This window comes from Elephas maximus, chromosome 8 (assembly GCF_024166365.1).
Source record: "Elephas maximus indicus isolate mEleMax1 chromosome 8, mEleMax1 primary haplotype, whole genome shotgun sequence".
Classification (NCBI taxonomy): domain Eukaryota; kingdom Metazoa; phylum Chordata; class Mammalia; order Proboscidea; family Elephantidae; genus Elephas; species Elephas maximus.
In genome coordinates this window covers 58,264,023-58,816,541 of record NC_064826.1, presented here as the reverse complement: position 1 = coordinate 58,816,541, position 552,519 = coordinate 58,264,023, and the positions used below count along the sequence as shown (strand labels likewise).

General features: G+C 38.0%; 1 protein-coding gene, 2 long non-coding RNA genes and 2 pseudogenes across 3 annotated transcripts; 3 read left to right on the top strand and 2 right to left on the bottom strand.

Moving 5' to 3' along the window:
- Positions 1-135,406: 135,406 nt before the first annotated feature.
- LOC126081665 (uncharacterized) lies at positions 135,407-477,700 on the bottom strand. The gene is made up of 3 exons (XR_007518424.1): positions 477,646-477,700; positions 293,357-293,433; positions 135,407-135,658 (listed from the first exon to the last, which is right to left on the bottom strand). It is a non-coding gene; the product is annotated as an uncharacterized LOC126081665 (long non-coding RNA).
- LOC126081654 (kinectin-like) lies at positions 178,976-182,923 on the top strand (annotated as a pseudogene).
- STEAP4 (STEAP4 metalloreductase) lies at positions 477,659-506,810 on the top strand. Its single transcript, XM_049893644.1, has 5 exons — positions 477,659-477,747; positions 501,241-501,698; positions 502,364-502,891; positions 504,182-504,343; positions 506,017-506,810. The coding sequence occupies exons 2-5, from the start codon at positions 501,243-501,245 to the stop codon at positions 506,275-506,277; spliced, it is 1,407 nt and encodes a 468-aa protein (XP_049749601.1). The 5' UTR covers positions 477,659-477,747; positions 501,241-501,242; the 3' UTR covers positions 506,278-506,810.
- On the top strand, positions 478,929-490,118 carry LOC126081572 (neugrin-like; annotated as a pseudogene).
- Positions 502,781-508,746, bottom strand: LOC126081664 (uncharacterized). The gene is made up of 3 exons (XR_007518423.1): positions 508,406-508,746; positions 504,211-504,374; positions 502,781-502,867 (listed from the first exon to the last, which is right to left on the bottom strand). It is a non-coding gene; the product is annotated as an uncharacterized LOC126081664 (long non-coding RNA).
- Positions 508,747-552,519: the final 43,773 nt, after the last annotated feature.

The following is a 552,519-nucleotide window of genomic DNA, read 5'->3' as shown; positions in this document are numbered from 1 at the left end:
AGGCGAGGAGCTGACAGCTGCCGCGGTGGCAACGGAGGGCGCTCGGGACTGCAGGACGCGCCACTCCAGCATCTTGGCATCAGCCGCCCTAGCACCCTGGTCCCTCTGCCCTCTCTCTGCGCCAACTTTCCACTGTGTTTAGGGGCGGGGGACTGGAATGACAGGGGAGGGCCAAAGTGGAGGAGACTGGGAGGAGGAGAGGATTTGCTTTACTCTTTCGCTTCCTGCTCGCGTTCAGCGTTTTTTCTGCTCTTGGCTGACAGCTGCACTGGCAGAAGCAACAGCTCCCCAACCGGCTGTAAGAATAAACTGTGCAGCCCCAAATAGGGCACACAGATTAGAAGCTCTATCAGGGACGGATTAACCAGTAAATAAGGCATCTACGCATTTGCGATAAGCAAGGTACGCCCGGGCTTAATTGTGTTTACTTACTAATCTGTAGTGCACAATTTCACCTCATCATGTGGTGGAAAACAGGTAAAATTGTGCACTATAATGTAGTGAAAAACAGGTGAAACTGTGCGCTACAGATGAGTGAATAAACCAAAAAACCAAACGAAGCCCGTTGCTGTGCAATCTATTCCCACTGATAATGACCCTATAGGTCAGAATAGAACTGCCCCGTACTGTTTCCAAAGAGGGCCTGGTGGATTCAAACTGCCAACTTTTTGGTAAGCAGCCATAACTCTTAACCACTATTCCACTGGGATTTCTGATTAGGAAGTAAGCGCAGTAAACTCATGTTTATTGGGTAATCCATCCCTGAGCGCTATGGCAGGTAATGGATGGAGAAAGAAGTACATTTTAGATGAGCATATATGTGCACATATCTGGAATAGTAAAGATTCACTTACTATTATTTTTGTATTCTTAAAAAAAAAATCCTTAAAGCAGCAGATAAATACGGTCTAGATAGGACGTTTAAGTCTTCACAATCCCAGTAATCACCACTCAAATGTGGTTTTCTAACAGACATTGTATCATTTACTGTAAATAAAGCCACTAGAGAGCGAGCTGCACTGAGCATAAAATATGTGGACAGACATGTGCTCTGAAAAGAGAGGGAAGCCCATTTAGGGTCCAAAACAGCATTCCCTCTCCCCACCCCTGGCAGCCAGAAGATGGAAGCAGCAGAGGATTCTCTAATCCCTCTCTGCCCCTCCTCATCCCATCTGGGCTGGGGAGAAGGTGAAAGGTCAAACGACTCCTTTGCTCCTTAGCCTGAGCACTAGAATTAACTGAAGATTTACTGCTAATGCTCCCAGACCTTTCCTGCTCTTCAGTCTCCCACAACCTCACATTTGCACCCTGGTTGACAATGAAGACCTGTCACAATAACCAAAAAACCAAACACAGTGCCATCGAGTAGATTCCACCTCATAGCGACCCTATAGGACAGAGTAAAACTTCCCCATAGAGTTTCCAAGGAGCACCTGGTGGATTCGAACTGCCAACCCTTTAGTTAGCAGCCTTAGGATTTAACCGCTATTCCACCAGGGTTTCCCCTGTCACAATAGACAAGGAAAATAGGTCATTTAATTTTGCTTTTCGGAAACAACTTAGAAAACTCTTAAGCAAATGTTTCCCAATTATTATAACTTTTTAAACTAATATAAGCTTGACTTTTTGTTTACAGTATTACAATAGCTCAATATCCTTAATAGCTTATAAAAAACACATCCTTTTTCTCATGTTAAAGATTTTAGATAGTCTTTTTAAAGTGTTAGAAACTTCTGTAATATATAAAAATGTCCAAATGTTTTGCAATATGTTGTTGTTAGGTGCCGTCGAGTTGGTTCCAACTCATAGTGACCCTATGCACAACAGAACGAAACACTGCCCGGTCCTGCGCCATCCTTACAATCGTTGTTATGCCTGAGCTCATTGTTGCAGCCACTGTGTCAATCACCTCGTTAAGGGTCTTCGTTTTTCCCGCTGATCCTGTACTCTACAAAGCATGATGTCCTTCTCCAGGGACTGATCCCTCCCGACAACATGTCCAAAGTATGTAAGACACTGTCTTGCCATCCTTGTCTCTAAGGAGCATTCTGGTTGTACTTCTTCCAAGACATTCCAATATACTAACTGAAAATTATTGAATCTAAGACATTGCTGTTGTTTGTTGTTGCCTAGTTGACTATCACTAATGGAAACCTCATGTGTGCAGAGTAGAACTGCTCCACAGGGTTTTCAAGGCTCTGACCTTTCAGAAGCAGATCACCGGATTTGTCCTCCAAGGCTTCTCTGGGTAAGTTGAACCATCAACCTTCAGCTCTTAGTCAAGCACTTAACCATTTATACCACCCCAGGACCATGAAAAACTTGAAAAAAATTTTTAGTTCTTTAATTATTTTGCCAAAACTTTTGAAATTAAAAAATAAAATCTGTAGAGCAGTGACACTAGATGCAAAACATCCACTTCTCTTTTCTATTGAGATTTGGTGTGTTTAACAACATTGTGTTTATTCAACTTAGAGCTGTAAAATGTTTCATGAAGCCAAGAACAAAAGCCATTATTCATTTGAAGACATTAAATATACTATATAGAAAGAAAACAACATATTTGCAAACAGTAAAACTTCAAAAATAGGTGACAGATTTGCCAAACCATGAATAAAGTGGAATTTTAGAAGGAGATAGTGTGACTCAGTCTTTAACTACTATTTCACTCTTAATAAATGTAGGTAGCACACAGTATTGAGGACCTGAGTATAAGCATACTCTAGTGAGTAGAATCATTAGAGAGATGAATGACTTCACATTCTCTCAATAGCATTTCAAGGATACCATGCATTTTTCATTAATTAAATATACTTCCTGATAATGTTTAATTGGAGCCCTGGTGGCATAGTGGTTAAGAGCTCAGCTGCTAACCAAAAAGTTGGCAGTTCAAATCCACCAGCTGATCCTTGGAAAACTATGGGGCAGTTCTATTCTATCCTATAGGGTTCCTATGAGTTGGAACTAACTTGACAACACCTAACAACAACAAGGCTTAATTTTAAGAATCAGCCATACTTTTCTAAAATGAAAGGGCTGATTTGAATGATCAAAAAGTGTGCAAATCAAATATACCATTGGATGAATATATCTGTCTGTCTGCATTGCACATGCAGACAGGCTATGCTTCAGGTTTCCAGGCGGCCTTAAGACTGCTAGGAATGAGAAACATATGCCCAATGGCATCGACCATTCCAGGCGTGGTACATTCATCTGTGATCAAGCCAGACATGTGAGAAACAGTGCTGGCAAAGTGAAAGTCATTATTATTATTTATAGGTTTTTATTGATTATTCCTCATTCTTGAAAGTCAATTCTATGAAAGCAGAGACCTCTATTTGTCCACTGCTGTGATCCTAACATCTAAAATAATACTTGCCAATGTAGAGGTTCTTAATTGTAGAGGTTCTTAACTAGTGTTTGAGGTGTGAATGAATAAATATTTTCTTTTTAAATCTCCTAATAGCACAGTTAAATTTTTACAGAAATGTAAATGTGTGTGTGTGTATAAGCAATTCTGAAATTTGAATTGAAATGTCTTAGATTTTTTAGGCCTTAATCCTACTAAACCTTTGGTCAAATTTAGTCCAGTAAAAGTACTAATTCCATTATTTAAACTCTCAGCCTCTCCTCTCAAATATCCTGCAACTTGCAAAACTAACATAGACACTATATATTAAATTATACTAAAGCCTTTATTGTTTCCTGGCCAGAGATTTGGCCCTCTTAAGTATGTGACATCCAAAAATAATATTCATTTTTCCTGAAACTAATTAAGCCTATCACGCACCCAACCCACTGCCATTGAGTCTATTCCAACTCATAGCAACACCATAGGTTTTCTGTGGCTGTACATCTCTACAGAGGCAGACTGCCAAATCTTCCTCCCAAGGAGCCACTAGTGGTTTCCAACTGCAGACCTTTCAGTTAGCAGTTGACTGCTTTAACCACTACACCGCCAGGGCTCCTTCTATAAGGCACAAGGAGTCTTTTCAGCAGAACTCAGAACTTTGAAAAAGAGAACTTAGAACCGGTTCCCATATGGGTGCCTCTAGGACCAGGTTGACAATGTGAACTAGCTAAATTAGTTGGAGGCGGAAACAACAGAGACTGAGAGCAGCCACTTTGATGCCCCAACTGCATGAGATTGCAAATGGGAAGTTGCAGAATCTGCCTATTATATTGAGAAAGCAGAAGACTAGATTTTTTTAATGTAAAATTTCCTAGTATTTAAATGTTATTGTTGTTTGGTGCCCTCGAGTTGGTTCCAACTCATAGCAACCCTGAGCGCAACAGAACAACACACTGCCCAGTCCTGAGCCATCCTCACAGTTGTTGCTTTTCTTGAGCCCATTATTGCAGCCACTGTGTCAATCCATTTGGTTGAGGGTCTTCCACTTTTTTGCTGACCCTTTACTTTTCCAAGCATGATATCCTTTTCCAGGGACTGATCCCTACTTACAACATGTCTAAAGTATATGAGATGTGGTCTCACCATCCTTGCTTGTAAGGAGCATTCTGGTTGCACTTCTTCCAAGGCAGCTTTGTTCATTCTTTGACATACCATGGCATATTCAGCATTCTTCACCAACACCACAAATCAAAGGCATCAATTCTTCTTCGGTCTTCCTTATTCATTGTCCAACTTTCACATGCATATGAGGCAATTGAAAACATCATGGCTTGGGCCAGGCACAGCTTAGTTTCCAAGGTGATATCTTTGCTTTTCAACACTTCAAAGAGATCTTTTGCAGCAGATTTGCCCAATACAATGCGTCTTTTGATTTCTTGACTGTTGCTTCCATGGCTGTTGATTGTGGATCCAAGTAAAATGAAATCCTTGACAACCTCAATCTTTTCTGTTTACCATGATGTTGCTTCTTGGTCAAGTTGTGAGAATTTTTGTTTTTCTTTGTGTTGAGGTGTAATCCACAGTGAAGACTATGGTCTCTGATGTTCACCAGTAAGTGCTTCAAGTCCTCTTCACTTTCAGCAAGCAAAGTTGTGTCATCTGCATATCGCAGGTTGTTAAATGAGTCCTCCTCTAATCCTGATGCCCCATTCTTTATACAGTCTGGCTTCTTGGTTCTTTCCACAGATGTAATCCATTTGATTGTGTACTCCATCTGGCGAGGTCCATGTGTATAGTCACTGTTTATGTTGGTGAAAAAAGGTATTTGCAATGAAGAAGTTGTTGGTCTTGCAAAATTCAATTATGTGATTTCCAGCATCGTTTGTATTACCAAGGCCATATACTTCCACTACCTTCTCCTTTGTTTCCAACTTTCTCATTTCAAATACCAGTAATTATCAGTGCATCCTGATTGCATATTTGATCAATTTCAGACTGCAGAAGTTGGTAAAAACATTCAATTTCTTCATCTTTGGCTTTAGTGGTTGGTGTGTAAATTTGAGTAATAGTTGTATCAACCGGTCTTCCTTGTAGGCGTATGGATATTATCCTATCCCTGACAGCAATGAGCTTCAGGATAGATCTTGAAATGTTCTTTTTAACAATGAATGCAACATTATTCCTCTTCAACTTGTCATTCCCGGCATAGTAGACCATACGATTGTCCAATTCAAAATGACCAATACCAGTCCATTTCACCTGTCTAATGCCTAGGATATCGATCTTTATGTATTCCATTTCATTTTTGACTATTTCCAATTTTCCTAGATTCATTCTTCGTACGTTCCAGGTTCCAATTTTTAATGGATGTTTGCAGCTGTTTCTTCTCATTTTGAGTAGTGTCACATCTGCAAATGAGGGTCTCAAAAATTTAACTCCATTCATGTCATTAAGGTCAACTCTACTTTGAGGAGGCAGCTCTTCCCCAGTCATATTTTGTGTGGTTTCCAACCTGATGGGCTCATCTTCCAGCACTATATTAGACAATGTTCTACTGCTCTTCATAAGGTTTTCACTGGCTAATTCTTTTCAGAAGTAGACCACTAGGTCCTTCTTCCTAGTCCATCCTAGTCTGGAAGCTCAGCTGAAACCTGTCCACCTTGGGTGACCCTGCTGGTATTTGAATACCAGGTCATAGCTTCCAGCATCACAGCAACACACAAACCCCCACAGTAAGACAACTGACAGATACATGGGGGAATATTTGAATATTGGCAATTAATAGAGTCTTCTTTTTAAATAGTTTGGGAATTTTCAACAATAACACCATATTAAGAGTGTAAAAGCAAACTACACTGGAAAATGTTATGGACACTATAAAGGTACAATAAAGGACCTGTATCCAGAATATATAAAGAACTACTACAAATCAATAATAAAAGACAAGAAAATTAAAAGTATGAGAGGAACTTCAAAGGCACTTCACCAAAGAGAATATGGATACAGCCAATAAGCATAAGAAAAGTTGGCCAGTATAAGTGCTCATCAGAGAAATGCAAAATAAGACAGGAATTGGATATCATACAGTTTACAAAATCCCTAAAATTAAAAGTACAAAGTACCAATTAGAGGCGAGAATCTGGAATTATGTTACACTGCTGGTGAAAGTGTAAATAGGTATAACCCACTTGGGAAACTGCTTGTCAAAATCCATTAAAGCTAAATTTACGGCTCAGCAATCTTATTCCTAGGTAAACACCAAAGAGAAATGAGAGTTTATATCTACCAAAGGCACATACAGGAATGTTTGCAGCTGTTTTATTCTGATTGCCAAAAATTGGAACAATAGGAATGTCTATTAACAAAAGAATGGATACATAAAAATGTAATATATTCATCAATGAAATAATACACAGCAATAAAAAAGGAAAAGTAACTGCTACATGTAAAAACTAGCAGATGAATATTACAGACATAAAAATGAGCAAAAGAAGACAGACTCAAATGATTGCAAACTGTATGATTCCATTTATACAGAAATTCAAAAAGAGGCAGAGCTAATTAATGATGATAGGAGTTAGAAAGGTGGTTTTCTTTTGAGTGGGATGTACTGACCGTGAAGGGGTAGGAGAAAGCCTTCTTGAGTATTTTCAGTGCTCTATATATTTTTTTATATATTTATCTGGGTGGCAGTTATGTGTGTGTGTATATGTATATAAAACTTATTTGAGTCGTACACTGAGGATCCAATGAGATGCCAGTACGCATCCCCCAGAGTAGTTACTATTAAAGAAATTAACAGTACTGGATGTTGGCAAACATGAGGAATATTGTACCTTTTGTGTTGTTGTTGTTGTTAGTAGCTGTCAGATAATTCCAACTCATGGCAACCCCAAGAGTGCAGAGTAGAACTGTACTCCATAGGGTTTTCAAGGTTGTGACCTTTTGGAAGCAGATTGCCAGGCCTTACTTTTGAGACACCTCTGGATGGCTTCTAGCCCCCAATCTTTCAGTTAGTAGTCCAGTGCTTAACCAGTTGTGCCAACCAGAGGCTCCATATGTAACTCAGTACAATTCTAGAAAACTGTTGGCAACATTTGCTAAAGCTGAGTATTCACATACCCTGTCTGTTTGTTAGGTACAATCAAGTTGGTTCTGACTCATAATGATCCCATGTACAACAGAAGGAAACACTGCCCGGTCCCATGCCATCCTCATAACCGTTGCTGTGTTTGAGCCCGATGTTGCAGCCACTGCATCAATCCATGTCATTTAGCATCTTCCTATTTCCTGCTGACCCTCTACCTTACCAAGCAAGATGTCCTTCTCCAGGGACTGCTCCCTCCCGATAGCATGCCCAAAGTACTTGAGAAGAAGTCTTGCCATCCTCACTTCATAACCCAGCAATTCTACGCCACATGTATATCCACCAAAATACAAAAAAAAGAATGTTTATTTCAACGGTATTCCTAATAGCTCAAAAGTAGAAACAATCCAAATGTTCATTAACTGTAAAATGGATGAAAATGTGACATCCTTTTACAATGTAACACTAGATAGCAATAAAAATGAACAAGCTGTTGCTATACAAAAGAAAATGGATAACTCTTGTGGACATCCAGTTGAACACAGAAGGCAGGCTTAAAGAATTATACAATATATGATTATATTTATATAAAAATTCAAGGACTGGCAAAACTAATCTATGGTGTTAGAAGTCAGGAGAGTAATTACTTTTACAGGGTAGTAAAGGAAAGAACATAAAGGAGGAGAATAAGTAGCAGGTAATATTTATCATATTGTACACTTATGATTTGTTCATTTATTTACATATGTTACAAATCATTTTTAAACATATATTTAAAATTTAACCCCTTTCTTTTCAGATGAAGAAGCTAGGGTCCAGGGAACTTTAAAAATTTACTTCAATTCACATTAAAAAAAAAAAAAAAGCCAATCTCCCACTGCCTGTCTAATTTTTTTTCCACCAGCTACATATGTAAAAGAGATTGCAATATAATATGATTCTGTCTTTCATTAAAATAAGCTATCATTAATAAGCAGTGTAGGTATAGAACTTTCTAATGGAGAGGAAGGCAAGGCAATACCAAGTGATAATAGACTGGTTCAAACCTAGGAAGATAAGGGTAAATTTCAAGGTAGTCACAAAGAAAGTAAACAAAACTACCCATCAAAATAAAGAAGAACATAAAGTCTCACTAAAAACAAAAGAAATAAAAAAGAAATCCACAAACAAAAGGAACTCAGCACAGGAGACTAAGAGGAACAAAGAAAAGTCAGCACCACAAAAAAAGAAAAAAAAAAAACCAACAAAATGACAGCAATAAACTCACATCTGTCAATAATTACACTGAATGTAAATGACCTAAATGTGCCCATAAAGAGACAGAGAATTACAGAACAGATTAAAAAAACAGGATCCATCAATGTGCTGTCTACAAGAGACACACCATAGAAACACAGATGTAAATTTATTAAAAATCAAAGGATTGAAAAAAATATGTATCAAGCAAATAGCTACCAAAAAAGGGCAGGAGTGGCAATACTAATCTCAGATAAAATAGACTTTAAAAACAAAATCCGCCACAAAAGATAAAGAAGGACACTATATAATGATTAAAGGGATGATCCATCATGAAGACTTAACCATAATAAACACCTACGCACCCAATGACAGGGCTGCAAAATACATAAAACAAACTAACAGCACTGAAAAGAGAAATCAACGGTTCTACAATAATAGTAGGAATGTTCAACACACCACCCTTGGTAAAGGACAGACCGTCTAGAAAGAAGCTCAACAAAGACACAGAAGAGCTAAAGGACACAATCAGCCAACTTGACCTCACAGACATATGCAGAACACACTACCCAACAGCTACAAAGTATACATTCTTTTCCAACGCACATGGAACATTCTCCAGAATAGGCTACATCTGAAGCCACACAGCAACCCTCAACAAAATCCAAAACACTGAGATAATACAAAGTATCTTCTCTGACCACAATGCCATCAAAGTAGAAATTAACAACAGGAAAAACAAGGAAAAAAATATCAATTACATGGAAACTGAATAACACCCTGCTTAAAAACAGTGGGTAATAGAAGAAACCAGAGATGGAATAAAAAAATTCCAAGAATCAAATGAGAATGAAAACATATCATACCAAAACCTTTGGGACACAGGAAAGGCAGTGCTCATAGGTCAATTTATAGCAATAGATGCACACATCAAAAAAGAAGAAAGGTACAAAAGCAAAACATTAGCCACACAACTTGAACAAATAGAAAAAGAACAGCAAAAGAAGCCTACAGCCACCAAAAGAAAGGAAATAATAAAGATCGGAGCAGAAATAAATGAAATAGAGAATAGAAAAACAATAGAATCAACAAAACCAAAAGTTGGTTCTTTGATAAGTTCAACAAAATCAACCAACCCCTGGCCAAACTGACAAAAGAAAAACACAAGAGGACTTAAATAACCCAAGTAAGAAATGAAATGGGAGACATTACAACAGACCCAACTGAAATAAAAAGGATCATAACAGAGTATTATGGAAAACTGTACTCCAACAAATTTGAAAACCCAGAGGAAATGGGCAAATTTCTAGAGACACACTGCCTACCCAAACTAACACAAAATGATGTTGAAAATCCAAACAGACTCATAACAAGATGAGAGATTGAAAAGGTAATTTTAAAAACTCCCAACCAAAAAAGCCCTGGCCCAGATAGCTTCACTGGGGAATTCTATTAAACTTTCAGAGAAGAGCTTATGCCAGTACTACTCAAACTATTTCAGAACATAGAAAAGGAAGCAATATTTCCTAATTCATTCTATGAAACCAGAATAACCCTGATACGAAAACCAGGCAAAGACACCACAAAAAAAGAAAATTACAGACCAATATCTCTCATGAACATAGATGCAAAAATTCTCAATAAAACTCTAGCCGATAGAATTCAGCATCATATCAAAAAAGTAATACACCATGACCAAGGAGGATTCACACCAGGTATGCGAGGATAGTTCAACATTAGAAAATCAATCAATGTAATCCACCACATAAATAAAAGGAAAGAAAGGAACCACATGATCATCTCCATCAATGCAGAAAAGGCATTCGACAAACTCCCAAAATGATTCCTGATAAAAACTCTCAATAAAATGGGTATAAACCGAAACCAAACCCAGTGCCGTCAAGTCGATTCCGACTCATAAAATGGGTATAGAAAGGAAATTTCTCAACATAATAAAAGGGCATATATGCAAACACCAACAGCCAACAGCATTCCTAATGGAGAGAGGCTGAAAACATTCCCATTGAGAACAGGAACAAGACAAGGGTGCCCATTATCACCACTCCTATTTAACATTGTTATGGAAGTTCTAGCTAGAGCCATAAGGCAAGGAAAAGAAATAAAGGGCTCCCAAATTGGTAATGAAGATATTAAACTGTCCCTGTTTGTGGATGGTATGATATTATAGAGAACCCAAAAGGCTCCATGGAATTAATAGAAAGATTCAGCAGAGTTGCAGGATACAAGATAAACATACAAAAATCACTTGGATTCCTGTACACTAATAAAGAGAACAATGAAAAGGAAATCACAAAAACAATAGCATTTATAATAGCCCCTTAAAAAATAAGATAAAATACTTAGGAATAAATCTAAGGATGTAAAGGACCTATACAAAGAAAACTACAAAACACTACTGCAAGAAGCCAAAAGAGATCTACATAAATGGAAAAACATACCATGCCCCTGGATAGGTAGACTCAACCTTGTGAAAATGATAGTTCTACCTACCCAAAGCAATTTACAAATATAATGCAATCCCGACTCAAATACCAAAAACATTTTATAAAGAGATGGAAAAATTTATCATTAACTTTATATGGAAAGGGAAGAAACCCCAGATAGTAAAGCACTATTGAAGAAGAATAAAACAGGAGTGCTTGCACTACCTGATCTTAGAACCTAGTATACAGCTATGGTAGTCAAAATAGTCTGGTACTGGTACAACAACAGATACATAGACCAATGGCACAGAACTGAGAGTTCAGATGTAAATTCATCCACCTGCAGTCACCTGATCTTCAACAAGGGCCCCAAGTCCATCAAACAGGAATGAGACATTCTTTTTAACAAAAGGTGCTGGCAAAACTAGGATGTCCATCTGCAAAAAAATGAAACAGGACCCACACCTCACACCATATATAAAAACGAATTCAAAATGGATCAAATACCTAAATATAAAGCCAAACACTATAGTCATAGAAATAAAAATAGTATCAACACTAGAGGCCTTAATACATGGTATTAATAGGATACAAACCACAACCAACAACACACAAACTCCAGAAGATAAGCTACATAACTGGGATCTTCTAAAAACTAAACACTTATGTTCATCAAAAGACTTCACCAAAAAAGTAAAAAGAGAACCGACAGACCAGGAAAAAATTTTGTCTATTACAAATCAGACAAAGGCTTAATCTCTAAAATCTGCAAGAAAATCCAACACCTCTACAACAAGAAGACAAATAATCCAATTAAAAAATGGGCAAAAGAGAAGACATTCAAGTGGCCAAGAAACACATGAGAAAATACAATCTCTAGCCATCAGAGAAATGCAAATCAAAACCACAATGAGATACCATCTCACCCCAGAATTACCAGCACGAATCAAAAAACAGGAAATAACACACGTGGAGAGGCTGTGGGGAGATCTGAACACTTATGCACTGCTGGTGGGAATGCAAAATGACACAACCATTTTGGAAAATGATGTGGTGCTTCCTTAGAAAGCTAGACGTAGAAATATACGATCCAGCAATCCCACTCCTAAAAATATATCCTAGAGAAATAAGAGTCGTCACAAGAATAGACATATGCACACCCATGTTCATTGCAGCATTGTTCACAATAGCAAAAAGATGGAAACAACCTAGATGCCCATCAACAGATGAATGGATAAACAAACTGTGGTACATACACACAATGGAGTATTCTGCAACAATAAAGAACGATGATGAATCTGTGAAGCATCTCATAACAAGGATGAATCTGGAGGACATTATGCTGAGTGAAATAAGTCAATCACAAAAGGATAAATATTATATGAGACCACAATTGAAAAGATTCATGAAAAAGTTTACACACAAAAAGAAACAATCTTTGATGGTTATGAGAGAGGGGAAGAGTACGGATGGAAAAACACTAAATAGAAAATAGATCAGTGGCAACTTTGGTGAAGGGTAAGACAGTATACAATACTGGGACAGTATACAACAAGGTCATGGAAGCTCCATAGACACATCCAAACTCCCTGAGGGACTGAATTGCTAGCTTGAGGGCTGTGGGGACCATGGTCTCAGGGAACATCTAGCTCAATTGGCATAATACTGTTTATAAAGAAAATGTTCTACATAAAACTACTTTGGTGAGTAGTGTCTGGGGTCTTAAAAGCCTGTGAGCAACCATCTAGGAAACTCCACTGGTCTCACCCCTTCGGAAGCAAGGAAGAATGAAGAAAATTAAGGTGCAAGGGAAAGATTAGTCCAAAGACTAATAGACCACTTTTACCATGGCTTCCACCAGACTGGGTCCAGTACAACTAGATGGTATGCAGTTACCCCACTGATTGCTCTGACAGGGATCATAATAGAAGATCTTGGACAGACCTGGAGAAAAATGTAAAACAAAATTCTAACTCAAGAAGAAAGAACAGGCTTGCTGGCCTGACAGAGACTGGAGAAACCCTGAGAGTATAGCCCCCAGACACCCTTTCAGCTAAGTAATGAAGTCACTCCTGAGGTTCACCCTTCAGCCAAAGATTGGACAGGCCCATAAAACAAAACGAGACTGAAGGGGCACACCAGCCCTGGGGCAAGGACTACAAGGCAGGAGGCAACAGGAAAGCTGGTAATAGGGAACCCACGGTTGAGAAGGGAGAGTGTTGACATGTCGTGGGGTTGTTAATGTCATAAAACAGTATGTGCACTGTTTAAGGAGAAACTAGTTTATTCTCTAAACCTTCATTTAAAGTACAATAAAAAAAATTTTTTAAAGCTATCATTATAATACGACACTATGAAAAGCTATCTAACTTTTACAAATAAATTCACCAAACAAAATACTTTTGAGAAAGTCTTCAGAAACTCTACATATTTTTACATGTTTTTTTTTTTTTTTTTTGCTGGTTTCCCAAGCACTTCTTCTAATTTCTTTTATTCTAAATTGCCTTATAGGTTTACTAACTGCATCTCTTTCCTCATATTGGCCTTTTTTGGTTTTTGTAGATCTGATCAGTTTTACCCAAATATTTAGCTAGACCAGGGTTTAGAGTTTTGAAGTAAGAAAAAGCGCTATTTTTTCGATTGACTAATACTTAAGTTGATGTCTCCAAATAGGGCTATTCATTCTTCCTGTTTGGCTTTAATCAGCACCTGGCTGTAATGCAAAGTGCAACTGCAGAAAAGAAAGTAGCCAGCCCATTCCCTAGACTATTTTCTGCTCACTGAAGAAGAACCAGGCTCAGATAAGAAGTTTGAGAGTTACCATGTGCCTGAATCGAAGTTGCTCCAGGTGCCTAGACCTCTTTATCAAGCCTTTTTTTAATTTTTTTTCCTCTTAGGTCTTAACTGTTGGTCAAATTCTCTACTGCTGGTAGCTACAATTTCAAATACATTTCTTAAAAATGTATTTTTTCTGCACATGTCTAGGAAGTCATGGTGAACAGATCGCTTTTAGTATTTTCACAGTGGTAATTTTTTAATTCTGAAAGTAAACACAGACTTCCAGATAGGAGGCCCTATCTCTGCTTACAGGCATTCTTTAAAAACAAAGGTGGATCATTACTTTTTAGTACCACCTTGAAATCCATAGGGTAGTGATGTTCCCCCTGAAATAGACACAAGAAGGTTAAAAAGTGGGGAGAAAGTGACTAAAGGGTCCTGCCATCACTAAAGTGAAAGGTACAATGGGTTGAGTACTGCCTCCTAGCAGATCAAAGAACAAACAAAGACAGGATGATGATTTAATTGAAGTCAAGAAAAAGAATTTAAGATAAGGTTGCCTTCGGTCTATATTCAATGACTTAATTTGCAAAGGACACTGGCAAGTCCAATGGCTAAATTGCCACTCTGATCTATGAGAATAGTGGGTAAATGGTAAGTAATCAAATTGATCTCATGGATTTGTTTAAAAAGTGTTTTCTAAGACATGGATGTTGTTGTTAGTTGCTGTTGAATTGATTCTGATTTATGGCTAGGCTACTCCGTGTGATATGCTCTGAAGTGAAAAAAAAAGTTGCAGTTCAATGGTTGAGATTAGTTAAAATTACGTCATAGAGAAAATATTGATAGTGATGTTTCCCTGAGTCATCAAGTAATTCAGATGTTCTCAGCTGATCAAACAGGACCTATCCATAAATCTCAAATGTAGAGCCACCAGTCCCATTTTGCTTTCCTGGCTCTCCTCAAGGAAGAGTCCCAGGAGGAAAGGAGGTAGAGGAAGACTTCAGATAGACAGAATCATAAAAAGAAAAAAAAATTTTTTTGGTGTTTCCAACTTGACAGAAATGTGGAGAGAGATGAGAGAGCTGCTGCCAGCAAATGTCAAGAAATATGGCCAAAATCATGTCTGCTGATAAAGTCATGGCAGGATGCTAGGTAGTGTAATGCACTGTGGCTCAGAACTTCTTCTGCTTCTCTGGTTTTGCCACATCGTATTTTTTTTTCTTATTCAAGGGTGAAAGCCATTCATTTAAAGACAAAGTCTTTTCCACGCTTTATCTCAATTTTGAATTGTCACACTTTTAAAATACAACCTTGTGTAGCCACTTCAATTTTAAAATGAAGCTCAATATATGTGTAACATGATAAAATCTACTCTCCTCACTTTGGAGATGATATAAGACATATGGGCTTTTAAGACCCGCAGACAAAAGTTTCCTTTTTTTCCTTTCAGTTCCCACACTGCATATTAAAACAAACAAAAACAAAAATAAAAATAAAACATACACCATCGGTATATGTTGAGGTGTGTGTTAGAGACAGAAGAGAAGGTGATGCAGTGGTTAAGAGCTAAGGCGAGCTGCAGTTGCTAAAGCAAAAAGTTGACAGTTCAAATCCACCAGCCACTCCTTGGAAACACTATGGGGCTGTTCTACTCTGTCTTTTAGGGTCACTAGTAGTTGGAATTAACTTGATGGCAATGTTTTTTGTTGTTGTTGTTTTATCAATATACCAGATACTTAACAGTCACTATGTCATTTTGTCTTCACAATCACTTTAATGTAAGTAATAGTACTATAGTTTCATAAAGCAGGAGACTGAAGCTCAGAGAATTTAAAGAGTATATCTAAGGTCACATGCATGACTCAAAGCCTGAACTCTTTACTACCTTGCTTTTTTATCCTATATCATTCTGCCTCCTCAGATGATCAAAGAATTATAAGCCACAGGGGTTCCTATTTTCATCAAGCTTAAAATCCTCTTGAGGAAAAATGGCACATATGGATATTTTTACTGAATTGGAGACATGGCAACTCAATGTAATACATGATTCTGGACTGGGTGGTAGATTTTTAAAAATCCGTATGGGATATCTGGAATATAATAAGAGAAATTTGAATTTGAATGATAGTAGATAATATTACTGTATCAAATTTAACTATCTTAGGTGTTATTGACATTATGCTGAAGGACTTAGTGGTGAAATGTCAAAACACCTGTAATTTATTTTCAAATGATCCAGAAGTACTATGAGTTTGTAGAGAGAGAAAAATGTGTGTTTATGATATGTGCATGTGTGTGTATGTGTGTGTGTGTGTGTGTGTGTGTGTGAAAGAGAGAGAGAAACAAAGCAAATGGTACAAAATGCTAACAGAGGATCTAGGAAAAGGGCATAGGGTGTTTGTTTTATTATGTGTTTTTTTCTGTTGATGGAGAAGAGCACAAGGTCATGTAATGTATCTTGAAGTTGTGACAGCATTCACAGAATTATCACATTATCAATATATTACATCTCAAAGTAAGAAAATTACGAGAGTTGGAGACAAAAATCAAAAGTTATGTGACCAGTATAAAAATCAGTTACACACACTACCAGCCTCACCCTTGATCTTTTTTCTTTTTGAACTTTGAGAGTAAGAAAGTATGGGGGAAGAAAAATGCTTCAGATATATTTTTGCAGAGGACTGAAGTTTTTGGGTTAAAACGAAATGCTAATCTTAATATAAGGTGGTCTTGAATACAGTATTTGGCTACAGAAAGGAACAACTATATAATTTGTAGGACACAATGCAAAACAAAAATGCAGGGTCCCTTGTCCACACGGTATTAAGAATTTCAAGAAAGTGATAGTAGAGCATTAAATCAAATGAATTAAATCAAGTTTTGTGGCATGCAACCTCTGTGTTGCATACCACAAAACTGGCTCTTATTACAAGTAAATACATTGAATATGTCAGAGCTGTCTTTTCATATTTACGAAAAAACATAGTCACTCAACCAGAATAAAGGCAGTGCTGAGCCTCTGTACCTGTGCCGTGGTGAACTGTAGTTGAACTAAATGCTCTCTGTGCTCTAGAATGCACTCATTCTATACATAATTTTAGTACTATTATTTTGAATTAATATTATTCATATATATTTTTCTTTCAAATATAAACTCGTATTTTAATGATTTATACCTCATGACCCAGAAATCTGAATATTTTATATCATGTAGGGGGAATATACAAAAACAATTACGCCACGAGTCACATAAAAAGGCCTGTGTGAGTTGTAAAGTGGATCTGGTCTTCTCAAAGATGTCCCTGCTTTTAAAGTAAACTCTGAATGTAATTTTGCAATTTAATAATAATCTACCAGAAGCATGAGATTTCACTGTGTTTACTTTTACTGTTTCAAATACATATAGAAGAATGCATTTGTACTGTCAAAGGGTGCTGAAATGATTATTTGTCTCATGGTCTTGTACAATTTCTAAAAAGAAGGGAAACTGCAAGACTTTGTCCTAGAAAAATCATGCCTGGAATAAACAAGTCAAGCTAATAAACACAGGCTAATAAGTGTATCTCATTTCCATTTCACAAAGTTTTTTAATGTCACAATAAATCAGTTTTGTTTTGTTTCATTTTGTTTTGTTTTAATGCTGAAATGCTTATCCTATAAAACATTCTTTTATTAGGGTAATTTTTCATCTCCTCCTACCTGGTAAGACTATTTCTTTGGTTATCATTAATCACGCTTCATGCAAATCACCTGCACAGGCAAAATGGCAGAACAAAAAGATTCTAATGAAAATTTAAATCTATTTTTTCATAAAACACTATTGGTATGAATTAGACCATATTGGTTATAAGGCACACTATCTAATTAACTTCTAGGTATAAATGTAGTTTCATTCCTGGAAAACAAAGCTGCATTTCCTGACCTTGGAATGTGGAACACTGAATTTTAACCCATGGGCTTTGTAAGATATTGTATCTCATCTTCTCAAAGGAAGGTCTCCAGATTTCCACAATAAAGGAAGTGAAGAACGTAAAGATGAATGCGGTTGTCAGGGGTGATGGCTGTAAGTTTCAAGTCAAAGAAAATCCCTGCAATGTATCTGAATTTTGATACAAAAAAAGGATAGCTAACCTTTCCTATATTATTAATTTTGAAAAGGTAATTTTACTTAAATTGCTGTGAGGAATTGATCAATACTCATTAAAATAGTCTTCCTAATTGTTTCCTTGCATTTATGAAAACTTCTAAAAATCCAAAAATATTAGTAGAGATTATCAAAAATATTTTTAATGAAGTAACTGTGAAGCAGGGCTGGCAGCTCTACCAAATATCGAGTCACGTTTTAAATCAATGATAATCCAAACAGTATGCTACTAGAACAAAAATAAGTGTGAAGGTAAATAAAACATAGTGAAAATACATGAAAGATATTTTATGACAGAAAATTTTATGTAACATAGGTAGCATCTAAAAATAATAGAAAACAGAATATTAGTTAATAATTAAATAAAGATAATTAGTTAATGATTGGTGGAAAATTCCCAATGGCTTGTTGAATTCAGTAGAAACAAATCATAGAAAATTTAATTAAATACAGATCATTAGAAGAAGGAGCCATCTGTAACATATACACTGTTTCTTCAAATCAAGACCTCAATAATTAAATGGACAAAGACTATACTTTATATAAAATGAATTTAAAACTATTTAGAAACTCATATAAACTTCAATTTTGATTGCAAAGAAATGCAATTAATCTTGAAGTAACATTTTATTCCATTTATGTTAAACAAATAATGTTAATATCAAACCCCAAAGATAATGGCATTGGGGTCAAACCGGTTATGTTTGTGCTCTGATGAGCCTGTGTCCTGCTGCAACCCTTGTAAAACGCAAACTACAGCTTGTATTAAGAGTTGTAGATTTATTCCTATTGTTTCTCTGAACAGATACATTTCTTAGAATTTCATGTAAGAAAATAATTTAGCTTCAGAGAAAACTATATGTACAGAACTCTTTACAATAGCAAACTAACAATAATTAGAAAAATGGAAGAATGCTTAAATTAATAATTTTGCATCAGCTGCAGCCTTAAAAATCTTTCTTAGGACTTTTGAGGAAAATTAACATGGTTATAATATTCATGTGGAAGAATAAATGTAGGAGAATCCCTAGAAAGTGTTGGCAACATTTGATTCTTTGGTTATCAGTGTAATCTTGGTCAAGATGCAGCAGGGTTTAGAGGTACACTCACCTCCAGCCTTAGTGAAATGTAATGTAAAAATATATAGTAAAACATCTGAAACAAGTATATCGATTAGCATAGAAAACCGTCAGAAACTTTTTTTTTAATGACTCCAAAATATATAACGGATCCAAAACTGTAGTTTATTTTTTGATCAACTAGCCGCTTGAGATGGATGTCCGTTCTCCAATCAAAGGGAAGCTCCCTCCACGTGGTCAGTAAGGAGCAAAAATTTTTTCTGCCTGTGGCTCAAAAAATTAAAAAAAAAAATGTTATCACTAACTCATACCAGCAGGATTTATGTCATCTAGGGTCCACTGGGACACAAGCAATCTCAGATAATGGGTATCAAAATCCATAATTCACAACAAAAATTTTGAATTGGTCCTTTAATCAGCATGCCTTCATTAGTGGAAACACATAGTATCATCAAAAATTTCAAAGGAGAAAAGAACTGGGTCTTGAATGGGTTATGGACGCAGATTGCTAGGCCTTTCTTCTGTGGCACCTGGGTGGTTCAAACCAGCAATTTTTAGGTTAGTAGTTGAGCTTAAATCTTTTGTGCCAACCAGAGCGCCTGAAGGAAATCTACCTGCTTCTTAACAACCTTGGTCCAAAGGTGATGCAGAAGACTCACGTCTATTCCGTTGGCTAGAACTCAGTCACATGGCCATACTCAATGGCAGCAAGGCTGGGAAATGAAATTCCTGAAGCCCAGGAAGCGGAGAGAAACAGATTTTGGTAGATGGCTAGCAGTCTCTGCCACAACATACTACATTCAAGGACCTAGCAATTCGTCTTTGGGAATTAACTCCAAAGAAATAATAGTACACATTATAAAGATATATGACAAAGCAAGCTCATTAGTGTTCATATTAATAACGAGAATGATCTCCAATGATAATAATTGATAGTACATCAAAACAACGACCTATCATAAAAAAAAATTTAAAATAAAGAAAGTAACATATTGACTGAAGGAGTGAAAAAATCAGGTATAGAAAAATATTTATGGTAAGATTCAAGTTCTGTAATAATCAAAACAATAAATAAATACAGATATACCTACAGATATACATTCATATAAAGATATAGATATAATTGAAAGAGAAAAATAAGGATGTATGTGTCCCCCAATTGGTTATTTATTTATTTTTTGTGGTAGAATTTCAGGTGATTCATTTTTCTTTTTCTTTTTTTTTTTTTGTATTTTCTGCAATGACCTGAATAATTAAAATTAAAAAATCAAAATTAGTAAATTCAAAAAATATGTTCAAATATTGAAAAAGTATATTACAAAATGTTAAGAATAACATTTGTGGGTATACGTAGTATAATTACAAATATAAATTTACACACATATGTATATACACAAACACATAAAAAGACTGTAAAGACATTGGTATAAATGTATATGTTAGGGTTTTGTTATCGTAGATAATTTTTCCATATTTTAAAATGTTATTTTAAAAATTTTTAAAGGGGAGAGACATTTAATAAGAAGAAGAATGTCATTTTTATTCTAACTGTAATTTGCTCTAAAAGCCCTATAAAGATTGCAGAATTATTCTGAAGGACAGAATTATTATTTTTTTTTCTTCAAGTCAAATCAGAAAATTACTTTTGTTGGCTAGTTCTTATAGTGAAAGTCAGGTGAAATCTTTGCTTAGATAGTATGTCATGGGTTTAATGGTAGCCCTAAAAAAAAAAAAACGATGTCCACATCCTAACTTTCAGAACATGTGAAAGTTACCTTATTTGAAAAAAAAGGATCTTTGCACCTGTAATTAAGTTAAAGATCTTGAGATAAGATCACCTGGATGAACAGGTGGGCCCTACATTCAATGACAAGTGTTCATATAAAAGACAGAAGAGAAGAGAAACAGAGAAAAGGCCATGTGAAGATGGAAGCAGAGATTGAAGTGCTGCATCCACAAGCCAAGAAATACCAAGGATGGCTGGCAGCCACCAGAAGCTGAGAACAGGCCAACAAGGGAATCTATCCTAGAGCCTCTGGACAGAGAACCGCCTTGCTATCACCTTGATTTCAGACTTCTGCTCTCCAGAAGTGTGACAGACCAAATTTCTACTGTTTTAAGACTCCCCATTTTGTGGTATTTTTTTTATGGCAGCCAAATGAAACTAATACAGAGCGGTTAAACAAACTGAAATAAATGAGTCTGCATAATAAATTAGCAAGAACATAGAGTGTTCTCTTGGTCACTGGAGAACGTGCTTGAGCATTCATGAATGGGGAGAAGAGAAGAAAATGGGATACAGCCTCTAGGGAGAAAATAATGTGGACACAAGTTGGCAAGCAGAACAGAAGTGTATGTGGTCGAGAAGGTGCCAAGCTAAATAATAATACTTTGATGTTGTTATCTGTGCTGTGCTGTTCTGAATTTCATTTCCATTCTTTATCCCTTGTTCTTCAGTAAAGGTATATTCAACAAAAAATCCTTGAGGGAATGGTCCTTTAGGGATTTAACAACCAGGATCTGTGTTCCATATCTAGGGAGAGAGAAGATAAGGAAGAGAAAGCAATGAGGGAAAGATGACAAACAGAGAAGGAATCAAGAATGCAGCAGCAGCATGAACATAATAATGACCAATGAGCCAGAGAATAATGAGGAGGCAGGAAACCTTCCATAATACGTCAGATGTGGCTTCAGTGAGCGGATTTGGGTAACAAAGGAAAAATGACTCCAGAGATTACTCTAGCCGAAGGACTTGGCCAACTCAGGCGAAAGAGGTTTAGATTACAGAAGAAGAGATGAATTTTAGCCACAGTAAAGTTCTAAGTTCCTTTTAAGCAGGAACTTGCCACCTAGGGCCATATTTCTGATCTCCTTTTTCTTTCTCTTATTCTTCCATTTCTTTGTGCTATGCTATGAAATATTCTTACTATGATGCATGGTAGGAAAAGTCAAGTTAAATAGAGTCAACATCAAAAACTTGCTACATTACTGTGAACTATGAAAACAGAGATCCTGTGGAACTAAAGTGAGGAAAAATAAATTAAGGCATCCATCTTTAAGAGATCAAAGGGGAAAAAAGACGAAAAAGGAGGGAGATTCAAGCAGGAGTAAGCACAAAAGTAAGAGAAACTTGTAGTAAATGGATAGGTGGTAAAAGGCAGGAAGTTATGGGAATAAGGTAGTGACAGGAATGTGATTAAAAAATTAAATTGACAAAGAGCTATGGAAAAGCTGAAAGGAAGAGAGAGAGGAGATCAGGAAAAAAAAGAGGTAGAAATGGAGAAGGAAGAAAGCAAGCTTTGAATGCAAAACACTATCTCATCATCATAAAAAAAAAAGGTGGTTTATATTAACCACGAATATGTTTAGACCATATATAAAATCATTTCAACTTTCTGGCTTTTAATGAGAGGTGTAGCCAATTTAAATTTTAGTTTAAATCACAGTTTTCAAAGACCATAAAATTCTGGAGTTCCTCAGGATTTATTAGACTACTTTGGAAATGCATTAATACTTTTACGAAATTTGGCTTTTGTCACAGAACCAGTTGTTTGTTGAATGACTCCATGACCTAAAAGAGCTCATTTATTTCCCAAAATGAATATTCACTCTTAGCGAGCATCTTTCAAATGAGGAAACCTCAGTTCAGGCTTGGTGGAGAAAGGCTAATGATGAGACAGCCCTTTATGGCTTCTATTTTGAATAAATCATTAGCCTTTTCTACTTTCCACACTAATTTTGTTATTTATGTGAATTAAGATAAACTCTGAAAAAACAACTGTCCACTGTTATTAAATTTGAAAAGTGTGACTTTGGAAAACTTACAGTCAACTTACATTTTATTTTTCTAGGGAAGAAGTTCTTTTTTAAAAGATGAGATGTGAAGGTGATGAATACGTAATAATGTTTTCATACACTTGCCAATTTAATATGTTTGCATAAATATTTAATACATCAATCTTTTCAAGAAGAACATGTTCTGCATTTCAATGTGTCTTTTCTTTTTCATTAGATCAGCCTATTTCCAAAGTCCTCAGAAAAATTTTTATTAACTGGTGGACATTTCCCAGACAGTGATCAAGCCTGTGAGTGTATAAGAAAATGTAGTTTTTATTTAGACTCTATGCTATATCATTATACATCTGTATACCTGATTCATAAGAGTAAAATCTACTTACATCAATTTCGTATTATAAAAAAGTATGAAAAGCACAATTTAAATCAATTATTGAGAATGAAACTGATGTGTCAAAAGTATTTTAAATTTTAGTCCAAAAGCAGGAAAGTTTTTGATTAATGTTGACACCACAACTTTGTCCAGGTTTGAGTTACTTTGGTAAAACATGTTTACATTTACCATGAAATTTCGTTTGGTTCTCTTCAAATTATCATCCCTTTAAGGTTCTGCCCAGCTAAACACAATCCCTCATTAAACTGATCTCTACAAATCTCATTCAAATTCAATTACTTTTCCAATATGCTTTCTCAAATCATATATAGGCAGCAGTCCCTGGGTTACAATGTCTGACTTATGGGCAACTCTTACTTGCCCTTTTAAAAAAAACTAAACCCATTGCCATTTGGTGGATTCTGACTCATAGAGGCCCTATAGGATAGAGTAGAACAGCCCCATAGGGTTTCCAAGGAGTGGCTGTTGGATTTGTACTGCTGCCCTCTTGGTTAGCAGCTAAGGTCTTAGCGGCTGGGCCACCAGGGCTCCTCTTGCCCTTTAATGTTATATAAACTTTTCCTCACTTTGAAATAATTGAACCAACCCCTACTCACAACAAATTCATCACAATCGCCTTCACTTGCTGTCTGGGCAGCTTTTAAATTATTGAAAAGACTTTGAGCCTTTTCTCGCACTAACCAAAAACCAAACCTGTTGCTGTCTAGTCAATTCCAACTCACAGAGACCCTAAGGAGAGAGTAGAAGGGCTGATCTTTTGGTTAGCAGCTGTAGCACTTAATCACTATGCCACCAGGGTTCCCTTCTTGCATTAAAGTAAGGCTAAATAAGAGCCCTATGCACCTGTTCTGACTGATCTAGAAGTTCTTAAAGATGCAGGAATGGATCTTGTTCATTACCTGGGGACTGCCTGTATATTCCTGATTACTCCATACATAGCTTTTCTCAACAATACTTTGAATCTGTTGGCTCATTTTTGCATGTACTCTTTGAAGTTATATTTATATATATATGAGTTTGCTGTACATTAAGACCATCCAATTTTCCCCTTGTGTGGCTATTCTTGTTCCTTTTTTATTTCCCCCACCCCCACCGGTCCCCCCTACACACATCTTCTACTGGAGTTTATATTTTTAAAACCTTCAGAATGTTTATAGAACAAACCTGCAGACCAGATATCAACTACTGGGGACTTGTTCAGGTCCTCTTCAGCTTAAAAAACAGCCTTCTATTTTAACTTTCTTGCAAGTCCTCAGGGTCTAACAAGACACAGCAGACTCTCCCAGAATTTTGTACATGCAGCTGGGTACCACTTTTTACCCTAAAAAAAAAAAAAAAAAAAATCAGGTCTCCATAGGCTGGGTCTCTCTAAGAATGGGAGCATTTGCCTGCGTGCTATCTCCTTCAACAGAGAAGCAATTGAGAGTTGGAGAGTTGATAGGCATTCAGAGTGCTATATTCCTCAGAATCGTCTGGCAAAAGGTTTAGTTTAAGTAGCTGTAAAATTGGAAGACATGGGCATTCAAATGTAGAACATAAGGTCCTCTGGGGATAAAGATTTTGTCTAGTTTAATATTCCTTCTGTGCTTATCAAAGAGCTTCATGCATGCTAAATGTTCAGTAGTTAATTTTAAAACAAAAGAATCAGATGAGGACAATGCCTGTAAAAGGAAAAATGACCGGTTTTGTAATGTGCCATTTTTAAGAGCGAATAATGAAATGGATCTCTTAGCCGGTGAAACAGATCAGGACTGATTCTCCACCTATTGACTGGGCACTCTGCTTCAATTTCCTTTGTTGGTTATTTCTCACGTTTCCACTTTTTGAACCCTGAATTAATATATTCAAATTGCTTACTTAACATCTTCAATTAGATAACTAAGAGGCATCTTAAATTTAATGTATTCAAAAAAGAACTCTTGATCTCCCCATATCTTTTCTTCCCTTGATCTACATCTCAGTAAATGGCAATTCCAGTTTTTTTTTCTGGATGCTTAGATCAAAATATCTAGGGGCATAACTGAGTTTTCTCTTTCCTTCATACCTATATCCAACACGCAACAAATACTCTCAACTTTCATTCAAGATACATTCAGACTACGACCACTTCCAGTTACTTCTACTGCTGCCACCCTACTCCATGCCATGATCAACATAAGCTTCACCTGCCAAGCACCTGAACTGAGAATCCAGCCACTTCATGCAAGAACTTATGACCTACAGAACTCTGAGATCATAAGTGACTACTGCTGTTAAGCCATTATGTTTGTAAAACTTGTTATTTAGCAAGAGAAAAATAATAAAACAAGTATCTCCATTGCATCGATGAGTATAATTCATTTAAACTCATTCAGAAAAAGAAACTAATTTTTCTAATTTGGTTTAAAGACTGAAGAAATATATTCTGCCTAAATGAAATAGAGAGGCCTGGGTGGTACATGTGATTTGCAATCTACTGCTAACCTAAAGGCTGGCGGTTCAAACTCATCCAGCGGCTCCACAGACGAAAGCCCTGGGAAACTGCTTCCATAAGGTTATAGCCAAGAAAACCCTATCAAGCAGTTCTACTCTGTAACATATGGGGTCACCATAAGTCAGGGACCAACTAAACAGCAGCTAACGACAACAAAAAAGATGTATCTGAAACACACTGTAGGAGAAATGTTAAAAAAAAGAAGAATGAACAAAGGTTTGCCAAATAAAAAACATAAAAAGCTGAAGTGTCAATATAAACAGAGTAGATCGAGGGAAAAAAATTGAAGAGTCAACAAGAATTGTTTATACTGACTTGATGAAAGATGTTTGTGAGAGATTTCAATACACCCTTATCAAATTTAAATGCAATTCTCAGAGTTTATGTGTTTGAGAGTATGGGCTTGGTGGCACCAAAAATAGATGAGAAACAGTATAGGTGGGAATTATTCCTAATCTTTGCTTAATTGCAATTGTGCCCTTAGCTCAAGTTCTGTGGTAAAAACCTGAAGGGACACCGATTTCTCCCTTTATTTCCCAAAATTGTTGCAGATACATTGAAAACTTGAGTGCCTAACTAGAATCAGAATCTTACATTTGACTTAATTTTGTACTTTACCTCAACAGTGTTACATATATTTATGTTAGTGTATGGATGGACATTACTGACAAAATACATACATTGTGGCAGCAATTTATCCAAGAATATAACATTGCTTTTTTTTTTTTTTTTTTGTGGACTTGAAGTACTTTTATTAGAAATTTTATAGTTCTCGTAATTAAACACTTCACCGGTTCACTCTTTAACTACACTGCAAATTCCATCATGTGGCATAGAGTACCAAAAAAACAAAACAAAACAAAAAACCTGCTGCCATCAAGTCAATTCCAACTCATAGCAACCCCATAGGACAGAATAGAATTGCCCCATAGAGTTTCCAAGGAGCGTCTAGTGGGCTATGAACTGTCGACCTTTATGGTTAGCAGCCGTAGCTCTTAACCACTATACCACCAGGGTAGCAGTCTTCATTACTGAGTGGGGTTTGAACAAACCTGAAGATAAGCAAAGAATTTCTGAAGGATTTAAGGGCATTGATGATTTTCAGATGCTTAGCTTCTGTGTGGATTTTTTCCAGTACTGATCTGAGGAAATTGGGATTGCTGATTCTTCATTCCCACCTGCCCTTTCATAATCCCATCTCCTACTTTACAAAAGAAATGATTATCTCTCACCCATCTAGAATGTTACCATGATGTGTGTCTCTGACTTCTAAACACATCCCAGGCTTCAAACAAAGGGTCATTTAAAATATTGGTGGTGATGTTGGAAAAGTGAATGACTCTAATGACTGTTTAACAACTTGTTTTGCAAATCAGGTGAATCTAATTTTTTTGCTTTCAACAAAACAGAAGGAAGAAGTAATCATCTCAACAGCTGATATTAAAAGTAATGGTGATTTTTGCATATGACTATAAAGAGTTCAAGAAATTAAGTAACACTGGTACTTTCATTTCTATCTACTCAATTATGTGAAAAGAATTTTCAGCTCTTACACATTCATAAAAAGAAAAACAAAAAGCAGATTTTATTAAACTCTCTCTTCTTCTAACAATACTCAATATTTGCCCACATATAAAAGAATTGAAAAAAGTTCCATCTTTCCTATCAAGAAACGCACAACCTATAAGTTTTACTTTTTATAATCAATGATATTTAACAACATTTTAATATATGTATATTGTTTTGATCTCTTGAGAACTAATAACATTGTATTGAAAACTTAGTTATGAAGATATGCCATAATATGAATATAGAAAAATTTAAAAATTAATTTTGAATTACATGCACATTTTTGTAGATTTGTATAACATGGTGATGAATAAAATATGTTAAGCATAAAAATACTACATTAATATAAAATGTTGTGAGAGTTGAATAATGGAGCTCAGGTTACAGGAGAAAAAGTTATTATATAAAAACTTTAACCATAAAAAAGTCTAATTTTTTAGAAATGATGGTGAGCATCAAGTCAATGTGGCATTTAGATTCAATTGGACACATTTAAGAGGGTAATCTCAAGATTTTTAGATAAGAATATTTGTAATATGTCAAAATTGCATTATTTATGACTATTTAAAAATTTGATGAAAAATCTTAACTATCAATTTTAACATTCATGGAGGGGAGCATAGTTTTCAGAATTTATTCAGAGAGTATACGAGCAAAGAAGTGTGAAGGCATTGCCACAGAGGAAAGGGCTTTGTATTTTGACATTTGTGGAACCTAACACGAAACCCTGGTGGTGTAGTGGTTAAGTGCTACAGCTGCTAACCAAAAGGTTGGCAGTTTGAATCCACCAGGCACTCCCTGGAAACTGTACGGGGCAGTTCTACTCTGTCCTATAGGGTTGCTATGAGTCAGAATTGACTCAACAGTAATGGGTTTCGTTTTTGGTTTGGGACCTAATACAGGCAGTCCCCGGGTTATGGCCCATTCCTAACTGTGTCTTTAAGAATTTGTAGGTAAGTCAGACCAGGTGCATATGGTTCTTATTTAGTCTTTCTTTAGTCCAGAATCCACAAGACCACAACAGGTTTTAGTGCAAAAAAAGGCTTGAATCCTTTTCATTGATTTAAAACTGCATATGCACCAAGTGAAAATGATGGTGATGAAGAATATGTTGCAAGTTGGATTGGTTCAATCTTTTCAAAGCTAGGGAAAATTTACATAATATTAAAAGGCAAGCAGAAGTTGTCCATAAGTTGGACATTCATAACCTGGGGACCGCTGCCTTAATTTTTGCACCACTAACTAACCAAGAGTCTGTTTTGTTAGTTAACAACGGGATTAATACTCCCTTTCCCACCACTCATCTGTCATTTTGTCATACTGTGGTGGCTTGTGTGTTGCTATGACTCTGGAAGCTATGCCACCAACATTTCAAATATCAGTAGGGTCACCCATGGTAGATAGGTTTCAGGGGAACTTCCAGACTAAGACAGACTAGGAAAAAGGACTTAGCAGTCTACTTCTAAAAAGATTGACCCATGAAAATCTTGGGAATAGTAGCAGAATATTGTCTGATACAGTGCCAGGAGATGATCCTATCAGATTTGAAGGCACTTAAAATATGACTGGGGAGAAGCTGCTCCCGAGTAGAGCCGACCTTAATGACATGAATAGAGTCAAGAATTCAAGACCTTCATTTGCTGATATGGCATGACTCAAAATTCAAAGAAACAGCTGTAAACAGTCATTCGTAATTGGAATGTGGAACATACAAAATATGAATCTAGAAAATTGGAAGAAGTCACAAACGAAATGAAACACATACAGATCACTGTCCTGTGCTTTAGCAAGTTGAAATGGACTAGTATTGGCCATTTTGAATTGGACAATCATATGGCCTACTATGACGGGAATGACAAATTGAAGAGGAAGGGTGTCTCATTCTTCATCAAAAAGAAGATTTCAAGATTTATCCTGAAGTACAACACTGTCAGTGATAGGATAATATTCATACACCAATAAGGAAGACCTGTTAACGTGACTATTATTCAAATTTACACAACAATCACTGATGCCAAAGATGAGGAAATTGAGGGTTTTTACCACCTTCTGCATAACGAAATTGATCAAATATGCAATCAAGATGCATTGATAATTACTGGTGATTGGAATGTGAAAGTTGGAAACAAAGAAGAAGGATCAGTAGTTGGAGAATATGGCCTTGTTAAGAGAAAATATACCAGAGACCATGTGATATAATTTTGTAAAAGCAACAGCTAAATCATTGCAAATACCTTTTTTCAACAACATAAATGCCAACTATACACGTGAACTTCACCAGAGGGAATACACAGGAATCAAATCAAGTATATCTGTGGAAAGAGACGACGGAGAAGCTCAGTATCATCAGTCAGGAGAAGGCCAGGGGCCAACTGCAAAAAAGACCATCCATCGCTCATACGCAACTTGAAGGTGAAGAAAACTAAAACAAGTCTGTTACAGTCGAAGTATGACTTTGAGTATATCCTGCCTGAATGTGGAGACCACCTCAAAAATAGATTTGACACATTGAACACTAATGATCAAAGACCACACAAGTTGTGGGATGACATCAAGGATACACATGTAAAGAAAGCAAAAGGTCAGCCTGAGCCCAGAAGAACTAGATGGTGCCCAGCTAACACCATCTACTGCTCTAACACAGATTCACAATAGAGGGTCCTCAGACAAAGCAGGAGAATAATGTAGAATAAAATTCAAATTCACACACAGAAAAGACCAGACTTACTAGTATGACAGTGACTGAAGAAACCCCTGAGACTATAGCCCCCGGCCACCCTGCTAATACAGAACTGAAGCCACTCCAGAAATCCATCTTTCAGCCAAAGATTAGATGGGTGTATAAAACTAAAAATAACACACATGAGGAACATATGTCTTAGCTCAATCAAGTATATGAGGCCACATGGGCAACACCTACCCAATAGCAAACACAAGAAAGCAGGAAGGGACAGGAACACTGGACGAATGGACACAGGGAACCCAGAGTGGAAAGGGAAAGAGGAAGAATGCTGACACAATGTGGTTATGCAACGAATGTCACAAAACAATTCGTGTATAAATTTTTGAATGAGAAACTGATTTGTGCTATAAACTTTCACCTAAAATGCAATAAAATTTAAAGAAAAAAAGAAAGAAAGCAAAGGTCATTAAAAAGATGGGAAAGAAACGAAAGACTAAAATGGATATCAGAAGATACTCTGAAGCATCCATTTGACCACGGAGTAGCTAAAGTGAGTGGAAAAAATGATGAAGTAAAAAAGATCTGAACAAAAGATTTCAAAGGACAGCTTGAGAACACAAAGTATTTTAATGACATGTGCAAAGACTTGGAGTGAGAAAATCAAAAGGGAAGAACATGCTTGGCATTTCACAGGCTGAAAGACTGAAGAAAAAATACAAGCTTTGAGTTGCTATATATTGAAGGATTCAAAGGGTAAATATTAAAGTATGCAGGAAGCATCAAAAGAAGATGGAAGGAATACATAGAGTCACTGTACCAAAAAGAATTTGTCGACGTTCAACCATTTTAGGAGGTAGCATATGATCAAGAATTAATAGTGCTGAAGGAAGAGGTCCAAGCTGCTCTGAAGGCATTGGTGAAAAACAAGGCTCCAGGAATTGACAGAATACCATTTGAGATATTTCAGCAAAGGGATGCAGCATTAGAACTGCTCACTCTTCTGTGCAAAGAAATTTGGAAGACAGATATCTGGCCAACTGACTGCAAGAGATCCATATTTATACCCATTCCAGAGAAAGGTGATCCAACAGAATGCGGAAATTATTGAACAATATCATTAACATCACGCATAAGTGAAATTTTGCTGAGGATCATTCAAAAGCAGTTGCAGCAGTATATTGACAGAGAACTGCCAGAAATTCGAGCTGGATTCAGAAGAGGACGTAGTATGAGGGATATCATTGCTGATGTCAGATGGACCCTGGCTAAAAGAAGAGAATACCAAAAAGATGTTTATCTGCATTTTATTGACTATGCAAAGGCATTTGACTGTGTGAATCATAACAAATTATGGATAACATTGAAAAGAATGGAAATCCTAGAACATTTAATTGTGCTCACAAGAAACCCGTACTTAGACCAAGAGTCGTTCAAAGGGAACAAAGGGATACTGTGTGGTTTAAAGTCAAGAAAGGAGTGCATCAGAGTTGAATCCTTTCACCATACTTAGTCTGTATGCTGAGCAAATAAACAGAGAGTCTTGATCATATGAAGAAGAATGGAGCATCAGGGTTGGAGGAAGACTCACTAACAACCTGCATTATACAGATGACACAACCTTGCTTGCTGAAAGTGAAGACTTGAAGCACTTACTAATAAAGATCAAAGACCACAGCCTTCAGTATGGATTACACTTCAACATAAAAAAAAAAAAAAAAATCCTCACAACTGGACCAATAACCAACATCACGATAAATGGGGAAAAGATTGAAGTTGTCAAGAATTTCAGTTTACTTGTATCCATAATCAATACCCAAAAAAGCAGCAGTCAAGAAATCAAACAACACATTGCATTGGGCAAACCATCTGCAAAAGACCTCTTTAAAGTGTTAAAAAGATGCCACTTTGAGGACTAAGGTGTGCCTGGCCCAAGCCATGGTATTTTCAATTGCTCATATGCAGCAAAAACTGGACAATGAGTAAAGAAGGCCGAGGAGGCAGTGATGCCTTTGATTTACGGTGTCGAAGAAGAATATTGTATATACCATGGACTGTCAGAAGAATGAACAAATCTGTCTCGGAAGAAGTACAGCCAGAAGGTTCCTTAGAGGCAAGGATGGTGAGACTCCATCTCATGTAATTTGGACATGTTATCAGGAGAGACCAGTCCCTGAAGAAAGACATCATGCTTTGTAAAGTAGAGGGTGAGCAAAAGAGGAAGATTCTCAAAGAGATGGATTGACACAGTGGCTGCAACAATGGACTCAAACATAGCAATGATTGTGAGGATGGCACAGGACCAGGCAATGTTTCCTTCTGTTTACACAGGGTCGCTATGAGTGGGAACCTACTCAATGACACCTAACAGCAATAGCAATATCCCCTTTCAAGGTTGTTGAGAATAAATAAAATAATATTTATAACAGAGTATCCCACTACTTGGTATTGGTACCTACTTCATATCTCCCACTATAGCTAGTATGATACCTAACCTATGATACTGTTCAAGGAATCAAATCAAATATGTTGATTTGATTTCCAATAATCCACTTTAGCTGTAATAATATCTCTAGAAATTTTTCCTGTGATGACAAGGAGAGCTCTGGATTCTGTCCAATATCTAAAGATATGGATGCTATTATAATAGAATGCTGTTTTAAAATGTATAATATTTTATTATTCATCCAAAGTAATATTTTAAGATGAATTTCAGAAATTTACATGGCATTTCCCATACATTATAAAACATGTTTGCCATAAAAAAGTCATAAAGGAAAAAAATGTAGAGGTATTTTCTTTAGGAAATAGTCTGACTTATAAAATGGTTCATGTAAACACTTATTTACTAGAAGTAGCATATTTTGTAGTGGCCAGTGGAGTTTTCCATCCACAATATTTTCTTTGGGTCTAATGAGCAACATATCTTTGTTTGGAAAACAGTGATATTAGAGTTTGCTTGACTAATGAATACCATGTGTCAGTAAACTATCAATAGCTGTGAATAAAAAGAAAGCTTGGAAACTTACCAGATATGGACAAATTTTAGGTTAGGGGTTTCAGTAGGTTCTTCAAACCCATAAACCAGCATGGAGAAGTGGACCATGCTTCTCTGGACCTTATATCTCAAGTTAAAAATGAGAATAAAAATTAATAATCCTCAGAAGTGAATGAATAGGAGTTTTTAAGTCTGTGGTCCAAAGGGCTATTCAATAATGGTTTTGGTCATAACTACCAACTATAATTTTCTAGCTTTTGTAAATTAGGATCTCCAAATATTAATCCATCAAAAATATAACCCCCAGGGAATGTTTCATAGATTAGACTTATGATTCATCATGACAGTGGAATGTCCTACCTATTCTTGACTCCCATAGGGAGAATCCATAAATCTTTCTAGTTATATGGACCCTTGGCAAATAGGAAGGGTGCATCCAGTAAGTATAATTGTGTCCTAAACACGCAAAAGACAGGACTGTTCATAGACCTACCCTCACACAAATACACCTTTTTAAACATTTTTTCACCATCCTTTGAAATTTTTTTTATGCAGACAGATAAAATTGGGGTAGAAATAGGAAGTTAAGTATTTGAAAATAAATATACACTGCTTTGATACACATGTCTATTTATGATTCAGTCTTAGAACATCTGAAACATCCTTATATCTAATTTTATTTAATCAGCCTTATTCACATCTCTGTATTACATTTTGTCTTTAGACTTTTCATAAGGAATAACTGATATTCCAAAAGTATATATATATAGACTTTTCAAAAGGAGTCATTTAAAACTAATCACTGGCAAAGGTGAGAGTCAAGTGAACCATTCAGTAGTAGCAAAATGTTTTATCCCCAAAGATTCCATGACATTTATTTCAATCAAAAAAATATATATATATGTTGGAATATAAATTTGGCCTTGGTTTTATACATTTTGTGTGTTCTAATTATAAGAATCTAATTTATAAACAACACATGTTGTAGTTATGACAGAGAAATTGTGATGGAACATACAGTACAAGTTTTAATTACATACAGTTCTAATACAGTGAGCACTGCAAAATTTCTGTCATCTTTGAAATGGTAACAGAATAAAAAAAGAAGTTTTTGAAATATGAGCATGAAGGTAATGAGATCAATAAATGTCAGCTAGGAAAAGTAATCACAACTCCTGAGACTCACTGACCTTTCTACAAATTCCAAAAATAATAATTTGGGATAAGGAATTTTTTAATGATGAAATGCTGATACAATTATAAGAAGAAAGAGAAGCAGAGATAGCCTTATGACATCAAAAACATTGCCTATAAAGGTAATTTTGACACAATAATTTATTCCCTTGATTTTTCTTCTAAGGTCACCACCAGCATAGATGACAAATCGTTGGTCTTTACAGAGACGAAATTCCCATTGAAGCCTTCTGAATACTGAAATTCCTGCTTCATAAATTTTGAGTTTTCTTTGTGATGTTTAGCATCATAATAGAGTTTAATCACATAGTTGGTTAATTTGAATGTCCAATGTAGAAAAAAAAAATATTTCAGTGTTTATAAAGTCCCTCTATCTGTATCTGAATATAATTTGGATAAATTTAGTTTTGGAAAGTGAATGACCTATCTGCTTGAAGGAGTCTTTGGAAGGATTTATTTAATATGAAATATTCAACATTGTAATATAAAACAAAATTATGATATCATGAAATTCAAGGGTATGATATTAAAAATTTTTAAAGTCCACAAAATTTGAGACAGTGTTTCAGAATGAGGTCTCTGGTATGGCTAATTTTTTACATGATCAGAAAGGACCAGAACGGAGTAAGTTTTCAGTGTTTATGGCTTTTTTCCTGAGGAACACTTAAATGTTCCTTAATGACTAAAATTCCTGTAGAAAACTCACAGTCTATGTACCCTGAAGAATCAGGGAAGAAAGTTCAGGGAAATAGCAGATATTTCAAAATGAGAGAGAATCAGGGAAATGAGAGAGTCAGAGGGGTGTGCTCCAAATTCTGTTCATAAACCTTGGCATATCTTTGCCTGATCCTTGAATTGTATATGTACTGGGAAAACTCAAAGCAGCACAACTAAAGATGAAAGAACTGATGTGATATTTGCACTGCTAGCTAAGACACTGAATTTGAAATTTGAGTCCAATCAAATTAATTCCACACTGAAACAAATCATTAATATACTTCAGAGAAATAAAATCCAGAGTCCCCACAACATAACATTCACAATACCCAGAATACAATTCAAAATTACTTAACAAGTGAAGAATTGGGAATGTGTAGCCTAGATACAAAAGAAAAGACATTCAAATGAGATGGATCCCAAGAAGAAACAGGTACTGAAATTAGCAGAAAATAATTTTAAAACAGCTATTATAACTATGCTCAGTGAAAGAAAGAAAAATATAATCAAAATGAGAGAAAGAAAGCAAAAATCAGAGAAGAAATAAAAAACTACAAGAAGGAACAAAATGCACATTCTAGAACCAAAAAACACAATATCTAATTTATTTTTTAAAAATACTCTATTTAACAACAGAATGTGTAGATCATAGAGCAACAAGTTGGTGAACTTAAAGAAAAAAAGAGCAATACAAAATATCTAATGAAAAGGACAGAAAGAAAAAAGCATTGAAAACAAGTGAACAGAGCCTCAGGAAACTTTTGTACATGAACCAAATGTCTAATATACATGCAACTTCAGTCCCAGAAGAAGAGTTCATAAAAAATGAAGTAAAAAATATTTGAAGAAATGATGGCAAAACATTTCCCAGATTTAGCAAGAGTTATAAATTTACAGATTCAAGAAGTCAGTGAACTCCAAACAGGATAACTATGAAGAAAACCATATCCAAGTCAAACTTCTGAAATAGAAAATCCTGAAAGCATCCAGAGAAAAAAGAGAGGGAAACAATAGCTTGAGTGGCCAGTGGTGCTTTACCAGAAACTGCTGAGGCCAGAAAGCAGTGGAATGGCATCACTGAAGCATTGAAAGAAAAAATGTTTTATATTCAGTAAAAATATTCTTCAAGTATGAGAGCAATATAAAGATATTCTAAGATAAAGTAAAACTATGAGAATTTGTTCCTAGCAGAAATTCACTACAAGAAACGTTGAAGGAAGTCTTTCAGGCTGAAGGGAAGTCATATTATTTGAAAATCTGGCTCTTCAGGAAGTAATGAAAAGCACTGAAAATAGTAAAAAAAAAAGGAAAAAGTAGGAGGGCTAAACATAAAAAAGCTATATTTCCTTTTAAGTTTATTAAAATCCGTATGACTGTTTAAAGCAAATATGATAATACTGTATTGTGGTGGTAGTAATGTATGTAAATATAACACAAATAACAACCATGATGTGAAGAATGAGAGGAGGGAGAACGAAATCTATATAGTTACAAGTTTACTATTTTCTATGTGAAATGATAAAATATTATCTCTAAGTAAATGCATATAGTAATCCCTAGAGAAACCAGAAAAAAAAAAATACAAAGAGGTATTGCAAAAAAGTCAATAGGTAAACAAAATAGTAGCTAAAATCATTCACATATTTCAAGAGAACACAAGAAAAGAAAAATAGGGGAACAAAAAATGGAGGGGACGTATAGAAAACAAATAATAAAATGATAGACCTTATGTCAACCATATCAATAGCTACCTTCATGTTAATGCACTAAACAGTCCAATTAAAAGGCAGACATCAGAATGGATAAAAACAAGCAAAACCCAATTATAAGCTTTCTATAAGAGACACATTTTAATATAAAGATACAGGTAGATTCAAAGTAAAGGCATATTATACAACAGTAAGCCTAAGAAACTAGTGTGCAATATTATTATCAGGCAAAATAGACTACAAGACAGAGTATTACCAGAAATCAAGAGGCAAACTTCATAATTCACAACAAAGGAAAGATCAATTCATCAAGAAGACATAAGCGTATATATACATAGAGAGAGAGCACTTCAAAATGCACGAAAAAAGGAAGGGAAAAAGACAGCACAAGGGAGAAATGGATAATTCCACAATCGTAGTGGGAGATTTTAACATCCGTCTCTCAGCACAGTAAGAATAAAATCACAGATATCTGAAAAACACTACCAACACTTTGACCTAATTATATATATATTTATATATATATACATATATATCTCACTACATCTTACAAATGAAGAATTTACGCTTTCCAAGTTCATATGGAACATTCATCTAAATGGGCCATATTCTGTGCCATAAAACAAGTTTCAAATTGTGCAAAAAATAGCAGACCATTTAGCTAGGAGTCAAGACACCTGAATTCTGCCATTCACCAGCTGACTGATCTTGGGCAATTCATGTTATCTTTCTAAGAAACACTTCATTCATCTAAGAGATAATTCTATTAGCTATCACCCAGATTTGGTTTGAAGATTAAATATAATTAAACATATACTATAGTACTCAATAGGAACTTAGGGAACATTTATTAAATTTGTTGAGCCAAAATTTATTTTCTATTCTCCCAGTGCCTAAATTCAGCTGGGAAATGAATACTTCGTAAACAGTAAGTAGCTTGTTAAACCATTAACCCTGCTGAGCTACTTTTGTTGGGAAGAGGAGTAAACCAAAAAACCAAACCCATTTCTGTCAAGTTGATTCTGACTCGTAGTGACTGCCCCACGGGGTTTCCAAGGCTGAACTCTTTATGGAAGCAGACTGCCACATCTTTCTCCCATGTAGGGCCTGGTGGGTTTGAACTGCCTACATTTTGGTTAGCAGCTGAGTGCATAACCACTGCATCACCAGGGATCCTGGGAAGAGGGGTAGATGATCTGTAACAGCATTTTGCAGCAAGCAACGTGGTCTTTCCTCAGCTAAGATCCCAACTCAGAAGGGACTCTTCCCAAAAAAGGAGTCATCCTGATCACATCTGTGTATCAGAAGTCAGCAAAGGAGCACACAAATCAAGTTAAAGTGAAAGCTGCAGGGCCTGGCGAACATACAAAAGCCAGTCCAGGGGTTAATGAGTAAACCAGGCAGCCGGCATTTTGTAGAGCATAACAGAACTCTCTCCTTCCATGTAGAAGGCCTAGGTTTGCTCCTCGGCCAAAGGATCTCATGCACAGCCACCACCCGTCTGTCAACAGAGGCTTGCACGTTGCTGTGATGCTTTCAATGGAGCTTCCAGATTAAAGCAGAATAGAAGAAAAATCTGGAGATCTGAAAATCAGTCATTGAAAACCCTATAGATCACAATGGTCTGAACTACAACTAATCACGGAGATGGTACATTACAAGGCAATTTTTCCTTCAGTTGTGTGTGGGATCACCACAGTTTGGGAGTTGACTCCATGGCAGACTCAATAGCAGCTAATAACAGCAACAAAAGTCATCATAGAATTTACGTAAGTTATGGTAGTTGACATACGAGTGGGGGTAACAATAGAACAAATCATTCCTATCACACTATCAAAACGTGGCACAAGGATATCATGGGACATATATAACCAGGATGAGAAGGACAGGATAACTCAAGGAGAAGTGCTAACTGAAAAAATAGAGTCTACTGTCCTGGAAGTACCATAGATGAAAGCTAAGAAGATAACTGAATATTGTCAGAAACATAGTACAATATTCATAGCTTATTCCATATAATATATATGTGTTAATGACTATTAAAGACTATATGGTTTTATTCCAAAATATGTGCTCATTCTTGACTATCTTTTTGCTTTGTTCATAAATTCCCAAGACAGAGTATCCAGGCTTTTACTGATATATCTGGATATCTGACTTGGGTGATCCCTACCTGAAAACAATAAGCAGAAGTCAAAAGGGGTAGGTAGGTGGTCTGTAGCACCTTCACAATGTTTCTTTCTTTCTGGGGTGCTACACATGAAAACTGGATTTCCAAAAAAAGAAAGTTGCTAACACAAAGTATTATTTTCGTTCCCCAGAGTCATGTCTGCTACTTCCTACTGGAATAAAATTATGCAAATTTAGCATTAATGGTAGCACATTAAGGTTCACACAAACACCAAATTTTCCTGGTGTTTCTAGAAACTTACAGTTTTTATAAGGCAATTTCTACTTTACTATGGAAAAGATAATTACCCGACATACATGTAACCTCTGAATGACCTTAAGAAAGAAACATATACATCAACCTGTCATGCTTTGATTTCTTGATAGTTCAAACTTCACTCCCAGTGCTTTGCAAAGTGCTGAGCATATTACCACCTGCTATATTTTTATATAAGTGTAAGATAATATTAGCTTCAGTAATAACTCAAGCTCTACCTATCACTTCATGGGAAATCAAGGCAATGACAATTTTTTCACGAATCTGAATTACTTTATTACCTAGTCTTTCTAAATACGTGTTTAAGCGTATAGTCATAAGTAAAAGAGTAATGCAGCTCAATCATTCATGCCTATATTGTGTATCTCCCACACAGCAGCAACTTATAATTGTCTTTGAAAATGGTGGATTTCCATCTAATATAAACATACGGCATTGTCAGTTTTTATGTCAGACATAGATCAAAAATTACCAAAAATTGTCTTCCTTATACTAACATAAAGCAGAAGGACCATAATGTGATGCCTTATCATATGCTGAATGGTGAATTAAAGAAGAATAATCCTAAACATGGTCAATGTAAAGAACATTTATATTTCTGTTTGCTCTAAAAGCCCACAAAGGAATTACTTGATCTGATTAAAATGGCTGCTAGAAATGTCATAAAAGTGGCAGTAATAGGTCACGCTGCCAAGCAGTTATCATAGATTGGGTGGTTCTCTTTGAGCATAAAATCAGGCAACCTAAGGGCCAGAAAGTCAGTATTGTGCTAATCAGGGACTCCACAGGTATGAATGGCACTCACTAAGCAAAGGGCTAAATAGGCTACTCACTGAGCACTTTAGACTGACCTGCAGGATATACCATCATCAGAGGCATTTCTGTATAGGAATAGAATATTATATGCATAGATAAAGCAGCACTGAGTTTTATAATTGCCACTTTACACATGGAGGAAGGAGGTGAAGAAGGGTTAAATGGCTAGTTGAGTTTCACGCAGCAAGGCAGTTAAGAAGCTGAAACTGTAATCCACATGAGAGAAAATTTACAGCTTTCAAATATCTGAAATGTATCTGATGTGCTGTATAATAGTGGCTTCATGCTGAGCTGCCATTTTGTTCCTATTGTGGGACGGTAAAACACACACACACAATGTATTACAACTTTTGGATTCGAAGAGCATAACCACTGGAAATGAGTATTTCAGCAGTAAACAAGGCACTTCCATATTCACACTGCTTTTATTTTTTAAAAACCATACATTTTTATTATAGATAAGCCCTTAAATGAAAGAAAATACACACAGCTTCCTTTAATACTTGAGTTCAAGGGGCATTTGGTATATAATTACTCAAAAATGCACTGTTTTTGCACATTTCCCAGTAAATGTTTTATCATTTGCCTGAAAATTTTTAAAAGGCATTTTGTATTTCAAAAATGAAAGTTCATTTTAAAAAGTCAATATCAACATTAGCTTTTTCCTGTACCAAAAATGTTCAAATCACTCTTAGATTTAGAATCGAATTATGACACTTTGGCACTAAGTCCACTCTTTATATTGCTTTAATTTGCTACCTTTAAAAATAGATAATCAAAAGGAACCTAGTTAGAAAATAGAAGGAAAAATAACTGTTCTTATTGCAAGAGCAGAATGTGTTTAATAGACAATTTTAGACATTAAAAACATGACTTCACTCCCTCTTCATCCACCACAAATACTGGTTTTGATAGTTCTTCTTTAATTCATTATTTATAATGTAACACATTACAGTTTCTCCCCCAAATTGGAAACATTTACAATCTTTTTCCTATCTGTTGTAGAAATAACAATATCTTATGAATATAAAATGGAAATCTATTTCAAAAATTAATTTTTTACAAAAGTACATAATGGAAGCATGCCTTATATTTGTTCTTTTTTTCTATTTGGTTAATACATATTTTTCAATTACCAGTAACTAATTATATATGCATACTTATTGTTATAATTTACACATTAAATATGTAACCCAGATTCCTGAAGAATTTGTCAGTGACTGGGTATCTCTAAAAGTCACATTTAAATCCTGAGAAATAACTGATGAGCAATTTCTAATGCTCATATTATTTTATACTTACATAGCTGATGCCAATATGTTTGGCATTTTGCAAATCATTGATAGAACATTTGACCTATTAAGAAATCAAAATATGACAAGGTAATGCCTATGATTGTTTCTGAGGGTTTTTTTGGTATTTGTTTTATTACGACTTTGTTGTCGTTATTGTTAGGTACCTTAGAGTCAGTTGTTTTTAAATTAATCTAATGTGGATAAGAATATTTATTATGGGTTTCCAAGGAATGGCTGGTGGATTTGAACTGCTGACCTTTGGTTAGCAGCTGAGCTCTTAACCACTACTTCACCAGGGCTCCTTATTATGACTAGGTAAATATTATTCATGATTGAACCATATAGTATCCATCTCCTTATTCTGCTTATTTTGCACAAAATATTGCTTTTTATTGCCCAAATTTCCTATGTATTTATCACTTTTTAATCCCTAAACAGTACCTCAGTTATATAAATCTTCACTTAATATATCCAAAAACATAAAGAATCCTAACAATTTCACCTTTATAGAGATACCTTTCCCAGGTACCTCTGATTTGCTCAATGGGACTGATTGCTCTCTAGTTACCTTCTTCATATGTTCCTTCACCATTATCCTAGGGATTCTCTTCACTCTCTTTTATACTAGATTTTCCATATTGAGATCCCATCTCTTCCATTTTTCTTGGTTTACTTCCTGCTTTGAGAAAGCACATTCTTCAATATGCATTCAAGACTTTTTCATATCTTATACATTTAAACATGTCTCATTTTTATATTATACTTGATCAATAGTATAGAATTCTCGTTTGGAAATTATTTTCACTAGAAATTTCAAGACAGTTTTCCAATGTCTTCTAGCTTTCAGCACTGCTAAGACGTCGATTATTCTGATTCTTGATTCTTTGAAGAATACCTTTCGTATTTCTCTCTGGAAATGTGTATAATCTTCTCATGGCTCAGGTGTTCTCACTTGGACAGATGAAGCCGGCAGCATATGTGATACTCTAGATCATGACTTACTTGTTTGAGCCCTCTCAAATTCCTTGACTACTTAAAGAGAGAAGTTAAAAGGGTTAATGTATGTCTTAAAATATTACATAACCAAAAACAAAACTGTAATTTCAGAATCAACACCCTCTGGTTCAGGCTCTACTTAGTATTTACCCCAATCCTCCTTTCCATCAAAGCCAGGGCCTTCTCTTCATTGATTCCCCCTCCCAAAATACTGTCACATTGATAGTAGGGGCTTCATTGTCATTACATATATATATATATATATATATATGCAAATGTTCTGAGAAGCTGGACTATATGAAGAAGAACAAGGCATAAGGATTGGAGGAAGTCCCATTAACAACCTGCGATACGCGGATGACACAACCTTGCTTGCTGAAAGTGAAGAGGACTTGAAGTACTTAATGATGAAGATCAAAGACCACAGCCTTCAGTATGGATTACATCTCAACATAAAGAAAGCAAAAATCCTCACCACTGGACCAATAAGCCACATCATGATAAAAGGAGAAAAGACTGAAGTTGTCAAGGATTTAATTTTACTTGGATCCATAATGAACACCCATGGAAGCAGCAGTCAAGAAAAAAAAAAGATGTATTGCATTGGTCAAGCCTGCTGCAAAGGACCTCTTTAAAGTGTTCAAAAGCAAAGATGTCACCTTGAAGACTAAGGTGTGCCTGACCCAAGCCATGGCATTTTCAATCACATCATATACATGTGAAAGCAGGACAATGAATAAGGAGGATCGAAGAAGAGTTGATGCCTTTGAATTGCGGTGTTGGCAAAGAATATTGAGTATGCCATGGTCCGCCAAAAGAATGAACAAATCTGTCTTGGAAGAAGTACAGCCAGAATGCTCCTTAGAAGCAAGGATGGTGAGACTGCGTCTTACATACTTTGGATATGTTCTCTGGAGGGATCAGTCCCTGGAGAAGGACATCATGCTTGGTAAAGTACAGGGTCAGCGGAAAACAGGAAGACCCTCAACGAGTTGCACTGACACAGTGGCTGCAACAATGGGCTCAAGCATAACAACGATTGTGAGGATGGCGCAGGACCGGGCAGTGTTTTGTTCCCTGGTACATAGGGTCGCTATGAGTCAGAACTGACTCCACGGCACCTAACAACAACAACAACAACAAGAGATATAAAGCTTAATAATGAAAACTAACATTTTTTTAAGTAGTTAGGACATGGTGACTAATTTAAAAAAAATTATTTCTAAATACTGAGGATAACTTCCAGCACTCCTTTTCCCAAAGAGGAATATCCAAAACAGACTTTTAATTGTTAAATCACAGGAAAGAATTATAAAGGTCAGCTAGGTAAATGCCAAGTATATTTATTTATACTATCCTTTCCTCAATTCTGTCTCCAAAATACATGGATTCTATACATGGTTGAAAAAGCTATAAGAGTCCAATCAATGCTTAGGATGTTGAATTCATAGGCAAGCTGGTATCTCTTTGAAAGCCAATATCTTTTGCTTGTTTAGTTGGCAATGTTCTTTATAAAAAATTACATTAGAGGTTTGAAATGTACCTTATAACTCTTCAGTTTTCTCTATTATTTAGTATAATTTAAAGGTATTAAACCATACTACCTTCTGAATAATTATCATGATGGCATTTTAGGGTGTTTACAGATAGAACAAGGAGTCCCTGAGTGCTGTAAAAGGTTAAGTGTTCAGCTGCTATTCAACAGTTTAGTGGCTTAAGGCTACCCAGAGGCTCTTCAAAAGAAAGGTCTGGTGATCTATGTCTGAAAAATCAGCCGTTGAAAACCCTGTGGAGCACAGTTCTACTCCGACACATATGAAATTGCCATGAGTTGAAATCAACTTGATGCAACTGTGGTGTTGTGTTGTGTTGTTCTAGACAGGATGAGGCATTGGTGATTCAGTGGTAGAATTCTTGTCTTCCATGGAGGAGACTCGTGTTTGATTCACAGCCAGTGCACCTCAGGCACAGTCACCACCCTTTGGTCATTGGTGGTTTGTGTGTTCCTGTGACACTGAAGAGGTTTCAGCAGAGCTTTCGGACTAGGATAGACTAGCAAGAGAAATCTGGAGATCTTCTTCTGAAAACAGGCCAATAAAAATCTCACGGAACACCATGGTCTGATCTACAAATGATCATGGGGATAACATGGGACCGGGCAGCGTTTAGTTCTACTGTGCATGAGGTTACCGTGAGTCAGGGGCCAACTCCACAGCAGCTAGCAGCAACAATAATAAACAGGATAATGTACTTTTCCCTCCACTCTTCATAGTTCTGTGCATAGTTTTCTAGGTACTTGATTTCCCTTTTATTTCACTGACATCTTTATATTCAGGAGGCATAATTAAGATACTTATTTCTGGAAATTTTTCTAATTACCTAAGACAGAACTTTTTTTTTTTTTAATGAGCAAACAGTATATGCTAGCCACCGTACTATTCATCTTCATTTATCCACCCAATCATATTTAATCTTCACTTGAGTACTGCACAATAAATATTCTTATCCACATTAGATTAATTTAAAAACAACTGAAGCCCAGAAAGTTTAAGTAACTTGTAAGTGGTAAAATAAAAATTTACAGGCAATTTTTCTTCTAACTTAAATTCTCATGCTTTTCCAGTGTTGATGAGCAGATTTGAATAGAATAGATGATATTTTCTTGGCTTTCAGGGACAGAACGTTCAAGATTTTAAGACATTTTTCTTTGAGGGGGAAATGCATAAATTTTAAAGATTACTTTAAAACACCCTGTAGCTATTATGAAAATGTAGAAAAAGCGTTAATAATCTGAAATAAGAGCAATACTTTGTTTCAATTTCTGCTTCTGGAACTGGTGGATAAGTAATTCAGATAAGATCCTGGTAAAGACCCAGACTCAGAACAAGCCTTTTGTCTCCAGAGACTCTACTGAAATAAAAGCATAGACGTAATCATCAAGAATATAGATGTGGAGATGTCGCTATTAGGTCCAGGAATTCAACAAATTTCTGGAAAATAGAAAAGATATTGAAGCACTTTTCTCAATAATAAATACACCAAGAACTGAAACAGGACTCACAGCTGCCCAATCTGTCCACCGAAATGTCAAGGTAGCAAGTATAATAGAGGATAGGCATGAGACAGACATGGGTCTGAAAACGGTAGCATTAACTAAAGGTCTTTGAACACAACTACTGCGCAAAACGTAGGCATCTGCCATTTATCCTAGCCCTCTCCCAATCTCAAAGAACTCCTCTCTCTAGATATTATAAGAAAAGATAGCGTAGATATTAGCACCCTAGAATAACATCCTTATTTTGACATTTGGGGAGCCTGTAGCCTCACCCTTGGTTACCCTCTGTATTGCCTCTGTCTGATAACAGTACAGGAAATAAAAACCGCTCTGTTTTAGAGTTCCTGAAGGCGCAGGAGAAAAATGGGATGCAGAACTCAAATTCTAGTAAAAGGAGCAGACTTAATGGTCTGACTGAGACTGGAGGGATCCCAGAGGACATGGCCCCCAGGTTCTCTGTTAGCTCAAAACTAAAACCATTCCTGAAGCCAACTCTTCATACAAAGATTAGACTGGACTATAAGACATTAAATGATACTTGTGAAGAGTGTGCTTCTTAGCTCAAGTCGGCACAGTAGACTAAATGGGCAGCTTCTGTCTGGAGGAAGGATGAGAAGGCAGAAAGGGGCAGAAGCTGGCTGAATGGACATGAGAAATACAGGGTGGAAAGGAGGGTTGTGCTGTCACATAATAGGGAGAGCGCCTAGGGTCACATAACAATGCATGTAAAAATTTTTGTATGAGAAAATAACTTGGACTGTAAACATTCATTTAAAGCACAATTAAAAAAACTTTTTTTTTAAAGGAATTGAATAGAGTGATTTAATAAAGTGAGTTAGGTAAACGTAAAAGCAGTAGAAGTAACAGAGCAGCAGGATCTCCAATAGAATTTCAGAAATGACTCAAAGAACATATAAAACTGGCCTTCAAGTACAATTGCTACTTCAGCAACAATCAGGACTATAGGAACCATTAAGCTCATGACATACATATCAGAAAGCAGGGATCTGGAAAGTGCTGCTGCCTACATCCTGACAACCAGAAAGCTAGGAACCTGAGACTGTAATTCTCCTACAGAGGTGCATCTCCAACACCTATCCTGCCAGCAAAAAAAAAAGAGCCAAAAGACAGCAGGAAGAGGATCATGTTTACCTTCCTAATTTCATACAAGCATGTCTCATTGCAGAACTTTCTTCATTTCCAGAATCTTGGTTGTTGAAGCAGCTAGGAATATATAGTTTCTAGCTTTTCAGTCAGTGCAAAAAATTCAGACTCGCTAGAATGAGGTGAAGCCTGATGCTGAGGGTGATGAGACCGTATCCACCAAGGTCACTCCCTAGGAGAAGCCTTCCACACAGGCACCTGATGCCCCAACCTACAGAGAGCACCAAGTAATAATGGCTTGAAATGAAGACAAACTTACTTACACACTAGCAAAGAAATCCCCAAATTACCTATTCGTTCCTTCACCTAGTCAACTTTAAGGACAATCAACAATCACCAGGCACATGAGGAGAACCCACTTTGTGACAGAGAATGAATAAACAAATAGGAAATCTAACATCAGAGAAAAACAGATCACTTAGAAAGCAGAATGGAAACCTCTAACATGATCAGAGAGATTAAATAAATATAGGATTTCTAGGAAAAGTGTCAAGTAGAGAACATGAAAGCATTTTTAGAGGTTTATATTAAAACTAATGAAATGAAAAAGCACTAAAGTATTTTAGAGTATAGGGAAGAAAATACAGACAGAGAATATGAATCAAAAGAGACAGACAAAAGACCAATCCAAGAGATATAGTTTTCGACTAACACAAGTTCCAGAAAAAGAGAACATCCTTAAGTGCATTCGACTTACAGGGGCTTCAGTAGAGAAAAACCCTGGGAAAGGAAGAACACTGTGCACACTAGGTGGCATAATGATCTGAAGAGTTCAAAACTCAAGATACTAGAAATACTTCTCAGAGATTCTAGAAACCCAGGTGTGATGACACTGTCCCTATAGAAAGAAATCTTGGTGCACTATTTCACAATAAACATAGCAATGTAAAAGGTGTTCACTGACTGTTCACTTTAGGGTCAACCAGAAATCATCCAGTGTTTAAATATGCATAAAATATCACATGGTTCAAATAAATGCATAAAATGTCACATGCATAAAATATCACATGGTTCAAATAAAACACACCTACCGGGTGGGTCCAGGCAAAAGGCCCCTGTGGCAACCACTGCAGAAACCATTCAACTGACCAAAATCCGAGATGGTGAAATTAGCCAGTAGCTTTTAAAAGTTTCATTTATTTGAGCTGTTGGTAGCCATTATCATGTTTGATCCTGAGAGTCAGACAGGGGAGGAAAAGCAAAAACCACGTGGCTGTAGTTTCCAAAAAAGAATATAAATGTCAACAAATTTAACAACATAAAAATAGAGCTATAGTTGATAGAGTATGAGAAGAAGGTGGGGAAAGCTGAAGGACAGGGTAAATAGGGACATTGAAATCTTTATCTCATGAGTGGGGATCCAAGAGATACTGTCAGTGGCTGAGAGCACACACACAAAAAAAATAGAGGTGTAAAAATAGCATTAAAATTGCAAAAGAGGTCAATAGAAGAATTTAAAACAATAGACTGTAAATATTTGAGAGGAAGAGGACAAAAAGTGAGCTAAATTCTCATCTTTCAGAAGAGGAGTCAATAAATGTTTATTAGATATCTACTCTGTGCCAGGCAGTACACCAGGTGCTAAGGACACAATAATGCACATACGAAAAGGAGAGGTGAACTGATGCTTGACATGCATCTTGTTCACCTTTTTTCATCTGCCCAGAATGCTTGATCATTGGTTTTCTGGAAAATTTCTATTTCTCTAACATAAAGCTTTGCTTAATACCGTGAGATCAGACCATGACTGATGAAATAGAGGTCAAAGTATATCATCTAGAATTGTGGGAGTAACCACTAGAAGACAGAAGAACAGAAACCATGGAACAACGTTTCCTCTTAATAATAATACTGGTGATGGGGAGGGAGAAGAAGGAGACTTCCTTTTCCTGAAATGCCCATTGTACTATCTAATAGACCACTGTGGTGGAAACTGAGATGTGGCCCCTTCAGTGATAACTTGTTGCCCTGGCTGCTGCGAGTACTATTAACCAGAGTGCATTGGGGGCACCCCCTTCAGCAATTGCCTCAGTTGCAAAAAGCCATTTCTCCCAAGGTAATACAATCCTGGAATCCCCTGGGGGGTGCAAATTGTTAAAACACACTCAGCTGCTTCTGAAAGGTTGGAGTTTCAAGTCTACCCAGAAGTGCCTCAGAAGAAAAGCCTTGCAATCTACTTCCAAAATATCAGCCATTGAAAACCCTAAAAACAAAAAGGGTTGCCATGATTTGAAATCAACTTCATGGCAACTGTATGTATAATGCACTTTGAAGACAGCCCAAATCAAATGACTGGTTGATAGTGAAGCTGGACTTGGCCATCGTGGCCAAAACTGGGACAGATAACTTTTAAGGGTCATTCTAGCTCCTGAGCAACCTGTGAGTCAGCTGACATTGCCATCGGGCCTGCATTACAGCTTAACCTCTTCTTCTGCCCATTTCTGCTTCCTTCCATTCTCTTCCACAAGGGTTAATCCCAAAAGTACTCAATAATAAACAACCTACACATTATGCTTTGTCTTAGAACCTACTTCCCAGGAAGCCCATCCCACAACAGCCACTGCATGCTCTTATTTATTTGATAAATGTAATTCTAAATGCTAGAAATGAACCAGCAGTTGTCTATTCAGTGTAATGCACAGTAAATGAATTAATCGGTACAATATAGAATCCATGTGGCAATAGAATCCTCTTTTGCTCTTTTTTAGTATGTAGTTGTTGTTAAGTGCCGTCCAGTCAGTTCTGATTCATAGTGACCGTATGCACAACAGAACAAAATACTGCCTGGTCCTGCACCATCCTCACAATCATTGATATGTTTGAGCCCATTGTTGTAGCCACTGTGTCAATCCATCTAGTTTAGGGTCTTTCTCATTTTTGCTGACCCTTTATTTTACCAAGCATGATGTCCTTGTCAAGGGACTGGTCCCTCCTGAAAACATGTCCAAGGAGCACTCTGGCTGCACTTCTTCCAAGACAGACTTCTTTGTTCTTCTGGCAGTCCATGGCATATATAGATTCCTGGAATGCAATTTCTTCTGGCAGTCCATGGTATATTCAACATTCTTCACCAACACCATTGTTCAAAGGCATTGATTCTTTTTTGATCTTCCTTATTCATTGTCCAGCTTTTGAACGCAAATGAGTTGATTGAAAATACCATGGCTTATATCAGGTGCACCTTACTCCTCATAGTGACATCTTTTCTTTTCAACACTTTAAAGAGGTCTTTTGCAGCAGACTTGCCCAGTGCAATACTTTGTTTGATTTCTTGACTACTGCTTCCATGGGCATTAATTGTGGATCCAAGTAAAATGAAATCCTTGACAACTTTGTTATTTTCTCCATTTATCATGATGTCACATAGGTTTCTTTTCATTTTATACCACTTTGCTCATATCTTAATTTTGTATTTTTTGCCAAGAGTGGAAGTATTTTCTGCCTAATATCTAGCACGAAAGGATCCCTGATGGTGCAGTGGTTGAGCGCTTGGCTGTTAGCCAAAAGGTCAGCAGTTCAAGCCCACCAGCCACTCCAGGGCAGAAAGATGCAGTTTGCTTCCATAAAGATTTGCACTTTGGAAGCCCTATGGGGGCAGTTCTACCCTGTCCTTAAGGGTTGCTGTGAGTTGAAATTGACTCCATGGCAATGAGTTTGGTTTATCTAACACCAAATTTTTTTTTGTAACTCTAATTGATCTCAGTAACACATATCCACACATCTTTTCCCCTATAACTCAAAGGAGGACAAAGCCTTTCCAAAAATTCTAAGAGTCATAGAGTTGAACTTTTAAATTTTCTCTGTAGAAGTTCTAACAAAAAAAAAAACATGGTGTCAAACACCACACCACAGACTCAGTTGGATGGTATAAAGGTAATGATTTTATAGCTCCCAAAATGATCGGGCCTTTCACTCACACAGTCCCATTTTCATTGCCCTCACAATTTTACTGAAGAATATTGTTATCTCACTGCCTCACAATTAGAAATACAGTTACATCTTAAAACTAGGCTATAATCCACCACTTTAGGAGTTCGAACTCAGTAAGGGCAGAAGAGAATAAGAGCAGAGAGACAAATGTAGATATCAACAAGAGAGTATCCATTCCTAATTCTCCTCCAAAATCAGGCCAAATTAAAAGTTTCTATTAGAGGTGTCAAAATTAAAAGTTCAAGCATAGACTATGTTCTATGAAGAACTTAAATAGTGTCTATTAATGAGGCAACTAACTTCAGCAATATTCAAAATGAACAGCTAAGAGTCAAAAAAAGGCTTTTCAAATACCTACTCTTGTTATAATCCTATGCACATAATTGAACCCACTGAAATGTTGAGTCCTTCAAAAAATGATTGACAACATTGCTACAAGTGATTTGAAAGAATATGAACCTTAAACCAAACATTTTTTATTCATTCAGTATTTATTGAATCATAATTTAATGTACAAGGAATTATATTAAGTACTATGTGGGATGTAAATATGTCTCTTAAGGTAACTTTGTGAAGGTTTTAGCAGAAGAAGCCCAGTTAGAACTCTACATGCGATGGTGGTCATAGCTGCCAATCTGTGAGTACAGATACTTCTGTGCTTATTTTACAAAGTTTAGTTCTTAAACAGTCGGTGACAGAGTAAGAATTGATTATGTAAAAAATAAATTTTTCCAAATTGAACAACTTATTTTCTGATGGAAAGATTGGGTTCCAATGATTTTTAAGAACATAACTGGCCACAAGATTAAAAAAAAAGAGACATCTTCAACTGAAAAACAAAATAAAAAATAATACTTCTCAGTACTATCTTAAATCATAGTTATAAACCTTGCTTCAAATAAATGTATACTCCATTAGAAAAAGACATTAATATATAAACAGCTGTAATACGAGGTAGAACATGATTGAATACTATACATACAAGAGTATGTAATGAAACATCAAAAGAGGAAGATAATCAGCTGGGCGATCTACCATATTCCATATACCAGTTGTTGTCAGGTCAACCCTAATTCATGGCAACCCAGTGTCTCACAGTAGAACTGTGCTACATAGGGTTTTCAATGGCTAATTTTTCAGAAGTAGATTACTAGGTGCCTTTGGGTGATCTACCCAAACCCAGTACCGTCGAGTTGATTCCGACTCATAGCGACCCTATAGGACAGAGTAGAACTAACTGCCCCATGGAGTTTCCAACGAGCACCTGGTGGATTTGAACTGCTGACCCTTTGGTTAGTAGCACTTAACCACTACACCACCAGGGTTTCCAAAATCTATTGCCGTGGAGTCGATTCCGACTCCTAGCAAGCCTTTAGGACAGAACTGCCCCATAGGGTTTCCAAGGAGCATCTGTTGGATTTGAACTGTGAACTTTTGGTTAGCAGCCGTAGCTCTTAACCACTGCGCCACCAGAGCTCATCTCTTGGATGGTCTCGAACCTCCAATTTGTGGTTAGCAGCAAGCACATTAACTGTTTGCACCACCCAGGCACGGTTAATGTGCTTGGCAGCTAACCAAAGGTTGGAAATTTAAGTACACCTGGAGGGACCTCAAAGATAGGCCTGACAATCTACTTCCAAAAAATCAGCCATTCAAAACCCTATGGACAGAACAATCAGAATGAAAATCATGAAAATGTTCATGCATTGTGAAGAATGTAGCCAGTGTCACTGAAAAACTTGCATAGAAATTGTTGAATGGGAGCCTAAACTTTCTATGTAAACCTTCAAAACACAGTATTATTTAAACATATACATATATATATGTCATAGAAGATTAAAGATGTAGAAATATATCCATTGTTAAATGAAATAATAGGTTGCAAAAAGATATTTTACAAAAAATATATTTGTGTACATATAGTCAGGAAATTAAAATTTCAAAAGAATTAAAAATCTTAACCCCAACATGTTAGAAAAGGAAGAAAGAAAACCTTGTGGAGCACAGTTCTACTTTGACCCACGTGGGTTGCCATGATTTCCCTGACCAGATGCTTTAGACTTCTGTAGTAATCGTAAGCACATAAACTGTGCATAAAATTTCAGACATTTCTCACTTCTTGACAAGAAAGGGCTAGATAATAAAGAATCTTCACTGGAAGTTGAAAGTTTTAATTTTAAAATGTTTCCTTTTGGGCTTTGTCTATATCTTCCAAAAGCTGCGGAAAAGTGGTGGTACCTTATCCCTGAGCACACTGCAAGGCTTTCAGTATAACATCAGCTCATTGAAAGAACAATTTTATAAAATGTCTCTGTAACCTAGAACAGAGAATATTGGACCAGCTGAAACTGAGAAATCAATTCTATTTAATTAAACCTCCTCTGAGGCCGATTGACTGGGTGGCAACCTACAACAACAATAAAGTAACATATATTACTGTTGCTATCAAAGAACTGACATCTTCTCCAGCAAGACAAAACAAATACAGTGCCAAACTAGACTATACCAACTTCCCACTTATCAACTATCTCGTTCGTTATCTGACATTTCGCATTTACAACAGTAGTAAATTCCTACTCTCCAACTATTTTGCACATTAGTGATGTTCATCTGGTAGTAACAAACACCAAGGTGCAAGGTGAGAGTAATGCTAGCTGTGATGGTTAAGGCTATGTGTCAACTTGTCTGGGTCATGATTCTAAATGGTTTGGCAGTTATGTAATGATGAAATTTGGCAGTATATAATAATGTAGTCATCCTCCATTTTCATATAACTCTGATTTTCACGTAACAACCTTGGAACCTAACAAAGTTAATAAGTGAGGAGCGGGTACTGTGCTAAAATTTTCAATTCAGATAATAGTTGATAGAAACAGGAAGAGAGGGTTCAGCTTGGTTAGATAACACTCTTTCTAAAAGAGGGATGAGTGTTCAAAGAGACTCTTTCCCACTTTATAACTAGTCATTTTGTTTCTTCTGCACTTTCCAAAGTAGAACTGATAATTCTATAACTACTCACCGGCTACACTCAACATTCTTCCTATGCCTCTACTACCAAAGGACACATGAGAGGGAAGGCTGGGTTCAAGAGATTTAGAAATCATTTGAATGCCCACAAGTCTCTTGCTTTTCTCTTTCAAGATTGTAACCTTTTGGTTTTGGAGTGAAATAAGCTTAAATTTGATCCTGAACAGCTTACTTACCACTCTGATACAGTGTTAACTTCTGTGAAATAATGAGGTTGAGGATGAAATGAGATGCCAGGTATAATATGCCTGTCACATCTTCCGACTCACCAATAATACATATTGTTCTCTGCTCTCTTCAAGCTACTCCTCCCGTTAACCTCTGATTATGGAAACATCTCTGAAGTAAAACCAGAGATGTGGGACAATAGGTGTGTAACTGTGTTGGGGAGAGGTGGACAGTTAGCAATGCGTAAGGACAAAAAATTGCTCATGATTTTCAGCTTCAGTCATAAATATGGAGAGTGACAAGACCAGAGAAAAATATTGAGAGGCTTTCCTAAGGTTTCCAAGCTGCTTCACCACGGGGAAAAAGCAAAACAAGTGTTTGATTGAATTGTTTCTCCTCAGTGAAGAAGTGATAGCAATGAAGATAGTCGAAGCAGGAAACAGAGGTACCTAGTTGAATTTTTTAAATAGATAAACAAACAAGAATGAATTCAGTAATGGAGAAAATGTCGCCATCTCACAGGGCAATCAAAAATTCTCCCAGGTTAAAGGGAAAAATTAATTCCACGGGCTCTTAATATTTTCGGGAAATTCAATAACTTAATTGGCTCTGATTTTCAGTATGTTCCAAGATTTTTCAAGGGGAAAGAATAAAGAACAGAAATTAATAAGATACCAAAAGGTGAAAATTGCATTGAGCTGAACAGCATTGAGCCTGAAAACATTCTGGGAAGTCTGATTAGTGATCGCCATAACATTCAATTTTTTGAACAATTATACCTGGGTTAATAAGCTTTTCTGATAACATTCCTTGTGTCTTTTACTTTTCGGGGTCTGGGGTCACTGGCATCATTTGACTCAAAAGTTTTTAACTGTACTGAGTCAGTATGTTTTCATGGTGCTGCCTGTTTATCAATTTGAGTTGACTCAGGGCACAAGATTTCTTTACAAACCTTAAAGCTTAGAGAAGGGACACACCTAATTTGGTCTGAACATTGTATTTTTGTTTTTCAAAAGGTGCTATTGCTGTTTAAGAGCTTTCGTTAGTTTATTTGTTAATTTTATATTGGTCTCTTCTAAAAATCTATTACCTTTACCAATAAGATGCCAAACTATGGCTTTACAAATAGAGAATTTTTAACCCTTTCCTTTCTCAACTGGTTATCGTTTTGCCTGTTGAAGATAGGAATTTTGTACCGCATAATTTTTCCTTTCATGCTGTTTTATTGATAAAGACAATTCTGGATCAATTTTCCTTTTAAGGTTTCAAGTCCCATTAGTGCCCAGGTTGCATTCATGAATTTTCTTCCCTTTCTCTTGGGAAGATGGAAATAATAAAGTGTGTGAATTATTTTTTTCAAGTAGATCCCAACAATATCTGTGCATAAATTCCTCAGAAAAAATAAATTTCACACATTTCCACTTGCAATGTTCTAATTAGAAATAAATCGTCAAAAACATGTTATTAAAGAGAAGAGAGGGACCTGTCCATTGAACTTGCTTTAAATGAAGTGATGGAATTATGATTAGATAATATCAATGCCAAGAGAGGTTATAAGAAAGCTTAGAACATTTCCTTCTGTCACCTGCCATTTATCTTTTTATTGAAGTATAACATCTATACACAGAAAAATATATAAGTCATAAGTATACAACTCACTGAATTGCCACAAATTTAATATGCCCGTCCAACCACCTTCAGACCAAGAAAGAGAATATCAGCAGCACTTCAGTAGCCCCTTGTGAACTGTTCTTATCATTACGCCTCCCCAAAGAATAACTACTATGCTGACTTTTAAACCATGAGCTCCTTTTGCTTGTTTATGCTCTTGGATACAGTTTATTTTGCTTAATATTGTAGCCATCACCTTGTTTCAACAATTTTGTCAACTCAGGAGTTCTTGTTTCGTTTGTAACTCCGCTTACATCCCCTCCCCTACTTCACACAACAACACGGAATTATTTTGAAGCAAAGTTCAACATTGTATCACTTCATCCATAAATATTTCATTGTGTAAGTCAGAAAACAAGGACTCATTTCAAAACATAATTTCAATACCATTAGCAAGTCTAAGGAAACCTTGGTGGCGTAGTGGTTAAGTGCTACAGCTGCTAACAAAAGGGCTGGCAGTTTGAATCCACCAGGCGCTCCTTGGAAACTCTATGGGGCAGCTCTACTCTGTCCTATAGGGTCCCTGTGAGTCGGAATCGACTCAAAGGCACTAGGTTTGGTTTTTTGGTTAGCAAGCCTAAAAATAATTCTTGATCTAGTCAGTGTTCTGGTTAGTGTTGAAATGTCCCCCAACTCATAAGTACTTGCGAGTGGAATAGCTGGATTATAGGGTATCTGCATATTCGGCTTTGTAAGAAACTGCCTTTTTTTTTTTTTTTTTTTCTATTGGCTATATAATTTTGCATTCAGTTAATCAAGGCAGCTGCTCCTCTCCACCCCTCCTTAGCTTTGGAGGTGAAAGGCACACCATCAGTCTTTCTGTGAAGTTTTCCAGCCATCTTTTTGTTGGATAAAGTTCATATTCTAATAGATTCCTCAAAAATTTACCCAAGTTCTTGTTTGTAATTATGTTTTTCCACAGTCTTGGTTTTGAAGGACAATTTGGCTGAGTAGCAAGTAAATTCTTTGTTTACACTCTCTTTCATTGAACATTTTAAAAAGTGTTTCTCCTTTGTCGCCTTGTTTGCATGTTGGGTTTGAAAAGATTGATGTCAGTCTAACAGTTTTATATTTTTAAGTTATTTTTCATTGGCCTAGAGGTTTTGAGAAGTTTTTTTTTTTTCTATTTCTGTTATCTAATGATGATTATGCTATGCCTTGAAGGTGATCATTCTGGGTTAATTTTCCTAAGTACCCAGTGGGTCCTTTCGATGTCTAGATTTAGATTTTTTTTTTTTAATTTCTGGAAAATTTTGTGGTATCCTACTTTTAAATATTAGTTATATTCAAATGCTTTTTTTTTTTCTTCAGGGACTCTGATAATATATTATTCCTTCTCTGCCTATGTTCCATATCCACTACTCTTGCTCTAAACATTTTTACATCTTTTTTTAAATCTTATTTTCCTGCCTTTTTTCAATGCCCTTTATTCTTTTTTGTAATCTACTGTCCTTTAAAAAAAAAAAAAAATTGCCATTAACTCGATTCCAACTTATAGTGACCCTGTAGCATAGAGTAGAACTGCCCCACCGGGCTTCCAAGGAGTGGCTGGTGGATTCAAACTGGCGATCTTTAGGTTAGCAGCCAAGCTCTTAACTACCGTCCCTTAAAAACAAAAACAAAAAAAAAACAAACCCAGTGCCGTGGAGTCGATTCCAAATTGTCCCTTAGGCACCTTGAAATGCATTCTTCATTGCTAAATTAACTTTGTGTTTTTCTTTCATTTATTCTCTGAGTTTAATTTTTCTTTTAATTTTTCTGTTTTTTGTCTATTTCTGCTCTCATATTTTGAATTTATTATTTGGCTTGCTTTCATATCCTATCTTTTTTGTTTTTGACAATATTAATTCCATTTTTAGTGTTATCTTAGAGTTTTCTTCTGCTTCATGGTTGTTTGGGGAAAATTTTCTTCATTTGATATGTGTTGAGTTTGGTATTCTGAATTTCTTAAAAAATGCACTGTGGATGTGTTAACCTTCTTGTACATTGTTTTGTAGCATTTGGGTGTTTTATAGGATTCTTAGTTTAATGATAGCAACTTCTCTCAGTATACTAAACTTATTGGGTTTGTTTGTTTGTCACAGTGGTAGACAGCAGTGTTCCCTTTTTGTCTGCAGGACCCAACAATTTTCAACTTCGTTTTCTTCACTATGTGATTGCCAAGAGGTGCTTTCTTTCTCCCCAGAAGAAGCTATGTGTTTCACACACTACTTTTTCAAATTGTTACTGCTGTTATACTCTGAACTATTCTCTGAACTACCTGGACACAATGTTAGGATTTTCAGGCTAAGGTGGACTTTGTCTTTCTGGCAAAGTTTTTAGGTGAACATAGGCGGTATTGCTGATTCTTTTTTCTCTTTCCTGCAGTTTTTGTAAGTCTGTAGTTGCTTTCCAAAAATAGTTTTGTGGTGGGGCTGAGGTGGGACAGGAGTATGAGAGATCATATACTGAAAAGTGATTTATTAATCTTTTTTTTCTTACAGCTTGTTATGAATTGAATTGTGTCCCCCCAAAAAAGTTATGTTGAAATCCTAATCCCTATACCTGTAAATATGACCCTGTTTAGAAATAGGGATTTTCTTTTGTTACGTTACTGAAGCCACAGTAGAGCAAGGTGGGTTCTTAACCTAATCCCTTCTAAATGGCTCTTTAAAAAGGGAAAACAGACAGGCACACACATACACACAGGAGAGCATGCCATGTGAAGATCCCTTATAAATCAAAGATTGCCAGAATTCACTAGAAACTCATAGAGACACCCACAGAATGAACTGAGACAATTGAGACCCTGGTTTAGACTTTCAACCTTCAGAACTATGAGAATATAAATTTCTGTTCTTTAAAGCCACCCAGTGGGAGTATAATTTGTTAGAACAGCACTAGGTAACTAAACCCAAACCAAAACCAAACTCATTGCTGTTGAGTCAATTCTGACTCGTAGCAACCCTAAACGACAGAGTGGAGCTGCCCTCTAAGGTTTCCAAGAAGTAACTGGTGGATTCGAACTGCCAACCTTTTGTTAGCAGCCAAACACTTAACCAACTACATTATCAGGGCCACAGGTAACTAAGGCACAGCTATTTTAAATTTGGGTATTCTCTATATTCAAATTATCCATAATTTAAACAATTTGTACAGAGTTGAAGTTTTTGCAATTTCATTTTCCCTTCTTATTCTGTCTTATGTTTGAAGGAAATGTTAGAAGGCAAGAACAAAGGTAAAAGGCACTATTGCCTTCCTGTATCTTTTAAAAAAAAATTAACATGTCAGTATCATTATATTGAAAATGTGTTTTGTGTTGGCAGCAAAAAATTAGGTCTTTCATTTTTGTCCACATTGACAATCTATGATTTTCAATTGTTTTTTAGGACCAATTATATTTAATGTAATTATGAATATGATTAGATTAAAATCCATCGTCTTGCTTATTGCTGTTTATTTGTTCCATCTATGAGTCAGAATCGACTCAATGGCACTGGGTTTGGTTTGGTTTTTTTGGTTTATTCTTTGTTCATTTTTTCTCTTTTCTGAAAAAAATTGAGTATTTGTTATGATGCCATTTTATCAACACTATTAGCTTATTGGGGCTCTGCTTGTGTAGTGGTTAAGAGCAGCAGTGCTAACCAAAAGGTCAGCAGTTCAAATTTACCAGCCACTCCTTGGAAACCCTATGGGGCAGTTCTACTCTGTCCTATAGGGTTGCTATGAGTCTGAATCAACTCAATGGCAAGGGGTTGGTTTTAGTTTCATATTAACTTATTAATTATACAACCTTGCAAAAAAAAAAAAAAAGGTTTTCACTGGCCAACTTTTTCAGAAGTAGACTGCCAGGCCCTCCTTCCTAAAAAAAAAAAAGAGTCTGTCCTAATCTGGAAGCTCCTCTGAACCCTGTCCACCATGGGTGACCCTGCTGGTATCTGAAATTCCAGTGGCATAGCTTCCAGAATCACAACAAAAGGCAAGCCACCACAGTACAACAGACTGACAGATGAACTACCTCCACAAAGCAGAGATGAACTTAATGAGAATGATGGAGTAAAGCTTTTGAGACCTTCACTTGCTAATGTGGCATGACTCAAAATGAGAAGAAACAGCTGCAAACATCCTTAAATAATAACACAAGATGTACAAAGTATAAATCTAGGAAAACTGGGTTGCCAAAAATGAAATTGAATGCATAAAGATTGATATTCTAGGCATTAGTGAACTAAAATGGACTGGTATTTGTCATTTTGAATTGAACAATCATGTGGTCTACTATGCCGGGAATGACAAATTGAAGAGGAAGGTGTCACATTTATCATCAAAAAGAATGTTTTAGAATCAATCCTGAAGTAAAACACTTTCAGTGATAAGATAATACTCATACATCTACAAGGAATATTAGTTAACATGACTATTATTCATTTCTACACACCAAGCACTAATGCCAAAGATGAAGAAATCGAAGATTATTATCAACTTCTGCAGTCTGAAATTGATCAAACATGCATTCAGAATGAACTGATAATTTCAGGAGATTGGAATATGAAAGTTGGAAACAAAGAAGAAGGATCAGTAGTTGAAAAATATGTCTTTGGTAGAAATGACACCAGAGATCTTTTGACAGACTTTTGCAAGACCAACATATTCATTGTAAATGACTTTTTTCAACAAGACAAGTGGTGACTATACACATCGACCTCGCAGGATGGAATACACAGGAATCAAAATGACAACATCTATGGAAAGAGACCATGGAGAAGTTCAATACCATCAGTCAGAAAAAGGCCAGCAGCCAAATGAGGAACAGACCATCAATTGCTCATATGCAAGTACAAGTTGAAGCTGAAGAAAATTAAAACAAGTCCCCAAGAGCCAAAGTATGACCTTGAGTATATCCAGCCTGAGTTTAGAGACAATCTCAATAATAGATTTGACACATTAAACACTAATGACTGAAGACCAGAGTTGTGAAATGACATCAAGGACATCATATATGAAGAAAGAAAAAGGTCATTCAAAAGACAAGAAAGAAAAGACAAGACCAAAATAGATATCGGAAGAGGCTCTGAAACTTGTTTTTGAAAGTACAGTAAAGCAAATAGAAGTGATGAAGTAAAAGAACTGAACAGAGATTTCAAAGGGAGCTCAAGAAGACAAAGTAAAGTAGTATAATGACATGTGCAAAGACTTGGAGTTAGAAAACAAAAAAAGAAGAACACACTCAGCATTTCTCAAGCTAAAGAAACTGAAGAAAAATTCAAGCCTCAATTTGCAATCTTGAAGGATTCTATGGGCAAAATATTGAATGACACAGGAAATATAAAAAAAAAAATGGAAGGAATATACAGAGTAACAGTACAAAAAAGAATTGATCAATGTTCAACCATACCAGGAGGTAGCATAGGATCAAGAACCTATGGTATTAAAAGAAAGAAGTCTAAACTGCACTGAAGGAATTGGTGAAAAGCAAGTCACCAGAAACTGAAGGAATATCAATTGAGATGTTTCAAAACAAAGAATATAACGCTAGAAGCACTCACTCATCTATGCCAAGCAATTCTGAAAATAGCTACCTAGCCAATCCACTGGAAGAGATCCATATTTATGCCCATTCCAAAGAAAGGAGATCCAACAGAATGTGGAAATTACCAAACAATATCATTAATATCACATGCAAATAAAATTTTGCTGAAGGTAATTCAAAAATGGTTGTAGCAGTATATTGACAAGAAACTTCTGGAAGTTCAGGCCAAATTCAGAAAAGGACATGGATTGCTAATGTCAGGTGGATCTTGGCTGAAAGCAGGGAATATCATAAAGATGCTTACCTGTGATTTATTGACTATGCAAAGACATTTGACTGTGTGGATCATAACAAATTATGGATAACATTGCAAAGAATGAGAATTCTATAACACTTAATTGTGTCATGAGGAACCTGTACATAGACCAAGGGGCAGTTGTTCAAACAGAACAAAGGGATAATGTGTATTTTAAAATCAGGAAAGGTGTGGGTTAGGGTTGTATCCTTTTACCATACTTATTCAATCTATGTGCTGAACAAATAACCTGAGAAGCTAGACTATATGAAGAACAACACAGCATCAGTATTGGAGGAAAACTCATTAACAACCTGTGATATGCAGATGGCACAATCTTGTTTGCTGAAAGTAAAGAAGACTTGAAACACTTACTGGTGAAAATCAATGATGATAGCCTTCAGTATGGATTACACCTCTGCGTTAAGAAAACAAAAATCCTCACAACTGGACCAATAAGTAACATAACAATAAATGGAGAAAATATTGAAGTTGTCAAGGATTTCATTTTACTTGGATCCACAATCACCACTCATGGAAGCAGCAGTCAAGAAATTAAAGGATGCTGTCCATTGGGCAAATCAGTTGCAAATGACCTCTTTAAAGTGTTAAAAAGCAAAGATGTCACTATGAGGACTAAGGTACACCTGACCCAAGCCAAGGTATTTTCAATCATCTTACATGCACATGAAAACTGGACAATGAATAAGGAAGATCAAAAAAGAACTGATGCATTTGAATTATGGTGTTGGCGAAGAATATTGAATATATCACATACAGCCAGAAGAATGAACAAATCTGTCTTAGAAACAGTACAGCCAAAATGCTCCTTAGAAACAAGGATGGTGAGACATTGTTTCATGTACTTTGGACATATTATCAGGACAGACCAGTGTGCCCTGGAGACGGACATCATGCTTGATAAAATAGAAGGTCAGCAAAAAAGAGGAAGGCACTCAAGGAGATGGACTGACAGTGTGGCTGCAACAATGGGCTCACACACAGCAACGATTGCTAGAATGGTGCAGGACCAGGCAGTGTTTCATTCTGTTGTACATAGGTTCTGTATGATTTGAAATTGTCTTGACGGCACCTAACAACAACAAAAAATAATTAGTTGTTGCATTATGGTTTATAATTAATGTCTGTTTTATTATTATATGCTTTTAAATATGTATAGTTGAAGAACCTTACAACTGTATCATTTAAATTCTTACCTCCAATTAGCTGTACCATAGTCATTATACATATTACTTACACATATATTATAAACACCACAATCCATTGTTATTATTTTTGTTGTAGATATTTAATTGTAGCTCCAAAAAAGAAAAAGATACTGAAAATTAGGAAAATGTTTACATTCATTTTTACCATTTCTGGAGCTTTTTTTTTTTTTTTTTTGGTGAGCCGTTCCAAGTTCCTGTCTGGTATAATAATCCTTTTGCTTAAAGAATGTCCTTTATCATTTCTATAGCACTGGTCTGCTGGCAGTGAATCCGTTCAACTGTTATTTTTTCTGAATATGTCTGTATTTTACCTTTGTTTTGAAAGACATTTTCACTGTGTATAGTATTCAAGTAGACTTTTTTCTTCTTTTCTTTCAGTAGTCACTCCACTACCTTTCTGAATTGTATAGTTTTTGACAAGTCTGCTATAATTCTTATCTTTTATTCTCTGTATTTCATGTGTCTTTTTCTCTGGCTGCCTTCATTATTTCTCTCTATCTTTACTTTTCAGTTGTTTCAGCAGTTATGAATCAAGCATTGTGGAAAATTGCAAAGTACTCTTTACAAGTAAGGTTTTATATAAATTTACTCTAAATTATTTGGCACTATTAGAAGTATTTAATTTCTAGGTAAGTACATCTAGCCTCTGAGGATGAAATAAGTTACTTTAATCTAGAAATAATACCAAGATTTCTATAGATATGTTAACAATTGTATTTAACAATACTAGGAAGAATAAAGTATTTGTTTAGATTTTAGCATATTTACTAATTGTCTCTGTTCAAAGATACAAAGGATCTCAAACACTCTAATAATAGGGCCATGTTATGAGTATATGTGCATCCTTGTGGTTAAACAGTTGGCTGTGTTAAACAGAATTTTCAAACTGAAATCTTCAGGATTTAAAAAAAAAAAGTTGCTGTCCAGTTGATTCTGGCTCATAGCGACCCTATAAGACAGAGCAGAATTGTCCCGTAGGGTTTTCAAGAAGCAGCTGGTGGATTGGAACTGCAGGCCTTTTGGTTAGCAGCCAAGCTCTTAGGTAACAGATATACATGTATAATTGTGGTAATGGTGGGGCCTGACGAGAATTTCTTAAAATGCTCCATTGGCAGACATGTTGCAGTATTTGCAAACAGTTATTATCTATCATTGCTAAAATCACACCGTTACTGAAGCAAGTAGCTTCGCCTTCTCCTTTGCTTATACTGTACAGATCATTCCTTGAGAAATTTAAGAAACTAATGTGATCCACCGCTAGCTTTTCAAATTTCAGCTGGACCCTCCTTGCTACTTTACGTAATTTTACTTATCCCTAATTGATCCTTTGTTGTTAACTGCATTCCATTAACTATTCCTTTCTAATAGAGTCAAGTCTTCAATTCCATATCTATCACCACTGGTTTCAGATAGTGACTTCACCTCCCATCTAAAGCGGAGCTAACACAAGTTGTGTTACCCTCAATTCCATTTAAAACTATATTTGACTTTATCTTCTTGCTGCTATTCTTTTCTTGAATATTAGATAAATGGGAATGCCTTTTAGCACACCTTAATCAACTACTTGCAATGCCCATTAATTCCTACCATCAATTCTTTGCTTCCTCGGTGATCATCCTTCATATTTCACATTTCAATCTCCACTTCTGCACTGGGACTTTTCACTCTTACCCAGACAGGTACATATCTCCATTTTTTTTTTTAATTACTTTATACCCAGAGCTTAGATCTTAGGTTACATATCATAGCATTCTGTACCATTCTCCAATAAAAGGAAACAGAGCTCCTTGGAGAAATGGCTGGTTCTAGGACTGGACAGGGAAAATACAAATGAGCCCAAGATATTTTGAAGCTCCATAAAGTAAGGAAATGCTAAAAAAAAAAAAATCAAATGTCAGCATGTTAAACGGACATAGGAGCCATCCTGAAAGAGTTTCTAAAGGCCAAAGCTGGAATAGCAAAATAAATAACACAACACTGGAGTCTAACCTGAAGTAGAAAATATACTGAATGAGTAAGTAAATACCTGATTCAATCAATCAACAAATGGGAAAGAAAAGACAATTTTCCTTCCAAAAAAATTTCAAAAAATATATGTAGACACTCCTCCCTCCTGGAGATGAAACTTAAACCCTCCCAAGCCCCATGCCGCTGGATGTGGACCAGACTTGGTGACTCACTCCAAAAGTATAAAGTATGAAAAGGAAAAAAAATATTAACTATCCAGTGAAGAAACCTGGCAACCTCTAATTTAAATCAAGTGAAAAAGGTTAGTATCACCAGTGATGCAATCATGTATTATAATGATAGAAAGTGATGAGGAGGGTACTTCATATCTGTGGTATTCTTCCCAAAAGCTCATAACCCCAATCTAATCAAGAGAAAAATATCAGACAAATCCAAGTAGAATTTCTACAAAACATCTGACCAGCACTCTTCGAAAATGTGAAGGTCATAAAAAATAAGTAAACTGTCACAGACCAGAGGAGGCTAAGTAGACATAATGACTAAATGTGATGTGATATTCCAGATTTGATTCTGGAAGAAAAAGATGATATTAATGGAAAAACCGGTGAAATTTGAATAAAGTAAGGAATTTAGTTAATAGTAATGTACCAATGTTGGTTTCTTGGTTTTCACAAATATACATGCTAACATAAGCTGGCAAGTTTTGGAGAGATCAAAACTGAGTGAGGGCTAGGTAGGGACTCTATTCTCTATTGTATAGATCTATAAAATCTTTCTGCAAGTATGAAATTATCCCAAAATAAAAATATATTTAAAAAATTAATTTATCTTACTTTCCCCTCTATAAATTATCCCTTCTCACCATCTGACAAATAAATCACGGTCCTGATGGTATTGTTTTAAAACAAACTCTTCTCAGAAGAATTTTAATGTCAACTAAGCTACTAAAGGAAACCCTGGTGACATAGTAGTTAAAAGCTACGGCTGCTATCCAAAAGGTCAGCAGTTCGAATCCACCAGGCCCTCCTTAGAAGCCCTATGGTGCAGTTCTACTCTTTCCTTTAGGGTCGCTATGAGTTGGAATCGACTTGACGGCAACAGGTTTCGGTTTGGTAAGCTACTAAAGGAGCCCTGGTGGCACAGTGGTTGAGAGTTACGGTGAGGTATGGCTACTAACCAAAGGGTCACCAGTTCAAATCCAACAGTTGCTCCTTGGCAGCCCTATGGGGCAGTTCTGCTCTGTCTTATAGGGTTGCTATGAGTTAGAATCAGCTCAATGGCAATGAGTTTTAGCTACCAAATGGCAGTGTAAAATATAAAATTTTGAACCATTAAATTATGCAAAGATAATACATCACTGAAGAAAACTGTCAAAAATTTTAGTCTTCAAGATCCTAAAAATAAATGTTTTATCAAATATTTTAGTTATTAAAAATAGCATTTATGTAAGAAGCAATAGGTTTTATATAGGTAATAACTTCAGATACACTATAACAAGTTTTGAAAATTCACATTACTCATTATTTAGTAGTCCCGGTCTTTGAAATGGCAAATTTCATGTTAACATCAAAATGTACTAACAACTCCTTAGAACTTCTTTTCATTTATTTTTCAACAAAAGCTATTGAGATAACTGTATTACACAAAGAAGCACTGTTCAAGGTTAAGAAGAAAAAAGCAGGTCAATGAAAAAAGCCTTTGTGTCACCAAGTTATATAGCTGAAAGCAGCTAGAAAAATATTGTGCAAACCTTCTCAAACTGGCATCTCAGAAATCCTTGTGTATGAATAACTGCCTTGATAAACTGCAATTACATTTGCAGCAAAAGGTCCTGGAGAGGAAAGGTATTGACCCAGTGAAAATGAAAAAATCCCAAGGCACTGTTTGAAGGCCATTTTTTGCCATACTTAAATAATTACAACATGAGCCCAACTCCTTTAACCCCATAGCTCTTGAATCTATTTCTTGAGTAACAGGTGTGTAACGTAGGTTAATGCGTCTTTAGTAAGAGTACAGCAAAGAATTCAGTAAAAGTAAAATCAAGCTGTTATGTAAAAATATCCTACCAGTACAATTTTTAATACCACATCATTGATTGGTTAAGGCTAAATAGCTTCCCTTCTTTTTGTGATAATAAGGTTTATAGACAGCCATTTAAAGTTTTAATTTAGTGTTTACTTTGATCAAAGAGGTATATCCACATAGTTTCAAGAGTCAAGCAGGTATACGAACTTGTTATAAGAAATAGCAGTTCCCTGACTTACTCCGACCATGCTTCTCAACATTGAGGCAACCATATTCAATTCTTCTAGAAGATTTATTTGTATATAACTCTGAAAATTTTTTCTAACTCTATCTATTTACTTTATCCTGGCAGTAAACATGGTGTGGGTGGGTGGGGGGGGCATCAACATGAGATTTCTCTATCAGAGACAGAACTATTCTGTATTTACATGCTATCTTGTGTTGGTTCCCCATGCTGGGTGGTATGATGAGTTATATGACAGGGAAGGGGGGGTTTGTATTATGGTAGAGGACCCCAAAAATTATGAAACTGGGAGATTATGGAACCGGCACATCAACCTCTCCTCCATTCCACTGAGAGAGAGAAGAAGTGTGGGCAGGAGAGGTTTTAGGGTAAAATCTCTAGCCTGGAATATAAGCATTTGTCTCTGGGGGGGATAAGAAAGGTCTTATTACTCTTTTGCCCCTTGAATAGGAGCAGATGGCTCCACAATTGTGGGGACAAGGGATTACGGGTCTAAAACCCTTAGAGAGTGTGAAGCATAAATCATTGGAGGAAAAATAAAACATATTCTCTATCTTTATAGCATGTCAATTTCCATTGCTTGGAAAGCCCTGATCATGCAGAAATATGAAAATACTTTTGTCTCCAGATGTATCATCTCCTGCCATATTCCACATCTGTAAATATTATGCTTATTTTACTCTTTAATACCCTCTCATCCCACAAATGCACATTCTTGTGCCCACAACTCCTGATTTAGTTATATTGTAGTTTCAAGTCAGTTTAACATCCACGTTTATATTATTGTGACTATTAAATGATATACACTATTGAGACATGTAAGAAACTATGATTAGTTCTCCTTCCTTGCACAATATCTGTCTTCCCTGGAGTTAAGAATGCTATTTTTTTCTCTATTACTTCATATGCTACTTGCTTATCATTCAAGCCAAACTTTCATCCACTTGTGTGTTTTTCCTCACTACATTAAAAACCCAAAATAGTCCATCCATTTCACCTTATGAGATAATAATGAAGCAGTTTACACCCTTAATCCAATATGACTGGTTTTCTTATAAGAAGAGGAAAAGAGAATACCTTTTTTTGATTAACTTTCCTGAAATGTTACGACTTTACCCAATCTCAAATGCTGTTCTGTAGGCCTAACACCTGGATATCTGTAACGGCCGTCTTTGATGTCTCGCCTCAAATTCTCACTGCTTCTCTGATTTCACAGCAGCTGGGGTGGACTGTGGCCTGAGATCTGACACAATTTGTTTGGCATTAACCTACCTCAAGCTCTTTTCGTACATGTTTCTGCTCTCTGCAACAAGGCCTTAGCCTACACCGAAACGCAGGGCAGAAGTCAGGGGTAGTTAACATTCCAGGGGACATCTTTAACAATGAGATGGGAGGCATCGGAGTGGTGTTTCAGCCTACCCTACAGCAAGAGGACAATTTTTGGAGTCATTGCATGTGTTCTCACAGAGGTCCTTCCTATTGAGTCATGATTGTTTATAATGTGACCCCAATAAAGTATCCTTATATGTGCTTTTCCTCCTTTGTCTCAGTCATCCCTTCCCTCATTCCTGCTTTTCTGGGATTATCTTCTACAAGATAATCTATAATATCCAAGTCCTTGTTTCAGGCTCTGCTTTTGACAGAACCCAGTCTAAGACAGGATCTCCACCAGCACCTAGATTTCCTCCTCCTCCCTTGGGTTGGAGTCCTTATTTTATGGATCCCTTGTCTTTCTCTTCCTTATAGTTCCATGTTGTGTGCTGCTGAGTTGATTCCAACTCACAGTGACCCTCATAGGACAGAGGAGAATTACCTTACAGGATTTGCAAGGCTATAGTCTTTACAGAAGCAGATTGCCACATCTTTCTCCCATGGAGCAGCTGGTGGGTTCAAACCACCAACCTTTTGGTTAGCAGCCAAGAGCTTAATCATTGCACTGCCAGGGCTTCTTTTGAGGGTCATAGGCTTCACTTTTTTCTCTGCTACTTGTGAGTCAACTATGTTTAATATAATGTATGCTATTGCAATATCCAAACCAAAAAACCAAACCCAGTGCCATCGAGTCAATTGCAACTCATAGCAACCATATATGACAGAGTAGAACTGCCCCCATAGAGTTTCCAAGGAGCGCCTTGTGGATTCAAACTGCTGACCATTTGGTTAGCAGCCATAGCACTTAACCACTAAGCCACCAGGGTTTCTGCTATTGCTATATAACCTCTGAATATAAATGATGTCATGCTGTACTTTAACAATAATGATAATAGTAGTAATAATAATCTCTAACATTTATTGAGAACTCACTGAGTGTTAAGTTCAGTTTTAATAAGTTTCTAGTTTTTAGTATGCATAATTCACAATTCTATAAACTAGTTAGTATTATTATCTGTACTATTTCACAGGAAAAAAAAAGACTAGAGAAACGATATTGCCTATCTTCTTATAGTAAATAAATGTTGTATCTGAGATTTTTACATCAGGTCTAACTGAGTCCAGCCTGTATATTAGATTTTTTGAGCTGCCGTAACAAAATGCTAAAAACTGATGGCTTAAAACGATTGAAATTTATTTTCGCATAGCCTTGGAAACTAAAAGTCTAAAATAAAGGTGTTGGCAGGGCCATACTCGAAAGCCTCTAAGAGAAGATCCTTCTTTGCTTCTTCTACCTTCTGGTAGCCCCAGGTATTGCTTAGCTCATGACAGCATGACATAGCCATCTTCCCTCTGTGTCTCTTCTTATAAGGATGCCAATCATATTGGGTTAAGAGCCCACCCTACCCCATCTTAACTATTTACATCTGCAATGTCTTTATTTCCAAATAAGATCACATTCTGAGGTTTTGGGAAGGGCATGAATTTTGGGGACACTATGGGATTCACCTCAGAACACTCTGTTTTTTCATTGCCATACTATACTGACTGCAAAAGCATTGTGATAAATACCATAAATGGACAACAGACATCATAAATGTTTTTACCATATAATTCATGGAGTTGGCCTCTCAGTCCTTCACGTCACAGGCTAAAATTAAATTAGTGACAAGAAACTTAATGAAAATATACATGGAAGTCACAAAGGTGAAGGCATGTATCACAGTTGCCAATCCATCTCCACTCCTATAAAACAAAATCCTGCTAGGTGTTACATGGAACTTGATGGAAAAGGTATTTAACATCTTTTTTTTTTTTTTTTAATAAGCAAAAAGATCTGCAGTTCAAATCCACCAGCCACTCCTTGGAAATCCTGTGGGGCAGTTCTACTCTGTCCTATAGGGTCACTATGAGTCAGAATTGACTTGACGGCAACAGGTTTGGTTTTGGTTTTTTATGTTACTTCACAAATCAAATCAAGGCAATACGCGCTTATTAATGATTCAGAGTTTACTAAACAATGTGTGATACAATGGGGATAAAAAAGAAACACAACCTCTGCCTATAAGGGACATATAATCTACTTAAAAATATAAAGTTTATATGAAAATTCTAAGAATTTTACAATAAAATATATTTTCAAATAGTCTAATTTGCATGTAACTGTGCAGGATGACTTAAGAGGATAAAGCTCAGCAGGGGACAGTTGAGATGACCAGTGGTGTGCAGGAGGCAGCCCTGAAAACAAAGTGAGTCTTAAAGGTTACGCAGCTTTCAGACTGGCAAAAAGGGATGAGATCCGCCCATCAGGTGGGGACATCAGTAGATAAAAAGACAAAAATGAGATTCACACTTGTAGTTGTAGAGCAGAGGAAGGGAAACAGTAAAGAAGGTTCTCCACCCAGAGCAAGGGAGTGAGAGCAATAGAGTTGAAGAGAGGCAAGCTGATGTAATGTCTTTCACAGAGGTTGTTGTTAAGTGCCATAGAGTGAGCCCTGACTCATAGCAACCCTATGTACAACAGAACAAAACATTGTTTGGTCCTGCACCATCCTCACTAGAATGGAGAAAAGGAGAAAAGTGGCCTACTTATCTATAAAGGAAGAATTAGCAGGTTTCGTGACTAGTAAAAAATATGAAAGCTAAAAATAACTCTCAGGTTTTCAAATTGTCACCAGAAATATTAATGATGCTCCTGATACTCAAGAGATAGATAGACAGACAAATGGATCATATTAGTCATCCCCCTTTGGACAGGTTCCATTCCCCCTTGAGTTGAATTGTTGTTGTTGTTGGGTGCCTTCGAGTTGGTTCCAACTCATAACAACCCTGTGTACAACAGAATGAAACACTGCCCAGTCCTGTGCGATTCTCACAGTTATTGCTATGTTTGAGCCATTGTTGCATCTACTGTGTAGATTCATTTTGTTGAGGGTCTTTCTCTTTTTTGCTGACCCTCTACTTTACCAAGCATGACGTCTTTCTCCAAAGATTGGTCCCTCTTGATAACATGTCCAAAGTACGTGAGTTGAAATCTCACCATCCTCACTTCCAAGGAGCATTCTGGCTGTACTTCTTCCAAAACAGATTTGTTCATTCTTCTGGAAGTCCATGGTACATTCAATATTATTCGCCAACACCATAATTCAAAAGCATCAATTCTTCTTTGATCTTCCTTATTCATTGTCCAAGTTGCCCATACATATGAGATGATTGAAAATTCCATCGTGTGGGTCAGGCACACCTTAGTCCTCAAAGTGGCATCCTTGCTTTTTAACACTTTAAGGAGATCTTTTGCAGCAGATTTGCCCATTAAATGTGTCATTTGATTTCTTGAGTGCTGCTTCCATGGGTGTTGATTACAGATCCAAGTAAAATAAAATCCCTGACAACTTCAATATTTTGAGTCTGGCCTGAATTTCTGGCAGTTCCCTGTCGATATACTGCTGCAACCGCTTTTGAACGATCTTCAGCAAGACTTTACTTGCTTGTGATGTTAATGATATTGTTCAATAATTTCCATATTCGGCTGGATCACCTTTCTTTGGAATAGGCACAAATATTAATTGAATTAGTATTTTAATTTTAATACAGCCTGTGGTTCTACTTCTGGGATCTTTGCCAGAGGATCTAAAGATCAGTTTAATAATTACATGTTGATTGGTGTACAGAATTTAAGAAAACAGCTTGAAAAACTAAATTGAAGATTTCCTGGAATGAAGAAACCTTATTGAGCATTGAAATACATTTAATTTATTGATTTGATTCTACCCTGGGAAAGAAAGCAAATAAACTAGCCTAAAAAATTGTACTGAAAATTGAATAATTATTTACTCATTTATTCATTTCATCAATCACTCATTTATCAAATAATACTATATTCTTTTAACAAATATTATGTTGAGCTCCTACAACATGCCAGACACTGTACCAGGTGCTGAAGCAGAAATACAAGTAGGGCAGTGTCCCTCCCCAGAGGCTCAGTGATTGATCAACAGAATAATGCAGGATGCTGGTGAATTGGGGAATCACAAAAGGATGGAGCCTGCCAACGTTGTCAGACAATGGCAGGACTGACAGAGGGCAGGACTCTGATGTGAAAGAACAAGAGGAGGTGCTATGTCATTTAAGTGAAACTAACTCTGCTACTTTCTGTTACTCTGTAGAGTCATCTTTTACTTCTCTCATTCCAACCTCTAATTCATCAGCAAACTCTGTTAGCCCTACCTTCACAATCTATCCCAAATCTAATTATTTCTCATGCTTTACAATAACATGAGCCTACCTCAAGTTCTAGTCATCTCACTTGCAGACTATTGCAATAGTTTTCTAATTGGTCTTTCTGCTTCCAGCCTTGCCCTCTTAACATCTCTTCACTAAACACCCAGGATGAGGTTTTTTGTTTGTTTAACTTATGTCAGATCATGTCATTCCTCTGGTTAAAATTTATACTCTATTAGAGTGTGTAACCCAAAGTCTTAACAATGGCCTATAAAGCTGTATGTAAAAACTCATGTGTTTCTCTTCTGTCTGTCTAATTGAGGCTAAATATTTCCTTCATAGGGAACTTTCACTACAAAAATTCCAATTTAATGTAGAAAGCAATGTGTGAGAACCTCCTGCAGTGTTTGCTGCACGCAGATGTCTATGCAGTGCTCATAGCTTCATATACTCAATGTGATCATGCACTCAAACAAGCTGTCTAGAACCCAGCATAATAAATAGAACAATTAGAAATGTCACAGTGTCAGCCAAAGCATTTGTGAGATTCTAATCTTTGTTTCTAACCATTTGGGCTTGTATTCCTGCTGTTGTTTCTAAACCCATACACTCATTAATACAGAAAGAAAAAGGTTTTCAAAAAAGTTATGCAGAGGCCTGCTGCTGATCACTTACCCTCATGAAAAATTACTTGAACTTTTTGAAACTAAAAGAATTTTAATTGTGGTGTCTTGAATTCATTTCAAAATGTGTATGCAGTTCTTGTTTTGGGTCCTTCAGTTATTAGAGACAGATAGATAGATGATGATAGATAAATAGATGATAGATAGATAGATAGATAGATAGATAGATAGATAGATAGATAGATAGATGATAGATAGATAGACAGACAGACAGATAGATGATAGATAGATAGATAGATAGATAGATAGATAGATAGATAGATAGATAGATAGATAGATAGATAGATAGATGATAGATAGGTAGGTAGGTAGGTAGACAGACAGGTAGACAGATGGACAGACAGGTAGACTGGTAGACAGACAGACAGACAGACAGATAGATAGGTAGACAGCAGGCAGTCCATCATGCCTGTCTTATACTGTTGGACTAGATCACTGCAGGTAAACTTTTAGAGAGCCACAGTTGGAATTGACTCAACGGCAACTAACAACAACCACCACCACCACCAGAGAAGGTGCATATTCTCTCTCTGGATCCACAGAAGGAAAGATGCCAGGGCTGAGGCTAAGTATACTTTCAGAATACAATGGAGGTCTCAATGGAGGCCTCCATGAGAAAAGCAAAAAAGTTAAGAATTCTTGCATCCAAACCACGTTATCCAAGTAGATTCAGTTTTGGTCACCCCTTCCCAGCCAAAGCTGCTATAGTAAGATTAGACTGCTGCCTACATTATTATTTTTTTTATTATTAAAAAAAAAAGTTCCATTTTTTATTATATCTCACTTTTTTTTAATAATTTTTATTGAGCTTTAAGTGAATGTTTACAAATCAAGTCAGTCTGTCACATATAAGCTTATATACACCTTACTCCATACTTCCACTTACTCTCCCCCTAATGAGTCAGTCCTTCCAGTCTCTCCTTTCGTGACAATTTTGCCAGTTTCTAACCCTCTCTACCCTCCCATCTCCCCTCCAGACAGGAGATGCCAACACAGTCTCAAATGTCCACCTGATACAAGTAGCTCACTCTTCATCAGCATCTCTCTCCAACCCATTGTCCAGTCCCTTCCATGTCTGATGAGTTGTCTTCGGGAATGGTTCCTGTCCTGGGCCAACAGAAGGTTTGGAGACCATGACTGCCGGGATTCCTCTAGTCTCAGTCAGACCATTAAGTCTGGTCTTTTTATGAGAATTTGGGGTCTGCATCCCACTGATCTCCTGCTCCCTCAGGGGTTCTCTGTTGTGCTCCCTGTCAGGGCAGTCATCAGTTGTGGCCAGGCACCATCTAGTTCTTCTGGTCTCAGGATGATGTAAGTCTCTGGTTCCTGTGGCCCTTTCTGTCTCTTGGGCTCATAGTTGTCGTGTGACCTTGGTGTTCTTCATTCTCCTTTGATCCAGGTGGGTTCAGACCAATTGATGCATCTTAGATGGCTGCTTGTTAGCCTTTAAGACCCCAGACGCCACATTTCAAAGTGGGATGCAGAATGTTTTCATAATAGTATTATTTTGCCAGTTGACTTAGAAGTCCCCTTAAGCCATAGTCCCCAAACCCCCACCCTTGCTCCGCTGACCTTTGAAGCATTCAGTTTATCCCGGAAACTTCTTGGCTTTTGGTCCAGTCCAGTTGAGCTGACCTTCCATGTATTGAGTATTGTCCTTCCCTTCACCTAAAGTAGTTCTTATCTACTAACTAATCAGTAAATAACCCTCTCCTACCCTCCCTCCCTCCCTGCCTCGTAACCACAAAAGTACTACATTATTTTTTATGGGATGTAAAAGTCAACCCTAATGCTAGTCTTCATTTTGTGACGTAATATTCTCAGTGACTTAGGCATTTTAGTAGGTACTATTGCTTTATTTTGTTCTGATTTTACTAAAGTTTCCATACTTGTTTTCTGAAAATATCTGTGTTGGCATCTCCTCCCTGGAGGGGAGATGAGAGGGTAGAGGGGGTTAGAAGCTCGTGAAATTGACACAAAAAGAGAGAGTGGAGGGAGGGACCGGGCTGTCTCGTTAGGGGGAGAGCAATTGGGAGTACGTAGCAAGGTGTATATAAGTTTTTGTGTGAGAGACTGACATGATTTGTAAACTTTCACTTAAAGCACAATAAAAATTTTTTTAAAAATCCTCAAGGGAAGGAAATCAAGCAAGAGCAAGAATGCATATAAAGTTTAAGATTCAGCCTAGCCTAATCCAAGCCCCAAAGTTATTCACTGAAGGTAATGGAAAGGAATAAATGTAAAGCATCCATAAGGCAGGGAGATAGCCTTCCAGAGCAAATTAAAGGGATCTCAGAGGATCTGGATTTGGCACCAACCATTCAAAATTTAAGCAAGGGAGATGAAATTATGAAAAATATGAACAAGTGGTTATAAACATAGAGGATAACAAAGAGTCTAATAAAGTTCCAGAAGAAAAGAACAGAAGGAATGGTTGAGCAGCAAAATTTGCAGAGCTGGAGACTAGAATATACTCCAGAATTTCCAACTGACTCCTCAGATGGAAAGCCAACAGTGCTAGGAAGAATGAACAAAAATAAATATACACATAGATATGCCACCTTGATTCAAGACGGCTTGATAATTACTGGTGATTGGAAAGTGAAAGTTGAAAATAAAGAAGGATCGGTAGTTGGAAAATATGGCCTCAGTGATAGAAATGACTCTGGAGATCACATGATGGAATTTTGCAAGGCCAATGTTCTACTCACTGTAAATATCTTTTTTCAAAAACATAAGCGATGAATATACACATGGACCTCATGAGATGGAATACATAGGAATCAAAGCAACTACATCTATGGAAAGAGATGACAGAGAAGCTCAATTATCATCAGTCAGAACAAGGCCAGGGGCTGATTGTGGAAGAGACCATTAACTGCTCACATGCAAGTTCATGTTGAAGGTGGGGAAAATTAAAACAAGTCCATGAAAGTCAAAAGACTACCTTGAGTATATTCCACATGAACTTAGAAACCACCTCAGGAATACATTTGTTGCACTGAACACTAATGACTGAAGACAAGATGAGTTGTGGGACAACTTCAAGGACATCATACATGAAGAAAGCAAAAAGCCTTTAAAAAGACAGGAAAGAAAGGCCCAAATGGATGTCCAAAGAGACTCTGAAAATTGCTCTTGAACTTCGAGTACCTAAAGCAGATAGAAGAAATGATGAAATAAAAGGGCTGACTAGAAGATTTCAAAGGGTAGCTGGAAAAGAAAGTACAGTATTATGATGGAATGTGTGAAGACGTGGAGTTAGAAAACTAAAAAGGAAGAAAATGTTCAGCATTTCTCAAGCTGAAAGAGCTGAAGAGAAAATCCATGCCTTAAGTTGAGTATTGAAGGCTTCTACGGGCAAAATATTGAACAGTATAGGAAGCATGAAAAGAAGATGGAAACAACAGAGTCTCACTGTACCAAAAATAATTGGTTGATGTTCAATCATTTCAGGAGATAGTATATGATCAAGAACTGATGATATGATGATAGTGAAGGAAGAAGTCCAAACTACACAGAGGCATTAGTAAAAAAAAAAAAAAAGGTTCCAGGGATTTACAGAATACCAATTGAGATGTTTCAACAAAGGGATGCAGCACTGGAGGTGTTCACTCGTCTATGCCAAGAAATTTGGAAGACTACTTCCTGGCCAACCAACTGGAAGAGATCCATATTTGTGACCATTCCAAAGAAACATGATCCAAGAGAATGTGGAAACTACCAAACAATATCATTAATACAACAAACAAGTAAAATTTTGCTGAAGATCATTCAAAAGCAGCTGCAGCAGTGTATTGACAAGGACCTGCCAGAAATCAAGCTGAATTCAGAAGAGGATGTAGAATGAAGGAAAGCATTACTAATGTTAGATGGATTTGGGCTGAAAGCAGAGAAACCAGAAAGATGTTTACCTGTGTTTTATTGGCTATGCAAAGGTATTTGGCCTTGTGGATCATAACAAATTATGGATAACATTGAGAAGAATGGTAATTCCCAAATGCTTAATTCTGCTCCTGGAGAATTTGTACACAGACCAAGAGACAGTCATTCAAACAGAACAAGGGGATGCTGTGTGGTTTAAAGTCAGGCAAAGCGTTTGTCAGGTTTGTATTTTTTCACCATACTTATTCCATCTGTATGCTGAGCAAATAATAAAAGAAGCTGAACAATATGAAGAGGAACACGACATCAGGATTGGAGGATGACTCATTAACAACCTGCGTTATGCAGATGACACAACCTTGCTTGCTGAAAATGAAGAGGACTTGAAGCACTTACTGAGGAAGGTCAAAGGCTACAGCCTTCAGTATGGATTACACTTCTATGTAAAGAAGACAAAAATCATCACAACTAGACCAATAAGCAACATCATGATAAACAGAGAAAATATTGAAGATGTCAAGGATTTCATTTTACTTGTATCCACAATCAACAACCATAGAAGCAGCAGTCAAGAAATCAGACAACGCACTACACTGGGCAAACTGCTGCAAAAGTCTTCTTCAAGATGTTAAACAGCAAAGATGTCACTTTGAGTAGTAAGGTGTCCCGACCTAGCCCATAGTATTTTCAATTGCTGTATATGCATGCAAAAGCTGGACAGTGAATAAAGAAGACCAAAGAATAATTGATGTATTTGAATTATGGTGTTGGCAAAGAATACTGAATATACCATGGACTGCCAGAAGAATGAACAAATCTATCTTGGAAGAAGTACAGCCAGAATGTTCCTTAGAAGTGAGGATGGTGAGACTTTGTCTTACGTATTTTGGACATGTTATCAGGAGGGACCAGTCCCTGGAGAAGGACATCATGCTTGGTAAAGTAGAGGGTCAGCGAAAAAGAGGAAGACCCTCACCAAGATGAACTGACACAGTGGCTGCAACAATGGCTCAAACATAGCAACAATTGTGAGGATGGCATAGGACTAGGCAGTCTTTCGTTCTGTCGTTCCTAGGGGAGCTATGCCTCAGAATAGACTGAACAGTACCTAACAACAACAATAGATATGCCATGATAAAATTTCAGGCTATCAGTAATGAAGAGAACAATTTTAAAACCACCTGAAAGATGAGATAGATGAACTACAAAAGAGCAATAATTAGAATGACATGAGCTACAATAGATGCCAAAACACAATGAAATAATATTTTCAAAGTGCTGAGGGAAAAGACTGTCAACCTAGAGTTCCTACCTAAGGATGAAAGCAACACATTTCTAGACTCTCAAAAGTTAATAAAGAATCATATAGCTGCGCTCGAAGATCTACAAAAGGATGAGCTTTAGTCACAAAAAAAGAGATCTTAAACCAGGAATGGAGTGCAAATAAAACACTTTTTTATAAATACCTAATTTGTTGGTAAATTTGATTAATGTTTGACTATAAAAAACTGCCAAAGTGGTACTACTATTAAGGAAAAATGTAAAGGCTCAGGTACAAATTAACGTATGCCTAGGCTTCTCGTCTTCTTGGGTAGAATACCGGTACTGTAGACAAATGTAGACTTTAAGAGAAAATATCATTTTTAACCCTGAATATTAAAAGAATGTAAGGGTAACTATCAAAAGATAAAATCTATAGCATCTAAACCAGCAGACGAAATAAGTTTGAATAAGGAAACGGTTATATATCTGAAAGAAGTTAGGAAAGATGAAATCAAGAAAGAGCATGGTAAACGAACAAACAAACAAAAAAACACAAGGTGGAAGTAAGTCCACATATATAATGAACAGAGATAAATATAAATGGACTCAGATATGAAAGGACAAAGGTCATGAGAGTAGACAATTCTTTGGTCACTGAATTAATTAAATCTATTGTTTTCTGACTTCTCTACTGTAAGTATCTTGACACAGAGACATGTTGATTAACTACGTCAGCCAGGAGGAAGGGCTGTGTTATGCATGTCAGTGTCACTATAGTTCAACGTAAATAACATAAATATGGGTTACAGTGATTTTAGTTAGGTTTGTCTAGAGAAGTATTTTTAGCATAAAGTAACTGTTAGTCAAAGGCCCATTATTGTCTCCTTTTCAATTAGTGGCAGCTGATAGAACTCACAATTAAATTAAATGGAAATGCTGTTTAATGGCACTTGTTACATAGATAAATGTAACTGTTATGCTATTTGATTATGAATACTACCAAATAATTTTCCTAGATACAATTACAGTGTTTTTAAACCATCTACTCATTCATCTTTCCTACCTCTCCAGTTATTGAGCACTGTGGTTGGTTGTCTGTAATTTTATGTTCACATGCATAGACACATTAGCCTCTTTTTGTCCATTAAATGTTATGTTCCTGGGAGTCTTAAAACATATATTTTTTTTCTTTCCAGCATAGTGCTTTGTTCATAATGGATGCCTTTTTACTGTTTCTAGAGAGGAATAATAATAGCAACACTGACATTGTGGGGAGGGTGTCCACTGGAAAGCCTTCTGATCTCTAAGAATTGCTTTATTTTGAGCAAGTACTGCTATCAGAGTGATTTACTTGGCTTGACTCTACGTGCGATTACACCCTGTGGGAATGAATATACATTTAAAATCCTAAATAATAGCAGCAAATCTGCCTATTATGTCTGTGGGTCATGTAATTGTAATGTTTCCTCAAATTTATCATAAGAGGTTTGGATACCTTTTCACAATAATTTACTCAGAAAAATACATTCAGATTTTTCCATCCTCGGATAATGCAATTCATGGCAATTCACGTCAAGAGAAGGATTACTAATTCCCTTAATGATTCACTCTGTGCTCAACTCCACAGAATGCAAGAATCCAGAAGAAGGTATCATCCTGCAATAAATGTCAAAAACATGTTTTATCTAAATAGCTCAATATACAGTTCTGACAAAATTTAGTCAGAGATAATTTATACCCTTCAGTGGCCAAAGTAATCTACTGGTTTTCTCAAATTGCTTTTGTCTATAAAATAAACCCAATTTGCTTTACCACATGAAGCACAAATTTAAAGCAATGTTTCATAAATCTCTGTCACTGAAGATTAAAGTAATCTTTAATTTACAAATACTGCTACCAGCCTCTAAGCTTTATGTTGCCAGGGTTTGAAAATTGAGTTAGACAATATAAAGCTGATTTTCAACCTCGCCTGCTAGTAAAGGCAAGATTTCTAATAAAATCAGAAGAGATAAGCCATTATTAAATGCCCTTAAAGATTTCACGTGAGCACTAATATGCTTCTAAACTCTTGTTTGTCTGGACAGGATTATTTTAATAGACCTCTCCCTCCCTACCACTGACATCTAGTCAATTCCAACTCATAGAAACCCCATAGGGTTTCCAAGTGTGTAAATCTCTATGGAAGTAGACTCTCTTCTTTCTCCCACAGAGCTGCTGATGGTTTCTAACCACCAGCCATTCAGTTAGCAGTCGATTGCTTTAACCACTGCACCACCAGGACTCCTAATAGAGCTCTAGAGATGAGACATTTAGGTTGTGTCCACAGTTATCTGTCATTGTAACTCCACCTGGTAAATTTCACATAGTGTTTACATTTGCTGTGTAAGGTCAAGGAGCTGCATGAGGTCACATCCATCAATGTTTGTTTGTGAAAACACTCCTGGCAGAATCTCAAATTTAGAATGATTATGTCAACATTATGTTTCGGTCATAAGCCCGATGTGAAATGAAATGAAATTAAGCTCATACTACAGCATTTATTAAATTCCTACCAGGTTAGTGTCTAAAAAACCAAAAACTAAACCCGTTGTGAAACTGTTGCTTCTCTTTTAAACAATTAGCAAAATATTTGAGTGTGTACTAACTGTGAAGCACTGTTGTTGTTGTTAGCTGCCACAGAGTGAGCCCCCAATTCATGGCAACCCCATACACAAAGGAATGAAATACTGCCAGGCCCTGAGCCATCCACATGATTGTTTGGGGATCTAACCATTGTGATCCATAGGGTTTTTACTGGCTGATTTTTGGAAGTAGATTGTCAGACCTTTCTTCCTACTCTGTCTTAATCTGGAAGCTCCACTGAAATCTGTGCAGCATCATGGCAACACACAAGCCTCCACTGATGGACAGGTGGCAGCTATGCATGAGGTGCACTGGCCTGGAATGGAACCCAGTTCTCCTGCATGGAAGGTGAGAATTCTACCACTCAATTGCCAGTGCAAAGCACTATACTAAGCTTTACATGTATTACTGGTTTAATTCTCATAACCACCCTATGGGTTAGTTCTACTAGTAGACATTTTTACAGAAGAGAAAATCAAGGCACAGTGAAGTTAAATCATCTACAGTCATACAACTAGTAAATGTTGGAGTGTATTTTGAAACTACAGTCTGATTACAGAGCTCTTAACCACTACACTCTATGGTCTCAATGTTTTGAGTCTCAGTTCTTGAGTGCCTCCCATGAACGAGGTACTGTTGGATGTTTTCATGTATATTGTCTCATTTTTCAGTATCACACATGTGATGGTTAAGGTTGTGTCTCAACTTGGCTGGGCCATGATTCTCAGTGGTTTGGCAGCAGTATGATGTTATGACCACTTCCATGATTGGATCTGTTGTGAGTAGCCAATCAGCTGAAAAGGAATTTCCTTGGGTGTGTGGACTGCATCGAATATAAGTGGACATTCTGGCAAGGCTCATGGGTTTTTGCTCATGCTGGATCCTGCAGCTGGCTCCTGTTCATCTAACTTCCAGTTCTTGGGACTTGAGCTAGCAGCTTACCTGCAGCCTTCCCTGATGATCTTGGGATTCATCAATCTTCACAGTCTGTGAGCAAGAGCCCTCCTCTCTAACCTGCTGATCTTGGCTTCAGCAACCCCTACAGCTATGTGCATCAGGAGAAGCTTTTATCCTGACGCATAGACTTGAGATGTTCAAGCCTCTACAATCACATGAGCCATTTCCTTGATAACCAAAAAAAAAAAAAAAACAAATCCAGTGCCTTCGAGTCAATTCCAACTCATAGCAACCCTATAGGACAGAGTAGAACTCCCCCATAGAGTTTTCAAGGAGCACCTGGTGGGATCTGAACTGCTGACACTTTGGTTAGCAGCCATAGCACTTAGCCGCTACACCACCTGGGTTTCCATTTACTTGATAAAAACCTTTCTCTATAGATACTTATACATTTATACACTTTACTGGTTTTGCTTCTCTAGAGAACCCAGCCTAAGATAACAAACGAGACTTAAAAATTTGGCACACATTTTCTGATAAATTAGGAATGAGTTGTGTATAGTTTAACAATAAGAATAGCTTAGAAGTTGAAGTATCTACTCTTTTGTAGGTGAACACTTTTATTTCTAAGGAAAAAGATGATGTCACACTAACAGTGCTTTAAATATCATAGAGGGTTCTTTCAAAAAAATACAAATGATCTCTGACTCAGTAAGTCTTCGTGGGAATCAACTAGTCTGTCATTTTGAGAAGCACCCTAGCTGAGGTTGACAGAGGAGGTCCATGGCCCACCCTTTTTCTCTGACAGCATGAGAGAAAGTTTTGATAGGAAATAAATCAGAACCACTGACGAAAATAACATTTCAGAGCTATCAGTTACGTACATTATGATATGGATATGCTTCATGGCTTGCATATTCTGTTTCTTTGGTCTCATATTCCTAGAAAACACCTCAGATTCCTAGAAACAACTACTTCTCTTTCTTGTTTTCTTCTTTCAGACACAACCAAATGTTCGCTCTTCTGTGAGGGAATTCTCAAAAAAGGCTTGGTCTTCCTTTCTTTATGCTCTGAAGGACACTTTATATGTAAAATCCGTTATACGCATTGGCGTCCAGTCAATTCCACAAATAGTGGCCCTACGGGAGAGGGCAGAATAGTAACTACCATATTGTGTTTATCAGTTTCACCTTAAAAGCAAAGGGTCTGGTCTTATCATGTATGAATTTTAACACATTTCACATTTTATAGTACATAGTAAAAGTTTTACAAATGTTTGGTAAATAACTAGAAAAATTAGAAGAAAATCCAGAGCTTACTAGAGCTACAGTGATGTTACATTAATTAAATGTGATAAATATTTATGATCTTTGCCAGTTTTTACAATTTTTAAAAAATCCTCAAGGTAATATCAAGACAATAACCTATTTTAGAAAATTTATTTCAGAGTTCGCTTCATGTCATCTTTTCATTCTAAGTACATGGACTAGGAGTTAAATTTTAAATCAAGCAGAACACATAAATAAATAAAGAAGGAAAGATACAATTTGTAACAAGCTGGAAAATCCATACTCTCTCCAACAATATGGGCATGTCATGAAAGTAAGATCTTCTGTATTTCCAATTCCTAGACCAGTGCCTGGCATAAGGCTAGTATTCAATAGACATTTGTTCAATGATTAGATGGAGGCATAGAGGGATAGATGAATGAATACCATTTGGAAGGTGAACTGAATGAAGACCGCTTTGATTTTTTTTTTTAAGAAATACCAAACATCTACATTTTGAAATAAAATCTTCTAAATGTTCATTCATTAAAAAATGCAAACAAACATATGCAGACCAAATAAAACTTATTAAATATAGCCTATGAGCCAAAAGTTTATGATGCCTGAGAGGACAAGTAGTAGAAACAAATATTTGTGCAACACTATGAATCACAGAAAATATTTACTTGGGTATTTGGAAATTTTTCCAGAACTTCATATATGATAAAAAAAATACTGCATTCAGAACCAGCTAGTGCTTTAGCGCTTGCTTGCCCTTGACAATCACCTCTTTTCCAAGGCAGTTTTAACCTATCCAAAAACCCAAATCTATTGCCATTGAGTCAATTCTGACTCACAGTGAACCTACAGGACAGGGTAGAACCACCCCATCAGGTTTCCAAGGCTATAAATTTTTACAGAAGCAGATCACCACGTCTTTCTCCCATAGAACACTCGGTAGGTTCGAAACGCCAAACTTTGGGTTAGTAGCTGAGCTCTTAACCACAGCACCACCAGTGACACTCAAAATCGATCACATTTTCCTAGGTATGACAGGTTAAAAGTTTAATGTAAAAAGAATTGGAACATAATACCACATTTAAAAATTTTCCAAAGGTACATTCTTTTTAATATTTTATTTCATTAAGCACAAGCTTCAGAACAAGATTCTGTATGTAATGTATGTGCATTATCTCTCAGAAACTTAGAATTGCAGTTCCAGCTTGCTGATTCCCAAATCAATTAATTCAGGGCATGAAAATCAGATTCTTGTGCCAAAGCAATTGTTTCTGTTGTGAGTTTCTTTTGCACTAGAAGTTAGCCTATCTTCAGTATATTTCTTTGTTAGGACAAATATAAAGAGGGAAGTAGATAAATGCTAAGAACATCATTCAATCATTTTTTAAGTAGCTGTCAAAGGCTCTCTTTAGGCAGCTTCTCAAGGGGAAATGGCTACGTCTAAAGTAAATGATACAAAGCATAATTAAAATATGCCAAGTGATTTTCATCTGTCAAAAATAGATAGTAAAAGAATAGTTTCTATTCTTAAAAAAAAAGAAAATCTTGTTCCCTTACAGTCTTTTAAGTGAGGGTTTCACACACAGTACCATTGTTTGGGAAAATGAAGTTCGTACATACATGAGGACAGCCGTCCCTCTGTATCTGTGGGAGTTTAATTCCTACCCCCACAGATACCAAAATCCGAGGATGCTCAAGTCTTGTATGTAAGATGGCACAGTATTTACATATAACCTACACAATCCTCTCATATACTTTAAATAATCTCTAGATTACCAATAATACCTAATGCAGTATAAATGTTATATAAATAGTTGTTATACTGTACTGTTTTGGCAATAATGACAAGGAAAAGTCTGTATATTTTCAGTACAGACGCAACCATTGTGTTTCTAACTACATAATACACATCAGCAACAATGTAACCTCTTTTTGGATATTTTCAATCCACGGTTGATTGATATGGAACTTGCAGATATGGAAGGCAGATTGTATTTGGAAAAGGTGCGTTGGTTAAGGCTCTTGGCTTCAAACTGAAAAGCTGCAGATTCAAGTCTACCCAGAGGCACCTCAAAAGAAATTCCTGGAGATATACTTTAGAAAAATGAGCCATTGAAAACCCTAGGGAACACAGTTCTACTCTGACACACATGGGGTCACTGTGAGTCATAGCCAGCTCAATCCAACTGGCTCTGGATTTCATTAAAAAGACAATGTACCCAGATAATTGAGTCTTTAACATTTTTCTCCAGACATCTTACTGTCATTATCCAAAAAAATACTTAATGAGAGAATATATTAAACACTCATTGTTGGAAAATTATTTGGAAATGTGTAAATAGACATATGCCAAAGATAATTTTAGGTTTGAAAAAAATTTTTTGACCTTCCACATATCTGTGGTTTTACATTACATATCAATTATGGGACTGTACTGAAATATACATTAATTTGTACAAGTAGACAGTTAGAAGGATTTTTTTTATTTGGTTTGTTTTGGTTTTCATATGTTCAGGACAAGGAAATTCAAAGCATAATACCTCATTTTCTATTCTTTCACAGATTTAGTTCCACAAAAATGAGAATTTCAAAAGAATTATAACTAGCATTCCAGGGAGAATAACCGAATGGGAAAGCTGTATAACTTTGGCTGGACAGATGGCAAATCTAAACACTTGAGATTAAGAAGAAAATTAAAAGGGACCTTAGAGATCAAAAAGGCTATTTTTTTTTAAATCAATACATTGATTCTTTCCATTGTATTTCATATACAGTTTCAGCTCCAATACTTCAATTAACAAGGAACTCTTTACCTTCCAAACCAGTCCATTCTACCATTAAAAAAAAATTCTACCATTAGAACATTCTAAATGTTAGGAGGGTCTTTTTGACAAAGAATATAAATCTACACACAATTTCCTCTTCATTTTTCTAACTTTAAAATCTGGTTTGGCTCTATTAGATGCCAGTAGTATTTCAAAGAAATTACCCAAAACAACCAGCCTCAAGTGAAGTATCCCATAGGTCCACTACATGCACACATGTAAATGATTGGCTCTGAGAATTTGCGATATAAATATTGTCTATTTGGTAGCAGGCCAAGACAATAAAAAATTATGAAAACACTTATAATAGAAAAACTCTGTTCTATGATTCTAGCGCTGATTTTGATTTTGATTTACAAGGTTTTCTGAGGAAGTTATTTCCTTTCCCCACACAACATTATCATAAAGATTTGATAAGAAGGTAAAAAGTGTTTCGGAAAATATGTACTATAAAACCACTGGCATTTTTGTTTAGTAAGTTGTAATAGTACAAGTGATGAATTTGTTTTTTCGTGAGTATTTTTGCAAGAATAAAAAATAGACTGTTTTAGATATAGGTTTGGAAGAATAAACTGGGGCCAGTGTTTCTCAAACCATAATGTACATAAGAATTACATGGGGTCCCTTCTTTAAATGCAGATTATTTGATACCCACCCCCAATGATTCCCATTCATTAATCTGGACTCTTGCTTTTTACTCCCAGATGATACATAATGGACAATCACACTTTGAGAATCACAGGTTTAGGTCTCAAAATAGGAGAAACTAACTCTAACTAAAATATGACAATATTGATGATGAAATAATATTTTAGAAACACAGGAATAATTTGAGGAATGTAGAAAACTAAGGTTTTTATTAATAAGAATAAATTTACATAATGAGAGATATCCATGGAGAAATATAAAGCAATTTACCCTTTGCAGGTTATAAAAGTACATACATAAAGAGATCAGTTGTCCCTTAATTACCTTAATATTTGATGGGGATTTGAAAAGACACATACACAAAGCAATTAGGAGGAGCATCCAAAAGACAGAAGTGAAAACATGACTTGGCCTAACTCTGGCTCAGTTACTTGGGCAATATTTCTACAATAATAGGACAGATTCGCTCGAAGGCCCTCAAAACCAAAAGCATTCTAAGTGCCTCAAAAGCTTCACTTTGGCTGGCCTATAAGTGGAGAATGAGACTAGTAGTATTCGGGAAGAATTTTATCAAAGACACGATAGAATAGTAGAAGTCAGCTCTGCTATTTGCTATTTACATGACTTTCAGCAAGGTTTTAGCTTCTCTGAACCTCAATTTTTTCTCTTTTAAAATGGGTATCACACTATCCTGCCACTCACTCCCACTTCAAGATATTGTTTGGTGAATCAGATGGAGAATTTATGTGAAAGGGTTTTTTAACGGTAAAACAACTACGTCGACGGCCTGAGTATACCTAACCAGAGTCTTGTACTACTTGCTTCTTGAAATGCCAAAATCAGTCAAATCCATAGAAAAGTCCTGGTTTCCAGGCTCTGCCAACACCTCTCACCACTGAGTTCCAACAGTACTTGTGAACATGTTTAGGAAAGAAAGTATTTTTCTGTTTTGCAATCACCGAAAAGGCAGACTAGAAGAAGGAGTAGCACTTGATAAATATAGAATACGAACAGAAGCTGTCCTTTGGGAATGATGTGCTGTCAGCCATTTAAATTATCAAGGACCCTGGAAGTATTAATTTAAACAAGGCCTAAATGTAATTGGTCTTTGGCAAGAAAAGACTTTATGGAAAATTGTAACACTGTCCTATAGAACTAGTACTGTCTCTTCAGGACTACCAAAACTCACTCAACACATGCCAAATAGCCATGACTTGGCAAGCCTGGAAGAATGCTAAAGAAAATTTTGCCATCTGGTAAAAGAAAGATAGTGGGTTGCAAGCTTCTATCCCCTTCCGCACCCCCCTTTTCTTTTTTTTACAAAAAGACTTTACGTATTTGCTTAGATTAAAATGAACAATGAAAAAGGAAAACCAAAGAAGAATTGATGCCTCTGAATTAAGGTGTTGCTGTATAATATTGAACATACCACGGACTTCCAGAAGAATGAGCAAATCTGTCTGGGAAGACATACAGCCAAAATTCTCCCTAGAAGCGAGAATGGAGAGATTTCCTCTCACATCCTTTGCATATGTTAGCAGGAGGGACCAGTCCCTGGAGAAGGACATCATGCTTGGTAAAGTAGAGGGTCAGCAAAAGCGGGGCAGACCCTCAACAAGATGGACTGACACAGTTACTGCAACGATGGGCTCAAGCATAACAATGACGGTGAGGATGACACAGGGCTGGGCAGCGTTTCATTCTGTTGTCCGTAGGGTTGCTATGAATCGGAATCGCCTCGACAGCACCTAACAAAAGCAAAATGACCATAATCAGACAGAAATAAATTCTACATTTTCATTTTAATACATTTAAGTATGAAGAAATTCATCAGGTTACTGTACCTAAGAGTCTTACCACTCTTCTGTCATTATATTTAATAAATTATATCCTCATGTAATTTTCTAATGAAAAAGTAGAAGCATGGGATATAGCTGTAACTACTCATATATCACATTGCCTTTCCATTACTATAGTTATAAATGATCCTTCAAATTAACATGCTCATGTATAACATGTCTGATGAGTTTTAATTAACTGTAAATATAAATTCCAAGAGTCATTTTAAAAATTGTCTTGTAAAGCACATATGCTTTTTTTTTTTTTTAAAGTGGAGCACATACTGTACAATGTAATTACTAAGTCTTGGCAGTTTGTCCACTTGAGACCCATTTAACTTTTATTCATTTTCATTTGTCGCATTTGTCACGTTTAACTAGTAGAGAGAGCCATATTTTGCCATTAAAGGCTGTGTGTGATTAATTCCATCATTATAGGATATGACTGAATTAAAATCAATAACCCCTTTATTTGCAATAGATATCGTTTATGCCTTAATTGCTGATTTAGTAGCTAATTGAGAAAATCCTTGTTAATGATCTGATGCAGCTCTGAGGAACGTAGAATGATTTAAGAGATTCTTCTCCAATAGAAACTATTTTCCAAACTGCATATGGCAGATCCAGAGAAAAGATTAGTGAAGTGGGGGTTGGAATCCACTGGCTCAATAATTTCTCTCAGTCATAGAGTTACACATGACATATATTAAATATATATAGATATACGTATTAGTGATTGTGGTTATCAATTCTGAGCAATGGGATGCTTAAAAATGGAAAACATTCAGAAAGAATAATCTTTCCTAGAACTATTTTTTTCTTTTTTAGGAACATATGGAATACGTTTTATTATAGGATATCTCTCAGTTAATCATGCCTGAATCCATCTGCTTTTGCTCGGCCTCTCTTTCCTTCACTGCCACTCACTGCTTGCTTTGGTGCTGACATAATTGTTCCTGGGGAGGAAATTGTTAATGGTTCTGGCGGCATAAATTCTCCAGAATTAAACATCTGATCTCAACAGTGTTTGCCTCCTTTTTGCTAATTTAAGAATCATTGCCCTTCACAGCCTTTACAGAAAGATTTCTCATTTTAAATATGTGTTATTTGGGAGAGAAATGCAATCAATTTCATGAGACAATCTCCTTTTGTAGAGGAAAGGAAAAGGAAAACATTCAGTGAAGCCCAAAAGTTGACACTCATTGTTCTAAGTACTTCAAATACAATATATTTTCTAATTATGACAACTACTATGTGAAGTCCTTATTAGTATTATCTCTTCCTTATAGATGAAGAGGCTAGAAGAAACTAAGGCTCATAGATTAAGAGAGCTTGATTAGAGACAAACTGCTTGTTAACAGTGAAACAAGTGTTTCAAAGATGACTCCAAAGCCAGGCGTTTTTTTTGTTTGTTTTTGTTTTTTATTCCAACAACACCATTTGCATCCATAGGATATTCTGAACGTCAAAGTTAGAAAACTTGTTTTGAATTCAGTGTGCTTGTAATGCAAATTGGAATATGTTCCAGTCAAAGTTCTTGGTATGTGTTGCACAGTGTACAGCCATGACTCTCAAAATGTACACCGAGCAAGTACCACTCAAAAACCAATAAGGAAAAGGTAAAATTAGGGTCATGGCATTATCTAGCCTGATACTAAGGTCTGAGAAGTTGTGCAGTACTCAGCAGGTGCATACACCTATTAATAAGGTTTGCAGTTATCTAAAACTTGAATGAAATATTATTTTTTGCACTTATGTATATTTCTTCTGTAAACATTTACTAAGTTGTTAGGAAATAACTATTTATTGAGTTATTTGGATTTAACTGATTAACTGTTCAGTATTCGTTTTGTTCTTGAGCACTGTGGGAAAAAAATTACTGAAACATTAAAGGTGCCATAAACCAAGAAAGTTTGGGAATCCGTGGGACTCTTAGCATCTTCTTCCCCTGCAGTACAGTTCTTGGGATCTGAATAACATCAGAAATAAATGATGATTTCTCTAATCATACTTCAATTTGTTGTACTTCAGAGTTAAGGTTAAGGTAATTTCAGAGAAGATCATGTTTCAAGGAAAGAGTTATTTCAAAACAAGTATATGGACAGCAATTGAGTGAGAGTCTGGATCATCTAGGAAGCCTCTTGAAGCTATGTGATTTGCAAATTTATCTTCTGAGCCAGGCACTGCGTAAGGGAAAGCAAGGACTTGACTACAAGTTCCAGTTAAGTCATTTTGTGACTGTGAAAAGTTCAAAAATTATCTATGCTCTCCTCATCTGTGGAATGCATAGAATTTAGTGAGAAGTCTTGCTTCGTACAGTATGATTGTGACGATTAAACATAGTATCAGCCAAAATCAGGGCCAGGCACAAAGTAGATGCTTAATAAGCATTACCATTGCCCTCTTGACCCCACTATCCCACTGCCAAGAGGATCAATAATTAATACACACACCCCATAGCCAATGAATGACCAACATTTCCTTCTATTCTACCCCAAATATACACTATAGGTAAGAAATTAGAGCCCCCAAAAGTCTCTCCAAGACTTTTTTCATTATTCATTCAGGATCCATATTAATTCTTTTTTGGTCCTTCTACCATCTCCCAACTGACACCCCATTCCTACTGTATGTTCTTATCTACCCTACTCACAGATAAGAGATTAATTCTTCAGAACAAAAATCCAAATATATCATCTACCTCTACGCAAAAGTCTTCGGTGGCTCTCCAGTGACTAAAGAATAAAATCCAAATGACTGAATCTAAACAAGATCCTCCATTACAAAGCCACACTCCCAATTTCCAGAATACATATATACATACATACATATTTACACATATATGCATACATGTATATGTGTATACACATACAGGTATATGCATATATACATACATGTACTGTGCATATACACACATATATGTGCATACACGTGTGTACAAGCATTGTGTAGAAGTGCATGTGTGTGCATGCACGTGTGTGCATGTGTGTACATGTATGTATATGCATGCATGCGTGTATATGAGTATATACATGCATGTATATGTCTGCATACACGTGTGTACATGCATGTCTGCATGTCTGCATGTGCATACATATGTGTATATGTGTATATGTACATGCACGTATATGTACCTATATACACACACGTACACATGCATATATGTTTTTGTTGTTGTTAGTTGCCATCGAGTTGATTCTGACTCATGGTATAAATGACATATTACAAGAACGAGGTGCAGACCTAAGAGCTAGTTAAGAGTTAGCCGTGAATTTAAGCAAGTTACTATCCTCTCCATTACTCAATTTTCTCATCTGAAAACGGAAAAAAAGATAACAGGACCTACCTGAAACGGTGGTTGTGGAGAGTAAACAAGTTCAGGTAAGGAAAGTACTCACAGCAGTGTTTGGTACAGAGTAGATATTTTTTAAGTGCTAAATTATTACTTCAACCAACAAAATTGCATGATACTCTGAACAAATCTCACATGTATAAATGCCTGCCAGGTTTTTTTTTCTGTACACTTAAGTTCCTTTTTTAAGTTTACCTCCATCCCAAAGCTTTGAAAACTGTATTAGACCATCAAAAGCCTCTCTACGAGGCTTCCCCAGATCTCTTCCCCAATTTTATTCAAAGGAAATGTTGAGCCCTGGCAATCTAAGCAGGACCAATTATGTTCTTTTTTCCTAGGAACTAGAAAGTTGAGCAAAGACACACAGAGATGGACAGGGAGGGAGCTGAGTAATACCAGGGCAGCCCTGTAGCAAAGGGCCCCCTGTTCCCAGGAATACTGTTGTTCTTGTTGGTGGCAGAAATTTTTGGTTGTCTCTCTCTAGCATCCCTCTCCCCTCGCTTCCTAACAAGACCCTAATGTCCCATATATGTGGTTCAGATGGTACTATCTGACCCAAAGTTCAAAATTTGTCCTGATGTTGTGAAGCCAACAGCATGATCCATTCCTCATGCACCAGTTTTTGAGTTAGGGATGAGCAAGTAACCAAGGCTAAGCCTTGTGCAACCGTGACAGCCAATTGCTGCATGTCCAGGAATTCTGAAAGCCAGTTAGTAAACATACTGTCATTGTTAGATGCTGTCGATTTGGTTCTGACTCATAGAGACCCTACGTACAACAGAATGAAACACTGCCTGGTCCTGTGCCATCCTCACAATCGTTGTTTTACTTGAGCTTATTGTTGCAGCCAGTCTGTCAACCTATCTCACTGAGGCCTTCCTCTTTTTCACGAACCTCCTATTTTATCAAGCATGATGCCCTTCTCTAGGGACTGATCCCTCCTGATAACATGCCCAAAGTGTATGAGACATAGTCTCACCATCTTTGCTTCTCAGGAGCATTCTGGCTGTACTTGTTCCAAGACAGATTTGTTCATTCTTCTGGAAGTCCGTGTTATATTCAATATTCTTCACCAACACCGTAATTCAAACATGTCAATTCTTCTTCAGTCTTCCTTATTAATTGTCCAGCTTTCGTATGCAAACGAGGTAACTGAAAACACTATGGCTTGGGTCAGGCACACCTTAGTTTTCAGGGTGACATCTTTTCTTCTCAACACTTTAAAGAGGTCTTTTGCAGCAGACTTGCTCAATGCAATAGGTCTTTTGATTTCTTGACTGCTGCTTCCATGGGTGTTGACTGTGGATCCAAGTGAAATGAAATCCTTGACAACTTCGATCTTTTCTCCGTTTATCATAATGCTGCTTATTGGTCCAGTTGGAGGATTTTTATTTTCTTTATGATGAGGTGTAATCCATACTGAAGGCTGTGGTCTTTGATCTTCATTAGTAAGTGCTTCAAGTCCTCTTCACTTTCAGCAAGCAAAGTTGTGTCATCTGCATAAAGCAGGTTGTTAATGAGTCTTCCTCCAATCCTGATGCCACATTTTTCTTTATATAGTTCAGGTTCTTGGATTATTTACTCAGCATACAGATTGAATTAGTATGGTGATAGGATACAACCCTGACACACACCTTCCCTGACTTTAAATCATGCAATATCTCCTTGTTCTATTCGAATGACTCCCTCTTGGTCTATGTACAGGTTCCTCACGAGCACAATTAAGTGTTCCAGAATTCCTATTCTTTGCAATGTTTTCCATAATTTGTTATGATCCACACAGTCAAATGCCTTTGAATAGTCAATAAAACACAGGTAAACATCTTTTTGGTATGCTCTGTTTCAGCCAGGATCTACCTGACATCAGCAATGATATCCCTCGTTCTAAGCCATTTTCTGAATGCAGCTTGAATTTCTGGCAGTTCCCTGTGATGTACTGCTGCAGCTATTTTTGAATGATCTTCAGCAAAATGTTACTTGTATGTGATATTAATGATATTGTTGGATAATTTCTGCATTTGGTTGGATCATCTTTCTTTGGAATAGGCATAAATATGGTTCTCTTCCAGTTGGGTTGCAGGTATCTATCTTCCAAATTTCTTGGTACAGACAAGTAAGCACTTCCAGCTCTGCATCTGCTTGTTGAAACATTTCAGTTGGTATTCCATCAATTCTTGGAGGCTTGTTTTTCGCCAATGCTTTCAGTGTGGCTTAGTAAATATAGTCATCGTTAAAAATTAAATAAGCTTAAGATTAAATTATATGAAAAGATAATAAGTACTCAAAATGCATCACCCAGTTCCTAATTATTTTACTATTATTTAAGTTACTGAGGTTATTTACATTTAATGTGTCTATATAGTAGAAATACAAAATAATGCTGTGCAAATGTACTTCTTTTCCAAACTGTGACATCGATAGCCCAATAATATATATTCTTTCAGTATTCAAAAGCTATTGCCCAATGTAGCAAATGATTCACTGATATCATAAATGAAAGAATCAATGAGTTTTCCTGATAGCTAGGATGTTAGTAAACCATGATTGAATTGAATCTGAGGTTGGCTACAGATAGAAGACTTTGGCAAAAATTAACAAAAGCATTCTGTGAGAATGAATTAGCCATATGGAATTTACTATAGAGTATTGTCTGTTTTATTATTTATAAATCATGTGCTAAATGTCTTTTTCATCAGTAAAATTTATAATGATCTTCTATATGTACATTTTTTCTTTTTCTTTTTAAGAACTTCCTCTCCTAGATAAATTAAAACATTCATCAGCACACCACTGCTTAAGCCAACTAGTTAGTTTATGACATTTTATGAATGAACAAGTGCTAAGTCCAATCCCAGTGAATTTTGGGTCTTTTAGTCAATGATTAAAGCAGAAATTATACTCTCTCTCTGTCTCTCTCACTCTTGATGTGAACAAGGAAGCATGTATCCTATGGCTGCTGTCCTGTGACAACAAAAGGAATCAACTTTAAGTTGAAGCTCACTGATACAAACAACAGGAATGAGACAGAAGACAGGTTCTTAGCGAAATCTTTGAACTGCTAGATCAAACCAATTCTATAGCAGTCACCTTAGCTAGTGAATTTCTTCATTGTTTAATCCAGTTTGAGTTGGATTTTCTGTCCTTTGTTGAGACTGGTTGTCCAGCTATTTGATTCTGTAAATTATACCACTTTCCTCCCAAAAAAGCATTCTTTTTTTTTTTTTTCCTCATGTTAACCAAAATTTTGTAAATCAGTTAGATTGGAGACTCAGGGGGGGAAATAATAATTCCAGCAGCCTTATAGACATTATAGTTTATGATAGATACAGAAGATACATTATCAAGAGAATATACTTGGAGACATGAAGGTAGAAGATTTGGGGTGACTGCTGCTGCTTTTCAAGGCTCTCTATTCATCATGAACAATATACTAAGGTTGGTGGAGATAATAATCTCCCATTTAGGCCCCAGGTCGTCATAGGTAATAGAAAGGCACAAATGGGGGCTTATAAGTCTCTTATATCATCAACTGTATGACTCTGAAATTCTGGGATAATTACCTCTTAGGATTGTAAACTCATTTAGCATGCCATCACCTGGATCTAATACCCAAGTTCCATGTATAATTTTGTATTACACCCCTAATGCAATTTTGCTATGTTGTCTGCAGGTTATAAAGTAATGAAAGCATGTATTATTGTGTCAACATTATATGAAACATAACTGCATAACGATGGGCAGCCAGTGGGAACATACCATCAGAAGGCCTGTGTAGGCACTATCACAATTATATCTGTTGCTTGCAACCACAAACACCTCAACAAATCCAGAAAAAGGTATTAAAAGTAGGTCAAGGGTCACAGATCCTTAAAGAAATTTAACATTTTGGATTTTTATTAGGTTAACATGAACAAAAAGTATTGGGATACTCTTCTATTTTCCAGGATGGGAAAGCACCAGTTCATTGCACATAGTAATAAATTAGCCAATCAAGTTTTGATACTGGTTACCAGGGAAATAATAAATGATGAATAATTCTATGGCCACAGGAATATCTTTGCTACATGTGATGGCATCAAGTAATTTTAAGTGAGAGAGCCCTAAAACAAACTTTGAAAATCCCATCTCAAAGTTCAGGTTGATACTCAGGCCCTGTATGTTATTACCAAGTTGGAATATATATATATGTATATTATCTCTTGAAGCCATAGAGCTGACACTGCTAAAAATGAAATATAGAAATTCATTTCATGGGTTGCTTAATTACAATAGTTAAATTAACCTCATTAATTCTCTTATAGGAAATGTAGGGTGCTGAGAGGAGTGAAATTCTGATAATTAAAAAAAGGATACCCAGGAGTATTCATGGAGTCCCCTGGTGGTGCAAATGGTTAACATATTCAGCTGCTAACCAAAAGGCTGGAAGTCCGAGTTCATCCAAAGGCATGATGTGCAAAGGGCTGGGGATCTATTTCAGAAAACTCAGCCATTGAAAAACTTGTGGAGTACAGATCTGCTCTGACACGCACGGGGTTGTCATGTGTCAGAATGAACTTCACAGCAACTGATTTAAGGTTAGGAGCATTCATAGGATTTGGAAAATCCCAACCCTTCAAACTGCTCAAAAATGCTCCCTCCCCATGTCTTTCTTGCTGTACAGATGCAACTAACTATCTAATTGTCTTAGGCTGGGTTCTCTACTGCAGCAAAATCAGTAAAGCATATAAATATATATATATAAAGAGATTTATATCAAGGAAATGCCTCATGCAGTTCTAGACGCTAGGCCATCCCAAGTCCATGGTTCAAGATAGAGGTTTCTCCTGATTCAAGTGGCCACAGGCACTAAAAAACCCAAGATTGGCAGGTCAGAGAGTAGGGCTCTTGCTAACAGGTTGAGAATATCTATGAATCCCAAGATTAGCAGGCGCGACCTCAGGTAAGCTGCTAGCTCAAGTTCCAAGAACCAGAGGTCAGATAAACAAGAGCCAGCTGCAGGATCCAGAATTTGCAAAAGCTCACAGCCCTGCCAGAATATCCATTTGTATATAATGCAGGTCACATGTCTAAGGAAACTCCCTTTCAACTGATTGGCTGCTCACAGCAGATTCCATCATAGAGGTGATCACATAATATCAAGTCTCATCATGAAAGTGACCATAACATCATACAACTATCGAACCACTGAGAAACATGGCCTAGCCAAGTTGACACACAACCTTAACCATCACACCAATGCTCCAGCATTGACAGGTCCTCATGTTCCCTAACTGGTGAAATGAAAAATCAGAGTAGATAATAAAAGAGTTTTTCCCAGGGTGGGGCCAAGACGGCATAATAGTCAGGTGCTTCTTGTTGCCCCTCTTACAACAAAACCCCACCCCCCCAAAAAAACGAGTGAATATATGACAATCTAGCAACGCTAATCATCAAAAACAAAACTGAGGAATTGGACTGAGCAACAGTTGGAAGCAGAGACAATTCAAACACAGCAGAGACAGGGAATTATGGATTGCAGAATCATAAGCATTCTGTGAGATGAATCTGCACAGCGTGTACATGTTGAGTAAAACAGCAACATCCCAAACCAAAACCCACCCCATTTAGTAGTGCAGCCAAGCAGCAGCGAATCTGCACACACCTCCAGAACCAAACAGGACTGACGCCATACTTGCAAAAGTTAAGGGGAAGCTCCCAACACACCACGTAAGCACACCATAACCCTTTCCCTAACAGAGCTCCACAGTCAAGGAGCACTCCCTTCTCTTCATCCATTACCCACCCCACTCCAACACTAATCCAGCAGCATTCACCACCACCACGCCCCCTAAGTCAGGAACTCACAGCCCAGTCATGAGGTGCCCACACCTTTGCCAAGCCACTGGCATAGGTGATCCACAGACTTGCAGCATCCCTCACCCCCACTGATTACCAGCACCAGTGCCTTGCTGGCCAAGCAGCACCGCACACCCCCATTAGGAAAAAATGGGCAGGTGAAAATGAAGCTCATTTTCACCTGCAGCAGCCAAGTGGAAGCTGCATATTTGTGACATTCAATACCATCTCACCCCATAAAAAGGGGCCTCACCCACTCCATCTAGCTGCTCACAACAGGGGCCTGAGAATTAGTGGTGCCCCCAATCCTTCCAACCATGGCCCCAGATGCTCAAGGACTGGCTGCATTGCCTTCCCACTTAGTGCTGTAGCAGACAGGGGCACACTCTCCACCCAGGCACTGAGGGGAAGCCTACATCCCCCTGCCTTGCCCCTCACATCACTCCCCACAGTAATGAGAGACCTGTGCCTGCTCTAAACACCCCCATACAGCCCTGCCTGCCCAGGACTATAGGTTACAGCCTCCACACCACACACTCAGTGACCAATGACCCAGGTACCTCCACCCCAACCAACCAGTAAACGCCAGAACACACACATACAACGCCCAACCCAAGGACCAAGGATAACACACCCTGCACCCATGGCCAAGTGACCAGCAGAACAGACTCATCACCTCGCCATAAACTCCACCTACATCTGCAGCACCTCCTAAAAGAACAGTGAACAAACTCCCAGGCTCACACACCTAGTAGCTGCTTTGACTACCTGAAGACAGGAGGTAAGAGTTTCAATGGCGCCAGATTAGCAACCAAAGTAGAGCACACACCCAGCCTACTTGGACATAACAAAATAAAAAAAAAAATTCAGGACACAGTAAACAAAAATACAATAAATAAGTATAATAATTTATTGATGTCTCAGAGATGACAGCTAATACCAAATCAAAAAAAGAAGCAGGAAAAGTTGGCTCCAGCAAGTGACTAAAAAAAAAAGAACCAGAAAACCTCTGGGAGGAAGATAAAGCAATGGAACTCCCTGATAAAGAATTCAAAAGACTAATATACAGAGATTTCCAAGAGATCAAGTAGGAGATCAGGCAGAACACATACCAAACTAAGGAACACACGGACAAAGCAATAGAATTCAGGAAAACTATACAAGAACAAAATGAAAGAATAAATAGGCTGCTAGACACCATACAAAAACGGCAACTAGAAATCCAAAAGATTAACAATAAATTTCAGAATTAGACAAATCAATAGAAGGTCATAGGAGCAGAGTTGAGAAAAAAAAAGTCAGAATTAGTGGGATTGAAGATAAATCCCTTGACACTCATTTGTTTGACGAAAAATCAGAAAAAAGAGTGAAGAGAGCCTAAGAATTATGTGGGATACTATCAAGAGGAAAAACCTACTAGTGGTCAGAGTGCCAGAATAGGGGGAATAACTGAAAACACAGAGAGAATTGTTGAAGATTTACTGGCAGAAAACTTCCCTAACATCATGAAAGATGAGAAGATATCTCTCCAAGAAGCTCAATGAACCCCATATAGGTTAGACCCCAAAAGAAAGTCACCAAGACATATCATAATCAAACTTGCCAAAACCAAAGACAAAGAATCCTAAGAATGGCTAGGGATAAATGAAAAGTCACCAACAAAGGACAACCAATTCGACTAAACTCTGATTACTCAGCAGCAGCCATGCAGGCAAGAAGGCAATGGGATGACATACATAAAGGCTTGAAGGAAAAAAAAAAAATTCCAGCCAAGAATTACATATCCAGCAAAATTGTCGCTCAAGTACAGCGGCAAAATAAGATTATTTCCAGATAAACAAATTTAGGGAATTTGTAAGAAACAGATCAAAATACAGGAAATATTTAAAGGAGTCCTCTGGTTAAGAAAACCAACAACATCAGACAACAATCCAAGACTAGGACACAGGACAAATCAACCAGATACCAACCCAGACAGGGAATTCACAAAAACCAAATAAAGCTAAAAGACTGAAAACAGGGAATCAGAGACCTAAATATATAAACAACAACAATGTCAAAACAAAAAAGAAGGAATGAATGGTGTACTTATAGAACTTCCATATGGAGAGGAAGTCAAGGAAATATCAAGAAATAAAAGACTGGTTTAAACTTGGAAAAATAAATGTAAATTTTAAGGTAGCCACAAAGGAAGTTTATAAACCTACCCATCAAAATAAAAAAGAAGAAAAACATACTCAGCAAACACAAAATCAACAATAATGAAAGAGATGAAAAGAAAATACATATGAAAAGAACTCAGCACTGAAAATTAAGTGGAACAAAGAAACCACCAGCAAAACACACATCAAACCCAGTGCCGTGGAGTGGAGTCAATTCTGACTCATAGCGACCCTATAGGACAGAATATAACTGCCCCATAGAGCTTCCAAGGAGCACCTGGCAGATTTGAACTACTGATCTTTTGGTTAGCAGCCGTACCACTTAACCACTATACCACCAGGGTTTCCAAACACACACACACAAATACAACAAAGTGACAACAGTAAAGTCACACTTATCAATAATCACACTAAATGTAAATTGCCTAAATACACAAGAGACAGAGTGCCAGAATGTATTAAAAAAACACAATCCATTTATATGGTGCCTCGAGGAGACATACCTTAGACACAAAGACATAAACTAAAGCTCAAAGGATGGGAAAAAAAATACATCAAGCAAACAATAACCAAAAAAGAACAGGATTGGCAATATCAATAGCTGATAAAATAGGCTTTAAAGCAAAATACACCATAAAGGATAAGGAAGGAATGATACTATATAATGATTAAAAGGTCAATACACCTGGAGGGTGTAACCATAATAAATATATATGCACCCAATGACAGAGCTCCAAAATACATAAAACAAACTCTAGCAGCACTGAAAAGAGAAACAGACAGCTCGAAAGTAATAATAGGAAACCTCAACACACCATTTTCAGTGAAGGACAGAACATCTAGAAAGAAATTCAATAAAGATAGAGAATATCATGTGCCACCATCAAACAACTCAGCCTCATAGACACGTACAGGACACTCCACCAAACAGCAGCCAAGTATACATTCTTTTCCAACGCACAGGGAACATTCTCTAGAATAGACCACATTTTAGGCCACAAAGCAAGCATTAGCAAAATATGAAACACTGAAATAATACAAAGCATCTTCTCTGATCATAATGCCATAAAAGTAGAAATCAATAAGAGAAACAGCAAGAAAAAAAAATCAAATACATGGACACTGAACAACACCTTGCTTAAAAACAAGGATGGAATAAAAAAATTCATAGAATTAAATAAAAATTAAAACATGTCTTACCGAAACCTTTGGGATACAGCAAAAGAGTGCTTAGAGGTCAATTTGTAATAATACATGCTATAGGTGAAAATACTGAAGATCTTATATTCTGTGATTCTAACAATCTGTTGATTTAGCTGAAGCAAAGCTAGATCAAAAGGTGATCCAGGCTAGGTAATATTAAACAGCCAGAAAACTCTTACTCTGATGTAAAAGAAGACTCCAAAGAGTGCAGGAGAAAGCAATGATAGATTGGAGCTCTACTGTGCTTTTCTTTCATGCATCCCTTCCCTATGTTCATTGCAAGGGTTCAGACAATTTTCCACTCTACTCTTGCTTTAGAAACAGACTGGAAATGGAGGTCTTAGTTTCTCTGAAAAACGTTTTACTAAGCTTATAATTTTGGTAGAAAACAAATACTTTAGCTATTTCTCTGTTGGAAAAAAAAGGTCTCAAGTTTTTTGTTGGTTTGTTTTATCTTTTCAGTTATCATTAATTGCTAACCCCTGTGCAAAGCTCTGGACTCAATGTTGTGATATATATAAAGTTTGATAAAGCATTGCCCTGCCCTCTAGAACTCATAATCTAGTTAGGAAGATAGAAAAACAAACAAAAAACTGTTGCTTTCAAGTGTCTTCCAACTCATAGTGACCCTATAGAACAGAGCAGAACTGCCCCTTAGGGCTTCCAAGGAGCTGCTGGCGGATTCGAGCTGCCAACCTTTTGGTTAGCAGCCTGAGCTCTTAACCATAAGAAGATAGATGAGTAGGTAAATAATACTTATAAAACTCAGTGCCTTATAAAAGGCAGTCCTATTTTAGGAACTAAAAAAAAAAAAAACAGTTGCCATCGAGTCCATTCCAATTTATAGCAATCCTATAAGACAGAGTAGAACTGCCCCACTGGGTTTCCAAGGAGCAGCTGGTGGATTAGAACTGTAGATCTTTTGATTAGCAGCCAAGCTCTTAATCATTGCACCACTAGGGCTCCCCAGTTTAAGGAAAGACTATAAATTATGAGAAAGAATAAAAAATTGCCAAGGGGGTATACAGACACGGTAGAACAGAAGAGAATTGATTTTTTTTTTTTTAACGTACCACCAGTAACCCGTTGTCTTCCAGTCGATTCCGACTCACAGCAACCCTATAAGTCAGGGTGGAACTGCCCCATAAGGTTTCCAAGGAGCAGCTGGTGGATTTGAATGTTTGACCTTTTTTGTTAGCAGCCTGAGCTCTTAATCACTGCACTACCAGGGGCTCCATAAAACGCACTACAGTTATATAAAAAACATGACATTCCTTGAAATTAGAGGAGGTAATTCACCCAAACTCCTGGATTCTTTCTTTCGATTTTCCTAGCTCTGGCATTTTGAGTGAGTCATCAGTGGATGAATTTCAGAGGGAAGGCACAGACAGCCTCCTTCCAAATGACCTCCCCCAGCTAGCCTCCATTCCAAACTGTCCATTCCAAACTGTGTTCTTTTGGTATTTCACTGTCTGAAGGGGCAGAAATCACGCCTAGAAGCAGGTAGATTCTACACTTTAGCTTGAAAGGCAAAGTTCTTTTTTTTTTTTTCCTTGTTCTCCCTTTCTCCTAAATAATCCAACTTTTTATACCACACCAATGGAATGATAAAAGAATCATTTGATTCCATTTAGCAAAGTTGTTTTTGAAATACTAATAATCTACTAAAATTCCACTAATACTATACAAAAATAAATTGGATTTTGTTCCTACATTTGATCTCTGAATGTATGAATCTTGCCTTAACAAAATGCTAAGTTAAAGAAAAACAAAAAAACTAAGCTACTTTGACTCAGCTCTCTCAGCTCATCTGATCATGAAATGAGCCATATTCTCGTTGCAGAGGAGAACATCCAATTAAGCTTTCTTAGAATTTTAGGAAGCTTCTGTTCTGAACCATAGCTCTGTAATGATACCCAGTAGATGAAGTTTAACTTTCCCTAGCTTAAAGCTGTTTTTTCTTAGAGAAGAAAATCGTGCCAATCGAATCTGAATTTTTCTAGAACAAGTAGGTGATTTAGGTAAAAGACCAAAGCATCTCATTTGTAGCACTTTAAGAAATTGTTATTTCACTAACCCTTCCAAGATAACTTCAGGTGCAAAAGCATATGAAAGTGCTAAGAAAAACTGAATAAAAAAGGTGGATGAATAATCTAGTGAAGATGAGTAAGTTACAGGTGACAAAGTGGACACATTAGAAAGAGTTAGGCACCTTAGATAATAACTCCCTCAATCGTTCTGCGATCCAAGTAATACAGTTTATTATTCGTGGAATGAGGATGAAGAGAAAGGATTATTAACTCAGCACTTATTTAACTCTGCAAGGGGCTGAGTAAATTACAAATCTCTCTGACATTAATACAATCTAGTTAAGTAGATAAATTAAAAAAATAAATAAGATGCTAAAAAAAGGAGCTTTGGAAGCTGAGACATTTAGGACAAACCTCAACAGAAGGTGTAGGATTAAAATAATCCATGAAAGCTTACTGAGATATATAGAATTAGTAAAGTACAGGGAAAAGGTGGTAATATTACAGGTTGGAGAAGATAAAAGTAATAGCATATATCATCCTTACATGGATTTGGAGTCAGATTCACATAACTCTGCCCTTACATTCCTAGATTCAGGAACCTACCTACTTACTCCAATGTAAAATACCAGTAAGAATATTAATAATAAATACTAAGTGCTGATTACCTACAAGTTATTGTTTAAGATGCTTTTACACACATGAATTCATACAGATCTACACAGAATTTGTGAAGTTATTTGTATGATGACCCCCCCTTTTTTTTACAGACGCTGGAACTAAGAATAGAGATGTTAAAAAATTTGTCCAAGTTCATGCAGCTAGTAAGTAGTGTAGGAGGGATTCAAATGCAGGCACTCAATAAACGAAAGCTATTATTTTATTTTTACTTAAAAATCTTTTAAATAAACAAACAAAAAAAAACCCTGTGAAACTCTGGGTAAAATCAACACCTTCAAATCAAACAAACTGTAAACGTACCACATTTTCATCCCGGTTTTCCCATTTTCTTGGCCAAAATTAGTGTATTGTATATCTCCTTATGTAATGACTATTCAAAAGCAGAGCAAGAAATATTTATTAGCCAGGGGTCACTGTCCTACTAAATACTACCAACACACCACCAAAAAAAAAAAAAAATACTACCAGATACTGCAAATTAACCTAGGGCAGTATTGTGCCGCTGTATCAAAATGATAAGCAATGTGAGTAATTTCATGAGTCATTTATCAAATGCAGCTGAATAATTACTAAAAACTCAAACTACAGGCAACACGTTAGGAGGAAATTAACAAATGCTTAAGAAAACATTCAATATTATGTACATATATTTGTGGTGTGTGTGAATATATACATATATATTTACAGCAATCTGTACACACATTATGGATTGTCTGTAAATTTTGATATTTTAAATTCATTATAAAATAAAGTATTATATGTTTTGCTTCTGAAGTGCTATTTTGCTATTTTCAACCAAATGAACCAGGCAGATTGATAAAAACAACTCAATTCTAAAAGTATGGAGAAAATCATTCATGAAAATCTACTTGTATTAAATTTATATCATCAGTTCTGAACAAGGGCTCCAAGAGTAGCAGTCTGCTCTCTTAAATCTCAATTTTTATTCCTAACGAAGACAAAATTTGTTTTTTCAGAACTCTTAGGACTTTTTTTTAATGTTTAAAGCAAAGTGTACAGTTATTTCCTAGATAAGTCCACTTTAAAACAGAAAATAGGTTATTTCTTTAATCACTGGGGTGTAAAAGGATTTCAGCTTCTCCCTCTAGCTTCCAAGATAAAGTTAAGAATCTTTAGCGATAACCAAAAGCCCTCCAGGATCTCTCAGTTTCAGCTCCCAACAGTCTTCCACAGCCACTTACTGTAACATGTGTAGTTCCAAGTGTCATCAACTCATGAAGTGGAGCCCTGACACATGCTTGCAATCTTTCTAGATACGTCCACCCTTCACCCCTTATTAACCTAGCTAAATCATACTCACCCCCTTACCAGTGTCTCTTCCTTCCTCAAGGCTTTGCTTATCAACCCGGTGTGACTGTGTCTGTGGTTCTAGAGTCTTGCATAGCATAGCATTTGTACTGTGTGGTACTATAGTGGTTTATTTGTTGTCTCTTTTGCAGAACTAAATTATTCAAGGACAAAGATGATATGTTGATTTTGGCCCTCTATTTTTTAGGGCATCTGGCTATTGCACAAATGTCTTATTGGCTAATTTAAATAATTCACTGGGTTCATTCTCCTTAGCCAATCCAGGGTTCGAGTTATTTGGGCACGTTTTAGTAGTGGACCCTTAGATGCCCATTTACTGGATGTGTGCATGAAAAGGGAAAGAAATGGTGCCACATAAACTTCTAGGTCCTTGCTCTCTCAATATAACTTCCTTCCACAGTCTCTCATCCCTGGAGACAGGGTAGAAGACCCTGCGGAGTCTGAGCGCGCTGTCTACGGGCAAGTTGTGACTTAGGGTGAATGTGATGTTAACGGTGCATCCTTGGTGTAATGTTCATTCTTTCCATTCCTGAGGACAGAATATAGTTGGCTGATGGTAGACATAATGCCAACAACAGGTGACTTATGAAAACCATTCAGAACTTCTGTCCATCAAAGTAAAACTAGCTTCTCAACCGGCCTTTCAATCCAATTATTGTTGCCTCAGAAGTAGCAGATAAAGTGTGTATTACTCTTTCATGTATTTTCGCCAAAAACCTATTGGTTCAACAACCTCATCAATGATTTAAGAGACAGATGTCATAAATCAGAACATTCTTCCAGTTAGGCTCTTTTGAACTAGCATAGTTATGTATTGTTCCTTAACACAGGTTAGTCAAAGTATACCTACTACTGAAATATTGTTATGGTTTCTTCCACCTTTTCCAAAGAAATGAAAACTTTATAAAGAGATGCTTTACACAGGCCCAGACTAGTGTCAACTGTTTCGTTCTAACCCCCCAAAAAGGGATGGATAAATATGAAGTAATATTCTTTTCCCTGGCACATACTAGACACTGTACTGTCCTAATTTCTTCAGCTGTAGGGATGGAATAGTATCTTCTGAAAAATAATATCAATTCTTCATCCTTATGGTTCTTAGTTCAGCACTAAATCTCATGGTATCAGAAAACAATTCTGGAGCAATTGTTAAAACAAGCCTTACTGCTGATATAGCTGGTATTTAAAAATGGCTCCCCCAAAACAGCAGGTACATTCATTTTAAAAATATCTTATAAAAGATGTGCTCAATGACCGTTTCTTGAATAAAACCTAAATAAACTTAAAAAGTAGATTATGAAGGAATTAGACTGTAATTGAAAATGTAATACATCTCATTTTCTATCAGGTTATGTCAATTAGTTTTTGTGATTAAATGCAACCATATTTTTTAAAAGAAAATAAGGGAACACTGTTTATGTGGTTTTTTACTGAACACTTTTTGAAGCAAATAACTACTCCCTAAATTGTCTCCTTTACATACCTTCTATTCTGTATTCCTGCATTTATGGTTACCTATACTCTCTAATCAATCCTAGAGAATAAGTAAACCTACAGGCAAAAATCACTTCTGTTTGCCTTGTTTAATTAGGTGAAGGATGGAAAGGTCTGGAAGTTTTGGAATATGGCAAGGAGAATTTATATTAATGAGAGCATTGTTCATCTTAAGTGCTTGAAGACATGGAAAAGGAATTTATGATATTTGAGTTGAGAATCAGGATACCTTTCTTCTGTATAGGTCAGTGTTGTCCTTGAAAGAGCTATAAACTTCCGGGATTTGAATGACTCCCAAACGCAAGCACATTTCCATCTGTTTCAAGCCTTATATACTACAGTGTTTTTTACCTTTACATAATTTCTCCAGAATAAAATTCTGTCATATTGCTGTCAGTCCTTTTAAATTCCAATGGATCTTATTCAGCCTCAGAATTACAAATGAAATTTAGATTAAAGTTAAAAGCCTTGCTTGTCTAAAAATGTGATATTCAGAAACACCAAAAAACCATGACTCAGCCAAATGAACAGCAAATAACAACAAAGATTTTATAATGTATTAAGCAGTTTACTTTCAAGCTATGAGAAAAGAAACAACCTTATTAATTATATAAAGCCAACAAATCACATCAAAATAAAAAACCAAACCCCTTGATGTCGAGTCAATTCCAACCCATAGCAACCCTATAGGACAGAGTAGAACTGCCCCACGGAGTTCCCGAGGCTGGAAATCTTTACGGAAGCACTGCCACATCTTTTTCCCACGGAGCTGCTGGTGGGTTCCAACCGCCAACCTCTTGGTTGGCAGCTGAGCACTTAACCACTGCGCCACTAGAAAAAAAAATTTTTTTTTTTTGACCACCAGAGCTCCTTATAAATCATAATACCAAAATTAAAAAAACAAACTTGTTACCACTGAGATTATTCTGATGGATCGTGACCCTATAGGACAGGGTGGAACTGCCCCATAGAGTTTCCAATGTGCAGCTGGCCGATTTGGACTACTGGTCTTTTGGTTAGCAGCCAAGCTGTTAACCACTGCGCTACCAGGGTTCCATAATACTCAGGGGTAAATACAAATAGTGGCTACATTTAGGACTTAAGATTAATGGATGATTTTTTATTTTTCCCACTTTCTGATTTTTCTAATTTTCTTTACCAAGCATTAAAACACATATTTTAAACAATGATCTCTTGGATTTGGACTGTTGCTGTTACTAGGTTCTATGAAGCCAGTCCCAACTCATAGTGACCCTATGTACAACAGAAGGAAATACTGCCCAGTCCTGCACCATCCTCACGATCATTGTTATACTTGAGCCCATTGTCACAGCCACTGTGTTAATTCATCTCATTGAGAGTCTTCCTCTTTTTTACTGACCCTCTACTTTACCAACCATGATGGCCTTCTCCAGGGACTGGTCCCTCCTGATAACATATCCAACGTGTATGAGATTCAGTCTCGCCATCCTTGCTTCTAAGGAGCATTCTGGCTATACTTCTTCCAAGGCCGGTATGGCAGTCCATGGTATATTCAATATTCTTTGCCAACGCCATAATTCAAAGGTGTCAATTCTTCTCCAGTCTCTTATTCATTGTCCAGATTTCACATGCATATGAGACAATCGCTTGGGTCAGGCAGGCCTTAATCTTAAAGATGACCATCTTTGCTTTTTAACACTTTAAAGAGGACTTTTGCAGCAAATTCGCCTAATGCAATCCCTCGTTTGATTTCTTGACTGCTGCTTCCATGGGTGTTGATTGTGGACCCAAGTAAAATGAAATCCTTGACAACTTCAATCTTTTTTCCATTTATCATGAGGTTTATCATGATGGAGTCAGATAGTGAAAAGCAAATACAGAATCAGTGTGCAACTTTTCTGAGCAATCTGATAGATATATCTGAAGACTGCAGTAGTAACATCAGCACAGGTCTTTAGCATGATTTCTACTGTCCCTATAGTCACTGAAACACTAAGAACCATGTGACAGGTACCTGTACTAAGAAACCACCTAGTGGTAGAAAAACAGTTATAACAAAAATGGAGAACATTCAAGTGAGAAGTGCCTTTTGCAAATGCATAAAGGTGACAATTCTGTGTTCAAAATACAAAATCTCAGCAGCTCATAGATTCATTTGGTTCATTAGTGACACTGAACTTGTTTTTATCAATACACACTGTAAACAGTTAATGCAGCAATCATAATGATTTTTTATAGTAACAAGATATAAATAACAAAACATTGTCAAACGTTTTAGTCATTTTTACATGTAAAAATCAGTGATAATACGTTAACCGGTTGTGCAACCATCACCACTACCCATTTCCAAAATGATGAATTTTTTGAATAGTCCAAATAAGCAATCCCTAACTCTGAGGTCTTGGTGGTTTTTATGTAAATGTACAATGTCACGCTATGAATGTCATAGCACAGTATTGTCCGATATAATGCTGGAAGATGATCCCCTTAGATTAGAAGGCTCTCAGGAAGATGTTGTAGGACCAGGCAACGTTCTGTTCTATCCTATATGGGGTCACCATGAGTCAGAGCCAGATGAACATCAGCGAACAATAAAGATTTTAAAAGATACTAATAATAATGGAAATCATCACTCTTAACTGGAGTCCATGGGTTTGGGTTTTTGATGGAAAAAAATGCAAATCTGAAGCCAACAGCAAGTTTTTATTCAGGAAAAAAAAAAATAGTAAGAAGGAAAATCATTGAAAATGCCCAAATTAGGGGGAAACACAAAGAATCCATAATGGTATGATAAGTATGTTTTCAAAAGAGAAGAGCAAGTTGAAAAAATTGTCCAAGGCAAAAAATTAAATATTTTGTTTGGAAAAGAGAAAGGATAGTTACCAAAAATTCTTTTTCTCATGTAATAACAAAAATACAATGATGGAATTAATTTTGGTCAGCAGCTTTGAAATGGAGTGGAAGATCACAGCACTGGCTACTTTTACAGCAAGATTTCCAATGAGGCTGAGTTGCAGTCCTATTCCACCAAAATGTCCATCTATTTTCATTCATACTATCAAAGTCGTTTCGTCAATTTTTGCTGTCTAAAATTAAATTATTCTGTCACTACTAAGCCCAACTGGCACATGCCAAAAATGACTGATTTAAGCTTCAGTTGATTTCTGGATAAATGGAGCAAAAAAAAAAAAAGTGAGGGCACAAAGAATAATGATAGGTACAACACAGTTAATTATCACCTCCCACTAAAAATAAGTAGCACCTGAAATCTTCATATGATTCCTGAAAAAATAATACATGATAACCATGTAAAAAATTTTATTTCTTCAGATCCTACTTACCATTACCATTACGTAGACTTAATTTAACAAAACTCAGTGGGATCCTTGTATGTTTCATTCATGCTATCAGAAATTTATTTGAAAATAAATGAAGTGTGATAATAGTTTTTAAATGAATTTGACAGGCATCAAAGGGAAAAGGTAATATCATTTAAATCAATGAATTAAACATTTAAGAATCATAGAATCACTAATTTTAGAGCTCAAGGAATTTCAGAAATCAGTGTAGCAAACCTCTCCATTCTCTAAATGAGAAAACTAAAGACCAGAGAGGTGAATTTAGTTTTTCAAGGTCACATAGTAATATTTTAAATGACAATCAAGAAGAAACCAACCATGAAGAAAAGAGCCCCTTCAAATATATTACATTTTTGTGGGGCTTGCTATATCAAACACTTTACGTGTGTTAACTCATTTAATCATCAAAGAAGTCCTACATTATGCACAATTATCTCCATTTCATGGATTAAAAAAAATGAGGTTCAGACTGTAAATAACACACTCTATACTACAGTAGAGTGTGTTATTTACAGTCTGAACTGGACCCAATATTTGAAGCCACATGCATTTCAGTGCTTTTCACTACATCTTACTGATTTCTGTAAGAAACTTCTTAAAGGTCACATTTATGAGTACTTACTTGATAATTGCAACCCCATATCACACAGATAATGATTAGAATATTTAGGCTGTCCTAAGGGTAAATCTGAGTCCCTGTGTGGCATAAACGGCTAAGCATGCAGCTACTAACCTAAAGGTTGATGGCTTGAACCTGCCCAGAACTGCCTCAGAAGAAAGGCCTGGCAATCTGCTTCCGAAAGGTCACAGCCATGAAAATCCCATACAGTGCAGTTCTACTCTGAAATACAAGGGGTCGCCGTGAGTTGTAATCAACTCGATGGCAACTGGTTTGTTTTATATATTTATATATATATGAGGAAATCTTAGCTACAAGATCCTTCAATAAGAAATTCCACATAACCCAAGAACAAGCCCCTTCTAATCACAAGGCACACTTTCTCATATTAGAATTTTCACCCTTCTCTTATGATCATGGAAGAGAATTGTTGCCAGTGGTATTATCCACTGTTCTAAAATGTTAATTTGCACCAACAAGTATTTGTAAAAGTACAGTATAAAAGAGAAGCCTTGACTTGGCCCAAATTGAGGTTGCTTTTGGGAGGTCAATATCTTCTCAGGAATCTAGACACCTTAACAATTTGCTTAGGAGGGAAAAGGATGAGTGAGGAGGAAGGTTTATGCATGGATTCTGTGACCAGAGAACAGAAATCAGGGCATTGGATGAGGCTTCCCAGACAGTCTCTAGTCCACAGCTCAGCCACCAGGGACTTGGTTTGAAGCCTCAGAGAAAAAGACATTTCTATTAAACCTGCTCAAATGCAGAAAAACCTTGAAGGAAGCATAGCACAGATTTTATACCTCATGGTCAGCCCCTTGAAGGCAGTACCTGGACAGGGTGGCAATCTCTCAGGGGAGCGACAGAAAAGCTTCGGCACAAGTGGTGGTGCTGAGTGTCCACGACAGAGGCTGGGTCAAGAGCACAGGATTCAGCAGGCTGAGACATGTCCATGAGCAGATGGGAAACACTCCAGAAGCCTCCAGAAATGCATGGGTGAAATTTTCAAAAGGCCAGTGTCTGTTATAAACATGTAGAAGAAATAAGTTCAATGAAATTTGGATGTGTGCGTCATCGAGTCAAGAAATGCTAAAACAACCTGATTTGTATCCAGACTGGTGAAGGAATCCAATTACTTTGTAAGATTTTGATATGTCAAACACTACTATAAAATATAGGTTTTGTGGCCATAGGTTATGAAGCCGAGATGGTCTTTATATGCTATCTAGCCCAACTTCTTTTGATTCCAGGTGAGAAAACAGAGGTCGAAAGATGTTTCCTGCCAAGGTCACACAATTCAGTGGTGATAAGGTGGGAACACTTCTTTCTGCTGAATTTTACTGCTTGCTGCTTTTTCTTCCTGCTGGTCTTGTTTTTATTTTTTTTATTTATTTTTTTTTTTTTAAAAATAACTTTTATTAAGCTTCAAGTGAACGTTTACAAATCCAATCAGTCTGTCACATATAAGTTTACATACATCTCACTCCCTACTCCCACTTACTCTCCCCGTCTTGAGTCAGCCCTTTCAGTCTCTCCTTTCTTGACAATTTTGCCGGCTTCCCTCTCTCTCTATCCTCCCATCCCCCCTCCAGACAAGAGTTGCCAACACAATCTCAAGTGTACACCTGATATAATTAGCTCACTCTTCATCAGCGTCTCTCTCCCACCCGCTGACCAGTCCCTTTCATGTCTGATGAGTTGTCTTCAGGGATGGTTCCTGTCCTGTGTCAACAGAAGGTCTGGAGAGCATGACCGCCGGGATTCCTCCAGTCTCAGTCAGACCATTAAGTTTGGTCTTCTTATGAGAATTTGGGGTCTGCATCCCACTGCTCGCCTGCTCCCTCAGGGGTCCTCTGCTGAGCTCCCTGTCAGGGCAGTCATCGATTGTGGCCGGGCACCAACTAGTTCTTCTGGTCTCAGGATGATGTAGGTCTCTTGTTCATGTGGCCCTTTCTGTCTCTTGGGCTCTTAGTTGTCATGTGGGCTTGGTGTTCTTCATTTTCCTTTGCTCCAGGTGGGTTGAGACCAATTGATGCATCTTAGATGGCTGCTTGTTAGCATTTAAGACCCCAGACGCCACATTTCAAAGTGGGATGCAGAATGATTTCATAATAGAATTATTTTGCCAATTGACTTAGAAGTCCCCGCAAACCATGTTCCCCAGACCCCCGCACTTGCTCCGCTGAGCTTTGAAGCATTCATTTTATCCCGGAAACTTCTTTGCTTTTGGTCCAGTCCAATTGAGCTGACCTTCCATGTATTGAGTGTTGTCTTTCCCTTCACCTAAAGCAGTTCTTATCTACTGATTAATCAATAAAAAACCCTCTCCCACCCTCCCTCCCTCCCCCCCTCGTAACCACAAAAGTATGTGTTCTTCTCAGCTTTACTATTTCTCAAGATCTTATAATAGAGGTCTTATACAATATTTGTCCTTTTGCCTCTGACTCATTTCGCTCAGCATAATGCCTTCCAGGTTCCTCCATGTTATGAAATGTTTCAGAGATTCGTCACTGTTCTTTATCGATGCGTAGTATTCCATTGTGTGAATATACCACAATTTATTTACCCATTCATCCGTTGATGGACACCTTGGTTGCTTCCAACTTTTTGCTATTGTAAACAGAGCTGCAATAAACATGGGTGTGCATATATCTGTTTGTATGAAGGCTCTTGTATCTCTAGGGTATATTCCGAGGAGTGGGATTTCTGGGTTGTATGGTAGTTCTATTTCTAACTGTTTAAGATAACGCCAGATAGATTTCCAAAGTGGTTGTACCATTTTACATTCCCACCAACAGTGTATGAGAGTTCCAATCTCTCCACAGCCTCTCCAACATTTATTCTTTTGTGTTTTTTGGATTAATGCCAGCCTTGCTGGTGTGAAATGGAATCTCATCGTAGTTTTAATTTGCATTTCTCTAATGGCTAATGATCGAGAGCATTTTCTCATGTATCTGTTGGCTGCCTGAATATCTTCTTTAGAGAAATGTGTGTTCATATCCTTTGCCCACTTCTTGATTGGGTTGTTTGTCTTTTTGTGGTTGAGTTTTGACAGAATCATGTAGATTTTAGAGATCAGGCGCTGGTCGGAGATGTCATAGCTGAAAATTCTTTCCCAATCTGTAGGTGGTCTTTTTACTCTTTTGGTGAAGTCTTTAGATGAGCATAGGTGTTTGATTTTTAGGAGCTCCCAGTTATTGGGTTTCTCTTCATCATTTTTGGTAATGTTTTGTATTCTGTTTATACCTTGTATTAGGGCTCCTAGGGTTGTCCCAATTTTTTCTTCCATGATCTTTATCGTTTTAGTCTTTATGTTTAGGTCTTTGATCCACTTGGAGTTAGTTTTTGTGCATGGTGTGAGGTATGGGTCCTGTTTCATTTTTTTGCAAATGGATATCCAGTTATGCCAGCACCATTTGTTAAAAAGGCTGTCTTTTCCCCAGTTAATTGACACTGGTCCTTTGTCAAATATCAGCTGCTCATACGTGGATGGATCTATGTCTGGGTTCTCAATTCTGTTCCATTGGTCTATGTGTCTGTTGTTGTACCAATACCAGGCTGTTTTGACTACTGTGGCTGTATAATAGGTTCTGAAGTCAGGTAAAGTGAGGCCTCCCACTTTCTTCTTCTTTTTCAGTAGTGCTTTGCTTATCCGGGGCTTCTTTCCCTTCCATATGAAATTGGTGATTTGTTTCTCTATCCCCTTAAAATATGACATTGGAATTTGGATCGGAAGTGCGTTAAATGTATAGATGGCTTTTGGTAGAATAGACATTTTTACTATGTTAAGTCTTCCTATCCATGAGCAAGGTATGCTTTTCCACTTAAGTATGTCCTTTTGAATTTCTTGTAGTAGAGCTTTGTAGTTTTCTTTGTATAGGTCTTTTACATCCTTGGTAAGATTTATTCCTAAGTATCTTATCTTCTTGGGGGCTACTGTGAATGGTATTGATTTGGTTATTTCCTCTTCGGTGTTCTTTTTGTTGATGTAGAGGAATCCAAGTGATTTTTGTATGTTTATTTTATAACCTGAGACTCTGCCAAACTCTTCTATTAGTTTCAGTAGTTTTCTGGAGGATTTCTTAGGGTTTTCTGTGTATATAATCATGTCATCTGCAAATAGTGATAACTTTACTTCTTCCTTGCCAATCCGGATACCTTTTATTTCTTTGTCTAGCCTGATTGCCCTGGCTAAGACTTCCAACACGATGTTGAATAAGAGCGGTGATAAAGGGCATCCTTGTCTGGTTCCCGTTCTCAAGGGAAATGCTTTCAGGTTCTCTCCATTTAGAGTGATATTGGCTGTTGGCTTTGCATAGATGCCCTTTATTATCTTGAGGAATTTTCCTTCAATTCCTATTTTGCTGAGAGTTTTTATCATGAATGGGTGTTGGACTTTGTCAAATGCCTTTTCTGCATCAATTGATAAGATCATGTGGTTTTTGTCTTTTGTTTTATTTATGTGATGGATTACATTAATGGTTTTTCTGATATTAAACCAGCCTTGCATACCTGGTATAAATCCCACTTGATCAGGGTGAATTATTTTTTTGATGTGTCGTTGGATTCTATTGGCTAGAATTTTGTTGAGGATTTTTGCATCAATGTTCATGAGGGATATAGGTCTATAATTTTCTTTTTTTGTAATGTCTTTACCTGGTTTTGGTATCAGGGAGATGGTGGCTTCATAGAATGAGTTGGGTAGTATTCCGTCATTTTCTATGCTTTGGAATACCTTTAGTAGTAGTGGTGTTAACTCTTCTCTGAAAATTTGGTAGAACTCTGCAGTGAAGCCGTCCGGGCCAGGACTTTTTTTTGTTGGGAGTTTTTTGATTACCGTTTCAATCTCTTTTTTTGTTATGGGTCTATTTAGTTGTTCTACTTCTGAATGTGTTAGTTTAGGTAGGTAGTGTTTTTCCAGGAATTCATCCATTTCTTCTAGGTTTTCAAATTTGTTAGAGTACAATTTTTCATAATAATCTGAAATGATTCTTTTAATTTCATTTGGTTCTGTTGTGATGTGGTCCTTCTCATTTCTTATTTGGGTTATTTGTTTCCTTTCCTGTATTTCTTTAGTCAGTCTAGCCAATGGTTTATCAATTTTGTTAATTTTTTCAAAGAACCAGCTTTTGGCTTTGTTAATTCTTTCGATTGTTTTTCTGTTCTCTAATTCATTTAGTTCAGCTCTAATTTTTATTATTTGTTTTCTTCTGGTGCCTGATGGATTCTTTTGTTGCTCACTTTCTATTTGTTCAAGTTGTAGGGACAGTTCTCTGATTTTGGCTCTTTCTTCTTTTTGTATGTGTGCATTTATTGATATAAATTGACCTCTGAGCACTGCTTTTGCTGTGTCCCAGAGGTTTTGATAGGAAGTATTTTCATTCTCGTTGCTTTCTATGAATTTCCTTATTCCCTCCTTGATGTCTTCTATAACCCAGTCTTTTTTCAGGAGGGTATTGTTCATTTTCCAAGTATTTGATTTCTTTTCCCTCGTTTTTCTGTTATTGATCTCTAGTTTTATTGCCTTGTGGTCTGAGAAGATGCTTTGTAATATTTCGATGTTTTGGACTCTGCAAAGGTTTGTTTTATGACCTAATATGTGGTCTATTCTAGAGAATGTTCCATGTGCGCTAGAAAAAAAAGTATACTTTGCAGCAGTTGGGTGGAGAGTTCTGTATAAGTCAATGAGGTCAAGTTGGTTGATTGTTGTAATTAGATCTTCCGTGTCTCTATTGAGCTTCTTACTGGATGTCCTGTCCTTCTCCGAAAGTGGTGTGTTGAAGTCTCCTACTATAATTGTGGAGGTATCTATCTTGCTTTTCAGTTCTGTTAAAATTTGATTTATATATCTTGCAGCCCTGTCATTGGGTGCGTAAATATTTAATATGGTTATGTCTTCCTGATCAATTGTCCCTTTTATCATTATATAGTGTCCTTCTTTATCCTTTGTGGCGGATTTAAGTCTAAAGTCTATTTTGTCAGAAATTAATATTGCTACTCCTCTTCTTTTTTGCTTATTGTTTGCTTGATATACTTTTTTCCATCCTTTGAGTTTTAGTTTGTTTGTGTCTCTAAGTCTAAGGTGTGTCTCTTGTAGGCAGCATATAGATGGATCGTGTTTCTTTATCCAGTCTGTGACTCTCTGTCTCTTTATTGGTGCATTTAGTCCATTTACATTCAGGGTAATTATAGATAAATAAGTTTTTAGTGCTGTCATTTTGATGCCTTTTTATGTGTGTTGTTGACAATTTCATTTTTCCACATACTTTTTTGTGCTGAGGCGTTTTTCTTAGTAAATTGTGAGATCCTCACTTTCATAGTGTTTGACTTTATGTTAGTTGAGTCGTTACGTTTTTCTTGGTTTTTGTCTTGAGTTATAGAGTTGTTATACCTTTTTGTGGTTACCTCATTATATACCCCTATTTTTCTAAGTAAAAACCTAACTTGTATTGTTCTATATCGCCTTGTATCACTCTCCATATGGCAGTTCAATGCCTCCTGTATTTAGTCCCTCTTTTTGATTATTGTGATCTTTTACCTATTGACTTCCATGATTCCCTGTTATGTGTATTTTTTTTTTTTTAATTAATCTTAATTTGTTTGTTTTTGTGATTTCCCTATTTGAGTTGATATCAGGACGTTCTGTTTTGTGACCTTGTGTTGTGCTGATATCTGATATTATTGGTTCTCTGACCAAACAATATCCTTTAGTATTTCTTGTAGCTTTGGTTTGGTTTTTGCAAATTCTCTAAACTTGTGTTTGTCTGTAAATATCTTAATTTCGCCTTCATATTTCAGAGAGAGTTTTGCTGGATATATGATCCTTGGTTGGCAGTTTTTCTCCTTCAGTGTTCTGTATATGTGGTCCCATTCCCTTCTTGCCTGCATGGTTTCTGCTGAGTAGTCAGAACATATTCTTACTGATTCTCCCTTGAAGGAAACCTTTCTTTTCTCCCTGGCTGCTTTTAAAATTTTCTGTTTATCTTTGGTTTTGGTGAGTTTGATGATAATATGTCTTGGTGTTTTTCTTTTTGTATCAATCTTAAATGGGGTTCGATGAGCATCTTGGATAGATATCCTTTCGTCTTTCATGATGTCAGGGAAGTTTTCTGTCAGAAGTTCTTCAACTACTTTCTCTGTGTTTTCTGTCCCCCCTCCCTGTTCTGGGACTCCAATCACCCGCAGGTTATCCTTCTTGATAGAGTCCCACATAATTCTTAGGGTTTCTTCATTTTTTTTAATTCTTTTATCTGATTTTTTTTCAGCTATGTTGGTGTTGATTCCCTGGTCCTCCAGATGTCCCAGTCTGCATTCTAATTGCTCGAGTCTGCTCCTCTGACTTCCTAGTGTGTTGTCTAATTCTGTGATTTTATTGTTAATCTTTTGGATTTCTACATGTTGTCTCTCTATGGATTCTTGCAACTTATTAATTTTTCCAGTATGTTCTTGAATAATCTTTTTGAGTTCTTCAACAGTTTTATCAGTGTGTTCCTTGGCTTTTTCTGCAGATATCCTAATTTCATTTGTGATATCATTAAGCATTCTGTAAATTAGTTTTTTATATTCTGTATCTGATAATTCCAAAATTGTATCTTCATTTGGGAAAGATTTTGATTCTTTTGTTTGGGGGGTTGGAGAAGCTGTCACGGTCTGCTTCTTTAAGTGGTTTGATATGGATTGTTGTCTCCGAGCCATCACTGGGAAACTAGTTTTTCCAGAAAATCCGCTAAAAAAAAACAGCAGTCAGATCCCTATCAGACTTCTCCCTCTGGCTCAGGCTATTCAGATGTTAATGAAGCCGCCTGGGGAGGGTGGGGGAGGGAACAGAGAGATAGGAGAGTAGCACCTCAGAATATAGCCAGAGTTGCTTGTCTTGCTTGGAATGACTATTATATCTGAGATTCCCGCGGGCGCGTCGCCTATGTGTGCTGGCTGTGTGGAGATTGCCCCCAGGGGGTCTGGCCCGCTGGAGTCACGGTCAGATCCTCCGCTTCCAGCCCCACGCCCAGCGTCAAGGCTCCCCTACTGGGACGGTGCACTCTCGACTCCAAAATCAGTCGCTGCCTCCCGGGGACTTCTCGTCCCTCCAGCCGCGTGGCCGTGCCGCCCCCGTGAACCAGGTGGGCCCCCTCCCGGGGTTAGTTCAGATGGGTGGAGTAGCTCCCCGTGCTTGTGCCGCGACCGAGTGTCCCGGCTGGAACGCTGTTCTCCCCGCTCCAATACCAGTTGCTGCCTCCCGGGGACTTCTCCTACCGGCTGCGTCCCACGCCGCCCGCGCGACCCGGCTGGTCACCTTCCCGGGGTTAGTTCAGGGGGTGGAGCAACTCTCCGTGTTTATGGCGTACCTGCGTGCAGTCCAAATCCCTGCGGGACGGTTCCCTGGCTCGGATGGTGCTCTTTCTGCTCCAAGATCAGTCACTGCCTCCCAGGGACTTCTCCTAACGGCTGCGTCCCACGCCGCCCGTGGAACCGGCTAGTCCCCCTCCCGGGGTTAGTTCAGGGGGGTGGAGCAGGTCTCTGTGCTTGTGCCGTACCTGACTGGTACACTGGCTCCAGGCTCTTGAAACAATCGCTGCTTCCCCGTATTAGTTCATTCTCCGTCTCTAAATCTGTGTTTGTTGTTCAGGGTTCGTAGATTGTTATGTATGTGATCGATTCACTTGTTTTTCCGTGTCTTTGTTGTAAGAGGGATCCGAGGTAGCGTCTGCCTAGTCCGCCATCTTGGCTCCGCCTCCAATCTTTATTTATTTTTAACAGCTTTGTATTTTAGCATTCCATGGGTGCTTTAAATTCCCGAGGAAAAACAAAATTAATAGAACATGTTATTTGTTGCCGTGGAGTCGATTCCAACTAAGTACTGTAAATAGGAAATGTTTCCATAAACTAGCTCTTTGTAAAAGCTTTGATATAAAAAGTTCTTCCTAAAATGACTCCTTTGTGATGCCAGAAAGGGCAACTGAGGACAATTTATCTGTTCTATGCCAATCATCTAATATCATCACATTTAAAGTGCTGATGGAGTTTTGATTATAGGACTAAAATGTTGAAATAGAATGCATCATTGATTTGAAAATGTGTCCAGTAAATCTCACTGTTGCCTCTGGTCTTTTTTTATAATTTGAGAATAGTTTAAAGTTAGAAGGAAGAATGACACATGCTCGCAGAAGTTAATGATAATTTTAAATTTAGTATCACATGCGAATGTATAGTTAAATATTGAATTGAGAAAGATTGTGGTCAGTGTCCACTGTATATATAGAAGCCAGTACTTCCTCTAGCTTATATAATTAGCAGAGGCCATCTTCCTTACCAGCATCAGAATAAGGGTAAGAATTCTGTGTTCTAATTTTAATTCTATTTTGATTGCTTTGTAGTCCTATGTGATTTAATTAACTCTTTCAGTCCTGGGTTCCAGAAGAGTACATACATGGCCTTCCTTACTCCATAAACTACAGTGCCATTTATTTTGGTACTGATTTTATTCACAAAGGGAATGAATGTGTTATTGATGCCCAATATAAACTGATATTGTCTCAGGTAGATTATGAGCTGTTTTAGGTAACCAGGTATTGTGAGCACACTGTTCCTACTATATTCATTTCCTGCACAATTCTGGGTTTGTATTGAAGATAAAATAAATATATGTGAAAGCTTGCTGTAAATTTTAAAGTTTCATAGTGATATAAGGAATTATCATTATTATTATTTGGAATTTAGGAGCTACTGAGTCAACGTCCGTATGTGACTGGTGAGGCTACTCTGTGTGCTGATGACTTACAGTTGGATAGCAATGCTCTGAGGTTTAGTTAGAAGATAATTCCTATTTCATACTTAGATACTCTATGGGTTGGCAATACCTTGGCCATGTTTTACTTTGTCTGAGTCACTACTCTATTTGCTTCATCAGATCAACTCTGCAGTCAATTTTTTTCTGTTAATCCAAATCCTACAATTCTGTGTTGGGTTTGAATTTCAAAAACCCTATTTAGGGTAAATTACCAGTAATTTCATCACAAGACTACTGTTATGGATTGAATTGTGTTCAACAAAAAGATATGTAGAAACGCTAACCCCTGCACTGGTAAATTTGACCTTGTTTGGGGAAATAGGTTTTTCTTTCCAAATGTTATCAGTTAAATTAAGGAAGTCAGACCAGAGTAGGGTGGGTCCTAATCCTAATCCTTTCTGAGTGCCATCTCATAAAAGAGAAGGATGAACACAGAAAAATCGTACACAGGAGGAAGGCAGACACCACGTGACAACAGAAGCTGCGGCATCTATAAGCAGCATAGAATTACAAGGATTGCCAGCAGCCACCAGAAACTAGGAGAGAGACACGGGGCACTTCCTCTCCCAAAGTCCTCAAAAGGAATTGGAATGGCCAGTGCCTAGCTGTCTTAGGTTCCTAGGGTTGACATAGCAAAATACCACGAAGTCAGTGGCTTTAAAGAACAGAAATTTATTTTCTCATGAGAAAATAAATTTCTGTTCTTTAAAGCCACTGACTTCGTGGTATTTTGCTATGTCAACCCTAGGAACCTAAGACAGCTACTTAAGAACCATGAACAAAGGCAAAGGCAGGCACCTGTAAAAGGATGCACGACATTTATAATTACTGGAAAAAAGAGCACCCCAACACAAGACGGAGGAAAAGGAAGGAAACATGACGTATTATCTCTTTATTTTAATTATTGACTCAAAGTGTAGACCCATCATCCCATCTCCCGATACATGCGCTGTTACCGGGCTTCTCAGGTCTGGCTTACAGCAGCCACAGAGGCACGAAATTGGTGAAAGCCAAAGAAAGGGCTGTATCTGGTTGGCCAAGGAAAGGAGCGCACCAGGATTTAGGTTACCAAGATGGCTTCCTGAACAATGGCTGAAACAGTTTTTATTAGGGGCAGGAACCCAGGAAGAGTCCTGGCAGGAAGGAGTAAGGTCGTTGATTGCCGTGGCCGGAAAAGGCGTTTCCACTGTCTGCACTTGCTCAGTCTAAAAGGGGAGGGGGCAGGTTCTCTCAAACTGGATATTAGGCTCAGCCCCTTTGCTTCCGAAAGTCTTCCCCCAATCTTGGGCTGCTAAAGTTTGGTTCCCTCCAGCTAGAAAAGTTACGGGGTCACCCAGAGGGTGGGGTTGATGGTTCTGCGCCTGTCAGGAGAGCCAGATTTGGCCTTAACTGGTTCTGAGATCTGCAACCCCAGCCTTGTTTTTTTTTTTTTAAATCTTGGGCAGGAAGTTGGCCATTGCCTAAAAAACATCTGGAGAAACCAGTTAGAAGGAAAGGTGGCTCGTGCTGCTCTACATACAAGTTAGGGTTGGTAATGGTGCATGGAGGCTGTCAGCCAAAATCATTATGGCAAGTCCAAAGCATCACTCCCGAGAGGTGCTGGGCCGGTGACTAGAGAAGTTAAGAACTCCCTTTACAGAATTGTAAGCTGGTTGTGGTCTATTGCTCTGTTCTATTTGTGGCTGCTCTCCTTCAACTGAACATCAATGGATATATAAAGTAGCAATCAGGAGTCAAGATTATGAATGTCATTCTACAGACGGATGGTTTGTCTTGCCTATCTGTCTATGGAAATACCCCACCCATTTTCTTAGTCATCTAAGTTTTCCCTCTCTTAACAGATGGTTTTTACTATGTACTACAAGTAATTTTCTCTCCAGCAATATATCAGCTACCACTTCATGCTCAACCTTTTTAGCGAACACCCTGCTCTATCATCACTCGGGCAGTTTAGAAGACAGCATATACAAATCACTTCCTGTTCTGTATGGTATGTCGTACTCATGTTTTCTACAACTATCAGCTTGTTATCTTTAGTACAGCCACAATGAGCTGGTCTGATTGTCCTGAATTAACTCTCCTTCACCTGTTCTTAATGAAACCTTGCATATCAAAATTTTCCACGAAAACAAATGAGAAATCTCCACCATTTGGGAAGTTGAGAAAATTTAATTATCTACAAGCCATTATATTGATAGCCAAAGCAACCAGGCACTGCTTGGCCATTGTTAAGCAAGATCTGCTCCTCCAGTTCATTATGTAACAAAACCTTAAGTGATTGTGCTGAGTGTGGCTCAATTAGCAGCTGCTCAGATCAAGAGAACCTGCCCCCTCCTGTCCATTGTCCTCAAAACACTGGGTGTGGCTCAAGCCTTTCAAATCCAGTTTACTAGCCTACATGCCAAAGAAAAAATTGCAACGTGTCTTAGGGCACCTGCGCACCATGATAACCAATGTAATCTATAATGTTTGTATGTACTTCCTTGTGAGAGGCAGTATAAAAGGTTCTGACTCCCTTTGTTCAGAGAGCTTGATGCCTGCACGCTCGCAATAAATGCTCATACTCTCTCCTCACCTCAGTGTATTTTTATTAAGGAGAAGCCACACTGAGCAGGACCTGCTTTGGGTAACGATATTAACACTTACAGAGAAAAGGAATAGCTTGAATTCCCTGGTTCCCTCATGATTCTTTATCTGTCGTGTTTCTACTGTCCACTGTGTTCTTTAAGGTTCAGTTACTTGTATGCTCACCTCGTCTCACCAGCCTGTGAGCCCCTTGAGGGCAGAAGGCACACTTTTATCACCTGGAAAAGCTCACATAACACCTGGCATAGAATGGCAGATAGCAATTATTTGATAATTATGAATCTTACTTTTTCTCACTTATGGTAAGGACATGGATAAACAACTCTCTATGCTGGATTTCCACCACAGTCTCTCAGTTTGTTGAACTGTGGTGGCTTGTGTGTTGCTATGATGCTGGAAGCTATGCCACCAGTTTTTCAAATGTCAGCAAGGTTACCCATGGTAGGCAGGATTCAGTGGATTTTCCAGAATAAGGCCGACTAGGAAGAAAGGCCTGGAGATTTACTTCTAAAGCTTAGCCAGTGAAAACCCTATTCATCACAACGGACTATTGGCCAGTATAGTGCTAGAAGATGAGCCCTTCCGGTTGGCAGGAACTCAAAATACAGTGGCCGTAACAATGGACTCAAGCACAACAACCGTCTTAATCATCTAATGCTGCTATAACAGAAATACCACAAGTGGATGGCTTTAAACAAAGAAGTTTATTTTCTCACAGTCTGATAGGCTAGACATCCGAATTCAGAGTGCTGGCTCCAGGGGAAGGCTTTCTCTCTCTCTGTCAGCTCTGGAGAAAGGTCCTTGCGATGCACCAGTCTTCCTTGGTCTGGGAGCATCTCAGGAACCTCAAGTCCAAAGGACGCGCTCTGCTCCCAGTGCTGCTTTCTTGGTGGTATGAGGTTCCCATGTCTCTCTGCTTGCTTCTCTCTTTTATATCTCAAAAGAGATTGGCTTAAGACACTACCTAATCTTGTAGATCTCATCAATATAACTGCCACTAATCCATCTTATTATGTCATAGTGATAGGATTTACAACATTTAGGGAAATCACATCAGATGATAAAATGGTAGACAATCATACAATCATCCAAGGGAATCATGACCTAGCCAAGTTGACAGATATTTTGGGGGGATGAAATTCAATCCACAACACCAACTATGGTGAAGATGGAGCAGGACTGGGCAATATTTCCTTCTACTGTGCAAGTGGTCGCCTTGAGTCAGAGCCGATTTAACAGCAACAACATGTTGGACTAATAACAACATTGCACATAAAAATATCTGGTAAACTCTTTGTTTATTAAGTAAATAAAATAAATTAACTCAGATCAGACATTATATTTCCATCTTAAAATTACCATTTTATAAATTGCTTCCTGTGATGTTTGCTGAACAACATACCAATGCAAAAAAGGAGTTCATCTGCATTCACCAAGTGAGCAACTTTACCCCCTTCTAATCTGCAGCAATCAGCGGCAATGTAATATCCAGGGAGGGAAAAGCATAAGCCATGTTTGGTATTGTAATGAATTTGATTACAATAACAGCAAATTAAGCCTATTTTCATTTTGATATTATAAAAAAGCAGCAGGAGGTTTGACTAGATAACTTGCTTTTACTTTATTAAATTCTTTATGTTACAGTCAGCTGGATTAAATGCTCCCTGGGAGTGAATTAAGAACATTTGGGCCTTGTCTTTACATTCAAAACAGCGTGGCTCCAAGTCAGGCTTTTACAACTCATTTTACACGGTCTGCCAGATGAAGATTAAGGAGTACTCCCTAGTTCCTTGGCTGTTTATTGCCGTCTTCATGTGGGAGGGTTTTCCTCCTACCCTCAGGCCATGGAATGCCCTACTATGGCATTAAGCAAACAGAAGACTGACCTGTCCCGACAAGGCCATCCCAAGTGTTCTGGACAAATCTCATACAAGTGGTTGTCAGCACATCCGGCTACTTAAGAGGCAACTAGAACCCTACCCCTACCTCCTTTGGGCCAACACATATTTATGGCTGTTCGCTCCACATCAACGATGCTGCTTAATTAAATCGTTGCTTAGTGGTTTAAAAGAGTTAGAATAACTCCCAAAGCTTCAGACAAACAGTAAGAGGATTTACAGTTTGATGATAAAGAAAAGAGGCATTTTTAAAATGTTAGAATGTTTTTTCATGACATGTCAGTGCAAGAAGAAAAAAACCAAAAAAGTTACCTGAACACAGCTGAGTCAACTAGAATACACTTTACACAGTTCATATCACTAACACCAAGCACATTCCCACCCTCAGACAGGTCTACTGAAAGTTCAAATGGGCAGATTTCTAATGGCCCTGCCACTTTTCCCTCTTAGCTTCCTGTTTCTCCTTATATTGTAGGTTTCAAAATCTACTGTTGTAGCTGGCTTAGTACATTTCATTTTACAGCAGTTGGCTTATTTAGCCTGAGTGCAACCATGATATGAAATCAGGTACACATTATCCCATCATCAATTGACAGGGATGTGAATCTTCTTGTCTATTGTTAAGCAATTGATTTTCTCTAGTTCGATGCACTTCACTTCAGCAATCATACACGAACATTCATTGTGAATGAAAAGAGAAGGCTGAGAGGCAGGGCCACCCACTAGCCCTGACCCAAAGGGATCACTGTTGGGTTCCACCAAGAGCCAGTCTTCCTTTCTGAGTCAGGAACAGCATTTTCCTCAGGATGTTACCTCTCAGTACATGTCTTCTGGACTTTTCATGGGGCCAGATCCTGGACTGATCAAGAACAAGGCAATTATAAAAATCACTAGTGTTATGGATTGAATCATGTCCCCCCAAAATATGTGTTATAAGTCCTAAACCCCTGTATCTGTGGATATAATCCCATTTGGGAATAGGATTTTCTGTGTTATGTTAATGGACCATGTCAGGGTAAGATGTGTTTTAAACCAATCACCTTTGAGATATAAAAAGACCAGATTAGGCACAGAGAAGGAAGCACAATTGAAGGGAAGACACACAATTCACGCCAAGTGAAGATCACCAAGGAACCAAAGAAGAGAAGATGAAAAGAGACAAGGACCTTTCCCCAGGGCCTACAGAGAGAGAAAGCTTTCCCCTAGGGCCAGCGACCTGAATTCAGATTTCTACTCTCCTAAATAAAATTTTTTTTTTTTTTTAAACTATAAGGAAATAAATTTGTGTTCTTTAATGTCACCCACGTGTGATATTTCTGTTATAGCAGCACCAAGAAACTAAGAAAACTGGCCAATTGATTGTAGAGTTATCTGGAGCCTATTACAATAGTCCACAAATGTTTATGGAAATGACCTTGGAAAAAGCAACTCCCAATTTCTCAGAGCACATTTTATATGTTTGCAGGTGCAAAGAGTACTACTGGGAAAAGGGGATGTTGATTTTGATACACATCAAAAAATGATCATGCCTTGATGGGGTACTTTGGATATATGATGAATTGTGCTGTATAAAAATATTTACTGGCATGAGAAAAGTTCACAGTATACAATAAAGTACAATGTTCACTCTTAATTGCTAATCACTCCTTTTCACATGCCCTCACTCTGCTATTCCTCTCTGTTGTGCGCACTTGACAACCACTGCCCTGATTAAATCCAACTGTCTTCTACTCAACGCATGTACACGAGCATCACCGAACAGCTAAAGAAAACACTCGGTACTACTGATTTCACTTTAAGTTTATAAGCCCAAATCTTGAGTAGACCCTCAGCATTACTCTAGTCGTTTGGTTCTCCCACAGACCAAGAAGTTATTTCAGATCTTCTCTCTGTTCAAGCTGTCAAAAAAATAAATAACTTTATTATCACCAAATATGTATGCCCCCTATTCTCTTAGGTAAGGGCACCATCATCCTTTCTGTAGCTATACTAAAAAACAGGAGGTCGTTCTTTACCACTCTCTTTTCCTCATAGCCTACTTCCAATCTTTTGGCAGGAATTATATACTTATTAAAATACAGTCGAACTGTAGCCACTCCTTTCCTCCACTGTTACTACTGCTGAAGTTCAACCTACCCTTATTCCTCAAGAATAGCTTTCTAACTTGTGAAGCTTTTCCACATTCATGACCAAAGATTGATTTCTCACTAAGCATCCAAAGAAATCTTTTTGTAAATTTTAACTCAAATCATCTCTCTCACATGATCAAACCATCCAAAGACTTAATACATATTATAAAGCTATCCATTTAGTTATATATTTTAATATATTCAAGGGTCATATGATATGCAGTACTCTGCAATATTTTTTAAGAGTAATTAATTCATCCATTCAACAAACATTCATTGAGTGCTTACAATATTCCAGGCACTATTCTAGCCTCCGGAGATACAGAAATGAAGACAGAATCCTGTAAGGAAGTTACACTATTTCCTTGGATACTTGACAGTAAATAACCATTTACTATTTTTCCTGTTGGTAAAAATAATACTTGTTTGCCCAATAAATTTTGGAAAATACAGAAAAGCATACAGAAGAAAATTAACATACTACACGGTGGTATTAATATTATTTTCATTTTCCTCTCATATGTTTCTGTATTTCACTTACTGCATCATCCCTGTGGGCATAGTCTGTGTTCTTTTCTTTCTTAGTGTCCAGGTCAGGTCTTTCCACCCCAATATGTTTCTCTTAGGAGTTGCTTCAACCCTGAGTTGGCTTCTCAGTAGCAGTGATCATTCCTTCCTCATTGGGCTTCCTACCCTAAAAAGCCAAGCTTTCCCCAGTCTTTTCAGAAACCCCTCCCTTGATATGATTAATTATCATATTAAGTACCCAGTGGCTACGTTGGAAATATCTCTACTCCTCAATCAAAACGGCAAGAGAAATCTCTAAACTTGAGGCATGTATCTTACAGCTCTGCTAATTTAACCTCAAGAGTAAGCAAAAGCAGGCAGTGGGTGGTGGTTGCTCTTTTAGAAAAACGGCCAGATCAGAAATTCTGGGGGATTTCCTGGTTGAGTCTAAAACTGCCACCAAGTTCATGGTGCCATTCATAAACATTAAGAAAGAGAAAATTCAAGCAAAAGCATGAAAATTCCAAATAAAACCAAAGGCCCTGCGAAAGTGTAGTTTTACCATCGAAACTACTGCACAGCCTAGAGTCATAGAGAAGCACCAGGGAACTGATTGAGAGTAAGCCAGAAAATACGTTTCCTCTTCAAAGACTGAGCATCTGATGGCCCTGTATGATAGCGTACAATGCCATACGCCTCATGGACACCAATTTTAAATCCAAAGCAGGGTCAGTTGTCAGAGCACAAGTCATTTGTGCCCAATAGCATTTCATTAGCCCACATGAAATGTTTCAAAGTTCTGAACCTAGTTCTCAGGGGATGTGACCGCATCATCAAGAACACTACTCAGTTTTCCCCGAGTTAGCCCCTCCACGTCAGCATAACACAAGAGGACAGGCTAGCAAACAAACGGTAGCAGCAACAAAACACAGTGTACTTAGGTAGCGCTTTGCGTAGGGCAAAGTACTTTCACTTTTATATTCCTTTGTTTCTTAACAACCCCATGAAATTAACCAATTCACAAGGTGTTATTGCTTTTATTTCAGAGAGGTGGCAAATCCAAGTTCAGGTTTGCAACAGAACTTAAACCACGTAGAGGAGCCCTAGCGGTGCACCGGTTAAAGCACTTGGCTGCTGACCAAAAGGTCGGTGGTTTCAACCTTCCAGCCACACCGAGGGACTTGGGGTTGTACCATGCACTCAAATCCTAAACAGAGCTGAACTAGAATTCTAGCCCAGTTTTTATGAATTTAAGTATACTACTTTGTCTCTGGCAGCATGCTATGTCTTTTTTATGGTCTTTATAACAGCTTATGGCGTAGTGGTTAAGTGCCACGGCTGCTAACCAGTTCAAATCCGCCAGGTGCTCCTTGGAAACTCTGTAGGGCGGTTCTACTCTGTCCTACAGGGTCGCTATGAGTCCGAATCCACTCGACGGCACTGGGGTTGGTTTTTTGGTTTTTACAACAGCTTAGCTCTTGAGGAAAAGAAATTTCATCACTTGGACAATTTAGATAATAAACCATTGTCCAGATTTTTTTTCCCTATTGTATAAACATGTTCTTTCATAGTAGAGCAATTACGTGCTACTTTTAGAATAATTAGTTGACCATGCTATGACTATATACAATAGAAAATTTCTAGTTTTTTTCAAGTAAATAACAACAAATAATAAAACTAATAATTTAATGACAAAAACATTTATTGGTTGCTTGACATGTGCCAGGCTTTAATTTTAAGTCTCAGATTAACAAAATGAACATAATACCCCATCTTTCAGATTGAAACTGAGCCATTACAAAAAGCTAAGTAATTTGACTATGCCCAGAGTAAAAGTGGCAGAGCTGGGGGACAATTCCTGTCAGTCTGGTTTCAGAGCTTGTACTCTGAATCATTACATTTTTACCAAGACAATAAGGCAGCATGTAGCAGAATCATTGACTAACCTTCTTTGAGGATGGTACAAGGAAAACCAGACTATGAAAAGCTGAAATACCTTTTTTAGGGTTCATCTGATCAAGAGAAAATATGTAATCTTATTTTATCAACAATATTTCTCCATATTTCCCCAGAAAATGATTAAATAGCATATCTTTAACAAATACAATTAAAATGATATAACAGAGAACAAATTCAATTGTAATATCAATTCAACAGGAGACATTCATTGAGATGCTACTTTGAACAAAATACTATGAACTCTATGCTCTTAGCAATAAGATGGATGCATGAAAAGAAAATGAAGAACATACCTGCAGCGCCAGGGGAGCATACGGTACAGCAGGAGAGACAGGTGAGGCATCAGTGCATTGTAAACTGCTAGCTGCAATAAAATGGAAGTTGAAGTACGAGTTAAGATCAAGTGTGGCTCTTAAACTTTAGTGAATATTGGAATCACCTGGAAGGCTTATTAACCCCCACCTCAGAGTTTTTGATTCAGGAGGCTTGGGGAGTGTCTTAGTTGTCTAGTGCTGCTGTAACAGAAGTACCACAAGTGGATGGCTTTAACAATGAGAAGTTTATTCTCTCACTATCTAGTAAGCTACAAGTCCAAATTCAGGGCATCAGCTCCAGGGGAAGGCTGTCTCTCTCTGTCAGCTTTGGAGGAAGGTCCTTGTCAGCAATCTTCCATTGGTCCGGGAGCATCTCAGCACAGGAACCTCAGGCCCAAAGGATGCACTCTGCTCCCGGCACTGCTTTCTTGGTAGTGTGAAGTCCCTGTGTCTCTCTGCTTGCTTCTCTCTTTTATATCTCAAAAGAGATTGGCTTAAGAAACTACCTAATCTTGTAGACGTCATCAATATAACTGCCGCTAATCCATCTTATTACATCATAGTGATAGGATTTACAACATATAGGAAAACCACATAAAATGGCGGACAATAATAAAATGGTGAACAATCACGCAATACTGAGAATCACGGCCTAGCTAAATTGACAGATACTTTGGGGGGACACAATTGAACCCATAACAGGCAGGATCCCAAGAATTTGTGTTTCTAGCAAGATTCCAGGTGTTGCTGATTTGCTGGCCCAGGAATAACATTTTGAGAATCACCGTGATTAAGGTCCAACAGAGTTCTGAGGGAACGTATAGAGGAAGGTGTAATAAGTTTTCCAAAGCAGAAGAATTTACGGGAGTTCTCAGCATCTGAACAGTGCTTCAACAAAAGAGTAGACTTTCAGATGGTGGGCTTCAGGCTCAAGAAGAGGCATAAGCCTGCAGGATCTTCCTGCTCTCATCTCTGTGATTTGATGACCTCACTTGTCTTCTGCAGAATTGAATGAAAATTATGAAACTCCTTGCCATGCACCCACTATACAGAGGATTTTTTTTTTTACTTCAACCAGCATCCTGATTTTTCAGAAAGAAACAAAAAAGCTGTTTTAATGCATTTTAAGCTGTTTTAAATTCCTTTTTCTGTTTGCAAATAATTCCAATTTCCTCTAAAACCATATGTTTTGTTTTATATTGTCCTAACCCTACTCACATATTCCAGTGATGATTAAGAATGTGAATGAGATATTGGTCAAGTTTTGTTTTATGGGTTAGTTTTATTGACTGTAATGGCTGAAACAGTCACAAAACTCCCAAGTAAGTACTCTTCCCACCCTTGTCCCAAGAAGAGAAAAAAGAAATGGAAACAATTCCAAAAGCACTTTAACTCTGTCCAAAAGCTGGAGAATAATCATGGGGAAACGCACTGACTCAGAAGAATAGTTTTATTCCCAGGTTTGCAATCATTTTACCACATGATCCTGACAAAGTAATTTAAATTCTCACTGCTTGTATTTTTGTATCTGTAAAATGAGGATAATCTGTGCTGTGAGGCTTAGTTAATGCTTGTAAATGCCTTTGAGATCATTGGGAAAGGAGAGTATTAAAATATTATTACTTTACATTGAACTTTGAAGCTGAAACTATAAAACAAGAGGAATCTACATTCTTTGAGCAACAAACCAGTTGAAAAGGCATTTTCCAACTAGTAAACTGCTCATTGTCATGACAAATGTATATTGAACTCTGATATTGCCAAGTACTTTACAACAATTTGTTCTTATGGTTTTATTTCATTTCTCTTGTAGATGGAACAACTCCAAGGCAGGTAAGTCAAACGCTATCTGCCAGTCTAAGAGCCAGGAAAACTGTTTCTGTAAAGGACCAGATAGTAAATATTTTAGGCTTTGCAAGTCACATTGAATTTCTGTTGCATATTCTTTTTTTTTTTTTTCTAGGTCTTTAAGAATGTTAAAGTTATTCGTAACTAACGGACCATACAAAAATGGGCTGCAGGCCAGATTTGGCCTTTGGCCCATAGTTTGCTGACCCTGTGTCTCCACACTCACTCAGCCCCGGCAATCTAAATTTGCTAATCTAGATGGCCACTGTCTTAGTCTGGGTTCTCTGGAGGAGTAAAACCAGTGAAATGAGTATATAAATATATAGACAGAGAGATTTACTTCAAGGAAATGGCTCATGGAAACTTCTGAAGGCTTACATCCCAAGAACAACAAAAATTGTGTCAGAGGGGGGAAGAAAGGAGGGAGAGAAGGAGAGAGCACTTTGCCAGAGCACCCATTTAGAGATGGGGGGCAGACCACACCCCCAAGGAAACTCCCCTTTAAACTGATTGGCTGATCACATTAAATCACATCATGAAAAATTATTACATTATGGAACAGCAGCCAGTCCAGTGTCTGCCATACCACTGAGAATCATAGACTGGCCAAGTTGGCATGTAACATTAACTATCACAGTTACTTAAAAGCTAGGATTCAAAACTTCTCCCATGTGATAGATTTGTTGGCTTTCCATGTTCCAAAATGATGGTAGTAGCAAGTTGGAGCATTGTTTTTTGGTTTTGTTTTGTTTTTTAATTAGCAACCAAACTATTATAAGATCGTGAAATGTCTTACACATTTATTAAAATTTTATGTGTGACTATATGATTAAAAATATATATATATTAGGATAACAAAACTCTCCAATATTAATAGTGTTCTGTCTCACATATTTACCTATCACCCTACCTCTTTTATGTTTGCAATTATCTGCTTATTCCACAATCATTTGTGTATATTCTCTAGAAACAGTTTACAGGCTCTCTCTTTAGAATTCACCCGTTTATATGATTTTGATGTCCAAACATACACATAATTTCAATTCTCTAGGGATAACTCTCAACTTTGTAACACTTCCATCTTACCCACTCTCCAGTGGGCATTGTCAATGGGTGGCTCACTCATAACTAAACCCCCCCCCCAAAAAAAAACCAACCCCTTTGCCGTCGAGTCAGGTCTGACTCGTAGTGACCCTATAGGTAGAACTGCCCCACAGAGTTTCCAAGGAGTGCCTGGTGGGTTTGAACTGTCAACCTTTTGGCTAGTAGCGGTAGCACTTAACGACTACACCATCAGGGTTTCCTAACTAAAACCATCTATGTTTAATATTGGGACAAATAATCACCACTAATGCATGATCATTTTTCAATTTTCTCTTTATTACAGCAGCATTCCTTCCCTTCAGGCATTTTATTACTTATTCAAATTTGGTCAGTAATGCATGTTTAGGCAGAATTTGCTATCTTTTCTTTGTTTTCGTAGTTAAAAAGTTGATCATTTTTTGAAATAATATTGTTTGCAAGTTCTGTTTGGCTTCCCAAAAATAATTCATTAAACTAAGCTTGTTGATTTCAGCCCCCAAAACACAAACCATTCTGTTTCATTCACACTTTCTATTTTATTTTGCCTACTGCTTCATTACTTGCATTTCCTCAAGAGCCTTTAGAGAAAATGATGTTATTCCCTCAGTTGCGCAAATTGAAAACCTATTTTTAAAGAGCTGTGTTCCTGTCATTTTGGTTATCCTGCATTCTATTCCTCTTCTCATTTGTTTAAAAAAAAAAGACTGTCTATAAGCCCCCATCTCTCTCCTGAGTGCAGTTGTAGAAGCCAATTGTATTCTTATTAACTCTTTTACAGGCATTTCATTTTGTTTCCTTATTGCAGCGATAGTTTATCTTCCTGTTTACTTTTCTCTTACATCTCATTTAAGAAGTTTTGTCTAAAGTGCTTTATATAAAGATCCCTAATCAGGTCTGCTTTTAAAGTGATATAAAGTAGAAATAAAGAATTTCACAATTTAAGTTATAAGAGTTTACAAAATGGTAAATAGTTTTGAGAGTTTACTTTCTTCTGGTCTGAACTAAGATTTTCCAGATTAAGACCTCCTTCTCCTTTAACTGAGGTGGACTTCTTAAACATCCTTATAAATTCATACAACTTAAACAAACTCAGTTATTTTAAACTGAGGTATACCATAAGTAATTATATTTAGTATTAACTTACAGAAAATGTGATTTATTTTTAATATTGACTATAATTTTACAACTTAATATATTTAAAACCATTTTTCTCTGTTTTTTTCTTGCTCTGAATTTGGTTAGAAGCCAATCTTGTAACCACTGCACCACCAGGGCTCCTGAAGTATGTACTGCAGAAATATAACTGTCAGTCCTGACATATGGGAGTCTCACTGTCATGTTTTCCTCAGGTTTATGCCATAATTGGAAATCAATCAACCGTAGACATGTCTTCACAGCCCTGTTATTTAACATTGTGTCCTGAGCTTTTATTGAGGGCTGATATAATAAAGAACTGTATAAAGAAACTCTTTGCGGGTACTTGATAAAACTACAGACACTGCCCGTTATATTGTTCAACATCCATTACACAAATTCTCACATTTTATGTTTTTCTCAAAGTTCCAGGTATAGAAAAATCTTCCCTCCTAATGATCTTATTTGGTCCCTTGTCATATAATTTAAAAAAAGAGTTGTGATGCAAACTGTTTTCTTTTTCGCGTTGATGTTCAGGAAGCTAAAACTAAGTTTTTGTTTTTGTTTTTGTGTGTTTTTTATCCCAAGTGGACTAGTGGAGTTTTTCTGAGATTAAAAAGTACATCACTATTATCCCCTCTAATTTCTGTCCTTGTTTCCTTGTAATTTGTATCCCTGGGTAGCACTTGGCTCCTAACCAAAAGTTTCAGGGTTTGAATCCAACTAGAGGCACCTCAGAAGAGAGGTCTGATGATCTACTTCCAAAATAATCAGCCACTGAAAACCCTATGGAGCATAGTTCTACTGACACACCCAGGGTCACCATGAGTTGAAATCAACTCCATGGCAACTGGTTTTTGCTTTGTTTGTTTATTATCCATGTAGGGTGGTCATGATTCTTTGCTACAAATCAACTCTTACAAATATAAGCAAAAAGGAAAATCATCAGAAAAATATGGAGACTCTGTGACCCTAATACTCCCCAGCACGTTTTCTCCTTTTCAAAACGGGCAACTGAGAGCTTGACATAATTAATGCCATGATGAACCTTTAAGTTCTTCTCCTTCCTCTGTCTGCCTCCTCCTTCACATACCTTTGTTAATGACTTTCTTTTGACCTAATTCTAAGGACTTTGTTCTTTGTTTGATTGGATGCAAATAACTTTGTTTTGTTCTATCTAACCACCTGTGACTTACAACTCCCCACAGGAAAATCAGAGCCCAAAAGTCTGACATGTATATCTTTAGCCTGATAAAGAGATGTCCTGCATATATCTCTTTAGTCTGATAAAGAGTCTTTTGTCACTATCTTGTAATGAATAACTCCTCTGGCCATGCCATCTGCAGGCAACAAAGACACAGGCACCCATACTCAAGGAGTGTCAGTTGCTAAATATGGCCTTTGCCAGGTTTTCTTTGTACAGGCTTTCAGTGGCTTAGAATTAAAATTAATGGAAAAATTCTTACAATCACGAAACTATAGTCCCACTGCTATCACATCAGCTTAATGACAGAAGCTTACTTAGATTTTGCTTCTAAGACTGACATACAGAACATAAAGATCTTAGTGTACTTTTCAAATAGACCAACTTATATCAAAGTTTCTCTAAGTAGCTACTAAAAGCCTAAATCGTAAGACAGACACAAGATCCAGTTTTTCTGAACAAGAAAAGAACTGAGGTTCTAAGATTGCCTTAAAAAAAAACAAACCAACAATTCTTAGCCATAGCCTCTAATCTGATACAAGACAGAAACTTAGACACAACACTGTAGACCAGAAGCAAGCTCTTAGAACAAAAGGAGACAGAAAAATCACATGAACTAACTGAACAATACCACACAACGCAAGGATATGGGGATCCTAGTTTCTGAAAGTGTATGTAGCAATTTTTGGTAAGATCTACTCAATTCAATGGAAAAAAACAGGTTCTTGATAAAACTTATTAACTTGCAGAGCTTCAGATAGAGGAATATTAGACCTTTTGACAAAACCCTGTTACCACAAATCGCGGATTCGAGCAGCCTGCCGCAAAGCCAATACTAAGACAGGAGGAGGTAAGCAGCAAGAGGGCTTTATTGAACACCGTGTTCAAGAGACAGAGGGTTGCCCAAATTCTGTCTGCCCCAAAATGGCTGACTGGAGGGTTTTATAGGGAGAAGGTCAGGGTTTAGAGATTTCCAGGAATGTTGATTCTTCTTTGAGGTGGACATAATGACGAAGTGACCTATTGTTGATGTCTAGCAGGTCTCTTATCGCCATCCTGGCTTTGGTCACAAGATGGATCCAGACTTTGCTCAATTATCTTAGGTCCTGATGGTATTGCTCATTGTCGTGTCCCCTGGTTTAATCAACAACAAAAATCTCAATTACCTTCTTTTTCTACAAAGGAAAAATCGCGAGACAGATTCCAGAGTAAAAAATCCAAATTTTCAAAGACTAAATATTTAATCACAGCTTATACAGCTAAACAAGAAAATATATTCTCTTATTTTGATACTGAAACACTATGGACAATGTGTTTTCTCTACTTCAACCTGAGCATCAAAGAAAGGACAACACAAATCAAAGCTCTTTTTCCCAAAATGGTCACTGAAATTCCAAATTACTTCTGGTATATTCAGTTCATAGCATTTTCAGTATGAACCCCAACCCAGTGTCTTAGTAGTAGGGGAGAAATCCAAACTCATTTATCAAAGATATTAAGCTCTAAGGTTCAAGCTTTTGGTTTCTTTCATTTTGAACTTAATTCATTCCGTTGGCTAGAGACCTATTCTCTTATTTTAGACCTTAAATACACTAGTTCTTCTAATTGGATAGTATTTTAAAGCTACTGATGATTTTAATTTTAACATTGTGATTCTTCACTGAGAAATTATCTCATAAAAAAAGGTACAGAACTGCCACTTCTCCCTTGAAATTTCAAAACACAGGTCAGGAGCTGCCACCTCCCCCTGAGAATTTGGCAAAATAGGTAAGGAACTGCCACCTCCCCCTGCAAGTACGGCAAAACAGAGCACTATTTTCCAGATTTTCTCTGAGTCACAAATGGCCCGAACCTCGTGGCTTATGGTGCTCCAGGGCACTTTGAAAATAGAATCACCTCTTTAATGTTTCAAATGCCCAAATTGGGACCTAAACTGCAGTTTACCTAAAGAGTTACCAAATAGCACTCTTAATCAAACGATCAAGCAGAAATCTACGAAAGATCTAAGAAAGAGAACAAAAAAGAACAAGCAAAGGTTCATTTTCCGAGAGCACTCACCTTGTTGGTGTCAAAGGGACATGGAGTGGGAACACGTGGGTCCAGAAGATATCTGCAGTCCAGTTCTCCTTGAGTTTGACTGGACTCGTGGCTTCAGAAATCCTGCCAACTACACCAGCCCCTAGCCTTCAGCCACCAAGGTCAAATAAAAATCACAATGAAAAACGCCTGAAATGGCCTGAAAAAATGTTTCCCACGGTAGCCAGAGACTTAAGGTTACATCCATATCAATGATTTGGTCAATTAAACAAAGACTCTGTGATTTCGAAAGCCAGCGGATAAAATTAGATTGGAAAAAATGTGAGAAATAATAAAAGTTAAATAAAAACTTAAAATATTTAAAGAAACTTTATTTCGATTAGTTGTGTTTTATGGTATACAGGCTTAAAATAGTTTCTAAGACCTTTTAGGTAATTTACTGATGTTGAGTTACTTGTCATAATTTAAGCTTATATACTTTTGCTTTTTATACCACAAGAGAAAGGATATATGTATGTGTATATTTGGGTCAGCTAATAAGTGAGTTCATTTTTGCCATTTAAAGTGATGTATTATAAGAGAGTTACAAGAAAGACAACTTTTAAGAAGTTTAATAAAAAAATTTATTTGATATGGTCAAAAGTTTTATCTGTCTAACTGAAGTTTAATGGTTTAATTTATGAGATTTTTAGGAGTTTTCATAGTGTATAAAACAAAGAATTAGGTTTCTCACTGTTAAAATAACAAAATTTTCTTTGATTTCTGGGTTAAAGAGTTGATTTATTAGTGTAATCTGCCTCTAAAACAAAGGTTCGGTCTCTCAGAATAAGATTCCTGAGTCAGAACCCAAGCCACATGGCTTTAGCAAAAAAAAAAAAAAGCAAAGGTTTTTATTTTGAGATCTTTGATTAAATAACTTAAGTATTGTTTCACAATAACTTATGATAAACTCCTGACAAGTTTGAAACATCATGGAAAGCCACAAAATATTTATAAGGGAAACGGGCCCAAAAGGTTTAACATGTTTTAAATTACATAGAACGTGTTGTTAAAATCAAGAGCAGTTCTGATTCCTTCTCTTTGGGTTAAAATTTATACATTAGTATTTCCTCTTGTGTTTTTGCCTAATATTAGACAAGAAACACATAATATTATGTCATAATTTTATTATTATTTTTTAATTGCTAACTCGATTCAAACTATTTTTTCGAACCTAGCATCATCAAAGGCAATAGATTGGAGAATTCAAATAATTTACCTATGAGGTTATTTTTTTTATTATTATTATTACTATTCAGGTATTTAGAAACTTGGTATAATCTTAGTATATCCTGACTACATGCTATTATGTCTCAAGATTATTATGTTACATCTGAAGTTCTTTAAAAAAATGGTTAATGGGTATATTTAGAAATATTTTTATCTGAAGTTTTTTTTTAGCTGATCATACTTGGCCTTTACATTATGCTTGTAATTAATTTCTATCAGGTCTTTCACTATTAAGAGTTATGTTTATAAATTAATCATAGTCATGTTAAGTTTTGTCATCTACAGGTAAGTTTTTACTTTGCTGATTTTCTGAAAACATTTGACCAGAATATCTCAACAAAAAAGATAGACTATTTTTTTTTTTTTTTATATTGAACTTGCAAAAAAGACTGTGACTAGACTCAATCGAGATTTCCAGAACTCTGATGCAGGTGCTGATGGTTTTACAGACTGCGGTCCATCCAGAATCACTTGCAACAGAAGTTAACTACATAAGACTGAGGAAGCGAAACGATACTATGGGTTTTATGTAAAAATATTTCTGATATTTTAAGGTCTTTCTTTCTGGAAATAAGAAATATTTTAAGGTCCTACTTTCTGGATATAAGAAACTGTTTTCCTCTTTTCTCCTAATTTATCTAACTAATGGGTTTAGTTATTTTAAATCTTGAATTAGGAGTTCCTGTCAGTAAACTCAGCAAAGTTGTAAATGTCATAACCAGAAAAGAGTCTGAAATTTGAGCTATGATTTTACAAATTAAAATAGCTTTAAATTTCCTATTCTCTCAAAGAATGGTTTGTGCCCTAATAGATAAATATTGCTGTATTTATGTAAATATACAACCATGGGTTTTATAGAATGTGGTTGCTACAGGCACATGAAAAACAGTTATTAATGCTGCTTATGCATAACCAAACACCTCATGAGATTTGTTTCCTTGGCTCAAAGATCTTAGAGTCATGGTTTCATTGGTTATTTCAGACAATTGGCCTAGTGTTAGTGTTTCTATTCTGCCTCCTGATTTGCTATATGGTACCTGGAATCTTAAAAACCAGATAACGCCCAATTGTAATTTAATAACATTTTTAACCAAAGATTCTATTACAAGGTCCTGATCCAAAAGAGGGAACCATGGGAGAGTTGTATGTAATTCTCCTGTAATCCAGATTTCTGGCTTTCATAGAGGTTGCGACAACCTACATAGGCCATCACCTTTGGGTGTCCTTTTGAACCTCAAGCCTTGAGAAAAAAAATGATTCCTGAAGCCACTTTGAGTCAAACAATTGTCCAAATAAACTAGCAAGACTATTCTGCCCTGGGTGTTTTGCCTTTTTTTTTTTTGAAGAATTCAGTCTGTTTTGAAAAACTGACCCCAAAGATCAGTAAAAAGAGTTATGTTTAGGGTAAATCAGTAATCAGTCTAACCAGTCTTTAAGACAACGTTGTATGAAATAACTATCTAATGCTTGTAATCAAGCTCTTACCCTCTTGCTATACAGAAAATTATGTGCCTTAAAGAAATCAGGTTCTCAGAGGAGATCGACCTCATGGCTCAGACTCCATTTTATCTTAGATTCCACTTCCACTTCTGAGTAAGTGACCCATTAATGTTAATAGGTAAACCAAGGAGGGACAGCCTACCCTCAGGGAAAACAGTATGTTTTAGACAGATTAACTGGAGACCTCCAAAAAGAGAAGTCCATCCTGTATTATCTTGCTAATCATGTATTCTTTGATGGGAACTTGTCACATGTAAATTTTTCTATATCTTCTATTTTCTCTAGACAAACTTTGTGTGCTTTATAGATCTATGTATTTGTGTGGTAGATTCAACTAAACTAATTTAGATGATCCTTAGTGAATTTGCGTGAGCAATCTCTTATTCATATTCCTGGTGAATGCGTGGGCAATCTCTTGGGGAACTTTACCATTATCTTTAGATACTCACATTAAGTACTAGAAAGGTAATGTTAATTTGTTATCTTTTGTAAAATGAGAGTCAGAAGAAATACCACTGGTCCAACACTCAGGGTATGGTTGGTAAATTTAATTCCTACTTACAGTATATTTTAATTGGAGAAATCTTAAAAAAAAAAAAAAAATTTTATCAATCACTATGGGACAAATAAAAGACAAAGTTGCTAGTGGGATGGAAACACAATAGTGATCTCTGACATTAAGCCAAGGTGACATGAGATAACAAAATAGCCTTAGATTTTTATTTATTGGTCCAAGAAAGTGTAATATGTGCTGTAGCAAATACCTCTTATTGCATTTAGATAAATAACACAGGAGAAGAACAGGATATACAAATAAAATTGGGTAGCAAGCTACTTCGTTATATACTGTAACACCCTTACAAACACCAGATTTATTTGCACTACTACAAGTAATATTCCTAGTCTACATCCTGATAGTATTAGGCATAATAGAACTTATCCTCTATTGTCTTACATATCTAAAAGGCAAAAGAAGGCCTCGGGCTAAAATGTTGATGTACATTGAATTTGCTCACTTCAACAATACAATTGATGAGAACTTCACTCTTACTTAAGATCCTGGTGAAGAATCAGATGGCATCTGGTGGAAAACCAGCACTGTGAGTTTAAAGAACCTGCCATGGCTGCCATCCAGGAGCTCAGCTAAGTCCAGGTATTGATCATCGATGTGTTATATCCAATCTCCTATCAAAAGGAGGGAATGATTTAGGGAATAATATTGGAGTCATTATTCCCTGTACTTGAGCATAGAGAATGTGACCCAGCTGAAGCTGGGCTCACAAGGATTCACAAGGACACATCAACTGGGCCCTGAGGTATAAAAACAATGGATAATCTTGGAAAATGTCTTTTAGAGAACTTTTCAGATAAGCCAGAACACAAAAGACTTTCCACTCTTATCTTTTTCTATTAACATTTAGTGAATAGAAACTTGTTGGACCAATGAAGACCCTCCTGACTGTCATTACTGAGACCTGTACCAATGATTGTTAAGAAAGACAATTCAAAATACAGGATGACAGTTTCTAGCCAATCTGTGAAAAGGTGAAGCTTTCGATAGTTTTGCCCATTTGTGATGTTAATATACACTGATGACTCTGTAACCTTCCTTAGACTCGGGCAGACATGGCTGTGGTAGCATGCTTGTCCATTTTCCCACTTTTCCCACATTTCCACATTCTATTCTGTAATTTTCTTGGACTTGGGCAGACATGGCTGTGCTAGCATGCTTGTCCGTTTTCCCATTCTTGCTTACTCGGTAATATTTCCCTGGACTCAGGCAGACATAGCTCTGGCAACATGATTGTCCACTTCTCAACTTTTGTCTTTTTGAATATATGCAGAATAAAATTTTCTTTTTGCATTATTAAACTTTGTGGTGTTTTTTCCCCTACAACAGTAGTTATAGATGAAAACTATAAACTCACAGTTACAAAATGCTACATGAAAGCTATAAACAAGAAACACAAAGAAAACTGTGCAAATGTGCAGTACAATTAAATTGCTTAAAATTAGTGATAAAGTCTTAAATGCAGCCAGAGATTAAGAAAAAAAAAGTCATAACATATAGAGGAAGAATGATAAGAGTAGATTTTTTTGTCAGAAACAATGCAAGCAAGAGGACAATGGAATAGTATCTTAAATTACAGAAGAAAAAATTGTTAATCTAGAATCATGTAACAAGAGAAAATATCTCTCAAAAGTGAAGACAAAATGAAGACTTGTCAGGAGAATTCATTACCAGAGAATCAGGACTACAAGAGATTTTAAAGGAAGTCCTTAAGAAGGAAGAGATGATACCAGATGGAAATCTGGATTTACAAAAAATAATGAAAAGCACCAGAAACAGTAATTACATGGGTAAATATAAAATATATTTTTCTCTTATTATTTAAGAATTTTTTTTAATTAACTACTTAAAGCACAAATAAAAAAAACAAAACCCATTGCCTTTGATTCGATTCCAACTCATAGCGACCCTATAGGACAGAGTAGAACTGCCCCATAGAGTTTCCAAGGAGCGTCTCGTGGATTCAAACTACTGACCTTTTGGTTAGCAGCCATAGCATTTAACCACTACGTCACCAAGGTTTCCAAAGCAAAAATAACAACAATGTATTTTGCAGTCTATAACCTATATACAGGTAGTCCCCAACTTACAATGTTTTTGAGTTACTACAAACCACACTTAGAACCATCAGTGTATCTGGAGTATTGCGTCTTCCTGGGAGGAAGTTAGCAGAGAATGTATGCAGGGGACGTGGAAAAAATTGTTGAGTGATGTGAACATGCTCCAAACATTTGACAGTGTAATATGATAGAACAGATCTGTGGAAAAATCATCCATACTGCAAGGAGGCCGAATTTATAACTTGATATTGTCAATGTTCATGGATCATGAAGAAGTGGAATTGACATGTCAAGACTTAATGGATTTTGAAGACGAAAGAGATGCTGAAGAAAGAAATAATGAGAAAGAGGGAGAGGAAACATTGTTGAAAATTTTTACACGAAAGGATTAGCTGGAGCTTTTTCTAAACTAAATCAGGGGCTTCAGCTACTTGAAAACATGAACCCAAACACTGATTGCTTTGCTAAAGTTGATAGGCAGATTCAGGAAATGGTGAGATGTTACCACAAAACAGTCCAAAGGAAAAAAAAGAAAAGGGCCATATGGACAGCTCTCATTTTCTGACTAGAAATGCCTTCCCCACTCTCAGGGATAATCCAGATGATCCAGAACTTTCCACAAGTGAAGTTATTACTGCAACTGACAAAATGCCAACATTGTCCAACTCTTTCTCATCCTCAGAGTAAATTTTAAGGATTTGTCTTTTTTTTTTCGCTTTTTATATACATATTAAAATATATCTGTAAGTTTATATGTAGTGTTTCTAACCCATAGAGGCAAATAAAGATCGCATGTATAAAGATACTGAAAATGAAAGGCAATAATAATGAAATTTTTTTTTAAATGAGGTATTCAATGTATGTTAGAACCAACTTATGATGGAGTTGTTGGAACGAAACCCAATTGTAAGTCCAGAAATATCTGTAAAAGTAAAATATACAGCCATAATACCACAAAGCCCAAAAGGGAAAAATAAAAGTGTTTTTTTTTTTCTAAAATTATTTTTTGTTATAGTTAAAAAAATTTTTACATGTACAATTCAACGACACTGATTACATTCTTCAAGTTGTACAACCATTCTCACCCTCTTTTTCCAAATTATTCCTCCAATATTAACATAAACTCACTTCCTCCTGAGCTTCCTATCTAATCTTTCAAGTTGTTGGTATCAGTTTGAACCTATACAGATAGATCTTTAAAAAAGTGCAATGCTCAAGGCAGATATTTTTACTAATTAAGCTAAACAACTATTTGGTTTAAAGAAGACATCAGGGGATATATTCGGTTTAAGGTTTAAAGAGATTCTCAGGGCAATTGTTTCTTGGGTTTATCCAGCCTCCTTGGCTCCAGAAATGCTGGAATCCTTGAAGATTTGAAATTCTGGTCCACATTTTCCCTCCTTTTAGATCAAGATTCTTCTACAGAATCTTTGATCAAAATTTCAGTAAAGGTAGCCAGGTACCATCCAGTTCTTCTGGTCTCATGTAAAAGAAGGCAGTTGTTCATGGAGACAATTGGCCGTGCACTCCAGTTCTTCCTATTCCTGACTCTCCTTCTTCCTCTGTTGTTCCAGGTGAATAGAAACCAAGTGTTGTACCTTGAATGCCTGCTTGCAAACTTTTAAGATCCCAGGTACTACACAGCAAACTAGGAGGTAGAACAGAAGTACTAGAAATGGTATTTGGTCAGTTAATAGGAATGTCCCATAAGACCATCACCATAAACCTCCAAACCAAGATAATAAATCCCATGAGGTGTTTGGTGTATGGTGTATGGTGTATATAATCAGCATTAACACCTACTCTTCTTTTTTGCTGTTGTAGAAATATATATCACACGACACTTGCCAATTTAAATTTTTACAGGTATACAGCTTAGTGACATCAATTACATCAATCAGCTGTACAACCATTACCTTGATCAATGCCAAATTTCCCATCGCCATAAACAGAAACTCAATGCTCTGTAAACAATCCTTCTCCCCTTCTCCCTCGCTCCTGCCCCTGGTAACCCCTGATAAATGCTGGTCTCTATACATTTGCCTATCCTTGTCATTTTATGTAAGTGAGGTTATATAATATTTGTTCCTTTGTGATTGACTAAAGTTCTTATATTATATGTGAAATTGTATAATACCATGGTGATGGTCAATTGTGATAAGCTTAAGATGTATATTGTAAAATGTAAAGCAATGATTATTTATCTATTAAAGTGCCAAACATGATATAATAGAATCGTAAAAGACTTAATTATTCCAAAAGAAGGGAGAAAAAGAGGGGAAAAGGAAAAAAGATATGACATCAAACACACAATCCATAAAAGAAAACATTATCAAAATTATGTACTTCTTGCTCTTTGATGGACATTGTTAAAGGCATTAAAAGACAAACACCAACTGGGAGAAAATATTTGCAAACAATATATCTAATAAAATACTTGCACCTAGAATATATAAGGAACTACAAAAACAGAAAAATATGCAAAAGATCTGAACATGCAGTTCACCAAACAAAATATATAGATGGTGTCATGAATTGAATTTCGTCCCCCGAAAATATCTGTCGACTTGGCTAGGTCATGATTCCCAGTATTTTATGATTGTCTACCATTTTGTCACCTGACGTGATTTCCTTATGTGTTGTAAATTCTATCACTATGATATATTGAGGTGGATCAGTGGCAGTTATATTGATGAGACCTACAAGATTAGATAGTGTCTTAAGCCATCTTTTTTGAGATATAGAAGAGAAATGAGCAGACAGAAACGGGGACCTCATACCACCAAGAAAGCAATGCCAGGAGCAGAGATGCTCCCAGACCAAGGGAAGACTGATATATCACAAGGACCTTCCTCCAGAGCCAAAAGAGAGAGAAAACCTTCCCCTAGAACCAGTGCCCTGAATTCTGAATTCTAGCCTACTGGACTGTGAGAGAATAAACTTCTCCTTGTTAAAGTCGTCCACTTGTGATATTTCCATTATAGCAGCACTAGATGACCAAGAGAGATGGCAAATAAACATATAAATAGACATTCAACATCATTAGTCATTAGGAAAAAAAGATACCACTATACACTTACTAAAATTTCTTAAATTGATAATTTTCATCATACCAAATAATGCTGAGGCTATATAGTAACTACAAAAGAGGCAGATTCTTAAATAGTTAAATATATACCTACAAAATGACCTAGGTTTTACCAAGACAAATGAAAGCATATGTCTATACAAATATTGTAAATCAGGGCAGCTTTATTTATAAAAGCCAAAAACTTGAAATATGCCAAATGTTCGTCAGCAGGTAAATGGATAAACAAACTGGTGTAGTCATACGATGGAATACTACTCAGAAATAAAAAAGAAAGGAACCATTGATTCACTCAACAAAATGAATGAATCTTAAAATAATTCTGCTGAGTGAAAGAAGCCAGTCAAAGAGGAATGCACACTCTATAATTCCATTAATATAAAACTCTATGATGTACCAAGTAATCTGTAGTCACAGTGAGCAAATACATGGTTGCCTAGGGTTATGGGGGTAAGGTGGAGTTGGAAGGGTTGGGAGGGAAGAATTATAAGGGGACACAAGGAAACTGTTGGCAATAGTTGTGTTCATCATCCATACCATGGTGACAAATTTGTGGGTATATGCATACGTTAAAACTCAACAAATTGTATATTTCATATATGTATGGTGTGTTATGTATCACCTATGCATCAATAAAGCTGTTTAAAAATGTCTTCATTCAACTCTGAAATAATCTTAGCTGTGTTTAAAGCGGGTTAAACATTCCCAAAGGAAAAGGAAAAGACCTGATGCTAGAATCTTAATGAAGGAGCAATTTGCAGTGGTACTGTGAGAGTTAAGGAGTCCTGGTGGTGCAGTGGTTAAGCTCTCAGCTGTTAAACAAAAGGTCAGTGGTTCCAACCCACCAGCTCCTCCATGGGAGAAAGATGTGGCTGTCTGTTTCCATAAAAGATTTTCAGCCTTGGAAACCCTGTTCTACTCTGTCCTATAGGGTAGGAGTCCGAATAGTTCAAGGGTAGTGAGTTTGTGAGATTTAATAAGAGACTGGGTCCGAATAGTTTCTGTAGGACTGGAGAGGAAAGACCCATCTTACTTGACTCAATTTTTTAGCTTATTGGCTCACTGTCTTAGTCATCTTGTGTTGCTATAACAGAAATACCACAAGTGGATGGCTTTAACAAAGAGAAATTTATTCTCTTACAGTTTAGAAGGCTAGAAGTTTGAATTCAGGGCGCCAGCTCCAGGGGTAGGCTTTCTCCCTCTGTCAGTTCTGGGGGAAGGTATTTGTCATCAATCTTCCGCTGGTCTAGTAGCTTCTCAGTGCAGAGACCCTGGGTCCGAAAGATGTACTCTGCTCCCAGCACTACCTTTTTGGTCGCATGAGGCCCCTCTCCTCTCTGCTCACTTCTCTCTTATATATCTCAAAAGAAATTGACTGGAGATACAACATAATCCTATGGATTGAGTCCTACCTCATGAACATAACTGACTCTAATCCTGCCTAATTAACATCATAGAGCTTAGAATTTATAGCGCATAGGATAATCACATCAGACCACAAAATGGTGGACAAACCACACAATACTGGGACTCATGGCCTAGGCAAGTTGAAACACATTTTGGGAAGACACAATTCAGTCCATAACATTCACCTAAAAGAATTTTACCCTATTTCAAAAACAAAAGCTAAAAGCTCATTTGGCCACTAAAGTCCACTGCAGTTTTATGAAACAAAATCATTTCTACCTCAGATTTATCCATATCAGTCATGGGGTTAAGATAAATATTGGCAGGGTTAAGATAAATATGGAAGACATAGGATGCTCCACAAACTTGGTCTTATTTATTAGATTCATGTCATGTATTCAACCAACAGCCATCTTTTGATTATGTACCTACTATGTGCAAGGCTCTGTAATAGTCACTGAAATACAGAGTCTCATGCATAGGCATTGGGAGATGGGGATTGCCACTTATATTTAGCAGGATAAACAGCACAATCAAACAATTGCCTTTAAGAGCCAGTAGTGAATTATTGATCTGATGTTGCCCAGGGTTTCCATATTTGGCTTTTAATTCATGTCCCATATAATCATAATTGTTAGGATATTTTACATGTACAAATTGTTGTGGACAAGTATAGTCCAAAAGTCTACCATCTATCTTGAGTGAAAGCTTTGGACCTTGCACCAGCAGCCTTTGTTTCTCTGTAGTCAGGCTGGCCTCAGGACAAATAAAATTACATCTAAATGCAACCCTGAGTTTTATTTTCCCCCATAGGTTCTAGATAATTTGACTGCAATTCTTTGGGGATGACGTTCAGGAAAAACCCTATAATCATCATTATTGTTATTTCTCAGCTGCAGGTACTTCCAAAGCTGTGATTTATCTAAATTGTACTTTTGCGAAAGGGTTATAAAGGGGATAATGTGAAAAGTCCATTGGGATATTGTTAGTAAATTTATAAAATTACTTTCTGTATCCAGCTAGACCAAGTTATTTTTTCACTCATTGCTTTTAGGGCAGGCTTATGTATCATTGAAGACTTCAAGGGAATAAAAGTTAAGCACTCAAACTAAAGATCCTCTGTCTAAAAGCGTGCCTGTTAGGACCATGTTATCATTTACAGGGCTCAGGGATAGCCTTTAGATGAGTTAACAGCCTCGGCCTAAAACTACAGAACTGCACACAGACATTTTGGGAATTCTTCCTCTTGCCCTTTTTATGCTGGTCCCTAAGATCCAGGAGTGAATTATTGGACTTGGCACCATGTGTACACTACTTGGACACATTCTACTGCTGCTGGATCTGACCAAGAACGCAGTTCACACATCGAGCTTCATTCCTAAGGAAGGTTCATCTTGTGTAATGGGATGCCACTTAATACTGCTATCCCATTTTATGAACAAGGAGGAGTTAATGGTACAAAATACTGAAGAGAGAGGATTTCCTCCAGTCTTGTTGACATCAAGTCTGTTGCAGTTATATTGCTAGAGCTGCATAGATTTTTGGAATCTCACCTTACCACTTGATGTTGTTATGTTAAAATGAAATGTTATAGGTTCTCAGTTTGTAATGTGATGGCACTTTCTAATCTCACCCGTCCAGGAAATAACAGTGGACCCAGAGGAAGCAGAAAAAGCCTATGAACCAGAAGTAGCCCTGGCATAAACACAAAAGGTAAAACTAAAAAAAAAAAATTTTTTTTTTTTTTTAAAATTAGTTGGGCCTAAAGGTTAGATAATTGTGTACAATGCACAGCAACAGATTTTAAGTTGCAGTTAGAACACAAAACTGAGCAAATAGCAATAAGAGAGACCAGAAGAACTTTCAGAATTAGAATACTTCCTTGTCCTGTTTTGTAACTTATTTCGGTTTAGTTCACTTAGTTACTGGGTTACAAAACTGATTAAGAAAATCAAGACTAAGAAATTGTCAGACCAGAGGAAACTAGGAAGACATGACAACATAAATGCAATGTGTTATCTTGGATATGATTCTAGAACAGAAAGACTTGAATGGAAAAACTGATGCAATCCAAATAAAGTTTGGAATTTAGTTAGTAGCAATGTACAAATGTTGGTTTCATATCTGTGACAAATATAACACAGAAATGATAACGTTGTTATTGTTAGGTACTTAACCAAGCATGATGTCCTTCTCCAGGGACTGATTCCTCCTGATAACATGTCCAGTGTACATGAGACAAAGTATTGCCATCCTTATTTCTAAGGAGCACAATTAAGTGTTCAGGGATTCCCATTCTTCACAATGTTATCCAAAATTTGTTATAATCCACACAGCCGGATGCTTTTGCATAGTCAATAAAACACAGGTAAACATCTTCCTGGTATTTTCTGCTTTCAGCCAAGATCCATCTGGCATCCAACAATTTCGCAGTTATGTAATGATCTCCTCCATTTTGTGATCTGATGTGCTTACCCTACATTTTTGCATAATGCTGGCTTTCGCATAACAACCTGCCTGGTCTTTGGTACCTAAACACATCAATAAGTGAGGAATGAGTATAATGAGATATACAATAGCACAGGGTATATATTTTTGGAGGCAATGCTGCAAATAGAGAAACAAATTAGGAATATTTTGTAGCACCTGGATTAAGGCTGAGATAGTAGACACGGAGAAGAGAGAGCAATACATTAAAAAAAAAAAAAAAAAACTCATCGCTGTCGATTTGATTCTGACTTATGGTGACCTCCCCTGTTACAGAATAAAACTGAGCTTGATAGGGTTTTCTTGGCTGTAATTTTTCTGGAAGTATATCTCCAAGAGAGAAACAATGAGAAAACACAATGATGAGAGTATGTCAAATGTACACAGGACTAATCACAATATTTAAGATGTCTGTGAGAACTACAAAGGAGCTCTGAAACTACAGTGGTTAAGTACTCGGCTGCTAACCAAGAGGCTGGCAATTCAAATCCACCAGTCGCTCAGCGGGAGAAAGATGTGGCAGTTTGCTGCCATAAAGATTACATCCTTGGAAGCCTTATGGGACAGTTTTAGTCTTTCTTATGGGTTGCTATGATTTGAAGTCAACTAGACGGCAATGGGTTTGAGAACTATAGAGTATAACGACACTCATATTTCTCTAGCTCTGAACACTGTGTTTCTATTTTATATCAAATGTAGTCTTATGCCCATGTACCATGTATTTACAGACTTGAGTTATTGAGCGTAAGTGTAGAACTTCACATGTGTTCCTAGTAAACATCATAATGTTAAGGTTTAGCATAGTTTCCAACCTATAAATCATCAAATATGGCTATTTGTTCATGGAAGAACTCCACTGTATTTTCAATCTCATTCAGAAACTAGAGAGTTAGATTACTTTTAGTTTTTTTGTTTTTACTTGGTGCCATCTTGTTTTGCTTTTAGAGGTTTGGGCAGATGACAAGATAGGATCTAAGATTGCTAACTCTCAACTCGAAGAATCTCACCTCTAATTATCACCTTGGCCCCAACACAATACCATTACTAATGAAGATTTAGTGATGATAGAGAATTAAAGAAAAAAAAAAGTTGAAAATAATCAGAGAACTGGTATCAAACTACCAGCAAATATGAGTGGATGGCCAAAACAAGACTTACTTTTTATTTCACCTGCTGCTAATTCTATTTCAGCAACAGCTATGACTAGAAAGTATCAGAATGTCAAAAGCCCTACGTAGCCACATAAAACCCTGAGGTCCTCCCTGATTCTCATTACTGTCCTCAAGTGCTTTTGCTAGGTCTCCAAGTCCCCACACACAGTCTGCTTGGTCTAGAGCCATTTTGTGAAGCTAAACAACGCTGTGCTGTACTGCCGTGTGCCCCAGTTCCCATTTCTCTCAACAAGAGCATACCATTGCTTCTTTATGCATTTTATCTTGGTAAAGCAAGAGGTGGGCTTATTTACAAAAACAAAAGCACAGCAAGAAGAAAAAAAAAAAAAAAAAAAACCTGAGGTGTTATTTACCTAAAGAGTTCCCTTCCAGATACAGTCAAGAGGATCCACTGGTTATTTAAGTCCTTGTTCATAATCGCTCTTAGCTGACAAGGTGCTTGTTACTTTAACTGAGAATGCTTATATTCCTATTGTTTTGAGAAGGGATGTAATGTAAAAGATACCATAGCCAAGTCCCCTCCACTTCCATAGCGTTTTATGGTGGCCTAAGTCCCCGGTGTGAAAGCAGTGTCCCCCACTACCAGAACCACCACCACCCACCCACACATTCGGAAGGACAAGGCATTCATTCATTCAACAACTATTTATTAAACAACCACTATAGGGTCACTATGGGTTGGAATCAACTCAACAGCAACAGGCTTTGGTACATGCCAAATAAGGAGCCCTGGTGGCACAATGGTTAAGAGCTCAGCCGCTAACCAAAAAGTCAGCAGTTTGAATCCACCAGCAGCTTCCCGGAAACCTTATAAGGCAGTTCCACTCTGTCCTATAGGGTTGCTATGAGTTGGAGTTGACAGCAACAGGTTTGGTTTTGGTTATGTGCCAAAAACTGGGGTAGAGTGGTGAACAAAAAAAGACAAAAATCCATGCCTTCGTGGAGTTTCATACAAGGTGGAGAGGCACAAACCATAAACAAAATAAATAGATGAGCTGTTCTCTGGCTCTACATCAGGCTATTTTAACCATAAACTTCCTTGAGGCCATAAAGATTTACGGTGTCCACTGACTTCTGGCTGGTCAGAATCGTGTTTCTAGTAATTTTCTCTACTACTTTTCATTCTTGTTGGGTATCTCTGCTCCTGGGTTTCCCTTTGCTACTGCATCCTATTTCAGAAATCTCTGTAATGAGTTTCTGTTAAAAACATTACTACCCTCAGCAAGGACCATTAAACACACAGAGTGGCAGTGACTGGAAAAGAATCACATTTTATTACATTTCAGGAAGAAGTAAGTTGGGAATGTATATTATTTATGAAATGTTTATGATGTCATCCAATACTATCATACACAGTCTGGACAAAACTGTAATAAACCCAGCAGCTGTTTCTTCTACCATTTCATTGCTCAACTGTTTTAACTGGTAATTCAGGTTTTAGTATCTTCACCCTTTAGCCTTTTATGATACCAACTGGCCTAGTGATACACTTATCAATACTCATGCAAAATCTCACTACATAGCTGGTTAAATACAATAAATCATGCATTCAAAATGTAAGAAACGTAACATACATTTTTGAAACAACTTTATTAGAATGAAAGTTCTGAAACTCTGTTGGGTACTGTGAATTTTGCGGGTGTGAACACTTTAAGCCCTGAGCTCAAACCTTAAATTTCTAATTTGGTTCTTTTTGAAGTCATGGGGTTTCTGTCTGCTTTAACACTTTCTAATGTGAAGATATTTCTTTGCCGAATTACAGATGAGTTAACATTGCTTTGGAAGTATTTGCACTTTCTCTTTGATAAGTGACTTCTAAGAACAATAAAGGGATTTATTTCTGTCAAGTAGTAGTGAAAATATTATGAATATCCTCAAATGCTTTGGTATTTCACAGGGTTTATGTGGCAGTTGAAGCCTGAAAGAGGAAGATGTGAACAAAGTTTAGCAAGCAACAGAGTGGGACAGAGAAGGGAGCAGAAGGGGGATGATACACCCACAATTTTGTCTCTTCCTAAAAAAAAGACCAAACAATCCAAACCCATTACCACGGAGCCGATTCCAATTCAGAGGGACCCTATAAGATAGAGTAGAACTGCCCCATAGGGTTTCCAAGGAACAGCTGGTGGATTTGAACTACTGACCTTTCAGTTGGCAGCCGAACACTTAACCACTGCGTCACCAGGCCTGTCTTTTCCTAAGTGACTACAATTCAGAAAAATTAAACACGATCATATCTGTAAGAGAATATCTATTAACAAATTCATTGATTATGGTACTTTTTAAAGTTAAATTGTAAAGGGGAATCTTTTTTTCCTGTTGCTTTCAAGTATAGACAATTTGCCCTAGCATTGATTTGATTAGATCCAATATATTGTTTCCAAGGGTTCCATTTTATATTTTCTTTCTTTTTTTTTTTTCCACTTTATTTCATTTTGTTAATCATCTTAACACCTCTCCTTTAACATTTTCACATATGCACATATTTTTAATAGTGGCTTTAGGACTTGACTAGGTATTTCACGTCCTTGTATTATAGTAGGTAATTGGTTGTCTATATTTTTTTCACTCCTGCCATAGGTTTACCCATGCTCAAGAAGTGTCAGTTGCTAAATGCGGCCTTTGCCAGGATTTCTTTGTACAGGTTTTCAGTGGTTTAGAATTAGAATTAATGGAAAAATTCTTACAATTCTACCGTCACATCAGCTTAATGACAGAAGCAAACAGTCGGATATGTTTAGGTTCTTCCTCTTCTCCACCCTGCGAATCTCCACAGCTGCCTACAGTTGATAAGTATATCCAATACATTCAGGGAGCAGAGGAAAAACAACAAATGCGGAAGGCTGTCCACTTACAACTCATGAAATAATCAAGTTTTTGCATTAGAAACAAATTCCTATTGTAGTAGGGACAAGAACTTTGACTTCTAAGGTACAGCTGAAAGAAACATCCTCAAACAGCAGATCCTAGTATTAAAAAACTCGCTGATAACTTTTCCCATTTTGTTTAAAAGATGCCCTAAATTGGCTTTATCCTGAGCAGAGAAAGAAGCTGTCTTTGAGGAGTAATTAAAATCCATTGCTATCGAGTCAATTCTGACTCATAGCAAACCTGTAGGAAGAGTGGAACTGCCCCATAGAGTTTCCAAGGATCTCCTAATGGATTCGAACCACTGACCTTTTGGTTAACAGCTGTAGCTCTTAACCACTATGCCACCAAGGTTTCTGAGGAGTAATTAAAGGGGCTCCTAAAAGGCAATTCTCTACGATGGACAATAAAAAACATGGTGCTATTTATACTCACAACATAGATGAATCTCAGAAACAGGCACAAAAGAGTACATGTAATATGATTCCATTTATATGAAGTTATACAAAAAGAAAAACTAAGCAATGGTGAAAACATCATCACAATTATTATCTCCTGGGAACAAGGGGTAGAAGCAGGTATTGACTTACAAGGGAACTTTCTGGAGTTTAGGAGTCATAGTAATGTTATATTTCTTGATAGGGGTTTGTACTACATAGGTGTATTCATTTGTTAAAATTCATCAAATGGTACACTTATGATGTATGTTTTACAATGTATGTATATTTTAGCTTAAAAATAAGAACCATAAATACAAATAAGAACTCTAGTTAATTATATACATACTGAAGTGTCTAGAGGTAAAGTGCACTGACATCTGCAACTCACTTTGAAATGCATCCAAAAAAACAGATAGACTGATGGATGGATAAAGGTAAAGATAGCTGGATATGTGACTAAGCAAATACAGCAAAATGTTCATCGTAGAATCTAAATGGTAGGACTATGGGTGTTCACTGAACAATTCTTTCAACTCTTCTGTATGCCTGAAAATTTTTCATGATAAATGTTTGGGGAGGGGAAACTTTTACTTTCTGGGCCCAAAAGCATCTCCCCCAAACCCATCTAGTCCCTCTGAAATGCCCCCATTACTTATTATAAACCTTGTTAGATTACTTCTCTGTATCTTTCTTTTGAAATGCAAACTCTGACAGGATGTAAGAAAATGTTGAATTGATAGAAGAAACCATAATTAAGCAATTACTTATATACCTGATACTGTCCTAGGATCTTTACATATATTATCTCATTTAATCCTCAAGAGATTGCTGCAAATTAAGTATTGTTTAGGTGCCAAGACCATTTTTTTCGGTAACAGTGGTCCTTTGAGTTCTAGGTAACTTGAAAGAAAACAGAAATTAGTGCTTCACACACCACTATAGATTTTATTAATGTCTTGATGTCATTGGGGCAGTGAGAGTAAAGATATCAAAAAAAGCTCCCAAATAAACATTCTCAGGAATCATTTAAGAAAGAGAAAAACACTTCCCTCATCTATCATAATGCAATCCCATATCTTAGGCAAGGCATAGGAGACCCTTTTCTGTTTTCAGATGAGCCTCCTCGTCCAACAACCTGTAACTCAGTATCTTGGTACTTAGTGATCATAATCAAGCCTAGTACTAAACCCGAAAACCAAACTCGTTGCTGTCCAGTCAATTCCAACTCATAGAGATCCTATAGGACAGATAGAACTGCCCTATAGGGTGTCCAAGGAGCAGCTGGTGGGTTTGAACTGCCAACCTTTTGTTAGCACCCAAACACTTAACAACTGCACCACCAGGGCCCCAAAAGCCTAGTACTAATCATTAAAAATGCCAGAATTACAATCAGACGATCTATCTTTCCTCTACCTATACCTCAAATCACAGAAAACTACAACTGGCTCCAAGCAAAGGTGCCTCCAGCAACTGGGAGCAAAAGGAATAGGAGGAGAATTATTATGCAAATAGCAACAATTTGGTTTGGGAGGTAAAATATCATATCCTTGATTTAAATCCAGAAAATTAGAGTAAAGAAAAATTCTAAAGTACACAGCTCTCCATTAGGTTACCTAGTTCATTCCATTTTAACAACATATTCTTTAAGCTTATCAGTAGGTATCATTATCCGGATATTTATAGAAAAATCAACAAGGTTCTGAGAGCTTATGTAACTTACCCAAAGTTACACAGCTAAAGAATCATGGAACCAAATTCAGACACAGAACTGTTGAATCTTTAAAAATGTGTTCTTCCTCTGCAGCAAGTTACAATTTATACTTAGTGTGAGTTGATTCACTATGAGTCGGAATCGACTCGACAGCAGTGGGTTGTGGGGTGGGCAAATTGGTTTATTAGATTACTTCTAGACATGTAGCTGAACGCTGAGCACTGAAGAGAATGGCAGATTTCACATGAGAGGTGATAATATTGGCATATACCCAGCAATGGCAAGACTGGATGGGGTATCAAGAGCACAAGGAGCACCATGAAAGAGAAAGCATCATGAGAGGTGAATAGTCCGTAGAAAGGAAAAGAGGAAGGCATCAAAAATAAACTTTACTCATTTCCTGATTTGTCAATCCTATGCGGTATTCTAACAGGTTATTTCCATGATAGACATAAGATTACCACACATCATGGTTGGCCGAGGAGAGTCCTGGTGTATGCCTGTCGTCTCTGAATTACTACTGACAAAAAGTTTTGTTTGAATTATAGATTATATGGTCACCCTATTTATAAAGGAAAGGTGTATATTGACAAATGATGCATTAGAAGGAATATATCTTATAAGCAGAAACCTTTTTAATTTGGTTGTAATTGTAATTAAATGGGAGAGAAAAGTGATTGTGCAGCTACCATTTTAGCAGGTGTGCAGCTAACTTACTGGTTTATTACTTCAAAAATAAATAAATGCAATCAGGATGAGTATTTTATAGAGAAGCTTTGAATTCCCAGAAATTCTGTTTTTCTTTTTTCCAAAAGTGGCCTCTCTAGTCTAGGCATATTGCCCAGATTGCCAGGTAATTGTTCTCCATCTATCAAACTTCCATTATTATATAAATGTCTACTCAGTATAAATTTTCATATATGTCTCCAAATACGAAAAGAAATCTGTTTAGAGAATGGTAAACTATCTACTTTGGTTCTTAAATTTTAGCCCCCAATTTACTTTTTATTTATGTCTCATTTTATATGTGGAGGGAAATAAATGGTCCCCATATTGTAGAGATGAAATGGATTAAAGGGACTCTCATTTAACTTCCTGCAAAAGCTAGATAACATTTCTAGGTTTGTTGAGATATTACGTAGTGACAGTTTATTATAAGTCATTTTATACTTTATACTTTTTGTGTGTTATCTACATCATGTAAAAGAATTCCTGTGGCAGTGTTTAAATTCTGATTGTGTGTGCCAAGTCATTGATCAGACTAGCAGAAGGAAGAGGAAAACTTAGGTGCATATCTCCCTTGGAGATCTCTGTAACAACTGGAGCCTGTCCTGTCCCCATCGTCGATTAACTATGTAACCTGGAACTAGTCATCTCACTTCTCTACACCTCAATGTCCTCATCTGTTGAATTAAGATTTGAGGTTTAAGATGTTTACCAAACATAAAACCCTAGAAAACAATATATACAATTTGATGACTGTTAGACTAATTTCATTCAAATATCTTAAGCCTTTTGAATGCTAAACAAGAAAAATAAGTATGGCTTTAGGACTTACTGAATGCTTAGCATGTGATAAGAATTGTGCCAGGTGCTTACCTTATGTGGTAGATTCTGATGCTTAAAACAAGCCCGTGAAAAAGCTGAGGAGAAATGACATACCTGAGGATAAGATACTGAAGAAGAAATAGACCAGAGAGATTTAGAAAATTGCCCAAGGTCATACAGTTATTAAGTGGCAGCACCAAGTGTCAAGCCCAGGCCCCTCTGATTCCAAAGCCATGGTAGTAATCAATTTGGTATCCTCCTCATAAATCCTCTAGGAGAACTGTGGTCTATTGCTCGGATACTAAATAACTGTATAAACCCTAAGGCATTTCCACTAGGGTTCCAGTTTCCTAATTTTTGAGTGGCAGGCACAAATAGATGGTGTCCAAGTTTAACCATTTCTTATCCCATAGCAATCATTTAAATATCTATTGTGTCTAATCTCAAGTTCCTTCATGTTACCCAAAAAATCATGTAAGTTAATAAATTGCATCATTCACTGCATTATTGTAATAATCCAAGCCAAAAAAAAAAATTATGGTAGCTCAAATCAGTTTATAGTGAAGATAGAGGAAGAGTGGGACATTTGAAAGATATTTAGGACACAAAAACTGCAGATTTCAGTTACAGATTGGATATAAATCATCAGAGAAAATGGAGGATAACCCCTCAGTTTCCGGCCTTCATAATAAGGTTATGGTCACAGTTGGCCATGAGTATTTGGTAAAGGGAAAAGAATATTTGGGATATACCTAATTTTCAAATTTCTAGTTAAAACAATTTTGTCTGCAGTAAGATTTCCTTCTGGTCTTTCACAGTGAGAGAACAAGTCTTGTGCAAAATCACCGTTATGATACTCTGTGGGGTTGGCGAAGTTTTATGGAGGGAGTAGAGGGGTCTGCTTTTGTAAAGATCCCAGCCTTGGAAACTCTACAGGGCAGTTCTACCCTGTCCTAAAGGGTCTTTATAAGTCAAAATTAACTCGACAGCATACAAGAATAGATACAAGAAGCCTATAAAATAAAAAGAAAAAAATGGTGTCTGAATTCTTTCTTCTCAATCTAAAAAAACATAGTTATCGTGTAGATGGTCAAAGATCCAAGATCCAAACCCTGCACCAGGTTCATGGCTGTTAATCTAGGCTTTCTCATGACTCAATCATCTTCACATGCAGAGTGTTGGTTCTATTGGTTTTGAGCGTCCCATCACCAGGCTGTAGTGAAGAAATAGATTGTTGTTGTTGCTGTTAGATGCCCTCAAGTCAGTTCCAACTCATAGCAACCCAATGTACAACTGAACGAAAAACTGCCAGGTCCTGCACCATCTTCACGATTGGTACTATGATTCAGCCCATTATTGCAGCCACTGTGTCAATCCGTCTCATTGAGGGTCTTCCTCTTTTTCACTGATTCTTCACTTTATCAAGCATAATGTCTTTCTCCAGGGACTGATCCCTCCTGATAACGGGTCCAATGTATCTAAGATGAAGTCTCGACATCCTTGCTTCTAAGGAGCATTCTGGATGTACTTCTTCCAAGACAGATTTGTTCATTCTGTTGGAAGTTCATGGTATAATTCATTATTTGTCACCAACACCACAACTCAAAGGCATCAATTCTTCAGTCTTCTTTATTCACTGTACAGCTTTCGCATGTATATGAGGCAATTGAAAACACCATACCTTGGGTCAGGCGCACGTTAGTTCTGAAAATGATGTCTTTGCTTTTTAACACTTTAAACAGGTCTTTTGTGGCAGATTTCCCCAATGCAACCTGTACTGTGATTTCTTGACTGCTGCTTCCGTGTAGACACATTGCATTGGGCAAATCTGCTGCAAAGAATCTCTTCAAAGTGTTGGACAGCAAAGATATCACGCTGAAGACTAAGGTGTGCCTGGCCCCAAGCCATGGTATTTTCAATCACATCACATGCATGTGAAAGCTGGACAATGAATAAGGAAGACCGAAGAAGAGTTGACGCCTTTGAATTGTGGTGTTGGTGAAGAATATTGAATATACCATGGACTGCCAAAAAAAAAAAACAAATCTGTCTTAGAAGAAGTACAACCAGAATGCTCCTTAGAAGCAAGGACGGTGAGACTGCGTCTTACATACTTTGGACATGTTGTCAGGAGGGATCAGTCCCTGGAGAAGGACATCATGTTTGGCAGAGTACAGGGTCAGCAGAAAAGAGGAAGACCCTCAACGAGGTGGATTGACACAGTGGCTACAACAATGAGCTCAAGCATAACAATGATTGTAAGGATGGCGCAGGACTGGGCAGTGTTTCGTTCTGTTGTGCATAGGGTCGCTATGAGTCAGAACCGACTTGACGGCACTTAACAGCAACAACAGCTTCCGTGAATGTTGATTGTGGATCCAAGTAAAATGAAATCCTTGACAACTTCTATCTCTTCACTATTTATCATTATGTTGCTTATTGGTCCACTTGTGAGGATTTTTTCTTTATGTTGAAGTGTAATCCATACTGAAGGCTGTGCTCTTTGATCTTCATCTGAAAGTGCTTCAAGTCCTCTTCACTTTCAGCAAGCAAGTTTCTATCATTTGCATAATGCAAGTTATTAATGAGTCTTCCTCCAATCTTGATGCCTGTTTTTCTTCATATTGCCCAACTTCTCAGATTATTTGCTCAGCATACAGATTGAATAAATGTGGTAAAAGGACAAAACCCTTTCCTGCACACCTTTCCTGACTTTAAACCACGCAGTATGTACTGTGTCCTATAGGGTTACTATGAATCGGAATCGACTTGACAGCACTGGGTTCTGGGTAGTATCCCCATGTTCTGTTTGAACCACTGCCTCAATCTATGAACAGTTTCCTCATGAGCACAATTTAATCTTCTGGAATTCCCATTCTTCACAATGTTTTCCGTAATTTGTTATGATTCACACAGCAAATGCCTTCGCATAGTCAATAAAACACAGGTAAACATCTTTCTGGTATTCTCTGCTTTCAGCCAGGATCCATCTGACATAAGATATCCTTGGTTCCATGTTCGCTTCTGTATCCAGCTTCAATTTCTGGCAGTTCTCTGTCAACATACTGCTGCAACTGCTTTTGAATGATCTTCAGCAAAATTTTACTTGCATGTGATATTAATGATATTGTTCGATAAGTTTCACATTGAATTGGATCACCTTTCTTTGGAATAGGCATAAATATGGATTTTTTTCCAGTTGGTTGGCCAGGTAGCTGTCTTCCAAATTTCTTGGCATAGACAAGTGAGCACTTTTCCAGTTGGTTGGCCAGTTAGCTGTCTTCCAAATTTCTTGGCATAGACAAGTGAGCACTTCCAGTGTCGCATCTGTTTGTTGAAACATCTCGATTGGTATTCCATCAATTCCTGGAGCTTTGTTTTTCGCCAACGTCTTCAGTGAAGCTTGGACTTCTTCCTTCAGTACCATTGTTTCTTGATCATGTGTTCCTCCTGAAATGACTGAATATCAACCAATCCTTTTTGGTACAGCAACTCTGTGTGTTCCTTCCATCATCTTTTGATGCTTCCTGCATCATTCAGTATTTCGCACATAGAGTCCTTCAATACCGCAACTCGAGGCTTGAATTTTTTCTTCAATTCTTTCAGCTTGAGAAATGTTGAGCATGTTCTTCCCTTTTGATTTTCTAATCCAGGTCTTTGCACATGTCATTATAATACTTTACTTTGTCTGCTTGAGCTGCCATTTGAAATCTTCTGTTTAGCTCTTTTATTTCATAATTTCTTCTGTTCCCTTTAGCTATGTGACATTCAAGAGCAAGTTTCAGAATCTCTCCTGACATCCACTTTGGTCTTTTCCTTCTTTTCTATCTTTTTAATGACCTCTTCCTTTCTTCATTTATGATGTCCTTGATGTCATTCCACAACTCTTCTGGTCTTCGGTCATTAGCATTCAATGCATCAAATCTATTCTTGAGGTGTTCTCTAAATTCAGGTGGGAAATGCTCAAAGTCAGACTTTAGCTTTCGTGGACTTGTTCTAATTTTCTTCAGTTTCAACTTGAACTTGCATATGAGCAATTGATGATCTGTTCTGCAGTCAGCACTTGGCTTTGTTCTGACTGATGATATCGAGCTTTTTCATCATATTTTTTGACAGATGAAGTCAATTTGATACCTGTGTATTCCATCCAGCAAGGCCCACTTGTACAGTTGCCGTTTCTCTTGGTGAAAACAGATATTTCCAATGAAGAAGTCATTGGCCTTACAAAATTCTATCATGCGATCTCTGGCATCTTTTCTATCACCAATGCCACATTTTGCAACTACCAATCCTTCTTCTTTGTTTCCAACTTTCACATTCCAATCACCAGTAATTACCAGTGCATCCTGATTGCATGTTTGATCAATTTCATACTGCAGAAGTTGGTAAAAATCCTCAATTTCTTCATCTTTGGCCTTAGTGGTTGGTACATAAAGTTGAAAAACATTCGTATTAACTGGTCTTTCTTGTAGACATATGGATAATATCCTATCACTGACAGCATTGTACTTCAGGATACATCTTAAAAAAAAATTTTTTTTTAATAATGAATGCAATGCCATTCCTCTTCAAGGTGTCATTCCCAGCATAGTAGACCATATGATTGTCTAATTCAAAATGGCCAATACCAGTCCATTTCAGCTCACTAACGCTTAGGATATCAATGTTTATACGTTCCATTTCATTTTTGACAATTTCCAGGTTTCCTAGAGTCATACTTCGTACATTCCACATTCCTATTATAAAGGGATGCTTGCAGCTGTTTCTCATTTTGAGTCGTGCCACATCAGCAAATGACGGTCTCGAAAGCTTGACTCTATCCACATTTTTAAGGATAACTCTGCCTTGAGGAGGCAGCTCTTCCCCAGTCATCTTTTGAGTACCTTCCAACCTGAGGGGTTCATCTTCTGGCATTATTATCAGACAGTGTTCTGCTGCTATTCATAAGGTTTTCTCTGGCTCATTTTTTTCAAGGTAGATCACAAGGCCCTTCTTCCTAGTATGTCTTAGTCTGGAAACTCAGGTAGAACCTGTCTGCCATGGGTGATTCTACTGGTATTTGAATCCTGGTGGCATAGCTTCCAGCATCACAGCAACACACAAGCCCCCACAGTACAACAAACTGACAGACACGTGGGAGAAGAAAAAGACTCTGAAGAAACAGATTACGGTTTCACTAATGACAGGAACTCATTGGTGTTTTCCTTTTCTTTCATGCAGCTCAGCCTAAATATTTCAGATTCCACTTTATAATCTAAAATCCATTTCCATGGGAAGATGTTCTGTTGAGGAATATGCAAGAGGAATTAGACAGTTGGCACTCCATTACTCTCAAAGCAGGAAAAGATCTCATAATGATACCAACACTGTCAAAAACCTAAGCATCTATTTCAAAATTTCTCCATAAAAATTCCCATGAGCATTTTTTCTTCAATTCCATTCTGTTATTACATCTTTTATTTGGGGTAGACATAATATGAGAATTAATATTCAAACTTTGCAGCTGCCTGAAAAGGAAGGAAGATTTCATTCTGTATAATTCTACTGCTGCTGTAACTGCTGCTACAGCAGCTCATCATTCATGAGTTTCAGCAAAATAAAGAATAAATACATGGATCCTTGTTTCTTAGTTTTCAAATGACACTTTTGAAGGTACCTAGTGAATGTTTTTTAACTATACAGTCATGTGTTACTTAACATCCACAATACGTTCTATGAAATAGGACACTATGTGATTTGCAAATTGTGGATACAACATATTATGGATGAAGGTCCTTTCAGGCATTCACTTCCAGAATAAGGAGGTTTCACCCATATTAAAAATGTTCTGGGGGTAAATAACCTCCCTCTACAATTAGTTTACCTAAGCTTACAGAAAATTCTTCTGCTGCCTTCCCATCAGCACTCACACGCTCACTACTCACTTTCATATATTGCAGCAAAAAATATTCGGAGCACTTGAATCATCCTCAGCTAGCACTAAACCTGATATCGCAGCCTGGTTCTACTGTTTCTTTAAGCACCTAGAACAAGCTTCATGCCTTAGCAATGATTGTCAATGTGCTGAGAGGGATTTGCTTTTGTTTTGGTCCTCAATCCACATCATTAGCAATTTCCTCATATTTAATATAGGTTGCTTTTGCATTTTCGTTAGCCTTGTAGCTTTCAGTGGAGCCAATCCTTTAACAGCTTAGAGAATTTTTTCCTTGTTTTTGAGGATTGTAGTGATCGTGAAGTGTGACATGCCTAAATCTGCTGTGTCCCTTCTCTGATATGGATTTCTGAACTCTATTATAACCTTATGGGATCACAGAGGTATATGCAGTCAGACATTGCCAGAACAGACTTTATGTGAAGCATGACTGTACTTTTTTTAGAAGTAGCTGCCAGGCAGATCCTAGTGGCCTGCATCCAAAGGGAATATGAACAGCAGTAGTAAGAAAGAGCACATAATGTTAATACATACAGTGCCACCCATTTAAGTACATCATTTTCCCCGGATGAATGTAGTTTATGTCTTACCTTCATGATTTTTGCAATAGACATGTATGGTCTATTATTGTTTACCTAATTTTTCTTTAAGTTGACTCAAAATATTTAATACATTTTTTCATAAGTGAAAATATATCACTATAACTTAAATGGAAAATAAGTGTTTTTCAAATACGCACTAAGATAATAGTACAGGTGGGGCCAACATGAAGGAATAGAAAATGCTTCCGGCAAGCCCTCTTACAACAAAAACCAAAAAAACAAGTGAAACGATTATATTTATGACAAGCTAGGAGCGCTGAACATCAAAGGCAAAGTTAGAGAACAGACTGAGCGGCAGGGGGAGGAAAAGACAGTTCAGCAGCATAGAGGAGTTAAGGGACTGAATCACCAGAAGCCCTCAGGCACCATTCCTGGGAGCAGCTGCGGCAGGCTGGTACTAGCCTTCTGCTGCACTTTTCTCAGAGAGAAGCAGCCAGCCACACAGCCTACTCACACCTCTGGAACCAGAGAAGAATGACATTCTTGACAAAAGCTAAGTACTTGCATACATATTTACCATGCCCCCCCCCCCAAGCATGCTTCAGTGGCTGTTGATTTCCCTGGGCCTGAGATAGACCCTGTTGAGCACCTAGAGCCATCTTCCTGGCCTTGGAGAAGGGATAAACTCACAATTGGGGAAAAGATAATTTCCCAGCTCCCCTAACCTGAGGAGCTCAGGACAGAAGTGGCTTCTGTCCAGGCATAAATGGTCTGTGGACTTTGAGTACCTTTCCCCCCTGCATGGACCTGTGTGGGCCTATTTCAGGAGAATAGACCCTTGTTGGCAGACTACAACAGTTTCAGCTGTGTGATGGAGAGGTGGGTGTTTGATGTTTGACGCTGCTTTGTCTACTAAACAGAGTCCTCACCTACCCACATCAGAACCCTAAGGACTGGTGGCTCTACTCAGGTCACACAGCCACCCACGACAGGGGCCCGAGGATAACTGGTACCTCCCAGTCCTTATGACCAAAAACTTTGGGTGCCCATGGTCCATCTGCAGAACCCACCCACCTGTATGCTCTAGGGAAGACAGACACGTTTTCCTCAGAAACACTTTGCAGATGATTCTCAGCCCCCTACCTTGTTCAAAGAGTGCCCCCCCTGCTGCAACAAGATACTGGTACCTACACCAATCACCCCTGCCCCTCTAAGACTCTAGTACAGAGCCTGTACCACACACTTGATGAGCAACTACCTGGACACATGAGCTGAATCCCTACAAGAAAAATGAATGGACTCCTAGACTGATATACCTGATAACAGCTGCAGCTTTGAAGATGAAAATAATCAAGTTAGCCCATTCAAGCAACTGATTTGGGCATATCAAATCAAAACAAAACAAAACAAGAAGCTACGACACAGTAAGCAAAAATAAACTAATAAAATAACTTATAGATGGCTCGGAGACAACAGTTAATGTCAAATCACATAAAGAGACAGATCATGATCGCTTCAACAAACTCTCAAACAAAGAATCAAAGGAAATTCTGGATGAAAGTGCCTTCCTAGAATTACCAGATGCAGAACACAAAAGATTAATATGCAAAACCCTTCAAGATACCAGGAAGAAAAACAGGCAATACACAGAACAAGCCAAGGAACACACAGATAAAGCAGCTAAAGAAATTTAAAAGGTTATTCAGGAACATAATGAAAAATTTAAGAAGCTGGAAGAATCCATAGACAGATAGCAATCAGAAATTCAGAAGAGTAACAATAAAATTACAGAACTAGACAACTCAGTGGAAAGTCAGAGGAGCAGAACTGAGCAACTAGAAGGCAGAATTGGCGAACTTGAAGATAAACCGCTTGGCACAAATATATTTGAAGAAAATCAGAAAAAAGAATTTTAAAAAATGAAGAAAGCTTAAGAATCATGTGGGACTCTATCAAGAGAAATAACCTATGAGTGATTAGAGTACCAGAACAGGGAGGGATAACAGAAAATACAGAGAGAATTGTTGAAGATTTGTTGGCCAAAAACTTCCCTGATATCATGAAAGATGAGAAGATATCTACCCAAGATGCTCATCGAACTCCATACAAGGTAGATTTTAAAAGAAAGTCATCAAAACCCAGTAAAATCCAGTGCCATTGAGTCGATTCCAACTCATAGCAACCCTATAGGATAGAGTAGAACAGCCCCATAGAGTTTCCAAGGAGTGCTGGCAGATTCAAACTGCCGAGCCTTTGGTTAGCAGCCGTAGCACTTAACCACTACACCACCAGGGTTTCTGAAAGTCATCAAGACATATTATAATCAAACTTGCCAAAACCAAAGATAAAGAGAGAATTTTAAGAGCAGCTAAGGATAAATGAAAAGTCCACTACAAAGGAAAGTCAATAAGAAAAAGCTCGGACTACCCAGCAGAAACCATGCAGGTAAGAAGGCAATGGGATGACTTATATAAAGCATTGAAGGAAAAAAATTGCCAGCCAAGAATCATATATCCAGCAAAACTATCTCTGAAATAAGAAGGTGAAAATAGGACATTTCAAGGTAAACAGCAGTTCAGGGAATTTGTAAAAACCAAACCAAAACTATAAGAAATACTAAAGGGAATTCATTAATTAGAAAATCAATAATATCAGATATCAACCCAAGATAAGAACTCTGGACAGAGCAATCAGATGTCAACACAGACAGTGAAATCACAAAAGTAAATCAAGGTAAAAAAACACTCAAAACAGTGATGCTACCATGTAAGAGAAGACAACATTAAAACAATAAAGAGGGACTAAGAAATATAGTCATAGATCTTTCAAATGGAGAGGAAGACAAAGCCATACAAAGAAGTAAAATTTAGGTTTAAATTTAGAAAAATAGGGGTAAATATTAACGTAACCACAAAGGAGACAAACTATCCTACACATCAAAATAAAATACAAGAAAAAAATAGAGACTTAGCAGATACAAGATCAACAACAATGGATAAGAAGAAAAGACAATATATAAACACAACCTACTCAGCAAAAAAATTAAGTGGAAAAAAGAAACTGTCAACAACACACAAAAAAAGACATCAAAATGACAGCACTAAATTCATACCTATCCGTAATTACACCAAATGTAAATGGACTAAATGCACCTATAAAGAGACAGAGAGTGGCAGAATGGATTAAAAACCATGATCCGTCTCTATGCTGCCTACAAGAGACACACCTTAGAATTAGAGACACAAACAAACTAAAACTCAAAGGATGGAAAAAAATATACCAAGCAAACAACAATCAAAAAAGAGCGGCAGTGGCAATATTAATTTCTGACAAAATAGACTTTAAAGTTAAATCCACCACAAAGGATAAGGAAGGACACTATATAATGATTAAAGGGACAATTTTTTTTTTATATACCAGGAGGATATAACCATATTAAATATTTATGTACCCAATGACAGGGCTGAAAGACACATAAAACAAATTCTATCAGCATTGAAAAGTGAGAAATACAGATCCACATAAATAGTAGGAAACTTCAACATACCACTTTTGGTGAAGGACAGGACATCCAGAAAGAAGCTCAATAAAGACACGGAAGATCTAAATGCCACAAGCAACCAACTCGATGTCATAGACATATACAGAACATTCCACCCAACAGCAGTCAAGTATGCTTTCTTTTCTAGCACACATGGAAAGCTCTCTAGAATAGACCATACATTACGTCATAAAGCAATCCTTAGCAGAACCCAAAACATTGAAATATTACAAAGCATCTTCTCTGGCCATAAAAGTAGAAACCAACAACAAAAAAAGCAGGGAAATGAAATCAAACACTTGGAAACTGAACAATACCCTGCTCAAAAAAGAAAGGGTTATAGAAGACATTAAGGATAGAATAAAGAAATTCATAGAATCCAATGATAATGAAAACACTTCCTAGCAGAATCTTTAGGACACAGCAAAAGCAGTGCTCAGAGGCCAATTTATATCAATAAATGCACACATCCAAAGAGAAGAAAGGGCCAAAATCAAAGAATTATCCCTACAACTGGAACAAATGAAAGAGAACAACAAAAGAAACCCTCAGGCACCAAAAGAAAGCAAATAATAAAAATTAGAGCAGAATTAAATGAAATAGAAAACAGAAAAACAATTCAAAGAATAAACAGGATCAAACACTGGTTCCTTGAAAAAAATAACAAAATAGATAAACCATTGGCTAAACTGACAAAAGAAAAACAGGAGAGGAAGCAAATAAGATAGGAAATGAGAGAGGCAATATTACAACAGACACAACTGAAATTAAAAGAATCATATCAGATTACTATGAAAAATTGTACCTAGCAAATTTGAAAACCTAGAAGGAATGGATGAATTCCTAGAAACACACTACCTACCTAAACCAACACAAACAGAGGTAGAACAACTAAATAGACCCATAACAAAAGAAAAGGTTGAAAAGGTAATCAAAAAACTCCCAAATAAAAGAAAGCCCTGGCCCAGACAGCTTCACTGCAGATTTCTACCAAACTTTCAGAGAAGAGTTAACACCTCTACTACTAAAGGTATTTTGGAGCATAGAAAAGGATGTAATACTCCCAAACTCATTCTATGAAGCCAGCATTTCCATGACTCCAAAACCAGGCAAAGGCCACAAAAAAAGAAAATTACAGACGTATATCCCTCATGAACTTAGATGCAAAAATCCTCAACAAAATTCTAGCCAATAGAATTCAACAGCATATCAAAAAAATAATTCACCATGACCACGTGGGATTCATACCAGGTATGCAAGGGTGGTTTAACATTAGGAAAACAATTAATGTAATCCACCATATGAATAAAACAAAAGATAATCACATGATTTTATAAACTGATGAAGAAAAGGCATTTGACAAAGTTCAACAACCATTCATGATAAAAACTCTCATCAAAATAGGAATAGAAGGAAAATTCCTCGACATAATAAAGGGCATTTATACAAAGCCAACATCACCCTAAATGGAGAGAGTCTGATAGCATTCCCCTTGAGATCGCGAACAAGACAAGGATGCCCTTTATCACCACTCTTATTCAGTATTGTGCTGGATGTCCTAGCCAGAGCAATTAGGCTAGATAAAGAAATAAAGGGCATCCAGATTGACAAAGAAGAAGAAAAAGTGTCTCTATTTGCAGATAACATGATCTTATATACAGAAAACCCTACAGAACCCTCAAGAAAACTACTGAATCTAATAGAAGAGTCCAGCAGAATATCAGGATACAATATAAACATACAGAAATCAGTTGGATTCCTCTACACGAACAAAAAGAACATCAAGGAGGAAATCACCAAGTCAATACCATTTACAGTAGCCCCCAAGAAGATAAAATACTTAGGAATAAATCTTACCAGAGATGTAAAAACATATACAAAGAAAACTACAAAACACTGCTGGAAGAAACCGAAAGAGACATACATAAGCGGAAAAACCTACCTTGCTCATGGACAGGAAGACTGAACATTGCAAAAATGTCAATTCTATGAAAAGTCATCTATAGATGCAATTCCGATCCAAATTCCAGAGGCATTTTTTTAAAGAGATGGAGAAAAAAATCACCAATTTTTTATGGAAAGGAAACAGGCCCCAGATCAGGAAAGCATTACTGAAAAATAAGAACAAAATGGAAGGCCTCACTCTACCTGATTTTAGAACCTATTATACCACCACAGTAGTCAAAACAGCCTGGTACTGGTACAACAACAGATACATAGACCAATGGAAAAGAATTAAGAATCCAGACAAAAATCCATCCACATATGAGCAGTTGATATTTCACGAAGGCCCAAAGTCAGTTAAATGGGGGAAAAGACAGTCTTTTTAACACATAGTGCTTGGATAACTGGATATCCATCTGCAAAAAAAATGAAACAAGACCCATACCTCACACCTTGCACAGAAAGGAACTAGAAATGGATCAAAGACCTAAGTATAAAATCTGAAACTATAAAGATCATGGAAGGAAAAATAGGGACAATGTTAGGAGCCCTAATACATGGCATAAACAGTACACAAAACATTATTAAGAATGCAGAAAAGAAACTAGATAACTGGAAGCTCCTAAAAATCAAACACCTATGCTCATCCAAAGACTTCACCAAAAGAGTAAAAAGATTACCTACAGATTGGGAAAAAGTTTTTAGCTATGATATTTCAGATCAAAGCCTGATCTCTAAAATCTACATGATACTGCAAAAACTCAGCAACAAAAAGACCCAAAACCCACCCAGCAAAAAGACAAATAACCCAATTAAAAAATGGGCAAAAGATATGAACAGGCACTTCACTAAAGAAGACATTCAGGTAGCTAACAGATACATGAGGAAATGCTCACGATAGAGAAATGCAAACCAAAACTACGATGAGATTCCATCTCGCTCCAACAAAGCTGCCATTAATCCAAAGAACACAAAATAATAAATGTTGGAGAGGTTGTATAGAGACTGGACACTTATACACTGCTGGTGGGAATGTAAAATGGTACAACCACTTTGGAAATCTATTTGATGCTTCCTTGAAAAGGTAGAAATAGAACTATCATAGGATCCAGCAATCCGCCTCCTTGGAAAATATCATAGAGAAATAAGAGCCTTTACACAAACAGATATATGCACACCCATGTTCATTGCAACACTGTTTACAATAGCAAAAAGATGGAAGCAACCAAGGTGCCCATCAACAGATGAATGGACAAATAAATTATGTTATATTCACACAATGGAATGCTATGCATCGATAAAGAACAGTGATGAAACATTTCATAACGTGGAGAAATCTGGAAGGCATTATGGTGATTGAAATTAGTCAGTTGCAAAAGGACAAATGTTGTATAAGGCCACTATTATAATAACTGGCGAAACAGTTTAAACAGAGAAGAAAATACTCTTTGACGGTTAAGCGGGGGAGGGAGGGAAGGGGGCACTCACTAATTGGAGAGTAGATAAGAACTATTTTAGGTGAAGACAAAGATAACACACAGTACAGTAGAGGTCAGCACAATTGCTCTAAACCAAAAGCAAAGAAGTTTCCTGAATAAACTGAATGCTCTGAAGGCCAGCATAGCAGGGGCAGGGGTTTGGGGACATCTAAGTCAACTGGCATAATAAAATCTATTAAGAAAACGTTCTGCATCCCACCTTGGAGAGTAGCATCTGGGGTCTTAAACGCTAGCAAGCGGCCTTCAAAGATGCATCAATGGGTCTCAACCCACCTGGAGCAAAGCAGAATGACGAACACCAAAGACACAAGGTAATTATGAGCCCAAGAGACAGAAAGGGCCACATAAACCAGAGACTACATCAGCCTGAGACCAGAAGAACTAGATGGTGCCCAGCTACAACTGATGACTGCCCTGACAGGGAACACAACAGAGAACCCCTGAGAGAGCTGGAGAGCAGTGGAATGCAGACCCCAAATTCTCGTAAAAAGACCAGACTTAATGGTCTGACTGAGACTAGGACTCCGGTGGTCATGCTCCCCAGACCTTCTGTTAGCCCAGGACAGAAACCATTCCCAAAGCCAACTCTTTAGACCGGGATTGGACTGGACTATAGGATAGAAAATGATACTGGTGAAGAATGAGCTTCTTGAATCAAGTATACACATGAGACTATGTTGGCATCTACTGTCTTTAGGGGAGATGAGAGGGCAGAGGAGGTTAGATGCCGGCCAAATGGACACGAAAGGAGAGAGCAGAGGGAAGGAGTGTTCTGTCTCATGGGGCGGGGGGGCAATTAGGAGTGTAAAGCAAGGTGTATATAAATTTTTGTATGAGAAAAATAAAAGGTTATTGTACAGCTACTTATAGTCAGCAGCTTTCGAAGATGGCCCTCAAGGTTGTGGGGACCATGATCTTGGGGAACACCTAGCTCAATTGGCATAACATAGTTAATAAGGAAATTGTTCTACATTTTATTTTGGTGTGGTGTGTAGTGTCTGGGGTCTTAAAAGCTTATAAGCGGCCATCTAAGCTACTCCACTGGTCTCACCCTGTCTGGGGCAATAGAGAATGAAGAAAATCAAAGACAAAGACACAAGGGAAATATTATTCCAAAGGACTAATGGACCACAACTAACACAGCGTCCACCAGACTGAGTCCAACGCAACTAGATGGTGCCCGGTTACCACCATCAACTGCTCTAACAGGGATCACAATAGAGGGTCCTGGACAGAGCTGGAGAAAAATGTAGAACAAAATTCTAACTCAAAAAAAGAGGAACAGACTTACTGTCCTGACAAAGTGCGGAGAAACCCTGAAAGTATGGACCCCAGACACCCTTTTAGCTCAGTAATGAGGTTACTCCTGCGATTCAACCTTCAGTCAAAGACTAGACAGGCCCATAAAACAAAATGAGACTAAATGGGGACACCAGCCCAGGGGCAAGGACAAGAAGGCAAGAGGTGACAGGAAAGCTGGTAATGGGGAACCTAATGTTGAGAAGGGGAGAATGTTGACATGTCACTGGGGTTGACAATCAATGTCACAAACAATATGTATATTAGTTGTTTAATGAGAAGCTAGTTTGTTCTGTAAACCTTCATTTAAAGTACAATAAAAAAGGGGTGGGAATATAGAGCAGAATTTCAAATTCTTATAGACTTCTTGGAGCCATGAAAGTTGGATGAACCCCTGAAAGTATTGCCCTGAGATAATCTTTAAACCTTAAACGAAAAATATTCCCTGAATTCTTCTTAAAACCAAACAATAGTTTAACTTAACTCATTAAAAATGTCTGCCTTAAGCATTATGATCTTTTAAGAACTATCTATATGGTATCAAATTGACAAAAGCAACTAGAGAGATTAGATAGGAACCTTAGGGGGCAGTAAATTTACTTTAATGGGGGAGAAACAAATCGGAAAAGGAGGGTGAGAACAGTTACACAACAAAAAGAAAGAAAAAAAGAAAAAAAAAAAGCCCTCAATGATCCCTACCTCCTGGTATCCATGCTCTTCCATAACCCTCTCCCCTTGAGTGTGTACTGGACCTAGTAATTTCCTTCTAATGAATAGAGTACAGCAAAAAATGGATTGTCATTTCCATCATTAGGTTATAAAAGACCACAACTTCTCTCTTGCTGGATTCTCTCTATTGCCTTCTTGGCTTACTTGGATGAAACAAGCTACCTTGTTGGAAATGCCAGTGTGGCAAGGAACTGAGCCTCCATCCAATAGTCTGTTAGGAACCAGTTACTGCCATCAGTCACATGAAGGAATTTGGAAGTAGATCTTCCTAAATCTGGCACTGAGATGACTATAGCCAACACCTTGATTCAAACCTGCAGGAGATCATGAAGCAGAGGACCCAGCTAAGCCATACCAATTCCTGACCCGTGTAAACTATGAGATAAAAAATGTTGTTAAACTTCTAAGTGTTGGTGTAATTTTTCATGCTGCATTAGGTAAAAAACCAAAAACCAAACCCATTGCCATCGAGTTGATTCCAACTCATAGCAACCCTATAGAACAGCGTAGAACTGCCCTATAGAGTTTCCAAGGAGCATCTGGTGGATTCGAACTGCTGACCTTTTGGTTAGCAGCCAAAGCACTTAACCACTATGCCACCAGGGTTTCCTGCATATCCCACTGCCATCGAGTCGATTCCGACTCATAGTGACCCTATAGGACAGAGGAGAACTGCCCCGTAGAGTTTCCAAGGAGCACCTGGCAGATTTGAACTTCCAACCTCTTGGTTAGCAGCCATAGCACTTAACCACTACGCCACCAGGGTTTCCTGGGGTTTCCTGCATTAGGTAATATATTACTAAATCCAAAACATAGTCATGCCTCGCTCTACATGCACTGTATGTTCTGTGAAATAGGACTTAATATGACTTGGGCAGTGAATATCATATTATATACAGGCAGTTTCTGGGGATACAAAGCCTACTTACACAGAATCCTAAGTTATTAGTTGCAACCAACTCCAGTGAAGCCTATTATATTAAAATCTTATGGGGGCCCTCTTCTGGCTGTCCTCAAAGCCACTGGGCATCCTTGGATTGATTTCCACTTGACCTTCAGAAAGGATTCAAGAGGGCAGGGGCTCCAGCATCTTCTGCCCACTGGATGGCAAGAGCTCTGAAGCATACATGTTAAGGCACAGCCACCATCTTCTGGGGAGGGACTTCATAGGCGTGGACTGTAGGACGGGAACTCCAGGGGAGGTTATGGAGCAACAGCTGCCTTCCCAAGATGGGTGAGGCAGCTGCAATCTGCACAGACTGTAACCTGGGGTTCAAAGGTTTGCCTTTCAAAGACAGAGGTCAGGGGCTGTGCCTCTGGCCTGTTCCTCCAGCGGGTCAGGAACCATCAGCTCCCTGGTGGGCATAGAAGGGTTTAACCAATGTGAATCATGCAGTGACTGGGGGAGGAGCAGCTGGCCAGGAAGGCCTCTGTTGCACTGTGTCTGCTCGCACAGTTTGGGAGGTCAGCACGGGCCACTCCTTTCAAAGCCTGTGGGGCAGTTCTACTCTGTCCTATAGGGTCTCTATGAATTAGAATCTACTTGGCGGCAAAGGGTCTGGTTTTTTTATGTCCCGTATACTTTCACTACATGAATTATCTCATTGGAGGATTAAAAGAGAGCTCTGAGATAAGTAAGGATAATATCCCATTTTACAGATAGAGAAACCAAAGAAGCTTGTCTAAATTTACACAGCATGAAAGAAAGCTAGAATTTTAACTGACACTGTCTGACTCCAGAGTCAAGTAGTATACTATACTATACTTATTTACCTGACTCAGCATCACATTCCTTGTTATTAGTTGCCATGGAGTCGATTTCAACTCATGGCAACCCCATGTGTGCAGAGCAGAACTGCTCTATAAAGTTTTGAAGGCTGTGATCTTTCAGAAGCAGATCACCAGGACTGTCTTCTGAGGTGCCTCTGGGTGGGTTTGAACTGCCAACCTTCTAGCTAGTAGTCAAGCACTTACCTGTTTGTGCTACTCAGGGATTCCATTATATTCATGATATCTAGCAAACAGCTGCATAGGAACTCAATAAATATTAACCGAACACTTTTTGACTCGACAGCACTGGGTTTTTTTTTTTGTTTTTTAATGTGAGGGATAGCATCTGAACCACAAAACGGTTTATCAAGCATGTTAATATGCCAAACATTTTTAAATAGTGTCAAAACTTTGCTCCTTTACCTTAAGTCCACTAAAAAGTAAGAAGAAAAAAGGCTAAGTATATAGCAAAATAATATATACAGGGACCATCCTCCAAACCAGGGATCAGCAAACTTTTTCTGTAAAGGGTCAGATAGTCAATATTTTAGCCTTTGCAAGTAATACAAGTTTCTGCCATAAATGCTCAGTTCTGACATTGTAGGAAGAGTAGCCATAGACAATACATAAATGGATGACTGTAGCTGTGTTTCAATACAACTTTACTTATAGACACTAAAATTTTAATTTCATATAATTTTTACAGCTCTTGAAAATTCTTTTTTTGGTTTTTTTCAACCATTTAAAAAGGTAAATTCCACCCCTAGTTCGTGTATCTTATGTACAAAAATCAGGCAGTGGCCTGGAATTGGCCCACTGCTGACCCCCTATTCTAAACCACTTTTGTAGTCTCCTTACAAAGAGTGAGATTTTGTTAAATAGAAAGAAGATGTGATTCCATACTGAATGAGATTCACCCAAATATGCTGTGAGTTTTTTTTTTTTCCTGTTTGTTTGATTGTTTCTGTGAAATTTTGCGCAAGAAGTACAGCAATTTAAACATCACAGTTGTGATAGATGAACAAGCAGAAGAACAGTGAGATAGTAAAAACTGGAGGAAGAATTCTATTATCCTGTTAACTAGAAAGAATTATGTCATTTATAAAATAATGAGAGAGACAAGAGGACATTTATTTTAAGCACTGGACAGGGTCAGAAAGATAACATTAGTCCCCAAAATCTAACTATATCTACTTCAGCTAAGATTGCATGAAACGGAATCTTAAAATGAGCTGATTCAAATGCTTCGTGGCCAATAGTTAAATGTGCCTAAAATAGTTTAAATGCACGTAAAAACAGTTAGAAGACAGAGCTGTGTGTTCTATTTCCCAACAATACCAGAACCTACATCTCCCTGACAAGCGTCAGGGTCTCATTTCAGTGGTACTTTAAAGTCTCAGAGGCTAAAATGTCCCTTGGTCTTGTTTCAGGCCAATCCCTACACCTATGACCATGATCCCATCTGCTGTCCCCCATCTCGTCTGGAACAGAATTTGCTCCATATATTATACCCTCTTTCCTCTGTCTTTTCAAATATCCCCTCTTCACGGCTCCTTCTCCACAGTGTGTATGCACATTTAGCTCTTCCCTGTGTTAAAACAAATACATAAACCCCAGTCATCCCCAATGTGGTGTTATCCTCAAGTTCTTCACTGCCCATTCACTCCACACAGGTCCCTACAGCCCATCATGGCACTAAAACAGCTCAGGTAAATGCCCCCAATAACCTTTCATCCCTTGCATTAAATGTGTAATTTTATTGCTATATTAATGTAAAATTGAAAACATAATCCCCTGTACTTTTAACTCCTCAGAAGTTTAGTTAAGCTATTTTTAATTTCATTAAATAATTTAAAACTAAAAATTAAGTTTCGATGCTGTCATCATGAAGTCTCTGATAAAATGGCATGCAGTGAAAATACACTAAGTAAATTTCTGTATGTTTAAGAAAATTCTGGGTCTAAATTGATCCAAATTTGGACCACATTAGTTTTACTTTAAGAGATAGTCAATCTCTTCACTCCAGTGCTTTAAAAACAAACAAATAAAAGCACATTAATTTATTCTTTTTTTGAACTCCTCATTCTTGTCTGATTTTTAAGTAATAATTATAATTTACTCTAAATGTAGGAAGTGAAAGTTTTCTATAGTCTTACCTGCCACAACTATTATTATAATTGCCATTAATCTTCCCAGACCTTCATCCATGTACAATATCTACATGTATGTTTATGTGTGTATAGCCTAGTTACAAAGCCTAATTATTTTTTCTCAGTTTTCATTATATCTGACCTTTTTTTTAACACTTGGAGGCATGGTGGCACAGTGGTTAAGCCCTCAGCTGCAAACCAAAAGGTTGGTAGTTCGAATCCACCAGCCACTCTCTAGGAGAAAGGTATGGCAGTCTGCTTCCATAATGGTTTTTCAAGCTTGGAAACCCTATGGTACCCTATCCTATAGGGTCACTATGAGTCATAACTGACTGAAGGGCAATGGTCTTAACACTTGACATGATTGATTCCTCCTTTTACTCTGTCCTACAGGGTTGCTATAAATTGGAATCCACTCAACGGCAATGGGTTCTTTTTTTTTTTTTTGGAACTCTCACTTCTCTTATTCAATGACACTGATCTTAAAAATGTACCTGAAATTCCTTTCCTTTACCCCATATTTCAGACTGTGATCAAAATCTGCTGATTCTTCCTTCTATTTCTCTTATATACCATAATGTGCTTAGACCACCATTATATGTCAACTAGACAAATACATTAGTCTTCTAACTACTCTACCTGCCTCTATTCTTGTTCCTCTCTAATATATATCTCACACTGCCACCAGCATAAATATTTTTCCAGTGAAATATGATCATGTCACTTCCCCAATTGAAGCCCTCCAGGATGAAGTTTAAACTCTTCAACATGAAATGTAAGACCCTAAATGATCTGGTACCTGTCTAACTTTTCATTCTTAGACCTTTTATCAAGTCACATCTTCATTCAGCAATACTAAACTACGTGCAGTTTCTTGAACTTGCCTTTGATTATTATGCTCTTTCTGCCTGGATTACTACCATCACACACTCTAAACCCAAATTCTTTGCCATGGAGTGGATTCTGATCTCTAAAGCCTGTTTAATAAACATCTTTCAACACTAAATTCAAGCATTACCATTTTGGTGAAGACTTTGTTTTTCCCTAAGCCTTCAGGTAAAACTTACCACTCCTGTTTTGTAGTTTCATGTATTTATTCATTTTTAGGACTATCTACACCTAGTGTGGCCTATAAGCTACTTGAAGGAAGAGACTGAGACTGAGCTGTTGTTATATTCCTAGCCCAATGATTTTTTTGAGGGATACTAACATCTGCTAACCTTTCCCATAATCCAAACTAAAAACCAAACCTGTTGTCCTCAAGTCAATTCCAACTCATAGTGACCCTATTGGACAGAGTAGGGCTGCCCCATTGGGTTTCCAGGGATCGGCTGCTGGATTTGAACTGCTGACCTTTTGGTTAGCGGCCGAGCTCTTAACAATCCTTCACCAGGGCTCCAATCTTTCCCATAATAAAGACCATTTATTGAGCCCCTAGTATGATTTAGACATTATTTTAGACAGTTTGTATACATGATTTCATCTAGTTGCCACAATAATTCTACTTGGAAGTGATTATAATGCACATTTTATAAAAATGAAAAACTAAGGACATGGATAGTCTAAGTTACTCAACCAAAGTTAGGCAGCTAGTAAAAAAGTGGACCCAGAATTCAATTTCAGGCATGGAAGCTTCAACACATCTGTTTCTTGTCCCACAGGTTGCTCTGACTTAGCATTTGGTAATGTTCTAATTTATTCTTTTCATGTGATTTATCCCTAATTTATACCCCATCCTCAATGACAGATAATGAATTCCATTCTCTTCTTTGCTTGAAAGATTACTAATAAATGGTTCAATATTACAACCTTTCTTTCTACCTGGATTCTAAATCTGCCTACATGGAAATCAGGAGAGGTGGTACCTTCTTTATACTACTAATATTGTAGATGGCTTTATCCACTCTTTAAGGAAAATATGAAGCCAATGAATTCTGGGAGAATTCCCACAGAGGCGAGCTCCTCTAAGTGCATCTTGGCTTCTCCATATGCTTTTGCAGATGTGAAAGAAATGGGCCCTCGTGCTGGCCCACTAATTATCTACTACTCCATTCTCCCAAGCAGTAACATGTAAATTTACTAAGCTGTATGTTACCTTTGCTGTTCCTGTAAAATTTGATATTATTATAAAATAAGCTTCCAAGTTTTATATATGATTCTTATGTTCTATACACGTCCTATCTTGACCCTAATTTGTTAGCTATTGTCTTACCAGAACAGTAGCTAAGTGGCTGGTAATTGTAATACTTATTCTACTCATGTCATAATTTCAGGCATTTTGAGGTCTGGGTACACAGTACTTGAAGCCACAGAAACCTATCTTTACAAACTTGTTGGTGCTTGATTGATGTTTACTAAGTATAATTTCCCCAAAATTATTTTTTTTATGTATTAGCTCATCATTCTTTCTACTCTGTTTAAATCTTTCAAAATATGTCTGGAGGACCTGGACACCACTTGCCGGGTAGGCCTCAGGCTCTCCGCAGGGTTTTTGCTCTGATGGGACACCGCGGTGCGTGGGACCTGAGGGGCCACCCCGGGCTCTGCTCCACTACGGCGCCTCGGAAAGCGTCGCAGGACCCCCCGGAGACGTCTTCCGAGGGCGAGGTTGGCGGGAGAGGGCCCCGGGGTGACCCAGATGCCTATCTTTAGCTGGGCCTGAGGGTCCCCGCGAGGGAAGGAGGATTACAGCTTTCTGCGCCGGGGGACTGAGGGAGTGGGTCCCCGACGGTGTCCCTGGGCCGGAGCTGGGCCACGCTTACTCTACACTACAATTTCAGTCCTCGGTGCTCCCTTGGATACTCAGGAAACCTGCTCTCAGGCACTCATTCCTTTTCTGGCACCCCCACCCCCCTGTTTTGTAGGATCACATTAACAAAAAAGCACCATGGGGTTTTATGAGTCAACATATTTCATTGTCCTTATTCCTTCAATAGTTATTGCAGCAATTTTGTTCTTCCGGCTTTTCATGAAAGAAACATTATATGATGACGTTTTTGCAAAACAGAAAAGAGAACAAAAGCTTATTCCTGCAAAAACAGATAAGAAGGCAGAAAAGAAAAAAAAAAGACATCCAGAATGGGAATCTCCATGAATCTGATTCTGAGATTATACCCCAAAACTTTAAATTATCTGATAACTTGGATGTAGAAGATGAGCAAGTTGTATCTGTTCCTTTGAATGTGGTTGTCACCAAGTAGTGTTAGGGAAAGAAAAAAGGAAAAGAAACACACGCCTGTACTTGAAGAGCAGGTCACCAAAGAAAGTGATGTATCCAAGATTCCTGGCAAAAAAAGTAGAGCCTGTCCCAGTTACTATTTACAGCCAACTCCTCCATCTGAATGAAGTAGCTGCCTCAAAGAAAAATCCAGGGCAGAAGAAGTCTAAAAAGCGATGACCAGGATAAAAAGCTGGAAACTCTTGTGGCACCTTCGAAAAAGAATTATTACCCCTCTACCAAGAGACCAAACAGGAAAGTGGATTGGAAAAGAAGAAAGTCTCATCAAATAAACAAAAGACAGAAAACGTAGATGAACCCCTTATTCACGCAACTACTTATATTCCTTTGGTGGATAATGCTGATTCAAATCCTGTGGTAGATAAGAGAGAGGTGGTTGATCTGATTAAACCTGACCAGGTAGAAGGGATTCAGAAAACTGGGTGTAAAAAACTGAAGACTGAAACTGACAAAGAAAATGCTGAAGTGAAATTTAAAGATTTTCTTCTGTCCTTGAAGACCAGGATGTTTTCTGAACATGAAGCACTTTGTGTTGTAGACCTGCAAAAGGAGAAGTCTGGTGCGATACAAGATGCTTTAAGGAAGTCTAGTAAAGGGGAATTAACTGTACTTATACATCTACTTCAAGAAAAAGAGAAGTTACCTGCTGCAGTGAAGGCAGATGCTGCTGCTACGAAGGATCGGTGTAAGTAGTTAACCCAGGAAATGATGACAGAGAAAGAAAGAAGCAGTGTGGTTATAGCAAGGTTGGAAGATCGGATTGGAGCATTGGAAAAGGAACATAATGTATTCCAAAACAAAATGCCTGTCAGTTATCAAGAGACTCAACAGATGCAGATGAAGTTTCAGCAAGTTCGTGAGAAGATGGAGGCAGAGATAGCTCATTTGAAGCAGGAAAATGGTATACTGAGAGATGCTGTCAGCAACACTACCAACCAACTGGGAAGCAAGCAGTCTGCTGAACTAAGTAAACTGTGCTAGGATTATGCCAGGTTGGTGAATGAGCTGACTGAGAAAAGAAAGAAGAATGCAGAGCAAGCAGTTACTCAGTTGAAGGTTCAACTACAAGAAGCTGAGGGAAGGTGGGAAGAAGTCCAGAGCTGTGTCAGGAAGAGAACAGCAGAACATGAGGCAGCACAGCAAGATTTACAGAGTAAATTTGTGGCCAAAGAAAATGAAGTACAGAGCCTGCATAGTAAGCTTACCCATACCTTGGTATCAGAACAGCAGTTGGAGCGAAGACTAGTGCAGTTAATGGAATCGGAGTACAAAAAGGTGAACAAAGAAGAATCTTTACAAATGCAAGTTCAGGATATTTTGGGGCAGAATGAAGCTTTGAAAGCTCAAATTCAGCAATTCCATTCTCAGATAGCAGCCCAGACCTCTGCTTCAGGTCTAGAAGAATTACATAAAGTGATTGCAGAAAAGGATAAGCAGATAAAACAGACTGAAGATTCTTTAGCAAATGAGCTTGATCATTTAACAAGCAAAGAGGAGGAACTTAAGAGTGTGCAGAATGTGAGTTCTTTCTTAAAAGCTGCAGTGCAAAAATTACAGGCCCTGACAAATGAACAGGCTGCTGCCACACATGAACTGGAGAAGATACAAAAAAGTGTTCATGTCAAGGATGATAAAATAAGATTGCTTGAAGAGCAGCTATAGTGTGAAGTTTCAAACAAAATGGAAGAATTTAAGATTTTCAATGCCCAAAACAAATCATTAAAATTAGAAGTACAGAAGCTACAAACTCTTGTTTCTGAACAGCCTAATAAAGATGTTGTGGAACAAATGGAAAAATGCATTCAAGAAAAAGATGAGACGTTAAAGACTGTAGAAGAATCACTTGAAACTGGACATATTCAGATGGCCGCTAAACAGGATGAATTAAAGGCATTAGGAACAGAGACCTCATCTCTGACAAAGGAAGTTCAAGACCTAAAGGCTAAGCAAAATGATCAGGTTTCTTTTCCATCTCTGGTTGAAGAATTTAGGAAAGTGATCCATGAGAAAGACAGAAAGATCAGGTCTGTGGAAGAGCTTCTGGAAGCTGAACTTCTCAAAGTTGCTAATAGGGAAAAAATTGTTCAGGATTTGAAACAGGAAATAGAGGCTCTAAAAGAAGAAATAGGAAATATCCAGCTTGAAAGCCTAAATCAGACTATAACACAGTCACAGCAGTTGCTTCAGGCAGCTCCTTCTCAAGTTCAGGAACTTCAGAACTTATTAAAAGGAAAGGAGGAACAGATGAATACCATGAAGGCGGTTTTCGAAGAGACTGAGCGAGATCTAGCAAATAGAGGGAAATGGTTACAGGATCTTCAAGAAGAAAATAAATGTTTAAAAGCTCGTGTTCAGGAGGCAGCACAGCATAACTTGAAAGAGGCATGTTCTGCATCACAATTTACAGAACTTGAGACGTATTGAAAGAAAATGAAAATGAAATGAAGAAAGTAGAAGCTGTGTTAAAAGAGACGGAGAGTGATCTTTCTGGCAAAACTAAGCTGCTACAGGAGGTACAAGATAAAAACAAGTTGTTTAAATCCCAAATTGAACAGCCAAAGCATCAGAATTACGGATAGGCATCTTCTTTTCCTCCTCATGAAGAACTGTTAAAAGTAATATCAGAAAGAGAGAAATAACTGATCTCCAGAGTGAGTTAGATTCTTTGAAGAGTGCTGTCGGACAGCAGAGGAAGAAAAACAATGAAAGACAGCAATATCTGGAAGCTGTGGAGATGGAGGCTAAAGAAGTTCTGAAAACATGATTTCCGAAGGTGTCTGTCCCTTCCAATTTGAGTTCTAGTGAATGGTTGCGTGGATTTGAATAGAAGGCAAAAGAATGTACGGCTGAAACTTCAGGTTCAGAGGAGGTTATGGTTCTAGAGCACAGGCTGAAAGAAGCTGATGAAATGTATGCATTGTTACAGCTAGAGCGTGAAAAATAGAAATCTCTCTTTGCAGAAACAGAAGGAATTTTACAGAAGCTACAGAGAAGTGTAGAGCAAGAAGAAAATGAATGGAAAGTTAAGGTGGATGACTCACAAAGACCATTAATCAGTTGCAGTCATCATTCACATCTTCAGAATAAGAGCTAGAGTGATTAAGAAGAGAAAATAAAGGTATTGAAAATCTGAGAGGAGGACGAGAGCATTTGGAAATGGAACTGGAGAAGGCAAAAATTGAACAATCTGCTTATGTTACGGAAGTCAGAGAGCTGAAAGACCTGTTGACTGAATTGCAGAAAAAACTTGATGATTCATATTCTGAAGCAGTAAGACAGAATGAAGAGGTAAATTTGTTGAAGGCACAGTTAAACGAAAGGCTCACAAAACGTAGAACTGAACAAAGTGAAAGACAGAAGGTAGCTGGTGACTTGCATAAGGCCCAAAAATCATTGGATCTCATCCAGTCAAAAATTGTAAAAGCTGCCGGAGATGCTGCTGTTATTGAGAGTAGTGATGTTTCCTTAGAATCATGTTCTGAGAAAGAGACAATGTCTGTAAGTCTGAATCAGACTATAACTCAGTTACAGCAGTTGCTTCAGGCAGTAAATCAACAGCTCACAAAGGACTAAGAACGCTACCAGATACTAGAGTGAAGTAACTGGGTAACTGTTCATTCAAGGATAACAGAAGGCATTGTATTATATTTTGCCAAATTAAAGCCTTATTTATGTTTTCACCCTTTCTACTTTGTCAGAAACACTGAACAGAGTTTTGCCTTTTCTAATCCTTGTTAGACTACTGATTTAAAGACAGAAAAATAAAAAATAATTAAAAAATTAAAAGCCAACTCTGTAGACACCTTCAGAGTTTAGTTTTATAATAAAAACTATTTGAATAATTAGATCTTTACATTCCTAAAGGTAAACATGTAATCTTTTATCTTATTTTGCTCAATAAAATTGTTCAGAAGAAAAAAAAAATACATGTACCTCTCAACTGTCATATTAAACATATTTACCTCTGTGGTGCCAAGAGAAAGATTAAAGACATATGTATATCTGCAAATGGAAATTGCATGTAGAATTTTTCATTCCCTACAATGGACAATGACAACAATGTGCCAAGAGAATGCCAGTTATGAGCTAAGTATAAAATATATCCAATGAATTGGGCCCTGAAACAGTCCATTTTGTTCATACATATACAGTGGAACAATATCCTTAAAATATAAAATTAAAAGGAAATTAGCAATATTTCTCTTATTCATAACAGAGAAGTAAAATATGCTGTATGTGAAAAAAATGTTTAAGCTGTAATGTAAACTGTGCAGTGTAGAAAGGAAGAGTGCTGCCACCAGACCCAGCAGATAAAGTCAAGGCTCAACTGCTAACCAAAAGTTGGGCAGTTCAAATCCACCAGCTGATCCTTGGAAACACTTTGTGGCAGTTCTACTCTGTCCTAGAGGGTTGCTATGAGTAGAATCAACTTGACAGCAATGGGTTTTGTGAAAAGCCACAAAACCCATTGTTTATATGTAACATTGCTTCTTTGCCTCAGAAATAGCCATTTCATTTTTGAAAGGCAATGTATTTTGCCAGAATAATCTGTTCCTTGTTGATTTGTAGGAATTATCAAATATGTCATATCCTTAAGAAATGTGTTTCAATATTTGCTGAATAATTTCTTCTGTGCATTTGACTTTTTATCCAATACATTATATACACAACATTAATTATTTAGCAAATACTTACTATGTGTCTGGAATTTCTAAACCAATGATTCTGCGTCCTTCCAACTACTTTATAAGTCAAGTTCTAAGTTTCTTTGCTGTTGGATGATCATCGTCTTCATAGAACAAAGAGTCAAAACACCCTCAGGGTTAAAACATTAAGGTCAAAATATCCTACTTTAGTCAACCACTGTGCAAGGGGCTAAACGTACTACCTGTTTTAACTCTTCCTATTCCAGAGCTTTCAAGTATTGTTGGGGGTTGGGGGTAAAGGATTTTGGAAGCTGACAATCACACAAAGAAAGAAGCAATCCTACATGTTGCTCAGGTACTCTAGAATCATCTGCCACTTCCTATGTGACTAAGCAAAAAATTCTGAGCTCTAACAAGAATTTGAAATAAACTAATTTTAAAATTCAAAACTGTAGTCCCAAGTAACTTTTTTTTTCCTAGTCTATTTCATGAGTTTCAGTTAGCCTGTACCAGCAAACATTTCATTTATAGATCAAGAATTTTGAAGAAGCTTTCTTAATTGATGGTACAGAGTCTGATTTTTAGAGATTGAACTCTACGTTGAGGGATGACTTACACACTTAAAGATACTGTTTTTAAAACCTATTCCATCAGCTAGCATGTATACAATTCACACTGCTATAATTCATAAGAAGAACTTTAAAATAGCTGATAAAGATCACTAATTCCACTCCAGGCATTATGCTCTGAGCTTTGCCTCTATCATATCTTTTAAACCCTATAACAACCCCAAGAAACTGATACCATTACAAGCCCAATTTTACAGATGAGGAAACTAAGACAAAAGACACAGAGAGAATTTAAAGCAAAAATTTGAACACAAGAAATCTGCCTTATAGTCCATGATGTTAATCAGCATTATTCTTTCTTAGAACAATCCTACAGCCAAATGAGAATCATACGTAGTGAAGGAGTTTTATCATAAAAAAAACAAATAAACACCCTACAGGCTTTTAAACTCATGTAGATATTTCCGTAGCACATGTATTAGGCTGAGTTCTCCTGACCTGCCAGCAAATACTACCTCCATGCCTTATGATTAACAATTTAGCTGAGACAGCAATATTCAGTGTCTGATTTTTACTCACCAAAGATTTTCTTTTCTGTGTATTACCTGGCCCAAATTAATACTGCAAATAAAAATGTTAAGGATCATGTTTAAATCTATTTGTATTTTTTAACTAATGAATTTAAAAATCTGATTCCAAAAATAATGTAGGAAAGTTCCTTTTTTTGTCAAATTCAGAACTGAACTGTGTTGATAGAAAAATAAAAGAAAACTTAGTCTTCCCCTCAAATATTAACCTTTAGGAAAATTATAATAACCAGTTGAAGCCATCTGAAATTTATCAGCTTTTGGCAATGAATATGGATTTTGCAAGACCAACAACTTCTTCATTGCAATTACCTTCTTTCACCAACATAAACGGTGACTATACACATTTTTAAAAAAAAAAAAAAAAAGTTTTTTTTTTTTTATACACATGGACCTCGCCAGATGGAACACACAGAAATTAAATTAACTACATCTGTGGAAAGAGACGATGGAAAAGCTCAATATCATCAGTCAGAACAAGGCCAGGGGCCGACTGTGGAACAGACCATCAATTGCTCATATGCAAGTTCAAGCTGAAACTGAAGAAAATAAGAGCAAGTCCACGAGAGCCAAAATATGACCTTGAGTATATCCCACCTGAATTTAGGGACCATCTCAAGAATAGATTTGACGCATCGAACACTAGTGAATGGAGACCAGACGAGTTGTGGAATGACATTAAGGACATCATTCATGAAGATAGCAAGAGGTCACTGAAAAGACAGGAAAAAAAGAAAAGACCAAGGTGGATGTCATAGGAGTCTCTGAAACTTGCTTTGAGCATTGAGCAGCTAAAGCAAAAGGAAGAATTGATGAAGCAAAAGAACTGAACAGAAGATTTCAAAGGGCCTCTCAAGAAGACAAAATAAAGTATTAAAATGACATGTGTAAAGAACTGGAGATGGAAAACCAAAAGGGAAGAACACGCTCAGCGTTTCTCAGGCTGAAAGAACTGAAGAAAAACTTGAAGCCTCAAGTTGCAATAGTGAAGGATTCCATGGGGAAAATATTAAATGATGCAGGAAACATCAAAAGAAGATGGAAGGAATACACAGAGTCATTATACCAAAAAGAATTAGTCGACATTCAACCTTTTCAAGAGGTGGAATATGATCAGGAACCAATGGTACTGAAGGAAGGAGTCCAAGCTGCTCTGAAGGCATTGGCAAAAACAAGGCTCCAGGAATTGATGGAACATCAATTGATATGTTTCAACAAACAGATGCAGCACTGGAGGTGCTCACTCATCTATGCCAAGAAATATGGAAGACAGCTTCCTGGCCAACTGATTGGAAGAGATCCATATTTATGCCTATTCCCAAGAAAGGTGATCCAACTGAATGTGGAAATTATAGAATAATATCATTAATATCACACGCAAGCAAAATTCTGCTGAAGATCATTCAAAAACGGCTGCAGCAGTATATTGACAGGGAGCTGCCAGAAATTCAGGCCAGTTTCAGAAGAGAATGTGGAACCAGGGATATCATTGCTGATGTCAGATGGATCCTGGCTGAAAGCAGAGAATCAGAAGGATGTTTACCTGTGTTTTATTGATTATGCAAAGGCATTTGACTGTGTGGATCATAACAAACTATGGATAACACTGAGAAGAATGGGAATTCCAGAACACTCAATTGTGCTCATGAGGAACCTTTACATAGATCAAGAGGTAGTTGTTCGGACAGAACAACGGGATACTGATTGGTTTAAAGTCAGGAAAGGTGTGTGTCAGAGTCGTATTCTTTCACCATAACTATTTAATCTGTATGCTGAACAAATAACACGAGAAGCTAGACTATATGAAGAAGAATGGGGCATCAAGATTGGAGGAAGACTCATTAACAACCTGCGTTGTGCAAATGACACAACCTTGCTTGCTGAAAGTGAAGAGGACTTGAAGCACTTACTAATGAAGATCAAAGACCACAGCCTTCATTATGGATTACACCTCAACATAAAGAAAACAAAAATCCTCACAACTGGACCAATGAGCAACAACATGATAAACGGAGAAAAGATTGAAGTTGTCAAGGATTTCATTTTACTTGGACCAACAATCAACAGCCATGGAAGCAGCAGTCAAGAAATCAAAAGACGCATTGCATTGGGCAAATCTGCTGCAAAGGACCTCTTTTGTTGGAGAGCAAAGATGTCACCCTGAAGACTAAGGTGCGCCTGACCCAAGCCAAGGTACTTTCAATCGCATCATATGCATATGAAAGCTGGACAATGAATAAGGAAAACCAAAGAAGAGTTGACGCCTCTGAATTGTGGTGTTGGCGAAGAATATTGAATATACCATGGACTGCCAAAAGAATGAACAAATCTGTCTTAGAAGAAGTACAACCAGAATGGTCCTTAGAAGCAAGGATAGCGAGACTGCATCTTACATACTTTGGACATGTTGTTCAGAAGAGAACAGTCCCTGGAGAAGGACATCATGCTTGGCAGAGTACAGGGTCAGCGGAAAAGAGGAAGACCCTCAACAAGGTGGATTGACACAGTGGCTGCAACAATGAGCTCAAGCATAACAACGATTGTAAGGAAGGGACTGGGCAGTGTTTCGTTCTGTTGTGCATAGGGTCGCTATGAGTCAGAACCAACTCGATGGCACCTAACAACAACAACAACATGAATTTTAACTGGCCCTTGCTATGACCCAAACTTATTCAAGGACCCAGTATATGGGGGAATTTTTTTCCCATCGGTTCTATTTCTTGGAACTCCATCTCAAAAACCTGCTGATTGTCAAAGTATGGTCTGAGAGGCCTTCATGTCCCTGTCTGGAGGTCTGAGAGATAAAAATTACTTTCAAAATAATATTAACACATTAATTGAATTTTCCACTCTCATTCTAACTGGGATGTACAATGTAGTTTTTCAGAGGATACATGATGTGTGATATCACAAAAGATTAAATGCAGAAACAGATATGAGAATTCATCTGTTTTCTATCAGCCAGACATTAAAGAGATTTGCAAAAATGTTAAACAATACCCCCTTTCTGCTACTTTTTGTTTTGGAATATATACTTATTTTTATTAAAAATATGTTATTTATTTTAGCATGTCTATTATTATTTTTAAATTAACAAATAAACATTTTCTTCCTAATTTTCTCAGTTTTAATTACCAATATGGTAAACACAGCCACATAAACAAAAGCTCTTCGGAGTCACAATAATTTTTAAGAGTATAAAGCAGTCTTGAGGACAAAAAGTTTGAGAACCTTTGATCAAAATCACCTATTACTTATCCTACTCTAATTCCTACTTTTTCTATTCTTCATGTTTAGCTTATTGATTTTTATCATCTTTGTATAGTGTTCTGTTATAGGTTGTCTATTATATTACAAATATAAGACACTACAGAGTCTTCTGATTATTTTGAACAGTCAAATAGTTCAGTCAACAATTCCATCCCAGGGAATGATACGTCAGATGGGGCTCTCACATAGACAGACTTCAGGGAATCCATTCTGAAGAACGCTGTGTTTTATCTGTAACACATTATGCCATCATGGAAGTCTAGGAGCTTTATTATTAAAGAAAGAACTTCTTCATATCTGAGAATTTTCACGTTGCTCCTGTACAGAATGATGGAGGTAATATTTGCTGGCAAGTCCTGAGAACTCAGTCTTCAAGTTATTTATACTCTCAACATACCAGACCCAATACTAGATCTTCCACAGGCACAATAGGGACAGAGAACTGACCCAAAGGATCTATGTGCCCTACTTGGAGCTTCACTAAAGTGGCTCAGAACAGAGGTATTCCTTCACCTCTCAGCAACTCTGAATGCTATCTTCCAGCCTTTCCTTCTTGAAGCATTTTCTGTCCCTTTGTTATTGTCTCATCACACCCTTCTGGTTCTACTCTTATCTCTAATTACTACTGTCCATTCCTTAAGCAAAGGTTTTCCTCAACATTTTCTTTTGGAAAACCACAGTATACAGGTATTAACATATACAAATGACTCTCAAATCACAAGTCTAGCCCTGACATTGCTCATGAATGAAATATCTCGATTTCCAACACAAACGACTCCAGAAGCGCATGTTGATAATGCCTCTTGTACAAAGCCAGACTCATTACTTTCCCCCACAAACATGAAAACTTAAACTTGCTCCTCTTCCTCTATTCCAGTGTTTTTTGACTATAGGTAATTCTGGGCCCCAGGTGATATTTGGCAATGGCTGGTGACATTTTGCTTGTCACAACTGGGAAGAGGGTGCTACTGGTATCTAGTGGGAAGAGGTCAGGGGTGCTGCTATACATCCTGCAAAGCAAATGACAGCTTGCCACAACAAAAAATCATTCAATCCAAAGTGTTAATAATGCCAAGATTGAAACACTCTGCTCTATTCTCATCAATTACCCATTTACCCTCTTGCCAAGGAAGTGACTCATGGCTCTGGAACAGATATGGATATCAGGAGACTCCAGAGATAGATTGAAAGTGAAATGGCTGGAGTCCATGGACCAACAGGGACCGGAAGGCTGTGGTAAAGGCTGGCTCAGGAATCAAATGGACAGTGAGTGATGGAACTCAGTGATAAATTGAAAGTTTCAATTGAAATATGAAAACTTAATAGGTGCTGCATTCCAAAGTAGGTGCTAGATCATGGGGAATTTTTCAAAGGTTTAAGCTAATGATTTGTCCCATGATTCTGCCAAATACCTCGGTAATTTTGAATGTTAAAAATAGTCAAGAGAGCAGAAATACAGAGGATTTTGGTGAGGAAGAGATCTCTGGAGATTGCTGCTTTTATACTTTGGTGCCACCTCTTGAGGAGCAGCTGGAAGAGTAGTATATGCCATTTCTTCATCTCAACATGGTGAGAGAGTGTTCATGGGGATCACTCAGTGTTTGCTAACTGAAAAGTCTGTGATTTGAACCTACCAGCCACTCCATGGGAGAAAGATGTGGCAGTCTGCTTTCCTAAGATCTAACCTTGCAATCATTCTTCACTCTGCTTCAAGAGCTATATTCTTACTTACCAAGTGTGAACATGCTACGCTCCAGTCTGACAATCATGTAAGGCACCGATTTTAGAGAATAAAATCTTAACACCTTAACATAACATTCAAGCATCTTGGAAACACTGTGGAGCAGCTCCACTCTGTCCTATAGCGTGGCTATGGTCGGAATTGACTCAATGGCAATGGGTTTATGTATTTCTGAAGACAGAGCACACTGTTGTTTGATTTCTACTCAGGAAATCTAGAGGTTGAAATGAGCTGGATAGCCTCTTTAGGAGCCCCAGACCCAGTGCTGTTGAGCAGCATGTAGAAAATTGCTGCTGATTTGGGATCAGCCTGCTCTCCCAGAACCTGCCTGAACCAAGAATGTGTCAGTGCTCCCCACAGACTGGATGAGGGTCAGCCAGCATGTGAGTTTTATTTGAGCCTGTGCTATAGGCATGCCTGTGGTGAGCCCTTAGCAGACAGACATTCAAGATGAACTATAGAATTGGTAAAAGCTGTAGAGACAGTAGGTGAACTGCTAGAATAGGGAAATTTTCTTCTGCATCAAGGGAACTACAGGTGAGACACTCCTGGAGATGGCAAGGATTTCCAAAGATGCAATATCTGTCACGCTCACATAGAACAAAATCATCTTACAGTGGTAGCAAAGAAGTAAAAACTTTTGCATCTCCCTTATGTCTCCTCCCCCACTTGTTTATTCTCCGTATCTTCCCACTCCCTGCCCCACTGGTCTAACAAACTGGAGAAGGAGGAGGAGAAATTCTAGGAGTGAAGCTGTCCACAGCCACAGCAGAGCGGGGCCCAGTTTGGGAAGGGGTGGTGCAAGAAGGTTCTAATTTTAAATCTATTTTGAGTTTTTTTATTTGACTGGACATTCTCTTTATTGAATTGAGACAAGTCATTTAAAGCAACTAAAATTCTCTCCCTTACCTAAGAGGGAACAGAAAAGGTATGGAGTCTACCCAAATTTGCATCCAGCTGTAGGAAAGGTATTACCCTTAATGAACAGTACTGAAACATCAGTGGGAGAGTGCCTTTTTAATAGGGTTACATTTATGATTACAATCATTGTGTACGAACATCAAATCAAAGGTGTGGGCAGTGAGGCAAAACCTAGACTGAGAGATCTGACACTAGTCAGTCCAACAGTATGAGTGAATTTAGGAGGGGAAAACCAAGAAAGAGACTTTGATCGACCCCTAGGGGAGGGGAGTGTAACTCTAAAGATGCTAAAATAATTTGGACATCACTCAAGTTAGAAACCTAATCTCCCCTCTAACTCTCACCTCTCCACTTTCTATAAGCAGTCAGTTGCTAGCCCAGTCAAGTCTACTTCCACAATATTCTACATCCTCCTCTTTCCATTCTCACTACCCTGGTTTCACTTCCCAGGTTCTCATTCCTGCATCTTCTGACTGGTCTTTCTTTCCTATTTCATTCTTCACTTCACTTCAAGAGCTATATTCTTACTTCCCAAGCATAAACATATTATTCCCCAGACAGAAAATCATTTAGGGTACCTATTTTAGAGAATAAAATCTCAACACCTTAGCCTGGAATTCAAGTTTCTCTATGATCTAGCCTCAGTCCATTCTCCTGTACTCATCTGCTATTACACACAAACACGCAATGTTCCTCTCATGCTTTCCATTGCTCATATAAGCCATGCACTTTCCTGTTCCTATGTTTTTTCTCATATTTTGACTTTATTCTCAAACACTCTTTCACCAGCCCCACCTTTCACACACCTCCCCAATTTTCCTTTTAATATCCCATCTATCGTTATAGGTCCAGCTTATATAAGAGCTCTGTGAAGCATTATTTGGCCTCCCAGTCAGAATTATTACTCCTTCTTCCATACCCCAGCTGTGTTTTGGTTATACTTATTTACACCACTTATTTCCGTTGTAACTTAAAAATATAGATCATTTTTATGTGTCTGACTCCTCCACTAACTAATAAATCTCTTGATGGCTTACCTATAACGGACAGTCAATAGATGTTTGTTGAACTGAATTAAATGCTACTGACCAAAGCAGCGTCCTCACTCATAATTTTCCTAGAATACACCACTTTCATGTTTTAAACCTATGCAGTAGGTTTTATGACCTACTGCTCTATCCTGTTTCCGCTGAAATGGCTTAGAAAAAACAATAGATTTCTTTTGTAAAAAACTCAGGACCAGGTTTTTTTTTTAAAAAAAATACATAGAGGTGAGGAAGAATAAATAATATGTTTTTGTAATCAAGTAATACTAAAGGTAAATAGATGGATTCCCAAGAACAGAGACTTGCTTTTTTATTCAGACCAGAGCTCTGTTATCATAAGAACTCAAGAAGAGGTTTAAACACAGAAGAAAACATTCCTTGATGTTATGAGGGTGGGAGTGAGGGAGAAGAGTATTCACTAATTAGATAAAGCAGACAAGAATTATTTTAGGCGAAGGGAGGGACAACACACAATACAGGGGAAGTCAGGACAACTGGACTAAACCAAAAGCTAAGAAGTTTCCTGAATACAACCAAACACTTTGAGGGACAGAGTAGCAGGGGTGGGGTCTGGGGGCCATGGTTTCAGGGGCTTCTAGGTCAACTGGCATAACAAAGGGTATTAAGAAAATGTTCTGCATCCCACTTTGGTGAGTGGCATCTGGGGTCTTAAAAGCTAGCAAGCAGCCATCTGTTATGCATCAATTGGTCTCATCTCACCTGGAGCAAAGGAGAATGATGAACACCAAAGACACAAGGAAAATATGAGCCCAAGAGACAGAAAGGGCCACATAAACCAGAGACTACATCAGCCTGAGACCGAAAGAATTAAATGGTGCCCTGATACCACCAATGACTGCCCTGACAGGGAACACAACAGAGAATCCCTGACGGACCAGGAGAAAAGTAGGATGCACACCTCAAATTCTAGTAAAGAGACCAGACTTAATGGCCTGACTGAGACGAGAGGGACCCCAGAGGCATGGCTCCCGGACTCTCTGTCAGCCTAAAACTAAAACCATTCCTGAAGCCAACTCTTCAGACAAAAATTAAACTGAACTATAAGACGTAAAATGATACTGGTGAGGAATGTGCTTCTTAGCTCAAGCAGACACATGAGACTATGAGGGCCAGGTCCTGCCTGGAGGTGAGGTGAAAAGGCAGAAGGGGACAGGAGCTGGTTGAATGGACATGGGAAATACACGGTGGAGAGAAGGCGTGCACTGTCACATTGTAGCGAGAGCAACTAGGGTCACATAAAAATGTGTGTATAGGTTACTTTTGTATGAGAAACTGACTTGAACTGTAAACTTTTACTTAAAGCACAATAAAAAAATAGAAAGTAGATTAATGGTTTACTAGACAGAGCTGGAGGTGATGGGGGGACTATGGCTGACAGTTAAAGGGTACAGGGCTTCTTTTGGGGGATGATGAAGGTGTTCTAAAATTGATTGTGGTGATGATTGTGAAACTCTGTGAATATACTAAAAACCATTGAATTTCACATTAAAAAAAAAAATTAGGGACCACTACCAATTTAAGATTATGTCAAAATGGAACATATCATATTTGGAAACACTATTGCTACACAAAATGAGTCATACCTGTTTGCCATTTCTCCTGTTAAAAATAAAATAAATAAATAAAGTAGAGCTCCGTTTTTAGAGAAAAGCAGATTAAAACTAAGTGACCTAAATTTGGCTTCAAAAATACCCACTAATTCTGACCATACTGCAATTTTTTTTTTTTTTTAGTTTGATAGAATCAGCACACAGAGATTTCTTTTGCTTCCGTTTTTAAATTGCAGGCTTGGGTTTTTTTGTTTTTTTGTTTTTTGTTTTTTAAATATACCGTCTGCTGGGTTTAGAAAAAGATGACATGAAAGAAAAACTCAGGGATTTTAGAACATCGAGGTCCTCATGATCTAGAGCCCATTTCACATACACTACTTCCAATCTACCCTTGGTGGCACAGTGGTTAAGCACCCCGGCTGCTAACAAAGGTTGGCAGTTCCAAACCACCAGCCACTCCGCAGGGAAAAGATGTGGCAGCCTGCTTCTGTAAAGATTTACAGCCTTGGAAATCCTATGGAAATAACTATGGGACAGTTCTATTTTCTCCTATAGGGTCGCTATGGGTTGGAATGGACTCAACAGCAGTGGGTTTGGTTTTTTTTTTTTTGGTAGTCTACCCCAGCAAAATAACTAGCTCCTCTTCTGTGGCAAGCATAGAAGTAATCTCATTGTATTAAAGTTCTGTGTTCATTTCCTCCACTAGATTTTGAGTGCCTTGAGGAAAAAGCTGTGCCTATTCAGGTTTGTACCCCTAGCACAATGATTAGCGCTTTATAAGTGCCCAATAGATATAGGCTAATTAAATGAAAGAACAAAAGAATGACAATGAAGTTTAATAGCAATATAGTATAATGAAAAGTAGAGGAAAGTTGGAGTAAAAAATTTTGAGTATAAGTCTTACTTTATATTTTACAAAGCACATTCCTATACAAAACACAGAATACGATGTGGCAGTCATTATTACATTGGCCAAGTATTTCTGTCTCTCTTCTATGCTAAGAGCAGAATTGTATTTCATGGTTCCTGGATGGCACAAAGGTTAAGCGCTCAACTACTAGCTGAAAGGTAGCGGTTCCAAGAGGTGCCTTGGAAGACAGGCCTGATGATCTGCTTCTGAAAGGTCATAGCCTTCAAAACCCTATGGAGTAGTTCTACTCTGCACACATGGGGTCACCGTGAGTCAGAATTGACTGGACAGCTAAAAACAACTTTTCCTGGCCCTTTGTGGTTGGGTGGGACCATGTGGCTAGCCAATGAGTTGAATATGAAAGTAAGATGTGTCACTTGAGCTATGTCATCTCAAGACTAAAGTACTTAGTTGATAAAGTAAGATTCTTCAGAGCTTTTTTTTTCTTCTGGAATAGAGACAAGAATCATTTGATATGCTCTGTTGCCTTGGGTCCTTGAATGACTATGAGGAGTACAGCCCCTACCCCCTCTCACTAATGTTTGATGGACATGTTGCTTAGGTGAGAAAACGAAAAAGTTCTTTAAAGCCATTAAGATTTGAAGGCCTTAGGTAAACCACAGCATAACCTACCCAATCTAATTGATAAAACCAATAGTCTATTCCTATTCATGGCAACCTCATGTGTGTCAGAGTAGAACTGCTCCATAGGGTTTTCTACGGGTGGTTTTTTGGAGACAGATTGTTAGGTCTTTCTTCCAAGGCACCTCTGGGTGAATCTGAGCTACCAACTTTTTGTTTAGCAGCCAAGCATGCTAACGATTTCTACTAGCCAGACTGATAACCCGTTGCCATCAAGTCGATGCTGACTCATAGCAACCCTATAGGACAGAGTAGAACTGCCCCGTAGGGTTTCCAAGGAGAGGCTGATGGATTCAAACTGCTGACCTTTTGGTTAGCAGCTGTGGCTCTTAACCAGTGTACCACAAGGGCTCAGCCTGACTGATTAAACAAACAAAAAAAAAAGACTGATAGAGGTAGGCAAAACAATCATTTGGTCTCCAGGTTTAATAGATAACAAAACCAAGTTCAGAGAAGTTAAGGGACAATTTTAAGACTGCACAGTCAATAGTTAGAAGGATGGTAAGTAACAACTGAAATTCAAAACCCAATTTTCTAACTTTAAAAGTAGGTCATTTTCACATCAGTTTTAAAAGACAAAAAAAAAATTTAGAATATATTTAATTGAACATAATTATATATGTATATGTGTGTACATATAGTTTGAGAGCAGATGGAAATAATCAAAATAATACATTTCAGTATAATTATATTAAAATATTCTTTAGTTTTAAATTTTTTAATTTAATTTTTAAATTTCTTTTTAAACCTAAAATTGTATATAGTTTAATCAACAAAAAGGAAATTTAAATTATTTATATATATAACTATCTTGAAATTTTTTTAATTATCTCCTTGTTTAGAAAAAAACAGATTTTTGTTTGAAAAATGGACTTGATTTCTAAGTAAGCTATCTTTGGGTGCTTTTCAGTAATTAGACATATAATAATTATATATTCTTGTCAAAGTTGCATGCATTTTAAGAAGTATTGCAAGCGTAACTGGAAGCATTTTATATATTCACAATTATTAAAGTAGTTATTATATGGATTATGAACCAAAATACACTTTTTTGTTTTTGTTATATAATCTCAGAATTTATTTATTTGCTGAAAGTTGGAATGCTTTTCCTTCTTCTCCTTAACTGGGGAAATAATATGTAAACACAGTAATCTTTCTCTTGAACAATAAAAGTATTTTCAGGAACATTAATTAAACATCATTTACATTGTGCTGTGTAGGTTGTGTAGGCTACCATGAATATCTTTCCCTTATCCACCAGCAATTTCTTTTTTCAGGGAACTTACTCTAATTTACTCTAATTTTAATTTATTCTTCAGGGAACTGAAAACAGTTACTCTAATTTTAATTTTATTTTTCAATGACAGGGACCAAAAGAGCCAATGAGCAATGTAAATTTTTGAGAAATGATTGAAATTCCAAAATATCACCACACAGAAATTGAAGCCCTAGGTGATTTTCACTGGATATTGTAATCCAATCCAAAATTTAACCACTAATGACACAGGATCAATTACTAAAGTACCTATTCAGGCACTTCAGAGGGAAAAATAATTCAAAAAAAATTATCAAATACGTAATTTAAATATTCTACTACCATTTTTTTTTTTTTTTTTTACTACCATTATCAACGTCCACGGGAGCAGCAGTCAAGAAACCAAAAGACAAGTTGCGTTGGGCAAATATGCTGCAAAAAGACCTCTTTAAAGTCTTAAAAAGCAAAGATGTCACTTTAAGGACTAAGACGCACCTAACCCAAGCCGTGGTATTTTCAATTGCCTCACATGCATGCAAAAGTTGGGCAATAAATAAGGAAGACTGAAGAATTGATGCCTTTGAGTTATGGTGTTATTGAAGAATATTGAACATACCATGGACTGTCAGAAGAATGCACAGATTTGTCCTGGAAGAAATACAGCCAGACTGATCCTTAGAAGCAAGGATGGTTAAACTTCCTCTCATGTACTTTGGACGCGTTATCAGGAGGGACCAGACTCTGGAGAAGGACATTATGCTTGGTAAATTATAGGGTCAGGCGAAAAAGAGGAAGACCCGCAACGAGATGGATTGACACAGTGGCTGCAACAATGGGCTCAAGCATAACAATGATTGTGAAGATGGCGGAGGACTGGGCAACCTTTGGTTCTGTTGTACAAAGGGTCCCTGTAACGTGGAAGCGACTCAATGGCACCTAAAAAAGCAACAACAAATACCATTATCATCCCCAGAAGACCAGTGTCAGAACCCTTAAAAAATTTAAATGGGATGGTAGACTGAATCAGTTAAGTTTCTTTGGTTGAAAGCAACAGAAAACAATTCTTACTAATTTAAAAAAGAAAACTGAATCCGTTGGAAAGATGCTAAGTATTCCACAGCACCCAAGGAAAAATCAAGATCTTGGCAAAGACAGGCAATTCTGGGGCTCTAAGAGCTCACAAAAAAACAACAGTTTTTTTTTTTTTTTTTTTTTTCAGGCCACTACCACCATAACTGATTTGAAACGTTTTCCATCCTTGTAATGAAGTCCAATTTCCCACAAGAGAAAATCTGATTCTTTCAGCCTGGTTCACGTGAACTAAGCCTGATCAGAGAAGGAGATGTCGCTTCTCCATTAACCATCCCACCAAGACTACATGGGATGAAGGAGAGATCCTTCATGGGAGAAAATCGGCATGCTCTTAGTAAAATTTGAGAGAATACATTCTGGGCATTCAAAATTAGATTTCTAGCTGTTTTGGAGTCTAAATCTGTAAGATGAGGAATCCTGTTGGCACAGTGGTTGAGAGCTATGGCTGCTAACCAAAAGGTCAGCAGTTAGAATCCACCAACCGCTCCGTGGAAACCCTATGGGGCAGTTCTACTCTGTCCTGTAAGGTCGCTATGAGTTGGAATCGACTCGATGGCAAGGGCTTTGTTTTTTATTGCGGAGCTTTGTTATGCTCCTACCTTAGTCTTTCTGAGATACTAACAATTTTTTTTTAAAAAAAGAATAATACAGGACAGCAATCATGATTCAGATTACAGAGGTTACTTTCACACACACACACATATAAACCTCACGATTCCATTTCAGGATTTTGTGAAAGTTAATAAAAAAACACACCCACTGCTGTAGGGTCGTAGCAATACTATAGGACAGGGTGGAACTGCCCCATAGAGTTTTCAAGGCTATAAATCTTTATGGAAGCAGACTGCCACATCTTTCTCCAGAGGAGCAGTTGGTGGGTTCAAACCACCGACTTTTTGGTTAGAAGCCCAGTGCTTAACCACTGTACCACCAGGGCTCCTGAAATTTAATAAAAGGGGGAAAATATGTATTATGGTTCCCGTTTCACTGGATGAATATACACAGTAAACTCTGGGCTTCTGGCTGAGGAAGCACCTTGGCTAACTGGCAGGGAAACTGATGGCAGTAAATTATGTAGCAACCAATCCTCTGTAGACTCATAGCAGGTCACCGTCACATATAGCCCATGAAAGGCTACTTTGTTTTATGCTCCCCTTCACTCCCACCCCAGCCCCCAGCAAGATGAGTTTCTGACCTCAGGATATACCAATGGTTATAGCTGTTTTTGCTACCCAACTTGTAGCAGCTAACCACTGTGTCCGGTTTCTGACAGCAGATGATCTATGGCTCTCTAAGTCCTGTGTTTGTGATTGGGCAAAAGCTTAAAACTACTCACTTGTGTTTTACTTGGGAGCTGTGGTGGTGCAGTGGTTAAGAGTTCACCTGCTAACCAAAAGGTTAGCGGTTCTAACCCACCAGCTGCTCCTTGGAAACCCTGTGGGGAAGTTCTACTCCGTCCTATAGGGTCACTATGAGTCAGACTCCACTGGATGGCATTTTAATTTCTCTAGCATTCTCATTTTACACACTAGCTGCTCTTACACAACAGTTTGCTGGTGTACATGTACTGGTACCCCTTAAATACATCATCAGAGGGCTAAACAAAGACAAAGGCTAGAATTGTGACTCACTGAAAAGTTTTGATGGTTTCATGAGGCCGAGAGGGCTCTGACCTCTTGCACATGAAAAAATGTCCATTTTTTTTTTCGCACCCCATGACTATACAGGCTTCAGTTGCTCATTCCTCCATGAAAACTGCAGGTCATATCTGCTACAATTAAGAAATGCCCACTTTCCCTGGTCATAGTTGACCCTGTCACCGAATGCACAGGTTGGATTTCCTGAATAGTGTAAACAGTAAAAACTCACAGCTGCTATCCTAGTGTTTGGAGGTTCCAGTCCAACCTAGGGACACTTCAGAAGAAAGACCTGGCTATCTACTTCCAAAAAATCAACCACTGAAACACCATGGAAGGTAGTTCTACTCTGACACACACGGGGTCACCAGGAGTCAGAGCCAACTCAACAGGAACCAGTTTTTATTTTTATTTTGCCAAACCTACAAACTATTAGAGTAACTACTCTAGGAAAGATCAGGTTAATACTTAGAACTACCATCAAAAAACACTGGTGTAAACATGTTAACATAACTCTCTTCCACTTTATTGATATTGAATTCATTATAGAGAAACTCTTCTAAAAGTCCACACTTCTCTGTTTCTCTTCTTTTCATGGCTCTTCATAGAATCTCTGACTTGTTAACGTTTGCATCTTTACATTTTGTTAGGATAATATCTATAATATATATTGCTTAATTTATTTTGGTTGCAAAGAAATGGTCTCGGTGGCTAATCAGATTGGGAGAGAAAAAAATCCTATTTCTGTTTTAATGTGCTGAATTCCTTCTAAGAGAACTACTCCCTCCAAATTTTTAAACGTAGTCGTATTATAAAACCACTTTTGAACTCCTTTATGTGTAATTAATACTGTGTTCAAAATGTGTATGGTCTCTTCTAGGATTAGAAGAAAAAGGAGAAATACAATGGAGAAAATATTCTAACTATAATTAGACCCCTGTGAAACACATTCTCTAAAACTCAGATTGCTTAAAAATATCCTTGCTTTGCCTTTGCACCTGAATTTGAAATCAGGAAGACTGCTTCTGATTAGTTTTAAAATAGGACTTCAGGATTAATTGCTATAGCTCCTGGAAAAAGTTCCCCCAAATTATTTTGGTGCTAAAGTACGTGAAATAGCATATAGACTATAGGTGCCATTTATAAGTCAGTAATTGTGGCGCATTGGTTAAAAGCACTTGGCTGCCAACTGAAAGGTCAATGATTCAAACCCACCTCAGGAGAAAGATGTGGCAGTCTGCTTCCGTGAAGATTTATAACTTTGGAAACCCTACAGGGCAGTTCTACTCTGTTCTATAGGGTCACCATGGGTCAGAATCAATGGGTTATTCTGGGTGGAAATTGCAAGTTATCTTTGTCACACTCCAACATGAAAGATATTGGGGTCAAACAAAACTGAGAGCAATTTTGTTCAGAAGCATTGCTTAAGAAGTAAATCACATAAATATATGTATATAACTTTGTTAATCAAATTCATCTTCCTTGTGAGGTCAGAAAGAGGTAAAATGTATAATTAAACCTAATGCTTATTTGATTTATATTTTCAAAGTGTTTTGAATAATTTTCAGTATTTATTCCTTACCATTCAAACTCTTCAACTTTACCTTTTCTTAAAATAATAACGTGGGTGACATAATCACAAAGTAAGTAAGTTACTATTAACTTCCATTTTCCCCTTGAGATCTACTCTCTATTCTTTTTCACTTTGTTCTGTGCTAGAAGGGATGGAGGAGAGGGGTAAAGACTTGTATCGCCTGCATTAATGTTTTCTGGTTGGATCTAGCCAACGATAAAACAGGAGGCAGTGAAATACAGTTGCAACACTTATTCCCCTGGCTCCCCTCTGCAAGGCTGTCATGGGTTGTTTTCATTGTTAGGTGCTATCAAGTCAGTTCTGACTCATAGTGACCCTATGTACAACAAAAAGAAACACTGCCCAGTCCTGTGCCATTCTCACATTGCTGCCTTCAGCCCTTTGTTGCAGCCATTGTGTCCATCCATCTAGTTGAGGGTCTTCCTCTTTTTCACTGACCCTGTACTTTACCAAGCATGATGCCCTTCTCCAGAGGCTGGTTCTTCCTGATAACATGTCCTAAGTATGTGAGACGTAGTCTTGCCATCCTTGCATCCAAGGAGCATTCTGGCCGTACTTCCTCCAAGACAGATTTGTTCATCCTGGTAGCCTGTGGTATATTCAATATTCTTCTCCAACACCATAATTCAAAGGCATCAATTCTTCTTCTGTCTTCCTTGTTTGTTGTCCAGCTTTCACGTGCGTATGAGGTGACTGAAAATACCATGGTTTGGGTCAGGTGCATCTTAGCCCTCAAAGAGTCATCTTTGTTTTTAATACTTTAAAGAGGTCTTTTGCAGCAGATCTGCCCAATAGTGTACATTGATTTTTCCACTGCTGTCTCCATGGGCTCTGACTATGGATCCAAGTAAAATGAAATCCTTAACAACTTCAAGGTTTTCCCCGTTTATCATGATGTTGCTATTGGTCCAGTTGTGAGGGTGTTTTTGTTTTCTCTGTGTTGAGGTGTAATTCATACTGAAGTCTGTAGTCTTTGATCTTCATTAGTAAGTGTCATAAGTCCTCTTCACTTTCAGAAAGCAAGGTTGTGTCATCTGCATATTGCAGGTAGTTAATGGGTTAATTGTGTCTATGGAACAAAGACCTAGCACCTATGAAGCAACTTCTCCATTTAGTTTTCTCTATCTCTAGGTTTTGGAAACCACTTCTCCTCACAACTTTGGGACCAGAATTAGTGAAAATCCTTCTTTTTACTTGCTCCAGCATGCTGCATTATCCTTTATGTTTTATTTATACTCTTCTTCTGTTGAAAATAGTCCCTTTATTAAACTTTACTCAAATTATCCTAATTTCTGTATTACATCTAATCCCTGCTATCACCAGGACTGGTAATGCTGTCAATCTAATGAGATATCATATAAAAACTCTACTGGATGTGTAAGACTCACTTACAGATATTATCTCTTCAGTAAATATTTTATAAAACTCTGACATATGATATGTCAAATGATACCAAAGTTAGGGTAAAAATTCCAACTTGATAGTATCATTCAATTTAAAATATAGGCTCCCCATTCTCCTACAATGCTTTGTAAATATGTGTCAATAATTATTTAAGAGCTTTGATTGTTATATTTTCATTTGTAAAATACCACACAGGCAAAACAGAGGAAAAATAAATTATCTGCACTAAGAATACAGAGAGATCCTCCAAAATTAAAATAAAATTATTGCAAAAATTACCTATTTAAAAAAATAAGTCATACTTCTGATTAAAGATGGTAGCTTCAACATACATATTTCTGTCCACTTGCTCTTGAAATTTCCCAAAATGGATTCCTTAAAATATGTAAACCCATTAAGACAAAGAAAAGAAATAGGATCCTACAATAACTAAATTCTGGAAGCAGAAGAACTGACTACTGATTTAGCAAAACTGAGAAAGTGAATCCTAAGCTAATAGTGAAGCAAGCCAGCAAGTAATCGATCTACACAGCATAACCTGCAAATTGCTTTGGTAGTACAGATAAAGATGACCAAATATAGGATGAGTGGTTGAAAATCTATTAAAGAATCAACTGGACATCCAGACTCTATCCATTTACTCAATGTTGCTAGGTGACTGACCCTCTCCAACCCTGGCAGAAGACCAGAGGTTTGTGTCAATCACATATTCTCAGTTAAAAGGTGATGACTCTCTACAGAAAACAATGGAATTTAGAGAAGATTAATACCCTGAATATTTAGGGTCACAATTTTCTCTTCCAATTTAACTCCCAGGCCTTTTGTGAAAGTCTCTAATATAAAAGAAAAGGGCCAAAGCAAACCTACCAAAACAAGCAATATGGAGAAAATAGAGGCTGTTCATGAAGAAAAACTTAAGGAAAAAAAAACCCTATCAGTAACATCCTCAAATCACAACCTGTCTGTCAGTTTGTCTTACTATGGCAGGTTGCACGTTGCAGTGATACTGGAAGCTATGCCACCAGTAATTCAAATCCAGTGGGGTCACCCATGGTGGATAGGTTTCAGTGGAGCTTCCAGACTAGGGCAAAGAAGAAAGGCCTGACCATATATTTTCAAAAATTAGCCAATAAAACTCTTAGGATAATAATAGAATGTGGTCCAGTATAGTTCTGGAAGATGAGCCTCCTGGGTTGGAAAGCACTAACTAAACAATGGGCTCAAACATATCAACAATCATGAAGATGAAGCAGGACCAGGCAACATTTTGTTCTGTGTTCATGGGGTCACCATGAGTCGGAGGCCAATTCAATGGAACTAGCAACAACAGTATCCTCAGACGGGTAAGAAAAGATTTTCATCCATGAATAAGAACAGAATGCTATAAAAAGTAACATTCTGAAAACAAAAATACAAGCACTTAGATATTTAAAATATGATAGCAGAAATTAAAAACTCAATAGGAGAGTGCTGAAAGATAAATTCTCCCCCAAAATATAGCAAAGGACAGAATAACTAAAAATAGGTGAAGATAAAATGAAATATATAAATATATTTTTTTCATTATATATATGTATGTGTATGCATATGTATACATACACACACACAGAACCAATGAAGGAAATTTAACATCTGAATAATAATAGCTAGATAAAACAGGAAAAAAATGTACAGGAAGAAATTATTAAAGGAATAATTTAAGATAATTCCCCATAACTGAAGGAGATGAGCTTTTATATTTTAAGGGTAAGCTCAGTACCCACCTTACTGGATCAAAAAGACAACAAAACATATTTAGAACACTAGAGACAAAGGGAAGATGCTTATAAAAAAGAGGTCATAAAAAGCCTTAAAAATCATATGTCATAAGATTTCTCAACAGCAACACTGAATACTTGAATATAACACAGCAATGCTTTCAACAACATAAGGGGAAACTGTCCAACCTAGAATTCTATATCCAACCAAATTATCAATCAAGTGTGAGAATAGGCTAATGTCATTTTCAGACACTGCAAGTTCTCTAAAATTCAGCTGTATCTATAGTGGGGAACCAGCCCAGGTATAAGCAGATCAGAATGCTCTGAAAAAGATTTTTAGGGGGCCAAGATGGCTGACTAGGCAGACGCTACCTCGGAGCCCTCTTGCAAAAAAGACTCGGAAAAACAAGTGAATCGATCACATACAGGACAATCTACAAACCCTGACCATCAAACACAGATCTAAAGAGTTGACCTGAGTGACAGGGGAGGGAAAAGCTGAGCCCTGAACCAGCAACAGCTTGTGGAACCCATGACCCACCCCACAGCCTTGAGCCCCACGGTTCCCTGATGCCGAGTGGCAGGGCTGATTGCGGCTTGTTGAGGCGGGGCAGGCACGGGACGCAGCCCTAACCCCTAGCCCCCTGGGGTAACTTCCGTAGAGACTCAGTCAGCGCAAGCAGGCTGTACGCTGACAGGGCTAATGAGAGAACGAACAACCACTGTGAAGCAGCGACTGTTTTCGGAACCTGGATCCAGCGTCCCAGTCAGGAAACCTTGGCGCTGGGCTTTGGACTGGGCACAGGGGAGCTGAGCATGGCATCCTGAGACGCTGCAAACACGGGGTGCAGCCCTAGCCCCCTGAAGTGACCTCGGGGGAAGCCCAGCCAGTGCATGCAGGCAGCGCAGCAACACGGCTGAGAGGAGGAGAAGTCACCGGGAGTCAGCGACTGATTTTGGAGCCGGGAGTGCGGCATCCCAGCTGGGGAACCTTGGCGCTGGGCTTTGGACTGGGAGAGGAGGAACTAACCATGGCTTCTGAGACAGCACAAGCACAGGACGCAGACCTGACCCTTGGGGGCAATCTCTACCCGGCCAGCACACACTGTCGACACGCCCCTCGGGAATCTCAGATAAAACAGTCATCCCAAGCAAGATAAGTAACTTTGTCTATATTCCTGGGTGTAGTCTCTCCTATCTATCTGAACCCTCCCCTCCCCTTCCCAGGTGGCTTCATTAACATTGGAATTTCCTGAGCCAGAGAGTGAAGTGGTCAGCAGGTTATTTTTTTTCTTTTCTTTGTTTGTTTTGTCTTTTCCTAACCCATTCTCCTGGCCTGAGAGAAGCAGCTACAAAAAACCCAGGGACCAAGAATCCTCCCTGACTTCCCAAAATTGGACTAAAAATACAGAACCAGCTCCAGCCAAGCATTTGTGATCCACAGTCTTGGGCTTTCATCCCTACAGGGAACAAGGTGGCTATTATAATGCAAAGGCATTTCTGATAGTGATCTGTCTGTAATTGTTTTAGCAGGTTACTGGAAAGACAAGTTTCCCAGGTCTGATATCTCTGCATATTCAACAGACCTCTCACTGACCCACAACAGGAAACTGAGGGCTGAAGCTGCACCCAAACCACCTAACCTCCTGCCATAGGGGTCTGAGGATAGCGCCACATACCAATCTGTAGAGGTACATGCATTGGATGCCTAAGGTACAGCTGCAGAGCCCACCCACCAAAGTGCTTTAGGAATAGAGACACACCTACCTCACTGGCACTTGGGGGAAGCCTGTCAGCAATCTGTCCCCCCTGGGATGTTACCCCCTGCTGCTACTAGAATCTGGTGCACACAACTATCACCACTACTCCTCCAAGCAAATAGGTGACAGTCTACCCCACACACTTGGTGACCCCAAATCAGATTCTACTCAAGAATAGCGAATGGGCTCTTAGGTTTATATTTCTGGTAACAGCCCAAACCAGCTGGTAAGAGGACATAAGTGATTCAAAGCCTACAACAATCAAGACAGCACAATCTAGTAGCCCATCTATTCATACTGAAAGAAAACAAAAAAAGATAAGACTCTGTGAGCAAATATAAAATAAATCATTACAATATCTTATAGATGGCTTGGATACAACAGTTGATATCAAAACACATAAAGAAGCAGACGATGATTGCTTCTACAAATCCCCAAATTAATGAATCAAAATCATTCCCAAATGAAGATACAATCCTGGAATTGCCAGATACGGAATATAAAAAACTAATTTACAGCATGCTTCAAGACATCAGGGATGACCTCAGAAATGAAATAAGGCAATCTACAGAAAAAGCCAAGGAACAAACTGATAAAGCAGTTGAAGAAATAAAAAAGATTGTTCAAGAACATAGTGGAAAAATTAATAAGCTACAAGAATCCATAGAGAGACAGCATTCAGAAATCCAGAAGATTACAGAATTAGACAACTCAATAGGAAGTCAGAGGAGCAGAATTGAGGAATTGGAATGCAGAGTGGGGCAGTTGGAGGATAAAGCAATTGACACCAATATAGCTGAAGAAAAATCAGATAAAAGAATTAAAAAAAAATGAAGAGACATGTGGGACTCTATCAAGAAGAAAAACTTGCATGCGATTGCAGTTCCAGAACAAGGAGTGATAACAGAAGATACAGAGAGAATATTTGAAGATCTGTTGGCAGAAAACTTCCCTGACATCATGAAAGACAAAAGGATATCTATCCAAGATGCTCATCGAACCCCATTTAAGACTGATCAAAAAAGAAAATCACCAAGATATATTATCATCAAACTTGCCAAAACCAAAGATAAAGAGAAAATTTTAAATGCAGCCAGAGATAAAAGAAAGGTCTCCTACAAAGGAGAATCAATAAGAATAAGTTCAGACTACTCAGCAGAAACCATGCAGTCAAGAAGGCAATGGGATGACATATATAAAGCACTGAAGGAGAAAAACTTCCACCCAAGGATCATTTATCCAGCAAAGCTCTCTCAAATATGAAGGTGAAATTAAAACATTTACAGATAAACACAAGCTTAGAGAATTTGCAAAAACCAAACCAAAGCTACAAGAAATACTGAAGGAAATTGTCTGGTCAGAAAATCAATAACATCAGATAACAACACAACACAAGGACACAGAACAGAACATTCTGATATCAACTCAAATAAGGAAATCACAAAAACAAGTTAAGATTAATTTTAAAATGAAAAAAATACTCAAAACAGGGAAGTATTGAAGTCATTATGTAAAAGATCACAATAATCAAAAAGAGGGACTAAATACAGGAGGCATAGAACTGCCATATGGAGAGGAAAACAAGGCGATATAGGACGATACAAGTTAGGTTTTTACTTAGAAAAATAGGGACAAATATTAAGGTAACCACAAAGAGGTCTAACAATTCCATAATTCAAAATAAAAACCAAGAAAAACATAATGACTCAGCAAACATATATTCCACTACTATGAAAATGAGGAATACACAATTTACAAAGAAAAACATCTCAGCACAAAAAAGTAAGTGGAAAGATGAAATTGTCAACAACACACACAAAAACGCATCAAAATGACAGCACTAAACACATTCTTATCTATAATTACACTGAATGTAAATGGACTAAATGCACCAATAAAGAGACAGAGAATCTCAGACTGGATAAAGAAACATGATCCGTCTATATGCTGCCTACAAGAGACACACCTTAGACTTAGAGACACAAACAAACTAAAACTCAAAAAAACTCAAAGGATGGAAAAAAATATATCAAGCAAACAACAATCAAAAAAGAGCAGGAGTAGCAGTATTAATTTCTGACAAAATAGACTTCAAAGTTAAATCCACCACAAAGGATAAAGAAGGACACTACATAATGATTAAAGGGACAATTGACCAGGAAGATATAACCACATTAAATATTTATGCACCCAATGACAGGGCTGCAAGATACATAAAACAAACTTTAACAGAACCGAAAAGTGAGATAGACCCCACCACAATTATAGTAGGAGACTTCAACACACCACTTTCGGAGAAGGATAGGACTTCCAGTAAGAAGCTCAATAGAGACACGGAAGACCTAATTGCTACAATCAATCAACTTGACCTCATAGACCTATACAGAACATCTGCAAAATATACTTTTTTTCCTAGTGCACATGGAACATTCTCTAGAATAGACCACATATTAGCTCATAAAACAAACCTTTGCAGAATCCAAAACATTGAAATATTACAAAGCATCTTCTCAGACCACAAGGCCATAAAACTGGAAATCAATAACAGAAAAATCAGGGAAAAGAAATCAAATACATGGAAACTGAACAAATACCCTGCTGAAAAAAGACCGGGTTATAAAAGACATTAAGGAGGAAATAAAGAAATTCATAGAATGCAACCAGAATGAAAACACTTCATATCAAAACCTCTGGGACACAGCAAAAGCAGTGCTCAGAGGTCAATTTATATCGATAAATGCACACATACAAAAAGAAGAGCCAAAATCAGAGAACTGTCCCTACAACTTGAACAAATAGAAAGTGAGCAACAAAAGAATCCATCAGGCACCAGAAGAAAACAAATAATAAAAATTAGAGCTGAACTAAATGAATTAGAGAACAGAAAAACAATTGAAAGAATTAACAAAGTCAAAAGCTGGTTCTTCAAAAAAAATAACAAAATTGATAAACCATTGGCCAGACTGACTAAAGAAATACAGGAAAGGAAACAAATATCCCAAATAAGAGAAAAGATGGGCCATATCACAACAGACCCAACTGAAATTAAAAGAATCATATCAGATTATTACGAAAAATTGCACTCTAACAAATTTGCAAACCTAGAAGAAATGGATGAATTCCTGGAAAAAACACTACCTACCTAAACTAACACAATTAGAAGGAGAACAACTAAATAGACTCATAACAAAAAAAGAGATTGATAAGGTAATCAAAAAACTCCCAACAAAAAAAAGCCCTGGTCCGGGGGGGCTTCACTACAAAGTTCTGCCAAACTTTCAGAGAAGAGTTAACACCACTACTACTAAAGGTATTTCAGTGCATAGAAAAGGATGGAATACTCCCAAACTCATTCTATGAAGCCAGCATATCCCTGATACCAAAGCCAGGTAAAGACATCACAAACAAAGAAAATTACAGACCTATACCCCTCATGAACATAGATGCAAAAATCCTCAACAAAATTCTAGCCAATAGAATTCAACAACATATGAAAAAAATAATCCACCATTTTTATGCAAGTATGCAAGGCTGGTTTAATATTAGAAAAACCATTAATATAATCCACCATATAAATAAAACAAAAGACAAAAACCATGATCTTATCAATTGATGCAGAAAAGGCATTTGACAAAGTCCAACACCCATTCATGATAAAAACTCTCAGCAAAATAGGAATTGAAGGAAAATTCCTCAACATAATAAAGGGCATCTAAGCCAACAGCCAACACCATTCTAAATGGAGAGAGCCTGAAAGCATTTCCCTTGAGAACAGGAACCAGACAAGGATGCCCTTTATCACCGCTCTTATTCAACATTGTGCTAGAGGTCCTAGCCAGAGCAATTAGGCTAGACAAAGAAATAAAGGGCATCCGGATTGGCAAGGAAGAAGTAAAATTATCTCTATTTGCAGATGACATGATCTTATACACAGAAAACCCTAAGGAATCCTCCAGAAAACTACTGAAACTAATAGAAGAGTTTGGCAGAGTCTCAGCTTACAAGATAAACATACAAAAATCACTTGGATTCCTCTACATCAGCAAAAAGAACATTGAAGAGGAAATCACCAAATCAATACCATTCACAGTAGCCCCCAGGAAGATAAAATACTTAGGAATAAATCTTACCAAAGATGTAAAAGACCTATACAAAGAAAACTATGAAGTACTAGTGCAAGAAACTAAAAGGGACCTAGATAAGTGGAAAAACATACCTTGCTCATGGATAGGAAGACTTAACATAGTAAAAATGTCTATTCTACCAAAAGCCATCTATACATACAATGCACTTCCGATCCAAATTCCAATGGCATATGTTCATGTGATGGAGAAACAAATCACCAACTTTATATGGAAGGGAAAAAAGCCCCGGATAAGTAAGCATTACTGAAAAAGAAGAAGAAAGTGGGAGGCCTCACTCTACCTGATTTCAGAACCTATTATACAGCCACAGTAGTCAAAACAGCCTGGTACTGGTACAACAACAGGCACATAGACCAATGGAACAGAATTGAGAACCCAGATATAAATCTATCCACATATGAGCAGCTGATATTTGACAAAGGCCCAGTGTCAGTTAAGTGGGGAAAAGATAGTCTTTTTAACAAATGGTGCTGGCATAACTGGATAGCCATTTGCAAAAAAATGAAACCTATACCTCACACCATGCACAAAAACTAACTCCAAGTGGATCAAAGACCTAAACATAAAGACTAAAACGATAAAGATCACGGAAGAAAAAATAGGGACAACCTTAGGAGCCCTAATACAAGGCATAAACAGAATACAAAACATTACTAAAAATGACAAAGAGAAACCAGATAACTGGGAGCTCCTAAAAATCAAACACCTATGCTCGTCTAAAGACTTCACCAAAAGGGTAAAAAGACCACCTACAGATTGGGAAAAAATTTTCAGCTATGACATCTCTGACCAGCGCCTGATCTCTAAAATCTATATGATTCTGTTAAAACTCAACCACAAAAAGATAAACAGCCCAATCAAAAAATGGGCAAAGGATATGAACACACACTTCACTAAAGAAGATATTCAGGCGGGCTAACAGACACATGAGAAAATGCTCTTGATCATTAGCCATTAGAGAAATGCAAATTAAAACTACGATGAGATTCCATCTCACTCCAACAAGGCTGGTGTTAACCCAAAAAACACAAAATAATAAATGTTGGAGAGGCTGCGGAGAGATTGGAACTCTTATACACTGCTGCTGGGAATGTAAAATGGTACAACCACTTTGGAAATCTATCTGGCGTTTTCTTAAAAAGTCAGAAATAGAACTATCATACAACCCAGAAATCACACTCCTCGGAATATACCCTAGAGAAATAAGAGCCTTTACATGAACAGATATATGCACACCCATGTTTATTGCAACACTGTTTACAATAGCAAAAAGCTGGAAGCAACCAAGGTGTCCATCAATAGATGAATGGTTAAATAAATTATGGTACATACACACAATGGAATACTACGCATCGATAAAGAACAGTGACGAATCTGTGAAACATTTCATAACATGGAGGAACCTGGAAGGCATTATGCTGAGTGAAATTAGTCAGATGCAAAAGGACAAATACTGTATAAGACCACTATTATAAGAGGGGAGGGAGTGAGGGTGGGAGAGGAGTTATTTACTGATTAGTTAGTAGTTAAGAACTACTTTAGGTGAAGGGAAGGACAATACTTAATGCAGGGAAGGTCAGCTCAACTGGTCTGGACCAAAAGCAAAGAAGTTTCCGGGATAAACTGAATGCTTCGAAGGTCAGCGGAGCAAGGGCAGGGGTTTGGGGACTATGGCTTAACGGGACTTCTAAGTCAATTGGCATAATAAACTATATTATGAAAACATTCTGCATCCCACTTTGAAGTGTGGCATCTGGGGTCTTAAATGCTAACAAGCGGCCATCTAAGATGCCTCAGTTGTTTTCAACCCTCCTGGATCAAAGGAGAATGAAGAACACCAAGGTCACACGATAACTATGAGCCCAAGAGACAGAAAGGGCCACATGAACTAGAGACTTACATCATCCTGAGATCAGAAAAACTAGATGGTGCCCGGCCACAACCGATGACTGCCCTGACAGGGAGCGCAACAGAGAACTCCTGAGGGAGCAGGAGAACAGTGGGATGCAGACCCCAAATTCTCATAAAAAGACCAGACTTAATGGTCGAACTGAGACTAGAAGAATCCCGGCAGTCATGGTCCCCAAACCTTCTGTTGGCCCAGGACAGGAACCGTTCCCGAAGACTACTCATCAGACATGGAAGGGACTGGACAATGCACTGGAGAGAGATGCTGATGAAGAGTGAGCTACTTGTATCAGGTGGACACTTGAGACTGTGTTGGCATCTCCTGAGTGGAAAGGAAATGGGAGGTTAGAGAGGGTTAGAAACTGGCAAAACGGTCACGAAAGGAGAGACTGGAAGAAGGGAGCGGGCTGACTCATTCGGGGGAGAGTAAACGGGAGTATGTAGTAAGGTGTTTTTAGTAAGGTGTATATAAGCTTATATGTGACAGACTGACTTGATTTGTAAACTTTCACTTAAAGCACAATAAAAATTATTTAAAAAAAAAAAAAAAAAAGATGGACGATAGCACCAGATCACCTCAGAAATGCCTGAGTCCACTTTCCTCAGAGATGAGCCGTGGTTATGGGACATTAATGACACATATGTAAGGGTTGAGGCTCAGGGCCCCTTTTTTGTAAAAATAACGGTCACCTTGGTTAACTTCTTTGGGAACTCAGTGTTTCATACAGTGGATTTTCTTTAAGTGTGGTACACTGCGGTATCTCTTCTGATTAGCGGAGCCTTTATAGTGTACGTATTCACGGCCCCCTTCCCACCCACATTAAACTATTCTTTACATAAAACCACTTAGAGGTTTTAATTCACAGGAAGAAAGAATATGAATATGACTATGGAAAGCTTTCAATTTGGAAAAATAATTTAAACTCCTTAGCTAATAATGTCCTGAAGGGCAGGAAAGGAGTTGTGCTGGCACAGTGTTTAAAGCGATTGACTGCTAACCGAAAGGTCAGTGGTTCAAAACCAGCAGCAGCTCTGGGGGAGAAAGATGTGGCAGCCTGTTTCTGTGGAGATTTACAGCCTTGGAAACCCTACGGGGTTGCTATGAGTTGGAATTTAACTCAAAAGCAGTGGGTTTTTTTGGAAAGGGCAGAACTCTAGAACAGCAATAAAATTGTCAGTTTTTAATAATAAGCCAGACTTTCATGGCATTTTATCATTTGCAAAGCATTTTTAAACAGTCATTATGTATTTACTCATTTGTTTACTTATTCTTTCAACACCAGGACCACGTTATGACTTTCATGAGCCCTAGGCACTTTTGCTTTTTGGGCCCCTTCCTCTACAAATGCATATTAAAATAGTTTAATAGATTTTCGTAGATACTAAAAATTTTTTTTTCTGATGTAAGGAAAAATTAAAATGTTTTCTTCTAAAAAAAAAAAAAAAAAGGATTTTTAACAGATGATACTGATAAAATACCTGGAGGGAGTAAACATCCTGAAGAGAGATTAAGAAACCTGACAGAGAATTTAAGATTGACCTCCTGATAAATATAATTTTTTATAAATAAGCAAAACTAACACAATCATTAATACTAGGAAATATGTGAGGTGGAATTAGTGATAAGCGTATTTTTAAAACTAAGCAAAAACAATACAATTATTAACTCCAATTGATCAGAAAAGAAACAATAATCGTAGATTATCACACAACTTCTTTCTAAATAATTTACATAGGCGCAGGAAGGTAAATACGAGTATTAACCTAACCAACATGATGATAGAAATATATTGGAACACTGAGGGAATGGGACGTATGTTTGTGAAGAGTGGTGCAGTGAGGGATTTGGTAAAATAGGTCTAAATCCTTACGAGAAAGTCAATACATAACGCCTTAAAATTTTTTAATAGTAAAATAGTAACATAAGCATGTTTTTTAGAAATATAGAAAAGCAAAATAATGAACTATTCAATTTTAATAACTAGTTCAATATTCCCAGTTAGAAGTCTTGAACTACTTCCTGATTCAAGTCTCTCACTGAATTCAACTTACTTAGCCATCTTTTCTCCCTTCAGAATAAAACCAAACCAAAACCAAATCAATTGCAGTTGGAGAGGATTCCAATTCATAGCAACCTTACAGGACAGAGTAGAACTGCCCCATTGGGTTTCCAAAGCTGTAAATCTTTACAGAATCTTACCACCACATCTTTCTTTCACAGATCAGCTGGTGGGTTTGAACCACTGACCTTTTGATAAGCAGCCAAGCTGCTTTAACCACTGCACAGCCAGGGCTCCTCCCTTCAGAACAAAAACCTGTTGCAGTCAAATCGATTCCAACTCATAGCGACCTTCGATGACAGAGCGGTGGTTAATTCAGCCCAACTCAATGTTTGTGGGCACAGATCCTCAATGAGAGCTATTCTATAAAAGTCGAATTTGCTCATTCATCAATATAGATGAATTATGAAAATATATTCCCTCAACCTAAATTACTTTGAATAGGAGGTAAATATGAGAAAATCAGCCACTATTTCTGCCCTTTCTCAAGTTATCTGCCATCTGACCTTTCAGAGTTAGTAAAATGTTATCTGGGAGTTAGGCTTGTCAATAAATTTTTCAAAACTCTCTAAGTCATAAGAAAAAGCTGCATCTGTCTTTCCTTTAAATGCTAAAAGCTGGCTTTGTATAGAAAATTTTGATGTTTGATACTTAAAATTGTATCACCCTTCACCTAAAAGCTAGTTTAAATATCAGAACAAGAAAAGGATTGTTCCTAATTCCCATGCCAAATGGGATATTCTATCACTGTGAAAGGCTTTAACCAATAGTCAAAAGATGAAAGGTTTTTTAAGAGGACAAATGCTCCAGCCATACAAAAGTTATTCAGCTCCCGTTATCAAGTACAAGTGCTACGGTGCCAGCCTTTACAAGCACAAGATGAACAGCCTGGAATAAGCAATGCATAAGAACTTTCCCAGATGTATAGACAACCCCTTTCTGCCTGCCCACAGTTTTACATATCTTTCAGTAACTGTGAGACCTGGATGTAAAATGTAGTAGTCAGGGATATCACATGGATTTATGGCCTTGTCTGGAACACTGGGGGTCTTATGCCCTGGGCAAGGATTATAATCATTCTTATATGTAGGGTTTCTCTTTTCCTTCTGTGGCAGAGGTAACGTAGATATCTTATTTCAAGAAGCCGCTTAAACATAATTCAAGTCAAAGATATAAGTGTAAAACCCATTTAACTATTTCCTAACCCAAGTAAAAAAGTAAACTGAATGAAATGGGACAGGTGAGATGGTTTTTGTAGCGGCTAGCAAAGCCTTTAACGAAGCAGCCACGTCATAGTTTCCCTAGGAGTAGGGGGATTACCAATGCATACTTTGATCATGGTAACATGGAGGCAAGGTAGGGCAGGCTTAGGAGGAGGTGGCAACTTTAGTAGTTGCCAGCTTTCAAGCTCAAACCAAAACCAAACATTCTATATTTCATGATTCTTCTCTAAAAATCCCTCCGCCACATTTCATGGCACTTGTACATTAGAAGAACGCTGTATCATTTAGTCCAGTATGATACATTCCAATTACTTAATTGACATAATAATACATTAAAAGGTACAACTTATTAAGCACACACTAGATGCCAGGAGCTGAAATGAACACGTATATAATCTCACGTAATCATCACAGCAACTCTTGAGGTAGATACTGTAAAACTCACTCTACAAACGAGAAAACTAAATATTATAGAGTTTAAGTTGTTGGCTTGTAAATTGCAGAGCCATAATAAAAGCTCAGATCTGACTGATACAACATCATCGTCTGGTCATTTCTTCATACCATCCACTCCTCACAAGGCAGCAATTACCATTTTTAAAACCTCAAAATTTAAAAAGAGTTTACTATAAAATGCCCTTTTAAAAACCTGACACACTCTTTGAACAATGGTCCCTTAATAGTATTGTGCTAAAAATATCCTAACACTCTGTGTCATCTGTATTGCTCAAGAAACTTATGGCCCCTAGCCAACCATGCACAGAATAAATTTTGCACGGAGAAGCAGAAAATTTCCTTTTACATTGGTGGTTGACCTAGAAAGAAGAAAATTATTAGGAAGCAAAAAAGCTAGTAGAAATATAAAACATACACTTGTTTACTGTCATACTGGGAAAATCTCATCATATAATAGCACAAAAAATATTTAAAGCACATATAATGGATCTGGCAGAAGACTACAAACCTACTCCTTGCTTACCGGCTATCTCATCATCCGACATTTCACGTTTACAGCGATAGCAAAAAATCTGCTATCTATTTTGTGCATTAACGACATACGTCTGGCGGTAACAAATGCCAACGTGTGAGACGAGTAACACTGGCTGTGATGGTTATGTGTCAACTTGGCTGGGCCTTGATTCTCAGTGGTTTGTTAGTTATGAAATGATGTAATCTGGCAGTTATGTAATGATGTGATTTGGTGGTTATGTTATGATGTAATTTGGCAGTTGTATAATGATGTAGTCATCCTCCATTTTCTGATCTGATGTGGTCATCGTTCATTTTTGCGTAACACTGATTTTCACATAACAAGCTGGTCTTTGGGAACCAGCCATGTTGTTAAGTGAGGAGTGAGTGTATAAGATTGAACTGTTGCCAGCAAAATGTTTGTAAAGTGTGCAAATCATTCCAGACAGACTAAATAACTATAAAGTCACTCTTTCTGCTTATCTGGTGTGGAATTGATAAACAGGCTGAAAATCAACCTTCTGTTGATCCCTGGCTTTAATGCACTGACTTGTTCATCTAATAGCTTAGTTTTATGGGCCAGCTATTTCCAATCAAGAGTCTCACTTCAGTACGCATACTTTACAATACCAACCGTGCAACAGATATAGACAAGTATGGTACACACATGAATCAATGAGCCACATAAATAAACATGGCCACATGGAAAAAGACTACCATTAAAAGACAAAGGAACAGTAGTTGAAGAAAAAAAAGAATTCCACTTAGATGAATTTATATTCAATCTTTATTTAACAGCACTGAAAATTGAAGGCAGAATGATACATTACTAAAATAATAAGTATTCTTGTGTGATATTTTGCATAAGTTGGATATATTCATCTTGATTTCTTTATATCTCTCACCCTTGTAAACACTGACTCACATCAAAAGAAATACTGAAACGGTGAGTGTGTGTATGGTGGAGTTTATTTTAACATTGTAGCTTTGCATTAATTAAATAGTTTTTGTAAAATATTATATGTTCTTTTTCAAGCCAGCTCAGTAAACTACTGTATATACACATCCATGAGTGCATGCTTTGAATATTTTTAAAAGTTTTGATTTGGCTAGTGTCTTAGAAAACATTGGAATTTAAATGTGAATCAAAATTAAGTGAATTAATACTGGTTTAGTTTTTTGGACATAGTCCATGATCAAGAGACCATTTTGTGGAATGTATAGTCCATACTAATTTCTGAAGTTTAGCCCATTTGAAGCAGAAGCCTATTGGTCCTTCCAAGAGAGTCTGTAAAATCATTAATACAGCTCTGAAATACAGATGTTCTTGTCTGCTGCCTCTCTGTTTTTATCTCAAACTATTCCAACTCACGTGTGAAGGAAAAACCAGACTCATTGATTTTATTATCATATTTCATCAATTCTAAGACATTTTTGCATCTTTAACCCCACTGAAATTGTGACGTGTCTTTAATATATAGCAACTTCAAGTTAATTAGAAGCATTTTTCTTTCTTAATGGCATATAAAATAAATGTGTATGCTAATATCAATGGCATTTTGGATTAAATGAAATATGGTATATAGTTAAATCTCACTATCTTATAGTATAATAAATATCACTCCAAATTAGAAAAAGCAAAAGATCTGAATTGAAGATCATGTTTTTAAAATGCAGTGTTACTCCTTTTAACTAGTCTAGTAGTAGTTTACAACTTAAAGGCCTTAGAGGAATTTTAAACTATAAATTTGCAAAAGAGATTACATTTAAATAGTAACAGCAAATATAATAGGAGCCCTGGTGGCAAAGTGGTTAAGAGCTTGGCTGCTAACCAAAAGGTTGGCAGTTCAAATCTACCAGCTGCTCCTTGGAAACTCTATGTGGCAGTTCTACTCTGTTCCACAGGGTCACTGTGAGTCGGAACTGACTTGACAGCACCTAACAGCAACAACAAATAGAATAAGTGCTTAATATTCACCAAGGGCCACGTTATAACATTTCTATATGCCTTCTTTTTATTTAGCCCTCTTAGCTAATTTCGTTTTTGTTTTTTTTTGAGATTAGGAAGAAAAATCTTCTTCCATGCCTAAGTTATGAATTAATTGTGAAACACGACAGATGAGAAGATAAATGGGAGATCAAAATATTCTCTTTATTGCTGATAAGGCTGGTGTGGGAAAACATGGCTCTATCTGCATCTAATGGGTCCAGTACAGAAATAAGCAACAGGGCTGAAAAGTTTCTCCTCACCAACACATATGAGCTAGATATAATATTATTCCCATTATAACTCCCATTATAAAGAAGAAACTGAGGTGTAGAGAGGTTTGTCAGGTGTTGATGGTAAAACAAGAATGACTTTTCTAAAACTGTATCAACAGTTTCCTATCATTAAAATTTTGGGGAATTTTTTCTCCACAGATAGGAAAGATTAATTTCATGACTGCCTTTCTAATTACTGTGAACTTTGGGCAAGTTGCTTAAGCTCTCTGTGCCTCAGTGTTCTTATCTATGAAATGGGGACTACTAACAGTACTAACCCTACAGGGATGTTACAAAGAAGATTACTGATATATGCAACATGCCTAGAAGAGGGTCTGGCAACGAACTCAATAAATGTTGACAACTACTAAGTTCAAACATATGAACTTACTATGTTTTTGGTAAAAAATGGTCAAAAGCTTGTCTGTCAAGCATAATTTCTTATGGTTCAACTTATTATTAATACCTGAAAGAAACATATTGGGCTACCATTTCAAAGTTAAACATTGCCTCACCTCAGTTTAGCAAAGGGATGTTATAGCCATGAAAATTCTTGCTTCTCTGACTAGAAACCAGCAAAGTCAGAGTTCAAATATATAACAAAATGAATTTTCTCTGATATAGTACAATGCCATTCAGAAACTTCACCAGATGACGTTGTTGTTCTGATCAGTAAATTGTTTGCTTTGTTCTCCCTAAAGTGTTTTTTGTTTGTTTTGTTTTGAAGATGCAAAAATGTAAACCAGATTTCTTGGAAGAATTCCAGATTTGAAGGCACTTGTTAAAAGATTAAGGAGCCCTGGTGGCACAATGGAAACCCTGGTGGCATAGTAGTTAAGAGTTTGGCTGCTAACCAGAAGGTTGGCAGTTCAAATCCACCAGCTGCTCCTTGGAACACTATGGGGCAGTTCTATTCTGTTCTATAGGGTCCCTGTGAGTCAGAATAAACTTGATCTCAATAGGTTTGGTTTGGGATTTTTTTTGGTGGCACAGTAGGAGCCCTGGTGGTGCAGTGGTTAAGAGCTTTGCTGTTAACCAAAAGGTCAGCAGTTCAAATTCACCAGCTGCTCCTTGGAAACTCTGGAGGCAGTTCTTGTCCTATAGGGTCACTATGAATTGGAATTGACTCAACAGGTTTGGGTTTTTTTTTTTTTTTTTTTTTTTGGTGGCACAGTGGTTAAACACTCAGCTGCTAACTGAAAGGTCAGCAGTTCGAACCCACCAGCCCCTCCACAGGAAAAAGATGTGGCAGTCTGCTTCTGTAAAAGATTTGCAGCTTTGGAAAGAAACTCTATGGGGCAATTTTACTCTCTATCCTAAAGGGTCACTATGAGTTGGAATCAACAGCAACAGATTGTTAGAAGATTATGGTTGTAGCATAAAACTTTTATAATAAGCTCTAGCGTGAAGCCCGGATTTTCCTACACAGTATGGGCATAATCAAAGAACTTATAATCAACTATTTAGAACAGTTAACATTTCTTCAAAGAAGTAATGTGTAAGAACACATTTAATAAATATTTATAAACTGTATAGTTTATACAGTTAAGATGTTTCTGATAGAGAGGTTCTCTACACTGGGAAAGGTGGCATTTGAAGTATTCTAGGAGAAAGGTTGTTTATTGAGTGCATTTTTTGCTGATTGTATAACTCAAATCACACATGTAAAATAGTGAGAATTCCTTACATAATGAATTGAATCAAAGATATCCGAAAGCCAGCTGAACCTTCAACCTCCCCTCGTATCAATGCTTTTGGCTTTGAGGACAGCTCATGTTTATATACCAGTTATATTTTCCTAAATTTCATTAGGAAACCTCTGTCTCTATTCATACCCTAACTAGACATGACAGCAGGGTCATTCCATTATTTTTTAGTAATTTGATGTAGCAACACAGGATGAGACCGAGACATAGTGGAATTTTGAATGTGGTGGAGATAACTTCATAGGTCAAAGCCTTTATTATTTTATTTTTGTCAAATACAATAGCAGGTATGCAGTTACTCATTGACTAAAGACATGTTCCCACCCAGTGCCATTGAGTTGATTCTGGCTCATAGCGACTGTATAGGACAGAGTAGAACTGCCCCATAGAGTTTTCAAGGAGCGCCTGGCGGATTTCAGCTGCCGATCCTTTGGTTAGTAGCCGTAGCACTTAACCACTATGCCACCAGGGTTTCCACAAAGACATGTTCAGGAGAGACAAATATACATATATGAGTTTGTAAGTTTCTTCTATTGTGGCTCTTTCTCTACCAAGTAGGGAATTGGCAATCTCCCTGTGACCTAACACTCTGTGGTCATCCGAACAAAGAATTTGGGTTAATACAAACTTTGATTCTAGCTAATCCAGTGACCTTATCTCAGTGTATGGATATTTTGCACAGAATAGGGAAGAACAATTAACTTTCACCGAACACATGGCGTAAGATTACAAATAACACCAGACTCCTCTAAATAATGCATGGAGTTTAAATTAGAGGACAGCACTGTTTTAAATTCAATATCTTAAAAGTCTCTGGAAATCAAGTGACAAGAAAAATATCCCAGATACTTGTTTAAAATGTGTATATTTTAGGAAAACTCTACATAATCAAAATAGAGCTTAAGGCTGCTCAGCTTGGTATTAGTTATTCTGAGAGACTATGCAGTTTTTCCTTCTGACTGGTCCTGATTCTACTGCCTCCATTTGCCATGCCTTGGTAAGGATGAGTTCAAGCATGGGATGCAAGCTTCAGGTGGGCCTGTCAGGAGCATCACCTGTAAAGGCATGTTCTCATGGCACCTTACCCACACACACACTGAGGACTCACCGTTTGCCAGGCTCTAAGGATGCCAAAGTGAATAAGGAGCTTACATTTGAATACTTTTCCATATATATTATATAAGACACAGCACTTGTCCTCATGGGAGTAGAATGAAGAGACTCTAGCCCAACAATTGAGTGCAAGAGGACATGGAGTCATTGGAAAGAGCTAAGTCAAAATAGGCTCATCAATTGCTGCTATCAAGAAAAAGATGTCTCAGCATGATTTAGGACCTTTTACAGGGTTATGCAACAGCCCGGGACTCTCCATGGCCACATTATGGTGAAGATTCCTATTACACTATAGGATTCTTATAGACCAGTACTGCGTTCTACGCATTTTGAAAAAAAAAAAATTCTGTTGAGCCACATAAAGTGTTATTATAGACATTAGTGTGTGTTTGTGTGTGTGTCATAGATCACAGATAGGTAAAAACATAAAGCATATCCACACATTCATTTTATAAATATCCATGGAGCAGTGCCTATATGCAGAGCAGAGTATTCATGCCAGGTATGAGAGCAGAGAATACAATAATGAATAAAAGTGTCTCCCTAATCACAAAGAAATTACTTTTAAGGGAGGATAGAGAGATAAACAACTATGTTATATAAACTCATTATGGGATTATGAAGGAGAAAATAATAATATTTATTTGTAGGGATCATCGGGCAGATTTATGAAAGCAGTGGCATTGAAGTGAACATGGAAAAAAAGGAAAGGATTTTGTTAAGTGAATAAAGAGGAAGGACATTCTAGTCAGACTAAATGTCGTAATTATATTCATGGAGGTAGGACAGTACCAGATGTTTTCAGAGAACAGTAAATACTATGTTTCATTCTGGCTGGCTACTAGCAAAAAAGGATGAAATAATGTTGGGATTGTGGTTCGGAACCCAAACATGAAGATTTTTGAATGGCAAGCTTAGGGATATGTATTGTACTGCATGGGCAATGGGATATCAAAGTTTCAGGATCTTTTTACTGGAAGGCTCTATAAAGAACATGCAACCCCAACCTATTACATTACAGAATTTTTATAGACCAGTATTGTATACTTTGCATTTTTATATGGAAGAGATAAGGAAACCATAACCAGAGAGGTTCAGTAATTTGACCGAGGTCACACAAATGATGAATAGAAACTGGAAACACTGAAGGCGTTTTGGTAGGAGGCTATAATGATCTGAGTTGTGCTTCTGGGATGTTAATAAAGTAAATATGTTATGGGAGGAAGTAGAATAAGAAGGGATTGAGGATGGGACACCAGTTGCAGAGACATATCAAAGAGCTTGAATCAAGACTTAATAAGATCTGAAACAGGATGGCTATGAAAACAGAAAGAAGATTATAGTTGGTGATGACTGATAACAGCAAATACTTAAATAGCAATTACTGTACTAAACACTATTTGAAATATTTTATATATATCAACACATGTAGTCATCATTACAACCCTATGGGTAGATGCTATTATTATCCCATTTCACAGAACAGGGTAATATAAAAATAGAGAAATAAAGTGATTTGCCCAAGATCACAGATTTTCCCTGGAGGAGGCAGGCTTCAAACGCAGGCAATCAGGCTCTAAAGTCTAATTTCCTAACTAACAGATGTGAGAAACCTCATGAAGTGGAATCTACAATGACTATAGGTAAAAGAGGAAGATTCAAAGCCATTTCAAAAGGCTCAAATTTAGTAACTAGGAAAATGTCTTTTTTTTTTAATGGAAATAGAGACGTCCTCAAAAGGGCATTTGGGACAGGTTTGGTTTTAGATACTGGTGTGGTATCAAGGGAGGAAGGGGGCATTAAGAAATATAGCAGTAGTGTAAGAGAGATTTTAAGCTTAGAAGAGTAGGTGACAGAGAGAGAAATTGGAACCCAACCTCAAAGAGGTGGGAGTTAAAGTCCCAGGCTTGAATGAAATCCTCAAGAGAAAAAGAACTGAAAAGTACTTATGCTAAAGAGTGAATGACAGAGAACAATAAGGAGAAGCAGAAAAGTATAGTGTTATGCTATCCGAAGCAGAACATTAGGAGAAAGGTCTTGTGGTGAGCAGAGACCAATCAAAGAAGAGAATAAGAAAAGGTGATGTGATTGGTAGCTAGGAGTCACTGTGATCTCTGATGGGGCTGGTACAGGCAGAAGACAAATTATAAACCATTACAAAGAGATAAATGGTGTGATGATTAAGGTTGTGTGTCAACTTGGCTGGGGCGATCATCCTCAGTGGTTGGCAGTTATGATGTAGTTTGGCAGTCATACAGTGATATAATAATCAGTTCCATGGTGAGATCTGATAAAATATGATCACCACTATGATGGTATCTGCTGTAAGTAGCCAATCAGTTGAAAGAAAGATTCCTTGGAGGCATAGCCTGCATACAATATAGGTGGACTTTCTGACAAGGCTCACTGGCTTTTGCTCACTCTAGATCCTGCAGCTAGCTCCTCCTGTTCATCTGACCTCCTGTTCTTGGGACTTGAGCTTACCTGCAGATTTTGGGACTCATCAGCCTCCATCGTCTGGATCTTGGGTTGCCAGCCCCTGCAGTTATGTGTGTCAGGAGAAGCCTCCAGCCTGACCTGGACTTGGCACTTTCCAGCCTCTACAACCTCATGAGCCACTTCCTTGATATAAATCACTTGCTCCCTCTCTCTACGTTCATATATAGAGAGAGGCTTTACTGGTTGTGCTTCTCTAGAGAACCCAGTCTAAGACAGATGGTGAGGCTATAAAAAAGATGAATAGGTGAAAACTTGAAAATAGGATGGAACTGTATAAGCCTTTTGAAGCTGCAGAGCACCAATCATATCTGTAGGCTAAAGATAATGACTACATTGACCATGTGATGTTTGTTTTTTATATCAGCATTAATATCATTTCTAGAAAAATATATACAAGTTGCTGAATAAGTTCAGAGAGGTCCTAACATGCCCAGAAAATAAAATAATTTTTCAACAAATCAACCAATGAAGATAATAGTGATATTAATGTATTGGCTAAATGCAAGGTCTCCAAAGCAATTTTAATTTTACATCAATCAACACAGTTTCTGCACATAAATATGATATTAAGGATAGGGCACAATATGTTTTTTAAGATATAATAGAACATTAAAATATTTAAGGAAGCAAAACAATTGTTGAGCATTTTACTGTTATCACTAGCAACACTACAACCATCAACCAGAAAAAAATTTGTCATTATTTCTTCTCTATCGTTAACATTCTTCTATTACCACATTTATCATCACTCCTCCTGTTATTAGCTTCTTGATTAAGGGAAAATAATTTATTCATTCCCACTTAGATACTTGAGGAATGGTCACTGGATTGAATTGCATCAATTATAATAGACTTGAAAATATCTGTTGGGTGCTTGGGATGGCAAATGTGACAACCTAAATTCTTTCTGAGGGCTTTCATTCATCAAAAGAGAATATAGTATATAGACTATAGGAGCATCAGCTATGGTGTTGGACAGACTTGGGCTCAAATCCCACTTCTCCTTTGCTTACATATGTAACCTTGGGAAAATTATTTAATTTCAGTGATCCCCAGTTTCCTAATCTATTTTGATAGGGCTATTTTGAGGATTACATGAGTTAATATATATACAGTATTTAAGTACAGGTCCTGGCATATAGTAAACATTTTATCATTGGTAACTTTGTTATTTTTTTCCCTTTTTGCCCTGAAGGAATAAGTGCTACTGTAAAATACCCTCAAGATTGTATCTTTGTACCTTCCCATCATTTTTTCTTCTTTTATCCTCCTCTTCGTATCTTTATCCATTCTCATTTTCTCTCTCTCTCTTTCACACACACAGACACAGACACACACACCCCTACCTTTCAAGGGAAATGCCTATCATCAGATCTTATTTGAAGAATAAAAGAAAAAAAAATTTTTTTTCCTTTTTTGTTCCCATATATTATATAAACTATCTTAGTTGGAAAGATGAGCCTTGGTGGGGCAATGGTTAAGAGATCAGCTACTACCCAAGAGTTTGGCAATTCCAATCCACCAACCACTTCTTGGAAACCCTGTGGGGCAGGTCTACTCTGTCCCATAGGGTTGCTATGAGTTGGAATCGACTTGATGACAACAGGTTTAGTTGGGAAGAATGCCACCTTAAAAAAAAAAAAAAAACTCTTTCAAATTGTATAATTTATTCCTTTTGTTCAAAGTCATTGTTTATAATGAGAAAGTTTATTAAAATGTACAATATAATTTTTCTATATTGTAAAGAAGTACCCACTTTATATAATATTTTAAGCTGGTATTTATTTGGAAAAGTTATAAAACCATTAGCACATGTAAAGTTGTATCAAAGACATTGAGATAAATTCATATGTATACGTACTACAGATAGTTGCATTTCAATCATACTGTGTTGATAAGTGAAGAGTAGATGCTAGTGCTTGCACTGCTTAATTACTGAACAGCAAAAAGGGATTTTTTTTTTCTGTACAACAATTGCCTAAGTGTAAACACAGAATGTTGATGTTTTTCATGTTTCTCTTCAAATGCTGAATTAAATTCCGTGCCAAGGCAGAATGCCAGACTCTAGGCTTTGACAAGCTCAGCTGAAGCGAAGCCTGCCTTCCAAAATGGGAAGGGCAAGGAGCCCAGGAAAATACCTCATCTCTGAAACACATGGACACATTTAAGCAGTCGATTTTTTCTTAATACATATCAGCTTTGCACCAACCTCAAGAAAAGCCTTTTGGCATATGAATTTACTTCTGTACATTTTATAAATGTTCTTAATATTTATTAAATACTAGGAATTCAGTCAGTCAGTATGAAGTATGCTTCTGACCTGTACGGAGAAAAAAAAAATTAATTCAACCTTTAGACTCTTCAATTATTTTAATAGGAAGTCAGATTTTAATTTTAGCTTCTTTGGAATTATATGTACTGAACAACACCTGAAAAATATTGAGAAGTCCTGAAGTCCTAAAGGATAAGGAGAGATCACAGAGTATGTAACTCATAATAGCTATGTATTAATCTCCGAAGAGAATTTAGCACACAGCAAATGTAAGAAAGTAAAACAAAGATCATATTTTGGGATGGTAGATAAAAAAATGAATATCCACCAAGAATCATTTTTAAAAAGTGGAAAGGACTTAATTTGATCAGCTTCCTTAGTATGTAAAGTCAGTCTACATTTAAATTGAAAAAAATTAAGAATAACATCAAATAGCATATGATAAAATTCAGCTGGGAATTAACAGTTTTAAGCATTAAAACCCACTATCAATTTAACTGTACAGAGTTAGGAAATCCAATCAGGTTTAACATCCTCCAAATAATAATTGAATATTGAGAGCTCAATTAGGAAAACAGATAAATTATTTAGTAGAAAAATTGCCTCCTCATAACATTATCTCATCTCTCCACTTTCTTTCACTGAAGCACTGAAGCTATTCAAATTAACTGAACTCTCCAAATACGGGGCAGGAGAAGCTGTCTCTACTGACAGGTAGTAATCACGAAAATGGAATTTCTACGGGAAAAGTTGATCTGCCTTATTCACATCCTTGAAGTAAACATGTAGTTTTGCAGTTTGTCTCAGACTCACTGTTAGACCAATAAAAAAAGAGGAGGAGGGTGGGAAGGGAGAGGAGGAAAAGGAGCAGAATGAAGGAAAGGGGAGGAAATAAACAGTTCCAATAAACTCCAGATACCCTCCCTCAGGGAAATGAAAAGGGACTGAGTCACCGATGGAGCTTGGCTTGTCGACTATCTGTTCTCGCCGCATGACTGATATTTGTAGAGATGTGTGCATGTTGCCAAAAAGATCAAAGAAGCAATTTTTAATCAGCAATTACGCTTTGGAATGCAATGAGGATGGCTTGTTAAAACAACCTAGCTAATAATATGCGCCCACTCAATGATTTATACTAGACCAGTGACAAACAACATCAATTCGATTTATTTAACTGTCTGTGCACCTCCTCAAGGTAGGGAAGACTATAAATTTTGGTAGGCTGATAAATGGTTTGTGCATACTTGGAAGGCTGTGTTAAGTTGTGCATGATTATTTCTCCAGCTGTTTCAATAGGAACCACCTGAGAAAGTGAAATACCTGGAATAGTCTTGCCATCTTCCACTCTGAATGCAGACCTGCTTGAAATTTGGCACGAATAGGAAAGTAGATTAGGTTGTATGGGAAATACTGTAACGGTGACCCTAGTGGACTAAATTTAGAATAGTTACAGGTACCTCTTGGTTCCAAATAAATTCTCTGAATATGCACTTTTACACGTACACAAATACATGCACATACATTTATACCACAGATTTAAATAAACACATACTTTATTCATTCAATAAGCGTCTATCTATTAAACATCTCTTAACTGTCAGGGAATGCACTAGTTCCTAAGAATAAAGTGATTAATAAAACATGATTCTCATCTTCAGAGAAGGCGAAAGCGAAAGGAAAATATAATTTATTGAGCAGCTGCCATGCATCTGATACATGTGATCACAACACTGCTGCGAATGTGGTACTATTTTCTCCATTTTACTGATACAGATACTAAGGTTCAAAGAAACTAAGTGATTTCTTATTGTTAGTTACCCAGTGAGGTAACAAAATCGGTACTTAAAACAAGATGCATAGGACTTCAGATTCCATGCTCTCCCCTCTACACTGATGATACTGTAAGCTGGCAAAGAGGCAAGCAAACACTTGTTAAAAAAATAAATAAAGTAATATAACGAAATGTGTACACAGCAAAGTAATGGCAAAAAGACAGAGTAGTCACCTCTGCCTAGGGTGAAGGGGAGGTGATAAGGTCCAAGAAGTCTTCTCCAAAGAAGCTCTCTAGTCAGCACTGGGGCACACAGTGCTATGCTTCTATTAAACCTTTTGCAATGGTCAAAATACTTCATACTCTTCAACCTATTTTCTCTTGGTCCATGGTGTTCATTCTCCCAGAAATATCTTGCCCCTTTGTCTACCTGGTGAATTCCTAGAATTAAATCTAATGTACTTAGAGATGTGAGAATTTATAGAAATTTTTTCATTGGTTTACTCATTCAGCAAGTCCCTAATTTTATATCCTAGGAACTCTGCTTGCACAGTGGTTAAGTGCTTGGCTGCTAAATGAAAGGTCAGTGGTTCAGACCCACCAGCTGCTCCTCTACAGAAAGATGTAGCAGTGTGTTTCCCTAAAGATTGTTGTTGTTAGTTACCTTTGAGTCAGTTTTGACTCATAGAGACCCTGTGTACAACAGAACAAAACAGAACAATAGTCCTGTACCACCCACACAATCGTTATATTTGAGCCCATTGTTGTAGCCACTGTGTCGATCCATCTCATTGAGGGTCTTCCTCTATTCCGCTAACCCTTTCCTTTATCAAGCATGATGTAGTTCTCCAGGGTTTGGTCCCTTCTGATAACATGTCCAAAACACATGAGACAAAGTCTCATCATCCTTGCTTCCAAAGAGCATTCTGGCTGTATTTCTTCCAAGACAGACTTGTTTGTCCTTCTGGCACTCCACAGTATATTCAGTAATCTTCTCCAACACCGTAATTCAAAGGCATCAATTCTTCTTCAGTCTTCCTTATTCATTGTCCAGTTTTTAAAAGCTATGAGGTGTCTGAAAACAACATGGCTTGGGTCAGGAGTACCTTAGTCCTCAAAGTTACATATTTGCTTTTAAACCTTTAGAGAGGTCTTTTGCAGCAGGTTTGCCCAATACAATACTTCATTTGATTTCCTGATTGCTGCTTCCATGGGTGTTGATTGTGGATCTGAGTAAAATGAAATCCTTAACAATGTAAATCTTTTCTCTATTTATCACGATGTTGCTTACTGGTCCAGTTGTGATGATTTTTGTTTTCTTTATGTCGAGGTGTAATCCATACTGAAGGCTGTAGTGTTTGATCTTCATGAGTAAATGCTTCAAGTCCTCTTCACTTTCAGCAATCAAGATTGTGTTATTGTTACCAGGTGGAAATCCCAGGTTCTTGCTCAGCATGACTCATATTGGCCAATAAACGAGAGACCAAGGTGGAAGAACAGGAAAGGCACCTTTATTTCATTGCACAAGGAAAGGAATTAGAGCTGCTGCTGCCAAGACTGCTCACCAAGAGCAGGCAGGCAAGTTACTTTTATTACAGTTTTTAAGTAGGAGGTTCATACAAGTTACATCAGCAACATTCTTAATCATACCAAGCAGGTGCAATGGGGTTTACATGTAACCTTCAATCAAAAGCAGGATTCAAATGCAAAGCTGGGTAGGGGGTGGGGGGTAGCAAAGAAAACAGTATTTTTCAGTACAGCACTGTGGGGGCTCTGTCTCATCATCTACTTCTGTTTATGAGTCTTCTACCAATCCTGATACCACATTCTTCTTCCTTCACTCCAGCTTCTCAGATTATTTTCTCATGATACAGACTGAATAAGTATGGTGAAAGGATGCAATGCTGGAGCACACCTTTCTTGATTTTAAACCATGTACTATCCCCTAACTCTGTTCCAACGACTGCCTCTTGGTCTATGTACAGTTTCCATACAATCGCAATTAAGCTACTCTACATTCAAGAGCAAGTTTCACAGTCTCTTCTGACATCCTTCTTCACCTTTTCTTCCTTTCCTGTCTTTTTAGTGACCTTTTGCTTTCTTCATGTATAACGTCTATGTTGTCTTCCCACAACCCATCTGGTCTTCAGTTATTAGTGTTCAATGCCTCAAATCTATTCTTGCGATTGTCTCCAAATTCAGGTGGGATACACTTAAGGTCATACTGTGGCTCTCGTGGACATGTTTTGAGTTTCTTCAGCTTCAGCTTGAACTTCCATACAAGCAATTGATGGTCTGTTCCCCAGTCAGCCCCTGGCCTTGTTTTGACTGATGACATTGACCTTTTCCATCATCTCTTTCCACAGATGTAGTTGCTTTGATTCCTGTGTATTCCATACAGCAAGGTCCACATGTGTGGTGGCCATTTACGTTGGTGAAAAAAGGTATTTGCACTGAAGAAGTCGTTGGTCTTGCAATATTCTATCACGTGATCTCCAGCATCATTTCTATCACCAAGGCCATATTTTCCAACTACTGTTCCTTTTCCTTTGTTTTCAAATTTTGCATTCCAATCACCAGTAATTATCAATGCATCTTGACTGCATGTTTGATCAAGTTCAGACTGCAGAGGCTGGTAAAAATCTTCAATGTCCTCACCCTTGGCATTAATGGTGAGTAAATTTGAATAATGATCGTATTATCTGGTCTTGTACGTGTATGGATATTATCCTATCACTGACAGCATTGTACTTCAGTATAGATCTTGAATGTTTCAAGAACATTTCCCTGAAGATTACAGCCTTGAAAACACTATGGAGTAGTTCTACTCTGTCCTCTAAGGTGGCTCTGAGTCGGAATCAATTCCATGGCAACAGGTTTGGTTATTTTATTAAATTTTATACCAGATGCTGAATATCTAGAGACAAAGACCAATAAATCTTAACCTGCTTAAAATATAGTTCAGGATGTAAAAAATTAAAATTATGATAACAATATGTGCTACAGTAAAAGGAAGTACAAGTTATGTGCAAAAATAGCAGAGGGGCCCAAAAAGGCTTCCCAGAGGAAGATATCCCAGTTTGTGTCTTAAAGATTGAGTAGTTGTTGGTATATAAAGAAAAGAAGAATTAAAGCAGAAATATAACTTCTTGGTATGTTTCGTATTGTTGTAAATATCACTGTAGTCTTGGCAGCACTGCAGTGAATTGTAGTATCCACCAAAGGTGCTGATTTAATGCATGAGACTAGCAAAGTGATACACAATAGCCATTCTGTAGCGTCAGTCATGTCTTCCATATGCATCTGCCGTGAGAAATTTGACAGTGATGTGTTTGTTGAAGGAAAGATAAATCTGACCCAAAGACCCTATCAGACTCGATTTACTAACAATATCAATTTCCTGATATAATCTGCAAATAAAGTGAAATTTTGTTGATTGACATCAGAGAGGAGAAATATTGTGACTACAGTAACAAAATGATAACCCTATTCTGACCTGATAGATATGTCTAGGGGAAAGAGAACTTTCATAGAACAGCTTAGCCAACAAGAGATTTACTCCAGGTTCTATAATCCCCTCTGTTTCTCTCTCTATTTCTTTGTCTTTCTCTGTATATGTATGTGCACATACACACTCTAAATACATTTATAATATATATTTGCATAATATTTATACATATGTATGTATACTTATATACAAATATATACACACATATACGTGTGTGTGTATGTGTTACTCAAACACACACACACACATCTTTCCTTATATTCATTGAGTCATTGAAATAAATAAAGTGGCAGGTATTGCATTATCTCAAGCCTGGATCTGATCTGGCAAAATCACTGATTTTTTTTACTTTCCAATTTTCTCAACCAGAGATACTGTTAGTATTCACCTTCCAGCTAGGAAGTCCTCTCCAGGATATAGTGTATATTTTGAAAACAGTACTTAAAGCTCCTTTTAACAATTGAGCAGTAAAATTATAATAAGTAACACTTAGAGGAGCACTACATTTTTATAGGACTTTTACTTGTATTAATCATTTAAATCCACACAACAACCCAATTGTTGTTAGGTGCCATCAAGTCGGTTCTGACTCATAGCGACCCTCTGCACAACAGAATGAAACACTGCCCGGTCCTGTGCCATCCTTACACTCATTGTTATGCTTGAGCTCATTGTTACAACCACTATCTCAATCCACCTCGTTGAGGGTCTTCCTGTTTTCCGCTGACCCTGTATTTTACCAAGCATGACAGCCTTCTCTAGGGACTGATCCCTCCTGACAACATGTCCAAAGTATGTAAGACACAGTCTCGCCATCCTTGCTTCTAAGGAGCGTTCTGGTTGTACTTCTTCCAAGATAGATTACTTCATTCTTTTGGCAGTCCACGGTATATTCAATATTCTTCTCAAAAACCACAACTCAAAGGCGTCAATTCTTCTTCCTTATTCATTGTCCAGCTTTCAAATGTATATGATGTGATTGAAAATACCATGGCTTGGGTCAGGCGCATCTTAGTCTTTAGGGTGCCATCTTTGCTTTTCAACATTTTGAAGAGGTCTTTTGCAGCGGATTTGCCCAATGCAATGCATCTTTTTATTTCTTGACTGCTGCTTCCATGGCTGTTGATTGTGGATCCAAGTAAAACAAAATTCTTGACAACTTCAATGTTTTCTCTGTTTACCATGATGTTGCTCATTGGTCCAGTTGTGAGGATTTTTGTTTTCTTTATGTTGAGGTGCAATCCATACTGAAGGCTTGGGTCTCTGATCTTCATTAGTGCTTCAAGTCCTCTTTACTTTCAGCAAGCAAGGTTGTGTCATCTGCATAACTCAGGTTGTTAATGAGTCTTTCTCCAATCCTGATGCCCTGTTCTGCTTCATATAATCCAGCTTCTCCGATTATTTACTCAGCATACAGATTGAATAGATATGGTGAAAAGATACAACCCTGATGCACAACTTTCCTGACTTTAAACCACCCAGTATCCCCTTGGGAAACCCTGGTGGTGTAGTGGTTAAGTGCTATGGCTGTGAACCAAAAAGTCGGCAGTTTGAATCTGCCAGGCACTCCTTGGAAACTCTACGGGGCAGTTCTACTCTGTCCTATAGGGTCGCTATGAGTCAGAATCGACTTGAGGGCACTGGGTTTGGTTCTGGTTTTGAGTATCCCCTTCTTCTGTCTGAACAACTGCCTCTTGATCTATGTAAAGGTTTCTCACGAGCACAATTAAGTGTTCTGAAATTCCCGTTCTTCACAACATTATCCATAATTTGTTACGATCCACACAGTCAAATGCCTTTGCATAGTTAATAAAACACAGGTAAACACCCTTCTGTGATTCTCTGCTTTCACCCAGGACCCATCTGACATCAGCAACGATATCCCTGGTTCCACATCCTCTTCTGAAACCGGCCTGAATTTCTGGCAGTTCCCTGTCAATATACTGCTGCAGTCATTTTTGAATGATCTTCAGCAAAATTTTGCTTGTGCGTGGCATTAATGATATTATTCGATAATTTCCACATTTGGTTGGATCACCTTTCTTGGGAATAGGCATAAATATGGATTTCTTCCAGTCAGTTGGCAAGGAAGCTGTCTTCCATATTTCTTGGCATAGACGAGTGAGCACCTCCAGCGCTGCATCCATTTGCTGAAACATCTCAATTGATATTCCATCAATTCCTGGAGCTTTGTTTTTCACCAAAGCCTTCAGAGCAGCTTGGACTTCTTCCTTTAGTGCCGTTGGTTCCTGATCATATGCCACCTCTTGAAATGGTTGAACATTGACTAATTTCTTTTTGGTATAATGACTCTGTGTATTCCTTCCATCTTCTTTTGACGCTTCCTGCATTGTTTAATATTTTCCCCATAGAACCCTTCACTATTGCAACTCGAGGCTTGAATTTTTTCTTCAGTTCTTTCAGCTTGAGAAATGTCTAGTGTGTTCTTCCCTTTTGGTTTTCTTTCTCCAGCTCATTGCACATGCCATTGTCATACTTTACTTTGTCTTCTCAAGCTGCCCTTTGAAATCTTCTGTTCAGTTCTTTTACTTCATCAATTCTTCCTTTTTTTTTTTTTTTTTGCTTTAGCTGCGCGAAGTTTGAGAGCAAGTTTCAGTCTCCTCTGACATCCATCTTGGTCTTTTCTTTCTTTCCTGTCTTTTTAATGACCTCCTGCTTTCTTCATGTATGATGTCCTTGATGTCTTTCCACAACTCGTCTGGTCTTCGGTCACCAGTGTTCAATGCATCAAATCTATTCTTCAGATGGTCTCTAAGTTTAGGTGGGATATACTCAAGGTCATATTTTGGCTCTCGTGGACTTGCTCTGATTTTCTTCAGTTTCAGCTTGAACTTGCATATGAGCAATTGATGGTCTGTTTTACACTCAGCCCCTGTCCTTGTTTTGACTGATGATATTGAGCTTTTCCATCCTCTCTTTCCACAGATGTAGTCCATTTGATTCCTGTGTGTTCCACCTGGTGAGGTCCATGTGTATAGTCGCCGTTTATGTTGGTGAGAGAAGGTATTTGCAATGAAGAAGTCGCTGGTCTTGCAAAATTCTATCATTCGATCTCCAGCAATGTTTCTATCACCAAGGTCATGTTTTCCAACTACTGATCCTTCTTTGTTCCCAACTTTCACATTCCAATCACCAGTAATTATCAATGCATCCTGATTGCACATTTGATCAATTTCAGACTGCAGTAGCTGATAAAAATCTTCTATTTCTTCATCTTTGGCCTTAGTGGTTGGTGCATAAATTGGAAAATAGTCATATAAACTGGTCTTCCTTGTAGGAGTATGGATATTATCCTATCACTGACAGCATTGTACTTCAGGATAGATCTTGAAATGTTCTTTTTGAGGATGAAACCAGTGTCATTCCTCTTCAAGTTGTCATTCCCAGCATTGTAGACCATATGATCGCCTGATTTAAAATGACCAATGCCAGTCCATTTCTGCTCACTAATGCCTAGGATATCGATGTTTATGCTTCCCATTTCATTTTTGATGATTTCCATTTTTCCTAGATTCATACTTCGTACATTCTAGGTTCTGATTATTAATGGATATTTGCAGCTGTTTCTTCTCATTTTGAGTCATGCCACTTCAGCAAATGAAGGTCCCGAAAGCTTTACTCCATCCATGTCACAAAGTTCAACTCTATTTTGAGGAGGTAGCTCTTCCCTAGTCATCTTTTAAGTGCCTTCCAACCTGGGGGGCTCATCTTCTGACACTATATCAGACAATGTTCCACTGCTATTCAAAAGGGTTTCACTGGCTAACGCTTTTCAGAAGTAGACTGCTGGGTCGTTCTTCCTAGTCTGTCTTAGTCTGGAAGCTCAGCTGAAACCTGTCCTCCATGTGTACCCTGCCAGTATCTGAATACCAGTGGCGTAGCTTCCAGAATCACAGCAACACACAAGCCCCCACAGTATGACAAACAGACATGTGGGGGTCAATTAGGTAGTTACTATTATTATTATCCTCATTTTACAGATAAGGACCTGAGTGACAGAGAGGTTAAATAATTTGTCAAAAGTCACACTGCATTCGTAAAGAAAAAGCTCAGAAAAAAATTGTCCAATCCAATCATTGCCCTTCAGAACATTTAGTTTACTAAAGGAATTTACAGGGCCCTGGTCCCTTTGTAGGAGATAAAAGGTGACTTTATTGAAAAATAAATATGGAAATACATTGAAAAACCTTACAAACATTCTGGAAAGATGTTGTTGCTGGTGTTGCCTGCTGTCAAGTTGGCTCCAACTCATGGGAGCCTTATGTATAACATAACAAAACATTGTTTGACCCTGCACCATCTTCACCATACTTGGTATGTTTGACAGATCTCTGTTGTGATCCATAGACTTTTCATTGGCTAATTTTTGGAAGTAGATTCCAGGCCTTTCTTCGTAGTTTGTCTTAGACTGGAAACTCTGCTGAAACCTTTCCACGAGGGGTGACCATACTGGTATTTTAAATACCAGTGACAAAGCTTCCAGTGTCATAGCAACATGCAAGTTACCACAGTGCAACAAACTGACAAAAAGATAGATACTACATATCCTGATGGTAATAATTTCGTTTGAATTTCCCTTACTATGAGAATTTAATTTTAAGCACTTTGAAAAGCAGTCTGTTGTTGTTACACGCTGTCTAATGAGTTCTGAATCATAATGACCCTATATACAACAGAATGAAACATTGTCTGGTCCTGTGCCCTCCTCACAATTGTTGCTATGTTTGAGCCCATTGTTGCAGCCACTGTGTCAATCCATCTTGCTAAGGGTCTTCCTCTTTTTCACTGACCCTCTATTTTACCAATCATGGTGTCATTCTCCAGGGACTAGTCCCTGGAGATAATGTGTCTTCACTTCCAAGGTACTTTCTGGCTGTACTTCTTCTAAGACAGAGCTGTTTGTTCTTCTGGCAGTCCATGGTATATTCAATATTCTTCTCCAGTAACATAATTCAAATGCATCAATTATTCTTCAGTCCACCTTATTCATTATCCTGCTTTTGCATGCATATGAGGGAATTGAAAATACCATGGCTTGGGTCAGGTGCATCTTAGTCCTCAAGGTGACATCTTTGCTTTTTAACACTTTAAAGAGGTCTTTTGCAGCAGACTTGCCCTATGTGATACGTCATTTGATTTCTTGACTACTGCTTCCTTGGGCATTGATTGTGCATCCAAGTAAAATGAAATCCTTGACAACTTCAGTATTTTCTCTGTTTATCATAATGTTGTTTATTGGTCCAGTTGTGAGGATCTTCGGTTTCTTTATATTGAGGTGTAATCCACACTGAAGGCTGTAGTCTTTAATCTTCATCAGTAAGTGCTTCAAGTCCTCTTCACTTTAAGCAAGCAAGGTTGTATCATCTGCATATTATAGGTTGTTAATGAGTCTTAGTCCTATCCTAATGCATTGTTCTTCTTCATATAGTTCAGCTTCTTGTATTATTTGCTCAGCATACAGACCGAATAAGTATGGTGAAAGGATATAAACCCTGACGCACACTTTTCCTGATTTTAAGTCATGCAGTATCCTCTGGTTCTGTTCAAATGACTGTCTCTTGGTCTATGTACTGGTTCTGCAGGAGCACAATTAAGAGCTCTGGAATTCCCATTCTTTGTAATGCTATCCATGATTTGTTCTGATCCACAGAGTCAGATGCCTTTGCACAGTCAATAAAACACAGGCAAACATCTTTCTGGTATTCTCTGCTTTCAGACAGGATCCATCTGACATCAAGAATGATATCCCTCATTCCACATCCAAGCATAGCTTAGTTGTTTAGATTTTCACCTTTGGACTTATATTTTTGGTTCTAAGATTTTAATTCCACTTTTTTATTTAGTTTCTTCATAGCAACGGGTACTATCTTATTTTTCTGGCCAAGCACTCTTCTAAATAAGTGAACAAATTTATTTTTCAAAAAATATGGTAAGAACATTATAATGATGTTATAAATGGTATTCTTTATTTAGTAACAAACTTGCTTTTGCATTCATGTCTATACTAGCAAAGCAAGGTGAAGAAATGAGGCAGTTATTAAAAATGAAAAAAATAAAAGGAAAAATGTTATGTCAGAGCTAGGACCTTGAAGAAAAACTTGAATAAAAATGCACATTTTGCTTAAACTGTCTAAGTGATTCCATCAAACGTTTGTTTTCTCTGCCTATGTGCACTTGCCTTATGTCTCTAAAAGCATCTCACATTATTTTTCATTAAACACCAATAAGGACCTTCTCATTGTTTGTGCTTATTTTTCAAATGTTTTAAGACATAATAGATGGAAATGAAAAGTCTCAATTTTAGAATTTTGGAAGAAAAGATTAGTTAAATCCTGGTAATCAAATAAGAAGTTTATTTTACATGTTTATGTTTTAATATCAGGACACCTGTTTGATTTTAGAAAAATGTTCAAATATTAGCTAGAAACTAAGCAAGCAGTACAGAATTTAAAATCTGGGAGAATTTCCACAAGAAATTGAACCTAATTAAAATGCTGCTCTATTTTTTCCTATAATTTTAGCACTGAAGTATATTATATGCTCCCCCCCAAAAAAATCTTTTACATGAGCATGCTAAGGTCCACATTCCTACTGATTTTCTCCAGAAATGCAAACTAAGAAAAGTGAGTTGGCAGCTTCCTGCAAAGATGAAAGAGGATTTTCAGCTCAAGCTGTGCACGTGGCCAGATTCCAGGTGAGAAGTTTCTTCCTGAGATGAGGTGGAATCAGGGGGGAATAGCCTAAAGGCAGTGAAAGTGAATGGCAATTAAGTAACTGCAGTAAATGATGGAAGATCAAGGGAAGACATAATATTTGATCTCTAACTTTATACCAAAGTCTTGTTAATTATGAAAATCTGATCCTTTGATTATATTTATTGCATTTGTATTCAGAGGTGGTCCAAGAGAGTTAGAAATGTGTATTACACAGCAAAGCTCAATGAACAATACACTTCTTCAGCATCTTCCTAAAATGAATCCATATTCATTCTGAGAAGCAAACACAAAACTGGTTTACAGGAACGAACCTATGGTGCCAGCACTGTCTTCATCTTCCAAAATAGCTGTTAAAAATCATCATTGTGGCAAGACATGAGAAGATGTGAGAGAGCATCTATTCAAATATTTTTATTTCAGAAAGTGAACCACTAGAATATCAAGGGACTTGTCCAAGGCCACAGACCTAGTTAGTATAGAAGGTGGAATTATGTCACAGATGTCCTGACTCACATACTATATAAATCACACTATATTATATTCAGAAAAATGTATTTGAAACTTGAAAATGCTATGTTTTTCTTTCTTCCCCCCTTTTTTTTTTTTACTGCCCTTTTTAATTTGTCCTCATTAAATGAAGGAACACTTACTCCAGCAATTTTTTTTTTTTAATTTTTAATCTGTTCTTTAAATCCACACTGACCACCTCTTGAAACTCATGAAATAAAAACCATTGAGACGCAATCTCATTAGACTGCTCCCAAAACTATCCTCTCACTAAAAAAGATGAAGAGAGGCGGGGCCAAGATGGCAGACTAGGTAGACGCTACCTCGGATCCCTCTAGCAACAAAGACTCGGAAAAACAAGTGAATCGATGACGTACATAACAATCTACGAACCCTGAACAACAAACACAGATTTAGAGACAGAAAATGAACAAATAAGGGGAAGCAGCGATTTTTTTCGGAGCCTGGAGCCAGCGTCCCAGTCAGGTAACCTTTGGCGCCTGATTTAGGGCAGAGCCCAGGGGAGTGAACGGCACAAACAAGGGGCCCAGCCCTAGCCCCCTGAACTCACCCCAGGAGGGGACACAGCCAGTTCACGTGGGTGGCGTGGTGATGCAGCTGGTGGGAGAAGTCCCCGGGAGGCAGTGACTGCTCTTGGAGCTGGGAAAGCAGCATCCCAGCAGGGGAAAAGTGCAGCCAGGCATTTGACTGGGTGCTGTCACAGCAGAAGCACGGGGAGGTGCTCCACTCCCCTGAACTAACCCCGGGAGGGGGCCCAGCCAGTTCACGGAGGCGGTGTGGCGACGCAGCTGGCGGGACGAGAAGTCCCTGGGAGGCAGCAACTGATTTTGGAGCCGGGAGTAAAGCATCCCAGCAGGGGAATCTTGACGCTACGATTTGGACTGACAGTGGAGGATCTGACCGTGACTTCAACGGGCCAGACCCCCGGGGGCAATCTCCACACAGCCAGCACACATAGGCGACGTGCACCACGGGAATCTCAGATATAATAGTCATTCCAAGCAAGACAAGCAACTCTGGCTATATTCTGAGGTGCTACTCTCCTATCTCTCTGATCCCTCCCCCACCCTCCCCAGGTGGCTTCATTAACATTGGAATTGCCTGAGCCAGAGGGAGAATAGCACTGGCTCCACGGGGGCTTTGCTTTTCCCAGTTTTTTTTTTCTTTTGGTCTTTTCCTAACCCACTCTTTCAGCCTGAGAGAAGGAACAACAACAACAAAAAAAACCCAGGGACCAAAAATCCACCCCTAATTGGACTAAAAACAAAGAACCAGCTACAGCCAAGCATATATGACCCAAATCTCAGACTTTCATCCTTACAGGGAACAAGGTGGTGGTTATAATCCAAAGGCAATTCTGACAGGGATCTGACTGCACTTTTTTTTTAGCGGATTTTGTAGAAAAACTAGTTTCCCAGTGATGGCTCGGAGACAGCAGTCCATATCAAACCACATAAAGAAGCAGACCATGACAGCTTCTACAACCCCCCAAACAAAAGAATCAAAATCTTTCCCAAATGAAGATACAATCCTGGAATTATCAGATACAGAATATAAAAAACTAATTTACAGAATGCTTCAAGACATCACAAATGAAATAAGGCAAACTGCAGAAAAAGCCAAGGAACACACTGATAAAACTGTTGAAGAACTCAAAAAGATTATTCAAAAACATAGTTGAAAAATTAATAAGTTGCAAGAATCCATAGACAGACAGCATGTAGAAATCCAAAAGATTAACAATAAAATTACAGAATTAGACAATGCAATAGGAAGTCAGAGGAGCAGACTCGAGCAATTAGAATGAAGACTGGGACATCTGGAGGACCAGGGAATTAACACCAACATAGCTGAAAAAAAATCAGATAAAAGAATTTAAAAAAATGAAGAAACCCTAAGAATCATGTGGGACTCTATCAAGAAGGATAACCTGCGTGTGATTGGAGTCCCAGGACAGGGAGGGAGGACAGAAAACACAGAGAAAATAGTTGAAGAACTCCTGACAGAAAACTTCCCTGACATCATGAAAGACGAAAGGATATCTATCCAAGATGCTCATCGAACCCCATTTAAGATTGATCCAAAAAGAAAAACACCAAGACATATTATCATCAAACTCGCCAAAACCAAAGATAAACAGAAAACTTTAAAAGCAGCCAGGGAGAAAAGAAAGGTTTCCTTCAAGGGAGAATCAATAAGAATAAGTTCAGACTACTCAGCAGAAACCATGCAGGCAAGAAGGGAATGGGATGACATATACAGAGCACTGAAGGAGAAAAACTGCCAGCCAAGGATCATATACCCAGCAAAACTTTCTCTGAAATATGAAGGTGAAATTAAGATATTTACAGAGAAACACAAGTTTAGAGAATTTGCAAAAACCAAACCAAAGCTACTAGAAATACTAAAGGATATTGTTTGGTCAGAAAACCAATAATATCAGATACCAGTGCAACACAAGGTCACAAAACAGGACATCCTGATATGAATTCAAATAGGGAAATCACAAAAACAAATTAAGATTAATTAAAAAATAATACTCATAACAGGGAATCAAGGAAGTCAATAGGTAAAAGATCACAATAATCAAAAAGAGGGACTAAATACAGGAGGCATAGAACTGCCATATGGAGAGCGATACAAGGTGATATAGAACAAGTTAGGTTTTTACTTAGAAAAATAGGGGTAAATAATAAGGTAACCACAAAAAGGTATAACAACTTCATAACTGAAGATAAAAGCCAAGAAAAACGTAACAACTCAACAAACATAAAGTCAAACACTACGAAAATGAGGATCTCACAATTTACTAAGAAAAACGTCTCAGCACAAAAAAGTATGTGGAAAAATGAAATTGTCAACAACACACATAAAAAGGCATCAAAATGACAACACTAAACACTTATTTATCTATAATTACGCTGAATGTAAATGGACTAAATGCACCAATAAAGAGACAGAGAGTCTCGGACTGGATAAAGAAACACGATCCGTCTATATGCTGCCTACAAGAGACACACCTTAGACTTAGAGACACAAACAAACTAAAACTCAAAGGATGGAAAAAAAATATATCAAGCAAACAACAAGCAAAAAAGGAGTAGCAATATTAAATTCTGACAAAATAGACTTTAGACTTAAATCCACCACAAAGGATAAAGAAGGACACTACCTAATGATAAAAGGGACAATTGATCAGGAAGACATAACCATATTAAATATTTATGCACCCAATGACAGGGCTCCTAGATACATAAATCAAATTTTAACAGAATTGAAAAGTGAGATAGACACTTCCACAATTATACTAGGAGACTTCAACACGCCACTTTCGGAGAAGGACAGGACATCCAGTAAGAAGCTCAATAGAGGCATGGAAGACCTAATTACAACAATCAACCAACTTGACCTCATTGACCTATACAGAACTCTCCACCCAACTGCTGCAAAGTATACTTTTTTTTCTAGTGCACATGGAACATTCTCTAGAATAGACCACATATTAGGTCATAAAATAAACCTTTGCAGAATCCAAAACATCAAAATATTACAAAGCATCTTCTCAGACCACAAGGCAATAAAACTAGAAATCAATAACAGAAAAACTAGGGAAAAGAAATCAAATACTTGGAAACTGAACAATACCCTCCTGAAAAAACCTGGGTTAAAGAAGACATCAAGGAGGAAATAAGGAAATTCACAGAATGCAACGAGAATGAAAATACTTCCTATCAAAACCTCTGGGACACAGCAAAAGCAGTGCTCAGATGCCAATTTATATCGATAAATGCACACATACAAAAAGAAGAAAGAGCCAAAATCAGAGAACTGTCCCTACAACTTGAACAAATAGAAAGTGAGCAACAAAAGAATCCATCAGGCACCAGAAGAAAACAAATAATGAAAATTAGAGCTGAACTAAATGAATTAAAAAAAAAAAAAATTAGAGAACACAAAAACAATTGAAAGAATTAACAAAGCCAAAAGCTGGTTCTTTGAAAAAGTTTACAAAATTGATAAACCATTGGCTAGACTGACTAAAGAAATACAGGAAAGGAAACAAATAACCTGAATAAGAAACGAGAAGGGCCACATCACAACAGACCCAACTGAAATTAAAAAAATCATATCAGATTATTACGAAAAATTGTACTCTAACAAATTTGCAAACCTAGAAGAAATGGATGAATTCCTGGAAAAACACTACCTACCTAAACTAACACATTCAGAAGTAGAACAACTAAATAGACCCATAACAAAAAAAGAGATTGAAATGGTAATCAAAAAACTCCGAACAAAAAAAAGCCCTGGCCCGACGGCTTCACTCTAGAGTTCTACCAAACTTTCAGAGAAGAGTTAAAACCACTACTACTAAAGGTATTTCAAAGCATAGAAAATGACTGAATACTACCCAACTCATTCTATGAAGCCACCATCTCCCTGATACCAAAACCAGGTAAAGACATTACAAAAAAAGAAAATTACAGACCTATATCCCTCATAAACATAGATGCAAAAATCCTCAACAAAATTCTAGCCAATAGAATTCAACAACATATCAAAAAAATAATTCACCACGATCAAGTGGGATTTATACCAGGTATGCAAGGCTGGTTTAATATCAGAAAAACCATTAATGTAATCCATCACATAAATAAAATAAAAGACAAAAACCACATGATCTTATCAATTGATGCAGAAAAGGCATTTGACAAAGTCCAACACCCATTTATGATAAAACTCTCACCAAAATAGGAATTGAAGGAAAATTCCTCAACATAATAAAGGGCATCTATGCAAAGCCAACAGCCAATATCACTTTAAATGGAGAGAACCTGAAAGCATTTCCCTTGAGAACGGGAACCAGACAAGGATGCCCTTTATCACCGCTCTTATTCAACATTGTGCTAGAAGTCCTAGCCAGGGCAAATAGGCTAGACAAAGAAATAAAAGGCATCCGGATTGGCAAGGAGGAAGTCAAATTATCTCTATTTGCAGATGACATGATCTTATACACAGAAAACCCTAAGGAATCCTCCAGAAAACTACTGAAACTAATAGAAGAGTTTGGCAGAGTCTCAGGTTACAAAATAAACATACAAAAATCACTGGGATTCCTCTACATCAACAAAAAGAACATCGAAAAGGAAATAACCAAATCAATACCATTCACAGTAGCCCCCAAGAAGATAAAATACTTAGGAATAAGTCTTACCAAGGATGTAAAAGACCTACACAAAGAAAACTACAAAGCTCTACTACAAGAAATTAAAAAGGACATACGTAAGTGGAAAAACATACCTTGCTCATGGATAGAAAGACTTAACATAGTAAAAATGTCTATTCTACCAAAAGCCATCTATACATATAACGCACTTCCGATCCAAATTCCAATGTCATTTTTTTAAGGTGATATAGAAACAAATCACCAATTTCATATGGAAGGGAAAGAAGCCTCGGATAAGCAAAGCATTACTGAAAAAGAAGAAGAAAGTGGGAGGCCTCACTCTACCTGGTTTCAGAAGCTATTATACAGCCACAGTAGTCAAAACAGCGTGGTACTGGTACAACAACAGGCACATAGACCAATGGAACAGAATTGAGAACCCAGGTATAAATCCGTCCACGTATGAGCAGCTGATATTTGACAAAGGACCAGTGTCAGTAAATTGGGGAAAAGATAGTCTTTTTAACAAACGGTGCTGGCATAACTGGATATCCATTTGCAAAAAAATGAAACAGGACCCATACCTCACACCATGCACAAAAACTAACTCCAAGTGGATCAAAGACCTAAACATAAAGATTAAAACGATAAAGATCATGGAAGAAAAAATAGGGACAACCCTAGGAGCCCTAATACAAGGCATAAACAGAATACAAAAATGACGAAGAGAAACCCGATAACTGGGAGCTCCTAAAAATCAAACACCTATGCTCATCTAAAGACCTCACCAAAAGAGTAAAAAGACCACCTACAGACTGGGAAAGAATTTTCAGCTATGACATCTCAGACCAGCGCCTGATCTCTAAAATCTACATGATTCTGTCAAAACTCAACCACAAAAAGACAAACAACCCTATCAAGAAGTGGGCAAAGGATATGAACACACACTTCACTAAAGAAGATATTCAGGCAGCTAACAGATACATGAAAAAAATGCTCTCGATCATTAGCCGTTAGAGAAATGCAAATTAAAACTACGATGAGATTCCATCTCACTCCAACAAGGCTGGCATTAATCCAAAAAACACAAAATAATAAATGTTGGAGAGGCTGCGGAGAGATTGGAACTCTTATACACTGCTGCTGGGAATGTAAAATGGTACAACCACTTTGGAAATCTATCTGGCATTATCTTAAACAGTTAGAAATAGAACTACCATACAACCCAGAAATCCCACTCCTCGGAATATACCCTAGAGAAACAAGAGCCTTCACACAAACAGATATATGCACACCCATGTTTTTTGCAGCTCTGTTTACAATAGCAAAAAGCTGGAAGCAACCAAGGTGTCCGTCAATGGATGAATGGGTAAATAAATTGTGGTATATTCACACAATGGAATACTACGCATCGATAAAGAACAGTGATGAATCTGTCAAACATTGCATAACATGGAGGAACCTGGAAGGCATTATGCTGAGCAAAATTAGTCAGAGGCAAAAGGACAGATATTGTATAAGACCACTATTAAAAGATCTTGAGAAATAGTATAAACTGAGAAGAATACATACTTTTGTGGTTACAAGGTGGGGAGGGAGGGAGGGAGGGAAAGGGTTTTTTATTGATTAATTAGTAGATAAGAACTGCTTTAGGTGAAGGGAAGGGCAACACTCAATACATGGAAGGTCAGCTCAATGGGACTGGACCAAAAGCAAAGAAGTTTCCAGGATAAAATGAATGCTTCAAAGGTCAGCGGAGCAAGCGTGGGGGTTTGGGGACCATGGTTTAAGGGGACTTCTAAGTCAATTGGCAAAATAATTCTATTATGAAAACATTCTGCATCCCACTTTGAAATGTGGCGTCTGGGGTCTTAAGTGCTAACAAGCGGCCATCTAAGATGCATCAATTGGTCTCAACCCACCTGGAGCAAAGGAGAATGAAGAACACCAAGGTCACATGACAACTAAGAGCCCAAGAGACAGAAAGGGCCACATGAACCAGAGATCTACATCATCCTGAAACCAGAAGAACTAGTTGGTGCCCGGCCACAATCGATGACTGCCCTGACAGGGAGCACAACAGAGAACCCCTGAGGGAGCAGGAGATCAGTGGGATGCAGACCCCAAATTCTCATAAAAAGACCATACTTAATGGTCTGACTGAGACTAGAGGAATCCCAGCGGCCATGGTCCCCAGACCTTCTGTTGGCACAGGACAGGAACCATCCCCGAAGACAACTCATCAGACATGAAAGGGACTGGACAGTGGGTGGAAGAGAGATGCTGATGAAGAGTGAGGTAATTATATCAGGTGGACTCTTGAGATTGTGTTGGCATCTCCTGTCTGGAGGGGGGATGGGAGGATAGAGAGAGTGGGAAGCTGGCAAAATTGTCACAAAAGGAGAGACTGGAAGGGCTGACTCATTGGGGGAGAGCAGGTGGGAGTACGGAGTAAGATGTATGTAAACTTATATGTGACAGACTGACTTGATTTGTAAACGTTCACTTGAAGCTCAATAAAAGTTAATAAAAAAAAATAGATGAAGAGCATTCTGACACTGAGAATAGCAAACGCTTGAGTTTAGGCTGAGGTGGTATGTTATTCTGAACAGTACCTTACAGGAGACAGAAAACCGATTTCAATATTTGTCTTTTACAGACAAAAAGCAAATGATGCAAACACACACAAACAAATGACTCTATCCAAGCCTCAATCCTTCCTCTTTACTCAATGTGAACAGCAGGATTTCTTAGGATATGAGGTGTAGGCCTTTGCCATGTGGACTTGGAGTAAAGGCCTACAACTCAGAATGCACTGCCACTTCAAATTTTCACCCTCATGTTTGCCGTCATACTGCTGACTGGAACCAAAACCAGATTCTCGAACTGCCATAAAAAATGACTGGTGGGTCTGTAAAACCTTTGTTTTTACCCAGGAGTTTTTGGCTCTTTCCATTTGTCACAGCTAGCAATGGCAACAGAATGGCACAGCAAGTATGAATAGAGAGTGTAGCACACATCAAACACAGCAACCCCATCCCCATAAATTCCCTTATGTTCATCCAGGGAGACTGATCACCACAGTTTCCAGTGTCAGCATTCATCCTGCCCTTTTTGCACGAGAGCACAAAAGGGCTCCGATTTTAGGCTGAAATAAAATGCAACAGGATGCCCAGAGCATAAAGGAGTTTCATTGTTTGTTTTTATTTGTTTAGAAATGAGAGGAAGCCACTGCCTCCTTCCTTTTCTTAAGATAAAAACATTTTCCGCAAAACCTCCTTAACATGGTTTAGGAAGCTCTCCATTGCTTGGCCAGCATTGTCTCCAACCCCATCTTCTAGGACACTCACCATCATATTCTCCATTCCTGCCTTACTAGTTTTGCTTCTTTCCACCCCTGGGACTCTTTACATGCTGTTCCCCATGCCTGGAATACAATCCCCCCACCTAGTAGCAGGATAATATATTTAAAAATATTCCCTGATAGTATTTTTTTCCTTGTTTATAATCTGAATTTTTTCTCAGCAGCTTGTCTGCTATTAACGATATTATTTCTACAGGTAAGTGGAAGGCAAATACTATCTTGGGAAGTGGTAGCAAATGATTTGGGACAATCCTTGCCTGACAGAAAGAGAAAATGACAAGAGAAATCTGAGGTGGAAGAGGGAGTCCTACCCCCGACAACCTTCCAAGGTAGCCAAGAGTCAAATGGAGAAGAGTGGGAGTGGCAAGGGCCTGTAAAAACGTGCAAACGATTTCAGTAGAATCCCAGAATAAGGGAGTTATTTCTTGCTTGCCAAGACACTGTCTCCAAAGACTACATGCCTTTCTGAAGAGCCCTCAGGTCAGTATGACACCATGTTGAATATGGTGTCTGAATGGTAGAAATAAAAATGACTTAGGGTAGTGGTCAGGTAGATACATCTGAAATAGCTCCAGGTTTATTCTTAGCCTGTTTATGATATTTAGGGGATCCAGAAGTTCCTTTGTGTCCTACAGGTACAGTCAGAAGATATCTGAAGCTAGCAAGCTCATCAGGAGGGTCATGATCCTCTAGAAGAAAGATATAGGATTTACTTCCTAAACCAGGAATCAAATGGGACTGGCAGCCAAGTGTGTGGGGATCTACAGTACCAGTGAAAGCTGGCTGGGGTGGGGGGACGGGCAAGTCGGTAGGCAGGGGACTAGACAGAAGAGGGAAATGGCCAATCTATCTGGGAGTATGGATTGCCTGTGCTGAAAAAAGAGACTACAAGTTACACCAGCCAGAGATATGCCAGCAGCAGAGGCCTATCAATGTCCAAAGAGCTTTCAAGAGGTTAAACAGATGTCACCAGGAGCCTCTGAGTCCCCCCTCCGTCTCCTTGATGTTATATAAGATTCCTTCTGGTCCTGAATGCTGGAAGGAGGCGGCGCTGTGGTGGTGGCAGTGGTGAGATTCAGGCCAGGAACTAGAAGGAGGAATGTGGAAAGGACAAGGATAAGAGATGCTGAGAAACTGATCATGAATACACAAGAGATTGAATTCACAAAAGAGGCGTTCAGTTTTAAACTTGAAGAGGCTGAGAGGTGTTCATTGTCAAGATAAAAGGTTTTTCTCCATTGTTGATTTTAGCAGCCCAAGCACAAGATGACATCGGTTTGAGAAAAGAAACTACTAGTGGGGCCCCTGTACAAGTTTCTTAGACATGTATATGGAACCCATACACAGGCTATTTACAAACCTTAGACTTGGAACAAAATCATCTGCCAAACAGTGGCATGATACAATTGAGAATCAAACAGAGATAAATACAAGTTATCTGAAAAAGGAAGGATGGAGGGAGGAAGGAAGGAAGGAGGGAGGAAAACAGGGAAGGAAGGGAGGGAGGCAGGGAATGGAGGGAGGAGACAGAAAAGAAAGGAGGGAGGGAGAAAGGAAGAGGAGGGCAATAAGGAAGGGAGACAGGAGGGAAAGAAGGGAGAAGAATGGAGAGAAGGAGGGATCTTTAGGACCTCTTGCTTCTTCTGAAAGAACTAGTCCTCTTTTCAGAGAGAACTCATTCTTCATCTTGCAGTTAAATTGTCATTTCTCCGATCTCTTCCACTGGGTAAATATCCTTAATATATGCACTCATGGCACCATTTAACTTCTCTTCATGACAATTATCACAATTTCAATTTCACACTTAACTTGTGTGATTAAGTAACTGCTTGCTCCTTCCCTTGCATACAGAAAACAAGATGTCCGGGGCTCCCCTTTTAACGGTAGTGCCTACAATGTAGTCACATAGTCACATGCTGTCATCAACTCCAACTCATAGTGACCCAATAGGACAAAGTAAACCTGCCCAACAGGGTTTCCAAGGCTGTAATCTTTACAGAAACAGACTGCCACATCCTTCTCCTGAAGAGGTTGGCAGTTCAAATCCACCAGCTGCTCCTTGGAAACCCTTTGGGGCAGTTCTACTCTGTTCTATAGGGTGGCTATGAGTCGGAATCAACTCCATGGAAACAGGTTTGGTTTGGTTTTTAACCTCTCCGTAGTAAAACTAAGGGCTGACTCGAATGATGTGCTGAGGGGCGGCAGTTGACTGGTGGAAGCTGGAGGAGTGGTGGGAGGGCATGTTGGAGTAAAACTTTGTAATTACTTCTTTGGTCTCTCCTCTGGGTGTCTGGAACAATAATTTCCTGTCCCTTCTCCACAAAAAATCAGTAGCAACAGTCTAAATTTGTAGTATAGATGTTCTGAAGTAATATCAGGAGACTGCAAACACCGTGCTGGGGTGTGTAGTCTATATAAAAAGGTGCCTACTGAGCAGTCCAGGCATTCGTTTTTGTACCCATCCCTGTCCCATCGTCCAGACTCAGTGAATTACAACTGAGATAAGGAAGAAACAGGGACTGAGCCCCTAGGCAAGGAGCCCTGCAACACCTACAACTTAAAACTTACAATACTGTATGTTTGGCTAATGCAAAACCCCCATCTGTGAATGTGCAATAAGGAAAGAACAAACAATGTATTGTCTTGTAAGATGTTTTTCAGAAGGATCGACCAGACCTGGTCCCTGGAGCATGCACAGACATCTGCAAGGTGACTGACAGATAATCTCTGCCTAATGCAAGTACCTGTGACGGGAATTGAACCAGCACCAAGGGGTGGACTGCACAGGTGCAACACCCCATAAGAAGTCCTGCTACCCAGTCCCATGAGCCTTTGCTACAGGTTCCATCTTGGATTCCAGATGCACGCGCAACCTAATTTAGCGTGCACCACCATTCTGAGAAGTACCTGCCCCTTGAAAGAAACCTAATAGATATTCATTACTCTATTATCCTCCCCAAAACTATATAAGCATATACGCCCCAGAAAAACCTTTGGGCCAGGGAACAGAGGCTAACATTGCTTGGTCTCTCTATGTCCCCACTCATGAGTCTTTAGTCTCTTTCTGTTGCTAATAAACCTTTGTTCCTGTGGAAGCTCTGAGCCTCTCCTGGTCATTCTTGGTCAGTAGAATGCAAGAACCTAGGCAGAGCTTAGTCCCAAGCTGAGGAGCCTTGGCCTGTAACACAACCTATGGAACAGCCTCCTATAGCTGCTTAACCCTAAGGCTTTACAGGAGGCAGAACATAGACAACATAAAGTGCCTTGGAGTAACATGGGAGTAAGAAGAGTAGCTCTGCTTACTGAGGCTTTCCACACTAGGGTTCATCCTCTCCACCCTCCTTAAATTCACCAGTACTAGCAAAGACTAGAAGTGGCCTTCAACCCTTTCTCAATTCAATGACTAGATAAAGTAGATGATGCTCCTGAAGGATAATAAGCTCATTAGTCAAAAGAAGATGTATAAATATTGTAAATCCTAACCCCAATTCCTATGGGAATGGGTTTTCTTTGTTATGTGAATGATGCAGTATTAGTGTAAGGTGTGTCTTAAATCAATCTCTTTTGAGATGTAAAAAGAGAAGATTGAACAAGTTACAAAGAAAGGAAGTAGATATGGGGGAAGACAGATGCCATGCCACATGAAGATCATCAAGCAGCCAAGGAATAGAAGCTGAGGAGATAAGAACCTTCCCCCAGAGACGACAGAGAGAGAAAGCCTTCCCCTAGAGCCAGTACCCTGAATTCAGACTTCTAGCCTTCTAAACTGTGAGAAAATAAATTCCTGTTTATTAAAGCCACGCATTTGTGGTATTTCAGTCATAGCAGCACTAGATAGCTAAGACAAATATCTAAAAGTTTTTTAAATAGATAAAATATGCTCAGTTTATTGTAAAAAAAAAAATAGATGAAACATTTAAAGTAAGCTTTAAAATATATCAAGGAACAAATGAGAGATTCCTCAAAATTTCAAATGAAAGATTTGGGATTGGAAATACCTATAAAGCAAGAAAAAAGGGGAAATTCCACAAAGACATAGTATATTTAAGACTATCATAGACAATGAGATGACTCTAAATGCTTTCACACAGAAAATGCTTCTACAAAGGAACAAGTGTGTGCTTGCCATTGAACTCTTAAATAGCATTTCTGGATGTTTATAGCAACTGTATTCGTAATCTCCAAAAACTATAAACAATCAAGATGTCCTTCAATACTTCCTGGGATAAACAAACTGTGGTATATCCATATAGTAGAATTCTGGATGGTGCAACAGTTAATGCACTTGGCTACTAACCAAAAGGTTGGCAGTTCAAGTCTATCCAGAGGCATCTCAGAATGACAATCTGCTTCCAAAAAATCAGCCACCGAAAACCCTACAGAGCACAATTTTACTCTGATATACTTGGGGTTGCCATGAGTCAGATTTGACTCAACAGCAACTGGTTACTGGTTGATGAAGCCATGGATCTAGTCAATATTCATCAATGGATGTCAAAACTATTAAAAGGAAGGGTGAAGGAGCTATGTTAGGCTGACAAAACCTCATCTGCTATTGTTGTTGTTCTTACGTACTGCAAAATCAGTTCTGACTCATAGTGACTGCAAGTTAAACAGAATGAAACGCTGCCCAGGCCTGCGCCATTCTCACTATCATTGCTATGTTTCAGCCCATTGTTGCAGCCACCGTGTCAATCTATCTCATCAAGGGTCTTCCTCTTTTTCTCTGACCATCTCCTTTATCAAGCATATTATCCTTCTCCAGCAACTGGTCCCCCCTGATAACATGTCCAAGGAGCTTCCAAGGAGCACTCTGGCTGTACTTCTTCCAAGACAGACTTGTTTGTTCTTCTGGCAATCTATAGTACGTTCAATATCCTTCATCAATACCATAATTCAAAGGCATCAATTCTTCTTCAGTCTCCCTTATTCATTGTCCAGCTTTCACATGTGTATGAGGCAACTGAAAATACCATGGCTTGGGTCAGACACACTTTAGTCTCATAGTGACATCTTTGCTTTTCAACACTTTAAAGAGGACTTTTGCAGTAGATTTGCCCATTGCAAAACCTGATCGAAACATCTTGAAATGCAGAGCAGCCAGATGATATGGGTCTCTAATGTGATACAAGAAGTACACAGCACAAACTATGATATATCCTTGACAAAAATAAATTGAATCTGACTCCAATAGTTCTCTAGGCATAACTATTAGTTTACAGAAAAACAGAGATGAAAGGAACAAGTAAAAAATCACGAAGAGACAATCAGTCATGTCAAGAATGTGGGAAAGAGGCGGGGCCAAGATGCCGAAACAGCCAGATGCTTCCTGCAATCCCTTTTATGACAAAGACCCAAAGGAAAAAAAAAAAAAAAGTGAAATGATTATATTTATGACAAGTTGGGAGCCCTGAACATCAAAGGCAAAGTTAGAAAACAGACTGAGCGGCAGGGAAAGGAAGAGACAGTTCAGAAGCAGCCAGGAGTTGCTGGACCTGAAACGATGGGATCCTTCAGGCACCGTTCCCAGGAACGACTGTGGTGAGCTGGTAGCAGCGTTTGGCTGCAGTTTCCTCAGGGAGAAGCAGTCAACTGCACAACCTTCACACCTCCGGAACCAGAGAAGAACGGTGCTCTGGGCAAAAGCTAAGTACTTGCATATATTTTACCTCACCCCTGCCTCTAATCTGGCTTCAGAGGCTGTTGATTTCCTTGGGCCTGAGATAGGCCCTGTTGAGCGCCCAGAGCCATCTTCCCAGCCTTGGAGTAGGAATAAATTCACAATTGGTGGAAAAGATAATTTGCCACCTCCACTAACCAGGGGAGATCAGGACAGAAGTGGCTCCTATCCAGGCATAAATGGTCCATGGACTTTGAATACCTATCCCCACTTCATGTACTTCTGTGGGCCTATTTCAGGAGAATAGGCCCTTGTTGGCAGACTGTTTCAGCTGTGCAGTGAAGAGGTGGGGGTATGATATTTGACACCGCTTTGCCTATTAAACAGAGTTCTTACTACCCACATCAGGGGCCTAAGGACTGGTGGTTCCACTCAGGTCACCCAGCCACCCATGACAGGGGTCCAAGGATAACTGGTACCTCCCAGTCCTTACAACCAAAAGCATTGGGTGCCCATGGTCCATCTACAGAACCCACCTACCTATACGGTCTAGGGAACAGGAACACGCTTTCCTCACAGACACTCAGAAGATGGTTCTCAGCCCCCTCCCTTGTTCAGAGAGTGACCCCCAGCTGCAACCAGATACTGTTACCTACACTAATCACCCCTGCCCCTCTAAGACTATAAGACAGAGCCTGTACCACACACTTGATAACCAGCTACCTGGACACCTGAGCTGAAGTCATACAAGAAAAGTGAATGGACTTCTAGACTGATATACCTGATAACAGCTCTAACCATCTGGTGAAAGGATGTCAGAGCTCCAAAGGTGAAAATAATCAAGCTAGCTCACCCAAGCAACCCATTTGGGCATATCAAAACAAAACAAAGTAAGAAGCTAGGATACAGTAAGCAAACATAAAATAAACTAATACAATAACTTATTGATGGCTCAGAAACAACACTCAATATCAAGCCACATAAAGAAACAAACCATGATTACCTCAACAAGCTCTCAAAACAAGGAATCAATGGGTCTTCCACATGAAGGTGGCTTCCTGGAGTTACCAGACGCAGAATTCAAAAGATTAATATATAGAACTCTTCAAGGCATCAGGAATGAGATTAGCAAGGAAATTAGGCAATGTGCAGAACAGGCCAAAGAACACACAGATAAAGTAGTTGAAGAAATTAAAAAGGTTATTCAAGAATATAATGAAAAATTTAATAAGCTGCAAGAATCCATAGAGAGAGAGCAACCAGAAATTCAGAAGGTTAACAATAAAATTAAAGAATTAGACAACTCAATAGAAAGTGAGAGGGGTAGAATTGAGCAAGTGCAAGGCAGAATTGGTGAACTTGAAGATAAAGCACTTGGCACCAATATATTTGAAGACAAATCAGATAAAAGAATTAAAAAAAATGAAGAAACCTTAAGAATCATGTGGGACTCTATCAAGAGAAATAACCTACAATTGGTTGCAGTAACAGAACAGAGAGGGACAAGAGAAAATACGCGGAGAATTGCTGAAGATTTTTTGGCAGAAAACTTCCCTGATGTAGCGAAAGATCAGAAGATATCTATCCAAGATGCTCATCGAACTCCACATAAGGTAGCTTGTAAAAAAAAGTCACCAAGACATATTATAATCAAACTTGCCAAAACCAAAGATAAAGAGAGAATTTTAAGAGCAGCTAGGGATAAACGAAAAGTCACCTACAAAGGAGAGTCAATAAGAATGAGCTCGGACAACTCGGCAGAAACCACGCAGGCATAAAGGCAATGAGATGAATTATACAAAGAGTTGAAGGAAAAAAATTGCCAGCCAAGAATCATATATCCAGAAAAACTTTCTCTCAAATATGAAGGTGAAATTAGGACATTTCCAGATAAATAGAAGTTTAGGGAATTCATAAAAACCAAACCAAAACTACAAGTAATACTAAAGGGAGTTCTTTGGTTAGCAGATCAATAATATCAGGTATCAACCCAAGACTAGAATACTGGACAAAGCAATCAGATGTCAACCCAGACAGGGAAATCACAAAAATAAATCAAGATAAAAAAATGCTCAAAACAGGGAAACAGCAACGTTATTATGTAAAAGAAGACAACATTAAAACAATAAAGGGGGACTAAGAAACATAGTCATGTATCTTTCACATGGAGAGGAAGACAAGGTGATATAAAGAAATAAAAGTTAGTTTAAAACTCAGAAAAATAGGGGTAAATATTAAGGTAACCACAAAGGAGACTAACTATCCTACTCTTCAAAAATAAAATACTAGAAAAAAATAGAGATTCAGCAGATACAAAATCAACAACAATGAATAAGAGGAAAAGACAATATATAAAGAAAAGCTACTCAACACAAAAAATTAAGTGGAAAAAAGAAACTGTCAACAACACACAAAAAAGATATCAAAATGACAACAATAAACTCGTGCCTATCTGTAATTACAATGAACGTAAACGAACTAAACACACCAATAAAGAGACAGAGTGGCAGAATGGATTAAAAAAAAACATGATCCGTCTATGTGCTGCCTCAAAGAGACATGCCTTAGGCTTAGAGACACAAACAAACTAAAACTCAAAGGATGGAAAAAAATATATCAAGCAAACAACAATCAAAAAAGAGCCAGGAGTGACAGTATTAATTTCTGACAAAATAGACTTTAGACTTTAAATTTAAATCCACCACAAAGGCCAAGGAGGGATACTATAAAATTATTAAAGGGACAATATACTGGGAGGATATAACCGTATTAAATATTTATGCACCCAATGACAGGGCTGCAAGATACATAAAACAAACTCTATCAGCATTGAAAAGTGAGATAGACAGCACCAAAATAATAGTAGGAGACTTCAACACACCACTGTCGGTGAAGGACAGGACATCCAGAAAGAAGCTCAATAAAGACATGCAAGATCTAAATGCCACAATCAAACAATGTGACCTCATAGACATATACAGCATGTTCCACCCAACAACAGCCAAGTAAATTTTTTTCCTAGTATGCATGGAACATTCTCTAGAATAGACCACATATTAGGTCATCAAGCAAGCCTTAGCAGAATCCAAAAACATCAAAATATTACAAAGCATCTTCTCTGACCATAAGGCCATAAAAGTGAAATCAGCAACAGAAAAAGCAGGGAAAAGAAATCAAACACTTGGAAACTGAACAATACCCTGCTCAAAAACAACTGGGTTATAGAAGACATTAAGGATGGAATAAAGAAATTCATAGAGTCCAATGAGAATGAACACACTTCCTATCAGAAGCTTTGGGACACAGCAAAAGCAGTGCTCAGAGGTCGATTTATATCAATAAATGCACACATTCAAAAAGAAGCAAGGGACAAAATCAAAGAATTATCCCTATGACCTAAACAAATAGAAAGAGAGCAACAAAAGAAACCCTCAGGCACAAGAAGAAAGCAAATAATAAAAATTAGAGCAAAATTAAATGAAATAGAAAAACAATGGAAAGAGTTAACAAAACCAAAAGTTGGTTTTTTGAAAAAATTAACAAAATTGATAAACCATTGGCCAAACTGACAAAAGAAAAACTGGAGAGGAAACAAATAACCTGAATAAGGAATGACATGGGTCATATCAAAACCAAACTGAAATTAACAGAATCATATCAGATTATTATGAAAAACTGTACTCTAACATATTTGCAAACCCAGAAGAAATGGATGAATTCCTAGGAAAACACTACCTACCTAAACTAACGCAAACAGAGGTAGAACAACTAAATAGACCCATAACAAAAGAAGAGATTGACAAGGTAATCGAAAAACTCCCAACTAAAAAAAAAAGCCCTGGCCAAGACAGCTTCACTACAGAGTTCTACCAAACTTTCAGTGAAGACTTAACACCACTACTACTAAAGGTATTTCAGAGCATAGAAAAGGACGGAATACTCCCAAACTCATTCTATGAAGCCAGCATATCCCTGATACCAAAACCAAGTAAAGACACCACAAAAAAAAAAAAAATTACACACCTATATTCCTCAGGAATGTAGATGCAAAAATCCTCAACAACATTCTAGCCAATAGAATTCAACAACATATAAAAAAATAATTCACCATGACCAAGTGGGATTCATACCAGGTATGAAGGGATGGTTCCACATTACAGAAACAATTCATGTAATCCATCATATAAATAAAAGACAAGAACAACAAGATTTTATCAATTGATGCAGAAAAGGCATTTGACAAAGTTCAACACCCATTCATGATAACAACTCTCAGCAAAATAGGAATAGGAGGAAAACTCCTCAACATAATAACGGGCATTTATATAAAGCCAACAGCCAACATCATCCTAAATGGAAGAGTCTGAAAGCATTCCCCTTCAGATGAGGAACCAGACAAGGATGCCCTTTATCCCCACTCTTATTCAATACTGTGCTGGAGGTCCCAGCCAGAGCAATTAGGCTAGATAAAGAAATAAAGGGCATCCGGATTGGCAAGGAAGAAGTAAAAGTATCTCTATTTGCAGTCGACATGATCTTACACAGAAAACCCTAAAGAATCCTCAAGAAGACTACTGAAACTAATAGAAGAGTTCAGCAGAGTATCAGGATACAAGATGAACATTAAAAAATCACTTGGATTCCTCTACACCAACAAAAAGAACATTGAAGAGGAAAACACCAAATCAATACCATTTACAGTAGCCCCCAAGAAGATAAAATACTTAGGAATGTATCTTACCAGAGATATAAAAGACGTATACAAAGAAAAGTACAAGACACTGCTGCAAGAAACCAAAAGAGACCTACGTAAGTGGGAAAACACACCTTGCTCATGGATAGGGAGACTTAACATTGTAAAAATATCTCTTCTACCAGAAGCCATCTATAGATAAAATGTAATTCCGATCCAAATTCCAACAACATTTTTTAATGAGATGGAGAAACAAATCACCAAATTCATATGGAAGGGAAAGAGGCCCCAGATAATAAAGCATTACTGGAAAAGAAGAACAAAGTGGGAGACCTCACTCTACCCGACTTTAGAACCTATTATACCACCACAGTAGTCAAAACAGTCCGGTACTGGTACGACAACAGATACATAGACCAATGGAACAGAATTAGGGATCCAGACGTAAATCCATCCACATATGCGGAGTTGATATTTGACAAAGGCCCAAAGCCAGTTAAATGGGGAAAAGATAGTCTTTTTAACAAATGGTGCTGGCATAACTGGATTTCCATCTGCAAAAAAACCAAACAAAACCCATACCTCACACCATGCCAAAAACTAACTCAAAATGGATCCAAGAACTAAATATAAAATCTAAAATGATAAAGATCATGGAAGAAAAAATAGGGACAAAGCTAGGAGCCCTGTATTAGGGCATAAACAGCGTACAAAACATAACTAACAAGCAGAAGAGAAACTAGATAACTGGGAGCTCCTAAAAATCAAACGCCTATGCTCATTCAAAGACTTCATCAAAAGAGTAAAAAGATTACCTACAGACTGGGAAAAAGTTTTTAGCTATGACATTCCCGATCAGCATCTCATCTCTAAAATCTACATGATACTACAAAAACTCAACCACAAAAAGACAAATAACTCAATTAAAAAATGGGCAAATTCTAGGAACAAGCACTTCACTAAAGAAGACCTTCAGGCAGCTAACAGATACATGAGGAAATGTTCATGATTGTTAGCCATTAGAGAAATGCAAATCAAAACTACAATGAGATTTCATCTCACTCCAACAAGGCTGGCATTAATCCAAAAAACACAAAATAATAAACTTTGGAGAGGTTGTGGAGAGACTGGAACACTTACACACTACTGATGGGAATGTAAAATAGTACAACTGCTTTGGAAATCGATTTGGCTCTTCCTTAAAAAACTAGAAATAGAATTATACGATCCAGCAATCCCACTCCTTTGATTATATCCTAGCAAATTAAGAGCCTTTACAGGAACAGATATATGCACACCCATGTTCATTGCAGCACTGTTTACAATAGCAAAAAGATGCAAGCAACTAAAGTGCCCATCATTGGATGAATGGATAAATAAATTATGGTATATTCACACAGTGGAATACTACGCATCAATAAAGAACAATGATGAATCCGTGAAACATTTCCTAACATGGAGGAATCTGGAAGGCATTATGCTGAGTGAAATTAGTCAGTTGCAAAAGGACAAATATTGTATAAAACCACTATTATAATAACTGGAGAAATAGTTTAAACAGAGAAGAGAATGTTCTTTGATGGTTACGAGAGGGGGGAGGGAAGGAGGGAGAAGAGGGGTTTTCACTAGTTAGTGGATAGCAATTATTTTGGGTGAAGGGAAGGACAACACACAATACAGGTGCAGTCAGCACAACTGGACTAAACTAAAAGCAAAGAAGTTTCCTGAATAAACTGAATGTTTCCAAGGCCAGCGTAGCAGGAGCGGGGGTTTAGGGACCATGGTTTCAGGGGACATCTAAGTCAATTGGCGTAATAAAATCTATTAACAAAATATCCTGCATCCCACTTTGGAGAGTGGCTTCTAGGGTCTTAAATGCTAGCAAGTGGCCATCTAAGATGCATCAATGGATCTCAACCCACTTGGAGCAAAGGAGAATGAAGAACAACAAAGACACAAGGTAATTATGAGCCCAAGAGACAGAAAGGACCACATAAGCCAGAGACTGCATCAGCCCGAGACCAGAAGAGCTAGATGGTATCCGGCTACAACTGATGACTTCCCTGACAGGAAGCACAAGGGAGAGCCCCTGAGGAAGCAGGAGAGCAGTGGGATGCAGACCCAAAATTCTCATAAAGAAACCAGAATTAATGGTTTGACTGAGAGTAGCAGGACCCCAGAGGTTATTGTCCCCAGGCCTTCTGTTAGCCCAAAATAAGAGCCATTCCCAAAGCCAGCTCTTCGGACAGGGATTGGACTATGCTATGGGATAGAAAATGATACTGGTGAAGAATGAGCTTCTTGAATCAAGTAGACACATGAGACCTATGTTGGCATCTTCTGTCTAGAGGGGAGATAAGAGAGCAGAGGGGGTCAGATGCTGGCCGAATGGACATGAAAATAGAAAGTTGAGGGAAGGAGTGTGTTATCTCACTAGGGGGAGAGCAACTAGGAGTATATAGCAAGGTGTGTATAAATTTTTGTATGAGAGACTGACTTGATTTGTAAACTTTCACTTAAGGCACAGTAAAAATTAAAAACAAAAGAATGTGGGACAAACTACAGAACAAATAACCTGGTTTCTTCCCAAATGAATGACATAAGAAGTCGAGGGTAGGAAGGTTGTTAGTAATTAAATGAAATTTAACAAACATGACAACCTAGTGCAATATTTGGCTTCTATTTAAACAATCCAACTATGGGGGGAAAAAGGCATTTATTGAAACAATTGGGGGTATTTGTCTGAGTATTGTATGATACTATGGAATTATTGCAAACTTTTTTAGATGTGATACCCATTGATAATGGCATTTAATTATACAAAAAGTAACATTTATTTACACCAATGTATATTCAGAAGTATCTAAAAATGAAATAATGTATGGAATTTAAAATATATCAGTTTAAAAAAAGAACTACCCCACACTTTAAAAAAAAAAAAAAAAATACTACCACTGGGATCAATAAAGCAAGAGTGACTAAAAGTGCTTAACTGTCAAAACTTGGTTAAGGGTACCTGGGAATTCATTATACCATTCTCTCTGTTTTGATATGCGTTTGAAAACATCCATTAAAAGTTTTAAAAAATAATGAAATTAATGATACAAAAAGATAATGTATTAATTTGATAGACTCAGATGCTATGCAAAAAATGACGTTCTATAAACTTCCTAATAATATGGTGAAACGCGTTTGCTATAGTGATAAGCAAGGTCCCTGGTTGGTGGAAATGGTTTGCACTCAACAGCTAACCTAAAAATTGGTGATTCAAACCCACCCAGCAGTACCTCAGAAGAAAAGGCCTGAAGATCTTCTTGCATTAAGATTATGGCCAAGAAAATCCTATGGAGCAGTTCTACCCTGGAATTCATGGTGTCACCATGAGTCAGGATCAACTTGATGGCAACTGACAACAACCACAACATAATAATAAGCAAAAAAAAGCAGAATACAAAATTTAGCATGCTCTTATGTATATATATAACAAATAAATGCACATGTGTGGAGAAAGAAATCTAAAAATATTCTACCTCTGATTCGTATTATAATGGGCCATATATTTTACTTTACTATATATTTTTAGATAGTTTCCAAATTTCTGGATCTCTAATTTTTATTGACTCATCAGGGTTGGGGTTGGGTTAATTTTTATCACCAGAAAATACTTTTAAAATATGCCCCTCCTTTTTTCTTTCTCATTTAGATAGGTGAAGATTACACAAACAGGATTTTTAAAAATCCTCATCATGAAATAATGTCGGTTTCTCTGAACTTTTTGAAACAGAATTTTGTACAACCTCATCGTAAACAAATAATTTCCTTTATAAGGATCAGCACAGAGCTGGTTCCTATGAGGCGGAAGTTAAAAATGTCCCAAATGTTGAACTTTTCAAAGCTGCTGTACCGCTCCATCAATTCAAACATCAGCTACTCCCTCTTGCCTCAGTACACTCCTTCCTGCCTTTGGGTTCCCTAATTTCTTGCAAGGTCTCACAGAACTCAGGGACCGTATAAAGGAAATGCCTCAGGAGGTTTTGGAGGCTGTTAAGTTCCAAATTTGTGGGTCAGATGTACACTTCTCCCTGGCCCTCATTCTCTGCCCAAAGGAACTCAGCTTTCTTGCTCTCTGGGCCAGGAAGCCCAGTATGCTGTTTCCTGTGGGTCTCTGCTGCTGGCTTCTGCTGCAAGTCTCTCTTTCTTTGGTGGTGGTGGGCTCTCCTCTTTACTTTGGAGTTGGCTCTCTTTTAGGGCAAAACTGACCAATCCCCTTAGTAGGCCACAATTACCCTATCACACAGTCACCTGGGCGGGAGTTACAAGACCATGGCTGAAAAGGCCACACACAAAAGTAATTAATTCACCATACATCTACAAGTCAAAGTATCTTTAAAAATCCTTTACGGTGTATTGAGCTTCAAAATTACCTGCTCATTTCATGTCCAGATTGCTATTATTTCACCAATAAAACAGTTTTCCATAGTAATTGGTTGACCCACAGAACCACGTCTACACACTAATACCTGAGACGCCAAAATAATAATAATTTGTTTTTAGTCAATAAGTCATCTATTATGTCTCAGCTATATAAACAATACATAATAATAACTAAAATGATAAGTCAAGATAATAAGTATGATGTCTGATATAAATATATTCTTAATCAAGCCTTCTTCAAGAAATTATGTGTTGCAAATTAAAATATATTTCAGGAGTAAGTCTATTTATCGAATAAAAAATAACTTTAACTTCTTATTGTCACACACATTAATATAATTAAGTGCCTTTTCCTTCATCTGTAAAAGTTATGGAATATGTGAGAATGGCCTACTCTCTACTTCCCTCATCTCCTAAGGCACCAGACTCCTATTTCACCCCTATGGCTGACCTGGCTGTGCCTGTGCTTGGAACATGTGTTGGGTAGCGTTAATTATGAATCTTTTCATTCATTCCCCCTCCTTTCAGGGCTGCTGACTAAGAAAGCTATACAAACAAGAACAATTAGCCAGATCAATACAAAGAATAATTCTATTAATAATTGGGAAGGCACCCAACAATCCCCATGTGCAGAGTCCTGATAAAAGTTCAGCCCTCTCAAGCACTGTTGGTGGGAGTGCAAATCAATCCAACCTTTCTGGAGGCGAATGTAGCTTTAAAAATCTTTATATGCTCATCTGCCATAACAACATAACCAAAAATTTAGGCCTAAAAAAGAGCTTTAAATGCCCTTCCCACTAAATCTAGGTTGACCTGCCAACATAGCTATAAGAATTAAGTAAACAGAAAAGAAAGAGATATCTGGTCAAACCTCCTATGCAAACGTCCCTGCATTGATCTGTAAGAAGTAGGAAGGGGTAGAAACATGGGAAGATGGGCTGGAGTTTTTCCCTGAGAGACTAATATTTTTTACTTTCTTCATTGCTAGCCATTTTAAGCATATGTTTGAGAATTTTATGTTGACACATCTATTGTTTTCTGTTAAAAGTGACCAGCACTTGGAGATTAAATCCCAAAAATCTGCATCGTCCATGGACTTATCCACGGAAAATAATCCTTTTCCTGTACTTCTTAGCCATAAGATACTCCCTCTATATTCTGTACTACCCTTTATAGTATTTATAACAAATGTAATAACTAATTTTAAAATTATTCATTTAATATGTCTTCCTTGCTAAAATGGCAGGTACTCAGGTGGTAGGGCTCACTATTGTTTTATTTGTGCTTTTATCCCATTACCTAATGCAGTGCCTTATACTTGGTAGGCACTCAATAAATAATTCTTATGATATTATTGACTTGTAATGGGTGACACTGCAAATTGCTGCTTTGGTAATAGATAAAGGAGTGGACAAACTGTGCCTTCCTAACAAGGATGCAATTTTATACTTTTTGGAGAAGTATTCATTTCAGCCTTGAGGTTAATACAGCTTAAATTACTAATTATTTGCTGAATAAAACTTCTATAGTTTTACATTAGATCTAAGCAAGATAACATGTTGGAAACCTATCTGAAAGTAAGACCCTTCACAACTTGTCTTCCCTCAACAATTTGAGGAATAGCAATGAAGTCTACTTGTTCTTCCTTCGTAATCTACCAATTCAATTCTATGATAGTTCAAGTTTGGTTGCATGTGCTACTCTCCTGAATGGGTGAAATTAGGATACATTACAGAAAGACTGTTCCATGAACTTAACCATTACTGTAATGCCACCATGGAGCCCTGGTGACACAGTGGTTAAGAGCTTGGCTGCTGATCAAAAAGCTCAGCAATTCGAATCCACCAGCCACTTCTTAGAAGCCCTATCAGCAGTTCTACTCTGTCCTTTAGGGCCACTGTGACTCAAAATCAACTCGATGGCAATGGGTTTGGACTGTTTGGAAGGCCACCATCATCTCTCACCTGCACAACAGAAATAGTCTTCTAACTGATCTCCTCATATCTACCCTTGCTCAATCCATTCTCCAGAGTAAAGCTAAAATAAAAAGCAATCTGACCACATCACTTTCAAAACTCTTCATTAGCATCCCACTGCATTTAGGTTAAGCCTAACATTCCAAATATGACCTATAAGGCCTTGCCGGACCTGGTCCCTGATGCCTGTTCCCCAGCTTGATTTCATATCACTCCCTCTTTTGCACTATACTCTGCCTAGTGATTTTGGTTCTTCCAAGGTGCCAAGCTCCATTCCTTGTCCTTGGAACCCTGCCCCTTCATCTCTAACCATTCTTTATGTGGCTAACTTACACTTCAGGTTGAAATTATACATCACTTCTCCAGAGACCTCAGGAAAGCCTTCCCCAGATTTCTTTGTTTTCTTTTTATGTTCTCTTAATCCCATATTTCTCTTTTATAACTCATTTTCAAAACTATGCTCAAATGATTGTGTAACTAGTCATTTATAGTCTGGCCCCTCCACCACTCTAAAATGTAAATTCCTATGCTTAAATCAGTGCTGTATCTACAGTGTCTAACGGTTCTTGATGATTCAGGTCAGTACATAGTCCAAGATGCTTCTCTGATCCTTGCTTATTTTTCTGAAATATTTACAGATAAGATATGCAGTCATTATGGTGAGAATAAACCCAGCCAACTGACAGGAAGAGATCCATATTTGTGCCCATTCCAAAGAAAGATGATCCAACAGAATGCAGAAATTATCAAATAATATCATTAATATCACACACAAGTAAAGTTTTGCTCAAGATCATTCAAAAGCAGTTGCAACAGCACATCAACAGAGAATTGCCAGAAATTCAAGCCGGATTCAGAAGAGGATGTGGAACCAGGGATATCATTGCTGAGGTCAGATGGATCTTGGCTGAAAGCAGAGAATACTAGGAAGATGTTTACTGGTGTTTTACTGACTGTGCAAAGGCATTCGGCTGTGTGGATCATAACAAATTATGAATAACATTGCAAAGAATGGGAACTCCAGAATGCTTAATTGTGCTCATGCGAAACCTGTACATAGACCAAGAGGCAGTTCTTCAAAGAGAGCAACGGAATACTGCAAGGCTTAAAATCAAGAAAGGTGTGCATCAGTATTGTATACTTTTACCATGCTTATTCAATCTGTATGCTGAGTAAATAATCCGAGAAGCTGGACTATATGAAGAAGAATGTGGCATCAGGATTGGTGGAAGATTCTTCAACAACCTGTGATATGCAGATGACACAACTTTGCTTGATTAAAGTGAAGAGGACTTGAGGCACTTACTGATGAAGATCAAAGACTACAGCCTTCAATATGGATGACACATTAACATAAAGAAAACAAAAATCCTCATAACTGGACCAATAGGCAACATCACGATGAACAGAAAAAAGACTGATGTTGTCAAGGATTTCATTTTACTTGGATCCACAATTGACACCCATGAAAACAGCAGTCAGGAAATCAAACGATATTTGCATTGGGCAAATCTGCTGCAAAAGATTTCTTTAAAGTGTCAAAAAGCAAAGGTGTCACTTTGAAAACTAAGGTTTACCTGACCCAAGCAATGATATCTTTAATCACCTCATATGTATGCAAAAGCTGGACAATGAATAAGGAAGGCCTAAGAAGGATTAATGCCTTTCAATTACAGTTTTGGCAAAGAATATTGAATATACCATGGACTGCCAGAAGAACAAACAATTCTGTCTTGGAAGAAACCCAGCCAGAGTACTCCTTGGAAGTGAGGATGGTGAGACTTCATCTCATGGACTTCAGACATGTTATCAGGAGGGACCAGTCCCTGGAGAAGGACAGCACGTTTGGTAAAGTAGAAAGTCAGTGAAAAAGAAGAACCGCCTCAACAAGATGGACTGACACAGTGGCTGAAACAATGGGCTCAAACATAGCAATGGTGGTGAGGATGGCACAGGACTGGAGAGTTTTTTGTTCTGTTGTGCATAGGGCCACCATGAGTCGGAACCAACTCAATGGCAACTAACAACAACAACATGGTGAGAATACCTATGAAGAAATTAAAAGGAAAATTTACCAGGGAAAAGTTGGGGGCAACAGCATTAAGAGGGTAAATGTCACTGGGTGAGGGGAGTGATAAAATGTATGGTACCCATTCTCCCCACACAGATGTTGCTGAGTTAAATTTTGCAAAGACTCTCACTTTTGCAGCTGCCCTACAGACTGATGCCTGAGCATGCCTGCCCCCAACCACCCACATTTCCCTTCAGAGGAAACTGTCAGGTAGCCAGCAAACTCTCCTCACCATAATCATTTTTATAACTCCATCTCCAGTTCAGATACGTTTTACAAACATTTTCAGAGGACAGATTATAGTATGTGAAAATTTTATAGTAGAAAATTATTTGTATTAGTCAAAACACATATATCTGTCGTATAAATTCCTCCTTCTAAACTACCCAAGATCAGATAGAGAGGCATTAACTAAGTATACGAAGTGCAAGTTGATGACTGTGACTGTGATAAATTTGTATTTAATAATAAGTTAAGGGAAAAATGAGCTTAGGAGAGAGGGAGGCAGAAAAATGTTCAGAATACTGAGAAAATAATAAGATGGGCCCTTAAGTCAGAAACAGGGAAAAAAAGAACAAAACAAGACTCTTGATATTTAAGCAGCTGAGTTTGAAAATATAGATTGCTGGATTTCATGTCTTATGTCAAATGATGCCCATTTAGGGGTATGAAAACCTTAAGTGAACTTGATTTGTGAGACACTTTTACCAGGGAAATTGCCTCCTCACCTCTCAGGATTATTCTATGATTTTTGCAGCTTCTGTATCCTTTGTGCTGATGGTTGAGAAACACAACACACACCCTTGCCCTCTCCCACCTCTTCGTGGTTATCATCTTTCTCTGTGAAGAGAGAGATGGGAGTGGGGAACATTTCAGGGCTAAACAATGTTTTACCGAAGGCTCAAACTTAATTCTTAAGTACTATGGGGCAAAAGTGTCATTTACAAAGGATATTGTATGACCTATCTGCAATTGCGGAAACCCTGGTGGTGTAGTGGTTAAGTGCTACCGCTGCTACCCAAGAGTTGGCAGTTTGAATCCGCCAGGCGCTCCTTGGAAACTCTATGGGGCAGTTCTACTCTGACCTACAGGGTCGCTATGAGTCAGAATTGACTCGACGGCAGTGAGTTTGGTTTTTTGCTTTATTTAGAATTGTGGGTTTTAAAGTTATACCCCAGCTCAGGAAGACCTGGGCTGTCCTCAAGGCAAAAAATACGAGCAACCCAAAGAAATGCATATAACATTGCTAATAAGTACATGCTGTTGTTGGGTGCTGTCCAGTCGATTCCAACTCATGGTGACCCAATAGGACAGAGTAGAACTGCCCCACAAGGTTTCCCAGGCTAAAATCTTTATGGGAGCAGATCACCAGGTCTTTTCTCCCACAGAGAGGCTGATAGGTTCGAACCGCTGACCTTTCAGTTAACAGCTGAGCACTTAACCATTATGCCTCCATGGATCCTATAGCATGATATAATTTGGGATGTTATTTTGTTTGTATGCTTATTTATTTGTTTTTAGCTCTTTAGTTTTATTTGGTATGGCATAGTGTGATAAGGTTTGGTTTGATTATTTTTAATAAGAGAAGATTTATTTTTTATTCTGGCAATAGTAACAAAAGGAGTTCATGTACTTATGCAAATATTGGATAAACACACACTCACTGTTCTGCAAATCAGACTGTGGCTGAGGGATGCTGCTATCTTAGACTCTTGTACTCAGAAATTAACTTTAAGGCAAAGCAAGGTCATTTTGTATATGGACACCAGGATGTTTTAGAATAGAAAGTATTTAGATACTAATTCCTACTCTTGGAAGTTTGAAACCAGGCAAATTTTCAGGGTCTATTAGATAACTCTGACCACAGTCTGGTATAAGACCCTTAAAATTCGACCACCTAGGCTAGTGACACTGGTTCAATACTAAGAGTATAGGGGGAGAATGGATTTCTGAACAGTGTATGTCCAGTGCGGGAAGACCTTCAGGCCCCAGCCTGCCTGATGGAGTTATTGGGCACATGGGGACAATGGCTGGCGTGGAGAGTTAATTATATCATTGCAGTCCTGGAAGGCCAAATGTAAAGACCTTTTGGTAGCTTTTAACACTCAGTATTGGGTGGGAGGGGGTAGGGGGAGTTCAAGATTCCTCCCTGGAAGAACCACAGCTGCCTGCAGAGTTACACCTAGGCCACAGTGGACAAGTACCCGTGGTACAGTATAGGACTAAGCATCAACACTAACACCATGTGTAAGGGAGTTCCCAGGCTTCTTGGGCAATTTGGCAAAGGACGGCATGCTCATGATGGAAATGCTGGACATCCTGTCTGTATGCAGGTGGGGGTTCAAGGGACCACTTGTAACAATTAGAGTCATGACTGCATTTGTGCTGTAAGTTTAAGAAGCAAGACATGTTGACCATAAACGTAATTAAGGCTACGTAGGAATCTTCAGTATTATTCCTTGGATACCACTGAGCATCTCCTTGGCTAAAATTATTGGCTTTAACAACCATTAGAACATGAATCCTATACATGAGAGCATAATTTGTAGGACAACATTTACCAGTTGATTCAAATGAGTTGATACAGGTAAAGACATGAAATATGTCAAGCACATTTAAGTCTTCTATTTAAGTGTCTGCTATTATTTGCTACATATATATTCTCATGCCATTATACACTCTGAAAATTGTCCACAATGCTCAATTAAGTCTTTGATGTGTTTTAAAACACAAAGACATAAAACAAAATAGAAAGTCATAGAAGCCTATCAGTTGGGCTCTACTTGGCATCGGCTGCTGAATATTTTTACTACTGATATAAGTGGAATTCACTGTGAAACATATTGATACATCAGTGTCACTTAATAAAATTTCATTTTATTAATTATTTAATAATATGTACTGAAATAAGAACAGAATGTTTTTAAATGATTAACTAAGCTGCTTACATTTTTTAAATGTACTAAAATGTGTGTGAGGTGGTAGTTTCTTCCAAATTTTAATATACTTACACCAGGAAGGTAAAATCATCTCTGGGGTATTATACATTATGAACTACCTGTCAGTATCCTGAATGGATATACATATCTCTTATATTAAATGAAAGGCTTCATAATTGCTGAAGTCCTAAGATGTTATACACAACTTTAGTTTTTAAATGTATTTCCATTTGCAGAGGAAAATTATTTCCTATCATTTGCCAAATATTTGATAATCCATAATTCTAAATAAGGCCTGGTTCAGTTACCTTAAAAAAATGACTCAGTCTATAGTCATTCACATCAGCAAAGAAATGTTTAGTAACCAATCTAAATAATATATTCTTATTAATAAAAAATATTTTTGCGAGGTGGAGCCAAGATGGAGGAAGAGAAAGACACTTCTGTCAAGCCCTCTTTACAACAAAGACCCAAAAAAACAAGTAAAACGAGTGTATTTGTGACAAGCTGGGAGCCCTAAGCATCAAAGGCAAGCTTAGATAACAAACCGAGGGGCAGAGGGAGGAATAGGCCAATCAAAAGTGGAGAGGAGTTACAGGACCTGAATCATGGGCAGCCCTCAGGCACCATTTCCGGAGCTGCGGTGGTGGCAGTGGGCTGGCACTAGTGCTCGGCCGCAGTTTCCTCAGGGAGAAGCAGCCAGCCACACAGCCCACTCATACCTCTGGAACCTGAGGAGAAGGGCGCTCTCAGCAAAAGCTAAGTACTTGTGTATATTTAACCATGCCCCCCTCACCCCCAAGCCAGCTTCAGCAGCTGAATCCCTCGGCTTGAGATAGACCCTGATGAGCACCTAGAGCCATCCTCCTGGCCTTGGGGAAGGAAAAAATTGGCAATTGGGGCGGGGGGAAGATAATTTGCTAGCTCCATTAATTGGGGGAGCTCAGGACAGAAGCAGCTCCTATCCAGGCATAAACTGTCTGTGGACCTTGAGCACCTTTCCCTTCTGCATGGACCTGTGTGGGCCTATTTCGGGAGAATAAGCCATTGCTGGCAAACACCAACCATTTCAGCTATGTGGTGGAGAGCTGGGTGTTTGATGTTTGACATTGCTTTGATTATTAAACAAGGTCCTCACCTACCCACATCAGGGACCTAAGGGCTGGTAGCTCCACTCAGGTCACCCAGACACCCACAACAGGGGTCCAAAGATAACTGGTACCTCCCAGTCCTTAAAACCAAAAACTTTGGGTGCCCATGGTCCCTCAGCAGAACCCACCCACCAGCACGCTCTAGGGAACAAAGATGCGTTTTCCCTGGAGACACTTGGTGGTCGGTTCTCAGCACCCTGCCTTATTCAGAGCATGACCCCCTGCTGCAATCAGATACCTATATATACACCAATCACCCCTGCCCCTCTAAGATTGTACGACAGAGCCTGTGTCACACATTTGATATCAGCTACCTGGAAACCTGAGCTGAATTCATACAAGAAAACTGAATGGACTCAGACTGATATACCTGATAACAGCTCTAGCCAGCTGGGGGCAGGACACCAGAGCTCAAAGGTGAAAATAATCAAGCTAGCTAACTCAAGCAACCCATAGGAGTATGCCAAAACAAAACAAAGCAAGCAGCTACAACACAGTAAGCGAGCATAAACTAATACAATAACTTATAGATGGCTTGGAGACAAAAGTCAATATCAAGTCACATAAAGAAACAGACCATGATCACCTCAACAAGCTCTCAAAACAAAGAATCCAGGGATCTTCTACATGTAAGTGCATTCCTGGAAATTACCAGATGCAGAATACAAAAGTTTAATATACAGAACCCTTCAAGACATCAGGAAGGAAATTAGGCAATACGCAGAAAAGCCAAGGAACACACAGATAAAGCAACTGAAGAAATTAGAAAGATTATTCAGGAACATAATGAAAAGTTTAATAAGCTGGAAAATTCCATAGACAGACAGCAATCAGAAATTCAGAAGATTAACAATAAAATTACAGAATTAGATAACTCAATAGAAAGTCAGACAAGCAGAACTGAGCAAGTACAAGCTAGAATTTCTGAACTCGAAGATAAATCACTTGGCACTAATATATTTGAAGAAAAATCAGATAAAAGAATTTTTACAAAATGAAGAAACCTTAAGAATCATGTGGGACTCTATCAAGAGAAATAACCTATGAGTGATTGGAATACCAGAGCAGGGAGGGATAACAGAAAATACAGAGAAAATTGTTGAGGATTTGTTGGCAGAAAACTTCCCTGATATTGTGAAAGATGAGAAGATATCTATTCAAGGTGCTCATCGAACTCCACATAAGGTAGATATTAAAAGGAAGTCAGCAAGACATATTAAAATCAAGCTGCCAAAACCAAAGATAAAGAGAATTATAAGAGCAGCGAGGGATAAATGAAAAGTCACCTACAAAGGAGAGCCAATAAGAGTAAGCTCGGACTACTCGGCAGAAACCATGCAGGCAAGAAGGCAATGGGATGACATATTTAAAAAATTGAAGGAAAAAAATTGCCTGCCAAGAATCATATATCCAGCAAAGCTGTCTCTTAGATATGAAGGTGAAATTAAGACATTTCCAGATAAACACAAGTTTAGGGAATTTGTAAAAACCAAACCAAAACTATAAGAAATACTAAAGGGAGTTCTTTGGTTAGAAAATCAGTAATATCAGGTATCAACCCAAGACTAGAACTCTAGGCAGAGCAACCAGAAGTCAACCCAGGCAGGGAAATCCAAAAAAACAAAGCAAGATTATTAAAAAAAAAAAAAAGCCCAAAACAGGGTGACAGTGATGTTATTATATGAAAGAAGACAACATTAAAATAATAAAGAGGGACTAAGAAATGTAATCATACACCTTCCATATGGAGAGGAAGATAAGGTGATACAAAGAAATAAAATCTAGTTTTAAATTTAGAAAAATAGGGGTAAATAATAAGGTAACCACAAAGGAGACAAAGTATCCTACTCATCAAAATAAAATACAAGGTAAAAATACAGACTCAGCAGAAACAAAATCAACAACAAATATGAGGAAAGGACAATACATAAAAATATTCTACTCAGCACATAAAATCAAGTGGGAAAAAGAAATTGTCAAAACACAAAAAAAGACATCAAAATGATAGCACTAAATTCATACCTATCCATAACTACCCTGAATGTAAATGGACTAAATGTACTAATAAAGAGACAGAGAGTGGCAGAATGGATTAAAAAACAAAATCCCTCTGTATGCTGTCTACAAGAGACACACCTCAGACTTAGAGATACAAACTAAAACACAAAGGATGGAAAAAAATATATCAAGCAAACAACAATCAAAAAAGAGCAGGAATAGGAATATTAATTTCTGACAAAATAGACTTTAAAGTTAAATCCATCACAAAGGATAAGGAAAGCCACCCACTGCCATCAAGTCGTTTCCGACTCATAGCAACCCTATAAGAAAGGACACTATATAATGATTAAAGGGACAATACACCAAGAAGATATAACCATATTAAATATTTATGCACCCAATGACAGGGCTACAAGATACAGAAAACAAACTCTATCAGCATTGAAAAGTGAGATAGACAGCTCCACAATAATAGGAGACTTCAACACACCACTTTTGGTGAAGGATGGGACATCCAGAAAGAAGCTCAATAAAGTCATGCAAGATCTAAACGCCACAATCAAACAACTTGACCTCATAGACATATACACAACACTCCACCCAACAGCAACCAAGTATACTTTCTTTTCTAGTGCACATGGAACATTCTCTAGAATAGACCACATATTAGGTCATAAAGCAAGCCTTAGCAGAAGCCAAAACATGGAAATATTACAAAGCATCTTCTCTGACCATAAGGCCATAAAAGTGGAAATCAATAACAGGAAAAGCAGGGAAAAGAAATCAAACACTTGGAAACTGAACAATAAAAAAAAACAATACTCTGCTCAAAAAAGACTGGATTATAGAAGACGTTAAGGATGGAATAAAGAAATTCAGAGAATCCGGTGGCAATGAAAACACTTCCTATCAGAACCTTTGGGACACAGCAAAAGCAGTGCTCAGAGGCCAATTGATATCAATAAATGCACACATCCAAAAATAAGAAAGGGCCAAAATCAAAGAATTATCCCTACAACTTGTACAAATAGAAAGAGAGCAACAAGAGAAGCCTGAAGACACCAGAAGAAAACAAATAATAAAAATTAGAGCTGAACTATTTTATCAATTGATGCAGAAAAGGCATTTGACAAAGTTCAACACCCATTCATGATAAAAACTCTCAGCAAAATAGGAATAGAGGGAAAATTCCTCAACAAAATAAACAGCATTTATATAAAGCCAACAGCCAACATCATCCTAAATGGAAGAGTCTGAAAGCATTCCCACGGAGATCGGGAACTAGACAAGGATGCCCTTTATCACCACTCTTATTCAACATTGTGCTGGAAGTCCTAGCCAGAGCAATTAGGCTAGATAAAGAAATAAAGGGCATCCAGATTGGCAAGGAAGAAGTAAAAGTATCTCTATTTGCAGATGACATGATCTTATACACAGAAAACCCTAAGGAATCCTCCAGAAAACTACTGACACTAATAGAAGAGTTCAGCAGAGTATCGGGATACAAGATAAACATACAAAAATCAGTTGGATTCCTCTACACCAACAAAAAGAACATCGAAGAGGAAATCACCAAATCCATGCCATTTACAATAGCCCCCAAGAAGATAAAATACTTAGGAATAAATCTTACCAGACATGTAAAAGACTTATACAAGGAAAACTACAGTACACTTCTGCAAGAAACCAAAAGAGACTTACCTAAATGGAAGAACATACCTTGCTTGTGGATAGGAAGACTTAACGTTATAAAAATGTCTATTCTACCAAAAGTGATCTATACATTTAATGCAATTCCGATCCAAATCACAACGACATTCTTTAATAAGAGGGAGAAACAAATCACCCACTTCATATGGAAGGGAAAGAGGCCCCAGATAAATAAGCCATTACTGAAAAAGAAGAACAAAGTGGGAGGCCATACTTTACCTGATTTTAGAACCTATTATACCGCCACAGTAGTCAAAACAGCCTGGTACTGGTACAACAACAGATACATGGGCCAGTGGAACAGAATTGAGAATCCAGACATAAATCCGTCCACAGATGAGCAGTTGATATTTGACAAAGGCCCCAAAACAGTTAAATGGGGAAAAGACAGTCTTTTTAACAAATGGTGCTGGCATAACTGGATATCTATCTGCAAAAAAATGAAACAGGACCCATACCTCACTCCATGCACAAAAACTAATTCAAAATAGATCAAAGACCTAAATACAAAATCTAAAACAATAAATCACAGAAGGAAAAAAAAAGGGACAACGTTAGGAGCCCTAATACATGGCATAAAGAGTATACAAAACATTATAAAGAATGTAGAAGAAAAACTAGATAACTGGGAGCTCCTAAAAATCAAACACCTGTGCTCATCCAAAGACTTTACCAAAAGAGTAAAAAGACTACCTACAGACTGGGAAAGAGTTTTTAGCTATGACGTTTCTGTTCGGCACCTGATCTCTAAAATCTACATGATATCGCAAAAACTCAACTGCAAAAAGACAAATAACCCAATTAAAAAATGGGTAAAAGATATGAATAGACACCTCACTAAAGAAGACATTCAGGTAACTAACAGACACATGAGGAAATGTTCACGATCATTAGCCATTAGAGAAATGCAGATCAAAACTACAATGAGATTTTGCCTCACTCCAACAAGGCTGGCATTAATCCAAAAAACACAAAGGAATAAATGTTGGAGAGGCTATGAAGAGATTGGTACACTTTACACTGCTGGTGGGAATGTCAAATGGTACAACCACTTTGGCAATCAATTTTGCGCTTCCTTAAAAAGCTAGAAATAGAACTACCATACCAGGCAGCAATCCCACTCCTTGGAATATATCCTAGAGAAATAAGAGCCTTTACACGAACAGATAAATGCACACCCATGTTTATTGCAGCACTCTTTACAATAGCAAAAACATGGAAGCCACCAAGGTGCCCATCAACAGAAGAATGGATAAATTATGGTATATTCACACAATGGAATACTATACATCGATAAAAAACAGTGAGGAGTCTGTGAAACATTTCATAACATGGAGGAACCTGGAAGGCATTATGCTGAGTGAGAATAAATTAGTCAGTCGCAAAATGACAAATATTGTATAAGACCACTATTATAAGAACTTGGGAAATAGTTTAAACCGAGAAGAAAACATTCTTTCGTGGTTGCAAGAAGGCGGAGGGAGGGAGGGTGGGAGAGGGGTATTCCCTAATTAGATAGTAGATAAGAACTCCTTTAGGTGAAGGGAAAGACAGCACACAATACAGGGGAGGTCAGCACAATTGGACTAAACCAAAAGCAAAGAGGTTTCCTGAATAAACTGAATGTTTCGAAGGCCAGCATAGCAGGGGCAGGGGTTTGGGGACCATGGTTTCAAGGGACATCTAAGTCAATTGGCATAGCAAAATCTATTAAGAAAACATTCTGCATCCCACTTTGAAGAGCGGCGTCTGGGGTCTTGGACACTAGCAAGCAGCCATCTGGGATGCATCAATTGGTCTCAACCCACCTGGATCAAAGGACAATGAAGAACACCAAGGACACAAGGCAATTATGAGCCCAAGAGACAGAAAGGGCCACATGAACCAGGGACTACATCATCCTGAGACCAGAACTAGATGGTGTCCGGCCTTAACCGATGACTGCCCTGACAGGGAACACAACAGAGAACTCCTGAGGGAGCAGGAGAGCAGTGGGATGCAGACCTCAAATTCTCATAAGACCATACTTAATGGTCTGACTGAGACTAGAAAAACCTCAGACCTTCTGTTGGCCCAGGACAGGAACCATTCCCGAAGCCAACTCTTCAGACATGGATTGGACTGGACAATGGGCTGGAGAGGGAGGCTGGTGAGGAGTGAGCTTCTTGGATCAGGTGGACACTTGAGACTATGTTGGCATCTCCTGCCTGGAGGGGAGATGAGAGGGTGGAGGGTGTTAGAAGCTGGCAAAAAGGACACAAAAAGAGAGAGTGGAGGGAGAGAGCAGGCTGTCTTATTAGGGGGAGAGTAATTGGGAGTTTTTTTTTTTTAGCAAGGTGTATATGGGTTTTTGTGTGAGAGACTGACTTGATTTGTAACCTTTCACTTAAAGCACAAAAAAATTATTAAAAATATATATTTTTGCAATTGCCATAGTTTTTCTTCTACATGAATTTATAATATTGATCTTAAAATTTAACCCCACAACACAGTTAATGGACGATACCTAATAATAACTGATAAGACACATATGAGAATAAAGAAATTTTCTCTTTAACAAAAATTTATGTTTCTCCCCACAAAATACAAATTTCTATGAAAGAAAAGAATGTCACTAAAACAATAAATGATAATTAATTTCCTACAAATGGAAGTTCAGTGGGTATTCCTTCTCTTACACGAATTTCCATAGAATCCTTAATGGGCTCTCTGACTCTGTTGTGACCCTTGACAATACTAATACCCAGGCAAGTGAGATTTGAGAAATGATAATCTGATCATGTTTCTTCTCTGCTTGTGATACATCACTGGATTCCAATTCCCTAGAGACCAAATTCCAAACACTTCAGCATCAGATAACACACAAAAAGCCCAACATGATCTAAGCTACCATGATACACATGGATGAATTCATTTTCTAATCTTATTTTCTGCTCCCCCTTTCAAACGCTTTATGTTCCAGCAATTCTGAACAGCTTAAAGCACCTCAAACACACCATACTGTTTACATGTCCGTGGCACATGGCGTCTCCTGATATTTGCACATAACGTTGCCTCTCTTAGGATGCCTACCTTATGCTCCTGCCCTTCCACCACCCATACACACACTTGTGTTCTGTCTGATACAGCCCTATTCCAACTTTAAAATCCAGTTCAAAAGCTACCTCCTTTGAAAAGGCTTCCTTGTCACCTGTTCTCTGATAACTCAGAGAAGAAATAATCATTCCCTCCTTTGTGTAATCTCTGTTGCTTGTACTTGCATCTATTATTGTATTTTTTCATGTGCTCTGAAATATATCCTCTCTCCTGCATTTTTTTTTTTTTCCTGCATTAGATTATGAGCTTCTTGCAGGCAGAGCCTATGCCTGATTTATCCCAAGACCTAGCACAAGGGCACACAGAAGGTACTCAATCAAGGTTCATTTGATTGGCTAGATTCAAGGAGACCTCTAAAGAATATTTTCTTTCTTTAGTTTCCTTCACAGTCGAAACAGAAACTGAGATTTCAGCAAGCTCTGCTGTTCTGTGTGAAACAGCCTTTATCAATACTGAGCCCTTTAACAAAGAAGCTGTTTCTGAAAATATTAGAACCGTCTTCATTTACTTAAATTTCCAGAAATCTGCAGCAGCAAGCCTAACAGCGGTCTTTTCAGCAAATTGTGCAACCCATTTCTGTTTTTGAACTTTCATAATTTCTAAGGGAAGATGCAAACAGAAAAACAAAACTGCTTCTTCAAATAAAGGTGTGAGCCTGCCTTAAATCACTTAGAAGCTCTGCTTTATAGAGCAAAAATGATATTACAGCTAAATATTTTTACCAAAGATGGAAATTTTAAGATACTATATCCTTCGATGGAAACCCTGGGAGCATAGTGGTTAAGTGCTATGGCTGCTAACCAAAAGGTCAGCAGTTCAAATCTACAAAGTGCTCCTTGAAAACCCTATGGGGCAGTTTTACTCTGTCTTATAGGATTGCTATGAGTCAAAATCGACTCGACTGCAATGGGTTTGGTTTTTTCGATTTTGATATCCTTCAATATGACAACATTTTTTTTTTTCAATATGACAACATAATGGCAAATTATAACCCACCAACCTCAGAAGTGCAACACTACATCTAAAGAAATACAGATCAAATCTATGCTTAACAATGAACCTTTTTCATGGAAAATTAGCAATATAATCACCTAGGCTACTAGTGCTGAGTCACTTGCTACCTGATGGACTCCCAATCCTGGGAAAGAACACTGAGTAATCTCAGAGTGCCCCCAAGCCAATCCTGAACTGATAAATCATCATTAAAAAGGTAATAAGAGGAATCATCAATAATCACTAAGTAGGTGTTTATTGAAGGAGCCCTGGTGGCATAGTAGTTAAAGCACTTAGCTGCCAACCAAAAGGTCAGTGGGTCAAACCCACCAGCCACTCCAACAGAAACAGATGTAGTTGTTTGCTTCTTTAAAAGATTTACAGCCTTGGAAACGCTATGGGGTAGTTTTACTCTGTCCTACAGGGTCACTAATGAGTGGGAATTCAACTTGAAGGCAGTAGGTTTGGGATTTTGGTTTTTGAGGTGTTATTGAGCTCTGTATATGCACCGAGGACTGCAGGAGACCTTTAGAGTGATACTTAATTGATATAAACCCAATTCCTCCCTCTCAGGAGTTTATAGTTCAGAGAGGGAAATTAGACTTAAACAGTGAAAACTCAAATATTGCAAGAGCAATGTGATGTTAAAAAAATGCAAAGCAATAAAAATTTAAGTGTCTGGTTCATTCATTCAATTAATATTGATAGAGTTGGACTAAATATCTAATAATAATAAAAAAAAAAAACGAACCCATTGCCGTCAAGTTGATTCCAACTCACACGGACACTATAGGACACAGTGGAACTGCTCCATAGGGTTTCCAAGGAGAGCCTGGTGGATTTGAACTGCCAGCCTTTTGGTTAGCAGCTGTAGCACTTAGCCACTATGCCCCCAGAGTTTCCAAATACCTAATACATTATCTCAAAGTGATACAGGCAATAGGAACAATAAGAATTCAAAGAAAGACCTGTCTATAGGATAGGTTATAGTCAGAAAACTCCAAGGTGAGATAATTCACAAGTGGGTAAGGTTTAGAATTGCAGAAAAGAGGGTGTGGTGGTTAAGATTGTATGTCAACCTGACTGGGCCATGATTCTCAGTGTTTTGACAGTTGTATAATGTTGCAATCACTTCTCTGTTGAGATTTGATGTGTGATCTCTCCCATGATAGGATCTGCTGTGAGCAGCCAATCGGTTGAAAGAGAGTTTCCTTGGGTTTTGGGCCCGTATCAAATATAAGTTGACATTCTGGCAGGACTCAGGGGCTTTTTGCTCACACTGGTTCCTGTAGCTGGCTCCTGTTCATCTGACCTCCAGTTCTTGGGACTTGAACTAGCAGCTTACCTACAGTCCTGCCTGCCAATCTTGGGATTCATCCAATCTTCGCAGCTTGTGAGCAAGAGCCCTGCTCTCTGACCTGCTGATCTTGGGTTTGCCAGCCCCTGTGGCTATGTTAATCAGAAGCCTCTACCCTGACCCACGGACTTGGGACGTTTCAGCCTCTACAACCACATGAGCTATTTCCTTGATATAAATCTTTCTCTATATGTATATTTGTATGCTTTACTGGAGCATCTCTGGAGAACCCAGCCTAAGACAAAGTGGAAATGGCTCAGAGGAGGAAAACCAGGTGTGACTCAAACCACATTTCTCCTTGATTCATGATTAACACCTATTCCTTGAGGTTACTGTATTCTCTCTCTAATTCTACCCACTTCCCTGCCTCTTTAAGGAGGAGTGGGAAAGAATGGAAGAAATTTTTATTGACTTAAGAGAAGATGCAGCCTATAAAAGGACTTGTGCTCAGGCAGTATGTGAAGAGAGAGACATGCACAAAGCTAACCTGGTTTGAATGTTTACTTTCTGAATATTTTAAATATCCCCTGTGGTTAATAGACTCATCTAATAAACATATTCAACATTTCAATAAATACTATGTATTTCTACTTGCTTCTTAGCAATTGCTTTCATCTGACTAACTCAAAGCTGTTCAAAGAGACTGAACTGGCTTTTCCACAGTTCTAAGTCACTCCATGGAGGTAATTTGGGCAGTTAAGGAGGAGCATTAATTCTTTCAGGCTACAAGGGGCCCTTTTACTGAATATATAGTAAAAAAACTAAGAGAGAAGCAAAATTCCCCTGAGCCTGAAAGATGGGGTGAGAACTCTCGCCTGGGCTTTTTAGGAACATCACACTATCTGCAGCATACTAATTAGCACAGAGGAAGTAGAGTTTTGCACTTTAGTTTGACTGAATCCAAGCAGAGTATCCATCAATGATTGATGCTTTTACCTGGAAAGGAATTATTTCTTCACTACTTAAAAATTGTGTAGAAGAAACTTCCAGCAATAACTATAATTGTTGCAGCCAATCAAAAACATTATCAAAAAAGATGACTCAACATAACAACTCTGTTGATAGATTACACCTAAAGTCTAAAGATGTTCATTTTTTGTTAATTGTTTTATTCCTACACTTAGATGAGGCAGTTTGCAAAGTTGATGACCTAACCCAAAAGTCTGCTACAGACATTTGGATGGTTTGAGACTCATTCAGTTCTAACTTTGAAAGCACCTTGGTGTATCATTTAGCCTGGAGAAAGTAGATCCAGACAAGTACTCACCGAGAGAATAAAAAATTAAGATTCTCTCCTCCAACTGGATTTGTGCATAACTCCTGCTAAAGCCAGGGTACATTTACATTCATAAGGAAGAGAAAATTATGTCCTTCGACTAGTTTCTGGTGACAGAAGAAGCTTTAAGGTTTATGCTTTACCTTGACCCAGTAGGCCAGTATTGTCATATCTGTTTTACAATCTCGAATAATTAGGAAATGGCTGTTAAGAATGTTTTCATCTACTTAGTTCAAAATTTACAAGCATAGATTAAAGTACATTAAACTAGACAAAGTAAGGCAAGAATGTGGGGAAAAGAATGATTTTGCAATTACTTTTTGTGATTTTGTGATTCCACAAAGCTTCGTTATCAAAATCACTTTGAGAAGGCAAATAAGCATATGAAAAGATGCTCAACACCATATGTCATTAAGAAATTAAAAATTAAACACAACAGAAGGTACCACTACACACTTATTAGAATGGCTAAAATCCAAAACAATGACAGCACCAAATGCTGCAAGGCTGTAGAGCAACAGGAACTCTCATTCATTGCTGATCAGAATGCAAAACAATACATGCACTTTGGAAGACAGCCTGGCAATTTTTTTCAAAGCTAAACATAGGCTTACTATACAATCCATCAATTGCGCTCCTATGTATTTACCTGAATGAATTGAAAAATGTATGTCTACGTAAAAAGTTGCACATAAATATTTACAGTAGATTTATTCATAAATGGTAAAAATTGGAAGCAACCAAGATATATTAGGTGAAAGGATAAACAAACTGCAGTACATCCATACAATGGAGTAGTAATTAGTAATAAAGAAATGAGCTATCAAGCTACAAAAATACATAAAACAATAAAGAAAAAGAACACCAAACCCTTCAGAAGCACATCGCCAGGACTTTCTTACAAGGTGCCTCTGGGTGAGTTCAAACCACCAATTTTTCTGTTAGTTGTTGCCCACTTTACTGTTTCACCATGCAGAGACTCCTATGAAAATACATAAAGGAACCTTAAACTCATATTGCTAAGTAAAAGAAGCCAATCTGAAAAAGCTACATACTGTATGATTCCAACATCATGACATTCTGTAAAAAGCAAAATATAGAGATAGTGAAAATATCAGTGGTTGCCAGTACTTTGGGGAGGAGGGAGAGACAGATGAATAGGTGGAACATATGGCATTTTTGGACAGTGAAACTATTCTGTATGATAGTATAATGGTGAGCATACAACATTATGTATTTGTCAAAACCAACCGGATTGTACAACACAAAGAGTGAACTCTAATGTAAATTATGGATCAGTACATTAATACTGGTTCATCAATTACAACAAAAGTACCACAGGAATGCAAGAAGTTAATGATAGGAGAACCAGCGTGCAGGGGAAGAAGAGGTATGTTAGAATTCTCTCCACTCTGCACAATTTTTCTATAAACCTAGAACTGCTCTAAAAAATAAACTATAAAAAAAATCACTTTGAACTTCTTAGAAACAAGAAGTCCTATCTTAGAAAATGTCATTTTTATCAAAATAACCAGTCGTAAGACTCATACTACTTTACATAAAGTTATTTAAAAGGCATCTACAAATTAGGCTTATCCAATGTATCAACCATTGGATCAGGAAAACATAATCCAATTCCAGTAGAGGGAATTTAATATGGGAAACTACTTGCAAAGGTGTTGGAAGAACTAAAAACAAGGGAAGTTAAGGCAACTCAAAAATAACAGCAGAAGGAAGACAGTGTTGTCAGAGCCAAGGAGCCAAGACTTGTAATCTGGAGCCAGGGAAGAGGGGTTATTGAGGAAATGGCTTTCTGACTGGATCTAGAACCACAAAGGAGATATGGCCACTGTCTTAGGCACTCCTAGAAGTACCACCAGCTTCTCCCCAACTCCTGCCCTACAATATCCTGGCATTGTCTCCCATTGGCCAAACCTAACCAGAAGCTGATAGGCAAGAGAGCCTGGGAAATGCAGAAATCAGGTCCCCTGTAATACAGAGCAGAGTACAGGAAAGGTGGGGAATACATCGAGAGAAAACAGGCAAATGTTTAGCACTGTTTATCCCTTTGTTCTTCAGTGTCCATCTTCAACCTCCACCTCTCTTAAATCTCACACAACAATAAATTGTATCTGTCTGTCAAGATGCAACCATCCCTCATAAAAACAAAGACATCCTCACTCTCTCCAGCAAAAAAAAGGGAGAAAATATTCCATCGGTGACAATTTCTCAGCTAGCTCAGTCAATATCCTCTCAGTATTCTGTAAGTTAAACATTAAATTGTAAAAGACAAGACTCCATATATGAAATAATAGAAGAAGGGAAAAATTGGAAAAGAGAAATGAATGGTTATAATGCCCTTCAGGCAAAGACCACTAGTTGAACAAATTGAACATGTTGGGTTTATTACTTATTGCAGTGAGGGAGAATACAGACCATGGGGAATAGTGGGGCTTCTCAGAAACAAGGTATTCGAAAGAACCTGTTCTAGGATTTGGGCTTTGACTGGGTGATTTTGAGGGAACTATGTAAGGAAACAGATGTTCCCCCCTAGATGGAGTGTCGTCAGAAAGCAGAAGCAATTCCATAGATGGATAAAAAAAAAAAAAAAAAAAAAAAAATCTTATCTATAGGGAGGGCAGACTGGAGCAAGGCTAAAACTGCAACTGATAAAGCAGCAGCAGTCGCTCATATGAGCCAGGGAAGCATGAAGTTTGTTAATGTGTGGGTGCCTCATTAACCTTGTTTTTTTCTCTCTTTATTTTGGTCTCAGAGTGATCTTGTCTGATATTGATGCTCTGTGAGATTGTTTTTGTCCAACAGGGGAACACTGTGGCCTAGCTGTGAGCATCAGACCAGTTCACAGATGTCAGGGGTGACTTTTTTCCTTTCTCAGTATATACTGATATTGTGCATATTCAAACTACTTAGGTAAAATATGCAAATCTTTTCTGGTTCTCCTTCTAATAACTAATCATGAGTGAGAGTTAATACTTAGCATGTTCTTCTTTCATCACCAATTCCATATTCCCCTTGCCTTCAGCCAGCACCTTGGCAGCCAAGATTCTTTACCTAGTAGAGTGAAGAGCCTTTAGTGCCCCAACCTTTATTGGCTTTCTCTAGTCTTTCATTAACTTTTACTACTGAAAGTTCTAAGAAGTGCTACAGTGAATCCAGACATAGTACTTCTTGTCCTCACGTGCAGCAGCAATCCAACTTTTCCTTGACATTTGCAGTCGGCCATCCCAGAAAGGATAGCAACCGCTTTCTCTATCTATTGGTTCAGTGGCACAAGAAGCCCAAAATGGCCAGGTGGTAATCTCAATTTCTGATTCAATAGAACTATCTTAGTGACCCTCAGTAGAAGAATTCTTCCCTGGCGACAAAGATCTGTAAGATATTTAAAACCAAGCGTAGGAATGAAAGCAAAAGTTATCAGAGACCAAAGTTGTGGGGAAGAGAGCAGGCCATTAGGTACAGTAGTAATAGGAACCACTCCTACTTCTACTTCATGGGAAGAAGAATACTATATATTAGCTGCTGAGTCAAAATATACATATATGGCATCCTATAGGATGCCAATTCATCAACTCACAGGGTGTCATCCCCCAACTGGAGCCATTAATGTATAAATAGGCCATTCCACAGTTCCATGTGACCACTTTTTTTGACTGAGAAAGTGTGTGGTATTATTTTGTGAAATTTGTGGCCCACTGGTCCACTTCTACTGTGAAATAAGTTCCTTGATCAGATGCACTACTGTGTGGTGGGGTAACTTTACTCTGAATAAGGCTTTCCATCAGTGCATCAGTGCAGTATCAGCAAAAACATCTTCCACAGGGAAGCTAGGTGAAGGGTGTGCAAGAACCCACTCTACTCATTTTGTAATATTTTTGTAAGTCTGATTTTTTTTTCAAAATTTAAATTTTTAAATAAAGAGCAGATTAGACAGGTGAGGAGGAGATATTTCTCCTAACACGGAGGACTCTGGGAGATTGAGGATTTAATGTTTAGCAGAAACAGTGAAAAGCATGTTCTATTAATCAAGACCACATACATTCTTTATGTTCAAAATAAAGATGCACTAAATGTAAATACCATTTTAACTTCTTTGGAATTGTCATGAATTGCAGAGCTTTTTCCATCAGGCCTGTTCAAAATATGTTTAAAAAATTTTTTTGCGTTGTTTTGTTTTCCTTCCATGGCAACAAAACATTCCCACCTTTTCTGTAGATTTTGTTCTATCTTCAGGGATTTTTAAGGTATTTGAAAAGTTGTTTTGTTTTTGTTGTTTTTTGGGGGGATGTATTTTCTAAAAGGGTTTCATATTTAAATATTGAAACAAATTCACTCATTCTTAATGATTAGAAATATTTGCTTTCTTTAATTATGGAAATTAAGCTAATTAAGCTGTCCAGTTGTTCTCTGGGTTGATGACTTGCCCTGACCCTTCAACTTGCAAACTTGTATCTGTTCTATCCATTGAAAAAGTGCTCAGTATGCACACCAGTGTGTGGTACCTATCGTGAGAGTTGTACTTTAATTTCCACACAAAAGCACTACTCATTGGTATCTCCTTTGGCAGGTAAAGGAAGAATTTTTGTTTTGCTCAGTTACTAAAGAATTTGTACTCCAATACCTCAGTTATCACATTTCTGATTCATTCAAATCACATTTTAGCTGTCAACTGTCCTAGCCCTTAATTTGGCCCTAGCAGAGTTAAGAACGCTATCTTCAGGGGCTGTCAAGTAAATTTTCAGCTCGTAGCAACCCTATGTGACAGAATAGAACCACCTCACAGGATTTTTTAGGTTAGAATCCTTATGGAAGCAGAGCTCCATGTTTTTCTCCTACAGAGCCCCTCGGTGGGTTCTAACCAGCAACCTTTTGGTTAGCAGCCTAGCACTTAACTGATGTGCCACCAGGGCTTTTAAGAGTTAAAAATATCATTATGAATCTGGAACAATCTAGTCCCTGATGTCATTTTCCCCATTATTTTTAAATAATGCAGTGTTCAACATATGCTCACTTCAGATTTCTTGGTAATTCAACTCTTAAGTAATAGGACAATTGGTGAGTCAGGAGACAGGCAAGAGGAGCAAGCAAAGATAATCAAATAATAAAGGGCCTGAGAAAAAATGTTAAACACACTGAGGAGTTTATTCTTGGACCTGAGGCACCGAGCTCCCAGGAAAGGGCAACGGGCAGAGAGGTGATGTGAACAGACTGGCATTTTCAAAATTTATATGGATTAGAAGCTTCTTTTTCAACATACAGATACACCTGAATAAGTTAAGTCTGTCATTCACACCTTGCTGTGAGTTATTTTGATGAGCTAATCAGAAGGCAGCTGGAAAGGATTCGATTCTGAGGGGGTGGAAGTGGACCATCTCCAAAATAGATTGTGTCTAGAGTCTTGCTGTCTGTACGGGGTCACTCCTAAAAATTGCTCCCCGCCCTCTTCAGCAGATGCTGTAAGTTGCATATATCTAAGTGCTATTTTGCCTCGGGATATAGTCCTGAAACAACTATCTGGGCCTCATTAAAAAATTGAATTAATTTTTTTGAGGATTATATTGATTAGAGCGTGATTCAGTCAGAAATTTTTACGGATGAAGGGCTCTACAAGTACAACCTGACTCTGGACATGTCTAATCAAACTCCTTCAAAACCCCGACAGATCAAGAGCTACTAAATACACTACTTGTTGAGAGGGGAAGACCGGTGTGCATTTAAAAGCAGAATTTCAAAGAAAAAACCTAGGAATTCTTTGTAGCCCGAATTATGCTTTCAAACAGTTACTTTACTAAACTTCAAAAATGTGTAACTAACAGTAATTTTTTTTTTCTTATTTACTCCCTATATGTCATTTCCTGAGTTTTTTGGGTCTATGTCATTTCCTGTGGCAGAGTGGGGAATGTCTCTGTGGTATCTTTGTAAGCAGCTCTAGTTTTGAATGGGTGATTTGTGCCTACAGATTACACTAAGCAAAGCATGAATCATATAGCTCCCATTATGTAGTTATGCAAATGCAGCTAAATATACAATTACAAGTATATATGGGCAGTGAAATTTAATTAATTATTATGACTTAGCTCACTTGCTGAATGTAGTTTTATTAACAGTCCACAGATGTGTTTCCCTCTTGATTCATTTGCATTTTAATACCACGTAGAAATGACAAATTATTATAACAGCAGGTGATAAAAACAGATGGAATAAACATAACTGAACCCAAGATGATTTACATAGGTTTGAATTGAACAGTTTGTGAATTTAAGCCAGCTTTAAATTTTTGTATTGTGACTAAGAAGAACTTCACAAACACATACAAAGACATTCAAACCAGCCATGGGCATTTTAAAATGCATAATTTAAAGGTTTTTAAATTGATGAGCAATCACTAATTATATCTGAAGGTACAAATATTAAAAGGAAAAACATGACCCAAAAAGATCATAACATAGTAACCTATAGATTATTTTAAAAAATCCATAAACATTAATGTAAGTTAAGTAAACATTTGACAAATTAGTATGATTGAAAATCTCAGCCACTTGTAGATTACATTGTCCCCTGGAGGGCTACATTGCAAACTTAAATAATTAATGATCTTTCTAAAGAAGAAATCTAAAACCGTAAGAATCACTTCATTTCATTCCAACATAGTATTATGTGTATGCATATGAAGAAGAACAGGGCATCAGGATTGGAGGAAGACTCATTAACCACCTGTAATATGAAGATGATACAACCTTCCTTACTAAAAGTGAAGAGGACTTCAAGCATTTACTGATGAGGATCAAAGATCACAGCCTTTAGTATGGATTATAACTCAACATCTAGAAAACAAAAAACCTCACAGCTGGACCAATAAGCAACATTATAATAAATGAAAAAAATATTCAAGTTGTCAAGCACTTCATTTTACTTGGGGCCACAATCAACGCCCCTGGAAGCAGCAGTCAAGAAATCAAATGATGTATTGCACTGGGCAAATGTGCTGCAAAAGACCTCTTTCAAGTTTTAAGAACAAAGATGTCGCCTTGAGGACTAAGGTGCACCTGACCCAAGTCAGGGTATTTTCAGTCACCTCATATGCATGTGAAAAATGGACAGTGAATAAGGAAGACCAAAGAAGAATTGATGCCTTTGAATTATGGAGTTGGTGAAGAATATTGAATATACTATGGCCTGCCAGAAGAATGAACAGATCTGTCTTGGAAGAAGTACAGCCAGAATGCTCCTTAGAAGCAAAGATGGCAGGACTTCCTCTCATGTACTTTGGATATGTTATCGGGAAGGGCCAGTCCCTGGAGAAGGACATCATGCTTGGTAAAGTAGAGGGCCACCAAAAAAGAGGAAGACCCTCAACAAGATGGACTGACACAGTGGCTGCAACAATAAGCTCAAACATAACAATGATTTTGAGGATGGTGCAGGACCAGGCAGAGTTTCGTTTTGTTGTACATACGGTCACTACGAGTTGGAATCAACTAGATAGCATCTAACAACAACAACAACATGCGTGTACACATGCATACATATGCCACGTCTTTTAATAGATATACCTTTTAATTGGCTATTACTCCACTTGAAAGTCCATGAAATAAAATTGAGATTGCACTTAAAAATCAGTATTAGGAATAACACAATTCTCTAGTATCCAAAAGGTAGAAAAAACTTGTGCTTGTTTGTCAGGAAAGACTATAGGAATAGGATAAAACATGAACTAGTTACCAGAAAATAACTGCTCAGTGGGCTGTGGAAAGCCTTCCTTCCCCCTGTTTACAACATATGGTATTCCTGGCAGAATCCTCCTTTGGCAGGAATGTAGGGGATTACAAACGCTTGGACTTCAGACTACCTTCGCTCTCCTTAAACAGTTATTTTAACCATAGTTCATCTCTCACGTGGTATCCTCAACCTTAGTACTTTACCTCAAGTTTTATATGCACTAAAAGAAAGAGCCTAAAATTGTGACTATGACAAACACATTTTCTAAAACTGAGTTATTTCATAGTCAAATAAACCAATTTTTCTTTTTAAGTTAGGTCAGATACTCAGGAGCACATTACCCAGCAAGCAAGGTAAGCTTACTTATGAATCTGTAGTGAACAATTTCACAAGCCATGTGAAATTATTCACTACAGACTAGGAAGTAAGCACAAGTAAACCGATGCTTAGTTTGCATACTGGATAATTTATTCCTGCCAGGGATTGCAAATTTGAACAGAGGCATCGATTCTGTAGGAAGGTGCTGTGGGGTTGGGAGAGAGAAAGATGCCAGCCATACCTAGAAGCAGAATCTTCGATGTGGTGAAAAAATGTAAAAGTGTTCACTGCAGATGATCTGGTAAGCAAGGTAAGCACTGTATTTACTTTGCCTATTGGATAATCTGCCCCTGCAGATACTTCTAGTTAGGACCTTATCCAGCCACTCTGCAGAAAATAATTTTTCATCTCTGGCTTTGCCTCTGGACTCAAGGATATATGAGAACTGGGCTTATATCCACAGGTTGAAAAAGCCAAGTTAATTTGATGAGAGGTCAGCAAAGTTGATCAATACTGTAGTTGGCCCCTTGGGTATACCATCTGGGGAAAAGGGATTAGACGAAGAAGTCAGCTGCAAAGAATTACAGTGTAACTTAATTAGATGAAGAGCTGAAGTGGGTGAGATTCAACTACTTGGCTGTCAATAGACAAGAGTTTTTAATTTTGAAACTTAAAAGAAATCATAAAACAAAGGAAAATAAAGTCCTCTGTGTTGAAAACTGTTAACACTTGCCTGGAGGTTAGAGGTTGGAGATAATTATCTTCTCTGACAGTTTCGGGGTTATGTATGATCATTGTAGTATGAATTGAAAAATGCTGAAAGGAGGTATTGGTGCAAAACCTCTCTCCCACTCTGATGCTATCAAAAGTGTTTGGAAGTCTGTTATTCAGGAGACATTACCTTCCTTTCCATTAGGAAGCCCTTTTTAACGCAAAGGATTCAGGAAAATTGTGGGGAATCCCTCTTAAGTTGTGAATTCAGGCCCTCTTCTACAGGAAATCCCCACCTGACCCTAACCCATAGGGGGGCTCCTGAACCCATGTCTACCATGTGATTTTGCCCTTGCTAGGTCAGCCAAACTGTTTCTTCCAGGAATTTAAAAATTCAGATCTAAAAGACACACAAAAACTGAGGGATTTTGGTCAGGTAAATAGCAGAGTTCTAGATCTGTCGTATACAGTAGCCACAAGCAACATGTGACTATTCACATTTAAATTAATTAAATTTAAATCAAACAAGAAATTCTTCAGTTGCATTAGCCACGTTTTAAGTGCCAGATATTATAATACATCCCCATCTTGCGTAAAACTCTATCAGAGGTGTTCTTTAGCAGGGCCAACAAACTATAGCTCACAGGCCAAATCTGACCCATCATCTGTTTTTGTATAATCTGCAAGCTAAGAATGGCTTTTACATCTTTAAATTGTTGAAAAAAGAATAAAAGAAAGATATTTTGTGGCATGCAAAAATTTTGGGAAATCCCATTTCAGTGTCTACAAATAAAGTTTTATTGGAACACAACCATGCTCATTTGTTTATTACATATTGTCAATGGCTGCTTTCATGCTACAATGGCAGAGTTGAGTAATTGCAACAGAGACAGTATGACCAGTAAAGCCTAAAACACTTACTATCTGGCCTTTTACAAAAAGAGTTTGCCAACTTCTGCACTAGGGGAAAATGCTGAGGTCTCCAAAGCTGCCTTAAAACTTTCTCAGAATCTGAAAGTTTAGGAGACCAGATGGTCCTTACATTCGGGTGCTAATGACTTACCAGTATGTACAGTGGCTATTTTTCTCTGTGTTGGAGCTTGGAGAGGAGAGGGACCACTGCTAAGAGTGTGTGTTGGTGGTATGTGGGGGTTGAGGGATTTTAAATGAAAGAGTCTAGTTCGTAGCACAGACTATAGGTGCAAGAGCCTCACATTTAAAGATGCTTACTGCAGTGTCCACTCAGGCTCACAACTGCCAAAGGTGAGTGGTAATAAAACAGAAGCCATGCATTTCTCTGGTTTAAACAAGGGGTTGCTTGATATTCTCTGCAAGAATCCTGCTAAATTCCCTTTAAGTGAACACAAGACCCACTCTCCCTGCAGCTGAATAGCCAGGCATATGGACCAGAGCTGATGGCACAATTAGACCTCAAATCAGGTGTAAGTGCAATCTGAGTGGAAAATATGAGATGGCATCATCAGTGAACTGTGAGCTCCTCCCTGCACCGAAAGGAGACAGGCTGATAGTGTGTGCATGTTTCCTGAAAAGATCTCATTACATCAGGGTGATTGTCACAAGTCAAGAAATGCCCAGGGTCACCAACACTGCAGGAGTTATATTTTACTTGGACTTGCCATAAAGTGATAGAAAAATGGATCCCAGGCAGAAGGATACAAGACATCAAGATAGAATTCTTGAAATGGTTACAGAGAGTATAGAGTGTCTAGGGACTCAGAAGAAAGTCTGTGCTTCACAAGAATTCTGGGTCACTTTCAGTGACAATTCTCAGCTCTGTACTCTAATATGGAAGACTCCAAAGAGTCTTCTCTCTAGCAATGAGTCTGACAAATCACATTTCATCCTTTCAAGCAGATGTCAGGTATTCACTTTACCTCCAGCTTTAATACAACCACTATGGGAAAGTGGGTCAAAGCACCAGCATGGCATCAGATGGCCTGAGTTTGGATCGTGTCTCCACCACCAGCAAGTTACTTATCTTTTATAGGACTATACATTTTTCTCAACTATACAGTGGGATACATACCTATAAACGTATTGTAATGAATAATGAAGAAAATCCAGTAGAAGTGCTTACGCTGAGATAGGCGAGAGTAATAAATATAGATGCTGATGTAGAAGACATTGCTAATGGCCTGGCCAATGCCCATTTTCCCCTTCTTCTTTGCAAAAAGATTGCTGAGAATGCTCGGAGTCAACATGCCAAGTTCCAAACAATGGATCAGGATTGGTTTCAACCAATTTGACAACCCCGTTTCTCCACTTTCCCAGCCTTCCTTGCAGCTGAGGCTGGTGAAGTGCCCCAGTTCTATCCAATAAGACCTAAGCAGAAACTTCCTGGACACAGAGTGAGAGAGATGGGGTAATTCTGGGAAAGCTTTAGTTTTCTCAGAAGGAAAGGGAGAGACAATGGGTAATAAACATACAGAGAAAGTTGTAAGGATCTCAGAGTCATCAGCTGCTGACTGTTGAGCCAAGAAACTAATACCTGATACTCCTGTGTTGTGAGAAACATAAGCCTCTATTTGCTATGATCATTTCTAAAAAGGGGTTAGAATGAATAAAAGTCCTAAACTTTTACTGATGAAAACTATTTTTAATTTCCCTAGAATATGCTAGTCACTACTGTAATAATCCCTATGAGTCTGAATCGACTCAATGGTAATGGATTTGGTTTGGTTTTGGACTGTGAGAACAGGAAAAGAAAGAAGTGAAAAAGTGCCAACAGGAGTGTCCTTCCCTAGCAGTTACCTCCAGGGAGGGAGTGTCTTTGGGCCCTGCTTCTCTCTCCTGTCCTATTAGAAACCTATAACGCCATGGAGAGGGAGTCATGGCTCCCATAGGGACTCACATTTTTCTTTGGCTTGGAATCATTTAACACTTACAGAGAGACAGGACTACTAAAAAAAAGAAAGAGAAATTAACACTTTTTGAGGATTTAATCCATGCCAGGCACTGATCTGAGAGTGTTACACATATTGACCTATTTAATACTCACAATTATCCAGTAATGTCAGTACTATTAGCCTCATTTTACCAATAGAGAAAGTGAGGCACAGAAGAGCAAAGTAACTTGCCTAAGTCCACACAGCTAGAACTAGGTTTCAAACTCAAGCAATGTGTCTATGAACTTAAGCACTCCACACTAGTGCTTCTTCCTCTGAGGATGGCAAGGAGCTTGAAGTTTATCCAGGTAAAGAGTTAAAACTGATCTGGTAAATTAATCTGGCAGACATTTTGAAAACCCCAATCTAATATTTTGCCAAGTCATCTACTTATCTAGCTCTTCAAGTATTCAGTTATGAGGAAATAGGTCAGTTGATTTAGAAAGTTAGAGAATCTAAATGCCCAGGAGCTACTAGAAGAGAGTGGAAGGTCTTTAGCTTTGAAAAGAAATGATGAAGAGACACATCTTAAGGAGAAAGAAATTTACCAGGAGATGTAAATGTATCAATCCAGAATTTGGAAGTATTGGGTAACATTTATCCCTGCTGGTATCAGCTCTCTTGGTTGTCAGGATGTGGTTCCTACACTTGCATTTTTCCTTCCCAACGCTGAGTTGAAATCTCCCCACAGCATTCTCAGCCTCTAACCTGGCCAACACCCCTTCTGCCTGCTTAAGCAATAACCTAGAAATAGAGCAATCTAAAACTCATCTGATTGTATATAAGCCCATTGTTGAGCAGAAAAAAAAGTATTAGTTTGGGCTAAATTGCCCTGTTTAGGATAAATATTGGGTTGAATAAGACAATTGTAAAATCTTTTCATATTGTGCCGGAGGTAAATTATGTATAATTTTAAGAGAAAGGAATGCATTAAGTGACCAGTAAAAGCACCCTTTTTCTCTACTGGAGTCCTGGAGGGAGCAAATGGTTAACTCACTCCACTCCTAACCTAAAGGTTGGCAGATCGAGTCCACCAGAAGTGCCTTAGAAGAAAGGCCTAGCAATTTACTTCTGAAAATTCAGCCATTGAAAACCCTGTGAAGCACAGGTCTGCTCTGACACACATGGGGTTACCATGAGTCAGAATCAATCTGATGGCAACTGGTTTATTTCTATTGGCTCTTGGTAAACAACGCAGTATTTCTAATGGAGACCAAATTCACGTTTCCTTGTATACTCATTTGCTGAAGATACAGACTACTGAGTTCCTGCAATGTGACAGGCATAGTGTAAACTCATATTAATAAAGCAAGAGATGTGCCCCATTCCCTTTAATTTCTTCTAGAAGTGTTAGGAGTGGAAACTAATGCCAGTACATTAATGTATAATTGTATTTTACTGTACCTGTGAAACAGAACTGTGAACTCTCTGATAAGCACTGTGGCGGCAGAGTACAGAGAAGCAGCACTTCTGGTGAGGACCTGTTAGGAAAGTAATTAGCATGTGAATTGAGAAATGATTGATAACTGAGCACAATAAAGTGTTTAAGACAGGGATTCCATAAGGGAAAACCTAATTTAAAAAGCAATTGATAAACCCTTCAAGATTCACTCCACTGACCCCCTCTTGCTCTAAAACACCTATTCCTTCCTCTTTTCCATACCATCTCCGGGATTGCCAACTGCCCTCAGGGACACACACACACCTCAACAAGGACTATGGTCATCCACTCTAACTCCTTCCCCAATAAATTTCGATTTAGGAATTTAAAAGTGTTTTCTTCCCACACAAAACATAAGCCCACAAGGTTCATGTTGTCACTGAATCGTCTGGGCAATAATTCAATGGGCAATAATGACTGTTCTGAAGAAAACTCCTTGTATTTCCTTGATCGTGTTTAAGGGAACCAGAAACCTACTGAATTTCAACTACTTATTAAAGAACAGAAGCAAGTTCTGCTATCTCAAAGCGTAAAAGGTCACACTAGAGATTTTTTGAAGGGAAAAAAAACAAATTTCCTACTTTAAAAAATGAAAAAAAAAAATCACCTAATTTATGTTAATAAACCAGATAAGAACAGACTAATTAAATTCAGATCCCTAATGTTTCCCTGACATCAAGAAAAGCAAAGTCTAGAGCCACCAGAAGTATCGTTACTTCTAGATTCTAGAAGAAAGACTGAATGGGACGTGAAAGGAACCATCTTCCTTTGGGGTGTGTGCTTCCTTCATCATGGCTCTGTAGCCATTACTTGGTAGAAAAGCCTGGTGAGCAGGCATTTCCTGACAACTCAATGTAAAATATTTTTTACACATTCTGAATAGAAGTCTCCAGTTTTCATGGAAATGAGGAGGGCTAATCAAGAAGAAAACTACAGGTGGTTACATGGCTCACCTCCCCTCTGGGTTTGAAACAATTTGCTTTATATTCAGATTTTCAACCCCTTTGGCAATGCTGCTTGCCAGAAGCCAGAGCTGAAGAGAAGCAAAACTGTCCAGCTGTAATAGCAGTCCACAACAGAAGAATATGTAGTATATTTCCAAATTAATTAAGAACATTTGGTCATGTCTGCCAGATTTTTTTTTATTGTATGATTTGCAGGCTAGTTTTTAATGAAGACTGAGTTCTTAATTATAAGATTTGCGTTCCTCCACTCTATCATAAAAGCTCATACAAAAGCTGTCTTTTCCTTCATGGAATTAAGGGCTTGAATGCACGATGAGGAAAAGATGGGTAGGCAAACTTCATGCCTTCCTTGCTAGTTATACTTAAGGATTACTAGTCTTCCTGAAGTTACCAAAAGCTACCAACTACAAAATTCAGCTCCTGGTCTTATAACTCTTGATATTCTATTTCTTGCATTAGAGGCTGGAAACAAAAAGTGGTGTTTTTTGTTTGTGCATTTGTTTTTTTTGGGGGGGGTTGCATATATGAAGAAACCGCTGCCAATTCACCATTCCTTGAGATAAGCATTAGGCATCATTTTTATAGTGTGCATTTTAGTTTGAGCTAAACCCAAGCGTAACTGATTTGGCAGGTGTGAGAGGATAGATTGAGAACAGAGATCCTTCCCAAAACTACAGAACAAAACAGATCTAATAGATCCATACCTACCAAGAGAGAATGTAGAGTGCTGGTCTCAAACCCCTTTGCTGCAACACACTGAGCAATTCCGCTGCCAGCCAGCACCGACTCTTCAAAGGACAAGCTGCATTTATACAAATGCAAGCCTTAAAGGAGACCAAAGTACGTTGTTGTGTGATGTCAAGTAGGTGGGTTCTAACCACCAGCCTTCCAGTTAACAGCCTAGCACTTCACCACTGCACCACCAGGGCTCTCAATTGAGACAAAGTTCTTTCAAATTTGAATATTTTACCCAACTCCCTAGAATAATCAACACAGGAAAATAATGCTGGACAGAATCATGACATAAAAAAGGATTAACATATCTGCATAGGATCTCTAAATGAATCCTAGAATAAAAGAACAATACCAAAGACAGGTGACATGTCTCAGGATAGGGGTGAATATAAGTATACAAAAAAATTATAAGCCATAATTCATACACAAATATGTTGTTTTGTTAAAAATCAGGTGTGACCTTAAATCTTTAAAACAGAGACACCATTGAACATACCAAAAACTCAAAACTAACTGTCCTCAAGAAACATAGTATATAAATATTCCTTCTTTAGTGTTCATACTGAATGCTGGTCATTTAATATTTAGCTTAACTTTAATGATTAAAAAGATTACTCTTAAAAACTATACAGGAAGTCATTCCAGCAGCTCATAGGCTGACAACAGACAAGATATTCTGTCAATCCCTCTACATTTAATGTCACAAATTTCTGTTTTTGCTTTGTAGAAGGAACTAATAATGGTCATCATTCTTTGGGGTCTCAGTGTACAAATTATGGTAGAGGCAGCAGTTCAAGCAGTTTAATATCTTCTCAATCACCTCTCTTTCTCTTTACTTTGGAGCACTCCTATTCAGATTTACTACATTGTGTATAAAATAGATATACAAAATACAGAAAAGTCCTGTAAGGTAAAATAGCAAACACATCAAGCCAAATTTTCAATAGGTGCCCTATAATCTTGAAGAGACTTTCAGGTGACAGCACCAAACCCATCGCGGTTGAATGGATTCCAACTCATAGTGACCCTATAGGACAGAGTAGAACTGCCCCACAGAGTTTCCAAGGACCACCTAGTGGATTCGAACTGCCAACCTTTTGGTTAGCAACTGTAGCACTTAACCACTACGCCACCAGGGTTGCAGTGACCTTTTGTTTTTTTTTTTCTAAATATTATTTGTTTTGTTGTTATTGCTGAGAATATACAAAGCAAAACATACACCAATTCAATAGTTTCTACATATACAATTTAGTGACACTGATTACCGTCTTCCTGCTGTGCAACCATTCTCATCTTCTTTTTGAGTTGTTCCTCCCTCATTAACATAAATTCACTGCCCCCTAATATTTCGAGTTGCTGTTGTCAGTTTGATCCCATATAGTTCTGAAAAAAAATAATGCTCAAGGCAGACATTTTTTACTAGTTAACCTAAACTATTAGTTGGTTTTAAGAAGATTTCAGGGGATATTTTTGGTCCAATGTTTAAAGATAATCTCAGGGCAATAGCTTCAGGGGTTCATCTACCCTCCATGGTTCCAGAAAGCCTAGAATCCATGCAAATTTGAAATTCCGTTCTTCATTTTCTCCCTTTTCATCAGGATTCTTCTATAGAATCTTTGATCAAAGTGTTCAGTACTTGTAGCCAGGCACCATCCAGTTCTTCTCGTCTCTTGGTGAAGGAAGCAATTCTTCATGGAGGCAATTAGCCACAAATTCCATATCCTCCCCCTATTCCTGACTCTCCTTCTTCCTCTGTTGCTCCAGGTGAATAGAGACCAATCGTCATGCCTAGGGTGGCCGCTTGCAAGCTTTTAAGACCCCAGGCACTATGAAACAAACTAGGAGATAGAACCTACCCAACCCAACCCATAGCTGTAGAGTTGATTCCAAAAGACACACATTATTAGGCCAATTAACTGGAAAGTCCCATGGAACCATGACCCTAAACCTCCAAAACAAGAAACTAAATCCCATGAGTGTTTTGTTGTACATAAGCAGCCTCAGCAGCTACTATTCTTTTTTTGTCATTATAAATGTATCTATCACACAACTTCTGTCAATTGTACTACATATTGACAGCAATTACAATAATCAGCTGTGCAACCCTCGCCTTAATCAATGTTATTAATCTTCCATTTTCCCCCTCCCTCCCATCCCTAGTAAACTAATAAACCTTGGTTTCTATACATTTGCCTTATGTTTTTATATATAAGTGAGGTCATTCAATACTTATCCTTTTTTGATTGACGTATTTCACTCAGCATAATATCTTCAAGCTCCATCCGTACTGTAGCATGAATCAAGACTTCATTTCTTCTCCTGGCTGAGTAGTATTCCTTTGTATGTATATACCACATTTTGTTTACACATTCATCTGTTGATGGAAATGTAGGTTGTTCCCACCTTTTGACTATTAGTGCTATAATGAATGCTGATGTACAAGTCTCTTTTTGGGTTTCTGCTTTCAAGTCTTTTGCATATTTACTTAGGAGTGGAATTGCTGGGTCATATGGTAATTCTGTTTTTAGTGTTTTGAGGAACCACTACACTGTTTTCCACAAAGACTATGCCATTCATTTTTCATTGCCACCAGCAATGGATAAGTGTTGCGGTTTCCCCACATCCTCGCCGACATTTGTTGTTTTCTTTCTTTTTTTTTTTTTTAATCTCTAGCCATCCTAGTGGGGGTGAAATGGTATCTCATTGTGATTTTGATTTACAAATCTGTAATAGCTAATGATGATGAGCATTTTTTCATGTGTTTGATGGCCATTTGAATATCCTCTTTGGTGAAATGTCTGTTCAAATCCCTTTGCGTGTTTTATGATTGGGTTATTTATACTTTTGTTGTTAAGTTGTTGAAGTTTTATATACATTTTTATTATCAGATTCTTATCAGATGTGTGGTTTCCAAAGATATTCTCCCAGCTGGTCGCTTGTCTTTTCACTTTTTTGGTAAACTGTTTTGATAAACAAAAGTTTTTCATTTTTATGAGGTTCCATTTATTTGTCTTTTGCTGTTTCCACTTTTCCTGAGATAACCCATTGTTAAAAGCTAAGCCTGACAGTGTTGCCCCTGTATTTTCTTTTGAGAATTTTATGGTTATAGTTTGCGTATTTCGGCCTTTAATTCATTTTTAATTTGTTTGTGTGTATGGTGTGAGGCATGGATCCTGTTTCATTTAAAGAGGAATTGACAAAAATACTGTTTAAACTCTTCCAGAACATAGAGAAGGAAGGACTACTCCCTAATTAATTCTATGAGGCAAACATAATCCTGATACCAAAACCAGCCAAAGACATCACGAGAAAACTATAGGCCAATATCTCTTATAAATATAGACACAGTGTGTAAAACTCTTCAACAAAACACTAGTGACCAGAATAAAATAGCCCATTAAAAGAGCCATATACCATGACCAAGTGCAATTCATTCCAGGAATGCAGGAATGATTCAACATTAGAAAATCAATCAATGTAATACACCGCATCAATAGAACAAAGGAAAAGAAACACATGATCATCTCTATGGATGAAGAAAAATCATTTGATAAAATCCTAATCCTTTCTTGTTGAAAATCCTAAAGAAGATTGGAATAGAAGGGAAATTCCTCAATGTAATTTGGGGCATATATGAGAAGCCAGCAGCCACCATTATACTTAATGGAGAAAAACTGGGCACTTTCCCCTTGAAATCGGGAACAAGACAAGGGTGACCGCTGTCACCACTTCTATCCAATATTATATTAGAAGTCCTAGCCAGAGCAATAAGACAATAAAAATAAATAAAAGGTATGCAGATTGGAAAAAAGGAAGTAAAATTATCCCTGTTCGTGGATATGATCCTACATATAGAAAATTCCAAAGAGTTTGCAAGAAAACTTCTAAAGCTAATATGGAATTTAGCAAAGTTGCAGGGTACAAGATCAAGAAACAAAAATCAATTAGGCTTCTATACACTAACAACGAGAAATCTGAAAGGTAAATTAGGAAAACAATTCCATTTACAATAGCACTGAAGATAATAAAATACTTACAGACAAATCTAACAAGGGATATGAAGGGATTATATAATGAAAATTATAGAACACCACTGAAAGAAAGTAAATAAAATTTAAATAAATGGAAGGATGTTCCATGTTCATAGCTTGGAAGACTTGATACTGTTAAGATTTCAATACTACCCAAAGCGATCAATAGATTCAATGCAATCACAATCAAAATTCCAACAGCCTTCTTTACAGAAATGGAAAAACCATCCTCAACTTTATATGGAACGCCAAGAGGCCCAAATAGCCAAAGCAATGTTGAAAGTGAACAGAGTAGGAAGACTCTTACTTCCTGATTTTAAAACCTATTATAAACCAAAAACTAAACCAAACCCTTTGTCATCGATTCCAACTCATAATGACCTATACAGTTACAGTAATCAAAACAGCCTAGTACTGGTGTAACAATAGACACATAGACCAATGGAATAGAATTAAGAGTCCAGAAATAAACCCACACATCTGTGATCAACTGATTTTTGACAAGGGTGCTAAGTTCATTTGATGGGGAAAGAAGAGTCTCTTCAATAAATGGTTTTGGTAACCTTTTAAAGAGGAAAACTTGGAAGAGAGATTTAATTTTGTTTCCTAAATAAACAAATTGGAGCCCTGTTAGTACAGTGGTTAAGAGCTTAGCTGCTAACCAAAAGGTTGGCAGTTCAAATCCACCTGCCACAACCTGGAAACCCTATTGGGCAGTACTACTCTGTCTTACGGGATCATTATAAGTCGGAATTGACTTGACAGCAATAGCAACAGATGCACAGATTAACCACAAGGTCCAGAAAGAGAGGTTATAGTAGAACAGTAAGCTTTATGCAAAAGAACTTATCAGAGACTTGAGAAAGCATATGAAGAGGACAAAAGAGGACAGTGGATCAATAGACCAATGGGACTTGGACTTAAACATCTCTAGGTCCAATCCAGTGTTGGAGGGTTTAAAGTCAAAACTTATTTGCATTTGTGGCTCAAAATAATGGTTATCAATGTGGCAGGTGGGAGTAAGGGCAGGAAGATAGGAAAAACAATCCTTTTTTTAGTCCGTGCCTCTTCAAACTGCAAAAGACATATCCTATACATATTCTAAACAGGTTTTTTTTTTTTTTTTCAGACATGCCTATGCCTGAATAGGTCCTAACGGTCATCACATCACTATATGTTTGCCCAAAAAAGGACAGGCTGCCTATTAGCATCTAATCTGCGGCTTTATGTACTAGTAAAAAGAGTGATGGGAGAGCTATAGAATTTACCTCCAAATTACACATGAAACCGTGTCCAACAAATCTAAAATACAGGATATTACTTTAATACTTTTGAGGGGGTTTTAATGAAATCAAAGACTCTAGCCTTCAGTATGGATTACACCTCAAAAAAGAAAACAGAACAACAAGATGGTACCTAGCTACCACCACTGACGGGTCTGACAAGGATCATAATAAAGGGTCCTGGACAGAGCTGGAGAAAAATGTAGAACAAAATTCTAACTCAAAAAGAAAGACCAGACTTGCTGGCCTGACAGAGACTGGAGAAACCCTGAGAGTCTGGCCCCCAGACACCCTTTCAGCACAGTATGAGGTCACTCCTGAAGTTCACCCTTCAGCCAAAGATTGAACAGATCCATGAAACAAGACTAAAGAGGTGCACCAGACCTGGGGCAGGGACTGGAAGGCAGGAGGGGACAGGAAAGCTGGTAATAGGGAGCCCAGGGTTGAGAAGGGGGAACGTTGACATGTCGCGGGGTCGTTAACCAATGTCATAGAACAATGTATGTACTAACTGTCTGATAAGAAACTAGTTTGTTCTGTAAACCTTCATCTAAAGTACAATTTTAAAAAATAAACAAAAATCCTCATGACTGGAAAAATAAGCAACATTATGAAAATATGAAGTTGTCAAGGATTTCATTTCACTTGGCTCCAACACCCATGGAAGCAGCAGTTGACACATTGCAGTTGGCAAATCTGCTGCAAAAGACCTCTTTTTAGTGTTCAAAATCAAAGATGTCACTTTAAGAACTAAGGCGTATCTGACCCAAGTCATGGTGTTTTCAACTGCCTCATGTGAAAGCTGGGTAATGAATAAGGAAAACCTAAGAAGAATTTAATTAATACCTTTGGATTATAATGTTGGCAAAGAATATTGAATATACCATGTACTGCCAAAAGAACAAACAAATTTGTCTTGGAAAAAGTGCAGCCAAGATGCTCATTGGAATCAAGGATGGTGAGACATGTCTCACATACTTTGGACATGTTATCAGGAGGGACCAGTCCCTGGAGAAGGACATCATGCTTGGTAGAGTGGAAGGTCAGCGAAAAAAAGGAAGACCCTCAACGAGATGGATTGATCCAGTGGCTGCAAGAATGGCCTCAAGCATAACAATAACCATGAGGGTGACACAGGACCAGGCAGTGTTTCTGTCATACATAGGGTCACTATGAGTTGGAACTGACTCAATGGCACCCAACAACAACAAAGTTCCATGGGATGTTAGCAGATTTTCTAACACAAGTTTTCAGAACCTTTAATGTCTTCAGTTTTGTGACCCCTTCAAGAGAGGGATATATTGTGTAATATTTCCCCAAATGATCATACCATGAACCCTCCTTTGTAAGAAACAAAGCATCTTCAGAGTGTAGACATTGGCAGGACACAGTCTGAATAACACAAAAGGGCATATCTTTGATTGCATTTTGTATCTCAATGCCATATTCACTTTAAAAGGACTAAGAATTTTGATAGTGCATAGTAAATATAATACCCATATCTCCCTTCTTTTGTTCACATAGGGTTTCTTCTCTGGGTTTATTCTAACAACTCTCGGATGTGTAAGATTAGTGCCAAAGGAAGTGGGAATTTCATCTGTGTAAGGTTTTCTGGATTGGACCCAGAGGTTTTTAACTGCTTTAGTCAATTACTTGTCCCTTTAAGCCTGTGCTATCACACCAATGTTGTTTAATTGAGTTGAAAAAGGTTATTTACAGTATTTTCCACATAACCGAATTTTCAGCCAGCTGATTTGCATATAGTACAACATTGCTAATTTATACTAATGACTGAGAACACTGGAGATTACAGATTTAAGAATTATCCAGTACTGTAAATGAAAGCATGAAATTAAAAGCAATTAGAGCTGTCTCATCACAAAAGGGACTTGATTAGTTCGTGCTTATTATTTATTGTAGTGATTTATAACACGCCATCATTTATGTTGTAATGAAACCTTCATGATATGACATCTTACTATCGTGAAAGATGGACAAAGTTGCTAGAGACCTGGTAAAGCCTGTCAGCTTCCCTGATGGATTCATTCATTCACTAAGCACTTACAGTACTATGTTCCTCCTCGTGCAAAATGCCTTCTTTAAGCACAGTCCTTAAACACATTTTTCCTACTACTATAAGACTAATAGATGTTCACTGGAACATGGAAAACACTAATAATATGAAAAAAAAAAACAGGAAAAAACAATTTTGCCATCACCTAGAGATGACCCTGCTAACATTTTGCTATATTTATTTTTACTATTTTCCTATACATATATATGAAGAAAATGGGAAGTATGTAAATGTTTCCATAATTGAGATCATATTCTAGTTTTAATTTTGCATTCTGATTTTTCAATTAACCATTCATTTAAAAAAAAAAAAAAAACCATTGCCGTCAAGTTCATTCCAACTCATAGTGACCCTACAGGACAGAGTAGAAATGACCCATAGAGTTTCCAAGGAGTGCCTGTTGGATTCAAACCACCGACCTTTTGGTTAGCAGCTATATCTCTTAAACACTATATCACCAGGGTTTCCAAACCGTTGATTAGGGCATACCAAGTTATAGTCATAATTTAATCATTTCAGCACATTTAAAGTACATCTTAAAATCATAATTTTAATTCAGCCTAGTTAATTCTTTGAAATCAGCAGTTGCTTAGTTCCAATTATTTGAAAATAAATTAAAAATTATTCCAACAGTCTAAGCTGGTTTTGCACCATTAACAACGACAACAAAAAAAAAAGCCAAACCCATTGCTGTCGAGTTGATTCCAACTCATAGTGACCCTACAGGACAGGGTTGAACTGCCCTATAGGGTTTCCAAGGAGCATCTGGGGGATTCAAACTGCTAACCTTTTGGTTAGCAGCGAGCTCTTAACCACTGCACTACCAGGGCTCCTTTGTACCATTCCCACTGCCATCAAGTTGATTTCGACTCATAATGACCCTATAGGACAGAGTAGAACTACCCCATAGGGTTTCCAAAGAGCACCTCACAGATTTGAACTGCTGATCTTCTGGTTGGCAGCCCCAGATCTTAACCACTATGCTACCAGGGCTCCTTTTGCACCATTAGAGGTATCTTATTTGTATATTTTTCTGAATAGCTAAAAATAACTCAATTTGGAAGACTAGGGAAATTCAATTCAAACCTGATTAGTCACACTTGTTATCAAAGTGTCGCCTCCTCAGTGTAGGCAGCTACAACTTCAAGGAAGCAAGAAAAAGTATCAATTCAAACTATATTTAGCCTTATGATGAAATTGAGCTTCCCCTGGTCATTCAGTTGCATTATAATTCCCACAGTCAATTTCAGCTCACTTCAACTTTCTGGAACTTCAACTAAAATTCCCAGAAAAATAATTCTTATTTCACTGTTTTACTATTTCTGTTCATAAGTAAATTAATTGTAGTACTGAGTGGGTAGGTGATTTTTATAGGGCAACATAGGAATCAAATTTCTTAAAATTCTTTGGGATTTTTTATCCTAGATTTCCTACGCACTCCCTCAAACGAAGACTGAAGTTGTGCCTGAAGGTAACAGATGTGGTGTAATCATTCTCAACTGAAGCTAAGGCTACCACACGAGAATAACTGGCATTAATTAATGTGTCTAACAGCTTCAAGCTGACTATGCATTTGCACAACTCCCCGAAAAACTTCCTAACAGCATTCTCTGAAGTGTACCTGACAATCCCTTAGAAGTTCCTTAGAAGCCCTTCAGCAGTCTTGATAGAAATATTTTGCCCAGTACTATGAAAGCACATTAGCATTTGCACCAGCCATTAGTAATTCTGAAATTGACAAGTCCCATCTCTTCTATGTTCAGTTCTACAAACACCTAATACCTACTCATAGTCGGCTCTCAATAAATATTCATAATCAGACATGGTTAGTAGAAACTGAAGTGGGCTACTGAGTTTTTTTACTCCAGAATTGATAATTTGCAGTCTTTTCATTGATATTCCCTGGAAAGCTGCTAGAGTCTTGTAATTTTTATTGTAAATCTAAAGCATTCAGAGATAATAAAAGAGAAGCAAGAGCCCCTTTGTTCCACTTCTTCCAGTTCATAAATAAATCTCTTTAGTGTACACATTCATGTGTTGAGGAAAGTTAAATTCCTTTGTGATACCTGGAGAATAATACAGTAGGATTTAATGCAGAGCCTCCCGTCCCAGAGAAAGAAAACTCACACTTAGTATTACTGCTCTGTGCCTGCCCTGGGCTGGTAACTTTACACATACTATCTCATTTGAGCCTAACAATAGCTTAGAGTTAAGGAAAGAGAAGCTCAGAGGAGTTAAGTCCAGGATCTAATCTGATCCTATATCTGACTTCAAGTTGCTTCCACATCAACATGAACTCTTTAATAATCGTTGCATCCCCCAGTAGCTTCCCAATACCCAGTGTATGGCCATGTGGCCATGAGGCCTAAGCTGGCCATAGATGAGACCCTGCCAGTCCCCCTGCACTCCAGGAAATTATTCCAAAACCCATGTCACTTTATAAGAATTGAAAGTCTAGATAAAATTTGGAGATTTTTTTCCCTTTATTTGTCAAACAATGTTTGCTGAGTGCCTTCAAAGTACCAGAAAGGGTGATAACCATGTGTGATACTTTTGTAAAATCTTAGGAAAACAGAATTTTGGAGTCTTTCAAACGAAATTCATTCTGGGCCAAGGCTTCCTAAAATCCCCAAGTAACTAGAAGAAGGAATCCCTAAGTGGAGCATATGGTTAACTTACTTGGCTGCTAACCTAAAGGTCAGAAGTTTGAGTCCACACAGAGGCAACTCAGGAGAAAGATCTGGCAATCTATTTCCCCAAAAAATCAGCCATTGAAAATCCTATGGAGTGGAGCATAGGTCTACTCTGACACACATTGGGTTTTATTCCAGGTCGGATATATTGCAGACTTTGAGCAAAGATGTGACCTAATCTGATTTACATATTAAAAGGCTCACTCTGGGTATGGAGTTGGGAAGAGACAGTAAAGCAATGAGGGATAGTTGAAGGGACAAGGCCAGTGGAAGGGAGACTACGTATGTTAGGAGACTAGTGTAGTAATTAATGTGGGAGTAGGGAAGTTGGTGAGACATGGTCAGATTCTGGAGCTACTTTGAAGAAAGAACCAACAATATTTTCTGATAAACTAGATACGGGTATAAGAGAAAGAAGGAGCCATGGCGGTGCAGTGGTTAAGTGCTCAGCTGCTAATCGAAAGGATGGTGGTTTGAACCCCAGCCGCTCCGCTGGAAAAGATGTGGCAGTTTGCTCCTGTAAAGATTGAAAAAACAAACAAACAAACAAATCTGTGGCTGTGGAGTTGATTCCGACTCATAGCAACCCTACAGGACCGAGTAGAACTGATTACAGCCTTGGAAACCCTATGCGGCAGTTCTACTCTGTTTATAGGGTCGCTATGAGTCGGAATAGTGGCAAATGGGTTATAAGAGAAAGAAGAGTTAAAGATGACTCTTCTGGTCTAGGCAACTGGAAGGACAAGATTCACCTAAAACAGGAGGGTAAGGTTTTTAAGGGGTGGGGATCAGGAGTTTATTTTTAGACATTAAATTTGAAGAGGAGCCATAGTGGCACAGTGGTTTAAGAGCTACAGCTGCTAACCAAAAGGTCAGCAATTCGAATCCACCAGCCACCCCTTGGAAACCCTATGGGTCCGTTCTACTCTGTCCTGTAGGGTTGCTACGAGTCAAAATTGAAATTGACTCAACAGCAATGGGTTTGGTTTTTTGGACTAGCCATCTAGGAGCCTATGTGGCACAAATGGTTTATGATCTGCTGCTAACACAAAGGTTGGTGGTTCGAACCTACCCAGTGGCTCTGTGGAAGAAAGGCCTGGCAAACTGCTTCCGTAAAGAGTATAGTCAAGAAAACCCTATGGAGCTCGATTCTACTCTGTAACACATGGAGTTGCCATGAGTTGGAGGCCAACTTGAGGGCAGCTAACAACAACAACATTAGCCATTTGAGGAGAAAAACAAGTAATCAGTCAAAAACATAACTCCGGAGTTAGCATTAGAAATCCGACGGGGTGATGTAAATTTGGGAGTTTTTGTCTATTTTGTTTGTTTGTTTATTTAATTTAAGCCACAAGATTGCATAAGACCACAGGTGGAATGAGTGCCAATAGAGAAGGCATCCAAGGGCTAAGTTCTGGGGCACACTGAAGTTAAGAGTTCCAGGAGACTAAAAGGAATAACAAAGACACCGGAGAGAGAATAGCCAATGATGTAAAAGGAAAACCAAGAGAGTGTGCTGTCCTAGAAGCCAAGAGACAAATGTTTCTAAGAGTAGTTTGGGGACAGTAAATAAAACCCATTGTTGTCCTGTCAATTCCAACGCATAGTGACACTGTAGGACAGAATAGACCTGCCCCACTGGGTTTCCAATGAACGGCTGGTAGATTTGAATTGCCAACATTTTGGTTAGCAGCCAAGCTCTTACCCACTGTGCCACCGGGGTTCCTTGGAGAAAATGGTGGGGAAAAAAATCCAGATTGAAGAAAAAATGGGAGGGCAGTGATTAGAAACTGAGTTTAGACAACTCAACTTCAAAGAGTTTTGCTGCAAAGAAATAGAGCAATAAGTGCTGAGGGGAGGGGAGTCAAAGAAGAATTAGGGTTTCGTTTTTTTAATATGGGAAAAATAGTCACATGTTTGAATGCTGATGGGAATGACCCCATAGACCAGTAAAAAGCCTAATGATACCAGAGAAAGAGAGAATTGCTAGAGGAGTGTCCTTGAGTAGGTGAGGGAGGATGGAACCTAACAGCTTCAGATACTCACCTAGGGCCACAGGTAGGAGATAAGAATATATGGATGCAGATGCTGGAAGGAAAGTACGTGTCATGTCATAAGAAGCTCTAGAACTGCTCTTCCAATGTTTTTATTTTCTCTGTGAAAATGAAGGTGAGGAGGAAAGTGTTGGAGACTGGGGAGGGGAAAGAGTACAATAGTTATCGAGTAGGAGAGTGAATGAATTTCCAAAGTATTGTTATCAATGGAACACTTGGAGCCCAGCTGGCAGTCAAGGTCATGGATTTAAAGCACAGTTAGTTTGTGTGATTGTGCATTTTTCTTAAGCCACATGAATATCTGCCCGGAGAAGCTAGAGCATTGGATTTAACCAGAGTTGTAGTTTGAAGTGAGAATGATGAAGGCAGTGGGACAAAGAAGAGACTACAGATATTGACCACAGAGGTTAAACTAGGCACGGGTGGCAAGGAATAGTGAGAGACAATGAAAAATGGTAGGTCTACTGGTTGATTACTTCATCCTTTTTGATTGATTCTGAGAAGGAGACCCAAGGGGCATAAGCTACATTTCTGAATAATTATTGGTGACCTCATACATACTTTCAGGCCCCTGGACCAAAGCAATGAAGGCCTGAACAGAGCAAGCACAAGCCAGTCAAACAGGCAGATTTTTGAGTCTCTGCTTTTCAGTCATTGCGTGATTTCACTCGAATAACACTATCTGTCTGTATCTTTTTTTTCTCCTTTCTATAACTATCTTCCTCGTGGGATTCTCAAAAGTTAATAAAAATATGAGTAAAGTCTTCAAAATTCTTGAAAAAAAGCCTAAACATTATAATAAATTAAGTTAAAGATGCTTTTATATTTGCATTCTTTCCAGAGGCATATTCCCCACATGTTTTATATAAAAATACATTTATCCTTCTTACCTGTGTAAATAAATCTTACAATTACTTGGATTGTTTGAATTGCTTTTCTCCTAACTTTCCTTCATTTTTGTTAATCTAACATCTTGCTGATGTTGAGATGTCAGGAATTGAAGACTGAAGCTGGAATACATATACTAGTTTCCTGGCAAATATATAAAAAAGGAGGGGGGTGGGGACTTGTGTTTTTGAGTGCCTACTATGTGAGACAGTAAGTATTCAATATGCAATCTCAGACTTCAAAACAATGCTATGGGTTTGCTATTTATCAGACCCATTTTACTGATGAAAAAGCTGAGCACAGTAAGATTACACTATTTGCCCAAGGACACATAGCGAGCCAAGTTTTCAGCACAATCGTATGTGATTCCAAATTATATGTTTTCATTCTTTGGTCATTCTATTTTGATAAAACTCTAAATGTGCAAAATGAATTAAAGTCGATGTGGTTCCACTTTAAAAAGAATGTTTCCAAAACGTGGAAATTGAGAATTCTTAAGAAACTGTTCTACAGCACTCAGGGAAGCTTAAATTGTTTTAGTTCTTAAAAAATGGGCAAAGGAAATGAACAGACACTTCACCAAAAAAGACAGTCAAGCAGCTAACAGACACATGAGGAAATGCTCACGATCTCTAGCCATCAGAGAAATGCAAATCAAAACCACAATGAGATAGCATCTTACCCCGGCACTACTGGCACAAACCAATAAAAAGGGAAATAACAAATGTTGGAGAGGCTGCGGGGAGATCGAAACTCTTATGCACTGCTGGTGGGAATGCAAAATGATGTAACCATTTTGGAAAATGATATGGTACTTCCTTAGAAAGCTACAAATAGAAAAACCGTATTAGCCAGCAATCCCACTCCTAGGAACATATCCCAGAGAAATAAGAGTTGTCACATGAACAGACATATGTGGAACAACCTAGATGCCCATCAACAGATGAATGGATAAATAAACTGTGGTACCTACACACAATGGAGTACTACACAATGATTAAGAACGACAATGAGTCTGTGAAGCATCTCATAACATGGATGAATCTGGAGGACATTATGCTGAGTGAAATAATTCAATCACAAAAGGACAAATATTGTATGAGATCACTGGTGTAAAAGCTCATGAAAAAGTTTACATACAAAAAGAAACAATCTTTGATGGTTATGAGGGAGGGGAGGGGTGTGGGTGCAAAAACACTTAATAGATAAGTGGAAACTTTGGTGAAGGGTAAGACAGTACACAACACTGGTGAGGCCAGCACAGCCTGTACAAGGCAAGGTCATGGTAGCTCCATAGATACATCCAGACTCCCTGAGGGACCGAATTGTTGGGCTGAGGGCTGTGGGCACCATGATCTCAGGGAACATCTAGCTTAATTGGCATAACACAGTTTATAAAGAATATGTTCTACATTCTACTTTGGTGAGTAGTGTCTGGGGTCTTAAAATCCTGTGAGTGGCCATCTAGGGTACTCCATAGGTCTCACCACTTCAGGAACAAGGAAGATTGAAGAGAACTAAAGATACAAGGGAAAGATTAGTCCAAAGGACTAATGAACCGCATATACCGTGGCCTCCACCTGACTGAGTCCAGAACAACGAGATGGTGCCTGGCTACCACCACTGACTGCTCTGACAGGGATCACAATAGAGGGTCCTGGACAGAGCTGGGGAAAAACACAGAACAAAATTCTAACTCAAAAAGAGAGACCAGGCTTGCTGGCCTGACAAAGACTGGAGAAACACTGAGAGTATGGCCCGCATACACCCTTTCAACTCAGTAATGAAGTACTCCTGAGGCTTACCCTTCAGCCAAAGATTGAACAGGCCCACGGAACAAAACAAGACTAAAAGGCCACACCGGCCCTGGGGCAGGGACGGGATGGCAGGATGGAAGAGGAAAGCTGGTAATAGGTTTGAGAAGGGAGAGTGTTGACATGTCGTGGGGTTGTTAACCCAGGTCATACAATAATGTGTGTGCTAACTGTTTGATGAGAAACTGCCTTGTTCTGGAAACCTTCATCTAAAGTTCAATAAACAAAAAATAAATAAATAAAATACTTAATGTAAGAAAAAAAATGTTTTAATTCTTTACTAAGAATGAATTTTGACAGCCTTTTTCCCACCTCACCTGTACCAGCTAAAATTCCACCAAGGGAAGAGAGGGTCACCTCTGATGAAAGAAAAGAGAAGTACTCAGAGGAAGAAATTCAAAGTTTTTGCTACCAGTAACAGGGGAGTGACAGGACTATTTGGTGGAACAGCCACACTCCAGAAAATAAATACAGACTTCGGTGAGGTCTGTAGTCCCACCAGAGCTTAGCATAGACTGGTTAGTAAATATTTGTTCTGTGACTGAAGATACCTGTTAGATCACTGCAAAGATGAATAAGAAAATGGACTCAACCTGGGTAAGTGACTGGAAATGCATTCATAAACTAAATTCCACTTTGTTGTTTTGTTTTCACTGTTGTTTCTAAAGGATGTTTTCTGTCCTGTAATTTGAGGGCTAAGCACCACAAAACTAGTAAATAAGAGGGGAAAACTGTCATACTCAGGGTCAACAAGTTTCCCAAAGAGCTTCTGCTAAATCATGGTGCATTTTTAGTTGCTCGACTCGATGGCACTAGTTTTTTTTTTTTTTTTTTTAGCAATTTAGGAGATTTAAGCTAGCTTGGTGATAAGGTGGCTAGCCATGCATAGTATTTCATAATAATTTTACAAGTATTTTAATAATGTGTCTAATTCTTGAAAAGCAGAACTCCTTTCCTAAGACAAAGAGCTGCCCCTAGCAAAACAATACATATATCTGTCAATTCCTAAACATTTTGCCTTAGAAATAATATTATTATGTCTTCATAACAATATATATTGAATGTGGATTATATTTGAATGAAGCAAAAAGGAAAAAAAAAAAAAAACTTGACATAGAATTGTACCATAGCTGTATAATACATTTTACTTGGGCATAAGGTAACAGAAAAATTAAAAGGGTTTGGATTGCCAGGTTGCCACTGTTACATTCATTTTACAAAACTATAATTTCTTTAGGAAAGATAGTGTATAAAATCATAACTTTACTATATCATTGTATGCTTTCAAGTCGGTTCCAAATCAGCAACCCTAAAGAGCAGAGTAGAACTGCTCTGTAGGTTCTCCAAGGCTGAAATTTTTATGGACAATCGCCAGGTCTTTTCTTCAGCAGAGCCGCTGATGGGTTCAAACCTCTGACCTTTCAGTTAGCAGCTGAGCACTTAACCATTGTCCTACCGGGGCTCCTTAATTTTACTATAGTCCTTATGTTATGCCAAGAGAATATGTTTTCTTTTATGATGGAAGTTGCTTTAGAACAAATTTTCCTACAATTCTCTGCAAGGGGGAGGATATAAGTCGGTAGGTATTCATAACATTATTGCTGAACTGACCCAACATGTAAACAATTATATGCTATCCCACCTACCCAGACCAACACAGAGCCTACCACTCCTGGGATGCTGTGGGGACGGGCTGTGCCAGCAAACTCATACCCTGCAATGCATACATCAATCAAACAGACTGCTTCAGCCAGTCTGCCTGGGAGGAAACAATTCTGCTTTAAGCTCCACCACATCATTGTAATTATTAAATTTTGAGAAAATCTTTGGTGGGAATAATGTTCTTGGTTTAAAATTGTCATCTCCGTGTTCTTATCAGGTGCATGGGTGCTTCTCTCCGGAAGTTTTCCTCCGAGCAGAGAAGTGTCTTTTCAGCACATCCTTGAATTAAATCAGCACATCAGTGCAGGCAGTCCAGGGAGCCATGAGGCACTGCTTTGCTGTCTTCATCACATTCTCCCCCAAATATATCCCTAGTAAGGCTTGAGAGTGCCACAAAACTGCTTTCACAGTCAGTGTGCAGTGAAAATGGAATCCCTGTCATTAAACAGGAGGACACTTTCATTTCCTTACTGGTTCTTCAGCATCCAAGGCTCCATTCTATGTAGGATGTCTCTTCCACGTCATGTGGGAAAGCAGTGTCAATTTAAGAACACCAAAGGCAGTTTTCTTGGTCTGGTGGCAAATCTCAGTTCACACTATGCCTGTCCAAAAAATTGGCTCGCATGCTCCAGATAAAGCATCCCTGAGGCAGGAATAGCCTATGTGTGTTTTTCCATGTAACAATGCAAGTGTGTGATTTATTCTTAAGGTCTGTAGCCAAAAGTATAATTGAGTGCAGTAGAGAGTGATGAGGCCAGGAATTACAACAAAATCCCAGCCTCTCGTTATTCCAGTCATTCATGAATTGGAGGTTTCCTGGGGTGCTTTGTTGATTGGTGTGTGATACTGTTTATTTTCTAAAAAGGCATAGCATGTTTTGGGAGCTTTTTTTCCCAGAGAAAAGATGATGTAAATTATCTTGTATCACTGTCAAGAGACAAATAATTGAAAAGACTTTTCTTCACAGCCAAACAGTAGTTCACATAAAAGATGGCAAGTTCGCAAAAAAAAAAAAAAAAGCAAAAAATATATGGCCAAAGGTTTAATGACTACAGTGTAGAAACTGGGAAAGTGCTGAAGTTACAGTACGGTAGAGAAAGAGCACTAAAGAAATTCAACTGTTAGATGAAATCCAGTTCCTTAACCCCCGCTGAACACAAAGGCAAAAAAAAAAAAAAAAAACTAACGTCACTCAGCAGTTACTATCCGAGCCAATGAGATGTGGCATTGACTTGGAATAAAATCTAATCGTCTGCTGGGAAGATTGGATTATTGCAAAGAAATGCTCTGAAAGGAATGAGCAGCTAGCGAGGGACAGTGAGTATGTAGAACAAAAGAAAAACTTGTCTGATTTCTCAAGAAAAAGTCAATAAGCACATAATGGATGTGAAGCTAGAGAAAAGATGTATACAAAATGCCCAGAATTGCATGTCCAATTATTTTACCAGTATTTTGTACCTTTCTTGTAACCCACTATTCCAGTGGCAGCAAACACAGGGCAAAGCATTTTACAGATAGATGACAATGGCTTTTGGTGTTTCTCAAATTGGCTCAAAGCACATACTGTGGAAATTGCTAAAAGCCCATATGTAGTTCTGAACCTCTTACAGGCCCTGAGACTCTAGGTGCTAGTAATAATTACAGGACTGGATAATTAACTTCTGACATAGAAAGGAATGAAGGTGAAAAAAGAAAATGCAGACCTTATCAACTTTTACTTAAAGCAAGCGCACAAGCTGACAAAACCCTGGGGCATTCATTTGTAAAAATCACTGTAGTCCATCTCTCCAATGTTTTGCTGTAAGAATGGGAAAAAATTTTTCCTTGTTTACATGATTATTCCTACCTGATATTTCTGGCTTTTATATTCTTATTCATTTTATTTTTTGTTTAGACAGTCTAATGGTCAATTTTAAACTTCTGAATAGAAGACAGCAGCCCAAGGTACACGGGAACATGGAGTGATAATACTCCCATCCGTAAAACCCATGCTGTAGAGTCAATTCTGACTCATAGTGACCCTATAGGACAGAGTAGAACTCCCCTACTGGGTTTCCAAGGTTGTAATCTTTATGGAAGCAGACTGCCACATCTGTTTCTCCTGGAATGGCTGATGGGTTCAAACTGTTGACACTTCAGTTAACATCTCAACGCTTATCCACTGCAGCACCAGGGCTCCTACATGACAGAATTAATCTCCACCTACAGCCAGCAAGGAAGCTGAAATTGAGCCCCTGCCTAATGCACAGTGTTGAAGAGCTGTTGCTTCCTCGAAAAAAGAATTAGAAAGCCTAGGGAAACAGCGAGAAAGTTTGCCATCTGTCCAGGGCTGTGAGGGTAGATAAAATGGAATGTGTAAGACTTCAAACCCAGGCATGCTGGGTCTCAAACTATACTAATTATATAGCAAAGGGTCCTAATAACAAGAAGTTAAGATATGGATCTCTCACAATCATTGAAAAGTAAGCTAAAGCTCTAGCAGAAGTGTTCATAAAACTGCTGTAGAACTATTTTCACAACCCAGGACTCAAGAGATTCCTATGGGGGGAATAAAGGGACAGCTGAAAAGGAGCTCATAATAAAAATTATAATCACCTGAGGAAAGGATGCGCTATGAGAGACAGGAGAGTTCCAAAAACAGATGAATGTAAACCCTCAGAGACAGAAAAGACTACATAAGTAAACAGTATATATTTATTAAGGAGCTAAAAGAAATTGAAATGACAATGAAAGACCAGAGCTACATAAAAAAGCTCCATCTGAGTTTTAAAACTAAATAGAACTTCTGCAAATGTAAAAATATAATTTTTATAATTAAAAATTCAGTAGATATGTTTAACAACAGATTAGAAAATATAGTTTCCACAAGAAAAAATAACAACTAGATAAATAACAAAATGGAATAAGAGATCCTATACATAATAGCTGTAAAAAAGATGATCAAATACCTCAGTTTGTTGTACCGTGGTGGCTTGTGTGTTGCCGTAATGCTGGAAGCTATGCCACCGGTATTTCAAATACCATCAGGGTCATAAATGAAGGACAGATTTCAGCGGAGCTTCCAGATGAAGACAGACTAAGAAGGACCTGGCAGTCTACTTCTGGAAAAAACTGGCCAGTGAAAACCTTATGAATACCAGCAGAACACTGTCTGATATATTGTTGAAAGATGAGCCCCTCAGGTTGGAAGGCACTAAAAATACGACTGGGAAAGAGCTGCCTCCTCAAAGTACAGTCGACCTTAATGATATAGATGGAGTCAGACTTTGGGATCTTCATTTATTAATGCATGATGAAGCAAAATGAGAAGAAACAGCTGCGAAACAACCAGTAATAATCAGAACATGGAATGTGTTGTTGTTGTTTTTGTTAGGTGCCGTCAAGTCGGTTCCAACTCATAGCAACCCCATGCGCAACAGAACGAAACACTGCCCAGTCCTGCACTATCCTTACAATCGTTGTTATGCTTGAGCTCATTGTTGCAGCCACTGTGTCAATCCACCTCGTTGAGGGTCTTCCTCTTTTCCGCTGACCCTGTACTCTGCCAAGCATGATGTCCTTCTCCAGGGACTGATCCCTTCTGACAACATGTCCAAAGTATGTAAGACCCAGTCTCACTATCCTTGCTTCTAAGGAGCATTCTGGTTGTACTTCTTCTAAGACAGATTTGTTTGTTCTTTTAGCAGTCCATGGTATATTCAATATTGTTCGCCAACACCACAATTCAAAGGCGTCAACTCTTCTTCTGTCTTCCTTATTCACTGTCCAGCTTTCACATGCATATGATGTGATTGAAAATACCATGGCTTGGGTCAGGCGCATCTTAGTCTTCAGGGTGACATCTTTGCTCTTCAACACTTTGAAGAGGTCCTTTGCAGCAGATTTGCCCAATACAATGCATCTTTTGATTTCTCAACTGCTGCTTCCATGGCTGTTGATTGTGAATCCAAGTAAAATGAAATCCTTGGCAACTTCAATCTTTTCTCTGTTTATCATGATGTTGCTCATGGGTCCAGTTGTGAGGATTTCTGTTTTCTTTATGTTGAGGTGTAATCCATACTGAAGGCTGTGGTCTTTGATCTTCATTAGTAAGTGCTTTAAGTCCTCTTCACTTTTAGCAAGCAAGGTTGTGTCATCTGCATAACCCAGGTTGTTAATGAGTCTTCCTCCAGTCTTGATGCCCTGTTCTTCATATAGTCCAGCTTCTCGTATTATTTATTCAGCATACACATTAAATAGGTATGGTGAAAGAATACAACCCTGACGCACACCTTTCCTGACTTTAAACCAATCAGTATCCCCTTGTTCTGTCCGAACAACTGCCTCTTGATCTATGTAAAGGTTCCTCATGAGCACAATTGAGTGTTCTCGAATTCCCATTCTTCTCAGTGTTATTCATAATTTGTTATGATCCACACAGTCAAATGCCTTTGCATAATCAATAAAACACAGGTAAACATCCTTCTGGTATTCTCTGCTTTCAGCCAGGATCCATCTGACATCAGCAATAATATCCCTGGTTCCACATCCACTTCTGAAACCAGCCTGAATTTCTGGCAGTTCCCTGTCAAGATACTGTTGCACCCATTTTTGAATGATCTTCAGCAGAATTTTGCTTGTGTGTGATATTAATGATATTGTTCTATAATTTCCACATTTGGTTGGATCACCTTTCTTGGGAATAGGCATAAATATGGATCTCTTCCAATCAGTTGGCCAGGAAGCTGTCTTCCATATTTCTTGGCATAGACGAATGAGCACCTCCAGCGCTGCATCTGTTTGTTGAAACATCTCAATTGATATTCCATCAATTCCTGGAGCCTTGTTTTTCACCAATGCCTTCAGAGCAGCTTGAACTTCTTCCTTCAGTACCATCGGTTCCTGATCATATGCCACCTCTTGAAATGGTTGAATATCGACTAATTCTTTTTGGTATAATGACTCTGTGTATTCCTTCCACCTTCTTTCGATGCTTCCTGCGTCATTTAATATTTTCCCCATGGAATCCTTCACTATTGCAACTCGAGCCTTGAATTTCTTCAGTTCTTTCAGCTTGAGAAACGCCAAGCATGTTCGTCCCTTTTGGTTTTCCATCTCCAGCTCTTTGCACACGTCATTATAATACTTTATTTTGTCTTCTCGCGAGGCCCTTTGAAATCTTCTGTTCAGTTTTTTTAATTCATCATTTCTTCCTTTTGCTTTAGCTGCTTGATGCTCAAATGCAAGTTTCAGAGTCTCCTCTGACATCCACCTTGGTCTTTTTTTTCTTTCCTGTCTTTTCAGTGACCTCTTTCTTTCTTCATGGATGATGTCCTTGATGTCATTCCACAACTCATCTGGTCTTCAGTCACTGGTGTTCAATGTGTCAAGTCTATTCTTCAGATGGTCTCTAAATTCAGGTGAGATATACTCAAGGTCATATTTTGGCTCTCGTGGACTTGCTCTGATTTTCTTCAGTTTCAGCTTGAACTTGCATATGAGCAATTGATGGTTTGTTCCACAGTCGGCCCCTGTCCTTGTTCTGACTGATGATATCGAGCTTTTCCATCGTCTCTTTACACAGATGTAGTCAATTTGTTTTCTGTGTGTTCCATCTGGCGAGTTCCATGTGTATAGTCGCCATTTATGTTGGTGAAAGAAGGTATTTGCAATGAAACATGGAATGTAGGAAGTATAAATCTAGGAAAATTGGAAGTTGTCAAAAATGAAATGTAATGCTTGAAGATAGATATCCTAGACATTAGTGGGCTGAAATGGACTGGTATTGGCCATTTTGAATAAGACAATCATATGGATTGCTGTTATGGATTGAATTGTGTCCCCCAAAAATATGTGTCAACTTGGGTAGGCCACGATTCCCAGCATTGTGTGATTGTCTAATATTTTATCGGATGTGATTTCCAAAGTGTTGTAAATCCTACCTCTATGATGTTAATGAGGACACAATCTACAAGATTAGGTCATGTCTTAAGTCAATCTCTTTTGAGATATAAAAGTGAGAAGTGAGCAGAGAGATAGGGGAACCTCCTACCACCAAGAAAGGACAGCTGGGAAGAGAGTGTATCCCTTGGACCCGAGGGTCCTGCGTTGAGAAGCTCCTAGACCAGGGGAAAATTGATGACAAGGACGTTCCCCCAGAGCTGACAAAAGAGAGGTCTTCCCCTGGACCTGACACCTTGAATTCAGACTTCTAGGCTCCTAATCTATGAGAGAATAAATTTCTCTTTGTTAAAGCAATCCACTTGTGGTATTTCTGTTATATCAGCACTAGGTAACTAAGACATCTACTATGCCAGGAACGACAGACAAATTGAAGAGGAATGGTGTCACATTCATTGTCGAAAGAAAATTTCAAGATCTATAGAAACCCTGGTGGTGTAGTGGTTAAGAGCTATGGCTGCTAACCAAAAGGTCGGCAGTTCAAATCCACCAGGTACTCCTTGGAAACTCTGTGGGGCAGTTCTACTCTGACCTATAGGGTCACTATGAGTTTGAATAGACTCAACAGCAACAGGTTTGGTTTTCTGGTTGGTATCCTGAAGTACAATGCTGTCAGTGATAGACTCAAAAATCCAGAAACTACATGAGATATGACTGATAAATTTAATTACACACAAATTTTAAAGATATTTTTAGCAATCACAATTACAAGCAAAGTCAAAATACCAATTAAAAACTGGAAAAACAATTTTCAACTCCTATCAGAGACAACGGAAACCCCGGTGGCATAGTGGTTAAGAGCTATAGCTGCTAACCAAAAGGTCTGCAGTTCAAATCTACCAGGCACTCCTTGAAAACCCTATGGGGCAGTTCTACTATGTCCTATAGGGTCACTATGAGTCAGAATTGACTCAACTGCAACAGGTTTTTATCAGAGACAATAACTTCCCCAAAATATAAAATGTTCTTAGAAATCGATGAGAAAAAGAACCTCAATATGATAACGGACAGAGAGTTCACATAATTGCAAATGTCTCTCAAGCATGTGAAAGATGCTTGGTTCACTTAAAATAAAAGAAAATTAAGACAAAAGTATACTGAAAAGACTTTTTCACCTAGCAGCATGGCAAAATTTCAAAAGTTTGATCACACACTCTGCTAGCAAGGCTGTGGGGAAAGAGGTACTTCCTACATTTCATGAGTATAATAAATTGGTACAACACCTAAGGATGGCAATATGGCAATATCTGCGTAGTGGTTAAGGGTTACAGCTGCTAACCAAGAGGTCAGCAGTTCGAATCCGCCAGGCGCTCCTCAGAAACTCTATGGGGCAGTTCTACTCTGTCCTATAGGGTCGCTATGAGTCAGAATCAACTCAACGGCACTGGGTACTGGGTTTTTATCAAAACTGCAAATGAATATACCCTTTGACCCAACGAATTCACTGTCACATATTTGAAATGGCTCATGTAAAAGTCTATTGATGGTACCATCGTACATAATAGCAAAAGATAGAACCCAACCCAAGTGCCCACCAATAGGGACTTGTTAAATAAATTATGGTACATGTGTGATGGAATAATATGCAGCTAAAAAAATTAAATAGGGAGGCTGTTCATATACTGTTATAAATATATCTTCAAGCTATATTGTTAAGTTAAAAAATCAAGGTTCACAAGTGTGAATAACTTTGGTGTGTAAAAGGGATGAGGTGCATAAGAATCTAGTGAAATATATGTGTCTTGAAATGTATTTAAAAAAAACTATAGAAACAGACAAAAAAACTAACAATAGTAGTTACCTTTTGGGGAAATTCAATGTCTAGGATGGCAGAGAGACTTCACTATATACTTTTTTATAGTTTCTGATTTTATAACAATGTGAATATATTATTGTTACAGATTGAAATGTGTCCCCCCAAAAATGTGTGTCAACTTGGCTAGGCCATGATTCCCAGCATTAGGTGATTGTCCACCATTTTGTCATCTTATGTGATTTTCCTATGCTATGCGTTGTAAATCCTACCTGTGTCATATGTCATGTTAATGAGGCAAGATTAGAGGCAGTAATTTTTTTTTCTTTTTTTTTTAATAACTTTTATTAAACTTCAAGTGAACGTTTACAAATCCAATCAGTCTGTCACATATAAGTTTACATACATCTCACTCCCTACTCCCACTTACTCTCCCCCTCTTGAGTCAGCCCTTTCAGTCTCTCCTTTCTTGACAATTTTGCCTGCTTCCCTCTCTCTCTATTCTCCCATCCCCCCTCCAGACAAGAGTTGCCAACACAATCTCAAGTGTCCACCTGATATAATTAGCTCACTCTTCATCAGCATCTCTCTCCCACCCGCTGACCAGTCCCTTTCATGTCTGATGAGTTGTCTTCGGGGATGGTTCCTGTCCTGTGTCAACAGAAGGTCTGGGGAGCATGGCCGCCGGGATTCCTCTAGTCTCAGTCAGACCATTAAGTTTGGTCTTTTTATGAGAATTTGGGGTCTGCATCCCACTGATCTCCTGCTCCCCCAGGGGTCCTCTGCTGTGCTCCCTGTCAGGGCAGTCATCGATTGTGGCCGGGCACCACCTAGTTCTTCTGGTCTCAGGATGATGTAGGTCTCTGGTTCATGTGGCCCTTTCTGTCTCTTGGGCTCTTAGTTGTTGTGTGGCCTTGGTGTTCTTCATTCTCCTTTGCTCCATGTGGGTTGAGACCAATTGCTGCATCTTAGATGGCCGCTTGTTAGCATTTAAGACCCCAGACACCACATTTCGAAGTGGGATGCAGAATGATTTCATAATAGAATTATTTTGCCAATTGACTTAGAAGTCCCCACAAACCATGTTCCCCAGACCCCCGCGCTTGCTCCGCTGACCTTTGAAGCTTTCATTTTATCCCGGAAACTTCTTTGCTTTTGGTCCAGTCGAATTGAGCTGACCTTCCATGTATTGAGTGTTGTCTTTCCCTTCACCTAAAGCACTTCTTATCTACTGATTAATCAATAAAAAACCCTCTCCCACCCTCCCTCCCTCCCCCCCTCGTAACCACAAAAGTATGTGTTCTTCTCAGGTTTACTATTTCTCAAGATCTTATAATAGTGGTCTTATACAATATTTGTCCTTTTGCCTCTGACTCATTTCGCTCAGCATAATGCCTTCCAAGTTCCTCCATGTTATGAAATGTTTCAGAGATTCGTCACTGTTCTTTATCGATGCGTAGTATTCCATTGTGTGAATATACCACAATTTATTTACCCATTCATCCGTTGATGGACACCTTGGTTGCTTCCAACTTTTTGCTATTGTAAACAGAGCTGCAATAAACATGGGTGTGCATATATCTGTTTGTATGAAGGCTCTTGTATCTCTAGGGTATATTCCTAGGAGTGGGATTTCTGGGTTGTATGGTAGTTCTATTTCTAACTGTTTAAGATAACGCCAGATAGATTTCCAAAGTGGTTGTACCATTTTACATTCCCACCAGCAGTGTATGAGAGTTCCAATCTCTCCGCAGCCTCTCCAACATTTATTATTTCGTGTTTTTTGGATTAATGCCAGCCTTGCTGGTGTGAGATGGAATCTCATCGTAGTTTTAATTTGCATTTCTCTAATGGCTAATGATCGAGAGCATTTTCTCATGTATCTGTTGGCTGCCTGAATATCTTCTTTAGTGAAATGTGTGTTCATATCCTTTGCCCACTTCTTGATTGGGTTGTTTGTCTTTTTGTGGTTGAGTTTTGACAGAATCATGTAGATTTTAGAGATCAGGCGCTGGTCGGAGATGTCATAGCTGAAAATTCTTTCCCAGTCTGTAGGTGGTCTTTTTACTCTTTTGGTGAAGTCTTTAGATGAGCATAGGTGTTTGATTTTTAGGAGCTCCCAGTTATCGGGTTTCTCTTCATCATTTTTGGTAATGTTTTGTATTCTGTTTATACCTTGTATTAGGGCTCCTAGGGTTGTCCCAATTTTTTCTTCCATGATCTTTATCGTTTTAGTCTTTATGTTTAGGTCTTTGATCCACTTGGAGTTAGTTTTTGTGCATGGTGTGAGGTATGGGTCCTGTTTCATTTTTTTGCAAATGGATATCTAGTTATGCCAGCACCATTTGTTAAAAAGGCTATCTTTTCCCCAGTTAATTGACACTGGTCCTTTGTCAAATATCAGCTGCTCATACGTGGATGGATCTATGTCTGGGTTCTCAATTCTGTTCCATTGGTCTATGTGTCTCTTGTTGTACCAATACCAGGCTGTTTTGACTACTGTGGCTGTATAATAGGTTCTGAAGTCAGGTAAGGTGAGGCCTCCCACTTTCTTCTTCTTTTTCAGTAGTGCTTTGCTTATCCGGGACTTCTTTCCCTTCCATATGAAATTGGTGATTTGTTTCTCTATCCCCTTGAAATATGACATTGGAATTTGGATCGGAAGTGCGTTAAATGTATAGATGGCTTTTGGTAGAATAGACATTTTTACTATGTTAAGTCTTCCTATCCATGAGCAAGGTATGTTTTTCCACTTAAGTATGTCCTTTTGAATTTCTTGTAGTAGAGCTTTGTAGTTTTCTTTGTATAGGTCTTTTACATCTTTGGTAAGATTTATTCCTAAGTATCTTATCTTCTTGGGGGCTACTGTGAATGGTATTGATTTGGTTATTTCCTCTTCGGTGTTCTTTTTGTTGATGTAGAGGAATCCAAGTGATTTTTGTATGTTTATTTTATAACCTGAGACTCTGCCAAACTCTTCTATTAGTTTCAGTAGTTTTCTGGAGGATTCCTTAGGGTTTTCTGTGTATATAATCATGTCCTCTGCAAATAGTGATAACTTTACTTCTTCTTTGCCAATCCGGATACCTTTTATTTCTTTGTCTAGCCTAATTGCCCTGGCTAAGACTTCCAACACGATGTTGAATAAGAGCAGTGATAAAGGGCATCCTTGTCTGGTTCCCGTTCTCAAGGGAAATGCTTTCAGGTTCTCTCCATTTAGAGTGATATTGGCTGTTGGCTTTGCATAAAAAAAAATTTATTATGTTGAGGAATTTTCCTTCAATTCCTATTTTGGTAAGAGTTTTTATCATGAATGGGTGTTGGACTTTGTCAAATGCCTTTTCTGCATCAATTGATAAGATCATGTGGTTTTTGTCTTTTGTTTTATTTATGTGATGGATTACATTAATGGTTTTTCTGATATTAAACCAGCCTTGCATACCTGGTATAAATCCCACTTGATCAGGGTGAATTATTTTTTTGATGTGTTGTTGGATTCTGTTGGCTAGAATTTTGTTGAGGATTTTTGCATCAATGTTCATGAGGGATATAGGTCTATAATTTTCTTTTTTTGTAATGTCTTTACCTGGTTTTGGTATCAGGGAGATGGTGGCTTCATAGAATGAGTTGGGTAGTATTCAGTCATTTTCTATGCTTTGGAATACCTTTAGTAGTAGTGGTGTTAACTCTTCTCTGAAAGTTTGGTAGAACTCTGCAGTGAAGCCGTCCGGGCCAGGGCTTTTTTTGGTTGGGAGTTTTTTGATTACCGTTTCAATCTCTTTTTTTGTTATGGGTCTGTTTAGTTGTTCTACTTCTGAATGTGTTAGTTTAGGTAGGTAGTGTTTTTCCAGGAATTCATCCATTTCTTCTAGGTTTTCAAATTTGTTAGAGTACAATTTTTCATAATAATCTGAAATGATTCTTTTAATTTCATTTGGTTCTGTTGTGATGTGGTCCTTCTCATTTCTTATTCGGGTTATTTGTTTCCTTTCCTGTATTTCTTTAGTCAGTCTAGCCAATGGTTTATCAATTTTGTTAATTTTTTCAAAGAACCAGCTTTTGGCTTTGTTAATTCTTTCGATTGTTTTTCTGTTCTCTAATTCATTTAGTTCAGCTCTAATTTTTATTATTTGTTTTCTTCTGGTGCCTGATGGATTCTTTTGTTGCTCACTTTCTATTTGTTCAAGTTGTAGGGACAGTTCTCTGATTTTGGCTCTTTCTTCTTTTTGTATGTGTGCATTTATTGATATAAATTGGCCTCTGAGCACTGCTTTTGCTGTGTCCCAGAGGTTTTGATAGGAAGTATTTTCATTCTCGTTGCTTTCTATGAATTTCCTTATTCCCTCCTTGATGTCTTCTATAACCCAGTCTTTCTTCAGGAGGGTATTGTTCATTTTCCAAGTATTTGATTTCTTTTCCCTAGTTTTTCTGTTATTGATCTCTAGTTTTATTGCCTTGTGGTCTGAGAAGATGCTTTGTAATATTTCGATGTTTTGGACTCTGCAAAGGTTTGTTTTATTACCTAATATGTGGTCTATTCTAGAGAATGTTCCATGTGCGCTAGAAAAAAAAGTATATTTTGCAGCAGTTGGGTGGAGAGTTCTGTATAAGTCAATGAGGTCAAGTTGGTTGATTGTTGTAATTAGATCTTCCGTGTCTCTGTTGAGCTTCTTACTGGATGTCCTGTCCTTCTCCGAAAGTGGTGTGTTGAAGTCTCCTACTATAATTGTGGAGGTATCTATCTCGCTTTTCAATTCTGTTAAAATTTGATTTATGTATCTTGCAGCCCTCTCATTGGGTGCGTAAATATTTAATATGGTTATGTCTTCCTGATCAATTGTCCCTTTTATCATTATATAGTGTCCTTCTTTATCCTTTGTGGTGGATTTAAGTCTCAAGTCTATTTTGTCAGAAATTAATATTGCTACTCCTCTTCTTTTTTGCTTATTGTTTGCTTGATATACTTTTTTCCATCCTTTGAGTTTTAGTTTGTTTGTGTCTCTAAGTCTAAGGTGTGTCTCTTGTAGGCAGCATATAGATGGATCGTGTTTCTTTATCCAGTCTGTGACTCTCTGTCTCTTTATTGGTGCATTTAGTCCATTTACATTCAGGGTAATTATAGATAAATAAGTTTTCAGTGCTGTCATTTTGATGCCTTTTTATGTGTGTTGTTGACAATTTCATTTTTCCACATACTTTTTTGTGCTGAGGCGTTTTTCTTAGTAAATTGTGAGATCCTCATTTTCATAGTGCTTGACTTTATGTTAGTTGAGTCGTTACGTTTTTCTTGGTTTTTATCTTGAGTTATAGAGTTGTTATACCTTTTTGTGGTTACCTTATTATTTACCCCTATTTTTCTAAGTAAAAACCTAACTTGTATTGTTCTATATCGCCTTGTATCACTCTCCATATGGCAGTTCAATGCCTCCTGTATTTAGTCCCTCTTTTTGATTATTGTGATCTTTTACCTATTGACTTCCATGATTCCCTGTTATGTGTATTTTTATTTATTTTTTTTAATTAATCTTAATTTGTTTGTTTTTGTCATTTCCCTATTTGAGTTGATATCAGGACGTTCTGTTTTGTGACCTTGTGTTGTGCTGATATCTGATATTATTGGTTCTCTGACCAAACAATATCCTTTAGTATTTCTTGTAGCTTTGGTTTGGTTTTTGCAAATTCTCTAAACTTGTGTTTGTCTGTAAATATCTTAATTTCGCCTTCATATTTCAGAGAGAGTTTTGCTGGATATATGATCCTTGGCTGGCAGTTTTTCTCCTTCAGTGTTCTGTATATGTCGTCCCATTCCCTTCTTGCCTGCATGGTTTCTGCTGAGTAGTCAGAACATATTCTTATTGATTCTCCCTTGAAGGAAACCTTTCTTTTCTCCCTGGCTGCTTTTAAAATTTTCTCTTTATCTTTGGTTTTGGTGAGTTTGATGATAATATGTCTTGGTGTTTTTCTTTTTGGATCAATCTTAAATGGGGTTCGATGAGCATCTTGGATAGCTATCCTTTCGTCTTTCATGATGTCAGGGAAGTTTTCTGTCAGGAGTTCTTCAACTATTTTCTCTGTGTTTTCTGTCCCCCCTCCCTGTTCTGGGACTCCAATCACCCGCAGGTTATCCTTCTTGATAGAGTCCCACATGATTCTTAGGGTTTCTTCATTTTTTTTAATTCTTTTATCCGATTTTTTTTCAGCTATGTTGGTGTTGATTCCCTGGTCCTCCAGATGTCCCAGTCTGCATTGTAATTGCTCGAGTCTGCTCCTCTGACTTCCTAGTGCGTTGTCTAATTGTGTTATTTTATTGTTAATCTTTTGGATTTCTGCATGTTGTCTCTCTATGGATTCTTGCAACTTATTAATTTTTCCAGTATGTTCTTGAATAATCTTTTTGAGTTCTTCAACAGTTTTATCAGTGTGTTCCTTGGCTTTTTCTGCAGTTATCCTAATTTCATTTGTGATATCATTAAGCATTCTGTAAATTAGTTTTTTATATTCCTTATCTGATAATTCCAAGATTGTATCTTCATTTGGGAAAGGTTTTGATTCTTTTGTTTGGGGGGTTGGAGAAGCTGTCACGGTCTGCTTCTTTAAGTGGTTTGATATGGATTGTTGTCTCCGAGCCATCACTGGGAAACTAGTTTTTCCAGAAAATCCGCTAAAAAAAAAATGCAGTCAGATCCCTATCAGAGTTCTCCCTCTGGCTCAGGCTATTCAGATGTTAATGAAGCCGCCTGGGGAGGGTGGGGGAGGAAACAGAGAGATAGGAGAGTAGCACCTCAGAATATAGCCAGAGTTGCTTGTCTTGCTTGGAATGACTATTATATCTGAGATTCCTGCAGGAGCGTCGCCTATGTGTGCTGGCTGTGTGGAGATTGCCCCCGGGGGGTCTGGCCCGCTGGAGTCACGGTCAGATCCTCCGCTTCCAGCCCCACGCCCAGCGTCAAGGCTCCCCTACTGGGACGGTGCACTCTCGACTCCAAAATCAGTCGCTGCCTCCCGGGGACTTCTCGTCCCTCCAGCAGCGTGGCCGTGCCGCCCCGAGAACCAGTTGAGCCTCCTCCCGGGGTTAGTCCAGATGGGTGGAGCAGGTCCCCGTGCTTGTGCCGTGACCGAGTGTCCCGGCTGGGACGCTGTTCTCCCCGCTCCACTACCAGTCGCTGCCTCCCGGGGACTTCTCCTACCGGCTGCGTCCCACGCCGCCCGCGTGACCCGGCTGGTCCCCTTCCCAGGGTTAGTTCAGGGGGGTGGAGCAACTCTCCGTGTTTATGGCGTACCTGCGTCCAGTCCAAATCCCTGCGGGACGGTTCCCCGGCTCGGATGCTGCTCTTTCTGCTCCAAGACCAGTCACTGCCTCCCGGGAACTTCTCCTACCGGCTGCGTCCCACGCCGCCCGTGGAACCGGCTGGTCCCCCTCCCAGGGTTAGTTCAGGAGGGTGGAGCAGGTCTCTGTGCTTGTGCCGTACCTGACTGGTACGCTGGCTCCAGGCTCTGGAAACAATCGCTGCTTCCCCGTATTAGTTCATTCTCCATCTCTAAATCTGTGTTTGTTGTTCAGGGTTCATAGATTGTTATGTATGTGATCGATTCACTTGTTTTTCCGTGTCTTTGTTGTAAGAGGGATCCGAGGTAGCGTCTGCCTAGTCCGCTATCTTGGCTCCGCCCCCTCCAGAGGCAGTAATTTTAATGTGGCAGGACTCAATCTACAAGATCAGGTTTTGTCTTAATCACTTTTGAGATATAAAAGAGAGAAGCAAGCAGAGAGACAGGGGAACCTCATACCACCAAGAAACAAGAGCCAGGAGAATAGCATGTCCTTTGGACCTGGGGTCCCTGTGCTGAGAAGCTACTCAGCTGGGGAAGACTGATGACAAGGACCCTCCCCCAGAGCCAACGAGCGAGAGAAAGCCTTCCTCAGGAGCTGGCACCTTGAATTTGAACTTCTAGCCTCCTAGACTGTGAGAGAATAAATTTCTGTTTTTTAAAGCCATCCGCTTGTGGTATTTCTGTTATAGCAGCACTAGATAACTAAGACCATATATCTATATTCAAAAAACTAAATTTTAAAATGTATGTAAAAATTTTCCAACTCAATAATAATAATGAAAATTAAGGTTCAAACAATGACATACTACTTAACACCCATCAAATTAGGAATTATTGTTATGACAAATCCCCAGTTTGGCAGTGACCTAGAAGAAAAGAGTAAGTTCATAAATGACTAGTAGTTAACATAAACCAATGAAATCTTTTGAGTAATTTTGTCAAGATCTTAAATGCATATGCCTTCTGACTCATCAATTAGAGTTCCAAGGAAAATAAGTATGCATACAGATCAATGTTTACTTACAGGAAGGCAGAAGGGATAAAAATTAAAGAGATTAGGTCCAAATAAGGCTTCAATTTTATCTGTAACATTTTATTAAAAATAAAAGAAATAAGAAGCAGTTATGTCAACAATTGTGAAAATCAGGTAGTAGGTATCTAGGTGCTTGTTGCATTATTCTCACTACTTTACTGTATGTCTGACAATTTATTTTTACTATATTACATAAAATTATACATAAGTGAAAAATGTAACATTTTCAGTATATATAATAAGAAAATCTGCTCCAGGATGGCAGGAACTATGATACATGCATTTTTTTATACTTTATTTTCTATTGTGTGGACACCTTTGAAATAGTACAATATTTAAGATATCAAAGTGTTGAATTCAGCCTAGAAACAAGAAAAAGTAAAGAAGTTGAAACTTACAGAGAAGATTAGCAGTGATATAATGCTATGATCACAAACATTGGTGAACACCAGAATCATCAGAAGTGCTTCTGTGAATTCCAAGGTCCAACCTCAGACCCATAAAATCTAATTCTCTAGGAGAATGGTTAGCCATATCTATTTAACATTAATAAACCCTATTCTAAAGTCTAAGCCTCACTGATCTAAGGTATAGAGCAATGCTTCTTTACATGTGGAAAAGCAACCTACCTCCAGTGCTTGAGAATATTACAGACTCCTTGGTCCTACCCAAGATCCTTCTACTCTATACCTCTGATGCTGGTGCCCTGGGAATCTGCACTTTAACAAGCGCCTCAGGTTATTCTGACACAAGATTTTAGAAATATTGGTATAGGACCTTGATTTTTTTTTTTTTTTTTTTTTTTTTTGTCCTTTCTCATTTAGAAAGAACTGTGCTCAAGATACAGCTGGAGGAATGCAGGCTAAACATAAGGCAAGAACCGATTAAATGCCAAAAGGTGTTTCCAAAGGAGGTTATAAAATCTACTGTTCTGGAAATGCTGAAAAATACAGTCTTACCCAGTGGCAGAAGGCTCAACTAATGACCTCTGGAAAGCTTTCATAGCCCTATGGTTTTGGGTATAATTAAATGCCCAAAGGTAAAAGTGAACAAGAAATTGAAAGGGTTTTTGGATGATAAGTTAATAATACAATAATGGGCTAGGCAGGGACAATTTGGTTCTCCTTCGAAGCTGCACAAGGAGTTTTCAAAAACTTTAGACACAAAGAAGTGCATGAGTGTGATATCTTAAGCTTCTTGAGGAACGCCACTGGGTAGTAGGTACTAGAACTTATGCTCTGCTTTTTTTTAACTGCACAACTTGCCCTAGCCTGGACTGATTTTGCCATTGATATCTTCCCTTCCCCCAGGCATTGATTCTGATTCCAGGCAAACAGAACATACACAAATGGACCTAATACATGCACACGCACACACATTCAGAGCTTGCCCATGACCACAGCCGCTATCCAAATAAATTTAAATAGCCTGAAAATGAAAGAAGAAAGATTTTAATTTTCATTAATCGCAGAGTCAAAATTGTTACAGCCCTGCTGCGCCTGTGTTAGCAGGGTCATCAGTTTCAAGCTATCCCTTGACTTTTCCTCCTTAAACTTCACTGCAGCCTATGTGGGTGTGTGTGTTTACACACAATACACCAAAAACCATGTTTTTCCAAAAAGAAAATCAGTTCATCCATAGCACTGTGGATTATATTGAATTAACCAAAGGTTTTTTTCCAAACCAACTACTTGTAGTTTAAGAAACTGCAAACATGAGTAATTTGTCTTGTAAAGGTGAGAAGACTGGACTTAGAAGGTAAGCTCTGGGTTTAAATTCAGATTCCATCTTTTATAAGATATTTAATTTCTATCCTGTCATATGTTCAATTGTGTGTAGCATATAATAATCAAATGATCAACATAAGATCATTTTCAAGAATAGGTAAAGAGGAACAAAGAGAAAATTAAGAGCAGAAAATGAAATAAAATCACAGAAAGATCCTTAAGTACTCAAATAATGTGCCCTTATTACCTTAACATTTTATTACAGGCCACAAACTGGGCTCTGATCATTCTAGAAGGCAAGACAAGTAAAAAAGTATGATCAGGTACATGATTTACAGTGCCCATAAGACTAAAATGAAGTTTTTCATGAGAAGTACAACTATTACTGGTATTGAGTCTAGGGAAATATTTTTCTGACTAGTTTTCTATAATAAGGACTAATGTAGTGAAGAATGTCCTCTAAACAGCCTTAGAATAAAAGCAAGAATCTGTTTTTACCATATACCTCAATATACACTAAAAGTATATTACACCAAAAGCACACGTGATGAAACCAGTTCTGCAGAAGAGACTAAATGATATCTCAGGTACACAGTTCCCTGGTTGGGGCTTGAAGTATCTGAACTGGAGATCATCAATGGACAGGACATGGGCTATATTCAGCCTGTATGTGTATTTCCATTGGCCCACAATTTTTTTTTTTAGTTGTTGCCCACAGTTAAATTGGAAGATTTCAAATAAAATCTTATTTCAGTGTTTTTTGTTCTTCTTGTTGTTTTGTCCATTTTTATGCAGTAGCTCTAGCCCCCCTGGGCTGGCTTTCTCACATGAGGAAATCATGAGAACTAAGGAGCAGCTATCCCATTGGCCAGTGTCCTCTCTACCCCGCTTAGTCACCAGCACTGCCTGGTTGGCTCCTGTAGGCTCAAGAGTTTGGAACTCCTAACCTGGAGGAATGGGTAGAGTAGATTTATTTCAGGCAGTGCAGCATTAATATCTCTCTTACCAAGCTTTGGCTAAGTATTGAGCAGCAGCAAAATTCACTGTGTGGCCTTGGGCAAATGACTGAATTATCACTAAGCTTCTGTTTCCTCATCTTAAGAAAAGGAGATAATACCTACCTTTCAGAGTTATTGTGAGACATAAATCAGATGTTTGCAAAAACACTTAACTGCTAATAACTATTCTAATGAACCATATCATTATCAGAAATTATCCACAAAGCTGCTTTACCTCATTTCCACCATAGTAAATTTTTAGAAATATTTTCTTCACTAGGTTACTTCTGGCTTTCTCATAACTCTGTAGTGCTTCTGTTACTTGTTATAACAAACATCACTTGTGCATCCCTTCAAATCCTCTTGACCCCACCTCTTCCTCCAGCCTATGCTGCAATGAACAGTTCCACGGAGCTTAGTGCAGGAGTCACCTAACAGCTCTCCCTGGGGTCTCCATGACCTAACCCTGCATCCTGCACCAGGGCTTCTCTGACACCCAGCATGCAGTAGCCTCAGAAACTAGCCTGGCACTCATCACGTACAACCCAGAAGTGCCCATGGGACCACCCTTGACAAATGGTGAATGGAAACTAAATATTTCCCCTTTGTACCACAGATGAATAATTCTGAAGTGCATTTTATTCATCTTCTCAGAAAGTTCCAGCAAGAACCAGGTAGCAATCACCCATAACAATGACCAACTCAATCACACATTATCCTTTTGTCTTTTCCTCCTTCCATGGTTCCATTCCATTATCCCTCACTCCTGCTCCCTTAGATCATTTCCAAAATAAACCACCTGTGAATAAGCTTTGTTTTCAGCTTTGCTTTCAAGGAAACCCAGGCTCAGATATCTTCCAAAATATGCTCTTAAATAGCAATCATCATACCTTCTAACCTAAAACAGCCTAATAAGCTGTGGTTGTTGCTCGTTATTACAAAACACCACTGGATTCTCCACTTCCCTATTTCCTGATTCTCTGGATAATTTTCAACTGTTAGAAAGAGTACAGAGCAAATTTCTACAGCATCTTTCATCTCTGCCTTTCTGGTTTCTTCATAATCACATGATATTTCTGTAACCTATTATATCAGACATCTAACATTTGGCCACAAAGTCATCATAAGCCTAGTTGTCTAAAAAAAAAAAAGTTGTAATAGCTGCATGTAAAGACAGCCAAATTTTCTCATCCAGCCTCTGCCATGTCCACTCTCACTGTGGTCAACATACTATTCCCCATCCCCACCCTCACCCTCAAGATTGAATTCAGGATACTTTGGGACTACCGTTACTGAGAATTAAACCTATGGAAGTAAGCAGTAAGTTTCCCCTCCCATAAACTGTGAATCATACAATACGCAACATGGCATCTCCACTTGGTCAGCCTCAAAAATGACACAGAAAGCATGGGAAGGTTAGTGGAAAAAAAAATTCATTCACACTGGTTTCACTATGCACCACTCTAAATATATTTTCCCTTGCCCTCTTTCTACTTCAGGAAAGGAAAAAAAAAATGTATTCGTGCTTTCTGTGAAATGTTATTTTACTGTGATTTAGCCTAAGAGTCGTTATTTTTGGCATTTACCCTAGTCAGATCCAAATCTTCTAAAGTTCTATTGATGAGTATTCTTAGTCTTAGACTAGAAGTTTATATCAAGAATTGATTGTCATGGTAACAAAAATAAAAGACGTGCTACATATTGCCTACAATCTTAGCTCTTGAATAAAAAGAGTATCTCTATTTTTCAGACAGTTGAAAATGGCATTAGACCTAAATGTCTCAATTTTAATATCAGGAAATATTGTCCAGACAAACAGTAAATCTTCTATACTTTGTGAGTTGAAATGAGCTGACTTAACTGTCCGTTGTTCAGTATTGTGAACAACAGAAGCCTGATCTGAGGGAGATGGTTCAAGCATTATAAGTTTCATTGGGTAACACTGGTTATTGCTACTTTATTTCTAGTTCCCTTATTTCCTTCCATCCTGAGCCTTAGGCCAGACCTGCTGGGAAACTGGAAGAGAAGAGAAACAAAACTTGCTTATCATAATCTCTTTTCAAACTGAGTATGGAGATACAGCAATTTTAGTTCAGAAACAGACAGACTCAACAGGATGAAGGCGGTCTATCCCTCACTATATCCTTTCAAATATCAGCTTTTGCTTTTAAATTGCTTAGCTTTTCAACCTCTCCAAATTAAAAAAAAAAGAGCTTTTCTTATTCACTCCTATTAGAAAAAAAAAAAAACCTCACCATACATACATGTGTGTGCGTGTATATATAAATACACACACACACACATATATATATGTTTCTTCTCATTTTGAGTCGTGCCACATAAGCAAATGTAGGTCCCAAAAGCTGTATTCCATCCACGTCATTAAAGTCGACTCTACTTTGAGGAGGCTGCTCTTCCCCAGGCGTCTTTTGAGTGCCTTCCAGCCTGGGGGCTCATCTTCTGGCACTATATCAGACAATGTTCCTCTGCTATTCATAAAGTTTTCACTGGCATGACTCAAAATGAGAAGAAACAGCTGCAAACATCCATTAATAATCGGAACCTGAAATGCATGAATTTAGGAAAATTGGAAATTGTCAAAAATGAAATGGAACACATAAACATCAATATCCTAGGTCTTAGTGAGCTCAAATGAACTGGTATTAGCCATTTTGAATTGGACAATCATATAGTCTACTATGCTGGGAATGACAAATTAAGAGGAATGGCGTCACATTCATCATCAAAAAGAACAGTTTAATGTCACTCATGAAGTACAGTGCTGTCAGTGATGGGATAATATCCATAAGCCTACAAGGAAGACCAGTTAATACAACTATTATTCATATTTATGCACCAAAGCCCAAGGCCAAAGATGAAGAAATTGAAGAATTTTACCAACTTCTGCAGTCTGAAACTGATCAAACACGCAATCAAAATACACTGATAATTACTGGTGATTGGAATGCAAAAGTTGGAAACAAAAAAGAAGGATCGGTAGTTGGAAAATACGGCCTTGGTAATACAAATGATGCTGGAAATCACATGCTAAAATTTTGCAAGACCAACAACTTCTTCATTGCAGATACCTTTTTTCAACAACATAAACGGTGACTATACACATGGACCTCCCCAGATGGAATACACAGGAATCAAATCGAGTACATCTGTGGAAAGAGATGATGGGAAAGCTCAATATCATTAGTCAGAACAAGGCCAGGAGTCAACTGTGGAACAGACCATCAATTGTTCATATGCAAGTTAAAGCTGAAACTGAAGAAAATCAGAGCAAGTCCACGAAAGCCCAAATACGACCTTGATTATATCCCACCTGAATTTAGAGACCATCTCAAAAATAGATTTGGTGGTTGAACACTAATGACCAAAGATCAGGTGAATTGTGGAATGACATCAAGGATATCATACGTGAAGAAAGCAAGAGGTCATTGAAAAGACAGGAAAGAAAGAAAAGACCAAGACAGATGTCAGAGGAGACTCCAAAACTTGTTTTTGAACATTGAGCAGCTAAAGCAAAAGGAAGAAAGGATGAAGTAAAAGAACTGCAGAGAAGATTTCAAAGGGCGACTCAAGAAGACAAAGTAAAGTATTATAATGACATGTGCAAAGAGCTGGAGATAGAAAACCAAAAAGGAAGAACATGCTCACCGTTTCTCAAGCTGAAAGAACTGAAGAAAAAATTCAAGCCTCGAGTTGCAATAGTGAAGGATTCCATGGGGAAAATATTAAACAACGCAGGAAGCGTGAAAAGAAGATGAAAGGAATACACAGTGTCATTATACCAAAAAGAATTAGTCGATGTTCAACCATTTCAAGAGGTAAGCATATGATTAGGAACTGATGGTACTGAAGGAAGTCCAAGCTGCACTGAAGGCAGTGGCTAAAAGCAAGGCTTCAGGAATTGAAGGAATATCAACTGAGATGTTTCAACAAATAGATGCAGCACTGGAAGGGCCCACTCGTCTATGCCAAGAAATTTAGAAGAGAGCTACCTGGCCACCCAACTGGAAAAGGTCCATATTTATGCCTATTCCCAAGAAAGGTGATCCAACCCAATGCAGAAACTGTCTAACAATATCATTAATATCACACGCAAATAAAAATTTGCTGAAGATCATCAAAAGCGGCTGCAGGAGTATATCAACAGGGAACTGCCAGAAACTCAGGCCGGATTCAGAGGAGGACATGGAAACTTTGCTGATGTCATATGGATTCTGGCTGAGAGCAGAAAATACTAGAAGGATGTTTACCTGTGTTTTGTTGACTATGCATTCAACTATTTGCATCATAACAAATTATGGACTACATTGTGAAGAATGGGAATTCCAGAACACTTAATTGTGCTCATGAGGAACCTGTACCTAGATCAAGAGGCAGCTGTTCGGACAGAACCAGGGGATACCGAGTGGTTTAAAGTAAGGAAAGGTGTGTGTCAGGGTTGTATCCTTTCACCATACCTATTCAATCTGTACGTTGAGCAAATAATCTGGGAAGTTGGACTATATGAAGAAGAACGGGGCATCAGGATTGGAGGAAGATTCATTAACAACCTGCATTGTGAAGATGACACAACCTTACTCGCTGAAAGTGAAAAGGACTTGAAGCACTTACTAACGAAGATCAAAGACTACAGCCTTCAGTATAGATTACACCTCAACATAAAGAAAAAAAAAAAAATCTTCACAACTGGGCCAATAAGCCACATCATGATAAAAAGAGAAAAGATTGAAGTTGTCAAGGATTTCATTTTACTTGGATCCACAGTCAACACCCATGGAAGCAGCAGTCAAGAAATCAAAAGACTGTTTACATTGGGCAAATCTGCTGCAAAGGACCTCTTCAAAGTGTTGAAGAGCAAAGATGTCACCTTGAAGACTAAGGTGCACTTGGCCCACACCATGGTAATTTCAATTGCATCATATGTATGCTAAAGCTGGACAATGAATAAGGAAGATCAAAGAAAAATTGACACCTTTTAATTGTGGCGTTGGCAAAGAATATTGAATATACCATGGACTGCCAAAAGAACGAACAGATCTGTCTTGGAAGAAGTGTAACCAGAATGCTCCTTAGAAGCAAGGAGAACAAGACTGTGACTCACATACTTGGGACATGTCAGGAGGGATCAGTTCCTAGAGAAGGACATCATGCTTGGTAAAGTACAGGGTCAGCAGAAAAGAGGAAGACCCTCAACAGGACAGATTGACAAAATGGCTGCAACAATGGGCTCAAGCATAAAAACGATTGGGACCATGGTGCAAGACCAGGCAGTGTTTCGTTCTGTGGTACATAGGGTCGCTATGAGTCGGAACGAACTCGACAGCAATATATATATATATATGTATATATATATGTATATATATATATGTATGTATATATGTATATATATATACACACACACATATATACACATATATGTATATTGTTGTTGTTGTTAGGTGCTGTCGAGTTAGCTATGAGTCACAGAGATGCTATATACAACAGAACGAAACACTGCCTGGTCCAGCGCCATCCTCATGATTGTTGCTGTTTGAACCCATTGATACAGCCACTGTATCAATCCATCTCACTGAGAGTCTTCAGCTTTTTAGCTGACCCTCTACTTTTCCAAGCATGATATCCTTCTCCAGGGACTGGTTCCTCCTGATAACATGCCCAAAGATACGTGAGATGAAGCCTCACTATCCTTGCTTCTAAGGAGCATTCTGGCTGTACTTCTTCCAAGATAAAAACAAAACCCAGTGCTCCAAGATAGAGTTGTTAATTCTTCTGGCAGTCCATGGTATATTCAATATTCTTCATCGACACCATAATTCAAAGGCATCAATTCTTCTTGGGGCTTCCTTGTTCATTGTCCACCTTTCGCATGCATATGAGGTGACTGAAAATACCATGGCTTGGGTCAAGCACACTTTAGTTCTCAGGGTGACATCTTTTTTTTTTTTTAACACTTTACAGAGGTCTTTTACAGCAGATTTGCCCAATGCAGTAAGTTATTTGATCTGACTGCTGCTTCCATGGCATTGATTGTGGATACAAGTAAAATGAAATCATTGACAACTTCAATATTTTCTCCATTTATCATGATGTTCCTTATTGGTTCAGTTGTATTGGTCTTTATGTTGAGGTGTATATACATCACATACTCTCCAACTTAATATGTTTCAAAATTATGACAAACCACACTTAAAACCATCCTTATCATTAGTAGTATGTACTACATAAAATGTTGTGGCTCATAATTTGCTAATATTATCATTCCGAGATGTTCACGCACAGATGTTCAATTTTTAGATTTACTGTTCAAAACATTGCTGTATTTATAAAGATACTGATAATAAAAGGCAATAAGGAAAACTAAAAAAAAAAATGAAGTATTTGACTTACCTCAGAACCTACTCACAACAGAGTCATCAGAACAGAACCCCATTGTAAGATGAGGATTACTTGTATATACAGATAGATAGATGTATTTATTCATAAATTATATCTATTTATTACTATATTTATATTATCTATACTATGAACATATGCAAAAAACAGAAGTTATAAAAAAAGAAATTAAGATGGAATGAATAATTTCCACCAGTTTACTGTATTTATTAATTATACCAGAATTATTTTTATCTCTCTAAAAATAATAACAGTAATAAAAATAGTGTTATAGTGAGGTAAAACAAGGGTAGTATAACCGCTTCATAACATAGCTATCAAGAAATTTCATACTTGGAATAAGGAAAGCATTAGCTCTGCCATTTTCTTGCTGTTCATTTGTATTAGGATCATCTTCAATCTAGGTTTCTATCCTGGAATATCTGTAACCAACTTGTGAAGGTTATTTTAGCCGAAATTAGAGAGTATCATCTGTAATTCTTATTAACCAGCACAAGTAATGTGCTATGGTAGTTGTTGTTGTTAGGTGCCATCAAGTTGGTTCCTACTCAAAGCAAAAAAAAAAAAAAAATTTTTTTTAGCCTTTGTAAAACAGAAGAAACACTGCCCACTCCTGGCCATCCTCAAAATCCTTGCTATGCTCAAGCCCATCATTGTAGACACTGTGTCAATCCATCTCACTGAGTGTCTTTCTCTCTTTTGCTGACCCTCTGCTTTACCAAGCATGACATCCTTCTCCAGGGACTGGCCCATCCTGATAGCATGTCCAAAGCACAAGATGAAATCTTGCCATCCTCACTTCCAAGGACCATTCTGGCAGTACTTCTTTGAAGACAGATGCGTTTGTTCTTCTGGCAGTCCCTGGTATATTCAATATTCTTTGCCAACACTGTAATTCAAAGGCATCAATTCTTCTTTGGTCTTCCTAATTCGTTGTACAGCTTTAGCATATATATGAGGAGATAGAAAACATCATGGCGTGAGTCAGGTGGACCTTAGTCTTCAAAGTGATATCGTCGCTTTTTAACACTTTAAAGAGGTCTTTTGCAGCAGATATGCCCAAAGCTATGTGTCTTTTGATTTTTTGACTGCTGCTTCCATGGGTGTTGATTGAGGATCCAGGTAAAATGAAAACCTTGACAACTTCCATCTTTTCTCCATTTGTCATAATGTTACTTATTGGTCCAGCTGTGAGGATTTTTGTTTTCTTTATGTTGAGGTATACTCCATCCATGGGTGTTGATTGAGGATCCAGGTAAAATGAAAACCTTGACAACTTCCATCTTTTCTCCATTTGTCATAATGTTACTTATTGGTCCAGCTGTGAGGATTTTTGTTTTCTTTATGTTGAGGTATACTCCATCCTGAAGGCTGTAGTCTTTGATCTTCATCAGTAAGTGCTTCAAGTTCTCTTCACTTTCAGCAAGCAAGATTATGTTAACTTTACATCACAGGTCATGATATAAATCCTGAAGCCACTTTCTTCTTAATATAGTCTAGCTTCTCGGATTATTTGCTTAGCATACAGATTAAGTGTAGTGAAAGGATACAACCCTGACACACACCTTTCCTGATTTTAAACCATGTAGTATCCCCTTGTTCAGAAACCTTGGTGCTGTAGTGTTTAAGAGCAGGGCTGCTAACCAAAAGGTTGGTGGTTCAAGTTCACCAGGCACTCGTTGGAAACCCAATGGTCTATTCTGTCCTATAGGGTCACTATGAGTCAGAATCGACTTGATGGCAACGGGTTTGTGTTTTTGTTTTTTTTTTAATCTCTTTGTTCTATTTGAATGACTGCCTCTTGGTACACGTACAGGTTCCACATGGGCACAATTAAGTGTTCTGGAATTCCCATTCTTCACAATGTTATCCATAATTTGCTATGATTCATGCAGTTGCATGCCTTTACATAGTCAACAAAGCTCAAGTAAACATCTTTCTGGTATTCTCTGCTTTCAGCTAAGATTCATTTGACATCAACAATGATATCCCTGGTTCTACATCCTCTTCTGAATCTGGCTTGAATTTCTGGCAGTTCCCTGCCGATCTAATGCTGCACCCATTTTTGAATTATATTCAGTAAAATTTTACTTCCCTGTGACATTAATGATATTGTTCGATTACTTCCACATTCTGTTGGATCACCTCTCTTTGGAACGGGCACAAATACGGATCTCTTCCAGTCAGTTGACCAGGTAGCTGTCTTCCAAATTTCTTTACATATGAGAGTGAGTGTTTTTTTTTTGTTTTTTTTTTTTTTGCCAATGCCTTCAGCGCAGCTTAGACTCCCTTCTTCAATACCATCAGTTCTTGATTATGTACTACCTCCTGAAATGGTTAAATGTTGACTAATTCTTTTTGGTACTGTGACTTCATGTATTCCTTCCATCTTCTTTTGATACTTCCTGTGTCGTTTAATATTTCCCCCATAGAATCCTTCAATATTGCAACTCCAGGTTTGAATTTTTTCTTCAGTTCTTTCAGCTTCGGAAATGCCAAGCCTGTTCTTCCCATTTGGTTTTCTAAACCCAGGTCTTTGCACATTTCATTATAATACTTTGTGTTCTCAAAGTGCCCTCTGAAACCTTCTATTCAACTCTTTTACTTCGTCATTTCTTACTTTTCGCTTTAGCTACTCGACATTCAAGAGCAAGTTTCAGAGTCTCTTCTGACATCCATTTTAGTCATTTCTTTCTTTTCTGTCTTTCTAATGACCTCTTGCTTTCTTCAAGTTTGATATCCTTGATGTCATGCCCCAATTTACCTGTTCTTCGGTAATTGGTGTTCAATGCATCAAATCTATCCTTGAGATGGTCTCTAAATTCAGGTGGGATATGCTCAAAGTCGTATTTTGGCTCTCATGGACTTGCTCTGAATTTCTTCAGTTTCAACTTGAACTTGCATATGAGCAATTGATGGTCTGTTCCACAGTTGGCCCCTGGCCTTGTTCTGACTGACGATAATGATGTTTTTCATCATCTCTTCCCACAATGTAGTTGATTTGATTCCTCTGTATTCCATCTGGCAAGGTACACACACATATAGCCGCCATTTATGTTGTTGTAAAAAGGTATTTGCAATGAGTAAGTCATTGGTTTTGCAAAATTCTTTGCTGCAATCTCTGGTGTCATCTCTATCACCAAGACCCCATTTTCCAACTATCACTCCTTCTTTGTTTCCAACTTTCGCATTCCAATCCCAGTAATTATCAATGCATCCTGAATACATGCTTAATCAATTTCATACTGCAGAAATTGGTAAAAATCTTCAATTTCTTTATCACTGGCATTAGTTGCTGCTACATAAATTTGAGTAATAGTCATATTAAGTGGTCTTCCTTGTAGGTGTATGAATATTATCCTATCACTGACAGAGTTGTACTTCAGGATAGATCTTGAAATGTTCTTTTTGATGATGAATGTGAGGCCATTCATCTTCAATTTGTCATTCCTGGCATAGTAGACCATATGATTGTCTGATTTAAAATGGCCAATACCAGTCTATTTCAGCTCACTAATGCCTATGATGTTGATCTTTATGCATTCCAGTTCATTTTTGATAACTTCCGATATTCCTATATACATACCTTGTACTTCACATGTTCTGATTATTAATGGATGTACTCCATCCATGCCATTGATGTAGACTCTATTTTGAGGAGGCAGCTATTCCCCAGTCTTAATTTCAGTGACTTCCAACCTAAGGCGTCATCTTTTGGCACTATATCAGACAATGTTCCACCACTATGATAAGATTTTTACTGGCCAACTTTTTTAGAAGGAGATTGCCAGGTCCTTCTTCCTAGTCTCTTCATCTGGACGCTCCACTGAAACCTGTCCACTATGGATGGCCCTGTTGGTTTTTGAAATACTAGCGGCATAGCTTTCAGCATTACAGCAACACGCTAACCACCACAGTATGACAACAAGTGGCAGATGTAACATGCTAGATGTTGCAATATGCTAAAAACAAAACAAGAAGTAAGGATGTGACCACTAAACCCTCCCATCTTGTAGAACTACTCTTGGGATATACGGATGTCTAATATTCAGACAATGCCAAGGTGCCATAGTCAATCCACATGCTAAATGTGAGTAAATATTGATTCTTTCTTATTTGTATACTATTAGATTATTATTTGAAATTTTTATTAGATTTAAAAATCATTAAATGTTTTAATACTTTCCTCCTATACTCTAATGAATCATCTTTCACACACAGTGGTATATGCTTACTCTCCATTTTTGCTGTAAGGGACATTATATCATTTCAGTCTCTTCAGCTTGATGTAAGCTTTAAGAGTTCCTGGCCTTCACTTTCAGTTCTTTCCTAGCTATGCTTCATCTCTCCTCTTTCTATGGATAAAATTCAGTATAATACTGCTACTGGCTCAGCTGAAACCGTCTATGGGACAATATCAAACTTCTCACTCCTATACTTGTGCATGGAACTAGAACTTCCTCCATCCTGTTGAATCGGCTAGGATAGGCTAGGTTAACTGCACCAAAAAAAAAAAAAAAAACATTAAAATCTTGGTGGCTTTAAACAACAAAGTTTATTGTTTATACCCTCTATCATTCATAAACTGGGGCTTCTACTCAATGTAGGTTAACAGGAGGCTCTTTTTCAAAATATGGCTTCCATGATCTCGGAGGAAAAATATGGTGAATTATACAGTGGCACTTAAAGCAACCTGCTAGAATTTATTCACGTCACATCAGCTCCCATTTCCTTGGCCAAAAGAAATCACAAATCCAAGGCACAGTTCAAAGGGGAAGAAAAGAACAATCCTACGATATGCCTAGAGTGAGAGAAATTCATTTTTGAGCAGCCCTAATGACTAACATGTATACTTCATGACTAACATGTATACTTCAAGATATAAGTTCTGAAGTCTTCAGAGGGGATCATAACATTGAAAAAAGTAAACCTACACTGTGAAGTAAAAACAAAAAAACTCGTCCTTAAAGTAACAAAGGTTGCAATAATTTATTATACGTGTCAGCAAACATTTTAAACTACCAAGCTGAGATATTTGTTAGAGGGTAGGTAGAGCCAAATACACTTTCACAAAATAGTTCCTCCTTTTGGATTTCTCCTGAATGAAATAAATATTAATACTGTCAATCATCCTAGAGAACAACAAATCATAGGCAGAAAACGTGACCTTAAAAGGGAGACCACTCCCTGTAAGTCCCACTTGAAATGTCATTTAACCTGAAACTTCTAACCTGAACATTCTATGTAGAATACCAATGCCCATCTCTCTCTTCTGATTAATAAGCTTTTTTCCTTTATAATATTTAATATCTCACATGTTTCATATTTGTTTCTTTGTTTATTTTTGTCTACCTACTAGAATATAAACTTTGAGACGGGGATTTTTGCTATGTCTTCAGTGCCCAGAAGAGTTCTTAGCACGTAGTATGCCCTCATTAAATCAGGGCTTCGAACCAGTTCAAATTGGTTCAGTCTTGGACAACAAAACAAAACCAGACCAGACCCAAATTTTAAAATTTGGGTGGTCCAGAACCATAAACGGAAGGGAAAAAATTACAGGTCGAAGCTCTGGAATGGGAGACTTGGAAGAGGCACAGTAAGCTCTTTCAGAAGCCTGAAGTGTGAGACTGGATTATTGCCAGGACTGAGGACAGCGACACACATTCAAAGCAGCTAATACAGCTGTCATCATTGAGCAAGGCGCTGCTGCTTCTGACTCTATACAAAATCCCACGGGTAAGAGATTTGGTCACTATGCAACGCATATGCTGTCCTTGTTTTCCAGGATAGAGATTAATTTTCTAGCAGGGCTTCAACTCATGATTTTTCTCACTCCAGTTATAGTTCCAGTTCACCCAAATTTTAAAAATTTGGATCTGTTCCAGTGTCACTTCCTCAGCCATAACTGAACTGGAAAGAATCAGTTCAAAGCCCTGCATTAAATATTCATTGAATAAATGAATGACTGGATAAGATCTCTACCACATTTTTGGAGGAGTGACTGGCCTTTACCCCTTGGAGGGACTCAGTAAGGAAATATCCAGGAGGAAGCACGTACATCCTTACTGAGCACCGCATTGTAAGAATGTCTGCTGTGTAAGGCCTTTCTGATATCCCTAGGCTTCCACCAGGGCTTTGCTAAACATTTTATCCTGGTCTCAGCTATTCAATGGAGAATAATTTCTCCTACTGCTCCATTGTGAGGCTGGTGCAGGACCAGGCTGTGTTTCCTTCTCTTGTACATAGGGTTGCTATGAGTCGGAACTGACTCCATGGCACCTAACAACAACTGCTCCATAGAAAATGGCTCTGTACTAGAACTGGGGCTGTGGCCAGTGGTAGAATTCAGGGTGAGGGACCCCTTAGCACTATGGCCATTATCCTAAAACCCACTCATCCTTCAAGTCTTGGATGAGTCATTGACTTAGAAAGAATTTCCTGACCCTCAAACTAGGCCAAGTGCCACTACTAATTCCTTCCTGGTACCTCGTAACCTTCCTTCATTGCATGTGTCACACTCTGAGATCCAAGAAGTCAGGTACTAGCCCATCTGGTCCCTGCTGTATACCCACTGCCTTACAGTGTCTGGCATGTAGTACTGCTCTTTTAAAATACATTAAATGAATAAATGAATGTGTTAAATGATTTCATGAATGAAGTGGATTATGGCAACCTACAAGAAACCATGTACACTTCAGAGAGTGTCTATATACAGGGGGAATAAATAGTTCCCTTATGTATATATACTACTGTTTTTCAAATGCATGGAGATTCTTCTGACATTTCTTAATTGCAAATTTATTCTAAAGGGCTATTGAACTGAGAGTAACTTTTTTTGAAATTGTGTGTTTTCTTAATTAGCGAATGCTAAAAATACTCTCATATGGGAGTTCCAGTCATGTTTTGACTTAAAAAAGGAAAAGATTCTTAAACCAGAAGAAGTTGGAAAATTAGTAAGCTAAAATAAGAAGACAAAATTAAATTCACATACAGAAAAGTGTGATATAGTCTCCAAATAAACCATCTCTATAAGTTTTTTATAAGTAACATAGAAGCCCTGGTGGCGCAGTGGTTAAAGCACTTGGCTGCTAATTGAAAGGTCAGCTGTTCAAACCAACCTGCTGCTCCATGGGAGAAAGATGTGGCAGTCTGCTTTCATAAAGATTTACAGCCTTGGAAACCCTCTGGAGCAGTTCTACTCAGTCCTATAGTGTCACTATGAGTCAGAATCAACTCAACAGCTGTGAGTTTGGTTTTTGGTTTACTAAGTAAACATATGGAGTTTACAGCAAATTAATTCAGCCATGATTTTGATTGACTCAATAAAAAATGGAGAAGCTGACTCATGTTAATTCTTCTCATAGAATATAGATTTTCATTTGCTTTTGATGGGAGATTCTCTCAGATACAACAAAATTATATATTTTCTCCCACTGAAGTGACAATCTCCTTTTCACCTCCAACATAAACACAAAAACACGCAGAAGCAGCCTCTTTGGTGATCTCATATGTGTATAACCAAACACAAACTCGTAAAGCTTTTACTCTATAAACTGAGAAGATCCAGCCAGATAACTTCTAATGGGAGTTTAGGCTACATTTTATACATTCCTAAGAAATCTAGTTGGGAGTTCAGTTTTACTGTCACTCAAAAGAGTATATTGATTACAGCTACTAATATGGTCAAATTAAAACTATTGTAAACCCTGTGAAAATAACCACATAGATCATTTATGCCTAGTATTCTTGCCTTTATAATACATAATGCTGCCAATTTTTTAGAAAGATGAAAATATTTATGCACCAGCAAGCCAGTAACAAATTTTGTAATGATAATTGTCTGTTGGAATAAAGCCGTTACCAGCATAAGTTTGGAATTACGCAGACCAAGATAAAAACCTACTTCTCTGTCACTTACAAGCTATTGGATGCTGGCTAAGTGTCTTAAATCCTTAAGTCCTATTTCGTTCCCTATAAAATGGAAGTCACGATAACAACTTTGCAAAATAAAACACAATGCCTAGCACTGGAAAAAAATTGAGAGATGGTACCTTCTTACATACCCACCAGATACCCTGACCTTGTCTAGAATAGGTATAATTAGAACATCTTAACTGTGTTGATTCCTCCATTTCTGAGATATAGAATATGTTTGCCACTTTTGGACCTTAAAGTGAGTAGTTGTAATTTTTCATGTCCTCATCAGTATAAACCAATGCTTATTTCAAATCCTATTGAGTACAGGGCTTGCCTCTATCCACTTGGATGAAAAATGCTCCTTACACCCTACAGCAGTCATCCCCTGGATTGCGTGTCTGGTGGGCTCTAAAAGAAAGGCAATCCTTCCTTGGTAGTGATATATTTTGTAATTAAGAAAGAGAGAAGACTAATACTATAATATCTGACCTTATCAAGACAACAATTATGTTCATCTTTCACTGATTGTAAGATGATATCTGTTTAAAGTCACGTACACAGAGGTATGATACAGTATGCAAATGCACTTTGTTTTTACCAAGTAAACAGAGTTAACAGCAATTTAATTCAGTCATGATTTTGATAATTGATTTAATATAAATAAAGACACAGACTGATGGAATTTAAGTGCTTAAATACTTATGTTTTCATATCTTATCAACAATGAGGAGGATTATTTACTGATCTCTCAATCTTTCGCTGTAACACACACACATATTTTTCATTTCAAGAATTTTCCATAATACTCCATAAATCTATATGTACAGGGGTTGAGAGCTAAAATATTCTAAGAGACAATTGTACATCACAGGGATGTTTCTGCGATTGCTCTATACAGGTCCTAAAATTTTAAGTCACCACTGGAGGCCCATAGTTACACAAAGAAATCAGGTAAGTGAAATTCTTTTTGCAGAAGGATATGGCTGGACTACGCTTATGGGAGAATCAATCTAAGTTCTAACCCCAAGGCTAGAAATGGAAAATAATAGAGCAATTTTTCCCTGGATGAGAAAGCTCTGGATCCTAGTGCCTGTAAAAATGCTATTGCCTCTGTTCTTTGTAGATTCTGATTTATCCAGGCACCAAAAAGCCTGACTCTCAAAAGTAGACGAGGTAGCCAAGTTTATCAAGTACCCGATGCTACTCTTTCCTGTGCTACCTGCAATTCAGTGGGCTTCCTTTAATGGACAGAAGTGCTTAGGTGAGTTAAGAATAGGTCCCAAGTTTATTTTGAGCCCAGGGCCTCTTAGTTTGTTCCCTTCGTAATACATATGTCTTTCTACCACTGCATTCTGTTGGTATTTTCTAACATTCGTACTAGTTTCATCAGTTTCTGGTTATTCCTTTATTGAGGTCTTGATCTTGAGCAAGAAAATAAGTAACGTGTGTGTGTTGCATGTATGCATGCATTGTGTTGGGTTAATATATTCTAAATAAATATTCTAAGTTTTTAAGTGCAAAATCTTCATTCTGAAAAGATCCTCATCCTTGTAGAAATTCTCTATAGAGAATAAATTGCTGACAGCACTTAATAAATAGCAAAGATGAAGAAAATTAGGGAATTTAAAGATGGAGCAATTAACAAGTTTGACTTGTTATATTTTGACTAAAAGAAAAGTACATCATTTTACCAAAACAAGAATGTGTCAATGTCAGCTGAGTAAAAGGAATTTCTAAAATATTTCATTGAAAAGAAAGAGCAACAAAACAAGCATATTCGGAAGAAAACAAAACATTTCGAAAGCACTACTATTTTCTAACTGTGTTTGATAGTTGTGTGGTTGGTCATCAAATTTATCCCATTGGTTATTACTCAGTTGGAATTTTAAGAAAAGTAAAAATTCCAAATATAAAATATCTATAAATGTACTAGCTGGGTAAAAAGTGAAAAAAACCTTCCTTTTCAGTATTGATTTCAGTGAGTGATAGTGTATTAGAAAGGTTGTTTCATTTTAAACGTTAATGAAAGCATTCCATGTTGTACAAGGCTCCTATTTCATTATTGTCTATTCTAGATGCAGTATTGTGTCCCATGTGATATACTAGTTGGCTGTATTGTTGATGGATAGGTACATAATGTACCATATAATTATGCATATGACACATTAAATTAGAGTGAGCTATTTCATACACACTGTCTGCAATTTGTGTTACCTAATTGCTCCATTTAAAATCACCACCGCATTTCCATAAACGTATGGTTTTCATCACAAAATTTCAAAGTAAGGTGAGTACCTACTGGTCAAAACACTAGTGAAACAATATGTAATGCCAATTTCTATATTAAAAGAAAAAATGTATACATATTAACAGGAGTATAGCAAATCTTTGGATCTGAAACTCAATTACAGCAGGTCAAATGAAATTGAAAAAGGAACCTATTAGGCATGAAACAGATGGGTCATTATCTACATACTCGGTATGTGTACTTATAGAACTAAAGCTGTCCACCAAGGTCACTGACCAGAGTCAGCTACGTGGCAGCTCTATCAGAACAAACATTCATAGGGTAAACAGAATATAAGTCACCAGTTTTCTACCCATATATTGTGAATCCAGTAATTATCCTATTATTAAATAGATGGATATAGTTGAAGATAATCTTAATAATGTGGTCACAATTCCTTTTCTCATATTTGGTTGTAACATCACTAACATCATTTAAATGTAGGCTAGTATTTATTGACATATCTTAGTGATAGATCATGCAGCAGATATTCAGATTTTATACACTTCATGACAATGAACATAAGGATGGCTCTGACTGACCTCTCTTCAAAATCTCTAACCTTTATCTTCCTTGGAAAAATAAAGTAAAATTCTTCCTTAAGTGGAGTAGGAACATGGTGAAAGAATAAACTGATGGAATTGTTTTTTTATCCTCTCAGGCAAGTAGTCAACTCAGGAAAGAAAAATAAAAACAAACTACTTTCATGGTACCACAGTTCCATTATAGAGTTTAGGAATTTAAAATATAATTTCAGCCTGTCTATTGCTTGCATTCTACTTTTACCCAGACTGGTCTTCACCCTAGGTTAGGCTCCCCTACTTCACCACATCGCCCTGGCCTCTGCCACTGCCTACTGTCCTACATCTATATTTATCCTCATTCAGAAACATTTGTTTGTAGTTTTCACCATTCATTCATTCAACATACATTTATTACATGACTGTTTTGTATCACAGTCCCTGGATTGTGCAAACATTTCAGCTTTCTGCTACTAATCAGAAGGTTGACAGTTGAAATCCACCCAGAGGTGCCTCAGGAGGAAGGCCTGATGATCTATTCCAAAAGGAGCTCAGTTCTACTCTGGAACACACAGAGTCGCCATGAGTCCGAATTGACTTGACAGCAACCAGTTGGGTTTTTTGGTTTGTTAAGTGTCAAATGCTGTTCTCATCCCTGGGAATACAAAGGTAAATAAGAAAATTATGATAGTTGTTCTAATGGTACTTACAAATGCCCGCATTCTACCACATACCATGGCAGTGGGGCTGGGGGAGGGAGGGAGGAAGACAGAAGAGATGAGCAGAGCACAAACGCTAGGCCCCAAACTATAGTGCTAGGAAGTGCAGGCAGTAGAAAACACATGAAGCTATCGCCACCGCTGCTGACTAGCTGCATCCCTTCTAGCCACTGAATTGCCTGCCCAGATCTTTAGTCCCCACTACAAATGGCTTTAGCAGCACCCTTACCAACACCCTGGATTTCCAACATTAGCCATAGCACTAAATATTAAATGTCAAGCATCCTTTATTTTCAATTTTATCTTTAAACCAAGGTACAAGTTTTGAGGGGAGAAATTAATCCTTTATTTTCTTTTGTTAACTTTCCAAGTTACTCCATTCAGTTCCTCAGGCACAAGGGGAGATGATACATTTAACTAATTACAATTTTTATTTGTCTTAGTTGAGAAAAGACTCATCAAGTTTTATATTTGTTTAAAGATCCTGGAGATCTACCTGAAAGAAAAATGTCTACTGGGTGTCTGGATTTTGGTAGTTTTTATAGTGGGTCATATTTTATATCTCATGGTTACTTGAACTGAGTTGACAGTTTTATATAAAAAAGGATGTAAAATCCTGTATCTAATTTGTGAACGTCCTTTCTTGTGGAATACTCTGCACTCATTTATCCTGTCGCTAAGAACATACTGGTATCCAGAGAGATGGATAGCTTGAGAGCCACTGCTTCTTCTCTAATTGCAACTAACATTAGAAATTGGCTGTTGTTATTAAGTGCCATAGAGTCGACTCTGACTCATAGTGACCCTACGTACAACAGAACGAAACACTGACCTGTCCTGCACCATCCTCACAACTGTTGCTATGGTTAAGCCCATTGTTGCAGCCACTGCGTCAATCCATCTCTTTGAGTATCTTTTTTTTGCTGACCCTTTGCTTTACCTAGCATGATGTCCTTCTCCAGGAACTGGTCCATCCTAATAACCTGTCCAAAGTATGTGAGATGAAGTCTTGCCATCTTTGTTTCCATGGAGCACTCTGGCTGTACTTCTTCCAAGGAAGATTTTTTTTTTTGCCGACACATAATACAAACGCATCAATTCTTTAGTCTTCCTTATTAATTATGCAGCTTTTGCATACATATGAGGCTATTTAAAATGCCATGGCTTGGGCCAGGCACACTTTAGTCTGCAAAGTGACAACTTTGCTTTTTAACACTTTACATAGGTCTTTTGCAGCAGATTTGCACAATACTATATGTCTTTCGATTTCTTGACTGCTTCCTTGGGTGTTGATTGTAGATCCAAGTAAAATGACATCCTTGACAACTTCAATATTTTCTCCATTTATCATGATCTTGCTTATTGGTCCAGTTGTGAGGATTTTTGTTTTTGTTATGTTGAGGTACAATCCATACTGAAGGCTGTCATCTTTGACCTTCATCAGTGTGATGGCTAAGGTTGTGTGTCATCTTGGCTGAGCCATGATTCTCAGTGGTTTGGTATTTACGTAATGATGTAGTTTGGCAGTTCTGTAATGATGTAGTCATCCACCATTTTGTGATATGATAGAATTTCCCCCATTTTGTAATCTGATGTAATTATCCTCCATTAGTGATCTGGTGTGAGCAGCCAATCAGTTGCTACGTGATCATATATAGATTTGTCTTAAGGAAATGATTCATGTGGTTGTGGAGGCTGGCAAGTTTGAAATGTTGGGTCGGGCATCAGGCTAGGGGCTTCTCCTGACTCATGTGGTTGCAGGGGTTGACAAATCCCAAATTGGCATTTTGTGATCTGGTGTGAGCAGCCACTTGGTTGAAAAGGGAGTTTTCTTGGAGGTGTGGCTTGCCTCCAGTATATAAACAGATATTCTAGTAAGGCTCTCTCTCTCTCTGGATCCTGCATCCAGCTCATCATTGTCTGACTTCTGGTTCTTGGGACTTGAGCTAGCAGTACACTGTTTGACATGATTCAACAGCCTTCACAGCCCTGAAAGCCAGCAGCCTGCCAATCCTGAGATTCGTCAGTTTACATAGCCCGGTGGAGCAGCCTGTCATTTGGCCTGTTAACTGAAAGGTCAGCAATTCCTCTTCCCTTTCAGCAAGCAAGGTTGTGTCATCTGTATATTGCAGGTTGTTAAATAAGTCTTCCTCCAATCCTGATGCTGCATTCTTCTTCATATAATCCAGCTTCTTGGATTATTTGCTCAGCATACAGATTGAATTAGTAAAAGGATACAACCCTGATGCACACCTTTCTTGATTTTAAACCACATAGTATACCCTTGTCCTGTTTGAACAACTGCCTCTTGGTCTATGTACAGTTTTCGCATGAGCAATTAAGTGCTCTGGAATTCCCATTCTTTGTAATGTTATCCATAATTTGTTATGATCCACACAGTCAAATGCCTTTGCATAGACAATAATACTCAGGAAAACATCTTTCTGGTATTCTCTGCTTTCAGCCAGGATCCATCTGACATCAGCAATGATATCCCTTGTTCCATTCTGTCTTCTGAATTCAGCTTGAATTTCTGGCAGTTCCCTGTCAATGTACTGCGGCAACTGTTTTTGAATTATCTTCAGCAAAATATCACTTGCATATGATATTAATGACATTGCTCAATAATTTCCACATTTTGTTGATCACCTTTCTTTGGAATTGGCACAAATATGGATCTCTTTCAGTTGATTGGTCATGTAGCTATCTTCCAAATTTCTCTATTAAATTGGAGGCATATTAACAACATTTGGAGATGTGTTATATATAGCTATCTCTCCTACAGGTACCTTAATAATATCATGAAAGGGCCACATTTATAGTCCTAAAATAATGGCTGTTTGAAAACCTGTGACAAAATCTATTTAAATAAAATGAAAAAACAGCACTATATCAAAATTTATGAACAATCCCAACTTAGAATTTACATGCAGAAAATATTCTAATTTGGGAATATACTAAAATCTATTGTTTATCTAATATTTATTGTAATATAAATACTCCAAAAAATGAGAAGATAGTATTTTCTCACAGAAAATATTTGGGCTTTCATACAATATAATTTGCCTAGAACATCGATGCCAAAGCTGGCAAAAAAGATTATTTTGTTTTCTTTTCTTTCTTAGTTTAACTTTATTGAGTTATACTTTACACACAATAAAATGTATCTATTTTAAATGCTCAAGTTCTATGAGTTTTGAAAAATGTATACATCCATGTAACCAACACTATCACTGAGATATGGAACATTTTGCCCTCAAATTCCCTCATATCCCTTTGCACTCAATCCTTTAACTCCCAAATACAGGCTACCAATAATCTGTTATCACTATAGGTTAATTTCGTCTGTTACAGAATTTATATAAATGTAGTTATACAGCACGTACTCTTTATGTCTGGTTACTTTTGCTCAATATAATATTATTGAGATTTGTCTGTGTTGTTATATTTGTCAACATTTTGCTCCTTTTCATTGCTGAATGATAGTCCATTATATGGCTATGCCACAATTTGTTTATCCATTCATTTGTTGATGGTCATTTTGGTTGTTAAGAGGTATTTTTCAGTGGCACACCAACACTGATATCACCACAGATTTGTACACGTGTGTATGAGGTAAAGTACGTGTGTATGTTATGGTGCAGTGTATGTGACGTATGTGGTATGTGTGATGTATGTGGGGGGTGTGTGTGTCTGTGATGTCTATGTGCTGTGCTATGTGTCACACATTTGGATGTTGTGTGGTGTGTGTGATATACAGGTTTGGTGTGGTGTGTGCAATGTATCTGTATGTATGGTGTGAGTGATGAAGTGTCTTTGGTCATTGATAGGCTAGAGGGTGGCTAAAAAAGAGAAGTATCTCTACATACCATATATTTTGAGTTTCTCCCCCAAGTTAGCTGCTTGGGAGATTCCCCAACCATTAATTTGCTTAAATAAGCTCAGAAGTCCTTTTCATTCTAAGTTTTTTACTAATGGTTTGTTTCAGAAGAGCAGACAAGACATGACTGTGGGCTAGTTGTAAAGCTTAATTTGCACAAAGTTCTAACATGGTAGCCCCTGGATGAACACCCCTAGCTCCCTTCTGAGATGGACACTGGAAGGCATGACTCACTGTGAAGACCATCAGGGCCTCCCCTGCCTACAAGTGGTCTTCCATGAAGGTTATATGAGAGTAGAGGGGCCAGTTTTCCGCGAAAGGGTCTTCTCACCAAGGGCCCAAGGATTCCAACAAGGCAGAAGAAGGCAGCCTGCTGACTCAGGTGACATCTACCCTCTCCACACACACACTCACACACACACACAGCTTCTATTCTAGTTTCGTATGGTTGTTTCCTTTTGGGTGGCTTATAACAACAGAAATTTATTCTCTCACAGTTCTCAAGGCCAAATGTCCAAAATTGAGGTGTTGGCAGATCTGTACTCCCTCTAGAGGCTCCAGGTGAGAATCCATTCCTTGCCTCTTTCAGCTGTTGGCATTCCTTGGCTTGTGGCCACATGTCTCTTTGCTTCAGAATTCATATTACCTTCTCCCCTGTGTATCTATGTTAAATATTCCTTTGCCTCTCTCTTATAAGGACAGCTGAAATGGTATTTAGGATCTACTTGGATAATCTACAGTATTCTCTTCCTCTCAAGAGCTTTAACTTAATTATATCTGCAAGGCTATTTTTCCAATTAAAGTTCTAGGAACTAGGGCTTGTTATCTTTGGCTGGCCATTTTTCAACCTACTATAGTGTGCTTGGCCATTTTCTCATATATCAACAAGTCACTTTACCTACATGAGACCTAATGTTCTCATATATAAAATATAAACAATATTATATAACTTCTTTACTCACAAATCAGACAGGTCCCAAAATGACCAACCAAAAGTGACAGAGAAAGGTTTAATTTTACAAGCTCTAATGCATTTCCACAAAATAAGAGTGTGGGTTTGTTCCTTCAGATCTTTAAATCAAGATATATTATTTTCTTCCTTGCTGCCATATATGCATTTATTTATTCATTCAACAAATACTCATTTGCCTACTCTTTGCCCAAAGCTCTTTGAAGAGCTAAGACATAGCAGTAAACAAAGTTTCTGCCATAAGGAAAGTCTCTAGGTAAATGTGCTGTCAGGCATTTCAGTGAGATAAAAAAAAAAAAAAAAGATATGGAAGGAAAAAGCTAATCTTAAGGTGTGTTATTGAAGTAGTTGCTATAACAACGGGGACTATTCTTTCTGGACATTTAAGAACGTGTTCCAGAATTGTCCATGGGAAGGACAGGGGTCTGGAGCATTTATCCATTGGCTACTATTCACCACTGGTCGAGGGCTGTCTCCAGGATAACTTCCCTGAACTTTAGGCTGCACTTGGGTGTGGTTGGTGCAAGCTCCTGACACTCCAGAGAAGGCCCTGGGGAGAATAGAGTGCAATCTTCAGGAGTGACCCTGGTATGTGAGAGGAGTCTGAGCTTGCACAGAACTGTTCACTACAAAAAGAAAAAAAAAAATTTTTTTTTTTTTTCCTTTTTTAAAAAATCAGCTTAAATCTCAAAAGTGGACCAAGGTGGTGATGGGAGTACCAGAGGCATCTGCTACACTCATCTTACTGGCATTTACCGTATTTCCTCTGCCTTTGCGCTTATTACACAAATGTGGTTAACAGTTGTGAAATACTCAAAACTAAGCACAAACACACATGTACAAATTGACTATGAACCACGGTGCCCAGAGTGGCAACAGACAGCACATAACCGCCATCGCCATCTGTTGGTGAAAAACAGAATTGATAGGCCTTTACTCTGCAGAGTAGCTTTACTTGGATTAGGAAAGATTCCTAACTTGAAAGTCTGTAAGCAGAAGAATTTCTGTAATTCTTATCTCACAGACTTTCTGTGAGGACTAAATGTGATGATTAATGAGAAAGTCCTTTGTCTATTATAAAACATTATATAAATGTTAGTTTTTAGAAATGTATGGAAAGGCTTTAAGCCTTGTCTCTGTTCCTAAGTGAGAATGAAGGGCCCATTCTAACCATCTATCCCTCTGGTATCCTAAAAAGTATAAACTGTTGCACATATTTTTTTCTCTTCTGCCTGAAATACCCTTTCTCTTATTTCCATCTTAGAAAAGTCAAAATCCAAGAAAAAATAGATCATTTCCTTCCTTCTATTCCCTGTGTATAGACACTAATACAGTGACTAAAACCAAAGCCGAACCTGTTGCCATTGAGTCGATTTCAACTCATAGTGACCCTATAGGTCAGAGTAGAACTGCCCCACAGAGTTTCCAAGGAGTGCCTGGTGGATTTGAACTGCCGACCTTTTCTTTAGCAGCCATAGCACTTAACCACTATGCCACCAGGGTTTCCAATAGAGTGACTACACCATAGTTAATTGTAAACATTTCTTCCTGCCTCACTTGATAGTGAACTTCTTGAAGGCAAAGACTATACCTGGTTCCTCTTTGTATGCCTAGCACGTAGCATCCTACTTGGCATATAGTAAGCATTCAACAAATATTTGTTGAAATTGTTGAATTAATTTGCCATCAAATAACAACAGCCTCCTTCCTACTTAGCTGTGTCTCACAGTAAGCAGCCAGGCCCAGCATGTGGAAGAGATGAAGGGAATTCATCTAACATCAATTTATTTGAGGGAAAAACATATTGCATTCAATGAAATGATTCCGTTTCATCATGTTGTACATAACTTCAGAGCTGCACATGATCATAATTTAATGTCAAATATCAATTCCCTTAAGTCATGTGGAGATGTATTACTTTTTGTACATAGTATAGCACTCTAAAAACAATCCCAACAATCCTGCAAGAATTACATCCAGGAGCAATAGAAAGTGAAAATACTAACAGTTCATCAAGTAATGGCTGGGTCCTGTACAGTTTAAAAAACCAACCAAACAAAAACTCCTACAAACTTATAGATATTTATATAATGCATATGCTCATAAAATTATAAATTTTACAGAAAGTAAGACATATCTTTCAAAGGAGAGAAAAACGCATGGCCCATTTGGAAATCGGTTGGCCCTATGGCAATTAAGAAGACTATAGATCAGAAGACAACTAAAGATCATTGTGATGAATTCTCAGGACACCCCCTACCTTTTCTGAAACTAATGATAAAAACTCAGAATATTTCAAGCCCTGGATCCGAAAAACTCTGAACTGGAGAAAGTCTTTGTTGAAATGAAACATCATGATTGACTGGGATGATGCCCAAGTATGGTCAGCTTAATGCAGCCATGCTATAAAAACTCACTGCTGCCAAGTCGATTCCCACTCATAGTGACTGTATGGGACAGAGTAGAACTGCCCCATGGAGTTTCCAAGGAGCACTTGGTGGACTCAAACTCCCTGCTTTCTTACCAGGAGGTAAAAACAATTGCCAAATAAGATTTAGCAAATGAAACAAAACGATTTTTCCCCTCTGAAGTTTGATAATACCCTCCTCTGCACAAATATCCAAGGTTTGGCTAACTCATTTCCAGTATTATTTTAATATAGGCAAAATCAACAGGTACAGAGGTAGAGAGTTGCTCGGGCCCAGGGCACTAGCATATGCACCCTTCCCACAGAACACACTAGCCACACTTTGCCTATGGGTAGAGGAACTCTAAATTTTGAATTAGTCCAAGTTCTCTAAAACCTCAGGTTTTAAAGGGTCTTGTTCATCAAAGTAGGTTTAATTAATACACATCTATTCTGATACCACATTTTTGTTTATCAGAGATATGAATCAGGTTTAACTAACCAATGTTGCCCTCTGACAAGAAAAAAGCTATTAAGAAATCTGATTTTTTAAAATTTTATGTAATCTTATTGGAGGTAAATGTAAACTTCCAATTAAGGTTTTTGAATATTGAAACATTTATTCATTCATACAGCAAATATGTCTCCACCACCTCCTATGTGCCCTGTACTGTGCTAAAGGTCAATGATACACAACACTATCAAGGACCAAACAATTAATGGGGAACCTGGCAAGGAAGCAGCAATTATAATAGACAGTGATAGGTTCTAATGCTGTGGTAAGCAGATAGCAGCATGATAGCACATAGGAGGGGCATCCAATCAAGTCTTGGGAGAAAGTGGTCAGGAAAAACTTCCTGGGAGGAAAAAATGAAAAAAGATGCTACCTAAAGGATCAGGAAGAATTATCCAGGCATTGAGCAAAGGAATAGAATTTCAGGAACATAAACAACATACGTAAAGGCTTGGAGGCACAAGAGAACAGGGCATGATCAGTCAACTGCAAGTAGAGTCATACCAAGCAGCCAGAGCCAAGGAACACAAGGAGACAACGGATACAGCAACAGAAAGGAAAGAGTTCTTAGACCTCATTGCTTTCTTTGAGAATAAAAGGTGGACAATTACTGTTCTAAACAGCTGTCTCTGAAGAACTGACCTGTTCCCCTCACAAACAGATCTTATTGTGTAGTCTAGAAGCCACCATCATTTTTGTTACCCTAGCTTTTCTCTCAAAATCAAATCTATACAACTTATTAAAAAATGTGGCAAATATATATGTGACATAATATTTATAATTCGACATTCTTTACATGTACAGAAAACCCTGGTGGCGTAGTGGTTAAGTGCTACGGCTGCTAACCAAAGGCCCACAGTTCAGATCCACCAGGCGCTCCTTGGAAACTCTGTGGGGCAGTGTTACTCTATCCCATAGGGTTGCTATGAGTCGGAATCGACTCAACAGCAACAGGTGTTTTTTTTGTTTTTTGGTTTTGGTTCCATGTACAATTCAATGACAATATTGTGTTCATCATATTGTCAAACATCACCATTTAGCTTCATGCCTGATGATGTATTACTAAAACATGTGTGATAACTGTAGGCATTAAAGAATTTATCATCTAGTTCAAGAATAAGAAATAAATATTTGAAAAGTTAAGCATAGGAGATTAAAATATCACCTAATTCATTTATAGATATTCTATAATGGAGGAATGACTTGAGCTGACTCTTCAAAGGTAATTTACCATCGAATAGAAAAGAGGAGGACAAGCACTTGAGGAGTAAAGAAAAGTATGAGAAAAGTGCAGAAGCAGGGAAATTCGAGGCATGATCAGGTAAAAATACGTGTTTTGCTTAGAACAATATGTTGAGTTCAGCAGAGGTTAGGCAATAGCCAAGGAGACTGAGCAGAAAGAGTCAGAGAGGTACGAGTAAAACAGGGAGTTTCAGGAGCAAATAGAGGCCTTGATCAAGAGCTGGAAAGTGCTGAGAGAAAAGCATTCCTCGGATTTTTCAACATAGTGCATTGAGCCATCTATATAATATTCAATTCACCCTTGTTCTAATCCCATGGTCCCCTAGCCACTTTCCAATAAAAAATTATTTTCCATGTAATTCTGCCTATAGGGGGAGAATTCATGGAGAACAAAGACTTCAAGTACTTCTAATCCTTCTGCTAAGATATCTTGTGATAAATTAATGAAGTAGTTGCTGATTATGAGTCTGTTTCCCATATATGACCACAGAAGAATTGTGAGTGTTCCCATGTAACCATAATAGTCCTTAGTATAAACTATTTCTGTTAAGGGTAATGGAAATAATTTGGAAATGGATAATGGTGATGGTTACACAACACGATGAACGCAATTGATGTCAGTGACTTGTACATGTGAAGAATGCTGAAATGGCAAAATGTTGTATTATATCTATACTTACCACAATATAAAAACAAACCAATAAAAAAAATCAGCAGGTATCTATGTTCTAGTCCACACTGCATACATAATATGAGTCCACCTCAGGCCCTGATCATTCTAGTCCTGCCAAAAGTATGTCTTGGGTTTTCATTATGTTAGCAAAATTCTGGAATTTGGTACCACAACTATGGCAGTAGCAATCGAGAGTCTACATGTCTCCAAACAGCTTCCCATAAGCAAAAGTTAGAACTTTCAGAGTCAAATCTATCAAGTAAACTCTGCAGAGATCTTCAATCTTTTGTATAAGAATTAAACACATTTCCATACGGTGTAAAGTTCTGAGAGCAATTTCCAGTTTCCATTCACTAAGGAATTGATGAGATCCCTCAATCACAGTGATCAGAATTCTGTATTCTCTGTTTGGGTCTATATCGCTTTCAGGTCTAGTGATGATTTTTTGTGTCCTGTGCAAATCCTATTCAGAGATTTCTAGTAAATTGCACAAAATGTTTTCTTGTCACTCATGCACTTCTTAAAGTAAAATCATTAGGTACCAAGGATTATCTATCGATTTATACCTTGCTTTCCTCCAACACATTGGCTTCCTCCTCTCTTTGCTAAAGGGAAAGGCTGAATGAATCAGTGACTTCTTCTCTGCTCCAACTCAGTGTTTCAGGTCTTTGTTCTCTCTGCTATGACCAGGATTTGTATCTTCATATTTTTGAAAATACCAAAATATTTTTACCCTTCTCAAAGAAAAAAAGTACTATTTGACATTGAAATTAAAAATGCCTTCTCTCCCATCATGCAGCCCGTCTTTGCAAATGACATCATTAATCAACTCTTAACCCACAACACTCAGCTCTCCCCCCTACACCTGCCAACAAGGATGTTACAGCTTGATAAGTTTTGTTAATATATGTGTTTACTAATATATTTATATAGATGAACTTTCTTTATCTCCAACAAGAGAATTTGGTAAAGATCGATTTAATAACTTTATTCCTAGTATCTTGTAGGCTACTTCTATAAGTATTATTACAATAACATGTTTTCATACTCAACTCAGCAACTTAATTGGCTTTGATAGATTTTAATACATTATTTCATTTCAATTTTCCATACAGAGCTTTTCATTTCTACATTTCACTCTTGAGTGGCTAACCTTAAGCATCTTTCCTTCTCTCTTTTGGGCATAATATTTTGCTACTTCCTCAGGATTCAGCTGTGGCCTGTGCACAGATCTGGTCTGCCCATTTTTCATGTCTTCCATCCTGAAGCAACTGCTATTTCTTAAACACATCAATTGCATCAATAGTCTATTGCTCAAATATTTATCTGCAATACAGCTATACGTCAAGTCTATTTCATCACTGCCAAGATATGGTCGTTTTGTAACTGATTTAGACCTAAATGGTAGCAGTCATTTTGCAGAAGCATGAGGCTATGACAGTATCTTGTAAAAAAAAAAAAAAAAATACTACTACTTACTGGTAAGAGAATCATAGATTATGAAATGCAGTTTCCTTTTCTTGACTCAAGTAATGCTTTTGTTAGCTAAAAATCAATGGTAACATTTAACAATTTATTTTTTTAATCAAATGTATTTTCCCTTTTTGGTTTCACCAACTGATGAGCAAACTTTACTCCAAAGTTTACAGTCTAGTTTTCAGAATATCTGCTTCTATAATCACACATCACTATGCTCATTCTAATGCTTGTCTGTGTTATGAGGATACATTATCACGCAGGTCTTGGTTTCCAAATGCCTTTCCCACTAAAAGGAACCAGGGCTTCTTGAAGAAAAGGCTAATTTCAGGGCTAGCACAAAAAACAAAAAAACTATTGCCGTCAAGTTGATTCCAATACATAGCGACCCTACAGCAGAACTGCCCCATAGAGTTTCTAAGGTGCAGCTGGCAGATTTGAACTAACTGCTGACCTTTTGTTTAGCAGCCAAGCTTAACCACTGCTCCATCAAAGATGCAAAATGAATCTGAAACAACTTGTACCATAAAAAAAGTAAGAAAAAAGTAAGTCCTCAAAAAATTATGAGGGGACTTGAAGGGACTTCTACTGCTCAAATCTAGGGCAACTTTACCATAGAAATAAATGTAGAGGCTAATACATTAAAACCCATTGCATTAAATAAGAAACCTTGGTTCTTATTGACAATCAATAGATAAATAAAAAAATAAATGAGAGAGAAGGAAAAGATCTTCTTTATAGTAAAATGCCAGGTAATAAATACAGAAGGAAGGGCAGAGTCAGAAAATCACCATTTTACAACCATCACAGTAAAAATTGATTCAGGCAAGAATAATAGCGGGAAAGTTTAAAAGGAGCAGGCTATTTATACAGACTCAAAGTATCGCCCCACAAATTACTTATTAGTTCCAAAAAATAATAATAGTACAGTGGCAAGATTGGCAATACCTGAACCAAGAGTTCAAAATTAAAATCAGAAACATTTCCAGATGTGAGAAAAACAAAACATCTCTAACGCAGTATTCCATCGAAAATACATAACTTGAATGTATTCACAAGGAAACATCCCAAATAGAGGAAAATTCTGTAAAATAACTGTCCTATGTCCATCAAATTTTTCAGTGGTATGAAAAACAAAGAAAGGTTGAGGAAATGTTGACATTTTTAAAAAAGATCAAAGACGTATGACAACTAAATGCAAACCATTGTCTTGGACAGAGCCCCGAAGTAAAAAAAAAAAAAATTATAAAAGACATTATTGAGGCATTTCACAAAATTGGAATATAGTTAGTAGATAAAAAAAAAAGTATTATATCAATGTTGAAGTTCCTAAATTTCATCATGATAATTTGACTATATAAGAGAATATTCTTATTCTTAGGAAATACACAATGAAGAATTATTGGTTAAGACAGTATGTTGTATACAACCTACTTTCAGGCAGTTCAGAAAAAAACACACATCAAGATATATGGAGAGAGGAAAGGATAAAACAAATGTGATAAAATATTAAAAATTGGTAAAGAGTATATTTGAGTTCTTTATGCCATTCTTGCAGTTTTTTGCAAGATTTAAATTATTTCAAAATAAAATTTACAAGAAACAGAGAGGGAAACACAATGTATCCTGTTACCTTAGACCAATGGTTCTCAAAGTATGGTGCCCAGGCCAGCGCCATTAGCATCACCTGGGAACTTGTTAGAAATGCAAATTCTAGGGCTCCACCCTAACCCATTGCTATCAAGCCAGTTCTAACTCATAGCAACCCTGCAGGACAGAGTAGAACTGCCCCACTGGGTTTCCAAGGCTATAAATCTTTATGGTAGCAGACTGTCACATCTCCCGCACCACGGCTGGTAGTTTGAACCACTGACTTTTCATTTAACATCCAAATGCTGTAATTACTGTGCTACCAGGGCTCCTAGGGCCCCACCCTAGACCTACTAAATCAGAAACCCTAGAAGTTCTAATATAATTGGCTTGGGTGTTGCCTGCAATGGTAATTTTTAAATACTCTCCAGGTGATTCAAAAGTGCAGCCAGACATGAGGACCATGTAACTAAAGGAAGGTATTCTCATCTACAAGATGGTCCCACAACATGTTACATTATCTTTAAACCTAAATCTTCCCCCCACTTTTGTCATCACCATTGTAATCAATAAGTACATAATGATGTACTGTACTAATAAGGCAAACATCAGAAAGGGCATTTCTGAGGTTCACATCTTATAGGAAATCCAGGGTCTATGCCCACCTTAGAAATCTTCTATTCTGTCCTTTTACTTCATCATTTCTTACTTTCACTTTAGCTACTCGACACTCAAGAGCAAGTTTCAGAGTATCTTCTGACGTCCATTTTGGTCTTTTCTTTCTTTCTTGTCTTTTTAACAACCTCTTGCTTTCTTTATATACGATGTCTTTGGTGTCATTCCACAACTCGTTTGTTCTTCAGTCATTAGTGTTCAATGCGTCAAATCTATTCTTGAGGTGGTATCTAAATTCAGGTGCGATAAACTCAAGCTCGTACTTTGGCTTTCCTGGACTTTTTCTAATTTTCTTCAGTTTCAACTTGAACTTGCATATGAGCAATTGATGGCCTGTTCCACACTCAGCCCCTGGCCTTGTTCTAACTGATAATTCAGTTTTCCATCATCTCTTTCCACAGATGTAGTCAATTTGATTCCTGTGTACTCCATCTGGTGAGGACCATGTGTATAGTTACCGTTTATGTTGGTGAAAAAAGGTATTTGCAATGAAGAAGTAGATGGTCTGGCAAAATTCTATCATGCGATCCCTGGCATTGTTTCTATTACCAAGGCCATATTTTCCACCTACCAATCCTTCTTCATCTTCAACTTTAGCATTCCAATCGCCAGTAATTATCAATGCTTCCTGATTCCATGTTTCATCAATTTCAGACTGCAGAAATTGGAAAAATCTTCAATTTCTTCAGCTTTGGCCTTAGTGGTCGGTGTGTAAATTTCAATAATAGTCATATTAACGGGTCTTCCTTGTAGGTGTATGGATAATAGCCTATCACTGACACCATTGTACTTCATGATTGATATTGAAATGTTCTTTTTGATGATGAATATGATGCCATTCCTCTTCAGTTTGTCATTCCCAGCATAGTAGACCGTATGATTGTCTGATTCAAAATGGCCAACACCACTCCATTTCAGCTCACTAGTGCCTAGGATATCGATTGTTTATGGGGTCTATTTCGTTTTCGATGATTTCCAATTTCTAGATTCATACTTACTACATTTCACGTTCTGATTATTAATGGATGTTTGCAGCTGTTTCTTCTCATTTAGGGTCATACCACATCAGCAAATGAAGGTCTCGAAAGCTTGTCTCCGTCCATGTCATTAAGGTCAACTCTACTTTGAGGAGGCAGCTCTTCCGCAGTCGTATTCTGAATGCCTTCCAACCTGAGGATCTCATCTTTTGGCACTGTATCAATGTTCAACTGTTTTCATAAGGTTTTCACTGCCTAATTCTGTTCAGAAGTAGACCGCAGGGCCCTTCTTCCTAGTCTGTCTTAATCTGGAAGCTCAGCTGAAACCTGTCCTCCATGGGTGATCCTGCTGGTATCTGATTACCGGTGGCATAGCTTCCATTATCACAGCAACAAACAAGCCCCCACAGTAAGACAAACTGACAGACATATGAGGAAGACTCATTAACAACCTGAGATATGCAGATGACACAACCTTGCTTGCTGAAAGTGAAAAGGACTTGAAGCACTTACTAATAAAGATCAAAAACCAGAGCCTTCAGTATGGATTACATCTCAACATAGAGAAAACAAAAATCCTCACAACTAGACCAATAACCAATATCATGATAAACAGAGAAAAGTTTGAAGTTGTCAAGGATTTCATTTTACTTGGATCCACAATTAACATCCATGAAGCAGCAGTCAAAAAATCAAAAGATACATTGCACTGGGCAAATCTGCAAAAGACCTCTTTAAAGTGTTGAAAAGCAAAGATGTTACCTTGAATACTACTATGGTGCACCTGACCCAAGCCATGGTGTTTTCAATTGCCTCATATGCATGTGAAAGCTGGATGGTGAATAAGGAAGACTGAAGAATTGATGGCTTTGAATTGTGGTGTCAGCGAAGAATATTGAATATACCATGGACTGCCAAAGGAATGAACAAATCTGTCTCAGAAGAAGCACAACTAGAAATGCTCTTTAGAAACAAGGATGGCAAGACTATGTCTCATATACTTTGGACATGTTACCAGGAGGGATCAGTCCCTGGAGAAGTAGACAGCCAGCAAAAAAGAGGAAGATCCTCAACGAGATGGACTGACACAGTGGCTGCTCAAGCATACCAGTGATTGTGAGGATGGCACAGGACTGGGCAGTGTTTGGTTCTGTTGTAACTAGGGTCGCTATGAGTTGGAACTGACTCGATGGCACCTAACAACAATAACATGCCCACCTAGCATCTGTGATCATTGGCACACCATAAATGGGCCTGAGTCTTCCTCTACATCACCTGTGAGGATGAGGGCACTGCATACAAGTTGAGCTCTCAATCTAAATGCTTTGTGTGGATTGAATTTCATTCCCAGGAGAAAAAAAAAGCCCCCATTCTTGAGGCTGCTGTGTGAGTGACAAGAACTCTTCCTTCTAAGTATGACAGTGAATCCTGAAACAACCGGCTGCAGACAACCTAGTGAGTAATGAACTTGAGCAGGTCAGTAGAGGACCACATGATTTACATACATTAAAACTAATTAAAACCACAGGCAGGAACTAAAAGCTGGTCACTTTTTATAATCAACAATTATTGCACTACACCACAAACTACTTCTAATAACTCTTTTAAAAGCTTTTCTCTTTGAACAGTTAACTCTCTCTTTCCCACACCCTAAACCAGAGTTTGGGGTTGAATTTTGCATTCTGTCAGGGAGGATATTTTATTATTCTGGAATAGAGACTCTGAGGATCATGAAATTTTTCTCCAAGATAAAATGTAAACAGTCTAAGCAGGGATGTATGGCCTCCCCTGATCCAACAGAGATGCAGCAGCCTTATATATCCCTTCGTTCTTGCTACAAGCATTCACTGAACACCTACTCTCTGACAGTGCAATTTAGGGATATTTGTGATCTAAGAGTGGTAGTATTTTGAAGGCACATGGGTGAAAAACTTGACCTCCAAGCTGAAGCCATCTGCAAAGACTGTCAGATCCACTTTTCAGATAGTGCTTCAAAGTAAAGCTCTGATCTAATCTCTTCAAGTAAAGTTCTTTGACTAGATAGTAATTAACAGCACCTCCAACTCCTAGATATTTAATGAATGTTGTAATGTTTATAAACTTAAATGTCACATCCAGCAAAAATTGGGTAACACCATGGATCAAATTTTAATTCAGCACTCTGGTGATTATAATATAGATATGCAGGGGGTGGTATAGTGGTATGCCAATGCCACTCATAAGAGATATACTACAGTGATTATTTAAAGAAGATGCTCAAGCCCTTGGAAGGTATCAAAGGTGCTAAGCAAACTATGTTATAATTTGCCACGCACTGGACTACACACCGTTTCCTAATCACAACATGAACTGTCACACCTCTATGTATGACACATGCTGTTCCTCAACTAGAAACCTCATTTTCTCTTTCTCTGCCTGGAAAAATCGTTCCCAAATGAAGTGACACCTCCTTCATTTAAGGATCTCTTTTTAGGCTAGTAAAAAGGTTCCTGGGGCACAAATGGCTTGCTCTAGACCACTAACCAAAAAAGGAGCCCTGGCGGCAGAATGCTTAAGCACTTGGCTCCACAAGAGAAAGACTGGTGATCTGCTTCCAGAAAGATTACAGCCAAGAAAATCCTATAGACCAGTTCCACTCTGGCACATGCGGTCACTATGAGTTGGAATTCACTCGACAGCACCCAATCGGTAAACTAAAGGTTGGTTCAAAACCACCCAGGGGCACCTTGAAAGAAAGCCTGGAGATTTGCTACTGATTAAAAAAAAAAAATCCTATGGAGCTAAGTTCTCCTCCATAATATGTGCACTTGCCATAAGTTGGAGTTGACTCAACAGCACAGGTTCATTTATTTATTGTTTTTAGGCTAGTAAGTCATCTTATACTTAGTGTTATTTTGTCTTATTTTGTTTCTTTGTTTTTGCTTCTTAGGAGTCCATGCCACCCATGTATTATTAACTCCTTTAGGGCTAATTTTTTTTTTTTTTTTTAGGGCTGGACTGAGTCATAATAATTTTTATAACCCCAAGTGTCTAGAAAAGTTCTTGGTACAGTGTAGGATCTCAAAAAATATTTGCTAAATTTGAGCCTAACTGAAAAGAATACTATCATTCCAATTCACTACAGCAAAGATTTTTCAGGTCATTGAGCAGATGCCATTAGAGAAGAAAAGCATTTTAAAAACTTATGTGCCCCCAGCTTTTGTCTCAAAGAAAGAGGAAAAATGTAGTAGCAAATATTGCCACTGTTCAATCCAATGAACAAGACATGTAGTCTATACACAACCTGCTGCTTTTAGAGGCTGCTTAAGGAATCATCCAACTCCTTGACCAATGAGATGTAGCACAGAGTTAGTTTTAAATAAAAGTCACATTGTTGTCTGAGGCAAGATACAGCCTGTAATAGCACAAACTATAGCAAGTAGCATCTCTCTAGCTTAAGGCTACAGATTCAAGTAAAGAGAAACAGTTCTATGTTCTCTCAGGAAATTCAAGCCAAGTCAAGATTATTAATAACCTTTTGGTCCTGGAATGTTTAGAACTGCGCCACTTCCCTTTAGTCAACAATGAATATTTCACTAGTCCCATAAAACTATCAGAGAGTCATACGTAGCGCTGGCAATGGACCAAATCAAAGATGAAGAAGCCGTCCTCTGCCTCTTCAACTTTTTTTTTCATCCCTTTATGATTTTAGTTTGCATATTCCCTGTTGGAAGCCACTCTCTTTAGCCAAAGCTAAAGGTGCTACGTCAAACCCACTTCTATAAAATTCTTTAACTCTTCAACTAAGGGTATGTCTGCACAATTATCTTTATTGTGTTCTATTCGAAGTCATCTTCCTGGTCAATTCAGTGGTCTGCATTATTTGGAAACAAACAACACAGTTTTACAGGAAAAAAATTCAAATATTTCCTAAGGATTTGTATTTCAATTCCAGGTGAGAGTATTGTACCCATTTAAGAAACCACAGTCCAGCTGTTACAGTTTTACCTAGTTAGAATATCCATATTTAGCATATCAAGTGAAAATAGTTGGAACAGACTTTCAAAGAGCTACCAACAATAAAAACTTCCTAAATACCATGATCCAATAGGATTAACTAATGCTTCTTGCTGTTTATAAATTTACTTAGTGTCATTACAATTTAGCACAAAATATATGTTACAATTTTAAAAAATTTTAGGGGCAGGGCCAAGATGGCAGAATAGCCAGACACTTCCTGTGAACCCTCTCACAACAAAGAATCAAAAAAACAAGTGGAACAATTATATTTATGATAACCTAGGAGCCCTTAGCATCAAAGGCAAACTGAGAAAATGAACTGAACAGCAGGGGCAGAGAGAGGTGGCTCAGATATTGGACAGGAGTTGCTGGACCTGAATCGCTGGGATCCCTCAGGCACCATACCAGGGAGCAGCTGCAGCAGGCTGGAAGTAGCATTTGGCCTCAGTTTCCTCAGGGAGAAGCAGCCAGCCACACAGCCTGCTTGCACCTCCAAAATCAGAGAACGTGCTTTCGGCAAAAGCTAAGCACTTGTGTATGTTTTACTGCACCCACCACCCCCTAGCTAGCTTCAGCAGCTGTTGATTTCCCTGGGCTTGAGATAAGGCCTTGTTGAGCACCTGGAGCCATTCTCCCGGGCTTGGAGAAGGAATAAATTTGCAGTTGGGGGAAAAGATAATTTGACAGCTCTACTAACCTGGGGAGCTCAAGACAGAAGCAGTTCCTGTTCAGGCATAAATAGTTCATAGACTTTGAATACCTTTCGCAACTGCATGGACCTGTGTTGGCCTGTTTCAGGAGAATAGGCCCTTGTTGGCAGACTACAACAGTTTCAGGTGTGTGGTGGAGAGGTGGGTGTTTGATGTTTGACACCGCATTGCCTATTAAACAGGGGCCTAAGGACGGGTGGCTCCACTCAGGTCAACCAGCCACCCATCAGGGGTCCAATGATAACTGGCGCCTCCTAGTCCTTAGAACCAAAAACATTGGCTGCCCATGGCCCATCTGCAAAACCCACCCACCTATACGCTCTAGAGAAGACGGACACACTTTCCTCAGAGACACTGGGGGAAGATTATCAGCCCACTGCCATGTTCAGAGCATGACCCCCTGCTGCAACCAGATACCAGCACCTACACAAATCACCCCTGCCCCTCTAAGACTGAAGGACAAGCATGTACCACACACTTGATGATCAGCTACCTGGACACAAGAACCAAATTCATACAAGAAAAGTGAATGGGCTCCTAGACTGATATACCTGATAACAGCCCTAGCCATCTGGTGACAGGATGTCAGAACTCCAAAGGCAAAAATAATCAAGCTAGCCCACTCAAGCAACCCATTTGGGCACAACAAAACAAAACAAAGCAAGAAGCTAGGATACAGTATGCAAACATAAACTAATACAATAACTTACAGATGTTGGGAACAACAGTCAATATCAAGTCACATGAAGAAACAGAACATGATTGCCTCACCAACCTCTTAAAACAAAGAATCAACAAATTTTGTGGATGAAGGTGCCTTCCTGGAATTACCGGATACAGAATTCAGATGATTAACATACAGAACTCTTCAAGACCTCAGGAACGAAATTAGGAAGGAGATCAGGCAATACACAGAACAAGCCAAGGAACACACAGATAAAGAAGTTGGAGAAATTAAAAAGGTTATTAAAGGACATACTGAAAAATTTAACAAGCTGCAAGAATCCATAGACAGCAACCAGAAATTCAGAAGGTTAACAATAAAATTAAAGAATTAGACAACTCTATAGAAAATCAGAGGAGCAGAATTGAGCAAGAGGAAGGCAGAACTTCTGAACTTGAAGATACAGCACTTGGCATCAATATATTTGAAGAAAAATCAGAAAAAAGAATTTGAAAAGATGAAGAAACCTTAAGAATCATGTGGGACTCTATCAAGAGAAATAGCCTACAAGCGATTGGAGTAACAGTACGGGGAGGGATAGCAGAAAATACAGAGAGAATTGTTGAAAATTTGTTGGCAGAAAACTTCCCTGATATCACTAAAGATGAGAAGATATCTATCCAAAATGCTCATCGAACTCCACATAAGGTAGATTTTAAAAGAAAGTCACCAAGACATATTATAATCAAACTTGCCAAAACCAAAGATAGAGAATTTTAAGAGCAGCTAGGGATAAACGAAAAGTCACCTACAAAGAAGAGCCAATAAGAATAAGCTCGGATGACTCAGCAGAAACCATGCAGGCAAGAAGGCCATGGGATGACTTATATAAGTATTGAAGGAAAAAAATTGCCAGTCAAGAGTCATATATCCAGGAAAACTGTCTCTCAAATATGAAGGCAGAATTAGGACATTTCCAGATAAACAGAAAAAAAAAAAAAGTTTAGGGAATTCATCAAAAACAAACCAAAACTGCAAGAAATACTAAAGAGAGTTCTCTGGTTAGAAAATCAATAATTATCAGGTATCAACCCAAGACTAGAACACTGGACAGAGCAATCAGATGTCAACCCAGACAGGGAAATCACAAAAATAAATCAAGATAAAAAAACACTGAAAACAGGGAAACAGTGATATTATTGTATAAAAGAAGACAACTTTAAAACAATAAAAAGGGACTAAGAAATGTAGTCATACATCTTTTATATGGAGAAGAAGACAAAGCAATACAAAGAAGTAAAATTTAGGTTTAAATTTAGAAAAATAGGGGCAAATATTAAGGTAACCACAAAGGAGACAAACTATCCTACACAACAAAATAAAATACAAGAAAAAAATAGAGACTCAGCAGAAACAAAATTAACAAAAACAAATATGAGGAAAAGACAATATACAAAGATAAACTACTTAGCACAAAAAATTAACTGTGAAAAAGAAACTGCCAACAACACACAAAAAAAGACCTCAAAATGTATAACACTAAATTCATACCTATCTATAATTACCCTAAATGTAAATGGACTAAATGCATCAATAAAGAGAGAGTGGCAGAATGTATTAAAAAACAGGATCCATCTATATGCTGCCTACAAAAGACACACCTTAGACTTAGAGACACAAAGTAAAACTCAAAGGATGGAAAAAATATATATCAAGCAAACAACACTCAAAAAAGAACAGGAGTGGCAATATTAATTTCTGACAGAATAGACTTTAAAGTTAAATCCACCCCAAAGGATAAAGAAGGACATTATAGAATCATTAAAGGGACAATATACCAGGAGAATATTGAATATTGATCCACCTAATGACAGGGCTGCAAGATACATAAAACAAACTCTAACAGCATTGAGAAGTTAGATAGACAGCTCCACAATAATAGCAGGAGACTTAAACGGATCACTTTTGGTGAAGGACAGGACATCCAGAAAGAAGGTCAATAAAGACACGGGAGATCTAAATGCCACAATCAACCAACTTGACCTTATAGACATGTACGGAACACTCCACCCAACAGCAGCCAAATATACTTTCTGTTCTAGTGCACGTGGAACATTCTCTAGAAGAGACCACATATTAGGTTATAAAGCAAGCCTTAGCAGAATCCAAAACATTAAAATTTTTCAAAGCACCTTCTCTGACCATAAGGCCATAGTAGTAGAAATCAATAACAGAAAAAGCAGGGAAAAGAAATCAAACACTTGGAAACTGAACAATATCCTGCTCAAAAAAGAATGGGTTGTAGAAGACATTAAGGAGGGAATAAAGAAATTCAGAGAGTCCAATGAGAATGAAAACACTTCTTATCAGAACCTTTGGGACACCGCGAAAGCAGTGCTCAGGGACCAATTTATATCAATAAATCCACACATCCAAAAACAAGAAAGGGCCAAAATCAAAGAATTATCCCTACAACTTGAACTAATAGAAAGAGAGCAACAAAATGAATCCTCAGGCACCAGAAGAAAGCAAATAATAAAAATTAGAGCAGAATTAAATGAAATAGAAAACAGAAAAACAATGGAAAGAATTAACAAGACCAAAAGCTGGTTATTTGAAAAAATATAACAAAATTGATAAACCATTGGCCAAAATGACAAAACAAAAACAAGAGAGGAAGCAAATATCCCACATAAGAAACAAAATGGGCGATATTACAACAGACCCAACTGAAATTAAAAGAATCAGATTACTATGAAAAATTCTACTCTAACAAATTTGAAAATCTAGAAGAAATGGATAAATTCCTAGAAACACACTACCTACATAAACTAACACAAACAGAGGTAGAACAACTAAATAGACCCATAACAAAAGAAGAGATTGAAAAGGTAATCAAAAAACTCCCAACAAAAAAAAAGCCCTGTCCCAAAACACTTCACTGCAGAGCCCGGCCAAACTTTCAGAGAAGAGTTAACATCACTACTACCAAAGGTATTTCAGAGCATAGAAAAGAACGGAACACTACCAAATTCATTCTATGAAGCCAGGATATCCCTGATAGCAAAACCAGGTAAAGACACCACAAAAAAAGAAAATTACAGAACTATAGTCCTCATGAACTTAGATGCAAAGGCCCTCAACGAAATTGTAACCAATAGAATTCGACAACATATCAAAAAAATAATTCACCATGACCAAGTGGGATTCATACCAGGTATGCAAGGGTAGTTCAACATTAGAAAAACAATTAATGTAATCCATCATATAAATAAAACAAAGGACAAGAATCACATGATTTTATCAATTGAAGGAGAAAAGGCATTTGACAAAGTTCAACACCCATTCATGATAAAAATCCTCAGCAAAATAGGAACAGAAAGAAAATTCCTCAGCATTATAAAGGGCATTCATACAAAGCCAACAGCCAACATCATCCCAAATTGAGAGAGTCTGAAAGCATTCCCCTTGAGATCGGGAACCAGTCAAGGATGCCCTTTATCACCGCTCTTATTCAACATTGTGCTGGAGGTCCTAGCCAGAGCGATTAGGCTAGATAAAGAAATAAAGGGCATCCAGATTGGCAAGGAAGAAGTAAAAGTATCTCTATTTGCAGGTGACCTATCTTATACACAGAAAACCCTCAAGAAAACTACTGAAACTAATAGAGTTCAGCAGAGTATCAGGGTACAAGATAAACACAGAAAAATCAGTTGGGTTCCTCTACACCAACAAAAAGAACATCAAAGAGGAAATCAAATCAATACCATTTACAGTAGCCCCTAAGAGGATAAAATACTTAGGAATAAATCTTACCAGAGATGTAAAAGACTGATGCAAAGAAAACTACAAGACAATACTTCAAGAAAGCAAAGAGACCCACATAAGTGGAAAAACATACCTTGCTCATGGATAGGAAGACTTAACATTGTAAAAATGTCTATTCTACCAAAAGTGATCTACAGACACAATGCAATTCCAATCCAAATTCCAACAGCACTTTTTAATGAGATGGAGAAACAAATCACCAACTTCATATGGAAGGGAAAGAGACCCTGGATAAGTAAAGCATTACGGAAAAAGAAGAACAAAGTGGGAGGCCTCACTCTACCTGATTTTAGAACCTATTATACCGCCACAGTAGTCAGAACAGCCTGGTACTGGTACAACAACAGATACATAGACCAATGGAACAGAATTGAGAATCCAGACATAAATCCATCCACATATGAGCAGCTGATATTTGACAAAGGCCCAAAATCAGTTAAATGGGGAAAAGACAGTCATTTTAACAAATCGTGCTAGCAAAGCTGGATACCCACCTGCAAAAAAATGAAACAAGATCCATACCTTACATCATGCACAAAAACTAACTCAAAATAGATAAAAGACCTAAATATAAAATCTACAACGATAAAGGTAATGGAAGAAAAAATAGGGACTTTAGGAGCCCTAATACATGGCATAAATAGTATACAAAACATTACTAACAATGCAGAAGACAAACTAGATAACTGGGAGCTCCTAAAAATCAAACACCTATGCTCATTGCAAGACTTCACCAGAAGAGTAAAAAGATTACCTACAGATTGGCAAAAAGTTTTTAGCTGTAACATTTTTGATCATCGCCTGATCTCTAAAATCTACATGATACTGCAAAAACTCAACCACAAAAAGACAAGTAACCCAGTTAAAAAATGGGAAAGATATATGAAGAGGCACTTCACTAAAGAAGACATTCAGGTAGCTAACAGAAACATGAGGAAATACGATCATTAGCCGTTAGAGAAATGCAAATCAAAACTACAATCAGATTCCATCTCACTCCAACAAGGCTAGCATTAATCCAAAAAACACATAATAATAAGTGTTGGAGAGGTTGTGGAGACACTGGAACACTTATACACTGCTGGTGGGAATGTCAAATGTTACAACCACTTTGGAAATCGATTTGGAGCTTCCTTAAAAAGCTAGAAATAGAACTACCATAGGATCCAGCAATCCCATTCCTTGGAATATATCCTAGAGAAATAAGAGCCTTTACACGAACAGATATATGCACACCCATGTTCATTGCAGCACTGTTTAAAACAGCAAAAAGATGGAAGCAATCAAGGTGCCCAACAACAGATGAATGGATAAATAAAGTATGGTATGTTCACACAATGGAATACTATGCATCAATAAAGAACAGAGATGAATCTGTGAAACATTCCATAACATAAAGGAATCCGGAAGGCATTATGCTGAGTGAAATTAGTCAGTTGCAAAAGGACAAACATTGTATAAGACCACTATTATAAGAACTCGAGAAATAGTTTAAACTGAGAAGAAAATATTCTTTGATGGTTATGAGGAGGGGAGGGAGGGATGGAGGGAGAGGGGTACTCACTAATTAGATATAGATAAGAACTATTTTAGGTAAAGGGAAAGACAACACACAGTATAGGAGAGGTCAGCACAACTGGACTACACCAAAAGCAAGGAAGTTTCCTGAATAAACTGAATGCTTCAATGGCCAGCGTAGCAGGGGTAGGGGTTTGGGGACCATGGTCTCAGGGGACATCTAAGTCAATTGATGTAATATAACCTATTAAGAAAACATTCTGCATCCTACTTTGGAGAGTGGCGTCTGCGGTCTTAAACACTAGCAGGTGGCCATCTAAGATGCATCAATTGGTCTCAATCCACCAGGAGCAAAGGAGAATGAAGAACACCAAAGACACAAGGTGATTATGAGCCCAGGAGACAGAAAGGGCCACATCAACCAGAGACTACATCAGCCTGAGGCCAGAAGAACTAGATGGTGCCTGGCTACAACTGATGGCTGCCCTGACAGGGGACATAACAGAGAACCCCTGAGGGAGCAAGAGAGCCGTGGGATGCAGACCCCAAATTCTCCTAAAAAGACCAGACTGAATGGTCTGACTGAGAATAGAAGGACCTCGGTGGTCAGGGTCCCCAGACCTTCTGTTAGCCCAAGACAGTAACCATTCCCAAAGCCAACTCTTCAGACAGAGATTGGACTGGACAGTGGGATAGAAAATGATGCTAGTGAAGAATGAGCCTCTTGGATCAAGTAGACACGTGAGACTATGTTGGCAAGTCCTATCTTAAGGGGGGATGAGAGGGCAGAGGGGGTCAGAAGCTGGAGGAATGGACACGGAAATAGAGAGTGGAGGGAAGGACTGTGCTGTCTCATTGGGGGAGAGCAATTAGGAGTATATAGCAAAGTGTACAAAAATTTTTGTATGAGAGACTGACTTGATTTGTAAACTTTCACTTAAAGCACAATAAAAATTTTTTAAAAAAAAATTTTTAAACCCAAGAGACATGAGAAGCATTGTCAATAAATGGCTTAAATGTCAATACTTCATATAAAATAAAACATTATAAGAAGAATGCCCTATTCTTTTATCAATTTCTTGCTGAACAATGTATGTCATATGTGAGAATTCATTACTGTATTGCAACCAGACCCAACATTGAATTTCTTTCTTCTGTTCAATTATTTTAATTATCTAAATTGATTGTCACTCTTTTTCCATCCATTCCACTTCTGCAAATCAATATCAGATCATGGTAAAAGAAATGCCTAGATAGAATGAGAGATTGAAATTCATGTCATTCTTCAAATGCATTTTTGTAGTTTTCTAGTCACTGTGGCCTTAACTAGTAATTCAGACCACCCAACAAAATTCAGTTATGAGGAAAGTACATTCTATCCAAACAATTCCTATACTTATTTTTACATCAAATGTGACATTGGAAAATGACAACTTCAGACTTTGTTTCAATTACAAATTGGTTGAAAAGAGAGAGAAGAAAAAACATTTATCTAGGAATGTATGTGATTTTAACTAAAGGTCCACTGCCAACTAATCAGACGTCCAATTCTAGTTTAATGAAACCCAGTTCCGATGGGGTCATTTTAGCTCAGAGTTTGGAACACTTAGCTGGACAATGTCTAATTCAGCACGGCAAAAGTAACAACTAACCATTCTAAATGCCTCACAAAAACCAAAGAATCTAGTATTATCATTACTCTTTTTTTGCATTTAGAGAAACTGAGGTTGAGAGAGGCTAAATAACTTGTCAAAGGTCAGCTGGGGAAACGGAGATTCGAGGTCAGAGCACCTGACTCCGTTGCTCTAAATTCCTTCCAAACAGCACAGGTTCACAGATTCTGTCTCTTTTCTCAATGCCCAGGTCCCAGAAAGTAGGAAAGTGGTTACTAAGAAGAACACACTTGACAGAAAAAGGAGAAAGTTATCTTTTTCTTTTGGCTTTGACAATTCTAGCCTTAGATGATGTGAATCAAGAACAATTAATTCAATTAATTTGTTTTCCATTCCGCTCTAAAACTTGATGTCTCTGGATCTTTCTGAAGCTACATACTTTATGCCATCTCATGATTTGTCAAAAAGGAACGGCTTTTATTTTTAAGAAATATTTTATTCCAAAATATTTGATTTATTGATCCAAATCTGCACATGAGCAATATGACAAGAACTCACCACCAGTGGGGGAATTCAAACTATCAAATCCTGCCAAAGAGAAGGGATTTTTCTTTTTTTTTTTAGCAATAAATGAGAATAGAAGGGAAGAGGGGTGTCATGGATTGAATTGTGTCCCCCAAAAATGTCTGTCAATTCGGCTAGGTCATGATTCCCTTGTATGATTGTATGGCTGTCTACCATTTCATCATCTGATGTGATTTCCCTATGTGTTGTAAATCCCATCACTATGATGTAATAAGATGGATTAGAGACAGTTATATGGATGAGGTCTACAAGATTGGATAATGTCTTAAGCCAATCTCTCTTGAGGTATAAAAGATAGAAGCGAGCAGAGAGACATGGGGAGCTCATACCACCAAGAAAGCAGTGCCAGGAGCAGAGCGCATCCTTTGGATTTGAGGTTCCTGTGCTGAGATGCTCCCAGACCAAGGGAAGACTGATGACAAGGACCTTCTTCCACAGCTGACAGAGAGAGAAAACCTTTTCCTGAGGTTGGCACCCTGAATTTGGACTTGTAGCATGCTAGACAGTGAGAGAATAAATGTCTCTTTGTTAAAGCCACCCACCTGTGGTATTTCTGTTATAGTGGCACTGGATGACTAATACAAGGGGATTTCCAGAGTTTCCAGGGCCAAGATGAGGAACAAGAACCAGCTTTATGCTGACTGAGATTAAGAATGAAAAGACCGGAAGGGATGTATTGGAATCTAGAGGTATTTTGTTGTTACTCTGCTGCAATAAAGGTATGATACATGGAAAAAGTACAGTGGAACAGAGGAAATAAATGGACACGGTGCTCACAGAGCTGTGTCAAGCATTTAATTCAATCCACCACTGAAACTGACTATATCTCTTTGAATAAACAAAGGGTAGAATAGATGGTATTTTTAAAACAGGAAAGAGAAAAACCGTCAGATCATTTCCTGACTTCCACACTGTTGGTTGTTGCTATATTAACAGAACATTTCGTACGTGAGCAAATTATCAAATCTTTAAATATAATTATGGTACATTTTAAAATATCACTTCTAATTATATTTTCTTTTGACAAAATAATTATACTTCAAGAAACTGTGATCAGAACAATTTTTCACTGCCAAATCTGAGAACATAAGGTGGAAAAGGTGCATTTAGATCATCTTACAAAAACCTGGCTAAACTTTATATAACCTTCTTTCTTCACATTATAAAAGAAAGTCTTAAAAATAGAGTAACAAACAAATTTTAATCTGCTTTCAAGTCACTCACTGATTTGTAATTTAATGTTCTTTAGTACAAGGGTGGTCACATATTGGAGCCAGGTTTTCCCTCCACGGATTTGTTTTCTTCATATTTCAAATCACAGGGTTGCGCCAAGAGCTTTTTTGTTATTAGTCCAAAACAAATTAATTGAACCCTGAGGCCTCTTTACCCAAGAGGAAGCAATACGCTGCCCTCGGCTGATACTTTAGACTTCAAAATTCCCAATAATATATCTTCCTAGAAGCCTAGTTCCTTTCCCTCAAAGGCCTGTAGCCTTTTCTACTTCCTCTTCGCCCCAACTATGTCTTAATGAATACATGTTTTTTCTGTTTACCTGAGTGCGATTCATTTTGTCTCTCTCTGCCCTGAAATTGTTCTCTCAGGATCCTGTCTGGCTTGCCTGCAAAATCCTTCCTATAAAGGTTTAGTTGCAGCCAACAGCTGATATTATTCAGATTTATCCTGCTATTTTTTTGCTTTGTTTCATTTTGGGTTTTTTTTTTCCTCCTATGAGCGAAAAAAGTCCATAAAATGCAAGTATGCAATGAATAAACCAAAGAATACAGACTTACTAGAGAATTTCTTGGCACAGATTTTTCTCTCTACAGTTAATTTTGAATTCAATTTACCAAGAATTGAGCAGTAAATATTAAGAACGATCTATATCCTTTGAATTGGGACTGTGGGGTGAGGTGGAGGAGGGTGGGAGGGGCAAGGGCCACAGTGACGGGAGGGAGTGAAAAGTTGGTAAAGAGAAGTGCAAGATACAGTTTAGGCCCCCAGAAGACTTGTGATCTGTAAGGCTACATTTATATGTGCAAAACATTTTGAGGAGGCAGAAGAGAGCATATAAAAAATGCCAGCTATGCAATACTTAGGATTTTTTACGTGGGTCTATACATTTTAATAAGGCTCAATAAGCCATCAGATGCTTCAAGGTACAGAGTGTTCTCTACTGAAGAGAGGAAGAATTGAGTCTGACACAAATCTGAAAGCGGAAATAGAGGAAGAGTGATGCATGGTCTTCAATTCCAGGAACCTTCATCCCCAGCTGAGAGTAAATCATTGGTCAGCATGCCAATGAATTGCATGTAACACAGAGTTCCAATATTAAGTAATTTCCATCCCTGCCCCTGCTGATGACCATAAATGAAAATGTACTTTTGTATATGGGTTAAAGTAAACCATCCTAGAGCTGGTATGATATGAAAAACTTAGAGCCCAAGCAGTGCGTTGCCTTCTTATTTGACTACTTCTAATCATCTTAAAGTTTCTCTGAGTTTGTCATACTGTGGGCTTGCATGTTGCTGTCATGTGGGAAGCTATGCCACCGGTATTCAGATACCAGCAGGGTCACCCATGGAGGACAGGTTTCAGCTGAGCTTCCAGACTAAAACAGACTAGGAAGAAGGACAGGGCAGTCTAGCTCTGAAAAGCATTAGCCAGTGAAAACCTTATGAATAACAGCAGAACACTGTCTGATACACTGCTGGAAGATGAGCCCCCCCAGGTTGGAAGGCACTCAAAAGATGACTGAGGAAGACCTGCCTCCTCAAAGTAGTGTTAACCTTAATGACGTGGATGGAGTAAAGATTTCAGGACTTTTATTCACTGATGCGGCACGACTCAAAATGAGAAGAAAGAGCTGCAAACATACATTAATAATCGGAACCTGGAATGTATGAAGTACGAATCTAGGACAATTGGAAATCATCAAAAATGAAATGGAACACATAAACATCAATATCCTAGGCATTAGTGAGCTGAAATGGACTGGTATTGGCCATTTTGAATGGGACAATCATATAGTCTACTATGCTGGGAATGACAACACGAAGAGGAATGGTGCTGCATTCATCATCAAAAAGAACGTTTCAAGGGCGGGGCCAAGATGGCGGACTAGGTAGACGCTACCTCGGATCCCTCTTGCAACAAAGACTCGGAAAAACAAGTGAATCGATCACATACATAACAATCTACGAACCCTGAGCAACAAACACAGATTTAGAGACAGAGAACAAACAAATACAGGGAAGCAGCAACTGTTTTCGGAGCCTGGAGCCAGCGTCCCAGTCAGGTAACCTTGGCGCCGGGCTTAGGTCTGAGCCCAGGGAAGCTGAACTCAAAATCTTGTGACGGCGCAAACAAGGGGCGCAGCCCTACCCCCCTGAACTGACCCCGGGAGGCGGCGTGGTGACGTGGCTGGTGGGAGAAGTCCCCGGGAGGCAGTGACTGGATTTGGAGCCAGGAGTGCAGTGTCCCAGCCGGGAAACCTTGGTGCCAGGCTTTTGACTGGGTGTTGTCACGGCGCAAGCACGGGGCACAGCCCTACTCCCCTGAACTAACCCAAGGAGGGGGCCCAGCAGGTCCATGGGGGCAGCACGGTGACGTGGCTGGCGGGACGAAAAGTCCCTGGGAGGCAGCGACTGATTTTGGAGTCGGGAGTGCAGCGTCCCAGCAGGGGAACTTTGACGCTGGGCTTTGGACTGGCAGCGGAGGATCTGACCGTGGCTTCAGCGGGACAGACCCTCGGGGGTAATCTCCACACAGCCAGCACACATAGGCGACATGCCCCTCAGGAATCTCAGATAAAATAGTCATTCCAAGCAAGATAAGCAACTTTGGCTATATTCCGAGGTGCTACTCTCCTATTTCTCTGAACCCTCCCCCACCCTTCCCAGGCGGCTTCATTAACATTGGAATTTCCTGAGCCAGAGGGAGAATGGCTCCGGTTCCGCAGCGGCTTTGCTTTTCCCTTTTTTTTTTTTTTTTTGGTCTTTTCCTAACCCATTCTTCCGGCCTGAGAGAAGGAACCACAAAAAACCCAGGTACCAAAAATCCATCCCTAATTGGACTAAAAACACAGAACCAGCTACACCAGCAAATATGATCCAAATCTCAGACTTTCATCCTTACAGGGAACAAGGTGCCGGTTATAATCCAAAGGCAGTTCTGATAGGGATCTGACTGCATTTTTTTTTTTTAGCGGATTTTCTGGAAAAACAAGTTTCCCAGGTCTGATATCTCTGCATATTCAACAGAGCCCTAACTGACCCACAACAGGGAACTGAGGGCTGAAGCTCCCCCCAGACCACCTACCCTCTTGCCTTAGGGGTCTAAGGAGGGTGACACCTACCAATCTGTAGAGATACTTGCATTGGGGGCCTAAGGTACAGCTGCAGTCCCCCCCACCAAGGTGCTATAGGAATAGAGACACACCTACCTCACTGACACTTGGGGGAAGCCTGTCAGCATCCTGCCCCCCCAGAGTGTGAACCCCAGCTGCTAACAGAATCTGGTGCACACAACTATCACCACTACTTCTCGAGGTGGGTAGGTGTTAGGGTGCAGCACACACTTGATGACCCAAAATCAGATTCTACTCAAGAATAGTGAATAGACTCAGGCATATATATCTGGCAACAGCCCAAACCAGCTGGTAATAGGTCATAAGTAAGTCAAGGGCTACAACAAACAAGACAGCACAATCTAGTAGCCCATCCATGTATATTGAAAGAAAACAAAACAAGATAAGACTCAGTGAGCAATAATAGAATAAACCACTACTATCTTAGTGATGGCTCAGAGACAGGAGTCGATATCAAACCACATAAAGAAGCAGACCATGACAGCTTCTACAACCCCCCAAACAAAAGAATCAAAATCCTTCCCAAATGAAGATACAATCCTGGAATTATCCGATACAGAATATAAAAAACTAATTTACAGAATGCTTCAAGACATCAGGGATGACCTCAGAAATGAAATAAGGCAAACTGCAGAAAAAGCCAAGGAACACACTGATAAAACTGTTGAAGAACTCAAAAAGATTATTCAAGAACATAGTGGAAAAATTAATAAGTTGCAAGAATCCATAGAGAGACAGCATGTAGAAATCCAAAAGATTAACAATAAAATTACAGAATTAGACAATGCAATGGGAAGTCAGAGGAGCAGACTCGAGCAATTAGAATGCAGACTGAGACATCTGGAGGACCAGGGAATTAACACCAACATAGCTGAAAAAAAAATCAGATAAAAGAATTAAAAAAAATGAAGAAACCCTAAGAATCATGTGGGACTCTATCAAGAAGGATAACTTGCGTGTGATTGGAGCCCCAGAACAGGGAGGGAGGACAGAAAACACATAGAAAATAGTTGAAGATCTGCTGACAGAAAACTTCCCTGACATCATGAACGACGAAAGGATATGCTCATTGAACCCCATTTAAGATTGATCCAAAAAGAAAATCACCAAGACATATTATCATCAAACTTGCCAAAACCAAAGATAAAGAGAAAATTTTAAAAGCAGCCAGGGAGAAAAGAAAGGTGTCCTTCAAGGCAGACTCAATAAGAATAAGTTCAGACTACTCAGCAGAAACCATGCAGGCAAGAAGGCAATGGGATGACATATACAGAGCACTGAAGGAGAAAAACTGTCAGCCAAGGATCATACATCCAGCAAAACTCTCTCTGAAATATGAAGGCAAAATTAAGATATTTACAGATAAACACAAGCTTAGAGAATTTGCAAAAACCAAACCAAAGCTACAAGAAATACTAAAGGAAATTGTTTGGTCAGAAAACCAATAATATCAGATACCAGCACAACACAAGGTCACAAAACAGAACATCCTGATATCAACTCAAATAGGGAAATCACAAAAACAAATTAAGATTAATTAAAAAAAAAATGCTCATAACAGGGAATCATTGAAGTCAATACGTAAAAGATCACAATAATCAAAAAGAGGGACTAAATACAGTTGGCATAGAAGTGCCATATGGAGAGTGATACAAGGCGATATACAACAATACAAGTTAGGTTTTTATTTAGAAAAATAGGGGTAAATATTAAGGTAACCACAAAGAGGTATAACAACTCCATTAACTCAAGATAAAAGCCAAGAAAAACGTAACAACTCAACAAACATAAAGTCAAACACTACGAAAATGAGGATCTCACAATTTACTAAGAAAAACGTCTCAGCACAAAAAAGTAAGTGGAAAAATGAAATTGTCAACAACACACATAAAAAGGCATCAAAATGACAACACTAAACACTTATTTATCTATAATTACACTGAATCTAAATGGACTAAATGCACCAATAAAGAGACAGAGAGTCTCGGATTGGATAAAGAAACACGATCCGTCTATATGCTGCCTACAAGAGACACACCTTAGAGACACAAACAAACTAAAACTCAAAGGATGGAAAAAAATATATCAAGCAAACAATAAGCAAAAAAGAAGAGGAGTAGCAATATTAATTTCTGACAAAATAGACTTCAGACTTAAATCCACCACAAAGGATAAAGAAGGACATTACATAATGATAAAAGGGACAATTGATCAGGAAGACATAACCATATTAAATATTTATGCACCCAATGACAGGGTTGCAAGATACATAAATCAAATTTTAACAGAACTGAAAAGTGAGATAGACACCTCCACAATTATAGTAGGAGACTTCAACACACCACTTTTGGAGAAGGACAGGACATCCAGTAAGAAGCTCAATAGAGGCATGGAAGACCTAATTACAACAATCAACCAACTTGACCTCATTGACTTATACAGAACTCTCCACCCAACTGCTGCAAAGTATACTTTTTTTTCTAGCACACATGGAACATTCTCTAGGATAGACCACATATTAGGTCATAAAACAAAGTTTTGCAGAATCCAAAACATCGAAATATTACAAAGCATCTTCTCAGACCACAAGGCAATAAAACTAGAAATCAATAACAGAAAAACTAGGGAAAAGAAATCAAATACTTGGAAACTGAACAATATCCTCCTGAAAAAAGACTGGGTTAAAGAAGGCATCAAGGAGGGAATAAGGAAATTCATAGAATGCAACAAGAATGAAAATACTTCCTATCAAAACCTCTGGGACACAGCAAAAGCAGTGCTCAGAGGCCAATTTACATCGATAAATGCACACATACAAAAAGAAGAAAGAGCCAAAATCAGAGAACTGTCCCTACAATTTGAACAAATAGAAAGTGAGCAACAAAAGAATCCATCAGGCACCAGAAGAAAACAAATAATAAAAATTAGAGCTGAACTAAATGAATTAGAGAACAGAAAAACAATTGAAAGAATTAACAAAGCCAAAAGCTGGTTCTTTGAAAAAATTAACAAAATTGATAAACCATTGGCTACACTGACTAAAGAAATACAGGAAAGGAAACTAATAACCCGAATAAGAAACGAGAAGGGCCACATCACAATAGACCTAACTGAAATTAAAAGAATCATATCAGATTATTACGAAAAATTGTACTCTAACAAATTTGCAAACCTAGAAGAAATGGATGAATTCCTGGAAAAACACTACCTACCTAAACTAACACATTCAGAAGTAGAACAACTAAATAGACCCATAACAAAAAAAAGATTGAAACGGCAATCAAAAAACTCCCAACAAAAAAAAGCCCTGGCCCGGACGGCTTCACTGCAGAGTCCTACCAAACTTTCAGAGAAGAGTTAAAACCACTACTACTAAAGGTATTTCAAAGCATAGAAAATGACGGAATACTACCCAACTCATTCTATGAAGCCACCATCTCCCTGATACCAAAACCAGGTAAAGACATCACAAAAAAAGAAAATTACACACCTATATCCCTCATGAACATAGATGCAAAAATCCTCAACAAAATTCTAGCCAATAGAATTCAACAACATATCAAAAAAATAATTCACCACAACCAAGTGGGATTTATACCAGGTATAATTTTTTTTTATGCAAGGCTGGTTTAATATTAGAAAAACCATTAATGTACTCCACCACATAAATAAAACAAAAGACAAAAACCACATGATCTTATCAATTGATGCAGAAAAGGCATTTGACAAAGTCCAACACCCATTTATGATAAAAACTCTCACCAAAATAGGAATTGAAGGAAAATTCCTCAACATAATTAAGCGCAAAGCCAACAGCCAACATCACTCTAAATGGAGAGAACCTGAAAGCATTTCCCTTGAGAACGGGAACCAGACAAGGATGTCCTTTATCACCGCTCTTATTCAACATTGTGCTAGAAGTCCTAGACAAAGAAATAAAGGGCATCCGGATTGGCAAAGAGGAAGTAAAATTATCTCTATTTGCAGATGACATGATCTTATACACGGAAAACCCTAAGGAATCCTCCAGAAAACTACTGAAACTAATAGAAGAGTTTGGCAGAGTCTCAGGTTATAAGATAAACATACAAAAATCACTTGGATTCCTCTACATCAACAAAAAGAACATCGAAGAGGAAATAACCAAATCAATACCATTTACAGTAGACCCCAAGAAGATAAAATACTTAGGAGTAAATCTTACCAAGGATGTAAAAGACCTACACAAAGAAAACTGCAAAGCTCTACTATAAGAAATTAAAAAGGACATACTTAAGTGGAAAAACATACCTTGCTCATGGATAGGAAGACTTAACATAGTAAAAATGTCTATTCTACCAAAAGCCATCTATACATACAATGCACTTCCGATCCAAATTCCAATGTCATTTTTTAAGGTGATAGAGAAAGAAATCACCAACTTCATATGGAAGGGAAAGAAGCCTCGGATAAGCAAAGCATTACTGAAAAAGAAGAAGAAAGTGGGAGGCCTCACTCTACCTGATTTCAGAACCTATTATACACCCACAGTAGTCAAAACAGCCTGGTATTGGTACAACAACAGGCACATAGACAAGTGGAACAGAACTGAGAACCCAGATATAATCCATCCACATATGAGCAGCTGATATTTGACAAAGGACCAGTGTCAGTTAATTGGGGAAAAGATAGTCTTTTTAACAAATGGTGCTGGCATAACTGGATATCCATTTGCAAAAAAATGAAACAGGACCCATACCTCACACCAAGCACAAAAACTAACCCAAGTGGATCAAAGACCTAAACATAAAGACTAAAATGATAAAGATCATGGAAGAAAAGATAGGGACAACCTTAGGAGCCCTAATACAAGGCATAAACAGAATACAAAACTTTACCAAAAATGACAAAGAGAAACCAGATAACTGGGAGCTCCTAAAAATCAAACACCTATGCTCATCTAAAGACTTCACCAAAAGAGTAAAAAGACCACCTACAGACTGGGAAAGAATTTTCAGCTATGACATCTCCGACCAGCACCTGATCTCTAAAATCTACATGATTCTGTCAAAACTCAACCACAAAAAGACAAACAACCCAATCAAGAAGTGGGCAAAGGATATGAACATACACTTCACTAAAGAAGATATTCAGGCAGCTAACAGATACATGAGAAAATGCTCTCGATCATTAGCCATTAGAGAAATGCAAATTAAAACCACAATGAGATTCCATCTCACTCCAACGAGTCTGGCATTAATCCAAAAAACACAAAATAATAAATGTTGGAGAGGCTGCGGAGAGATTGGAACTCTTATACACTGCTGCTGGGAATGTAAAATGGTACAACCACTTTGGAAATCTATCTGGCATTATCTTAAACAGAAATAGAAATACCATACAACCCAGAAATCCCACTCCTCGGAATATACCCTAGAGAAATAAGAGCCTTCACACAAACAGATATATGCACACCCATGTTTATTGCAGCTCTGTTTACAATAGCAAAAAGCTGGAAGCAACCAAGGTGTCCATCTACGGATGAATGGGTAAATAAATTGTGGTATATTCACACAATGGAATACTACGCATCGATAAAGAACAGTGATGAATCTGTCAAACATTTCATAACATGGAGGAACCTGGAAGGCATTATGCTGAGCGAAATGAGTCAGAGGCAAAAGGACAAATATTGTATAAGACCACTATTATAAGATCTTGAGAAATAGTATAAACTGAGAAGAACACATACTTTTGTGGTTACGAGGTGGGGAGGGAGGGAGGGAGGGAGGGTGGAAGAGGGTTTTTTACTGATTAATTAATAGATAAGAACTGCTTTAGGTGAAGGGAAGGACAACACTCAATACACGGAAGGTCAGCTCAATTGGACTGGACCAAAAGCAAAGAAGTTTCCGGGATAAAATGAATGCTTCAAAGGTCAGCGGAGCAAGGGCGGGGGTTTGGGGACCATGGTTTAAGGGGACTTCTAAGTCAACTGGCAAAATAATTCTATTATGAAATCATTCTGCATCCCACTTGGAAATGTGGCGTCTGGGGTCTTAAATGCTAACAAGCGGCCATCTAAGACGCATCAATTGGTCTCAACCCACCTGGAGCAAAGGAGAATGAAGAACACCAAGGTCACACGACAACTAAGAGCCCAAGAGACAGAAAGGGCCACATGAACCAGAGACCTATATCATCCTGAGACCAGAAGAACTAGTTGGTGCCCGGCCACAATCGATGACTGCCCTCACAGGGAGCACAACAGAGAACCCCTGAGGGAGCATGAGATCAGTGGGATGCAGACCCCAAATTCTCATAAAAAGACCATACTTAATGGTCTGACTGAGACTAGAGGAATCCCGGCGGTCATGGTCCCCAAAGCTTCTGTTGGCACAGGACAGGAACCATCCCCGAAGACAACTCATCAGACATGAAAGGGACTGGACAGTGGGTAGGAGAGAGATGCTGATGAAGAGTGAGCTAATTATATCAGGTGGACACTTGAGACTGTGTTGGCATCTCCTGTCTGGAGGGGGGATGGGAGGATAGAGAGAGTTGGAAGCTGGCAAAATTGTCACGAAAGGAGAGACTGGAAGGGCTGACTCATTAAGGGGAGAGCAAGTGGGAGTACGGAGTAAGATGTATATAAACTTATATGTGCCAGTCTGACTTGATTTGTAAATGTTCACTTGAAGCTCAATAAAAGTTAATAAAAATAAATAAATAAATAAATAAGAACATTTTAAGATCTACCCTGAAGTACAACGCTGTCAGTGATAAGATAATAGCCATATGCCTACAAGGAAGGACAGTTAATACAACTATTATTCAAATTTATGCACCAAACAAACAGGTGCAGTACTGGAGGTGCTCACTCGTCTATGCCAAGAAATATGGAAGACAGCTTCCTAGCCAATTGACTGGAAGAGATCCATATTTATGCCTATTCCCAAGAAAGGTGATCCAACCGAATGTGGAAATTATAGAACAATATCATTAATATCACACACAAGCAAAATTTTGCTGAAGATCATTCAAAAACGGCTGCAGCAGTATATCGACAGGGAATTGCCAGAAACTCAGGCCAGTTTCAGAAGAGGACATGGAACCAGGGATATTGCTGATGTCATATGGATCCTGGCTGAAAGCAGAGAATACCAAAAGGATGTTTACCTGTGTTTTATTGACTATGCAAAGGCATTCAACTGTGTGGATCATAACAAATTATGGATAACACTGCGAAGAATGGGAATTCCAGAACACTTAATTGTACTCATGAGGTATTTTTACATAGATCAAGAGGCAGTCGTTCAGACAGAATAAGGGGATACTGATTAGCTTAAAGTCAAGAAAGGTGTGCGTCAGGGTTGTATTCTTTCACCACACCTATTTAATCTGTATGCTGAGCAAATAATCCGAGAATATGGACTATATGAAGAAGAATGGGGCATCAGGATTGAAGGAAGACTCATTAATAACCTGCGTTATGCAGATGACACAAACTTGCTTGCTGAAAGTGAAGAGGACTTGAAGCACTTACTAATGAAGATCAAAGACCACAGCCTTCAGGATGGATTGCACCTCAACATAAAGAAAACTAAAATCCTCACAACTGGATCAATAAGCAACATCGTGATAAAAGGAGAAAAGATTGAAGTTGTCAATGGTTTCATTTTACTTGGATCCACAATCTACATCCATGAAGCAGCAGTCAAGAAATCAAAAGACGCATTGCTTTGGGTAAACCTGCTGCAAAGGACCTCTTTAAACTGTTGAAGAGCAAAGATGTCACCTTGAAGACTAAGGTGTGCCTGACCCAAGCCATGGTATTTCCAATCACATCATATGCATGTGAAAGCTGGGCAATGAATAAGGAAGACCAAAGAAGAGTTGACGCCTTTGAATTGTGGTGTTGGCGAAGAATATTGAATATACCATGGACTGCCAAAAGAACAAACAAATCTGTCTTAGAAGAAGCACAACCAGAATGGTCCTTAGAAGCAAGGATGGCAAGGCTGCGTCTTACACACTTTGGACATGTTGTCAGGAGGGATCAGTCCCTGGAGAAGGACATCATGCTTGGCAGAGTACAGGGTCAGCGGAAAAGTGGAAGACCCTCAACGAGGTGGATTGACACAGTAGCTGCATCAATGAGCTCAAGTGTAACAATGATTATAAGGATGGCTCAGGACCAGGCAATGTTCCATTCTGTTGTGCATAGGGTCGCTATGAGTCGGAACTGACTCGATGGCACTTTACAACAACAACAATCATCTTAAGGTGGCTCAGTAGTTAAATCTCTCAGCTGCTAACTGAAACGTTGGCACTTCCAGATCTGTGGGAGAAAGATGTGGCAGTCAGCTTTTGGAAAGATTTAGTCTTGGAAACCCGGTGGGCAGTTCTCCTCTATCCTATAAGGTCACTACGAGTTGGAACTGACTTGTCTTCAATGGTTTTTTAAATCATCTTGGTAAATAAATCTATTTCCTTTTTAAAGACCTCTAGGTATTATTATCTTTTTTTCCTATTTCTATGGATAGCCAGAGGTGTTTTGCACATCAGAAAACAACAGTATACCCATTTTATGGAAATGGCAACTAGGTAGTCTGGTCTGTTCTATACTAACATGACATATACTTCAGGAGAAGTGCTAAATTTGCTAAAACATACAAGTTTGTACATCATACTTGTTTCTCTCCTATTATGATATTTGTATATAATTTACATTCGTGACAAACTGTAAGGAAGTCCTATTATTCACGTTTTAAAAGTCTAGGGTAGGAGAACCTTGCTCAATCTTATTTGTGTGCACTCTTCAATGCAAAGCACAGCTCTAGAAATCTTTTTTATTTATTACCTTTATTTTATTAAGTTCTGAGAGTTGGTTTTTACACAACAGTTAAAAGACCAGGCCATATAATTTCTTCTAGTGGATAGCTGGGACTGGAAAAACAATCTTTTTTTTTGGTGGCATGCATGAATATTGGGAATTGGGAATGTCAAGGATTGTAGCAGCTCCTTGGCTAAGTTTCAGTATTTTTTTTTTTCCTACTCATTCTGAAAAAAGCTAGCACAGGTCCTGATAAATACAATGAATATTTTTTCTCTTCCTTTACAAAAAATAAAAAGTTATTGAGAATTCCCGTAGATCAATTATGTAATCAAGAAGAATTCAATGATACAGGTTCTCAAGATACCTAACCTTTCCTCAAGTCATAAATCAGCCATTTAGGGAAGCATTGCAGAACTGGCTGTCTCTAGGATACTGTACAGCAAATGGAAACATCAGTGTACTAACTAAAGGGCATTCTAGCCCTTTTGGATAAGCACAAACATATGCTTCTCTTTCTAATCCAATTCCTGCATGTGTTTAACACCCAGAGTGACTAGCACAGCTTCTTTACGTAACACTCTTCTTCCCCTAGAAGTTTTTCCAAGCCGTGATCACCTACATCCTTAATGACTTTTATCTTGCTTTGAATTCCTGCCACACCTAGATACACACTCTGCTCTTTATTATCAGGCACCTGCCTTGAAATCCTTCTCAAATTATTATGTGGATTTCTGACCTCTGCTCCTGGACTGTCACCAAAAACCAAACCCATCGCCATTGAGTTGATTCCAACTCGCAGTTACCTTATAGGACAGAGTAGAACTGCCTTCATAGGGTTTCCAAGACTGTAATCTTTACAGAAGCAGATTGCCACCTCTCTCTCCCACAGAGCAGCTAGTGGGTTGGAACTGCTGACCTTTCGTTTAGCAGCCGAGCGCTTTAACTACTGTGCCGCCAGGGCTCCTTTGGGCTCTCACAGCCAAATCTTTTGTATTCTCATAGCTTCTAGCAAAATCTGAGCCCAGCAGTTATTAATAAATACTTCTGAAATAATGAGTGAACAGAACAAAAGGACCTATTCATTACTCTAAAGCCTCAGCGTTCTAGTAACCTGAAGGAAAAATGTTACTTCCATTCATTCCCAATTTACAACTGAAAAAGCCTGCTTTATATTTTGATTTGACTTTTTTTCTGGGTAACTGTACCTGGTGCCATCGAGTTGATTCGAACTCATAGCGATCCTATAGGACAGAGTAGAAATACCCCATAGGGTTTCCAAGGAGTGGCTAGTGGATTCAAACTGCCGATCTTTTGGTTAGCAGCCATAACTCTTAACCACTGTGCCACAAGGACTCCACCGGGGTGACAGACAGTGGTTTTTGTTTGACTTTATCACCTTGATAGCCCCATTAGCACATACATACTTATAAGGTTTCATATTGAAGGGAGATCAACAGTTGGTCTTTGTATTGAATTAAACAGGAATTAAATATCAGTAATTTCGGCTGGTTCAAACTAAGAACTTCTTTTGCAAGATTTTATCAGTTTCAGCCCCATCACATCAACTGTGATGTGTGTGTGTGCGTGCATGTGTGTGTTTGGGGCCTGAGGAAGAAGGATTAGAGGATTAGACAAAAAAATCTAAAAATTGACTGACAGGGAAACTCTGGGGGAGAAACAAAGTAGTCTGCTGAAATATCCCTTTGCCTGTTTCTAAAAGCAAAAAAAAAACAGATGCACTGTTACCTAGTCCAGATTTTGTTGTTGTTCTTGTTGCTTGTTTTCATGTGTTATTTTGCTCAGAGTATTTCCATATTCAGCCTTTCCCTGAGAATACAAGCCAAGGCCTAATGGAGTTAGGTTCTTGAAAGAGGAGGCCTACACGCCCAGCAGTCCAATGGCAAGAAAACATGGAAAGCCATTGGAGCTGCATGAAGGAAAGACACTGACCCATGAAGCCAGTTCAGGGTAGGCCTGCTCCACCAGCTGGGCAGTCTCTGTTGAATCAATAGTTTAAAGTTGCTTGGTGATTAAGTGAGCACAGGGCCTCGTGACATTGTTGTTAATGGGTCAGAAAACCTATTTAAGTTACCATCAGACTAAGAGATTTTTTAATTCAATATGGCTCTGTAGACACCTAATGAGGCAAAAGTGCCCTATTCAATGATGATTTCATAAAGATCATTTTTGCTTTGAAGTTATTCTTTTTTAAGTAAATAAACATTTAATTTAACTTTGTTTTCTAAAGGACTCACTAATTATCTTATGCTCTTTTCTTCTAGCTACATTTGTCATAAAATTAGCGTTACATATTTATGGATAAACAAAAATACTATCTAATCTCATGAGGTTTTCCAATCACTTAAGCTAGCTACATTAGGATTACTGTAATGACCTTTAAATTGATTCTATGTTCTATCCCAAGAAGAGTATTCTACTGTGCCTGATCACTGTCCACTTAAAATTCAAGATAGTGTTCTAGAAAAATGGGGAAAAAATAGAAATTTCTGTTTAATAAAAGAGGAAATAATTTACCAATAGTCCTAGTAAAGTAAAACAAAGAGAAAAGATAAGTAGATTGATAATTTTTGAAGAAATGCTCATCTTCCCTCACAAAGTAAACAAATAAAAGTCAAAATAATTTTAAGGTGCTTTATAGGGTCGCTATGAGTTGGAATCAACTCGATAGCAATGGGTCTGGGTTTTTTTTTATTACAATAATTAAACTAGGAAAAAGGAAATAAAGTTTAAAAACCAGCATTGCTAAGGTTGGTGGGAATGAGAAAGGATGAATATTCTATAAATCGTTTGGTCTTTCTGGACAGGAATTGGGCATGTGTGACAAGAGCTATGAAAACAAAGGCAGAAATCATGTCTATTTATTTTTCAATAATTACTATTGTTTCCCCAGTAACTTACATAATTCCTGATAAATAGTAGGGGATGAACAAATATTTAATGAAGAGTGAGTGAATGAAAGAGTTCGTACCCATTGATCTTTAATTTCATTTTGGTGGATATGGACAGAAGAATTAACCTAAAAGAAAAAATAGGATTTTTTTACAACTATTCGTACCAGTAAAAAATTGGAGATATTCCATCTGCTCAACATAAGGAAATATACAAACCTGATAAAATGTTAGATATAACATGGTAAACAGGCTGTGATTAAACAACAAAATGTGTGTATCAGTTAGTATTAGGTGTCTTCGTGGGGTGGTGGAGTGTGAGAACTTAGAAGGACAGAGCAAGGCAGGGGTTCCGGTGCATTTTGCTGGGTGTCAGGATAAGAATTGCCAATTACCTGTTGCAAAAGTTTGAAACTGACCAAAATAGTTCTGGAAAGCTGAGATTAGACAGTGCAGAAACATGCACATGACATAGAAAATTTCTGATCAATGAGGACTGAATAGAAAGAAGTACAGCATCCCTGAGGACTCACATAACCCTACTGATTACAAGGACTTTCTTGCCTTTGATTATTTACTTCTATGGACAAAGTAATCTTAGAGATCTGAAAAGAAAATCAAGTTATAACTGATAAGAACTAAAAATGAACTACTTAGAAGCTATGATCCATAATCAACTCATTATTGAATATCTTTTATTAAGATAACTTGATTTTGAGCCTCTGTAAAACAATGTCTTAGGTGCTGCAAAGCGCTTTGGGGAAGATGCAAGACTGCAAATGCTCATTGCTAAAGGTCAATGGTGACATCTTTAAAACAGAGATTGGCTTTTTTTAATCAATTGATGAACTAAAATATACTAATCAAGCTGGAGGCCATAATTATATCTTCAATTGACTTGATATTATCATAATTCCTAATCTTCAAATAGGTTCAGAATTTTTTTGTTGTTATTTTTGGCACAAAGATAATAAAAATGTTTCATTCTAATAATAATGTGACCTGTTGCCTCAAAATTACAAGAAGCCATAAGACTGCTGGGATGAATACTTTACTATCCAGTCCAGTTGGGTCATACACACAAGCCATTTACACAGTGTTTACAATTGAAAGTCATTATTATTATTTATAGAAGGTAAACAGTTAACAGCAAAAGCAGATTACTTATAGGAAGCAAACAGTAAACAACAGAACATATTTGAGGTGAATCTGTCCCCTTCACCTCCACAAGTATCCCACTTAGCATGGCAGGACAAGAATCCAGTTATGTCTAAAAGGGACCCTGCTTGCCCTTCCCAATTCATCCATGTCCATTTGTGTCACTGGGCAGGCATGCCATCGATCAGGTGTGAGCAGATGTTTCTCTCGCTCACAGAAGCTGTGTTGTAGTCAGGTCAGGTATGACATGGGTGTGGTCATTCTCTCTTTCTCTCTGTCTCTCTCCACAGCTTTTCTTGAGCATGTCTGGTCCCCTGTGCTTGTTGTTAGTCCAGCTCTCAACTAGTAGATTCCAGACAACTCTGGGCCAGTGCCAGGGTTAAGCCAGCATTACGACACATCTCAAGGCAAAACTTTTATGAGCAACCCCTGTATGGTGTATGTCCAAGCCTCTGCTCTGTTGGCGACCTCCTGCCAGAATTACCCAGTTCCATTCCCTGGGCTGACTCTCCCACTGTTGTTGTCTTCTCCTGGGCCGACTGTCCACCGCCATTGTTTGCCAGGCTCATTGTTCCCACAGCTCACACTGCAACCTCCATTTCTCTGCTTCTTGGCTCTGTTGAGATTGCCACCATTTTACTTGGTCTTCAGTGTTATCAGCTCAGGGAGTGTTACCAACTCAGTGTTACAACCTATGACCACTATATTACAGGTCAATGTTCTCAGAGCAGGATCTCTTGTCCAAAGAAGGCACTGAACTCCTGGCTCTTGTAGATCAGGAAGTCCCAAGAACCTCGGTGAGACTGGTGCTTGTATAGACACTCTTCTTGTCAGTTTCAGGGCATGGCTTTCATAAACCCACCACTCCCTTAGGCAGACTGTAAACTGACCAGTCCTGCTGGGTAGATTTATAAACCTCTTATGCAGATAGCAAACTGACCAATCCCTACAAGCAGACTTATATGATAGTAAATAGACCAATCCCTGCAAACTGCTTATGAGGGTAGTAAATTGACCAATCCCTTGCAGGACTGTGGCTTTACAAATCATTTGGGGAAAATTACAAACCGAGGGCCAGAAAAACCATGTAAGAGAAAACCCACTGCAACACATAATGGAACACTAATAAAAACAAAGTATCCCCAAAACAGCTAGGCCTCTCATGGTTACTCTGAATATTTAGGTAATGTCACTCAAATATTAAAAGAAAAGGCATAGATTAAAATAGTCTTGTACATATACAAGACGTAGGAAATAACAATGTAAGCGTTTCTATACAATATTTGATAGGTACTAACCTGTCAAAATTCTACAATGATATGCTAAATAATATCTTTTTAACTCACTCAAGAGCCCGGGAAATAATTCTCAGGTCATTAAGGCAGTTAAAATATTTTCCTCTTATTCTCCAGTATGTTTACGTGGATAAAGATGAAAATCTGACGTTTTTCTTTACTACCTCACAGTGGGTCCTGTGAAATTAGTTTAACACCAACCAGAAGTGCTAACCTTCCACATTCCAGATAAGTTGTCTCTTACACACCCACAAATCACTAGTTTAAGATGAAATAATAGGAAAGTGTCTTAGTTATCTCTAGAGCTACTGTAAGAGAAATAGCACAAGTGACTGGCTTTAACTAACAACAAATTATTTTTTCACAGCTTGGGAGACTAGAAGTCTGAATTCAGTGTGCCAGTTCTAGGGGAAGGCTTTCTCTCTGTGTTGGCTCTGGAGGAAGGTCCTTGCACTTCTGCAGGTTTCCTGGCTCCTTAGAGCTCTCCATGTGTCTTGGCATCTACCTTACCCCATCCTTCCTCTGTTCACTTTTGTATCTTAAAACAGATTAACCCAAGATACACCCTATACTAACCCTGCCTCATTAGCACAACACAGACAATGCATTCCCAAGTGGGATTATAACCATAGGCATAGAGGTTAGAATTTACAACATGTATTTTTGGGGGACATAAATTCAATCCGTAACAGAAAGGGAAAGTATTTATAAAATTAAACTCCAGGGCCTTCCATAACCTGGAATTTTGTCCATGTTTAATTTGTTTCCTAGGAAGGGCAGTTTATTCGTTCCCATCTAATTTACATTTAGAAAGAAAGGTAAATTTCTGTTATTTTAATACATGATTTCAATTTGAGAAAACTATTTACTCCAAAATTACTCCAAATCTTATGCCTACGATGACGGGGAGAAAAAATAACCTGAAAACCAGGAGTGAGAGGAAATATCAGTTAGGACTCAACTACAGATGACATAAACCACTATAGCAGCACTAGATCTAGGAATGGATTTAATGCTGGGAATTAGGTCCTTACAAAATTGCCAAGACTTTGGAGCAAGTTGGACTTTCCAGGAATGACTCTCAGATCACTGCTACAGAACTGTCCTCCCAAAGAGACCTTTATCACTGTTGCCACAGGCCAGCTGGTCACAGAATCATAGCATAATTAGCCATAACCCAGTGATCAGAAAATTGCCACCAAGGCTGTAGCCTCCAGAGCCCAACTCATCTGAGAACTGTACCAGCAAATGTGTATTACATTTCCACATTCAAGTTTCCTGTGGGTGTATCGATTGGCAGAACGTAACACATGAGAATCTCCAGCTGCAAAAGAGTCTGAGAAATAAAGAGTTTAGCCTTCCAGCCTCTGCAGTACAGAAAGACACTCTAGAGGGTGGTTGGAACAGATGTTAAGAGAGTCAAACTACCACATCTGCCACAAGTGGGCAGTTCTATAACTGTGCTGAAGCCCATTAACATTTGATGATTCTTTCTTCAGAGTTTAACAAATTTATAGGAAAATGAAGATAATGGCAGAGCACATTGAAAGAATACTGTTCTCAAATTCAGTTGGACTTATTTTTAAATATATATATATTCAAATAAATTAGTGAATATCAGATTACAACAAACATTTTTTATTTTGCTTTTAATAAGGTTAAGAAGACAAGAAGTGAGCACAAAATTAGAGAGATTACAGTAATGTGATAATATTTGTACATACATGAGCAATAATAAAGTTAACAGAAAAAAATAGAGCTTTCGAGCAGAAAAGATCATTTCGTTGACTTCCTTAGCTTGCAGCTAAGAGAAAGTGTAGTAGAGTAGTTATGAACTTAGGCATTAGGTCAGACAGACCTGCTAACTTAAAGTTCAGCCCGATAACATATTAGCTTTTTGACTTTGAAAAAGTTACTTCACCTCTTTAAGCCTCATTTCCTAATCTAATTTTCAAAAGAGAAAGAACAATTATAATACTATATTATGGGTCTGTTGTGAGGTTCAAATAAAATAATGATATATTTCTTACCATTTCTTCAGTTATAGAATGTACCTGTTATGATTTCTGAAATCTGGAATATTTCTTAAAATTAATCAAAAAAAAAAAGAGGTGGGGCCAAAATGGTGGAATAGTCAGATGCTTCCTATGGTCCGTCTTAAAACAAAGACCCAAAAATATAAGTGAATCAATTATATATGACAATCTAGAAGCCCTGAACATCAAAGGCAAAGTTGAGCAATCAGACTGAGTGGCAGGGGGAGGGAGAAACGGTTCAGAAGCAGCAAGGAGTTGCCAGGCCTGACCCGGTAGGAAGCAGCACCCTGCAGGCTGGATCTCCTGGCACAAACACAGTGAGTCAAGCTGTGGTATTCAGGATGTGTTTTTCACATCAGGAGAGACTGAGTGGTGGAGAGTCTGCTCAACCCTCCAGAACAGCGAGAGGTGGTGCTCAATCAGCAAATAAGTATATTAGTCAAATCTACCACACTGATCAAAAAAACACCCCCGAGGCGGGGCCAAGATGGTGGACTAGGTAGATGCTACCTCGGATCCCTCTTGCAACAAAGACTCAGAAAAACAAGTGAATCGATCACATACATAACAATCTACAAACCCTGAACAACAAACACAGATTTAGAGATGAAAAACGAACAAATACGGGGAAGCAGTGATTGTTTTCGGAGCCTGGAGCCAGCATCCCAGTCAGGTAACCTTGGCGCCTGATTTAGGGCAGGGCCCAGGGGAGCTGATGGCGCAAACAAGGGGCAGAGCCCTACCCCCCTGAACTGACCCCAGGAGGGGGCCCAGCCGGTCTGCGCAGGTGGCGTGGCGACGCAGCCTGTGGGAGAAGTTCCAGGGAGGCAGTGACTGGTCTTGGAGCTGGGAGTGCAGCGTCCCAGCCGGGGAATCCTGCCGCTGGACATTTGACTGGGCACTGTTATGGCGCAAACACGGGGAGCAGCTCCACTCCCCTGAACTAGCACTGGGAGGGGGCCCAGCTGGTCCGCGAGGGCGGCGCAGCAACACGGCTGGCGGGACGAGAAGTCCCCAGGAGGCAGCAACTGATTTTGGAGTCGGGAGTGCACCGTCCCAGCAGGGAAACCTTGACGCTGGGCGTGGGACTGGCAGCGGAGGATCTGACCGCGGCTTCAGTGGGCCAGATCCCCGGGGGCAATCTCCACACAGCCAGCAACATAGGCGACATGCCCCTCAGGAATCTCAGATAAAATAGTCATTCCAAGCAAGACAAGCAACTCTGGCTATATTCGGAAGTGCCACTCTCCTATCTCTCTGATCCCTCCCCTACCCTCCCCAGGTGGCTTCATTAACATTGGAATTGCCTGAGCCAGAAGGAGAATGGCTCCAGCTCTGCAGCGGCTTTGCTTCCCCCCCACCTCCTTTTTTTTTTTCTTTTGGTCTTTTCCTAACCCACTCTTCTGGCCTGAGAGAAGGAACCACAAAAAACCCAGAAACCAAAAATCCATCCCTAATTGGACTAAAAACACAGAACCACCTACAGCCAAGCATTTATGATCCAAACCTCAGACTTTCATCCTTACAGGGAACAAGGTGGCGGTTATAATCCAAAGGCAGCTCTGATAGGGATCTGACTGCATTTTTTTTTTTTAGCAGATTTTCTGGAAAAACTAGTTTCCCAGGGATGGCTCGGAGACAGCAGTCCATATCAAACCACATAAAGAAGCAGACCATGACAGCTTCTACAACCCCCCAAACAAAAGAATCAAAATCTTTCCCAAATGAAGATACAATCCTGGAATTATCCGATACAGAATATAAAAAACTAATTTACAGAATGCTTCAAGACATCACAAACGAAATAAGGCAAACTGCAGAAAAAGCCAAGGAACACACTGATAAAAGAGTTGAAGAACTCAAAAAGATTATTCAAGAACATAGTGGAAAAATTAATAAGTTACGAGAATCCATAGAGAGACAGCATGTAGAAATCCAAAAGATTAACAATAAAATTACAGAATTAGACAACGCAATAGGAAGTCAGAGGAGCAGACTCGAGCAATTAGAATGCAGACTGGGACATCTGGAGGACCAGGGAATTAACACCAACATAGCTGAAAAAAAATCAGATAAAAGAATTTAAAAAAATGAAGAAACCCTAAGAATCATGTGGGACTCTATCAAGAAGGATAACTTGCGTGTGATTGGAGTCCCAGAACAGGGAGGAGGGAGGACAGAAAACACAGAGAAAATAGTTGAAGAACTCCTGACAGAAAACTTCCCTGACATCATGAAAGACGAAAGGATATCTATCCAAGATGCTCATCGAACCCCATTTAAGATTGATCCAAAAAGAAAAACACCAAGACATATTATCATCAAACTTGCCAAAACCAAAGATAAAGAGAAAATTTTAAAAGCAGCCAGGGAGAAAAGAAAGGTTTCTTTCAAGGGAAAATCAATAAGGAGAAGATCAGACTACTCACTAGAAACCATGCAGGCAAGAAGGGAATGCGACGACATATACAGAGCGCTGAAGGAGAAAAACTGCCAGCCAAGGATCATATATCCAGCAAAACTCTCTCTGAAATATGAAGGCAAAATTAAGATATTTACAGATAAACACAAGCTTAGAGAATTTGCAAAAACCAAACCAAAGCTACAAGAAATACTAAAGGAAATTGTTTGGTCAGAAAACCAATAATATCAGATACCAGCACAACACAAGGTCACAAAACAGAACATCCTGATATCAACTCAAATAGGGAAATCACAAAAACAAATTAAGATTAATTAAAAAAAAAATGCTCATAACAGGGAATCATTGACGTCAATACGTAAAAGATCACAATAATCAAAAACAGGGACTAAATACAGGAGGCGTAGAACTGCCATATGGAGAGTGATACAAGGCGATATAGAACAATACAAGTCAGGTTTTTACTTAGAAAAATAGGGGTAAATAATAAGGTAACCACAAAGAGGTATAACAACTCCAGAACTCAAAATAAAAGCCAAGAAATCGTAATGACTCAACAAACATAAAGTCAAACACTACGAAAATGAGGATCTCACAATTTACTAAGAAAAACGCCTCAGCACAAAAAAATATGTGGAAAAATGAAATTGTCAACAACACACATAAAAAGGCATCAAAATGACAGCACTAAACACTTATTTATCTATAATTACGCTGAATGTAAATGGACTAAATGCACCAATAAAGAGACAGAGAGTCTCAGATTGGATAAAGAAACACAATCCGTCTATATCCTGCCTACAAGAGACACACCTTAGACTTAGAGACACAAACAAACTAAAACTCAAAGGATGGAAAAAAATATATCAAGCAAACAATAAGCAAAAAAGAAGAGGAGTAGCAATATTAATTTCTGACAAAATAGACTTCAGACTTAAATACACCACAAAGGATAAAGAAGGACATTACATAATGATAAAAGGGACAATTGATCAGGAAGACATAACCATATTAAACATTTATGCACCCAATGACAGCGTTGCAAGATACATAAATCAAATTTTAACAGAACTGAAAAGTGAGATAGACACCTCCACAATTATAGTAGGAGACTTCAACACACCACTTTCAGAGAGGGACAGGACATCCAGTAAGAAGCTCAATAGAGACACGGAAGACCTAATTACAACAATCAACCAACTTGACCTCATTGACTTATACAGAACTCTCCACCCAACTGCTGCAAAGTATACTTTCTTTTCTAGCACACATGGAACATTCTCTAGGATAGCCCACATATTAGGTCATAAAACAAACCTTTGCAGAATCCAAAACATCGAAATATTACAAAGCATCTTCTCAGACCACAAGGCAATAAAACTAGAAATCAATAACAGAAAAACTAGGGAAAAGAAATCAAATACTTGGAAACTGAACAATACCCTCCTGAAAAAAGACTGGGTTATAGAAGACATCAAGGAGGGAATAAGGAAATTCATAGAATGCAACAAGAATGAAAATACTTCCTATCAAAACCTCTGGGACACAGCAAAAGCAGTGCTCACAGGCCAATTTACATCGATAAATGCACACATACAAAAAGAAGAAAGAGCCAAAATCAGAGAACTGTTCCTTCAACTTGAACAAATAGAAAGTGAGCAACAAAAGAATCCATCAGGCACCAGAAGAAAACAAATAATAAAAATTAGAGCTGAACTAAATGAATTAGAGAACAGAAAAACAATTGAAAGAATTAACAAAGCCAAAAGCTGGTTCTTTGAAAAAATTAACAAAATTGATAAACCATTGGCTAGACTGACTAAAGAAATACAGGAAAGGAAACAAATAACCCGAATAAGAAACGAAAAGGACCACATCACAACAGAACCAACTGAAATTAAAAGAATCATATCAGATTATTACGAAAAATTGTACTCTAACAAATTTGCAAACCTAGAAGAAATGGATGAATTCCTGGAAAAACACTACCTACCTAAACTAACACATTCAGAAGTAGAACAACTAAATAGACCCATAACAAAAAAAGAGATTGAAACGGTAATCAAAAAACTCTCAACAAAAAAAAGCCCTGGCCCGGACGGCTTCACTGCAGAGTTCTACCAAACTTTCAGAGAAGAGTTAACACCACTACTACTAAAGGTATTTCAAAGCATAGAAAATGACTGAATACTACCCAACTCATTCTATGAAGCCACCATCTCCCTGATACCAAAACCAGGTAAAGACATCACAAAAAAAGAAAATTACACACCTATATCCCTCATGAACATTGATGCAAAAATCCTCAACAAAATTCTAGCCAATAGAATTCAACAACATATCAGAAAAATAATTCACCACGATCAAGTGGGATTTATACCAGGTATGCAAGGCTGGTTTGATATCAGAAAAACCATTAATGTAATCCACCACACAAATAAAACAAAAGACAAAAACCACATGATCTTATCAATTGATGCAGAAAAGGCATTTGACAAAGTCCAACACCCATTTATGATAAAAACTCTCACCAAAATAGGAATTGAAGGAAAATTCCTCAACATAATTAAGGGCAAAGCCAACAGCCAACATCACTCTAAATGAAGAGAACCTGAAAGCATTTCCCTTGAGAACGGGAACCAGACAAGGATGCCCTTTATCACCGCTCTTATTCAACATTGTGCTAGAAGTCCTAGCCAGGGCAATTAGGCTAGACAAAGAAATAAAAGGCATCCGGATTGGCAAGGAGGAAGTCAAATTATCTCTATTTGCAGATGACATGATCTTATACACAGGAAACCCTAAGGAATCCTCCAGAAAACTACTGAAACTAATAGAAGAGTTTGGCAGAGTCTCAGGTTATAAGATAAACATACAAAAATCACTTGAATTCCTCTACATCAACAAAAAGAACATCGAAGAGGAAATTACCAAATCAATACCATTCACAGTAGCCCCCAGGAAGATAAAATACTTAGGAATAAATCTTACCAAGGATGTAAAAGACCTATACAAAGAAAACTACAAAGCTCTACTACAAGAAATTCAAAAGGACATACTTAAGTGGAAAAACATACCTTGCTCATGGATAGGAAGACTTAACATAGTAAAAATGTCTATTCTACCAAAAGCCATCTATACATACAATGCACTTCCGATCCAAATTCCAATGTCATTTTTTAAGGTGATAGAGAAACAAATCACCAATTTCATATGGAGGGGAAAGAAGCCTCGGATAAGCAAAGCATTACTGAAAAAGAAGAAGAAAGAGGGAGGCCTCACTCTACCTGATTTCAGAAGCTATTATACAGCCACAGTAGTCAAAACAGCCTGGTACTGGTACAACAACAGGCACATAGACCAATGGAACAGAATTGAGAACCCAGATATAAATCCATCCACGTATGATCAACTGATATTTGACAAAGGCCCAGTGTCAGTTAATTGGGGAAAAGATAGTCTTTTTAACAAACGGTGCTGGCATAACTGGATATCCATTTGCAAAAAAATGAAACAGGACCCATACCTCACACCATGCACAAAAACTAACTTCAAGTGGATCAAAGACCTAAACATAAAGATTAAAACGATAAAGATCATGGAAGAAAAAATAGGGACAACCCTAGGAGCCCTAATACAAGGCATAAACAGAATACAAAACATTACCAAAAATGACGAAGAGAAGCCCGATAACTGGGAGCTCCTAAAAATCAAACACCTATGCTCATCTAAAGACTTCACCAAAAGAGTAAAAAGACCACCTACATGACATCTCTGACCAGCGCCTGATCTCTAAAATCTACATGATTCTGTCAAAACTCAACCACAAAAAGACAAACAACCCAATCAAGAAGCGGGCAAAGGATATGAACACACATTTCACTAAAGAAGATATTCAGGCAGCTAACAGATACATGAGAAAATGCTCTCGATCATTAGCCATTAGAGAAATGCAGATTAAAACTACGATGAGATTCCATCTCACTCCAACAAGGCTGGCATTAATCCAAAAAACACAAAATAATAAATGTTGGAGAGGCTGCGGAGAGATTGGAACTCTTATACACTGCTGCTGGGAATGTAAAATGGTACAACCACTTTGGAAATCTATCTGGCGTTATCTTAAACAGTTAGAAATAGAACTACAATACAACCCAGAAATCCCACTCCTCGGAATATACCCTAGAGAAACAAGAGCCTTCACACAAACAGATATATGCACACCCATGTTTATTGCAGCTCTGTTTACAATAGCAAAAAGCTGGAAGCAACCAAGGTGTCCATCTACGGATGAATGGGTAAATAAATTGTGGTATATTCACACAATGGAATACTACGCATCGATAAAGAACAGTGATGAATCTGTCAAACATTTCATAACATGGAGGAACCTGGAAGGCATTACGCTGAGCGAAATCAGTCAGAGGCAAAAGGACAAATATTGTATAAGACCACTATTATAAGATCTTGAGAAATAGTATAAACTGAGAAGAACACATACTTTTGTGGTTACGAGGCGGGGAGGGAGGGAGGCAGGGAGGGAGAAGGTTTTTTAGTGATTAATTAGTTGATAAGAACTGCTTTAGGTGAAGGGAAGGACAACACTCAATACATGGAAGGTCAGCTCAACTGGACTGGACTGGACCAAAAGCAAAGAAGTTTCCGGGATAAAATGAATACTCCAAAGGTCAGTGGAGCAAGGGCGGGGGTTTGGGAACCATGGTTTAAGGGGACTTCTAAGTCAATTGGCAAAATAATTCTATTATGTAAACATTCTGCATCCCACTTGGAAATGTGGCGTCTGGGGTCTTAAATGCTAACAAGCGGCCATCTAAGACGCATCAATTGGTCTCAACCCACCTGGAGCAAAGGAGAATGAAGAACACCAAGGTCACACGACAACTAAGAGCCCAAGAGACAGAAAGGGCCACATGAACCAGAGACCTACATCATCCTGAGACCAGAAGAACTAGTTGGTGCCCGGCCACAATCGATGACTGCCCTCACAGGGAGCACAACAGAGAACCCCTGAGGGAGCATGAGATCAGTGGGATGCAGACCCCAAATTCTCATAAAAAGACCATACCTATAAAAAAAAAAAAATTTTTTTTTTTTTAATGGTCTGGATGTGACTAGAGGAATCCCGGCGGTCATGGTCCCCACACCTTCTGTTGGCACAGGACGGGAACCATCTCCGAAGACAATTCATCAGACATGAAAAGGACTGGACAGTGGGTGGGAGAGAGATGCTGATGAAGAGTGAGCTAATTATTATCAGGTGGACATCTTGAGACTGTGTTGGCATCTCCTGTCTGGAGGGGGGATGGGAGGATAGAGAGAGTTGGAGGCTGCCAAAGTTTTCACGAAAGGAGAGACTGGAAGGGCTGACTCATTAGGGGGAGAGCAAGTAGGAGTAAGGAGTAAGATGTATATTAACTTATATGTGACAGACTGACTTGAATTGTAAACGTTCACTTGAAGCTCAATAAAAGTTAATTAAAAAAAAAAAAAAAACCTTTGTGAAAACCTCCCTCCCATTTACCTGCCCTTTCCATGCTCTGTACTGGTCCTGGGCCAGCATCAGTGATTTGTGCACCACCTGGGCTGGAAGTAGGACCCATTGCACAGCTTGAGCCATTCTCCCAGCTTCAGAGAGGGAACAAATTAACAAACAATAAAAAATAATCTGCCAGCTCCCCTAAGATGGGAACTCAGGGAGGGCACAGCCCCTTTGCCTAGGCACAGGCATAAGGGGTCCATGGACTTTGAATGACTTTCACCTCTGCATAGACCTGTGGGCCCATCTCAACAGCGTAGGCCCTCATTAGCACAGTACAACAGGGTATATACCTGAAGCCTATTTTCAACTATATCAGCTATAGGGGGAAGTGGCAGATTCATGACATTTTGACACCGCCCTGCCCATTAAGTAGGGTCCTTACATACCCATATCAGGGGCCTGAGGACTGGCGACTCTACCCACACCTCCTGGCCACCTAAGACGGGGTTCCAAGAATAAGTTGTGCCTCCCAATCCTTATAACCAACAGCATTGGAAGCCCACAGACTGGCTGCAAAACCGACCCACCTACACGCACTAGGAAACAGGAATGCACTTTCCTCCCAGACACTCAGGAGCAGCCGTCAGGGGCAGCATGACCCTCTACTGCAGCCAGATACCTATTCCTAGTCCAATCACCCCTGCCCATCTGGGACTGTAGGTGAGAGCCTGTACCACACACTTGGTGACTGACTACCTGGACATCTGAGCTGAATCCACACAAAAGAAGTAAACAGACTCCCTGGCTCACATACCTAGTAACAGCTCTAGCCACCTGGTGACAGGATGTGAGAGCTGCAAAGAAGCCAATAATTAAGCTAGTTCACAGGACCAGCGTATTTGGGCATATCAAAATAAAGCAAAACAAGAAGCTAGGACACAGTAAAAAAAAACAGTAAGGTAGCATAAAATAAATAAATGTAATAACATATCAATGGCTCAGAGACAACAGTCAATATCAAATCACATAAAGAGGCAGACTATAATGGCTTCAGCAAGTGCCCAAAACAAAGAATTAAGAAACCTTCCAGCGGAAGATAATTTTTTGGAAATACCAGAGATAGAATTCAAAAGACTAATATACAGAGGTCTTCAAGAGATCAGGAAGGAGATCAGGCAAAATGCAGAACAAGCCAAAGAACACAGAGATAAGGCAATAGAGCAACTTAAGAAGGTTATACAAGAACGTAATGACAAATTTAAACAGGCTGCAAAATCCATAGGGAGAAAGCAAACAGAAATCCAAAAGATTAACAATAAAATTTCAGAATTAGACTATTTGCTAGAAATTATAGGAGCAGAATTAAGGCAATGGAAGTCAGAATTAGTGAGATTAAAGACAAAGCACTTGACACCAACACATATGAGGAAAAATCAGATAAAAGAATTCAAAAAAATGAATAAATTCTAAGAACTATGTGGGACTCTATCAAGAGGAATAACCTATGAGTGATTGGAGTACCAGAACAGGGGGGTGGATAATAGAAAATACAGAGAGATTTGCTGAAGATTTGTTGGCAGAAAACTGCCCTGGTATTGTGAAAGATGAGAAGATATCTATCCAAGAAGCTCATCAAACCCCACATAAGGTAGATCCCAAAAGAAAGTCACCAAGAAATATTATAGTCAAACTTGCAAAACCAAAGACAAAGAGGATTTTAAGAGTGGGAAGGGATAAACAAAAGGTCAATTACAAAGTAGGTCAATAAGACTCCTGCTCAGCAGAAACCATGCAGGCAAGAAAGCAATGGCATGACATATATAAAGTCTTGAAGAAAAAAAATTGCCAGCCAAGAATTATATGTCCAGCAAAACCATCTCTCAAATATGATGGTGATATTAGGGCATTTCCAGGCAAACAGAAGTTAAAGGAATTTGTAAAAACCAAATTTACAAGAAATACTAAAATAACAAGAAATACTAAAGGGAGTCTTCCAGTTAGAAAATCAATAACATCAGATAACAGCCCAAGACTAGAACACAGGACAGAAAAACCAGATATCAACCCAGATAGGGGAGTCACAAAAATAAATCAAAGCTAAAACACTGAAAATAGGGAAACAGAGATGTCAATATGTAAAAGATGACAACATTAAAACAAAAAACAGGGGCCAAATAATGCAGTCGTAGATCTTTCATATGGAGATAAAGTCAAGTCGATATAAAGAAATAAAAGATTGGTTTAAACTTAGAAAAATAGGGGTAAATATTAAGGTAACCACAAAGGAAACTAACAATCCTACACAGCAAAATAAGAAACAAGAAAAACACAAAGACTCAGCAAATACAAAATCAACAACAATGAAAAGGATGAAAAGAAAATACATAAAGAAAAATGACTCAGCACAGGAAATTAAGTGGAACAAAGAAACCGTCAACAACACACAAAAAAGACATGAAAATGACAGCACTAAACTCATACCTATCAATAATTACACTGAATGTAAATGCACCAATAAAGAGACAGTGGCAGAAAGGATAAAAAAAATACAATCTGTCTATACGCTGCCTGCAAGAGATGCACCTTAGACTTAAAGACACAAACAAACTAAAATTCAAAGGATGGAAAAAAATATATCAAGCAAACAACAATCCAGAAAGAGTAGAAATGCCAATATTAATCTCTGATAAAATAGACTTTAAATTCACCATAAAGGATAAGGAAGGACACTGTATAATGATTAAAGAGTCAATATACCAGGAGGACATAACCGTAACAAATATTTACACAGTGAACTAACCAAAAGCTAAGAAGTTTCCTGAATAAAAGCAAACACTTTGAGGGACAAAGTACCAGGGGTAGGGGTCCGGGGACCATGGTTTCAGGGGCATAACAAAGTTTATTAAGAAAATGTTCTGTATCCCACTTCTGTGAGTAGCATCTGGGGTCTTAAAAGCTATCGAGCAACCATCTAAGATGCATCAGTTGGTCCCAACCCACCAGGAGCAAAGGAGAATGAACACCAAAGATACAAAGAAAATATCAGCCCAAGAAACAAAAAAGTCCACACAAATCAGAGACCCTATCAGCCTGAGACTAGAAGAACTAAATGGTGCCTGGCTACAACCAATGACCGCCCTGACAGGGAACACAACAGAGAGTCCCTGATGGTGCAGGAAAAAAGTGGGGTGCAGAATTCAAATTCTAGCAAAAAGACCAGACCTAGTGATCTGACTGAGACTGGAAGAACCGCAGAAGGCATGGCTACTAGACCCTCTGTTAACCCAGAACTAAAACGATTCTCAAAGCCAACTCTTGAGACAAAGGTTAGACTGGACTGTAAGGCATAAAATGATACTCGTGAAGTGTGCTTCTTAGTTCAAGTAGATACACAAGACTAAATGGGCAGCTCCTGTCTGGTGGTGAGATGAGAAGGCAGAAAGGAACAGGAGCTGGTTGAATGGACGTAGGAAATCCAGGGGGGACAGGGGGTGGGGTGGAATAGTGTGCAGGCATAGGGATAGCAACTAGGGTCACATAACGATGTGTGTATAAATTTTTCAGTGAGAAACTAACTTGAGCTGTAAACTTTCACTTAACACAGAATTAATTTAAAAAAAAAAACTTGAATGCTTCCATGCGGAGTAGTTGCCACTGGTACCTACTGTATCTGTTCATTCCATTGAGTATTTTGAGTTGTTGTTTTTGTATGAATTTTATCATATTGTTGACTCTATCTATTATTACCTCTTAAAGTGCTTTCAAAAATATTACACTAGAATTATGCTTTGGGAGGAAAAAAAGCCATTGTGTGAGAGTTATTTTAAAGCTAGGGTTTGCTGGTATGTCTAGTTTATGGGTGGTGAAGGGCTGTCACAAGGCATTGAACATCTATTTAGCAAAAGCTTCCAGCTGATTTTCAAGGGGCATTTAATGTCCAAGGCATAGTTCCATTAAGAAAAAAAAAAAGGAAACCAAAAGTTAACTAAGTAACAATATCAAAAGGCCCAGGTAATTTTTGCTGTGCTTTTTTGCAATCCTAGAGGTGCTTTAAGAAAGTCATAATCCTAAACACACAGATGTCAGAAAACAATAGTTTACTGTAGCACCAAGCATGATTGCAGCTAGCCAAAAGTGATTCCCCAAAAAAAACTTTCAGTTGATGATTGTTTGCATGGTCTAGATTGTAGTAAACTGTTTTGGCTTTAATATCTAACAACAACAACAAAAAAGTCACCTGTTGTAGTGTTTCTTCCTTTTTTCTTTTTCTTTTGTTTAGGAGTCATAGTGTGGGAAGTAAGCAGTTGTTAGTGATAAATCCACCCTGACATTCCTATCTTCCCAAATCTTTGGATTTCTTTCTCTACATTCTGCCAAGGAATTTCTGGTCATCAACTTCATTCATTGTAAGCCACAGGCTTGAATCAACAAAACAGCAAGCAGGTTAGGCCACCCCAGATGCTAAAGACAGTGTACTTAATTCATAACAATAAATTCAGCTCAATTTAAATTGTGTTTTCCCCTCCGCTCTTCAGTCTAGGCTCTCAGAATTCACACCAACATATATTCTCAGGTCATTTCTGATATAAATTTACAAAATTCTATAAATGACTTTCTCTGTTGTTTTACAATGAAGGTGATTATCAAAGTACGAATTAGAAACCAAGATTCCAAGAAGACGACTTGACCAAGATCACACAGGGAGCTAGTGGCAAACCCAAAAATGAAGAGCTGGTAGAAACAGATTCAAGCATTGCCCAGGTCCAGTGCCAGAGGTGGTTCTCCCAGCTGACCCTAAAGCAAACTGAAGCCCTGTCTCCCAACTAATTTCCAAATAAAGGGAGAATGCTCCTTTAACTTTTCCAATTTTTGTTTTTATTGCTAAGTCTTTTCCCTTTTAAGGCCACTCCTGATGTCAGTTTATGTCTGATTCATTGCAAATCATTTTTTAAAAATACCGTGAGCAAACCACATAGGTTAGAAACTATGCTAGGTCTGGGTGATAGTGTGGCAAACAGGATAGACATATCACCACTACCCACAAGCAAGATTCTATCACAGTATTTTTTTCCTAGACCTCAAAATCCTCTAGGTTTATTTTGTACTTAATTAGCAGCAGTTTTGATTTTTTGTAAGTTTATAAGAAAAGAAATAAAAATCACGATTGAATGTTAGCTATGATTTTCATTTTCCATCCCTCTGCACTGGTTTTTTTTTTTTTTTTTTTTTTGTATTAATCCTTGCCGGTTTGTCAGAGAGAACCATGTTTTCTGGCTTACATTACAAGGAACCATTTAGTCAACAAATATTTAACAAACTTCTGAAAAATGCAAATACTTGTCATGGATATAAAGAAAATAGTGCCTTAGCCTAGTTTTTCATTAAGCCCTTATGAAACCAATATCTAATAAATATTTAAGAATTAATCTAGAGCACTTACTGATGGTGCATTAAAAGGATAAGAAAAAATACATAGTTACTGGGAAAATTTAAGCTCACTTTTCTGATGGCCTAGCATACAATAACAATCAATAAATATTTGTTGAATGAGTGGAGTTGGAAACATGTCTTGCCTTGTCCACAAAATATGAAACTAATTTACGAGGTTAACGAACATAGGATGTAGAATAAAATCTCATTATTTGCCCCGTCTCCAAATTTGCAATTCATATCAGCAGAAATAATACTGTAGCTAAATATTACCCTTACACCCTCTATAAGAAAAGAGTTTACAAAATGTGTTTAGATATAAAGAAAAAGCCTTCAAAGACCATCTAATAGAAGGGAAAGCACACTTTTTAAAAGCATTTTTTACATACCTGTTTACATATTTAAAATACTTATTCAATTAGTTCTCATATAGTTCCAAAGGGAAAACTTTTTCTAAACCATTATTAGTGTATTTCCTTTTTCTGTGTGAACTTTGAAAAAATAAAGTGCAATTAAAAAAAACAATCATGATTACAACTTCCTGCTAATTCAGATTTACTTACTAACATTTGATCTAGAGAATGAAGCCATTTCCTATATTATCTCTATGCTCTGGCATTTTATTATTTTGTGATCTAGTCACATTAAAACCCATTGCCATGAAGTTGATCCCAACTCATAGTGACTGTCCCAGGCTGGGTTCTCTAGAGAAGCAAAGCCAGTAAAGCGTATAAATACATAAAACCCAAAACCCAAAACACCAAACCCACTGCCGTCAAGTCGATACTGACTCAAAAATAGCGACCCTATAGGACAGAGTAGAACAGCCCCATAGAGTTTCCAAGGAGCGCCTGGCAGATTTGAACTGCCAAGCTCTTGGTTGGCAGCTGTAGCACTTAACCACTATGCTACCAGGGTTTCCACATAAGTACATAGAGAGACTTATATCAAGGAAATGGCTCACACCACTGTAGCGGTTGGAACATCCCCAGTCCATGGATCAGGCTTCTCCTATTCACGTAGCCACCAGTGCTGGCGAACCCAAAATCAGCAGGTCTGAAAGCAGGGCTCTTGCTCATAGGTTGTGAAGATCCACAAATCCCAAGACTGGCAGGCAAACTACCAGCCCAAGTCCCAAGAACCGATGTCAGAAGAACAGGAGCCAGCTGCGGGATTCAGAGCAGCCAAAAACCAGGATGTCTGCTTATATTCAGATACAGGTCACACACCCAAGGAAGCTCCCTTTCAACTGATTGGCTACTTATAGCAGAGCCCATCATAGGAGTGATCACATATAAACGCTGAGAATCATGGCCCAGCCAAGTTGACACAATCTTAACCATCATAGCCACCTTATAGGACAAAATAGAACTACCCCATAGGTTTCCAAGCAGCAGATGGAGGACTTGAACTGCCAACCTTTTGGTTAGCAGCCAAGCTCTTAACCACTACACCACATTAGTGAAGTCATTTTTGTATTTACTGTACATATCTACAATAAGTCTCCAAAGAGATCATGTTCGCTTTGTCTTTAAACCCTATTTGGAGCTGAGTTTGGAACTATTTTCTCATATTCTCCTTTTTTTCTTACTTCTGTTCCATATCTTTCTTTCCAGAATTGAATTTAGGCTTAAAATCCTAGATACACTTTTATTTAAAAAAATGAAAACAAACAAAAACAACTACTAACCAAAAACCAAACCCAGTGCCGTCAAGTTGATTCTGACTCATAGCGACCCTATAGGACAGCGTAGAACTGCCCCACAGAGTTTCCAAGGAGCACCTGGCAGATTCGAACTGCCAACCCTTTGGTTAGCAGCTGTAGCACTTAACCACTATACCACCAGGGTTTCCAAAACAACTACTACAAGTCTAAAATTCTGTAAGATATGTTGTTGTTGTTAAGTGCTGTGAAGTAGTTTCTGACTCATAGTGACCCTGTGTACAACAGAACAAAACACTGCCCAGTCCTTTGCCTCACAATCATTGCTGTGCTTGAACTCACTGTTGCAGCCACTGTGTCAATCCATCTCATTGGGGCTCTTCCTCTTTTTTGCTGACCCTCTGTACTTTACCAAGCATAATGTCCTTCTCCAGGGATTGATCCCTCCTGGTAACATGTCCAAAGTATGTGAGAAAAAGTCTTATTATTCTCGCTTCTAGGAAGCATTCTGGCTGTACTTCCAAGACAGATTTGTTTCTCCAGCAGTCCATGGTATACTCAATATTCTTCACCAACACCATAATTCAAATGATAGTCTAGAGGCTTTGTTGAAACCTGTCCGCCATTGGTGACCCTGCTGGTATTTGAAATAATGGTGGCATAGCCTTCAGCATCACAGCAACACACAAGCCACCACAGTACCACAAACTGACTGATGAGTGTAGTCTATGAAATTAATTCTTATTAATAGAGACTACTTCCCGTCATTGGACACATATAATGTGTGCCGTCATAACAATCCAGAAATTTAAGTGGTATTCTTATCCTCATTCTATAGGTGAGAAAAATTAAGTTGTCTTAGAGAGGTTAAGAAATTTCCTCTAGGTCTCACAGCTAGAAAGTAGAAAAACAACTGCCATAGGTTGCCAAGGTCATTAAATTAACCATTACGCTATTCCACCTCCTGACAAACGCAGGACATTGGCATTAAACGAATCCCTTATCTCAGTGCTTCATTAACGTTCCTCCTAGTAAAGGGAACATCATGATTTTATCTCTTCTCAATGTATTACTTACAAGGTTGTCTAAGTCCTTTAAAATATTAAATATTTAATCAGTCCTATTATAGCATCTCCCTGAGGCAAATAGTCTGTATAACTGTTATGTTGGTTAAAAAGAAGAGCAAAAGGAATCTTGAGCATAAATTAACAATAATAAAACAGATCATTACATTTCATGCTTGGAGATTAACATGGATAACTCCCTTCAAGTAAAATTGTAAAGTGATTATTAAAATCAGTCTTTACGGATGACCTTAGTCATTACACCTTAACTGGCTCTCCACACAGCCAAAATGACCAGTCAAGTCATTAAATATAAGGTTACCATTCTTATCCATTATCTCTCAAAGTGTTCACCAAAGACTCCGACATCTGAATCATCTAGGAGTTCTGTTTAAAATAGAAATCTTGGTACTCACCTGAATTATCTCCTGCATCTTTAGCAAGCATTTCAAAATGATTCTAGGGTAAAATAGCATTGAAATTCTTAAGGTTGTTCCCTACTTATAATATAAATGTCTGAAACACTATTTTCATCTTAAATTATAGGTGTTGTTGTTAGTGCCAACAAGTCAGTTTTTGACTCCTAGTGACCCTATATGACAGAGTAGAACTGCCCCACAGGATATTCTTGGACGTAATCTTTACGGATGCATATCGCCAGATCTTTCTCCTGTGGAGCTGCTGGGTGGGTTTGAACCACCAACCTTTCAGTTAGCAGCCATGCCTTAGCCATGGTGTCTCCAAACCCCCAAAAAAACAAACCCAGTGCCGTCGAGTCAATTCCGACTCAGCGATCCTATAGGACAGGGTAGAACTGCCCCATAGAGTTTCCAAGGGGTGCCTGGTGGATTTGAACTGCTAACCCTTTGGTTAGCAGCCATAGCACTTAACCACCACACCACCGGAGTTTCCATTGTGCCTCCAGGGCTCCTTAAATTATAGATAGGAGAGTTCTATTTTCCTACCAGTCTGCAAACACCTTGACAGCTGAGACCATGCTTTATTCAATAACTAGGCCTCAAAAGCTGTTTAATGTTAATGACCTTAAACATGACTGATTAGAATCTTCATTTTTTAAAAATCTGTTTTCAGTCGTAATATATACATATATATAGTTATATAGCCATCGTAATCATCCATGCCAATTGTGGGAAAGATTCTTGAAATTTGCTTCTTTTGTTACAGGGTTTAAGACTAATGATATGCTCTCAAAAAAATGGTTTTTCCATTACATAATCAGAAGCTATTTGTGCTCATGAGTTTCCCCGAAGAAGAGAAAGGTGTTTTCACAGTGAGATGTCAACATTTCTGCCCATATGCCTGGTTTTCTAAAGTCTCTTTGAGCCGATAGCAGAACGTTTTATTACTTCACGCTCTCATCAGAAATTTCAAACTCAATTTACTGAGCTCCAGCACTTGCCAAAAAGCCCACTTCAGATATATCTAATGCAAAAGGGAAGCTCAGTCTAAGGGACATAATAAATTACACGTTTATATAACGCTCTCAAACTCTGTTCACTGAATTCAGATGTTAGATTATCAAGACGTAATATACCCCCATCGTATTATTTTCATTCTTCCCCAAAATCACTTCCTGAAATCTAAATTCAAAGAGATGACCTTAACACTTAAAACTAATATAAAAAAGGTATTTTTCTTTAATGTTTTTCATTTTCTTTTTTAAAAAATATAACTACATTATATGTTATGTTACCTTACGAACCTTTAGAATCAGAGACACCTAATACAGGTATATTCCTCTTAGAATTCAGTTGCAGAAAAATGTGTTTCTCTTCAGATGAACACGAATCTACTCATTCTTCTTTAATAACTCAGCAGGCTCTTACATTTCCCTGTTTGACTTCCCTGCCCAAAAGATGAGAATTAAATTCAGTTTTCAATTGCAGCAACTAACTTATTCTATATGCCTGATATAATTATTTTTCATCTTCTTAAGCTTGTTTCCATAAAATTTTTCTTTTTATCTTGCCTGCTGTAAGTGGGTCTTATCACTGGGAGTCACTTCTAATGTTTTGAAGTAGTAGGCAAGGAAAAAGCCTAATTTTTCAAAAGAATTCAGCAAGCAAAGGTAAGTCTGGAGCTGGAGGGGAATGTAACAAGATTACCTGGATACATGGATACATCAAGCAGGAGAGAATCAATTTTTCTTACTTTATAATCACAAGGCCATTTTAACTAACAATAATACCACCAAAACAAATGACTAAGACATGTCACAGAACCTAGCATGAATGGTGACCCTTGATAGACTACCTCAAAACTGAATGCAGAATGCAGACCAGCAGAAGGATAATGAAAAGAAAATCCTAACTTAAAATTAAATAAAAAGTATAAAGACCCAGATACTGAAAAGCACCTCAAATGGAATCTTTTTGTTACCTTCTCTTTAAGCACCTGAAACTGGTTTTTAAAAGCTCTACTGTCATTCATTTTAAGAGGCAGTAGAGTGTTTCTCAGGTGATGTGTATACAAATCACCTGGGATCTTAATTCTGGGAACCTTCTGACCCCTTGTCCTGGGAGCTAGGATTCTGCCTTTTTTAACGGATCCCAGGTGACACCAAGGCAGCTAGTCTGAGGACCACAATGCAGAGACTGCCTTTAGAGCTATGCATAACTGAATCAAATTCCAGCTTTGCCCCTCAAAATTTGGCTAAACGCTCTAACATTTTAGGCCTTCAGTTTCCTCATCAGTGTCATAGGGATAATGATATCTGCCTTGCACAGTACTTGAGAGAATTAAAAAAGATAAGATCACGATCAAATTTTTTTTAAGAATTGCCATCAGTCATTTCCAACTCATGGTGACCATATGATTACATTGTTGTTGTTGGGTACCATCAATTTGTTTTTGACTCATTGCAACCCCATGTGACGTAGTAAAAATACCCCATAGGGTTTTCTAGGCTATAATCTTTACAGGAGCAGATCCTCTGTCTTTCTCCTGTGGAGCAGCTGGGTGGGTTTGAACTGCCAGCCTTTTGGTTAGCAGCTAACTGCTTAACCATCATACCACCAGGGCTCCTTCATGATCAAATTAAGCCCTCAAAAAATACTCCTTTAGTGAGAAGACTGTCTGTGACCTTAGGAGTTGAACCATTATCATTTGAACTTATGTAGAAAACACACACGAAATGAAAACTCAGATTCTTTCTAATGAATTTTATATTCTAAAGGCAGGTATGTGTGTGTATGTATATATGTAAGTAAAGGTTACAATTATAAAAGTAAAAGTTTCACACCCACTAAACTAGTTACAGGAGCCCTGGTGAAACGGTGGTTAAAGCACTTGGTTGCTAACCAAAAGGTGGACAGTTCGAACCCACCAGCAGCTTCATGGAAGAAAGATGTGACAGACTGCTTCTGTAAAGATTTACAGCCTGGAAACCCTATGGGGCAATTCTACCCCATCCTACAGGGTTGCTGTGAGTCGTAATCGAAGGCAGTGGGTTTGGTTTTTGGCACACTGGTTGCTGGCAAAACTGGGTGGTGCAAAGGATTTAGCACTTGACTACCACCGGAAGGTTTGGCTATTTGAATCCCCCCAGAGGTGCCTTGGAAGGAAGGCCTGATGATTTATTTCTGGAAGTTCACAGCCTTGAAAACCCTATGGGGTATAGATCTACTCTGCAACACGTGGGGTCACCACAAGTTGGAATCGACTTGAGGACAATTGGTTTTGTTAGTAGTGATTACTATATAACCCAAACCAAGAACATTATCTCAGTATTTCTCTAATAACCAAGAATTTTGATGTAAGGTAAAATGATCAAAGCCTGGATTGTTGCTGCGAAAGAAGGCTTTATATTTGAGAGAAAAGACAAGCAGCAAAGCTAAGAAATTACCAGTGTTCTCAAACCCATGGTTAGTTTCAGAGCCTATGAAACTTGAATTCAAATTCTCATCTTTGCATTCTTTAAAAAAAAGGGAGTGCAAAACCAACAGAGAGAGAGACTTGTCACCTTGAAATCTCTGTGGAACCAGGCAAGACATAAATCAATAAGTGATTAGAATTTGTAAAACTTCACAGAACCATATTAATAACCTAGGCAGCTTAATTAAGAAATTTGTTGGTAGTGACAAAAAAGCTATTACCAAAAGAGCTTTCATGACATATTGTTGCTGGCATTTCAATTGATTTTGATATTGAATTTTATTCAGGATCCAGGAAAAACATTTTTTCTCCTGTAAAAAAATCAAACCCTGGCCTGGAGTATACAGAAATCTTGGAGAATTCCATTCGAACAAGCAGAACTTGTGGTATTTTGCTACACCTAAACTGTGCATAGCCAGAAGCATAACCCTCAGGAGGCTAATAACACTTTAACATTTCCAGTTCACATGTGAACGTTAATTCCACTCTGAAGAGAGCTGCCAAAATGGCATTCATTAAGATTAAAGCCATATTACTATAGAAATGGGAAATTTATATATATGCTTCCTATAAAATGCAAATATTGCCAAAGAATGGGTCTCCACTGAATTCTCTCTGCACCTATTCCTTTGTAAAGTTAAATCACATGAGTAAAGCACTTTCACAAAGGTAGTATAAAATTCTTAAGTAGCAGGTACTTGCTGCTCTGCTGCCAAGGTAGCCCGGTAGGTTGTTGACAATTATGTGCACCCCTGCTGAATGCCCACTCATGGAACAAGCGTAGGGCCTCAGTAATGGAAGTAGACAGGAGACATTTCAGAATTGCAGAGCCTGGATAAGAGGAGGAGGCTCCTGTAAAAAGCAGCTTCAGGTTGGGGTTGCCTTGCCCTTGGATCAAGTGTCCTACCTGGTTAATTTCCTTGAAAAATGTGATTTGCAATGACTTTTTCATGATTAAAAAATAACAACAACAAAAGAAAGGGTTACATAAAACCCAGAAAATGATAGAGCTATGTCTTTTCACTATGTTTCTTCAAGGCAATATTTTTCACAGGTTACTAATAAATGACAATATTCAAATTAATGATAAACTACTGGTTACTACTAGGACTAAGGAAACCCTGGTGGTGTAGTGGTTAAGTGCTACAGCTGCTAACCAAAAGGTCAAGGGGCCCTGATAGCGCAGTGGTTAAGAGCTGGGCTGCTAACCAATAAGGTTGGTGGTTCATATCTACCACCCGCTCCTTGAAAACCCTATGAGGCAGGTCTACTCTGTCATATAGGATTGCTATGGGTTAGAATTGACTGGATAGCAACAAGTTTGGTTTGGTTTCGTTTTACTAGGACTAAAGGAATGGAAAAAAGCAACGGGAAAGAAAGTAGATTTGAAGAGGGAAGAAAGAATGACAGGGAAAAAAGTGAGCAATAATCTGGGTTAACACTTATATAATGCTGTACATATACTAGCCCATTTGATTTGCTTAAGAATTCCATAATGTGAGTAAAATTTGCATCATCCAATTTTACACCTGAGGAAACTGGGATACAGGGGATCAAAGAGCTTCCATGAGTCCACACAATGTAATCTGATTCCAGTCTAGCTGCTGAGACCCTATTGTTAAGTACCACACTCTACTGCCTCTTGTCCACTCTAGTGTTCTCAGTGTGCGTCACATATCAATGCTCGGTAAATATAAATGAAACAAACAAGGAGAGCTTTCACAACTCCTGTGGCCATCTACTAGATGTAAGGTCCTTGAGGGGAGAAGCTCTCATATTCATTGTGTCCTAATGCCTAGCATCTAACACAATGCCAGTTATATATAGTAGATGCTCCATAGTTCTTTGATGAATGAATGAATCCAAGTTCAGATACCTATAGATAATCTGAACCATAAAGAAGCAGAATCTCATGGTAAAATGAGGAAGAGTGGGTTTGTTCTCCAACTTCTTGTAATTCTATGTGGTGGTCTAGCAAAATGAACACAATGACCAATTTCATTATCCAGCTTCTCTTATCAACTTACTGGTACATTACAGAATTGAAATTCTTAATTCTTTTTTTTGTAAAAGAAACCCTCATTTTATGGTATACATAATAACGGGTCTCTGAAGAAGCAATTTTTAAAAACAGAGGAGTTTATACTCATGTAATTTAATGATATGATCATTTTCATCAAAATGAAGACAACAAAGGAAACATCCAAATCGAGGTTGAATTAAAAACCAGGTGCACAAGCAGTACTTCTCAATCCTGTCCAATAAAGTAAGCTTGATACCAGAGGAAAGTGAATACTGTCCCCTGGGGCATAATTAGATGCATTCCAACTTAGGAACAAAATTTTATTGAGGTTTCATATATTATCTTAAAAATTCATCAATATTTTTTGTATTCTAAGTTATGTTCACTTTTGTTTTACCACAAAAAGAATGTTTTGATTACTTACCATTATGTAAAACAAAAAGGTTACCATCTTCAATCTTTGGCATTCAGTACTCTGTGGAAAGTGTTAGCCCACTAGAGAAATCAGGAACCCTAGCATTTTGTGAAGACTCTTGTTTAGAAACTCAAACATCTACAAGCAAATTATGAATACATTAAATGAGATAAAAACACAGGTCCACAATCGGCATGATTATATTAGGATAATTTGGTGTGAGATACAGTGTCTGTATACTTAGCAAATACCTTTCTTTAATAGACAAACTTAAAAACTATATATAAAGGTAAACAAATACTAAAGCTAGCCATGATAAATATTACTGCTTCTCCTTTGAAACATGAGAGAATTAAAATTCTCCAAATCTCAGAATGAAGAAAACTAAAGACACAAGGTAAAGATTGGTACAAAGGACTGATGGACCACAACTACTATGGCCTCCACCAGACCGAGTCCAGTACAAATAGATGGTGCCCAGCTATCACCACCGACTGCTCTGACAGGGATCACAATAGAGGTCCTGGACAGAGCTAGAGGGAAAATGTAGAACAAAATTCTAACTCATAAAAAAAGACCAGACTTACTAGCCTGACAAAGACTGGACAAATCCTGAGAATATAGCCCACGGACACCCTTTTAGCTCAGTAATAAAGTCACTACTGAGGTTCACGCCTCATCCAAAGATTAGTCAGGCCCATAAAACAAAATGAGGCTAAAGGGGCACACCAGGGCAGGGGCAAGGACTAGAGGGCAGGAAGGAACAGGAAAGCTGGTAATAGGGAAGCCAAGGTTGAGAAGGGAGAGCGTTGACATGTCATGGGGTTGTTAACCAATGTCATAAAACAATATGCCTACTAACTGTTTAATGAGAAGCTAGTTTGTTCTGTAAACCTCCATCTAGAGTAGAATAAAAAAACAACTCCCCAAGTCTCTGAATCTGGGCACAGCCATGAGAATTGCTGAGCCAATGAAATCTTACTGAAAGTCCAGGTGAAAACATTACAGAGTTACAATTATCCAGGCTCTTCCTTCCCTGCCACACCAATTTATGAGGTCATGTGTTTCACATATTGCAGCCCCAGAATGCTGGCATCTTCCTCAGTCTAGACTACTCAGTTTTCACATAGAGACAAATTGTCTGGGAACGTCAACTATATGCACAGTGGACTTTATTGAGTCGAGCCATGAGATGTTGTTACTGCAGCATGACTTAGCCTGTCCTCACTATCTTTGAGGTTACACTCCAATTCAAACACACAAAGCTCCATAAACATTAAGTAGTTCTCGCTCTTTTTTTTTTTTTTGTCCTATTTTTTTTTTTTTTTATTAGTCCAGATCTGCAGAACAACAAGCAATGTGGCTATTTGCATCCTCTGCCCAACAGTTTTGGCTAAATTGACTCATAAATTGTTCTTTTAAAAAATTTTCTTTCAAATTAGTTATTTAGAAGTATTTGAACAAGCATTTAACACTTCTTTTAAAACCACTTCCACCAGTTGTAAAGAAAGAAACCTACAGCACACTACGAAGTTCTCTACTGACAGACTATAGTGGTGAGTATGCTGTAGCAGGTACACATTTCCACTTTACTATCTATCAGCAAATCATACCACAAAACGAACACAAACTTCCTCAAGAAACCACAGCAAATTTTATTAATTAATTTTCAAAACTTTGATACCCTATTATTTAGCATCTCAACCAGTTTTAGGAGTCACATAGACTTACTTTTTTTAAAAAAAACAAACAGGGCTCTATCCACCTACCCTGGGGTTTCTCAGCCTCCGCACTATTGACTTTCTAGACTGGCTGATTCTTTGTTGAGGGTGGGAGGGAGCTGTCCTCTGCGCTGTGAGATGTTTAGCAACATCTCTAGCCTTGTAGCCTTACCCACTAAGTAGCCTTACCCACTAGCATCCTCTCCCTAGTAGTGACAAACAAAAATGTCTCCTAAGTGCTAAATGTCCCCTGGGGGGCAAAATCACCTCCAACTGAGAACCACTGCTATATCCCAATGGTCCATAAAATATAAAATTTGAATTCCATTCACAGTTCCATTGCAGCCTTACTGAAGTGTCTTGCAATACTACTTGAAGGAAATACAATAAAATTTTACTTTCTTTTATAATTGCACAAAGAAAAATACATATCAATTGACAAAGATTAGAAAATACAAATTTATAAACCTAACAAAACAATTACTTGTAATCCCATCTCAGTTTACAGAGAAGTCTTTCTGGATTAATTCACTCAAGTCAAAGTTGGTTACTGAATACCTACTTTATGCTGGCCACTCTACTAGATATTAGAGTGCTGAGCCAGACAGATTCCAACCCTCTGGGAGCTGACAGCTTTACGGGAGAAACAGATCAAACACACTTAAATAAGTATTAATGGCAAATGATAAGTGTTGTGAAGAAAAGCATAAGCTTCTGTGATAATATAACATTGGGACCAGTTTAAGATGGTACCTCAGTGGGACGTCTTAGAGGTAATGGCATGTTCAACAACAGAAGATTATGCTATAACAACGACTAGCATTCATGTAGTACTTATTTCCTGCCAGGCATTTTTATAAATTTCTATGTATAATAACTCATTTAATTCTCCTAACAACCCTATAAGTGTAATTATTATTCCCCTTTCTGATACAGAAAACAGTCACAGAGAGATTAAGCACCTTGTCCCAAATCAGAACGTTAGTGGAAAAAGCAGAATTTGAACTCCTTCTGTGTCCTTAGGTTAAGAGCTCAGGTTGCTAAACAAAGGTCAGCAGTTCGAATCCATCAGCCATTCCTTGGAAACCCTATGGGGCAGTTCTACTCTGTCCTATATGGTCACTATGAGTCAGAATTGACTAGACAGCAGTAGGGGTTTTTCTGTGTCCTTAACCACTAGGACAAAATGAGCCAGGCAGAGTGGGAGGAAGGGGGGTCTTGTTAAAGGAGGCAGGGCTGCTCTATTTTCTTAGGCAAGAAGGAGTGACCTTCCAGTCACCGAAGGGAGAACATGGAAATCCACTTCATTATTTATTTATGGTAGTTTCCTAGTTAAATGTAGCCTCCTTAAATTCTTTCTTGGGAGAAGATGGGGTATAAATTATTTATAAATTAATTAATTATGATAAGAATTAAGTGAAAGAACAGTCTTAAAAGTGAAATTGAAAGAGAGGGGAAAAATTCCAAAAGGCTAAATTCATAACAGCAAATCGCTTAAATACATATTTTTGATTACTCAGCAGGTTTGACAGAATTTCTGGGCTAATAAATTAATATGTTTTGAGCTGAAATGGAAGCTTTCATTTAGCTTCTATGTGTTGTGTGTTTGCAGTAAGCTGAAGTAAACTCTCTTAACTAAATTATTTCCAATAACTTAAATGATCTAAGTCACATACTAACATATGGCGATGACAGGATTAATCATATAAATCAAAGAACTCTTCACTATAATAAAAAAGATTTCAAGATTATTAAATATTTTCTTTTATTGTTGTTATTCTGTGAGGTTCTATTTGTTTGATTTCTACATGACCACATTATATATAAATTCCAAATGTAACTGAAAAGAATAATAAAAGGAACTATTTTGCTTCTTAAATCATTGCCTATAAGAATGGTAAATTTTTTCAGAGTTTACAGGCTATATAATTACCTCAGTTGGTTAGAATACTAGGGTACTAAAGCCATGTTTACAGATTTGATCCATGTGTCACTTTGCTCTGTGGACACGGATGCTTTGGATACTTCAACATAATCCATCATCAATTCGGGAAATAAGTCCAAGTCATTGGAGATCAATAATTTCATCTTCATCCATGAAGGATGGATAGCAAAATATCAGGGAATGAAGTACTCTATTTAAATGTATGTTCTACAAAGTTAAGAATTACCTATAAAAATCTTAGCATCTAATGCCTGTGGTTGAAAACATTTACGAGATGTATTTGTACATGTTCTTGCCTTAGTAAATAGCATTTTAATCTTTGTGTGAGGATGGACACAAAAGGTGATCACGTGGAGATCAAGTATAATTTTACAATGTCACAAGTGGAAGTGTCAGAATAGATGAGATTGAGTTGAACGTATACTAACCTCAGGACACACTCCAACAACGTTTTTTTTAAATGTTAATGTCAATTCATTCCATTACAATCTGCTCCATTATCGAAAAGTGAATTACAAAAGAAAATGGACTTGATTCTTGTTAGTTAAGGTGTTATTGTATGATGAGTAGCTGAGAGAGAGGAAAATCATTTGTTTGCTATTATAATTGTGATGATATTTCATTCTATTTATCCCTAAGAAAAAATCATCTTCCTTTTCTATTACCATTACTAAAATATAATCCTCAGCTAATTATTTTCCAAACCACATCACAATCTCTTATAATTTTGAAAACAGATATACTGTTACTTATTTATTAATCAATTCAATTCAGAAGCAATATATTGGGTTAAAAAGTGGTGTAGGTGTTGTGTGTATGTATTTTTAAACTATTTTACATGTGCTGGCTAAACTCAAGTGTGTTTGTTATTTTTGACACAATCTTCTCTTTCTTTTTCCCTTCAGAGTATTTGAGAAACAGATATTAAGTAATTTTGCTGAAACTAGCAAAATGTTAGTTCTCTTTTTGTATAGTGTTTTGTAGCCACTTCCTACCTACACCTTACAGAAGTAATTTTCCAACTCAAAAGATAGTGACATGTTTATAAAAAAATAAATAAATAAACACACCCTTAATTCACGAAGTAGAATGTGGGCATTTTAATAATCTTTAGTCCACTGATTCTTAAAGTCTAGCCCTAGGCCAGCAGCATCAGCACCACCTGGGAACTTGTTAGAAATACAAATGTTCAGGCCACATCCCAAACCTACTCATTCTGAAACTCTGGGAATGATCAAGCCCTCCAGTTTCACCGAGCCCTCCAGTTGATTCCAGTGCACATTCAAGTTTCAGAACCACAGCTTTAGACTAAAGAATGTTTTGGAAAACTTTTCTTAGGTTAGGAGATACACGAAAACAGGTTCTCTCCATTTACAGCATCCCATTTCTATTTTTTTTTAATGTTATTTCTATAAAAAAAAAATAGGGACTGTCTAATTTATGCTTTTTGACCCACTATCAGTGAAATGTTCAGTGCTTCCGTCTAGTTTTCTCTGTATTAATATGGAAGAGACACCCAGATATTATCCAGAGTACATTCTCTTATGATTCGAATTTCACCTGCAAACTCTGAGATGATTTTCTCATTTTCTTGCGAGTCATATTCCCCCTAACTAGCTCACTGTGGCTGCTTCTGCTAGAGACCACCGGATGAAGACTAACACTGCTTCTGTACCTCAACCTGAACTTCCTGGTTTGCCAGATTTTTAAAATCTGAAAAGTCACACATGTATTTTTTCTTCAAAAAGGAGTATTACAGGGAACATGACAGAGAGTTCCTGACAGAGCAGGAGGAAAATGCGGAGCAGAACTCAAATTCCCGTAGAAAGACCAGACTTAATGGCCTGACTGAGACTGGAGACACCCCTGAGGCCATGGCCCCTGGATGCTCACCCAGAACTAAAACCATTCCGGAAGCCCACTCTTCAGACAAAGATTAGGCTGTACTATAAAACATAAAATAATACTCGCAAAGAGTGTGCTTCTTAGTTCAATCAGATACATGAGACCAAATGGGCAGCTCCTGTCCGGAAGCAGGATGAAAAGGCAGGAAGGGAAAGGAACTGGTTGAATGGACACAAGAAACCCGGGGTGGAAAGGGGGAGTGTGCTGTCACATTACAGAGATTGCAACCAGGGTCACATAACAATATGTGTATAAATTTTTGTATGAGAAATTAACTCGAGCTGTAATTTTTTTTTTTGTAAACTTTCACCTAAAGCTGAATAAAAAAAGGAGTGTTCATATTTTATATTGCTTTGTGCAAATAATATTATCATTAGTAGAAGAATAACATTTTATCAATAAGCTCAGTGTACTTTAACAAACTGAACTGATTTCCCTAACAAAATTGAGAAAGAGCGTAATGCTATTTGTATGAGGTGATCCGGAATTGAGTCAGAAAGGATTTTCTGACAGGTTGCCATTTCAATAAAGGACAAAGACACAGAGTTATACTGTCAAGCAGCTAAATGGTTTTCTTTCTTTACTGCTATCCTCTTGTTGCTACTTGAAGGAGGGATTGTGGCAGGAGGTAAAAAAGCAAGGTTCTAGGTATAGGGAGAAGGGGAGGCATGAAATCAGGTGGATTCAGGATCCAGAAGATTTGTTAATGATGTGATGCAAAGTGTGAGGGGAAGTGACCAACCAAGCCACGAGGCCATAAGTAGGCGATGACTCATCATGACAGAGCAAAGTGAGGATTTGTTCCTAAGTTGTCAGAACCATTAAAAGATGTTAAGAAAGTCAGTGACATTATCAATCTAGCATTATAGAACAATCACTTTGGCAACAAGTGATGGAAGGATGGACTCTAGGAATAAATGCTAAAAACAAGAAGACCAACTACTATCAGGAGAAAGGTGATAAGAAACAAAACTAAAAAGCAGTGACAATGGGAACAGAAAGAAGAGAACAGACTCAAAGGATGCATAGAAGGTAGAATAAACAGATCTCTTCTACTACCTGATCACTGTCATGTCGATTCCAGCTCATAGCAACTCTATATAGGACAGGGTAGAACTGCCCCATAGGGTTTCCAAGGCTGAACATCTTTTCAGAAGCAGACTGCCCCATCTTTCTCCCATCTCTTCTACTAAACCAAAAAAAAAAAACCCATTGCAAACTGCCACATCTTTCTCCCGTCTCTTCTCCCATTGCAGTCAAGTCAATTCCAACTTATAATAACCCTACAGGACAGAGTTGAACTGCCCCATAGAGTTCCCAAGGAATGGCTAGTGAATTCGAACTGCCGACCTCTTGGTTAGCAGCCTGAGTTCTTAACCACTGTGCCACCAGGCCCTGCTCTTCTAGGGAACTATAATTAGGAAATAACAACTATTTGCCTTATAGCCTTCTCCCAACCGTCGCTGCATCCCCCTCCCCTGTAAAAATTAAATCCCTCCTGAATTTCACCTACATACAAATGAATGGCTTGGGAGAAAAAGAGGACGCCAACACTCTGCCAAACACAACCAGACTGTAAAGCCCAGTTTAGACTTAACTAGAGAAATATCCTGTATACACACGAGTGCACACTAAAGGACATACACAACACACACAAAAACACATGCAATAGGATTAGAAGGTGATCTTAAAATCCAATCAGGAAAGGTATCTGTCCAAAGCATCTCATCTACTTTTTGGTCTGGGAGTTCTCTCTCCTCTCCCACTCCCAACCTGGACCGTTCTATAGGTGTTCCATTGGAATTGCCTTCAAAATTGCCCGTGCCCAACACGCCAAACATAGTTTTCCTGACTACCTCCAATTTAACTTCAATAATCCCATGATTACTTCAAGGAAAAGAACCATTGTCTTTTCCAGTCCCTTTGGCTTTTGACTGTCTCCACTCAAGCTTGTGGCCCACTGGTATAGCCCCTTTCCCCATCTTTTCATTCTGCAGTTGGTTGTCCGGAAGGTCTACAGGTGAGGGCAGGCACAGTTTCACGACATGTGCATTACTGTTCTGCTCCCTGATTTCTGAGTACTATTTGGGCAGCACTCACGGCTGGTTGCCGAGGCACGGTTACCATAGTAACATTACCGGCTAGCATTAAAAAAATTAAAAGCTTGTTTCAGATGAAACAGTGAGCAAAAGTGGCATAGCCCAGCCAAGAGCCAGACTTTTTTGCTACAAATTTTTCTCTCTCGGGAACATAATATTTAACAACAACAACAACAAAAAGGCCATTCCCCCAGGAGAACACTGAAGATGAATAGTCAACTTGTTTGTTTTGACCTATCTCAGCACATATTTTACAGCTAAGAAAGTCCCTGATTTTTCAGTAGTTAAGCTTTTCTTGTGGAAGAATTCCGTTTGCTCCCTGTAATGTTGTTGCTGACTTCTCTAAGCGTTTTTTGAGGTCAGGGTTGAATTTTTCAGTCCTCGAACCTCTCAAAGTAATTTGTTCCACACTTCACCATTTTACCTACTTGCTCAAGTTCTTATGTGCAGAAATCTCACTACAGTAAAGCCTCAACAAGAGAGAATAAAAATAATGAAACACGTCAGTCCCCTGGCAGCTGATACTAATAGCTAGGCTTATGCAAAACCAATTTAAGTTGAAATTGGTTTATTGTGTGAATTATGGTATTCCATAATGTAATATTTAGCTGTCCAGTTTCAATAAGAATCGTTTCTATTCCTGGCAACTGAAAAATTTTTATAGTAAATCATGCAATTTCTATGCCTTTCAATTTCTGGCATGCTAATATTATAGAAAGTCCAATTTGAAATGTAAATAAAAAATAATAAGTGAAAGAATGTTACATTTTGTACAAGTTGATAGTCAATAGTGATCTGACTTCCATTTTTTCCCCCTTTTGAAGTATATGTCTTTTAAATGCACATGTGATAGCTCCTGTATTTTCATAACATCTGAATTCTGAAGTTTTGAGCAGCAATCAAAGCTGCAGGAGCTGACTTGCTGCAATTTTACTGCTGTGGCAAAATCAGACCCTTTATTCTAAGCTACACATTTTCAAAGACAGTCTCAGCAGTATACTTTTTTTTATGACTCTAGTTTATGCAACTTTTCCTTAGGATCTTAGTTCATCCTTACATCTGAGATCCCTAAATTCAGCAAGCAATCAAGTAATAGTGTTTTCTTTTTCATCAGTAAAGTGTGAGTGCAGAACAGACTACGAAAAATAAATTGGAGTCACAGAGACACGCTAGGCATGTCTCCTCTATGACATCCATTCAGAAGTTATGAAAATGCAGGAGCTTGCATTTGTACATTTTAAGGTATGTACATTCAAAAGGAATTTAAAAAAAAAAAAAAACAGGAAGAGTTCAGATCGTTGCTGACCTGGTGTTCTTTATGAATGAAGGACAAAGAACCCCAATGGATGCTGCAGGCCGGGATGTCACACTGTGTGTGTCATTGCTGAAATTCATAGTGAGCCGGGTCTCCAAAAGGAATGATTCAGGTGAAAAAAACCAAACTGTTTCCATTCCCCACCAGAAACCCAGGGTCTCATAAATACACCGAGACATCCAATCAGGAACACAAATGGGATTCTTCCTCTTGTAGAAAAATCAGAGATGGCAGGTAGCCACGTGGAAGGGGAGAGAATGGAGCCTCTTATTCAGAGGTTAGAGTTTAGACAAAACTAATGGGGGTGGTGAGAAACTTTTTTTCAAAACTGTCTTCCTTTCAGTAATTATGTATTTTATGTGCTCTTATGGTTTTTTTTTTATGGTGCCTGGAGCTATAAAACCGATGAATACCAACAGAATTTCTAGATTTTTTTGTGAGGATTCTATGTTCCTATCTTTGTCTTTGGCTAAGCAATCAGTTTGAAATGTCTGTCTGGGTAGAATGCTGGGATTTTTGAACAGAATCCCATGACATGTGGTCCAAAAACAGGAGAAGTGTGTGGAGGAACTTTGTTTAGCTCCTAACACCAAATTGTTCCTCACCGCCCACATGAAGAACCCTCCTGTAAATTGTGGTTCTGGGGATATCAAAAAAGGTTTAAGGAAAAGGAGTTACTCATGAAACAGACAAGGCAAATCTTCACTGGACCCAGTAGAGCGAGAGCCTAGCTATCCACTAGAGCAAGTAAGTCAACGTGTCATAATTTTCAAGGCAGCTTATAAAATCCAATTTCATTTTTCAACAAAATGTGGTTGATAATGCTTGTCACCTACATGGCCAGAGATATGTTTTAAGGACAAATAAAACACTGAATTTAATTTAGATCTCTCTCTAAAGACAACAGAGTGTCTTCTTAAAAAAAAACCCACTGCTCTCAAGTCAATTCTGACTCATAGCAACCCTATAAGACAGAATAGAACTGCCCCACAGAGTTTCCAAGGAGCACCTGGTGGATTTGCACTGCCAACCTCTTGGTTAGCAGCCATGTGTCTTCTGAAGCTAACAGAAAATAAGCTTATTGAAAAAGAATAGACTTTTTCAAATCAGATAAGTGTTAATCACATTAACAAATTAAAAGAATTATTCCTCTATATCAGTTAAAATAGCTGCCCTTGCCTCAATTATGTAGTACATACATATGTGGCAGAATTTTTGATAAAGTAATTCAAATGATTACTTCAGTTATCTATTATCTTATTGTTTGCCCTAAAGTCTAAGAACTTTAAAAATTAATATAGCCACCTTTTAATTATTCTTGGGAAAAATGTTAATAATGTGAGAGTATGTTTTACTTTCAGACCTTTATGTTCATAATTAAAAAAAGAAATTTAGAGAACCATTTGTCAACTACTCTACTACTGTATTTGTTTTCTTTTGCTTATCATTACAAACCCAAATATTTCATAACCTACTCCTAGTAGGAAGGTATAGAAGATAAGGCTTTATCTTAGGTTGCTGATTTATTATTTCTGTAAGAAGTGACACTATCAAATTCCCATATGGATTGTGAAGCCAAGAAACCAGCTGTGTTCATTTTCAGCTAGATGGCAGGATTATCATGTATAAAGTTTTGAATTCCCAGGCCTTCTGATAAAACCACTGATAATCAAACTTCTAAACGTACATTAAGATGCCAGAACAAATACTTGTGGGTAATCTATACAATTGCTACTTTCCCTAAGGGAGGACAATCCAAAATTGACTTTAAATAACTATGTATTGATTGAGCACATACTCTGCATGGCCATCTAAAAACACTAAATGGTAAAATTTATTTCTAATTTGAAAACATTTCTGGAGGAGGAAAATCACTGACCATTAGCCTCTGTACAAATATAAAATTGAATAGACTAAATGCTTATACTAGTCCCATGACCTTTCTTCAACAAGACCTTTCTGCACTTCAAAAAAAATCCCTTACTTAAATACTGTGATGCTTTTGATAAACTGTGTTGTCATATTGAAACAAAAGATTTGTAAACAATGTTATTTTTTAATAGTACAAAATGAAGATACTTTTATTCCATATTTATGGCAGTAGGTATGTATAGTTAGTTATATGCTTGCGTCTAAGAACAAAAACTGAGCAGAATAAATAAGTTTCAGAATTGATAAATTAAGAAATACATCTGTCCAGACATGGAAACAAATTGTTGAAAACAGTGTTATTGACTACAAACCTTCATGACTTGTTTTGCAATGCTTGCACTCAGGGAAGAAAGGGGAAAAGGCATGTATTAATTATACATGATGAATGACTTTGACACTACACGGGCGTTATGATGAAGATGAAGTTTTGAAAGGTTTTCCTGGGTGGTTGCTTCATGCTTCAGATGCGTACTTGTTTCTTTATATTTTTACATTTTAAAGAAATTAAAGAAAAAACAGCAGAAACACATTATGAATTTTGGCATACAGAAATATACCCTGCTTATATTCAATTGCTTTCAACATCCAAAAAGTCAACTCTGGGTTTCTGCAAGATTGATAATTCCTATTTATTCACCTACCTATGGTAACCTAATGATTCTGCTTCTCCCTTATGTTCTAGATGGTAGCTTCCATCTTGTCACTGTTTAAGAGTTCATCCAAAACAACATAAATACCACACTACAATAATATCGATGTGTACAGTAAAATTATGATTAATTATGAGAAAGGGGATAGCAAAACAATAATCTCACATTTGAAAATGATTTTATCCTGAAAGCCTACTTCTAAACACTGTATCAATATTGATCTTTTATTATAAGATGTTTTGAAATTTACACCAGTATAAGACAATTAACCCTATTCATTTGTTTGCAGTTTCCAAGACTGTAGATTCAAACTATCAAGAATTTTTTCAATAATCACACATACTAGGTATCCATACTGTATATCAGGAGACCTAGAATCCCTAAATCCTTATCTACTCCCAGTTGAATAGAAGAAATAAAAATGTTATCGCCTTCCTTATGTTTTTGTCTCATATTTAAGTAAGCACATTGTAAATATAATGACGGTTTTTCAGATCATGATGGTGAAGATCAAAGATCATGAAGATGGCACAGAACTGGACAATGTTCATTCTGTTAGACATAAGGTCCCCATGAGTCAGAGCCAACTTAACCACAAGTAACAATAATAACATTTCAGACAGACAGAGACACAATTGGCAAAAAAAAAAAAAATCATTTCTGAGCCATTATGGATACTTAAACTGGCCCCCTGTGCCCCCTGTGCCCCTGTGCTCCCTGAAAGTAATTTACTAATCAAGTAGATTGTAATATACAGGGCCCAACTCATCACCTTTTTTGTTTGAGAGATTGTCCTAGGGTGTATAATACTGAGATACTCTGGACATAATGCGCAAAGTTGGGATTCCTTCCTTTTTCTTCCCTCACCCCAGCACACCACCTGCACAATTAATTCATCACCAACCACCACATCTCTCAGAGAATGACTTCAGGAACAGAGGAGGCAACTCATATACCAGGTGTGCAGGCAGTGTAACAACTTCTTTGTCTTTACCCATCTCTCCCAACAACATCTGAGAACAGGGACCATGTCTTGTTTTATTTTGTACCTCTAGTACCCAGCACAGTCCCTGGCAATAGTAGGCACAAAATAACTGCATTTTGAATGGATGGATTTAAGCCACTATTTAGAGTAGTATATACTGAATCTTATGTAATATCACTACAGTCTTCAAAGCCTACACACAAAGAGATTGATCCATTATGTGCAACTTGCCAAGGAGTACTGAGAAAGCCTCTTTTGTCTGTGCAAGAATTCAAATTTTGCTTTGCAGAGAGGAGCCTGTGATTCTGGCTCACAGGACTACTGGTCCTCTCACCAGGAAAGGAAGGGAGGGAGTGGGCAGAGTATAGGCAAGATGAGCAGTGGAGTACAGAGCGGAGCAGGATGTGCAGCCAAGCGTGGCTGTCCCAGGCACACGGAATCTGTAAGGCCTGCAGAAAAGGCCCTTGTCCTGGATGTTCTAGGGGCTCCCCCACCCCAAGATGGACCTGATAACTCTGTCACTTGGAGACAGAGCAGTGAAGGAAAGCCTAGGACTCCCCATTTTTTCACTCACCTGGGTATGGAGGATAGAGTGTAAATCAAATATTGGCATCTAGATCTACTGCTGTTTTTGGTGTGAAAACCAGAAGGATACTTTTTTTTTTCCATTTCCTTTCATTTACGCTCTGTACTCTATTGTCATCTTGCCTGTGCTCTGCCCACTCCCTCCCCTCCTGTCCTGCTGAGAGGACCAGTAGTTCCTGTGGGCCTGTATCACAGGTTCCTCTCTGCAAAGCAGAAGTCCGAATTCTTACACAGACCAATAAGGCCTTCTCAGTGCTACTTGGCAAGTTGCGCATAATGGATCAATCTCTTTGCATGGAGGCTTTGAAGATTGTGGAGATATAAGATTTAACATATACTCAGAAAAGTACTTAAAGCTTTACATTCTTTGTCTTCCAATATCCATGTATCTTAGGCTGAGTTCTCTAGAGAAGCAAAAGCAGTAAAGCATATAAATAGAGAGAGAGTTTTGTATCAAGGAAATGGCTCACACAGTGGCAGAGTCTGGAACTTCCCAAGTCCATTGGTCAGGAGAGAGGCTTCTCCTGATTCACGTAGCTGCAGGGGTGGCCAAACCCAAGATCAGCAGGTCACAGAGCAGGGCTTTTGCTCACAGGCTGCAAAGATCGATGAATCTCAAGATTGGCAGGGAAGATTGCAGGTAAGCTGCTAGCTCAAATCCCAATAACTGGAGGTCAGACAAGCAGGAGCCAGCTGTAGGAGCCAGCACAAGCAAAAAGCCCCTGAGCCTTGACAGAATGTCCACTTATATTCAATGTAGGCCACAAGCCCCAAGGAAACTCCCTTTCAACTGATTCGCTCCTCACAGAAGATCCCATATTAAATCTCAACAGGAAAGTGATCACAACATTATATGACTGCCAAAACACTGAGAATCATGGCCTAGCCAAGTTGGCACACAATTGTAACCATCACAGTCCACCCCTTGTCAACTTGGCACCTATACATATCTCCTTAAATCATACATAGTCTCTGAATAAAGACAATTATAAAGTCGTACTTGCACCTAATATGACACAACAAACATAAATATATGACCAGCACTAGCCCTGTTTACACCTTATATTTTATGTGAAGAAAGCAAAAATATTTGATGCACACATACAAAGCAGAAATACTCAAAACAATTATAGTTCTCATTTCTGCAACTGGTCCCATGGCCATAACTGGTATTTAGAACTACCTTCTTCCAACACCCACTCCATATTATCTTTACCCTCAGCTGGTCATGGTTCTTTGCGTGGTAGTGTGACCGACACTTTCATTCCTAAAGGGTCTGGGCCATTAGTAGTCATGTTGGAATTCGGTTGCTGTCTTTTTCTACTGATTTTAATCACAGGGCATGGTATTACTAATAGACGCCCTAAGGGATCTCCTGTATTCCAGACACACTCTTCTTTACCTCCATTATGTAATCTCAATCAGATTTCCTCTTGGTAATGAAGATCAATCACACCAGCCAGTATGGTGACTCCCTTCTTTGCCTGTTGATACAGAGGTATAAGGACCCCAAGGTGGCCAGGTGGAATTCTTAGCTTCCAGTTCAATGGAATCAGTGATGTGTCTCTAGGTGGCAGCATTCCTCCCTTTGGATCTAAGACCTCTAGACATGCAGAACATAAGGTCACAGGGACAGGAATCTTGTGAGTAGGTCACTAGGGATAATAGTGAATGGTGCCACTCCCATTTCCACCCTTTGATTCCTGGACTCATGAATCCTGGCTGTGGGAGAAACAGCAGCATGTATTGGATGCCAGTTTAGAACATATACAGCCTCCTGGAGTACACTGCACCAACCCTGCAAGGTATTGCCACCTAGCTGGCACTGTATTTGTGTCTTTAGAAGACCATTCTATTTTTCTATCAGGCCAGCTGCTTCAGGATGATGGGGAACATGGTAAGACCAGTGAATTGTATAAGCGTGGGCCCATTGCTGCACTTCATTTGCTGTGAAATGAGTACCTTGATCTGAGGCAATGCTGTGTCGGATACCATGATGGTGAATAAGAAATTCCAAAAGTCCATGGATGGTAGTTACGGCAGAAGCATTGCATGCAGAGAAGGCAAATCCATACCCAGAATAAGTGTCTATTCCAGTAAAAACAAAACACTGCACTTTCTATGATGAAAGTGGTCCAGTGTAATTAACTTGCCACCAGGTTGCTGGCTGATCACCTCAAGGGATAGTGTCATATTGGGGACACAGTGCTGGTCTCTGCTGCTGGCAGATTGAGCACTCAGTAGAGGCCGTAGCCAAGTCAGCCTGGGTGAGCGGAAGTCCATGTTGCTGAGCCCATTCATTACCTCCCTCCTTGCCACCATGGCCACTTCGTTCATGAGTCCATTGAGCATTGGCAGGAGTAGCTGGGAAAAGGGGATGATTAGTTTCCACAGAACACATCATCCTATCCACTTGATTGTTAAAATCCTCCTCTGCTGAGGTCGCCCTTTGGTGAGCATTTACATGAGACATAAATATCTTCACTTTGGCCCGTTCAGAGAGGTCTAGCCACATACCTCTTCCCCATAAATCCTTGTTTCCAATTTTCCAATCATGTTCCTTTCAAGTCCCTGACCATCCAGCCAAACCATTGGCCACAGCCCATGAAGCAGTATACAATCACACATCTGGCCATTTCTCCTTCCAAGCAAGGTGAACAACCAGGTGCACCACTCAAAGTTCTGCCCATTGAGAAGATTTCTCTTCACCACTGTCCTTCAGGGAGGTCCCTGAAGGGGGCTGTAGTGCTGCCGCTGTCCACTTTCAACTTGTGCCTGCATATCGCACAGAACCAGCTGTAAACCAGGCACAAGTTTTCTCTTCTTCAGTCAGCTGGTCATAAGGAACTCCCCATGAGGCTAAAGATGCAGACTGGGAGATGGAAGGTAATGTGACAGCAGTAGAGACCATGGGCATTTGGGCCGCTTCCTCATGCAACTTACTTATGCCTTCAGGTCCTGCTGGGGCCCAATCTCATATATAACCACTTCCATTTAATGACAGAGTGCTGCTGTGCATGTCCAGCTTTATGACTCTGTGGGTCAGACGACACCCAATTCATGATGGGCAGCTCTGACCGCATAGTGACTTGGTGTCCCATGGTTAAGTGTTCAGTCTCTACTAAGGCCCAGTAACAAGCCAAAAGCTGTTTTTTCAAAAGGAGGGTAGTAATCTGCAGAGGATGGCAAGGTTCTGCTCCAAAACCCTAAGGGTCTGCACTGTGATTCACAAATAGGGGTCTGCCAAAGACTTCAGACAGCATCTCTCTCTGCAACTGACACTTCAAGTACCATTGGGTCAGCTGGATCGTATGGCCCAACTGGTAAAGCAGCTTGCATGGCGGCCTGAACCTGTTGCAGAGCCTTCTCTTGTTCTGGGCCCCATTCAAAACTAGGAGCTTTTCTAGTCACTTGATAAATAGGCCAGAGTAGGACACCCAAATGAGGAATGTGTTGCCTCCAAAACCCAAAGAGCCCACTAGGCATTGTGCCTCCTTTTTAGTTGTGGGAGGAGCCAGATGCAATAACTTATCCTTTACTTTAGAAGGAATATCTCAATATGTCCCACACCACTGGACCCCTAGAAATTTTCTCAGCTAATTTATGGGTGAAACTTCACCACAGATGAAAAAATCAGGTCAAAGTGTAAAAAGATGAGGACAGTGGGATTTTAAGAGATTCACCTTTCACCCCTTGTTGTAATTATACTGGTTTAACAAACCATATTGTTCCCAAGAGACCCACATTTACATTATCATAACACATTTTCTTTCAATTTATTATAGGAAAACTATCCAAAATATCACATTCTATGACTTTTTTGTGATTCCTTCACTAGGTGATTCATTAGGGCACCAACTTTAACCAGACTCTGGTAGCGTAAGGTAGCAAAAGCATCAGGGGAAAAAGACTTCCTCTTCCCTCTCCTCTTTGAACATCTCTGTTGGTTAAGATTGATTATACTGCTTTTTAATAGGAACCATGGTGGCTCAATGGTTATAGACCTCAGTTGCTAATTGAAAGGCTGACAGTTGGAACTCACCCCGGCTTCCTCAAGATAAAGACCTTGCAATCTGCTTCTGTAAAGACTGCAGTCTAGAAAACCCTATGGGGGCCTTTCTACTCTGTCACATGGGGCCGCTATGAGTCAGAATAAACTCCACAGCACCCAACAACATCACCAGGATTTTCCTACCAAGGAGCTGTGTCAGAGTGGCACAGTTCAATGTGCCCCTGAGCTAAATGCTGGTCAGAATGTTGTGACCACTCCCACATCCCCACCATGCATGTTGTCAGGGAAGATTAATGAATTAGTCACATTCTTTCATTTAAATAGGAAGGCATAAAAAGCTGTTAGGATGCCTGGTCACTCCCTCAGAGATTAGTGAGGTCTCACATTTTCATGATGTACGTTGTTCAACTTCAGTAAACCACACTGACTTGTATTAGTTCTCACCAGGCTTTTGTGGTAGTCAAATTCTGCCATTTATGGGGTACTTAGCTATGTGCCAAGTTCTGCACCAAGCACTTTACCTCAATTCACTCATTTAAGTTTTACAGCCACCTAAAAATAGGTGCTGCTGTGTTCTCTAGACTACAGACAGGGCTAAGAAAGTGCATGCCCCTTGTCCAAGGGCAGATGGTAGGTAGGGAAGCTAGAATTCAAACCCAAAATATACCAAGTTCCAGTCCCTGGTCTAAAACAGAACCGCTCTACTCTCAGGCCACTCTCTGAGAGACTCTCCACCTACAAATGAAGTCATTGCTTCTAAAACACTGACAGTCCAATCTCACAAGAATGCATTCTTTTTAAAAATTGATTTGCTCTATGACACATCACTACTTGCTCTCATATATTTAAGCAATTATGTTTTAAAAAAAAAGAATATGCACTGGCTTAAAATATGAGTTAGGCATTTATGTTGAGAGTATAATTAATAACTTCAGTTCATTGGTATTGCAATCCCCACTACTCCTTGTACACTCACTAAAACTCAGTGCCGTACAGGCTAGTAAATCACAAGGGGTCTGAGCTGTTACTTCTCCTCTGGGTTTCCAGCAGTCTGCATCCTCACTGCAGTGTTCCTACACCATCTAGAGGCTCTGCTCTGAAGTCATGCTGCGTGCGTCCCAGACCAGCTGCCAGTTAAGTGCAGACTAAATGAGCTCTGAAATCATTTTTGTGTCCCTATTTTATTTAGATTACGCCCTTCTGAGATTTTAAAATTTTCCTTCTTTCAAAAACAAAGTTGCTTTCTTCATGAATCTTCATACTTAACTCTAACAAGGACCAATCGTATTAATTATAAAATATGACGTTGATTTTTAAAAATTTTTTATTGTGCTTTAAGTGAAATGACGTTGATTTTTTAAGATAATGAATTGAGTTGAGAGTAGCAATCATGAGAAAGATAGCTTATTAAAGAGCTCTACTGTTGACATTTTAAGAACATAGTTTCTACAATGGTATGCACTATTTTCTCCAATACAAGTCAATTACCAAATTACGTGAGCAGTGATTCATTCTCTTTGAATTCGTCCAATATACTTATCAACATGTTTAGGTTCCAAAGACTAGGTAGTTATGCGAAAATGGCTGTTATGCAAAAATGGAGGATGACCAGATCAGGTCCAAAAATGGAGGATGACCAGATCAGGTCCTAAAATGGAGGATGACTACATCATTACATAACTGCTAAATTACATTATTACTTAACTATCAAATTGTGTCATTACATAACTGCCGAGTTACATCACTATATAACTGCCAAGCCACTGAAATCATGGCCCAGTCAATTTGATACATGCTCTTAACCATCAACGTGCATCATTAATGTGTAAAATAGTCAGACTGTAAATTTTTGCAATTGTCGTAAATGTGAAATGTCAGATAACGAGACAGTCAATAAGTGAGAAGAAGGTATTTTGGATGTTCACCATATAAGTTGCTAGATGTTTTCAAATAGAAACAAGACATAAAGTAAAGCAGCAAGAGCTAATTTCCTAATCTTTCCTTATAGGAAAAATCCAGAAGAAAAATTACTAGCCAGTATTTTATTTATACATCCAATTGCTCATACAATAATGATAGTGACAAAACTGCTAACATTTATTGAGTATCTACTGTGTTTAGATAGTTTCATATATTCATATATTATTTCTAACTCCACAAATATCTGAAGGTTATTGGTGTAATCATTTGATAAATAAGAAATTGAGGCTCAGATAAATGTTAAAGCTGGTAAATTACAAATGGTAAATGATGAAGCTGGTATTCAAAACAGACTCCAAAAATTCATTATCTTTCCCTTGTATCATGTTAATTTGAAAATAAAAGGTTACTATTTATCCATAGTGACAAGTGATATGTTAATATCATTAGTCTGAATATTTTACATTGAATATAACCAATGAAATTATTTGACTTGCTTAAAATCTAATTGAAAGTCATTGAAATAGGATAAAAAATTAAGATTAAAAAAACCTTGAAATAGGATAAAAAAAAAAAACTCAACTTTAAAATTGAGCTTGCAATTTGACCTACTGCCATGGGAGATGAAATTGTTTAATCTGAAGGCTACCCCGGGGTGAAAGTAATAGTAAACAGAAGAGAGGTATAGAAACGAAGCAATGAGGGTGACTGAATAAAAGGAAATTGTGGGATGTTCTCAAGAATCTTTCAAAAATAAATTCACTGCCAGGTTCATAGGCAGGTGGCTTGGTTCAAGATGAAGAATTGAACTATGAGAACTTTCATTCCAGTGGATCGTGATTCTTCCATATTGAAGAAGTCGACCTAAAGAACATAGGCCTACAATGCCTAGTTCTGATGTCCACTCTCTAGATGTTTTTGGCTTTTCCAGAATCTGTCTTTTGTTAAAACTTCCTGCTGAGATTTATATTTTGTGACATTTTATCACTTAGAAAGACTTTAACTCAAGATGGGGAACTTATGATTATGAATACTTGGAGGGGTATCAACAACAGGGAGAGGCAACAATTATCTTTGTTAGCATATAAATGTGGATTCTTGGGCATTTTTTAAATTGTGAAAGTAGCATATGGGCATTATGATCTTAGAGTGTTAAAACTAGAAGGGATGTAAATATCATCTATTCCTGTCAACATTACATTTTTCACAGATGAGAAAGCTTAGGTCCATAGAGATAAAAGGACTTGCCCAATATAGCAACATAAGGGCAGATCCAAGAATAGAACCTAGGTGTTCCAAGTGCCAGTCTTGTTCTTTTGACAGACCATGCAATATGTGCTATAGATGCATATTCTTGTTAGCAGGTAGTCAGCCCCTAACTCACGGCAAGCCCACATATTACAGAGTAGAACTACTCCGTAGGGTTTTCTTGGCTGTAATCTTTATCAAAACAGTCCCCCCACCCAATGCTGTCTAGTCAGTTATGACTCATAGTGATCCTATGGGACAGAGTAGAACTGCCCCATAGGGTTTCCAAGGATGTAATCTTTATGGAAGCAGATTGCTACATCTTTCTCCTGCAGAGTAGCTGATGGGTTGGTTCTAACCACCAACCTTTCAAGTTAGCAGCTGAGTGCTTTAACTACTGCGGCCACCAGGCAGTTAACTCAAACCAAACCTATTGCCATCCAGTGGATTCCAACTTATAGCAACCCCATAAGACGGAGCAGAACTGCCCCATGGGGTTTCTAATGCTGTGAGTCAAAATGGACTCGATGGCATTTTTTTTTTTTAGTCTTTATGGAAGCAGACTACCACATCTTTCTCCTGTGTAATGACTGACGGGTTTGAGCCACCAACCTTTCCATTAGCAGCCAATAGCAAGCCACTTGCGCTGCCCAGGCTTCTTGCTATAGTTGCATAAAACCAAACCCGTTGCCGTCTAGTCAATTCTGACTCATAGCAACCCTATAGGACAGAGTAGAACTTTGCCATAGAGTTTCCAAGGAGCATCTGGTGGATTTGAACTGCCGACCTTTTGGTTAGCAGCCATAGCTTTCAATCACTACACTACCAGGGTTTCCATATTCCCTTCTATTTGCACACAATACAGGTACGTTTGATTAATGCCCGAACGTCTATCTTTGCTGAGCAATCACAGATAATGGTAGGTGCCTAGAACAGTACTAGGCACATAGTAAGTAGGCACTCAATGAATAGTATTTGAATGCTGAATGCCTATATGAATGCATTCACCAATTGGCATCTATACATCCATTAATATAGAAAAGAATTCAGCAGATAGCCTAATATCCAGAGGACAATTTTTGAAAAGAGAAGCCCTCCTTTGCTTTGTTCTTCATGTCATGGAAATAGAAGGATAATTTCACATATGCCACAACGAAAAAGTATTACCTTTAGTCATAATTGAAAGAACTTACACAGGAAAAAGAAAATATTTTGCATTTTAAAGTTTAATGAAATTGGTAGGCTAAGGATATATAAATTATCAGAAGAAAATACAAATTCATAGTTACAAGATTCAGTCAATTCATAGTTACAAGATTCAGTCAACTCATAGATAAATATTAGGCTTACTCTAAGAGAATAACACACTTTAAACACATTCTCTGGTTGCCTGTCAACCTTGACATCTAGACACAATCAGGGTAGCTGGAGAGTCCTACCTTACGGCCTACCTTCTAAACAGTCTAAACATGACTTCATATTTCCTAAAATCATGAGAATTCAAAGGGCACAATCTAATTTAATTCAAAAGGAATATCCAAGGTTGAACCATAAATTTAAACCTCATTCACAAAAAGAAAAATGTGAATTAAAACTATACCATTTTCATAATTGCCATTTTCCAAATTTAAAAATGTGGACACTAAAGCATGGAGAGGTGAAATGCCTTTGCCAGAGTCGGACAGCTAGAAGAGGTGGAGATAGATTTCAAAGCCAGATGGTCTGATTCCAGGGTCCTCACTCTGAATCACTATACTACTTCATTGACAATGCTCTTGAGTTTTCCAGTAAAAGTTTTGGGTGAACCCTTATTTAAGAAAACAAAAAATATATCATCATTGTATAAATCTTCAACAGGTATTATCGAGAAAAGTCCTGACAAAAATTAAGGGGTACAGACTGTCTCCTAACTGCAATGGACTCTGGAATACTTCCTGCTTCAGTGTATTTGTTTAACAAATATTCTACAAAACACAGTTTCTGAATTACTGGACTAGATAGGACTTTATAAACACTGTGATGTGGCCATATACTGTTGGACTCACCGGTTACACGTGAGCAGACTGAAGTTAACAGCCCAGTACCACCCAGGCACTGCCAACCTTCTGCTTGGGAGAAGAGAAAGATCAGAAAGCACCACAGTCAGTACCTACACCAGCCCCATTCTGTGTCTCTCCAGCTCTTCCAAATGCCTGCCACCAGAGACTACCAAGCCAACAGTTCCCAGATCTGGCTAGTAGTCATCAGAATCATTGTGGAGCTTTTAAAAATATAGATCACACCCTCAAAAAAAAAAAAAAAAAGACACCATTTTCAACTATTTAAACTGTTCAAAAAAGCAGGTGAAAAAAGCAACGTGTACCACATCGTGTGTGGCATACTTTCTTACTGAGAAAGGGAAGAAAATAAGATAGTATTTGCTTGTACATAAATTTTAAAAATTCTGGAAGGACACATAAGAAATTGGTAATGTTAACTGCGGCTAGGAGAGGATAGGAAATGGCAGAGTAAGATGCAGGATTTTCACTGTGTATCCTTTTTATTTTCTTTAATTTTTTAAAAATGTGAATTGCCTTTAACTTCAAAAGGGGAGAAGGGTGGAGGGAGTAAGGAGATAAACCACTACACAACCTAACATACTTGAGAGGGATTTTGTCAAGGTGCTAAGACTTGATGTGAGTCAGCTTAGCAGGAGCCCTGGGCAGGTGATCAGCTGTTAAGAATAAATGGTGGCCCCGGTAGGCCACGGCAGTCACAGAAGTATCCGAAGCCAAACAATGCATTCACAATTGAACCCAAGATTGACGAGAGAGGAAAAAGACTGGACTTCTGTAATTTGGGGACTCTCTGGCTTCTTCTAAAATACATTTGAAGATATAATCTGGAACTGGATGAGTTAAAACTCATCAGATCTTGACGATAATTCTTCCTTTTAACGGACTACATACCTGTACTAGGCAGATGATGTGGTGAGGGAGGTGGTGGTAAATGAGAACAAAAATTAAGTCAAATGGGTGTCCTCCCAAGAACCAATGCACACATACTCTTGAATATGTGTAGAAGTCTAATCCTAAAGCCAACTGTAAATCTAAGGCCAATATATATTGTGAATCTGTTCTTATTTAACTCCGGAGAGATATAAATAGACTCATCAAAAACATGAAGTGAAAAACAAAATTGTCTACATGAAGATTTGTTGACAGAAGCGTATTAACAATAATGATATTCTCAATCTCACACTTGGATACTATAAATAAGAAAACTGTGGACAAAAGAATGAAAATATGATATTCCACTGCAATATTACAGAGAGAGCATAATTTTATTCTCATGGTTTTAGATATAAATAGCTAGGCATACCTACAGATTTCCCAAAGCTATTGGCAACTTGTTTCTCTTTAAATGTCATTTTTTGTTAATTGAAGTCAATACTAGAATTATATAATTTACACTTCAGTTAATTTAACCATAATTTTTAAAACATGCCATTGAATTCTGCAGGCCTGAAAACGAAAAGGCCTTGTAATCCCTACTCTTCTAAATGTGTCACAAAATCACAGCACCAGAAAGTTCACAAGATGTTTTTCTCTGCTCACTGTCTACTAGGGAGGGAGATAGGTATATAATACAGTTCCATTTTTTCAAAGCCTCCCAGGAAAGAATACTGACCTTTCAAATATTTTTCAAAGATAAATTTTGTTTTTAAATTTTAATAATGAACATAAGTGTGAAAACCCAGGAAAGCCTTTAGGGCACTTGTTCTCCATCAGTTGCGATTTTGCCCACACGTACCTCTCCCAGGGAATATTTTTGGTTGTCACAGCCTGGGCTGGGAATGTTACTGGCATCTAGTGGCACCTAGCTAGGGATGTTGCTAGACACCCTACAAAGCACAGAACAGCACTACACAACAGAGAATTATCCAGCCCAAAATGTCAATAGTTCAGAGGCTGAGAAACTCTGGTGTTTGAGAGGGACCAGAAATTACATTTATGTTTCTCAGACTAAATGTGGAATCTGGTTAGAGCACACACATGAAGGATGCTTCTGTTATCATACCCATTCCTAAGCTTGTCACTTTAAGTATATCTAGACTACAAAACTTTATAAAGTGAGAACGTGATTGCATTTTTTACTGTGCTTCATTTTAACGCGTTTTGCATTTTACACCAGAAAGCACTTTCATTTGCTCACAATTCTGAGTCAGAAAATAATGATAGCCTTGGGGACAAGAAGAGGGAATAACATGTTCAAGGTGTTACTGATTTTTCTTCTCTGCTACAATCCACAACCAGAATTGTCTTTAGCTTATACCTATATTGTTTTACAATTTGATGTGCTACACCAGATCATGCCCAAAACTTCAGCCACGTCTGTACAACCAGACCACATTTGTCTGGAAGAGGTCCATATTTGTGTCCATTTCAAAGAAAGGTGATTCAACAGAATGTAGAAATTATCGAACAATATCATTAATATCACATACAGTGAAGTTATACTGAGATAATTTAAAAGTGGTTAAAGCAGTATCTTCACAGGGAACTGCCAAAAATTCAAGCTGGATTCGAAAAGGATGTGGAATGAGGGATATCATTGCTGATGTCAGATGGATCTTGGATGAAAGCAGAGAATACCAAAAGGATGTTTACCTGTGCTTTATTGGCTATGCAAAGGCATTCAACTATGTGGATTATAACAAATTATGGATAACATTGCAAAGTATGGGAATTCCAGAACACTTAATAGTGCTCATGCAGAGCCCGTACATAGACTAAGAGGCAGTCACCATACATAACAAGGGAATATAACATGGTTTAAAATCAGGAAAGTGTATTTTGGGGTTGTACCCTTCACCATATTTATTCAGTCAGTTTGCTCGGCAAATAATCAGAGAAGCTGGATGATATGAAGCATACAGCATCAGAATTAGAAGAAGACTCATTAACAACCTGTGATAGGCAGATGACACAATCTTGCTGGATGAAAGTGAAGATTTGAAGCACTCACTGATGAAGATCAAAGACCACAGTCTTCAGTATGAATTACGCCTCAACATAAAGAAAAAAAAAAATCCTCACAACTGGACCAATACACAACATCATGATAAAGAGAGAAAAGACTGAAGTTGTCATGGATTTCATTTTACTTGAATCCACAATAATACCTATGGAAGCAGCAGTCAAGAAATCAAAAGACACATTGCATTGGGCAAATCTGCTGTAAAACACCTCTTTAAAGTGTTAAAAAGCAAAGGTGTCATTTTGAAGACTAAAGTATGCCTGATCCAAGCCATGGTATTTTCAACCTCATCATATGCATGTGAAAGCTGGACAATGAATGAGGAAGACCGAAGAAGAATTGATGTGCTTGAATTATGGTGTTGGCGAAGAATATTGAATATGACATGGACTGCCAGTACAAACAAATCTGTTTTGGAAGAAGTACAGCCAGAATGCCCATTAGAAGCAAGGATGGTGAGTCTTCTTGCATGTACTCAGGACATATACTCTCATGTTTCCAAGAGGGATGAGTCCCTGGAAAAGGGCATCATGCTTGGTAAAGTAGAGGGTCAACGAAAAAGAGGCTCTCAATGAGATTGAATGACACCGTGGCTGCACCAGTGGGCTCAAACATAACAATTGTGAGGATGGTGCAAGATGCAGCAGCATTTCGATCTGTTGTACATAAGGTCGTTATGAGTCAGAATCGACTTCAGGACACCTAACAACAAATACAATGAGAGCATAATTAAATGAGTGAGCCATTTACATTCACTGTAGTTTACAGAAGGAAAAGAAACACAGGTCTAATAGACATGGTTTCAAACCACCATGGAGCCAAGCAGTGAAACTGTGATTAAACAAACTAACCAAACATTTTGAATTTATTCAATTCCTCTACAATTATCTAGATAGAATTTTCACCCAGATTCGTTTTAACCATCCCCAAAACCCTGTGGTTCCTTTTCAAATAATTTTTCCTGCCAAAAATGCTTGACTTTTTAATCTAGGTCAAGTGGAGATAAGAAGTAAACAAACCACTGACATGAGAATCCATTGACCTCTACTGAACTCCTTATCCTGGGGAATCTGGAATTTCTAAATGAAGCCAAATAGAGAAAATAAACATGTGGAAACTCAGAACTTTAGACTTAGAGGTTTAATATCTTTGGTCAAATAATACATGCTAGAAGCAACATTTGATCATTTTCCAGATAGAAGAATATCTAAACATGCAATTCTCTAGCAAGGCAACAAGGAGATGAGTTTAAAATTGGGCTCTTACAATAATATAGAGACACTTTATTTCAACTTAAATGTAAATAAAAACAGATACTTGTGCTATCGAGTTTGCATTAAGGTTTATGAATACCATAATTCACAAATCTATTTAAAATATCTCTGTACTGGTACAACAACAGATACAGGGACCAATGGAACAGAATTGAGAATCCAGACATAAATCCATCCACAGATTAGCAGTTGATATTTGACAAAGGCCCCAAAACAGTTAAATGGGGAAAAGACAGTCTTTTTAACAAACGGTGCTGGCATAACTGGATATCCATCTGCAAAAAAAAATCAAACAAGACTCGTACCTCACTCCATGCACAAAAACTAACTCAAAATGGACCAAAAACCTAAATATAAAATCTAAAACGACAAAGATCGTGGAGGAAAAAATAGGGACAACATTAGGAGCCCTAATACATGGCATAAACAGTATAGAAAACATTATAAAGAACGTAGAAGAAAAACTAGATAACTGGGAGCTCCTAAAAATCACTTATGCTCATCCAAAGACTCGCCAAAAGAGTTAAAAGACTACCTATAGACTGGGAAAAAGTTTTTAGCTATGACATTTCTGATCAGTGCCTGATCTCTGAAATCTACATGATACTGCAAAAACTCAACTGCAAAAAGACAAATAACCCAATCAAAAAATGGGCAAAAGATATGAATAGACACTTCACTAAAGAAGACATTCAGGTTGCTAACAGATATCTGAGGAAATGTTCACAATCATTAGCCATTAGAGAAACGCAGATCAAAACTACAATGAGATTTCATCTCACTTCAACAAGGCTGGCATTAATTCAAAAAACACAAAATAATAAATGTTGGAAAGGCTGCAGAGAGATTGAAACACTTCTACACTGCTGGTAGGAATGTCAAACGGTACTACCACTTTGGAAATCGATTGTCCGCTTCCTTAAAAAGCCAGAAATAGAACTACCATAGGATCCAGCAATCCCACTCCTTGGAATATATCCTAGAAAAATAAGAGCCTTTACACAAACAGATATATGCACAACCATGTTTATTCCAGCACTGTTTACAATAGCAAAAGCGTGGAAGCAACCAAGGTGCCCATCAATGGATGAATGGATAAATAAATTATGGTATATTCACACAATGGAATACTATGCATCGATAAAAAAACAGTGAGGAATCTGTGAAACATTTCATAACATGGAGGAACCTGGAAGGCATTATGCTGAGTGAAATTAGTCAGTTGCAAAAGGACAAATATTGTATAAGACCACTATTATAAGAACTTGAGAAATAGTTTAAACTGAGAAGAAAACATTCTTTTGTGGTTGCAAGAGGGAGGGGGGAGGGAGGGAGGGTGGGAGTGCGTATTCACTAATTAGATAGTAGATAAGAACTCCTTTAGGTGAAGGGGAAGACAGCACGCAATACAGGGGAGGTCAGCACAATTGGACTAAACCAAAAGTAAAGAAGTTTCCTGAATAAACTGAATGTTTCGAAGGCCAGCATAGCAGGGGCAGGGGTCTGGGGACCATGGTTTCAGGGGACATCTAAGTCAATTGGCATAATAAAATCTATTAACAAAACATTCTGCATTCCACTTTGAAGAGTGGCATCTGGGGTCTTAAAGGCTAGCAAGCAGCCATCTGTGATGCATCAATTGGTCTCAACCCACCTGGATCAAAGGAGAATGAAGAACACCAAGGACACAAGGTGATTATGAGCCCAAGAGACAGAAAGGACCACATCAACCAGAGACTACATCATCCTGAGACCAGAAGAACTAGATGGTGCCCAGCCACAACCGATGACTGCCCTGACAGGGACCACAACAGAGAACCCCTAAAGGAGCAGGAGAGCAGTGGGATGCAGACCCCAAATTCTCATAAGACCAGACTTAATGGTCTGACTGAAACTGGAAGGACCCCGGTGGTCATGGGCCCTAGACCTTCTGTTGCCCCAGGACAGGAACCATTCCCGAAGCCAACTCTTCGGACTTGGATTGGACTGGACAATGGGTTGGAGAGAGATGCTGGTGAGTAGTGAGCTTCTTGGATCAGGTGGACACTTGAGACTATGTTGGCATCTCCTGCCTGGAGGGGAGATGAGAGGGTGGAGGGGGTTAGAAGCTGGCGAAAAGGACAAGAAAAGAGCGAGTGGAGGGAGAGAGCAGACTGTCTCATTAGGGGGAGAGTAATTGAGAGTGTGTAGCAAGGTGTATATGGGTTTTTGTGTGAGAGAGTGACTTGATTTGTAAACTTTCACTTAAAGCACAATAAAAATTATTTTAAAAAAATATATCTGTGACTATGTGTGTCAAAACAACTTTGTGTCTTATGGTTTCTGTGTGTCATATAAAGCACTTCACATGCCATCAGGAAAAGAGCCCTTACATATAGAGTTACATCTTTTTTTTTTCCTAATCAGTCAAGATAGCACAGACTGGTTCTTTTTCATGACTTCCTCACCTTTAAAAAGTTGATCCTGAGAGTCAAAGCATATGAAGTTCAAACCCTGATCCGACATCTATGCTATGACTCACCTTGACAATTTTAGAGTCTGACCCAGGCTCCCAGAGCCTCCGAGCTCTGCTGGTGTCACTGACAGGTTTTCTTTTAATGTCCTTCTCCCTCCAGTACATGGATTCCTATCACTGTCACTGATTGTTCTTATTTTGTCCTTGATGGACAACATTTCTTTCATTTTCTTACCCTACAGCACATTCCTCATAGAGAACACTGCAGCTCAGAATATGTGAGCTGAATTTTTTAAGCTTTCAAAGAGCGAACAAGCAGAGTCCAAATGTCAATTAAAGAAACTTGGAAAAAACCTGGTGCCCTGTAGCTCTTAGTGGTCAGCTGAGAGAGATTTTCCGGTATCCCACGTAAACCTCCCTTATCCAAGATTGGTTAGACCATGCCTATGTCTTCCTGATGGAAAAACCAATTTTGGAGAACAGTAACATTGATTCACTTTTTTTCAGCAGTTTATAATTTACAAATGTCTTTTAGATATTATTTCATTCAATCTTCATCATAATCATTTAAATTAGGCATTGTTTATAAGTACTAGTATTGATATTATTCATGTTATTTCTATTGCTGAGAGGAGCTCTGAGGAATTGGTCAAGTCAAAGACTTGAGGTCAGGCTCCTTGAGATTGAATCTTCCTTCTATCTTTTCTTTATCAAATTCAGGCAAACTACTTCCATCTTTCTGAGGATCTGCCTCCTCGTCAATTGAGCTGGCCTAAAACAGGTATGTCACATAGTTACAGGGAGAACAAAGCACTCATTTTCCCTGTTGCCATAGGGTTGATGGTTGACAGCTAACACCTGTGTCCCTCTTAAGCCTTGCCTTATGCCCAAGGGAGCTGCCCTTGCCCAAGGTTGTACCCTTTCCTCAAACTGGTCACTGCAGCATACTGAAACCTGCACCCTTCCCTCCATTCTGAATAACTCTTAAGGACCATCCTATTTCCAGATATCCCCATAGGATCACTGGAGCTTCCACTGCAATTGTATCATCATTCAATTGCTCCCTCTGCGTAGTCTTGTTTCTCCTCACCCCTCACAATCCCCCAAAAACCTCCTGCTCACAAACCTCCACCTCAGAGCTTCCCAGGAACCAGACTTAATGCAGTCTCCTGACTCCAAATTCCATGTTCTTTGAACAGAAATACACCTAAGTGTGGGCAAAAATGTCATCACAGTAAAACTGCATCTGACTGCCAAGATTTAAGCAAATCTTTTAAGAGCACTCCAGTAAAATAGAAGCTGCACTTTTAGATCATTGCAGGTCATGATCGTCAGGATCATGAACAGGGTCTAAAGCAAAATTAAATAGTGAATATATTATTCCACTGCTTATTTTGTGCAAGGAGATATAAAATGGGGTAAAATTGGTACTTGCCATCAAGGGGCTTATGATGAAAATGCTTAGGATATCAACTATCCATAAAAAAGAAAGCAGAGACATGGCTATTACCCAGAAACCCCTGCTTCTGGGGTCTGACTCCATCAAAGTGCTTAAACAAAGCATATCAGTGATTGGCCAAGAGTAGTCACAAACTGTTGAAGAGAAAGTTGGCTTTCTTTAATGGTTTTACCAATAACGCTATGTACATTAACCAGGCACATTCCCTTCTAGCTTTGAAGCCTGGCACACATACACACACAAAAGTGTGTCATCAACCTGGTCTTATTCCATAGTCTCACTTTACCTGCAGTATAATTTCTCTTAGGTTCAAAAGAAAAATCAAGTTCCTATATATTAAATTTTATGTGTCACAAAATGAGTTTTGTTTGAGAGCTTTCTAACCTTTTTAAAAGCCCATTTGTCTGAAGCAGAATGGGTCAAAGCAGTAGTATACCTGCCATTCTGTTTACACAGCAATTGTGAATTGAATTTCAATGTGATCTCTATGCAAATATGGCTGGGGTACAGCACACCCTGAGGCATTCATGCCACATACCAGCAGGCCCTGTTCCTGCCACTCTTACGAAACCCCACTGGTACGTGGGTAGAGGATCAGGTGAGGCTACAAGAGGCTTGGATGAGGAAGATGGACTCCACTCACTGCTAAACACAGGTTTTCGTTTATAAAGATATGCAGGTAAATACATGATAAAATGTGTCTTTCTGTTACTTTCTTCCATGAATATACATATAGATACACAGTTCCATCCTTACTTTACTGAATAGCTGAAGAAACATACTAGTTGGAAACAGTAATAAAAATATAAGAATAATGCCTTACAGAGTGAGAATGGGTATGATCTCTTTGGGAGGAAGACGTATCAAAAGCCTCAATCTGATCTATTTAATTTCTGGGAATTTACACTAAGACAATAATCATAGATATGCAAAAAGATTCAGTTACAAAGATGTTGATATTGTGTATAATTGTGAAAATTTGAAAATTACATAAATGTCTAACAAAAAAAAAAAAACAATAAGGGCTTAGTAAAACAAGTGATGAACATCCCTGCAGGGAGATTCTATGACGTTATTAACATAATGCTTAATAAGATATTTAAAAGTTTTGAAAAACAATTATAGTTTTAAGTTTAAATATGTATTTTTTAAAATATGGTATAGTGCTAATTTTGTTAGAAAATAAGTGCATACTTTAACTTAAACAAAAAAATTTGAAAGAAAATACATCAAATGTTACTAGTGGCTGCCTCTGAGTATTTGAATTATACATTTTTTTTTTATTTATTGCCTTTGAGACTTTATTCCAAAATCAATTATAATAAATGCATATTTCCTTTTTAATAAAAATGTGCTATATATTTTTAAACCATACGATAAAGAAAATTTACGTGTAGAAAATTGAGAAGAAAAGTTGCTGTTCACTGCAATGACAAAGAATAATTTGTGGGATACTTCTTAGAAATATAGTCCTATCTTACTACCTTGAAATGATAATAAATAACAACCACTCTTACAATGAAGCAGTGTCAGAGTGCTACAATGGGAAGCCAAAGTAATATTAACAGTCCCAAAGTCGTATGTCAAGCAAATGTAAAACGTCCCTAGAGAAAGATTAAAAAAAATTTTTTTTTTTTTTTTGCTGCTAGAATAATCAAGAATAGAACACTATACTTTTGGTAACCAGTGCTCTTTGTGAGGTGGCTTAAACAGAGTAAGTTTTTAAAAGCATTTATACTATTAATCACTATAGTGATTTTTTATATGTGGTGCTAAGTATGTGAGAGATATACGTTACAAGATTCATATAAATACCACATAGTTTGTAAAAAGAAAACAACATTTAGAAATTTTTGACCCATAGAACCAAATACAAAATTTATTTGTATTAAAGGGTTTATAAAATCATTATATCTGCAAGGTTATGAATATATTCATCTTACAAATGTAATTTCCTTTAATTTCTCCCTGTCCTGAGCTTGCCTGCTCTCTCCAACACACACACACACACGCACATGCGAAAAACACACTCCCACCTTATTGCTATGATATCAAAAACAGCTAATATTTTTTGATGGTTTCATCTGATAAATATTCTGTTCTCTGAACATCTACTTAAAATAGAACCTAAGTTGTCTATTTTTGTTACCTAGGGAAAATCAAAGGAAATTGAGTTTCTTTGATTCAAAAAGACACTGCTAAGCTTATGAATGACTCTTTTTCATTCAAATCACACTGACCAGTACTTTGATTAAAGAAGAAAGAAATCAGAGTAAAGTTTCATAGAAATACACACCTTTTCCTCATTGATTTCAAAGAGGAATGTGATCAAGTCTTCACTCCATTCAAGCCCAGGAGGACAGATATTCCCAGACCTGACAGTTTATGAAGAGAATCTTACTGCTGTACTGGGGAAGAACAAAGGTATGCGCTACATTCTGACTTAAGGGAATCAGAGAGTATGTCAGCCACGGAGAGAACACTCCTGTGAGCTTATCAATGTTGAGCACTGCATAGGTGCTCAAATGGGCACACAATCATTGTTTTTGCTCTATTTCTCATTCAGTGCCTCTTAACACCTCACGATCCCGAGGATTCCCAAGGAAAAAGAATTCAACACGTATAAAATTTAATAAAACAGTGTTTTACTTTGGGTTCCCCCAAGAAGTAGGTCCTGAGGCAAGGATTCAAGTGAAAATTATTTATTTAGGAGGTTCAGAAAACTCCAGTAAGGGAGTAGGAAAGAGTTGCAAGGAAGAGAAGGCAGCCAATAGAGAGTAAGTGGTTAGGCAAGTGTGTCGGTTTTTGCAACAAAGAACAAACAAATCCTTCTTGGAAGAAGTACAGCCAGAATGCTCATTAGAAGCAAGGATGCTGAGACTTCATCTCACATACTTTGGACATGTTATTAGAAGGGGCCAGTCCCTGGAGAAGGACGTCGTATTTGGTAAAGTGGAGGGTCAGCAAAAAGATGAAGACCGTCAATGAGATGGATTGACACAGTGGCTACAACAGTGGGCTCAAGCATAACAATGATTATGAGGGTGGTGCAGTACCAGTGTTTCATTCTGTTGCACATAGGGTCACTATGAATTGGAACCAACTTGCTGGCACCGAACAACAACAACAAACCACTCAGATTCTTTGTGGCTAACAAACAAACAAACATGCACAACTTCTCACACTTCTGTAGTCACCTGGGTGGTTGGTTCTTCTTGTCTAGGCTGGGTCAGCTAATACCTACATTTAGCTAGCAGCTCTGCTAGGGCTAGACGGTCTTCAGTGTCCAGACCATATGTGTAATTGTCAGCATGCTTGTTACTCTAGGAGATTTAGCTGGGACAGCTCATCTCTAAGTTGTTTCTCATACTCCAACAGGTTAGCTCGGGGTTTCTTTAAGTGGCAGCCTCAGGGTTCCAAAAATCAGTGAGAGCAAGCCCCAATATCCAACTGCTTTTCAAGCCTCTGACTGAATCATGTTTGCTAATCTTCCACTAATCAAATCCTCTGGCCAACCCAGATTCACAAGTTGGGGAAATAGACTCCACATTTTGGTGAGAGATCTGTAGTGTCATATGCCAGGGAGGAGGAGAATCTGTGGTCATGTTATAATTTACCACGATCACCCGCCATAATGGGTGACTAGAATTTAATCCATCAGGGAAACACTGAATTAATCCATACCTCATAATTAATCCATCCCACCCTGGAGCATTTATATACCAGTTTTCATCAGTCTTTGGAGGGTTGCAGTCAATATTGTTAATTCTCTAGCAATTCTAGCTGGCTGTACTGGCACAGGCAGAGTGGTTCCAGAACATTTCTCAGGCACAGTGATGCAGATACTGGCAGCTGGGAGTCTTCTTGAGCACCCAGAAATAATAAAACCTGAGGGGTGCTAACAAGACCCTGTCCATATACGATACAAACAGCACACATTTACCTTTCAAAGTGATTCAAACCATCTTAGGCAAATAGCTTCAGTTAGTCCATTTCTAATTCTAACTACTTTTTTTCCTATCTCAGAAGATGGTAAAATGCCTAAAAAGTGATATTCAATAGTACTTAACTGTTTCTTGGATAAAAGAATAGTATAGCCACTCTTTGGGCCCTCATTAAGCAGCTGTCTACCAATTAGAAATGCCTTATTGAGAATATGAACTAAAAATCAACTTGTTCAATAAACACTACTCAATGTTCACAGATACCTTTCCTCTTCACACAGAAGGAAATGAACTATAAACTAGTCTAGTTTTAGACAGTGTCACATGGCATCACTATAACACATCAATGATTAAGGAACAAGTCGTTGGCAAATATATTCATAAATGGTATTATCATAGAAGAGCAGTGATAAAATCACTATGAGCCAGGTGTTACAAAGACTGAAGTCCAAAATGTGATGTTAGAAATGTAACATTTTTAGTTCACAAAGTACTTTTGATTAGTATAGTAAGGGGTGGTACAGCATAGTGATCAAGATCCTGGACTCTGAAGCCAGACTCCTTGGGTTGGTATGCTGGCTCAGCCACAGCTTTGTGAGCTTCAACAATTAATCTTTTAGACCCTTCATTCTTTCACTTGTAAAATGAGGGTCATAATGTTTCCTACCCACAGAGAAGTGTGAGATTTAACACATGTAAAACTCAGAACAATACTGGGCAATGTGGTATTAGCTATCTTTGGTAATAAATTATCATTTCCACATACTGAATAGTACTCTACTGGCTTGAGTTAACAAGAATAATTTGAAAATGGAAGTACCCTGGAAAAATATCTACAGAATTGTTTTAATTATACTCAGTCAAGCCAAACTAGCTGCCCTTGAGTTGATTCCAACTTGTGTGTGTCAAAGTAGAACTGCGCTCCATGGGGTTTTCAATGGTAGATCTTTTAGAAGTAGACCACCAGGCCTTTGTTCAGAAGTGCCTTTGAGTGGACTCAAACTGCCAACCTTTCAGTAAGCAGCTGAGTGCTTAACCATCTGCGCCACCCTGGGATTCCTTAATTATACCAGAAGTTAGTTAATACCTTGAGGAAATCAGACTCCATAAAAATGAAAAGCCAGTGGCTTTGACCTCAGTAAATGCAGTGGTGAGAAATAAATTTTATAGTGCACATAAACATACATTTACAATATTCATCTCCACACCCACATACAGAGATAAATGAATATACACACACACACTCACACATTTAAAACAAAATTTCATGAGGCAGCACTGGTGATATTTTCTACTCTCTTCTATTTCAGTTTATTTTAAAATTTAGGTAGTGAACCACTATTGATTTCATCATCATTAATGGGTCATGATCTGCATTTGTAAAACAATAGATAACAATTTTTACAATAAGATAATTACATGACAGGTGTGTGCTCTTCCCATTTCTGCTAACTCTTCAGTCCAGTCCTGTTCTGTAATACTAGCATCAGGCTCTCAGGGAAGCAGGAAGGGAAACATTTTTCCATACCCTTTCACAGATTCTCAACCAGATCAGAACACCCTCATCTCTAATCCAGGTACTCACCATTCACAGCATGTCTCTGAACATACAGGACATGAAGGACATATACCCCTGCTTGGGAAAATAAAGACCTCTCTATGACCTATAGTTCTTTTGCCTGTGGTAGACGTGGGAGACATGAGGTTGTGGCAAACAGGGGTCATCTAAACCTCTAGAGAGCTGTGAAGAGCCTCCGTCCAACTCCAGAATAGAAATTATGACTTCTGCCCTTTCTTCCAAATGTTGGCAAAGTAGCACACAGCACAATATCTAATTTAATCCTTGATAATTAAGTACTTAACAAGGATTAGGAACAGAAATTTTGTAGGGATATCAGGTGCAAAGCAAGACCGAGTATATTTTTAATTAAATGTTGCTTATCTTATATAATAAAATTACTTCAAACACAGTTCACTTGCTTTTTCTTCTTTTTCTACCTATGCTAATGGTACATCACTTATTTCTACTATTAGTCATGATACACATTTCTTATATTCCTTGAGGTAGCTCTACTACTTAATTTCCACTCTTGAGAGGTTGAATTGAAAACGTGAAAATTTCACCTCATGAAACTCTATTAATGAAAAATGCAGATTACACACTTAAACCTTCCTCCTGCCTCACCCCCTCCCCTCCTCACACAAAAAAGAAAAAAAAAATACAGAAACAGGTGTAACATTTTATAGTTTGTTGGTCTAGTAAAACTTAGTTACTTAGATACAGGAATCTAAATATATTCTATCATTACTTGCTAATTTTGGTGATCGTGGGGAATAACCAAAAGAAACAGAAATATCCCTCTTAATTTCTTATTTACTCAAACTTTGCCACACACCACACTACCCCCCCACTGAAAAAGCTCTCCACGATAAATATTTATCCATAAATAGACCAATATTTTTACTGACATATTAACTCAAGTTTTGTGTCAGAAGCCTACTGACTTACCCAAATTGAGCAGCCAAAAATAGTAATATATCTTCAAAGATTATATAAATATGCTATTCTGGAAAATATGAAAATGGAGGACTTGCTTAACAGTTTCTGCTTGGCTACACCTTGAAAACTAAAGAAAAACAAGGACATTTTATTTGGGGACCTTTATTAAATGAAGCATAGTTTTTAAGCAAGGCCTTGAAGAAAACCAGGGAGCAGTTCATTTAACACGTGTTTCTCATTGACCTTGTGAGGCATCCATCCAGCATCTTTAATAAAAAGAATGCTGTGAGTAAGTATATACTCCCAACTTTGAATTTTGATGACCTTATAAGCTACTCAAGCTTCACCTGCGTGGCTAATGTGTCATCAGAATCTATTTCCAGTCATCTGTGGACAGCTTTGTTGTAGCTTCCAATTACCGTACTATATGCTTCTCTCTCATGCTCATCTTATTACCCAAACCAAACATTCCACTTATTAGGAAAGAAGTTATTCCATGTAAGATTCATTTTCAAAATCTTTTAACTTTAGGCTTTTTTCACAGTACTTGAATAATGAATGCATTTAACATTTCAGTCTTAATTCTAGATTTGAAATCTACCTCATTCAAACATAATAATATGATGGCCACACTCATGCCCACCTACCCCCTTTAATTTCACAGAATAATGTATTATATAAGAAAGACAGTGTCACTTAAGGGACAAGGGAACACACATAAAATTTAAGATTGACTCTGCAAATATCAGAAACCCTGGTGGTGTAGTGGTTAAAAGCTATGGCTGCAAACCAAAAGGTCGGCAGTTCATATCCACCAGGCACTCCTTGAAAACCCTATGGGACAGTTCAACTCTGTCCTATAGGGCCACTATGAGTCGGAATTGACTGGACAGCAATGGGTTTGGGTTTTTTTTGTTATGCAAATATCTGTTTTTCAGTTAACAAATCTGGTTTAGCCAAAGTCATTAAATAAAGCATTTTTTGTGGCTCTGTAATAACCTATTACCAAAATGACCAACCAGAGCTCATTGCCACCAAGTTGATTTTGATAATATAGACCTTTTAGGCCACAGTAGAACTGCCCGATAGATTTCCAAGGCTGCAGATCTTTTCAGAAGCAGACCACCACATCCTTCTCCTGTGAAATGGCTTGTGGGTTTGAACCGCTGGCCTTTTGATTACCAGCCATGCCCTTAACCATTGCACCACCAGGGCTCCTTTACCAAAATAAAGTTCTAGGCAAAAACAGCAAATCAAAGTTTTCTGGGTAAGAGAATAGTATAGTCACTCTCTGGGGTGCCATTAAGCAGCCTGCCTACCAATCAGAAATGTCTAATTGAGAATCTGAACTAACAATCAGCTTGTTCAATAAACACTACTTGATGTACATAGGTACCTTTCCTCTTCGTGCAGAAGCAGGGGCAGATTATACAATAAGTAAGTTAAGCACAGTGCTTACCTTACTTAACAGATCATCTGTAGTGAAAAATTTCACATGGATTTCACCAGATCTTTGAAACTGTTCACTACAGATTAGTAAATAAGCATAAGTAAGCCCATGCTTATCTTGTTTACTGGGTCATCTGCCCCATCAAATTTAAAAAGAGGTTTTGATTCTGTAGAAAGGTGCTGTGGGGTTGGGATACAAATAGATGCCAGCCATACATAGAAGCAGAATCTTTGATGCAGTGAAGAAACGTGACATTATTTACTAGAGATGATCTGATAAGCAACACTGGATAATCCACCCCTGCCTAGAATGGAATGAAGTAGCCTAGTTTTAGACAAGTGTTACATTGCATCATTATAACACATCATGATGATTAAGGAACAAGTCATTGGCAAATATATTCAGAAATGGAATTATCATAGAAGATACAGAATTTCAAGGACAAAGCAATGCAAAAAGAAACCCTGCATACATCATATTTCATACAACTACCAATGACCAAATTTTATCAACAACAAGATAAAAACAAAAAAAAAAACTTGTCAAAACAGATTTCAAAAGTAATAGAATGATCAAAAGATGAAGATTTATACGTGCATACCTCGAAGTGTAAACTTCTCAACAAATAAGGAAATCTCAACCTTGGAGCCCTAACTCACTTTATAAACAAAGAAGTAGGGCTCACGCATATGTTAACACCATTTTATTTGCATTAAATAAAGACCAATTAAATAGCTAACTAGTGTAACAGATATCAAATGCACTTCACACATTGGCCAATTCACATTTCTTTCATCTTTAGAAACTGTACTCTCCCCAAAACCTTTTAGGCCTACATCCAGGTAACCTTTCTGAATGACTCATATATATCAAACTCATTACTGCAGTCTACTCTGCTTTATTGTGGTGACTTCCAAGAACTGTCACTTTTTTAATGCCCAATCCTTATCTTGATTATCAGCATTGCCACTACTAACACCTCCTATGACTCAATAGAAGAAAGAAATGAAATTTAAAAAGTAAAAAGAGGAAGGAAAATATGGGAAATGTGAGGACTTGATGAAAGAAGAAAACAAGTAAAATAATTATTAAAATAGGAAATACTCCATTCCATTCTTTGTATTGAATTCAGTAGCCATGTATTAAAAACTTTTCTAATAATTATAGCTAAAGCTTACTAAGAACCTATTAAGTCAGGCATTGCTCCCAAAACCTTACAAATATTATTTCATATAATACCCACAACAACTCTATGATATAGGTACTACTAATATTCCATTTTACACGCAAAGAAGCTGAGACATAGAGAAGCTAAGTAATGTGACCCAGGTCATACAGCTAGTAAGCACCGGATCCAGGATTCAACCCAAGGAATCTAGTTCTGGAGCCCATACTTCTACCGAGTATGTTGCTTTTCAATGTGAAAATAGGACATGTTAATCACATCCGCCTGTGCATTCCATTACAATGTTATGAATTCACGGGGGAGGAGGATCCTAGGGTTCATTTTTTCCATAACCATTTAAGATGAGCAGACTCTCTGCCATGTCCTGCTTTAACTGCTTGAAAGAAAAACAAAAAGGAATAAATCATAGTTCAAGCTTTAGACAAACTCACAGTGTAGTGGAGGATACATTATCACAACACAGTAAAAACGGTGCTTATAGAAAAGCTAAGGCCAAAGTGCTATTGAGGACTTGGGGGTGGAGTGAACGACACAGAAGGTAAATGATCCAAGTTTTTAAAAAAACAAGTAGGAGTTCCCAGAAAATAGGGAAGCGGGGAGGAGTAAATAGGTAACCACGTTTTTTAGATGATAATAATGAAGATTCATTTATTAATTTAAAAACTTTTGGTGCACATATACACAAGGCTTTGTGCTAGGAACATGGAAGACATAAAAATAAAATACAATCCCTTCTTTCAATAATCTAGGAGTAGAATAATATAAAATTAAATGTTACAAGGCTATATGTCAAAAGGAGTCCCTGGGTAGTACAAATGGTTAAGCACTGACAATTAGCCAAAAGATTGGCAATTTGAACCCACCCAGAGGCCCCTGAAAGATCAGGGTCTTAACTACCAATATTGCAGAATCTGTGTAAGGCCAGCTAATAGTATCCCATCCACTAGAATACAGTGGACAAAAGAAGAAGAAAGAAAGGAAGGAGAGAATGAAGGATGTTTTCTATAGTTGTCACCTATGACTGTAACCTCTCAATACTCCCACTCTGTGCCACCCTAGAGATGGGTGTAGATTCATGGCCTGGTTTTCAATTTGTGTGCATATGCTTAGTAGAGGAACAATAGATTTGGTAGAATTAATTTTTTCCCAGACCACTCTTAATAGTGTTTTGGGGAAATGAACCAGGTGTGCAGGATAGAATGGGTTTGGGAGTGGGGTGGAGAGATAGATAAGAGGAGTCAGTCAGATAAAGGATGATCTAGAAACAAAGAAAAGTCTGTACAAATAGAAAGAAAAAATAATACTGAGAAGAAAGACCGGATGACAATTAGCAACCAATTGGCCATATGGAAGGGTGGGGTAAAAGGAGTAGTCCAAGATAACTGCCCTAAACCTGGGGCCTGGGTGACTTAAAAGAAAGATAAGACCAGTAACTAAACTCTTGTATCAGGAGCACTCATACAAGGAGCTGGATCATGTATCCATGAGGTATCTGCCTGGCATTAGCTGAAATGTCTACCAGTCCAGGAGGAAAGACAAGACTGCATCTACAGATATGGGAGCTTTTCAACAAGGCTGACAGTTGGCAGGGTTTTACAAACAGAGGGAAAGAAGGACCGGAGAAAAGCCTTGGTGAAGGGTCCACATCCAGGAATGAACAGATGAGGTGAAGGCAACTAAAAACCCACAGTAAAAGCAGAGGGAAGTCAGAATAGCATAATGTCAGTAATGCTCACTGTCATGGATTGAATTGTGTCCCCCGAAAATATGTGTCAACTTGGCTAGGCCATGATTTCCAGTATTGTGCAGTTGTCCTCCATTTGTGATCTGATTATCCTCCATTCTGTGATGTATTATAAATTCTAAGCCTCTATGCCTGTGGTTATGGTCCCATTTGGTATTGAGGTGTCCGTTAAGTTAATGAGGCAGGATTAGGTCATGTTAATGAGGATTAGATTATGCTTGTTATGTTAATGAGGCAGGGTTAAGGCAGGGTATATCTTGAGTCACTGCCTTTCACTGCCTTGTAAGAGATAAAATCAGACAGAAGCAAGCACAGGGGGAGGGACCTCCTATCATTAAGAAAGAAGAGCTGGGAGGAGAGTGCATTCTTTAGATCTGGGGTCCGTGCAAAGAAACTCCTAAACCCAGGGGAAGATTGATAACAAAGACCTTCCCCTAGAGCCAACAGAGAGAGAAAGGCTTCCCCTGGAGCTGGTACCCTGAATTCCAACTTCTAGCTTCCTAAACTGTGAGAGAATTGATTTCCTTTTGTTAAAGCCATCCACTTGTGGTATTTCTGTTACAGCAGCACTAGATAATGAAGACACTAAGGAAGAAGAGAGTTTCAAGGATGGGATGGTCAACAGTTGAAAGCATCTTAGTGAGGTCAGGAGAATTGAGAATTTAATAATAGCCTTCAAAATTCAGTCCTGAGGTCACTGAGCACTTCCAGTTGCTTGATGGGAGAAAGTATCAGATTATAAAATTTCTTGGAATAAGTGAAACTCTTTCAAGAAGTTTGGAGTCAAAGAGAGGTCTAATGATGAGCCTTTTCTTTTTCTTCTCTTCCCATTTTTCTTTTTCTTTTTTATGTTGAAGACCTGATTGTAAGCAGGGAAGAAAGGGCCAGTGAACCCAGAGATTGGAGATGCATAAAAGAAGGTAAAATGGGTAGAAACAAGGAAACAAAAAGCACAAGTGGAAGATGATCCTGAGAAGAAAAATCTGATTTGGAAAAGAAAATAGTTAAGAGAGCATAGTGTCTTCCAACCTCTTTGTAAAGTCACAAAAAAGGTCAACAGAAAGGAATGATCACATTAACACAAGGAATCACAGTCCATAACACAGGCCTAGCAGATAATCAGCACTTAAACATTTGCTGAATAAATCCATGAATCTGTTGGTCAAATACGTATGTGTGAAAATATACATAGATATCTTTATTACTGATTTTTTAAATTTGTTCAGAAAAGAGAGCATTCTATTGCCATTAGCCCTAAAGAAATCCAACAACAAGCGCTGCTCGCCTTGAACATCAGAGAAGAATGCAATTATGCCATCCTAGTTAATTCACCCACACCCATTCACTCAGAAAGTCATACCACCAGCATAATAATTTCCCATTTTGAAGGCAAAGGAAAGTAAACAGAGTATGCAAGTACTCATAAAGGAAATTCCATGATACTCTTTCCACGTTACCTTCCTCTAATGTCACCGTTTTCCTATAAAATGAGTTTGTACTTTCCAGCACTAACATTCTGAGGGTAGCATGCTTCTCATGTCCAGTGACAAATCAATAAGGTAGGTCAGCATATGACCAAGACAGTAAAGGTTTTCACACTTTCAAAATAAAAATTCAGAGCAACAAGTGATCAGATACTACAATCTACTGCATCCTTCAGTGGAAAACGTAATAAAGCTTGCTCGGTGTGATAGGAAACAGAACTGTTACATAAAATGTAAATAAAATACAAATTAATTAGGGAAACAAGGGCTTGGACAGGTTTGGAAAATTAGAATGTTACCAGTTCTTCTTGTCTTTCATACTATGCCCTTGAAAGGAAATGTGCTAAAAAATGCAGTTTTCCGAAGCAGCAAATGGTAAGGTCTCAGACACCTTCCTCCTATTGCTGTCGAGTCGATTCAGACTAATAGCGACCCTATAGTACAGAGTAGAATTTCCCCATAGGGTTTCCAACGAGCAGCTGGTGGATTTGGACTGCTGACTTTCTGGTTAGCAACCAAGCTCTTACCACTGTACCACCAGGGCTCCAGCTACCTTTAGAACTAGTTATCTTTATTTCTAAGGGCTGGTGCAGGAGTTCTTAACCTTTTCTGCACCACAGACACCTTTGGCAGTCCGGTGAAGCCTGCCGACTCTTCTTAGAATAATATTTTTAAATGCAGAAAATAAAATAGATAGGCTTATCATAGCAACCAATATTGAAATACAATCATCATAATATTAAAAAATTACATTAAATATATAGTTTCTTTATTAATATATTAAACAAAATTTGGTATAGATCTAATTACTGTAATTCTGATATGGTATGAATGACATGTCAAGATAATTATGTCGTGTAAGGTAATACAAAAATATCAGTGATTTCTACTGAGACACAGTCACAGGCAATACTAACATAATATAGCACTCTATGACTCCATGTTTTGGTACCTACATTCATAACTGAAAGCAATTCTAAGTTGTGCTGTGAGCTTAATGAAAATAAAAATGTTTTTCCCTCATCTGAATTCACAGGCCTCAGATTAAGAACACTTTCTTGTTCCTTTTATTAAAATTACAAATACAATTAATGTTCATTGACTGATTACTAATAAACACAAGCTTTTGTATTCTAGAACTATTAAGACTTCATTTTTCAGAGAGCACAGAAATAGAGCAATGGCTGCAACTGGCAAGTGAAAAGTTAAAGGTCATGAATGTGGTGATCTCCGGTACGTCTAAGAAGCAATGCCCAAGAAACTCCCTTTACTACTAAACTGCCCCAAAGAATGGATGAGTGCATTGGAGTTTCTTCAGTTATCCAGACAAAGCATGATTTTCCCCCTTTGACCTGGGAACCCATATGTAAGAAGGGCAAATCAAGTATCTAAGATCATACTGCTAAGAATGTTCTCTCTGCAACATTTTAATTAAAATCTTTGTAGATCGCCCCAGATGCTACCAAAAATTTTAGTTTCATTAAAATTCTAAGTTAGACATTGCTCAATACTAGTAAATTATAACAATGGGAATTTTATATAATAAATGCATATACAAAACACAAGAAATATTTAAAAAGAAAAAAACAGAGAAGTAGAGTTCTCTCTTTGCTTAGTTGGTTGGTTGTCATTGGTATTGGGTTTTTGTTACTACTATAACTACTACAGCCAAAGTAGACACTTGATGATATATATTAAACAGGAAATAATCATAAAGGAAGCAATGGTCATAATGAGAGTCTTTAAGTCATCATGCAAGCCCGAATTTATCCTTTTCCCACCTAAAACCTAAGAAGCCAAAACTTCTCACCCTCTGGCTACAGAGGTTTTTTAGTAGAAGATGATCCAATGCAACACAAAGCAGAAAGTATTGTTTTGTTTTATGTTTTGCAGATAGCATTAGTAGAGCGCTTGTATATTTTAAGAAACCCAAACCCACACATCATAAATTCCTGGCATTTGTAGATCTGTGCAAAAAACACAGGGTGTATATGTGGCTACAGTATAGAAAGGGAGTTGATGCAGTCTGTGCGGTTCAGACAGAAAGAAAGTTACGATACTTGAAGGACTTAACTTTGAGTAATTATAGACACAAACCAGGGACTCCTGGCAATCATCTCAGAAATGAGAAGTGCCCAAGCCAGTATTGGAGGGCGTGGCCAGTATAAGATTTAGAAACAGGACAAAGATAGACCTTCCCTTAGTCACTGCTGCCTGAGGGTATTTCCATTTCCTTAATGAAATAGACTAAGTATTACCCAGCCAATGCTGGAGCTGTGATGGAATGAAGATATCCTGTCTGTATTTGTACTTAAATTAACTCTTGGTGGGTTCGAAGTTATGTATAGTTCATCCATTTGTGTGTATCCAATTCTTCTAAGCTAATGCTTTTATGCTTTCATATATCCCTAAGATAATTGGGGGAAAAGATTCTTAACGTAGCACAAATTCTTTTTAAAATGGCATCTAAACTGGGTAGATAATTGATATTTGCAGTCACATTGTTCAGAGAAAAGAGGCTGTCTGAGGTATATTCTTGTTTGGATCCAACACCCCTTACATACTTGAAGTGTTTGGAAGCTATCAAGGTGCCAAGGTATGGCGGTTTGGCCTTTTGCCACATATCCAACTTCATTTATTTTTACTTCAAACAGAATGCATATTGTCACCTAAAGTTAGAAACTAGTATAAATGCAAAGGTGTGAATATTTTATCAACCTTTGTTTGTTTTATTTAATATTGTTTATTATTATTCATTCTTGGTAGATGTATAGTCCTTCTTTGACTTACTAAGAACGCTGTGTTCTATGGCTCCCCTATAGCTTTTTGAATATCTTATCTCTGCAGCTAAATTATAAACTTCTTTGTAGGAGGACCCTGCTTTACTGTTCTTTGGTATCTCCCACTATTTCTAACACAATTCCAGGTGTAGAGTGAATCCATGATCAATGGCAGGTACCAGATTTCCTAACACTTTTTTTTTTTTCACACTAAACAGTTACTTCTTATGGAAAGTGCCACCTACACATGAGATGAATCCTGAGGGCAATATTTTTCCCACTGAAGTTATGATAAAAACTGGGTTTGGGGAATACCTAGTTGTGCTGGTATGCTCTGTGCCTCAGTTTCCTCATTTGTAAAATGGGGACATATCTCTGTGGGTTGTTGTGAGTTTTAAATGAGTTAATATTTGTAAAGTATTCAGAACAGTGCCTGGCACATAGAAGGTTCTATATAAGCATTTTTATTACAGGTGATACTGGTATTATTATTATTATTCACTAGCTTACCAGGAATAGGTTTGTCTACAGTAGTAAATACAGTAATACATCTTTTATTCAGCATTTTTGGGGAACAACCTCTTCTAAATTATTGAAGTTAGTACCTTTAAGTAGTCAGTCAGTCAGTCAGTAGTCACTGAGCATCTACTGTGTGCCAGGCTCTGTTCTTGGCTCTGGGAATACAGGAATTAAGAACAGTCCCTGCCCTCAAGAAGTTTACACTCCTGTGCAAAATACATAGACACGTAAATAAAAAATAAGATGCTTTCAGATAATACGCATCATGAAGAAATTAAAATGCAATGGGACATAGAGTGATGGCCTGAAAGGTGGTGGGTGGGAGAGTTACTTAAACTAAGGGGTTCAGTAAAAGCTACTAGAAGCAGAGAACTTGAATTGAGACCATAATAATGAAGTAATTGAGCAAAGAGTTTTCCAAGCAGAAGCAATAGCAACTGCAAGTGTAAATGTCTTACAAAAGAAACAAATATTCAGGGTTGGTGCATTAAGTCATGTTTGCATGCTGTCAGTTATGATTCAGCGGATAAGCAAAGAAGACAACTGAAGGAGTAAAGTCTTACTGAAGGTAGCATGGGATAGGATCCAGAGCACATCTAGAGGGAATGGCCTTGGACAAAGGCAGACACATGGCAGAATATGTCTATATGGATATGGTGGTATACTAGGACTAAAATGGTGGGAAAATGAGATAGCAATTGACTAATTATATCTACTTTCTCTATGAAGCATGAGAGATCAAAATATGCCATTGAGTGGTGAGAACTAGAGATTTAAGGAGTCATTTCATAGAGTGGGAAATTAGATATGTTCGGTTTGTATATTAGAAGGGCCCTCAGTGTGGTATGGCTTTTGACGTTTGCAGACACGGTTCTAAAATGATTCTAGCCAGCACGATTGTTTAATTTTTTTTAGCAACATTTAGCTGCCTGGGTGGAGGTGCAAGGTAGGCAGTTAGTTGGGTGTAACCTGGGTTGAGATTTCGCCAGGCAATGAATATGGAGAAAGAGATGATCAAGGAAATAAAGAAGAACCTGCAAGAAAATGGTCATAATACATGAAATTCCAACTGGGTAAGATGAAAAGTGAAAAGATGAGGGAAGCAGGAACAAGTTATGACTATGGGGAAAAAATGATAATGGCAGGGGATTGGAGGCCTTGGTGAGGTTGGAAACTTACAAGACTGGGATAAATAAAATGAACAGAATGGACAAAAGTGTTGTTTCTTGTTAGGTGTCATTGAGTCGGTTCCGACTCACAGTGACCCTATGTACAGCAGAATGAAACACTGCCCAGTCCTGGACTATCCTCACAATCATTGTTATGCTTGAGCCCATTGTTGCAGCCACTGTGCCAATCCATCTCATTGAGGGTCTTCCTCTTTTTCACTGGCCTCTACTTTACCAAGCAGGATGTTCTTTTCCAGGGACTGGTTCTTCCTGATAACATGTCCAAGGATAATATGTTCTAAAGAGCATTTCAGCTGTACTTCTTCCAAGACAGAAATGTTTGTTCTTCCGGCAGTCCATGGTATATTCAATATACTTTGCCAACAACACAACTCAAAGGTGTCAGTTTTTCTTTGATCTTCTTTACTCATTGCCCAGCTTTCACATGGATATGAGGAAACTGAAAATACCAGGTACCTTAGTCCTCAAAGTGACATCTTTGCTTTTTAACACTTTAAGTCTTTTTCAGCAGATTGGCCCAATGCAATAACACGTTGTTTGATTTCTTGACTGCTGCTTCCCATAGGTGTTGATTGTGGATCTAAGTAAAATGAAACCCTTGACAACTTCAATCTTTTATCCATTTATCATGATGTTGCTTATTGATCTGGTTGTGAGGATTTTTTGTTTTCTTTATGTTGAGGTGTAATCCATACTGAAGGCTGTGGCCTTTGATCTTCATCAGTAAGTGCTTCAAGTCCTTTTCACTTTCATCAACAAGGTTGTGTCATCTGCATCCCCATGTTGTTAATGAGTCTTCCTCCAATCCTAATGCCCCATTCTTCTTCATATAGTACAGCTTCTTGGATTATTTTCTCAGCGTACAGATTAAATAAATATGGTGAAAGGGTACAACCCTGATGCACACCTTCCGGACTTTAAATCACACAGCATCCCCTTGTTCTGTTCGAACAATTGCCTCTTGGTCTATATACAGGCTCTTCAATTGCCTTTTGGTCTATGTACAGGCTCCTCATGAGCACAATTGTTTTGGAATTCCCATTCTTTGCAATGCTATCCATAATTTGTTATGATCCACACAGTCAAACACTTTTGAATAGTTATTAAAACACAGATAAACATCTTTCTGGTATTCTCTGCTTTCAGCCAAGGTCCATCGGACATCAAAAATAATATCCCTCATTCTATGTCCTCTTCTGAATCGGCTTGAACTTCTGGCAATTCTCTGTTGATGTACTACTGTGATGGCTTCTGAATGATCTTTAGCAAAATTTTACTCTGCATGGGATATTAATATTGTTCAATAATTTCTGCATTCTGTTGGATCACCTTTTTTTGGAATGGGCACAAATATGGATCTTTTCCAGTTGGTTTGCCAAGCAGCTGTCTTGACATAGACGAGTCATCACCTCCAGTGCTGTATCCATTTGTTGAAACATCTCAATTGGTATTCCTTCAATTACTGGAGCCTTATTTTTCACCATACCCTTCAATGCAGCTTGGACTTCCTCCTTCAGTACCATGGGTTCTTGATCATATGCTACCTTCTGAAATGGCTGAATGTCAATCAATTCTTTTTGGTGCAGTGACTCCACATTCCTTCCATCTTCTGTTGATATTTCCTGCATTGTTAAATAATTTCCCAGTAGAACTCTTCAATATTGCAACTTGAGGCTTGAATTTTTTTTTTCAGTCCTTTCAGCTTGAGAAATGCTGAATGTGTTCTTGCCTTTTGGTTTTCTAACTCTGGGTCTTTGCACATGTCATTATAATACTTTACTTTGTCTTCTCGAGGTAACTTTTGAAATCTTCTGTTCAGTTCTATTACTTGATCATTTCTTCAGTTCACTTTAGCTACTCTAAGTTCAAGAGAATGTTTCAGGGTCTCTTCTGATATCCATTTTGTTTTTTTCTTTCTTTCCCATCTTTTTTTAATGACCTTTTGCTTTCTTCATGTATGCTGTCTTTGATGTCATCCCACAGCTTGTCTGGTCTTCATTCATTAGTGTTCAATGTGTCAAATCTATTCTTGAGATGGTCTCTAAGTTTGGGGGCAATATACTCAAGGTTGTGTTTTGGCTATCACGTACTTGCTTTAATTTTCTTCAGCTTCAACTTGAATTTGCATATTAGCAATTGATGGTTTGTTCCACAGACAGCCCCTGGCATTGTTCTGACTGATGATACTGAGCTTTACTATCGTCTCTTTCCACAAATGTAGTCGATTTGATTCCTGTGTATTCTGTCTGGCAAGGTCCACATGTATAGTCACCACTTATGTTGTTGATAAAAGGTATTTGCAATGAAGAAGTTGTTGGTCTTGCAAAATTGTATCATAAGATTTCCAGTATCGTTTCTATTACCAAAGCCATATTTTCCAACTACTGATCCTTCTTCTTTGTTTCCAAATTTTGCATTCCAATCACCAATAATTATCAGTGCATTTTGAGTGCATGCTTGATCAATTGCAGACTGCAGAAGTTGGTAAAAATCTTCAATTTCTTCACCTTTGGCCTTAGCAGTTGGTGCGTAAAGTTGCATAATAGTTGTATTAACTGGTCTTCCTCGTAGGCATATGGATATTATCCCATCACTAACAGCACTGTACTTCATGACTGATCTTAAAATGTTCTTTTTGATGATGAACGTGATGCCATTCCTATTAATTTGTCATTCCTGGCATAGTAGACCATATGATTGTACAATTCAAAATGGTCATTACCAGTCCATTTCAGCTGACCAATGCCTAGGATAAAAATCTTTATGCAGTTCATTTCATTTTTGAAGACTTCCAATTTTCCTAGATTCATACTTTGTACATTCCACATTTTGATTATTAATGGATGTTTGCAAGTGTTTCTTCTCATTTTGACTTGTGCCACCTCAGTAAATGAAGGTCCAGAAACCCCTACTCCAAATACGTCAGCCCTTACCCAGTTACATTTTGAGTGCCTTCCAACCAAAGGGCTCATCTTCCAGCACTATGCCAGATAATGTTCTACTGCTATTCATAAGGTTTTCACTGGCCAATTTTTTCAGAAGTAGACTTTCAAGTTCTTCATCTTAGTCTGTATGAATGTGGAAGTTTTGCTTAAACCTGTCCACCATGGGTGACTCTGCTACTATTTGAAATACCAGTGGCATAGCTTCCGGCATCACAGCAACACACAAGCCACCACAGTAAGACTTACAGACGCGTGGGGTGGACAAAAGGTAATGGCCAGAAAATCAGATGTTTAAAATAAAAGTGGAGCAGTTGGTAGTAAAAGGGGGATGTTAGTTGTTAGTAAAAGCTGGCTGTTGAGACCGCATGAGTGGGAACTAAGGAAAGAAGGATGGATGAAAAGATTAGTATCAAAAAGTGACTTTAAAATTTTTACTACAATTATCTTGGATAGGAATGTCATTAAAATTGTGTTTATACCATTCCTTGCATTATTGGAGTACATTGAACATTTTGTTCTTTCTGGTCATATAAAACGTACAATATAAAGATTAATTATATTATTACACATATGATAATTCCCTTGAAGTTTCCTGATTATTTTGATCCTACAATAAATCATCCCAGAGAATTTCATATAGTGTCCTGAGTCTCCTTTTTAGGGTTTTCCTGTCTCCCTCCTCCTTTACCACAGATGTTGAGTTCTTAGAATTAACTCAAATGTCCCTGAGTGAAGATCTTAAGGGCCCACCTATGATTTAAGTCCATGAGGTAGACAGAATCAGTTTGGGTTTCTCAGGTGTCGTTTACCTTGGCTCCCTTCTCTCAGGATAAATGAGGCTTTACTCTTTGAAGAAGAGGAAGGGGTACTAGGGCTGACAGAGATTCACTTTCACACACACAAAAAACAATGTTTTTATTTGTGGTCAGTGGATCTTAATAAGATTTGATAAACTTTTTTTTTCTCTATTTAAATTTCTAGTGTTCAATTGAAGTATTTCTCTTGTTTATGAGGGCTCTGCTTGGGAAATAGGCATGAAGTTATGAATAGCTCTAGATTTAAGTTCAATGCTAAAAATAGTCTGATCTAGGCTTTTAATTAATTTACATTTGAGTAACATAAAAAATTATACAAGCAATCCTCGGATTACAAATGTCTGACTTACGTACAACCCATAGTTATGAACCAACCCCAGTAAAGCCTATTATATTAAAAATTGGAGATACATACAATGGTTCATAATAACAAAAGGGCACTACTTTGCAATCTATGTCAAGATAATAATTATTATTACTGTATTATTATGTTAAAAATGTCTTAATGTATCCAGACATGTTTCTTTAATGTTTTTTATGCATAGAAAGGTACATTATATACTATATGCTAAGACAAACATTTTACTAACTCATGTTAGATGTGAACCGTACCTAGCTGTTCCAACTTACATACAAATTAACTTAAAGACAGATTTAGGAATGGAACTTGTTTGTAATCCAGGGATGCCTGTGTAAATTTTCACGAGTGGCCTTTCTTGTGTTTAAAATCTATCACGTAATCAATGCTTTACAAAATGCTAAGAAATAACAAGTTAAGAAAATTCCCAAACAGCCACCAGCCCAGTCAAATCAGACATCTAAAGGGAAGTCCTACAGTAAGCCATTTGTTTTTCCCCAGTCCCTTTTTCTAATGATAAAAATGGATTTTTGTTCACGCCAACTGATAGTATATGTCCCCATCCCTCTTTTGTGTAATCATTATACAAAGAAAAAACCAAACAAACCAAAAAAGATGCCCCAGTTCTGAGAACTCAAAACTCTGTCAGTGGCTGCTGTGCAGTTCCATAACATGAAGAGAGAAAAGTCTACCCTCCCTTCTATATATTGAATGTTGGACATCCTTCTACAGCCTGTCTACCATTGCCATCTCCTGGGACTTAGTAAGCAATGTCTCACTACAGGGATGCTTTCAGAAAAAAGGCCCAGGAAGTCTATCATATTTTCACAAAATGCTATTGCACACATAGGAGATGTGAAATTGGAAAAGTAATTAAATGAAAAGGTTATAGATGAAAAAAGGAGTCAGGGGGTGGGAGGAAAGGCAGGATCCTGGGAACAGTAAAAGATAAAGTTGCCGGAGGCATTGGCCTTTTCTGAACAATTTTAGCACAAAAATGTTTGGCAATAATTAGAAGCAGTTGTTGGAGCATTCTGCTTTAGCTGGTGAAGCACAATTTTAACCTCGCCAATACCTTGTTGACACACATGGTTTCAAAGATTCAAGAATTTTTCCATTCCTCTTTTATGAGTTTCTATCATAAGTGCACCATTTTTTCTTCAAATAATTGCATTCTTCAACAAATATTTATCATGCCCCTCAGATATGTCAGTCACCATTTAAAGTGGACATAGCAGGGCGTAAATTCCACAAAAAAAACTTTTGTCTTATGGAGCTTACATTCTAGGGGGAAGACAAACAAAAATAAACATATTAAATTGCAATATGTTAGGAAGCAATGAGTGTTGCCGACTAAGTAGAGCTGAGTAAGGTGGTGCAAATGAAGGAAGCTAGGCATGTGTGTAATTTTAAACAGGATGGCTTCAACTGCTGTATTGTGAAGTATTTACAACTTACATTGTTCCATGTAAAAAGAAAGATGTAGAAGAATGTGGCCAGTAGGCTGTCACTTGTATTTTCTATAATAAATAATAAATATATATGCTTTTATATGCATAACCTATCTATAAAAGTTGCTTCAATAAATTATCAACATGGCTGCCTCCAGGGAGGGGAACTCATCTCAGCAAAAAGTTTTTCAGTGTACCTCTTCCAAACCTTTTGAATTTTGCACTTGTGGATTAATTCTTTAAACATTTTACTCAATCCTTTAAAATGAAGTTTTACATAATCTAAAGCAATCTATAGTAGTAAAGGCAATTGTTTGGCAAATAATCTGCAACTGTAACAGAAATGGTATATATACTGTTTTCCTACCCATATGATAGCAAAAATTATGTAGTTACCTTTAAAGCAATTTGAAGGAAGAAAAGCACAGAGTCAAAAATGTGCATTTAAAAAAAAGCCCTAATATTTTAATACTCTTGTCCTTTGCTTTTCCTCCTATGATCTACTTTATACTCATTTCACGTATTTCATTAGAAGGTGAACAGGACAACAGGTGAAACTACATTCAGTCTAATTTTCTTTTTTGTCTCCTCTTCAGCAAAAGTTTGTGAAAATCCAACTCATCTTCCTTTACTGGCACTAGGCACAGATTGACTGAACAGGAATTTACCTTTACCGTTACGGGACTGACAGTAACTTCCACCCATTATTGAATTATAGCTCTCCCAGAAACTGAACATGTCAGCATTGAGTACCAGGAAACTAGGGTGGAGCCTAGAGGGCATATTCTCAGTTTTGAATCATGAAAAGGTCATCTCTGCATTTATCAAAAAATTAACCCAACCTAAATGTTTCTCCATCTCATGTTCCTTTATAACATCATAGCTATGTGACCTCTACTGAGGTCAGCAGGGGTGCTTCAACTGCCTCCCGATTTCCAGTGTTGATGGTCAGTCTGTAGGCTTGCCAGTGTCCCAGGAGCCTCCAAAAATACACAGACTTTGTGACCCAGGGAGTTACAGACCCAGATGAGAAACGGCAGGGATTTCTTGTCATTTCTAATTCCCTGAAATAACTTCTCCCCACTTGCAGGCTTGGGCAGTGACTTTTAAAATATTATTATTTGTTCATCTCACACATTCAACTCTTCTACTCTTGAATTTCTACTGACAGAGTCATGTTATTTAGGGCATGTCTTATTTTAAAATTCTTTATTGTCGCTCATGACATCATCACCTAGGCAGTCTCTAATACTGTCTGTGTCTGGTATATTTTCCCATCAATGCTTTTTTTGGATACAGGTGGGTGGCATAATGTTGTTTGGTTTTGTTTCCTGGTCTGTGTTGGCAGGAATCCTAGAAATTGGTTAAGACCAGGTCAATGGCCTGGTTTTTTCACTGTACCCTTTGCATTTGAGCGGGGCTGGGGTGGGGGAGTAGAAAGGTATTTCTATTAACCCACTTCCCAGTAGAATAGGAAAGAGAAGTAGAAAAAGATGTTTTCTGAGGCAGGAAATTACATTTCCAAATCTACCAGGAATTGGCTGAGAAACTTAAATTATAAAGACTGATTGTTACCCAGGTCTCAAATCTACTACAAGAAAACTTAGAAAAGTTTTTTTGAACAACAAATGTCATCCTCATTCTGATTGCATATTGCGATGAAGCCACCTGAGGCAGTATGATTGCAGAAGGATGACTGAGAAGGTCTCTTCTCATCCTACCCAATCCCATAGTATCCACCAAGACTACATAAATTACCAATCCCATCATATCCACCAAGACTACATAAATTACTGACTCATGTAATCTAGAGAGGTACAGGGGCCTTTCTAGGTATGGTGTTCCAATAATTTCAGAAATCTATTTCCTCTCATCACTTGATGCACCCAATGAAGTGGCTTCTTTCTTAGACGTCATTTCCCCTTACAGTGCCCCTGGTTTACATTCTAAGATTTTGATAAGCCTTTTTCTAGGTTGTTCCAAGAAAGATTTCTATGGGCCCAGCTCAGGTCACATGCCATCCCTGAGCCAATCACTAGACAAAGGAAGCTGTGTGCTTTGATTGGCCAGCCCTAGGACACATGCCTACTCCTGGACCTCAGCAGTGCTGTCGCTTCCACCTGCACCACAAAGTTTGAGACTGCGAGCAAATGCAAAGGAAAATGAAGATATTACCAAATTTTTATGCAAATAACGAGCACCTTCTGCATTTGTTTGCACTCTCCACTCCCCCTCCACTCTCCCACCTCCCCAGGGTCATAGGTGCACTGTGCAAATTTTTTTTTTTTTTAATAGCAGCGTATAGAAGAGAATTGGCATGGCACTGCTTGTGAGGGCACCTCGCAGAGGAGGGCACTATTACAGCAAACAAACACAGAAGGCGCATATTATTTACACAAAAATAGGGTAGTAGGAGGGGAAATGGTGGTGCAGGGCCAGGACTAGAATGAGGCCAGTGTGGGAACAAGAAGACAAAATTTAAGGAGACACTTACTCTCAGGTTCATTCTATTTCAAGGTCAGCCTTGAGAGTGAGTGCTTCTCAAGTTTTTGTGCCCTAGGTTCCTTACTCACCTCACCTTAGTCCTGGTCCTGGTCCTGGATTCTGGGCAAGCAAAAGATATAACATTCCTTACACTCATACTCAAAAGTATCCCCCAGGATGCCAGGAATAGCCACCATTAGAGATTCATTTCTTTGGGTTAAGAAGTCACACCTCCAAAAGTCCTTTAATTTTCTTCTATTTCCAAAATATCTAGAAAGCAAACCTTAAAATTTTTTATACACGTTCCTGATGAAGTCAGTCACCTTCAGGCCTGTGGGTGAATGCGACATAGGGCCAGCACATTTGAAAGCCCCACTCCATAATAAGATGTGGGGCACTGTGAAGAGAGGCCTTGGGGGAAAGGGAGGAGAGACCAAGGACTGAAACGGTAGAGAGGGGGCTCCTGAAAAGGAGAAAAATGACATAGAAAAAGGCAAATTTTTATTTGATCATTTTGTAACATTTAATTAACACTAGCTTTAGGCCTACTTCATTTTTCCTAAATTCTGCCATGCTAGCAATTTGGAAAAGCAAGTTGGCAAGTGAGGAGGTATCAGGAAATATTCAGGGCCATAGTAGAGGTGGAAATCTAAAATGGGAACTCTTTGGTGGTGTGCAACTTCTGGGAAGACTTGCCTCAAGTTCTGTTGATAAGACTATGGGGCAAAGGACGAATTCTACCAAGAGCAAATCCTCAGGTATTTAGATTTCAGCATCTTCAGAAGTTTAATTTTCCCCTACAGCGAGGCTAAGAAAAGACTAGGAGAGTTATGAATTCTGAGGCCCTTCTAGGACCAAGGGAAAAAAATCAACCTTTAAACCACAAGATAAATAAGTCAAGTACCTCTTAACTTTAATACTAATATAGAGACATTTTTCCATCCTTCATATCCCACTAATTGAATCTTCCTTTTCTGGGACTCTTGTTGCCTTTGGCAAAGGAAAGAGCTCATATAACCGAAATATATCTGCCTCTTGTAAATACAGGGTTTTAAAATTTTTCATCCACCTAATAACGACAAGTATATAAGGCAATGATCCTGTTGTTATTAGCTGGAGGCTACATTTGGGAATATGATTCTCCATTATGTCAACTCTTAATGGATCCAAGCACTGTCCAGAAACCAGAGTGACCTGGCCCACAGACCTCAGCTGTCTTCTTCTGGTGGCATATATGTCACCATAGTATGGATGGACATCACTGACTCTCTTAGCCAGATGCCAGCAAAACTTGGAATCAAGTACTTGTGTATAGTTTTGAGCGCCTGTTTATTGTGCAGCCTTCTGTGCAAAAAATGACTTCCAGGATATGCCTACAAGGAGAGAATGTGATGGCCAGGAACAGTGGCATCACTAGGGCTGGTGTCACCCAATGCAGTAACTCATGGTGTCATCTCCACACCCCCCCCATGGACCTCCTCCCATAGTAGACCATACAGAATCCTTAGTAATGATTTTTGTACTAATGCTACTCATAAATCGTAATTCTTGTATATCACTCCTTTTCCATTAATTACTGCTCCATTCTTAAAAAAGTTAGTGATACAGGTTCACAAATACTGATTACCACAATACTGTAGCTAAAACACAAGAAAATTTGACAAAATCAGCAACTATAAAAACACTGGCAGCAACAAAAGCAACAGCGTGTGCTTATAGCCTGTGCAGATGAAACCATGTCATTCGAAGTGTCATTGTAATCGGGTAATAACGACAGCTCTGACTGGAGTGCATTAGAAGATTCAAAAGGTAAATTATCAATGAGGCTAGCCTTGTAGGTATATTGATACATATAAGCTGGGCTTACGAAAAACATTTTTGTTGTTATAACTAACTGCAGGGATATTTTCATTAAAAAAATAATAAATTTCTGCTGAAACACTGCACAAAAATTTAAGAGACAGCCATTTTGCCATCACCCCCTCTGACAGTGTCAGCTGGTGTGGTCCACACCCACCACACGACCCTAGCAACACCACTGGCCAGACTTTCTGGAGCCCTCAGCAAATGTATTTGCCGGGTGACTACAGTATTTGTTTTATATACCAGTAAAAAATTAAAAAAGTAGCAACTAACAAATCAGCATTCTGGTTGTATCAAGTGCAGTGTGCTAAGAATCAAGTTTCTGTTCCCACAAAGCTTAAGGCCAGATGCTAGACTGGGAGGATGCCCCCATAGCTGTGTTCTATAATCCTGAGGCAACCTGGGGACACACCAGCAGGTTACACACTCTTCTTTCACCCTGTCAGTCTTCAACCTGGGACAATTAGATGCTATACAATCAATGAATACTTTTTTAGTTGTTCCATCACCAAAGAATACTATCAGATGGCCTTTTTGCAAAATATAATAATTGGCAATAGATGTATTCATTCATGAATGCAGTAAATATTGAGTGCTTATTATATGCAAAGCACTACAGTAGGTATGGTAGAGAATTCCTGGCTGACGTGGATAGGGTGCCAATTTTCAGAGCTTGCAGTCCAGTGGAAGAAACACATACACAATAATGACTGTCATGAGAGGCAAACTGCCGTAACTGCTGGGTTAGAAGCAGAAACTACACTGTATGGAGAAAGAAAAGATTAATTGCAACGAGGGACTCAGAAAAGAGCTCTTGGAAGATGTGGAGTCTGAGCTGACTCCACAAGATGCTGTGCAGAGAGTTGCAATCCAGGCAAAAGTACTGGGGCCAGGCCTCTTCCACAGGTGGGCCATCTGCTGTCTTGGCAAGCGCACCGTGGACCTTAAGGCCAGATGGCTGGCTGAATGAGAGACAGATTGGGAAGACTCTATGTTATAGACTGAAGAAAATGACAGGGAAGGGGTATTTTCCCCAGAGGTTACCATGATTATTTAAATCTTAAACTACCATGGCTGTGGATTTTGAGCTCCTCCTAGAAAGACATACCCATTGCATATACATATAACCAGTTGTCATCAAGCCTACTCAAGGTAGAACTGTGCTTCACAGGGTCTTCAGTGGCTGATTTTTCTGAAGTAGACTGTAAGGCCTTTTTTTCCCAGGCACCTCTGGGTAGACTCCAATCTCCAGCTTTTCCGTTAGCAGCTGAGTGTGTTAACAGCTTACACCAGCCAGGGACTCCAGTGATAAGGCATCCACATCATCATCTTTCTCTCATTTGGTTTATGTCTTTTGATTTAACCTACTTAAATTAAGACCCCTAAACTCAAGATCATTCAAGTTTTGAGACCCTTAAAGAGTCCAGGGCTTCCAGGCAGAAAAGGGAAATGTCCTTTTACTCAGAACTGTGCCAACTGGCAAAAGGAGAAATGCCCAGAAGCCTAGTACAGGTAGCACAGGTGGTGTTTTCCCAGCTACTCACAGGCGTCTTGGGCTCCTCAAGGAAAAGACTCCTCCCCAACTTCACGCCTCAATCTGTCTCTAATACACAGCGCCCAAGGGCTCCGGAAAAACCCTTTAAAACCCCATTTCCAGGAGCAGCGGCAGCATCTGCAGCACCAGCAGCAACAGCAACCGCACAGGAAGTTCTAGTCCTTCCAGCTGCCCGGGATTCCCGTCTTGAATTCTTCCTGGAAACACTTTATTCACCCACCGCTTCTCTTGCGAAATCTAGCGGGCCCTCCCTCCCGTCTTTCACTTCTTATATAAGGCCGAGAGTGAAGAGCTGAGAGGTGCGGTACTGACCTGGAGGCGCTGAGAACTTCCCTCTCCCCTCCTGACCCAACCAACGCAGCAGCCCAGCAACCGCACTGAATTACAGCCGCCTCGGAAAAGCCTCTCTCGCAGGTGGGTCACATTGCTGGCTCTTGCTTTGTAACTTTCACGACCGGCCCCCTCCCTTATCTGCTCTGCCTCCAACTACTCCAAGCCCCTACTTCCAGGACCCCACTCCCCAGTGCTCTTGCACTGGATAGAAGCTACTCCCAAAATCCCCACCGTACCCCTGCACGGTCTCTGGGAAATCACGTGATCAGTTAGGCAATTCTGCCAGCTTCTGGCTTCTGGAGTTTTATCACTCATCTCTACACCAGGGTTCTGAGAGGTCCAAAGGAGACAACTTAGCAGTTGGGTTCCTTCTCTCTGTCTTGCTGCTGTGCAACAGCAAACCTGTGGAGCCAGTCAGAAAAAAGCATGGAAAAAAATTGCCTTCGGCAATTTCCACAGTCTGCTATCTGAGGCAGTTTCTTGACCAAGAGCTGAAAACTTGTCTGAGATCTGCAAGCACTTTCATTCTTAAGCTTGATCTAAATTTCCTTGGCAATTGCTTTAGCAGAGAAATGTTGTTTGAAATGGGATTTATTGTAAAGAATAAATAAAGTTTTAGTTTCCTGTTCTTCCAGAGACAGGTGGGAGGTAGTTTTTTTCTCTGGATGGTAATTTGCAGCTTTCTTTAGAAGAGGACTGGTGTAGTGGAAAGTGAATTGGCTGGGGGTGGGGGGTTCTATTTGTGGTTTTAATGGTTTTAACTAGCTCAACCTGTCAGCCTCAGTTTCCACACATGTAAAATAAAAGACTATTGGACCAGATGATGCCCAAAGTCCAACTCCGACAAGGTGAAAAGCTTTGACTAAATGCCTTCAGGTCTAAAATGGATTGAATATCTCCTTAATGTCACAAGTATAACCAAGCTATTACTTTTTTCATAAAAATAGAGGTTTCGTTTTTATAGAGAAACTACTCACCCCTAGAGGGGAAGTCCCACTTGAGCACCTCAGAGTTCTGTCACATTTATCATTCAGAGAATACGCTTAGCTTTCAAAACCATTCTTCAACCCTGCTATGTGAGAATGTCCCGTTCCCTATACATGGCAGTTATAGAAATGTCACTTACAACTAAGAACATTTTTTTTCTGATACAGTAGGTGTAATTTTACAAAACGGCACATTTATTTGAAGCAGTAACTTTTTCGAGATATGGCCTTTTTGCAAGGCCCGGAGTCTTCCAGCATGCTGTGATTTAGCACGGTATGAAATTCTACCTGCGTGTACGCTACCTGCACGGCAAGCACAGCCGACCCAGAAAAATGCATGAGGCACTCACTATTTATCAGGCTTCGAGGTGGTAAAGCAAATGGTACGTGTGTACAGAGACACTAGGTCATAGCCCTTTCTCCATTGGGCAACGTTTACGGTTCTGCTGAAGTTCACACTGCAGCGTTGAGTTTAGAAACCATCCTGTACAAGGCCTGACCCCTAATCTGAAAATGATTTCCAGACTTCTGCCTTGCTTAAACTTGCTAATTGTTGTTTAGAAGGAACCAAATAAAATTTTATATACCTGTTAATAAACCAAAAACCCTCAGCCTTATGCCTTGTTTAAACAATTTTAAGAAAATAGGTTTATTTGTCATAGAATTTTAAAGTTGAAGAAACCCTGAGCTGTCACTCTGCATTACCTTGTCTCCTAAGGGCCACCTGTAAATTGCCCCGTTATTATTAAATCAAATGACATATTGCATTGGGTCAATCTGCTGCTTTGTTCAAAAGCAAAGATGTTACTTCAAGGACTAAGGTGCATCTGACCCAAACCATGATATTTTCAGTCACTTCATATGCATGTGCAAGCTGGACAGTGAATAAGGAAGACCACAGAAAAATGGATGCCTCTGAATTGTGGTGTTGGCGAAGAATATTGAATATACCATGGACTGCCAGAACGAACAAGTCTGTCTTGCAAGAAGTACAGCCAGAATGCTCCTTAAAAACAAGGATGACGGGACTTAATCTCACATACTTTGGACATGTTATTAGGAGGGACCGGTCCCTGGAGAAGGACATCACACTTGGTAAAGTAGCCAAACAAACAAACAAAAAACTTATTGCCAGCAAGTCAATTCCAACTCATAGCAACCCTATAGGAAAGTGAGAACTGCCTCATAGATTTTTCAAGGAGTGCCTGGTAGATTCAAACTGTTGACCTTTTGGTTAGTAGCCATAGCTCTTAACCACTACACCACCACAGTCTCCTGGTAAAGTAGAGAGTCAGCGAAAAAGAGGAAGACCCTCAATGAGTTGGACTGACAGACTGGCAAACGTAGCAATGATTGCGCGGATGACGCAGGACTGGGCGGTCTTTCATTCTGTTGTACATAGGGTTGCTATGAGTCAGAACTGACTCAATGGCACCTAACAGAAACAAGTAGCTGATTCTTCAGTCACCTCTAGGAACATGTTACAGTGTTTCATGATCCTCACCATCCAATTCTCCTCCTAATTCATTTGGACTTTATCAGGTGCTATTTAAAAATCATTTCTTTTTAAAATATTAAGAAGGTTGATAAGTTTCTGACAATAACATAATAGCCCTTCAAAGCTTGAAGACTTGCTAAGGCACCTTGTAGTTTCCTCTGGGCTTTCCTCCCCCAAAGAGGTCATTTGTTAGGTGTCTTCATCTACCAAAAAAAAAAAAACAACCAAACCCACTGCCGTCGAGTCAATTCCAACTCATAGTGACCCTATAGGACAGAGTAGAACTGCCCCATAGAGTTTCCAAAGAGCACCTGGTGGATTTGAACTGCCGGCCTCTTGGTTAGCAGCCATAGCACTTAACCACTACGCCACTAGGGTTTCCTCTGCATCTACATCTCCCCATAATTCCTACTGTAAGAATCTAGAACCAGCTATAGAAAAGGAAGTTTTCTGAGTGACTTTCTTTTCTGAGGTTATATATAGGTAGGCTGGATAATAATAGAAATAAGGTTGACAAAGACAAGGCCTCTGAAGTTACTTGTTTGACTATCTTCTTTATAAATCCAAAGAATGGATCATTAGTTAATTATCAAGACTTCCTGAGTAATTCATATGCTGTGTTAAATCTACTTAAGATAATTTGAATGATTTTTAGGCCATTTCCAAAATGATTTGAATTAACACTTGTTCTTTGGTTAAGAAGAAATCAGTCTTAGGAAGAATGAAATTAAGTAAATAATTAAAGGATAATTAAGACTTAAAATCATGCATGATAAGAAAACACACTTGGCCTACACACATTAACAATCTTTTCTTCCAAAATTAAGGAAAAGAGAACAAAGAATGCTTGTACTTTTGAAGATTATCTTCCAGAAATATATCACTGCAAAAAGAATGCAATATTCTGCTAAAAGGAGTATTTCCAGTCTAATTAACTAGGCAGGACATTGACATCATAATTTAAATTCATGGCTACAATCTGCCAGATGAATTTACTCAGCCATGTGTGGAAAGGTCTTACTGTACTATACTTTGCCTATTTCTGAGAAGTTATTTTGATAGAAGAATGTTACTTTAAAATGTAGATTATATGATAGGTCCTAATGTCAGGATGAAGTAAAGTTCACTTTTTATCTTAAAAGAAAGGAAATGTGTGCAAATGGTGTTTTGAAAAGTTAGGAATTGTATTCTGAATAAAAAGAAGGCTAAAAGATAACTTAATATAACTATATAGCACACCTAACAGAGAGTTATCACTAGACCACAGACTAGATAGTCATCTCTCTTGACTCAGCACTAGTTATTAAAGAAAAAAATTACATCAAGAACAGAGCCAGGGCTCTAAACAGGTCTTCAGTGGTGATGGCACCAGCACTGTGGAATAAGTGAACAGGAGCAGGCCCGTGAATGGTCAGCACTAATTATACATCTTTCATCTGTATTTGCTGTTACTACAGGGTGTGGAAGCAGTTTTGAGCCCAAGTTAAACGGTGGCTAAAGCAATTTTGCAAAGACTTTGATAAACTTGTTTCCGGGGCATGTGATGGCCTCTCCTCTGGGCTCATATCCAGTCTGCATATTTCCCTCAGTGGCCCTCACACACTGAATTGTAGAAGTTTGGTTATCTGTCTATATCCTCGCTGAGACTGTGGCTCCCAGGCAACAGAAACAGTCTAGTTTATCACTTTATCCCTCTTGTCTAGCACAGGGCCTGGCAGAGAGGCTATTCTGTAAATCTCTGTTGAAAACATGAAATCCTATCAAGACATTGTGTATAAGACTGATTTTTATTTTTGGAAGATGCTGATCAGTGTGGACATAGTGGGTAATGTGTATGAATTTCCCCTGCACTGTATTAGTTAACAGGTCAAAGTGTCCTGACAAAGTCCAGATTTCAACTACCTGCCATTTGGGGATAAAGGTGAGATTGCTTTGTACTATATAAGTATATAGGTGAAATAATTATGACTATAAAAAAGCAGAAACTGCAGGAACCTTGATGTTTCTTCTCATTAATCTCAATTTTATTAACCCTGTAATGTTGCTATACTGGGTAATTTTAATAATTTATAACCATAGCACTTTGGATTTTAATTTATTTTAAAGAGTAATCCATTTTAAAGAGTGAAGTGTGATTAAGGCATTTGACTGAGGTTATGAAGATTGGAATACTGAACTTTAAAAAGCTTTAATTAGTTTAAGTAAAACATTTTAGTCCTTTAATATCTGAAAACATGGCATATGATATGAAGTCTATTAAACAGTTCAAAAGAACTAAATTATATCAAATCATATAGAAAAAATTATTATTTTTCTAGTTATTTCTTTTCTAGTATCCATGTACTAAAATGATTTATTCATTCTGTTCAACTGCTCTGACTTAGGTGGTACAGGAAATGGGAGAAGGATGAGAAGAAAGCAGCTAACAGGGTAATTTGTAAAGGGTTCATCCCAGTTAATAATCTGATTTTCTTAGACTGAGATACTAAACAACGTTAACCCTAATTGTAAGGCATGTCTGAAAGACTGGAAGATGTTTGGAGATGGTGGTTTGCAAAGGGGTCCCTGTATCCATCTCCCTGAGGGAAACAAGAGTCTAGAGGTATCAAGTTTACAGCCAAAATCGTGGGCCCTACAGGGTCACTATGAGTCAGAATTGACTAGATAGCGATGGGTCAATGGGTTTGGTTTTTGGTTGGGCAGGGGTAATCTTTCTATAAATAACCTATGAGCCTCTGAGAAAGGATGTCCCTGAAGAAAGAGATTTTAGGCTCATGGTGCAAAGTCAGGATTGGAAAGGTGGTACCAGCCTGTCAGACCAACAGTTTTCCCATTTCCATGGCCACACGCCAAAGTCTTAGGCAGAAGAATACAAGTTAAAGGAAAAGAGCCAGTGGTGTGCTGGTAATTATCTCCACAATGGGGGGAAAAAAAATGTCCTGACTTGTAGCATTTCATTTGCTGACTTCTATGGCATAAGAACTCCCACCATGGCCTATTTCAAGCTCTCACTGGCAAGCCAGCTCCAACCACACCACTGAAAAGAGCAGAGATTAAGAACCTAGGAATTAAAATGGGAACATTTCATTATACTTATCAATCAACACTGCTCTCTAGGTTGTGTATCAGAGTATAGCACAAGGATAGGGGAAGGAGCATCAAGAGTAGTCTCTCCCCTGGGATAAGAAATAGAGGAGCTTTGAGGCCATATCATGGCTAGCAGCTTGAGTTGACAACCATTAGAGACACTATGGCCATTGGGCACCCTTGCCTCTGAGAGCCAGATTAGAAATGGAGAATACTGGTAATAGAGATGAAGAAGGATATATTCATAAGCAGTATGAGCAGCCTTCAGGGGACTTCCCAAAAAGGAACCTGGAGCTCCCCATCAACAAGATTGGGGGTGGGCATTCAGATTCACAGCAAAACTGCTCAACCCCTAAATTGATTTTGCAGTTATCAATATTTAGATCATTCCTGGTGGCTTTTATATAAGGATAAATGACTATTTATGGGGAATTTTCATTAACTTTAATTCAAAATTAAAAATATCAAATCACTTTTACAAATCATAAATATCTCTGACTAGTCCTAGAGAAAATCCAAATTCACTAACTGACACTAAATATCAAGCGAGTTGCTACAGGTCACCGAATCATCTAATAAACAAATGGGCATGAAATGTGAACAAGTCAGGTGCCTGAGTCAGTGAGATGGAATAGTTTGTCTGATAGTTCCTGGTACTGATCCGGAATCTCTGGTGAACTACAGATTTGTAAGAAGCTGTTCAGGATTTAGAATGTAAATGGAGGTCAAGGTAAATTAACACAGACATGACTGAATCTCTGACCTTCTTGTGATGAACCCCAGGCTTTAATCAAATGACCCAGTCTAGACAGCAGATAATGAGCCTACATGATAAAATCCTTGGCCAGGGAATCATAAAGCAATCTTAATGTATCTTGACACATGCAGCTGAGATCTAAATGTGGCAATGTGTATCACCAGTTTTTAATTCTATAATACTTATCACATTATATATAATGTTGTTGGGTGCCGTTGAGTCAATTTTTGACTCACAGTGGCCAAATGTGACACAGTAGAACTGCCCCATAGGTTTATCTAGGCTGTAATCCTTATGGGAGCTGCTTGCCAGGTCTTTTCTCCTACAGTGCCACTGGGTCAGTTCAAACCACCAACCTTTCAGTTAGCAGCTGAGCACTTAACTATCTCACCACCAGGGCTTCTTATTATATTATATACCATATATAAAGATATAAATTTATATTTATGTAGGCTAAATAGAGGACAGTGGCGGTTCAGTGGTAGAATTCTTGCCTTCCATGCAGGAGACCCAGGTTCAATTTCCTGCCAATACACCCTCTAGATGGCCACCATATGTCTGTCATTGGAGGCTTGTGTGCTGCTATGATGCTGGACAGGTTTCAGCAGAGTTTCTAGACTAAGACAGACTAGGAAGAAAGGCCTGGTGAGCTTCCAAAAATCAGCCAATGAAAACACTATGGATCACAAAGGTGTGATCCCATTGTGGACTCATCCGGTTGACTGGATGGCAGCTAACAGTAACAACATAGGCTAAATATAGAATTTCACCAATGAACTCAAGTTATAAATAAATGCTTTCCTAAAGTACAATTAAAACAGATAATACAGATCTTTTACCTCACTCTTCTGAATTCACTGAGTCGTAGTGAAATGTTACTAACAGAATCACTTCTGTTGCAACACATATCATAGCTAGTTCTAAGCAGCTCATGTAGTAGTATTAATCTCCACAGAACATTAATATAAAAGTTTTTAATGTTAAAAAAAGGTTTTAATATTAAATAAATAAAATATTAATATAACATTTAGTTATGCTCTTGTAACTTGATGAAACTGTGCAAATTAAGATTATTGTTTTGTTTTATACTGTTGACTAGCATAAAAACTAATCATTCATAAAGTAAGTTGTTAAAATAGATAGCATTTGCTCACAAAACAATTGAACCAACTAACCAATTTTTTAGCAACCAACCTGCAGGGGTTCCATTATTTAGAAAGAGAGCTTTAATTTACAAATTTGTGTTAGCCTGGCCATTAGTAACTTCAGCAGTTACTAGTACTTATTTTGCGAATCACAAAACGATGATTTATCATGCTCTGTGATTGCTCAAATTTTTAATCTGTTGTGGTACTAAAGAGAATGGGAAGCAATATGGATTTGTGAGAAGATATTAGATGTGGTGTCTAATAAATGACTGTGGACAAGTTTCTTTAACTCAAGTTTCTCTCCACTCTGAGTAAAGGTGTATCCGTCTTTACAAAATACAGGTTTGGTGTAATGGCAATTAAAATTTCCCATTGAATTATATTTTAATTTTGAAGGGTTTATCTTCATGCTTATTGGTATTCAATTAGAAATGGATGCTAATACACAAGCTTGAAGTTTCTTTCCCACCCAACCCTGCTCCTCTGACTACATACTTCTATTTTCTACTTAGTTAAAAAGATGTACAAATATATTACAGCACCTAGTAATCTTCCATTTCATATGACACAACCATACATTTATTCTGAAGTGTCAGTAATAGCTTTTTACTAATCTGGTTGCAATTTGGGCTGTTATTAAGTATTTTTAAAAATGGTGGCCCTTCACTATCATGTTTAATACACTTGCACTATTAACTATTCACATGGCTAATATATTCCCCTTCTGCTCGGAAAGCTACTCACCTAGCAAGCTCCTTCTCACCTTTACACCTCAATTTTAGAGATGACAGATAAAATAAGGACACCCTGTTGAATTTTAACTTCAGATAAACAATGAAAAAATTTTAGTATAACTGTATCCCAAATATTGCATGTGACATACTTATACTAAAAAATATTAATAATATTGTTTATCTAAAATTCAAATTTAGCTGGGTGTCCCGACTTGTTTTCTAAACCTGACAGCTTCACTGGCACCTACTCAAAGAGACTTATGTTAACCACCTCTCTAAAATAGACTGACCCTAACCCTCCAACATTTTCTATTCCATTAACTTGTTCTGTATTCTTCAGAGCACTCACCACCATCTGAAATCATCTTATTTATTATTTATGTGTGCGTTCTCCAACTTTCTCACGAGAATGCACATACATACGTATGTATCATTTTTGTAGCACACAAATTCAGAGATCTGGTTTGGCACTTGCCAAGTAGTTAGTCCTTTAAACTCTGTACGATATTTGTATTCTTCGCCTCTTAATCTTCAACATACAAAATACTGCCTGGTACATAGTACGCAATCAATAAATATTTGCTAAAGGAATGTGTTAATGTGTATATTTAAAAAAAGGAAAATCTATGCATAAACATCCCCAGTAAGAAACTACTCTTTCAAACAGAGCTACTTCTAACTACAAGGATAAAATAAAAAATATATTTTTACACTTTCAAATAACTCATGTATAGTCTAAATATTGAACTGTTCTAAAAAAAACTAATAGGAAACTCGTTGATTATGGGCACAGTAAATTTTTTATAATCTCTAATCGGTGGTCTTTTTAAACCAAGGTCTTCTGATTTTGTTACAGTGATACATATCTGTCAGTAAAAGAATATGCCCTTAAAATGTCAACATGTTTGTTTCCCCTAAAGGGCCCTGATCTTGCTAAATACAGAAATAGCTCAGGGAATAAATTGGATGGATTCACATATTAATGTAAGGTTTTTTTTTTTTTAAATGTATTTGTTGCTTTCCAGTTGTGCCTGGGATGTATTAGAACAAATGCTCTGAATCACAAAAAGGCTGTCATAGTTGCATAACTCCCTCGTGTCCTTGTTCCTTGTGATGAAAGAAAACATTTGACTGAAGGGCCTCATTACAAATCCGTTGTCAAGTCATCTAGGGCTTTCAGGTTGAAATTCAGAAGGAATAATAAAACAGAAGGATGGTTTTTTTAAAATCCCTGTTTACGAGTAACCTGAAAAATCCTGCCACATCTTACAATTTGAAATGTTTGCAGCCTAACTCCCTGGAAAGTGCCAAGCTAGATAACTGACTGGATTTGTGTGCTACAACACCAATGGGTATGCGTGTGTTTCCAGAGGGGCTGGAGTCTGAGGAATTCAGATGCTTGTGAGAGCAATCATTTCAGAATTCACAGTTGAAATCTTTAGTAGAGGAAGGGGCAGAATGTCTTTAATAATGGTTTCACTGAAATCATAAACTAGATATTGTGCTGTACTCTGTGAGAGCTGCTACTAAGGAGCACCACAGTGGATTTCTGTGTAGATTTCATCAAACTATAACTTTTTGGCTTATGGAAAACAGCTCTTCAAGGTTTCTTTGAGACAATTATACAGCAAAACTTACCCTGCAGTCCCACGCTAAGTCTTGAGCTCTGGTATCCCCGGATTCCCTCTCTGGTGGGGCCTGCACACTCAAGCGTACTGCTTTCACCTCTGGTTTACAGAAAGAGAGGAAGTCTGGCCTCTCAGCCTCAGCCAATTACTTAGGGGGAAAATCATCAAGCAGGTGAAATTTAAGAAAAAAAAAAAAACCTTGTAAAGTTTTCTGCAGTGCTTTACAACCTCCTCATCAAAACTCCATTTGCCCTCTGCTCCCCTCCCCCACTCCCATCATCCCTCTCCAAAAAGATACCTTTCCCTTTTACCATTTTCATTGGTTCTTGACCCTGGTGTGCATTAGAATCGCCTTGAGAGATGTTTGCGTTTGGTTTGTTTTTATAAATACAGGTTGACATAACTAACACCATAATGATACTCTAAGTAACCTATAAGTTTTTTTAGCTTGGTATTTTGTGCACTCTCACTGTCAATGTCCTTTTTTATTACACCAGCTACACTGGTCTCTTTCCAAAGGGGTGTGGGAACTTCTCAGCTCTTGCGCCCTTGATCTCCCTCCTTTTCTTTGTTCTTTTGGAGAATGGCCTTCAGCCTGCAAGGCAGCAGCTAGGAAGGCTGCCTGGCAATTTTGGTCTGTAACTTTCTTTTTTCCTCGGTCCTTATCTCAGTTAGAGTCCAGACTTCTGGCATGCATAACTTTAGTCTAATAGTTTCTTGTAATTGTCTTGTGATGTATACTTATCCGACCATCTGTGGGCTATGTTCCTGAAGATACTATGTAACCCTTATAAAAATGATATATAAGCTCTGATGTAGAAACTACCTTTCAGGACTCCATGAAGAGGACTCTCTGTTGGTGTCACCTCCTGATGAACATTCTCTCTCTTTCTGACTTGGAGTATGTTTCATTGGCACGACTGCTCCAGGGCATAGACCCTAATGGGGCAACACTAATGACATACTTCATCACTTGTTTAGAGTTCAGCTTGCTTCGGGGGCCATTATTGTTCTTTGTTGTTGTTGTTAAGTACTGCCAGTCAGTTCTGACTCATAGTGACACTATAGGACAGAGTAGAATTGCCCCGTAGGGTTTCCAAGGAGCAGTTGGTGGATTCAAACTGCTGACCTTTTGGTTAGCAGCCACGCTCTTAACCATTATGCCACCAGTTGTTTTAGGTGTTAGATTTCTGGGGTTTTAGACAGAGCAGGTCTAAGCTGGCTGACATGGCCCAGTTGCCCTTGCTTACAAAAAGAAGAGGGCTCTCTGCTTCTTGATTTAGCCTGAGGTTTTGCAGTCACCTGTCTTGCTTCCACACATGGCCTTTGCTATTCGTTGTCTCTCTCAGAGCCCTGAAACAACAGAAAAAAGCAATCCGGCTCCAGAAAATTCAGAGACAAATGGAGGCACCAGGTGCCCCACCTGGGACCCTGACAGCGGGAAGCTGTGGGGCAACTCCAGTATGTACATAAGGAATGTGTAGAGTCTTGGTCAGTTTCCAGATTGGCCGAAGTCTTTGATGTCAGCACCATGTGATCTGAAGGTTTTTAAAAAGCAAGTGTATACCCACGTTGGTGCTAAAACTGAAACAGGATTAAAAAGTTCTTAAGCAGGCTGGGCTTGCTCACTCGCTCCGGCAGATTCAGACCTCTGGGAATACCATGAAGCTGTTCTCTGCAGGCCATTCTCTATCAGGCTCTTTGCAGATGCCAGGGGGTAAAGTCTCATCCAAAGGCCAGAGTTGCAGCACAGCTTTGAAAGTGATAGAGTTGAACACTCATAGTACAAATACACCGAGGAGACAGAAGGGAAGGAGTGAAGGAATCCAGACCCTGGGAGGAATAAAGGAGATCTATTTGTGCCTGTAACTGCAGCCCCAGGTCATCAGCTGGAGTTCCAGAAGTACCCCACCAGTGATTGTGAGGGCACAGGAGGAACTGACAGTGACGGATTACCAAGCAATAAGAAACTGGAGAAGTTGAAGAAGAGGAGCCAAGTGACCAGAACTTGATCTTCAGCAGTAAAGTAGTACAGAGGGAGGGAGAGTTCCTTGACAGCAATGGAAACTTCCAGTATAGAACTTGAGCAGGGACCTACCTTGTGGAGATGCTATGTGAAACAGCTGGGCAAGTGGATTTGGAGCTGCCTGGATTTCTGTTTATGGATTAGCCACCTTAGAATAAGAAGCCACTTAGAAGAATAAGGGCTTGTAAAATGAGCAGAAAAGAGGTGCTCGGACTTAAATCTGACAGAGGGCAATGAACTTCAGGGACAATGTGTAAGGGGCCAGGGTGAATGTTGGACAGGACAGACTCAAGCTTCGTGGAGCACTGCTTCAGGTCTGACCCCTGTCGATCGTCTCTACTCACGCTTCTTGCTTGGACTTTCTATGTATTGAAAACCAGCCCATGTTGTGTGTGTTGTGAGTTTCTGTGATACTTGTGAAATGTGTTTGAGAGGAAATGAACAGTTTGCTTTCTGGCCTCATGTCCTTCTTGTTTAATGAATACTAACAGTTCTGGAACTGCTTAGTCAACCGATTGTTTTCCTCATGTGCAAAAAAAAAGGAAGCAGTCAAAAAAAAAAAAAAACTGCTTTATAGTGTAACCCTTTGCAAAGATATTTGCACTTTTATAAACCTTAATGATGCTAAGAAGTTGTTTCAATGATTGGACCAAGATGGGAATGAGTTCCAGGACAATGTCTGTCTATACTTCCATCATGTTCCCTCTCCTTCCATACTCTTCAATCCATTCTTCATAGATGGTTCCTTCTTTGCTTAGTAATGATCTTATGATGGATCTCAGCACACCATTTCATTACTAAGCACTGAATGTTGGGTGATGAGAGATTTGTCTTTACAGGTATTTTTATATATGTTTAATATACGAAGCTTTTGTATATTAAACACTTTTGGCATTTTGGTTTGTAAAATATGTAAGATTGTATGAGTTAAGAAACAAGTAAGCCTCCTAATGTATATAACTAAGGAATAGTCTTTAAAGGATTTTTTATTTTAATTTGTATTTTCTATGGATTTCTCAAAATAAAAGAAATAAAATGAAGTCATGGGAGCTAATTTTTCCTTCCAGGCCCATCTTCATCAGGAATAGATTTTCATCCTTTCTCTTCTATAAATGTATTACATACATTAATATTTATATATTTTTCTCTTTATTCTACAAAATCTTTGAGGAAAACAGGTGGCCCATTTTCCAAGTATAAGACAAAAAATACTCACCTTTTAGAAGGGTTAAATTGCTGATCCTTGTTTTCTTACGATGAATGGAGAACAGGATCTCTTTTCAGGACGAGGGGAGGGACAGAAGGGTCACTTGGCCCTGGGCTGCGGATACACAAAGAACTCCAAAATTTGATTTTGATTCATTCCCTAAATGAGGCCTATGCATATAGTCACAGGAATATACTACTAAGATTGAAGGAAGACCATCATATAACTTAAAATTTTTGTCTACTTATCAGATATCTGGATACTACTACTATGCTTTAGTCTGAATTAATACTTTAATACAGCCTGTAATTATCTCCTAAACAAAACAACTAGGTTGCACTGTATTTTTAGAATATTTTTAAGCATTGATTTTTTTAAGTATAAGCATTTAAAATATGATTTTTTAATAAACAGACAAGTTTATTCAAAAATTTATAGAAAGAAAAAGGAACTACATAGGTAAAACTCTTGAAAAACCACTGTGAAAAATTAGTTTTGAAAAAGAATAAAGTGGGTGAAATAACTACTCAATTTTAAGACTATGTAGTAATAGTCATCAAGACTGTGGTATTAGCAGAGTAATAAACACATAGATTAATGGAACAGAATAATCTAGAAATAGAGCCACACACATATGGACAATTGATTTTTGACAAATGCAAAAAAGCAATTCAATGAAAAGACAGTCTTTTCAACAAATGGTGGAGGAGCAGTTGGCTATTCATAAGCAAAAAATGAACCTTGACCTAAACTTTTCATTTTGTATAAAAATTAACTCAAAATGGATCATGAGCTTAAATGCAAAATGTAGAAACATAAAACTTTTAGGAGAAAATATTCAGGACCTAAGGACTGGTGAAGAATTCTTAGATATAACATCAAAATATAATCCATAAAAGAAAAAAAATCAATAAATTGGTGTAATCATTAAGGTTATGTGTCATCCTGGCTGGGCCATGATTCTCAGTGGCTTGGCAGTTATGATGTAGTTTGGCAGTCTTATAATAATGTGATCACCTCCATGATGAGATTTGATATAATATGATCATCTCCATAATAGGATCTGCTATGAGTAGCCAATAAGTTGAACTGGAGTTTCCTTGGGGGTATGGCCTGAGTCCACCATAGGTGGACTTTCTGGCAAGGCTTGTGGGCTTTTGCACACTCTGGATCCTGCAGCCAGCTCCTGTTCATCTGACCTCCAGTTCTTGGGACTTGAGCTAGCAGTTTACTTGCTGTCTTGCCTGCAGATCTTGGAATTCATCCATCTTTGCAGGCTGTGAGCCAGAGCTCTGCTGTCTGACTTCCCAGTCTTGGGTTTGCCAGCCCCTGTAGCTACGTGTATCAGGAGAAGCCTCCAGCCTGACTCACAGACTTGGGACATTCCAGCCTCTACAACCACATGAGCCATTTCTTTAATATAAATCTCTCTGTGGTGGCACAGCAGTTAAGAGTTTAGCTGCTGACCAAAAGTCAGCAGTTCAAATCCACCAGCTGCTCCTTGGAAACCATATGGGGCAGTTCTTTGGGGTCACTATGAGTCAGAATTGACCCGACAGCAACGAGTTTGGTTATATATATACATTTATATGCTTTACTTCTTTTGCTTCTCTAGAGAACCCAGCCTAAGACAATTAAAAAAAAAATTTTTTTAATTGGACTTCATCAAATTAAATACTTTTGTTCTGTGAAGGACTCTTCTAAGATAATGGAAAAGCCAAGCTACAGACTGGTAGAAAATATTTGAAAACCATGTACTTTAACAAAGGACTCATATCTAAAATAAATAAAGTCTCAAAACTATTTTTAAAAAATCCAATTTAAAATGGAAAAAAAAAATGAAGGTCTTTCACCAAAGAGGACAAGAAGATGACACGATTAGCCATTAGGGAAATGCAAATTAAAACCACAATGGCATATCAGAATGACTAACATAAAAATATGTAGTGACAACACCAAACGCTGGTAAGGATGCAGAGAAACTGGATCACTCATACATTGCTGGTAGGAATGTAAAATGGTACAGTCACTCTGAAAAACAGTGTGACAGTTTCTTATAAAACTAAGCAAATACCATATGACCCAGCAGTCACACTCCTGGGCTATTATCCCAGAGAAAAGAAACTTTATTCACACAAAAACCTGTACGTGAATGTTCATAGAAGCTTTATTTGTAAAAGCTAAAAACCGGAAAGCAGAGGATCAGCAAAAGAGAAAGGCAAGCAACAAGATGAACTGACACAGTGGCTGCAACAATGGGCTTAAGTATAACAACAATCATGAGGATGGCACAGGACCAGACAGTGTTTCCTTCTATTGCACATAGGGTTGCTATCAGTCAGAACCAACTCAAAGGCACCTAACAACAACGAAAAGTGAAAACAACCAAAATGTCCAAAGTAGATGAATGGTTAAACAAACTGATAGATCCATACCACTGAATACTACCCAGCAATAATAAGGAATGAACTACTGATACACAAACAATGTAGATAGATCTCAAGGGCATTACGCTGAGTGGAAAAAAAAAGCCAATCCCAATCCATGGATAAGTGACAATATTATAGAGATAGAGAACAGATTAGTGGTTGCCAGGGATTAGGGATGGTAGGGGAATGAGGGAAGCAGGTATGCTGAAAAGGGGTAGCACAAGGGAGGTCTTTGTAGTGATGGAATGTTTCTGTATGCTGATTGCAGTAGTGTTTACATGAATCTATAGGGAGCCCTGGTGATGCAGTGTTTTAGCATTCGGCTGCTAACCAAAAGGTCAGCAGTTTGAACCCATCAGCTGCTCCACTGAAGAAAGATATGGCAGTCTGCTTCCATAAAGATTTAAAGCTTTGGAAACCCATATAAAAAAAAAAAATTATATATACATGATAAAACAACATAGAACTACATACACGCATTGTACCAATTCAAATTTTTGGTTTTGATATTGTACTATAGTTATATAAAATATAACCATTAGGAAAAGCTGGATGAAGGATACACAGGGACCTCTCCATACTATCTTTACAACTTCCTATGAATCTATATATATTTCAAATAAAAGGGCTTTATGTTTTTGTTTTTAAGGTATTGATTTGTTAAGTATATTTAAAATATACTGCATAAAAAAGGCATAAAAACATCCTGGTTTGACATTTCCAAGTTTTTATTTTGCTGGAATCCTCAAAAACTGGAAGTGGTCTGGGTCTCTCTGATTTTCTTTCCTTTTTCTTCTATAAATGTATTATGTAAATAAATACTTATATGCTTTTTCGCTTCTGTAGGTGAGAAAAGTAAAACACACAAGCCAGACTGGCCCTAACAAGCCTCAGGAGATTCCCAGTTACGACCATTCCAGAAAAATGCTTCCTTATGCCTCAGGTTCCCAATACCTAGGGTGGGTTCTGCAGACAGAGGGAGATGATGAGCAAGACTCTTTCTGACCCGCTCCTAGCAGTTGTCTAGGAGTTGACTCCAAATCATGTGTGCCAGAGTAGAACTATGCTCCACGGGTATTTTTCTTTTTTAGTTCAATATCCATTTATTATAAAGACGTAAAAAAAATCTGTGGTATATACATGTAACAAAACACATGGCATATCAACAGTCTTCACATGTGCAGATCAGTGATGTTAATTTTAATCATCATATTGTCCAACCATCACCTTATCTGTTCATTCCAGTTTGACCCCCTGCTGGTAATTTGCATTTCTGCCCCAGATATACTGAATCATAATCTACAGATTAACAAGATCCCCCCCATCGATTCTTATGTATACATAAGAATTTCAACAAGATCCCCAGGTGATTCTTATGTAGATTATGATTCAGTATATCTGGGGTGGAAATGCAAGTTCTCAGTAAGGGGTCAAACTGGAATGAACCAGTTTGAAGCCTTGCTTCTAGATGATGGCTGCTACCAGGGCCTTGTCAGCTGTCTTTGCCACCTTTGGCATCTACATCATTGTTTGCTAACCCTAACCTAAACAACACCTTGTAAGATCATTTTACCTCTCTTGGCTCTATTTTCAAGAGCCCTTCTGGGAGATGTTTCAATAGGAGGCAAAACCAATACTGGAGGTTTTCTGAACCAAGAGATATTCCTGCTGTGTTTACTGCTACATACCTGAGGTTTGTGGAGAGCTGAAGAAAGAAGACCGCTATGTTTTGTTTTAACTATTTTAACCTGTCTTTTACTCCCTTAATAATGCCACTTCCTGTTTACCACCTTCTTATATTTTCTTTATTTCTTCCATTCTACATCTGAGAAGAGTATGGCAAGACTAGAAGACTACTTTTTTAAAGTCTTCGAATAAGAAATCTTATTACCTCAATGAATCCATGTTTAAACTTACAAGCTATTTTGAGTTACAAAAATATCTTCAATGGGTGTAACATCCTTCTTTATTAAGTACTTGCCATAAATTACACCCTCAACTTGATCTCCCTTGTGGTTGAGAGTAAGCATAAGTTCCATTTTTTATGAACTCCTATTTTTCCAAGTTCAAAAATAAACTCTTCTAGAGAATTACTAATTTTTTTGTTTTTTACTTAGTCATTCCAGTTATGGTGACCTTAGGCCTGAGAAATTTTCTTCTTACAAAAAAAGTAAATAAACATTTTATTTTCCCGAATTGTCTTGCAAGAGGACCTTGTGACAAAGACTTGTATCCAGATAGTTCATTGGGAAAGTGACTCCGGGAAGCAGAGTGAGGGGTAGAATGCATAAGCCAGGGAAGGTGGGAAAGACAATACAAGAGTGTGTAATCCAGTTGGTTAGTCGGGCTCTATTCCACTGGCACTTCCTGAGGAGCCTTATGGAATGTGTGAGTACTGTTTGCCAGAAGATGAAAATGGAGAAGCAGTTATCCAAAAGCTCCTTTCTCCCATTGGTCTACAGTCGCCCCACAGGTTGTACACATCTGCCTGCTAAGAATGCACAGGTCACAGAGAAGCCCCAGGACAAGAATCAAGAGATACAAGATATGGGGCTCCAAAGTGAGCCAGTTATGCAGTGGAGGCTAAACTGAGCTCAGTTTCCGCCCAGGAGATGGAGATAGGACAAGGAGAAATTGCAGTGTGAATCAAGATGTGGCCAACTCAATTATCAACCTCACACCTTCTATAACTTGCATAAGAAATAACTGCACTGTGAATAACTTTTTTCTGTTAAGCCAACCATGGTGTTTTAATATTTTTTTACTGTCTTTGTAGTCTCTGTTTGCTCAGTGATGTCTCTGAAGGTTTAAGTATGAAAATAAATTTTAATAGTTGGGGTAACTGCCCAAGTGTGTTACATTGGATTGCCAAACTGCATCTTAAGAGGAAAATATTGAAATAAATGTGAAAGAATTACAAATGAGAGAAATTCACACTTGAGCTGTTTTCACATCTGTGTTTTGATAAATTCATATGCTGTAAATCCACTTCTTATAGAAATAAGTGGCTCAAGGGGGAGCTTCTTAAGAATCATTGCACTCTACTACAGATCAGCTTTATAATTTACATAATCACAGTTGTATAAGCATAATTAACCCTTAATTTATAAAATTTATACAAAGGTCACAATAATTAGATACTTGAAAACTCTATTAGTCAGTTGGATAATTAATCAATTATTAGTCTATTAATAATAATAAAGCCATCATTTATTGAGGAACTGTTTTAAGATACATCAGCTTATCGAATTCTCACAGTATCTCTGAAGTGTTGTTGTTGTTGTTAGCTGCCACCAAGTCTGTTCCAACTCATAGTGACCCTATGTACAAAAGAATGAAACACTGCCCAGTCTTCTGCCATCCTCACAATGGCTGTTATGCTTCAGCCCATTGTTGCAGCCACTATGTCAATCCATTACACTGTTAAGCATCTCTTTTTCACTGATCCTCTACTGTACCAAGCATGATATCCTTCTCCAGGGACTGAGTCCTTCTGATAACATGTCCAAAAAACATGAGACAAAGTCTCGCCATCCCTGCTTCTAAGGAGCATTCTGGTTGTATTTTTTCCAAGACAGATGTGTTCATTCTTTTGGCAGTCCATGGTATATTCAATATTCTTCGTCAACACCATAATTCTGAAGGAGGTACTATTACTTTCTCATTTTAAAGATGATGAAACTGAGATACAAATAATTTGAGTAAAATGCCCAAGGTCACATTGATAGTAAGAAGTGGAGCAAAACAATTGTACTGTGTAGTCAGTATCTTCATTTTTAAAAAGTCCACAGCAGGTTAGAATAAATTAATGTAGTCACAGTCAAAATAGAGTCCAGAATCACTCTCCTTTTGCAATGCTTTAGATGATTCAAATCAGAATATTACAATAAAGAAATCATCCATCTCATTAACAGATACCGGCAACTTAATCAAATCTATGTTTTGCTTGTGAATGTTCATCTCAAACATTCATATGAGAGGGAGATATATTAGAATAAAATAATGGAGGAAAAGTGACAGCCTGATATTATTTCAACACACTCACAAACCAGTTGTACAAAGAAGAATAATTAAAACACTATTCAGTAGTTTGAGGGTTTGAGTTATAACTGAATTGCAGCTAACCAATGTAATATAAATTGCTAAACTAGTTTGCAATTTATAAATTGCAAAATTTATAGATGCTACTAAGAAGTTTTCAAAGGTACAATTGTGTTTTCCTGTGAAGGGCCTTATGTACTGATGTGCACTATCTGTGATTGGGGAGTGGTGTGGTCTTCTGACCACCTACAGGTGCTTTCCCATATGTGGCCATAACCTTCTCTGACACCTGTTCAGGGTAGCACCAGCTGGATTACAAAATGATTCAACTGTTGTGCTTAATTTGATTATTAAAAGAAGTTTCCGTGGAAGTACAAGAAAGTCCTATATTTCTTGTGTCTTTCCCCTGTAATTTCTGACTATCCTAGATGGTCAGCTTGTGATACAGGTATACAACTTTGAATAAGCTCAGGTAAAAATGCAGCTGTGTTTCATAGGCTTACATGGAAAGCACAAATTTCTGGAACCCCAGTAGAAAGGTAGAAGGTACATACGTTCTACAGTCCACATGTAATCCATGGTGCAAGAGCCACACAGTGATTGATTTGAAAGTTCCACATCAAGTTCAGTGAGTTTTATTTTAAACCCATTTGGATGAAAGAAGTAATGTCTTTAAAACAAACCCCCCACTTTCCTCCTTCCCTCTTGTCCACTCTCCCCCTTGGTTACTCTTTAATTATTCACCTTCCTCTTCTTTAAGCACTTCTCACTGTGCCTGGCACACAGAGTAAACGCTGCTATTTCCAACTTCTACATTCCATCCTTCTAATATGTATTCAACAACTACCACGGGCCTAGTCTGTGGTGGAGGAGGCTGGGTGGCAAAAGCAGTCTGCTGTCAGCTAAAGAGTGGCGGTCTGAACTCACCCAGCAGTGCCGAAGAAAAGCCTAGAAAACTGCTTCCATAAAGATTACAGCCAAGAAAACCCTAGGGAGCAGTTCTACTCTGTAACACACGGGGTTGTCATGAGTAGGGGACTGACCAAAGGGCAGCTAACAACAACAGTCTGGTAGGCAGTACTCCTCTTCACACTGAGCATCACTGAACAAAAAAGACCAAAATATACATAGATATATGTATATGTGTGTATATATACATTTTGAATGCTTAAATAAATCTTGGGAAGAATTTAAGAACTTTGAGAAAAATTTAATACTGAAAATAAAAATAATACTCTTCAAATTCTTCAAAAGTATAGACAGTAACCTAGATTATGTTACAGCATAGAATCTTTGAGAACTTTTGTCTGATTTTTTGTTTCAAATATAAATTTCACAAATTTTTAAAAAGGAATATAGTCACATAGTTCCTTACAGTATCTGAATTTAAACTTTTTTTTTTTTTTTTTTGGTGAGATTAAGAATCTTTTACTATATAAAAGTCTTTTCTATTTCGTTAGGATCAACTATCAGCTCATACATTTTAACCAATAATTTTTGTGGGCAATTTTTTTTCCTTATTGATTCACATGAGATGAAAATATTTTTCCCAGTTTGTTGTCTTCTGACTTTGGTTTTTGCTTTGTATATATTATCTCTTTTTATGTATTCAACTTCAAACTATTCTTTAATAGTTTGAGGGATTTGTAACATAGGAAAAAAAGGCCTTCCTCCTCTAAGATAATAAAATAGTTTTCCATGGTTTCTTCTAATTCTCTTTTAGTTCCATTTAAAAAAAAAAAAAATTTTTTTTAATCTCCGATATATTTTCTTCTAAATTTATCTTGTTGTTGTTGAGAATATACACAGCAAAACATACACCAATTCAGCAGTTTCTATACATACAATTTAGTGACATTGATTACATTGCTTGAGTTGTGCAACCATTCTCACTGTCCTTTTCTAAGTTGTTCCTCCATCATTAACATAAACTCAGTGCGCCATAAGGTTCCTATCTAATCTTTTGGGTTGCTGTTATCAATTTGATCCCATATAGATAGTTCTTAAAAGAGCATAATGCTAAAGGTAGACCTTTCTTACGAGTTAAGCTAAACTATTGTTTGATTTTCAGATGACTTCAGGGGATATTTTTGATTTAACACTTAAAGATTATCTCGGGGCAATAGTTTCAGGGGTTCACCCATGCTCCATGGCTCCAGGAAATCTAGAATCCATGAAAATTTGAAATTCTGTTCTACTTTCCCCCTTTTTGGTCAGGATTCTTCTATAAAATCTTTGATCAAAATGTTCAGTAATGGTAGCTGGGCACCATCTTGTTCTGGTCTCATGGGCAAAGGAGGTAGTTGTTCATGGAGGCAATTAGCCACACATTCCTTAAAGATTCAGCTTTTTTTATTGGCTACTTAGCTGTCCCAACATTTAAAAAAAAAAAAAAAAGGCCCATTGCCGTGCAGTCAATTCAGACTCACAGCTACCCTACAGGACAGAGTAGAACTGCCCCATAGAGTGGAATCTTTACAGAAGCAGACTGTCACATCTTTATCCTATGGAGCGGCTGGTGGGTTTGAACCACTGACCTTTTTGGGTAGAGGCCAAATGCTTAACCACTGTGTCGTTAGGGCTCCTCATCCCAGCATTAGCCACTGAATAATCATCTTTTTCTGATTGACTTGAGATCCCATCTTTATCATACGTGTTTTCATCTACTTTGGGATTTTTTTTTTTTTTACTCTGTTCCATTGAAATTTTTCTGTTCCTATGATAGTACATTATTCATTTTAACTCTATAATATTTTTAATATTTGATAAGACTAGCTTTCCATTCATTACCCTGCTTTTCATAATTTACAGATTAAATTGGGGGAAACCTGACATCTTTCTGAGGCTTAGTCTTCCCATGCAAGAACATGGTGTACATTTCCATTTATTTAAGCCATCTTCTCTGATTCTTAGGGGCATTTTCAAATTTCTCGTACAGATCTTGTGCATATCTTGTTACAATTATGTCTAAATATTTTCTCTATTTTGTTGCAGCTATAAATAGTGTCCTTTATTAACTTTTTTACTGTTTTGTTTTTCAAATACATTAAGAATATTGATTTTAATTGGGTTCCCAGAGAAGACATTGAATTCTTTTTACATGTAGTTTTTCAGTGGCTTTCTTGATTTTTCCAAGTTTAAATTTGGACACCTGCAACCCTTTTTGAATTCCTATGCTTCTAATTTACTTCTCTGGTCTAATTATGTTAGCTAGAACCCCCCAGAACAATAATTATATCTAAAGTGGTCACAGCAGTCATATCTGGTTTCTGACTTTATTGAGAATATTTCTAGTAATATGTACTCTATTAAGAATGATACTGGATTTTTGGTTAGGATAGATACTTTTCTTTGTTAAAGTAATATGCATCTGTTCCTATTTTACTGTGAGCCAAAAATGAATGTTGAATTTTAACATATCCAATTAGCATACGCAGAGATGACTGTATTTTCTCCTTAAATCTTGGTAAGGTATGTTATTAATAAATTTCCTAAGATTGAATTTGCAGAGCTAAACTTCACATTGCTAGAATAAGCCCCACTTGATCAGGTACACTTTTCTCTTAACAGGCTGCTGGGTTCTATTTGCTAGTATTTTCTTTAGGACTTTCGTAACAGTAAACATAAATTAATTCATCTATAATTTCCTTCTCAGTGCATTCTTTGTAAGATTTTGCTGTGAGAACTTTCAGAACTGTATTTGATGAATACAGTATCATACAACATATGTCCATAGTTTCATGTATCTACCAACATCTTGGTTTTTCACTACATCTCTTCCTCCGACAGAAAAAAAAAAAAAAATTCACCGATGATTTTGTATTTAAGGCACATATGAGGATGGATGTGACAGTTTTTACTTCTCCCAAAATTGGCGGGGTGGGAGGGGAATACTCTTAAAATAATCCATTAGAGATTAGAGCAACTACAGAGATAATGCCAGTTACACTGTTTTCTGGGTTTAATTCTCATTGATTTTTTTCATCCCCAGTGCATTCATGTTTTTTGGGTATTTTTATTGTTTTTTTTTCAGTTATGGAGAAAACTTGTACAGATGCACTTCCTCTTACTATGAATTCTTCAGAAAAGCAAGAGACTGTATGTATTTTTGGAACTGGGGATTTTGGAAGATCATTAGGATTTAAAATGCTCCAATGTGGCTACTCTGTTGTCTTTGGAAGTCGAAACCCTCAGATGTCCAGTCTGCTGCCCAGCAGTGCTGAGGTTTTAAGCTATTCCGAAGCAGCCCAGAAATCTGACATGATAATCGTAACAATCCATAGAGAGCATTATGATTTTCTCACAGAATTAACTGAGGTTCTCAATGGGAAAATACTGGTCGACGTCAGCAACAACCTCAAAATCAATCAGTATCCAGAATCTAATGCAGAGTACCTTGCTCAGTTGGTGCCAGGAACCCATGTCGTGAAAGCATTTAACACCATCTCAGCCTGGGCTCTCCAGTCAGGAGCACTGGATGCAAGCCGACAGGTAAGATTAAATGATAAATTTACACTCAATCTTTAAAATTTTTGTCTTTTAATGTGCACTTAACTCAAAGATTCCAGAATATAATTCCAAAATAAAATACATACTAAACATTTCATTCTGCTGATATGTACCATGAATAATTGTCTTTTCTTTGACTAGGTAAGGCAGTCAATTGTTGCAGGATATAGCACACGGTCTATACCCTCAGCTTTTAGTTGGATGGAACCCAGTGGCAGCAGTCTAGGGAGGCCTCTTGTCAGTGCTAGAAATTAACACAGCTAATTCATTGGTAGTAATTTGTTTCCACTTCCTTTACCTTGTAGGAGACAGGTTCCATTTATTTGCTGAGATAAGAAAGAATCCGTAAGTTAAGTGGCACTCACAAACGCAGAAGAGAGGTCGAATTATTCACACTGTTGAAGCCTAAGTCTTATCATATCAGGATGATGATGTCCCTAAAACCACCCTCAACTTAAAAACCTGGTACTTAGCTACGCAGCAGACATGGGCAAGTTTAAAATGTCATCTTGTTAAATATGTTAATTCTATATGCTTGTTTGAAAAGCAAATCACTACTACATGCCATTATTTTCCACAGTGCTTATAAAAGACTTCCAAAGTAATTCAGTAAATAATAAATACAGATTTGATTATTTTTAATTCAGGTATTTGTCTGCGGAAATGACAGCAAGGCTAAGCAAAGAGTGATGGATATTGTTCGTACTCTCGGACTTACTCCATTGGATCAAGGATCTCTCACGGCAGCTAAGGAAATTGAAAACTACCCCCTGCAACTTTTTCCAATGTGGAGGTTCCCCCTCTATTTGTCTGCTGTGCTGTGTATCTTCATCTTTTCCTACTGTGTTATAAGAGAAGTAATCTACCCTTATGTTTATGAAAAGAAAGATGAAACATTTCGCATGGCTATCTCCATTCCAAACCGTGTCTTTCCAATAGCAGCACTTACACTGCTTGCCTTGGTTTACCTCCCTGGTGTTATTGCTGCCATTCTGCAGCTGTATCGAGGTACAAAATATCGCCGATTCCCAGACTGGCTTGACCACTGGATGCTTTGCAGAAAGCAGCTTGGATTAGTAGCTCTGGGCTTCGCCTTCCTTCACGTCCTCTACACACTTGTGATTCCCATCCGCTATTATGTACGATGGAGGCTGAGAAACATAACCATTACACAGGTAAATCTCTACTCATTTTTATTTTTCTTTTCCTTAAAACAAAGAAGAATCTTGCTATATCTTCCCTCATATTCCATTTCACTACTCTAGAAAATAATTCTTCTAAGCATCTTTATTTTTTAACTAAAATTAGAAACCTCATGTGTCTTTCTTTCATGAATCCAGTTAAAATCTCATATAACTATTGAGTTAAATCTAACTATAAAAGTTATAACTCCAGATTTACTCAGGTCCAGATCTGTATTCTCAGGACTGGCTAGGATACAGAAAAACTGATAGATTTGGTGCTTCAGGAAACCTAATGACACCTCAAATTCACTTGAAGTCACTTGGATTAAAGTCAATAAATGCAAACCAATGTGTTTTCAAGTTTTTATTTTTATACATGCTACTCCTCTTTGGAAGTCAAAACCAATCTTCTTCTAAGTAAGGAGGCTGTTCATACATGTGCCACAGAAATGTATACAAGTTCACAAAAGGGTGCTTATAAATCCATCTCTTCCCCTGAAAATACTCATTAATGTTTAATTTGTCGGAAGTTGTCTTCACTAACTAGAAATAAGTTCTAAGAAAATGTCAAGCAGTATCTGTACATGGCCAAGAAATTTAGAGAGCTTCAGCAAGGGACACTTAACTGCAGCCCCAGAGAAAGTGCTTTAATCAGTTCTGGTTGAGAGTGACTGGTTTTGCTCCCCTTCAGTCTTAAAGATCATTGGTCAGTAACTCATTGATGATGCTTCTATGGGCTTCTTTACATTGTTTCCCTAACAAGTACTTGGGAAATTTTTGAGCAAGAGTCACACTAAAAGGGCTTGATGCTTCTCACCCCGTGATGTCACAGATTTGATGCTATATTCTGACATAATAAACATGAGAGAACTCAGACTTTGTATGTGTGAATCGTCACCATGTAAAGCACAAAACAGAATTCTGATGTAATCATTTGAGAACATTATGTTTTGCTCAGGGAACAAAAAGCCATATGGTAAAGGAAGTTTAAGAAAATGTTTACTTCATTCTAGGATTTATAAGGTAAATTAAAACTGCTGGCACAATTTCTAAAGCCATGTATTATAATAAAGTCCCAAAAGAACCGATTACTTTTTCTACCAAAAACATAATTCGTAAGTATAGTTTTCTCTTCAGTTATCTTTAAATGATTATTAAGAAATGCTCTACAATTTGCCTTGAGCAAATAAACCATGCAGAGGTATTTTCAATCCCCTTACAAGTGTGGATGGTTTGTAAAAAATATAGTTTTGTTTAATTGATTGCAATTTTCCTTTAAAGGCAGCCAATAAAGACAATCCATTCAGTACCTCTTCAGCCTGGGTTAGCGATTCATATGTGGCTTTGGGGATCCTCGGATTTTTTCTGTTTGTGCTCTTGGGAATCACTTCCTTGCCATCAGTTAGCAACATGGTCAACTGGAGAGAATTCCGGTTTGTCCAGGTAAGGACTTCAAGATCTGATCTGCTTTATACTGCAAAATGAATATGACTTTACAAACATTCTCATATCATGACTAATTTTTCATTTTTCTCCTCCACCTTCCTAGCAGTCTCATTTTTACAAAGTAAATGAAACAAGCTCAAATTAGTAAATGCTCAACTCAGGTAAAAAAGTGTAGGTTCCTTGGTGGTGTGATTTAAAAGGACAGGTTCCATAATGGTGTGATTTCCTAGCAAGGCATCCCTTACCAAGATTTCCGACTCCTCCCAGGGCCACAGCTAAGACTCTAGAGCAAAAAGCACCAAAAACTATTAATTTTTTTATATGGACATGTACTATATGTAAGGTGAAGAGAAACTCAAAGACAAAATTTCTACTTCTGAAAATTAACATTTACCATATGGATATATTTTTATGGACAGACATATTGAATTAAAGTCTAAAACCTTCAAAACAAGATATAATAGGCTGTGGTCATGCCAGACTTAATGCTGGTCTGTAAAGAAGAAAATTTTTTCCCACATATCAACCACCATACACCTCATTAAAGGCGGTTCGTAACAAAAAAGACCAAACCCCCAAAACCCACTGCATCGAGTAGATTCTGACTCACAGCGACCTCAAAGGGTTTTCAAGGCTGTAAATCTCTACAGAAGCAGAATGCCACATCTTTGTCCTGCAGAGCACTGGTGGTTTCAAACTGCCAATTTTCAGTTAGCAGTCAATCACTTTAACCACTGTACCACCAGGGGTCCTTTCATATAGACCTAACACCAGTTGCTGCCAAGTGGAGTCCGACTCATAGCGACCCCATAGGACAGCATAGAACTGCCCCACAGAGTCTCCAAGGAGTGGCTGGTGGCTCCTGATATAGACCAGTGGTTCTCAAAGCGTGGTCCCTGGACCAGCAGCGTCAGCATTACCAGGGATCTTGTTAGATATTCAAATCCCTAAACTCCACCCCAGACCTACTGAATCAGAAACTCTGGAGGTGAGCTCAGCAATCTGCTTTAACAAGCCCGCCAGATGATTCTGATGTATGCTTAATGCAAATTAGTATAATAGAAGAGAGATCATTAGTAATTGTAATTAGGTTTGAATTTTATAGTACTATTTGAATTTCAAGTCTTGCAGTTTATCCCAGGGGCCAAATGCAGTCAATATTTTCTGATGCTATGACCTTATTCAAGGCACTAAAACAGAAACAAACATTGAGCTTTAAAAAAAAAAAAAAGTAAAAGTTTGCTAATTGTTCTTTATTGCTGTAGAAATTAGCTAGCATCTGCTTTCAGTCAGTAACATATACTAATGAGATGCTTCTTGAGGACATAGCATGTCTTATTCATTTCTGACCTCCAGAAAAGACCATTTGGGGAGGAAGGCAAAGTACATTATTTATTCTAACTCAAATTAGTTACCCCTGGGAAACTCTCCCATCCAGTGAGGTTAAAATAAAATTACCATGTGTTTTGTAAGCAACAATCTTTTTTCTTTTTTAATGAAATATTTATCATCCCCAAGGAGGGTTAATACTTCCTTCAGTATCCTAGGTATTCCAGGTCTCGAATGTAGTATTATAGGTTGCTGATAAATAAATTCAGTGGCTTAGAATGTTTTCACTATAAATGTAAATAGAATATTTACATTTTGTTTGTTTGTTTCTTGCTTTATAGTCCAAACTGGGCTATTTGACCCTGATCTTGTGCACAGCCCACACACTGGTGTATGGGGGAAAGAGATTCCTCAGCCCTTCAATTCTCAGATGGTGTCTTCCTTCAGCCTACGTGTTAGCACTCATCATTCCTTGCACGGTGCTGGTGATCAAGTTTATCCTCATCATGCCATGTATAGACAAGACCCTTACACGGATCCGCCAGGGATGGGAAAGAAACTCGAAAATTTCATCATCGTTGAATGGAAAAACAGATATTTAACGCAAATTTCAATTTTTCCAGATTTCTGAACCACTGCATTAAATATTTAGAGAAGAACAATGGGTACAGTTAAGAAAGTTTTCTTCTCCCACCATAGCCTGAAATCTGTGAACTGAGAAGGAAACTTTGCCTTGACTTGAGAAATCTGCAGACAGGAAGAGAACACCGGGCTTTAGTTCAGGTTAGTGATAAATGAATCAGTGCAGGTCCCAACCTCTTTTCTCAGAGGTGTTAGAGTTGAGGTTGAGATTAGCCTTGTGGTTTCACACTAAGAGGCTTCTTTGTTGTGTGTAACTTGCATAACCTAACGTCTTGCAAAATCCAGGAGAATTACGGGTAACTTCCTTCTCTGATTTGAGAACTGAGTGAAGTGAAAGACCAAACAGTAAGATATTGGCCACTGATAAAGGCTTTATTCTATATATCTGAAGAAAAGAGGTAAATGCAGTAAGAGGAATGAAATTTGTTTGTTTGCTTTTTGGAAGTAAAGATGATCATAAATACTGCCATAATAAATTCTGTAGTTAAATGTGCTCCTTGATTTTTCTTTTACCAAGGTAGATGTACACCCTGCAGAACTATTTTACAACACAACAAAAATATCACGATTGAGAGTAAGCATGCCTTGTGTATATGCAAATCTATACAGTTGGCATAATACTCTTCCTCTACAAGGAACAGGTGTAGGAAAGATGAATAAAAATGGAGGAATATCACGTGAACTCAATGTGCAGTAAGGGTGAAATGTTGATAAAAGTCCTTGCACAGAAAGTTCAAATAACCCAGAATCTATTTAAATAATTCTACACAAATTGTTTGTCTCACACAAAAAAAGTTTAAATAAACCAGATGGGAAACTAAATAAATATTCTAAATTTGTACTATATTAGATTTGATATTACTTAGGTTTTTGCTTCAGTATGTTTTATAAATTGTATATTCCAAATATAGTTCAATATTAACCACTCATGGGATGAATTTCTAGTATTAAAAAAGTAGCTTCCATAATTTGTCATAGTTTATTACAGTTTTAAGCAGTGAAATAAAATGAATAACCTAATGATAAAATCTTACCAATACATAGATGAGAAAGAATTATGGAAAGCCCAAGGACAGAAAAAGGTATCAACAGCAAGTATAATATGACACTTGGTTCTTTCTCAAATCCTTGCTGGAACACAGAACAGAACGTTTCTTGCAGTTTTTCTGTGGTGAAAACGCCATTTCCAAGATGACCTTCAGCAGGTTTAACCTTCCCAGCTCAAGCATGGAGCTAAAAGGAGCTTTATGCACCATCTTCCCACATACTAAAATAACCAACAGGCATCAGCTTGACATTTTTCTCTCCACTCTAGAAAAGTCATTTTTTTCTTTTTTTTTCACTTTTATTATCACATATAACACATAGCATTAAACAAAATATTTAAAATATACATTAAAAAAATCAACAGTAATCCAGGATTTTTCTAGAGAATCTTTTAAAAATAGTTTTATCATACTATAATTCAATTTTATATCCATCTTTCACAATTCATTTTTATAATACAATTTTCACTTAACATATTAGAAGTTTTGTTCTCCTATTTACATGATATTTAAGTTTATATCATGGCTGAATAATATTTAATCAAATGGGCATTTATTTAACCACTGTCCTAATTAAACATATAGGTTGTATCCATTTTTTACCAAAGCAAACAACATTTTAGAGAATCTCTCAGCACATATTTCCTCAGAATAATTGGTAAGAAGTGGGGTTAAGTAACTTTTTATATTATTTGATATATACTGCAAATTTATTTCTAAATTGACCATAGCAATACCATTAGCATTGGATTAGGGTATTGGTTTCATCACACCTTTATCGAGTTTTTTATTTTAATTTGGGTTGATTTATAAATGGGTAAGAAGGCACAGATAACGTATGCTCCATTCATTTATCCTTGACCCAGCCCAGTTGTGAGCAGGAACCATCATGAGTAGTGCTGACCCCTAGAACATCAGTGGGGAAAGACAGGGAAAATGTCAAAAATGTCACTATCCATCCACTCCATTTCAGGCAAAACAGCCAAGTGTTGTTGGGATGGAAACTGCTCTTTGACCAAAGAGTTGGCTGATTGAAACTTACCTACTCTCCCAGCTAGTCTGGAGATAGCCTTTGAAGTCAACCATGCTCCTTTGTGTAAAGGAGTAATGTTTCCACTTGGTCATAGTTCATCCCTAAAAATAGAAAATGCCACACCTGAGTAAAGAGTTTACCTATAATAAGAAGGACTCTACATTGTAACGAGTAAAAATGCTCTAAGGAGGGGAAAAAAAACCCAAACCCGTAGAGGTCCAGTCGATTTTGACTCAGAAACCAAAAAAACCATTCCGACTCATAACGACCCTATAGGACATGGTTAGAACTGCTCCATAGGATCTCCAAGGAGCGGCTGGCTGAACTCAGACTGCCAACTCTGGTTAACAGCTAAGCTCTTAACCACTGCGCCACCAGGGATCTTCTACTTGAGTGTTTAATAAAAGCCAGTTGAACCCACCTGCAGCTCCTTGGAAATTCTATAAGGGCACTTTTACTCTGTCCTTATAAGGTTGCTATTAGTGGAAATCAACTCAACGGGCAACAGGTTTGTTTTTGTTTTTGTTCTCGTTTTTTTGGTATCAAGCCTGAAGTGAAAGAGCGCCCTAGCAGTTCTGAGGTAACCGTTGTATTTCCAGGCCTGACCATCAGCCCCAACTATAAGGGCTCCAAGCTCCACCAGTTGATCAGAGAAAGTCAATTTTCTCCTTTTTGTCCTTGCTAATATACCGCCTTTTTCCCAAAACCATCAAATCAATCTGACCACTTTAATACAACTGACTCCTACAGTTTATTTAAAGGGGAAAAAGAGTGAGTTTAGAACAGGTGGAAATAGGGTGCTTTCAGCAAACCATATTCCTTTTATCAGGTCTAAATTGTTTTAGATTAAAAAATCAGATTAAACTTCTTTACTGCTGGTATGTTTCTTATATTCCAGGAAAATATGTATTAGGCTCATAGATCTTTTATTTTTTTATGTTTCTTTCATGTTAAAGAATGACTGCTTTTATAAATATGTGCTCATTAAACATTATTTTAAAAATATTTTCTAGTTGTATTTAATTCTAGCTTTGATTTTATCAGTTTTCCAAAGAGTGAATAAAAGGTTTTGAATCACAGTATTTCCAGCATCTGGGAAAATCTTTTCAGGACATAAAGGATAGGAAAAAGAGAGGCAGTGTATGGGTTTAAAAATACAGTAATGTTGGATGAACCTTAAAAACAATATGTTCAGTGAAATAAGTCAGACACAAAAGGACAAATATTGTACGATCCTGCTTATATGAAATATCTAGAACATGCAAATAAATGTATAGATACTGAAGTTTATTAGTGGTTACCAGGGGGCCTTTATCAGTGGGTAAAGGGGGAGTCACTGCTTAGGGGGACACTGAACTTCTGTTAAGGATGATGAAGATATGTGGATCAATACTATCCTGTATATGACTTTTGTGGGAACTAGAAAAAGGCTTTCCTCCAGGCAGATACCACCTGACCAGGTCAAATGGCTTGGGTTGGATTTGGGCCTGTGTGACTAGACACCCAACAACCTGCACAACTGTATGGCTGCAGCCCTGAAGGGTGTTACCATAATTATAAAACCAAAATAAAAATTGGCAAAGAGAAGTCTGGCTACCTGGAATAAAGTGGAAGAAAATGGGAAAGCCCCTCCTCGAAGCATATTTCAATTAGAAATTCATTACAGAGCTCTTCATTTGTTCAGATATCACAAAAGAGCCATGATAATGCTGAATGTACATAAAGAATTTCACCCCTTGGAGCTCAAATTATTTTGGGACCTTTCCCAAAATCAAGGTGGAATGACACCCAAGGTGCTAAACACGAAGCTCACCATTTTCATCTAGTAATTTCATTTATTGATGAAAACTGCCTGAATCATTTCATTCTAAAAAAAATCCAAATCTGTTGCAGTCAAGTGGATTCTGACTCATAGTGACCCTATAGGACAGAGTAGAACTGCCCCATAGGGTTTCCAAGAAGCGGCTGGTAGATTTGAAGAGCCAACCTTTCATTAGCTCTTAACCACTGCATCACTGGGTCATTTTCTAATTTTCTTTCTTTTCACATCTATTAACTGAATTTTTTCTGTAGGGAAAAACTTTCAGAGTCAACTGGGGCTATTTAGTTACCCTGTAGTACAGAAAATGCAAGATAAATGCTTTACGCTTTCATTTTTACTGCCAATTTTCAAAGTAAGGTCAAGTTTTGGGCACGGGCTTTTGTTCATAATAGTATACAATAAACATCTTTAGAAGCTTTTCCCGTTTCCCTTGCAGCAGGAAGCAATTACTATTGATATATTTTTCCCCTGGTTTGGCTAGGATAGGGCTATACTGTCACACTCTTCTGCACTCCCCTTTTTTACAGATATGAAGAACAGTTGGACTAGAAATCACAGAACATCAAAAACTGTCAGAACATGTCAACTGGAATTAAGCTTTCCCCTACATCAATAGGCTTTAAAGGAGCACAACCAATTGATTAGTTTTATTTCTGCCAATCCTTTCTTTCATACTAACAAAATGGAAAGAGACTTTTTTTTTAATGACACAATTATTGTTCTCTTTTGACTAGAGCAGGTTTGTAGGATCTGATACAATGGAAACCATCTGCTACCAAAAGAACCAGGGATTCTCTACAGCTTCTCCAAAAGCCAGTCATCCAAGTAGGCTAAATTCTTCTCACGTCAGTGCATTGATCACCCCGAAGCAGAAGTCAATTCCATTTTTAGACTCTGTGGGTAATTATCAGAAAATTCTTATATCTAAGCAAAATTATCTTTCTTACAATATCCACCCATTGTTCTTTGTGCCATCATTTAAAGCAGCGCTTCTTCAACTATCAGCAAAAAAAATTGGTGAAGAACAATTTTCTTTTTTCCACTTCATCACAGACGGATGTGTTTATAAAATACAAAACCACACACTTAAATATTGTGGCAATGTCAATTTTCTATAAAAGTTTCTAAACTTTTCATCTCAATTTCTGAATTTATCATAGAGGGGTAACATACAGTTCACAAAACAGCGCAATATGCAAATCACACTTTGAGTAGCACTCAAAGATAAGTTTAACAGCCTGTCTTGGTTTGGGTTACTCAAGAAGCAAACGCTGATGCAAGAATTCTAGTGCAAATAGTTTATTCTGGAAGTGAAATCATTAAATACCGGGAATGGAGTAGGAAAGTCAACAGAGCAGGCAAAAAATACAGTGCGAGTTTTCATGCCAGTTACCAGTGTGGGCAAGTTGAGCTAAACTGAGACAGTGTCAAACATGCCTCAAGAAAGCTGGGGTATTTATCCACCAATTCCTTGTTCATCACTGGTTGAGAGCACTTTTTAGGCACTTCTGACTTGTCCTACACACTGGCAGCGTATGCTACCACGGCCAGGGAGAAAGTCCACAGGCAAAATCTTACAGGTATTCACACAAGTGGCTTATGGCAGGAAGAGGTGACTGCAAAGGGAAGTGGGTATGGGACTAACAACTGCAACACAGTCCAACAGAATATCATCCAAAGAGCATGAATATGAAGTTTACAGGGGAATAAAAGGCTTTTCACTTTACGAAAAGATATTCTACTTCGTTTACTATGAAATTCACAGAAATTAAAACTACATTGAGATGCCATTTCTCACTTCCCAGATGGACAAAAATTCAAAAGTTTCAGCACAATCTGTGGGTGAAGCAGTAGAAATATGCATTCTCACACACTGCTCTTGGATATACAAATTGGGACAATGTCTATGGAGAGAAATTAGGGAATATTTTTCAAAATTAAATATGCATGTAAGTTTTGGTCCAGGAGTCCCATTCCTAAAAATCTATCCTTTGGTTATACCTGCAAGCATTTCAAATGATTGTGTTGCTATTTCTTTTTCTTAAACAACATATATGTTTTTCATGAATGACAACATTGTAAAAGCAGAATATGGAAAACAACCACTCAGTCTTTAGTTAAATAAACTATGATGGTTTCACAGAATGGAATTCTATGAAGCTGTTTAAAACAAATATGGCACTTTTTCTATACATATATGGAAAAAAACTCAAAAATATATTGCTAAGTTAAAAAACAGCAAGATACAAAATAATATAGAGCATGGAGATATATACATTTGCTTGTAATTGCCTAAATAAGGACAGAAAGCGTTCAAAAAAATCTCATAAAAATCTTACCTAATGAGATGACAGATTAGAGGAGGGGAGACAGGATTGGAAGCAATGTATACCTTTATATCATTTTGTTGTTGATAGGCGGCGTTGAGTTGGTTCCGACTCATAGCGACCCTCTGTACAATAAAATGAAGCACTGCCCGGTCCTGTGCCATTCTCACAATCAGATGTTTGCAACCCAATGTTGCAAGTCATCTCATTGAGGGTCTTTCTCTTTTTCACTGATCCTCCACTTTACCAAGCATGATGTCCTTCTCCTGGTATTAGTCCTTCTTGGTAACATGTCCAAAGTATTTAAGACAAAGTATCACCATCCTCACTTCTAAGGAACATTCTGTGTGCATTTATTGATATAAATTGACCTCTGAGCACTGCTTTCCCTGTGTCCCAAAGGTTCTGATAGGAAATGTTTTCATTCTTATTGGATTCTATGAATTTCTTTATTCTGTCCTTAATTTGTCTATAATCCAATCATTTTTGAGCAAAGTGTTGTTCAGTTGCCATGTGCTTGATTTCTTTTCCCTGATTTTTCTGTTATTGACTTCTAGTTTTATGGCTTTATGGTCGGAGAAGATACTTTGTAATATTTCGATGTTTTGGATTCTGCTAGGGCTTTCTCGATGGCCTAATATGTGGTCTATTCTAGAGAATGTTCCATGTGCGTTGGAAAAGAAAGTATACTTGGATGCTGTTGGGTGGAGTGTTCTGTATATGTCTATGAGCTCAAGTTGGTTAATTGTGGCATTTAGCTCTTCCATGTCTTTACTGAGCTTCTTTCTTGATATTCTGTCTTTCACTGACAGTGGTGTGTTGAAGTCTCCTGCTATTATTGTGGAGCTATCTTTTTTTTTAATCTAATTTTTCAATGCTATTAGAGTTTGTTTTATATATCTTGAAGCCCTGTCATTGGGTGTGTAAATATTTAATATGGTAATATCCTCCTGCTATATTGTCCCTTTAATCAATAGTGTCCTTCCTTACCCTTTGTGGTAGATTTAAGTCTGAAGTCTGTTTTGTCAGAAATTAGTATAACCACTCCTGCTCTTTTTTGATTGTTGTTTGCTTGATATATTTTTTTCCTTCCTTTGAGTTTTAGTATGTTTGTGTCTTTAAGTCTAAGGTGTGTCTTTTGTAGGCAGCATATAGACAGATCATGGTTTTTTGTTTTTTGGGGTTTTTTTTGTCCATTCTGCAACTCTGTCTCCTTATTGGTGCATTTAGTCCATTTACATTCAGCATGATTATAGATAGGTATGAGTTTAGTGTTGTCATTTTGATGCTTTTTGTGTGTGTTATTGACAGTTTCATGTTTCCACTTACTTTTTGTGCTAAGTAGTTTTTCTTTGTAAATTGTGGGTTCTTCTTTTTCATTGTAGTTAATTTTGTTTTTGCTGAGTCCTTCTGTTTTTCTTGTTTTTTATTCTGTTGTGTAGGATTGTTAGTCTTCTTTGTGGTTACCTTACTATTTACCCCTATTTTTCTAAGTTTAAACCTAACTTGTATCCATATCCCTATATTGCCTTGATTTCCTCTTCATGTGGAAGATTTATGCCTACTTCATTTAGACCCTCTTTATTGATTTAATGTTGTCATCTTTTACATAATGACATCACTGATTCCCTGTTTTGAACATTTTTTTAACTTGATTTATTTTTGTGATTTGCCTTTCTGGGTTGATATCTGGTTCCTCTGTCCTGTGTTCTAGTGTTGGGTCGATATCTGATAATATTGATTTTCTAACCACAGAATTCCTTTTAGTATTTCTCGTAGTTTTGGTTTGGTTTTTGCAAATTCCGTAAGCTTCTGTTTATCTGGAAATATCTTAATTTCGCCTTCATATTTGAGAGACAGTTTTGCTGGATATATGATTTTGGGCTGGCAATTTTTCTCCTTCAATGCTTTATATATGTCATCCCATTGCCTTCTTGCCTGCATGGTTTCTACCGAGTAGTCCAAACGTATTCTTATTGATTCTCTTTTATAATATGAAGGCGAAATTAAGACATTTCCAGATAAACAGAAGTTTACGGAATTTGCAAAAACCAAACCAAAACGACGAGAAATACTAAAAGGAATTCTCTGGTTAGAAAATCAACATTAGGAAACCCTGGTGGCATAGTGGTTAAGTGCTACGTCTGTTAACCAAAGGCTGGCAGTTCGAATCCACTAGGCACTCCTTGAAAACTCAAAGGCGCAGTTCTACTCTGTCCAATAGGGTTACTATGAGTCGGTATCAACTCGACAGCAACGGGTTTGGTTTGAATGGGTTTGTAAGTGACTTTTCTCCTATCCCTGGCTGCTCTTAAAACTTTCTCTTTATCTCTGATTTTGGCAAGTTTAATTATAATATGTCTTGGTGACTTTCTTTTGGGATCTACCTTATATGGGGTTCAATAGCATCTTGGGTAGATATCCTTTCATTTTTCATGATGTCAGGGATGTTTTCTGCCAACAAATCTTCAACAATTCTCTCTGTATTTTCTGTTATCCCTCCCTGTTCTGGTATTCCAATCACTCACAAGTTATTTTTGTGATAGAGTCCCACATGATTTTTAGGGTTTCTTCATTTTTTTTTTAATTCTTTTATCTGATTTTTCTTCGAATATATTGTTGCCAAGTGTTTTATCTTCAATCTCACTAATTCTGCCTTCCATTTCCTCAATTCTGCTCCTCTAACTTTCTATTGAGCAGTCTAATTCTGTAATTCTATTGTTAATATTCTGAATTTCTGATTGCTGTCTCAATGGATTCTTGCAGCTTATTAAATTTTTCATTATGTTCTTGAATAATCCTTTTAGTTTCTTCAACTGCTTTATCTGTGTGTTCCTAAGGAACATTCTGGTTGTACTTCTTCCAAGATGGATTTGTTTGTTTTTCTGGTAGTTCATGGTATATTCAATATTCTTCACCAACACCATAATTCAAAGGCATCAATTCTTCTTTGGTCTTCCTAATTCATTATCCAGCTTTCGCATGCATGTGAGGCAATTGAAAACATCATGGCTTGGGTCAGGCGCATCTAAATCCTTAAAGTGACGTCTTTGCTTTTAAGATGTCACTCTAAAGAGGTCTTTTGTAGCAAATTTGCTCAATGCAATATGTTGTTTGATTTCTTGACTGCTGCTCCCATGGGTGTTGATTGTGGATCCAAATAAAATAAAATCCTTGGAAACTTCAATCTTTTCTCTGTTTATCATGATAGTACTTATTGATCCAGTTGCAAGGATTTTGTTTTTCTATGTTGAGGTGTAATACTGAAGGCTGTATTCTTTAATCTTCATCAGTAAGTGCTTCAAGTTCTCTTCACTTTCTGTAAGCAAGGTTGTGTCATCTGCATATCACAGGTTGTTAATGAGTTTTCCTCCAATCCTGATGCTGCGTTCTTCATATAGTCCAGCTTCTTGAATTATTTGCTCAACATACAGGTTGAATAAGTATGGTGAAAGGATACAACCCCGACAAGCACCTTTCCTGATTTTAAATCACTCAGCATCCCCTTGTTCTGTTTGAAAGTCTGCCTCTTGGTCTACATACAGTTTTCACATGAGCACAACTGAATGTTCAAGAATTCCCATTCTTCACAGTGTTGTCCATAATTTGTTATGATCCACGCAGTCAAATGCCTTTGCATAGTCAATAAAACGCAGGTAAACATCTTTCTAGTATTCTCTGCTTTTGGCCAAGATCCATCAGACATCAGCAATGATATTCTTTGTTCCATGTCTTCTTCTGAACCCTGCCTGAATTTTGGCTGTTCTCTGTCAATGTACTGCTGCAACTGTTTTTGAATTATCTTCAGCAAAATTTTATTTGCGTGTGATATTAATGATGTTGTTGTTAGTTGCCCTTGATTTTGATACATATGTTGTTGTTAGGTGCCGTCAAGTCGGTTCTGACTCATAGCAACCCTATGTACAACAATACAAAACACTACCTGGTCCTGCGCCATCCTCACAATCATTGTTATGCTTGAGCCCACTGTTGCAGCCACTGCATCAATCCATCTCCTTGAGGGTCTTCCTCTTTTTTGCTGGTCCTTTACTTTACTAAGCATGATGTCCTCCTCCAGGAACTGATCCCTCCTGATAATATGTCCAAAGTGTGTGAGACATAGTCTCACCACCCTCGCTTCTAAGGAGCATTCTGGTTGTACTTCTTCCAAGACAGATTTGTTCATTCTTCTGGCAATACATGATATATTCAATATTCTTCACCAACACCATAATTCAAAGGCATCAATTCTTTTTCAGTCTTCCTTATTCATCATCCAGCTTTTGCATGCATATGAGGCAACTGAAAACATCATGGCTTAGGTCAGGTACACCTTAGTCTTCAATGTGACATCTTTGCTCTTCAACACTTTAAAGAGGTCCCTTACCTAATGCAATATGTCTTTTGATTTCTTGACTGCTGTTTCCATGGGTGTTGACTGTGGAGCCAAGTAAAATGAAATCCTTGACAACTTCAATCTTTTCCCCATTTATCAAGATATTGTTTATTGGTCCAGTTGTGAGGATTTTGTTTTCTTTGTGTTGAGGTATAATTCATACTGAAGGCTGTGGTCTTTGATCTTCATTAGTAAGTGCTTCAAGTCCTCTTCACTTTCAGCAAGAGAGGTTGTGTCATCTGCATAATGCAGGTTGTTGATGAGTCTTCGTTCAGTCCTGATCCCCCATTCTTCTTCATACAGTCCAGCTTCTCAGATTATTTGCTCAGCGTACAGATTGAATAAGTATGGTGAAAGGATATAACCTTCACACACACCTTTCCTGACTTTAAACAATACAGTATCCCCTTGTTCTGTTTGAACTGACAGCCTCTTGATCTATGCACAGGTTTCTCATGAGCAGAATTAAGTGTTCTGGAATTCCCATTCTTCACAAAGTTATCCATAATTTATTGTGAGCCACACAGTTGAATGCCTTTGTACAGTCAATAAAACACAGGTAAACATCTTTCTGGTATTCTCTGCTTTCAGCCAGGATCCATCTGACATCAGCAATGATATCCCTGGTTCCACTTCCTCTTCTGAATCTTGCTTGAATTTCTGCCAGTTCCCTGTCATTATACTGTTGCAACTACTTTTGAATGATCTTCAGCAAAATTTTACTTGTGTGTGATGTTAATGACATTGTTCAATAATTTCCACATTCTGTTGGATCACCTTTCTTGGGAATAGACATAGATATGGCTCTCTTCCAGTTGGTTGCCCAGGCAGCTGTCTTCCAAATTTCTTAGCATAGAAGAGTGAGCACTTCCAGGACTGCATTCATTTCTTGAAACATGTCAGTTGGTATTCTGTCAATTCTGGAGCCTTGTTTTTCACCAACGCTTTCAATGCAGCTTGGACTTCTCCCTTCAACACCATCAGTTCTTGATCATATGCCATCTCCTAAAATGGCTGAATAGCAACCAATCCTTTTTGGTACAGTGACTCTGTGTATTCCTTCCATCTTTTTTTGATATCTTCTGCATCGTTCAATTTTTTGCCCATAGAATCCTTCAGTATTGCAACTCGAGACTTGAATTTTTCTTCAATTCTTTAACCTTGAGTAATGCCAACTATTTTCTTCCCTTTTGGTTTTCTAACTCCAGGTCATTGCACATGTCATTATAATACTTTACTTTGTCTTCTCTATCTTCCAGTTGGAATCTTCTGTTCAGTTCTTTTACTTCATCATTTCTTACACTCACTTAGCTACTCTATGTTCAAGAGCAAGTCTTGGAGTCTCTTCTGACATTCATTTTGGTCTTTTCTTTCTTTTCCTGTCTTTTTAATGGCTTTTTGCTTTCTTCATATATGATGTCCTTGATGTCCACTCTCTTTGATGTCATCCCACAATTTGTCTGGTCTTTGGTTAGTGTTCAATGCATCAAATCTATTCTGACCCTGTAGGACAGAGTAGAACTGCCCTATAGTCTTTACAGAAGCATATTGCCACATCTTTCTCCTGCGGAGCAGCTGGTAGGTTCAAACTGCTAATCTTTCAGTTAGCAGCCAAGCATTTCAACCACTGTGCCACCAGTGATCCTTATGGAAGGATATTAAATAAGCTTCAACAGATATTAATTGAGGTGGGATATCCTCAAGGTCATACTTTGGCTGTCATGGACTTGTTATAATTTTCTTCAGCTTCAACTTCAACTTGCATATGAAGAACTGACAGTCTGTTCTGCAGTCAGCTCCTTGCCTTATTCTGACTGATACTGGGCTTCTCCAGCATCTCTTTCCACAAATATAGTTAATTTGATTCCTGTGTATGCCATCTGGTGAGGTCCATGTGTACAGTTGCTGCTTGTGTTGTTGAAAAAAGTTATTTGCAATGAAGAAGTCTCACAGTTTAGGGGGCTAGAAGTCTGAATTCAGGGTGCCAGCTCTAGAAAAAGGCTTTCTTTCTCTGTTCCCTTCCTTCAGGTCCCCTCCAAACTTTTCAATGTTCCTTTTAAAACAGTTCCCTAAACCAAAAGTAGAACTCTGGATGAAGTCTGCTCAGGTTAAAGTATATTATTGTTGACATCCTTATTCTGGATTTTTGCCTATATTAATATAGCCTAAATGTTCATTAGCTTTTTTGATAGTCACATAATATCAAGACCACATCAAATAATAAGCCTAAGTTATTTTCACATAAAGTGTTATGTCAAGTCTGTCCGCAGTCCATCCCACTAACCCTATCCCTACCCCCTTCTACCACCAGAATCTTCAGCCAATATAGTGAAGTCCTCTGAGAAATATATTTAAGACTACCCACACCCAAACCAATGTGCCTAAATGGGTCACTTCTTACAAGCAGCATCATATAGCCGGAGGATCCAGACTAAAGATGTTCACCACCATGAGCACAGAGCCAGAATCATCCTCAGTTTTCTAGCCCCAAACAAGTCCTGCATTCTGTTTTGTTAAAAGAAGAAGAAAGAAGAAGCCACAAAAGGTTATTTATTTACTATCATTTTTTTGTAGGTGGGTGGTAGTTTCACAAAGAACTATTCAAATGAGAGAGTTAAGTAAATGTAGCATTTTTTAAACCCCGGAGTTATGGGGCAAAAGTTATGGAAGGATAAAAAGCCCTTGCCATTGAGTCGATTACATCTCATAGCAACCCTGTAAGACAGAGTAGAACTGCCCTCATAGGGTTTCCAAGGCTATAATCTTTATAGAAGCAGATTACCACATTTTTCTTTGTTGATCAGCTGGTGGGTTCAAACTGCCAATCTTTCAGTTAGCAGCCATGCACTTTAACCACTGCACCACCAGAGATCCTTACAAAAGGATATCAAATAAGCATCAGTAGATATTAAGAATTGGAAAAAAGACAAAAAAATCAGAAGTTAAAAGGAACAAAGAGATATCTTTAAAGCATAGTATGAAAATAAAAAATGGAAAGATAAAAGTGGAGAAAATCAAAGATAAATAGATTTGAAAAGAAAAATATTCAGGAGAAAGCGATAGACGTACCCAGCAGACAAAGGTAATCCAATGGAAGTATAACTGGAGAACCATAAGAACACACCTAGGAAATGGAGCAAAAGAAACATTTAAAATGCTAACTCAAGAAAATTTTCCAAATTAAAAAAATTCTTGGATCTACATACCTAGAGAAAATGATGCAAACTGGTCAACACTGGACATTTCTTAGTAAATTGAACATTAAAGATAAAGGAAAGAATACTTTGCGCATTCAGAAAAAATGAAAATCAGATTGGCATCAATCTTCTCAACACAACATTTTATAACACTGGAGCAGCATTTTTAAAATACTCAATGAAACACAATGTCAGCTAAGGATTTTATATTAGGCAAATTGTTCTTCAAATACAAAGGCCACAGAAGGAGTTGTGAACATACTACAGCTCAGGGAATGTTGTTCCTAATAAGCCCTTCCTGAAGAAGCTACTAGAGAACAATTCAACACAAGAAGATTTAGCATAGTTTGAAAAAGGAGCACTGAATATACTCAACAGTAGAAAAAGACTAAAAGATAAAACCTTTTTTTGACCAAACAGTATTTAAATGCCACATGTTCTGATCATGTATAAATATGACAATGAACAAAATATGAGAGGGAAAGGAAAAGGGTACATGGAAAGCAGAACAGACATTAAGTAGTAGCTTTTTTTTTTTCTGACTGTGTTTCTAAGATATCCAACAAAAGAAAATGTGAGTTAAGGATATAATTTGAAGCTGATAAACTAAATAGTAGTTAAACTAAATAGTAGTTAAACTAAATAGTAGTTAAAGAATACTTGAAAGTACAAAAATTGAATGGTGAGTGAGAGGAAGAGGAGAGAAGATGAAGCAGTAATTAGCTATTTAATTTTTGATCCTCATAGGATACAGAGTATCTAAAACAGGAGACTAAGGACATTTGTATAAAAGTAACAATTAGATAAAAATGAAAAATTTACCTAATTATCATCAGATATTAAGACATATTTTAAAGCCACTGTAATTAAAACTATGAGTCGAAATCAACTCAACAGCGAAGGTTTAGCTGGTTTGGTTATAATGAAAACAGTGTGATACAGGCAAATAGACCAGAAAAGAAAACTCATAAATAGAATCATACGAAAATATAGTCTATGATAAAGGTGATATCTCATAATAAATTGAGGATGTCCAGCCAACATGGCACCATAGGCAGAAGCACCACACCATCCCTCTACAGCAAAGACCCGAAAAACTAAGTAAAACAGAGACCAATGTCATTCCTGGAACTTGAAGTGTCAAATGAGGAGGTAAAGAACTCAGAAAGCACCGAATGGAGTAAGAAACAGAAGAGGAAGGAGAGCAAGAAGAGGTAAGTGCGGAGGGCCCCATCAGCTAATGCAGCACGGATCTGCCATTTTGGACTTCTGTCAGGTATCGGCAGACAGGGAGTATGGGAAAGCAGCTTTGCAGAACTCCCAGCAGGAGACTGAGCACCCAGTATCCAGCAATACACACTTTCCCACCCCCCCACCCCCATTCTCTCCCTGCTGCTCTTCCTTCCAGCTTCCTGGCTGGCTGAAGTGGCTCAGCTGGCCGGGAAGTGCAGTGTCTGTGCCTCTTGGATTCGCCCCACCCACGTCTGAGATCGGCAGACAGGGAGTGCAGGAAAGCAGCTTCACAAAGTTCCCAGCAGGAGACAGAGCTTTCCTAACCTCCTCCCTTTCTTCCTTCCCCCTTTGGCCTCCTCTGCTTCCCGACGGCAGCAGTCTCTTGGCAGGGAGGCAACTGCTTTAGCCTCAGGCTGCTTGGATTCACCCTGCCCAACTGGCCGGACCCCTGAGCTGGTGTTGGTTCTTTCTGTCCCTTTTGGTTTCTTCTGTGCCTCCTACCACCTCCCCCTCCTTTCTCTGGAACACCTGGTTCCGTGTGCCATCTTTGCTTCTTCTTGAAAGGCTGTGAACCCAGGCTCCATTGGGAACCACTCCCCCGACTTGGAACACCAAGCTGGTGGGATCCCTGGGGCTTTTTTTTTTTTTTGCCTTGTTTTGCTTTGTTCTGTTGTTTTGTTTGTTTGTTTTTCTTTTTGCAGCTTGGGAGCCCCTTCTAGCCAGGTTGCACTGCACAGCTTAGGCGCAATGCCCCCAATCTGTGCAGCCGCATAGGTGGGATCCCTGGGGGCATTGCTTTCTCTCTCTCTCTTTCTTTCTTTCTCTCTCACTCTCTCTTTCTCTTTCTCTCTTTCTTTCATTCTTTCTTTCCTTCCTTCCTTTCTTTTCTTTCTTTCCTTCCTTCCTTCCTTTCTTCTTTCCCTCCTTTTTCTTTCTTTCTCTCTCTTTTTCCCTTTCTGTCTGTCTTGATTTCTCAGTTCTCGTCTCTCTACACTTTATCGTCTTCTCCTGTCTCCTGAATACCTCTTGCTGTGTGACATCTATACTTATTCTAGCCAGGCTATACTGCACAGCCTGGTGGCCACTTCCCCAGTCTTAGTAGCCCCACTGGTGGGCTCCAGGACTCCTGGGGGCTTTTCTTTTCTTCTTTCAAATTTTTATCTAGTTTTTTCTTTTATATATTTTTTCCTTTTTTGCTTTTCTCCATTTCTTGGTTTCTCATCTCTTCACTCCAATGGTAGGCTCCCTTAGCAATTTTTTTTCCCTTTGGTTGTTTGTTTTTGGCTCTTGTTTCTCTCTCCTCTTTCTCCTCTTTCCCATGCCCTTATTAGCTCCACACATTACAACCTCCCCTCTCTTTCCTGCCTATCTGCACCAGGCACTGAACGTCACAGCCCCAAGCAGCACAGGTATGGGCTACTGGAACCTGCCCAGGACAGATTCCTGACCCACCCTGTCAGCCTTGGTACATGCCACAAACAACCCATCCCAGCCCCTCCCTTTCGGCTGCAACCTGCCTTGCTGCACCATAGCTGATTCACTGGCCCCGCCCATTGGACAAGGAGGTGAAAAGTATTGTGACTACAGACAAGCAAACAACAAAGAATGCATAGCCCACCTGCTCAGACATAACCAAACAAAACAAAAAAGCAGGATGAAACAAATCTACAATCAAGAAACAAAGAAAATAACTACTGAGTGTCCAAAACACAGCAGACAATATCAAAACATGGGAAAAAAACAGGACAGGATGGTTCCAGTAGGTGTCCAAAATAAAACACCATATGACTTTCCAGTAGAAGAAAAGGCGCTAGAACTATCTGACAAGGAATTCAAATTTCTAATATTCAGAGCAATCCAAGAGTTGAAGCAAAAAGCAGACAAAAATGAGGAAAACATAGACAAATTTTTGGAAAAGGCAGACAAATTCATGGAAAATACAGACAAAAAATGGAACAATTCAGGAAAGTAATACAGGAACAAAAGGCCAAAATAAATTCAAAACTAGAAATCATATGAATCATGCTAATATTTACATAAGAAAAGAGATGTATGACTATATCCATAAATTTGTTTATATAAAAAAAAACTAATGAAAATGATTACTGCTATATCATTGGTTCTTAGACTTTAGTGTGCATAAAAATTATCTGTAAAAAAAAATTTTATTTATTTTTTTATTTTTTTATTATCTGTAGGAGTGGTTAAAACACAGATTGTTGAATTCCAGTCCCAGAGTTTCTGATTTACTAGGTCTGATTTAGGGCCTGAGATTTGTATTTATAACAAGTTCTCCTGTGATGCTGAAGCAGCTGTTCTGTAGAACACCTTTGAGAACCAAAGTCCTTGGGGGAAGGAGGGGAAGTGAGATGAGGGAAGATGGAGGAGGAGAGAGGCAGGGGTAAATACAGGGATATTTTACACATTTTTTAAATTATATTAAATCAAAAATGATAGAGTCATTGCCCCCCAAACTGAAAACAAAAACAACCAAACTTAACAATAGATCAAATTTATGACATTGCAACACAAATAATAAATTAATTTCAAGTGACTTTAGAACACAGTATTTTGACTGTACGCCCTAAGTGGCATGAGTCACAAATACAGAGCTTCAAATAAATCTTAAACTTAATTCAGTAGCTGTTAGTAGTAATATTAATATTATTAATCTGAAAGTAATTTATATACCCACACATTTATGCATGGAGATTTAGCAAATAATGAAAAAGTATCAAGTGAAAATTTAAAGAATTTAAGTGAAAGCTCATGGTGTTAAATTTGAATCAGAAATATGAGTGTTATTTCATGATTTTGTGTTTCTTTTCAAAAATAAGTATTCTTTAGCTCTTGTTTTGGATTGAATTGTGTTCCCCAAAAACATGTGCTGCAAACCCTAACCCCAATAGATGTTATAGTCCCATGTGGGAATGGTTTTCTTTGTTATGTTAATTAGACATAAATGAGACAATTAGTGTAGGGTATGTCTTTAGTCAATCTCTTTTGAGATAAAAAAGAGCAATTGAAACAAGCAAGCACAGTTGAGGGAAGAGAGATGCCAGGTCACATGCAGAAGCAGAAGAGACATGGACCTTTCCCAAGAGCCAACAGAGAGAGAAAGACTTTCCTTAGGTCCAGGGCCCTCAATTTAGACTTCTAGCCTCCTAAACTGTGAGAATACAAAATTTCTGTTTTTTAACACCACCTACTTGTGATATTTCTATCATGGCAGCACTAGGTAACTAAGACAACTCTATAACTGCAAAAATCTTAAGTACAGTGATCACTCAAAAATAAGAGTGCCCTAGTGCCCACATTTTGGTCTCTGAAATAGCATCCCCCACTAAAGGAAACAGGACTCCATGGCAGAACACTGATTCCAAATTTGGGGCAGGAAATACGTAATGAGTCCTTGAAAGCAAAGAGGCAATCAAACAGGATCATGACAGAACATAGCAGCAAATATGAGAGAGGAATCCCGTTGACCAAGTAGGAGAATAATAAAAAATAGTGACTATAATTAATTGATTATAACCCACAAGTTCATTCCGTCACTTAAAAAAAAAAAAATTCTAACTGGTCACCATTTTCCTTACTTTGAAAATTTGATAGTAAAAATGAAAGAATTAAGCATTTATGTTGCCTTCTGTATACTACAGGGTAATAAATAGTCTTAGTTGACTTTAGAAAGTTTTTCTCTACAAAAAAAAATTCAGTTGATAGAAGTGAAAAGAGAAAATTAGAAAATGACTGTTTTGTACCCTCTAACGAAATGATTCAGTGGAGCCCTAGAGGTGCAGTGGTTAAGAGCTCAGCTGCTAACCAAAAGGCCAGCAGTTTGAATCTGTCAACTGCTCCTTGGAAACCTTATGGGGCAGTTCTGTTCTGTCCTATTGGGTCACTATGAGTTGGAATTGACTCGAAGGCAATGGATTTAGAGGGGTTTTTTTGGTAATGAAATGATTCAGCAGCTTTCATCAGTAGGCAAGGACTTTGGCTTTTTAGTATTTGTGAAAGGGGAGTCACCGTAATGTTTTGAGTAGAAGAGTGACATGTTTCAAAAGTATCACTCACTTTGCTGGATGTGGAATTGACTGTATATGGACAAGGGTAAGACAAGGGAGACAGAAGACAATAATCCAGGAAATAAATTATGATGGTTTGGATTGTGATGGTAGCAGTGGATATGATGAGACATAGTTGGGTTTAGGAGGAACAGGTTTCAGGGGAGGAAATTTCATCTTGGACACATTGTGAGATGCCTACTAGATATCTAAGGGAAAATGTCAAGGGTGCAGTTGGATATACATGTCTGGGAACCAAGCAGGAGATATAAATTTGGGAGTATTCAGCATGCAGGTCTATATTTAAAGCTGTGGAATTGAATGAATCACCTGAAACACAAGTATAGATAGAGAAGAAATCAAGTCTGAAGACTGAGACATGGGGCATTCCAACCTTAGAGGCAGGGAAGATAAGAACAAAAGAGACTGAGAAGGGGCGCCCATGAAGTAGGAGGAAAACCAGGAGACAGTGGAGGCCTAGAGATCATGTGAAGAAAGTGTGTCAAGGAGGAGAGAGTAATTACTGTGTTAAAGTCTTCTCATATGCTCAATAAGATGCAAGTTAAAAATTGACCATTGGATTTAGCAACATGAAGGTCATTGGCAACCCTAATAAAATCTATTTCAGTGGAATTTGGGGATGAAAGCTTGATTGCAGTGGGTTCAAGATAGAATGAGAAAAGAGGAAGTGTGACAGTGAATATGAACAAAATTGAGGAAACTTACAATAGAGAAGAGAAGAAAATTGGGGCAATACCTGGAGGTGGGTATGTAGACGACTGAAAAAAGGAAGGGTAGCAGATGGTACAGTCTGATGACAAAGCCTAAAGGTGTTAGGATGGATGAAGACATAATGGTCTAGAAGTAATAATGCTGACTGAGGTGGACACCTATCCTACCTCCAGGCTCATTACACACATTGCCACCAAGTCAATTTGGACTCATAGTGACCCTACAGGACAGAGTAGAACTGCCTCACAGGGTTTCCAAGGAGTGCCTGGTGGATCTGAACTGCCAACCTTTTGGTTAGCAGCCACAGCACTTAACCACTATGCCACCAGGGTTTCCAGGCTTATTAGCATATATAGATAACAGAGAGAGAGAGAGAGTATTTGACCAAAAGCAGCCTTTCCACTAGAAAGGACTGCAAGGAAAGCAGTATCAAATTTCAGTAAGCAAAAAGGTCAAAGGAAGATTCAGAGAACAAATTAGATGGAAGAGGGAATAGATGAAAGTGCCTGAAGGCATAGTGGAGGGGTTGGGTGGAGAGGTGGGAGATAGGGTCAAGCAGAGAATGCAGATGCAGATGCAGGATGCAGAATAATGGGATTAGTTACAGTGGTCCTACAGAGGGAAGGAGTTGATGAGTGGGAATTATAACAATATTCTGTAAACCAGTCTTTTAGTGATCAAGGTTGCAAGGCAGAGATACAGTGAAGTATATTCGTGAAAAAAACAAACTTTGCACACCTAATATGGCAAGTATTTTTTTTGGTGGGGGGGTCAGTGTCTAAACCCACCATGAGGTGAATCAGGAATGGTAGGGGTTGCATTTGAGAGTTAGAGGGGCTAGTCAACCAGGTACGTCAATCAATAGGGTTTATTTCCAAAGTACAATAAACAATACTGAGAAAGCAGAAAAAATCTAAATTGGTATTGGAAATATCCATTGCAGAATCTGAACAGAGTGAAGAAGAAAGACATGAGAGAATGTCATCAAGAAGAGAACTAGCATGGCAAAGTAAAGATGAGCTACTGAGCCAGGAAGATTTGGGGCAAATAGATATAGGCATAGGCATAGACACAGACATAAAGATGGGCAGGCAGGCAGGCAGGCGAAGGACGAGAGAAAGACAGGAAAGGAGGGAGAGGGAGGGAGGAAGAAAATATGACAAAAAAAATTTCTGCCAAAAAAATTCAAGTGTTCATTTTATATTCTTTCAAAATCTTAATTAGAAAATTGGGAGAGAAATGTCATTGGTCAAAGCAGTGAATATGTAGATTCCAGTCATAATTCTCCCCTTAGAACTCTCAGAAAACTTCAGGTCAAAAATATATCCTTCCTACAAATTCGATAACCTAGATGAAATGGGACAAATTTCTAGAAAGAGACAAACTACTGAAACTGACTCAAGAAGAAATAGAAACTCTGAATAGACCTATTACAAGTGCAGAGATTGAATTAGTAATCAAGACATTTCCCAAAAGAAAACTCCAGGTTCGGATGGCTTCATTGGTGAATCCTACCAAGTGTTTCAAGAATAAACAACAACCTTTCACAAACTCTTCCAAAAAATAAAAAACAGAAGAAGACGGAATACTTTTCAATTCATTCTATGAGGCTTGTATTACCTTGAAACTAAAACGAGACAAAGACATTATAAGAAAAGACTGTGGAACAATATCTCTTATGAATATAAATGCAAACATCCTCAACAAAATAGCTGCAAATTGAATCCATCAACCCATAAAAAGGATTACACACCAAGTAGAATTTATCTCACAAATGCAAGGGTGGTTCAATATATGAAAATCAGGGTAATACATCATATTAATAGAATAAAGGACAAAAAATCACGTGATTATATCAAGAGACAGAAAACGCATTTGACAAAATACAACACATTTCCATGAAAATGCTCAACAAACTATGAATAGGTGTGATCATTAAGGTTGTGTGTCAACTTGGCTGGGCCATGGTTCTCAGTGGTTTGCCAGTTATAATGTAGTTTAGCAGTTTTGTAATAATGTGATCACTTCCATGATGAGATTTGATATAGTGTGATCACCTCCATGATGGAATCTGCTGTGCGTAGGCAATCATTTGAAAGGGAGTCTCCTGGGGGGTGTGGCCTGCATCCAATATAGGTGAACTTTCTGGCAAGGCTCATGGGCATTTGCTGGCACTGGACCCTGCAGCTGGCTTCTGTTAATCTGACCTCCAGTTCTTGGTACTTGAGCTAGTAGCTAAGCTGCTGTCTTACCTAACAATCTTGGGATTCATCGGTCTTTGCAGCCTGTGAGCCCTGCTGTTTGACTTGCCAATCTTGGGTTCACCAGCCCCTGTGGCTAAGTGAATTAAGAGAAGCCCTCAGCCTGACCCACGGACTTGGGACATTCTAGCCTCTACAACTGTATGAGCCATTTCCTTAAAGGTCAGCAGTTCAAATCCACCAGCTGCTCCTTGGAAACCCTATGGGGCAGCTCTACTTTGTCCTATATAGTCACTATGAGTCAGAATCAACTCTACAGTGGTGGGTTTTTTTTTTTTTTTTTTTTTTTTGGTATATACATATATATATATATATATATTTATGGTTTTACGTCTTTAGAGAACCCAGCCTAAGACAGAAGGGAACTTCTTCTACCTGACAAAAGTTACTTATGAAAACCTCATAACTAACAAAATGTTTCTTTCCTAACATCAGGAACAAAACAAGGATGCCCACTGTCACCACTTTCATTCAACATTGTCCCGGAACTTCTAGCCAGGGCAGTGAAGCAACAAAAAGAAATAAAAGGCATTCAGACTGGAATGGAAGAAATAAAGCTATCTCTATTTGTAAGTAACATGATCTTGTATATAGAAATCCTAAGGAATTCACCAAATAAATAGAGAAAGAACTAATAAATGAGCTCACCAAGGTTTCAGGATACAAGATCAATACATGAAAATCAATTTCATACATTGTCAATTGTGGTACGATTGATTACTTTTGTGTGGCCTTTCTAGCCATGGTCTTGTAACTTCCACCCAGGTGACTGGGCAGGATTGTGTAATAGGGTAATTGTGGCCTATGAAAGGGATTGGTCAGTTTTGCCTTAAAAAAGAGCCAATTCCAGAGCAGAGAGGAGGAGCCCACCACCAAGGAAGGAGAGACCCTGCAGCAGAGACCCAGCAGCTGGAGATGGAATGGTGGGCTTCCCAGCCCACAGAGAGAGAAAGCTGAGTGTCTTTGGGCAGAAACTGAGGGCCAGGGAGAGGTATGCCTGTGAGTACAGCTGGGAAGATGCTATCCTGATGGAAGAACTGTATTCTGAGTGTTCCTAAGCCTGAATAGTAACTGTTACTTCCCTTATAATAGCCCCATAATTGTGAGTATGGTCTTTGAGTTCTGTGCAGCCACTGCAATGAATTATCAACCCAACAGAGAAGTAGTGAGCGCTGTGTGAGGGGTGGTTGGTGTCAGAATTCGTAAAGAGGGCAGAGAGAGGAGGCTTGTCTGGCCTCCGCCTCATGAGAGTCAGCCTTATGCTGTTGATTTTGATTCTCCTTTCCCCTTGTGGATTTGGAAGAGGTCAGACATTGCCTCCAAGCCATTTTTACATCACTGAAAAATATGAAAATAAAATTAAGAAAACAATTCCATTTATAATAGAATCAGAAAGGATAAAACACTTAGGAGGAAATTTTTAATAAATGAAGAACAAGATTGTACATGGAAACTACAAAACTACATTGAAAGAAATAAAAGAAGGCCCGAGGAAATGTAAGATATCCTGCCAGCATGTTGGAGTCCATCATTACAGGCTAGTGTACCAATCCATCTCACTCACCCTTGCTGGCCCTCTACTTCACCAAACATGATTGTCCTCCTCCAGCTATTGATCCTTCCTAAGGACGTGCCCAAAGCAAGAGAATAGGACAGTATTCTGTTGTGATCTACAAGGTTTTCATTGGCTAATTTTCAGAAGTAGATTAGACCGTTCTTCCTAGTTTGTCTGAGTCTGGAAGCTCCACTGAAACTTGTCCACCATGGGTGACCCTGCTGATATTTGAAATACTGGTGTCTTAGTTGCCAGCATCATAGCAACACACAAGCCACCACAGTAGGACAAAGTAATGGATGGGTGGTGGGTTTTACACATAGTAGATGTTTAATAAATGTTGGCTGAATAAGTGAATAAATGTAGATAGGTACTATAATTCTGAAGTCTTTATAGAGTTCAATAGTTGAGCTACTTAAAAATACAGGATAAAATAAGTTATTGCTCTGATTTACAAAGGCAAAGGTACAAATGAAATGAGATCAATACCAAAAAATTGCCCAATATTTATGCTGATTGTTATGTTTACTTAAGTGAATAATTTTTTCCGTTAAAAAAGAGGCAGAATTTATCAGACAGGCTTCTGGAGAAGACTTAACAGATAGTCTGCAGGAGAAGACAGTGGTATATATGACTAACATAAATGTGTTAATTTCTAAAAGATAGAAGTATCCCACGTCCAGGGTGTCTAATCAACCAGGGATCTCAGGGTAGACTTTCTAAATATCTGCTTAGAAATTGGCTTATTTTTCCAGCTTTGTTCCTGTGGTTTTAATTAAGCTAAAGGTCATATCAATGTTTACACTTAATATAAGCTATTGCACGTCCAACTGCTTTCTAGGTTCCTAAATAACTTGTGCCTCAAAGGTAAAGGCTTCAAAGGTAGAAGACACTAAAATGTTACACCTTGGATTTATGTCATTTCATTCAGTGAAGGAGTTTAATGCCAGTAAGAGACGATAGGGGAAATGGGAGAAGTGAGGGAATGAGTACAAAACACTAGATCTAAAAACACATACTTTTTCTAAAATATCTTTACACATCACTAATGTATTAAGTACTCTGAAAATAGGAAATTAAATTTATGTAGTATCAATCGACTGGCGAGTATTGAGCAATTTGTTATATGGGATACCAAGAAATTGTCAGATACTGGGGAAGCTGGTACAACTTGTTCAAAGCAAGGTCATGGAAGCTCCATAGACACATTCAAACTCCCTTAGGGACCAAATTGCTGGGTGGAGGACTGCGGAGACCATAGTCTTGGGGAACATTTAGCTCAATTGGCATAACATAGTTTATATAGAAAATGTTCTACATTCTACTTTGTAAGTAGTGTCTAGGATCTTAAAAGTCTGTGAGTGGCCATCTAGGATACTCCACTGGTCTCACCCCTTTGGGGGCAAGGAAGAATGAAGAAATCTAAAGACATAAGGGAAAGATTGGTCCAAAGGACTAATGGACCACATGTACCAAGACCTCTACCAGAATGAATCCAGTACAACTAGATGGTGCTGGCTACCACCACTGACTGCTCTGACAGAGATCACAATAGAAGATCCCAGGCAGAGCTGGAGAAAAATGTAGAACAAAATTCTAACTCAAAAAGAAAGACCAGACTTACTGGCCTGACAGAGACTGGAGAAACCCCAAGAGTATGGCCCCCAGACACCCTCTTAGGTCAATAATGAAGTCATTCCTGAGGTTCACCCTACATCCAGAGATTAGACAGGCCCATAAAACAAAATGAGACTAAAGGGGCACAGCAGCCCTGGGGCAAGGACTAGAAGGCAGGAGGGGACAGGAAAGGCGGTAATAGGGAATCCAAGGTTGAGAAGGGAGAGTGTTGACATGTCATGGGGTTGTTAACCAATGTCATAAAATAATATGTGTACTAACTGTTTAGTGAGACACCAGTTTGTTCTGTAAATCTTCATCTAAGGTACAATTAAAAAAAAAAATGTGAAGAAAAAAAAGAAATTGTCAATGTAAAACCACCTGATTTACAACTAACAAATTGAATCTCCCATCTCACATTAGTGGACATAATTTGAATTTAACATTTTCTGAGCATCTTACATAGGCCAGAAACAAAAACAAAAATGCATGAAGGCCTTCCCTCTTCAAGTAGTTTATAAACTAGTGACTATTTTCTCCATAACTCCAAGGAAAGATCAGGTTGAAATTGCAGATTTAAATGAAAGTAAGCAATTCTGCAGTTAGCAAAGAAATTAGAGTAACGTAGAGTTTTGTGGACTAAACTGTTCAGAAAACGAAGGGGACATGCAACGCATGAGGAATAACTGGGTTAATGTGAATATGAACTGAATGTTTTTAATATTAGGAAATTAATGTTAATTTTGTTATATGTGATAATGGCGTGTGGTTCTGTAGGAAAAAATGTTTTTATGGTTTAGACATGTAAACTGATATATTCAGGGGCAAAATATCATGATGTTGTTAATTATTTAAATCACTTCAGGAAAAAAAAAAAATACAAGATGTAGTGAAGGTTACTTCCTGACACGGAGTTCCAAGCCCATTCTACTTTGCTCTGTGATGCTGGGCTGGGACTTTGCAACTGTATTTCTCAGACTACCTTGCCAGCTTACTTCCTATTGTGTTCTGTCACTAGGGACACAAGGAAATGAAAGGTGAGAGAAAGGGAGAAAAGCATTCCTTCCAATTTTCTAATTCTTGTCAGCACTGTCCAAAAGCCAAGGTCTAGCCCTTAGCTTTTTTTCAAATTCCTGATACCAGCCTTGTCAGGCTCCCTCAGAGCAACTAGCCTCAGCCAGGGTGCCCCCTTCTGAGAAGCCCAACTTCCAGCTGAGGGAGATTCTGCCCAGAAGCTCCAGGGAACACCAGAAATTACTCCATGGAGCTAGATTCTAGTCCTCTTTACCTCTCCAAGATTACAAATGGGGCTCTGAAGAAGTTCTATGCCCTTTCAGGATTTCAGGCTCCTCATTTGTGAAATAAACTTGCAATTAACTCCAAAAATCCTAGGATTCTGTTGTTGTTAGGTGCCATCAAGTCGGTTCTGACTCATAGTGACCCTATGCACAACAGAATGTCAGAGTGCCTGGTCCTGCGCCATCCTTTCAATCGTTGTCATGCTTGAGCTCATTGTTGCAGCCACTGTGTCAGTCCACCTCATTGAGGGTCTTCCTCTTTTCCGCTGACCCTGTACTCTGCCAAGGACTGATCTCTCCTGACAACATGTCCAAATTATGTAGATGCACTCTCGCCATCCTTGCTTCTAAGGAGCTTGCGTGTTGCTGTGATGCTGGAAGCTATGCCTAGGATTCTAAATAAGGTCATTTTTCTTTGCAATATCAGTGTAAGATCATTATGTAAGATCCAGTCCAGTTTCAGCTGAATGGGATAAGTATTTCCCACAGAAACATCTTAAGAAAAATGGTTACCCATAAAACAAAGATCTTGCTTTAATCAATAGATTAAAATGATATAGAATTATCATTGTAAAGCAACAACCTAAACAGTATTGGCCTCTACTTCTGGGATAATATATATTAAAAAAATTGGTTTAGTAAATTAACACCAAAGTCATTGAGATATTTTGTTTTCTAAAAAAAAATTCCTTTCGATTTTTTAACAAACTTTTTTTTATATCATGGCAGACTCTAGATTGGTAAAGTCAGCGTTACTGTGGCACCAATATAAAAACAGGAGCTTCTAACAACAAAACTTTTGATTTCCTTGAATTCAATGCTGAATCTTGATTCATATTTACATTTATTATTACAATAAATATCACAATTAATATTTTCAATGATGTGATGTCTAACACTGATTTGAAAATACGCCAACAAAAAAAGAGCAAGATGAATACAGGTGGCATGAGGGGTGAGATGCTGATAGTACTGAAGCCAGATGCTGGGTACATGAGGGCTCTGGACATCAATGTGATTCAAGGTGTGGTCCTCAGTATCATAAGAAATACACATTATCAGGCCCTGTCCCAGACCCACTGAATCAATCTCTGGGAAATAGGCTCTAGGACCTATTTTCGGATGGTTCTTATACAAGTTATAGTATAAGAATCACTGCTGTATAATTATGGATTACTTTCCCTTTAAAAAAAAAATGCTGAGAACAGGCTTCCCATAGCTGGAGAAAATAATTTTTAAGATTTTTATCATATTACTGGATTCAACTAATAAGGAGGCTGAGTGATTTTTCCACTCACATTGGAGACTCCACACATGGTTCCATCGCTCCCTGCTTCAGCCCTTGTTTCTCTCTTATTACCATCCTGCTTTTCCTGATAGCTCCCAAAGTTTCCTTCCAGCTGCCTTGTTGGTGTCTTAGAATCAATAAATGGCTAACCTCCCCCGCCACCAAAAAAAAAAAATTACCATGGCGTCAATTCCAACTTATAGTGACCGTATAGGATAGAGTAGAACTGCTCCATGAGGCTTCTGAGGCTGTAAATCTTTGCAGGGGCAGACTGTCACATCTTTCTGCCACTGAGTGGCTGGTGAGTTCTAACTACTGCTCCTTGATAAAAGGCTATCAGTAAATCAAAAAGTTCACAAATCCAGAGAATCTGAGACAAGACAGTAAAAATAATTTTTTTACCCTATGAACTCAGGAAAACATGTGGCTAGATCTCACCTGGAGATATTAATGACAATCTGAATCAATAATTGGAACAGCAGTTTACTGCAAAATAGAGTAACTGAAAAATAGAGCCGGTTCCAAAATAAACATAATGTTATAGTGGCACCTAGTGGACCCTCTTAGTATAACATTGACCCACGCTTCAGTGTCTAGAACTGCTCCACAGGGTTTCCAAGGAGCAGCTGGTAGATTTGAACTGCCAAACTTTTGGTTAGAAGCCGAGCTCTTAACCACTGCTCCACCAGCGTTCCACCAAAGATAACACACTAGGAATTTTAGAACCAGAAATAGCAAACAAACAAAGGAAAATGTCTTAGTCAAACCTGAAAAATTAAGTATTAAACTAAGAAATAAGTAAAATCTTTGCATTTCTTTTGCTACACAACACTGGATCACTCCTAAAATGGACTGGACTTCTATGCCTCAGTTTGCTGCCATTTTTAATTTTCCAAGATTAAGAGCCTCTTTTGCCACTTCATATAAATTCAATGAAGAAAACATTTTTTCTCAGAATTAAATTTTTCCTACTCATTATTTTTTTTCCAGGTATTTTTTGCAGCTTTCTTTTTTATATTAAATTTTCAATTTGCCAAAAACACAAACTAAGCTTTTAGCAACCTATCCCATCAACTCTATCAACCTATCAACTCTATTTTTGAGTGATGTGATTAAATTAGCCCTGATATAATTCATCTTTGAATTTTTCTATATTTTTTCATTTTTAAACATTTTTCCTTGTAATTTACGATGTTTATTCCAGTTGTCACTTTAGCAAAACTTAATCATTTTCAAATCTACAACTAAATTAATATGAAAAGATATGAGGTAGTGTAAACAAAACACAAGAATTGGTTTGTGCTTTTCTGAAGCTCATAATTAATCCCTTCTCCTCTGGGATTCTGAAGCACTCTGTCCGTGCTCTGGTATAGCTTTTGTTATATGGTATTAGAGCTAGTGTAATTTAATAGGCCATAAAATATATTAGAAAACAAGAGATTCGGTATGAGAAGACCTACACTCAAACCAGCCTTGCCATTATTTGTTGTTATGGGCCGAAGAGTAGGCTTCGACTCATACTAGAATTGCCCCCATAAGGTTTCCAAGGAGCAGCTGGTAGATTCAAACTGCCTGCCTTTTGACTAGCCATTGCCCACCAGGGTTTCTGGAATTAATGAGTGAGACCAAACCAAACCCACTGCTGATGAGTTGATTCCAACTCATAGCAACCCTATAGGACAGAGCAGAACTGCCCCATAGTGTTTCCAAGGAACAGCCAGTGGATTCTAACTGCCTACCTTTTGGTTAGCAGCCGTAGCTCTCAACCACTGCACCACAAGGGCTCCACTGTGCCACCAACCCAATCCCGCTGCTGTTAAGTCAATACCGACCCATAGTGACCCTTTAGGACAGAGTAGAACTGCCCCATAGGGTTTCAAAGGAGCGCTAGGTAGATTCAAACTGTCAGCCTTTTGGTTAGTAGCTGTACTCTTAACCACGATGCCACCAGGGTTCACTGTGCCACCAGGGCTCCTTAATTAGTGAGACCAGGGGCAAGTTATTTCAATTTGATTAGTATCAGTTCAATCACCTGTGAAGTAGGAAGTACAATCCGCAACTCACAAAACAAGAAATATTAAATAAGAAAATGTATATAAAAGCACTTATATACTGTAAAGCATTATACAGATACAAGCATTTGAACTAACATGTGTATTATGTTTAGACTTTTTTTTCTCCCAAGAATCTACTTATTTTGGAATTTTATTGGAAATTACTTTAAAGTAATCTATTCTAGGCATCTCAGTCATCACATAATTACGGAGGATCTATTTTTTTGCAAGATACGTTGAGTGAAATAAAGGAAAATAACTCCCAGTGACCACCTCTTAAGTTTTATAATATTTTCTGAAGAGCCATGCACACATAATAAGCTAAGTTAGAAAAACAGATTTAACTGATCAAGAAGGGTTAAGAGTTCTGGTCTTGAATGATATCACAAAGGAAGTGTTGAACAGGTCTCCAGGAAGAACACTTAATGATGGAAAAATGGTGTGAACAAAGCAATTTTGACTTTCTCTGCCTTAGCACTGCTATACCATTTATTTTTGATAGGACCAATTTGGGCTCCTACTTACAACTTCCAGCGATAGTATTATATGTATACTATACGTGCAGTGTCAGGTTTCCCTGTCTAGATTACATATCCCACAAAGTATGTAGATGTCTAAAATATGCCATGAATCATACCAGGTGTGGGGGATGAACAATATATTTGCTGACTAACTATAACACCATATGCAAAAACCTGTACCAGAACACATACAAAGTGCTTCAGAATTCCAGAGAAGTGATTGATTTTAAGTGTCAGAAAAGCACAAACCAATTCTTGTGTTTTGCTTGCACTACCCCTGAGCACCTAGCTCTGCATTTACTATATAACAAGTACTCAATCCAGGAATAAAAAATGAACTAATGCACAAACAAAAACTGCAGGCAATGACAGAGACTGGAGAAACTCCTAGAGTACGGCCAATAGACACCGTTTTAGCTCCGTAATGACGTCACTCCAAAGGTTCACCCTTCAGCCAAAGATTAGACAGGCCTATAAAACAAAATGAGACTAAAGAGGAACACCAGCCCAGGGGCAAGAACTAGTAGGCAGGAGGGTACAGGAAAGCTGGTAATAGGGAAGCCAAGGTCGAGAAGGGAGAGTGCTGACATGTCGTGGGGTTACTAACCAATGTCATAAACCAATATGTGTACCAACTGTTTAATGAGAAACTAGTTTGTTCTGTAAACCTCCATCGAAAGTACAATAAAAAAAAAATTTTTTAAAAAAAAAACACAGGCAAAACAGGTTGACAATCCCAGACTAGAAGAAAAAAGACAGGAAGTAAGTTGGTGCCAATGTTAGAGGCACAGAAAACCAGATGAAAAATACTGGACCTGAGGCTCTTCAAAGCCTATTGTAAGCACAGTTGACTTTTATATACCTTGGAAGAAACAGATGAAAACTGTACATGGTTCCACAAAACCATCCCTCATGGGATTGAATTCAAGAAGTGCCTGACACAGAGAAGGCACCCGGTGACTGTTTAAATAAATGCATTATTAATTAGGAAACGAATGAATGAATGAGAGCAATTGAGGCAATTTAGAATCCCAATTAGTGAGTCACTTAGAGAACTTTTACTCTTTTGAAAGCAGGAAGCCTTCTATTTACCTGCTGTCACCTAGTATTTTTTTTACTGATGACAACCGCTGCATTTTGTAAAAGATTGAGTACGTATTTGATTCCATGGAATGTTATTTCAGATTCAATGGCTGTACTCTGGGAGTCAGGTAAGCATTCACAAAACAAAAAGTATGAACTGAGAAAAACAAAAGTATGTACAGTTAGGTGGCGCAGCGGTTAAGTGCTACGGCTGATAACCAAAAGGTCAGCAGTTCGAATCCTCCAGGCGCTCCTTGAAAACTCTATGAGGCAGTTCTACTCTGCCCTATAGGGTTGTTATGAGTCCGAACCGACTCGACAGCAGCAGGTTTGGGTCTTTTTTTTTTTTTTTATGTACAGTTTACGTACTTTAAAGCAGCAGCTGCATCCAGAAAGAGCTGACAAAGCATTTAATTCCAAACACAATTTGAACAAAAATGAGCATTTCCAAATCATTTTTGACTTGGTGCACCGTTAGCTACTCTTTCATCTTCTTGGAAAACACTGAGTCCTCCCAAATCTACATATATGTAATTCGTAAATTTTTATAACTATTCATATTACGTATGTAAAAGTTGCTTGAAAAGAAAAAAAGTAACTTTTAATAAAAATGTAAAAAAGTGAACTAATTAAGGAGAAAATTTCTTGACGAATATTATTAAACGGTAGGCTTTTTGTTGTTGTTTCCCTTTTAGCTGCTATTAGTGATGCCTTGGGTCTATCTTATCAGACTTCTTGAAGAACTAGCTTTCACTTTTCTTAATAAACTCTAACGGCTTTTTGGGCTGTTTTAGTTCTTTCATTGTACTTTAGACTATTTACATTGTTCTTTTTTTCGACTTCTGTTCTCATTTATATTCGATCTTTCTTGTTATCTAATACATGCATTTAAGGATATGAATTTCTCTTTGAACACTGCTTTAGGTACATCATAACATATTGCTTTCATTATCTTCCAAATTTTTGTAATTTGGATTTTTATATGCTTTCTTTAGCCAAAAAATTATTTAAATGCATGCTTTAAATTTTACAGAAGTTTCAAAAATATCTTTTTTGTTGTTGACTGATTAGTAAACAAGGTACGTATATACGTATGTATGTGCGTGTGTATGTGAGTGTGTGTATTCTGGGATTCGTGGACCACTTCCTCTGTGGTCTATTGCAAGGTCAATTTTCAGATATAATCCATATTGAAAAGAACGTGCATTCTCTTTTTGTTGAATGCAAAGTCGTATGAGTATATTAAATCTTGCAGTTTCATTGTGCTGTTGTCATACTCTCAGTTCTTAATTTCTGCATAACTGATATTTTGGTTTCTGAAAGAGATGTGTAAAAACTTCCCAGTAGAATTGTGGATTAGTCCATTTCTCCTTGGAGTCCTGTCAGTTTTTGCTTTTTAAATTTTGAGACTGTACTATTCCTGCATAAAGGTTAATGATTATCGCACATTTTTGGTAATCTGTCCCTTTTTTCAATGTGAAATAACTCCTTAGCCTGTTTTCCTTGGGAGATAAGTGAGTACAGAATTAGCTTTTACCCAGAGGATCAAACCCTGGTGTTCCTGGGCTTCTGTATTGAAAGCTGTGCTTGGTGAAGAGGACCAAAAGACAAAATTCAAACTAATCAACCAACCCCCTGCCATCAGGTTGATTGTGACTCATGCTGACTCATGTGTTACAGGGTAGATCTGAGCTCCATAGGGTTTTCTTGGTTGTAATCTTCTACTGAAGCAGATCGCCAGGTCTTTCTTCCACAGTGCCACTTGGTAGGTTTGAACTGCCAACTTTTCAGTCAGTAGTTGAGCACAAATTGTTCGTACCACCCAGAGACCTTCCTACCCAAAGGTAAGAGTCTAATGGAAGCTGGAATTCCAATGGTTATTCCCCTCAGTTTATATACCAATGATGCAGAAGACAATAGAAATTTTTTCTGTTATATCTTTGGTGCTGGGTAAAGGGGAAAAAGTTTCCCCAGAGGAATTCAAAACCATAAGCCTGCCTTGCATATGTTTGGAATTCAAGCTTTTCAAATCCTTGTGTTGTTAGGAAGGAGTGCAAGCACATAAATTAACATTAGGCTGTGTTAAGTACGCATACACTAAAGATTTATTAATTTTTATTTCTCAAGATTTATGGTGGGAACATGTATGTTTGTATTATTTATATTACTCCTATTTTTTTATGTTTTAAATACTCTTTACATATTAGAAAATTCTAAAGTGTGTTGTCAATATTTAAGAGGGAAGAACACACTCGGCATTTCTCAAGCTGAAAGAACTGAAGAAAAAAAATTCAAGCCACAAGTCGCAATATTGAAGGATTCTATGGGCAAAATATTGAACAACACAGGAAGCATCAAAAAAAGATGGAAGGAATACACAGAGTCACTGTACCAAAAAGAATTGGTCGATGTTCAACAATTTCAGGAGGTAGCATGTGATCAAGAATCAATGGTATTGAGGGAAGAAGTCCAAGCTGCATTGAAGACAATGACAAAAAACAAGGCTCCAGGAACTGATGTAATACCAACTGAGAAGTTTCAACAAATAGATGCAACCCTGGAAGTGCTCACTCACATATGCCAAGAAATTTGGAAGACAGCTATCTAGCCAACTAACTGGAAGAGATCCATATTTGTGCCCATTCCAAAGAAAGGTGACCCAACAGAATGTGGAAATTATCAAACAACATCATTAATATCACACACAAGGAAAACTTTGCTGAAGATAATTCAAAAACAGTTGCAGCAGTATGACAGGTATCCGCCAGAAATTCAAGCCAGATTCAGAAGAGGATGTGGAACAAGGGATATGATTGCTAATGTCAGATGGATCTTGGCTGAAAGCAGAGAATACCAGAAAGAAGTTTACAGGTGTTTTACTGACTATGCAAAGGTATTCAACTGTGTGGATCATAACAAATTACGGATTACACTGTGAAGAATGGGAATTCCAGGACAACCTTAATTGTGCTCATGAGGAACTTGCACACAGACCAAGCGGCAGTCATTTGAACAGAACAAGGGGATACTGCACAGTTTAAAAGCAGAAAAGGCATGCATCAGGGTTGTATCCTTTCACCATTCTTACGCAATCTGTATGCTAAGCAAATAATCCTAGAAGATGAACTATATGAAGAAGAACCCAGCATCAGGATTGAAGGAAGACTCATTAACAACCTACGATATACAGATGACACAACCTTGCTTGCTAAAAGTGAAGAGGACTTAAAGCACTTACTAATGAAGATCAAAGACTTCTGTATGGATTATGCCTCAACATAAAGAAAACAAAAATCTTCACAACTAGACCAATATGCGACATCATGATAAATGGAGAAAAGGCTGAAGTTGTCTAGGATTTCATTTCACTTGGATCCACAATCAATACCCATGGAAACAGCAGTCAAGAAATCTAACAACATATTGCATTGGGCAAATCTGCTGCAGAAGACCTCTTTAAAGTGTTAAAAAGTAAAGATGTCACTTTGAGGACTAAAGTGTACCTGACCCAAGCCATGGTATATTCAATTGCCTAATATTCAACTTCTTTTTTTTTTTTTTTAAATATTCCTGTGAAAGCTGGACAATAAATAAGGAAGATCAAAGAGAAACTGATGCCTTTGAATAATGTGTTGGCAAAAAATATTGAATATACCATGGACTGCCAGAACAAACAAATCTGTCTTGGAAGAAGTATAGCCAGAATGCTCCTTAGAAGTGAGGATGACAAGACTCCGTTTCACATACTTTAGACATATTATCAGGAGGGATCTTTCCCTGGAGAAGGACATCATGATCGGTAAAGCAGAAGGTCAAAGAAAAAGAGAAAGACCTCAATGAGATGGCTTGACACAGTGGCCACAACAATGGACTCAAACATAGCAACAATTTTGAGGATGGTGCAGGACTGGGCAGTTTCGTTCTGTTGCGCGTAGAACTGCTATGAGTCAGAACTGACTTGACGGCACCTAACAAGAAAACAACAATAAATCTAGATTTAATTTTTCAGCCAGAATTGAGAACAAATGATGCAGTATTCTGGCTATCTAGGATCTCTAGGGGACATTCCCATTCCACAACTAGATTCCAGATAAGCCACACTCGTTTGGACATTGACAGTGTTGTGAAAGGTAGAAGTCTCCAGCGGACCCAACCATCACCATTAAAACTAACAAACATGACCAGGGCCCCAGGTTTCACTTGCGTTAGTTTTTGTCGTTGTTAGTTGCCCTTGAGTTGATTCCGACTCATGGTGACCCCATGTGTGCTGAGTAGAACTGCTCCATAGGGTTTTCAAGGCTGTGACCTTTCAGAAGTAGATCATGAGTCCTGTCTTCCCAGATGCCTCTGGGTTGGCCCAAAGCACTGACTTTTCGATGAATAGCTGAGCACTTAACCATTTGCACCATACAGGGACTCCCTTATGTTTATGTTTAGGTAATCAAAACTATTTTTTAAAGGGTGGATTTTAACATATGTAAATTAAAACTCAAAAGAACTGACTTTAAGGAGCCCTGGTGGCCCCATGGTTAAGCACTCGGCTGCTAACCAAAAGGTTGGTGGTTCAAACCCACCAGCAGCTCCTAGGAGAAAGATCTGTGTGATGTGTGAAGATTATAGCCAAGAGAACTCTATGGGTCAGCTCTATTCTGTCACATGGGGCTGCTGTGAGTTGAAATCAACAAAACAAACCTAACTTTAAAAAAGAAAGTCTTCTCTACATTTTTTAAAACATGCAATCCTAAGTCATAGGATTCCTAGGTCTCATGTAGGTTTACTTGAACAAAAAATAGATATGTACTTTAAATAATTTGCCAGGATATTTAAAGAATAAAAATTTTGCTTGAGAAGTTTCTGTTTTTCAGGAAAGGTGCTTCTTTTCTGCAAGTAACCAAAAACGCTGACTCAGCTGGACTAAATAACAAAATTTATTTCTCAGAAGTTTGCCATTTGGGTGCAGTGAGGCAGTGGCTTGGCTTTGTGCCCTGCGAGTCTGTTGGTGTGTTTATCCTCAGAGCAGTAATAAAACAGATGTAACAGTTCCCGACAACTGCTTCTACTTAAATCAGTTTCTTAAGAGTAAGTATTTCCTAGATGTACCTCTCCCCCGACTTCCCTTCAAGTTTTACTAGCCAGAATCAGGGCATGTGCTCACCAACTATTGCAAGGGTGACAGCATTACTAATTTTGCAAAACAACCATCCTCTGAGATGGGATAGTTGTCAAAGAATCTATCACTTTTGCAGCAACAGGCCCCATCTGTCTCAATTTTGTATTTCATCTCAATTTCATATTGAGAGAAGAGTGTATTCAGGACATTATTGAGGTTTTTTTTTTTTTTTTTTTAATACAGGGACATTGGAAAGAGTTCCAGGCAACCTGGCTTATTATTCCAAAAAACCCAAACCCATTGCCACCGAGTCGATTCCGACTCATAGCGACCCTATAGGACAGAGTAGAACTGCCCCATAGGGTTTCCAAAGAGCTCCTGGTGGATTTGAACTGCTGACTTTTTGGTTAGCAGCCGTACCTCTTAACTACTACACCACCAGGGTTTCCGGCTTATTATTAGGACTCATAAAAACTACTGGCTGTATGACCTTGTTAATCATTTGAACTTTTAAAACTTTATTTGTAACACTGAAGGGTGGTTTCCAGCTCTACGGTTTCATAATTTTAAGCTAAGTCACTGTTGTTTTTAAGTTAGGGATTAGGAATCTTTGAAATCCGTGACCACAAATTACTGGGTAGGTAGGTGAGGTCAGGTATGGGTGTGTGGATGGAGGATTGTAAGTGAGGGTGGGTGTGGGTAGGCCAGGGAGTGTGCATGTGGGTGCGACTGCAACATTGCAGGTGAGGGAGTGGTAGGGCAAAGTGCAGAGTAGTCAACGGACAGATTGCCTGCACTGACACACACCTCTCCCTTTTACTGATGTATCTTCTGTATATAGGATATAAACCACATTAAATATGTTGCAGATATTTTTTCTAGTTTGTCATTTGCCTTTTCGTTTTGCCTTTTCCGTTTTGTTAATGTGCATTGAGCTTATTTGTTTTAATTAGCAGGATTCTTCGTTCCTTTTAATGTTCACTGTAAAATATTACAAACTACAAATAAAGAGAAATGCCCATAAGCTCACCACCCAGCAATAACCACCTTAACAACTCCGTTTACAATCCAGTTTCCTAGTACCACTTTTTAATGACCTCTCGCTTTCTTTCTGTGCGACATCCTTGATGTCATTCCACAACTCGTCTGGTCTTCAGTCATTAGTGTTCAATGCATCAAATCTATTCTGGAGATGGTCTCTAGATTCAGGTGGGATATGCTCATCTCTCTATATATAAACCTAAATGCTCTAGAATCTTGTTGATGGTAGTATAAATTGTTACAAACTTCCTGTGAGGTAATTAAAAAAAAAAAACTAAAAATAGTTTCAAACACCTTGGCTCGGCAATCTAGCTTTAAGCATGTGTCCTAAGAAAACAATCCGGATGTCAGCAAAATTTTAATTATAATGTTATTTCTGCTTTTTGTAATAATATAATTTTGAAAACGATCTAAGTAACGGTATTGGTTAACAAATGTGTAGAACAATCACACAATTGAATACTCTGCAGCAATTAAAAATAGTGCAAACTAAGAATATTTAATGAAATGAAAAAGTGAAAGACAAGTTAGAAAATAGTAATATACAGGATGATACTATTTCTACACGTAGAAAGCAGCACGGAGGGATACACAGCAAAACATTAACAATGGTTCTCTCTGGGTGGTAGGTGATTTTTCTTCTGTTAATTTCTATTTTAAAAACTTTAATGATCTTTCTTTTTTTTGAAACCTTCCACAATATTCTACTATTAAAGATTCATTAAAGCTAAAAAAAAAAAAAAAACTATCACAAAATGCCAGCAACATTTTACACTGTTTATCAGTTTAAATCAGGCTACAACGGTAAGAGGCCTTCTGCACCCAGTGGATAGAAGTTAAATGGGGCAGAGTGGCGATTTCAAAACTCAAGGGCTCTACAAAGAGGGTTCAACTGTGAAGCAAGGGCTTGGGGCAGTCACATGGCCACATGAGGGATGCCTAAGAGCCTGTGATAGTTTCTACAAAATTTGGAAGACAAGAACAAAAAGGAGAATGCAAAAGCCCTGAAGATCAATTTTTTAAAGTTTGCCTAGATGTGCATAAGAAAACCCTGTTACAGCTACCTTTGATGTGCCAAGTTAATATCAAGTCCACAGCTTGAAACCCAAATATATTTCACTAAGTCCTTGAGTGCAAACAACACTCTTCCCTTTAGGGTACAGCCAGTGGTGTGCTGGTAAATGTTTAACTGGCTCTTTTACAAAAAATTTTATATGTACATAAGGTTATTATAAATTTTATTCATATAAAGGATGTGTGGAGCCCTGGTGATGCAGTGGTTAAGAGCTCAGCTGCTAACCAAAAGGTCTTCAGCTTGAATCCACCAGCTATTCCTTAGAAACCTATGGGGCAGTTCTACTTTGTCCTATAGGGTTGCTATGAGTCAGAATTGACTTGATGGCAATGAGTTTTTCAGTGCATACAGGATGTATAGCAAATACTTTACAAATAGTAATAAAATATACAATATTTTTTGTCAGTTTCATACAGCCAATTGATTCTCACAGAATGCTTCCATTGATTTTTGCCTAACTTTTATACCCATACCCATCTTATGACTGGAATTCAACCATGATTTGAAAAATTGAGTTGCGTCCCCATCCATTAACATTTTCCCAGTAAATGTACTGTCATTAAATCTGATGTGTGCTTTACTGCTAAACCATTTCTCATCCTCGTGCAAATTATTTTCATTAAACTGAGACTTTCTTTTAACCTCAGCACTACTGATTACAAGTGGGGTTTTTTTTCTTCCATTTTTTTGTTTAATCTTGGGGGTTAGAACGTTGATTCTGTATCAGTATCTACAAAATCCTGAAAATCATTCTCATCAACTTTGTTTTAAAATTGTATCCCTAAAGGATACAATTTTTTTGTTGTCATTGTAGCAAATTACGGTGTAGTCTTTCATAAAGCCAAGGAGATGGTTCTAATAAATCCAAATAGTTAAGAATGCTGGAAAACTATTTCCTCAACAGTTCGTGCTATTCACAGTGAGATGGTTATAGACACAACACACTTGCAGCATGAATCTGCATTACTAATAATACCTCCAACATGTCTACTCCAAGTCTAGAGCACACAACCAACTAAACAATGATCAGTCCCTGATCTGTAGTGCCAGCTGATTCCGATGGTGTGAATACACCCACCATGGCCAATTTCAAGACACTAACACGACTTTGCTGAACCTGCAGCTGGGCATTATTGCTCAGCAGCACACCGTTACATAGTACGAATGTAGCAAAACAATTTAGTACTGATGATTGCTTAGTATTTATTACCTTTGTTTTCAATAAGCTAATAAAATTTAAGCTATAATATCAGCAGTGTTTAACAATGGGTTGGCAAAATTCCTGAAAATTGGCTCTCACCAGCTAGTATGAGCCAGCTGCAAGGTAATTCTAACATTAAAACAAGCACAAATTGTACATGCAAAAAATGTAGAAATGGCAAATGGTTTGTTGTATATAGTTTCACCACAATTTTTTTAAAAATGCATTTCATAGAAGACTTCCCTGGAGCCTATGGGGAAACTGCTTGCACTGTTGAACATTTTTATAGTTGGTTACTGATTCCCAAAGGATCAAGAGAGCAACGTAACTAACCAGCTATTTCAGTTTATGCTTCCTGATTCTTCTGTTTGGCCATCCTGTAAGCAGATACCTTTCTAAGAATCACCAGCATCTAGCTCTAGATCTCACCTCAAGATGCAGGTAAGTAAAAGACATCTATGTGGTATTAGAAAGTTCCGTAACAACCTGAATTTTCTAATTCCACTAATGAGAAATAAAAGTTCCTAATCTGTATAATTCTATTGACACACTGTTTTTCAAACTGAGACTATCTATAAATTATGTTTTTATAAAATATTATTTGAATGCTTTCTAGAAAGCTAAGTTTAAGAGGGAAGTCTAAATACTAATAAGCATGGTAAAAGAAATTATTAAAAAATGGAAAAATGTTCTCAAACTTGAAATTACTTTTTTTATAATTTTTATTGTGCTTTAAGTGAAAGTTTACAAATCAAGTCAGTCTCTCACATAAAAACTTATATACACCTTGCTAAAAAACACCTTGCTACATACTCCCAATTACTCTCCGCCTAAAGAGACAGCCCGCTCTCTCCCTCCACTCTCTCTTTTCGTGTCCGTTTCACCAGCTTCTAACCACCTCTACCCTCTCATCTACCATCCAGCCAGGAGATGCCAACATAGTCTCAAGTGTCCACCTGATCCAAGAAGCTCACTCCTCACCAGCATCACTCTCCAACCCATTGTCCAGTCCAATCCATGTCTGAAGAGTTGGCTTCGGGAATGGTTCCTGTCATGGGCCAAAAGAAGGTCCGGGGTCCTTCCAGCCTCAGTCAGACCAATAAGTCTGGTCTTTTTATGAGAATTTGGGGTCTGCATCCCACTGCTCTCCTGCTCCCTCAGGGGTTCTCTGTTGTGTTCCCTGTAAGAGCAGTCATCGGTTGTAGCCAAGCACCATCTAGTTCTTCTGGTCTCAGGATGATGCAGTCTCTGGTTCATGTGGCCCTTTCTGTCTCGTGGGCTCGTAATTACCTTGTGTCCTTGGTGTTCTTCATTCTCCCTTGATCCAGGTGGGTTGAGACCAATTGATGCATCCCAGATGGCTGCTTCCTAGCGTTTAAGACCCCAGACACCACTCTTCAAAGTGGGACACAGAATGTTTTCTTAATAGATTTTATCATGCCAATTGACTTAGATGTCCCCTGAAACCATGGTCCCCAAACCCCTGCCCCTGCTACACTGGCCTTCAAAGCACTCAGTTTATTCAGGAAACTTCTTTACTTTTGGTTTAGTCCAATTGTGCTGACCTCTCCTGTATTGTGTGTTGCCTTTTCCATCACCTTAAGTAGTTCTTATCTACTGTCTAATTACTGAATGCCTCTCTCCCACCCTCCCTCTCTCCTCTGGTAACCACAAAAGAATGTTTTCTTCTCAGTTTAAAATATCTCTCAAGTTCTTATAATAGTGGTCTTATACAATATTTGTCCTTTTGCAACTGACCAATTTCACTCAGCATAATGCCTTCCAGATTCCTCCATGTTATGAAATGTTTCACAGATTCCTCACTGTTCCTTATCGATGCGTAGTATTCCATTGTGTGAATATACCATAATTTATTTATCCATTCATCTGTTGATGGGCACGTTGGTTGCTTCCATCTTTTTGCTATTGTAAACAGCGCTGCAATAAACACGGGTGTGCATATATCTGTTCATGTAAAGGCTCTTATTTCTCTAGGATGTATTCCGAGGAGAGGGATTGCTGGATCCTACGGTAGTTCTATTTCTAGCTTTTTAAGGAAGCGGCCAATCGATTTCCAAAGTAGTTGTACCATTTGACATTCCCACCAGCAGTGTAGAAGTGTTCCAATCTCTCCACAGCCTCTCCAACATTTATCATTTTGTGTTTTTTGAATTAATGCCAGCCTTGTTGGAGTAAGATGAAATCTCATTGTAGTTTTGATCTGCATTTCTCTAATGGCTAATGATCGTGAACACTTCCTCATGTATCTGTTATCTACCTGAATGTCTTCTTTAGTGAAGTGTCTATTCGTATCTTTTGCCCATTTTTTAATAGGGTTATTTGTCTTTTTCTAGTTGAGTTTTTGCAGTATCATGTAGATATTAGAGATCAGGCACTGATCAAAAATGCCATACCTAAAAACTTTTTCCCAGTCTGTAGGCAGTCTTTTTACTCTTTTGGTGAAGTCTTTGGATGAGCATAGGTGTTTGATTTTTAGGAGCTCCCAGTTATCTAGTGTTTCTTCTGCATTCTTAATAATGTTTTGTATACTCTTTATGCCATGTATTAGGGCTCTAATGTTATCCCTATTTTTTCCTCCATGATCTTTATTGTTTTAGATTTTTATATTTAGGTCTTTGATCCATATTGAGTTCATTTTTGTGCATGGAGTGAGGTATGGGTCTTGTTTCATTTTTTTGCAGATGGATATCCAGTTATGCCAGCACCATTTGTTTAAAAGACTGTCTTTTCCCCATTTAACTGTTTTGGGGCCTTTGTCAAATATCAACTGCTCATCTGTAGATAGATTTATGTCTGGATTCTCAATTCTGTTCCATTGGTCCCTGTATCTGTTGTTGTACCTGTACCAGGCTTTTTCGACTACTGTGGCAGAATAATAGATTCTAAAATCAGGTAAAGTAAGGCCTCCTACTTTGTTCTTCTTTTTCAGTAATGCCTTATTTATCAGGGGCCTCTTTCCCTTCCATATGAAGTTGGTGATCTGTTTCTCCATCTTAGTAAAGAATGTCGTTGGGATGTGGATCGAAATTCCATTAAATGTATAGATCGCTTTTGGTAAAACAGACATTTTTATAATGTTAAGTCTTTCTGTCCATGAGCAAGGTACGTTTTTCCACTTATGTAAGTCTCTTTTGGTTTCTTGCAGAAGTGTACTGTAGTTTTCTTTGCATAAGTCTTTTACATCTCTGGTAAGATTTATTCCTAAGTATTTTATCTTCTTGAGGGCTACTGTAAATGGCATTGATTTGGTGATTTCCTCTTCGATGTTCTTTTTGTTGGTGTAGAGGAATCCAACTGATTTTTGTATGTTTATCTTGTATCCCGATACTCTGCTGAACTCTTCTATTAGTGTCAGTAGTTTTCTGGAGGATTCCTTAGGGTTTTCTGTGTATAAGATCATGTCATCTGCAAATAGAGATACTTTTACTTCTTCCTTGCCAATCTGGATGCCCTTTATTTCTTTATCTAGCCTAATTACTCTGGCTAGGACCTCCAACACAATGTTGAACAAGAGCGGTGATAAAGGGCATCTTTGTCTGGTTCCCGACCTCAATGGGAATGTTTTCAGCTCTCTCCATTTAGGGCGATGTTGGCTATTGGTTTTGTATAAATACCCTTTATTATGTTGAGGAATTTTCCTTCTATTCCTATTTTGCTGAGTTTTTATCATGAATCGGTGTTGAACGTTGTCAAATGCCTTTTCTGCATCAGTTGATAAAATCATGTAATTCTTGTCTTTTATTTATGTGGTGGATTACATTAATTGTTTTTCTAATGTTGAATAATCCCTGCATACCTGGTATGTATCCCACTTGGTCATGATGAATTATTTTTTTGATATGTTGTTGAATTCTATTGGCTAGGATTTTGTTGAGGATTTTTGCACCTACATTCATGAGGGATATAGATCTATTACTTTTCTTTTCTTGTGGTGTCTTTACCTGGTTTTGGTATCAGGGGTATGGTGGCTTCATAGAATGAGTTTGGTAGTATTCCATCCTCTTCTATGCTCTGAAATGCCTTTAGTAGTAGTGGTGTTAACTCTTCTCTGAAAGTTTGGTAGAACTCTGCAGTGAAGCCATCCAGATCAGGGCTTTTTTTTGCTGGGAGTTTTTTGATTACCTTTTCAATCGCTACTCTTGTTATGGGTCTATTTCATTGTTCTACCTCTGTTTGTGTTAGTGTAGGTAGGTGGTGTGTTTCTAGGAATTCATCCATTTCTTCTAGGTTTTCCAATTTGTTAGAGTACAATTTTTCATAGTAATCTGATATGATTCTTTTAATTTCAGTTGGGTCTGTTGTAATATCGCCCATCTCATTTCTTATTTGGGTTATTTCCTTCCTCTCCTGTTTTTCTTTTGTCAGTTTGGCCAGTGGTTTATCAATTCTGTTGATTTTTTCAGAAAACCAGCTTTAGGTCTTATTGATTCTTTCAATCGTTTTTCTGTTTTCTATATTTCATTTAGTTCTGCTCCAATTTTTATTATTTGTTTGCTTCTGGTGCCTGTGGGTTTCTTTTGTTGCTCTCTTTCTATTTGTTCAAGTTGTAGGGATAATTCTTTGATTTTGGCCCTTTCTTCTTTTTGGATGTGTGCATTTATTGATACAAATTGGCCTCTGAGCACCGATTTTGCTGTGTCCCAAAGGTTCTGACAGAAAGTGTTTTCATTCTCATTGGATTCTGTGAATTTCTTTATTCCCTCCTTAATGTCTTCTATAATCCAGTCTTTTTCGAGCAAGGTATTGTTCAGTTTCCAAGTGTTTGATTTCTTTTCCCTGCTTTTCCTGTTATTGATTTCCACTTTTATGGCCTTATGGTCAGAGAAGATGCTTTGTAATATTTCAATGTTTTGGATTCTGCTATGGCTTGCTTTATGACCTAATATGTGGTCTATTCTAGGGAATGTTCCATGTGCACTAGAAAAGAAAGTATAGTTGGTTGCTGTTGGGTAGAGTGTTGTGTATATGTCTATGAGGTCAAGTTGGTTGATTGTGGCATTTAGACCTTCCATGCCTTCACTGAGCTTCTTTCTGGATGTCCTGTCCTTCACTGAAAGTGGTGTGTTGAAGTCTCCTACTATAATTGTGGAGCTGTCTATCTTGCTTTTCAATGCTGATAGGGTTTGTTTTATGTATCTTGCAGCCCTGTCATTGGGTGCATAAATATTTAATATGGTTATCTTCTTGGTGTATTGTCCCTTTAATCATTATATAGTGTCCTTCTTTATCCTTTCTGATGGATTTAACTTTAAAGTCTATTTTGTCAGAAATTAATATTGCCACTCCTGCTCTTCTTTGATTGTTGTTTGCCTGATATATTTTTTTCCATCCTTTGAGTTTGTTTGTGTCTCTAAGTCTAAGGTGTGTCTCTTGTAGGCAGCATATAGACGGATCTTGTTTTTTAATCCATTCTGCCACTCTCTGTCTCTTTATTGGTGCATTTACTCCATTTACATTCAGGGTAATTATGGATAGGTATGAATTTAGTGCTATCATTTTAATGTCTTTTTTGTGTGTTATTGACAGTTTCTTTTTCCCACTTAATTTTATGTGCTGAGTAGATTATCTTTATATACTGTCCTTTCCTCATATTTGCTGTTGATTTTGTTTCTGCTGAGTCTCTATTTTTTTCATGTATTTTATTTTGATGAGTAGGATGGCTTGTCTCCTTTGTGGTTACCTTATTATTTACCCCTATTTTTCTAAATTTAAACCTAACTTTTATTTCTTTGTATCACCGTATCTTCCTCTCCATATGAAAGGTGTACGACTACATTTCTTAGTCCCTCCTTAATATTCTAATGTTGTCTTCTTTTATATAATAACATCGCTGTTATCCTGTTTTGAGGTTTTTTTTTTTTTTTAATAATCTTGCTTTGTTTTTTTGGATTTCCCTGTTTGGGTTGACTTCTGGTTGCTCTGCCCAGTGTTCTAGTCTTGGGTTGATACCTGATATTACTGATTTTCTAACCAAAGAACTCCCTTTAGTATTTCTTGTAGTTTTGGTTTGGTTTTTACAAATTCGCTAAACTTGTGTTTATCTGGAAATGTCTTAATTTCACCTTCATATTTAAGAGACAGTTTTGCTGGATATATGCTTCTTGGCAGGCAATTTTTTTCCTTCAATTTTTTAAATATGTCATCCCATTGCCTTCTTGCCTACATGGTTTCTGCCGGGTAGTCCGAGCTTATCCTATTGGCTGTCGTTTGTAGGTGACTTTTCATTT

Coding starts and splice junctions, on each gene's coding strand:
- STEAP4 (XM_049893644.1), top strand. CDS start 501,243: ATGGAGAAAACTTGTACAGATGCACTTCCTCTTACTATGAATTCTTCA. Junction 501,699..502,363: donor CACTGGATGCAAGCCGACAG/GTAAGATTAAAT, acceptor TTTTTAATTCAG/GTATTTGTCTGCGGAAATGA. Junction 502,892..504,181: donor GAAACATAACCATTACACAG/GTAAATCTCTAC, acceptor TTTCCTTTAAAG/GCAGCCAATAAAGACAATCC.